General features: G+C 39.0%; 16 protein-coding genes and 2 long non-coding RNA genes across 40 annotated transcripts in view; 9 read left to right on the forward strand and 9 right to left on the reverse strand.

Annotated features, from left to right (window-relative positions):
* acsbg2 (acyl-CoA synthetase bubblegum family member 2) overlaps positions 1 to 2415 on the forward strand; it is a 32379-nt gene extending 29964 nt beyond the window's left edge. For 4 of the 5 annotated variants that reach the window (XM_053235910.1, XM_053235909.1, XM_053235907.1 and 1 more), the window contains one exon: positions 1 to 2415. This exon is cut by the window's left edge and continues 480 nt beyond it. The gene's annotated coding sequence lies outside the window, so the exon portion shown is untranslated. The other variant, XR_008302149.1, reaches the window with a different exon arrangement.
* A 3255-nt stretch (positions 2416 to 5670) lies between these two features.
* Positions 5671 to 34880, reverse strand: mllt1a (MLLT1 super elongation complex subunit a). 6 transcript variants are annotated; one of them, XM_034306921.2, is made up of 12 exons: positions 34746 to 34880; positions 25822 to 26002; positions 22546 to 22628; positions 20531 to 20674; positions 19092 to 19217; positions 16886 to 17581; positions 16532 to 16619; positions 15535 to 15646; positions 15121 to 15226; positions 13647 to 13715; positions 11492 to 11563; positions 5671 to 10042 (listed from the first exon to the last, which is right to left on the reverse strand). In XM_034306921.2, the coding sequence occupies exons 1-12, from the start codon at positions 34755 to 34757 to the stop codon at positions 9914 to 9916; spliced, it is 1818 nt and encodes a 605-aa protein (XP_034162812.2). In that variant the 5' UTR covers positions 34758 to 34880; the 3' UTR covers positions 5671 to 9913. The 6 variants fall into 6 exon arrangements, with proteins under 6 accessions (XP_034162812.2, XP_034162811.2, XP_034162810.2 ...); XM_034306920.2 differs by having other exon boundaries at positions 13638 to 13715; XM_034306919.2 differs by having other exon boundaries at positions 13638 to 13715; positions 16532 to 16622.
* A 3489-nt stretch (positions 34881 to 38369) lies between these two features.
* On the reverse strand, positions 38370 to 47856 carry acer1 (alkaline ceramidase 1). Its single transcript, XM_034306362.2, has 7 exons — positions 47719 to 47856; positions 46293 to 46405; positions 45554 to 45668; positions 44074 to 44212; positions 41893 to 42030; positions 40461 to 40598; positions 38370 to 39159 (listed from the first exon to the last, which is right to left on the reverse strand). The coding sequence occupies exons 1-7, from the start codon at positions 47744 to 47746 to the stop codon at positions 38982 to 38984; spliced, it is 849 nt and encodes a 282-aa protein (XP_034162253.1). The 5' UTR covers positions 47747 to 47856; the 3' UTR covers positions 38370 to 38981.
* Positions 47857 to 51083: 3227 nt separating this feature from the next.
* myo1f (myosin IF) lies at positions 51084 to 94084 on the reverse strand. Its single transcript, XM_026928004.3, has 28 exons — positions 93014 to 94084; positions 82789 to 82917; positions 80244 to 80333; positions 78043 to 78137; positions 74411 to 74498; positions 73705 to 73794; positions 73468 to 73599; positions 72623 to 72757; positions 71834 to 71966; positions 69542 to 69738; positions 68693 to 68773; positions 68523 to 68609; positions 68326 to 68412; positions 66948 to 67115; positions 65823 to 65908; positions 65600 to 65681; positions 64933 to 65039; positions 64355 to 64453; positions 62398 to 62542; positions 61342 to 61456; positions 58744 to 58913; positions 57665 to 57810; positions 56058 to 56204; positions 55489 to 55637; positions 55308 to 55367; positions 54346 to 54550; positions 53589 to 53761; positions 51084 to 51879 (listed from the first exon to the last, which is right to left on the reverse strand). The coding sequence occupies exons 1-28, from the start codon at positions 93014 to 93016 to the stop codon at positions 51803 to 51805; spliced, it is 3276 nt and encodes a 1091-aa protein (XP_026783805.1). The 5' UTR covers positions 93017 to 94084; the 3' UTR covers positions 51084 to 51802.
* Positions 94085 to 95757: 1673 nt separating this feature from the next.
* Positions 95758 to 159500, reverse strand: adamts10 (ADAM metallopeptidase with thrombospondin type 1 motif, 10). The gene is made up of 25 exons (XM_026928079.3): positions 159167 to 159500; positions 149417 to 149804; positions 140597 to 140958; positions 135785 to 135944; positions 135446 to 135645; positions 134494 to 134577; positions 131138 to 131283; positions 130525 to 130568; positions 129370 to 129475; positions 125977 to 126123; positions 125237 to 125378; positions 122462 to 122569; positions 122086 to 122231; positions 121275 to 121338; positions 120255 to 120357; positions 116961 to 117094; positions 113314 to 113437; positions 107686 to 107766; positions 106495 to 106658; positions 105993 to 106119; positions 105268 to 105397; positions 104706 to 104910; positions 103550 to 103726; positions 102915 to 103074; positions 95758 to 102512 (listed from the first exon to the last, which is right to left on the reverse strand). Exons 2-25 carry the CDS (start codon positions 149508 to 149510, stop codon positions 102403 to 102405), a joined length of 3318 nt encoding a protein of 1105 aa, XP_026783880.1. The 5' UTR covers positions 149511 to 149804; positions 159167 to 159500; the 3' UTR covers positions 95758 to 102402.
* A 2639-nt stretch (positions 159501 to 162139) lies between these two features.
* On the forward strand, positions 162140 to 186603 carry LOC113534995 (tyrosine-protein kinase ZAP-70). 2 transcript variants are annotated; one of them, XM_026928034.3, is made up of 14 exons: positions 162140 to 162292; positions 167938 to 168073; positions 170416 to 170846; positions 172914 to 173074; positions 175581 to 175719; positions 175840 to 175921; positions 178973 to 178995; positions 179156 to 179195; positions 179851 to 180061; positions 180157 to 180363; positions 181167 to 181359; positions 181544 to 181684; positions 183649 to 183761; positions 185412 to 186603. In XM_026928034.3, the coding sequence occupies exons 3-14, from the start codon at positions 170445 to 170447 to the stop codon at positions 185527 to 185529; spliced, it is 1830 nt and encodes a 609-aa protein (XP_026783835.1). In that variant the 5' UTR covers positions 162140 to 162292; positions 167938 to 168073; positions 170416 to 170444; the 3' UTR covers positions 185530 to 186603. The 2 variants fall into 2 exon arrangements, with proteins under 2 accessions (XP_026783835.1, XP_026783834.1); XM_026928033.3 differs by lacking the exon at positions 167938 to 168073.
* A 954-nt stretch (positions 186604 to 187557) lies between these two features.
* On the forward strand, positions 187558 to 199422 carry mob3a (MOB kinase activator 3A). 2 transcript variants are annotated; one of them, XM_034306859.2, is made up of 5 exons: positions 187558 to 187862; positions 189926 to 190121; positions 191553 to 192086; positions 196486 to 196688; positions 199050 to 199422. In XM_034306859.2, the coding sequence occupies exons 3-5, from the start codon at positions 191669 to 191671 to the stop codon at positions 199077 to 199079; spliced, it is 651 nt and encodes a 216-aa protein (XP_034162750.1). In that variant the 5' UTR covers positions 187558 to 187862; positions 189926 to 190121; positions 191553 to 191668; the 3' UTR covers positions 199080 to 199422. The 2 variants fall into 2 exon arrangements, with proteins under 2 accessions (XP_034162750.1, XP_026783837.1); XM_026928036.3 differs by lacking the exon at positions 189926 to 190121 and having other exon boundaries at positions 187559 to 187862.
* A 13705-nt stretch (positions 199423 to 213127) lies between these two features.
* On the forward strand, positions 213128 to 229394 carry mknk2b (MAPK interacting serine/threonine kinase 2b). The gene is made up of 14 exons (XM_034306530.2): positions 213128 to 213282; positions 214763 to 214949; positions 215178 to 215268; positions 215645 to 215746; positions 216546 to 216643; positions 219068 to 219147; positions 219443 to 219516; positions 219716 to 219820; positions 220248 to 220303; positions 220499 to 220594; positions 224086 to 224280; positions 224670 to 224834; positions 225118 to 225158; positions 225305 to 229394. Exons 2-14 carry the CDS (start codon positions 214899 to 214901, stop codon positions 225579 to 225581), a joined length of 1431 nt encoding a protein of 476 aa, XP_034162421.2. The 5' UTR covers positions 213128 to 213282; positions 214763 to 214898; the 3' UTR covers positions 225582 to 229394.
* A 6247-nt stretch (positions 229395 to 235641) lies between these two features.
* gpd1a (glycerol-3-phosphate dehydrogenase 1a) lies at positions 235642 to 246780 on the reverse strand. The gene is made up of 8 exons (XM_026928358.3): positions 246643 to 246780; positions 243914 to 244091; positions 243419 to 243559; positions 242921 to 243059; positions 242008 to 242120; positions 239261 to 239497; positions 237420 to 237526; positions 235642 to 237220 (listed from the first exon to the last, which is right to left on the reverse strand). The coding sequence occupies exons 1-8, from the start codon at positions 246684 to 246686 to the stop codon at positions 237124 to 237126; spliced, it is 1056 nt and encodes a 351-aa protein (XP_026784159.2). The 5' UTR covers positions 246687 to 246780; the 3' UTR covers positions 235642 to 237123.
* A 75-nt stretch (positions 246781 to 246855) lies between these two features.
* LOC117597831 (uncharacterized) lies at positions 246856 to 262717 on the forward strand. 2 transcript variants are annotated; one of them, XR_004578595.2, is made up of 3 exons: positions 246856 to 246901; positions 262231 to 262427; positions 262580 to 262717. It is a non-coding gene; the product is annotated as an uncharacterized LOC117597831 (long non-coding RNA). The 2 variants fall into 2 exon arrangements; XR_004578594.2 differs by lacking the exon at positions 246856 to 246901 and adding an exon at positions 247715 to 247904.
* asic1a (acid-sensing (proton-gated) ion channel 1a) lies at positions 251060 to 282638 on the reverse strand. Its single transcript, XM_053236300.1, has 10 exons — positions 279449 to 282638; positions 275814 to 276009; positions 262562 to 262709; positions 262247 to 262374; positions 260794 to 260944; positions 258972 to 259028; positions 258347 to 258500; positions 257414 to 257505; positions 255957 to 256036; positions 251060 to 253396 (listed from the first exon to the last, which is right to left on the reverse strand). The coding sequence occupies exons 1-10, from the start codon at positions 279829 to 279831 to the stop codon at positions 253280 to 253282; spliced, it is 1506 nt and encodes a 501-aa protein (XP_053092275.1). The 5' UTR covers positions 279832 to 282638; the 3' UTR covers positions 251060 to 253279.
* A 5454-nt stretch (positions 282639 to 288092) lies between these two features.
* Positions 288093 to 289963, reverse strand: LOC113535018 (uncharacterized). The gene is made up of 4 exons (XR_003403554.3): positions 289667 to 289963; positions 289478 to 289509; positions 289180 to 289249; positions 288093 to 288501 (listed from the first exon to the last, which is right to left on the reverse strand). It is a non-coding gene; the product is annotated as an uncharacterized LOC113535018 (long non-coding RNA).
* A 2303-nt stretch (positions 289964 to 292266) lies between these two features.
* Positions 292267 to 303120, forward strand: wdr13 (WD repeat domain 13). Its single transcript, XM_026928075.3, has 10 exons — positions 292267 to 292362; positions 292872 to 292933; positions 294972 to 295203; positions 296969 to 297078; positions 297707 to 297837; positions 297955 to 298262; positions 299353 to 299533; positions 301318 to 301459; positions 301635 to 301753; positions 302480 to 303120. Exons 2-10 carry the CDS (start codon positions 292893 to 292895, stop codon positions 302662 to 302664), a joined length of 1449 nt encoding a protein of 482 aa, XP_026783876.1. The 5' UTR covers positions 292267 to 292362; positions 292872 to 292892; the 3' UTR covers positions 302665 to 303120.
* Positions 303121 to 304440: 1320 nt separating this feature from the next.
* On the forward strand, positions 304441 to 317751 carry haus5 (HAUS augmin-like complex, subunit 5). The gene is made up of 19 exons (XM_026928072.3): positions 304441 to 305160; positions 305256 to 305318; positions 305429 to 305461; positions 306537 to 306561; positions 306678 to 306810; positions 307044 to 307203; positions 307771 to 307846; positions 308906 to 308988; positions 309088 to 309142; positions 309883 to 310010; positions 310094 to 310175; positions 311588 to 311736; positions 312391 to 312553; positions 313184 to 313264; positions 314182 to 314327; positions 314494 to 314587; positions 315459 to 315597; positions 315820 to 315952; positions 317132 to 317751. Exons 1-19 carry the CDS (start codon positions 305069 to 305071, stop codon positions 317232 to 317234), a joined length of 1938 nt encoding a protein of 645 aa, XP_026783873.3. The 5' UTR covers positions 304441 to 305068; the 3' UTR covers positions 317235 to 317751.
* Positions 317608 to 326716, reverse strand: fzr1a (fizzy/cell division cycle 20 related 1a). 2 transcript variants are annotated; one of them, XM_026928074.3, is made up of 14 exons: positions 326529 to 326716; positions 324434 to 324552; positions 324164 to 324292; positions 323931 to 323994; positions 323711 to 323841; positions 322702 to 322784; positions 322393 to 322576; positions 322145 to 322210; positions 321956 to 322058; positions 321092 to 321276; positions 320763 to 320996; positions 319510 to 319614; positions 318303 to 318395; positions 317608 to 318166 (listed from the first exon to the last, which is right to left on the reverse strand). In XM_026928074.3, exons 2-14 carry the CDS (start codon positions 324500 to 324502, stop codon positions 318125 to 318127), a joined length of 1488 nt encoding a protein of 495 aa, XP_026783875.1. In that variant the 5' UTR covers positions 324503 to 324552; positions 326529 to 326716; the 3' UTR covers positions 317608 to 318124. The 2 variants fall into 2 exon arrangements, with proteins under 2 accessions (XP_026783875.1, XP_026783874.1); XM_026928073.3 differs by having other exon boundaries at positions 323711 to 323844; positions 326529 to 326715.
* Positions 321690 to 333686, forward strand: dohh (deoxyhypusine hydroxylase/monooxygenase). Of its 5 annotated transcripts, none has more exons than XM_053236066.1 (6): positions 321690 to 321702; positions 329185 to 329263; positions 329891 to 330169; positions 331166 to 331242; positions 331367 to 331619; positions 332401 to 333686. In XM_053236066.1, exons 3-6 carry the CDS (start codon positions 329896 to 329898, stop codon positions 332715 to 332717), a joined length of 921 nt encoding a protein of 306 aa, XP_053092041.1. In that variant the 5' UTR covers positions 321690 to 321702; positions 329185 to 329263; positions 329891 to 329895; the 3' UTR covers positions 332718 to 333686. The 5 variants fall into 5 exon arrangements, with proteins under 5 accessions (XP_053092041.1, XP_026784361.2, XP_026784362.2 ...); XM_026928560.3 differs by lacking the exon at positions 321690 to 321702 and adding an exon at positions 328881 to 329001; XM_026928561.3 differs by lacking the exon at positions 321690 to 321702 and adding an exon at positions 328913 to 329001 and having other exon boundaries at positions 329189 to 329263.
* A 10884-nt stretch (positions 333687 to 344570) lies between these two features.
* smim24 (small integral membrane protein 24) lies at positions 344571 to 347263 on the forward strand. Its single transcript, XM_034306950.2, has 3 exons — positions 344571 to 344717; positions 345272 to 345410; positions 346712 to 347263. The coding sequence occupies exons 1-3, from the start codon at positions 344651 to 344653 to the stop codon at positions 346806 to 346808; spliced, it is 303 nt and encodes a 100-aa protein (XP_034162841.1). The 5' UTR covers positions 344571 to 344650; the 3' UTR covers positions 346809 to 347263.
* Positions 347264 to 370532: 23269 nt separating this feature from the next.
* nfic (nuclear factor I/C) lies at positions 370533 to 498344 on the reverse strand. 6 transcript variants are annotated; one of them, XM_053236210.1, is made up of 12 exons: positions 497782 to 498344; positions 451371 to 451902; positions 426241 to 426285; positions 404838 to 404912; positions 401246 to 401320; positions 396579 to 396702; positions 394964 to 395088; positions 387923 to 388033; positions 385114 to 385316; positions 381324 to 381483; positions 378806 to 378891; positions 370533 to 372022 (listed from the first exon to the last, which is right to left on the reverse strand). In XM_053236210.1, the coding sequence occupies exons 1-12, from the start codon at positions 497782 to 497784 to the stop codon at positions 372002 to 372004; spliced, it is 1560 nt and encodes a 519-aa protein (XP_053092185.1). In that variant the 5' UTR covers positions 497785 to 498344; the 3' UTR covers positions 370533 to 372001. The 6 variants fall into 6 exon arrangements, with proteins under 6 accessions (XP_053092185.1, XP_053092184.1, XP_026783881.3 ...); XM_053236209.1 differs by lacking the exon at positions 497782 to 498344 and adding an exon at positions 493728 to 494364; XM_026928080.3 differs by lacking the exon at positions 497782 to 498344 and adding an exon at positions 493728 to 494360 and having other exon boundaries at positions 385114 to 385298.
* Between the last annotated feature and the right edge of the window lie 11988 nt (positions 498345 to 510332).

Here is a 510332-nt window from a genome sequence, read left to right on the forward strand (position 1 = left end):
GATTCATCGGGAACGTTCGGGAATCCGAGCTGCTCATGTTTACACGATGGATCTATTTATAAATTGCTTATTTATGGTTTCTGTTTATGCCAAAGCAGGAAAATAGAAGGAAAAAAAAGAACGTGTGTAGCTGTAGCCGTGTGTAACTGGAGTGTTTTTCAGTCTCGTCCTGCTCTCATTGCTCCGGAGTGTGGAATAATCAAACCTTCTAGATTAGCACCAGTTCTGTACACACGTCTGTCTCTGTCTCTCTACATGGATGGATGGATACTTTGATGGACAGAGTCACCATCTTTCTCTGAGAACATTCCACAGGGTTCTTGCTGACATCTGGAAAAACTGGGAATGTGTTAAATGTAAAGAGACTCGATTCCAGATGTACAGAAATTCAGGAGAAAACATACCTGAGACGCTGAGGTTCTCCAGACATTTCCTCCTTCGATCTGGCACCCTAAAGGGTTTATCACTTTGCACTGGGGGAAACCTGTGACATTTCTATAGAATCCTACACCACAGAACTTCCAAAAGGTTCCAAGTGCCCCATTTGGGATGCTAGAACCGTCACCAATCCAAAGAACCCTGGAGGAACCTTTGGTGTAGGATTCTCTAGACGTTGTATGGATTCTACTTGGAAAATATCTGAAAGGGAAAACCTTTGGAAACTTTCAGAAAGGTTCCAAGTAGAACCTCATTACAAAGCTGGAACCATTGAATATATAAAGAACCCTCTAGGAACCTGTCTGAAAGGGGGAAAAAAACCTTTGGTGTAGGGTTTTATAGAAATTGTATGGGATCTATTTGGAAAATTCCTCTTTGGGAAGCTAGAACTGTTACCAATCCAAAGAACCCTTGAGGAACCTTTGGTGTAGGATTCTACAGAAGTTGTATGGATTCAACTGGGAAAATTTCCGAAAGGGAAAACTGTTGGAAACTTTCAGATGTTAAAAGTAGAATCCAATTAGGAAGCTAGAACCATTAGCCATACAAATAAACCTCAAAGACCCTTTCTGAAATGGAAACGTGAGGTGTAGTGCTTTATGGAAGTTGTATGGGTTCTACCTGGAAACTTTCTGAAAAGGAAAACCTTTGGAAATTTTCAGAAAGGTCCCAAGTAGAAACCTAGTTACCCTTGAAAAATCATTCTGAAAGGGAAAAACCTTTGCTGAAGTGTTCTATAAAAATTGGATTGGTTCTACTTGGAAACTTTTAGGAATGTTTCAAGTAGAACCGAACTACAAATCTGGAACCACCGACTATAAAAACCCTCAAGGAAATTTTCAGAAAGGGAAAATCTTTGGAAACTTTCAGAAAGGTTCCAAGTAGGACCCAGTTAGGAAGCTGGAACCATTAGCAATCCAAAGAACCATTGAGGAACCTTTCTGAGAGGGAAAACCTGTCGTGTAGGGTTCTATAGGAGTTCCATGGGTCCTACTTGGAATCTTTCTGAAAGAAAAGCCTTTGGAAAATTTCCGGAAATGTTCCAAGTAGAACCCCTGTAGAAAGACAGAAACATTAACTATCCAAAGAACCCTTGAGGAACTCTTTTTTAAAGCGCAGTCTCTTAAAGCTTGTCATGAAATGAAAAGTAAAAAAAAAAAATATAAAATGTGATTTTTTTTTTTTTTATTCTAGAAAAATTGAATGTTTTCTCTGAATTAAAGAGACGTGTTAAAGGTTAAAGGTTCTATGTACAACAGTTTTCCTGTCAAAACGGGACACTTTTACGCTAAGAACCCAGACAATCTAAAATTGATCATCTTTGTTTAAATCTTCATGATGATTTTTTCCCCCCTGATTTCTTCCTGTTTGAAGATGTTGATGAGGTTCTAATAAATGTAAAAGTGTGTGTGTGTGGCATTGAGAGCAGCGTAGAGAATGAAAATCAGTCTGGTTCTCTGACTCTCTGAATTCATGCCAGTGAAAACAGCAGGGATTTTCAGGTCAGATGATGTTTTTGCACTATTTATTGCCTCTCTCGTGTGCTGCTCTGGTTTCACGGATCTTTCACCAGCAGCAGATTTAAAGCCAAGAAATCACACCATTTAAGCCATGAATATTTTGTTGCTTTTTTTTTTTTTTTTTCCTTTCAGCCATGCTCCAATGTTCAAATGTTCATATGCAGGGTCTGATTTGTGTTGTTGTTTATTATTACTATTATAATATTGCCTAACAAATTGTCGTGAACTTGTTAAATATTGTAAATACCTTCATGCTTGATTTGTCTCGTGCGTGTGTTTATCACATGAGCAACTGAACAGCTGCTCTCACTTCATTTTAATATCGACTTCAAGAAATGAAACTCGGACATGACGCAAATATGAAGAATCTGCTTTTGATAATTTGGCATGTGATATACAGCAGTGTGGAGGAAATAAATCTGTACAGTTCTAAGAGATTAAAATCTGACATACTGAAGCTTTTCTTGGCTGTTTGTCTTGTTTTTGTTGTGGTTTGTGTAGAAATTGTTGAGGTAGAGAGTGAGATTTTATGAATTCCCAAGACAAATGAATGCGATTAAAGGTCATAAGTCAAAATTCCCAGACTGACCAGGAAAAAACAAAGAAAACGCCCCCCTTAACTCGGAATTCCTACTCGGGAACGTGTGACGGTCTGCTCAACTCCGAGTTCAGCAAGTGACATCAAATCAACATGGCTGCTCACAGCATCAACAGTAAACAGTGACCTTGTATGAAGGTCAAAGATGACGAGGAAGTTCCGACTTCCCTCTTCTGAGGTAAGACTTAAGTCAGAAGAGGGAACTTGTATATTCATCTAAAGCTAATACAAGTATATACAGTATAACTCATTTAAAGGTAAGAGGTGCTACTTTGTTTACTGTTGATGCTTTGAGCAGCCATCTTGATTTGCCGTCACTTGCTGAGCTCGGGGTTGAGGAGACTGTCCCGAAGTTTAAGGAGCATTCTCTTTGATTTTTCCAAGTCCGAGGTTGGAATCCCGGGTCACAGAGGAATTAGATGAATTAGAGGAATGCATTAGAGGAATGCAGCAAAAGTCGATGCGAAGGGAAAGTAGCAGCTTCTCATGTTGCATGTCCTTTCCCCTTCAGTGAATTTGCTTTTCTGCTAAATTTTGTTTAATTTTATTTGTGTTTGAGCAAAAAAAAGGCAGAAAGGCTTCAGTTCAGGTCAAAAACTGTAAAATGTTATACAGATGTTGGAACTGTTACTACCCAGTCTTACATTCTAGGAAATTTTTGGTCATGTAATTACAAAAATTACATCAAAATGACCAATTTAGTGGTCCAATTTCCATAAAAAATGCTTTTAATCGTGATCTATAAGCATAATTTTATCTGGAATTACTGAGATAATCAATACAAACAAAAATTGGTTTATTAGCAATATTAGTGTCTCAGCTGTTGCGAAAGGCCACGTATTTTCATTCAGAGATTTTGACATCATGTGTGCACTACAGGAAATATTTCAATTAGAAACAAGGAAGTGTAAAGAATTTTGCAATCAATTAAAAAAAAAAAACCCTGTGCTTTCTGAGAAAGGGCTCTAAAAATGGTAGCATGGCAGTTACTTTGGTTTTCCTGTTTAGAGGTTTTGTCAGGTAGCCAACTGCACTGCAACATGAGATGAAGTCAGTACTGGCTCTGCCTTTACGTTGTAAACCGAGCAAAGACTCCAGCGCAGACTAGAACTGGATTTTGTACGTCTGTGTTGGTTCTCTGCGGTCTGTGAAACAAAGAAAATGTTAATAAAAAAAAAAAAAAAAAAAAAAGAGGTTCTATGGGCAGAAAGTTTAGAAATTAAAACCAAGAAGATTGTATGGCTTGAAGAAACAGCCAAAATATTATTGTCCAATTTGCCTAATTTTGGGAATAGTTTGTTAAATAAATTGTTCATATTCAAATAAAAAGAGCTGATTTGTGATCAATTTTTTTCTTTATACTGAAATTATATTGGACATGGCCAAAAAAAAAAAAGGACTAAATTAAAGGTTAAAAAAAAGGGAAATGGGCATATTGACATGTTTTTGGGACCAAATTTAAAAAAATGATTCGAATTATAGGCAGTGAAAATGTTAATAAAAAGGGGTTTTATGGGCAGAAAGTATAAAAATAAAATTTTTTTAAAAAATTCAAAAATTGTTGGAATAGTTTGTGAAGTCTGTACAGAGGAGAAAAAGTTTGAGAGGGTCGTGACTGTAAAAAGATGGTGAACTCCTGTTCTTGATTTTTGCTTAATCCTGCTTTAACACCTGATCCACTGTGTCAGCGGACTGACTGCGTTTACATACACAGAATAATCAAAAGCATTTCTGTAGCGTTGTAGGTTCATTTATCATTTTACCAATGAGTTTAGAAGCACTTAAATAATGTGATAAGAGGAAAACTCCGGATCATCAGGTGGCCAATAATCAGATTTGTATTTATATACGAAAGCGGTTATTGAAAATGAGTAAATGAATTAATGAAAAATGTCTAAAAAGAGCTGATTTGGGATCGGATTTTGTCTTTATATGCAAATTCTGTATGATGTCCAAGTGTAAGTTTAAAGTAGTTTACAAAAAACTAACAGAAGGACAGGGAGAACAGAAGAATAATAGAGAAGGACAGGGCAAAAAAAAAAAAAAAAAAAAAAGCTGATTAGGACTAAAAGTTAAAAAAAAAAAAAGAAAAAAAGGGAAACATATGCGGTCAGGCTGATTTTGTGGACAGATGTTCAATCCTTGACGGTTCAGGGATTTATTTAGTAGGAAGCCACTGTTTTTGTTAAATGTGGCTTTCGTTTCAGAATGAAATGTAAACCTGAACTATTATACAGATGTGAAAAATGTCATTTTCAGATTTTAGTTTGGTAGGAAAAAAAAAAAAAAAACACGATTTCCCACTTACCTCGCATGTATTCAATCAGCCGAGACCTTTTCAGTGTCTGAAGTTTGCCTCTTTTTATTTATGCACTGGAGCTACGAGGCTAACGTAGCTAACAAATAATGGAAGTCTATAGCCATCAGTTTATCTGTGTGTAATCGGACAAATCAAAATCTTCACACACTGGGGGTATTGAGAGAGACATTATCATCAACGGAGTGACTTTTAATGGATAAACTCCGCCTTCAGAGTATAGGCCACACCTCCTATCTGAGACTGATGCCATTTTATTTATTAAAATGGATAAAGAAAGAAAGAGTGTCTGAAACACTGAAGAATGAGGTTTGAAATAGGGCTGAGTGATATGATAAAAATATATATCACACTTGGATAATTCACAATATGTATCGCGATATATAATTTAGGTAACAAACAGCCGGCAAAACACTGTGCTGCAATGAAACTAAAAATTAATAACAAATGTTAAACTAATGATACTGAAAAAAATGACACTGAAAAGTTTCTGTGAAAAAAAAAATTAAAGAATAGATTTTTAAAAATGACATCAAATCAGCTGTTTCCATTCAGTTCGTAATTATTTTAAAAATTGTAAATAAAAAAAAATAAAATAAAATCACGATATCGACGATATCTCAGAAAAGTGTCATGACATAATTTACTACGATGTAAATATTATAATCATATCACCGAGCCCTAATCTCAGACAACAACGCCTAACTAATGGCTTGTCAGAAACATTTACAGCTCACTTCTAAGTTAATTTGGATTAAAAAAGAAAATCTATAAAAAGCAAGCCAGTAACAGACACCTTACACTCGGAAAACGTATTTATTGTACCTTTAAATCCACCACGTACACGAGGGAGTGTGTGAACAGGACGAGCGGAAACACTGAACGAGTATACGACTCGATGAGTTTATTAATCATATGACTTTTTTTATGCGATAAAAACATTACAAAGGTAACATCGTTCATCCTCGCGCGTCCCGCTTGCATTAAATGACCACATGGTGGCACTGAATTCCCCACAAAGCTGCGACTTTGTTCCATGCGGCCGTTTTTTTTCCTTAAAAAAAAAAAACAAAACAAACAAACAAAAAAAATACATCGTCCGAACATGTTTAATCCCCAAACACAAACATACAAGCACTGACTGGCACGAGAAAACCCTCTCTCAGTCTCTGAGTGATATCCCACAATGCACTGAGAGCGTCCGGAGAGGAAGGAGCAACCGTTACGGTGATCGATGACGTTTATTGTATATACATGTATATGCGTGTAGACAGAAACATGAAGCGGAGTGACATCAGAAGGTTGTGAGTTCGAATCCCATGATGCATGTCCTTGAGGAAAGTGAAGTCCTTGTGAACGTGATGAGAGAGGATTAGTGTTTAATGCTCCTTTAGCATACTTCACACAAGTACGTACGTACGGATGAGCGGTGCACAGTGCGGCGGCGTCCGCTCCGTCACTCGAGGAAAAGTTTTGCTCTTCGAGGCTCGTAGTGGATTCTGAGGCGCCGCAGGAAGATAATTCCAAAATAAAAATTCAAATAAAATAAAAATAACAGTCTCGGGGCCTAACCTGCAGTCACGAACATGCCGACGTGAAATAATAGTGATAGAAAATAAAACGAACAAACAAAAAAATTAAAAGCATATTGCATGTAAATATCGTATAAACTTTCTTTAAAAATACAGTTCAGATAATTAAGTACTCGAGTCACCACAGCCAGAAAAGTGCAGAGGTATACAAATAAAAAATATAACCTAATATTTAACATAACACACGCTGACTGGTCTGGGGTCACTTCTCACAGAGACGTCAATCAAACTCCACGTAGCTCCGCCCAGTTCTGCCCCCGCCTCCCATGACCCATCCCCTGTTATGATTCAAAGCGTCCGGTCAAAAGTTAAGAGTTCATGAACCCGGACTTGGGGGAGTCAAAAGTTCATGCACAATAGAGGACTGAATGATTTGCACACACAAATCTCTCTCTTTATACACACACACACACACACACTCAGAGAGAGAGAGAGAGAGAGAGAGAGAGAGAGAGAGGGAGAGAGAGAGCGACAGACAGCTCAGACCCGATATCAGATCCCACACACACACACACACACACACACACACACACACACACACACACACACACACACACACACGAGTTTTTAAATCTTAAAAAACTCTATAGTAATGGAAAAGGTACAGCCAATCATGACTTGAAACCACACACACACACACACACACACACACACACACACACACACACACACACACACACACACACACACACACACACACAGGGTTAAGGAAAGGGCGTGGGGGCTGTCGAGCCTCTTGAATCTATTAGCATCAGAAAGAAGAAAGCGGGTCGTGGAGAATAAAGAAGACAAACACGAGAGCCACAGTGAAGGAAAAAAAAAAAACAACTCAAGATTTCTCGTTGCTCTTAAAGGGGACGTGAGAGTAACGACTTCGCTGCAGACATCCAGAGAGGCTGCGTGTCTCGTTACGCTCAGATCACGACTACTTCCTCATAACATAACTATTTCCTACTGTGTGCTCGTTGCGTTTATCAGTATCGAGCTTCGGCTCAAATCACACACTTAAAACAACTAGACAGTGTTTGAGTATACAGAACCATCGAGCGTACAGTAAAAGACCTGGATGATGGACTTTACAGTGGACAATCCCATCATGCAGCACAGTACAGAATGGGCGGGGCTTGTAGCCTCACCCGCCGTTCACACTAGTAACTGACGAGTCATTCGTGTCGCTTGTGGGCGTGGCCTTTCTAGCGACGAGAAACGTTTCAGTAGCTATATATAGCTTCTAAAGCGAATTAAATGTAAATTAAATAACGCGACAAACTAGCTAACTGTACTAGCTACGTACGCTCATCAGAGGCAACAACGATCTCTGCGACTTCCTTCTTTTTAAAGATTTATAAATTTTTTTCGTAATGCCTTTACACATTAAACAAACAGTAAATGGACACAAAACTCGTTTATCGGTAAACATCGTGAACGTCAGACCACACGTGCCACAAGAATCATATGAACCAATTCAAAGGAATCGTCTGAACCAATCGTTTAGATTTGTCGCTTTATCATGTCATAACTAATTCGTTATTTGCTTAAACTGAGAAAATCTCTACTCAAACGTCACTCCGTCGCTGAAATCACAGTTCTTCGTCACACACGTACGCAGAAAATGAACAATCGCCTGTTGCTTGCTAGTGCGAACGTAGTGTCAGTCTCCGTCTGCTCTGTAATAAACTGTTGAAAAACATCACACGCTTCTCGTGCAAAAAGTGTCTTCTACTTTTGAACGTAGTAAAGATTTTTATTAGGTTGTAGTGTGCGATTTGAGACACAACCTCAGCCTTCAATTAACCTAAATTAATTAGTGAATTCTTTAACACAGTTGTACAGCGGAAAATACTCGTTCCTGATTGGCTGGCTGAGTCTTATATCAAGAAACCTCAAACTTAAACCTCAAACCCAAATCAACGTCTAACCATGACGACGAGAATCGATAAACAGTATTTTTACGCTTTGCTGTTCAACAAAAGACGTATAAACACATTACAGTATTTCTAAACCACAATTAAAAGCGACATGTGAATGGAGAAGGACCGCCCTCCGAGACGTAACCATAGCAACAGCCTTATAATAGTTGACTATTTGGTGAAATTTGCCTCTACGAATTGCGTCATTTTCTGATTTCTGATTCTGTTGGCCGTTATATCTCTGAGCTCTCTCACAAATTAAAACGTGTCATGTTGTAAATTTCAGCATTAAGATAATGTTAAAGAAACAAAATTAAAACATATCACCTGACGCTTATGTAAAATGCTAACACATTAATGTATGCTAATTTAAACTAAAGCAATGCTGATAATCAGCTCAATGTGCCAGGTGTAAAAATATTGGCACCCACCATTCGGCTTCACTTATTAAGTGGTAACCAAATTTAGTTTAGCTTCTATGAGTTCAGGATCACGAGACGTCATTTTATGGACAGCCTGGCCTCTCTGGATGTCTGCACTTCACAATTACACGTCACGTCTTTTTCCAACGATTCTCTCTCTCTTTTCCTGTTTAAGCACGATCCAGACGTGACAAGACGAAAACCCTACAAAAAAAAAACATGATCCCCGAATACTTCCACACATTGCACACATCTATGTACAATATTCAAGGAGTCTCTAAAAGGCCTACTTGGCAAACACAGTCGTTAATACTCACTGGCGAAAAACCGGGAGACGATGAGCTCCGGCTTTAGAGAGAACGCGGTCGGAGGGAAACACTAGTTTTGCAGGCGTCAGGCGTGGAGAAAGGAGGATGCGTGGGTGTGTGTGTGCTTCGTTAGCAACACCGAGGGCCACACGACGCTTTCAACAGCTTTCAATACTGCTCCCGAACGCAGGCAGTCGGCTGGTTGGTGGTAAAAGGCACTAAGCGCTAGCCCTAGGCGACAAAAACGTACATTCGCTCATCTCTCACGTCTTGTTCACGTCTCCCTCCATCAAAAATACTTCTGTACAAAAATAAAAAAAATATTAAAAAAGAGCAGGATGTGAGAGCATGGCTACTTTCGGGACGAACGCTCAAGTGCTGGAGGAAGAGGAGAGAAGGAAGCATGAAAAGAATAGGACACACACACACACACACACACACACACACACACACATCTGACACACACACACACACACACACACACACACTTTCACATGCACACTTTAGCAGGCTGTGGTTTGCGTCGTGAGCAAACTGAAAAGCGAGAGGACGGCTGTGCTCTTCATCACACAGCTCCCAGAACATCGTCACTTCGACAGGAAGCGCTGCTCCGACTTCATCACTTCATTCCCTCCTTCTCTCTCCGTGCCTCTTCGTCTTCACAACACTTTGCTGTGGATTTTGTTCACGCCGCCGCTTTTCTTTTCTTTTTTTTTTTCCTCCAGCCGCGCCTTTGAGCCTACCCTCAAGCCCGGTGCGGAGAATGAGGGCAAGCTCCGCCCCCCCCTCGGACCCGTCCCGCTTCCTGTCACGTGGCCGTGGCCTCGAGGTAGCTCTGCAGTTTGCGCACGGTCGACTCGTCCAGCGAGAACAGGTCGAAGTCGAACGTGGTGTTGGTGACGTTGAAGTGGCCCGTTTCCTCGATCAGGTTCACGATCTGCGCAGGACAGAGAATCTGATCAGCTCACAAACGTACACTTTACAATTCTTACCAAAAAAAACCAACAACTCTGCAACAGCTGTTCACATGCAAAACTTTTAATCAGCCTGATTTCAGATGTTTCCATGTTATCCATAAACTGTGTTGCATTATGCAAGCTGTAAAGAATGCATCCTTTCTTTTCATGTCATTTCGATTCCCTACACAATCACCGCATCTCCGCATGAAGACCTGACACACTGGGGTTTATACGGACGACAAGGTGGACAAAAGTTACGATTCTTCAAGGTTCTGAAAGTTATTACGAATCAAGGCCACGAGACGCAGACATCATCTGAAGAAAGGTGTAGAGAAGAAGCTGGATCGCACCATCCTGTGCAAAACGCTTTGCTCCTTCTATAAATTCTCACGACAAAGTAAAAGCTCTTCCTGGAGAGATCTCAACACCCGTCTTGTTGATGTATATGATGTACATCTTGTACATGCAGGTGAAGCATCACATGGAGTGAGTGAGCTGAACTTAGGATGTTTTTATGAGCGTTTTGTGTTGTAATAAATTGGAAACGTTTTTGAAAAGACATGAAATACTTTGAATTTCAGGTAAGAAGGCTTACCTGCATTAAAAGACCAATCCATTATGTATTTAGCTAGGGAATCAAAATGGCCGCATAGTTACAAACGCGTTGCACTGAACTGCGTAGGCCACATGTCAGAGCTGCTGTTGTCACTGAATTATTATAAATGTGTTGCTTAATCACACTTTCAACATGGCTGTAGAGGTAAAACATCAGAGTTCGATTATCATCCATTTCCTCTGAAATCTCTGAGTAACTGAATCTCTGCTGATAGCAGAGCTGAGCTCTAATATGTGACGAATAAAACAGTCTGTGTTGTTCAGTTACAGAAAAATAATCAACGCCGGGGTGGTGTGATGAAGCGGAGTTCCTCTTACGATCCTAAAGGTTCATCCTGGAAGCGTTATTCCTCTTACGCTATAGCAGTGTAGCAACGATTACAGTTTTCTAGTTATTAGAAAGACAAGTTTTTTTATCCATTTATAGTTACATAGTTACATTAAACATTGTGGAATGTTCATGAAACGAGTTAGTTTCGGTTCTCACACACGCTCTCTTGAAATTAATGGCAAAAAAGAAAACTTGGCTGTTGCAGCTATAAACACTCGTTCTGTCACCAGCCTCTCCCGCTTCCTTGCATTGTGAGCGTCATATCAGGTCGTCCGTTCCCGTCTGCATGTGAGTAAAAAAAAAAAAAAACTGCCCACTCATGAGATTTTCAGCTCGTCTTTAACTTCTAACACACCACAACACACTGGCAGACATCATAGTTCCTCACTGTGTTCACGTGGACGTGGGGTATAACTAATACCCTCAAACCTTTAATCAGGTATTCAAATATTCTCACACACACACACACACACACACACACCTGCTGTAGGACATTTCGCTCTCTCAGTGCCATTAGTCTGCGATGGAGGTCCACTAACTCCTCTGTGTAAGCCTGAGATAGATAGATAGAGAGAGAGAGAGAGAGAGAGAGAGAGAGAGAGAGAGAGAGATAAACTTTACGAGTAAAAACATTACACAAGGAAAAGATATCAAACTGATATCGCTGTGAACTGGAATTTATCAACATCTGTATCAGTCAGTATTGAGATATAACAGCAATACTGATCTGATTTTACTCTTATAATCTTAATAAATAATAAATCATTTGTGTAATAAATTGTCGAAGCGCTCTTCTCTGTCTTTTCAGATACCACTCACTAGTCATGAATATTCATAAGCAGTATCCAATCACAACACTTATTAATATTCATTAATTAGCCTCGCATAATTTCTGAAATACAGCTGTCAGGGTGGCTGGATGCTTTAGTGCAGTGAGGTTATACTACAGTTTATCACTCACACACTCACTCACACACTCACTCACACACTCACTCACACACTCACTCACTCACACACTCACTCACACACTCACTCACTCACACACACACTCACACACTCACTCACTCACACACACACTCACACACTCACTCACACACTCACTCACACACTCACTCACACACTCACTCACTCACACACTCACTCACACACTCACTCACACACTCACTCACTCACACACTCACTCACACACTCACTCACTCACACACTCACTCACACACTCACTCACACACTCACTCACTCACACACACACTCACACACTCACTCACACACTCACTCACACACTCACTCACACACTCACTCACACACTCACTCACACACTCACTCACACACTCACTCACTCACTCACTCACTCACACACTCACTCACACACTCACTCACACACTCACTCACACACTCACTCACACACTCACTCACACACTCACTCACACACTCACTCACACACTCACTCACTCACACACTCACTCACACACTCACTCACTCACACACTCACTCACACACTCACTCACACACTCACTCACACACTCACTCACTCACACACACACTCACACACTCACTCACACACTCACTCACACACTCACTCACTCACACACACACTCACTCACACACTCACTCACACACTCACTCACTCACTCACACACTCACTCACACACTCACTCACACACTCACTCACACACTCACTCACACACTCACTCACTCACACACTCACTCACACACTCACTCACACACACTCTCACACACACTCTCACACACACTCTCACACACACTCTCACACACACTCTCACACACACACTCGCACTCACACACTCTCACACACACACTCTCACACACACACACTCACTCTCTCACACACACATCTGTCATCTTTAAAATCAGCGTTATGTAACGTGTTGCTGTTTCAAAACCGAGCAAAAATACACTGCATTACTAACAAAATGTAATGAAATAATAAAATTCATTTATTTTTTGCAGGTTCAACCTATATTACGCAATTTTTTTTTTACTGCATTAAAAAACTTAAATAAAAAATAAGCAAGAGAAAAACATTAAAAACTGTAAAATAAAAAATAAATAAATAAGCATTACATTATAAATTATATTTTATTATAATTAAATATCACTAAAAAAATTTATATATATATATATATATGAATAAACTGCTCAGCAAGCGTACAGCCAGAATAAAAAACAGCTCTAACAAAGGGTTTTTATGGCTCAGGACTGACTTTTAGTGGATATTGTGCTTCATTTAACTGTAGAGACTGAAAATGGATAAAATTCACTCCATTATGCTGCTGTTTGTGATCAGGATTTTCATATAATAGTCATTTATAGAGATTTATTTAAAAATGTGTGAAACACAGTTTTGGATTTTACCAAACAAAGAGAATGGTTTTGCCTTGAGCTTGTGCTGTATGCTAATTTAAACCACTGACCAATCACAGTAGAGTATGTAAATAACATGCAGATGTAACCCCATGTGTGATGTAAAAACAGTCCGCGATCCTAAACGGTGCGTAAAAGGTGCGTAGGAAGGATCTCGTCACGGCTGAAGTGAAGGGAAAAAAGTTAGAAGCCCATTTTCACAATGTAAGCAGAGTGTAAAGTGCTGAATGAAAAGGTGGATTTACCCTTCCTACCTTGTCGTAGCCCTTCTTCATAACCTTCTCCTGCCTCAGGCACGGGTCGGGACTTTTCCTCCCCGTCACCTGAACAACACAGAGAATTTTTTTTAAAAATTGGTATAAAAAAAATATTTTGAGCAAGGAGATCGTTCCCATGTTTTCATTTTCTTTCTAATCCTCGTTCTTCAGTCGAGCTCTAATACTGGCTTTGGTTATAATCAGTAACCTAACATTCATGGCAATAAAGCAACACTGAGCGGTGTGGTGAAATGAAAAAACAGAGAGGGAAATACAGAAAAAGATAAAAAGAAAAAAAAAAAGAGAGAAAAATCAACAAAAAACAAGAGCGAAAGGGATCAGGAAGAAAAGCAGAAAAGCAAATAGAGGAATAGCAGATGAGAGAAAGACAAATAATAAAAGTACAGCGAGGAGGAGGAAGAAGAGAGAGAATATGGCCAGAGAGAGAGAGAGAGAGAGAGAGACAGACAGAGAGAGAGAGAGACAGAGAGAGATGGGGGGTAAACAGAGTGTGAGAAAAAAAAAGGAGGGAGGAAGAGGTAGAGAGAATGTGACAGGGAGGGCATGAGGAGGAGAAGAAGAAGATGACAGAAGGAGAAAGAGGAAGAAAGAGACTGATGGGGGAAGGAGAGCAAGATGAGAAGAAGAAGAAGAAGAAAGAGTAAGAGAGATAGACAGGGAAAAACAGAGAAAGAGAAGTGTGGAGTGTGTGAGAGAGAGACACAAAAACAGAGTGAGAGAGGCAGAGAGAGAAAGACAGAGAGTATGTGGGAGAGAGAGAGACAGAGTGAGAGAGTGAGAAATGGAGAAAGACAGACAGAGTGTGTGTGAGAGAGAAACAGATAGAGACGGAGCATGTGAGAGAAAAATAGTGAAAGAAAAAAAAAAAAAACAGAAAGAGAGACAGACAGAGACGGACAGAAATAGAAACAGAGAGAAAGACAGACAAGAGAAAACGTGAGAAAAGACTGAGAGTAGTGAGAGAATGACAGACAGGAACAGATGGGGAGACACACACACACAGAGAGAGAGAGAGAGAGAGAAACAGACAAAAGCGAGAGTGTGGGAGAGAAACAGACAGAGAGAGACAGACAGGTTCATTCAGAATGGATGCTGTGGATGCTGTATTTCAGTAGTTTTTATGTCGGTATGTCAGTGATGAATCGTGTCGTGTCACTTTCCTGTTCTCTCATCACCACACTCGCACTCGCACAACCTCATAAACCCCTCCAGCCTCCTGTCAATCACTCCTCACCCTCACACACTAACGAGGACAACACACAAGCTGGGGCTGGAATATTCACTCTGAGGACGCTATTAACGCTGTGTAGCTATAATCCTGGAGCTCTGTGTGTGTGTGTGTGTGTGTGTGTGTGTGTGTGTGTGTGTGTGTCCTGAACGGAGTCGTGAGTGTATCACAGAGTGTGTCCTGAACAGAGCTCACTGATTGGCTGCTGTGGTTTCTGCTCACCTTATTATTATTGGAGGCGGAGGTGTGTTTGGGCGCAGGGGGAGGCGGGTCTCGGCTGGGTCGGTGAGGTCCATCGCTGCTGTCACTCTCGCTGTCTAAACTCAGCCTAAAGGTGCAAAGAGTTCAAAGTTCAGCTGTTCAAACTGTTATGATCGGAATTCATTCAGTCACGGCATTCCCGCACTTCAGCTGTGTGCAATCAGCTCATAAATCTTTGTAACCGTTGCAAAAGATTGCGACACAAGGAGTGGTGAGCGGGGCACTCGAGTAAATGTTTACACTATGCAAACAAATCTTTTCTTTATCTCTCCCCTGCGCTATACGGAGGCTTAAAGATCAACTCAGTGACACACACAGAGAGAGAGAGAGAGAGAGAGAGAAAAGAAGAAAAAGATAAAGAATGGAAAGAGAGACCTGGAGTCACGGTTAGGGGGGTTGTTCTTCACCGGCGTCTCTTCATCCGAGCTGCTGTCGTCTTCGTCAGACTCCTCGGACTGCATGTCCTCCACCATGGAGCGCAGAGGTCCTGCGTGACACCACCCGCTTTTATCATCATCATCATCATCATCATCATCATCATCCATAAAGCAACACCTGATTCCACTCAGTACAATCGTTCATGTGAAGCTGCTCAGTGCTGAGATGTGGTTCAGTGATTAAACGGTTAAAAAGTCGAGAGCTTTTTCTATGTTTGCTCACAAGTGAGTTTAACACGAGAGCTACTGTAGATTAGATACTGAGCAAGAAATAAATCAGTGTTGATAATTAAGGATTAATTAAGGAAATATTAAGGATTAAGTCTTATATATGTAGCAGAGGTACGATGGTTACTGAGCTATACTTCTTATACAAACATGGACGACTTTTATGTGGAAAAAAGGATGTATTAAAAACGACAGTGAGAGACAGAGAGAGACGGAGAATAAGGGAGACAGACAAAGTAGAGTGTGTGAGAGCAACAGCAATGGAGTGAGACAGACACAGAGAAATGGACAGATAAAAGAGAGTGACAAACTAAGTGAGAGAGACAGAGAGAGTCAGGGAGAGTCAGAGAGAGAGAGAGAGAGAGAGAGTGTATGAGAGTGAGACAGAAACAGAATGAGAGAGAGACAAAAATAGACAGAGAGACAGACAGAGAGAGAAACAGTCAGACAGTTTATGAAAGTGAGACAGAAACAGAGTGAGACAGAAACAGAGTGAGAGAGAAAGAGAGAGATTAATGCAATTAAGGCAAAAGAGCAAAAAAGTACGCTTGTCTATTGTCATGTTCAAATTAATGTGATGGCATTATAGATGCAAAAATATTGCCCTCTGTATGTGTGTGTGTGTGTGTGTGTGTGTGTGTGTATGTGTGTGTGTGTGTGTGTGTGTGTGTGTGTGAAGCTGCTGACTGCCACACTGAATTTCTCACCTTGGCCTTGTTTCTGTTGCGGCTCAAAGTCTGAGTCAGAGCTGGACTCCGAACTGGAGCTGGAGTTCGACGGACTGGAGGGAGCCGACTGCTGCAGGGACGAGAGACAGAGAGAGAGAGAGAGAGAGAGAGAGAGAGAGAGACAGAGAGAGAGAGAGAGAGAGAGAAAAGAGAGAGAGAGAAAAACAGAGTTGACAGTTTAATGACGCTCGACCAATTGTGCATCGATAATGAAACACATTTACTGTATGCAAAACACAAATAGAATTTTTATGCAAATATGAATGGTTTACAAATTAAAGTGCGTGTCTAACGCTCAGTCTTCACCATCTGCAGCGCTGATCTCGCTCTGACCTCAGACTTGGACGAGAGCTCGTCGTCAGAGTTCGACTCGTCTGACTCGGGCGGCTTCTTCTGCTCTTTGACCTCCGGGGTCTCGGGTTTGCCCTTCATCCAGCACCCTCTTTGCTTCGAGTTCTTCTTCTCTCCAAAACCCGAAGCTGGAGCCATGGAGGAGGAGGAAGAGGATGATGAGACGCGAGGGGAGGTGCCTGGAAAAACCCCGCCTCCTGTACTTTTCTGGCTTTCTCCGCCTCCCTTTTTGGGCTTCTTAATGCTGGATTTGGGCGAGTCGGCATTGGAAGGGCGCTTGCTTGCTGATTTGCTCTCTGTCGCTCCCGCTCCTCCACCTCCTCCTCCTCCTCCTCCTCCTCCTCCACCTCCTCCTCCTCCTCCTCCACCCGGACCACCTCCTTTAGGACTTGTTCCTTCCATCTTGGGCTCCTTCAGCGTCAGCTTGGGCTCTTTGAAAGCAGCTTTGGGCGGAGGTTTGCTCTCTTCTTTTACTTTGATCTCAGGCTTCTTTGAAGAGGAGGATGAGGAGAACGACGAAGGCTCGCGGCTGCCTTTGCTGCTGCCGCTGTCTCGTTCGGGTTCTCCCTTAGACGAGCTCTTGCTCTCGGAGTCTTTCCGTGGACGCTCGCGGTGCTCCTTGGCCAGCTTGTGAGGTTTGGGGGCTTTAGAAATGCCGCTGTTATCTTTAGTGAGTTCCTGCAGACAGAGAGAGAGAGAGAGAGAGAAAGAGAGAGAGAAAGAGAGAGAGAGAGATTTAACAGCTTTAATTCCAATGTGAATTGGTAGAAGAATCCCAAAACACACCCTTCACATCAATGTTAGCATCTTCACACAAAGCAGAAGGCTAAAACACACCACATTTCATTTAATACACACTAGCTGTGTGTTTTAAGTCAGGAATAAAACACAACAGGGTTGTTGTCCCGTATCCTGAAGACCTTCACACAAAGGAAAATTTACCGTTACCATTACTGTTACACTGACACTGGAGACTCCTTCCATAAAAGTTAAAAAAAATCTTCTTACACAAAATGTGACCAAATGAGTGATGATTATACATTTATTTATTATTAGTCTCAATACAAGTCCCTTTAGCAAGCTGTTAAGATAGAAATAATAATATAAGATCAACTTGTGATCTGAATCGCAGTCAGACCTACTGTCAAAGCTGCTTTTATAGAAAATTAATCTTTAATAAACCTTCTGACCAATCAGAATCGAGAATTCAACAGCTCTGTGGTATAACTGCATTTAATCCTCTATGTTCATGCATTTGGCTTTGAAACAAGAAGTCAGATTAGGGTGTGTCGAGGGTCTTGATGTATTCCCACATAGTGTTCAGGAAACACCACAACCCCGGAAAACCAATCGATAACTCTCAGAATTTATATTTACGGAGGTGTTACAGATTTAGTACACTCTTCTGAGTGCAAAATGAGATATTAGGGAGATTATGAGCTTTCCAGGAAATGATAATCTGTAGAATTACACCTGAGTATCTGTAAGTCAGCGGTGTACGAGGGCGAGTCAAATGAACACCTTAAAAAGGCGACATAAATTAGAACTGAATTTGTTTCTAGAGGAATGCAGACACTTGTTAAAATTATACTTTTGTGACACTCATTTGCAACAAACAATCCAAAATTGTAAAAAAAAAAAAAAATTAAATAAATAAATTAAAAAAAAGGTTTTTAATTTGACTTACCCTCATATATACTGGATTAAAGATGCTTTAACGGCTTTTTAAAAGCGCTTTGGACTACCGTATGATGGCGTTCCACCTTTTTAACTCTTACACTGTTCTCTCTCACACATTTCTGAAGTTCATTACATCCTTCATTCCTACATCCTTCTGTCCAACATTCATATTGATTTTCATTTCATCACATTAGCCAATATGTCAGCTGTAACCTATTAAACATATAGTTTAAAATGCTAATCCAATATAAAAGGGAAAATAAGAGGAAACAGTGAGAGAATTAATAAAAAAAAAGTAAAAAGAGGGTGGAAAAAAGATAAAACAAGAAGCAGATGATGGTTTAAAGAGCGAGAGAAAGAGAAGGGATGAGGATAAAAAGATAAGCGGGGGGGTTAATGGGGGGGTTAATGGTGAAAAACACAAGAGACAAAGAGAAAGAGTGAAACTTCAGCACTGTTTGGATTTAAAATAAAGAAAAAGAGCAGGAACGTGTGTAACTTTACAGACCTTGGGCCCCTGGGAGCTTTTGCTCTTCTTGGGGTCGGAGAAGGCAGACAGAGGGATTGTGGGAAGCATGGGGTAGTCTGGACTCGGCCTGGACACCAGCTCCGCCCCCTCAGGCACCACGATGATCTGGGAAAGGAAAGAGAGCAGTGTTAAAGCAGTGTTCAATAATAACACACTCCTGATATCTTAGTGCCTTTCTTCTGCTGATGATGAACATCAGTATTTAATCAACAAACGAGATACAACTGCAGAATCCATAAATACTATTCAAATTTTCTGAAATGGCACGACACCACTTCTTCTTTCACGATACCGATAACGAAACCGTGAGTAACATCCGATAGCGATACCTCTGTTTTTTTTTCCTTTAAAAGCTATTAAGCTTTAAATTTGTTTTAAATGAAGTGCTTATAAAATACAGGATTTTTTTAATCCTATGAAAAAAATACAAATCAAGTCTCCAGTTCCAAAAAATTCTTTTCAAAACCCAATTCTAAATTTTTCCATTTTTCCGCTGAGTCAGTCGGTAAGCCAATAAGCGAGTCAGTGAGTGAGTGAGTGAGTCCGTCAGTCGGTAAGTCATGCTGCACTTGAGGTGAAGCTGAAACCTGTAATTCCCCACCTACAACTGGTAAAAACCACAGAAAACGCCCCCTCAACTCGAAATTTCAAATCATCAGCTTAGGCTAGTCTTCTCAACTAGCAGTTTCTTCCCCGTTTACGGAATGACGTCATACCAACATGGCCGCTCATGCTGAGTATAAATGAGTTTATAGCAGTATTGGCTTTAGTTAATATACAGACACAGTATTCGGTTAAATCAATAACACTGACCATATTAATCACTGATTTGAGAAGGTAATCATCAACATTAGAGTTAGCACTAATACAGCCAGCTAGCTCGTTGCTACTCGCTATTGTCCGCTGTTGTCTCTGTGCTGCGATTTCAGTCCAGACTGCTGCATGAATGTGTGCAGTTCACTACAGTGGAGCTGCATCAGTAGCCACGCAGGCCTGTAACTGTGCAAGTGCACTTAAAGTAGCTTTTTATGAGCTTTACACGCTCTTTCAGTACAAACAAAAGACACACTTTCATGGAGGTGTCCATGTTTTTTCCCCCACTTCGCACATCGACCATCCCGAAAATTCCCACCTATAAGGTACCATGAACGCAGCGTTCATCAGTAAGTAAGTGAGACAGTAAGTAGGTCAGTAACTAAGTCAGTCAGTAAGTAATTAAGTAAATAAATATTTAAAAAATTAACATTTACCACAAAATTGCCGTTTCCATTTTCATTTCATATTAAATAATAATAATAATAATAATGTTTCGAAATGTAACACTTTATATACAGGATATAACTGTACTTTATTAGTCTTTAGAACTAGAAGCAGTGATCATAAAGTCGTTTTTTTCCCCCCCGCAGTCCTTCACTCACTCCTCCAGCTCTGACCAGTTTCTTGCGGAAGTCTCGGGTCGGGTTGTTGAAGGTGAGTTTCTCACAGCGCAGGTGATTGACAGGCGGGTTGCCCTCCAGGTTCAGGAAGAGGTCGTAGTTAAAGAGAACCTTCTTCGGCTCCTCCTGCAGCGATTTATATTCAGGGTTACAACACAATTCAACACACACAAACACACACACTAGGATAAAACATGGATAAAAAAAATTCTAAATAAGATTCACTAATCTAAGGTCTGAAAAAGCAAAAAATATCTGAAAGTAGGGGACAAAAAAAAAGAAAGGAAAACCATGGAGGAAGAAGGTGTGAAAGGAAGTTAATGTAGAACGCAAAAATTCCAGAATTCCAAAGTGAACAAAGGAAAGACGCCCAGAAGGGAAGAACTTTGGAAAGAAGGGTTAGTGTTTGGAAATAAGGAAGAAAGTTTAGAAGGAACAGAGGAAGGTAAAAAAAAAAAAAGGTCAAAATTCAAACCTGGAAAATTTGGAAGAGCAGGAGGAAGGGCATTTGAAAGGAAGGTGGGAAGTTCAAAAGAAAGTACAGAATGGAAGAGGAAAGTTGAGAAGGAAAAGAGAAAATAAGGTCAGAAGGAGAAAGAGTAAGGGAGTTTTGGAATGGGAGGAGGGATGTTTTGGAAGGAAGGAAGTTTGGAAGGCAGGAAGAAAAAGAGGATGGAAGTTTGAAAGGATAACAGGAGGAAGGAAATTTAGAAGGATGGGAGGAGGGGAGTTTGAAAGGAAAGTAGGAAGTTCAGAAGAAACACCAGAATCAATAAGGTTTGGAAAGTTCTGGAAGGAAGAGAGAAATGAAGTATGGAAGGAAGTGAGAAAAGAAATCGGAAGAAAGAGAGTAAGGGAATTTGGAAGGAAGATTTGGAAAAAAGAGGTAAGGGCAAAGAAGGAACAAATTTAGTAGTTGACAAGGAAGAGTGAATGGAAGTTTGGAAGTAAGGGAGGACGGAAATCTGGATGAAAGGGAGGAGGGACATTTGTAAGAAAGGGAGGAAGTTCAGAAGAAAGTTCGGAATGGACAAAGAAGGAAGACAGAAAAGAAGGATGGAAGAAAGTGAGAAAAGAAGTATGGAAGGAACTGAGTAAAGGAGTTTGGAAGAAAGGGAGGAGGGATATTTGGAAGGAACTTAGGAAGTTTGTAAGGTAGGACACTTTGGAAAAAGGGTCAAGTAAAAGGAATGAAGGAAGGACGCAAGTAGGACAGTTTGCAAGGAAGAGGACGGAAGTTTAGAAGTAGGGAAGGAGGGAAATCTGGAAGAAAGGGATGAGGGGCGTTTGGAGGGAAGGGAGGAAGTTTGGAAGGAGGGAAATCTGGAACAAAGGGACGAGAGGCGTTTTGCAAGGGAGGAAGTTTGGATGCAGGACAAAAGTTTGAAAGGAAAGGATGAAGTTCAGAAGAAAGTTCGGAAGGATGACAGAAAGGAAGTTTGGAAGGAAGAGCACATTTTGAAACATGTCCGAGGGAAACAGGGACCTGACAGGAGTTTTTTTTAATAAAGTTCTCTTTATGAAGCCGCTGTAAGTGATATGGTCCGGAAGGAAGTGCACCAGATAAGAAGCGCTGGATAGAACACGTTGCCTGTAGAAGTGTATTTCAGGCCAGTGCAGAGTTTATCAGCCACTTCCATCTCGCCTCTCAGCTCAAACACACTCTGTGTGTGTGTGTGTGTGTGTGTGTGTGTGTGTGTGTGTGTGCACGCATGCTTGTCATCTCTATGAGCTCTCTATACACACTGCTGGAGATAAAATACTTCAATATGTGGGCAAAAGGAAGAACCTATGACCCTGAAAGGAGGGGAAACTGTGTGAAGCAGATGTGTGGGTCTGTGTGTGTGTGTGTGTGTGTGTGTGTGTGTGTGGTGAGCGAGAGAGAGAGACAGAGACAGAGAGAGAGGCAGACAGAGAGAGAGAGGGGGAGGGGAAGCAGGAGAGAGAGAGAGAGAGAGAGAGTGAGACTGCAGTAGAACCAGACCATGTGCACTCACCTTGTTTTTAAAGTAGACTTCTATAGGCATTAGAAATCCTGCATATCCTGACTCTTCTACTTTATATGGAGGCTCCTTACACACTGCAATCAACACCAAAACACACACACACACACACACACACACACACATACACACATACACAAAATCAGTCTGCTGTTCTCCATTTCATAGGTCAACACAGCTCACCTTTGCCCCGGGGCTCCGAACTCATCTGTCCTGCAGAGTTTAGTTACAACCTAATCTAACACACCTGACTCAAATATTCACACACTACTCAGGTCTGACAGAGATGTATGCGTGTGTGTGTGTGTGTGTGTGTGTGTGTGTGTGTACATGATATTATGACTAGCATTAAAGGCAATGAGATGAAAGATCTCCGGAAGCAGCTCGGGTTTAATATCGTAAAGTCACTGTTTAATTATATGTACTGAAAATGTAACAGTCTGTTACAGGAATTTTCAAAAACGCTGTACATGTGAACAACTATCTGATGGAATATCTGAAATTAAGTATGATTCAGAGTCGTTTCGATATGATTCAGCACTGCCCAAACACATCTACTGCTAAACAGATAAACATTGTTAGCTCTGAGGCATCGGAGGCCACCAGAGACAAAGCTGTTTATAATTACGCAGTTGTTTTTCATCTATCCATACTACACTATGTAGCGTACTACACCACCTAGTTTATTTACTGTATAACTCTACATAGTGTACTACGCTACCTATAGTACTACACTATTTAGTGTATAACACTATCCATAATACACAATAATGTATTACAAACCATCCATACTACTCTATGTTACTGTATAACATTATCCTCACTACACTATCCACACTACACAGTCTACTGTACTACTCTATGTACTATATAACACTATCCATACTACACAACACACTGTACTACACAACCAACCAAACTACTCTATTTACTGTACAACACTACACTGTCTATAATACTACACCGATAACCATACTACTCCATTTACTCAGTAACACTACCCATACTACACTGTCTACAATACTACACCGATAACCATACTACTCCATTTACTCAGTAACACTACCCATACTACACTGTCTACAATACTGTCTACAATACTACACTGATAACCATACTACTCCATTTACTCAGTTACATTACCCATACTACACTGTCTACAATACTGTCTACAATACTACACCATTAAACATACTACTCCATTTACTCAGTAACACTACCCATACTACACTGTCTACAATACTACACCGATAACCATACTACTCCATTTACTCAGTAACACTACCCATACTACACTGTCTACAATACTGTCTACAATACTACACCGATAACCATACTACTCCATTTACTCAGTTACATTACCCATACTACACTGTCTACAATACTGTCTACAATACTACACCGATAACCATACTACTCCATTTACTCAGTAACATTACCCATACTACACTGTCTACAATACTACACCGATAACCATACTACTCCATTTACTCAGTTACATTACCCATACTACACTGTCTACAATACTACACCGATAACCATACTACTCCATTTACTCAGTAACACTACCCATACTACACTGTCTACAATACTGTCTACAATACTACACCATTAAACATACTACTCCATTTACTCAGTAACATTACCCATACTACACTGTCTATAATACTACACCATTAAACATACTATTCCATTTACTATGTAACACTACCCATACTACACTGTCTACAATACTGTCTACAATACTACACCATTAACCATACTACTCCATTTACTCAGTAACATTACCCATACTACACTGTCTACAATACTACACCGATAACCATACTACTCCATTTACTCAGTAACACTACCCATACTACACTGTCTACAATACTACACCATTAAACATACTACTCCATTTACTCAGTAACATTACCCATACTACACTGTCTATAATACTGTCTACAGTACTACACCATTAACCATACTACTCCATTTACTCAGTAACATTACCCATACTACACTGTCTATAATACTACACCATTAAACATACTACTCCATTTACTCAGTAACATTACCCATACTACACTGTCTACAATACTACACCATTAAACATACTACTCCATTTACTCAGTAACACTACCCATACTACACTGTCTACAATACTACACCATTAACCATACTACTCCATTTACTCAGTAACATTACCCATACTACACTTTCTATAATACTACACCATTAACCATACTACTCCATTTACTCAGTAACATTACCCATACTACACTGTCTATAATACTGTCTACAATACTACACCATTAACCATACTACTCCATTTACTCAGTAACATTACCCATACTACACTGTCTATAATACTACACCATTAAACATACTACTCCATTTACTATATAAAAATATCCATACTACACTGTGTACAATACTATTTAGACAATACTACACCATCAACCATACTACTAAAATTATTGTATAACACTATCCATACTACAATACCATTTACCATACTACACCATTAACCATACTACTCCATTTACTCAGTAACATTACCCATACTGCACTGTCTACAATACTATTTAGACAATACTACACCATTAACCATACTACTCTGTTTACTATATAACATTACCCATACTACTCTGTTTACTATATAACATTATCCATACTACACTACCCATATAATGACTAAAATGATTATTTATCTTCCGCAAAAAACAACAAGGACTAAAACTAAATCCAAATTAGACATCAGGATATAAAAGTAGAGATCGAATGTGCTGCCAGTCCTGCACTGTTTGGACCTCAGTGTATTACAAATGAAGGGAAGGAATTTTATTTCATATTTTTTCTAGGATTACTATGTTATTTCAAGACTTTTTAGAGAAACTGTCATAAAGGGGTTTTTCAGTTCACACACAGGAAAGTTAATAATAATAATAATAATATCATTGCTGATGGTAGATCTCGAGCATCTGTTATTCATCCAAAAACAAATCAGGGCATTACTCAGGATCTCATATTGTCTATAGAGAACGTTTACTCGCCCCGCTTGAAATTAATGTCTGGCTACAGCACTGGAGGCCACGCCCCCTTTCATTAGGAACGACAGGCCGACAGAGGCCACACCCCCTTTCTATACGAATTCAGCTCTCCATCTCCTCGTATTCGACACAATGACGTTAAAAGGAATATTCTTGAATTTAAATATTCTTAAATGTACACGCCCTGCACACATCCTGCGAGACGTGATGACGTGTTGGGAGGGAACACACGCACCTCTCTTGGGCTTGGGGAAGCTGTCGTGCAGGCGGAAGATGACTTTGTCTACAAAGTGCTGGATGTCGCTGTTCTCCGGCCCTCGGACGAACACCATCCAGTCGTGTGTGAAGCCTTCGGACGTGGCCTTCTTCCGCAGCTGAGCACGGTGGCCCAGTTCCAGCTTCACCTGTACTGTGCACTGCGTACACACACACACACACACACACAAAAGTAAACAGTCAAGCCACTGAATTTAAGTTGAAATCAGATTGAAATCAGATTGGGTGGGAAAAAAAAAAAAAAAAAGGCAGGTATGTACAGGTTTATATTATTTAGGCATGTGCCAACATTTTCATATATATTTAAAAATAAAAGTAGTACAACAAAAATATTACTAGTATTATTAGTACATAAACTATATACATATTAGTACTATATACAGTATATTACTCTGTTCATATTACTACATTAAATAAAAAGTAAAATACAAAATAATGCTATAAAATAATTGATAAAAATATCATATCTTTGATGATACTTTATTTAATGTTTAAAAAGATATCTATTTTACATTTTTTCATCTGCAAAATTAACACAGAAAAGGAGACAAAAATTGTTAAAATTCAAATTGTTAAGTACAACAATTTAAAAGAAAAGAAAGCTGAAGAAAGCTGCATTAAAAATTAAAAATAATTAAAAATAAAAATAAAAAATAAAATAAAAAAAGTAATACAAAAATATCTCACAGTATCTCAGAAAAGCATATTGTGTGTAATATCACAATATTGATATCACCCAGAATAATGTTAATAATAAAAATGTTAACATGAACATTATTGTTAATATTCAGACATTAATACTCTTCCGAGTAACAACAATTCTCTGTACATGCAGTGAGTCACTTTTCCCCCTACTCACTTTTCTAGTAGTTTCTCTGTGAATAATATGCTTTAAGACGTCCAACTACGGTTAAAGTCCTCGTTTGCTAAGAGGAGTGTCACTTTAGTGGCCAGCTGCGTTAGTAGATGTGGTCAGTTTAGCATAACCACAAATCTGCATGCAAATAAAACCCCTGCACTGTGTGAGGCATTCTTTCCCCCGAAGTCTTTCTGCCTACAGAACGTGTGGATGCATTTGTATTTAATTCACATGCTGATTAATTCTATTCATTTTAATTTTCACTTCTTCCAACAGACTGATGATAATGCGACTTGGCAGGTAGGATGTTTGCCAAAATCATTTCTTTCTGCTTCTTAACAAGTTAGAATATGAAAATATATATATATATATATATATATATATATATATATATATATATATATATATATATATATATATATATATATATATATGTGTGTGTTTTGTACTTGTGTGTGTGTGTGTGACAATAACTACTGCTTTTATTGGTCATTAATCAGAAATTAATTACGCTATCTGAGCAGCCATTATTTTTCTTCTTCTTCTTTCGGCTGCTCCCATTAGGGGTTGCCACAGTGGATCATTGGTCCGCATATCTGATTTAACACAGCTTGTACGCCGGATTCCTGACGCAACCCTCCCCAATTTTATCCGGGCTTGGGACCGGCACTGAGATTGCACTGTCATGTGCCACCGCAGTGGCTGGGGTCTTTTCCCTGGCCGGGAATTGAACCCGTTCCGCGCAGGTGAGAGCACCGAGGCATAACCACTAGTCCTCCAGGGACCCAGCAGCCATAATTTTTGTTTCCGACAAAAAAAAAAACAAAAAAAAAAACAAAAAACAAAAAAAAAAAAACACCAGCCAATTTGTGTCCTGCATGTGCTATTTTTTTTTTGTAGATTAAACAGAAAGAACATTACAAAAAAATGCCGCAAGATTTCCCTCATGGAGCCGGTATGAGATGGCGTTCCTGCGGCCGGGAGATTTAAGACCCACGCTAGTCGTGATGGTTAAACTGGTGCCAGGCAGCGTGACGCCTCAGTGGGAGATGAGAGCGAGCTCGAGGGCGAGTGTTTACAGTCTTAAGGGCATTAAAGGGACGGGATGGACAGGACTGACGCCAGGGAGAGGATTGGACTAGCTTTCTTCTCTAATCCTTACTCAGACTCGTTCTCAGGTCGGGTCATGCCTCGACACTGCACTCCTCGTCCTCTTTTTCTAGCCTGGCTCTTTTTCCCAGAATTCCCTACATATTAGTGTTTTTTTCTCCTGGTCAATACAGACAAACATAATTCATATGATAATCCAGAGAAGTTCATGGCTATAGTGCACAGCCAGACAGACAGTTATGTCAATATTTACATGGGAAAGTTCCGCGTATTCAGAATCGTCTTACACACATTCTTAAGCCAGTTTTCTGCGCTCCTCATTCGAATGATTCAAATCGCATACGTCTCGTTCACACCTCCAAGCCTCAGAAGTGCCAGAGGTGAGCGTCTTTTTCTTTAGTGGCTAGACTAGCGGTGGGAAATATGACAAAAAAATATCATATCACTGTTCTTGAAGACATTTCTACATGTGTGTATCCTGTTCGATGATTTATGTAATGTCTACAAAAATGTGTTTGTTTTTATATTGAGAAAATGTATTTATTAAAAAAAAAAAAACACTGAAAATCGTTACATATTTGCAATTCTAAAAATTAAGTAAAAAAATTTTTGAAATCACCTGCTTCGTCAGATTGTAAATTTGTTTTCCTTTTTTAAATATAATGAAAAGCTATCATGATATCTCAGAAAAGCATACCATGACGTAATTCATCACAATAATGTTATTATAATCGGCATATCGCTCTGCCCAAGTCTAAACCACCTCCATTACACGCAAGCACTCGCTTTAAAGCCTGAAAAAAAAAACAAGGAAAGAAAAATACAAGCGAAGAGGGAAAAAGTGTTGTTAGGAGTGAAAAATGTAGAAAAAAAAAAAAAAGAAAAATTAAACAAGTAGGATGCCTCCGCCGCCAAAGTACTCCTTCCTTATTGTTAGTAAATTGTATGTGCCTTAAAAATCTACTTCAACCAGCAAGGAAGCGATTGAAGAAAACTGATTTCAGACATTTGACCTTGCTGTGACCTTGACCCTGTTTGGATCAATTCCAAACTCTAATCAGTTCATCTGCTGTTACGATGAAAAAAAATTCAACTGCTTGTTCTGGAGATGTCACACGAACGAGAATCTCAGACACACAGACAATCGAAAAGATAAAAAAAAACAAAAAAACAAACAAACAAAAAAAAACGATGATGCATGGATAAGAAGATGATGAGCGCTGAATAAATCACACTGGAGTCTAGAGTACACACACACACACACACACACACACACACACACACACACACACACACACACGTTCTAAAATGATTTCCAGCACAAACTTGTCTAAAATATCGAAGGCTACTGATAACTAATTATTTGAAATATCAGAAAACTGAACAAAAGTTCAAAAAGATTTCTTTACACAATTGTCACAAAGTGTGAACAAAAAAAGTGCCTAAAAGGAACAACGAAAACATGCAGTTCTGAATTTAATGTTTTTGTTTGTTTGTTTTGTTTTTAATAGTTCACTCCATTTTTTGGAGCAAGTTAAAGAAATGACTTTTCATCAACTGAATAAAGATTATTCCAATTAAATTCCATCAGTTTTCATTCTGTCCCTCTTTTTCAGTGTGTCCTGAACTGTCCTTTCCGCTGAATCGCTAACATGAACTCACTAATCCAGGAGATGAAAGATCAGGAAGGCTTCGGTGAAAAGTGGAGGATTAAACAGGAAGAGATGAAACCAGACACCGGACATGTGAACGCTTTAAAGCGCCGCCGCGTGGGACGAGAGAGAGCGCGGGCGTCCCCCTGAGCGGCCCGGGCGTCCCCCGAGCGGCCCGGGAGCTTTACGATACCGGTTCCACCACAGCGCTGCGTCCTCACTGATATGGTGAAGTGATCTGTAAGGAGACGTTTATGTAACGTGTATGGAAGGAGTCTCCAGCGTCAGCGCTTGGTAACGGTCGGATGTAAAGCTGTAACTTTAGTAACAAAGTTTCTCTGTACTCACAGTTTTGTCTTATTAACCTCAAAAAGAGAGACGCAAGTATAAGAACGAAGTAGTTCTCGGGCGTTAAATGTAACTACAAACGGATAAAAAGCATGATGTGTCACTCTCTAATAATTAAACAGTTGTAACAATTGGCAAACTGCTGCGGTAGAAGAGGAATAAAACACTTCAGGACGTGCTGTTATTGGAAAATAATCAACTTCGGAGTGGTAACAGGAACGCCACTTCATCACACCATCCTGTCGTTTATTCCTTACGTATTACTCCTTCTGACAGCTTTACGTATTTTTTTTTTCTTTTTTATGAATGATGTTCAATTATTTAATCATTGTAAGAGCAGAAAGCGGTGAAAAGAATATTAAATATTAAATCAGAGCATGTAAATGCAAATAAGCACGTTTGATTGCATGAGTCATTTAATCTAATCTTTAATTTGGCACTAATCGTGTGACAGAGCTGCATTTTGTAACCGATATGCAATGGAAAGTGTGCAGTTTGCTTTTTTTTCCTGATTATCTCCTAACATGCAGCTGTGTGAGAGCAGATTAACACACGACACACCGCACGCCGATGAGACGCGCGCCGATGAGACACTGAGACGCATGCCGAACACGTGGGTTTTTTTTTTTCCAGCCATCAAAGCAGACATCAAAGCATGTTGAGTTTCTTCAGAAAACGTACAAGTGCTTTCTTAAAATACGCATTTCAACCATCTCCATCTTCATCTCTACAATCTAGAGCATCTAACGACACGACGGCGTGATTTGAAGAAAGCGGCTTTCGCAACTCGGAGCCTTTCCTCGAAAATGTGGCTCAAGAAAAAAAACGATCGAGTTCCTGATTGCGCAAACGAGACGATTCAGGGATTAGACAGATGTGAAGAATCTACTGAAAAAATCACGGAAGAACCTGATACCACTTTCAGTACATATCTGGACACATCTTGTTTTTTTTCTTCATTTAAAGTAAAAAAATAAAAATAAAAACAGTTTTAAACTGTTTTAAACTGTGTCATCATGTGTGATATGAAAAATGATTTATTATCTAGTCCACCGGGTGAGTAAAAGCTTCCGGCCTGCGTTTTGTTGCCAAGAAACCTAAATCATGAGGATAAAAATATAACATATTTTTAAAAAAATATAATATAATAACATACTGCGAGCTAGTTAGCTAGTTAAAGTGCATTAATACACACATGATTATTATCTTCTTCGAACAAAGTTTCTACTGTAGCTCATAATGTGTGTGCCCTTGACAGCAGTTTGGTTGCGCTGTGGTGTTCTGTCCTGACATCCCACATAAAAGATATAAAATAAAAAGATAAGTCTGGCTAGCGTCTTTCTTTCAGTTTGTTAAGCTGTGAGGTGAGTGTTAGCAACGCAAGAAAGAAAGTTATATCAATATTTACGTGAGGAAAGTTCTGCGTATTCAGAATCGTCTTACGCACAGGCTGAAGTGAATTTTCTGAGCTCCTCATTCTAATTATTTAAATCTTCTGCGTTTAGTTAAGTCCTTCGAGGTTGACGGATATTTCCTGAGCAGAAGCGTCTGAAACGGGGAGCGGTTTTCAATAGCGTCCAGGATGGAGGTGGCAAAAAAATGTAACCAAAAAAAGTCACAATGTGGTAAAAATAAAAAAAATAAATAAATAAAAATAAAATCACGATTCTTGAAAACATTTCTGCGATGAACTGTGGTGCTCTGACCTCACGTCGCACGTAAAAGATATTACTCCGATTTTTTTTTTTCGTTTTGTTTTCGTTATTGTTGTTTCCACGTACCTGACTTGGAATTCCTGATTCGGGAAAAAATCGCCTGTCATCAGCATATGCTAATCAATCCGCCTAATATGAATCTTTCTACCGTCTGCCATGTCGTGTAAGATCGGTGATGTGTGTAGTGAAGCAGGTGGTGAGATTTAAAAAGCGAATAGTTACAGCGTTTGTTATATTCCACCGTGAAGCAGGTTACGTTTAAACACACACTAAACGAAAACTTTTGAGAAAGTCAACAGGGAAATTCAAGAAAACACAGAATCTGCTTGTCCTGAGAGTCCAGGCTACTGATTTGTCTGATCCTTTAACCTGCTTGTTTAGTATTTTAGTACAATTAACACAAAAGTATGCGGTTATATGCGGTATATAAAATAGCAACCAGTACACATTTCTCTTTTCCAGTACTACCTGAACGTTCAGAATGAATATGTATTTGAAAACAACAACAACAACAAAAAAAAAATTTAAAAAATCACATTTACACGAACCATTAAACTCCCACGTTCTACTTTTGGTTCGTCTAGCGAAAGTGTGACGTAAATCAAAATCCGATAAAGCGCCCTTCTGTTACTCAACCCTGGAATCGTGCCCTGAATAACAAACCAAGCTAAATATCAGCGACTAGAAAACTCGACGTGTTCTGCGATACAATTTTCAGCTTCTGTGTAATCTGAGAAGGTGTTTATTCCAGTACCGTAGAACAGAATGCTGTTTACGTGACCGCTGAATAATCTGCAGAAATCAGATGATAATCGGATTATTATTGTGCATGTAAACACACTCAGGGATAAAGTACTGAAATTTTCCCGGTATGATAATCTAGTCTAAACACATCGTGGTTTTCCGGTATCGAGTCAGTGATGAAAACAAAATAAACAATTTAATATTAAGATTTACGAATTATTATTGTTATTAGTTACAAATGATTACGAAAAGTCACTTTTCACTTCGTTGTATGTATATAAACAAAAAAGGAAAGCAAAAAAAAAAATCTATTAATTGTTCTTATTTTTCAGAACAACATTTACATAAAATCTTTTGTATAAAAACTGCCAGAATTGATCACGTTGTCGTTATAAACTGAAACGGAAAGCGGTCACGAGGAATTAAAATCTAACTAATGCGTATAATCAGAATGCAGCGCTGGTTAGACGAAACTCAACGCTGTTTGTTTTCGTTGTAGTCAGCAAAGCCGTGTTCGTCTGTTCTTCTGTTCGTCGTGTATGATAAAGCTAGGAACGTGCTAGCAGTGACAGCAGATGTAACATGTTTATAGCAGTAGCGGATGAAACACAGCCGAAGGGTTTTCAGCGCAGCCGCGTCGAGAAACGCAGGTTGTTTCTGAGGAAGCGTGATTTAGCGTGAGGGGGTTGTGAAAATTTTTGGGGTCGTAGTCAAAATGAATGAATATCACAGGAGTAAGGAAGCTGATAAAAGAAAAAAATTACAGGTAGATGAGTTTACTTAATACTTTGAAAGTAAACGTTGAAGTGACCGTCCGATCATACACCATGACGACCTGCGAAACCACGGCAACGCAACAACCTTGATTTGTACGGAGGTGAATTTTAAATAAACACGCAATCCTTATGGTAAAAGGAAAATTTAATCTGAAAATTTGTTTTCACTTTTAGGTATATTAAAAAAAATAAATAAATAAAAGAAAGGGTGTGTATTTTCAAAATGGTGACAGAATTTATTATTATTTTTTTTACAAAATTAAGCTAACTTTTACGCTGGAAATGTTGTTAAGTTTAATAACATTAAGTAAAATGGCTACCAGAGACTACAGAGAACAACATAAACTCCAGAAACATGATTTTCAGTCACGGTTGATTGAGGCGATTCATTTTTTGTGAAATGATATCATGGTGTGAGGTGTTTTTTTGTTTTTTTTTTTAAGCAAAATGTACTAAAAGTAGGCCTAAAACTATGTTTATCCTAGAAATAACCATTAAGTTTTAGTCATGAGTGTGCTTAAAGGTAACATTTTGTGAATAAATTTGAATAAAATCAAAATACATGGTGTAATTTACAAATCTTCTGCTGGAGTGGCTGACTTTTGGGTGTTGAAAGCTAGTGTGTGGGAGTCGATTTGGGACGCACCCGGGAAAACCCGGCGAGGGAAAAGACAGCAGGCAATGGGTCGCGTCCCAAATAGCGCACTAACGCCTGAGTAGGTGCACTACATCGCGCGTGCAATAATGACATCAGCACCCTGCGTAGTGCACTACATATCCAATAAGGAGTCGTTTGGGACTCAGCCGCGTTTAGATGCGAAATCACGCAGGAATTTCACCGCTAAAGCGAAATACAACTGAAATAATAATAACAATCATCATCATCAGTAAGATTTTAATTTGTTAACATGTGTATTAAGTCTTTAAGGAAGTATATTTATGGTGTTTTTTCCCCCTTCTCCATGTATTTCAGTGCTTTATAAGATAATAACTAACATTAATCCCGGGTTGACTTCCTTATCTCTGGGAAAGACGGAAATTATATTGTAAAAAAGAGAAAATTATGGATGTAGAGCATTAAAACACAAAATTAAAACAAAAAGCCGGCTACTAGACATTGCAATAGTCGGTTAGCTCACTAGGCTAAACAGCTTCAGATGGGGTTTTATTTTTGCACGTTCACTATCATCACTATTATTATTATTACTGCTGCACAAAATAAAAGCCTTTGCAACCTTATGCATGCCTTGTGCAATCAACAAACCTCACTCTCTCTCACACATACACACACACACTCTCTCTCTCTCACACTCACTCACACACACACACACACACACACAGTTTTACATGAATGTCGTCAGTTGTGTCGGTTTTAGAGGCCGGGCCAGGAGACAAGCCGAAAATGCACATCTCTGTTTACATGATGTGAAGGAGCTGTAGCTTCTTTACTACATTAGCATGCTAGTTTGTGTACATGGAAGCGTTTAAATGCTAATAAAGCTGCTATAAATTGATATACAAGTCGCTTAGCTTGGCTGCAGGGTGTGTGTGTGTGTGTGTGTGTGTGTGACTCCTTTTCACCAACCAGCCCATTACATTACACCCAGCCCCGATCATAGACTCCAACAAAACCTTTTAAAAAGTGACCAAAACCAAAACAAGCGCCATTTCCTCATTACCTGATCCTCCATGTTCCTCGGCTCGCCTGATTGTTGTGTTTATTTACAGAAGCCGTGTTTTCTCAGGCCGTTGTTCCTCCCGACTCATTGTGTGTCAGTTTCAGCCCCCCGAAAAAAAAAAAAAAAAAAAAAAAAAGAAAAAAAAAAAAAGAAAAGAAAAACCGGAAGCCAGACGCGGCCATTTTCTCCCCTCCCCCTTTCCCTCCTCTCCTTCACTCCTGGCTCGCACGCGACAACAGGACTGCACATTTAACCAATCAGAAAGGAGCATCTTTGAAGTTTAACCAATCAGAGGAGTCGAAGGGCGGGACTTCCCTACTCGGCGACCGGTATTTAGCAGGGGTTACCCGAATCGCTGTTTATGGCTCAATCTCAAATACCTTCACACTCCCTACACATGTACACTTCATAAGACAGGAAATAATGTTCTATACTCACTATTTAGTGCCATAACTAGCCAACAAGAATGCATTTGGGATTTAGCCTTTGCTAATCCTGCGTATGGGAGTCTTTTAACGTCATTGTAATACAGTAATTATACACATGCATGAAAAGTGATCAAAAATAGACAACTTTTTGAAAGATTATATTAATTATATTATATTATATTATATTCCTTTTATGTTATTTTTGCTTTATTTAAAAAAAATTGCAATACAACAATGGTCAGTTATAACTATATATAAAAAAATATAACACACTACATAATAAACTCAAGAATTATTGCCAACTGTCATTAAAACAACCAAAAATACACACCTAAAATAAATAAACCATGAGTTTTTAAACCATATTTTAAGGTTTAAATATACATTGAGATTTTTTTTTTTTTATTTTAACACCTTCGATAAAAAAATAAATCAATTTTCTTAAGCAGCACAATGTTTTACTGCATTTTTTCTTTCAATCATGAATCATTAAACTTGATCTTGTGTTTAATTCATTTTATATCTTTTCAATTCTTTTAATATCTTACTTTGAACACATTTCCTAAAACGTAATAAAGTTTTCACAGTTTTATACATTTTCTTTCTTTTACTTACTAATCATTCATCTTAAGCTTATCTTTAATTTATTGTAATGCTTTTGAACTCTTTTTACAGCACTCCAAATTATCTTGCGTTATAAATAAACTTCTCTTGCCTTGTAAAACACTGATTTTATAATTATTTGCTCCCCCACAATTGATATTCCGTATCACTGGACCACAACGCACAACACCGATTGTAGCTCAAGTGACGCTTGGTGAAGTTCAGGAGGAAACTTTTAACAGAAAAGATTGTTGTTATGGACGTGGCACCTGATAGCTGATTTGAAATAAACTAAACTTCGCAGTTCTGAAATCTTTGGGGTCTTCGTTGACACAATTTTAGACTTTTATACAAAACATTTTCCCACTGTGATGAACAACGAGGTGATTTTGCAGGTGTGCAACCTCATATTTATACCCCAGAGAAACAGGAAGTGGTCAAAGGCAACAATCAAGTTTTAAATATTCTTTGGGGGGATATAATGTAAAAATACACCGGTCTCATCCTATTTTTTTTTTTAAAGATAAAAAAAGGTACAAAACTGTACCTTTCAGTGTGCAGCCTTTCATTATTATATATTATACTATTATATATTCTTTACCTAAAAAGTGCCTACCTTTAACTTAGGGAACAATAATGCAAACCCTAAAGTCTCTGTTTTTTTCAAAGAATTTTTAAGTCTTACATTTTGGCACAGTTTTTAAGCTAGGAAAAAAAAAAAACGCTCTCTGGCCTTTTATTGTTATTAAACTGTCTCTTAGTGGACGGATGACCACTGAGTGAATCCGTAGAGGACTTTAGAGGATTTTAGAGCCTTCAGCAGATGGGACGTGAACCCAAACTCCGAGCTCTGGCACTGAAATCAAAGCTGCGCATTCACACAATGCAGGAAGACTCGCAGAAATCTGCTTAGGCTAGCAGCCCGCTCCACACACTCCTGCGCCGGCAGGCTGTTATGACTAAAGCAGCAGGAGTGAGAGGGTTTATGTCACTGCTGGAGTCCCTCTGGATGAACCGTGTGTGTGTGTGTGTGTGTGTGTGTGTGAGAGAGAGAGGGAGAGAGAGAGAGACAGGAGGAGAGAAGAGTGTCTTTGGCTCTGCTTCTCCCTCCTTTTCTCCATCACGCTGCTTTAATCCCCTGCTGGGGCTCCTGTATTTAATAACTCTTTTATTCCCAGCAGGACGTCAGGCCCCTGACACGCTGCTCACTTTTCCTTTCTTCTCTTGCACTATAAATTAGGTATATTTGCATATGCTGAAAGAAAAAAAAGTTCAGTCTTAGGGAATTAATATTAAATTGCGTTTTAAAGGTCTTTAAAGTATTTGAGATGATACTTCTTTCATTTTTAATCCATCACCTCCATTATCCTGGTGTAGATTTAAATAAATAAATAAATAAATAAGTTTAAAACTCATTTCTAATAATCAAAATAAAAAACAATTTAATTTTTCAAATACAATATCAAAGTTACAAGACAAATTATCAAAGTAGGATAAAAGTATGAATAAATATCAGTGGTTTATTTTTTAAGAATATGACGGTCTTTGTTTATTTGTTTATTTGTTTATTTATAAATCAACCCTCAGCAATTAAATTTTTTTAGCTGTTTATTAATATTTCAAGCAATAAATCCCTAGGCTTGTCAGGAGTGAAATAAACCAACGGTCATATAATTATGACACTACTGCATCCTTCACTTTAAGATTGCACATGTAAGGAACACAACATTCGGGTGTGCGGTTATAGGAAAATAATCAACAACAGGGTCATGTGATGAAGCTAGTTACTGTTACCACCCCAAAGCTGATTATTTCCCTATGTTTTTATTCCTTTTATCCCCCAGAAATCTGCCAATAATTACAATATTTGTTTATTAAATTGCAACATGTTACATTTTTTATCCATTTACAGCTACATTTAATGTTTTGAAACAGGTTCCTGTTATCACTTGCATCATGGCAGCTATAAACAGTCATTTTCTCACCAGCTTGTCTTTTTTTTCCTCTGTAGTTTATTAAACAAAAAGACGCAGCTTAGGGAAAAACCGCAAAGCCGTCCATCCTGAAAACTTTCACGTTACAGCTTTACCTCTGACACTGGAGACTCCTTCCACAAATGTTAAACATCTGCTTATGTAAAATTTTACCATATCAACAGTTACACATATTTAAAAAAAATTCATGTGCAGTATTTCTATAGTGTAGTGATAAGTATTTGTGCAAGTTGTTGCTCCACGTTGGGCATCACATCAGACCATCTCTGATTATTTTCCTAGATCAGCACACCCCATACGTTTTATTCCTCACATATAAACTGAATGTAATGAATCACTGCAGGAGTTATTTATCACCACTCTGGCAAAACAAGCAACCAGCTGAACATCAGCAAATCCAGGAGTCCATCAGCTGATCATTTCCTTTTCAGTGGCGAGACACTTGTGCAGCATTTAATCACTGCTTTGTTAGAAATGAAGAAGTGAGACTTTACGCTTCATAAACCCAGAAAATTAATGTCAAGCCTTAAACATTTATTAGTTTTAAAGCTCAAATGTTTTTATCCCCTACAGCTTCAGTAACGTCACAGGAGCTGAAGGACTTTTGTCCGGAATGGCATTTTTTTTTAATTATTATTTTCTTTTACACATATACATGTATATAAACTTGGTATAGACACAGTGAAGTTGGATCCTGAGTAAATTTGTCACATGGAGCATCACATTTGACACCAGTTAAGTGTATATATGTACGTAATTTAAACATTGTCTTGAAAACAGCCATCAAAGCAGTTCATATACTGGATATCATCAGCAGAACATCAATGTAAATATTAAATCTTGACAAACCCTTAGTGCAAAAACACAGGGTCTGAAAATTCATTTCAATCCGCATCACGCTCTGGCTGTGTTTGAGTAAACGTCATCTCATCTTCTCGAGGAAGATGCTTCCGAAGCACATGTATTAAAATACACGATACATTTAGCATGTAACACACACACACACACACACACACACACACACACACACACACACATATCCACACACACGTACGAGCCCTGACTGTGTTGGTACACTGAGAATATCATGAACATCAAGTCCTGCAGGATGTATAGTGTTTCAGTGAGGCAGCCAAAAAAAAAAAAAAAAAAAACCACCTTCATTCTCCACAAACCATCACTGTCCTTCTCTTCTTATTCACGTCTCTCAGCTAGCAACTTTTCCGCGTCTTGGGTGTGGCCTTGAGGACGATGTAGGGCAGCCCGAGAGCCCAGTTATCGCGAGGCCAGTACTGCAGGTCGGGGTAAGAGTAGGGGATCTCCAGGTTGGCGTCGAGGTAGGCGATTAGCGTGCTGCCGTACGCCGTAGCAACCACGATCAGGATGTGCCTTCAGTCCCAAAACACAGACAGACACAAGACGGGGAGGTAGACATGTTAGTCACTACATCAACAAAGAAAAAGTACAATTGCTGATATTAAAGTTTTCTGTCAGGAGATGTTTATCTAACATTTATGGAAGGAGTCTCCAGTATCAGCGCTTTGTTATGGTCAGAGGTAAAGCTCCGCCTTCAGGACAAAGAAGTTTACTCTTTGTGGTTTCTCAAGTGGCAAAAAGACAAGTGGCATTTTTTTTTGTCTTATTAACTTAAAGAAAGAGAAAAAAGAGAGGCTGGTGATAACCAGCTGCTATAACGTAAGTGAGAACAGGACGTTGAAAGTTAACTGTAACTATAAACGGATAAAAAGTTTATTAATTAAAAAATGACGCTTCGTTCCTTAATTAATAAAAATGGCAATTGTCAGCAAAATGCTGTGGTATAAGAGAAATAAAACACTCCAAGCATTCTGTTAGAAGAAAATCTTTGTTGATTATTTTTCTGTAACAGCACGCTCCTTACAGCGTACATTTTAATCTCAAATGTTCGTTTGGATTCTAATAAAATTCTCTTTGGAGCCGATTTTGTTTGGTTTTAATTGTTTAACACCCAGAAAACATTTTTAATGCCAAATGCATTGTATGTTTTTTTTTTTTTTTTTAACCCATAGGGGGTATAAAATAACTTTTCATTATTTTCCCCACATGTTTTTGTCACAGTGCATTAAATGGCAAATTATTGTAAAAATAGTCAATTGAAAAAAAAAAACATTGATTTTTCAGTTGGAGAATTTTAATATATACTGAATAAATAGGTTTGCATATAATTCTCCAAAAAAAATCTCCCAAAATGTTTCATTTCTGCAAGCCTTTGTCATTAAGTTAAGGCTATCACAACATTTCTTATAAAAATAGTTGAATAATGTAAATGACCTGCTTCTCCTATTTACAAGCTTATGCTTTTTTGTCTGTTCAGAAACCTTTTAACTGCCAGTAGCCAAAAATGAAATGTCTTATGTAACAGCATCTATGCCAACTCTTCATTTTATGCTGTATTTTGAAGTCCTGAATCTGTGTGCACTCGTATAATGAACTTGACTCGAGCTGATAAAGCACAGAAACGGCCCTTAAGATGGCGACAGGGAGTCGAGCACGGGGAAGTCAGAGCGGTTAAAGCAGTGCTCCGTGCAAAGATTTTTATAACCAGTTCTCTTCACTCGTTTGTGTTAGTAAGCATGTTTTTGTGTAGCAGTACGGTACAGTATTTGAGAATAAAGTGTAAATCTGATCTGTGTGGTAGTAGCAGCTCGTACCAGATGCCGTGCAGGTAGCAGAAGTTGAGTTTTTGCCAGAAGCTGCAGCCGAAGCGGTCGCTGATCCAGCAGGAGATGGCGAGCACCCACAGGCCGATGGAGGCGCGTGCCAAACGCAGCACTCGCTGGTCTGTACAGCTGCGTAAAAAGAAAAAGACATGACAAATGAAAAAAAAAAAAAACCTATCCTGATATCCAATTTCCATATCACAATAATCGTGGAACATTTTTATCACAGTATACAATACTGTCTCATTAAATTGTAAAACACGACTAGACTAGACTTTGGGATTGCTTCTTTCGACAAGGATGTGCGCTTTTCTTCTAAATAAGGAACGTTAGAAGACACAAATTCTTATTTCACTGTATTATCTTCATACACAATATTCCATATATTATACATCACATTCTAAATAATCATCATGCTTAATAGAATTTATTAATAGGTTTCTGTGATTTATTTCACACACGTCTCTTAAACTCAAACGCAGCATTCAGAACATTTTTACACACACACACACACACACACACACACACACACACATATATATATACATATGCAGGGTGTCCCAAAAGTCTCCACACAACGCTTAATTAACGCTTTTTAGATTTTTCGATTTTTTTCAGATAGTCTTTAAGAATGCCTTTGACAAAAGAAGAACATACTAAAATCATTCTCAGGGCTGGATCAGGAAACTGTCGCAAGGTTGCGATGGACTTTAACAGGAAACATGGCGAGCACATCACACACGACAAAGTTGGGAGAGACGACTCTGTGTGCGTTTACACACAGATAGCAATCGTGTAGAGGATTTGTTTTAAATAAAATGACATTTTGCTAAAAAAGTGTTCATTTCCCCTGTGTATGGAGACTTTTACGACACCCTGCATATATATGTGTGTGTGTGTGTGTGTGTGTGTGTGTGTGTGTGTGTGTGTGTAAAAATGTTCTGAATGCTGGGTTTGAGTTTTGGGACACCCTGTACATAAATATGGCAACACTCATTATTAAAGTGGCAGTATGTAACTTTTGGGGATTTAGACATCTCTAGTAACATTTTATGTTGGTATATGTATGCGGTTTTATAGAAAAGGAATAAAACACTTGGGGGTGTGCGGTTATAGGAAAATAAATCAGTGACAGGGTGGTGAGTTATTATTACTGTAATGAATGAACTACATCATATTTTTTTCAAAAACCCATTACCAGAAAACTTACTGATTACTGTTACAAAGCGCTGACACTGGAGACTCCGTCCATAAACATTAAACAGACATCTCGTTACAGAAAATGTTACCATAGCAACAAATCTACATTTTTGCTTGTTAAATAGCAACGTTTTTAAATAAATCTGTCTATTATTCGACCAATCAGATTTGAGAATTCAGCAGCACTGCAGTACAAGAGGAAGACGTGAGAGCTGCAGCGTACCTCTTCAGCTCCACACACACAGAGTAGAGGATGTGCAGGGCGAAGAAGTTGAGGGCGTAGGCGTTGGCAGTGGGCTTGACAAACGACAACAGCGTGGTAATGACGGTGCTCACCATGACCATGCGAGAGAACGAGGTCCTGCATCAGAGAGGGCAAAATGAATGTACAACACAAGACTTTTCAGGATAAAGAATTAAACAAAGGCTCAATTACGCTATGAGGTCAACTGGAAGGGTTTTCTCTGATGTAAAGAATTGACCTTACAGCTAACAGTAACTCAGTGGTCTGGTACAAAGCACAACTTAGTCAATCAGTCAAGACAAGCTGGTGTCGGAAATGTGCTTCTTTAGCTTACAGTGTAGCTGACATAATGCAAGTTTACAGCCTGTTTATCCAGATGTATGTTTTAATTTTTTTAGGCTTTCACAGGTTTGATATCCTTGAAGGCTATAAATCTATCAGCTACATTAGCTACAACGAAAAAGAAATGTTAAAACTAAGAAATCCAAAAGCCGCTATGTAACTAATATAACACTTCACTGTTGCGCTGTTTGAGGAAAATAATCAACGACTAGTTGGTGTGATGAAGCACAGTTCCCTGAATTTGATCATTTCCCTAAAACAGCAACGTCCCAAAGTGCTTTATTTCTCTTTTAACAGCGATTTGACACTCAGTACATTCTTTTATTTAATAAAGAACAACACACTGTATTTTTATCTGTTTATAGACACATTTAATGTTCAACAGTCTGTGTAACAACTTAGGTCTTCAGTTAAGTTATAGCAGCTATAATTCCCTCACTATCCTCAAGACCCTCCTGTGTCAGAAATCTTAAAGTTACAGCTTTGCCTCTGATTGTTACAAAGCAGTGACAGTGGAGACTCCTTCCATAAAGGTTATATACATTATACACATTTCTGAATCTGTTTATGCAGAGCATCAACTGTACAAGTCCCTGACCACTTTAACGAAGAAACGTTTGTGAAAGCCAACTAACCGAAAGCTTTTTCCTTATTATTGTCTAAGGGTGTGTAAACTTTTGCACTCGACTGTACCTATGTATACACACTAGGAGTTACAATATTACAGTAAATAGCAGTAAAACAGGATGTGATTGGTTTGATGACTGAGCCTGTCTCTGATTATTGGGAATATTCAGATGATGGAATGTTCCTTTGGTTTCGTCTCTGTCCTTCGAGAACATCATGGTACCTGCTTACAACTGCACATTTTTAAACAGGAAGTCTCTAAACGGCGTAATGATGCACCTTAATGACGTCCCTGCAAGTGGAGCACTCGCCGCCTCATTAATATTTCACCCTTTTCCCATCCTGCTCTTTAATATTAATGCGGTGTCTGTCGAGTGCATACAGTACTTCAATTAAAGTCAGCGAGTTTGTTTCATCTACAATCCCAGATATTTGTGTCAGACATGTTCATATGATCACGTTTATTCATTACATAGCATCTTATGCTAGGTGTTTAAGGAACTTACAGGGATACAACCGCAAACTCATTTATTTCTAGAGAACGAAATGTTAAAAACTAAATGATATTATGGTATACTGTATGTGACTATAAAGTGGTTTTATACCTGTAAATGATATTTTAATTAAATCATAAAAAAATAATAATAATAACAACATCATGTTTTTTTTTGCATCCGAACCCTGCCCACAATAATTTCCCCCTCCCCCTGTGCCATAGGCCCGAACATATTTGGTGTCCAAAATGCTAAAAACAGTCATAGTTTCACCTCGAAAACATCTGCATCACTTAAGAGTGATGAAAATATGGTTCCAGTTTGATTTATATATATATATATATATATATATATATATATATATATATATATATATATATATATATATATATATATACACACACACATACACATACATATATATATATATATATATATATATATATATATATATATATATATATATATACACATATATATATATATACATATATATATATATATATATATATATACATATATATACATATATATATATATATATATATACATACATATATATATATATATATATATATATATATATATATATATATATATATATATATATATATATATTAGTACAGACTGCTATCTTATAGAACATTTTTTTGTTTATATATAGAAAAGGTGCTGCGTCTGTGTGTTGAATATTTACCTGTCTTTAACAAACTGAGGAAAATGTTTGCGTGGAAACCAGAGAGAGTAACCGATGGCCAAAACCCAGAGGATGGAGAGCTCGTCCAGCATCTGCCCCATGAAGCTGAGTGTCATGTGGAAGTACATGGAGAACAGACCTGAGAGAGAGAGAAGAGAGGAGGATGAAACTGAGTGATGGAGCTTTTTCACGAAAGATCTAAATGTACAATCTGTGAAGCTGTCTGTTGTGGGAAAAAAATTAAAGCGCCCTACAAATAAAATGTTATTCCCCGTTTTGACTGAAAAGATTCTGGTTCATGGGGTCAGGTTACTAATGTGTACTAACTCACTGCCTGCAAACACAGCCGTAACTGGACCGTATGGAATTAGGACGACATTCAAGAGTGAAAGATACACAAAAGCTACCTTAAGATGCAATTCTGAAAAGAGATCCCAACCTGCTGTTTAAATAACACCTCAGTTTTACATTGAGCTCCATCCTATACTGTGCACACACAGTCTATAAGTACCAAAACAATATGATATACAAATGCAAACACTGCATTTTACTCGAGCATTATTCTGAAGAGAGCATACGGGATCGTAATGAACCACTCGGAGGCACAGCATATGCATTGCGATTATACTTATATATAATCACGACTGCGATTATATGAAATTCTCATTTCTTCTCAAACCTAATATCTTCAGAAATTCCTTAAAACAGTAACCAATGAATTTAGAGATCTTTTATTTTTCATTCATTCATTCATTCATTCATTCATTCATTCTTCTTCTTCTTCAGTAAGTGCTTTATTCTGATCAGGGTTGCGGTGGATCCGGAGTCTTTTCCAGGAATGCTGGGAATGATCTGGGATGACGCCCTGGATGGCCATCAAGAGCACCATCTACACACACACACATTCACACATACGTATCCACATCTACGGGGAAAATTTAGCATGACCAATCTGCCTACCTGCATGTGGGAAGAACCCGGAGAACCTGGAGGAAACCCAGAAGGGACACAGTAATTTTGCAAAACTCCACACAGAGAGTAAGCCGAACTCAGGATCGAACCAGACACCCATGTTGATGTTATACTCCTAAAAATGTCCATTTCTTCCCAAAGAATTTCTTCAGAAATTCTTCCCAAATCTAATTTCCTAAACGTCTGTCACTAAAAGACTATCAGCTGAAATTTTGGTAATTGGTTCCTAGTGAATATACTAGTATATTTGTCATTTTATTTTTAGGATGAGTTATTTGAGTTATTGTAGTATTCCTCACTAGTTGCCTAGGTGATGGAGTGGGTTTAGTAAATGAGAGCGCAGCTCAGGTCTCAGTGTAACATGCTCCAGATGGCACGTTGGTCTGAGTGTGAATGACTAATAAAGTGGGATGTGGTCATGTGGTCGTGTGGTCGTGTGGTCATGTGGTCATGGGGACAGGTAGACAGGTGGTGACTGTGAGACAAGTGAGGACAAGAGGACACTCACCCACGAAGATCATCATGAGCCACACCAGGTGCACGGCCAGGTTCCTCTCCTTAGCATACGGGTGCAGCAGGTAGAGCATTATAGGAGCCACCACGAAGAAGATGAAGCTGCTCATCTGCAACAAGAACAGACAGATAGAGAGAAAGACAAGATGAAGATAGGAGGAAAAAGAAGACAGAACAAATAGACAAAAACGAAAAGAAAAAAAGAAGGGATAGATAGATAGATATAAAATACGTGTGCCCTGTATTTTTCTCCTGCCTCCTTCTCCCGCACGCTCATCTTGCATCTTCTCCCTACCTCCTCCTTCTCCCTATCCCTCTCGCTCCCGCCTCCTGCATCTTCTCCCTCCCTCCTCCTTCTCCCTCTCGCTCCCTCCTTTCTCTTAGAAAGATATTACTTACTGAGTGAGAGGGTGTAGGGAGCAGGGTGCGGTTTGGAATGTGTCCATGACAGCACATGGAAATGCAACGGTGTAACCTGTCAGACAGCAACTTGGCCTGGTTCCAAACTGATGACAAGTGTTTGTGTGTGTGTGTGTGTGTGTGTGTGTGTGGCGCAGTAAATAGATCTTACTTATACAGCAATGAAATCTCAGTGCATGCCTGTGTTTAAGATATGAAAAGATGATTGATGCCAGCAACAAAAAGTCATCCTCATTCTAATAAGACTTAAAGCCACTTATGATAAGACTTTGTCGCAGTGTGCATTCCTCTGTGTGTGTGTTTGTGTGTCTCACCGTGTTGAAGTACTCGACAACATTCTCCGAGTGCTTGTAGTTGTCCTCACACCAGTCCACTTCAGAACTCTCATAAGAAAACACACCTGCCATTTTCTCGTTGGACAGGATGCCTGAGAAGCAGACACAGGGAAAGGAAGTGAGCCGGTTTGTGTGTGTGTGTGTGTAAGTGTAAGAGAGAGAGAGATAGACTGATTATTATGAACAGTGTGGTTGTTGTTCATTCACTATTTTTTATGCAGGTACTTTTTTTTCCATATACTGATATAGTCATGTTAATACAGTTGTAGTAAATTGACTGAATTGAGAGAGAGAGAGAGAGAGAGAGAGAGAGAGAGGGAATCCTATTCTAATTTATCTTATTATCAAATGAGATAAAGGAATCAGATGCATCGACTCAGAGTCAAGACGCCGTTAACGATAAACTAAACTAAACTAAACCTGTCCAACGAGAACATTTAATCTGAGAATAATTTAATAACTTGGATAATTTCCCAGAATTAACCTAACATCATGAAGAAGAACCAAATACCTTATACAGTTTTCCTGGACTTATAATATTTTCCTCATTTTCTACAACAATTATGTCATTTGTATGTGAACTATCTGAGGCAGAATGATTATTGCGTAATGACTGTAAGCACCTCATCAGTGTACGCATGGTGTCATTATACACACTCACCTGTATTTTAAAAAACATGTGCAGCACATGTATGCAATATGAAATGCATGACTTGTTTTTTTTTTTTTTTAGCTGAATTAGAGCAATCTGAAACTGTACTGCCATGGCTTGAATGCGTGTGCAAGGCTTCAAAGTCGAGTTTGGAACAATCGGGTGTAGATAATGTGGGAAAAGCGAAGGGGCAGCGATTCGGTCGCCACCGTTTCAGCCAAATGATGCAGTGTTTTGACTGAATCTGAATAAAATTTGAATTTTCTACACTTGATTATTACAGTACAGAAAACCTTACACACACACACACACACACACACACACACACACACACAAGCCAATTTCAATTTGATCTCATTCGTCCACAGTCCTTCATTCAAATAATGGCATAAACAATCAGATCTGTACATTTCAGATTGTTCTGGTGCATTTCTACATTTCACACACTTCCTCCTCATGCACTACTCTTTCATTTGTCAAAAAATGAGGTTTTTTTTACATTAACCTCTAACATTAATTCAAGTGACAATAATTAAGGCTAGTATTAATGATAATATTAATATTAAACTGAGTTAAGGTGAGATAAGTGGCAGATAAGTGACAGATCAGTGACCATATCCTGTAGTAATAGTCTAATAAACAAACAAACAAACAAACAAACAAACAAACGAACAAAGAAAGAAAAACAAATAAATGCTAATGTGAGAAAACCTGTGAGAATGTGAATCAGGATGAAAAGATTCAGCCTCTTACCTCTCAGGAACGTGTCCATCACCATCATTATGTGATGTGTGTGTGTGAGGGTGTGTGTGTTTCAGGTAGCTTTATGTAAAGGTGGAAAGAGACACATGGGTAAAAAAAAAAGAAAAAAAAAAAAAGACCCTGATCCTGTTAAGCGGGTCTCAGCTGTGAGCTCACGTGAAACCGACCGAGCGCGCGCGCATTCCTGACACTGAGGTACAGGTAAAACCTGTCAGGACGCTACAAGCTACAAGCTACATGACACTACATGGCTGTGTTGTCTTAAAAGCGTCTGTTCATTGGTTTTTTTTTTGTTTTGTTTTTTTTACATAACCACGACTGACTCGGGGTTAAGCCCAAACTGCACCCTTCAACCTCCATTGCTCACCTATTGGCCAGATAAATTACCTGGCGCACAGGTAAGACACGCCATTAGCGACGCTCTTTGACGATTAGCGCAACGCGCATGCGCACGAGCGTCGAGGCAGCGCAGCGCGTCGGAGTTGGCGCCATCTTGGTGAGGACACGTTGTGCTTGCCATGCAGGCTTCTTGAAAGCGTGCAAAGCAAGTGAAGTCGGTGCAAAACGCAACACCACGTGAACCAAATGCAACAGTTGACTTGCAACAAGTTCTAAGTAAGGAATAAAACACGTGGAAATATGAACATAATCATACATAGGCAAATAATCAACAACAGGGTGGTGTGATGCGGCCTGACTCAATGCCGAGTCACTGTTCCCGACCCTGAAGTGTTTTTTCCCTCTTCCACTACTAACATTTTTTTTTTATTTGTGAATGAACATCATTTTATACTTTTTACATCCAAGAAATGTAGTTGTCCTTATGTTATAGCAGCTATAAACAGTCATTCCCTCCCTCTCTTGTCATGTTAGTGAGTGGAAAACGTAAAGTTACAGCTTTACCTCTGACTATTACAAAGTGCTGACACTGGAGACTCCTTCTGTAAACGTTACATAAAAGTCTCCTTGCAGAAAACTTCACCATCAATGATTACACAGATTTTTATTTGTTTTTAATACGTTTATTTTAGTATTAGGCCAAGATTATGTAAGTGTCCGCCATACAAGTCCCTGTGTAAATTGTTACTATAAAAAAGAATACGTATTTAAATGAGTGCATTGATATAAACCTGTAATTTTTATTTTTATTTTTTGCTAATGTTTTTAAAAACCCCAGCTTCAGCATGTATGACACATGTGTGTCACCTATTGGGACGGGTTTTGGTTGTCACATGTGGCTTGGTGAGACAGACACATTTACACTTGTGCTTATAATATGCCTAAAGTGTGTCTCAGATCTCCTGAAGTGATTTGAACGATCAGATTTAAATTTGATGAGATCTAATCTGTTAAACGTGTCTTCGCTACAGTTGCACTTACTATTTTTATAATGTGGGTAATTTCCCATACCTGTGACATGCAAAACAATCAAGTGTAAACATCTAAATGGCATTTTTTCAGGTCAAACTATTCCTTTAATCTCATGGTCACTCTCCAAAACAGCAATCTGCAAAATCAGCTACACTTTCCTGAGCATTTGGAAATCCAGTTCATGAAGTACATGTTACATATTTAATGTATTAAACGTTACAGCAGGTAGGACATAAACCTGTGTGTTCTCTTTCTCTCTGTAGGATTTGCTGGATATCTACACTGCTGATCAGGTTTTAATGAATCCCTCGTTCTCACATATGACGCACCTGTTAAAGAATGCAGGTTGATGCAGAGAGTACCTGCAGGACCTGTCCTACAAACCTGTAACTCTGAAATCTGCCTTTAAGGACGGCTGCCACAGATGCCAGCTAATTATAGTTCATAGAAACAAAAACAAAAACTCCAAGAACATTTTAACAAGTTAAATAAAATGAAATAAAAATTTGAAATACTCTGAGACTATTTTAAGCAGACGTAAATTAATTTCCATTTTTGTCCCTGGAGGACTAGTGGTTAGGCCACAGCGCTCTCACTACTGCAGCCCAGGTTCACTTCCCAGGCAAGGAACCAACCTCAGCCACTGGGGTTGCATGCAACGGTGCGCTCTCAGTGCCGGGCCCAAGCCCGGATAAAATTGTGGAGGGTTGCATCAGGAAGGGCGTCCAGCATAAAAACTGTGCCAAATCAAACACATGGACTGATGATTCACTGTGGCGATCCTAACAGGAGCAGCCGAAAGAGGAACAACAACAGCAACAACAACAACAGTAGTATACTATATCTGGCAGTCTCACATTCTATATGCTAGATATAGTAAATCCTGATTTTGCTGTAGATCAGTAAACATGTTTTGCCCCTTTCCCGGGATGGTACACAAGAATGTGCAGTGTGTATTCACACATTTCTCTCCAAAGAGCAGTCTTTTATTATTTCGCCACAACTATCTATCCATACTCTGTACTGCTTTTCCTACACAGGGTCGCAGGGAGCCTGGAGTCTATCCCAGGGGCTTCGGGGCACAAGGCGGGGTACACCCTGGACACCAACCCATTGCAGGGGACAATCACACACACCACAGACAATTTGAAAATGCCAGTCAGCCTACAACACATGTGTTTGGACTGGGGGAGGAAACCAGAGTACCCAGAGGAAACCCCTGAAGCACAGGGAAACTCTGCACATTTAGGGTGGAGGCGTGAAGCAAACCCCCAACCCTGGAGGTATGAGGCAACAGTGCTAACCACTAAGCCAAATGTTTTTAGTCAAAATGTTTTTTGAAAAGTTTGTTTCCAGAACTAAGAATTGCATCATTTTAAAGATACCTTAATCAGAAGCTTTTGGTGAAAGCAAGTGATTCTCGGCCATGTTTATTTACAACATACAGACTATCTAGCGAATGCTAAGTCATGGCTTGTGAGAGCATTATGTAAGGAATAAAACACTCTGGGTCGGGATGTGGTGTTGTCGAAAAGTAATAATAAAAACTCCACAATGGGGTAGTAAGAAGCGAAGTTATGAAGAACTGTTCTATTCCTCTGATACCGCAACAAGTTTCTAAAGCTAACAGTTTTTTACTTATTAACACATAACAATGAGTACTTTTTGTCTTTTTATAATTACATTTAATGTTGTGCGACATCTGCAAAACAAGTTAGTTCCCGTTCTCATTTACATCATAGCAGCTATAAACAGAGTTGTTACTGAGAAAACACAAACCGCAAACTCCTCTGTCCTATGCTGATAAGTTACAGCTTTACCTCTGACTGTTACAAAGTGCTGACACTGGAGACTCCTTCAAAAAGAGTTAAATAAATGTCTCCTCACAGGAAACTTCACCATATTAATGATTTCACATGTCTTTAATCTGGTAATGTGGCACATACAAGTCCCTATGTATGCTGAGAGTCATTAAATCAAGCAGGTTTGGGAAAAATCACTTTACTCGCATGTTAGAAAAAAAAAAATTCCATGATCATTTACACTTTTTTTGGTGTAAAAAAGCTCTCTCAGATTACGTTTAGTAATAACGTGTTGGTGAATATCCATTCAACATAATCATATACATTTACAGTAAGCACTATTTTAAAAAAACGTAACATTTAAATATCAGTACCACTGATTTAGTTCATTTTCAAGACTTGGAAAGGCATTAAAACAAACAAACAAAAAAAAAACAGGCATCTAACTTGAACACTGTTAAAAAAAATGCCCCATAGGGACTGTATTCCTGCTTGTGTGTGTGTGTGTGTGCTAAAGACCGTCTCTCAGCTCCGTATTGAAAACAGTGCCTTTGTGTGGTTGTGCAGCAGCAGTGCAGGCTCTCCCCCTTTACAAAACTGCCTTGTTCATTTGAGAATTCAAAATTTCATAATGCCTTTGTTCTTTTTGCAATATTTCTTGTTAAAAAAAATGTTTAAACACCTTTTTCTCTCACAGTTTAAGTCTAATCCGGGTTCTGTAACATCACTATGTTACAATTCACCAGCAGTGGATCCTCTGTATTCATGTTTAATGATTGTGTCCCTCTGCGGTTCGCCTCATCATCACCAGACACACGTCCTGACAGTTTCAGAGGCTGGATGAACAAAGACAGGTCAGAGGTCACAGACAGGTCTTTCAGTGCCCCAGAGTTCTGACCGTCTCAGATTTTCTCCACGTAATTCCCAGGGAATAAGCCCTCTTTCCCACGCATCCTGCCAGTCCACCAGCCAGACGGATCTAAAACAAACAAACAAAAAAAAAACCACATAATTTTTAAATTAAAGAAGGAAGAAAGAAATGAAAGAACAGTGGTGATTGATGTATAAGACCTCATTCACAACGCCATACATTTTAAACTCCCTTTAAATACTAATGACCTTGTTTGAGCGATCAATGATTTATAAAAGTGTCACTATTTGACAGATATAACTCAACGTTCCGTTGATTTGCTCGCTTTTCTAGACGTTGCGCAATCACTCGCTGCCCCACTTAGCTTCACAGACTTATTATTACACCTAGTGATCAAAAACGGGAACTGCAACAAACTGCAACGAATAAATAAAGGTCCATTGGGGCAGGATTCATGCTGCCCTATGCTCGCTCTATGGACATTTTCACTGGAGGAGGAGAAAGAGGAGTGGACAGGGCAGTTAATGACAGGGTTGCCAGATTGTTCTAGGTTATAAATACTCAGTGGCTACCAAGATCTTGTTTTATAGCAAACAATCAGAATTAAATCTAATACATTTTCACAGTGTTTATAATCCTGGGGGGAAAAAATGGGCCAAGCCAAAAATGGCAAAATATGAAGCTATTAATGGTCTTAAAAACAAATCATTGGTCAGGAAATTGGCAAGAATTAAACAAATACTGTAGATCTCTCTCTGCTCTATGAATCCTGGTTCCATTTATGAGCTTGGGCTGCATCAGGTGTGGCAGAAAACCAAATAATGACTAATCTTTAAAAAAACATATCCCAGAAGATATTTTTGGAAAATTTTGTACACCTACATGTGTTAGTTTGAATTTTAGATCAAACATTTTAATCATATAAGACAATATAAGTCAGTGTCCATGTTTCTAGCTTTTCCCCAAACAGTTCACTGCAGCAAGAGTAAACGAGCAAATGGTGGCTCAGGAGGTCTCAGGACTGCATTTGTATCATTCGTGCTCATTTTCTGACCAATGATTTGTTGTTAAGACCACTAAAAGCTTAATATTTTGCCATTTTGGGCTTGGCTCCTTTTTTTGGCCATGTGTCAGACAGTGTGTCTATGATGTACAGAACATTTCTGTTGTAAGATATAGCTACTGGAACGATTGGCAGAGGGACACGGGGAATGCAGAGTAATATCCATATGTAAGAAATGTGAAACACGTATTTCACATGCTGAGAGGCTGAAGAAATGAACAAAATGTCTCCCTTCTCATATCCCCTTTTTTTGGGCTGGTTTTGGGTCTTTTGTGTGGTTTATGAGATGTAGTTGGGCCGGAAACTTGTCAACCCTGGTTAATGATATTCTCTCAAACACAGTTAAACAGAGGTACATCTAAAAGGAGCTGCTAGATTACAGTACGCTGGATGATTTTATGTTGTTGTTTCTCAACTGCCATTTACAGGATTACTCGAAAAAGTTCACTAGACAGTAGCCTGTAGCATTAGTTATGTGTGATAGCCTCTTGACTTCATTTTGTTTGAGGCTATGTCATGACTAATGTCATCCTGCAACACCAAAAGACTGTAGAAACCCCTAATGGTTCTAAATGTTTTAAGGGTGTATCTACTGAATGCTACTGATTTGCTCCTGAATATAAAATGTAACTGGACAAATAAAATATCAGACATTAAATTAGACTACATAGTTCCACCACCAGAGGGCAGTATAGACACATATCAGTAAGATATCATTTAGTTTGATCATTTTTCCATCTTATCCAGGGCTCACCTTCTTTAATGAGGTCTATAACATCACCAACATCAAAACTGAGCTCATCCACGTCCTGACCGACGTACTGATACAGTGCACGGCATCGAGGACCCTGAGGTCGCGGCGGAGCTTTGGGCCGGCTGCTGGGGGCCGGAGGAGGACGCTGGCTGATGCTCCTCTTCCGGTGCATTCTTAAAAAGGAGGAAATAAAAATTAAAAATTTGATTAAAAAAAAACAAAACAGAACACACGGCAGAGTGGTTTTGCATGAACGTTAACAGCAGGCTGAATTTTTTTTTTTTTTTTTGCATTAATTCATGATGCATGAATGTTTTTGGAAATGCATTAATGAGAATAAAAGTAGCTAGTATATGTTGTTATGATGTCATAATAATTTGCATATTTGATGCTGAAGAAGATCTCCATCAAACAGAAATAAAGAGATTTTTTTGTTAGGATTGATTTTATTATAGTTATACTTTACTGAGTTTATTTATATTTTCATTGTAAGTGATGATTGTCTGAAAAAATATAACTGAATTTAAAAAAGCTGCGGTTCTGTGAAGTGCTTCAGTTAAAAAATTACAATAATTTAGTTATCAAATAATAAATTAATAAATCAGTTATCAAATAGTTGATACTTAAGGTTTCATTGTCAGTATCAGTATCAGAAAAAGAAAAAGTGATATCATGCCATCTCTAATGTCAATGAAGGGTCTTCACAGGGAGAGTAAGACAAGTGTGTGTGTGTGTGTGTGTGTGTTTACTCTCTCACCCAGACACGCCCTGATCAGGTACGTTGAGGAAGTCCAGGTTAGATGGCTGTGTGTGTGTGGCTGCTGTTCCTCGCTTGGTTTTCTGAGAGCCCAGTTTGGGGAGGGCGGCGTTGGGCGGCCGGTTCCACTTATCTGGTGTGGAGTAGGTCTGCTCCTGCGGCCGAGCGTTCCCACGGGAGAACTGCGCCGCCCCGTTCTGGTAACCTGTGATTAAAAACATAAGCAGATTGTTTGTTTTATCCCCTCATTTAATTTGCTACTACTCGGTAAACTATTATAATAATACGTTAAAAAACATACTTGTTTTTAAAACCATACACACACACACACCTTCCTACTTGTACTCTAAGGAATAAAACACTCTGTGTGTTCTGTTATAGGAAAATAATCAACAACGAGGTGGTGTCATGCAGTGACTCTTGCCACCCACAAATTATTAGTTTTGATTAGTTTCCTGGAGTGTTTTATTAGTCTTAATAAAAGTCATATATAGTCACCATTGTGATTACAATTTTATATTTATTAAAGAATGACAAATCACACTTTTTATTTGTTTCTAGTTACATTTCATGTTGTGGAACGTCCATAAGGCAAGTTAGTATCTGTTATCACTTATGTTATCGCATGGTATTAATAGTCATTTCCTCACCAGCTTTTCTTTGTTTTGAAGTTAGTGAGATTAAAAAAAAAAAAACGAAGAAACTATAAAGCGTAAAGTCTTCTGTCCTGAAATCGTTCCTCTGCTGGAAAACTTAATGTTTGTTACAAAGCTTCCATTCGTGTTAAATGAATGTCTCCTTCACTAGTGCAACAATTACACATGCTTAAGCTGTTACTATAGAAACAGTAACATATTAGAATGAGTGCTGAATGAATCAAAAATGAATCAACACCTTCTGAGTAATCAAGAATTCAACAGCGCTGTGGTATAAACGGAAATAAAAATAAAAAAACCCCACACCTCTGTCGGGGGCCTGTCTTCTCCCTCCTTGAGTGGGCTGCATGCTTTTTCTCGTCGGTTCTGTAACGAGATATATACATTTTTACAGCAAGTACAATAATCTTCCCCTTTCCGTGTTGTCTTAATGTGGTTTTCACATTCAGATCACCGTACAATAGCAGTCGAACACCGTGTCACTCACTTGCAGTCTTGGGTAGTCCGTCTCCTATACTGATATTGAGAGTTTTTCCTGCAGGTTTGAGCTGAGCCACATCTCCCTGTCCCCTAGAAAACATCAGCATGCGGCTCCCTCCTCCTCCCCATCCCTCCTTCTTCACATGAAACTCCAGCCTGTACAGATTACACACTCCGATGAAATGCATTCAATAACATTAATATTACGCACACACAGCAGTAAGGCTGACTAGTCAGCTAACTAACTCGATTAGCTTGCTTTCTAGATTGGATTTATTATCATGAATAATGCAGAATAAATAAAGATCCAGTGATGAGGAAGTGTTTTTTTCTTTACTATAGCACTGGAGATCATTTACAGGATGGAAAGATGTAAACAGAATTGTCCAAAGAAGAAACTATCAAGACTCATTGTGTGTCAATATTTAAAAATCACAGTGTTATTAATGTATCTTTGAAAATGTATAATTATTATGTGTCCAGAAACTCTGTAAAAAATTACATACTGCACCTTTAACCTTTTTTAAGGAGGGATTTAAGGGGAAACTGTAGATCTGTGTGTGTGTGAGTGTGTACCTGTCACTGAAGGACAGTGTGAGTTTGCTCTTGGTCTGCTCCTCATAGCGCTTACACAGCAAGCTCAGAAACTCGGTCTTAAACAAGGACTCCAGCAGGCTGTCGTACTGAGGCTCGTGCAGGATGAAGAAGTCGTCCTGCCTCGTGCTAGAGCAAAAAATTAAAGAAAGAAATAAAGCGAAAGGTACAAGACATGGATGTGGATGCAGATTAAAACAGTAATTCCCAGCTCCAGGACTGGACCAAGTCTGTACGCATCTTAATTCAGATCTCAAATAAATAGCTTCATGAAATGAGATTGAGGATAGAAATGAAAAACGAAACAGCTTGATGATTCATAAAATGATGGAGAATGAATCTGGTATGGGACTTGAAGGAAAATGCAAAAAAAAAAAAAAAAACTAAAAATATGGCCAGTGTGTAAATAGTCATACAGACAGACATGGGAAGCCTAAAGATTTGTCGTTCCCTAAAACAGATTATTCTTGACAGGCTGTTTTTTGAATCACAGTAAAAAATCAGCACCGGGTTCCACAGTTAATGGTAAGTTTTTCCTTGATTTAAAAATATTTACTGATAGATTTAACCCCACATTTTTTCTCATTTGAATCTATGATTAGTGTAGAACTAATATATATATATATTTTAAATATACATATAATTTTCAGGAAAAAAAAAATGCATTAAGCTCATGTGTCTTCCCTCAGCAACTCACTCAACTCAGTCTTCAAGAGATAATGTTTCAAAAAAAAAAAGACAAACAGACATCAGTACAAGGATTCCTTTTTAAGATCCTGTTAACAAATATCAGATTATTTCGGATTATACTGTGGAACTGAGTGCAACAGCACCACCAACGGTTGTAAGAAAAACACACAGAATGGTGGGTAGAAGCCAGGCTGAGGCTGGGGCTGATTTCTTTCTAACCCAGCACAGTAGATTCATGTCAGGTGACTACACAGATTTGACCTCCACTGGGGCTGTTTTTTTTTTTTTTTTCACACAGCTGTAACTCATCAGTGGTTCAGAAAGCACAAGTGAAATACAGTCGTGGCTGTAATGAACGTGAACAAGGTGAATTATTTATTCGATCATCCTTCTTTTCTTAAATGTCTTTAGACGAGAAACTAAGCACACAACGTCTAATCAATAAAATTAAAATTACAAAAAAACTAGTAAAATTACACAAAAGGACAGATGACAGAACTGTAAATGTTTGTGTACGTTTTCTAATTAGAGTGTTTTCTATTCAGAGGAATCGCAGTTGGGCAAATAAAATTCAAATTAATATTCATATTTACATGATATCAGAGTCATTCGCTCAAACTTATAGTCTCCCTCTCACTTTGTACCAACCTTCTGTTCATGGAAACATTCATCTAAAAAAGTCACTACCACAGCTGTGCAAGAGAGGTCAGTGCTGCGGATATTTTAACCAACTTTCTGTTTGTCTAGTGATATTTTCAAACACTGAAAAAAAACCTCAAGCCCATGCACTGAGCAAGAGCCCACCAATGTGCGGTGGCTCCGCTTTGGTCTGGTGGGCAACAGCAAATGCTTTGCAGAAATGAGTCAGCATGGGGTATTTATCACAGGAAGTTCCTAACCTCAATGAAACGGAACGTATGGTCCCGATTTCGAGTTTTCTCTTCAGCACTTCTTTGATCTGGCCTTTCTCGGGACCCTTCTTGATTTTCTCACGTCCAATCAAGTAGATGCCCTTAGGTGTGAGGATCAGATCCCTTTTAATTGACTGAAAAAAAAGGACAAAGAGAATATATAGAATTGTAAACACAATCATAGAAACATCATTTTCCCAAATAAATCGTTGGCTTGTCATTCAGGACGTGCTGTTGTAGGAAAATAATCAACAGTAATCATGTGGAGTTACTGTTACCACCCAGAAGTATATTATTTTCTAATAACAGCATGTCCTGAACGATGAGCCAATGGTTACAATTTTTGATGTATTTTAAGACATACTTTTTATCCATTTACTGTTACATTTAATGCTGTGGAACATCTGCATGTTCTCACTTACGTTATAGCAGCTATAAATAGTCCTTCCTTCACCAGACTGTATTTCTCTCTCTCTCTCTCTCTCTCTCTCTCTTAAAATTAATAATGCAAAAAAAAAAAAAAAAATACACAACTTCTCATGTCACTGAGAAACTGCAAAACACAACATCCTTTGCCCTTAAGACATTCCCGTGTCAAAAAACTTAGAGTTACAGCTTTACCTCTGATTGTTACAAAGTGCTGACACTGGAGACTCCTTCCATAAGTGCTAAATAAACATTTCCTTACACAAACGTTCACCATATCACTGATTATGCATTTCTTTGTTAAATAACAATGCATATAATACGATACGGTTTGATTTAATAGCCTCTGATGGAAATTTTTGTTTAGAATCTGGGGTAGGCTTTATCATTAATTCACAAATGATGACGATGTAGTGAAAGACTATTTTAAAAGTGTTAGAGTTTTGGGCAAATCAGCATGTTAGCCTATTCAAGTGTTTACATATCAGTTTAAAAATATTTAAGAATTTGTTTTAAACACTAGTTGTTTGTCCTTTTCTGATAATAATAATCACTTTAGAATGAATAATATTTGATTTATTGATTGTTGCATTGATTCATGTCAACAGTTGCCCCTAGTTATTGCTGATTATAAGACTTACCTTAAACCTGCGGTCGTATTTGTTCACTGAGTCAGCAAAGTCGACTCGCTCTCTCTTGGCCAGGAACTGACGCAGTTCAGGCCTCTCCTCCATGCCCAGGTAATCGCCGACGAAGTTCCTGTTAATGCTATTCCTGCGTCGCTCCTTTGAGTTATAGAGAATATCCGAAGCTAAAAACAGAAAGCACAGAGATAAAGAGAAATAAGAGATCCTTTCAAAAGTATAACATATAGATTTTAAAGTTTACTTTCAAAGCAAAGTGCAAAGGTAGAGGAAGTAACATAACCACATTGTTTCTGTACCTAAGGTTGGTTTTTAAGGCTCTGTACTTTACTTGAGTTTCTTTCACTGAATACTTTAGACTTTTACTCACAACATTTCAAAAGAAAAAACTACTATCAAGGCACTATATCTACAAATATCATAAGGCCATGTTTTTAGCATCAGACAGCTTCAGCTGTCACATCTAGCTATTAGCGTTCAGTTAGTTTGTCACATCTAGCTATTATCATTCAGCTAGTTTGTATTGTCACAATTAGCAATTAGGGTTCACTTAGTTTGTATTGTCACATCTAGCTATTAGCTTTCAGTTAGTTTGTACTGTCACATCTAGCTATTAGCTTTCAGTTAGTTTGTACTGTCACATCTAGCTATTAGCTTTCAGCTAGTTTGTACTGTCACATCTAGCTATTAGCGTTCAGTTAGTTTGTCAGATTTAGCTATTAGCTTTCAGGTAGTTTGTATTGTCACATCTAGCTATTAGCTTTCAGTTAGTTTGTACTGTCACATCTAGCTATTAGCTTTCAGTTAGTTTGTCAGATTTAGCTATTAGCTTTCAGGTAGTTTGTATTGTCACATCTAGCTATTAGCTTTCAGTTAGTTTGTACTGTCACATCTAGCTATTAGCTTTCAGTTAGTTTGTACTGTCACATCTAGCTATTAGCTTTCAGTTAGTTTGTACTGTCACATCTAGCTATTAGCGCTCAGTTAGTTTGTACTGTCACATCTAGCTATTAGCGTTCCGCTAGTTTGTACTGTCACATCTAGCTATTAGCGCTCAGTTAGTTTGTACTGTCACATCTAGCTATTAGCGCTCAGTTAGTTTGTATTGTCACATCTAGCTATTAGCGTTCCGCTAGTTTGTACTGTCACATCTAGCTATTAGCATTCAGTTAGTTTGTATTGTGACAGCTAGCTATTAGCACTCAATGAGTTATTGTCATGTTAGCTAACATTTGAGACATTAGCAATAAAGCTATTGTTAGTTAGTCATACCTAATGTTCGCCCACATTCCATGGTTCCTCGGTGAAGGCGGCAATAATTTATCATCAGCGTGTGATTCAAAACTGAGACAATCATCTTTTACTTTTTGTACAAGATGTCCTACTTTTGCCTTCTTTATTTTCGTACCTTACATATTGCAAATGTAAGAGTTTATACTTTTCTTCTTTAACTTCAGAGAAGAATTTACTTCAACGTTCACCAGAGGATTTATTTAGATTAATAGTTGCACTTTTACTTGAGTAAAGAATCTGGGTGCTTTTAACGCTCTGTCAGTGTGTGTTCAGCAGGTCTCAGGGTCCGGGCTGGATTATTTTTAAATCATACACAGTCTTACATCAGCCTGGGAAACCTGCATCAGCTAATATTGAAGATTATTGATTGTTATTAATATTAATTGTGGAGTTCCTCAGGGAGCTATGCTAGAGCCACTACTTTTTTCCTTGTATATGTTACTCTTTGGCAAAAAAAATAAAAAATTTAGAGCTTTTAAGATTACACACAAGACAGATTACTGTACATATGATTCATCACTGCCAAACAAATCATTTACATTTCATTTTGAATCATGACAAACATTCAAACCGATTCGAATGACAGGAAATTGCGTTTATTATCTACGATTTCTACACTCTTAGCAAAAAAAAGAGTTTTTTTGGACGGTTAATGATTTAACTTTTTAAAATCTTCTCTCACGGTAAAAGAATCTCTTCTACACGGAACGATGAAGTTTTCCCAAGAGAGAATTTAACTGCTTTCTAAGCCTTTTAAACCTGAAGCTCTAAACTCAGGTGTGACAGTTTGCTTTGTTGAATGAATAATTTTACGTGCATTGTTTTTAAGTTCTTCTTTTTAGTCATTGGTTCTTTTATGATTGATTTGATCATCTTTGTCTTTTAAGTTCCCTTTCATCCCTGTAAAACACCTTCACTTGGTCAAATGTGTCTATATATTATTCTGACGAGAGTAATATTTATTTTTGTTCCAAAGTCTCTTTACACTTTACTCCACACATTGACTCATAAATGACTTCATTATTCGCCGATGAGTCAAACCAGTCTCGATAAACAGGAAAAGCACTGAACTCTGGAGCTTGCTGACCCCTCGGGTTTACATGTTGCATTTCTGCAAAATGCAAACTTGTCTGCAGACTGTTCTCGAGGAAGTATGCATGGTTTCATTGGTTGTTACTCGTGTGAACGTATCTGTGCAAACTGCACCTTTAATCATTAGCATATCTGAGAGAAATAGTCCCACAGTGACACTTTAACACTCTGTATCTGTTTTATGGTTTATGCAGTATTAAGCTCTCTTACCCTCTTCTCTCATCTGCTCGTACTTCCTCCTGGCGATGTACTTCCTCCAGGCTTTCTGGATGATTCTGGCGAACGTGTCAAACTTCCTCTCCCGCATCTCTTCCAGCAGAAACAACTGAGAGCGAGAGAGTACAGACATTTACATCAAGCAGCTGGTAAAAAAAGCAAAGGATCTATAGTAGTTACGTTCTGTGTTATAGTACAGAACGTTCAGGCTAAATTTATTTTCATGTTTTAGAACTTAGCCGATGAGTTCTAGTGCTTTTCAAATTACAGATGCAGCTTTGTATTTATTTTTACACAGTGTCATTTTTGGTGGATCGCAGTCTAAGACCTGCTTCCTGCGAGACACGTGAAGCCAGGCAATTGCAACTGCTCCTCATGCTGCATCACAGGGCAGTGTAACACACTCAGAGGAAAAAGCTATCTACCCTCTTCCGCATACATGAGCTCACAGACATGCATGATTCCCTAGTGTTGCTGTGACTGACAGGGGAGAGAGTGTATGCCCCGCCCACCCAGGAGCACGGCCAATTTTACTCTCTAGATTTCTGGCTGTGGCAACGTCAGGATTTGAATTTGCGATCTCTTGTCGATAGTGTGAATGCTTTTCTGTTGCAGCATTCAGGAGCCTCCCTGCATCAAATTCAAAATAGACATCTAATCTTTTCAGCATCTGTGGCACTGGTCAAAAGTGAAGCACCATGAAGCGCCAATGCGAAATGAAACTTCAGATGGTCTTATTTATAGCTATAAACCAATCATTTATGGTTAAGCATTAACAGGTAACTGTTGTCGCTATTTGTAACTTTATTTGCACAACCAGAACTTTTCAAGCAACAAATTTTATGTAACTGGACCTTTAGAATTTAGTTGAATACCTTTGTCTTAAATGGTAAGTTTAAATAATATAAATAACAAACTAGAAGAAGTTAGGCAGCAAAAATAATCATCATGTGTGAATTTGTCTCCAAAAACTGTCAGTTATCATGTAACTAGGTAAATATTTTGTAGTAAAAAAATTATATGAAATAAAATAGAAAATAAAATTCATACCGACTCTGGGTTTTTGACAAAGATCTTAGTGCGGCCCATCTGGTACTGATCATTGTCCATGTTTACGGAGCGCAGCAGATGCAGGACGCCCTGCTGTTCGCCTCCACGCCAGTGCGGGAACGTCTCCGGGGTCAGGATGGCGTACCTGAGACACACACCTGCTGTTAACACACCTGAACATACAGCACTCATAACACACATCCTACACACACTAATGTGCAACGAATAAGTTTTACTGTAATGCAAAACGCCACCCTGAACAAGCTGCATATTAATCTTCATAATTAACTTGTCTTAATTATGTCTTAAATCTTCAACGGAATCTAAGATTTATTTTGTAATAAAATTCTAAAGCTGATGTTTTTTAAGTTTAAACTTCTTTCATCAACAGCTGTTTCCTACATTACCCACAATGCCGTCCAACTACCCGCTTCATCTCTACCTAAAGAGAATGATGCAGCGGCGCTTTAGTCCTTTACTCTGTCCAGGTCTCTAGAAAGCTTTAACTTTAAAGCTAATACCCCAATAATACTAATGCACATCAACTTCATCACACTCGTCATCTCGTACATCACTAACTGGCCTCTGATTGCTGCATTGCATCATTAGTACTTTGAGTCCAGTGTTTGCTCCAATGTTTCCACTACTTCTACACTGGGTTTCTCATTAATATGTGCTCTTTTGTTTTAGTTTTTTGTTTTAGTTAACAGAGAGTTAACTAAAAAAAAAAATCAGAATGTTATTTATCTTAAACATCATTATATCTCCACTAGCAATAACAATGTCCCCTGTGACATCCCCTGTGACAATAACGAAAATGCAGCATGTGGACGGTGAACTTTTTTACACAATATGCATCACATTATTCAGATTTGCTGAGGTTGAACACACTAGAACCAAAAAACTGTAAGAACAAACTCTTTGAAATGGTATGATGAGAAAATTCACATTAACATCTAATCACTTTTACTTAAACTGAAGTTAGTCAATATTGTACCTATGATTTTTACGTATGTATGATTTTGTTTTACGTATTCTCTTATTTGTATTTATTGTAACTACTATATTGTGTTAACTTTTAGTCATTTGCTGATTATTTACTATATTTGATTCTTATACTGTGCTTCATATTTACTGCTTAAAAGTCAAGTCAAATCAAGTCAAGTGGAGTTTATTGTCATTTCAGCCATATACAAGTACATAGTGAAACGAAACAACATTTCTCCAGGACCAAGGTGCTACATAAGACAGACACAGAACAACACAGAACTACAAGGGACTACATAAATTATACAATAAACTGCACAAGTGCAAACATTTGCAGACAGTATAAAACAGTACAAGACAGTACAAGACAGTACAATGACTACTGGGACAGACAATGGGCATAGTAAGTCCCAGTGCAGCACCGACCAGTACACAGTTCTGTTTAAAGTGAACCTAGTGACAATAGTGCAAATAGTACAAGAGTACAATACAAGCAGCTGAAATAGTGTAAACATAAGAGCAGCAGCCTATGAACAGTATAATATAATGAGTAATGTAGCAGCATAAACATGTGCAAAAACTTGCAAAAAAATTGCAGAGAGGATGGAGGATGCTCAGTTGTGTGTGTGTATTGGTATGTGTGTGTGTATTCCTTCAGTCCAGTTTCTGAGTATTGGAGGTATGTGTGTGTATGTTCCTTCAGTCCAGTTACTGAGTATTGAGGAGTCTGATTGCATGGGGGAAGAAACTATTGCACAGTCTGGTCGTGAGGGCCCGAATGCTTCGGTACCGTTTACCAGACGGCAGGAGGGTAAAGAGTGTGTGAGAGGGGTGTGTGGGGTCATCCACAATGCAAAGTAGTAAGAAATGAACACTTACAAAGTATTATTTACAGTGATAAAGAGTATAAACAGAGCTTTACATTAATAACATTAATTACATTAATTAATATACACCATTAATATCTCACCTCTGTAGAAACTTCTGGAAAACTCGGCGGTAGGCGAAGCCGGCTCTCCTCACCCTGATGTTCTCACGCAAACCCAAATACTCCACCTGATGTTTCACCCTGAAGACAACAATCATGATGGGTTTTAGAAGGAGAGAACGAGAGAACATGCTTCACATGCAGTCATTTCTCACATCAGGAAAGCTTTGAGGAATTAGATAACAAGCAAATGACAGGACAGCGGGCGGAAACGGAACCAAAACCTAAACAAAAACTAATATGAGCACATTGTGCTTGTCACCATGGGAACAGTGATGCGAAGAGGAAGTCTCTTTAAGGAAAAATTGTCAGCATTGAGTGTTAAAAGGAATAAAACACTTCCGTGTATGCTATTATTAGAAAAATAATCAACGTCAGCGTGGCAACAGTAACTCTGCAGCACGTCAAACCACATCACATTGATTATTTTCCTATAACTGCATTAACCAACGCTAATGTAAAGCCATAATGGATTATCCATGACAAAAATCCAACGACACTGAAGTGTAGCAGTACAAGACTAGCGCTGTGAGTAAAGCAGGACTCGCTCTGAGACTCACCGGCTCTCCTCCCAGTCTTTGGGCCTCTTGGTCTCGTTGGGTTTGATGCAGCGGATATAGTGTGGCGTGCATTTCATCAGCGTATCCACCAGCTCGTTAGCCTGCCTCTGTGGACCAGAGTTATACGATCACAGTCTGCTTTGGAATAACTCCAGAAAGCACAGAGATATTCATCTCAACCCCTGAAGAAGTATCATGAACTCACAGGAAACCAATGTGGCTTGTGATGAACTTCTTAATTAATTAGCAGTGACACAGGATTATAAAATGAAACGCTGGATGATAAGTAATTGGGCAATGCAACGTGATGTTCTGTATTTAAAAATCTTTTGCCGTCGTAAATATTCCTGCTGTAAGATGAGGTGCAATCCACTGCTTTTCAAGACGTTTGGTAAATCTAAGGAGATTATGGAACTCTGGAGTGTGACACACTATGCAATCGAGTAATCATTGGAAATGTTGATATGATTGTGACAGGATGATAAAATTCGATTTATCGAAGGTGCTGCAAATTGCATCACCGTTCAGTCATTACTTACGTAATATACTATTGTACGTTAAGTTGTTCTTTGGAAAACTTGTTCTAGAGTGTCGTGTTTATAATCTCATTGGTTCCTGACTTTTTTTTTTTCAGATTTTTAAAAAATGAGTTGATTCTTGATCTTACTTTAATTTTGGAACTCGCTGTGGTTGGTCTGCCTTTTTTGTCAGTGTTGATGTTTTCAGGAAAGAGGCTGCGGATGAAGTGACTGTGAAGAGGAACAATTGGTGTGAGCCTCAGATTTCAAACCATGTCGGATCATTTAGATTACACCTCAGTTAGAAGGTCACTTCTAATATATATATATATATATATACATATATATATATATATATATATACACACTTACTGTTCGCTGCTCTGCATCAGTGCAATGAGGTCGGTAAAAAGCACATCTCTGTTTCTCTCACAGAAACCGTTGACATCGTATGACACCTGATTCGAGACAAGATGTAAAATTCAGTCAAAATTCAGTCATAAAAGGCAAAAATATCTCAGACTTTGTAAACCAAATCTAGTCATCTCCTTTAGAGTATATGTGCATGATACATTTTAATTGTTATCAATTCTTATAATGATGCTAAATAAAGTGAAGATAATAAAATAAAATAAGTATTTGGTCACTTTTGTTGGTGTTATTTTATATACTTCCAGTGCATATATCCACTACGAAATTACACACGTAATGTCTTTTGACTTTGTACCTATACATATGAACAAAAAAGTACGTATTCCTAACCATACACAAATATATATTTTTTTAAAAAATGAAATGGATAGGGAGAAAACATTCGGACACCACAAATTAATAACATTACTGGCAATTACAGCTTCGAGACATCTACAGTAATATGGAAGTAATTCGCTTTTTGCAACATTGTGGTTCAGTTTTGGCTCATTCTTCTTGGCTAATCATCTTCAAGGCTTCCTCAAGGCCAAGAGGGTTCCTCTTACTTGGACTCGCACTTTCAAAATCCTCCATAATTTTTCAGTGGGATTGGAGTCAGGAGATTGGCTAGGCCATACAGGGCCTTCTTGAGTTATTTTGGCTGTTTGTCCATATTCTGCCCAGATTCTGTTTCTTGGCTGATGAGATTAAATTCTCCTCTAATATGTGTAATATAATTACACAAAGACTTTAAGCAAAGGCTTTCCAGCATGTATGTCTAATCTCTAATCCCACATCTGTCTAATCCCTTTTATTTTTGGGGTATAACTATTGCAGTACTGAATTCTGAATATTGAGTGTTGAAGCTTGGAACTTAAAACTGCTCTTAGACTTCAATTATAAACATTTTTCCAGTAGACAGTAAAGATTTCTACTCTTTTTTTCAGTACAAGAAAATGGGTAGAAAATATTGTCTTCGGTAAACACATATGCTACATTTGCAGTAGATAGAGATTATGTTGAGGAATGGCGGAGTATTCATTTAATACCCATGTATTCCCAGTTCATAAAGGCGGAGCTGCGCACCTTGCCTGCATAGTGGTGGATAACAAAGCCAGAGTTCCAGTTGTTAAAGTGCTCGTGTGAGCCCACTGCAGACTGCAGCTTCTGCAGTAAAGTGCTGTCGGCCCCCTCGCCCTTGGCGTACATGGTGGCACACACGTCATCGAGGACGCTCATTATACCTGGCGGGTTCTGGGTAGGAAGGGACACAAGAGGAGAAAGAGAAGTGGAAATGAACACTTAAAAAAAATATTGTACACTATCAAATATTCAAAATATTGGCACAAACAATCAAAATATTGGCACTATGTAGGGGACTATCATTTCTGCAAATATTTAGGTTGTATCCGTTCTGCGGCAAGAAGATGGCAAGAATGCAAGCAAAGAGGAACTGAAAATGAGAATATTGAAGATTTTTGCTCCAGAAATAAACAATTTTGCTCAGAATGTTACAAAATGTTACTGAGCAAACTAAAATCACAAAAATAGTACAAAAAGAGAGTAGTATAAAAAGCGATTTTTAAATTAAACACACCCCTAACAAAAGCTTGATGGCTTTAGCAGTTGATTAACAACACATTTTATTACTTTCATAGATGCATTGTGATACTGAAATAATGTGCATTGGTTTTTTTATTTTTGGATTTGCAGTGGACTATCAATAATAAATACAAAATGCTGTATATGTAGTTTTACTCTCATTGGTTGCTGATATTTTGTTCACCCTGTGTAGTGAATTATGCACAAAATATAATTTGTCCACTTAGAATTCGTGGCCAAGACTACAAACTGGCTGCACGCTGAATAATGCACTATGTGGTAGAGACGGAACAAATTCAGATACAACATGAACAAAATAACAAAAGAGACAGGAAAAACGAGAGGCTGATGAGAGAACAACCATTTATAGCTGCTGTAACGGAAGTTAGAACAGGAACTAACTAGTTTCACTTAATGTAACTGTAAATGGATAAAAAGGAGGTTTATCTAGTACATAAAACATTGTAATCGTGGGCAAATTGCTGTGGTGTAAGAGGAATAAAACACTTCGGGATGAACTGTTTTAGGAAAATAATCAATTTCAGGATGGTAACAGTAACTCTGCTTCGTGTGGTTGATTATTTTCCTATAACAGCATGCTTAGTTGTGTTATATTTCTTAAATACTTGAAGACAAATTATGTGTTTCAGTTGCAGTTTTCCTTTCCTGTGAAATCTGAAATCATCACAGCTTTCATGAACAATTAGAACACACACACACTACATGTTAAACATTGTGGCATCTTTTACACAGTCTTTCTTTATAAATCGTCTGCATCATGCCTCATTAAATGCACACATAATTTATCACGCGTATTTACTTGATCATGTTATGCATCCAGCTGTATATTCTGTGAGCTTACCAGTTTATTTTCAATAAGATCACACACTATTTTGTTGTTAAAGTAATCAATAGGAGTCCACTTGATCCCTTCCTGGACATATTCTTCCTGTTGGGGGGAAAAAAGTGAAAATATAAACCAATAATTCTAAAATGTCACCTGTATGTGCTGAACTACACACTGCCCGGCTGTGTAAAGTGAAAGGTAAGCGTGTGTACCTGCTCTGCCTTCAGAGTCAGCTCGATAAAGATTTGCTGCAGTTTCTCATTCACAAAGTTTATACAGAACTGCTCGAACCCGTTCCTCTGCAGAAACATTCAGTTAGTTCAGTCAGTTCAGAGTCTCACATTATCGCAATGTAGAGACTGAAATTAAAACATCGATTCACCTGAAAAATCTCAAATCCGTAAATATCCAGAACTCCGACGCTGAGCTCTTCAATGGGCTTCTGCATGGCTTTGTTTATGGCCTGTTCATTAGAGTGGAAAAAAAACCAATAAATCATTCTCTATTTCAAAACATATACATATTCATATACGTTTAAAAATAGTTTATGCCACAGCACCGTTGATTACTTTTCTGTAATTCTGACTACAAGACAGATAGCAGGTTAATATTAACGTGCTCCTTCTAACAGCTCATAACACTTCACGCAAACTGACTATAAACGTGTGTAATCGTCTATATGCTGAAGTTTTCTGTAAGGAAATGTTCATTTAGCGTTTATGAAAGGAGTCTCTAGTGTCAGCGCTTCGTAACAGTCAGAGGTAAAGTTTCAAAACAGGGGAAAGTCTTCAGTTACGCTTTAAAGTTTCTTGACAACATGACAAGCTGTATTTTTTTGTCTTACTGACTTTAAGAGAAAGAAAAAAGAGAGGCTGGTGAAGGAACAGGAATTAACTTGTTTTGGGGATGTGCCACAACATTAAATGTAGCTATAAACGGGTAAAAAAAAAGCGTGACGTGTTGTTGTTTAATTAATAAAACATTGTAATTGTTGGCAAATTGCTGTTGTATAAGAGGAAATATAACCCTGCGGAACATGATGTTAAACTCTGCTATGTCACACAACTAGGTCGTTGATTATTTTCCTATAACAGCACGCTTCAGAGTATTTTATTTATTAGTTTGTTATTTGTCAATCTGCACCTTTTTTGTCTGTGGCAAACACGAGAAATGGTGCTGGAAATGCTTTAACCGTGAGTGTACATGCACAGAGTTTGTAGTAAATCCAGACCTCCACTAGGTAGTCGAAGAGACGAGCGAACAGGGCCTTGGCGAGAGCGTCACGTGTGTAGCACGCCTGCTCCTGATTCAGTGTCACGTCGATGGACTCGGATTTGCCGCCCCACTTGGAGTCCATCTTCCGGCTGGTGAGTTTCTCCTGCAGCCGGTTCTGATCGATGCCCAGCAGGTAGGCGGGGAAGGCCAGCACTGAGCAATACAGAGAGCACATGGATTACATCTGGATAAATTTGGGAATATATTCAATGAGAAAAATAACATTTATGTAGGAAAACTGGTCATGTTGAGCTGATCATGTTGCACCTGGAAGGATTTTTTTTTTTTTTAGAGATTTGGCCTAACTGAATATCACCATAGCAGTGTATTTTCTTCTTGCTTTTTATTCTCTCTCTACAGAATACGTATACACATATATACGTATAGGGGTTTTACGTTTTTTAAACATAACTTTAAAATCTGTGAAAAATGATCAATTTTTTTATGATAAGCATGCATCCCTGTGTTTCTGAATTATACAGACGTGGACAAATTTGTTGGTACGCTTACAGCAAAAGTGATGAAATTAAAAGCAATCGTCTTATGTATACCTGCATGCCTTTGGTATGTCATAGAGTAAAGCAAAAAAAAAGTGTGAAAAGAGATAAATTATTGCTTATTCTACAAAGATATTCTAAAATGGCCTGGACAGATTTGTTGGTACCCCTAGAAAAGATTATAAATAATTGGATTATAGTGATATTTCAAACAAACTGTTTTCTTTAATTAGTATCACACATGCCTTCAATCTTGTAATCATGTAGTCATTCAGCCTATTTAAATGAAATGTGTTCACTCTGCTGTTTGGTATCATCGTGTGCACCACACTGAACATGGACCAGAGAAAGCAATGGAGATTGTTGTCTGAGGAGATCGGAAAGAAAATTATAGACAAGAATGTTAAAGGTATAGGCTATAAGACCATCTCCAAGCAGCTTGATGTTCCTGTGACTAGAGTTGCAAATATTATTAAGAAGTCTAAGGTTCATGGGACTGTAGCCAACCTCCCTGGATGTGGTCGCAGCAAGAAAATCGACCCCAGATTGAACAGAAGGATAGTGTGAAAGGTAGACAAAGAGTCAAGGAAAACTTCCAAAGAGATACAAGCTGAACTCCAAGGTCACGGTACATCAGTGCCTGATTGCACCATCCGTCACTTTTTGAGCGACAGTGGGCTCAGTGGAAGAAGACCCAGGAGGTCTCTACTGTTAAAAGAAAACCATAAAAAAGCCAGACTGGAAATTACTAAATTGCATATTGAGAAGCCACAGTGCTTCTGGGAGAATGTCCTCTGGCCAGACGAGACATAACTGGAGCTTTCTGGCAAGTCACATGAGCTCTATGTTCAAAGAAAAGAACACCATAACTACTGTGAAACATGGAGGAGTCTCGGTTATGTTTTGGGGCTATTTTGCTGCGTCTGGCATGGGGGTGCCTTGAATCTGTGCAGGGCACAATATAATCTCAAGACTATCATGGCATTCTGGAACGAAAAATACTGCGCAGTGTCAGAAAGCTCTGTCTCAGTCTCAGGTCATGGGTCCACCAACAGGATAATGACCTAAAACCCACAGTCAAAGCATCCAAGAATGGCTAAGAACAAAACTTTGGACTATTGTGATGTGGCCTTCTATGAGCCCTGATCTGAATCCTATTGAACATCTATGGACAGAGCTGACACATGCAGTCTGGAGAAGGCGTCCTTCAAACCTGAGACAGCTGGAGCACTTTGCTTGGGAAGAGTGGGCCAAACTACCTGTTGTCAGCTGCAGAAGTCTCACTGAGAGCTACAGAAATCACTTGTTTGCAGTGTTTGCCTCTAAAGGTTATCCAGCAAATTATTAGGCTATGTGTCCCATCGTTTTTGTCCATGCCATTTTCATTTGTTTTATTATTTCAAATATTCCACTGAATCAAAAAAAATCAAAAGCAAAGTCTGTTTTTTTTTAATCAAATGTCAAATAAACAATGATGAATTATTTTTGTCAGTTTCAAGTTATTTCAGAGAAGATTGTGGGTTCTTCTTTTTTCGTGGAAGAGTACCAACAAATTTGTCCACGTCTGTAGTTAGTTCGTTTAGTAGTGTATGTGATTAGTTTTAGTAATTGTTAAAATAAACCAGTTCTTGGTTCAGCCTCAGACTTCAGAACTGAAAGTGTCCTTATTCAGACTGGAGGTTAGGGAAAATAAAAACCCATAAGAAGGTGTCAGAATGAAGAAACACGAGCGTGCTCATGTCCACACTTACAGTCTGTGCTCTCCACCTGGCCGTAGTTTCCCACCTCGATGAAGCTGATGTTGCCCAGGTGTAAGATTCCAGCTACAATCTGCAGGACCTGCATCTGATTCTCTCCAGGGATCCCGATCACCTGCATGGCTTCCTGCAGCACACACACACACACACACACACACACACACAGTCATTTAGAGTTGGTTTGTAATCAGTAACATCTTCAATCAAGGATACAAACACAAGAATATATTTTTGAACACATTATTGTTACTATAAAAACAATAGGACAAGGACTTGCATGACGAACGCGCCACATAATCTAAAACTAATAATAAACAGATTTTTTAATAAGTGTGTTGTTACTTTATCAAATAAAAATAACTAATATGATGAAGTTTATCTGCAAGGTGATGTTTATTTAGCATTTATGGAAGGAGTCTCCAGTGTCAGTGCCTTAACAGTCGATACATTTTCCAGCATGGGAAGTTTGCGGTTTTTCTCTGTAACATGACTCCTCTTATTAATTTCAAGAGAATCTAACAAATGTAACTATTAACTGCTAAAAAAAAGTATGATGTGTCATTTTTTAAAAATGAATATCCAATTATTTGCATGGGAATATTGCTGTGGTGTAAGAGGAATAAAACACTTGCTGCTATTGGAAAATGATCAACTTTGGGAACAGTAACTCCGCTTCATACCGCCACCCTGTCGTTGATTGTTTTCCTACAACAGCCCAGCCCCAAGTGTTTTATTCCTGATTAATCGTATCATTAAAAGTGCAGGATGAGATGAATGACGTACCATCGTCTCGTGGAAGTCGCTGCTGTCATTGGTGCCGTCCACTTTGTAGGTTCCTGACTGGTTTAAGTAGTTGTAATAGTCAGGGGTCATGATCCCTAAAGCTTCCTTCTGCTGGGCCGAAGAGCCTTCGATCAACTGCAACCAAAATAGATGTACATTTTCCTTTTATTTAATTAAAAATGATTGGAGATGGCAAACTTTTGCTTTCAGTTGTACTGAAAAATTATTTTTTAAAAATTACGACATTTACAGACTACGAAAATAATCGTATCATTAATATGTAGTATTAAAAACAAAAAACTTGTATCATAAAATGCCGTAAGCCACTATGTCCACATCTCTGTTTGATGTATTAGCCAGTAATATGTTCACAATGGCCACTTGCATGAGAAGAGTGTGTAGCCTAGAAGCATGACCAAATAATTTGCTTGGATTTATATTTATAATTTATAAATGTGTAATTTACACCCACTACAGACTGATATTGAATTACAAAGGCATGCTTCATGCTCAGGTAGTTTCTTATATTCAAAAACAGGGATCAAGAATCAAGAATGAGATCAATTAGAGACAAAATGCACTGATAAAAAAAAAAGCTCTCTGAGGTGAAATCAGTTGGTTTCATGTATGAGGTGAGACTTTCTCTTTCACGTATGTTCTTTCTCACACACTCTGTTCCTCTGTTCACTGTTCATCTGTTTCTTTCTCATTGCTGTTATTATTCCTTCTGTGTTTAACCTTTGTAGCAAAAAAGCAACTGGTTTATTTTTCTCCTTTTCTCCTTTGTCTCTTCTTCTGCTTCTCTTTGTGTGCTTTCTTGCTCTCCTCCTCTCTCTCATTCTGACCTGGTAGAAAATGTGGAAGTTCCTCTCGTTCTCGTTCTGGCTCACGACTCGGGATTTCTCTAGCAGGAAGTTGGAGATTTTGCCTCCGTCTGGCTCTCCTCCTCGGCTGAACTGGATCTCGAAGTATTTCCCCTGTCAGGCGAGACAAGACCGATGCGGCTCACCACAGAAACACACAGTACAGTCAGTGATAAGGTTAAGAGATTTGTCCTGAAAGAGATGTGTTATGAGACTCACGAAGCGGCTGGAGTTGTTGTTTCGGACCGTTTTAGCATTTCCAAAGGCCTCCAGTAGAGGGTTGGACTGCAGGATAATGTCTTTTACATGCTGAGGAACAAAGCAATAAATACACTTAAATACACAAAAGCACTTAAACAAGAGATCACTCATTCTTTCTAAATCTGTCATACAAATGTGATATGTAAGGTATAAAACACTTTCGGGTTGTACTGTAATAGGAAAATAATTAACAACAAGGTCGTGCGATGAAACGGAGCTAGTCTTATTCTGTTGTTTTTTCTTTCTTGAAGTTAATAAGACAAAAAAAATGCAGCTTGTCATGTTAAAGAAACTGAAGGCGTTCCCATGACTGTTATAAAGCACTGACACTGGAGACTTCTTCCATAAAAGGTACATTAATGTTAAATTAAAATCTGTTTATTATTCAACTTAGATTATGTGAAGCGTCTGCTGTACAAGTCCCTGTGAACAAACTGTTACTATTGAGACAATTAGAACAATAATATAAACCTGTGATTTGCACAGGGGTGTGTAGATTTTTTTAATATCCACTTTACTGTTAGAGCTTCTGTTCTAGAAAATGAATCAACACCTTCTGACCAATCAGGATCCAAAACTGGTATAAGAGTAAAATGTCAGAGCTTAACTGGGGACTAAAGAGAGAATCCTAGAATATCCGAGAATCTTCCAGAATTCCTAGTACCTGAACTTTAGCTCCACCGCCGGACACTTTGGAGATGTAGCCCATGATGTACTTAGCAGCCACTGTTTTTCCTGCGCCGCTCTCTCCACTACACACACATACACACACACACACACACACACACACACACATTAATTAGAACATACTTTGGCGTTTGCCTATGATACACACATAATCTTTTTCGCCTCTAACATAACACAGATACAATATATTGTAATACAGCTAATAATCTTTCCTGTTTTGTCTCCATTTTTGTCCTTGATTTTAAATAACTGCGTGTATTGAATGCATTGTTTTAGGTTTATACCGTATGTGTGTACACCCTGCCTGTTATCTTATTCTACATTATACACTATATTGTCAACATACTGTATGTACTATATAAACCATAATTTATAAAACTGCTTGTCATTACCATGTGTATATAGCCGAGTGCAAAAATTTACACACCTCTAGTGCAAAATGAGGCCAATAAAAATATAATCCAAGACAATTTGTGTGTTCTTTAGGGCTGCAGTACTCTGGGCTTGAGATATTTTCTGTATTAAGGAAGTAGTTCCTTCTTCTAGAAAACTAAAACTGGCTTAGTGGAAAAATAAGGCCAACTAGTTTAAGTAAAAGATTTGAATGTTTTCGGTCTCGGTGCCTCAACCTCCTTAATACTCTGTCTCGACTTGATCGCAGCTAGTCCTAGTCTTGGACTCGACAATGGCAGTCTTTACTACAGATCTAGTTCCTTGATTATCAGTAAAAAAAAAAAATCACCAAATTCCATTTGCTAGTATATTAATAGTAAAGAAATCAAAATATCAGTTTCCATCTCCCTTTCTGAATGTGATATTCTATAATAGCGCTTATATGCAGTCTGTTATATCTGTTATAACTTCGCCAGATGTTATACACTGCCATATTGAGACCAAAACGATCACAACAAACCATCTTTTCAGATTTTTCTACCTATTTTGCATTTTTATTTAAAAATGTTTTATACGCCAACTTTTCATTTTTAACATTTCTGTTCAGTTCTGTTCTATTCTCTGTAGATAAACTATAAGATATACTGTTGGTGCAAAAAAACCTGGGGAAAGGGGGGGGGGAGGGTTGCAAACTTTTGCACTCAACTGTACTTTCTCATATACGAAAAGCGGCATTTATACATATATTTTAAAATGTTTACAGTACATAGCAACGTAAAAACATTTTAGATATATTTTTTCCTTAAAGAACGGGAAGGTTTGTGCAGCGTCAGAATAATTCGTACGAAGGTTGTCTCGAAGTCAGTTCCCAAAAACATGCAGATCTCAACTTTCTTAGCGTTCTTGGTACGGTCTGATATGGGCATCGTACTGGAGGTTACAACTGATCAAACGGAACCAAAAATAGAAAGAAAAGTTTGATAGAAACATTAAATGATTTAATTTAATTAATTTAATGTTGTCATATATTTGTTTTGTGAATAAAAAAAAAGGTCACACCTTTAAAATGAGCAAAACCACAGCAGATCATATCAAACTTTCACACACCTTTCTAGCACATTCTGTCTTTCTGTCTCACACACACACACACACACACAGACACACACATGCACGCATGCACACGCTTCATATATTTGTCAGTGCACTTTAAAATCACAGTGGTAGTGGACGTGTATTAAAAAAATAGTGTAATTTAATGAAAATATGATTGCTCTGATTCTGTTGTAAGAATAAGCTAAACATGGTGAAGTGTGAGACCTAAAACGAGCCAGCTAGCAACAAGTTAGCACTTCTTCTAACCAGGGAGGAAATGATGCTCAGACTTAGTTCCTCACAGTTTCTGAGAAAAACCCAGTAATGTGGACGGGGTGCTCAGAGTACGTGTTATAAACCCAGAAGCGCTCAGGACACTCGTAATACTGAAAGTTTATTAATAATACTGAGTCAAATACAGCTTGTGTTAAGTCCCTGACTAAAATAATTGAGTATTTGTACAACTTCCAAGACATGTTGGCTTAATAGTTTTGCACTAGGAGGCTAATGTTACTAAAATGTAATGGAAGTCTGTTTCACTCAAAGTCTACTGCCTTAAACCACATCCAGTTCTAGAGTGACTTGCTGATGTGGTTTAGGACGCAGTGTGGCTTTCTGTAACATTATGCAGCAGCCATCATGGAATCACTATATTGGCTCGATGCAGTTTGGTGTCATTAGGTCCCGCCCCACAAACTTCGATGGCAGTTCCACTTTTTTTTTTTACCGCCCTATATACAGATTAAGCTACAATTTCAAAGCCTATTGACATTGCTTGAAGCAAGTATATGATGATTTGGACCTTTTTCGATTTTCTTAGCTATGTAGCTCTAGTGCAAAACTAAACAAACAAGCTTCAGACATCAAACTTGTCCAGACTCATCGACTACATGTGAAGTAAAGGAAAAAGTTCCATCTGGCCTAGTTTTGTAGTTTTAATAGCTGCGTCTCAAATCAACAAAGTCTCACAAAAATTCGACCATCCAAACTAAAAGATCATCCAGTCTAACACTTGTACAAATCATCGTAACACTTGTACAAATTCTACTTATTGTACGATCCCATAGAGCATGTGTACGACTGTGCTTCCACAAAACCTCTGCTTTTTTCTCCAGCATAAGCGATTTGTATACATTTTAGTTGCTAGTATCTATTGTCTATATTGTTGTTCATATACGTTTATATTATATAAATTGTTTCATATTCGATCATTCTCACTTCCCAGTGTCTCTGTCAATAGCACATAATAGTCACCTCTTGTACGAATATAACAATATAACGTAAGAAACCGCCTGCAGAATCGTGTAGCTTGATTTACACGTACACGATAAGAGGTTGTGCCTCCTTTTTTTTTCTGAGCTACTGCATTTTTTTTCAGTGAGGGCTTTTTTTTCAATAAAACACCCAAGCCCCCAAGTGGATGCCTGAAACCATAGCGGATAGTAGCGAACACTGTATACTATATATATAAAATGGCTGGGTAGCTTATACAGCATGCATACGCTGGACAAAGTGATGATTATCGCCCTGGGAAAGACCGCATTTCATCACATTACAGCATCAGAACAGCATGCAATTTAAATTATGAATGTTTACTGTATTTCTGGAATATTCTATTTAATTTTTTCAGACTGTGGTCAACTGCGATTAAGTGAAACTGCGGTGACTCAAACTGCGAATATGGGAGTTTTACTGTATATATATATATATATATATATATATATATATATATATATATATATATATATATTTATATATGTATGTATATGTGTATATATGTGTGTGTGTGTGTGTGTGTATATACGAAAAAATAGTGTTTCACACATTACAGGAATGCTGGGAATGGTCTTTTAGTAGGCTGCTCAAATGGCCTGCTTTGTGCACGGCCTTTAGTGAGTAGTTTGTTCAAGAGATGTGGTATAAGTATAATAAAGAGACCTAGCATCAGCATTCACATCAGAAAGCAGTGTTACTTCTCAAAAGTGTTACATGTTTCTCTTTCAACCAACAGCCTTCATCACAGACTGTAAAGCCCTAAAGCTCTAACTCATACTCATGAAGCTGTCATGTTTCATGCGGTGGTTCATAACCGCAGTCTCTGTGCTAAATAATTGTTTTAGTCACCTGATGATCACACACTGATTCTCGCTGTCAATCATCATGTTCCTGTACATGTTGTCTGTTAAGGCATAGATGTGAGGTGGGTTTTCATACTGGGCCTGGAGAGAGAGACAGAGAGAGAGAGAGATAGAGAGTGAGTGAGAGAGAGAGTGAGAGACACAGGATGAAAGCGAGAGACAGAGCGAAACATAGAGATAGACAGGAAGAGAGAGAGAAGAAAGGATGAGAGAGTACAAAAGAAAGGTAAGAAGAGATAGAGACAGGAAGAGAGACAGGAAGAGTGAGTGAGAGAGAAAGAGAGAGAGAGAAAGTAAGTGAGAGAGACAGAAAGAGAGACAGAGAGATATTGAGAGAGACCGGAAGAGAGAGCAATAGACAGACAGAGAGGCAAGAAGAGAAAGACAGACAGAAAAAAGAGAGAGGGAAGAGAGAAAGAGAAATAGGAAGAGAGAGAGGAAGAGAGAAAAAGAGAGAGGAAAATGAGACACAGTATATGACAGTGAGAGATACAGCACAGATGACAGAGACAGGGTGAAAGAGAGAGAGACAGGAAGAGAGGATTAGAGAGTAAAAGAGAGACATGAAGAAAGAGAGCCAGGGAGAGAAAGAGGAAAAGAGTGAGAGGGAGTGAAAGACAGAAAGAAACAGAGAGACAGGCAGAGAGAGAGAGAGAGAGAGAGCAGAATAAAGAGAGGGATAGTGAGTGAGACAGAAACCGAGGAGGAAGATAAAGAGGAAGTAACCATGACAACATTTGGAGGGAAAGTGTCATTGTAATATACTGAACTACACACTGAATATAAAGTACATATTAAATATGGTGTATACATTAATAATTACACACATACATTAAGGCAGTGATGGTTTTAAAGAACTCTAAGAGGATCTACATTGTTCTGATGAACCACTAAAGGCTAAGAGATATTCCCTTTACAAGGTAAAGCAACAGTTTAACCAGAATAACCAAATTCACCACTTTACTCCGCATGGACGCGTTTAGTGTCTTAGCTTTGTCTCTTTAGTTTCATACTGAAGCTACGAAGCTACCAGTTTAGCCTTGACCGTAGCAAGCACCATCACAGTCGAGCTCTTCACACCTTAATGTGGTTTCTGATACCCTACAAAAATGGACAAAACTACATCACAGACTCCTGTAGGAGGCGTGGCATTAGAAGTGATTTGGTGTCACTGAGCCAAATGATGTCTTTAGCTACTTAGCTACATTAGCCTTGTAGATCCAGTGAAAAGTAAACAAGCAAACCTCAGACACCAAACATGTCTTGCTGTACTACACCATCATTTGGAAAATATTCCAGCACCAAATGATTAAATCGCTGCACTGTCATATGGCATCTCATGTCATATTCTTTGATGTTGTGATGATGATTTTCTTCTTGCTTCTACACACTTAGTACACACCTTAGTGTATATACATAGTACATAGTACAGGATATTCGTTTTTCTAATCTCTAGAAGAAGAAATGTAGCATGAAGATGTGTTTTTGGTAGAGACTCCAAAGCACTTTTATAAGTCACTCTGGGTAAAGGCGTCTGCTAAACGCTGTAAACATAATAAAAATAAGCTATTTAAACTCCACAGTATGTTCCAGATATGAATTATACGTAATCCATATGAATTATACGTTTTGAAGTCGATGAAGTCAAGGTTTACTTTAGTTAGTCTTCTTATGCGTAAATTTCCACACACTCAGGAGCACGAGTAGGATACGAACGTTTTTCTGAATTTATAGGATTTTCATGAGCGCCAAATTTCTTATGTAAATGCTCATGCACGAATAATTTACGAAGAAATCCGTTTGTATCCAGCTTGATAAATGTGCCACAATATTTTTTACATGCGATGTGAAGAGAAAACATGACAGCTCACAGCCAAACGTTGGCTAACAACTTGCTGACTTGTTGTCAAGGTTACAAAAAAAAAATGTGATGAGGAATCGCTCGTTTGTGTCTTACCTAGCTAACTAGCTTGCCGTACTTTATTAAATTACACTAGCTACCATTTTTTAGTTTAGTCAGTTAGGTTTCGGGGCTACCAAAACATGGGACTGGGCAACACACCAAAGTTTCTCTTCCCCAGTGGGCTAGCTAATAAATTTCTAGCTAGCTAATAATAATCATTTTTCCAGCACTGTGTATGCAAAGACAGATATAAAGTGATCATGTGATCAGTGTGATTGACTTACAGCTCCTTGGTAAAGCTCAATCTCTCGATCTGTGAAATATGGCATCTGTTTAAAAGGATTCACTGAAATCAAGACAGATCCAATGTAGGTCTAGAGATTAGAGTTAAGGACATATTTCTTTTGATTTGGTTTGATTTTAATACTCAACTCAGCTTCACTGCAATACGGAAAATGTTTTTCTTGCAGCAAAACACTGATGTTTGACATGTGCGTGTGACAAAAACAAAGAAGTGTGTTTCTAAGTGAAAAGAGGAACAGCTCGGTCCTACTGATCCGCATGCTGTGTGAATGTGGGTTACATAAAGGGTGAGTTACATGCTATAACCCAAAGCAAAAGCCTCCGAAATTTCATAATCAGCCATTAATCAGTTAGAACGTGCTAACATGAACAGCCATGCAAATTCATAAGATAAGGCGTAACAATGTCTTTTATTTTATTTGTGAGTGTGTGTGTGTGTGTGTGTGTCAATCTACCTGAATATATTAGTTTGAATAAGTATAAAGTTTAAAAGCTAGTCCCTTATTCTGATATGATTGATGTACTTTGATCACTTCCTCTAGTTAATGTTCAGCTCCTCTTAAAGGAAGTGAAAATTTGAGGCGTTAGTTTAGTTTTTCGGACAAGCGAACATGACTAATAAGAACTAGCAACCACTAACAGTATTAGCATTGTTTTAAAATTAGCATAAGTTTAACAAGAGCTTTTTTACCACAGCGCTGTTGAGTTATGGATTCTTATTGGTCAGAAGGTGGTGATTAATTTTCTATAATTTTCAGCTCTGACAGTAGTGCAGCTACAAATCACAGGTTTATATTAATGCACTCATTCTAATACGTTATCGCTTCTATAGCAACAACTTACACAGGGATTTGTATGGCAAATGCTTCAGATAATTTAATCCTAATAGTAAATGGATTATAAAACATGCTATTTAACAATAATATGTGCCATTTTCTGTAAGGGGTGTTTATTTATTAGCACTTTGTAACAGTCACTATGTTTTCCACCATGGTTAAGTCTTCTGGACAGATTTTAGTGTTTTCCATTAATATGACAAGCTGTGTTTAATCAATCAGTCAATCAATTAATTAATTTTTTTTGTCTTATTAACTTCAAGAGAGACACCCATTGGTTCCTGACATTTCGGACACCATGTAGTATTCAGTATTTGTGACCTTCTGTGTAAATATTTGAGCAGTTGTCGCTATCTGGATTTATAAACGCCAGTCTCAAACGAGTACTCCTTCTCTGAGAAGATTGGCGTTCATGACTGACATCTATTTCGATCACTTCGTCTAACAGTCTTTTTTAGAGGAAGTGAAAATTTGCAGGGTGAATTTAGTAAGAAATGTATGGAATTGAATTTGTGCCCAAAGTATTGAATGTAACTTTTCAAGAAAGGAACAAAAATATCAATGAGAAAGAGGAAAAACACTCTGAAACTGAAAACAGTGAGCTCAGTGGCAAAAATTTGGCATGGTCTTCAATTAAACTGCATTCTTTGGTAACAGTTTTCTAAGCTTCCTTCTCGCTAATCATGGTTTTGAAATGCACTGTCAGGATTTTCATTTGCGCTCCGCAAGTTTATTTTTCGCCATTCTGGCACAAACCTCTCATGTGGGCGGGCTTAACATCGATTTACTCTCATTGGCTATCTGATTTGGATCGAAAGCTCCCTGACCTGGAAGTCTGGAAGACCTGGAAGTGGAGACTTCAGTGGCGTGAATTTTGAAGAGAGTTCAGGATGTACTCTGTTTGTACTTTGTAGTGGAAATTACTTACTTACTTCCTTAATTACTTGGTTAGTATATTAGTTTGTAATTAATATTTGAGGTTTGGGTAGTCTCATACGACTATTTTTTTGAGAAGAGCTCTCAGGAGCAGCACAGAGCATCATCATCATCGTCGTCATCATCATCGTCATCGTCATCGTCATCATCATCATCATCATCATCATCATCATCATCCTCAGATGGACACTTGAGGCAGCCTGAGGTAAGTTAGTGTAACTGGGATAATCTATAAAATCCATAAAAGTTTTATTCCTGTACAGTATGCAGCAGTTGTGTCTTTATTTAGATCATGTAATGTAATGTGTCTACTTCCAGGTCAGGGAGCTGTCAATCCAAATCTCACTAGCCAATGAGAGTAAATCGCTGTTAAGCCCGCCCACACGAGAGGTTTGTGCCAGAACGGTGAACGTAAACTTGTAAACAAAAACTTTGAAATAAACCATGATTAGCGAAAAGGAAACTTAGAAAACTGTTAACAAAGAATGCTGTTTATTTGAAGACCATGTTCAATTTTTGATACTGAGTTCATTGTTTTCAGTTTCAATGTGTATCTTCCTTCTCGCTGTGTATTTTTGTTCATTTCTTGAAAAATTACGTTCAATACTTTTGGCACAAATTTAATTACATAGAAATGCTAGCATGACTAACAACTAATAACAATCAGTTAATCAGTAAAGGGGTGCAAACTTTTGCACTCAACTGTAAGTTTAACTGTAATGCTACTGAAGTTGGGCTTGAAGTGAAAGGATACAAAGATGTAGTCGTCCATGTATCTCTTCTTGAGGTTCTCGACGATGGCGTCCTCGGTGATCTTGGAGAGCAGCACCATGTCGTCCACGCCGCTCTGTTTGACATTTTGACTCTGCCAGTGATACTTGGCCTGTGGGAGAAACTCACTGTCACACACTGTGTCCACTCTATCACTGTCAAAGTTTACTTGGAGTGAGGAGGTACAAGGCTTTGCATAAGTATTCGCCCCCTTTGAACTTTTCCACCTTTTGTAATGTTACAACAAGGAACTGAAATGGAATCACTAGGATTATGAATAAAGTATCAACACTAAATAATGCATGAAGTGATTGCATAACATAAGTATTCACCCCCGTTGCTGTGAAACCATAAATTAGTTCTGGTGCAACCAGTTTGCCATCAGAAGTCACATAATTAGGTTAACGGAGTCGAGTTGCACGCAATGAAAATGTCATTTGACCTCAATATAAATATAAAATGTTTGTGGGTTTGTTAGAGAACATACCTAAACAAACAGCACCATGAGGAACAAGGAGCTGGTCTGGACGTTCTGGAAAAGGGTTTGATTATAAAAAAAAATATATCCCAAACCTCCCATTGAACATCCCACAGAGTGATATTTAATCCATTATTAAACAACTAGAATTCGATATCAGCATTATGGATGGAGATGCCTCCACCTCCAACAAGTCTAGTCCTTCTAGGTAGTACCTCAAATACTCCACCTAAAACTCTACTTCAAACAGGAAGGAAGTTATTGAAGAAAAACTATTTCATATACTGTGACCCTGTTGTTTGATAGATTACAAAATCGAATCAGTATACCTGCTGGTTACAGTGATAATTCCATGTAAAATCCTACAAACATTCATTCTGGAGTTCTTGAGTTCACGAATATGGACGTGTAAATAACGTCTGTACGTCAAACAGGTAGGAATCTATTGACGAAAAACTATTTCAGACATTTGACCTTGCTGTGACCTTGAGCCTGTTTGGATCAATTCCAAATCTAATCAGTTCATCTTCTGGTTGTAATGATAATTCCATACAAATCCTATGAACATTCAAGCACTCGTTCTGGAGATACTGCGCTAACGAGAATCTCAGATGGTTGCACGGAAGGACAACCCGAAAACATAATGCCTCCACTAGCTGATTTTGGAAACTACAGTGATTTCCCCCACACACTTAGATATTGTGAGCCATTTTGTGTAGATTCATGGCATATAATCCCTGTTAAGCCCAGTTCAGTTCAACATTACAAAATGTGGGAAAGTTAAAGGGGGGTGAATACTTATGCACAGCATTGTACATAGACCAAAACAGCCAGAGGGAGTTTTATAGATACATCACTGTAACTAACTAACTGTAACATTAACGACTGGAATCACAGCAACTGGGCCTTTGGGTACATGAACCAAGCTCTTAACACCCAGGTGCTCAGCTCTGAGACCGGACTGGATTAGAATTATTCCTCTTTGGTAAGTGATATATGTGATAACTTTAAAGGAAATAGGAAGATGGGTGATACAAAACCTAGCTGGCTAGTTACACTTAGTGGAGCTAAATACGAAGGTTACTGAGCCGGAGTTGCTGTGATGACACTCTGGAGAGCACTAGTGTTTTATGAAACAAACGTTTTCATTGGAATGTTTTGAGTGCAGAAAAAAACCCCATCAGAATTGCAATCATGGCCATGAGAACACACAACACAACAAAAGCAAAAAAAATTTTTTTTTTGCAGAGTTTCATGGATAATCTTTGAGATGTGACAGGTATGGTCGACTTTTCGATTGAATATAATGTAGAGTTAATGTAGGCTAAGTTTGCAAAAATGACTTATGTCCATCAGTTCACCATCATGGTTGACTCTTTGCTTAAAGTTACAGCTTTTCCTCTGTCACTGGAGACTCCTTCCATAAATGTCAAATAAAATTCTCCATATCAACAATTATACACATTTTGTGTAGATTTGTTTATGTGAACTATGCGCTGTACAAATCCCTATGTATGAAACAACAATAATATAAACCTTTCGGCCAGCACTGCTCTAGAGCTGCTGTTAGAGAAAAATAAAATCAACACCTTCTGACCAATCAGAATCAGGAATTCAGTAGAACTTATAGATTATTGTATTATTGTGATGAAGTTGTTGGAATGATTTTCAGAAGCAACCATTGTTAGAAAAGTCAAATTTGGAAAACGTTCTGCTAGCCTAAAATCCCAAGCTCAGCCTTCAACACTGTGATTGAATCTACAACACTGATTTAAAATCAGTGTACAAGATCTCAGAATGTTATTCCATTAGCATTCGATAACCTTAATAACATTACTTATCATCATAAGAATGAACTTCATAGTTCTGTAGTTGGTGAAGGGATTAAGATAGATGTTACAGGTGTTGCTTTGACTATTAATACCATCTTAACACCACTAAAATCTCCCACAAATGCTACATTAGCTAATAATAGGAGAAAGCCAATTGGTCCAGTTGATACAAAGGAAAGGAACCTTCCTTTCCGTGTTGCTTAACCAGAGGAGAACATTACAAAATGCTTTGTGATTGAGAACGCTAAGACAGGCATCTGAAGAAACACACGAGATGGACCAAGAGCAGCACTGAAGTTTCTGATTCCTCTTTTTTAGAAGCCGCTGGATTTTCAGCCACAGGTAATTGCATGCAAAATACTGAACTGAGACGACGTTCTGCCTCCCAGTGTTGTGGAACAAAAGGGCTGAGGCGGAAAGCACTTAAGTAGCATTTAATACGATCTACAGGACACCTGAGTATAATCAAAAATGTACTCTTGTACTCAATTACATTTTCATTAAAAATGTTCAGCTTACTTTAATTTTATTTACTGGTTATATTTAAAAGATCCAATCAAGTCCATAGCTTACAAATCTGTATCAACAACACAACTAATCTTCAATGAACAAGGACTATATATTCATAATTTAATGGGAAAAACGGTCTTATAAAAAAATGATTTGAAATTCATCAGAAAAGAGTGATGTGGATTTCATTTGGAAAAGGTATGAATGATATCCGCGTCCCTAACCTTAACTTTAACTACAACTTTTTTTTTAAAAAAATGCATTGTCTGAATTTTAGACCATGATGAAAATTGTCCTTACTTTTCATTTCAGTTAAAATCTTACTCAGGTATAGTTTGGTCTTGACACCTGAGTGTCGCACCAGGAAACCATTTTTAGGTTCAAAAGTCATGGCCAGGAGTCAAAGGCCCCAACCTGGCATTAACATGTGTCCTGGGTGATCAGATCACAAGCGGACAGTCAACTCGACACCTGACACTTGAGACTTTACACCTGACATTATGAACATGTCTCCAGTGACCACTTGTGATCTGATGTCATACGTCGTTTCCCCTGGAGGAAGGCTGTCACAACAGATTTATTACATCTGTCTTCCACTGCATTTATTTTCAGGCATAAATGTCCCATGAATCCTATCTCATGTACCTGTATGAACTGTTTCAAACATTTTAATTGCGTGGTCTGATAACAAAACTCGAAAATGAATAATAGGCAACAAATGAAACTATGAAAAGCAGCTGCTTTCATCTCTGCTGTAATAGCATTGCCTTTATCCATTAGCCTAGCAGCAGAGAGCTCTACAGTTTAGCCAGTCTCGCAGTGGTCATGTATTTTCCAGCCAGGGCAATAACTCGGTCAGTTAGTTGGTCCTTCATTGCTGGGGGACGCAACGAGATGCATTCGCGTTCACACTACAGATGTGATATGGACATGTGCGTCCCAGACCACTTTCAAATATGGTTTGAGTGATTGGATCACAATGTTCACACCTGTACTAAGCGCTGTGTACTTACCATCTGATCACCCAGGACACATGCTAATGCCAGGTGTGAACGGGACACAAGAGAACTTGCGAGGGATAGTATTACCCTCTCCCCTTTCAATCACAGCGACACTGACCAATCACGGGTATGTGTGAGAGTAGATAGCGCTTTCCTCCATGTGTTCTGTGTGCTGGGACATAGCATGAGCTGCAGTTTGAAAAGATCCATTGGCGTTACATGTTTCGAAGGATGCATGTGTATAGCGTAGCACACTCAAAGGACAGCGCTATCTACCCCCTTCTGCATACATGAGCTCACAGACACCTACGATTAGCTAGTGTCGCTCTGATTGACAGCAGAGAGAGAGTACGCCCCTCCCACCCAGACAGCAAAGCCAGTGTTGCTCTGTTGTCTCCCTGCCAATTGTGGCTTCGGCATCATCGGGATCCGAACTCTGGACATCTTTTTGCACGGTTCGGTGATGTATACAATCATGTTTTATTGTTGCACTATTCATACTAATTGCAATCTCAAACTTATATAATAATATAAGTTCTAAGCGATATAAGCAATATCGTTCCCACACTTAATGTGCAACTGTCTCCGTATGTTGTTGTCTTGTATGTTGTCTCTGTATGTTTGTTGAAGCTGTATGAGGCCTGTGATATCTGCTGCAGAAATAAAACAGAAGAAAGACACTGCTGCTTGTCTATAAATACACCTAGCTAGATTGTGGTAATGATGATGACAGGAAACAGCAGACTTTCATTATATAGCTCAGACAGTTCATAGAGCTGTATACAGTGTATGTAGACATATATATATATATATATATATATATATATATATATATATATATATATATATATATATATATATATATATATATATATGTAATGTATATATATATTAATATCTAATATATTATATTAATAATTAGTAAGCACATGCATTATTCCAGCTGCACTTACTCTGAAATCACACTGTGTTTCATTCCAAGTGAACATGGAATATTTTGCGATATATATCCAACAATCACAGCAGATTTATTAGAATCCTTTGAATTCAAAGATGGCTTCAAAAATAATGAAAAATTTAATGAAATTTATTAATTTATTTAATTTATTTGTACTTATTAAATTAATTTAGTTAATTTATTTAATGAAAATTATTACTATATTGAGTGACTAATAAGTTTGAGAAACAGTAAAACAACTGGGTTTTTTTGTAATGTTTTTATCAGAAATCTGGCGTTAGCTAACATGGTGCATTATTGCAAAAATTTAAATAAAAAAAACTGAATAAAAAATAGTTGTAAATCTGATTTTTTTCTTTTCTACTGACACACTAGTGTAGTATGCATAAAACGTATCTGTCTGACAAAATTTATATATAAAAATTCAAGGGTGCTATGACTTTTGCACAGAATTGTATAAATATACACTGGCTTGCAAAAGTATTCAAACCCCTGGAATTTAACAAATTTGTCTGAATAACAAATGATACATGTATTGTATTTGTATTCTTTCAAAAATTAATTATTGGTCAGTAAGTATTTCAAAGAAAATCAAAAACTGGAAAATGCTGTTTGCATAAGTATTGAACCCCCCCAGGCTCCAGATGCTCCAGATGAGAGACATTGTCTTAAGAAGGACACAACTGACTTCACATAATTGGCCTACAGCTGTGAGATATTAAAACAGCTCCTATTTTCTGGCCACAAACCACCTCAGTTGAACTGTCATTCAGGAGACTATCTGTCTGAAGGAAAGGAAAGACTAAGGAGCATTCTAAGGTAAAGATAAGGTAATAAAATTTCTTAATTTATAGGGTGTAAATTTACATCTAAGAGGTTGGACATCACAGTAAGCACTGCTGGATCAATGGGATCACACCACCCGAGCACTACCTAGACAGGGCCTTCCCTCAACACCTAGCGCAAAAACCAGACGTATGAGGGAAGCCACAGTGAGGCCAATAGTCCCTCTGAAGGAGTTACAGTGGCTGAGGGTGGAGTGAAAGTGCACCATCAAGACGTCAAGACGAGCCATATGCAAGCATGAGAGTGACCAGTGAAGATGTGTGTTTTTTTTTTTTTTTTTTGGTGTGATGAAACCAAGATCGAGATATTTGTTAAAGACAAGTTTCAAAGCACTATCTGTGGCGCAAACCTAACGCAGGCCATACCACAATTAACACCATCCCTACGATGAAACATGGTGGTGGCAGCGTCATGCTCGGGGGACGCCGTTCATCCTCAGTACCTCAGGGCTTCTTGTCAAAACTGAAGGGAAAATGGATGGAGCACAATACAGGGGGATATTACAAGAGAACCTGCTTCAGCCTGCTAAAAAAAAATATTTTGGTTGGAACAATAAGTGTGTCATTTGTACTCCAGATGAATCTGATGACTTTAAGGGGGTTGAATATTTTTGCAAGGCAGAGTAATTTAAATTTAAATCTAAATTATTAAAGATATATTATATTATATTATATTATATTATATTATATTATATTATATTATATAAATAAAGAAGTGGAATAAATAAAGTGCTATTTATTATTTTAAAAAAAACACCCATTTATTATATTTTGGTTATTCAAATATTTCATTAACCATTTAATTTAATCTTACAATAGTAACTCATTTTAAATTAAATATTAAGCAGTGAATATTAGATTGTGATTTCTTTAGAAGCATTTCTTTTTTTTAGATGATTTCTTTTTAATTAATTTAATTTTAATTTAAAAATTTTCATTATATTCATCAGTAAATAAACATAAAAATCTATTTGTTTGAATTATATTACACATCGACTAATACATTTTGGGTTTTTTTTGTAATTTAATTAAATTAATATATTTGTGCATTACATTCTCATTCATTTCTGAATGTTTATTGTGTATTTATTACATTACTCAATGCCTGAATAAACCCATTCTTTAATAACTGTGATCACCTAGTGTGTTTACTGGCAGTGAGTATTTCTTGTAAGTCATCTCTGTACTGTGGCTTATTGATGTGAAGCCTCAGGCTTTTTTCTGTTTTGTTTTCATGGCATGGAAATATGCTCTTTCTGAACCACATCAGGCTCTTTTGTGGTTTATATTCCTGCAATGTGATATAAAAGTGGCAAGGTGTTCCCACAACCCAGCCAAAACACACCTCACTCAATTACTCAAGCCAGAACAGCCCATTACACCGGAATCACCAATTTGCTGATATTAAGCTTATTGCACAAAGTGTAAACAAACAAAATTTTGAGTTCATCCTTAATGTATGTACATTTTATGCACACACAGAAAATAGCCTGTGTACGTGAGAAGCTCAGACTAATTCAGAGACCGCATCGCCAAACAGGCACCTAAACAGGAAGATACAGAAAATATGACCTCATATCTGTGAACAGGGGAAGTGAAAAAAAAAAATGCACCATGACAGACTTACGATTTGCACACTTATATTTGTTCATTATATATTAATGCACTTGTTCTTATACGTTATTGTTTCTATAGTAACAGCTCGTTCACGGGGATATAGTAACAGCTCAATCACTGATATGGTGAGGTTTTCTGTAAGAAATCTGTAAGAAACGTGTTTATTTAATGTCTGTGGAAGGAGTCTCCAGTCTAAACACTTTGTAACAGTCAGAGGTAAAGTTTTCCAGCATCTTCAGGACAGAGGAGTTTATGTATTCTCAGTAACATGACAAGCTGTGATTTTTGTTTTATTACATTCAAGAGAGAGAATTAAAGATAGGCTGGTGTGAGAACAGGAACTAACTCATTTCAGAGACGTTCCGCAGCATCGAATGCAACTATAAATGGATCAAAAGTATGTCGTTGATGTGCCGTTTCAGGAAAATAATCAACACCGGGGTGGTAGCAGTAACTCCGCTTCCGGGCAGTCCACATCACACCGTGACGTCATTGATTATTTTCCTATTTCAGCACTCTTCCCACACCCACCACCCTTTAAGGTGTTTTATTCCTTACTAGTACATGATATAAATCTATTCTGCTTTGCCACAACTGCCCATGAAATCACCCTAGCTGGAAGTGAAACTGTTTCATAAAAATAATCTGCAAGGTTCACATGATGAAAATCCACATCTCTATTTATGCTTGCATCATTCATCAGGATAGCCCTTATTTGGAAAAGAAATAGAGTGTGGGCAAAACATCTTGCATCGAAGTCTTGTAGTTGTCATCTCGTTTATCAAATTTCACTAATTCTTTTTCCAGTGTACAGTAAACTACCGTAAACTGAAGTAAACTAATACCATGTTTATGTTGGTCTCATAGTGCTGCTGTCACCGGAAATGTGACATTAGGACTGAGGAAATTAGGACTGCAAAAACATCACTTGAAATATTTACTTCAACCCAGTATACAGGATGTCCCAAAAGCCCCATACATAGGGGAAATTTACACTTCCAAAATTTTTCACACTTAGTTTATATTATATTATATATATATATATATATATATATTTTTTCAGATAGCCTTTAAAAATGCCTTTGACAAAAGAAGAACATATTAAAATCATCTTCATATGTGGATCAGGAAGCTGTCACAAGGTTGTGATACTTCTCAAGCACATCACACATGACACTATTGCCAAACTTATTAACAAATTCAAAAAGACTGGAAGTGTTGCGGACCAACCGAGAAGCGGACGTCCACGAACACCCACTGACGAAGGGACAACTGACGTGGCGCTGGCAAACACAGTCCCCTGTGTATGGAGACTTTGGGACACCCTGTACTATAGAAGCCAAATGCAATCGTGATATTTCTAATAACCTGTAATTAATTTGACAAAAATTTGCAGTGTTTATGTCTTATACACACACACACACACACACAATAGAAAGGTACAGTAACAGTGAATGAGACTGGAACTGTCTACGTTTCCCTCAGATGTGTTAGCAAATAGCTAAGAAAAGATTCTGTACAAGCAATATTATACTCAAACAAGTGAGCACAAAGTGTTTACGTCTTTAATTTACACAATGTAAAGTCACAGTGACGGTGGAAATGAGACAAAATTGTCAGGAACATCAACATTTTCCTCAGATTATACAGGTAAAATGCAAAGAAAAGGCTCGGAACTGGTAAAATTGATTTAAAAATGATTTACTAGCTAGAACGTATATAGCTAGCATAGCTAGCAAACATCTCTCTCAGTTGTGTGAGGCAAATTGCCAAGTAAAGAATCTGTACAGCTAAAATTAGAATTTAAGATATGGCTAGTACATATCTGTTAAGTCTTTTATACGCACAATGCAAAGGCACAGCGATGATGAAAATGAGACCGAACTGTCGAGAACAGATATTTGGATAAATTGCAAAGAAAAGAGCGTGATTAAAAAAGGACAGGTAATCATTGTCGTATGTGAGTGTAAGTGTAAGGATAAACATAGGAAGGTAGCTATAAGTCACCTCAGGAAAGATGAATACATTATTATTTTTATTCTATTGGATGCTAAGGTTTAAGCCACAGGTCAGTTTTGATGGTTTCTGTTGGTAACCCTGTTCTCCAGAAACAGACACAGTGTGTGTGAGGAAGTGCTGAGGCCCCTGTAACGCACATTTCAACTTCCCTCTGCTGCATGCTACCAGGGTGCTGTTGCGTAAATCCCTCTCGATACACACATCCTCTTTAGACAACGCCTCACCTCTATCTCTGAAATTTTGCGGCTGGGCCAAGCCCAAACACACCTATAACGATTCCAGCTGGTGGGCCAGTGTGCTCTTTTTCCCCACAACCTTTAAGTCCATGTTTATGTTCATCAAGACTTATTAATCACATATTTTGCAGCAAGGGCACAAAAGTGGTGTGTTTAATAGATGTGAATGAACCTGTCATGTACAGGCAGCTATGTATTCATAAAGCTAACAATCAAAGCATTTTATCTGAATCATTGAGCTGTGGTGTATCTGCTGTGGAGAGTCCCTCAGTTTTATCACTTCCTGTTTAAAACAAGAAACAGGAAAGAAATATCGTATCTCTTCCATTTAAGGAGTTGAAAATCACAGTTTTCGTCATGGCTTAATACTTCTGTATTCTAATGCTTGCACCCTGCAGCTATTCGAGCAGAACGGGACAGGTTTAGGTTTTAAAACTCACCATGTCCTGTACGTATCTTGAGGATGGATGAATGAATGAATGAATGAATGAACCGAAGTACCGAATCTAAATGACACTAAAATGACATCACTATTGCTCTTGCAGTGGCATTGTTTCAGATCACCGCTGATATCTCAGACTACCATCAGAACGAGAAGCAACGTACATTTAAAGATGTGCAGCTCATTAATCAAATGAGCATTTACTAATTTATAGCCCAGGTTTAACCTTTACAGTCAGTTCTTAACAAAATACTCCCAAGGTATATTTACCATTGTGCCAGTCCTCTTCTCCTTGCTCACCTGCACACACCTTGTTCTTTATGTATCTGTGTGCGTGTGTGTGTGTTTATGCCTGTGAGAAAATCCACCAGCGTGCCCTGTCAGCAGCTCTCCATCACTGTCAGACTCTTTACCCTTTAAATCAAACTCTGCCTGCTTCAAAGCACTTCAAACTCCGGCAAGCCCTGAACAGAGCAGCACTTCCTCCTCCTCCCACAGGTCATACATGAGTGCAGAATTGTGGCGGACGAGTTGCACTCCCCTCAATCGCCTACACACACACGCACGCGCACGCGCACACACGCACAAGTGTGAGAAAGCATCTTGTTGTTTACGGATGCGTGAGAATAACAGTGAAATACAAGCTGCGGTGCTGAACACACCCTCACCAGTGTGGCTTCAGTCAAAACTTCATCACGGAGAAATTGACAGTCAAAGTACGCTTAAGGGTGCTTTAAGTCTTAAAGAAACAGTTTGTAAATTTTAGATTCTGAAGTGTAATTACTTCAAACCACGCCCCCCATACTGCCTGACTTAAAACTGTGAGATGCCTTTTAAGGAAAAGAGGCAGAGCTGAGCAGCTATATATCAACAAGGAGGCGGAACTAATTTCTGGGCCAGAAAAATTTAAAGAGAAGCCTGAAATACAGAAACATCATTCATCACCAAAGGCAGATGAATAAAGCACACACTGTCCAATCAAAACACAAATTACACACAAGGATAAATGACAGTAGTGTGATTATGGTTTGAGAAACAACGACAACCTTTCTGTCCAGCATTCAGAGGAAATGCAGCATGAATCCAGAAAAGCGTTACAGGCTTGAAATCATGACTGCAGCTGTCTTTATGTGTGTGTGTGTGTGCGTGTGTGTGTGTGTGTGATAGTTTGCCTCACATCATCCTTATTTTGGCACCAATGAGACCTTGTGATACAATACATTGTTCAAATGGTTCTAATAGTTTAAACATGCTATTGATAGACTTTTTATATTTCAGCCCTCACATCTAATATCACCACCAGCCTCCACCGATTACAAGCATCATTTCTCTCTCTCACACACACACACACACACACACACACACGCACTCACTCACAGAGTCAGTTACACATAAAATAGAGAAACACACACAGAGTCCGAGCTTTCACAACCATGAAAATTTCAGTAGGCTAGAATAGAGAAGGAAGCAGGCAACAGTACGTGAAGCTCAGATCGGATTGGTGTAAACGTGTGAAACCGTAGGAGTCAAGGACGAACACCAGCAAAACACTCAGTGGCAGTTTGAAACCACCATGACTCCACCCAACACCCTCGGTCTCACACCATACTCATCAGAGTAAAGCAGGAGTGCAACATAACAGAGTATACATAAATGAATTCCACACTTAAATGCCATATTTGAGTATTAAGAGCCATACTGTAATGACACCATTTGCTTTCTTCGACATTTTCCCTTTCTGCAAATCAAAATGTCCTTTGATTCACCACACAGAGCGGCATTCAGCAATAGCATCAAGGGAAAGATGCGGGCAGGTAGAGTGTAATTTATGTTTAAATTGTACTAGTTGACTGTTCAGAGGGTAGCTTTTAAAGTCTTTTGTGCAGAGGAACAAAAAAAATAAAACACTATTTGACTTTATTGTGTGATTTGTCTGTGCTAGACTCATTTAAAGAGTCATTTAAAACGAACAATTCACTCATGAATCATCCTTTAGCCAAAGCATACGACGCATGTTTTGCTTACTCAGGCTGTATTTTGACGATAAAAGGCTCTGAGTCATGTGCAAATCGAGCGTTTGTGCATAATGCTGACGTTAACACGTTATAACATCTTTCATTATCTCATAATCCTATGCATTAATTCTCTTTGCATCGGCCAATGTGGACAAAAATAGTCGCCAAAAATGTGTACTGTAGTTGTTTTTTATTTCAAATTTTATTTTTAATGAGAGCTGGTCTATTTCCCCTAACAGTACTTTATTCCTGAGGGTTAGTGACCATAAGCATGTCACTTCCTTTTACAGGGTGTCTCAGACAGTTTCCTAACAGGTAACTTCCTTTTCTGTCACAGCTTATGTTAATCTAACATCCTTTCTTACTTTCGTTTGTTTATCAACTATGTGAATTAATGGCAATTTCACTCTTTATAATTAAAGGTGCAATTTGTAGTTTTAAACATGTTTCTAGACTTGCTCTAATGATATCATTTAAAAAGGATTTACTGATTTTCAATATTGGAATTCGCTCCTTTTTTCAGTCAGAGCTTCTGTTATACCATTTTTCTGGCCCAGAATTTAGCTCTGCCCACAGCGAGAACAGAGCCGCTCAGTGTCTGTGTCTTTACCTTAAAAGGCAACACACGAAAGACACACCGTTTCAAATGAGGGGGTGGGGTCAGAGGTGGAGGGAGGGAGAAACCTTGTTTGTGTTCAGACAAGCTTTAAGGGGCTCTAAAATTTACAGACTGCCCCTTTAAGCTAATTTAAAGCATTAAGGCAGACATTTGACTTATACAGATTGAAATGATTGTCATTTGTAACTTCTACTTATGCTTATTGTAAGTATCATAATTAACCTGTAACAATGTGACACAATATCTAAATTTTAGTGTAAGAAGACTAAAATAAATTGTTCACAAGCTTCTTCATCCTAGCATGATTCGGGATCAGAGATCTGACAAGCAAACTGCATTTTAATATTACATAGCATGCCAAAAAGGAAGCACAGGCCAAATTTCCTGAATTCACAATACACGATTTTCTTTATTCATCGTATTATTTTCCATTTTAGTTGGTCTACATAAAATTCAGGGACATATACATATCCATCTGTTGCACATTACAGTACACAAAGTTATTTCCATAGCATTTTAAACACGACGACAAAAACATAACATTTGTTAAACCTAACCATGTCTGAATGCGTCTACTAATATGAGTCAAATCAACACGCTTCAAGTGTAACATGTTAAGTAGAACAAAAAAAAAAAAAAAAAAAAAAAAGAAAGAAAAAAGGTCACATCAACAATAACAACAATAACAACCACGTGTTTTGGATCTATCGTGACTTGATTACGTACGTTTTTTTTCCACAAATAATTTGACAGATAACATAGATTTCTGTTAAATATCTTAGCTCTCATGTTACTTCTTACCTCAAGCAAGTTTCTAATACAAATTTTTAATAAAGTACTAATCTTGAGATAATGAAAGAAAAAGGCAGAAATAGCACCATTACAAAGCACCACAAAACTGACAACTTAAATCTCTCTACGCTGTGTGTAAAGCCGATGAGGAGGAAGCAGCCTGTCACAGCTCGGATTGTTTCTCAGATTTAAAGCACTCATGAAAGGATATACATCACTTTATTAAGCCGAGTAAAAATATTATTGTATTTTCTGGACAATATTTCACTCTAGAGTATAAGACACACCATCTAAACTGTGTCTGATTAGAAATAAGTCAATATACACCTCGCTTTTTGCTGTAGCAGGTATTTGTATTTCGCCTAATGTTTCTACTTTCTCAAGGATTCCTACGGACATAGTGTAGTTTTTTTGTTACCATAGTTCAGTGCCATGATCAAAATAAAGCCTGACCTTAAAGGTGCAGTCTGTAATTTTAAAAAAAGGTTTCTAAACCATAAATCTTCTCACACATTCAAAGATTCTTTGGGAAATACCGCAATTCAAAGTTTGCCATGCAATGGATCTCTCTAGTTTCTTCGCTTCAGGCTTCTGTTTACATTTTTACAGCCTGTTAATGAGCCCCGCCCCTTACTGGAACAGAGCTGCTCAGCTCCACCCCTTTCCCCTAAAAGGCAACCCATGAGGCATATCTATTTTCAGCTTGATTTGAGGGAAAACAGAGAGCCCTAAAATTATATACCGCACCTTTAATCTCTCAGTCAGGATTAGAAATATGTGTGTAAATATAATCCTAATGAAGAAGTCATTATAATCGCAATATGTAATGCTGATTTACCACATAAAAGTAGCTTCTGGCATGATAATGCTAATGCTGATGCTAGTGCTAATGTTAATTTCCTCTTTCGCAGCTTTGGATTTGTCATGTCTTTGGAAGTGTTATGTTAGCACCAAACTAACTGTACTGTACCTTCCCATAAACCTCCTGTAAAACATTACCAAACAGGCGTACAATTAGGCTAACGCAAAAAAAAATATATATATATATATGCTAACATATATGTCACTATAAACCAGAAAATACAATTAATAACAATTTCTTTCATTTATAAAGCACCTTCATAACACTCAAGGTTGCTTAGCTCTTCTAATGCTAATTTTGACTAACTCTCTCCAGTGCTTAGTGTATTAAAGCAAAAAGAAACGATTTTAGTTTTCTCCTTACCCCAAATGTAGTCGATGCTAATCTGGTGGATATAGGCTTCCTGTACTTGTTAGCAACATTAGCCTCGGAGCTCCAGTGCAAAAGCAAAGAAGCAAACTTTGGATACAAAAATCAGTCTGGGCTGATCAAGTGCCACTGCAGTGATAGAAAAATTATGTAAATAATATGTCATTTCTGGCCAGATTATCGCTTTAAAGCCTTAAACCTGATGGTTAGGCTACGGGAAAAGGTGCTAAACACAATGTATCCAAAAATACATTTCCGGGTGTCTTTAAGACATTAATGTTGTTTAGAAAGACTGGCCATGAGCCACAACTCCAGGTAAACAATTTAGAGTTGAACTGTTTGTAATGCTGAGTGTCTGTCTCACGTGAAATGAGTTTTGTTGTTTGATAAACAGACTACGCTAGAACCGAGGCTTTTCTACCTTCATGTGACCAAACAAGGCAAGCTCAGACGACATGTCTCAATGATTCACCTCTGCATTAGACGTTTCGTTTTACTCACGTAGTCCTAGCTATCAAAAAATGCTTCGTTATTTATAAATATAAATTTGTTATAGGGACATTTTTTCCACACTGAATGCGATGAATTTATTCATTACTAATCATTAGCATTTATTTTTGCTGATTAAGAACACTAAACTGTTTTTTTCTCTTTAAACTGACAGCTGTCCTTTTTTGGTAAAAAAAACTACAGGTAGTGTTCATAGCACTATATGACATAAACCCTTTAAAACAACTGACATATACCTATTAAACATATCCAAACACTTACATCAATAACTGTCAGCTGACAAATAATACTTTTTAAAAAAATTACAACTACATAAACCCTTTATAACAACTGACATAAAACTACATGGACATTTATAAATGCTACTCCAATAAGCATCAGCTGACGACTAAATCGACTTCCTTTAATTTTTTATGTTAAGGTGACATAACAACTACATATACTCTTTATAACACCTGACACAAACCTACATAAACATTTATAAACACCTACTCCAATAAGCATCAGCAGCCATAAACACTACTTTCTGTAATTTTAATGTTAAGGTGACATAACAACTACATAAGCCCTTTATAACAACTGGCATAAAACTACAAACAGATATAAATGCTTTTTCATAAACATGATTTCATAAACATGTTTGTTCCTACATAAACGTTTAGGAATGCTTACTCCAGCAAGGGTCATCTGACATAAACACTAGTTTCTTTAATTTTATGTTAAGGTGACATAACAACTACATAAGCCGTTTATGACAATTCATATTAACCTACATAAACATTTAAAAATGCTTCCTCCAATAAGTGTCATTTGACATAAACACTACTTTCTGTCATTTTAATGTGTTACTCTTTATGACACCCGACATAAACCTACATAAATGCCCGCTCCAATAGGTGGATATAATCAAAGGTTACACTTTGGCATTAGGATGTAATAACCTTGACATAAAAACCTGCTGTATAAAACAGGGACAACCATTACACTGTTATAACGCAGTTATGAATATTGTCGTAAGTAAAGTGAGTTTCTTATTACTGCTTATAAGAAACCAAGGAATTCCTATGACTGTCATGTCACCATAATGACAGATTATGTATATTTTATCAGGAACTTAAGTAAAGTGATCATGTATACAATTTTTATGAACACTTATGACAATGTAATGTCATCATAATGAGAGATAATATGCATTTTTCAGGCCCTTATGGAAAGTGGGTATAATTTTACTATTTATATTTCTATGAACACTTATGACAATGTCATGACACCCTAATGAGTGATGATGCGCATTTCCCCAGGCCCTTAAGTAGGTTTCATTTTACTATTTACATTTCTGTGAACACTTATGACAATGTCATGACACCCTAATGAGTGATGATGTGTATTTTCTCAGGCCCTTAACTAAACTGGGTTTAGGCTTCCTATTTTGATAGTTCTATGAAGGCTTATAACAATGGCATGACACCATGATTACAGATTCTGTATGTTTTACCAGGCCCCTAATTAAAATGGGTTTCATTTTATTATTTATATGATTCTTATGAACACTCATGACTATGTTATGACTTAACATTAACCGTAACCTTAATTAAGCTTATTAACCTTAATTAAAGTTTTGCCTATTTCCTCTGAGTCGGTTTGGTATTCATGTTTGACGTCATCACTGCTATGTAGTTCTGACATACCAGAAGTGCTATAATGACTTATAATTTTGTCATAACATTCTAAGGTATGTCAGCGTGGAAAGTGACATAGTACAATCTTAAAGTCAACCAAACTCTCATGTCAACTTGACATCTGAATTGACAAAAAGTCTTTATGGCACCTAAGACCTAATGTTACACTAAGGCTTTTTAAATGTTTATGTAGGGGTACACTGTGTCATAAATGGCTTATGCGGTTGTGTAGCCCTATGAACACTACCTTTTTTTTTTTTTTTAAAGTGCTTGGTGTGTGAAAATACAGCTGAATGTCACAGTATAAGGTGATGATGACTCATGGCCTCCAGCTATATTTGTGTAGTTATAATAATAGATGTGTTGAGATCATTGTCGGATTAACGCTCCTGTAACCATCCCAGTCCGAAGGGCAAGATCAGGGCAACCAAAATACAGTCACAAAGAGGTTATACAGTATACAGTATATATATATATATATAAAAGCACTTTACAGACCAGAACAGCACGGTTTTATGAAGCTTATTATACTGAATGGTTGATACTGAATGGTTGATCAGGCCGTAACAACTTTTTTTTTTAAAAAAAAAAACTAAATGAATTAAAGAAATAGTTTGAATAGTTTGTATTAAACATCGTATTTCCACAATTTTTCTTTTCATCCCAAAACGTAGTCGATCAGCCAAGACTTTTTTTTTTTTTTTTTTGCATAAAGTGAAAATTAATAGACTAACTACACCCGATTTAATCTGTATGCCAAATCCGATTTTTAAAAATTGCCTTTATTCTCATTTTTTCCTCCCAAGTGAAGACGGTATTTGAGATATAATTGATGCAACATGTGACATCTAAATCTTTGAGAATTTCCTGCTCGCCAGAAGGACGCTAACATTCTTTGGATAAGTGTGCAAAGTCGACATGAACAATATGACGTGTTGGAGCCGCGAATTTTTTTTTTCAACTGTCACCATACGAGAATATAAATATCTGGAAATAACGCTATAATCATTAACATATGTGTTTAAGCCACTCCACTCTGCCAATGGCTACGCTGTGAAGTTTGATTTGCACTTTTAGACTAATATTGTGTCCTAAACCACATCAGCACTTCAGTAAAGAACTGAATTTGGACATTTTTTAATGGAAGACAGATTTTAGTTACTTCTCAGCAACACTAGGCCTCATAGCATCAGCGCAAAAAGTCAGGTAGCGAACATTTCTTGGTTGATCGAATACATTTGAGAGAGGAACGTTGTGCAAATAAGATTTTTGGGTGAACTATATCTTTAAATATTTTTTTTTTACTTGCCACTTGTATGATGTGATCTCATCACAGACAGCTAAATCTCCTAATAAGAACAAAGAAATATTAGCAAAAACTACATGTCAAAAATAGAAACAGAGATGATGTAAACAGTGAATAATGTGGTCATTAGTGTTTCTTTTGAACACAGCACTGCACAGTTCAGGGGTTTTCCTTACATTACAGCTTTAGCACACTGATATTTACATCATGACTCAGATTATGAGAGAAAGAAGAAAGGAACTGAAAAAAAAAAAAGAAATGTTCTGTGCAGAGAGTCTGAGACTGACAATTGGTTTTACAGTATGTCCAGCCTCCTGGACAAAAACAAGTCTGTATTCAGTTCTATGCTGATGAGATACAATTATACTCATCAGTCTAAAAGCCTGGATGAATAGAAACTTCCTTCTTTTTACATTTCTTTTATAAAATGCAAATGATGCTTGAAATAAGGTTCCTGATTTCACCCTAGAGCTCAATGGCTATTGTGTGAAACCAAGAGCTGTAATTAATTATGGAATAATATTTATGGCAGTTGAAATTGGATTTGTATTCTGTTGATCTGAAATTTTATGCCATCCGGAATGTATTCCCGGGATAATCTCCGGATCTACTGCAAACCCTATCCAGGTGAAAGCGCTTTATGTTTCATATGTAATTCAGCTTCTAATTAAAATTTGATGTACAAATTCAATACGATTACTATATTATTACATCTGAACACTTCATTTCTGAAGTCAAGGATGCGCTGATTCTCAGTCTGATGCACTGAATTTTGGAATGTGTTGTTCCACTGAAATTTTGAACTTGAATAATTTACATCTGATTATTTTAAAATGAACGTGAATGACATTCCATTCATCTTTATCCGGGTCAGGCTTTTATAATCTCTGGATCGATAAAGTGCTGCTGTCTCTTTAAGTACAGCTTCAGCTAATTCAGGAAAACAAAGTCGGAGCCAGATGTAGGAAGTTCTGTAACTTTGTTACTCTGCTGAAGTACAGTTTGCAAATTTCTGCCCTTTACTTAAGAAAGTTTGGACTCAAAATGACTCTATACATGAAAAATTATTGTCACTAGTTTTATAATAAATGGTATGAGCCTATAAGCAGGGAAAAGCAGTAATCTGTGCAGTCCTGTGCTCAGCTGTAGCTATAACTGAGTATAACCGAAGTATCCCATCTGAAATCTGGATGAAATAAGAACTAGCACCATGTTCAGGACAACTAATAGAAGACAAATCTCTCTCTGACCATCTGACATTCACAGGAACTGCACCAGAGCAGCTGATTTGGGAGAGTGGAGGACAGCAGCACAGTCTCTCTCCCTCCTTCCTTCCCTCTCTCTTGTTTTCTCTCCCTCTCTCTCTCTCTCTCTCTCTCTCTCACTGGGGTGGGACTGGCACTCCGTGCATGGAAAAAAGAGAGCGAGGGAGCAGAGAGAGGGAGAGAGAGAGAGAGAGAGACAGAGAGAGAGACAGAGAGAGAGAGAGAAAAGAGAAGAGAGGAGGTCAGTGTCCTTGGCAAGTCTTGCAGCACATCTGTCGGAAATATGGGCGGCTGCAGAACTTGAACCTGAGCACCAGGGGGCAGTACGCCACTGTGTTCACATCTTTACACTCTGCAGGGGGAAAAGAGAAAAAAAATAAATCCATAAAACATATCGTGAATATCATTTTTTGGGTGTTTCTGTAATACTGTTAAGCCTTTGCATTAACAGATAGACAGATGGATAGATAGATAGACAGAAACAGGCAGACTGACAAAAAGACAGAGAGGTAGATAGGCAGACAGACAGACATACATAGAGACAGACAAACTGAGCTCAGGTTATTGTCTGTGTGGAGCTTCACACGTATCCATGTGGGTTTCCTCCGGGTTCATCAGTTTCCTCACACCTTCCAAAAACATGCAGGTAGGTGGACTGGCTATGTTAAATTACCCCTAGTTGTGAACGTGTGTGTGAACGTGTGTGTGAATGTGTGTGTGAATGGCGCCACCGGGGTCCAGTTTGACCTCTCACCCTCAGGGTTGTCCGTGGGGACGCTGAGGTCACACTTGCTCCTGCACTGCTGCATGAAGGCAGGTCGATGCAGTTCTGGACACTCGTTGGACGGCAGGCCGGTGTGTGACACACACTGCACCGAGCGCATCTGATGCCCCACACCACACTTAGCCGAACACTGAGAAGAACACACACACACACAAACACAGAAATAAGCATACACACCATGGATTTGTTCATGTGTTTTTTTTTCCTGTCCAATCAGGCTGCAAGTTTGTGGGAGGGGGGCGGAGGAAAATGAACATGGAGCACAAACTGCCGTACAGTATAATTTGGTTTATGACATATTGAATATAAAATATATCTTATTGCCAAAATTCCAACATTCTAAAGCTAAAGCAAAGACGAACACCAATCTTTATTTCATTTGCATTACTGAGAATAATAATTCGAATCTAGACAGCAAGCTAGGTTCTTTAGTTAGCCGATACTAGCTAAAACTGGCAACTGGCAAGAGCGTTGTTATGGTTACAGCGTCACTTTTTTCACATCACAAAACACGCCACGTCAGCACATTTCCTGTAAAACATGAAGCTAGGGGAAGTGAACTGGGATTTAGTGGGGTTTTTTTTTGTGCTGGATGTCAGTCTGACCTCGCTCCATGGTCCAGTGAGCCACTGAGGAGGAGGACAACGCTGCAGGTTACAGCGCATCCTGGTGGTGGGGCGGCCATGTTTAGGACACTCGGACTCGGCCAGAGTGTCTCCGCTCTCTCCACTCCTGCACAGAATCACCCTCTGCCTGTAACCTGGACCACAGCTGGGAGTGCACTACACACACACACACACAAACACACACACACAAACACACGCACAGAGAGAGAGAGAGAGAGAGAGAGAGAGAGAGAGAGACAGATGATCTACAGACAGTAAGTATACACTTACAAGGTGACCCACACAACAAAGTGCACATAACCAAAAATATCACTCGCTCGTCCAACATTTCTTCCAGCATTTCAAGTCCAAATCAAACATGTTTATAATGAATCGATTCTCTTTGACTCCAGTGACATCCTGTACTTCTTCATAAAGGAGTTTAACCAGATGTTGGAGCGCTGCTGTGTGAAGTGCATTAGTCAGGGCAGTGAGGTGTGACTCATATTTTATCCCGGAAGGTGTTTACTTTGCTCTGAACAAACCGTCTCTGTCAGGACTTTGCTCTGTCTTGCTCTAATGGCTTTTGTTTCCACAAACACAACTATTGTGCACTTATTTCTTTCATTCTCAGGTTTCCTCGTTACTGAAACATTGTCTACATGCTCTTAATGCTGGTGTTGATGTATCATTTTACATATGCATGTTCTTTTCAAATAATATTTATCCACACTTTAATGTAAGGTTTAGTAATTATAACCATGTAATAAGTATTTTACTAATCAAAGTTTCATGATTAAATAATGATCAAGTTTAAAATAAATGTCGGAAGCTGAGAAACGCTGCAAATTGCTTAATTATTGTAACTAATCCTTATCAATATGTTAATTAAAAAAGAGGGATTTTTAAATTAGTAAATGATGTACTATAAATAATTTATTACTAAACCTTATTACCTAATATTTAGCTTTTTATTTACTGTAAAATAACAGGCAGATGTCACTGTGGCTAAATTTTGGCTCGACATGGTTTTTTCTGCCTATAACATATTTTGACACCATAAATGTATTTCACCCAAACAAAGGGAAAATTGTATAAGAATCTAAGAAATGAGATTTTTTTGGAATACGCATGAGAGTGCCAGGTGCTGATGTACCTCCGACCAGTCGAGGGCGTGCCACTCAGGTGGACAGGTGTGATTATTGCAGGGTTCGGTGACGGGAGGCCGCGGTTGGAAACAGGCCGAATCGTCCTGTACCTTCTCTTCTGTGGAGCTGATCTTCCTCTTACACAGCACCTCCCGCGTCCGCACGCCTCCACTACAACTTCTGCTGCACTCGGACCACTCGCTAACCCACCAGCTGAGACACGGAGAAAGAGTTTATATTAATGCACTTGTACTTACACGGAGACTTGTACACAGAGAGCAGCTCTTGCCTATCATACGACGGCTAGCAACTGCGGAGGGTGAAGGCTAAAACATGCTTCCTCCGAGACTCATGAAGCCAGCCAACTGCTGCTCATGCTGCATCACAGGGCAACGTAACACACTCAGAGGAATGCACCTGACCACACTTCTTCCCATACATGAACTCAGAGGTGTGCAAGATTGCCTATCATCGCTGTGATTGACAGGACAGAGAGTATGCCATCCCTCCCACCCAGACAGCACAGCCAATCTTGCTCCCTTGGTTCCATTTTACTTTACACACACTCACGTTGGTGGACACGGCGCTGTGTTGCACGGACGTTTCTTCTCTTTAGGCTTGCTCTTCTTGTCACAGAAGTGATTGAAAACCACTGAGTGATCGGATTGTTTCTTACACACCACCTGCTGGATCTGAAACCCTGTCACAGAGACACACACGAACGCACACACACACACTGTAAAATTAGTAGCAGTGTATTTCATTTCCCGATTTTCCATCCGTATTAAACAAATTCCACCCAACCATGTCCTATTCTGTTGTCAGACAGCTTTTAGCTTCAGGTTAACGCACTCACGCACATGTCTTCTTGCATACACACCACAGTTTTGAGCTTGTTCTGACTAATCTGGTGCCAACATGCCCCTTAGCCAAAGTTTATTTTTGCTTTCTGGTTCGTTTAATTACATGCAGTGTGAGTACAAACCAAATAAGTATCAATTTCTTTCTGATTTGAATTGACTAAAAAGTGTGCAAGTGTACTTATTGATTCAAGTCGACTGGCCAAAGTGTAAATTATGCATTTAATGTGGTTGACACTATTTTATACACACCAGCTTCTCTTGTCACTGGTGTTTCTGGTGCATTAATGTGTATGTGTATACTGTAAGACTCTAATCACATCCAGCTGTGAGCTCTCGGTAAGCATGTAAAATTTCCTCTTTCGTTATTGTACCCTGTATAGGGGTGTGTGTGTGTGTGTGTGTGTGTGTGTGTATGTGTGTGGTGTTCTGTACCTCCAGCGCATGAGACAGAGCAGCGGCTCCACGATGTAGAGTACCAGGTGAAGACGCTCTGAGTGTCTCTGTTTACAGGGGGGTTAAATCGGTAATGGATACCTTGGTTCTCTTCCCTCACCAACACCTACCCCACACACACACACACACACACACACACACACACACACACACGGAATTAGGGATTGTCAAAACTTTGGCCAAATACCAAATACGTTTCAAAAATGAAAATACTTGTTTAACATATTTATTAACAACTTTAAGGTTAATTCTGCTCTCACCTGTACTGTGCATTCACTTATTACTTACCTGTCAGTCTTTTATGAATTTATTACCATTGTTCTAGCTAGAATCTGAGCGAATAAATCTTGTCTATATGTTCTGCATTCTTCTGGACTTTTATATTGTCCTGAAGCGTAAATGGAAGTTATACAACAGGCTCAGAGTGACAGCTGTTATATCTAACAAAACTAGCTTTTTCGGAAAATCTAGAGGTGGTTACCATGACGATGAGGGTCATATTAGTGGGCCCCAGGGCCTCGAGGGTCTCAGGCTGGTCAGCGGGTCGGCGGTAGTGGAAAGTCGTCCCGGCGATGTCGAACCGACGCGGCGTGTCGATGGTCAGCTTGCCGTTGATGAAGTACTGGTCACTTTTGCTTTTCAGAACTGCAGAGTTTTTTGTGTACCACATTAAGCAATATTCTCTGAGTTAAAGGAAGATGCTAAAGATGCTAGTATTGAATCAAACTTATCTATCTTAATGCTCGGTTATCATCATCCTGCTGTCAGCTCTTAGGTTTCACTCACTTTGCAACATTTTAGATCGTTTGATTTTAATTTCACCCACAGTACTGTTGAATTCTCGATTCTGATTCGTCAAGAGGTGTTGATTTATTTTCAATAACAGCAGCTCTGACAGCAGTTCTGGCTACATGGTGAATCACAGGTTTATATTAATGCGCTTGCTCTTATAAGTTTTTGTTTCGATAGTAACAACTCATTGTATGCTGGACACGCCATTTAAACAAATTTTTGACAGAGTGTAGAATTGCTGATATGTTCTAGTTTGCAGTGAACAGTCTAAACAAACAAACAAATAAATAAATAAATAAATAAAATTTAGTTAAAATTTACAGAAGGAGTCTCCAGTGTCAGTGTGTTGTAACAGTCAGAGGTAAAGCTGTAACTTTTCCAACATGGAAAAGTCTTCAGGATGGAGGACTTTCAAGCTGCTATTATATTATATCTGCTAAGAACTAACATGTTTCACAGACATTCCACAATGTTGAAAGTAACTAAAAAATACATAAAAAAGTATGATGTATCTTACTTCAATAAATAAAACTTGTAAACATTGGCAAATTGCTGTAGTCCAAGAGGAATAAAACAATTCAGAACATGCTGTTATAGGAAAATAATCAAATTTTGGGGTGGTCTCACTAACTCTGCTTCACATCATTGATTGTCTTCCAATATCTGCATGTCCAGAAGACTGTTAATTCCCTATAATAAATAATTTTGGGATTGAACAGAGGGCTTATTTTCCTATTGTGGCCTTTTGTGAGATAAATATTGCAAAGGCCACTTTATGACAGATTATTATCATTATTACCTAACTAAACCAGTTCCACCAAAAGCAGCCCAGTGCACTAGATAGCTAAGAGTCAAGCAATTAAACCCTTTCTTTTCTTACCTAGATAATTAAGAGAAATGTTGAGTTCTTGTATATGTATGAACACAGATCCTTTAGGAATCCTGATCACCTCTTCATAACCTGAGAACACACACACACACACAACTGGAAGTTTATTCGTGGTTACACCGAGGAATAATGTGGTGAGTGGTGTTCTCTACAGCAGGCCTGCTCTGGGATAAGCATTAAGCGGAGGTTTGAGATTCCTGCTGAATTCCTGGGCAACGTCTCCACAGCTGAGCACCGAACTCGTCTGAGGTCAGTCAGTGCCGGCCAGCTCTCAACCGCAGGCCTACAAATAACTCCATTTCCAAAAACCAGACTGGAGAAAAAAAAGAGAGTAATTTTTGCAAGCTTGTGGGTTTTTGGTGGACAGCAGAAGAAGAGAGCGAGAGAGAAAGTAATAAAAATATTAACAGTTAAGAAGCCATGAGGTAAACAAACTGCAAACATTGGCAGGGCTCATAAGACTGGGGAAGAAAAGTGAAAAGGACAAAGAGAGAGAGAGAGAGAGAGAGAGAGACCAAAAAATGACTGGTGGCATTTCAATAATCACAAACAAGAATCAATTTAAGCCCAGAATAGTTCCCTGAGCCTGACCTCCCCCGGCTCTGTGGTCCTGGGTGTAGTCTTCTAGTGCCCAAAATAAAAAGCTCAGTCCAGATGTAAGCCACCAGCACCACCTGGCTCACCTACCACTCCACCACTAATGACCTCCTCCCTGCAAGAGCACAACTATATTTGAGGTACAGATGATTCTGTTACCAGATGATCTCACTACCTTTCCAGATGCCTCCACCAACCAATATAACTCCTGATGGTCCAACACCAACCAAGTGGCTACTACCACATCCTGTTCACTAATAAACGTTTAAAGAAGTACTTTTACACCTGCCTGTGATACCCTTGAAACTTTCTGATGCAACAGCACCAATAATCTTTGTCAGCGTCTTCCAAATTCTCTTTACCTCACCAATCAGAGACCAGAATTTCATCATGCGACGTTTCACTCATCAAAGAAATGGCAGCCATCTGACTCTCCTGAGTTGAAGAAAAAAAATCCCTTTGCTAACTGGTTATCTTTGGTATAAGTTTTAGGATTGTTACTTGCTACAAATGAAGAATAAATGTAGTGACCAACACTATTTCTGATGCAAAGGAGATAGCGAGTGACTGAATTAGCTAAAGTACCTAGCCAGCCAACTAGATGATAGGACCCGTTTAATAAAAATTATTATTGAGCTAGTAACCTTGAAAGTCTTATCCATTTTAAAATTCCTAGAGTGGTTACAGCTGCTACAGTTGCTCATCATTGTTGCTAGCAAGTGCTAATAAATGACAACGTTGCCTCAGAAACTTCAAACACCCATCAAAATCACAATCTAAGCTTTCCTTTCTGTAAACTGCTACACCCTTCCCTTAATACTGACCCAACATCCCAGTGTCAACATTCCACCCAACCACCAACACCGCCACTAGCAGTAACTCCAACTCCACCCAGGGCGTTTTTCCTTATTAGGACAGACGAAAGCCACAACAGTTATTCTTAGCCGATATTGAGAATCCATTTGGGCTGGAGGCAGTGGTGACTGACAGATGAAGTTATTCCTTGGCTCAGTGCAGTAGCAGCAGGGTGAAATGTGCTCGACAGGGTGAATGGTGACCATAGCTGGGGTAATGACCGAGGTTCAAACCACAGGCCACTGCACGCCAAGTGACCTCCCAAACAACTGCTTTAAAAAGCACACAGCTTTACTGGAATAGTCTCAAGCCCATGACCTATTGCTTCATAACTTAATACTCACCACATACATGCCTCGATGGCATGATGAATTCTGCAGCAGAAAAACTCAAAGCTTTTGATACATAAAAATGTAAAAAGACTTTAAAATAGGCCCAGTTAATGTTGCCATTAAAAAAAAGACTGAAAAGGCATTCTTAAACAAGCCTTTAAACCCGATGAACCTCTAAACCTTTAATCACTATAACACTGGACAGGAAGATGGTACATACCCCTCTGTACCCCTTTATACCCCATCCAGAACTTTCTCCTTCTATAAATCTGTGTACCCAACTATATTTCTCCATATTGTTCCATATCCCTCCATACCACCCTGTACCCATCTGTATTCCTTCCATTCCATGGAGTACCTCTTTGACAACTGCATATCCATTTGTACCACCCATGCCATATCTCTTCATTCAGCTTTCTACCCCTCTTATTACCTTGATAACGCTTGATACCACTGTGTTGACATCTATATCCCCTGTACTTCTGTATATCCATTCATACCCCTCTGTACCATTGGGCCTCCCTTTGTAAAAATCTATACCTGAGGTCGCCCAGCCATCCCCCTTCATAATGCTCTGTACTGCTTCATTGACATCTGTTCCATTTAAATATCACCTGTACCCTCCATACCCCTATGAATCCATCTCTACCTTTCCAAGCCCTTTGTCCAGTCCCATGGGTATCTTTTTGTACCTTGTCACATCCTACTGTACTACTCCATAGGTCTTCATTCACCTACTTCATCCTTCTATGCCTCTTTATATCCCTTCAGACCCTTAAGTTAACCGTTGTACCCATCTCAAACCCTTTGGATACCCTACATTTCCAACTCAACATTCTATGTCTCTTTGTATCCTTTTGCACCCTTCAATTCCTCTTCACACCCATCTCAACATTCCATGACCCCTTTATTTCTTTACACCCTTCAGTTACCCTTCATACCCAACTCAACCTTCCATGCCCCTTTGTATCCCTTTGTACCCTTTGGTTACCCTTTATATCTGTCTCAACCTTCCAAGCCCCTGCCTATCCCTTTGTACCCTTCGGTTATCATTGATGCCCACCTTAACTTTGCATGCTTCTTCGTATCCCTTTGTACCCTTTGGTTTCCCTTCATAACCATCTCAACCGGCCATGCCTTTCCGTATCCCTTTGTACCCTGCAGTCACCCTTCATACCAATCTAACTATTCCCTGCCCCTTCCTATCCCTTTTTTAGCCTTTGGTTACTCTTCCTACTCATCTCAACTATACATGAGCCTTCATATATCTTTGTACCTTTGAGTTAACCACTCCAAACCACTTTGCTGAACTCCATACTCCTCTGTACCCTCATATCTCTATATATTCCCTCTGTACTCTCTCTCGATTCCCTTTTTAATTTTTCTGTACCCCACCATACCACGCTGTAACCCTTTGTACCTCTCTAAGACCATCCGTATCCCTGTGCACCCCTTCTTTTGTAACCCTAAACTAATTCTTCATATCTCTCTGTATCCTTTTGTACCCCTCTTTTCACTTTGCACCAATTGATACCTATCCATACCCTTTGTACTGCTCCATATCCTTCTGTATCTCTCCATAGCTCTTAGTACCCACTGCAGTCCCTCATACCCCTTCATATATTTCTTGTACACCCCATCCTCATCTCTACCCTCCATGCCATTTCTTATCTGTCTCTATTCTTTATTCCTCTTCAGTTCATATAGCTCCCCTGACTCTAACTGCACCCCCTCCTTTCCCAGTCCCGAAACGGATGAGAGTGCCAGATTTTCAGACAGTGTAACCCCTGCCGAGTCTAGCCAGTTGGCTCAGGCTTGGCATGGATCATATATATTCTTGATTTCTTTTCTTCCTTGAGTTTCAAACATATTTGAATCGTGCAGACTTTGCATGTGAGCAAGTAATTATGGATTTGCCTTAAAAATCACTCCACTCTCTCAAAAGCGGCACGTGTCCAACACATAACTGGGCTCGGTAAAAAAAGAAAAAGAAAAGAAAAAAAAGATAAAGAAAAAACACGACACAAACACACAGACACATTGTTTGACTTTCCATAAAGCAATTATAGAGTCGTTTGGAGTAGGTATGAGCCGAAAAAGTGTTAAAGCTGGCTCTCACGAGGCCTTAACCCGATCCAAAAGTCTTATTTCATTTGATTTGAATCCAGGTTGGCCCGTGTTTTCCAGCCACGCTGAAAGACAGGTTTCACTGCCTGTGTTATAAATGTGGAGATTTATCACAGTTTATGGATCTTAGACAGAGAGAGATGGAACATGGAAAAAAACAGGCTACATACAGTGACCAAAAGCAAATAACATGGTCTGAAATTAAGGTGGTACAAAATTGTGCAATGTCATTGATTGTGTTATAGTATCTACCTTCAAAAATAAAGAATAACAAAAAAAGAGACAGGCCTGAAACAATCCTGGCATGCTCAGAGACTATTTGGCACGGACTATAGCCGAGTGTGTTTCCCCACCAAATGCCCCTCAGAGACCTACATGATGTGCCAAGCCTGTGCGTATGAAGTGCTGTTATTCAAACTTTACCTCTCACATACACACTAAATGCTTTATTTACCACTTAAAGACTTGTGCGTTATTACCCCAGTGCTGTTGAATTATTGATTCTGAGAGAAAAGAAAGTTATTGATTAATTTTCTCTAACAGCAGCTCGGACGGTAGTTCTGGCTGCAAGGCAAAACACAGGTTTATATTAATGCATTTGTTCGAATACATTATTGTTTCTGTAGTAACAACTTAGACAAGGACTTGTATGGCGGACACTCCACATAATCAGATTCAAAAGATGGTTGTAATTATTGATATGGTGAAGTTTTCTGTAAGGAGATGTTTATTTAGTATTTAGGGAAGGAGTTTCCAGGGTCAGCGCTTTGTAACAGTCCTTTAAGTTTTCCGACATCTTCAGGACAGAAGAGTTTATGCTTTGTGGTTTCTTGGTAACATGACAAGCTGTATTTTTTTTGCCGTATTAACTTCAAGAGAGAGGAAAAAAGAGAGATTGGTGAGAGAAGAAAATAACGTCCTGCAGTATAAGAGGAATAAAACACTTCAGAGCATGGTGTTATAGGAAAATAATCAACTTCAGTGTGTTTATAGTTGCAGCCGCATCAAAACCCCTTGTTGTTGCTTATTTTCCCATAAGAGCATGCCATAAAGTGTTTTATTCCTTACTTATAAGTGGTTTGTATCTAGTGTGTGGTTAAAAAGTAGATGTAAGAGCGATTCTCTCTCTCACCCACACACATTTTATTTTATGAGATTATAATAGAGAAGCAGGGCCAAAGCATTACTGCAGGATTACTACAAAGACAGAAGAGTCATATCCGACTGCTTTACTCAGACCACAGGAGCTGAACTGGGTCATTTTTTCCTGTACATCGAGAGCTTTTGCACTTCATCGCCCGAGCATTCCGCTCCAGAGATCTGTAACCTAACACACATGTTCACACAGTCAGCGAGCAGGATTTAAGACCATCCAGTGTAGTTCCAGGAACTGCACCTCAACGCTCGACAAACTCCATCAACTCTCAGATGAAAAGATATCCGTGCTGCTTTCTCTCCGAACCAAATAGTTTGGCGATCGTATTCTGACACTTACTGTAAATCTACAGTGTCTCTGTGCCTATAATTAGGCAGGCGACTTTATTTCATAATTCGATGACTTATATCTCGGTGCCTAAGCTGACATTTCTTCAGCTTCCTATATAAAGTCACAGAGGATTGTCAGGGGAAATGGATCCTCAAACTTGGAACAGAAACGGTATTTAAGCAATGTGGTCCATAAATAAAAGGAAACACAAATGAAACGTACCTCCTTCAGGCAGCGAATCGTTGAAGATGCCCTCGATGGCCTCACAGCTGCTCCCGTCACCCCCACACACGCGGCAGCGATCCTCGCGGGCATCCGAGCCGAGGATTTTATCACAGCCCACATGCTACACACAAACACACACACACACACACACACACAAATAAAATCAAGTCAGAGGGAAGATCATTGTTCCTTCTAAAAGAGATGCAAACATATACAGCAAAAGTGACGTGCCATTTTGCATTATTGTAACCATTGAGTACTTTTTTTTAGAATATAGATATCATATTAGAGACTTAGATAGCTAGTGATGTCATTCCGTACACAGCAACATAACACCAATTGGCTGCTGTACTGGTGCTTCTTCTTTACACTGTAAAATGAGCAGGTATCTATGGACATATTCCCTAAAACTGTATGTGGCGGTCTTGGAAAACCTGTCAGATGTCACTGTGGCTGAAATCTAGAAAATAAAATCAGCCAAAATTGGTTTATGTGCTTATAAAATACTCTGAGACCACAAGATCAAGAAACCAAAATGATGTGGATATGTTTTTATTTTTAATCTCTCTAATCTTGCCTTGGCGTCTGCCTGCATAAACCACGTTGTAAAAGAAGCCAGTGTAACAAATGGAAGAACCTCACTAGCTAAGTGTGATTTCCTCACAGAGGGAATGTCAGGCTTTGAATAAGCTGTTCTATAGCGACGTGCTTTAGCAAAACGGACATACGCCTAATCAATTCAGCGTGTAATCAGATAATAGCTGTTGATAGTCCATGACGCGCCTGTGCTGCAGTTTTTGTAACTATATACAGTAGAAAATGTCAAGATTTCACCACATATATTTTTTAAAAGCGCAAAAAAGAAAAAAAAAACGCACGCTTGTATAGACATTTTGTGCGTAAAAGTTTTGGTTCACTAAAACTTGGGTAGCTGACAATAACAAAATGGTGTTGAAGGAGCGTTAGCTAGTTAGCTAGCCAGTTTTCGTACTAACAATAGCTACATATGATATCTCCATTTAATGAAATTAATTTAAATAAGAATTTAAAAGCGTATAAAAAAACAAAAGCTTAAAATGTCTAATGGCTTTATGGTATAATTTTTAAAATTCATATTTCTAAACAAAGCATGCCTTGTTTTCACAATTTAAGTATTAAATTTAGGTATATAAGTAGTGACACATTTCATGCATAGGTATCAGTATAAAATAAAAAAAATTATTGCTTTTATTTGCAAGTTTATTGTTGCAAGTTTCCAAGAGTAGCACTCTAGCTTGTTCATCTCTTCTCTGGAAGGAGCATGTAGATAGAAAATGTTAGAAGTTAGCTAGAAATTGTTTAATGGAAGTATTTGATTCCAGATACGCAAGTAAGACGACTCAGTCACTACGGGAAGAAAGGCACCAGATTAAAACTACAGGTCACTGTATATTAAGGATTGAGATAGCAAGAATGGATTTTAATAAAAGAAATATTTAAGATTAAAAAAACAATGCAAGTCTATTAACCATAATATGCTTTTGTGGTAGCTGTGCTACTCCAGCTGTTACGATGCTTTGCTGTGTCCTGTGGTACATTAGCGTTAACCTTGAAAATCTCATAGCCATGCTAGCAGAAATTAGCATGATCACAGCAGCAGAAAGCAAAGAGTAGTACGTTTTTAGCAAAAAGTAACTAAAGTTAATTTCAAATAAAAGGTTTAATCAGAGACAAGGACTATAACAAAAGACTACTGCAACACTAATGGGATAAAAAACCATCTCTTTCAGCTCTGTATATAGATGTTTTCCTGTGAGAATTTGTATGGGGGATTGTGGTGGTTGGGGTGTTTTTTTTACATGAACCTGTTGTCCTGAAAATATGGTGCTATGTATACTTATATACTTACACCGTAAACAACCTGAATAGTATCTGTTTTAGGTTTACACAGTTTATAAAGACTTACGAAATGCATTAACAGACTTCCGTGGACGTGCATGGCTTTTTTCCACGATCTTTCACTCTAAAAATCTTGCACAAACCCCCACACCCTTCCAGTGTACCGCTCCTTGGAAACATTCCTCCTGACCTGGCCTACATTTCACAACCTGCGAGTGAGTGACCCAGTTCTGGGCGGCTGGAGTGAGTCAGTGACCCTCCCTGCAGGTCGCTCGAGTGCGTTCGCAACGTGTTTCTCCCGAGGCTGTGCTCGGCGCTGCGTGCTTCAAAGCTTTCCTCTGAAACCGTCCCAAATCAAAGGCACATTGTTTTGGAAGTGTGTCCACTGCGAGGCCGCAAACAGGCCGCTGCCTTCCTCTCCTGCTGTTCGCTTGTTTTAATACACGCCATAAAGTAGAGAGGAAGAGGAAAGAAAGGAAAGGAGAGAGAATGCTGGGCGTCAAGGAGAGCAGAATCTGAGAGGGAAGGGGATCAAATTGAGAGGGGAAAAGAAAATAATAAAAAAAAAAAGAGCAGGATGGAGAGAGGGAAAGAGGAGAGGAGAAATCAGTTGCTGTGATCTTGTTCAGCTGCTGGCGGTTCAGACAGCTGCAGTCTGGAAGGGCATCGAGTTCATTTAGACTGTAAATATAACACAGGGGAGAGGAGAGGGAAAAAATGAAAAGAGAAAGAGGAGGACAAGAGAAAAGGAGTGGAAAGGAGAGGAGAGGAGGAAAATGAGAGGAGGAAAATGAGAGGAGAAAAGAGAAGAAAAAGGAGACGAGAAAGGAGGAGGAGACGGTATGAAAGAACAGGAGAGAAGAGAAGATGAGAAAAAAGAATAATGGGGAGAAGAATAAAGGAGAGTAGAGGAAAGAAGAGAAGAGGAGAGGAGAGCAAAAAAAGAAGACAAGAGGAGAAAAGGAGATGGGAGGAGAGAATAGGAGACCAGAGGAAAGGAGAAGAGAACAGAGAAGAGCGAGGAGGAGAGAAGAGGAGGACAGAGGAGAGCAAAGTAGAAAAGAAAAGATGAGAGAAGAGGAGAGGAGAAGAAGAGAAAGGATGAGAGGAGAGGGGAGGAGTGGAGAGGAGAGGAGAGGAGAGGAGAAAGGACGAGGGGAGAGGACTGGTGCTGAGAAACAGAAATCCACAGGTCATAAAACACTCAAAACTGAACATCTCTCTCCAGCCACAGAGAGAGAAAGATGAGGACAGAAAGAGGAGAGAGAGAGAGAGAGAGAGAGAGAGAGAAATATAGACAGAGAGAAATAGACACAGCAAGAGACAGGACTGAAAGAATGAGGATAAAGTGTGCAATGGAAAGATTAATATAGAGAGATAAAGTAAGTGTGACAGAGAGCTAGAGAGATCGATGGAGGGAAAGGGAGATAAAAATCCAGCAATAGTGACAGTCAGATACAGAGAAAGAGAAAGACAGATAAAGAGAAGGCGAGAGAGATGGAAAGAAAGTTATCTCTTTATTGTTCTAATATGATCGTAATGCTTTCAATATGAAACATACAAACATTAGAGTAACATTTACTTTAACGTTTCTACAACTGAAAATGTTGCAGCAGCGTTGTAGGAATGTTAATAAAGGTTACAGAAGAACTCGATCGAAGTTAGGATAAGTTCAGAGAAACTTGACTGAATTAAAGTACCTGGAACTAGGTGGGATCTATGTCTGTGGGCGTGTGTGTGTGTGTGTGTGTTTGCTGCGCTCTCACCTTACACTCGCCATTAACACACACATCCAGAGAGTCATCTCTGCATGGTGTCCCATCCACCACCGCCGGAGCACGCTCAGTGTAGAAGTTATAACCCTCAGCCAAGCAGTTCAGAGAGCAGGATTTTACTCCACCTGAGTTCACACATACACACACACACACATACACACACACACACAACATTCTATCAGTCCAGGGAAGGAGGCGTGGCCTCTGTGTCTGTTAGTCTCAGTGAAGGAAGCGTGGCCTCTGTGTCTGTTAGTCTCAGTGAAGGAGGCGTGGCCTCTGTGTCTGTTAGTCTCAGTGAAGGAAGCGTGGCCTCTGTGTCTGTTAGTCTCAGTGAAGGAAGCGTGGCCTCTGTGTCTGTTAGTCTCAGTGAAGGAAGTGTGGCCTCTGTGTCTGTTAGTCTCAGTGAAGGAGGCGTGTCCTTCCAAGTCTCAATTCTAACACTGTATTGCAATGCCTCTTATTACATTGGATCAGATTTAAGTTAACAAAAAAACCTGTTAAAGTCAGCACAGCAGCTTCAGCACACACTGCTGTGAAATTTTACAACAACACACGCTGGCAAGGCAGACTCGAAAAACAAACTGCTTACAAATTTGCTCTGAAATTTTTATACCTCTGCCACAGAGCACACACACATACACACACACACACACACACACACACACTTAGACATGTCTGGCTGTGAATCAAAGTACAGGCATGATCTTAAAGTGGCTGATAGACGTACAAAGTATTTTAATGAGCTTTTTGGGGCTTTAATGCAAGTGAGTTTGTTCCTCAACAGCTGCTAGAAAGTCGGGGGCCACAGACAGGAGAGAGAGAGAGAGAGAGAGAGGGAGAGCGAGAGGGAGAGAGAGAAAGAGACAGAGAGAAACAGAGACACGGAGAGAGACAGAAAGAAAGTGGGGTACTAAAAGGGAAAGAGCACATTTTAACTGGCGTACTTACAAACAGCTGAGTCTGATTAACAACACTACACACATAACAATACACACACACACGCACACACACTTTCACTACATCCTCTGGCCTCTCAGACTGCGCTCTAGAAACCGAGTGACAGAAAGTGAAGATGGCAGAGGGGTTCGAGTCTCATTAAGCACATTCCTGAAAGGAAAATGTGGAGTTGATGTCTGGCCACAATGCATTCTGGGAAAGGATCAGCATCTTATGAGGAACACAGCACTGGTTATTTGCTTTGCACTGAAATCTTACATTATGACATTCATAGCATAGATTAAGAAAGAGATTGGGGGTATAACTAACCGATTCTATGTCTCCTGCTTAGCAACTGTTGTTTTCAAGTTTTGTGTATATTTTAAATTTAAAGTCGAAGATATGGTCAAAAGTTTTTTAAGAATTGCACAAATGATGTCAAAGAAACGTAGCATGCACTGGAAATGAAGAGTGAACACGTGAGTGTGTGCTGTGTTCAGGAAGTAAATATAAAAGCACTTTTTTTTAACGAGATTTTGCAAATGAAGTGAATCTAATATAATAAATCAAACTTTATGGCAGTAATGTTAAAACCTTCTCAGTATTTTGAGATTGAAGTTTGAGACCTATGTTTGAGAAATTTATTGAGAACATAATAGTTTCATTAGGTCTTCAAATGGTGAAAAGAGAATTATGTATGTTTATTACCTGCCCTTCAGATGTACTAATTTACACATGCAATCGCTGTTCTCAAGGTGACCTGCAGTCTGCGCTAAATCACATTATGAGTGCGACATTAATCTATATGCAACAATTATGCCCTGTAATTTGCATGTAAAATGTTACAATGCAAAAATGCCCCAAGCTGCAGTAATTTAAAGCAAACACACTAGACTGTGTCATGTGAAAGACAAAATCCTCAGTCGAACCTGTTAGTAAATCAGCTTCTCACAATGAAAGCACCTGCCAGATTTCAGAAATATGAATATGACTGTACACCAGACATGTTTTCCTGTTTGTATGTGTTTTGCATTTGTTCTTAAATTTGTATCTATTTTGCAAACTACCACTTTGAGAGGAATAATACCCTCACCTCTCTCTCCCTCTCTCTCTCTCTCTCTGCCCACCTCGTCCTCTCTAATCCGCTTTGCAAGCCCCTTCTTGACACTGCAGGTCATGTGAGACTTAATCGCTGCTGAATCAAACACTGTTACTGACCATAGGAAGTGTGTTAACAACTAATGGGTTTATTTTCTCTCTCCACCCCCAGACTGGCACTGGGTGGTGTTACATTCTGTCATTCTGTAATCTATCATGATAGTATCGCATGAAAGAAACAGTTCAGCTTTTTAGCTTTCACCTGCATGCAGAACTCAACCTCAAAACCATTTTCACCATTTTTCAGATTAAGCTAATAACCAACTCTTCCCAAGGATGCCAATATTTCTGGAGATGACTGTATAAAAACACAGCATTATACAGATTACTGAATTCATTTTCCTAAAAATCCTATTTTTTGCCATACTGCCATTGTGTTCTAATCTGCACTACTAATAGCGCAATCTTTTTTTTTCTTAAATACTGTTGTACTTTTATATTGTTATTTTGCTTCTTTATACATATAATTATAATATATAATTTTTAAAAATATTTTATATATATTTATATATATAAAAATATACCCCAAATACACCACAAATTGGATTAATTTCACATGACCAAATGGTCTGGAGTGTGTTATTTCACTCATACCTCAAAGATTTGTCAACAATTTCAATGTTAAATTTAATTAATGAATGACACGTTGCACATATTTTATGGTTTATAGTTAGAGTTCATGCTGTGGAATGTTATTATTGTGTTGTTATTTACATTATAGCAATGAATAACAGTCTTTCCCTCACCAGCATCTCCCTTTCTCTCGCTCTCTCTCTCTCTCTCTCTCTCTCTCTCTCTCAAAAAACACAACTCCATGACCGTTACAAAGCGCTAATGAACGACAGTGCTTTCATAAATGTTAATGAAATTTTTCCTAAAAAGAAACCAAATCAATGATGACACATTTTAACATTCCTTGTGAAACGACAGTGCAGTTTTTTTTACATAGGACAGTAATGTTCTTGAATCTTGAATCTGGTTTATAACATCGGAAGACTCTCTGGACGCAGTAATTCGCAGCACTGTGAACTGGCTCATGAGTGTAAACAGCAGAGATCTTTAATGAGCCTTTATGAATAAGCTGTAGTAGTGAAAGTGGAACTATTCGGTTTGTATTTGTGTGTGTGTCTGGGTGTGTGTGTGTGTGTGTGTGTGTGTGTCTGGTCCAGCTGCAGTTTCCACATCACTCACCGCCTCTGTACGGCTTCCAGGTGTAGAATTTCCCCCGGAAAGGAACGCTGTCAAAATCCGAGCACTGAATCTCTCGGAAATCCTGAGACCCAGGAGGGCACTCCTGCAAAACACACACAGACACATACACACACACACACACACATCGAAGGAGAGAGAGAGAGAGAGAACAGTCAGGCTAAGAAAGTAAAGGTCTTTTCTTTTATTATCCAATTGTATAGGTAAGCCATAAGTAGTATTTAGATTAGTTTTGGATTAGTTTTGGATTAGTTTTGTGGACATGTCTGTTACGCAGTGTTACCGGAGGACACGGGTAGTAACTATGCACAGGATAATCAGAGATAGGAGCTCGTTTCTTATAGCACACACCTCATGCTGTATCTTTAAAACAAATGGATTGTTCTGACATTTATTATAAATTGTAGGTTTTGTGGCTGTGCAAGTTGTGCTTGATCATTAGTATGAACATCACATGCTTAAAACCCTGACAAGCATCTCTTCTATCTCTTCTTTTTTTTTTTTTTAACGTCCTCTATATTTTATTGTTCTCCCAGTACTCGGCTTTTGGTTTGGATTCGGCCGGAGACGATAGAAATACACTTTTATTCCTCGTCATCAAATGTAAGGCTTTTCATTTCTTGCAAAAATGATCTTACTAAGTGGAAATATCTTGAATAAAAAGAATTTCTTAAAATATGAGATAAAAATAAAACATATATAAGATTATTAATCCTATTTCTGGACATTTGTAATCATTTTAAGATCGTGTCATATTTTTAGGCAAATTTTGCTTCTTTCTAGAAATAAATGCTTGAAATTAATAAAATTATCTGTATGTCTGTGACATTTTTTAACTCTACACTCAGTTTAGGAGGTGCCATTTATAGGCCGGAAAACAAATTAAACGTTAAATAGTGAAAGGTCGTGACCTCTAGGAGGCGAGTTTGATACTCTTGGCTTTAATAAACACTTAAGCTTTCTTCAGCTGGACCACACTCTGTCTTTACACTTAAGACTCACCTCGATGTTGCAGGATTTGAACCTTTTCCTCTCGCCCAGACAGAAGCGTCCTCCGACGGTCGGCCTGCACTCACACACACACACACACACACACACGCACATAAACCGAGATTAAAGGAACATCTGAGAGCAATTTCACATGAAGTCCTCATCACGCTGTCAACTCCACTCCATGTTATTCAAAACCAGCCATTATGTCTGCCCCTGCTCGTTTTTATTTGTATTTTTTTTTCATCAGTGAGTTACGCTGGCCTCAATAATAACAACAGATCATATTACAAATAAAATACACTCCATTTTATTGAGTATACAAGATGAATTACCATCAGAATAAGTCAGAATATGACAAATATAATTACTTTGACACGCTAGGAAAATCTGGTAAACTGGCAACACAGTTTATATGCAAAAAAAACCCCCACACTGAGTCGCAGGTTTGTTAGTTACGAAATGTCAGTAAAGTGTAATGTAAGTAATCAATCAACACATGAACAAACTTACAGATAGTGATAACAATAAACGAGTGTGATCAATTAAATACAAGGGCACAGGGTAAGAACAGGGAAATATTGACCATATAAGGAAATCGACATGAAAAACAGGGCAGAGTGAATAAACTGTATAAAATATTCCATATAAATTATATACAATGAATGTGTTTAGCATATCTTAAACCTTGTAACCTGGAGAGGTAGCAGAGGGCGGAGATGAAGAAGCAGAATCAAGATTTCAGCTGTGCTGTGGTATAGGTGTATATAACTGTAACATTAATATTTAATAATATTTAAATCATATCTGTGAAATGACCCACCTGGGGCTGTCACAGTGGCGAACAGAGGAGGAGACTCCGCCCCCACAGGTACGACTGCACTCCTCCCACGGAGACCACGCACCCCACTGACCGTCCACTCCCTCCGGGCGAGTGCCGTACGGCACACACATCCGCTTGTAGCACCACTGCGTGAACACACAAGGAGAAAAAATTTTTTGCTTTTGCTTTTGCCCTTGTATTTAATTGATCACACCCGTTTATTGTTATCACTATCTGTAAGTTTGGCATTATTCTCAAAATAAAAGTTTTGGCACCCCACTCACCACAATGGACACTAACGCAGGGAATTCAGCTTCATATATTCTGCAACAGCAAATCAAATTCATTCATAATTGTAATTTTCGGACCTACTCACCCCTTTGTCTATGGTGCTGGTCTGGCAGATGGTGCCTTCAGCTGCAGGGATGCTGCTGGTTATACAGCGGTTACTTTTACTCATACACCACAGTTCACTGCACACCTCCTGCACACAAACACACAACAACAGACCTGTAATATATGTGACGCACTAATACAGAGAACAATAAGAGACAGGACATTTCTAATGGGAAAGGACCATTTTGAACAAAAGTAATTTTATCGTCCAAACTCCTGTAGATTATAAAATAAGAATGATTATTGGCCAAAATTTACCCAATTTATGCAACATGATAACTTGCTTTATAATGGAAAGCCATTGTGGTCAAAAGCTGTAGCCATGTCTGATTTGGTAACATCTTATCATTTTATATGTTTGTCAAAAGTCCTACTTAACACTTTGACACACACTAAAACCTTATTCTGCATCTTTACCGTAATGCATGTGAGAGGTGCTGAAATGAAATAAAGGTAGCATTAATAAAAGTTATTAACACCAGTTAAAAAAGGGAAAAGTGACCGAAATGCAATTTTCAAAAAAAGAAAGTTTAGTACTAGTACTGCTGTTCGACTGGACGTAGCGGGTCAGCTAAACAAATCAACCGTGATCCTGCATTTTGTCACTATTTCCTTTGACAGCTACCTAAATTGGTCACCTTTTTAACCATCGACTGGTTAAACACATACAACTCTTCAGTAGTGGTGTAACAGTTTGCCAAAGTTTCTTTCTCTTTTCAAATGGAATTTTTTGGCATTGCTGTTTATCCAACAATTTAATGTTTCATGTTTTAAAGAAATTACCTACAGCAAAGTTTCTAAAGTTCACAATTTGTTTAACCTAATTTTATATTTCTGTGCTCGCTAGGTACATAGGGTAAAACATCCTAGAGCACTCTATACATATCTTCAGGATTTACGCATTGACCGTAGTTGATGGAAATACAGACGAATTTACTTTTTCTTTCAGAAATACATTGCTAAATGCAGCTAGTGACACATTTCAATGGATATAATTTGCATTATTTGTCTAAGTCGCATAAGCAAAAGTGAGAGAAATGCAATGAAGTGGACAGAGCACCACTGCACACTTGTTATTCAATCACACTGAAACACTTTAACATCTGCAACAAACCATGAAATTGCATTCACAGAAACGTTCAGCAGCCTGACATCAGTCCACAGCTATAACACAGAACACACCGCACACCATTCCCACACGGTTCCTAGGCTAATCCAGTGCAGGATTAAAATCAGAAAGCGTCTTAAATGTAATTTCCTATTCCAGATGTTCTTCTAGCAGCATGTCATAAAACCCGACTATACACATAAAGTCTTGCTCAATAAAGACAGCTATAGAAGTCTTTAAAGACTCACTGCAGCTGCACTAAAGCTCTGAGGTCCACAGCCGTCCTGCAGAAGGTATAAGAGGTCAGAGTTATGGTTGGCGTAGAGAGACCGCACAAGGACGAAAGCAGCAACCTTTTTATCGCTGCTGAGTTGTTTTGTTTTTTTTTGTTCAGGCAGAAAGCCAGAAATGAGCAGACAGAGAGCAGAAAGAGCTACAACAGCCATCTGGCCCAGATGTGTGCGAGAGTTTGGGGTAGGACAGAGAGAAAGAAAGTGTTGACTGATTCACTGCGAGCGAGAAGAGGCACCTGATGAGGAGCTTTTCCAGACAATTGAGTACAGCACAAGCCCCTAAACTCTATCTGCTTAGAGGAAAAATCAATATATACTTTGTCTTGTTGCATGTCACATTAATGTAGCAGATTTTTTTTTTTAAATTTTTACATATTTGTACTGCCTCCAGTGAGACATTCTGAGCATATCTGCATAGTGTAGTTTAGTTTCTGTCCTGTTAGTGTTGCTGGAATTCAGCATTTTATTGTCTCCTGAGATTTAAAAAGAATCACCAGTCAGTAAATCCAACTGTGGAAGCAGGGGCGTGGCCAAGTGCCGGTTTGTGAATGGAGGGAGGAGCCGGAGAAGGTGAGTGGTAAGGCTTACACACCTGCGGGAAATCTGGCTAATCAGTGTTCTGTGTTTCAGTGAATGGTGACAATGTTAAAGTGGGTAGAGACAAGAGGCTCAAGAGAGAGAAAGAGAGAGAGAGAGAGAGAGAGAGAGACAACCAGCACAGAGCCGTGTGTGTGCTTGTGTATGTTTAGTGCTCTGAAAATGCCCTTTTGAATTGTCCTCAGTTCTACACTAGCAGGCCTACCGTAAAAACCCTAGCAAATGTGCATATTACAATTTGTGATAAAGGCCAAATAGTGCACAATATAATTTCAAATATTATATAACTTTTGTTATGGCAAGACATCTGTTTACGATTAAACAGTGTCAAAGAAGATGACATCGAAAGGAACTGATTCAACTGAAAACTGAATATTTGAGCGCTTCAACAGGCTCAGAGGAGAGCACTGAGCATCTGAGACATGACTGGGTGTGTCATTGCTAGTGATAGAATATATTTTTCAATATATTTTAAGAATAAGCACCTGCGCACACGTATTACCTCAGCATGACATAAGTGGCAGAGCTACACGTGTGCTACAGTTTGCTATACTTGGCATTTCATCCTGGAAGGAAAAGTGTGTCTACGTAGGACACTACATGAGCTTTCCCTCTCCACACACAATAAAATGGATATATTAGGCATTATACCTAATTCAAATTTTCATGGGACACCGACATAATCGGACTTCAAAATATTGTGTATAATGAGCTGAACATGAAAAAACACTGAAACAGAGTATAGAGAAGTGAGTACCCCATATTTACACTGCCGAGATTTTATTCCGTACTGGAAACGGCACTGCTCATCAGCATCATAGGCCTGACCGGGTGCCGTGGTCGGATACACAAACTCCTGCTTCGGGGGAACGTTGTTCACACACGAACCCATTCCAGAGCTGCAGAAAGTCACCCAGACACAGACAGACAAGTGTAAATTCAGAAATAATGTTTGGCAAATTTGTGTAGAGTATAAAAAAGCTAGGATAAGATACTTTAGGTTATTGCACATGAAACAGTTCTCCCAAATATGCTGAGATAGCTAAGAATGAATGCAAGTGAACGTGAGCCAATTTTCGACAATAGTAATTGAATTTATTTTTAAATTTTCATTTGTTACCCATGTCAACATTTTTGGACACTGTATTTTGCTGACCTTTATTGTTCATGCTAGCAGGAGTCAATTTTCTCAGATCGTAACTGTGTCTCTCATGCCAACTAGGGCCACTAAGATCTCTTTCTTATGCTATAAGCAGGAGGAAATTTACAATCAAAATAACATATTTCCAAAATCTCCTTCACGAGGTGAAAACTCAGCATTAATGTTTTATACTTAGCACAGGATGCTACTGTAATACCCAGTGTGATCATTGTGCTTTAAAAGCTAATAAAAAATCGTTCAGATAAAAAAGGTTTTATACTGTACGCTAAATAGTTGCCAGGTAAGTTTATGTACTGAGCTACGACTCCTTTCCAAAAGAGAACATAAATCTTTACTTGAGGAAGTTTGTGATGTAATCGCGGCTGCAGGCTGACCAGACGAAGGGGTTCGTCTTCATGGTGATGTGGGCGGCCATGAGCTTAGCCGTCTCCTGACTGCGAGCTCCACACGGGTTCCCTACGCCATCATGGTTCATACCAAACCTGACAGAGGGATGAGGAAGGACAGAAGAAAGAAGAGAAACAGTCAAAGATAGGAAGAGATGAACTGATGGATGGATACATGGGTAGACATATTTGTGGTTGGCACAAATTTCGTCTTTAATTGACACACCTGATTAAATACACACACATGAATCCACACACACTCTTCAGCAACCCTATGTAATCTTATATGCATATGCCCCCTTGTCTAGACAGTCCCCAGGGCTCAGTGGCTCTAAAGCTGGCCGCTGCATTAGGAGCCGTTCGTTAATGACTTTCCCACCTGTGAAAAGCTCAGAGCCCAGTGAAAACCGATTACACTGCAATAACACAGCCATGGAGGAATGCAAGGCCACCAGGCAAACGTGAAAAGCTAAAATCTTGGCTGAAAACTGAGGAAGATCATGACTGAGTGATTGAGCAGGGAGCGAGCAACTTCTTCCAATAACAAACAGTGTGTATATTTAGAAGGAGTGCTGAGATAAAGTATCATCATTAACCCTTTCAGGATGGAGGATGGAGGGGGTTCATTCTGCAGTCCGCACTCAATTTCAAAATCATATATTTTTTTTTATAAGATTCTATAACAAACAGCAACATATGACCTCAAAAACCAACATTCTCCATCAAACCCAGACAACATTCTCTGTCAAACTTCAACATTCACCAACAAACACCATTATTCTCCATGAGAAATCCACATTCACAACAAAATGTTCTCTATCAAACACCAATATTCATCCACCATCACCAGCATTCTTCATCAAACACCATTAAACATCAACTAACTGACACTGTTCAAGAAAACACCTCATCCTAATGTTTTTAACTTGTACTAACTTTCTTCATCAAAAATCAACATTTCCTAAAAAATAAACATTCACCAACACCAACATTCACCAGCAAGCACCAGCATTCGCCAACAAACACCAACATTCACCAGCAAAACATCAACATTCACCCAACATCAACATTCACCAACAAACACCAACATTCACCAGCAAAACATCAACATTCACCCAACATCAATATTCACCAACAAACACCAACATTCAGCAACAAACTTCAACATTTATCAAACACCAACATTCAACAATAAACACCAACATTCACCCACAAACATCAACATTTACCAAACACCAACAAGCACAAACAGACACCAACAAACATCAACATTTACCAAACACCAAAATTCACCAACAGACACCAGCATACACCAACTAACATCAACATTCGCCCAACACCAACATTCACCAACAAACATCAACATTTACCAAATACCAACATTCACCAACAAACACCAAAATTCTTCGTCAAACAACAATATTCTAGAACAAGCATCAACATTTACCAGCAAATACCAATGTTCTTTAAACACCAACATTCTCTAAGACAACTGACATTCTCCAACAAAATTCCAATACTGACCAACAAATACTATAATTCACAAACACCAACATTCACCAATGAACACTAATTATTCATCAAATAACACCACTATTAATCAAACACCATTTACCAACAAACACCATCATTCTCAATTACACACCAACCTTCTGCAACAAACACCCACATTCTCCACCATTCACCAACAAATACCAACATCCTTCATCAAAAGCATATATTCTCTAACAAACAAAATTTACTGACAAATACTAATATTCTCCTTTAAACACCAATATTCTAGAAAACACATTGACACTCCCAAACAAACACCAACACTGACCAACAAATACCAACACTGTCAACTAAACACCAACACACCAATATAATAAGTGCATCCATCATAAAACACCATTTACCAAAGAATACCAACTTTGTCCATTATGCACCCATATGCTTCAGCAAACACTAACATTGACTACCAATACCAACGTTCACCAACACCACCACATTCCATCCAACATTCTGATATTCACCAATGAATATCAAAGTTTTCCTTCAAAGACAAATATTGAATACCAGTATTCACCAACAAATACCACATTTGTCCTTCAAACACCAACAATCATCAAAGCATACATGTTCTCCAACATCAACATTCCCTAAGAACTACTAAAATTCTCTAACACACACACACACACACACACACCATTCTCCAACAAGCACCAAAATTCACCAATGAAAACCAACACTGTTCTTCAAACACCAACATTTACCAAAAGATCCACATCTCCAACACCAACATTCCCCAACAAATACTAAACTTCTCTAACACTGTTCTCCAACAGACACCCCTATTTTCCAACACTGACCAACAAATACCAACAAACTCTCCAGCAAAGTCCAACATTTTCTAACACACACCATTCTCCAACAAACAACAATATGCTCTAGCAGCCATTAACATTCTCCGTAATGATATTTGTTGCTACAGTGTTCAAAAATGAACCGACACCCTAAACAATCCAGTGTAAATATGGAAGAATGTTGTAGATACCTGAACATATCTGTGTGTGGTGGGTTTAAAAGGTTGGAATGGATTGTTACACATATACCTGTATGAAAGTTTAATGTTAATGCTCTTTTACGTTCCTGAGATAATTGGTCAAATATTAGGAGTCAGTGTTAGCAGTCTGAGAAGAACAGTACGTCTGAGATCGTTATAAGTGAAGATTTTATGCTTACACAAGTAATGAGTTATTTATCTCTGAATAAAAATGGCTGATGATTAATTATATTAATTTGATTATTATCTACAGTTTACAGAAATCAGTTCCGGTTCAGGATCAGACTAGGGGCAAATTCAAAAACAAGTCACTGTTGCAACTGTAACCAAAATAACTCTGTACATTTTAAAAGAAACTGAGTGAGCAAATATCCAAGAGATTCATTTCAATAAATCAACGCTAAGGTCAATCAGGTTCATGTTGAATAATACACTCCCTGATACACATGCCTTGATTTGTTCTGCAAGTGGCCACACGTGTGATGTGACACTTTAAAACCATGAGAGGAAGTTGATGAAGGTGTATTACAAACACCTTAATACTTGCTTACTAGTATTTAGAGTCTCCGCTACAACCCGTCTGAGATTTCGTGTCAGCTTTAGAATGGCTTAGCATTGGAACTGTCACAATCAGTAAATCAGTACACACTAGTTACGTATCTCTTCAATATACTGGAACAAACCGTTCGCTAGAGACTAAGCTCTGAGCAGGGACAACGAGGAGAGAGAGCTGGCACGAGGAAGAGCCAGAAAAATGGAGAGGAGAAGCAAAAATGCTGTTGGGAGATGAGACTCACGTGTGTCCAATCTCGTGAGCGATGGTGAATGCCGTGGCCAGACCGATGTCTTCATTTATACTGCAGCTTCTCTCCGGCTCACACATTCCACCAACCGGGGCCAGGCCTGACACACACACACACACACACACACAGACACAGAGGCTACTGAAGGTTCTAAAGACATCCAGCATTACACTCTTCCTACAAGCTACCAGGTTTAAACTCTGTCTAACACAACACATTATACTTGTTTGTATTATTACACTATTACACAATTATTACAATATGGGGATTAGTCATAACGGTAAGTAGTACTGATCTGGAATAAATCATGACCTACCACTCACTCTACAGTTCCCATATGTAGTCAATCAGCCAAGATATGTTTAGTGTTTCATGTTTGCTTCTTTAGTTTTGAACTGGAATTACAAGGTTAATGTAGCTAACTTGTAATAGAAGCCTGTTTCAAAGTGAGACTTACTGTGATTTTTAAACATGAACGAAACTTCATCATGTAGTTAAATGCTGTAGCGTTACGGAGGCGGCCATTTTGGACCACCAGGATAATTTTCTTACAATGTTGTACCAGTTGTAGCAGGAAGTGATGTGAATCATAATACAGTTTCACTTCAGATTGCAATGGCTATTTTAAAATCTATCTATTTTAATCATACATTTAAAACGGGGTGTGTGCGAATGTGTGTGTGGGATGAAATGGCGTCTATGGTGTATTGCGGCTACGTGCCCAGCCTTTTCGGGATAGGCTCCTGATCCACCGTGACCCTGACCAGGATAAATCGCTTACTGCAGATGACTGAATGAATGAATATTTAATTTGATTAACAGACTAGTATGTTAAGAATGTCATATAAAGCAAGACTATGGATATTTGAGCATATACTTATGGAAAAGATTTTGGGTGAGATAGACTTTATTTAGTCTTGCTTCACAAGTGCAAAGCTAGGAAAGAGAACACTGGACAGCAAACATGTCCAGGACGATCGACGACATATAGGGTAAAGGTGAAATTGTGTATATGTTTTTAAATAAACTTTTTCTTAAATTGAATTTTTACATATTTATTCATATACATGAAATATGTTTGATTTTGAAATGATTGTAATGTAATTTAATGAGAATAAGAGTCTGTCATCGTTCTGCACTGAGTCTTACCGAGTGTCCCACACGGCTTGTTCTTGTAGATGCAGATGTCATATCTAGAGCACAACACAATAAAACTTGAGCATACACAAAACCTGAAAAAAAGCACTCGAAGCAAACCAAGGGTTAAGACTGTACAATGTCCTGAAGCTCATCTCCCAGACAGGACAATAACAGGAAGTGAGGAACGCTAACGGCACTCTTTCCCAGACGCATTCTCGTTCTTTAGATAAAACACACACACGAACATACGCACATACAGTATCAAAAGCTGAAGGACTGTTTTCTGTAAATCGCTTGTTGTCCTAAATGACTCCATCCCTGATGCTTGAGTGTTTCCATGCTGAAGCTCTCCCTTAGGCTTGGCTAAACGCAACAAGATTTCAGACAGCTGTGCTGGTATGTGTGTATGTGTATGTGTTTTTGCGTGTGTATGTGTGCAATGATCCAGAGTGTTTTTTTTTTTTTTGCCAAACGCAAGGCTGAGATAAACAGATTCAAACTCCCCTTTGGCACAAATTGAGACATGTGAGAGAACAAATATTCAGTTAACCAGTTAAAGTGTCTATAACAGTTCAGCTCCTTCCCTGTGTGTGTGTGTGTGTGTGTGTGTGTGTGCTCTGACCTCGTGATGAGGACGGCCGTGTCGTGGGGTGCGATGCCGTTTTCAGGGATGGCGTTGCCATGGCCGTTGCTCTGCTGGATGGATTTCTGCCACTTACAGAAACTGTCTAAAGACTTCCCCGCATGGTGGTTGATCTCCAGAGTTGGCTGTGGATAAAAGAATAAGAACACAAAGAATAGATAACACATGAAATGATATAACTGACCTCAAGACATGTTTGGTCTCCATGATTTCTGTAAATGTTGAAAATATTATTTGGTGCTGTAAGCTCCAATTGGTGGTCAATTATTAAAACATGCTCACTGGAGATTTATTACCTTTGCAGGAAAAGAGAGTCTACCACAGTCATGTAAATTCATAATGCTTTAAATGAAGCTTCCAGTAACTGACATGCTTTCATTCAGTGTGACACAGCAGATTAAGGTTGCATGCGAGGATAACATAATCAATAATATCCATTAAATACAAATGTGTGACGATTTTCATGTCATTAGAGAAAATGAGAATTCCATCTGCGATATAAGAAATGATATAATCACTCCAGGAACCTCACAGTTAGTCACAGATGCAATATAATATTTTATTAAAGTAACAAGTCAATGCTGTATATTTAGCTCACGACATTACAATATCTAAAGAGTGATGACTGGGTCATGACATTTCTATTTTTGGATTAAAAAAACCATTAACACATTCACAGCTGCTTTCTTTCTTTCTCTCTCTCTCTCGCTCTCTCTTTCTCACTCTCTCCTTGTGTCCTGCCTCTCCTTGCCTCTTATTTTCTCACAATCATTCCTTACTGGCAGTTTTACTGGTCAGGGTTCGGTCACACTCGTAACCTGGGAATGCACACTGACATAACCCATAATCATCTCTCCCATCGTTCCCTGCTGTTTGTTCCTATGTGTGTGTGTGTTTGTGGGTGTGTGTATTTTACGTCTGAAATGCCCCCATACATGTACCATTCTGGATTCTGATTGGTCAGAAGGTGTTAATTAATTTTCTATAACAGCAGCTCTGACAGTAGTGCAGCTGCAAATCACAGGTTTATATTAATGCATTGATTCTAAAGCATTATCGTTTCTATAGTAACAGCTCATTCAGACAATCCAGGTAAACAGATTTTTTTAAAAAAATGTGTGTAATTATGAATATGAAAGTTTTCTCTAAGGAGATGTTTATTTAACATTTATGGAAGGAGTCTCCAGTGTCAACGTTCTGTGATAATTATTAGGAAAAAACTGAAACCTCAAGACACTTTTTTTTGTCTTATTAACTTCAAAAAGGGGAAAAAAGAGAGGCTGGTGAAGCAATGACTGTTTCAAACTGCCATAATGTAAGTGATAACTTATTTCAAGGGCATTCCACAACATTAAATGTAACTAAAAATGGGTAAAAATTGATTGATTGAAGTGTTTTATTCCTTACATACTATAACTCAGACACATTATTAAATAAATGACTTTGCTCGTGTGTGTTTCTGACTCTATATGTTCCCCTTCTTGTTTTCCTGTGCCTCTCTCTCCTCAAAGCTAAACACACACACACACACACACACACACACACACACAACCAGACAGGTTTATGAATCCAGCAGACTGATTTGTAGTTTGCATTCAGAGAGAGAGAGAGAGATTGAGAGAGAGAGAGCAGCTTTAGCACAAACCACACCCGTCGTCCTGTCGCCATACATAAATGTTTTAATGCACTTATTCATTGGCTTTTACACACATTTTACACACACAACAGCAACTGCAGTCATGAGTGCACCAAGTACAGCAGAACAGCAAACACACGAGACTGTCTGGAGCGACTCAACACAGGAAGGACACTAAGTCCACGAATTAACAAACAAGAAGCTCTTTGAGTGGGGCATAAACACCAGGGAATGTATTCGTTAAGCTTCCCTGAGTCCGAGGGCTGAGCGGGGAGCAGTGTGTGTCCATCCTAAACGACACCAATGATTCATTCTTATCTCTGAGTTTGTCCCATGGAGCGCCTGCTGATCACGACCCTTAAGATTCGAAAGGGATTCTTTACTATCCACAGTTGCGGGTGTTTAATCTCATGTCCAAGTCTCATTAATGTATAACTAATAGTTACATATTTTTAATTATTCCTTCTCTTGTTCTGTTGCCCCCCTGGGTAAGAAAAGAATGTTTTCATAATGCATTATGAATGTATTTATAATGTGTCATATACACACTACCTTATATATTGCATAATGCCTTGTATAAGCATGTATAGATTGTGGACACCTGACCATCACACCCATATGTGTCTGCTGAACATCCCATTCCAGATTTATTTTTGCTGTTATAATAAGCTCCACTCTTCTGGGAAGGCTTTCCACTAGATTTTGGAGCGTGGCTGTGGGGATTTGTGTTCATTCACACATAAGAGCATTATGTGTGAATGTTGGTGAGGAGGTCTGGGGTTCAGTCAGCATTCCAGTTCATCCCAAAGGTGTTCAGTGGAGTTGAGGTCAGGGCTCTGTGCAGGACACTCGAGTTCTTCCACTCCAACCTTAACACACCATGTCGTCATGGAGCTCGCTTTGTGCACAGGCGCATTGTCATGCTGTGAAGGGAAAGTTCCAGTGAAGGGAAACTGTAATGCTACAGCATACAGAGACATTCTGTACATTTGTGTGCTTCCAACTTTGTGGCAACAGTTTCGGGAAGAACTGGTCAGGTGTCCACATTCCCATAGCCATACCTGCACTTCGGAGAGGTAACATCTACTCCACTTCATATCAGGCTGTATCACACCACCCGTCGTGGATTGTTTTCCTCTGACAGCACTCCCTGTTGTGTTTTATTCCACACTTATAAACTAACTAACAGTAAATGACTGAATTGTGTAGTGGTTTTTGAATGTCAACCAACACTTTATATCTAAAGAACACTTTATGGTAGATCTATCAATCAATACAAAATAATAACATTCCAAAATAAGGTTAAAAAAAGATACAACAGTCTCAATCAGCTGGACCATAACGATAATTGTTTTTTTTTCTTCAAAGCAGTATACTATACTTATACTTCTTATATAAAAATCTTATGCCATCTCATTGGTTTGAGCGTATCATAAATCTTCCAGCATTCCCTGTAATCAAAATGAATTGACTCTTGAGATTGATTAGCCAGTTAGCTACCTATCGCTACTTAACGCTACCTAGCCTGTCACGGCACATTAGTCCTAGCAATCACTTCTGTACAATGTGTTATTCAATTAATGTTATTATTATTATTCAAAATATCATTCATTATTCATCAAGTTTCATGGAACTATCATACAGTGAACTGAATCATGGTGTGTGTGTGTGTGTGTGTGTGTGTGTGTCTGTGAGTTACCTGGTCCTCCATTAGTAGGATCAGTCGAGTCACCACGATGTTCACTGCGTTCCCCAGGCTAGAATCCTGGAACAGTTTGGCAACCTGACCTCCAGGGAAACAAGAAAAGACCAGTCTTTAAAAAGAGCCATCTCTCTGTCTCTCTCTCTCGCTGTCTCTCCATCTCTGTCTTTCTGTCTCCCTCCGTATGTCTCCCTGTGTGTGTCTCTCTCACTCTCTTTACCCCTCTGTAATATGTAAAGGTCGCTGACCTCGCTATAAACTCCGACACTTGAAGCTCTTTACAGTCTGTTGTAAAAACTGAACCATTATAGTATACAGTTTAGTTGACCTCAAATTTAACAAGACGTTCACTGATTCAAATCTTCAGCTAATCATTTTGGCAATCATAAACTGAATGAATGTTATTAGATTAGGGAAAACACTCAACTTTGCAGTGAAGGTCTGGGATTACTGAAAAGCTAAACAGCTTTCTCTAAAAAAAAGAGATTTTATTAGCTGAAATATAGGATACCCTAAAGATCTGTACGTCTCAAAAATAGTTCTCAGTCTTGCTTCAGTGTTTAATCTCAGCTGGATACTGCAGATTTGTAGCTAAGAGCTGCTGCTGTAATCATAAAAATTGTCCTGTGCTAATCCCAGAACTCTTATTCACTACTGAAATTCCTGTAAACACACTCAGTACCGTTTGTCTTTACTCTTCTACACCTGTATACTGTAATGATTTATAATTACACTATCCGGTGTCACCCAGAAGAAGCTTCCATTTTGAGTCTGGTTCCTCTCAAGGTTTCTTCCTCAAGTCGTCTTAGGGAGTTTATTCTTGCCACTGTCACCTCTGTGGTATGTTCGCTAGGGATCTACAGCTAGACTTAAAGGTAAAGGAGTCTATAAAGTAGCTAAATCTAGTTGGCAACACTGTTTTCATGGAACCAGGAGATTTTAAACTTACAATATTCATGACAGCCAGAATGTACTGCTCGATGTCACGCCTCCCGTGGTATGACACCATCATCTTATCAGCCACCACCAGTGTCTCTACATAGCGCTCGCGGCTAACCGAGCGTTTCAGTGGCAGCTGGCCACGGCCCATCTGGTTGGGCGGTTTAATCGTTCTCTGCCACCAATCGAAGCTTTTGCTTGGTTTCTCATCTGAAACAAAAAAAACATGCTTTACTCTTTCATGCTGATAGCAACAACAGCTTCACTGAGTTTCTTAAACAACATCATATCAATAATTGGACTCGGTATTCTTCGCATTCTTCAGCATTTATAAGAATTGCTATCTTACCGATGACTCCACAGGACTGGTCCATGTAGAGATGTCGCAGAGACGATCTCTTGTACACTACATGGGGGCGCTCTTCTTTCCCATCCATACTTGTCTGGTTTTCAGCAGAAACCAAAGGTTCAATGAGGTATTCCTCTCCACTAGCTACGATCACCCCCTGCTGCAAGAGACAAGGAGTCAAATATTAACCCTGCAAATGAATCCCACATAAATGAGAAATGTCTTAAAGACAACCTACAATCAAAATGGACCTCTTTTTAGCTTGTTACTTTCAGTCCCCAGCCATATGGTGGACATATCATTAGTATCATTACTTAAAATATTTTATGTCCCAGTGCTCTTTAACCTCACACCTGTGTTGCCCGTAAAAAATGCTCTAATACCAACATCTGATTTCAGTTGATACTGTGTGATGTAATCATTGTACATTGTCACGATAATGAACAGATGACAGCAATCAGGATGTATTTCACGATTAATGATATTATAGCAATTATAGCAAAGCACACTGTGAAACTATCACACCGGAACTACAGCATCTTCCTACAAGTACCTCATAAAACATCGTAAACATAAAACTCAGCAAGAGGAACTCATTGCTAGCAGCACGCAACAACAGCAAAAGCTGGCTCGGAGAGAAAAAAAATGTCTACAGACAACAATCTTGATCATCAGCCATTGTCGATTATTGACAACGAGGGATTCTGGCATAATCAAAAGAATTTATTCGATTCGAAGTAACTAATGTAGCTAATTAATGCACTTTGTGTAAAATCAACCTAAAGAACGTTATAAAGAAGAGTCATGAACATGCATGTGTGCGCTTTTCATAGCCACTATTTAAACCAGGAAAACATAAACAGAGCTAAACAACATGCTCCATGATACCCCCGATTGATTAACACTACGTAGCTTTCTTATTTTGGTTTCGGTATCGGTATCAACAAGTACCAAAAAACATGTACTCGTACTCATACTTGGTTTGAAGCAATTGATCGAGGCATCTCTAAGGGGTGAGTGATGTAACAAAAATAACTTACTTATACTTATCATATCATTATATATCATCTAACAAAATTATGTAATATCATATAACAAGACATATTTACAGTATGTATTATTGAATACAACAACCTGCCAGCAAAAAAGTAGTGTTACATTAAACAATGTAAAAAAAATATTTCAGTGATGTTTTAGAGACTAAAATTAAATACTGTAAATGAGGAAAAATGAAAGAAAAAATCTGTAAAAAGAAAATATTATCCATTTACAATTTTAAAGATTTGAAACAGTAGAATATCTTAACAAAAATCAGCTGCTTATAATCAGTTTGTGACAAAAATGTAAAAATGTGTAAAATGTTAACATATTACAATTTTAGAGATTTAAAACAGCGCAAAACTTCAAACCAACTGCTTCCAATATGAGATTGTAAAAAACAGATTTACAACTATACAAGATTTTAACAACAAATCAACAATCAGTCTGTAAAAAAATGTAAAAATGTTAACATTTTACAATTTCAATTATTTAAAACTGTACAAAATTTTAACATCTACTTCCAATTAGTTTGTAAAAAAAAAAAAAAAAAAAAAAGTAAAGTAGCACAAAACTTCCCAATACTTTGTAACTGTAAAAAAAAAATTATGTAAGAAATTATTAAAAAAATTATACAGGTATATCACCATACCCACGATAACTAACAAAAGTGTACTGTGACATAATTTATCACAATATCAATATTATATCATCACATCGCCCAGTTCTTTGAAACCCTATTCAGGGTATGGCAGCTTCCACCAAACCCATAGATACCCAGGACATTGTGTCAGTAGTAGCTGGTGTCTCTCCTTCAGTCCCTCATTAACCCGAGCTGAAAGTGGATCTAAGTGCGTGTAAATAAGCGGGTATTAGTCTTGGCTCTGTAGGCTCTTGTTTATGCAGGTGTATTGCTGGCGCAGGTCGGTAATGAGCATGCCACAACACGCTGCTCGAAACCAAATCCATCATTAGGATCCAAAACACCTGTTTGTGGAATGAAGTAATAAATCAGCTGGCACCGGGTACGAAGCCACAAGAACAGCTGTATGTATCACAGCCCCCCCAAAAAGTGCTCTCTCTCTCTCTCTCTCTCTCTTTTACAAGAGAAGGATGAAGATGGAAAAGATCATCATATCATCCTGCAGGAGCGATGGCTACAGTTTCAAGGATAGGAGGGTTGGTAATTAATACCACATGTCCTTAATACCGCATAAAAAACTGAGAAGAATAAGCGCCCTTGTGTTGTCAGGCTGATGAAGTTGTGCTGCTGACAATCTGAACTGACACTTTAAGCGATTCCAACACGAACATTTCTGGTCGTGTCTCATGTTGTTGTATGTCTGCTTGGTTGTTAGCACTAGGCTAGATTTTCATGAAAAAAAAATAAATAAATAAAAAAAGCTACACTGCAGAATTGAGCTGAATTTAGCTGATGTAACCAAAAATCTTTTCATTCATAGACTTTGAGTCTACTTCATTGTCTTTGAGACCACTTAGGAAAGTCTTTAAATAGGAAGAAGGAAGTCATTGGCACTGATCTATGCATATGCCTATATAGCAAGCTAGCTAGCAACCTGACAGGATTTCTGGAGAATTTTTCTGTCACTGCTAACAGCAGCAAGCTAACTAACATGAGCTAACCAGACAAAATGTTTAAGATATTTTTTGAAGTCAATTTTCATTACCAACTGTAGCCAGCTAGTTAATATCAGCCAAAGAGACAGAATGTTTGGAGAATATTTCAGTCATTTTAACAAATGTTTACTCTAAACCCCTAATGGCAGACAGCTACTCTACACAGGAATTTTTCAGTCATAATCAAGGATGCTAACATGAGCTATACAGAAATAATGCTGGCTAACATGAGCTATACAGACAGAGGGAGGGTTTTTGAGGGATTTATCAGTCATTCACAAATGTTTGCTAACACTATACATCTATCTAATATGCTATATAGAATTTATGACTGGTTTTTCAATTATATTCACAAATGTTTACAATCTTCCTTGCTAATTTGGGAGAGCTAGCTAACATGAGCTATACAGGGAGAACTTTTGGGAGATTTCTCATTCATATCCACAAATGTGTCTAGTCTTGCCTGTTAATACTAGACATTTAGCTAACTTGAGCTAACCAGACAGAATATATGAGGGATTTTTCAGTCATATTCACAAATATTAACAATTTAAAATGCTAAAGCTAGACAGTAAGCTAACATGATAGTTGAGAGTTTCTGAGGATATTTTAATCATATTCACAAATGTTTACAATCTTTACTGCTAATGCCAGACAACATCGAAGTCATTTTTATAAATGGTCAATCTTCACTCCTAACTTGCCACCTAGCTGCTAAAGCTTGACAGCTAGCTAATATAATCTATACGGACAGAATTTGCAAGGTATTTTTCAGTCATATTCCAAATGTTTACAATTTTTACTGCTAATGCTAGACAGTTAGCTAACATGACCTATACAAACAGAATTTCCAAAAGATTTTTTAACATCAGGTTCACAAATTTTATAATTCTAATGTTATAACAAATGTTAGGCAGCTAGTAAACCTGAGCTATGCAGACAGAAGACTTTCATATATTTAAAAAAGGTCATTCTTCACTGCTAATTCTAGCCAGTTAGTTAATATCTTCACTGCTAATGCTAGAAAGCTAGCTAACATGATCTAATCACACAGAATTTTTGAGGGAGTTTTAGGTCATACTCAGTCATATTCAATTGTTCACAACCTAGCTAGCTAATATAATCATACTTATCGAAGAAAATCTAAGAAAACCTGCAGTATGCCGTCTGCAAACAGAGCTTTGATGAAATGAGCGAGCTGTGTTAGAGTCGGGAAAACACTGAAGCGTAAAGTCGTGAAGTGCTGAGTTCCCCTGGGACCGGATTCGGAAACATTAAGTGATGCTTTAGTGTTTAACACCCTCAACACACCTGGTTCAACTCTAAGCAGCAATTATTAGGTGCTTCAGGAGCCGTGTGGTTTGTTACGCTACATCCCAACTGTAGTGTGCAGGGTTTGAGTCATACCAGGTGGGTAGGTCACAAATCATGACCCCTTAGCAAGAAGTCAAGCAAGAAGTCAAGTGGAGAATTTACTATCAGTCCTGCAGCATAAGGTTCAGAAATACTCAAAGTGACCTGATTTTAGTTTTCACTAGGGCTATAAGAAGACAGGCAGTTGAAATAAAGGTTTTAGACGCATCCTATTTAACCAGCAAAAAGTGCATGAAATCAAACGTTCCAGTTCCACGCTGAATGTATGCAACTCAGTTTAAACCAGTCACATTGGCTTTTATGCATTTTTTTCATCATTTGCTATGTGGCTTCTTTACTCTTAAAATTTTTGAACCAAAACACTGACAAAACTTAGCATAAAGGCCGGTCAGAGAAGCGAGGAACTAATCCTGGAGCAACAAGAGGTGGCCTTATTTATTCATTCTGGTTAGGGTTGTGGTATATCTGGAGAATATCCCAGAACACTGAGCTCAAGGGAAGTGGTGGGAACTGGCAGCTGACCAAATTGGGAAGAAAATGGTAAAATGGTCCAAAAGTTGAATGTAAGACAGTTTAAGACAACAAACTGAACAGTTTTATACAAACTGAACAGTGCAGGACTGGTTTAGTATTAAAAAGTCAAAGTGGATTATCTTGTGTTATGATATAGAAATGATAGCACAAGTGCATTAGCTTGATGACTGAAAAGTTTTACAAACATACTGGATTCAAGATACGACTCACACCTATGCAAGTTCTTACCAGGCCATTGCAGTTACTGAGGGCCACAGTGCTGGACTGGGGCTGGTGCTGCAGATGCCCCACATACTGGCAGCTGGAGGAGTATGGGTGACTCCACGCCAGTCTGCCCTTCCTCCAGTACTCGACGCGGAACTTGCGGGACAGAAGGCCGCTCTGCAGCGTGAGGTTCAGGAAGAGGCTGGTGCTTGGTGTGGACAGCTGGTAATAAAGCTGCGGCTCAGGAACCTCCTGTTTCGTCTCGGTGCTCCGCCGATGCCGTCTGTGCCTGTCTGAGGCCTCGCCATCGTACAGCGACTCGCCTCGAGGGCCAACGCGGATCGGGACGGCGATCTCATAGTGAGCCAGAGTGGAGAGGAATGCAGCTGGAGATGAACAGGAACAAGTAGGAGATCAGTGGAATAACAGCAGGAGTAAATTTATATGTATAGTAAGCCTATTTCTAGATGTTCTCTAATAACAAGCTGAAATTGTGCTGTTCTATTGACAGATAATTTTGCTATTTTCTAGAAAAAATTCTTAAAATAATTGAAAACAAAACACTTGAAATGAGAAAACATCTAGAAGCAGGATTTATGATCTTATAAATGTTTTGTCATAAACTAATAATAAGAAATATTAGATTTAATATAATATATTTATATATATATTTATAATATATAATATATTTAAGATTTTTACTTGCTAAGATCATTTGTCCCATGTCAGAAAACTTATTTATAGCTCTGATAGCACTGACACTGGGGACTCCTTCCATAAATGTTAAATAAACGGCTCTTTACAGAAAACTTCACCACATCAGCAATTGCACACATTTTTAAAATCCATTTATTTGAAGCGTCCATCATACTTCCAACATATTAGAATTGGAGCATTAATATAAACCTGTGACTTCTGTCAGAGAAAGTAATCAACAGTTTCTGACCAGTCAGAATCAAGCACTCAACAGATATGACTAAATCCATATAGAAATAAAACCTGAGCATCTGAGTGGTGTTTCTGGCATTTGGCAGTCTACTTAGCAATTACCAATACGAACTTAACCACATGCGTCAGAGTCCACAGCTAACTGTCCAAAGGTCTGAGAGTTAACTGTTTCCACAGAAACCCTGAAATTGTATACTTCCTGCTCTCCATTGAGTTACTCTATAAATAGTGCATGCTTAGCACCAATGGGTGAGGTCACCTCTGAAACCCCCAGCTGCCCAACTCGTTGCTTTCCTTAATGGGTGTAGATGCTAACATGCTATCCACTGGCTCTGGAATGAAATAAAGACGTTGGCTTGTGCTCACTCATCAGAGCCAGTTTAAAATAAGTCCTGAACAGGACAACCAGAAAATTCTTCTTTCGGGAAGCAGAACAAAATGGACAAAGGCAGTGTGAGCTCTCCAAGGCCTGACTTGTTAAGGCTTTGTAAAATCTCTTGACTTGCAGAGAAAATGTGTGTAGTGTTTGTATTCTCAGCTCTGGAGTGATCCAAGATCAAGCTATCCATGCTGTAGAAGTGGAAAAAATGTCAAAGCCTATATCAGAAACTCTCCAGAAAATCGGATAATTTTTTTTATTTCATGCTGTACATAGTGTTTCACAGTGAGACATTTTACAAAGAACCTTAGAAGACCTTAGACGTCTAAGCCTTACTGGCTGTATGGGCATATCTTTATAGTTTGACTTGTAACTTGGTGATATAGTACACTCAGGGGTTAAACTAGGATTTGGAAGTGGCGAGATCTACAGATTTCATGGCAATATGGTTAAAACAACTTTTAGGTATATCTGTTTCTGTTAGCTATTAGCTAACTATGATTAGATGTCCAGATTTACATTTTCACTGGTTCTTGTTGATACGTGATAGGTATCTGATAGATATATGAAGCACACAGTACATGAAGCACATGAAGGAAGGGTGTAAAAAAAAAAAAAAAAAGACATCAGGGACTGATTTTTATTGTTTTGCTACTCATACCTTGATGAAAATAGCCACAGGCTAAGCATGCCAATGTAATAAGCCAATTCAGTGATAATAATAATAATAATAGTAATAAATATCACCAATTCAAAACTACCAAAAAATACAAAACAATGTCAGCAGTTGGATTTTGTAATTTGGTGTTGGTGAAGGGAATTATTTATTACTGTGCTGAGTATCACAGTAAATTATTATCATACATTGAGATTATAATTCACAGGATATAGAAAGAAACATTTGATTCGAAAGACGTTTAAGAAATAGACACAGCACATAAAGAAGTACAGAATTTGAAAAATGTAAATAATTTGACACCAATTTGGATAGATCGCAATTGTCATGAATTCGCCCTCTCAGCATGTGATGCTGTCCTGTTATTGGTTTGTTCCCCAGATGTGTGCGCCTGTTCTGTGTTTAGCCCCTAATTAGTTTGGCTTCTTATACTGCTGTTTCTTTGTCTCATTACCTAATCGTACTGTGCATTTTTCTGTCGTCTGTCGTCCTTGTTTTCCTGTTTCGGTGTAAGTCTGCTTTTTTCACTCGTTCTTGTTTTCGACTTTTAATATGGATTAACCCAGTTTATTGTTGTCTAACTGTTCTTTGACCTACAATATGGACTATAAATTTTGTGCATTTGTGGAATAAAGAACTCACTGATGTCCTGCCCCTCACTACCATACGTTCCAGCACTAAAAATTTAAAGAACTAATAAAAATAATTGGAAGCCATTTTCACAATTTGTGCCCAAGCTAGAGAAGGATAACTGCTACAGACTAACATCCAGTGTCCTCAAGGTATTCAATGGAATATTTATTCCTCTGATTGGCTAACAGGGATGTATAATGGTCAACTGTCTGTCTTGGCTGAATCATCTGCCCAGTGAAGAAATTTATAGAACATGGCCATTGACCATTAATGTAGCTATAGACCAAGCTTTGGATTTCACAGGAAAGTCTAAAACACATATTGAAAAAAATTCCACTTCTTAAGCCTGATATAGAATGATATACAATGTGTGCTAATATGTAAAATTTTAGAGTTTAGAGAAAACATGTTTGTTCCTATAATTGTACCCTTTGGTACTCCATATTAGGAACAGGTCTTCACTATCCTTCAACATCTGCTTGGTCCAGATGTGCCTCTGTATTGCCTCATTCCTATTTAAACCACTTAAGCAGCCTGTTAATGTGCTTTAAACACAAACCGAAAGAAAGTGATGACATTAGCTCACTTTCATGTCACAATTCATAAAGGATCACGACTCAGAGCTCATGTTGAAAACATGTCTTCGGCCTGTAATAATCTAACCAGAACAGGCCATCCTGATCTGATTAGATCTGCTTCAAGTTTTAACATGTGGTTTCATTGGGTTTTCAGCACCTCTGTGGTGGGGAGACCAAGCGTGACCGTCACTGAGCTCATATCTGACCTAATGCTCAGATTGCTTCATTAATTTCATCTGGAAGCACCATTTTGATCCAAAGCAACATTAATTTCTTTATTAAAGACATGCTTATTCATCACTAGTCCCCCTTCCATTCTCTTTGTCATCTGTTTTTCAGTGTAATGACAGGGAATAGACCAGGTGGAGTAGTGTAGCTCCCCTGAGGGTTAAATACAGTGCAGTGAACACAGTCTTTCTGTGTTATATAAATTACACTGCCACTTTATATCTGTACACTGTGAATTCTAATTGACTTCCTAAAGTTTATATTAGAAAGCTTTTACAATTCCAGAAAATTATAGTACCTTAGTTCTGCTTAGATTGCACTAACACTAAGTTCTGACAATTATTGAGCACAAATGTTCTTATACAGGATAAAAATGTATCCATTACATAATATAACTTGTGTTATAGCATTTATAAACTGTCGTTCCTTCACCACTCTTTTTTCTATTTCGTGAAGTTAGCAAGAAAAAACTTTGCACCTTGTAATGTTAACAAGAAACCGTAAACTCCTCTATCCTGGAGACATTCCAGTGTCAGAAAACTTAGAGCTTTACCTCTGAGTTTTGCAAAGTGCTGACACTGGAGACTCCTTCCAAAAATTCTAAAAAGTAAACACCATATCAACAATTACATGTTTTTAATCCATTTCTGTGGAGCATCTGCTACACAAATCCCTAAGACAATGTAGCAGAACGAGCACATTAATATAGACCTGTGGCACTACTGTCAGAGCTGCTGTTCTAGAAAATGAATCAACACCTACTGACTAATCAGAATCAGGAATTTAAGAAATCAGGAATTGCTATAAAATTATACACATAAGAGCCTGGTCAAAAAAAAAGAATCAGTATCATCTAAAGTATAATATTAATCTCAAATTCAGAACTGTTGGCAGAATAAAATTATTTTAATTGTACACAAGTGATCTATAAGAGGTCGCAATTCTATACGTGTTTTTATATATTTAGTCACTTTCACCTTGAGCACTTTACACAGAGCAATTTCCTGAAGCAAAATGAGGTCAAGGGCCACCAGAGAGCAGGAACCCTCCAGTTCCACATGATCTAATTGAGCTTGTGAATTCCACCAATCACATAAACCAGCCAACTACAATAAAAAATATTATCCATAACCATACAACTTCCCCTCATTAAAAGACGTTAACACACACCTAGCTTCCGGACCACCACCACCACCACTACCACCACACACCCATAACGCTCTCTTAACTAAACATTCAACTACAATGAACGGAAAGGCCTCTCCCTGCTCACATAGGGAAGCCCATTTATTTATTAAAGGCTTTTGATCTTTCCTCTAATCTCTGTGACGAGGCCCAGGGGAGATGCAGGATACCCCCATTATTCTCCCATAAAATCAACAGACAGAGAGGCCCATAAAACACTAAAAGCACTCACCTTTGATTCAAACACACTCACTTTAGTTTACATTACAGGGCCTGAAAGGGAAAAAGCCCTTAATTAAACGTGGAAGTGGAAAATAAAGGGAAATTTGATTAGAGGCTCTTTTTGCTGAGGAAGGAGAATTAGTCAAAGATCCGGGCCATTCTGATCCTGAATGTGAAAGGAACACATGGGCAAGCTGATAAACTTCAGCGGACTAACTGTAACGAAAAGAAAAAAAAAGAAAAAAAAATTCAAAGGAGGTGCAGGGTTCAAACGACAGCACTGTGGGTATATCTGCTTTTAAATGTATATGTTTGCCTAGTTGGTTTAGCTAGTAAAGCTCTTGAAAAGACTTACTTGGAAAACCCCATTTTACACAAGCTAGAATTAAACTTGGCAGGCAAAAGTCCAAAAAGACTTTTTTCCAAAAAGGCCAAAAAGTCCAGAAGAAGTCCAAAGGGGAAAAAAAAACAACAAAAAAACAAAAAACTAAAGCCCACATGAACAAGTTAGTTGTGTAGCTAGTTAGCCTACTCTGGTGTAATGTTCATTTTAGCATTAAAATTTATCTGTAGTAGACAACATAAGTCATTTCACATAACACCATCAAGCAGGTTTGTTGTTGTTGTTGTTGTTTTATAACTTTTTGCAAATGTACATACCCCTGGATAAATATGAACTCATTCGTTCATTTATGTCTTATCTAGCAACATGAGCTAAGCCAACTAGCTTGTAATAACACAGGCAAGCTAGCTAACTTTAGGCTATTGCACTGTGTAAAGCAAAGCCAAGCTCTATAAAAAGCTACATATCACTAAGCTGTGTGAAACAGAGCTAGGCTCCATAGCAAACTAGCTAACATTACGCTAATACACTGAATGAACCAAAGATAAGCTCCATAGCAAGCTAGCTAACTACAGGCTAACTGTTATGCCCTCATAGCGCACACACAACCAAGACATTGCTGCCACTACACATCTCAATCACATCATATGCAGCTTCTTAATTGGAAAGATGTCTCCATAATGTCATTTTGTAAAATATTCCTCTGTTCATAGCTTTAAATAAGTTGTAATATTTATTCGGTAGCCGGTGGTAGTTAGTCAACGACACCAAAGAAAAAGTTTTCTTCACAGTATTTACTCTATGATATTGTGTAAAATAATATAGCCAGGGTTGCTAGCAAGTAAGCTAACATTAGACTACTTATGATACTACTCATAGTGTAAACAAGTAGCCAGGGTTGCTAGCAAGTTATCTCACATTCAATTAAATATGATATTGTGTATAACTGTAGCCAGGGTCACTAGCAGGTTAGCTAGCATTAAACTATCTATGACACTGGGTAAAGCAGTAACCAAGGTTGGTAGCAAACTAGCTAACATTCAGCTAACTATGAGTGTAAACTAGTAGCCAGAATCACTAGCAGGTTAGCTAACATTCGACTATCGATGACACTGGGTAAAGCAGTAACCAAGGTTGGTAGCAAACTAGCTAACATTCAGCTAACTATGAGTGTAAACTAGTAGCCAGAGTCACTAGCAGGTTAGCTAATATTCGACTAACTATGATATGGTGTAAACTAGTAACCAAGGTCATTAGAAAAGTAGCTAACATCAGCCTATTATATATTGTAAACCAGTAGACAGGGCTATTAGCAATTTAGCTAACATTAGGGTAACTATTATATAATGTAAACTAGTAAACAGGAGTAGCTAACTTTGAAATAGTGTAACCCAGTAGCCACTAGCTAACATTCAACAAACCATGCTATAGTGTAAACTGCAGTGTAACATAAGGCTAAATACTGCAGTTTATAAATCAGTACCCAAGGTTGTTAGCAAGTTAGCTAATATTAGACTAACTAGGATATAGTGTACATATTGCTAGCTAGGGTCACTAGCAGGAAGTCTGAATCTCAGACGTGTGATAAAGCGAGACTGAGCTACAGGGTGGGAATTGGAAAAAATGACTAAATTGAGTGCTAATAATTTCTATTTTTACCTGGCTACAAATATTTTCTGCATATTTATAACACGCTTAGTATAATTTTTGCATTTCTCCTCACAGTAAGTACACTTGTCTGGAAAAAGAAAGGAGCTGATCCTAAATCACTACTTTTACTCGGGAACACTTGATGAATATGACTCACTGTTCCTGGAGAAAGCAAGGAAAACAGCAGCCATCTGTCTGCCTGCTTGTCTGTCTGCCTGCTTGTCTGTCTGCCTGTCTGTCTGTCTGTCTGTCTGCGTGTCTGGCCCTCTCTCTCTCTCTCTCTCTCTCTCTTTCAGATGTCCAACAGCTGTATCCAGTCACGGCTGATCCCAGGCTCGTGGAAGAGCGTATGCATATCTGCGTGTCAGGTTTAGAAAGTCTTTCTTTCTTGAACGGAGGCCACCGTAACCACAGGACTCCTGTCCATAGCTCCAGACGAGCCTATTCATAACTCTGTGTGCAATCCTGTCTCTGTTTTTGTCCGTCTCGTGGGGAACCATCGCACGCTTAAGTTATAAAACCATGAAATGCCTGTCTGAGCCTTAGGTTACACACACACTCAGTGCAGCTCTTTATTAACCGCTACATGACACAATGCTGGTAGCATGATGGCTAACCTCATTAGCTATTTAAAGGACAAAGAATATGGAAGTAAAAACAGAACTCGAATGCCAACCATGCCATGTCTACATATTTGTCCCCTTACTTGTTTAAATTAGAAAAAATAATGGACCAAAAGCCTGATTTCACAACAAAAATGTTATTTCATTAAATATTATATACTACAGACTCTCTGTTCACACAAATATCACAAGTAATTTTTGATGCGTTCCAGCTACAAAGTGGTACAAAATATGGACACCTCCATGAAAGGGTGTCTGTGTTAGCAACAAGCTAGCCAGCTAGCATTAGTGATCATGAGTTCATGCTGTACTTACTTTCTCAAAACAGAGAACTATACAGTCAATGTTATAGATTTAACCAAATAATAGGACTGCGGTTATTGACACTAAAGTAAATACTACTATAAACACATTTACAGTAATGAAGTGATACTTTATTTACTGAATATTTATTTACATTCTGAATCTTTGAGTCCAACTTTTCTTACTGTATATGTTGGATTACACATTAACAGGACATTAAACGTCGCTGAAAATGAATAAAGAAGTGAGGTTCGTGGATTTTTTTGTTTGATTTTAGGAGCTAAGAGTGAAACGATTATCAACAATTATCACTTATGTTTGAGACCGCTGAAATATTTTCTCCTTTTAAACACCATTGTAACTGCGCTAGCAATAACAATGCCCCCTGTGATGAAAACATAGCATCAACCAACAAATTAGCAGCAGAATCATTACACACATCACATTTCAATATAAACGGATATAAATGAATTTGTTTCAGGGTAGACTTTTCCTTTAAGGCCATTTCACAGTAGATTTTGGTCAGCACTGTTCAATGGAATTGGGCACAGTCAGTGATTTCGCATTGCAGACATCCAGTGTGAATAAATATCACTGGAAAACTTTGCAAAAAAATTCTGATTTGTTGACTTCTGCAATATCGACCAATAACACAACTGCTTTGACTGCACTTTTGATGGGTTGATGGGTCATACTGCAGTTTACTACATAATATTTCCTGACGCACAAAAAAGCAGCAACATGGTGACAGTTGATGAAAAAAGAGTGTATAACTCTTTTACTTTATGGTTTCTAAGTTAATAAGCTATCAACAATGATATGCAAGATATAAAAAAAGGACTTCATTTCATCACCAATCCTTTAGTCCCACTGTCACAGATATTAAAATAGATTACTGTGTATATGCTGATTTCTCAAACAAAAAAGTCACATTTTAATAATAATGATAACACTGAATCATTGTATCATGTAACAAGTACTAAGTAGTATTTTTACACCATTTACACCATTTTATTTGTTTGTAAATAAATGAGATAATTTCCCATTTAGTAGCAAACACAGTTGACAATCATTACCTTGACCCTCCTGAGCAAAGGCGCTTGCTGTCACTCCAGCGGTTACCATGGCGATGACCCCAACACAGGCCAAGCTCCTCCACACCGTTTCCATGGTTACTACAGCTAGTTTCAGTGCGGTACCCGTCCCTCCGTGCCAACATGTCTTCTGCCTGGTTCGCCCCACCGCTCACCAGAGTGACGCACTGAATTCTGGGGCCATGACAGCAGCTCTGGGCATGAATGTGTGTGTGTGTGTGTGTGTGGTTGTGTGTGTGTGAGTGTGTGTGTGTTTGAGTGCAAGTTGTATGTGTTTAATTTCAGCTTCCAGGCAGCTCAGCAAGACGCGTGACTCGTCTGTGTGTCCACCTCCCACAGCCAGGGAGAAAAATCAGTAGTGCTGAGGACGCTGAAGAAAAGACAAACAAGGCCACAATCAGCACCAAAACACTACACAGAACTGCAGGAAGATATAACAGCATAATCATGGCTAAACAGTTAGACAGCATGGTTAAAATCCAACGGTTACTGATCTGAAGACACCACCAAGCTACCACTGTTGGGCCACTGAGCAAAGCCCTTAACTCTCTTTCTAACAACATAAAGTATATACAGTACATACCATTTAAATTGACATTCTGGTAAAAAAAAAAAAAATCCTCTATATCCCATGGGAAAAAAATATTTTCACTTTTTCTTCAGTATGGAGACACTCCAGGAAGGGCTCTTTCCTACTGTCTCCTGCCAAAACCAAACCAAAACCAAGTATTGGCCTTATCCCATGCAAACCAATCATAATTACCACAAACATCCTTAAAAGATATATGTCCGGAAATCTTATCCTGTCCGAATAGTACTTAAAGTAAAGAGTTTCTCTGTACTGTTACTCGACCCTGACCAGGATAAAGTGGTTACTGAAGATAGGAGCTAGAGGAATACAATCCACAATTGCACTGGTGTGTGAATAGCTAAATTCTCCATGGCTGGTCTTTGACTAGGTCTTTGACTTAAAACTAGTGTCAATGAAAGCATTCTAAATAGTTCCTAACAATCAGACCAAAGTCTCAACAAGGTAAACCACACCAACTAAAGGGGCCAATTAATGAAAATTGGCCAATTTGAGAAACCTTGCTACTTATTCCCACTCCACAGGGGCCTCACAATTCCCAACACACAGTCTAAAGGTTCTTTGGAGAACCAGAAAAAGGGACTTTATGTAGGGAAATAGGGAGGAGGCCTTCAGCTGGTTACCACACATCTCACAACCACCCAATCCTCCACAACTCTCAGCTGCTAGTCTATGCCATCTCCTCCATTTGGACAGTTGTCTCAAGTCCACTACTAAGGTCCATTTATCATCAGCATCAGTGACAATGGCTGTGGATGCTACTAGGAATACCATGGAGACCTGAGGGCTTGTACTGGCCTTAATGACTGACATCTAATGTTATAAAGACATTGGAAAACCTGGTCTTGTTCAACCTCAGACCCATAGTCAATTAAAACACGTGGAGTTTGTACATCAACCCCATTTAGTTGTGGATAATGCAAGACGGCCTTCTATCACTCGAATATAACTGGTAGCTATGTGGGGGATAATGTTTTCTCTGGTGATTTCAACACTATCCACTCACAACTGTTAGGTAAAACTAGGTGAAATGCAGGTGTGTGCCCCTAGGATTTTAGAGATCAAAGGCTACCTGTGTAGCTGTCTGGAATTTGTGAGGATTCAAAACTGGCGGTCTGAACGGATAGTGATTACAGGCGCTCCCCAGCTGAACATACTTTCTCCCTTCCTGTGTAGCCGCTACACATCAGATCTCAAGTCCAACTTGGAAGTTATGTAGAAGTTCTCAAGTGATTCTCCTAGTGTTCAATCTGGATAAGAGATGTGGTGGCTCAGTGGTGAATGCTTCAGGCCCCTAATAGGATGGCTGTGAGTTCAAACCCTACACTAAGATACTGCCACTGTTGTGGCCTTAAGCAGGGCCTTTCACCTTCAACTGCTCAGCTGTATCAAATCTCAACTGTAAGTTGCTTTGGATAAAAGCATCTACCAAATAAGCTGCTACAATTGCACACCTGAAAAATACAATAAAATAGACCATCAGTATTGTGGTCATCTTCAGAAACACGCAGAATCTTCAATTGTTTTTGAGGAGGTTCAGGTCTTTTAAAGCACATCGTACATTGTTCCTTGAGTGCCACTTGCTTGTGGTGTAATAAGAAGTGGAGAAGCTAACATAAATTTTGTCTGATCTTAAACCTACTAGAAGTGATGCCGGAGAGCAGACTTGCGTCCACACTGATGACCATCATGGACAATCGGCTCATATTATGTCTTCCTCCCCACCAACAGGGGTTCCCTTCCCCTGAATACTGAACACTTACCCACCTCTTCCTTTTTGGACAGTATATAAAGACAATGTGTTTTAACCCATTTGCCTGGCCTGTGACTATGCTATATAAGATTGTGGACTTTATTACTGTATTAATAAAACTCCTGCACATGGAGCCTCAAACGTCTCCCGTGTCAAGAGTGTTACACGCTACACACTGCTATCAGACTGTTTAACTCGTCTTTGGTGAATCTGGACTTGTACAATTGCCATATAATAATAGAGATGTATACTGCAGTTATATGTGCTATAAAAAGCAATTTCCCCTACAGGATCAATAAAGTATCTTCTTGTCTATCTGTCTATCCTTTTTACCTTTCCCTCTGTACAAACTGCCAAAAGCCTACTACCACTCTCCATCTCTCTCTCAGTCTTTTTTTTTCACTTTCAATTTTTCTCCCTCTTGGACATTTTTTTCCTGTCTCACTTATCCTCCACTCCATCATTTCTCACAGTTTGAAGGAGGGGAGAATGAGAGAATGGATGGAGAGAAGGAAAGAGAAAAAGAGAGGAGAGATAAAGAAAGACACAGAGAAAGAGAAAGAGAGAGAGAATATGGAAACCCAGATGGCTGGCAGAGAACCAAGTGCAACCAAAGGTAATCAGGAGCAGATGGGAAACAATTTGGAAATGGAATTGAAGGAACAAGTTGCCCTGTGATGTGAAAAAAAGGAGAAAACTAGAAGGAGAGACATGGAGCAAAGCTCAAGGGGACAAAGACATGGAGAGAAAGGAAAAGAAAGAGTAGTTATGCACTCTTTCATCCAGCTGGGATAACCATTCCTGATGAACAACATATAGTACAAACAATGTGGTGTGTGTGTGTGTTCCCATGCATTTGCACCTTCAACCCCAGAATAAATAAACCTTTTTTTCTCTGTGATTTGTCTCTGTTTTGGGAAAAAACATTGTTTTGGAAAGTTATTTGAAACTCTTGCATGGTGCTCTGCTCGGCTGCCTTGCCATGTTAACATGTCTCGCTTTAAAATACTGCCTTTAGTGTTCCAACTTACCGAACCCAGTGTACAAAGATCCCTTTCTCACCTCACACGAGGGAAAAAATACATCTCCCTTTATCTTCAAAGCACAATATAACACTGAGTGTTCGGGCTTTAACTGAGGATGTGTGTGTGTGTAGGGGCCAGTGTAGAGGGGCGAGTTTGCCGTGGAAAAGAGGTGGATGCAGGTTTAAGGTTGCCCTCATTTCCTTTGAGTGCAAGTCAAATGGCCCCAGTTCAGCAGGGAGTCTTAAAACACTAAGACGTCTTTGTCCCCCCCTCCAACCCTGACGCTATACCAACTACAAATGATGAAGGACTGCAGTGGGCCCCTCTCTTCTCTCTCTCTTCTTCTCTTCTCCTCTCTTCTCTTTCGCCTCTTCTTTCCTCTATCCACACTCCAAGGGCTTTTCCTGAGATTTGCCACTTGGCAAAAGTCCCTTTGGTTTCATTTCTTCTTGTTAGAGACTTGTTTTATTGTGTGTGTGTAAGACTCGCAGTAAGATATCCAATGGTTCTTATTAAGGCATTTATTTTCTCATCTTGCTGTCTGCAACAAAGGCCCCTCTAATAAGACCCTCTCCTAACTTCTCCGTTGTGAATTTGGAGTTGTAGGCTGTGTGTAGCAGAGGTTTAAACTCACTCATTTGCTCATTCATCCACTCAATTATTTAAAAAAAAAACAGCACTTAATCATATAAAGCATATGTTGAATTATTAACTATAGCTAAGATCATCTGCTAACTGTAGCTAATAATGAGTTTAGCTGGGAACTATAGCTATCAACTGTAGCTAGTTCAACTAAGAACTGTAGTTAGCAACCAACTGGAGCTAACAATAATCGGACAACTGTAGCTAGAGTTTAGCTATCAGAAAATGCTTTTGATTTGAGCTAGCATGACGATGTGTTTCTGATAGAGAATACAAAGCTCTGAATATGAGCATCTGCTAAAAGCTGTAAATATAATGGTAGTTAGGTCAACTAAGAACTGTTAATAACCAATTGGTGCTAACATTAAACAGACAACTATAGCTATAGTTTAGCTAGCAACTAGCTAGTTTAACTAAGAACGTCTGTTAGTAACCAATTTGCCGCTAACATTAATCTGACAACTTTAGCTAGAGTTTAGCAAGCGACTACTCTAAAGCTAATGTATAGCTACAAAACTCATCTGTAGCTAACAGTAAATTATATTGTTAAAGTGGTAAAGTAGAGTATTGTTAATTTAGCCAGCATGAAAATAACAAAGGTCATTACAGCTTGTTTTCTTTCCCAAAACTTACCATGTCTTTGATCGAACCAATGTTTTTTTTCATGTCAATGACCAGTTTTCAAATAATCCTAGACAGAAAACGTCTCCGAACGGCACTTTTCCTCATCACTGGTGCGCTACTCTCAATGGTACAGCTTTTGTAAATTTAGTACGTATCTTTCCCCTTTAAAAATAATTTAGGGTATATAATTGGACCTTAAAGACCACTGTCAAACACTTCTGCATTCATCTTAGTACTGCTCCTGTGTTTCTGGCTCTTTCACAGCAAATCACAAGGTAATCACATCAGGTAAACGATACATACGAACAGTATAAAAGACCTCGAGTAGTTTGATACATGTATTTTTGAGGGTGTAAGATAAGATAACTGCATAGTCAAAGTAGACATCCCTAGTGCTAAGAGTCTAATGCTGCATTCCATTGCACTTGGGACTCGGAATGTTTCAAGTCGATTTTCCAGAATTCCGAACTAAACGTGTTCCAGTGGTTCAGCTCGGAATAACACGAATGCCCAGAGCAAGATCATATTTGTATGGATAGTCTCTACATTTGATAAACCTATAAAGAATTACATGTACAAATATAAACTAGGCAGCTGTTGTGTCTTGTACATCATCTGCTATGAGGAATGACGTAGAAGACATAACAACTGTCTTTGCTTTGGTAAAACTGGGCTGAAATCAATGGAATTGCATTAAAAATGTAAACTTACAATGCTTACACAACACAAAGGCTACATATATCAAGTAAAAACAGGTTTTGTCAAATAGAAAATGATGCAAACAGAGAGCTGTTTACTCAGGCAAGGTGGATGTTGGAGTTCGACTGGGAATTCCGAGTTAACTGACCATTCCATTGCACTTTCCCATGTCAGAGGTCGGGTTTTCCTCAGTTCCAAGTACAATGGATTGCAGCCAGACACAGTACTGTGACGAAACTTTAAAGGAGTCTCCATCAGACAAAAATTTAGTCTCATGTAACAGTCATATGAAAAGCTCATCATATCCTTGTATATGAAGCACGAGAAGGTCACTGGCTACTCTGATAAAAATGTCCAAGTCCAGAGGCATCACACATTGGTGGACTTCACTAATCAAACCCATACGACGCTGCTCAATGCACAGTAGTCTCTGATGAATATAAATCCCCCTCTCTCACTCACTCGTATACACACAATCAAGCTCCGTCTCTCCAGTTTTTCTCATTGTGCTGAAATCCTGTCTCCCAGTCTTATTCTACCACAACACACTCTTGGAAACAAAATAGATCTGGACATTTCTGCACTTTTCCAGGAATTTCTGTCCTTCATTTCCCTATTTGGACAGGATATCACAGAGCGTCGTGCCAACAAAGAGGAAAGAGGTATTAAATGGAGAACGGCCAGAGGCCACTGGCGTCCACGAACACACAAACCTTATCCGCAGACAACGTGCTTAGGTCTACAGAAATGAGGAGATCTGAGCGTGGAGCAAGCCAGAAACAGATGAGGTGATAACATTAATGCCGAGAACAAAGGCTGGGCTAAATCGACCCTGGGGTCTCTCCAGTCTCCGCAAATAAACACTGCCTACACGGGACAACGCAGAGCGTTCATGGCCACTGATGCAAGCTTGGCTAAAATGACTCATGACGCAACATTTAATGAACTCAATCAACCATAGATCAGTCAACACACTCTGGCATCTGGGAACCGAACTGGTGAACAGACGTAAGCTGGACAGAATTAGCTTGCTTTGCTTTGGCATTCTAGGATTTTTTTTTTTTTCAAAATGCAATCCAGTGAGACAGTGCAGTCTGCCTGGTCAGCCATCCATGTGACTACAGAGAGAGAGAGAGAGAGAGAGAGAGAGAAGTATCATGGGATCTCTCTGCAAATTTTCTGATTGCTGAAGATTTATGTTAGTCATGGTTGCCAGCCCCCTCGTCATGCAACTTTACAGCCATGAAGTTCAAAGGTTATATGAGCAGTGACCCACAGTTAACAGCCTCCTAAATGTCATGTGCTGCTTTGCGTCAAGTCCAGCTCGGTACGATAATAACATGATAATAACAACCATAGGTCACAAACAAGAAGCATGCGACTAGGGCCTGTGTGATATTGATTTTTCCTTTGCTTATGATTTACAACTAAAAAAAAGTTATTTTGATCTACAACCAAAAAAAGAAACCTAAAGCCATAAATCTAACCTAAATCTAACCACAGCAGCAAGTTTCTGTAGAGTAAATCACCCTAAAATCACGGACCCTAATCCCAGCAGTGACGCGGAGGAAGCTTTTTTAGGTGAATCTGTTGATTTACTATCGACATTCGGATTGAGTGTTCAACACTTTTCATTTGGTTTGCCAGATTGGAACGTGACCATTTTTCTTTTGCACAAGGTTCAAAATTACGATCATAACCAAGGAAAGCATAACCAATGGGATCATAACGAGGTCATGGCGCATGTCTGAAAAGGTCTGACAAGCCATTTAATAGTAAATGCAAAACAAGAAAAAAACTCAATCGAGAGTAAAATTTAAAAAGAGTTCAACAGACAACTTATTAGTGCAATTAGTAATATATTATATTAAAAATATTAAACGTCACGGAACATCAGGGCAGTGTGAGATTGTGTGAGAAGACGATGTGTGACAATCATAGTGATTTTTCATTGTGCAATCAGATTCCAGTGACCAGGTCTGGGCTGAATCCCAAACAGACATACAGTATAGTGCACTACATAAAGTGCAGAAGCAACTCCTTCTTTTGAGTGCTCTGTCATTCCTCTGTTGTAGGAAGCTATCTGATAGCTATTAACTGGAGTCCTGAGAGCCCACTGAACATATCAGTCTTCTGTTGGATGATTTCACTACTTGGTATTTGGTACAAAATTTGTTATGAACACCAATTTTACATTTTTTTAAAGAAAACTGAGACCTGAGACTATCATGGGTTGATATTATAATTTTTAGAGAATAACAACATGGTAACTGGAAACGATTTCATTGTTGCTACGACAAAACTTTGGTAACCAGGAAATGTCGTGGCTACGTAATGACATCCGATGTCATTTGGTTAGCCTGCCATTTGCAAAGTCAGTAAGCGTAAATCGATAACTGAATGTTCTGATCCGTCAACAATTTCCCGATTAAGTAGGGCAGTGTAATGTAGCGTGGAGTGGAGTATGACAATGTTTGCATTTCATCCGTATTCAATGTCCAATATCAACTGTTGTTAACATTCAAAGGTTAATTTAGTTAACAATAAATCTGTAGTTTACAATCTGTAGTTTACGGTAAACTCTTAACAATTAACAACAATCTGCTACGATCTTTAGAGGTCACTTATCAGCTAGCGGTCATCTATGAAATATAAGTAACGGTCACCTCTCACCTGTAGCTAAACACCAACCGTAGTTAACTGCTCATTGTAGAAAAGATTCAACTGTCAACTGGAAAGATTTTTGGATAACTTGTCAAGAAACAGGTGTAGCTAACCTGTTATTGAAGCTAGCTAACATTCAATCGTCAACTGTAGCAGGTGGTCTGAAGTTAATTATAAGTACAGCTAGCTAAATACTGCAAGGTAGCTGTGTAGTCAAATTAAAACGATATAGATAAGATATAGACAAACTATTTGATGGCTATTTCTTGATCTTATCTTATCTTATCTTATGCTGATATACGGTCAGACAAGTCAACTTACCCACAACACAAAACACTAACAGCTGCCCATGCTACATGCTGTAGCTACATAAAAGGTTTTCATTGGGGCACTGCAAGCGTTAGGGCAATAATAAAGTGAATCAACTTCTGAGGGGTAAAATGACACCATATTGCCCTCACCTCCATTTCCATGTCCATCATGGAAAGCAACTGAAATGGTAATCCCTGATGATACCAAACTAGCATTACAGGTGTTTTTGATAACATTTTGGACGGTTAATAGCAAATAGGCGTAATTTATTGAAAAACAACACCAACAACTTGTCTTCCTGTCATCACACCACACCCTTTCATCAAACTATTTTTCTCTGATATTACTTGCAAGCAATAGCACCAATAAGTCACTTTTTTCTTACATATTGTCACATATTCTCAACACTCGACAAGACAAAAACATATAAATACATAGAAACTGTCTATCTAGGCATTCTCTACTGCAGTAGAAACAGCATTCGAAAGGGTTGACAAGGTTTTTTCACTGATACACTCTCGAAATAAAGGATACTAACCGGTACCTTTCCTTGTCTGTATCTCCTGTATATCCTTTACCTAGAAAGGTGCATGTCATGCACCTTTAAAGCTTTACTCGGAAAACGAATTATGTACCTTAAATCATTTTTTTATCTACGTTTCCATATGGAAGACATTAAAAGTACAAAAGGTGTACCCTTGAGAGTGTCAAGGAAAGGTACAGTACTTAAGGACTACTTTTTTTTCTGAGCGTAGCGATAAACCTCCCTCCACTTTCTGGCATCCTCAATCAACAGGTTTATAAGACCTGATAGAAAAAGTACAATCAAATAAATAAGCTTCCTCATATAGGGTTCACAGTGACGTCACGATGACAAGTCTAACGTCAACTCAAAAGTTTAAGTCAAACAGTGTGATGCAGGAAGATTGAACTTTGCATTTAGAAGTTGGATTTAGAAATTCAGAGCATTGCATTTAGAAATTTAGAGCATTGCATTTAGATGTTCTCAGAATATATGAGATGATACAGTTTCAGGTCCTGCTTCTTGTTGCTTTTTAACAGAATGTAATTTTGGAGTGCAGTTGCTCTTTAATTTCCGCAGCTCCCAGCTCCCACGTCATGACTGTTTCAGATTTGTCTTCTCTGACTCAAATAGCACTGATTTTCTTCTGACCGCTTTCCATGGCGCGTGTGCAAATGCATACAAATCAATATCAATATCAATAACAATATCAATAACAATATCAATATCATTCTCGAAAGGAAATCTGACAGTCACACTTTAGTCTAAACTGTACAAGTTTGTCCGAAAACGTCATGCACTTTCCCTTTTTAGAGCTCAGCCAGTACAGTCTGCTTCCCCACGTCCTCCAGCTGCATGCAACTCAAAGAAAATGCACAATATAAACGCGTTTATTCCCCACCTGTGAGTGCGATTTGTGCGGTAAAAGCCTCCTCTCAGTGCCGCACGCGCGAGTGTGTGTGTGTATGTGTATGTGTGTGTGTATGTGTGTGTGTGTGTCCCGCGGTCCTCCCGGTTCACTGCCGCATGCTGTAGAGAGCGCACGGCGGAGCGGAGCGCACTGTGGAGCTGCAGTGTTTCTCTTTTTCCTCCTTTTCTCTCTTTCCTCTTTTTTTTTTTTTCTGCTTTCAGAAAGAGGGAGTGAAGAAAAACGCGCGCACGCACACGCACACACACACGCGCGTGCGCGTGCGCGCGCACACTCACTTACTCACTAACTCTCTCACTCACTAACTCACTCACTCCCTCACTCTCTGGCGCGCACCCGCCCGTTGGTGCGTGAGCGCGAGCGCGCGCGCACGGGGCGCAGGAAGTCGCGCGGGCGGCAGCAAGCGAGCGCCGGCGCTTTGATGGGGCCCCGAAAAGGGCTGAGCTTCTTCACCTGCTGGAGATCAGATACCCGCCTCTACACCAAACTGCCTCTGTGTGTGCAAAATAACACCACATGAGGCTTTTTTTACACTCTGATGTTATACAGTATGTTACCTTCACTGCTGTATATAGTTTATAGCCTATATATCACAGGGCGTCAAGTGGAGTATGTAAATTACGTAAGGTAAAGTTTGTCAGTGGACCACACCGAGAAAAAAATGAGCTGATAAATGGAAAAAAACGGCTGCGACTGCAGGTCAGCACTCAAGCAACCCTTACTACAGAACCACAAGTCCAGGGGTGGAGTCTAACCTGATCCAGCTCCTCCCATATGGGCAGTGTCAAATATCCATGGGGTGGAGTCAGACCTGATCCAGCCCCTCCTACCAGGGTGGAGTCAAACCAAAAGTACAAGAGGTGGAGTTGGACTTGATCCATCTTCTCCTACCTGAACAGAGTTGAATCAAAATTCCAGGGTGTGGAGTCAGACCTGATCCAGCTCCTCCTACATTAGCAGAATCGGACCAAAAGTCCAGAGGGTGGGGTCAGACCTGATCCAGCTCCTCCTACCTGGTCGGATTCAAACCAAAAGTCCAGCGGGTGGGGTCAGACCTGATCCAGCTCATCCTACCTGGTCGGATTCGAACCAAAAGTCCAGCGGGTGGAGTCAGACCTGATCCCGCTCCTCCTACCTGAGTGGAATCTAATCAAAAGTCCAGGAGGTGGAGTCAGACCTGGTCCAACTCCTCCCACATGGATGGTGTCTAACCAAAAGTTCATGGGGTGCAGTCAGACCTGATCCAGCCCCTCCTACCAGGGTGGAGTCAAACAAAAAATATAGGTGGAGTCAGACCTAATCCAGATCCTCCTACCTGGATGGAGTCAAACCAGAAGTCCAGGAGGTGGAGTTGGACTAGATCCATCGCCTCCTACCAGGGTGTAGTTGAACCAAAAGTCCAGGGGGTGGAGTCAGACCTGATCCAGCTCCTCTTACATGAGTGGAACCTAACCAAAAGTCCAGGGGAACGAGACAATTCAGTGTGTTTCAGGCTGGATAAGTGTGTTTGTTGTTCTGTGTTGTACAGCATCTCAAGGGTTAGGGGTTAGGCTTATAGGTCGAGTTGGATCATGTCCAGCCCCACCCCCTGGACTTTTGGTTCTGCAGTGAGGACTAACATGGGATTTCTGACCTGAAACTAGAAAAAAAATGAAAACTGAGTACTGATTCAGCATCTCAGGCCAATATCTACCCCAATACCAAGTGCTGGACCAGTGTATCCCACACACACACACACACACACACACACACACAGCATGAATAATACTGAGAAGAAAAAGAGTTTGTATAGCACAATAATTTTCACAATCTTGTCATCTCAAAGTGCTTCAGTGTCACCAAAATAGGAAGGAAAATGGTAAACAGGAAACTAGCAAAAATACTCTCACTCCCTTTCCGGAGTCCAACCGTGTAAGACTGGGCATGAGATGGAAATCCACCCTGGATGGGACGCCAGTCCACTCCAGGGCACCACTCACACACATTCATACACTCATTCATACACTTAAGGGCCAATTTATCATAGCCAGTCCACCTAGTGCCATGTTTCCGGGAGGTAGGAGGAAACCAGAGACCCTGGAGGAAAGCCACATGCGGAGAACATGCACAGAAACTCTGCACTGACAGTAACCCGAGCTGAGGATTGAACCAGGGACGCTGGAGCTGTGAGACGGCAATGCTATCTGCCGCATCACTGGCTGCAGCAATAGCTGAAATAGAAAAAACAAAACAAATCTTAAACGTAAGTAAATAAAATCTCTGGTCCACTTTGAAAAAAAGGGTACTAAACTGTACCATTCCATTGCTAGCGTGGAATCCTTCAAAGTACATAGTATCTGGTACCTTTCGTGTGAAAGGTGCATGTAGTATGTCTTAGAAAGTTTATTCTAAATCTTTTTTAAAGATGTTCTGTATCTACAGCATGTAAAAGACACAATACATATTAAACGTATAAAAGATAAAGGTGACAAGGAAAGGTATAGTTTTGAGAGTGTGAGTCGTAATGTTTCAGAATGGGCCTTCTGGCATGAAGCAGATCAAGGTGTGTGCCATAGATTCCATTTATGACATTAATAATTCCTTCTCATTGTGTTTCAATAAATTTCTTTTCTTTTTTTTTTTTTTTAATTGTTCTGTGCTGGTCATGTGGTAATAATAACCATCAGGCAATTATTTTTATAATACATTACATTATGACACATTTTTGACTAAGCCACTGCTGCTGTTGTACATTTCGCCGAGAGAAATATGAAGTGATTTTATATTGTAAACACGATACACACCGCCTGCTGCCAGAGCCCATGCTACGCTGATTGAGGTGGAGGAGTAAATTTCTGTTTCTGAGAATTGCAGAAAACATGAAGGGGAGTCTAACAGCCCACATAGTTCACCTGCATGTGTAGAGATACACACACACACACACACACACACACACACACACATACAGTAGTGCTTGGCAAGCACAGATGTCATACATCAAGCCAGATCAGAGTTCATCACCTCCGGAGACTGTACACGTTTGTCACTGACGGTTGATCTGAGCTACGCTCCTCACTCTCTCCATCTCTATTTCTCCCTTTGTGGAGCCTCCTGGCTTTGGTGAGTGCTCAATGGGATCATGTGGTCTTTTTTTTTCCTTTTCATCTGTTCTCCATGACGGATGGATGTTCTTGTCTGGTTCTCGGCTGATTTCACAACCGTTCCAGTGTTGATCTAAGTGTCAGAGTGGCGAGTGTGTGTAAATGAGGTGAGCGAGACTAGGAAGGTTGTTAAACTGACAGATGTGAGTTAATCCGAGGCCAAGTTATGAACTAGAACAATTGCAGCCATCCAAGAATGTTTGATGGCGTTGTTCAACATGCTTTGAGTTTTTTTTTGGGTGAACTCGGGCCATGTCGCACTAACAAAAGCCCTGTAACAGCGACAAGGTGTCTTTCTTTTGTCTGACGTGCTGTACATATATCTCTGTTGGTTTTATTTTCAGTAACTGAGTAAATAATAAATTACCTGCTGCCGTTTGGTGATGAAATAATGACACTTGATATTTTAGCATTACATTTGCATTTAGATTTACAGCACTTATCTGGTTTTAGTCGCTCTTATCCAGAGCAAATTACAGAAATGTCTTGTAGGATCCATTAAAAAACATCCTAATGTTACATGCTAGTATAAATAGATCAGAATCTAAGAATACCAATCAAGTATTACATTTCAGTTGATGATTTGTGTACTGTGCTCAGTGCTACTCACATTATGCCCTTTGTCTTGTGTGTCATCTTATTTGCACTAACACTTGTTATACGCATGAAGCTAGCTAAAATATGTGTCACCACAATAAGGTTTTGAATTGAATGATTTTGCAGAATCATGAGGTTGCACACTCGAAATGACTGTCATGATTTTAAAGGTCAATGTAGCACATAATTGTCTCTTAATTGCTAGATGCTAAAGGATTGAAAATGAGAACCGTGCAGAAATTCAATGGAATAATAATATTACTAAAAGAAGATATTTATATTCTTTTATTTACAGTTAATCTAATTTATTTAAATTCTTTACTTATAATGCACCACTCTCAAACTCATGGTCACTTTACAAGGTCGACGTTAGACAAATAATCATCACATGCAAACTTTTTATACGACAAGACATGATGGTCATAAGATTGGATCGATAGACGTACACTGAGATATCAGAAAACAGCTTTATTGTATAGAAAGAGACGAAGGAAATGATTTATTTCTGTTTTAAATACATAATCAAAGAATTCATGGTGTGTATGGTGACTAAGGGTGGAAACGCAATCAAACTGCAGAAAAAAAAATTTTTCATGAGACGAAAATCCTTTATAAATATTTCTAACATTTAGAAATTTAATAAAGGACTGTTTGCATTCACAACCACATACAATGTTTTTGCCCACGAAAAAAAAAAAAAAAAACTAAAGCAGATAGTTCAGCTGCAACCTCAGAGCTGGAGATTTATTTATAGAGCTATCGAACACGCAAATGCACTCATGTTCCGACAAGCTGACATGTTTTGTCCTACCACAGCAGTCGTTAAAAGCCTGCAACCTGCTTTAACCTGCAACCATTTAGCTTAAATTTGGTCTAGCAGTAAAAACAACATTGTAGTAATTAAATAAATCGGTAATCTCTTCAAGCTAATGGTGCTGCATGGAAATGGAAAAAAAAACAAAACAAAAACAACATCTCACTTCATATCAGCTAATGTATTTTGAGATTTCAGATCAGGAAAGATGACAGCGTTGTTAGCAAGTAAAGCAATATAAAGAGCATTAAAATCAGCAGGAAGTCGCTGACAGGATTCCAGGACTGTCTCGGCTCAAAATGCTCATGATATTTCAGCAGACCCATGGGAGCAGCTAAATACGGGCTAAAAATTGTTTGTGGAAAATAAACGGCAAATGCAACAAAAAGAGAATGCTTGCAAAGGCCAGGGTCAGAGGTACTAATGGTCTTGTATGTATTGGAAAAAAAAACGAAAAAAAAACCCAACATTTTGGTTTCCAGCATAGGCTGAGGGTAAATAATTTCCATTGACTTGCACTTTTAGGATAAAGATCAAATCAGTCATGCAATAAATAACATCAATGCATATAACACTGTTCTATATGGTCCAGAGTACAATGTGAATCCTGGTGATGAAAAATAAAACTAGAACAGCCATGCATAACATACTGTATAACCTAAACACAATACTAGTATTTATTTAAAGTATTTATCTTGATTTATGGTTATGAAACTATGGGACGTTACAGCGAGAACTAGGACATAAACGATGCGTACATGGATATTAATGAACAGAACGAGTTAACAAGATGTTAATACTTAACCATTATTAATGGCACTTATGTTAGTTTCATGATGTTTCGTAAAGAGAAATTTACAGGCGTACTAGCAAAGGTAAAAGTTAGCCTCAGAAAACTGTTGGTCAAACTACAGTCGTCTGTTGAAGACTGTGAAACCATCAAGATGGCTGTGGATGTTCTAGCCTTAGGACTGCAACTGCTAAGAACAATTTGCACTCGAGTTTCCATCAATGAACAGTTGAGACCTTCAACACAGTAGACTTTATGTTAAAACTCAGAAATGACTCTGATGCTGGTACTCAGAAGCTGCTCAGAAGCTCATAAGTTCCTGTTTACACAACTGTACTTTTTGACTATGTAGTATACAGTTATAGAAGGGAAATGGTTTATAATTGCACTATCCGGTGTCACCCAGGTGAAGATGGGCTCCCTTCTGAGTCCTCTCAAGGTTTCTTCCTCATACTGTCTCAGGGAGTTTTTCCTTGTCATCGTCGCCTCTGGCTTGCTCATTAGGGATAAATTTATCAATTTAAAATTTATATCCAGAATTTACATATTTCTGTGAAGCTGCTTTGTGACAATGTCCAATGTTAAAAGGATTAAAAGTACTAAAAAAAATCCGGCCGGATTTCTGATTGTATTAAAAGTCATTTAAGAAAATAGAAAAAAATAGATTTATATGAATCATGTCCACTTCAAAAACTTTCAATCAATTTTTGATCATTTTTTAAAGTGGTACTTGTCTTCAAATTGTGTACAGTTACAGCAGCATTCACTGCTAACACTTTACTATACGGTCCATGACTAAGCACGTATTAACACTTAACTAATGATTCATAATGATGAATGAATACATGCAATAATCCTTAGTGCATATGTGAATGAAGTATATATACATTAACAGCTAACTGAGTCACGTTATGGAAAAGTGACATACATTTCACTTGTGATCGTAAGTTTGCAAATATGTGAATAATATGTGATCATAGGTGCGTGTCACCATGTTATATCTGGGAAATTATTTATACCGTATGACTCAGTTAGCTGTTAATGTATATGCTGTTAATGTGTAAGAATTAGCCCTGTCACTCACACACACTCTCACACACTCACGCTCACACACACACACGCACACACACACACCCCTTTTTTCAGTATTTCTTTCAAAATGTCTGCTTTATTGATATGAACAATTAAAACCAAACTCGATTTGAGGTTCCATTTCCTCAAGGTCAAAGAACCATGAAGCTAAAGGCTCAAGGTCAAAGGTCACTTCTGAGGCGCTTTCTCTTAGTAATCACAGTGGTGCTTACTATATCTTTCACTTTTTGCTCTAGGAATTCATTATCTTATTTTATTATTGTGATAAATAATAAAAAACAGTTCTCAGTTTGACTGATACCCCACATTGTACTTAATGCACATCCCTTTTGGAACGATTTATAACGAGGAATTAAAACATTAAGTATTAATAAGTGCTTAGTTGTGGACCGTATTGTAAAGCGTTACCAGCGAATGCTACTGTAACTGTACACAATTTGAAGAAAAGTACCTTAGTAAAAAAAATATATATAGTCATTTACATAAATGGTCAAAAATGACAGTGTTTTTGAAATGAACATACTCCATGAATTGCAGCCAGATTTTCTTGAATACAGTCAGAAGTAAAGCCTGGGATTATCTGTTATTTTTAATACTTTGAGGCTTCAGTTGACTACTGTGGTGTGACTTGTAGTTTTTAATCTAAGATTAAATTTAGTACTTTACATATCAAAAGAGTGTGAGATTGTCCTCATTTACCTGGTCCATAGCCAGAGCCCTGTTGCTCTTTCTTATGCATCCGGAAAAGAAACAGGAAGGAGTCTCGGTCTTCACCGCAACGTTCTTTCTGGAAACTCCAGAAAACGGCTTTGGCCCACAAAGAGTCGTTTTTTTTCTGTTAAAGATATGTCTCTCCCACAGATCTGAAAGAACATGAAATATAGCTTGTCTCATAAGTGAGTAAGATTGATGTTCAAATGTAGATCATCTTTTTTTTAGAAAGGAATTTAAATATGTGCAAAAGTGGTAGCCACTGAGTTACAGACAGACACCTTAAGATTGTCCAAGATGGCGGCGCGCACAGACGCAGCAACTTTCCTCTCCATAACCACAAACCCGCAAATAGTTTAAAAAACTTCAAAGTAAAAATGTTCAAAACTACAAAGGAAAAATGTTCAAAACATTGCTGCAGTTGTTTTTTTATTAACAATGTACAAACAAATCTGAGGTAAACGTTGATCATTTTGTCTAGGTTGCAGTGTTTCTGTGCCTCCACATGTCCTTATTGTTAGCCTCAATCATTAGCTAGCCATATTTACCAGTTGCCTAGCAACTGTCTTCTCAGAATTTTAACCACTTTAACAGCAAACAGCAAATAGTTTGTGTTCACTTTATCATGATGAAAATACCATTTCACACTCCACCACAATGCAAACCTAGCATAGGCATGGACAGCTAAGATATTTATTTATAGCTTTCCTTTACTGTTGGCTAATCTGAGACTTTAAAGGCTCTCAATCTTAAAGTTCATACTTAAACCTCTTGCTTATTACTTAGTCCTAGTCTTTAACGCTTTAGTTTTAATGAGTACCAGTCTTTAAGGTCCTTATACTTGGTTAGTTATAGTATTTAAAGTTTTCTAGTCCCAGCTTGTCACCTTTCATCCTTAAAAAAACATGCTAGCTAGCTAAATTGTTAGCCTCAGCCATTAGCTAGACATCTTTGACAGTTGCCCAGCAGCAACTTTCTCATCATTTGAACCACTTGAACAGCAAAAGTATTACATTACCATGTTGAAAGTGCCAGTTAACACACCGCCACTGCATAAAACATGCAGTAGGCAGTTGTAGCGTAGCGGTTAAAGTTCTGAGCTAGTTGCAAAACGGTTGTGACTTCAAATCCCAGACTTGTAAGACACACCGTGCTAGTGCGGCTTTGTGCAGCTGGTCAGCGGTTTGCATTTACAACAGTTAAAGTACTTTTCTGGTTCGCTCGCCACCACACCTTTGTCACCTGGCTGTCCTTTATGTATATGATCCCTTTGCTGTGGTCTGGTGTGGCTTCAAACGTATGTGTGTTTGTGTGTTGAAGGGTCTTCCGCTCTGCCGCTGTCCTCTTTAGGACTGTGAGCCGGTGTGTCTGTGTTTGTGTGTTATTTTGTCCAGGAAACTGTGGTGTAACATACAAGCGATGATGTTGGGAGCGTATGAATAGGGGGAAGACCTTCTACCTGCAAAGGACACAATAAACTTAGCCATTATGTGCAGCAAAATGTGAAAATTGAGCAAATCTGATCAAACACAACACCGTTTTCTCTTGCTTATGAGATCAAAATTGTCTTTTTGCTTATTTTTGCAAAAAACGTTCCTAGAAACTGTGACCTGTCCACCTCCCACACAGTGGAAAGTATGTATCATAAAATACTGAACTGAGGGAGCAGACGGAGGGAGGAAACAGTCTGATAAGGAGTGAAGGACCGAAAAACACAACATAAATCACAAGAAAAGGTAACAGTATTCGCTTAATATGAAAAAAGGATTATGCAGCACAACTTTGTTTCTAATTTCACGTTCAAGGTCAGAAGCAAAATCTTTCTTAGTGTGTACGGGCTTCATATTTGGAAGCTGACAAAAGTATTACGAATTATATATATAAATATATATAATAATTTATAATGCCACATTAAATAAAACTCTTTTTTCTGTACTGTATTTCCTGTAAATCTAATTCAAATTACGGGTTATGGTTTTAGACATTTTCAGAGTGGTCAAACAAATAAAAATTTTGAAATGTTCTGCTCACGTAGTGAGTTTTCTGCAGTCACGTTAAACATTCGATGCACAGTGTAATTATTTAGGTAGCGTTCTAGTTTCTACCATTAAGCTCTGCTAATGTTAGCTTGCTGCCAATCATTAGCAGCTAATAGCCAGAGTTAGCTTAACAGGAAATAGCTGTTGTAATAAAACGTAAGAACTTTAAATGCCCTTACAGTTCATGCAGTATCTTCCGTATCTAACCGTAACCCATAATTTTGAATTCTCTGTTGTTAAATCTTACCGCTAGCACATTCCAAACAAAGAATAAGTCTTTGTCTTTAGAGCTATTCTTTTCGTTGGTATCAGTCTTTAAGGACCACACACTTGGTCAGTAACAGTTTTAAAGAGCGCACTTCTTAGTTAGCCTGGCCGTCATTCTTGGCTAGTTTCAGTTTTTCAAGGCTTTGCTTAGTCATTGCCTTTAAGACGTTTGCTGCCAGTTGTAAAGACTCTGACTCTTGCTTTAATCCAGTATTTAAGACTTTCAAACTTGGTTAATCCCAGTTTCCCTTTACTTTAATGCTCTGATATCTTGGTCTTGTTTTTTTCCAGTTCAGTTTATATTATTTTTTACAAACATGTGTCATTTGTGTAGGTTTTTTTTTAGGTTTTCTATATGCCTTGCATGCCTGAGAAGCCATTTAAGGCGGGTTAATTGGATCTTAATTGGCTCACGGTTATATTGTAGGTGGTACATTTACCTTGTTTGGACCTTGGGGGAAATATACCTGTACCAACATCATCTTGTAAGAGAGCGGCACAAATCTGAACAAATTGGGGCCGTTTGGATGTATTTCATTTGACATGACTAAAGTTGTATCAAAGAGTACGAATGCCAACCTTGCTTCTAACCATAACTTCAAACTTTGTAACTACTCAAGTGGTGTAAACTGTTACGAATTTGCGAGTGAGCGGCCATGTTGATCTGTACAGCGGGAGAGTGTCAGTGACAAATGTTTTTGTCAGCCTTGGTGGTCTTTATTCCTTATGCAGTAATTTATAACTTACTTTTGACTTGATGATAATTTAGTCATTATCAAAATAAAATGAGCAAGTCAGAAGTGATGCTACCATTTGTGTAAAAACTGATATATTTGTTATATATGTTTTACTTTGCACCTCTTGTTAAGGCTCTGAGTCTTGATTTGTCCCTGTCTTTGAGACCACGAGAGCCTTAAAAATGAGTTTATTGGCATCTGGTTACAGTAACATTAAGAACGCGTGTCCTGTTTTGGGGTGAAGTGGTTGTGTGTGTCACAGAGGAACATTTGAGAAAACGTCAGCACCTGTGAGAATGAGGAGATGTTAAGATATGCACGGGGGGGCGGGGGGTGGGGTGGTTGAGGATGTGTGTGTGTATGAGCTTCCTGTTGTGGCAATGCAGGTCTCAGATCAGCACTAAAGAGTGTCTGCACACTGCAGAGCAACACATAAGCGTACACACAGTTGCAACCCGTGGCATGAATAACAGATGCTGTGGATGACAGAGCCATGTTTCTGTGATCTGCCTGCAGTCCTAAAGAGTTGTGAGACTGAAAGGAAGCACGAAAAACAGCTCATTTTAATGTGTGTGTGTGTGTGTGTGTGTATGAGTCAGAGAGATAGTGAGTTAGTTATTTCCACATTTGTAGTGCAGCTTTCACTGTAACTGTTGGAGTTATGAGAAACAGAATCAAACTGATGTCTTTCTCTGTCTTTTCTTTTTATTTTCTCTTATAAACAACTCATCAGTTTTTCCCTCTTTCTCTGATTCAGTCCTGAAATACAGTATTACACAGATTTTGGCTTAAATATAAATTGTTTTTTCCAATTTTTTTCTCTCTGATTATCTCTTAATTTGGCATACGTTCTCAGAAAAGGGTACTAAACTGTGTGTTTCCTTGTCACTCGGGTGATGCCGCTATCTTTTGCACCTTTAAAGTGTAAACATTTAAGGTTAAAGCTTTAAATGTGCACTACATGCACCTTTTTAGGTAAAAGATACACAGCGTTTCATCTGAACACCCACATAAATCTTGTCGTTCTCCCTTTAGACTATAAATACTCCTGACCCGGCTTCGTCATGATCGACCCCGCGGCCGAGCTGCCCTTCTTCTACGGCAGCATCAGCCGTTCAGATGCCGAGCAGTACCTGAAGCTGGCAGGGATGGGTGACGGACTCTTCCTGCTGCGTCAGTGTCTGCGCAGCCTGGGCGGATACGTGCTGTCTCTCGTCTGGAACCTGGAGTTTTATCACTACCCGGTGGAGAAGCAGCTGAATGGGACTTACTGCATCGCGGGTGGAAAGGCCCACTGCGGCCCAGCCGAGCTCTGCGAGTACTACAGCAAGGACGCAGATGGCCTGGTGTGTGTGCTCAAGAAGCCGTGCCTCCGCTCCGCAGAAACACCCATCAAGCCCGGCGTCTTCGAAAACCTTAGGGACAACATGCTGCGCGAGTACGTCCGGCAAACCTGGAACCTGGAGGTGAGTGTGTTAAAGCTGAAATGTCAAAGGTCAGTGAACGTGATTGTGGCAGTGTAAGGATTGAAGGCATACACATTTAACTGTGTGGAATGAAGCAGCACAAAATGTTTGTAGCTTTGATTGTTCCACAAAATTTGGATTTTAGGAGGGTCTGTGCCAGATCTGCATGATCAAATCACCCATTGGCTTTTCTAGTCTAGTCCATAAATCAGCCTAATTTCAAACCTCCAAAATCATGACTATTCTTGCACTATACTATTATAACTATAATACACTCCAAAAATTGCTACACTACACGGCCAAAGGTTTGTGGACACCTGGAAATCACACTCGGATGTTGTTGAACAACAACTCTCATTCCAGATTCATTCCCCTTTTGCTGTTATAATAAGCTCCATTCTTCTGGGAAGACTTTCCACTAGATTTTGGAGCGTGGCTGTGGGGATTTGTGTTCATTCAGCTGCAATAATATTCAATTCATTTCAATTCAATTCATTAGTGAGGTCAGGCGCTGATGTTGGTGAGGAGGTCTGGGGTGCAGTCGGTGTTCCAGTTCATCCCAAAGGTGTTCAGTGGGTTTGAGGTCAGGTCTCTGTGCAGGACACTCGAGTTCTTCTACTCCAACCTTGACACATCATGTCTTCGGGGCTCGTTTTGTGCACAGGGGCATTGTCATGCTGGAACATGTTTGGGCCTCTTTGTAAATTGTAATTCTGCAGCATACAGAGACATTCTATACAATTGTGTGTTTCCAACTTTGTGGCAACAGTTTGGCAAAGAACCACATATGGGTGTGATGGTCAGGGGGGCACATACTTTTGGCCATACAGTGTAAGACATGTAATATTTCTGATTATGATATTATTATATAACAAAGATAAGACCATTAATCTTAATTTAAACCTTACAACTGTTTTACTCTATTGGCAGATAATTCTGCTTCTTTCTAGAAATTGAAACATGGAAATAAGTAAAATTATCTGTTAATATAATTGAAATAAGAAAAAATATCTACAAATAGGCTCACTAATTTTTTTGTTTAAAAACTAAAAATCTAATAAAGAGAAATAGTTGAATTTGCTGTGATGTGAATTTGATGATTGTACTTGCTAAGATAACATTTTTTGCAGAGCAAATATACTGATATGTATTCGCAAATTAGCATCTGTTAGGCTTGGAATTTTTATAAATGAATTTATATAGTTAATCTAATATATGCAAATCAGCCAACCATGAACAAAACCACCTAAAAAAAACACCCAAATCATAGCACAGCTCAGCGATATCTTATCTTATACCACAGTGTGGTTGAGTTCATTTTCTATAACAGCAGCTCTGACCTTTAATTCGTATCGTAACATAAATGGTTTATATATTTTATTTCCTTACACAGTTTGACTGAGTTTGCGCTCAGTCACATGACAAGCTGCGTATTTTCTTATTAGTATCTTATTAACTGCAAAAGAGAGAATGCAGGAGTATGAACGACTGTTAAATAATAAACAGTTTAATAATGTAAGTGATAACAGGAACGAACTTGTCTCGCAGATGTTCCATAGCATTAAATGTAACTATAAACAGTTAAAAAAACACAAAAAAAACGCAAAGGGTTGTAAAAATAATAAATAAAAAAATTTAACTTGGCAAATTGCTACAGTTATAAGCAGAATAACACACTTCGTGATCATGCTGTTATACGAAAATAATCAATAACGTGGTAATAACGTGGTAATAACAGCACACACCACGCATCACACCAACAGTTATTCAGTTATTCTTTGGTTGTGTTTGTGAGTATACTGTGTGTGAAATGCATGGCAAGATAGTCACATAACACATAATACATAATAACCCCAAAAATATCCTATTTACATTATACTGCAATATATTCTTAAATATACAGTAGGTCAGAATTTATGTTTTCTAAAAAACTACATCTAAAAATGGCAAATATTTGCATATATTCTAAAAATATGGTTTGGAATTTATTGGTTGTCCAAATGGGAAAATGAGTGTAGTGTGCTGACAGCTGTGTGTGTGTGTGTGTGTGTCTATGTGTGTTTTCAGGGCGAGGCCATGGAGCAGGCCATTATCAGTCAGGCGCCTCAGTTAGAGAAGCTGATAGCCACCACGGCCCATGAGAAGATGCCCTGGTACCATGGCAGAGTCCCTCGTCAGGAAGGAGAGCGGCGACTCTACACGGGCTCTCAGCCAGACGGCAAGTTCCTGTAAGTCAGCCTTGTTTACCGGAGTGCTGCACATTTAGGTCCTTCACAGGCCGTTTGTTATCTATGGACAAAAAAGGGTTAAGATTTAATGCACAGAAAGTGTGTAAGTGCTCACCAATGTGTGGTAAAATGGATGCGAACAGTCAGAGACATTCATAACACTTACTGAACACACAAAGAGCAATCATGAAATGAACAGACAGAAAGTGTGTAAGTGCTCACAAATCTTCTTTAAAAAAATCTCATGTCACTAATAAAAAGAAATTTATTAACACTTTAATCCGAACTGAGTAGTGTACACTGCCAGTCAAAACTATTTGAACATGTGGAGGTTTTTATTACAGTTTTTATTACACACTATTGGCAATCAATTAAGGAATTTAAAAAAAATGTAAAAAAAAAAAAAAAGCATCCCATCAAATTTCTAAATCTTTGTGTTTTAATCATCGTCCATTCTCAGCCTGGAGTTTTGTTAAAGGCGAGTGCACATGTCTGATGAAGCCGTTAGTGAGAAAGTTACTGTAAGCCGAGATCTGATAGTAGGCAGTGTTAGGAGACACAAAAAGTAAACCCTTTTTAGTTACATCTACTTTTTTCCCAATAAAATAAAGACACAAACATTTCTCACTTCTCTTATAACTATTTCTACTTGAATTTTAATTCTACGGGATTTAACTCAAATCTGATTCTTGAGGTTTAACCAAAAATGGTTAATACGGGGTTTCAAAAACGATTGAGTGGCTGTGCAGTTAAAACCGTGCAAAGTAAAATGCTAACCAGCACGGCTATACACGAAGTGAACAATGGTTAAATGTACATTTTGGGTATTATTTCTACAGATAATAACAAACAAAAAAAAAGCTTGATTACTAAGGAATGAGCACTAATAAACAATTAGAATGATATATTAATATAATCCATTAAGAATAAATAAAACATATGAGAACTGAGTAAAAGGGAATAAAAGTCTACGGCCCAACGAGATCAAAAGTCAAAACCTTGTAATATAAATTATAAGATTGTATAAGATTAAATAACCTGAATATTACAGGAATCAAAGGCGAACCAAAACAAAAAATCATTTATAATTAATATAATCCATTAGGAATAAATAAAACATATGAGAATTGAGTAAAAGGAAATAAAGTCTATGGCCAAACATGAGATCAGAAATTTATTTATTTATATAATTTATGAGATTGAATAAGATTAAATTGACTCACTGGTACCAGATGTTGTTTTAATGAGTCGTCTGCTTCATTTTGACTTATTATTCCCGGAATAAAGTAAGGAAATTAAACGCATTGAATGCAACAAGAATGCAGTAGCAATAACTCATACACATAGTGTATGTGTGTTTATGTTTATGTATGAAAGTGCGTTATATTGAGTGAATAAATTATAAATTAAGACATCTCGGTGTGAGGGAAGACACTACAAGCTATAATTAGTCATGGAAAAAGTAGCGAAACCTGAGCTGCATTCGTGATGCACACTCGGAAACTTTCACTCATGTGAAAGTGTGCAAACATTAAATATGTCAAGTCGTTATACAGAAATATACACAAGTTCTTAAAAATATTAGTATAAAAATATGTATTGTTGTTATTGTTTGTTTCAGTGGTTCATTATTCCAATAAATGCATTCTTCAGTTCATTAATACAGTTTATACATGTGTCATGTGAGGAATAAAACACTCCAGGGTGTGCTGTTATAGGAAAATAATCAGCGTGGGGCCAAGCGGAGTTACTGTTACCATCGGGAAGTTGATTATTTTCCAATAACAGCACGTCCTGGAGTGTTTTATTCCTCTTATACAACAACAATTTGCCAAAGATTACAATTTTTATTCATTGATGAATGACATGATCATATGGCATACTTTTTATCCAATTATTGTTACATTTAATGTTGCGGAAAGTCCATGAAACGAGTTTATCGCTTACGTTTTAGCAGCTATAAACAGTCGTTCCCTCACCAGCCTTACTTTTTTCTCTTTCTTGAAGTTAATAAGATAAAAAAAACCACAGTCTTCATGTTACAGAGAAACTTGAAGATTTTCCCACGTTGGAGAACTTAACTTTACAGCTTTACCTCTGACTGGTACAAAACACTGACACTGGAGACTCCTTCCTTGAATGCGAAATGAACGTCTCCTTACAGAAAACGTCATCATATCAACAATTAGTCACGTTTTAAATCCGTTTATGTGAAGCATCTGCTGTATAAGTCCCTGATCTGTTACTATAGAAGTGGAAACGTATTAGAGCGAGGGCATTGATAGAAACCTGCGATTTGCTTTGCAGCTGAAACTCCTGTCTGAATCAAGAATTCAACAGCACTGTCGTATAAACATCATTCATTTATGCGACAGGTAGTAAGCATAACACAGCAGTGACATTTAACTCAAAACATGCTTATGTGCTATTTATAGATGTTTTTAATAAATCGTATGTGAAGTGCAGAGATGCTGGTTTGCACACAGGATGTTTTTCCTCTCTGCAGAGTGAGAGAAAGAGATGAGTCTGGCACCTTCGCCTTGTCAGTGATGTATGGAAAGACCGTGTACCATTATCAGATCCTTCACGATAAATCAGGCAAATACTCCATGCCGGAAGGCACCAAGTTTGACACCGTGTGGCAGGTCAGTGGACAAACGCTGCATGAAAAAGTCTTCTTTTTGACACGTAGAGCTTAAATATAATGCTGCAGTTCCACATTGTGAGTGCAGAACAGATGCTTATGGCTGTTTTGACTGTTGTAGCTGGTTGAGTATCTGAAAATGAAGCCCGACGGTCTGGTCACGTTACTGCGGGAACCCTGCCTGAACCAGAACAGCGCAAACCGTAAGAACTCATAAATATGTTTGTTAGAATGCACAACACATTCACGTATCCATATATACGTGTACAAGGCATCACGTAACATCATGCTGTTGAGGTTGTGCTTCTAAACACAGGGCAAAAAGACGTTAAATCGGAATCGTCCAGCACAATTATCTGAATATATATTATATATTATATATATATTATATTACAATACGATATGATATGATATACTGTGTGCTATTCTACAGAATGACTAACGTGAGAACATTTACAGGTCTAACGTAGTGGAACAGAACAGGGTGGAAATACAGAGGAAAGATTAGAGCTAGTATCAGCAAGACTATTCAGCGTGGTACATTAATGGTTGACCTTTCATCATATTTTTAAATCGCTATATCTAAATATTTACAAACTATAAAATTGACTTGAATTTCTGGCTAATTTGGCGTAACAGTGTGGAATGAAACATGCAGAGTGTAATAATAAAACACCACCAAAAAAAAAAAAAAATCACTTATGCCAGATATGATGTCTGTGTGTGTGTATATACACACATATATATATATATATATATATGTATATATATATATATATATATATATATATATATATATACGAGAAACATACTCATAAAAATAAAGACCAGGGTGTCTTATGTATTTACATATAGGACGAAATGTAAAATTAGGAACAGACACAAAACTACGAAATACAGCCGAATAAAATGAACTATCCATGAAAAGTGAGAGTTTATTAAAGATTAATTAAGGATTGAAGTTCATTAAGTCCAACGTTATGAGCAGGAGTTTGTGTATTGAGGAAAATGGCGGACATTTTGAGCAGCACATGTCTTTGAAGTGCAAAACACAGTTTCAGATGAGTTGCTTCATTTTATCTTGTCATCACGGCGGAGGAAAAGGCGGTTTCAGTGATAAAACTGTAAATAATTCTTTATTTTTTTCGAAACACACCTCCTTTAACCAGTTAGTGATCAGGACACAGACGCTAGTTTACATCACTGACCTTGTGCACATGTGGACAATCCAGAGAAATCTTACGAAGATACCAGAATAGATCAACCATCGTATCCCTTCTTCTTCTTCCTCTTCTTCTTTCTCTTCCTCTTCTTCTTCTTCCTCTTCTTCTTCTTCTTCTTCCTCTTCTTCTTCCTCTTCCTCTTCTTCTTCTTCCTCTTCTTCTTCTTGCTCTTTTTTTTTCTTCTTCTTCTTCTTCCTCTTCTTCTTCCTCTTCTTCTTCTTTCTCTTCTTCTTCCTCTTCCTCTTCTTCTTCTTGCTCTTTTTTTTCTTCTTCTTCTTCCTCTTCTTCTTCTTCTTCTTCTTCTTCTTCCTCTTTTTTCTTCTTCTTCTTCTAACTCTCATCTAGATGTTCCTCCTTTTCCTTCAACTCATCATTTGTCATCTCCTCACTGTTTTTCTTTTTCTCCTCCTCCCTTCTTTCTCATAATTCTCCTTCTCCTGCTTCTACACCTCCTTTTTATCTCTTCTCTTCCTCTTTCTCCTCCTTCTTTTCTCACACTACTCTTTCCTCTTCATTCGTTTTCTTCACCTTCTCATCTACCCCTTTTCTCCTTCTTTTTCTTCTCCTTCAACTCATAATTTTTTCAGCCTCGTGTCTCTTTCTCCTCCTCCATCTTCTTCTCTTTTATCTTCTTCTTCTTCTTCTAGTCCTCCTCTTCTGTCTACACCACCTTCTCCTCCTCATTCTCCTTCTTCTACTCCACCCTTTAGCCCTTTAATTCCTCTTACCCTCCTCCTCCTCCTCCTCTTTTCCTTCTTCTCCATCTCCTTTATTTTTTTCATCCTACTCGTTTCCTCTTCTTTCATTTTTATCACCTCATTTCCTCCTTCTGTTTCTTCTCCCCTTCTCCTTCACCTACTCTTCTCGTCATCTTCTTCTCACCTACTCTTCTTCTTCTCATGCTTTGTTTTCTTTCAGCTACTCCATCTTTTTTCCTTACCTTCTATTACTCCTCCTGATTCTTCATCTTCTATTCCTCCTCCTTCTACTCTAGCTTCTTCGACTCCTCCATTTACCTGTTCGTTTCCTTCTTCTTTTCCCACAATTCTTTTTCTCTTTCTCTTCGTCTCACTTTTTTTCTCCTTCTTCTTTTTCTCACCCCGCTCTTCTTTTATTTTCTTCTCATTCTTGCCTACCTTTTCCTCCGTCTTTTTTCCTCCATTTATACTTCAGTTCATCATCATTGTTCATCTTTTCCTCTTTCTTTTTCTCCTCTTCCCTTCTTTTTCCTCATTATCCATATTCTACTTCTACTCCTCTTCCATCTTCTTCTTCTTCTTCTTTTATTCCTCCTCTGTCTACTCCACCTTCTCCTCTTTCTCCTCCTTCTCCCTCTCCTCCATTTTCTCACTTTATTCTTTCATCCAATTTTTTTTTTCATTTACCTTTTTCTTTCTTCTGTGTCCTCTCCTGGTCATCCTTGTTTTCGTTCTCATCCTCCATCTATTCCTCGTCCTTTGACTCTACCTTCTTCCACTCCTCCATCTACCCCTCTTTACCTTCTCATTCTCCGTCACATTCTTCTCCATCTCCTCTTCTCCCTCTTTACCTCCTTGTTCTTTTTCTCACCCTACTCTTTCCTCATATTTTCCTCTTTGTTTTTCTCTTTCTCTGTATTCTTCCTGTTTCTTCTTCTTCTTCTTCTTGATTTTCTTTTTTTTTTTACTCCACCTTCTCCTCATTCTCCTTATCCTGCTTCTACTCCTCCTTTTATCCCTCCTTGTCATCTCCTCTTCTCCCTGTCTTCCTCCTCTGTCTTTTTCTCACCCTGCTACATATTTCTTCTTCTTTTTCCTTTCCTGGTCCTCTTTCCCCCCTGCCTTCTTCACTTTATCCTTATTTAAACTCCCTTGGGCGGTGTGATGCCTGAATCAGGTCTTAAAGGTCTCACTAATTATCCGAGGAGTTTAAGAACATGAAAAACACAAACACTGCTGTTGCCAGGAGTGGGATTGAGGAATTGCTGCCATGCGTTATGTTTTATGAGTTATTTAAGCGTGTGTCTCTGTTTGTGTCTGTTTTTCTCTTCAGAGACTCCAGCCGTGCCTGCATCGGTACGTATGGTGTTTATCACTGCTTATGATCTTAACATAAATTAGAGATGCACACAGTTCAAACTGTGTGCATGTGTGTGTGCATGTGTGTGGGTGTTTGTGTGGGTGTGTGTTTGTTTGTTTGTTTTGTCTTATCTCTCTTGCGCTCTTTTTTTTCCAGAGGAGAGCCAGAACTAATGGCTACACACCGCCCCCTGAAGGTGAGTGTGTGTTAACACAACACTTACTGTAAAAACATGGCTGAACATATGATGAAATGATTATCCGTGTAAATTAACTGCTGAAATGTATGTCAGTGTTTTGAAAAATATTATTTACACCACAGCACTGTTGAGTTCTGCACTCTGATTGGTCAGAAGGTTGATTAATTTTCTATAACAGCAGCTCTGACTGTAGTGCAGCTGCAAATCACAGGTTTATATTAACGTTCTAACACATTGACCTTTCTATCGTTTCTATAGTTTCTTTTCTTCTCTTCTGCTTCTTCTCCTCCTTTTACCCCTGCTCCTTCTTCTTGTCCTTCTCCTACTCGTCCATTTTCTTTTCCTTCTCCCTCTCTCCCTCTTCCTTATTTTTTCTCACCCTTCTCTTTCTTTTTCTTCTTTCTTCTTTTTCTCTTTCGACTCCTTCTACTGATCTTTTTTTTTTACATTTCTTTTCCTTCTTCTTTTGCTTCCCTTCCATCATCTTCCCATTTTCCACTTTCTACTCCTCCTCTTATACTTGATAGTTCCATTTTATTTATTATTTCATTTGTATGTATGTAGGTATGTATGTATGTATGTATGTATGTATGTATGTATGTATTATTATTATTATTATTATTATTATTATTATTATTATTATTATTTCCAGTTCCTGGAGCGTGTAAGACTCTGACCTCGGGGCTGATGGACCGTCAGGCTCTGCCGATGGACAGCGATGAGTTCGTCAGCCCGTACGCCGATCCGAAGGAGCTCCAGGACAAGACGCTCTTCATTAAGCGTGATAAGCTGATGGTGGACGAGGTGGAGCTTGGATCGGGAAACTTCGGCTGCGTGAAGAAAGGCGTCTATAAGATGAAGAGGTGAGAGCTGTGGACCGATGCAGCAGTAACCTATGGGAGTGCTTTGAGAAAGATGAATCTGGGTCTGGTGTTTACTGGCACTTTCTCTTTCTCAGCAAACACATCGACGTAGCCATAAAGGTTCTGAAGAGTGAGAACGAGAAGGCGGTGAAGGACGAGATGATGCGTGAGGCCGAGATCATGCACCAGCTGGATAACCCCTACATAGTGCGCATGATCGGCCTGTGCCAGGCGGAGGCTCTGATGCTGGTGATGGAAATGGCACCTGCCGGGCCTCTCAACAAATTCCTCTCCAGCAGGAAGTAAGGACGTGTTCATGTTGCTGAGTTAACTGAATAACCTTCCATTCAAATGCATTCTACTTTGGGTTCCAGCTTTTCCAGGATCCTAAACAAAATTCTGTTTGGAAATGTCATCTCCTTTGGTAGCTAGTTATAAGTGTAACGAATGGTTCAGTGGATCAGCTCAACTTTATTACAAGCAATAGTAGTGGCTACATTTAATTACATGTTTATTCATGGTGTAATATCAACAACTGTGTAAAACTGAACCATTTAAAATGAGGAAACATGAGAAATGCAGTGAAAATGTTTGATGAAAAAAAAAGATTCAATGCAAATCTGCAGGAACCCCTAAAAAAATGTACACACAAACAGTAAGCTGCAAAGTGAGGAGTACACTGATTCATCTCAGATTTATGGACTTGATATTAAATGCAGTTATACCACAAACTTAAATGTAAGCTAGCAAAGTAAATTGTCTAATATACTGTATGTATGTGTATATACATATATATATATACATATATATATATATATATATATATATATATATATATATATATATATATATATATATATATATGAAAATGATCAACTTTGGAGTGGTAACAGTGACTCCACTTCATATCAATCTGGAAACATCATGCCATCAACGTGCCATTTCATTTGAAATTGGTATGGGACTTATTTTTTAAATTAAATAAAATTAATCTTACCATAAAAACATCTGCTCAATCTTATGTATCAGTCCAAATCTAAATATTTTAGTAGGTTTTATTTATTTATTTTTTTTTACAGTTGTGCATTTGTATGTGTTTTGCCAGAGATCAGGTGTCGGTGGATAACGTGGTGGAGCTGATGCACCAGGTCTCATTGGGGATGAAGTATTTAGAGGAGAAGAACTTCGTGCACAGAGATTTGGCAGCTCGAAATGTGCTGCTGGTCAACCAACATTATGCCAAGATCAGCGACTTCGGCCTCTCCAAAGCGCTCGGCGCAGACGATAACTATTACAAGGTGAAGCGCGGCTCGGCCTGTGTGCACATCGTAGCATGTTGAAAATTATTTAGCATTATTGTATGTTGCAGTGAGCAAGATAATGATACTGACATGTTTTGCACCATTAGAAACCACAAAGAGCAATGTGTGGGTGGAAAAAATTGAGACCAACATCCGTGTTTGTGTTTGTATGTTTGTGTAGGCACGCACATTAGGCAAATGGCCTCTAAAATGGTACGCTCCAGAGTGCATCATGTACCACAAGTTCTCCAATAAAGGCGATGTGTGGAGCTTTGGGGTTACCATGTGGGAGGCGTTTTCCTATGGAGGAAAACCTTACAAGGTATTTATATTAAGAGCGTGATTATGTACAGCTGTTCCACAATAAGAAAATCTGAATATTAAAAAAAAAAACACAACATTTTTGGTACTTAACCGTCATGGATTCCCTCTTCACATTGCAGTTCCTGTGGCGATAAACTTCATGTGTTCCTGTTTATGTTTGTTTCTTGATTTTGTGCACCTGTTTTGTGTTAGTTCATGATTAGTTTGTCTGTTGTGTCTTAGTCCCAGTTTGAAGTCTCATTGTGCATTTGTATGTTGAAGTCTGAGGCTTGTTTTCCTGTTCTGGTTTCCTGGTTTTGTATTTCGCTTGTTTTTCTTGCTCATTGAATACAGATTATCATTGTTTGTATCCTTCTCTGACCTCTGCATGGAATAATGATGACCATATTTGGTTTGCCCTTAATAAACAACATGCTGGTATGCTACAGGTAAAAATACAGAGAAAGGTCTTACCACATTGTTTTGATAAGCTCTTGAAGACTAAGAGTGATGTTTTTAACAAGACTATTAAAAAAAATACACTTTATAGTTGAATGCAAAAGTTTAAATACCCCCTGGACAAAATGAAGAAGGTCATAAATTGAATATACATCAACAAGACAGTTAAATGTCACAGATGTTCCCTCATTATCACAATGATCAAAAATGGTCAAATAGGGTCTTAAGAAATTTAAATTATATCAGTTTAAAGGGTTGCATCTCCCTTTTTGAAAGTGAATCACATTGGAGAGAGATGGTTAGAGTATCCAAAATCATAAATATTAAACAAAGCAAGGTCACAATAATCAAAAGAGCATCACTCAGAATTATATGAATGAGGTAGTTGGCAAGACTTCGCTTTGATATAGAAGATTTCATTGCTGCGTCCCAATTCGCCTACTATCCGTACTAAATAGTATCTGAGATTAGAATTAGTGTGTCCCACATCGTAGTATGTTGAAATGAGGATCCCAAAGGTACCGGGAAGATCTTCTATTTCCGGTAGATTTTTGAGATGTGGATCCGTGGACACTTTCAGCTAATATTGCTCACATCTCCTGAAGGGGGAGGAGTTTTGTGACGGTTATAATGTAGGACGCATTTTAGAGAGGTGTAAATGGAATGTGGAAAAATAAATCAAGGGAATGGTAAATTAAATGATATAGTATAAATTATATAATGAATGAAGAAAAGCCGAAATGCAACAAGGAGTTTGTTTATTGTGAGAGCGTGCGTAACTAGGCGGCGACGTTTTCTTCTGTAACATGACGCGTTAGTATGTCGCGGTACTTGCATACTCTTTTGCTACACACTCAAAAGTATGTATTTTTTCTTCATAAAAAGAGTACATACTTTTAATGCATAGTATAAGTAGGTGAATTGGGATGCAACAGTAGTTTATTTGTATAAATATGGCGAGAACAGGAAGTGTAACTGGATATAACTGAAGAACTGCATTAGTATTCAGGAGACAGAGACCTCTGGTGGCTGGGAGGGGTGTCACCGGGAGCTGCTGTGACAACGTGATATAAATATTCTTTTTAATAACGTGTATGCCATTCTATAACTGCCTCCAATTTATTCATATCCTCTGGAACAGCTTTTGGATCCTCTCGGATGTATTTTGCCCCTACTGTATGCCCCCAACCCTGCATAAATCTTCCTGACGTATCTGTTATAACTCACACACTACTTTCATAAAATTGTGCCTGATTTTTAAAATGTTTCTCCTTATTTTGTTCCAGGAGGCACCCATAGTTCTTTTTTTAGTAGGTAAATTGTAAAATAGAAGGTTTTTTTTTTTAATTCAAAACTTTTCAAAAAAGTTTTTTCACCAGACTGTAGAGGTTTCCATAACCCACTAACTCGCCCTTGCTGATGTATAATATCTTCACTGTAAGCCAATACGTTAATCCATGATAACGGGTTTTGTAGTTATCAAACTGCTAAGTTGCTTGCAAACTTTTTTTTTTTTGCTTGCAGAAAATGAAGGGTCCCGAGGTGATCAGCTTCCTCCAGAACGGCAGTCGCATGGACAGTCCAGCTGGCTGCCCAGAGCCCATGTACGAGCTGATGAAAGAATGCTGGACATTCAAGTACGTGAGCTTCATTAGTTATTGTCTTGTAACATGGAAATAATAATGCTGTTGTTACACTGAAATGGAAGTGCTAAGAATGAACTGGTCTTTACAAACAAAACCTGCTAAAGAAATTATTATTATAATGTTAATAATTATAACAGGAGTTTTTACCTGGTCCCCTTTCTGACAGGGGAATATTCTGGACTAGGACTCAAGTCAAAGAACCTAAAACGTACACTGCGAATGTGTCCATGCGAATCCTTGGGCACTTTTTGATATCCTGGGTTTTGTCCCTGCCATTAGTGTCGTTCTTTACAATGTTTTATACCACAGCACTTCTGAATTCATGATTCTGATTGGTCAAAAGGTGTTGATGAATTTTCAATAATACCTAACACAATAGCGTTTCTATAGTAACCAGTTAAACACGGACATCCCATGGACGGTCTACATAAATGGATTAAAAACATGTCAGTGCTTTGTTACAGTCTGTAAAGCTGTAAGTTTTTTTTTTGACGTCTTCAGGACAGAGAAGTGCTTTGCGGTTTCTCTGTAATATGACAAGCTGCGAGATTTTTTTGTTTTATTAACTTCAAGAGAGAAATAAAGAGAGGTGACGAGAGAAATACTGGTGAGGGAACGACTGTTTATAGCTGCTACAACATAAGTGAGAACAAAAACTAACTTGTTTCATCGACATTCCACAACATTAAATGCGACTATACGCTGATTTTTTTTTTCTTTTTTTTTTTTTAAGCACAATGTATTGTATCATGTACCGATGAGAAAAATAACACAAATTGATCTGGTGTTTAACTGATCACATGTTGTTGTTTTTTTAACCCATGTCTATATGGTTCTAGATTTAAACATTTAACTTTTTTTAAGATTGTAGCTTGGAATTTAATTAGCAGAGAAAGATGTAACTGCATATCTGGGTATGTCTGTACTATTATAATTATGTAATTGTAGTTGTTGCCATGGTGACAAAAAAATTGAATCTATTCCATTTTTTGATATAGTAATGCAGCTTAGGTTTTTTTTTTTTGCTTATACTTTGTATCTGTGTCACTTCCTGTTTACCATGACTTTTCAAACCATGATGACATGCTTGTGAACCTTCTGAATGTTTTTAAAACCCTGTTGGATTAGAGATTGGTTTATGATTATTGGATGATTCAGTGATGTAGATGTGAATTTTAAACTATCTGTGAGATAGTTTGCGTTTCTGGTCATGTGACCTGTCAGAGAAAACGCAAACACAGGAACACTACTTTTTAGAAGTAAGATATTCTTTACATAGTACAGATATTTAGCAGTTTATCAGAGTTATAGACACGTTTTTAACAGAAGTTGTAAAGATCTTAAAATGCAAATTAAAAAATAATCATATGAAAAAGGTGCAAATGAACTTATAATGTGTAGTTTTTAAAAATATTTAGTTTTGCTATTGGCATTATTAGTGAAACAGTCAAATAAACAGAGTTAAATAGATTTTGGGAGTGATTTTAAAGTGATTTATTTTTTTCCCTGTGCTCAGAGCATTATTTTTCCAGGGTAAGGTTGACATTTGCATGGAATTACCCAGAGTGGTTTATTTTTAGCAAAGTGTGTTTCAGTCAGAAGAATGTGAAAGTCATTTTGCATTCTTTCTCTTCTCTGCAGGTATGAAGACAGGCCAGGCTTCGTGAAAGTGGAGGAGAAGATGAGGACCTACTATTACTCCATTTCTAAGAAGAATGCCACTGAGGCAAATGGAGAGGCAGAGAAACCGGATAATTAGCAGCTCAGCTCTGAAAGTTTAATGTTTTTTTTTCACCAGGAATTAGTAACAGCATGATGTGTTAAATCTTGTGTGTGAAAGAAGGCACAGAAATACAAAATCTACGCAGATTCGTCGCATTAGCCTGTTACAGGACTCGCTGTGCTTCAGAGCTCGAAATGTCCAAGCGAAAGCTTTGTGTTTATGAAATACATGAAGGCGTTTTTTTTTTTTTTTTTTTTTTAAATCACATCGTCTTTGACATAATGATGCAAGTTTTTCTTTCTAAGAATGAACATCTTGCTCTAGTCTTGCGTGTCTTTGCCACGTCATCGTTTTTCCTGGAACTCTGCAGCTATGATATGTGGTAAAGCTGAAAAACAAAAATGGCATTTATGAAGTCATTTAATGCTGATGTTTGGTGGTCAATAATAAAGTCTTCTTAGTTCATGTAAGAAATTTTGCAGATTGGGATTTTGGTCAAATCCAAAATTTCAGTCAAATGTTTTAATAAATATCTTTTACGTGTGTGAATTCCTGTGTTTTTGTTGTTGTTGTTGTTGTTGTTGTTGTTAGGAATTGTCATACATACATACTTTTTTTTTTAAATAAACTATGCAAATACAGTGTGTGTGAATGGTTTTAATGCACAGGTTGGTGATGATATACAGAGTTTGTATTGCTTTTCCAAATTTTAACAATTTTACATCATTTGTTAGGTAAATAATCACACCTTTTCCATCTTAACAGAGATTAACATTCTGTGTTTTAATCAATCAATAAATGTAAGATCAATTTTTAAAAAACTCATCTTTTCCAACTTCCTTTTATACTCACCCAATGACTGATTTGCATTCCATCTCATAATTTTATATAAACATGTATTTTTCTTTATTATTCTTTATTATTCCTAATTTTTTACTTTACTTGTATTCTGTGTGTTTTATTATTTTTCCTTTTATTATTACAATTATTACATGGTTTTATATGCTTTGACGTGTTTGTATAGTGTCCTGGGGTACCCTTATATACAATATGCTATTATTATAATAGATTTAAAATAAGACAATAAAATAAAGCAAATTCACTATTTCATATGCATTACATCCATGTCTTGTTTGTACTCATACCTGATCTCTCTCTCTCACACACACACACACACACCTGAGCAAAAAATGTGTTTTTGTGTACTTTTACTGTTCCTCAGAAAAATATCGATATATGCAAGATTGGTCATTTCAGATACACTATATGGTCAAAAGTAAGTAGACACCTGAGTTTTGAAATTCCAATTCCAAACCCATGGATATAAATATTGAGTTGTTCCCCCTTTCCTGTTATAATAAGCTCCACTCTTCTGGGAAGTCTTTCCACTAGATGTTGGAGCGTGGCTGTGGGGATTTGTGATTCCATTCAGCTACAAGAGCATTAGTGAGGTCAGGCGCTGATATTACAGTAGGTGAAGAGGTCTGGGGTTCAGTCGGTGTTCCAGTTCATCCCAAAGGTGTTCAGTGGGGTTGAGGTCAGGGCTCTGTGCAGGACACTCGAGTTCTTCCACTCCGATCTTAACACACCCTGGAGCTCGCTTTGTGCACAGGGGCATTGTCATGCTGGAACAGGTTTGAGCCTCTTAGTTCCAGTGAAGGGAAATTGTTAAGCTACAGCACACAAAGACATTCTATACAATTGTGTGCTTCCAGCTTTGTGGCAACAGTTTGGGGAAGAACCACATATGGGTGTGACGGTCAGGGGGGCACATACTTTTGGCCTTATAGTGTATTAATTTGTCTGACATGCTCAAAGCCAATAAGGCAAACCAAGAGTACATCTACTGCTATGTTACTAAACACATGGGTTAAGCTTTTTTTCATGGCTGAGAAGCATACAGCAAATTCAAACCCGTTACTCTTGTACTCTTAGTCACATTGGCTCCATCCCAAATCACTCTCTGCTCCCTCTGTATATAAGTGCGTCACCCTGCGTGTGAAGCAGTGGTATTTCCGCCCTACGTAGTGCACTCTGTTTCCACCAGGGAGCCATTTTTGAGATGGAGTGTGTACAGTACGGCTGCGTGACGTTGTCATGAGAGGAAGTGGACTTTGTTCAGTGGGTTTACACCGAGGCGCTTGTTGCTCTCTTTAACAAACTCTAAACATATCAAAAGCTTCCTAACTGTCTATGAATAGCGGCTGTGCTAACCAGAACAACACCACAGGAGTTATTGGGGTATCAATAATGTAGCTTTCGGAGTTGATGGACATTTTTTACAGAGCTCTTCGCGGATAAATTAGATTTAACAGCGTCCAAAAGGCGGTAACATCAAAGCGGAAGTAGAAAGTATCCGACGCTGCTCGGTAAGTTGCCTTCAACTTCTGTAGACGGAAATGTTGCTTATTAACAGCTAATTAGGACGCTGTTACAAGTTTAAAGCTTTCATTTGTTTCAGAAAATGGCTCTTGTGTTGTTTGTAAGAAAAGGAAACGCCTTTTTTTGTCAGCAAAACGCGTGGTTTTATTTTTCTTCCACACCCGAAAATCCACACACAGCTCACATCCAGTTTACATTTGAAGCTTAAATCCGCCATTGCTCTTTCTGGAAAAAGGGTAAATTCTGAATGCTGATTATCATTTAGCAGAATTACAGATGGACAGGTTTGCTGTGACACCCAACAGGTAGTTATTTTCCCTGAAGCAGTGCAGAAACGCCCAGATAATATTCATATAAAGACACAAACTCAGCATTAAACCTCTAGCAGTTACAAACTGTAGTAAAATCCCTGGTTGTTGTTGACTGTATGCCTCTTGTACTGACTTGCAGGGGAATTTAGGTAATTTGAGACATAAGAAAGTTTGTTTTCTTTAAATATCTTTCATTTTAATTTCTTTAACTGATACTATACTGCTTAGGATTTCAGAAATACATAATGTGATGGGTACTGACAAGTATTTCTCACAGGATGGGTCAGTAAAGTGTCAAAAAGTGGGCCATAATGCCTGAATTCATCCTACTGTTATTTTATATATATATATATATATATATATATATAAACAAGTTTTAAAAAAAATATTTCGAAGCACGCATCACACCTGGTATAACGGATGAGGCAGGACACAAGTGTGTAAACTGTGCGTCTTATTAAAGGTAATATTAGATGATAAAGGTAATTTTTTAACATTAAAACAGGATTAAAAATGAAAAATGCACAAGGGTCAACAGCAGGAAACACAGAAGGAGAGAACAAAACAGATTTTACAGACAAAAGGCATCATAAGACCTAATAATGTATCACGGTGATACACAAAGGATATAAGAAGGCAAACTAATCACAGAACAAACACAGTACAGGTGAAGACAATCAGTAACAGACCAATGACAGGAAAGGGGCGGAGACAGGACCAAAACCCAAACCAAAACAAATGCTGCATCCCACCTAGTACTCGCCTACTTATATCATGCATGTGTGCAGGGTGAATTCAGCGAAGAAAACTGTCACAAAACTCCTCCTCCTTCACGCAAGGATTTTTGCGCAATATTAGCTGAAAAAGTGTTCTCGGATCCACTCTTCAAAAATCTACCGGCAATAGTAGACCATCCAGGGACCTTTGGGATACTCATTTCAATATACTACGATTTGGGACACACTAATTCTAATCTCGAATACTATTTAGGACGGATAATAGGCAGATTAGGACGCAGCAAAGGGCACGTGTCAAAACCTATACAGAAGCACCTGACTTGAACGTGCTGAGAGGGTGAATTTGTGATACCTGGAAGTAAAAATGTTGTGATGTCATTATTTGTATCAGTATTGCACAGTGTTAATGATACTCTGGTAAATCCTTATCACGATATATCACTGTATTAATATATCACGCTCTCCCTAACAAACACGCATAAATTCCCCCAGCATCCCAGAGATGCTACTTGGGTTACTTCAGTAATTTCCCATTTTGAGGTATTCAGGGAATTGTCTATAGCACAACATTAATCTGATCCACTTGACACTCAGAAGGACATTATTGTGCTTGTTCAATGGCCTATTTTTGTTCTTATTCTTTAATTTTAACTTCTCTTCCTTAACGCCATTAAACCTTTATTTTTACACATGGGAGTGGTTTTTACGGTTTCTCGCTCCATTGTGTCAGTATCTTTACAATGCATATAGTGGGAATGCGTATGCCAAGCAGGAAAATATCTAGTAGAAATCTTGGACAGTACATCATTCAGCATCAGGAACATTAAGTAAAGCCTAGACGTGCTGAAAAAGTGTAAATCAATAACATTTGATTATTAAGCACACAATATTGGTGTTGTGGACAGTGGAAAACATCTTTGCATTCCATTCTAGGCTACATCAAGGCTACATATGCAGTGTTTAGTTTGTTTCAATCAAACCCTGGTGTATTTTCCCTCTCAGTGTGGTTCTTTAGGCAGGTGAGAACACAACGGTCCAGCAGTCTCCACTCAGGTGCTGACTGAAACACCCGGGCCGAGAGCGTCTGAGCGAGGCGGTCTCAGCCCGCTTCCCGGTGAACTGTAGCAGGGCTCGACTGCAGTGAGAAAGTGATTCAACTCTGATTCAATCCGACTGCAGGAAGTGAATCAAACATGATGTGCGTTTTGAATAACAGTATTTTTTTTTTTTTTTTTTTATAGATGTGAGCAGCTAAACTGAGCCAAAGGACAGAGCTTTAGAACTGCAGATAGACAATGTGTTCTGGAGATTTGTAATGATGAAGAAAGACAGGAAATGAACATGGGAGGAGACACATACAATTTTTAAAATAGATATATATAATTATCTAGTAATTTACTGAGTGCTGGCTCGATGTTCTCCGTGCTTTTTGCTTTCTGACCAGTGAATGAAAGAGGATGTTTTCAGCTCTACACTCGCCTCAGATGACACTTTGTTGCTTTGATACACTCTGATTCAGACTTGGCAGTATATATAGGTGTGAAAGCACTCTCAGACCAAAAGCGATAACCTCACCCCGGTAGCACCTCAGCGACACAATAGTGGTCATGCAGTAGACATGTTTTTTTCAGTTTTTCAGTTTTTATCATGATATCTGGTGTTTCTACTTGGAAACAGAATACCATGAACAATCACAAGGCTGAAGTTACTCATCTTTCATACCTTTTAATGAAGATTAATAAAGCTGTATACTCTTGCTCTGTAATCAGGTGGTTTGGCACAAAAAAAGTTGAACAATCCTGATTCTCAATGCTTACATTGTTGTGTTTAGTTCTGCTTAATTGACATAGCAGGCTGGGAGCCTCAGACAGAAAGCTGTCCATCAAGCATGCTTATTAGAATATTAGGACACGCCCCTTAGGAAAGTTCCCTGCTTGGTTTGATCAGTGAGTTCAGCTGGTGTCTGAGGAGCTTTTGTTTTCTTTTCTTTTTTTTTTTTTAAACTTATTTTTAATCGGTAAGTTTGCTTCAAATTCTATAGACGGAAATGCTTTTAAAGCATCATCAATTCAGATTACATTTAAAGTGTGAACCTGTCATTCGTCATTCTGGATAGGTTAAAATTCTGAATATGGATTATATTTCAGAGTAATTTCAGATGAACAGGTTTGCTGTGACATCCTTCATGTCCAACAGGTACTTATTTTCCATGAAGCCATTCAGAAATGCTCACATTATCCATAATATAAATATAAATACTCATAGAACAACATAAATATTCATAGAACTTTAAATTGCTTCTTCTCTATGCATCTAAGTATGCTAATTAGAATATTAGGCCACGCCCTTTAGGACAATTCCCAGAATGGTCTGATTGATGAGTTCAGATGATGTTAGAGGAGCTTTTTTTTCTGCCTGTTTTTTCTTTTTTTTGCCAGATGTTTCATATAAAAATACTTTTGTTTCAATATTTTTAATGTTTTACAATATATTGTCTGCAACTTAACTGCACTTGTTTATTTTTCTTCTCTACTTAATTCTTATTTGAATGATTGTCAAGTCAAATTCCTTATAAGTAAAACTTATTCTGATTATGTAATCTCTCTCTCTCTCTCTCTCTCTCTTGCAGAATTTCTCTCTGGAACTGCAAAACAGCTGTCACTGACTTGAGCAACAGCCTTCCCGTTAGCGTTTGTTTTTATTCCTCACTTATCCTCTTTCAATAAACCACAGCGTCCTCACGCCATGTCTCTGGCCCTGAAGCAAGTCTTCAACAAAGACAGAACGTTCCGGCCCAAGCGGAAGTTCGAGCCAGGCACGCAGCGTTTCGAGCTGCACAAGAAGGCGCAGGCTTCCCTGAACGCAGGTCTGGACCTGAAGCTGGCCGTGCAGCTGCCTCACGGCGAGGACCTGAGCGACTGGGTGGCCGTGCACGTGGTGGACTTCTTCAACCGCATCAACCTGATCTACGGCACCATCAGCGAGTCTTGCACCGAGCAGACATGCCCCATCATGTCCGGAGGGCCCAAATACGAGTACCGCTGGCAGGACGAGCACAAGTACAAGAAGCCCACAGCGCTTTCTGCCCCAAAGTACATGAGTCTCTTGATGGAGTGGATCGAGGTACAGATCAACAACGAGCAAATCTTCCCCACCAATGTCGGTAAGAAAAACTTTAATTCTGTCCAATATACGTCACCTTATTTAATTATAATAGATTTTCTATAACAGCAGCTCTGAAAATTGTTCTGGCCAGAAATCACAGGTTTATATTAATACACTCAAATTATATTCTCTTTTAGTAAATCATTTTTTCAAGGCTCAATCATTGCTTTTGCTTCAATTCAGAAATTTTTTCCTCTAGATTTTCTCCCTAATTTAGTCTTGACCAATGTCCATCCACAAGCCAGCTCTCGTTTATCGTATGACACCTACAAACCCAGAAAAGTGAAGACTATCACGTGCGTCCTTTGAGACACATGAATCCAGCCATCCGCATCTTTTCAAACTGCTGCTCATGCTACGTCGCGGGTTGGTGTAACACATTTGGAAGAAAGCGCTATGCACCCTCATCTGCATACGTGAGCTCTCAGATGCCCATGATTGGCCAGTGTCGCTGTGATTGACAGGGGAGAGAGTATGCCACCCCTCCCACCTAGAGAGCACGGCCACATTTGCTCTCTTGGACTCTTGGCCGGGATTCAAACTCACAATCTCCAGATGATAAGGCGAACACTTGTTCTGTTGTGCCTCTCAGGGGCCCCAGAAATTATTTTACCTGGTTCCTTCATAAGTTCTTTCACAGCTTCAACTTCATAAGGATTTTATCTGTGTTTCATAAGCAGCATAAATTGATCTCCGTCTGCTTCGGCTTATTGTTGCTTATTTGGTTGCTTAGTGACCAGTGCTATTTCTAGGCATAAGCTAATACACCAAAGCCAGAGTATGAGACATATCCTGATACAGGCTTCGCGAGATGATAATGGCATCACATGATATTGACACAAATAAAATATAAACTTTAATACATTTATTTTGTAATGACAACAACTCACTGCAATGTTAGTACATTGTAAGATATCTAGATCAGGGTTTTAATATAAGATGTCATTTTCCCGTATTATTAACATGTTATTTTAATCATGATCAATGTCATAAATGTATTGGCCACGTTATTAATATGGAAAGATTGTTTGGCAGTAAGTTGTGCTTTAAAGATTAGGCTAAATAACAAATTTGTGTCTTCATCACTCCTAATGCTGTCTGACATCCACCTGAGGTACATGAGCACGTCACGCTTACCAGTTTAATTGTACAGATCAGGAAAAAAGCAGCGATCTAATTTTGTATACTTTCTCATCCCACCAAAATTAATTACGCCACTGCCAACACAAAACACAACATGCTTCTGAATTCTTTTTTGAGACGCGAGTGTGACTTACATCAAGCGCAGCACACAGGTGTTGATTTTGACCTGCGATTCAGTGCGGAGTCTAGGAAACTGCCATAGAAAGCAGAATCCGTGTTTATACGGCAATTTATAATAACTATCTTCAGAAATGTTCATATTTCTAGAAATGTACAAATTTGACTTTAGAAGTTTATTTCAATTCTGTGAGTTAACTGCTGTCTTGCACAGACAAAATCAGCAAATAGATTAAAAGTATTGTACTAAAAACTAAAGACATTTAAAAAAAAAAAAAACTCAGATTTTAAGGAAATATTGTACAAATGAGAAAGATTTAGATTTGTAATCATTGTTTAAAACATCCAGTGATCCTGTAGCAACATGGGCTGGCTTTTTTCTGACTTCTGACAGATACAGACTTGGTTTTTAAGACCTGCTTTGCATTCAAATTATATGCAAAGATAAAAAGCACAGTGACACCCAGCAGGACTGACTGTAATTGCACACCGAATCAGAAAGATATACTGAAGAATACTATTTAATTAAAATACTACACATTTAAAAAGAAGCAAACAAAAAGGTTTCTAAGAAAGCAGCAGGGTTGTTCCAGATGACTCAGGCTTTTCCCTGCCTTCGTCTCAGTGTCACCCTAAACCTGGCGTCTTGCTGCTCCTGCACTCATCCAAGCGTCACCTTTCAAATCAGGTGACGCAGTCCAGCTCAGGATATAAATACACCTTTTCAAAACGCTGCCAACATAGAGCTTAATGGCTTAATTAAATCTTCATCAGTTCGCTATTTATAAACCACACAAAGGCACAGCGATACTTAAGAGTGGCCCACATGGCAAAAATAATCATACTGTGATACATGAAGACATCTTCATGATACGTGATATGCAGTATAGGACAGGGCAAAATGATAATATGATATCAGTATTGTGATAGAATAATAACATTTATTACTCCTTTCTTAATCACTGTAACAGGTATTGACTTTAAAATCTATTTTTGCACAGATTACTTCGTTGCTTTCCTTTCCTTTGTTAAATAGTTCATTTTTTTTTCTATATTTTGGACACAAATCTATGAAATTACAGCAGTCCTGGTGGGTGCTTTGTTAACAAAACCTCAGCAAGATTATATATTGTATATCATAAAGATGTTTTCAAGTAAGAAGAAATGAGACGTCATATTTTTGCCATATCGTCTGGAAGATACCACTTGTAGCTACATGGGGTTGTGTACATTTATTCAAATAACTGGTTACCTGTTTGAGATGCCAGTATTTGAAAACTGTGCCTTAATAAGAGTGCATTAATATAAACGTATTGTTTGAATTACAGCTGGCTGTTATGTAAGGAATAATACAAGACAGACCATGCAGTTACACAAAAATAATCCAGGCCTGGGTGGTGTGATGCAGCACAACGCGACGCGGAGTGCCGTTACCTCCCTGAAATGGGGTGCACGATCTGGAGTGTGTTATTCCACTTATACCACAATGATTTGCCAATGATTACAATGTTTAATTTATTAATGAATGACACATCACACATTTTAACTGTTTATGGTTAAGATTTTATGTTGTGGAACGTCCGCAAGACAATTTAGTTCCTTATAGCCATGACAAATAGTTATTCCCTCACCAGCATTCTCTCTCTCTCTGTGTCTCTCTCTTTCTCTTTCTCTCTCAAAAAACACAGCTTGTTATTTAACAGAGAAACTGGAAAGCGTAAACTCCTCTGTCTTGAATACTTCCCCGGGCTGGGCCGCAGAGCACTATGACTGAGAGAGCGCTGACACCAGAGACTCCTTACTTAAATGTTAAATTATGTCTCCGAACAAAAAAACTTCACCACACAAACACATTTTTAGATTAGTAGCGCTGTTAGATTAGGTAGCACGTCCGCTGTTCAAGTCTCTGTTTATGAGCTGTTACTATAGGAACAATAACGCATTAGAACCAGCACATCAACATCAACCTGTTGTTCATGTTACAGCCGGAACTACTTTCCGAGTCTTCCAGTCATACAAATACAAAACAGTACACACCTTCTGCTCTGTGGTGTTAAAGAATATTCTGACCAATCTAAATCAAGAATTTAACAGCACTGTGGTATAATTTCTACGAGCCGCTACCAACAGGAGGAACGTTAAATTGCAGTGAGAAAATGATACTTGAATGTGGTATATTAAATACATGTTTTATATTTCCAAATAGTAAAATTAGGCATTAACAAGTTTATAAAATAGCAGAATAAGTCTGTATTACATTCTGTAACGTGACATGTCTTGGTTGATGGATAATATTTGGGTTAACATGGGAAATTGTGAATTTCGTGATGAGCTGTACTAATGTGATAGTAACACACTAAACTCTGTGTCGCTACAACAGTTGCTAATATTTTCTTCAGAAATATGTATCAGAATGTAATTTATAGTTCTATTGATAGCACATCATCATATCACTCGCTTGTAAGGTGCATTTTCTGTTTTATATGAGTCCACTTTAGTGTCTTTAGTCTTGAGTGGCTTCAGCAGTGGGGATTTTTTGCGTGTGGTTTTAATGCAGTATGTGTGAGTCATTGTCTTCACCTTGTGTTTAGTATAAAAACTGAGAGGAAGTTAAATGAAGCGAGATGAAAACAGCAGCCCGGAATTGCCATTTGACAGCAGCATGTTTAATGTGGGCTCTTTAATGCTATCACTCTGCAGGACAGTGTTTATAAGGCAACAACAGCGAGGGTTTGTGTAACAACACTGCAGCATCCAAATATAACACCCATCTACGTTTAGCAATTAACACACAACTGTTTGACGCAAGCATCTATTGCAGCTAACTGCTTTTGTCCGCAAGTGTCCCGGATATTATTTTGAAGAGTGAATCTGAAAATGTGAATTAACAGAGAGACTGAATGTTTTTTTTTTTTTTTAGAAACTGATTATACACGTACTTCGTTTAAAATTTCGAATGCCCTTACGCATGGAATTCAGTTTCGAATATTTTTTTGCCAACTGCAAAATTAAATTTCAGCTCAAATTTCAATTTCAGATCGTATGATAGAAATTCTAAATGTTAATATTCAACTTGAGATATTTAACTTCAGCATTTAAATGCTAATTTCTAATGGCAAGATGGCTTTATCCCACAGGTACGCCCTTCCCCAAGAGCTTCATGCAGGTGGCGAAGAAGATCCTGTCACGTCTGTTCCGCGTCTTCGTGCACGTCTACATCCACCACTTCGACCGCGTCAGTCAGATGGGGGCAGAAGCGCACGTCAACACCTGTTACAAACATTTCTACTACTTTGTTACTGAATTCAACCTCATAGACCACAAGGAGCTAGAGCCACTGGTCAGTGCGTGTGTGTGTGTGTGTACTTTTCGTACAAACAATATGGTAACAGATCTGGACTCTAGGGCACAGGTTCCCAACCCTGATCCTGGAGTACCCCCTGTCCTGCACATTTTAGTCTTTTCCCTGCTCTACCATGTCCACTGAGCTGTTTAATTACCTGATTACACGAATCAGCAGAGAAAACACTAAAATGTTCAGGACAGGGGGTTCTCAAGGTCCAGGGCTGAGAACTTGTGATCTAGGGTCATCATTTAATTCAATGCAATTTCATTTGTATAGCACTTCTAACAAATCAGCTTGACAGAAATCCAGATGTAGGTAATGTCCGTAATGAACAATCCAGAGGTGACAGTGGTGAGGAAAAAGTCCCTGAGGTGACATGAGGACGAAACCTTGAGAGGAACCAGACTTAAAAGGGAACCCGTCCTCTTCTGGGTGGCCCCGGATAGTGCGATCATAAATCATTTCAGTATACAGGTGTAGAAGAGTAACGGCAAACAGTACTGAGTGTGTTTCCAGGATGTTCAGTATGATATGTTCCTAATGTGAGTATGAGACCTGGGTTGAGCATGGGACAGTCGTGATGATTACAGCAGCAGCTCTTGGGTACAAATCTGCAATACCTAGGTGAGATTATCCACTGAAGCACGGGTGAGACGTGAGAATTGTTTTTGGGAAGCACAAATCTTTAGAGTGTTCATGTGGTTCCCCTTCTTGCCCAGTGTGCCAACAGGGACATGTGGGTGGAGCTACTATTAGTGCAGACCATTAACTGTTCAAACACAATCATCACAGAATGTTCACTCGAGTCAAATCATCAATATTTTATAAAAAGACACGGTACTCCAGGAAATAGTGTGACAGAATTTCTTACTTCGTATCGTACCACAGTACTAAGTATAAGGATAATGAGTGTTTTCGGGTGTAGGCTAGGAACAGCAACCTTGAGTAATGTCTAATAATATTCCCATTAATAATTTCCGTTTAGTCGACTGTATCTACACGAATGTTGAGTAAAAGCTAAATGAAACACTGAAACTCCTCCATTGTGGCTACTCTTAGTGTTCATAGGAAATGATGTCACTATACCACATCCTCCCCGAACTCCTCCCACTTTCACATGTACTTTCATGTAAAGGCAAATTGACACAGGTATTCAAGCAGGGTACAGATAGTTCTGAATTAACATTAACAATACTAATGATTATACACAAAGGGTACTTCACGGGTTTGTTAAGGGTTCATTAAGGGATTTTAGCTCCTACCAGGAACTCCTTCTGAAAGGGAACCACTCTGTGTAGAACCTTTATGGGTTCCCGCAGAGGAACAACCAAAGAAGGGAAGTTGTCTAACATGCTGTACTGTTTAGTAGAATAGAGTTGTAAGAGATCGGTAAGAGAGGGTGAGAGTGTCTCACTGAGACATAGAAAGTAGGTGTGTGTGTGTGTATGTGTGTGGGCATGTTTTCATATCTTGGTGAGGATACAAGGATAGGGATATCTGACAGTTTTGACCTTGCGGGGACATTTGGCTGATCCCCATGAGGAAAACTACTTTTTTACAATTTTTTTTCTTTTTTTTTTTTTTATTTCGTTTACTGAGGTTAAGATTATAGTTAGAGTTAGGTGTAAGCATGAATTAGCTGCATTAATAATGATGTCAGTGGAAAGACAGTATACATAAGGATAGTTAGAAAAGTGTGTGTGTGTATGAAAAAGAAGAAAAAGGCTGAAGGCAGTGGAAAGTATACACAGTGTGAGGAGGACAGTGTGTGTAGGCACATCAGTGCTATTTTGTGTGCATGCATACATTTCATTTAAATATGTAAAAAAAGAGAGAGAGAGAGAGAGAGCAGAGCGAGAGGGAGGAGAAGCAAAAGACAAAAAGACACGTCACTGTGACTAACAATCCATTTTGGGTGCTAATGGGAATTCATAGTGTCAGTGTGATTCACAGGATTTTCCCACATCATCTCTCCTGGTCTCTGCCCACACTTAATGGAAGGGTTTGTCCAAGAAAATGTCATGTCAAAAGCCTGTAGGCTGCCCTCAGTAACAGAAACAGCCTAGAAGCACAACATCCAACATAGTACATGTAGTGCATATTGTTTTATTTTTTTCAGATTTTTTTTTCCACATGATAAACACGTGATGGCTCGTGTTTCATGAGTTCATGTGCAATTTCAAGGGTATAACATTCACCCGTTTTTTCATGTGATCATATAATACTCACATTATAGCATGAATTTTTCATAAATGACAGTATTAAAAAGGTTGTTTGGTGTGTGTGGGTGTCGATGTGGGTGGGGTTATGTTACGTGTTTTGTAAAATGACTACCTTCTGTTTCTCTCCTAACAGAAAGAGATGACGTCACGGATGTGTCACTGAAATGGCGTCTCGAGGTGGTACATTCCAAACAGATCGGCCCAACCGTCCGAATCAACGAATTTTAAAAAAAAATGAACCAAAGTTTCCAAAGACTCTATTTTTATACACTTTTAAAGTACTGTAATATTCTATTTAGCGAGAAATATGTTAACATCCTGAATTGCTCTCTTTAATGTGTAGAAATATTTTTTTTGCTAGATTGCAGTATTAGAAGTCCTTGTTTTTCAGTTTTGATTCTGAATCATTTCTGTTTGCTGTTATTTTTCCCTGTCTGAAGCATACAGATTATATTTGTTATATTTATGTATGTGTTTGAGACATTAAACATATTCTGCTAAATATATTTACTTGTCTGTCAGAATGGAGATTTTCAACATAACCATTTTTTCTGTTTGACTATCTCCCAATTTACAGTTACAACAGTTGATTGTTGTGAAAGAGTCCACTTACAGTAGATTAATTCAGCATTCATGCAATTAGCCAATCAGGCAAAAATGTGGCAGCAGTTCAGTGCACAAAATCATACAGTTACAGATCAAGATCAGTTACAGATCAGGTAATGTTCACATCAAACATCAGAATGGGGAAAAAGCTCAGTGAATTAATGAGTATGACACTGGCATGTTGGTGCCAGATGAGCTGGTTTGAGTATTTCAGACTTCCTGTGGTGTCAGTTCTGTGGGCGGAAACACCATGTTAGGTCAGAGGAGAATTTCCAGACTGGTTCAAGCTGACAGGTTACACAAATAAGCACTCTTTACAACCGTGGCGAGGAGAAAAGCATCTCAGTATATACAACATGTCAAAACTAGAGGTGGATGGGCTACAACAGTAGATTGGCTGACTGGCTGAATTGTATCAAAAAAACAGGTGTACATGTGTTCCTATTAAAGCGACCAGTGAGTGTAGATAAAATATTTTTACATAAACAGGGTGCCCATAAACTAATAGCACAGGTAACAATTTTACATTTAAGCAGAAACATTTTATTAGGAATGTAACATGCAGAACATAACATTCACACATTTACATTTTAATTTAATTCAGATTAATTTAATTTAATTTTATTATTATAGCCCTTTTATCAACAGACTGTCACACTTCTAGCAATTTCTTAAATCTGAAATCAACATAATTAAATAATTATTAAAAGCAACAAACAAAATCAATTAATATTAGAAATAATCAATAAGTGATTAATGTTGATCAAAAATATAGCTGCAAGAGGCGATCTGCGGGGTCCAAGCACCCTTTGTTCCCAGAATGGGTAGTTGTTGGCAAATTGCACAGAACAGCAAATAAATAATAGATTATAAGATTAACCCTGGTCCTAGTCTAATCCTGTGCATATTAGTGTTTCCCTGGTCTAACTGACCTGACTCAACTAATCAACTAATTAATAGCCATACCTGAGTTGCAGTGGGTGTGTTAAAGCAGGAGAAAGTAATAAAATGTGCATTATAGAGCGTTCTCCAGCATCAGTATACTGAAAATACTGAATGTGATCGAATGTACACAGGAATATATCATATATTTGTTTTGTATAATTGGCACTGCAGCAAATAATCAAACAGTTCACAGAGTGCCACAAAATTTTTGCATTAAAAAAAAAACTTTTGCATAGCAAAAGTCTATAATATTGTGTAAAAATGGTTATTGTTCTATCTTATTAGCACACCTGTAACTATTAATAATTGCTACTGGTACTTCAGACATTCACAACAGAGAACACACAGTTGCCACCAGGTGGCGCCATAAGCACTGAAAAGACCCACCATTAACACAGTGAAATGTGGAGTTCTTTAACTCAAACCATTTAAAATGATTCATTTTTATTCATATCTGTTTTACAGCTCATTTGATAAACGAGCTTAACTGATGGTTCGTTTGTTGTTGCATGACAAACTGAAGCATTTTAATGATAAATGTGTGTGAAATGTTCTGTTGTGTTCTGTTCCTTTGGGGAAGAAAGCTTGTGGAACAAATGTCGGAATGCCAAATGGAGAAAGAAAACAAGCTAAATATAACTGAAGCTCATCAATTGAGGCATTTCAGATGGAAGTTTCACAGGCTCATTTGTCAGAATTGCCTCATTCTTTGGAATGGGTTAGGTTACTGGCTTTGGCCCTGCAAATTCTAGTATATTCTACAGGGTCCAGTGGTGGTTCAGAGGTTAAAGCTCTGGGTTACTGATCAGAAGGTCAAGCTGCCACTGTTGGGGCCTTGAGCAAGGCCCTTTAACCCTCTCTGCTCTAGGGGCACCGTATCATGCCTGACCCTGTGCTCTGACCCCAACTTCCTAACAGGCTGGAATATGTGAAGAATAGAATTACTCCGTACTGTGATGTATATGTGACAAACAATGGCTTTCTTTTTTCTTCTTAAAAAAAAAAAACAAAAAAACAATACTTGAGGTAAAACCGGAAGTTTGGATGCACCAACATCATTGTTCCATTTCACTTCTTGGCTTGTTGGTTAGCAAAAACCGTTTCAGCCCCAAGGCCATGAGTAGGAGTCATGATTTAACTGTTTACTGGCAAAAATGTACTTCCAGGAAGTCAAAGTCAAAACTATCACCTCTCCTCTACTCCATCCATCAAGGGAACGGATTCTCAGACATGTGTAATCACGACACCAGTGTTTAGAAAGTGACACTAAACAAAGCTAGAACAGGGGTTCTCAAACCTTTTGTAGCCAGGGACACCTTTACGACTCACTCACTTTCAGTAAGTACTTTATCCTGATCCGCGTCAGGTAGGACCCTGGAGCTGTGAGGCATTTAAATGTGTACAATAATTCATTCATTCATGTATCATCAGTAACCACTTTATCCTGGTCAGGGTTGCAGTGGATCAGGAGACTATTCCAGGAACACATGGTCCAAGGCGTGAGAATACAACCTGCAGTGTGGACACCATGCACACACACGTTCACACCGAGCAGCAATTTGGCATAGTCAACCCACTTACTGGGATGTTTCTGAGAAGAGGGAGGAAACTGGAGAACATTCAAAACTCTGCTCAGACAGTAACCCAAGCTCAGGATGGAACCGTGCCTCCAGTGTACAATAATATTTTGTCTACTTATTGGAGTTATACAGCTTTTTATTCCTGAACTTTCCATATATAGAACACATTAGGCCCAAGATGGTGTTATTTTTAACTCTGATAATGATATGTTGTGAATTCCCTCTGCTGTAACTAAATCACAGTGAAAAATCACATACTCTCTGGCAATGATCCCCTGGGGGTCCCTGGACAGCACTTTTGGAAACCACTACCCTAGAGCAATGTTCTCAAAGTAGGGTTCATGATGCAGTGCCAGGTGGTTATTTATTTATTTATTTAGGTTCCAGTGGTGGAAATCACAAACTAGTCTATGATTATCAAATATTTATTAGTGGGTCCTAATAGTTATTAGCCAGCTTGACTGACCACTTAAATTGAATGGTTTTAATCCAAACCTCAGTAACTCAAAAACAAATGGCTCTATATACACAATATGTCGAAAAGTATGTGCACCCCTGACCATCACACCCATATGTTTTTTCCCCAAACTGTTGCCACAAACCTGGAAGCAAACAATTGTATAGAATGTCTTTGTGCTCTAGCATTATGATTTCCTTTCACTAGAACTAAGCCCAAACATGTTCCAGCATGATAATGCACCTTTGCACAAAGCAAGCTCCATGAAGATAAGGTGTGTTAAGGTTGCAGTGTCCTGCACAGAGCCCTGACCTCAATCCCACTGAGCACTCTTGGAATGAATTGGAATGCCGCCCCAGGCCTCATTGTCCAACTCAGTGCCTGATCTCACTAATGCTCGTGCTCGTGCTGAATGGGCACAAATCCCCACAGCCACGCTCAAAAATCTAGTGGAAAGACTTCGCAGAGAAGCGGAGCTTATTATAACAGCAAACACAGGGGGACTAACTCCATGGTAAATTAATTTCTATGGTTTTGGAAAGGGATGTTCAACAAGGACATCTGGTTGTGATGGTCAGGTGGTCCACATACTTTTGGTCATACAGTGTATGTTCAACTTGGACCTAATGTGTTGCGTCAGTGCAAAGCTCAGGAATAAAAAGCTCTATGACAACTATATTATTATGTATACATTGAAATAAGGAGTCCACAGAATTCATTTTAACATTAGAGTCGTATTTGGCTCAGAAAGAAGTTTGAGAACCTCTGTCCTAGACTGTTGGTGGTCATTTAGTAGTAGTGCTGAACTGAACACTTGGAACACGACCATAATGGCGGACAGGATTTAGTGCGCGAGCTCGAACACAGTTTAAACCTGGAGCTCAGCCGTTAACTGATTTTTCCAGAAAGTTCTAACTGTTTTTGTTTGTTTTTTTACATTTCCTTGTAAATTAGGTGAAGAAAATGTTACAGAGTATCTTTCATTCAGGTCAGTTGATTTATAACCTACATTTGAACATATAGGTTGGTTAAAAACGTTATATTTTATGTTGAGGTAAATAACTAGCATGCTAATCATAACTAACTAGCATGCTAATCACCGTTGGACTTTAAGAAATAAGGGCACACAAGCGAGAAGACAAACAAGTCATTCATTCATTTGTGTATTTATTTAAAAGGGACACTTTGAATTGAAATAATTCGTCTCCCAAAAATGCTAAGTTGGTTTAATTCATGTATAATTAAATACAGAGATTAGTTTATAACAACCCGATTAGTTTGAATAGAGCGCGTGCTTCCTAGTGAATAAATAAAGTAAAATAAATTCATAATTAAATGAATGAAATATTTTCTCATGTAGACAGACCATAGCATTAATAGCCATTCAAAAGTTAACACGCAATGTTTCAATGAAATTTGTAACAACAACAGAATCTTAAACACGCTGCAAAATAAAAATAACAAGCCGCTGACTTCCGGGTTCAGTTGAGAGAAACTTTAATAATAATAATAATAATAATAATAATAATAATAATAAAATGTATCTCTCTCTTTTATTTTTTTTAAAATTTATTTTTATTTTTTTTTCTTAGCCTCATTCAAATCACACTAACAAACTCCCTGAGTCCTGTCCGTGTGTTACGTGCAAGATGTGCAACAGTCAGTTCCTTCCCCCTTTCTTTCCTGTTCATTTGTGTTGCCAAATCCACTGGTTTCCCCCAGTAAGTTGCTAACGTTGGGTGTTTTGTTTTCATTAAATTAAGTTAAATTAGTAATTGGATGAAAGAAACCCACAAACAGTAATTAATACACATTCATGAACATTGGTTATGATTAAAAGTTTCCATTTACATCAGAAAATTTCATTCCTCTTTCATCTGAACCTAATCTTAATAAGATCAAAATCTTATCATAAAGACATTCTAGTTTGACTAAAACCCATTTGCTGTATAAAAATCAGCTCTTTACAGCCGTTTGATCACCATCCACCCATGTTGTTTGCCATTTTTATTCATTTTATGCAGTGTGCTTTCACATCTTTTAATGCGGTTCTTCAGTACGAATCAGAGTGAAACTGATACTTTTGGTTCATTAGTAATTTGGTTTGTTTTCTTAGTGCAACTAATTAAGCGAACCCAAAAATGGAAAAAAAACGTTAACTGAGGGACGTGACGGATGAAAACACATCATTCATTGGTCAGAAATACGACGATGGAAAACGTAAACAAACCTTTCCCAAGTGTGTGAAGAAAATTGTAAAAATCACATGAGAACAGAGAACATGGAGCTGTACTCAATATATTACTGGATAATTATAGAAATTTGTATTTTCAAACATTTTGTGCATCACATCAACCGTTTTTGTCCATCAGTCCAAGTCTACAGAGCACATGGCATTTCCGCAGGACTACAGCTCTGTCCTTTGGCTCAGATTGCACCTCGCACTTCAGTTTAGCAGCTGAGAAAAATCTCATCTGCTAAACAGAACACATGATATGTTTAATTCACTTTCTGTATTTGGGACAATTCAGGATCGATTTGCTTTTTTCACTGCATTCCAACAGCGCTAGAGTTCGACTGAACCCGTACCGAGACCACCTCACAGAGATGGCTGTTTCGGTCCGAACAACCGGTTGCTGTGTTCTTACCTGTAAAAACTACCCGCACCAGGGTTCGATTCAAACGTACTAAAAATGTAGTAGGACAGGTTTCGGTTGGTCGTCATGGAAGAATTTTAGACTTGTATGCATTTCAGATCAGATCTGTTTCAAGTGGTTATCTTTACACTTCATATTTTTATGTTCAGGCATAATCCTTATACAAGACACCAAGTGTAAAAAGGCCCTATTGTAAATACAGTAAATGTATGTGGATTACAAATAGGAAGTGTTTAATAAGACAAAATAACGCAACGTGTCATGTTACTAAGGGACACTTTTTTTAATGGGTTTATATGGAGGGTAACATGTCTCTGTGTAAGCTGTTACTATAGAAATGATAAGCTTTATAATAAAGGATAGAAGAAATTAAAACTAATATATTGAAAATTAAACTAGAAATATGAAAAATGAAGAAACAACAAATCATATTGAAGATTAAATATTACTAAATGTTTGTATAGCAATTAATAAATTCAGCTTTTTGTATGGCTTTGTTAAAATGTGTTGTATGATGTTACTTCGTAAATCTTATAACACATTTGGAGCTAACTGTCACAAAGTTAGAGTTTGAAAGTAGTGTTTGGTGTAGAGCTTGTGTAGATTGTGTATTTTTGGTAGTGAGCTCAGAGATTGTTTTACGCAGATCTGGCAACCCTGTAGCTGAATCAGTGCAGCCGGTTCCAGCCGGTCTGCGCTTTGTTTTCTTCTGGAACTTGCCTGAGGAACCGAGACAAAACGAAACGTCATACACCAATGGGCGGGGCCAGAACATCCGTTCAGCAGTGGGCGTGGCCTCGGTGCTGCTACGTGCCAGACGGCTTGTGTGTGTGTGTGTGTGTGTGTGTGTGTGTGTGTGTGTGTGTGTGTGTGTGTGGTTCAATGCGGCTCAGGGTTGCATCAGAGACATTTGGAGGTTAATCAGATGGATTTTTACTGCCTGAGTGCAAGTTTGTTTTTATTTATTTGTCTGTCTGATGACGCAGCCCTTTTTTTTTTTTTTTTTTTTTTTTTTTTTTTTAACCTAGAGGTGGACAATATGGCAAAAAATCGATATATAAATATCTGATATATATCTTCAATACACAATATGTTTTACGATAATTAGTTTGTGGAAGTTGTGTAAAGTGACAACAGTGACGTGTTATCAGTTAATAAATTATCAGTTAATAGGTTTTTGAAATTCAACATTGTAAAGTATTTTATAAGTTTAAAAAAAAAAGGCAAAAATGGCCATAAACCCATGAAACTTAAAGATAAATTTCTCAACACTGAATTGTAGAAAATGTGCATTTAACCACCTCTCTCTCTCTCTCTCTCTCTCTCTCTAAACAAGGTTTCTTTGCTCTTACAGGATACATTTTGCTCTGAAATGAGTAACTGGGTTGAAAGTAACACGGTGGAGTTTCTTAGCATAAAATTAACGAACACACAAATTGTGTTTCAAGTCAGCATGAAATAGCTTCTTAGCTGTGATTTGATTTTGTATGTTGACATTTTCCTCTGAAACAGGAAGTCGTAGCGACGTCATGCTGAACTGCTTGACTGACTTACACAACAGTGAACAGCGCTCAAGATAATCTGCACAAACCTGTCACTTGGCTTAGCGAGCTCTTCAGATATGGAGAACAGCGAAGAGATTAATGAGAGCCTTTAAATTAGTCAAGTCAGCTTTTATTATCAATTCTCTCATCACATATAATAAAGTTCCTCCAGAATCACGGTGCTACAGTTAACACGGGAAAACAGGAGACACCATAAAGAGCTCCGTCAGTAAGAGTAAGATGTTACTTAGTCTTCCTGATGGAGAATACTATTACCTGATGATGTGTAAAGCCAAGATCACATTCTCACTCAGTCTAAGGAAGGAGCGAATACTACCGCCTGCCAGAAATTTCCTAATTATGATGTTAGCACACTTGAATGCCACGACAATGTTATAATTACAACACAGGAACTGAAATTCTTCTGTGAAACCTGACTTGAGTTGACCCTGAGATCAGGGCGTGTCAGTGCAACTTCTCCCTAAGATCTTCAAGAAAATTTGGATGATGTAACTTCCTGTTGACTTGGGATATTCCAAATATTTCATAGGAGTGAATGTGTTCAGGTAACAGCGTTGAGGGAATGTTTTGGAACTAAAATGTCCATTTTTTTGTGGAAAAGTATGTTTCAAGCATGAGATGTTAAACGGATTCACACCTTATATCGTGGCAAAAACACTTCAATTCAGAATAAGAAAAAAGACTTCTAAAGACATGGGGTTCTGGATGCCAAAAATCAATGGACTTTATTGAATCAACTAACAAAGCCGAGATGTCTGCAGAACACCTGCTTTACCTAGTCGTGGCCCAAGCTTTTATACAATTCTAAAAGTAATCTAAAATAAAAAAAAAAAATAAAAGTAATCTCATCAGGCAGAGTTTTCTCATTTTTACTTTTAAATCATACCCCTACCTTTCGCCACAATTATTTCACTGGCCCACTGACATAGTTTTAATAGTGGCGTGAGCTCAGCCAGTCTATTTTTTAAAAAGGAGTTAAAAAGAGACAATTAAAAGATAAGACAGTATAAAACATAAAACCTCTGAATATTTGGTACTATTCGGTACTTTCCACAAACCAGGTCACATCGGTTTATTTCAGTTCCACTACATGTACCATGCACACTTGGTTTAACACTCTGTCATAGGATGCGATCATATCACACTCCCTTCTGGTTTACATATTTCACTAAACAATAATTGGAGTACTTCAAAGCGGTTACATTCTTAAGCCTTTGATTTACACCTTGATTCCTCAGAAAATAGGATACAGTACAAATGGGCAAGAGGAAATAGGATACAATACAAATTAAGTATAAATGAAGGATTAAAAATCTTCCAAACTTAATGCAAAAACCTTTACGTGTAATCATTTGGAACATGTATAAAAAAACGCAAACAGCCGAATGACTTGGAGATTCCTGAAAGACTAGTCAGTGTTCATGATCTGTGCGAGTGGACTATTCTGTAACAAATAAGTGCATTTAAATGACCATCATTAACTTATAACCGTCAGAAGGAATGACAGAATGATCAGTGACGATTCATCAAAATACTGATATCATATTGGTCATATATCAAGCTTTATTTTTTTTGCTCAGATCCGATCTCTCCATTGTGATGTTTCACATTAGTGTTTTGCATGACCTCTGACCTCTGTCCTGAACCGACCCGCATTTGCACAGTCTCAAGATCAATAGCATGCATGGTCCATATGAGTCAACAACAATACACATCTTATATACTCTGGGAGAAAATGGTACTTTACTGGAGTTGCACCCTCAAGGCCACATCTTTATACCTTTATTTAGGAGACAGAAGGTGTAGTAGCGTAGCCTAGCTTTAAAAAAAATCCATAAACAGACTTTCCAGATTCGCTCAATGTTCCACCAAGGCTGCTTCAGCCTATAATACTGTATGTAGTAGCTTCATATACAGATCAGTATGAAGCACACATACACACACAGGGTCATTCAGGTCTGCAGACAGGTGTGTGTCCTGATTCTGATTTGGTTGGAGGATTAAGATCTTGGACGGCAGAGTACTGTGGCGTTCAACTCTGGGACAGCTTCAGATGCTCCTGCAGAAGCGGCAGTAATTCTTGATCGTGCGTACAGCTTGGAAAATATTCAGATGTAACCGAGTAGGAGCAGTGACTGGTGTATAAACACACATTCCAGCACTACTCTCACACACACGTCTATCTTGAAGCTCATGTAACATGCAAGTCTGCATTATCGAGCCAGGACATCCTTGAACCTGTAGTCTGTTTTGCTAGATAGATATCTAACCACCTAACGTTAGCTTCCACTTTCCATGCCAATACTAGTTTAAAAAAAAAAAACAACAGTTGCATTTTCTCTCTCATCTCACTCTCTTGTCACTTTTCCTTTCGTTTTAGTAAATGCCTCTCTGTCTACTTCTGTGTAATACTCGCTCAAGAGGAAGGATGGGGAAATAAATAACAATTGTAATTGTACCATAACTTTATAAGCTAAAATGCATAGAGACGCCCTTTGAGATGTAACCATAACAACAATATGATTAAGACAGACAGACAGTAAGGTGACTAAAGTTATGTAAATATCTAAAACGACAGATCAAGTTTATATTATTCAGTTATAACTAAGCAAAAAGTGTACAAAGTCACTGTTTTTAAAAAGCGAGTGTGGTATAAGCGAGATAATGGCAGACACGTGTTCCATTATCAGAAGAAAACAGACTTCGGTTGGAGCATGCGCTTCTTTGCCTCCACCTCAGAGAGCATTTTCCGTTACATAATAAATAGCAATACAATTTATAATGAAATTATGACCGTTTCTATTCTTTAAAATAGTATTTTACTTATATCTGACTCCCTAAATAAATTATTAATCATTTCCCAAATTTAATCTTATCATCAATTATATTTTGTAAAAGTTGACAATCTCCCAATCTCATGCATCCAAAGATCCCAAACTAGATTTCCTCTCAGTCCTCAAAGACCCGCATTCAGTCTACATTTCCCTGTCCTAGTCCCTCCCACAATGCACCTGGGTGTGAGAACTGATTCAACCATACATACATACATACATGTGTAAATGAACACGCACGCAGAGACGCATGCATTCCAGGCTCTTTTGCACAACATGTGAATGTCCCACCCTGTAGGAAGGTGCACACACGCACACACACACACTGTCAACATGTAGGAACTCACAATGAAACATCTACACATCCCGGCCAATCAGAGGCCACGTTTGTGTTACAGACGTCAGTCGGGGGTGTGCCGCTATTGACTCTGGAAAACGCATTCCAGGCCGCGGGTGAGCCCCAAAGTGCCCCATTGGCCCTTTTTATGATGTTGCGCTCATGCTAGCCCGCGAGTAACCCCCGCTCCTGCCTCAGAATACGGCTTGTTGTCAACACCACCAGGAATTGCATCATGTGCTTCTCCCTCCCTGAACAGCAAGCAGGGCTTTCGCAACGTCTGCTTCTGTTTTCAGAAGCGAGTCTGTAGGTCAGGGGAGAGAGAGGGAGAGAGAGGGGGAAGGAGTAAAAGAGAGAGTCGTAAGATTCCACTTTATTAAGTGCCCTTACACGGTAAGGGAGGGAGAACGCAGGATTTGCTGGATGGCTTCAGGTGGAAAAAAACTCTAAGCCACATGTAAGCAGAGAACCTCGAGGTCTTTCTCTCATCTTTCATGGAGTCACATGTAGCACGTTGCACTTTCTGTGTCTGATTAAATTTACTGCTTCCTACCAAAACACACACAGTGCACAATTAAACAAAACCACTACAAACTACAAAACAAATGCATGACCCACATTTAACTTTCACACAAAGGTGATTGTTTCTTTGAACAGCTCTTTCGAAGAACGAGGATCACAACAGCGAGGTATTTCATTAACATTATTGTGAGATTGTGTATTGCCTCGATCATTCTTTCTCAGCAAACTGTAAAACGTTCCAGGGTACAGAAGGTGGGAGGGTGAGTTCCTATCTCCACTTCCTAGAAGCACCGGGCACTGTATCGGTCTGTCACATGAACACACACAAGGTTTACTCCAGGACATCATTCTTGTATTTCAGTACACTGTTATATAATGGATATTTGAAATGCACTAAAAAAACAAAAGGCGATTACATCTCTCACTTTTCTCTCAAAAGCAACCGAAGAAATTAATCCCTGGGTGTAGGTTCCGATTTTATAAGACACTAATCCTATACAATTGAGTGCAAAAGTTCGTACCCTTCATTTTTTCCACGAGTGGGGTGGGTGGTGATAAATGTGCAAATTATCGACCAAAAAATGATTCTTAAAAATTAAATGTGGGAGCATCCTGCAAAAAAGACAATTAAGTACTATAAGGCAAAATCAGCAACAAGTAGCTTTAAAAGATAAATAAATAAATAAAAGTTTTACCATGTCTATAGGAGTGAATCTCTACACACAATACAATACGATTTTGATTCTTATGGAAACAATTTGATATTTGAGGATACCAATGAATCTGCTACGATATGATACAACCGATACGTGACCAACTTTGCTCAGAATCTGGGGAAGGCCTGATTATGTAGAGAAGGACTGTTTTAAAAGTGTCGGAGTTTCACGCTAATCATCTTGCTAGTCTATTACATTATTTACACATCAGTTTAAATCACTAAATGGATGTTTAAACCTATTTTAAACAACAACTGGCATCCAGTGCAGCTGTTTGAGACCAGGTGTAATGTGATTCCTTATTCACAGCAATTCGCTCTCTGTAATCTAGTGACAGAGCTCTTTGGTAAACCAGATAAAACATCCTGACGAGTCAACAAAAAAGCATTTCTAGTTTCTCACTATCATCGGCTGAGAGAATGTCACAGACCTTAGATATATTTCTAACACGGTGCTGTTTTGCAAACATTATTAATGTGGTTCTTAAAGCTGAGTTCACTATCGAAAATAACTCCCAGGTTTTTGATAAAATTTTTCACCTTCGTAAATAAAGACTCTAATAACAGTGATTTCTGGTTTATCATTATTTAACCAATAGTGATGACGCATCTGAAACCTGATGTCCTTTAAACAGTCAATAAAAGATCTATGAGGGTCAGGAGCTAGAGATATATGGAGCTGTGTTGTATTTATTAATTATCCTGGCTAACAGACGTATAAAATAATGTCAGTCCCAAAACTGAACCTTGAGGGACTCCAAAGTATGATGATTGGATTAGCAAGTGGCAAGCGAAACATAGGTAGGATCGAAACAAACAAATAAACAAACAAAACAGATCCTGAGAAACCAGCCCTGGTTTATTATCTTGTGGTCAGATGTATCGAAAGCTGGCGAATAGTATAGGAGCATATTAATATTCAGAAGGGCAGATCCAAATATTTGCACTGATGATATTGTCTCATAATTTCTTTTCACTGCTACACAGTTTAAACATTTTTGTTACTTGTAATGGAGTACCAGCTTGTAAAAGCTAACGTAAATCTAAGAGTGTACAAACATTTGTATAGATCATATATATATTTATTTGTACTTATGTGCCTATAATTCTGGCTCAGATTTTAATTAGACTTTGGTAGAATTTCAGAAAATTCAGAAAAGCATCTAATAATTAAAGGTGCAATAAGTAAGATATTTTTTTTTTCTTTTCCTTCCTGAGATTAGGTCTCTAACAGTTTGGTGGTTTTGACATTTGATCGATTCCCAGCCATCTTCACGAAGCTCCGCCCCCAGGATCTATGGTGGACTGTTAAGTGTCTATAAAATGACTGACAGGAGGTGCATCCAACACAAACAAGCATTCCGGACAGGAAGTCAGTTTTCCAAAGGGGTTTTCTCACTGACCTAATGCACTAAGACCATGGCTTAATCTTTTTTTTTTTTTTTTTTTTTAAATCATGTTCTACATATCCTCCAGGTTATTTGCACAAGTAAGAAATAAAAAAAATCAACTATTGCACCTTTAACAACGTATTTACAGCATGTTGCTCATTTGATTTTAGAAAATACCCTTTCTATATTTGAGCAGTGATATAAGTCGGTGTTGTCTGAATGACATCATGACTCACAGTATCTCTCAGACTGAACCTGTGCTCACTCATCATGACATGGATGGATGGGTAGATGGGTAGATGGATGGTTGATAGCAGTTTGGTTTATTACAGAAACTTGCATCATGCATGAGCCCTGTTACTGTAACCTATAGCGGAAATGCACATTTACTGTACATTTGAGTTTGAGTTTGAGCGGGGAAATAAGATTTCACTTCTGGTTACTCATTATATAGGTTTAATAACGTTTCGGACTGTTTTTGTTTATATTTTTTGAAAAATAAATGGGACAAAGGCAGTTTGAATTCCGCCCTAAAACAGAAAACGTCACTGTGTTTGTGTGCGCGTGTGTTCTCAGCCGATGGGCGGGGTTTACCGCGAGCAAGGGGCGTGGCTTAAATGACAGCGAAGTTATATAAACTCCGTCTCGCGGCGCTTTGTACGTTCCACACAGTAGAACACTGTCAGGTCCGAGACCACACCGACAGCAGAGGGGTCGCACAACGGCAGTCAGACTGGAGCTTTAAACTCACAACAACGGGGTGAGCACGTATTCCTGATGTTCATTATTATTATTATTTTATATGTATACATTTGCAGTGTTTTGCTATTTAGCATTTGAGCACTTGCCTGTGGAAACAATAGCGCAATAGCGAGTCAAGCTAGGACACAAGGCAAAATTAGTTATTTATGTCCTTTCTAAGTGTTAGTAGTTTTTAATGTTTATTATTAAGCGATGTGTATTTTGAATTTGTGAAATATACAATTCAAGGATAGGGTTTTAATTCTCGTTTTTCGAGTTATCGCTCTTCAACGGTAGCTAACGGACGTTTAGAAATGGGTGTGATCCCAAATCGATGTCTACTCCCTACACAAGTGCACTACTGTGAGTGTAAAAGAATGGCTTTCGTACCCTAGCTAGTGCACTAAGCGTGCGATTTGGGATTCGGCTCCAGTACTAAATGACGGTTATTGTATTTATTCTGAGCTCTAACTAATGGATCTTAAATTATTCAGTAATAAAATAATAGTTGTTAATTGACGTAAGGACGCGTATTAATAAAAAAAACAGCTGTATTTCTATAATAGTTATGATTCAGATATTGTTTTTGTTACATACCTTTGCTAGCAGAGTCTTGTAATGCTAGTGCTAATGTACCTGGACGTTTTTTTTCCCAGTAATTTTCCAGTAATTTTCCCGAATATTCCTTCAGACACTGATGAGGTTTAGTTAATAGGCTGCTAATAAATCCTATAAGAGCTTAACATTTAACATGTGATCATTTATAAAGTATTCTTTGCTTATTTAGCCAATACACACATCTCAGTCCAGGACTGCACAGACATGGAAAAAGTCATTTTCCCAGATTTGGGAAATATATTGGAAATGTGTTTTATCTCTCAGGAATATGCTTAAGACATGCCTTTATTGTCTGACTAACACAGCCTCTTATAATAGACATCACATCTCATGCAGCAGTTAGTGATCTTGAAAAAAATGTCACGAAACCTGAACAGGGAAAGTTGATACAGGCAATCTGAAAGGAGGAAAGAAATCCTAAAAAAAATGGAAGAATTGAACTTGGATTTGTTTCTGTTGTTCATCCAGAGGGAGAAATGTTAGTGCTATCAATTATGTGACTATACATGAGAGAAAAACATTCATTTTCCTGAAGATTCATACATTAGCTCTCCTAACAAGGGATGCTTTTATTGGCTAGATAGTAGATCTTGCTAATTAGGTGTTGGTCATGAATGACTTTTATTCATGGGTTAAAATTTTAAACAGTGTGAAGTCAACACATGGGTGAGAGAGAGAGAGAGATTTATGGCTTTTTGCATGGATGTTTTTGCATGGTACAGTATATGATGCAATATCATTTATTCAAGGTAGTCTGGATTCTTGGCGCTCAGTATCACTTTGGCACACAGACAGGAAGTCATTTCTGCTCATCACGTTGTAGCCGTGATTGATGTTCTATACATACTTTGAATAACGTACGATTTTTGCTCATTTTTCAGGTTTCCCGTTTAAAGCACTGCAGTCACCAGACATCGGATTAGCGAAGTGAGACTAATCACTCCAGCTAAGCGAACCGTTGTTGCCGGCAGCCACTGATCCGATTGGGGGAAAAAAGTCACCGAATCAGGAAGCAAGATGGTGCAGAATAAGATCGCAGCCGTAACCGGATTCCATCGCTCTTTCAAGGTGTGTTGGCACGCGTCCTCGTTTCCTATTCCTAAGTACACTGAAGTTTGCCATTGTGTCATTATCTTGCCATGACACATATACCAAAAAATGTGGATATTTATACTGTTTATTAATAACAACACATTACACATTAATTACAGTTGATATTATGAGAAATATACACGTTTGTGCGCTTTCTTTCTTTTGATTGCAGTTTGTTTAAAATGTAATATTTGTTTATTTCAGGGCCAAAATCCTTTCGAAACGGACGAATTTTCCAAAACCGGATCCCACCTTCTTGATCCCGCCTTCAATTTCGATTGCTCCACTCGCCCTGGTGAGTAAGAAGACCTCGCTGACGTCCTTGCTCTTGTCTCAGACATGCCTTGGGTTTGTGGCTTTACGTTCACGACATTAAACCAGCGTTTACATAGCGCTCTGGCAGTGCTTAAGGTCTTTTTTTGGCTTGCCAATGATTATCTGCTTCCAAAACCACAACCCACACACATACTGTCATTTTGTGGAGGTATTCCTGTGATGTGGGTCACACTCCCAGTCGGGTTGTTTACAGTAAAGAGTCAGGGCCTTGTCGCTTTATAGTTAAGCCTCTGTCTCCCATCTGCCTGTGTTTTAAGCCTGCTTCAAACAGAGGATCAGCTTCTTCATTTCTTCACGTATAACCGTTTTCTCTTTCTTCCCGTCCCGACATGAAGACATGCCATCCAGCAAGCCGATCGACATACCCGACGCCAAGAAGCGAAACAAGAAGAAAAAGAGGTGCCGGGCGACCGACAGCTTCTCGGGGCGGTTTGAGGGTGAGTGTAACAGCGTATATCAGGGTCTGAAGGTGTCTGTGGGTGTGTATGTGCCCCCTTTTGTGGCCGTGCTATCTTTATTTACCTAATCTTGGTATTTATCGATTTCACAGTCATCCTGCAGTCGTGATTGTGGTGATTCATAGACCACCACCGATCTTGCTGATACAGTTACCTCTAATCTGCTTTTCTACCAAAGCAGCATGACAGTGTAGCATCTACAGTTTACAGACAACTGTTTACAATGCTCTTTTGTCCTGTCGAGTTAGTGTGCACTGTCCTGAGGATATACTCCCCTGAATATATATTGTCCTGGGAGTATACATTGCTCTGAGTAGACATTGTATTAAATATATCCTGACTGTATGTTGTCCCAAGTGTATACTCAGTATATGGTGATTATATATTATCTTGTAAGTATATTGTTATGTTTATATGATATAGTATTATGTTATGATTATATATTGTCATAAATATATCATATATTATATCATATGTCATAAGTATATCCCGATTATATATTGTTTTTGGAGTATTTACTGTCTTAAGTATATTTTTAACCTATATATTGTTCCAGGAGTATGCACTGTCCTGAGTATAGATTGTCCAGAGTATTTACTTCCCTGAGTATATATGGCGTATTTTGCGCTCATCTCACACGCTGTACTGTCTGTTGCACTGGGAAACTGAATAAACATTTTGTTCCATTGTATATACGTGTTCTGGAGGAATGACTTTAATACCTACTTCACGTATTCATTGCCATTAATAGAGTTTACTGTTGTCTTTCTCCGTTCAGATGTCTATAAGCTGCAGGATGAAGTGTTGGGAGAGGGAGCTTATGCAAAAGTGCAAACATGCATCAGCCAAATCACTCAGAAGGAATACGCTGTGAAGGTAAGCCGCCCTCTGGTCTAGGATTAAATTCTCAGAGATTAAATAAATGGTTGCTTATCGGTGAAAGTGTGTGTGTGTGTTTTATGTGTTATGTCAGCAATATAGATTAAACTGTGGTATTCCTGTGTTGTTTTGAACGGGATTACCCTTTTGCACTCATGCCATTTCTAGGAACTTATTAAACAGGTTACTGGAAACGGCGCCGTCGTCTGCACACGACTGCAGTTTGTTATTGTGAGCGTGTTACATTTCTGAAAACCTGCAGGGCATGAGCTGTTTGCCTCTGTCGCCTCTGGCTTGTTATTTATGAACATAAATCTACATCCGAATTTCTATAAACCTGCTTGGAATTTACTGAGCTCAGCATTTGAGTTGGTTTGTGGTTTGCAGGAATATAAAGGTATTTTCAGGTTCAATGTGTTATTCCTAGATTATGGCTGTGAATGTTATCTAACTCTGAAAGTTAAGCATTAGCCAAAATTAAAAGGACTCGGTAGGCAGCCCTTTGATCGCTGTTGGACTGTTGTTGGATTGTGTTTAGAAAAAGAGGATGTTAGCGCTGAACTGTTGCACTGTTGCTGCATTCAATGCTGGCTCAGCAAAGAAGCTCCCCCATCCTGTTTTTGTTAGATCATCCGTTAAAACGGCCAATCGGAATGCAGGGAGGGTCACATCCTCCTCTTTTCTGCGCTCCCATTGGCCAGCGAACCAGGCAGTGGCGGGAACATTGTGTTCTGTTCTGGTATGTCTGCCAAAACACACACCAGTGGAGGAAGAAGGGGAGGAGGGGGCGGTCCGAGGTTGTGTTTTGAAATGTTTACCTTCTTTCTTGATCATGCACTGTACAAAGACGTAAGGCGTGGCCTCAAGAACAAACGTTATGTGCCAGAGGCTTGTTACCTCGTGAATTTTATTTTTTTCCCTTGTTAAAGACACTTTGAGGAAGTGGAGTGTTGAGAAATGCTGTGGCTGTTTTGATTTTTCAGCGGCACGTGCTTGCAAGGAGAGAATGTGCTAGAAAGTTCTGTTTGCGTTTGATAATTTCATTTAAATATGATAAAACGACTTTATCCATAAAAGCATTAACTTAACTACCACCACCAGCATGTATTTTTATTGCTGATGGTGTTTTTGCAGACAGCTGGAAGACAGGCCACACGCTTGCTTCTGCAACACTGGCTATCTGCAGGGCTTTGTTGTCCTGGGGTAGGCGGGTGGTGGGGGCGGCGTTTGTGGCTCGTTATCTCCATCAGGGCCGTTTTCGGGTGGGAAGGAGCGCTGTAAATTGAGACCAGATGTCATGGTCACCCCACCCCCTCCCTGAGGTTGGGGCATCAAGGGGGTTGGTGTCGGTATCCGAGTCTGAACAAAAGAACTGAGCGAAAACAGCCCACTAGCCAGCCTTCCTGAGTTGCACCCCCTCCTTCCTTTTAGTTGTGCATGTGTTCAGTTATTGCACTTCTGGGCGTCATGTTTACAGGCCTAGCTTATTTTACACGCTCAGTTTGGCTCCATTAGGGCAACCGTCCGAGGCTGCTGTGAGGATTTATGGTGCAGTCCATGCACTAAGTAAGGAAGGAAACACTTGGGGTGTGACATTATAGGAAAATAATCAACAGCAGTGTGGTGTGATGCAACCTAACATGAAGCCTAGTTTCTGTTACCACCCAGAGGCTAATTATTTTACAATAACAGCACTTCTTGAAGCGTGTTATTCTACGTATACAACAGCAGTTTGTCAAGGATCACACTTTTTAACTTTTCAAAGAATGACGCATATTTTTGACCATTTGTGGTTACATTTAAAGTTAAGGAATATCTGCAAAACACGTTCGTTTCTGTCATGACTTAAATTATTTATAGATTACATCTGTAGTATTGTGTAGATCTGTAGTCACTTTGGTTAGCACGGGTTTGTGTGGCTTCTGTTCAGAGGTTGCTGACTCAGGCGCACTGTGGTTTGTAGGGGAATGCAGAGCTGGCCTTAACACCAGGCTCTAATCCAGGACCTACATTGTGTGCCGCTTCTCTCACTAGCACCACTAATCCAGTCACGTCCAGCCCGCGCCACATGGCGAGGGGGTCAATGGGGTGCCTGGGAGAGAGAGAGAGCAATTTGCTGTCAACAGCCAATTTCAGCTCTCCATAACCTCCAAGCTCAATTTAGCTCGTTCTGATTTTGATGTGCTTTTATTGTCAATGGAATTTGACCCGCAAACATTCTGAGGGCTTTGTGTTGGCAATGTCATGGGCCTCCCCGGGCTGGAATATGAGTTAGGATATATTTTGGTATGCAGAGCAACATTCGCAGCTGTTGCAGAGACTTTCAAATCATGATTGTGTGGACAAGAGAGAAAATGACAAAATGTTAATGTTAAAACCTTTGATCCTACCATAATGTCATTTTTTTCCTCTGTCTTGCAGATCATAGAGAAGAGACCAGGACATAGTCGAAGTCGTGTGTTCAGGGAGGTGGAGATGCTGTATCAGTGCCAGGGCCACAGGTAACATACTCTCCAAACTTCGCCAATGCAAACTGAGGCATAGCTTTAATTAGCCAGGCTTGGTGCTTTGAATAAAATATTATAACGGTTAAGATATTATGCAGGAGACTTATTTGTACAGTGTAAAGTGACCCGATGAGAAGCGCATCAGGTGGCTGCTTGCGTATGACCCTTGCCCTGACCCGTATAGACCCTGTGTAATAGTATAGGCTCTTGCACGTATGCCTTTAGAAACCAGGCTTATCGTGTACATGGGTGAAAAAGTTCTGAATCCCTTCATCCTGTCTCCATGCAGAAACATCCTGGAGCTTGTGGAGTTTTTTGAAGAGGAGGATAAGTTTTACCTGGTGTTTGAGAAGCTGAGGGGAGGTACGTAGATCCTAGGAGCATTCTCTACCTCTGAATAAAAGTTAGTTTTTATGTAACAGCATCCTGAAGAAAATGGCTCTGTTGGAACCAAAAAAAAGATGAATAAACTGATCTTGTGTATAATTGAATGAACTCTGAGCTCTAGTGCTAATGGTTTTGCATGTGTCCTTTTTTTTTTTTTTTTTTTTTCTTTCTCCAGGCTCTGTCTTGACCCACATTCACAGAAGGAGACACTTCAGTGAGCAGGAAGCGAGCATTGTGGTGCAGGACATTGCAAGCGCTCTGGACTTTCTGCACAACAAAGGTGAGTGGGTTTGTGGATTTGAATTGCAGAATGACATCATGGACTATACTTATATAGTATAAATATAGTAAAAGTTCCTTACCGGGAATAGTCTGTTTAGGAATTAAATAAGGTGGTGATGGTGGTGGGGGAGAGGTAGCTAGGGTGCTGGAGGATGGGATGTCAAATCGTAGCCTGATCACATTTCGGTGTTCCATATCGCTTCCTTGAAAGATGTTCTAAGAAGTTCATTGAGAAGGCAAAGGGTCTCATGTTTTGTCTTCGCCTGGAGGACATTAGTATGATCATCTATTTATATCAGCTCTTGGCAACGCAGTGTATTGGAAACATACTTACATTACTCTGTTGCTCTTTTGTCATCCTCCAAAACCCTGGAGAACCAACTTAATATCTAAATGCATGACCCGTGTGTGTGTGTGTCCTCTAGGGATGGCCCACAGAGACCTCAAGCCAGAAAACATCTTATGTGAACACGAAGACAGGGTGAGTCTGTTTTATTCTTATTTTATTATTTTTTGTTTGTTTTGGTTTTCTCAGCCTCAACAAGTCTTGAATGAAACCAGTAGTGTGGCTTTCCTGTCGAGAGAATGTGAAAATGTGAATAATCACAAGCATGACTGACAGCTCGTGCAGTCAAAACGCGTGACAAGTTCCTGACTTTGATTCTTCCGCTTTCAGATTTCACCTGTGAAAATTTGTGATTTCGACCTGGGCAGTGGAATCAAGCTGAACAGCGACAGCTCTCCCATCTCTACTCCAGAGCTCCTCACACCGGTATGTAAACGTAAATGTGTGTGTGTGTGTGTGTGTGTGTCACATTCAAACAATAAGTGAAGAAGACTCTGTTCATGCGAGAGAATATTCATAGCCTGGTGATGCATGCATTATTTGGAAGGTTAGGAGTGGTTAAGGCCTGTTTTGTCACTCTTGCCTAGATAAGCCAGATGTTTTCACAGTGCCACTCTTATCATCCAGTCCCCTCCCGCCACGCTATTGGCCGAGCATGGGTGGTGCCAGCTGAATGGCTGGCTCCTATTGGTGAGAAGGAAGCTCATCTGTGAGGTCAAGGCCCGGATTTATGGCTGGCTGGAAAGTTTTTGAATTCAGGCATGCCTCTGAGTGAGACAAACATTCAGGGCTGGGCTTTGATAAATAAGTTATCAGCTACAGGAGAGCGATCAGTGCTCTTTCTCTCTACATTCATATCTTTGGGGTAGATTTTAATCTTTGTTTATGGATCGTGTTGAATGTTGAACCTGCAAAAACTTTGTTTTTGTGTATTAGAATGCTCGTGCATTCATGAGAATCAATGAAATGACGGATAACAACAGGTGATGGAGAAACAGTAGGTGGTGTGTAGTGAAATGTTTTCCCAGGGGCGTTTGGTGTAACCCGAGTTGCACTAGTCTCCTGCATGTTTTTAGAAAGTCTACAGACTATTAGGGGGTAGAATAGCAAACGGGTGGAGAGAGTTGTACACGTGTTTAACCTGCGCAGCACTGAAGCCCATTCTACACGCCACTTCATTGTGTATCCGATTACCGCTGGCTGCAGGTTTTATAATGGAGACGTGTTTCTTTAAACAAAAGCTGCACACCAGATTAAAAAAATCTGTGTTTTGTGTCCTTTTGGAGATTTGTTTCTATTTCTAACCCGGTTTGGACTTGTTATTTATCATTCTCAGGAACAGAATCTGCTCAGGTCCTTGATTGCAAGAACAAGTTGTGCAAAACAGCAAATCTCAAGGCAAAGAGCAGAATAAGTTATCAAACAGGAATAAAAAAAATAATAATTCCAGTCATGTTCTTGGAAGCGAGTTCCTTGGCAGTCGTCATTTTTTTTGTCCCTTGAGCCTCAGCCTGTCGTTTAGCTCTTTGAAGTTTTCACTTCTCTATCCTTTTTTGTTTTGCTTCTCTGGTAGAGAGTGGCAATGAGGTCAGATGTTATGGGAGGTCCTTTCCCTTTCTCCGCTTCTTGAGCATAGCAACTGGGTTGCGATTGGCTGGTGGAAAGGAAGGGCGAGCTGGGTAGGAGGAGCCAAATGCTGAAGTGTGGAACAAGCATTCTGCTTGTTTTGCTTAGGCTTTATCACACGGATCATCATAACAGATTCTTCATTCCTGCAAACAAATTTGTGCCAAGGTTTAATATCTGCAGGTTTTTTTTGTTTTGTTTTGTTTTTTTTTTTAAAGGAAATTGTTGGTTTAACCTATGCAGCCTCAGTGCACTTCCTGTAACAGTGTGGGTTTGATTTCTGAGAAATGCTGAGCATTTATACCACCACACAGCTGTGAACTCTCTCTCTCTCTCTCTCACTCTTTCTCACAAACACACACACACACACACACACACACATGTACTCACAGGGGAATTTTAAACCTGACTTACATGTAACCTGCTCGCGCATGGGAGGCTGATGCAAAACTGAGCCACAAACTGAAACACTCTGCCAGCTGAGAAGCCACTTCCTTGTCACATGGCCAGGAAAACCCCACATTTATTTTGCCAACAAGTCTACATCTGTCAGCTATCTGTCTCTCCCATGTGGCGTAATTCCCCACACCCAAGGAAGCGCCTGATGCAAGGCTTTGCTAATTTTGCACCAAGTACTTACAGGAAGAGAAAATCTGCAGTGCAGGTTATCATTTGATCTCCCTCCTCCTCTCTCCTCTCATCTCCTGCTATTATAGAGATAGCACCCATATCTCCGGTCTATAGACACAACCAACAAAGAAACATGAAACACGGTTGTTTGCTAATTGTGGACTCTTCCATTTGCGCCGAGTAGCTAACAGCACTATTTACGCCGTCATCTGGAGCAGCTCAGGGCTCGTCTTTTGTCTGACCCCTGATAAGGGAGGCTGTTAAGAGACGACCTGAATGTGGGGGTGTTGAGCGATGTCGAGCAGGCAGGCGGCGGAGGAGGAGGAGGGGGCGATTCAGAACAGCCAAGCTTTTGTCTGCATCTCCTGAATTCCTGCACTGCGAAAGTACGTTGCATAAAGGCTCAGTGGGGCGGAGCGGCACAACAGCTGCGTTCAACGAGGACAAAAGAAGCCCATTGCCTGCGCAAACACGCCAGGAGAAGAACGTCAGCCCTCAAAAACAAAACAAAACAAAACAAAACAAAAGCAGACATACTTTTCAGCTTGCTGTGGCATCTCAGACCTGATTTCGGCATCATTTTCTGCAGTATACTATTGTAAACGGAATCCTAAAGCACCTCGATAACCTCATTAAGCTAAAGGACTCCTTCAAAAGCTGACCAGACTTTAACCTAGAAATTCCCTTGGATTACCGGTCCTTAGAAAAAAAAAATCCCACAAGTGGTGATTTCGCAACCATACCCCTGGCCTGCATTTCATAATTACTGGAGTTTAATGCGGTCTAACAAAAGAAATCTGGTAGAGGAAAATCTAACCGAACTGACCCAGAAGCCTTGCGGCTTTTGAAGGATTATCTTTTGTTCTCCACTCGATCACTGTACGGCTTTTTGTTGGGAAATGTGTTCATTTATATATATATACACACACACATACACACACACACACATATAAAGCATGTCTGTGTGGTTGTGTTTTGTTTATGCGGTGTGGGCGTGTGGTGTTGTGTAAGAGGTGTTGAGTGATGTTGAGTTTTCTGGGACACTCAATCCTCTTTTCCCTTCCTGGGCATTTGGCCTAGTTTCAGAAAGAAGGCGTTTTGCAGAGACTTAGAGAGCGAACACTGAGCTGAGTTTTCAAAACTTTCCATGACTCAACCAACTCAGCCATGAGAGTAACCCTTTCCGCACATATATAATCTTTCTACACACACAGAGGTTTTCTTTTCCATAGTAACAGCTTAGTCAGCACACCATCCTATCGTAGATTATTTTCCTATAACAGCATGCCCCCAAGCATTTTATTCTTTTCATAAAAAGTCCATACCTCACCCTGAACCTGTATGATTAATCCTTGATGTATTTGTGGTGATCTCATACACACGGCTTATTTCTAATCTCATTCATTATCTGCCATGTGACGGTCACACAGTCTCTCCGCTAAGCACATGACCTCAGTCTACATCCAGAAACACTCGAAAAGCAGCTGGTGTTTAACACTTTCTTTTTTTATTTGTTCCTCTTGCCTTTGCCACACCACACCTAAACATAAACGCCATTTCCTTATGACACTGGTGCATATTAACAGCCCAGGTGGCAACCGTTTACTTCATTTCCATTCAGTGACTAATGATGTCGCCCTTTCTCTTTTTGTCCTTTGCAGTGTGGTTCTGCTGAATACATGGCGCCCGAGGTGGTGGAGGCGTTCAACGAGGAAGCCACCATCTACGATAAACGCTGTGACCTGTGGAGCCTGGGCGTCATCCTGTACATCATGCTAAGTGGCTATCCTCCCTTCGTGGGCCGCTGTGGAAGCGACTGTGGCTGGGAGAACGGCGAGCCTTGTTACGCCTGCCAAGTACGTCAACCTTGGCACGAATATTTAATGCTTTGATGCGTTAATGCTGCTGTTTGTAACTCTTAAAAGTATTTCTAAACATATAATGATCACACGGTTTCAAAGATACCTTTGCAAAAACGCTCAGATGCAATCAGTGAAGCAGGTTTGCTCAGTTGTTGTTCGTTTTAAGCTTCGGTTTGCATTTTTTTCTGGCCCAGAAATTAGCCAGAACTGAGTTTCTCAGCTCTGCCTTGATCCTGTACCATAAAATATAGTTATAAATATTTCCCGAGAAGGGAGCGTTAGGCTGTGCAGTGCTATGACCGTGGAGGATTAATTAAACAAGCTACTTGTCATTACTGTAAATAATAATCAATTTCTTTCCCTCTGTTATCCACCAATCTCAGAACACACTGTTTGAAAGTATCCAGGAGGGCAAATACGAATTTCCCGAGAAAGAGTGGGCTCATATCTCCTGGAGTGCCAAAGACCTCATCTCCAAACTGTTGGTCCGGGACGCAAAGAACCGGCTCAGCGCCGCTCAGGTTCTGCAGCACCCGTGGGTGCAAGGGGTAAGGATCTAGACTGTTTTCTTCCCCTCTCTTTCTCTCTCTCTCTCTCTCTCTCTCTCTCTCTCTCTCTCTCTCTCTCTCTCTCAACCGTCAGAACAGGGTTAACCAGTCCAGCCTGGGTGTATTCTGAGCTGGTCATTTTGCTTATGGCGTAAGTCATTTACAAGAAGACTCTCTCTTAGGAAAATGTCGACAGCCGACAGAAGCATTTCATTTGGATTCAGTGCATAAGCGGCTAGACGTATGATGTAATCGTAATGTTTTCTCTTCTTTCTTCCATCAGGGTGCTCCTGATTCTATCCCAGCCTCCATCCTGCTTCAGAGGTGAGCTTTTCTTTCTATCTAATCCTACAGGAGTGGTTTTACAATCTGTAGTATTAAAGATAATTTAGTAGCGTTAGTAGTTAAGCTAAGGAACAATAGCGTGTTTATCTGCTGACCTCACGTGTCTGCGTCCTCCGTGCCTGCAGGAACAGCAGCGCCAAGGACTTGACGTTCTTCGCCGGACAGGCGATGGCTGTGAACCGGCAGCTCGCGGAGCAGGACGACCTGGACGCGCAGCGACAGGAAGAGGCGTCTCCTCAGGTGGTGACGGCAGGCGCGTGCTCCATGCGTCTCTCGCCACCATCCAACTCTAAACTGGCCAAACGGAGGCAGAGGAGCAGCGCCATGAAGGGGGCGCCGGTGTCCGCCGCTGAGCTCAGCCAGCTCCTCGCTCCGCTTGTCCTCATCGGAGACTGCGCCTGAGAGACATTTTGGTGCCGCTCACCCTGCTGGACAGTCGGCGAGGAAAAAAAAAAAAAGTGTTTATTTTTTTGAAGTCTCTGCCACCCCCTCGTTCAGGTGTCCCTCTGTCTATCCATGCCTCTTCCTCATTAAAGGAGTACCTCGTCTAAGAAATTTGATAGAATTTCTGGGTGACGTATTTCCTGTATGCAAAATGAGAACGTCTGAGGCTCGTCCCGAACCCGCTTGTGGCGTCGCTCCCTCCTTTATTCATCCTCAGGCTCCTCCAGCACTTCTGTCAGCACCCCGCGGCAGGGTTCGGGACCCATAAGCAGAGGGATACGCCAACCTTTTTTTTTTTTTTTTTAATTTTATTTAAAAGGCAGAACATTTTGAAACCAGCCGCTCAAGACACCAAAGGACTATGACACCCACAGAAACCCCCTCCCCTTTTCCTCAGCTGCTTCCACTTTTACAACTGGATCCACTGTGAATTTTTTTTTTTCTCAATGAGAAGACTTTCAGGAATGTTCTGCCTCCTGTACGTGTGTACGTGCCCAGATGTCCCCATCGTCAGTACTAAGATTCTCACGCTTTATGCAATTCCTAATGACTTCATCACTCAAGCTGTCAGACTTCTGGGAGATTTTTCTGTGCTGCCAGTGCCTCACCTCACCTCGCCTCCATTAGTGTTTCAAAGCCAATGAATTCCTGTCATCAGCAGACAAAACCCCAGACACTCATACAGCATTAAACTCAATGTCTGTTATTCAGGATTGGCCTCTTCTACCAAATTAATGAAAGCACTTGATGTTTTTTTTGGGGGGTGTTTAAAATTTTTTTTTTTCCAAAATCAGTGCCAGAGTTCTTGCATATATTTGAACGCATTTTCTCCAAAAGTGCACTTTGAGAACTCGGATCGTACTCCTATATTTTGGGAGCCTACTTAAGTTCCTTTTTCTCCCCCATTAACTTTTAAACCATTAAAGCCATTAACTTCTCAGACTTGTCTTCTGTTGAAGACGTGAGGGTTTAATTGGCACGCAGGAAATCTCCAAAATCCAAATTGACTACCCGAGATGATAAGTAGACTTGGGACTTTTGGGTGACGTGTAACCGCATTTTTGTGTAAGGCGATGATTGAGATCAGCACAACAAGGGGTCAGTCGTTAAGCGCACACTGGGAGGGATGATCACGTGGTAACGCAAGCACAGGTTAGTTTACGTGACTAAATGAACTCCAGCTGGTCATGGAATAAGGCTTTGAAAAAACGTTCTCCTCAGTTTGGTACTGATGCCACAGTCTGATGGTACAGTGATTTATAAAAACCATTGCCTCATAGGCACTGCCAAATAAGTTAAACATTTACAACCCATTAAGAGGGCGGGGGAGAGATTTCTTTCATAAAGTCAAAAATTAAAAAAAAAAAAATGGAAGCATTCCAGGAAAAAAAAATAAGTCAGAAAAACTTACAAAAAAAGGTCTTCCAAGGCAATGTAGCTGTATGAATAAGTGTGAAAAGTTCTTTTTTTTTTTTTTAAACAAAAAGGTTTACTTGTTTGTTTTTTTTTTTGTTTGTGCGTAACTCCATTTGAATATTGAAACTGTGCCACACTGTTGTTTTAAGCTTTTTATCATTATTATTATTATTATTATTATTATTATTATTATTATTTTTGTTATTGTATCTTCATCTTCAAGCAGGTGCTGTTCAAATGTTCAGGTGAAACACCAGATTCCTCTCCCCCTGAACCTTTTTTTTTTTTTTTTTTTAAACCTCTTTTAAGTATTCATGTGATGTATTGCTGGTGCAGAAGTTGGGGTATATAACGTGTGAAAGATTCTTTTTTTTTAAACAAAATTGAAGTGAGAAAGAAGAGGCAATATTTTACTACTTTCAGTGTTTTCATCAGGGGTGGACAAATCATAAATTCATTAGCAAGCCCAACCAGACACATAAACCTAACTGACAAGGCTACAAAGTGTAACGTAGGGTAATAACACATGGCAAGCTAGCTAGCTAGTTAAGTCTATTAATACAGATACAAAAGAGTAAATGCTTGTGTAGAAGACGACTCGGCCATTATCCTTTTCTAAGAAAGCGTCTGTGCGGGGAAAAAAAAAAGCTACAAAGTCATCGGACAGCGTTTCAGCTATGAGCTGTGACATTCTGTCCTCACATCACATCACACGTAAAAGATAATATTCGAGTCTAGCTACCATCTTTATTTTGTTCTTGACATGTTTAACAACATGTACAAGCAGGGGAAAACGTCTCTTTTGTGAGCATCAAGAGGACATTTTTTTTGTTTCCCTAGAAGAAAAGGAAAAAAATACACTGGCTAGTCTACTGAACCCTAAAAAATAAAAAAAATTTAAAAAAAAGGAAAAAACTTAATAGCCCAGACACAAAATCATCTTGTCCTGGGTTAGAGATTTGTCCGCCTCATTTCTTGTTGGTAACATTGTCTACTTCAGGTTAGTTTGCTTCATACATTTTTTTTTTTATTTTTTATTCCTCATAACTTTGTGAGATGGAACACAGGATTGTGCTGGAGGGATATTGGGCAAAGGAAGTGCATCTTTTGAGTCTAGATGTATGCGTCCACGTTGGTAGATTAGTGGAACTTGTTTTATGGGTTGTACTTGTTTTCAGGCATTAATATCACCAATGAGAAAGCAAAAAAAACCCCATCCACGCACTCTATAATAATCCTGTTGAATGTTAAGCGAGCGCTGCTCGCTCGGCAGTGCATTTTCTTTCATAGGTTGCAAAACGACAAACAAACGGCACTCGAGCCTATTAGTTGAGAATAGGACACTGATTGTAATTTTTTTTATATATATTTCTACATTTGCATCTTTTGTGGAGGTTTTATGTCTTATAGTAAGACTTACTTGAATTGTATATGCAGCGGTTTTCTCACATTTTGCTCGGGAAACTACCTTTATACCTGTACACAAAGCTGTTCATGAGACAAGGCAATCGTTTGGTTTGGAGAATAATTTCGACCACTCGTCGAATCAGTATTTAACTCGCCTGTATGTAATTCTCCTCGTCCTGTTTTTACTGCAAAGACACCGGACATTGGTTTCGTTCTCAAACGTTCAAAAACGAAGCGTGGCTTGGATTCGGATGCCCGCAAGCATCCGAGACGAGATCCACCTTTTTTTTTTTATTTTTTATTTTCCTCCCAACCAGAAGTTAAGGACTGCCTTGTATTAAAGAGTCGGGGATGAGTTTAATCCTCACTTTTCTTTACTTCCGTTTGTTTTGTTGTGAAAAAGGTTGGAGGAACAGCGTTATTTCTAACAGCTGGACTTGTAGCAGTGGGATGTTGGCGTTCAACCTTATTTCCCCAAGTGAATTTATTATTATTATAGGGGCTGAAATGCTTTTATTTTCCCATCTGTTCAATTGTTTCATGTTAATATGACCTGAAGGTTGAAAAACTCTTGTGTATTCAGCACTGTCTGATTTCTGATGTTCCCACCCACAACCCAAATGACTCATGGGAAGAAAATCCCAAACTGCAGGGTTATTTCCACCAAGCGGGATTTCTCGGTTAGCCGAGCGAGTGCTGTTCAGTAGGACTGTCCCTGACCTCTCCTCTTCCCCTGTTGGTCAGGTTCGCTTAACTGAGAAAGCTCACTTCCTGAAATGCCCCGCTGCCCGGGGTTTTTCCTCTCGGGACAATGACAAACCGTAGAAGCACTTTACTGTACCACGTGGCTGATTTCAGTTCACTCAAAGCAAGACATATGACTTGTTGTTGCAGGATTTTGTATTGTTTTCTAATGAAAAGAAACAATAAAACGCTTTGAACCACAAACTTGCTGTCTGACTTGGTGTGTTCTGGTAATCTGATATATATTCAAGTACAGTGCAAAAGTTTGTATCCCCTAGATATCACGAATGCTAGGATACAAAATCTGATCAGACGAGGTACAAAAAGATTGATGCAGGTGTAGAGAGACTAATGTGCTTTTGTGTTGCATTTAGAAAGACAGATGCAAACTTTTGATATCATTTAGGCCTTTTGCCCCCCACTATTAACATCTTAATATACACCATTTGATCATTTTTTGAAACTGTTGGTGCTACAAATTAAATTTCTGTCCTGGTCCTAAGGGTGTGCAGACTTTTGCACTGAGAAGTAACTTACTCTATTCGAATGCAAGCATAGAGCTCATTAGTTAAGGGTCCAAAACAGGATCTGAGTGCTATCATTTTCTATTTAAAAAAAAAATCTCACAAAGTCAAATAAAGAAATCTTATAAAGTCAAATTCCTCTTCCAAAAAGGTTAAATCTAAAAGTCTAATGGGTTCTTTGGTCTGTTGCAAATGAAGCAGAGAGGCTTCCAAGGATAGACAGATCAAATTCGAGCACTACGGTAGCTGATGAAGCTGAAGAAGATGCACATTTGTGGAAAAAAAAGAAAGAAAAACACATCAATGCATATAAAAATTTCTAAGCTGAAAAATTCAACCAAAACATTTGAGTAGAAAAAAAAGCTACAACTTTCCTTTTTCTAACATCTTCAGGAAAGAGGAGTTTACACTTTGTGTTTTTTTTGTCCTATTAACTTCAAAAGAGAAAAGAAAGAGAGGGTGGTGAGGGAACGAGTGTTTATAGCTGCTATAATGTAAGTGAGAACAGGAACTCACTTGTTTTGCAGACATTAAATGTAACCATAAACAGTTGCTGTCGTATAAGAGGAATAAAACACTTTAGGGGTGTGCTGTGATTTGAAAATAATCAACTGGCGGCAGTAACTCTGCTTCATCACACCACTTTGTCCCATTGATTGTTTTCCTTTAACAGCACAACTCCAAGTGTATTATTGCTTACTTAATTCATCATATTGTCCTATACTGAGTACTGTAACCGTTATGTTCTGCTAAATCCTGCAGCAGTTTTCAGGTTTTCTGGCACTGCCACAGCAAACACAGGCGCTGCCAGTAAGCGTTTATCTCTCAAGGCCATGAGTCTGTTCCTGATCACACCTTGTCCAGCCTGTGCCAGTCACCTGAGCTGAAATCACGTGGTTTAGCTTTACCTTGAGCAAACAGCAGCATTTGAACAATGCAAGGTTGAGCTGTGTGTTTTCATTTGAGCTGGAAAATACTAGATCTGCCTCTCTCCCAGTCTGGCTGATGTAAGTGCAGTGTAAACACTCAGTGCATGATTGCTCAGATTCAACAGAAGGAAATGAGACATGACCACAAGACAGCAGCTGTGGCGTCACTCAGACATCACGTGATCAACACTGTTTCACAGCTATATACATACGATGTCTATATTTCATGTGTACATAGGATGCATCCATAGGATGTATATGTTTCCTGAGTTGCACGAATTTCACACTTCATGGAGCACGTGCTGCAAAGTTTCACGTCTGACTATTATGCATGCACGACCACGTGTCTCTCTGTCCACGTGTCTCTATCTCCCTCTAGTGGTCATTAAAAAAAAATAGATTGAAACCCAAAACTCTTACTTACTTTTCAAAAACAGTCAGAAATCAGTTGTATGTCTAGCCAAATCATTTCATCAAAATTGAATCAATTGCAATTTAAAAAAAAAAAAGAATTGACATCATACTTTTTATCCATTTAGAGTTACATTTAATGTCGGCGAAACGTCTTCAAAATAAGTTAGTTCCTGCTATCTTTTACGTTACAGCAGCTATAAACAGTCGTTCCATCACCAGTCTTTCTTTTCTTCTCTCTTGAAGTTAATGAAACAAAAACTGCAGCTCGTCATGTTACTGTGAAACCGCAAAGCGTAAACTCCTCTGTCCTGAAGTCTTCACCAGAAAACCTGCTTAAACTGGAGACTCCTTCCATAACTATTAAATGAATGAAATACATTTCTCCTCACAAAAAAATTGGAGATTTCCTGCACCATATTAATGAGAATAAATATGTTGTTAAATAACAACACATTTTAAAAAGTGTTTTTTTATAAGCCGTAGATTATGTAGCGCATCCACCATGCAAGTCTCTTTGAATGAGCTGTTACTATAGAAACGATAACGTATTAAAAAGAGCACACTAATATAAACCTATCGTCTGAATTACAGCCAGCACTACCGTCAGAGCTGCTGTTCTAGAAAATTAATCAACAGCTTCAGACTGGAGAGTTTAGCAGCGGAGAATTCAACAGATTCTGTATCCTGCACCCACTTCTGTGCTGCCTTGAATAGAAATTGAGTCTTAACCTCCAGGCAGAGGCAACCATGTTTAGGGATAAAATATCCTAGAAAAACAAGAAATGGACAAAAACAACAAAGAATTTCTGAGGGTTTTTTTAAAAACTTTTTTTCAAGGATGGCATTGTATGTGCATTAATTTTAAATATTGTTTTAAATGTCAAATAGTTAATAAATTATTTCTCTAATTATTGAAGTGGAAAATTTGAGTCAGTGTGTGAACCGTTTCGTCAATTATTTCACCCATTCTCTGAAAGGGTGCCAATATTTCTGCACTTCATTTCAAATACCATTCTGTTTGCTGTAAGTTCCACTTCCTCTCTGAAAGAGGGAGGGTTTTGATGATAGCGGTTCTGCCGGGTTTTGGCTTCTCTGGGCCGAGCGTCACATGTCCTGGACTGGTGCATTGTGGGAAGTATTGGTCACCGTGGCCTGGGAGAGTAAAAATATATCTGTCTGAACAGATGGCGTCTCTGAGGCTTCATGCTGGTTTGGTTCGCTCTGTTGGCTGGTGGTGAGGTGGTGTGTGTGTGTGTGTGTGTGTGTGTGTGTGTGTGTGAGCGAGCTTGCCCTTTGTGGGTCGTACTCGATGAGACAGCCTTCTTTTCTCTTCGTAAACCTCCAGAATCTGTCTGAGCTCTTCCTGTACATGACACTTGTGGATGCATTTCCCTCTAAAATGATGTCAGAATATTTTATTTTGTCCAAAAAGGTTTATTTCCTGTGGATCAGATCAATAAATGCAACCCGGAACCATCGGAACCAGTTGAATTGAGTTTAGAATTATAAAGTTATCTGACATTTCTAAGCAAAAATGAGTCAATGTTATAAACATGCCACTAATTACTATATGTGAATGTGGTGTGCAGTCATGTTGGAACGGGAAGGGGCCATCCCCAAACTGTTCCCACAAAGTTGGGAGTATGAAAATGTCTTGGCACAATGCAGTCAGGCCACACAAAGTGAAGTGAAGTGAAGTGAAGTGGCCAAGTACGGTGACCCATACTCGGAATTTGTGCTCTGCATTTAACCCATCCAAGTGCACACACACAGTAGTGAACACACACACCGTGAACACACACCTGGAGCAGTGGGCAGCCTATTTTGCTGCGGCGCCCAGGGAGCAGTTGGGGGTTCGGTGCCTTGCTTAAGGATTTCACCTCAGTCGTGGTATTGAGGGTGGGAGAGAGCGCTGGTCATTCACTCCCCCACCTACAATCCCTGCAGGACCCGAGACTCGAACCCACGACCTTCAGGTTCACCTTTGGGTTGCAAGTCTGACTCTCCATCCATTAGGCCACGACTGCCCCGTGAAGTTTGGAGGTCTGTAGCTATTGACTCTGCAGAAAGTTGGCGACTTCTGCGCACTGTGAGCCTCAGCATGCACTGACCCCGCTCTGTGATTTTACGTGGCCTACCACTTTGTGGCTGAGTTGCTGTTGTTCCCAATTGCTTCCACTTTGTTATAACACCACTAACAGTTGACCGTGGAATATTTAGTAGTGAGGAAATTTCACGAATGGACTTATTGCACAGTTGGCATCCTTATCACGGTACCACGCTTTTGAATTCACCGAGCTCCTGAGAGCGACCCATTCTCTCACAAATGTTTGTAGAAGCAGTCTGCATGCCTAGGTGCTTGATTTTATACACCTGTAGCCATGAAAGTGATTCGAACACCTGAAGTCAATGATTTGGAGGAGTGTCCCAAAACTTTTGGCAATATAGTGTACTTCAGGTCATGCAGGTATAGGAAAATAATCCGTGACAGAGTGATGTGATGAAGCTGAGTTACTGTAACCGGAAGTTGTTATTATTATTATTGTTATTATTATTATTAACAGCACATCCAGTATCAGTGTTTTATTCCTCTTATAATACCACAGCAAACTGCTAAAGTTGCAATTTTTTTTATTTATTAAAGAAGGACACATCGTTTCATTTTTATCCATTTATAATTACATTTAAAGTTGGGGAACATCTGCGAGACAAGTCAGTTCCTGTTATCACTTACATTATAGCAGCGTAAACTCCTCTGTCCTGAAGACTTTCCTGTGGTGGGAAACTTACTGACTGTAACAAAGTGCTGACACTGGAGACTCCTTCCATAAATGTGAAATAAACATCTCCTATCAGAAGTCTCCATTAAATAACACATTTCTTTATCTGTTTATTATTAGTGTTAGATTCACAAGTCCTTGTGAATGAGCTGTTACTATAGAAACCATTGTATACTAGAATATAACTTTAATGTAAATCTGAGATTTAAATCACAGCTGGAACTTTCTGAGCTGCTGCTGTAGAAAATGAACAAACACCTTCTGACTGAAAACAGTCGAGAATTCAGCAGCTCTGTGGAATAAAAATATTGTAAAAAATGATAAAACTGGTGTAATACTTTCTAATCCAGCTCTTGAATGTTTGCATGTGTGCAGAACTTTACGTAAGGAATTCCGGGGAAAATGGCAGCTATAATCTTATGCCTTTTTCTCACAAAGTCTTGTGATAATTTCCTGCCATGCTGAGCTCATGTGCTCTCTGTTTAGCTGCAATGCAACCAGCAGAGAGCAGCACATCATAGTCAATAACACATCTGTGATTCTTACCTGCACACACACAGCAGCTGGTGATGTAGTTAGTCATGAAACAGCAGATCTGCAATTTCAGTATCAATTTCATATTTATAAATCTTGCCTTGTTTTCAAATCAGCTTATGTAATATATAATCATCAGCTTATATAATACACAATTATCATTATGTATACTTTTTTTTAAAAACTGTAACGCTGATGTTAGTTTATTGTGAAATGATAGATTTTGTACTTATTCTATGTTGACTTACTGAAGAGAAAGAAAGAGAATGAGAATGGGTGGAAAAAACCTGAGAAATACAGGAAGAAAGAGCAAAAGAGAAAGATAACAAAAAAAAGGAAGGAAGAAAGGAAGGAAGATACTGTGTGAAATAAGAAGACAGAGAGAAATTGAAACTAAGAAGGGAAAGAAAAATAAACAAAGAAATGAAGTAGAGAAAGTAATGCAGAGTAGAGAGTATGAGAGAGAGAGAGAGAGAGAGAGAGAGGGCTACAGTGTGCACTATGTTTGTGCATTTTAGAGAAGATGCTCATTGGTCAGCTTTGAATTATACTGTGACATCACCATCAAAAAAAAAAAAAAATCTAAATAATAATAATAATAATAATAATAATAATAATAATAATAATAATAATAATAGAGTTACCCAAACCACAAATAGATTTCTTAGCTCTCTGAAAACTTCAGTGTAAATGCAGTGTAAACAAAAGCCGAAAATGATGATGAGGAGAAATAACAATACACTGCTTGTCTTGCAAACACTGTCATTATTAGATATTAATTTAAACATCATAATTAAACGAAGGCAAAAGTTAAAAGTTTTGGTGAAGGACTGTACACACAGCAGGACTAATCAGAAAAAAGAGGAAAGTAAAAAGTGAAACAGAAACGCAGCAGAAAGGAAAAGTCATTCATCAGCTGGACATTGATCCAAAGCACAGGGCCAGCACCACCCTGGAAAAAATACCGAATGTTCTTGGCCCTGCTGAAGTCCTGATGTGAACTCTGACAAAATCAATCGCAAGCGTAAAAAAAAAATCGCTCTTAAAACATCTTAACATTTAAACGTAATCAGAGAGCAAAATGTTCATAGATTTACTCTTACTCTTCATGCTTGTTCTTTCGATTGAGCACGATAACTATTTTTACCAAACTATTATACAATAGAAGGAATAAAACACTCAGTGTCATGCTTTTATAGGAAAATAATCAATGACGGCTTGGCGTGATGAAGTGTTGTGAAGTGAAGTGTTTTATTCCTCTTACACCACAGCAATTTACAATTTTTTTATTTATTAAAGAATGACACATCATACTTTTTTATCCATTTATAGTCACATTTAATGTTGTAGAACGTCTGTTAAACAAGTTCGTGTGATCAGTTACGTTACAGCAGCTATAAACAGTAAACAGCACTCTCTCTTTTTGTCTTAAGACGAAAAATTGCAGCTTGCCATGTTACTGAAGTAGAGGCTGGAGCTGATTTCTTTCTAGTCCAGACCATAGATTCATGCAGCCTATCACTGACCGTCATGTCAGGTGACTACATAGAGTGACACGCCCCCTAGATCTGACTGGAGCTAATGTATTTAATTTTTCGCTGACTCATCCGTAACACAATCTCGGCAGTGATTGAGAAGGCACATGTGCAATAGGGTCACGTATCTAAGGAACGTGAGCAATGTAGATTACGTTCTTGATTATTTTTTGCCTTTAGAAGAGAAACAAGGAGTAAATACTAGACTATCAAACTTTATCCGATCAAAGTACAAATTACACCAATGTTCTGAGTTCCCTGGTTTGAACAAAAGCTTTAGCTTCTCTGTTAGCTGTGCTAGTTATTTCGAAGACATGCGTCATGCTGCCTGTCTGTCTTTCAATGAGTGTGTGTCCTTTCCTGTATGAGAGTAATAGTTTCTATTTCTGAGATGCTAGAAATCTCATTCTTCATGGTTTTTATATTAATAATTATAATGGCGAGTTACTGACAGTAGAATGTATGCTGCAACTCGGAACAGGGAAGTCTGAACTCGAAAGTACACCATTTCTGACCTCATGAAAAAAACATGATGCCTCCATGTTTGTCTTTTGTTAGCTCCAGGCTAGCTAACTGTAATGCGTGATGTATATTTACCTCCTCAAAACAGCTGTATAATCAGCATTACAGATTTAACAAGTGAATTTGTCCATACATTGATTGATCTAAAGTAGATACTTGTATACACAGTATAACTCGTTTAAAGGGAAGAAGTGCTACTTTGAGCAGCCATTTTGATTTGCTGAACTCGGGGTTGAGCAGACCATCCCGAGTTGAGGGGCGTTCTCTTTGGTTTGTAGCTGGAGTTATGACCTTTAGTCGAATGCAGCATTATTTTTGCCCTCTCATTCAATATCATAACCAGCTGTCACCGATAATGCTTAAACATTAAATCACATCTACACCGGTGCATAAAAAAGCTGCTGACATCCATGTAATTTTAAGACGTATATGTTTATATAAAATGAACTGATTTTGTAACGCACAACTGCAACGTAAGCTCCTTTGGCAAAAAATGGAAAAAAAAAAAAAAGAAAAAACCAGCAGCGCAATCATGTACACTGTCAATGCACTGTTACAGTACTAGTAATGGAAGACACTGGATGCAAAACATCAGCAATGTAATGACACACACCCTCTCCTTCACACTTGTGCCCTCTCTCTCTCTCTCTCTCTCTCTCACACACACACACACACACACACACACGTCATGTCTCTCACAGATGAGCTGGATGATTCTTTAACAGGCTGATGAAGTCTGTAACGGGACGACCCTCATAGCATATCTCATACACTGCATTAAACAACGGGAATCTGTGACAGGACAGGGAGAGAGAGAGGGAGAGAGAGAGGGAGAGAGAGAGAGAGAGAGAGAGAGAGAGAGAGAGAGAGAGAGAGGAAGTGTTATAGAACAAGGCTGGAAAATAGTGCTCAGTGTGGATTATATGAAAAATAGTGACTTTAATGTGAAGTGTGTGTGTGTGTGTGTGTGTGTGTGACAAGTGTGTCTCACTTGTCCAGAAGGTTTTTGTTTTTGAGGATAACGTGGACCTCAGCAGCTGTGGCTGGACCCTGCAGCTTCTGACCATTCAACATCTCCTTCTCCAGCTCCTCCAGAGACTAAGACACACACACACACACACACACACACACAGGAGAACAGTATTCTATAGATTAATTCTATTAATTAAATGTGGTATAAACACTCTGTTGATTATAATATATATCATAATGTGGTATAAACACTCTGTTGATTATAATATATATCATATAACATTACATATTATATATATATATATAATATCACACCTCATTATGTTTGATTTCTTACTTGTACCACAGCAATTACTGAATTCTCGATTCTGACTGATCTACAGCAGTTGATCGATTTTCTATAACAGCAGCTCTGACAGTAGTGCAGCTGCAGCCCACAGGTTTACAGAACTGGGCAAAAGTCTTAGGCACCCTATTTTTTTAGTACAAACTTTGTTATAGATTTTTATTTTATGACTTCTACATTATTGATTAAGTCCAAAAACATTTTAGATTCCAAACATTAGTTTTTCAGGACAAATTAAATGTTACAGAATATGTTTGTATGTCAGTAAAGAAAGCAGCAGATTCCATAAGAGACACTTTTCAGATAAAAACATAATGAAGGCTGCTGGGTTTCGCTGCAGAAATAAGAAGCGAGTCGACAGTCAAAGTCTCCAGAAGAACTGTGGCTGCTTCTGCAAGATGCTCAGTAACACTTCCAGCTCATTTCCTTATAAAACTGCACACACTGTACCTGAGATACTGTTTTTTTTAAAGCAAAAGGTCATCACACCAAATATTGACTTTATTACTGTTTACTGCTCTTTATAGTATTTTTTTTAATGTAGAAAAATTTAGTTTCATTATTTTTGAAGGCATCTTTGCTCTACAGCATTTCTCTGCATGTGCACAGTACTGTATATTAATGCGCTCGTTCTGAAGTTATCCTTTGTACAGTAACAGCTCATTCACAGGGACGAACACAGCAGATGCTCCACATAATCAGATGAAAAAAATAAACGTGTGTAATTGTTGATTTGAACTGATGGTTTGATATGATATGGTGCAGCTTTTTGTGAAGAGACACTTATTCAGCATTTTTGGAAGGAGCCTCCAGTGTCAGTGCTTTTTAACAGTCAGAGTTAAAGCTGTAACTTTAAGTTTTCTGACATCTTCAGGAGATAGGAGTTTACGCTTGATGTTTTCTCTGTAACATGACAAGTTGTGTATTTTTGGCTCATAAACTTCAAGAGAGAGGAAAAAAAAAGTGAGACTGATGAGGGAATGATTCCTTAAAGCTGCTATAACGTAAGTGAGAACAGGAACTAACTTGTTTTGTGGACGCTCCACAACTTCAGATATAAGACTCTAAATAAGATAAAAAGTATGTGTTGTTCTTTAATAAATAAAAATTGCTGTGGTAGAAGACGAATAAAACACTTCAGGAAGTGCCGTTATAGGAAAGAAATCAACTTCAGGTTGGTAACTGGAATTCTGCTTCATCCCACCACACCATTGTTGATTAGTTTCCTATAACAGCATGACTCACAAAGTGTTTTAGTCCTTTCTTAGTTGTTTATTTTGAGTGTGTAGCTACTTAATGAAAGCACAGCATTACTCTTAGCATGAAGTTCACAATGTATCCTTGTAGTTTTCTCTACAGTATCAGCTGTCCCCAGTCTACACGTCCTTAGTAATTGTATGAATACTGTATTGCATTATTCATACGATTGCTGACTAATCTGGCGGATTTGCAGTCCTGATGAGTAGTTAACACATCCTGATGCTTCTGATGTTCCTCAGACCCTGTTCTCTCACCCTCCGGGTCTTGGCGAAGGCCTCGGCTACGCGGCGGTTGCGTCCTCCGTAGCATGTTGTGATGAGATCAGCGACGCCGCAGCTCTCCAGGAAGGTTTCTGAGGAAACAGGACCGGTGGAGCAGAAAAGTCGCGCAAATGCGATCATCTCCATCAGGCCGAGTCTAATCACAGCCGCCTTCGTGTTGTCACCAAAACCCAAGCCATCACAGAATCCTGCGCCCACTGCCACGATATTCTGCAGAACACAGGAACAAGGTGTGAATTTTAATACTGTTATTTGCATCAACACACGTGAAAAAATAAAAGATCAGGAATGATTGAAATAATTAAAATTGAGGCATTGAGTAGCTGACTGATTAAATCCTTAGGCTAGTGATTGGAAGAATGTGAGTTCAGATCCCAGGAATGATCAGAAAGCTGCCGCTGGGCCTTTTAGAAAGGCACGTTATCCATCAACTGCTCATCTGTATGCTTGGACTGTGTTCTCTCTGGATTTAAATGTATTCTGGCTAAGGCGTTACACTCAGTCAGTTGGCAGACGTTCTTATTAAAAGCAACTTGCAAAATCTGCCAAAGTGAACAAATGTAAATGTAAATTATTGTGAGTGTTTCAGTAATGTGTTGAGAAATGCTGTCAGCAGGCCACAGCACATTATAGTAAAATTACAGTCCATACACAGCTATTTTAAAACTCTAAGACTAAACATCAAGGCAGATTTCAATATCAGGAGAGGACTAAAAATGCTTTTTAAATAAAGCTTCCTTCATTTGATCAGCCTGGTCAAATTTTATGTCTGTATTAATAAATAAATGATGAAATACAAAAAGTTCCTGGTATCTGATCCTGACGTTCGAACCCAAATCTATGATCTACTGTAGCTTTGACACTCACCTCAGTAGAGAGTGAGAAATGGGGAGTTGTGGGTCTAATTGCTTAACTGTGGAAGTGTCTGTAACAACACCATCACACAGTTAAATTACTCCATTTAACCACGCTAGCTCGTTCCTTCCGCCTTTTACGAACAGACAGTAAGAGCCAAATACATCTCCTTCATGGCTACAATGATCAATCCAGTTCCTTTTGTTTCTTTGTTTCGTAGGAAGTTATCCGTACAGAAGTGGCCAGGCTACTGAAGAAAAATATCAGAATGCCTTTCAATTATAAACGTAAAAGAAAGAGGAAAGAGAAACTATTGGACAGTGCAAAGCTCTCATGATTAGATCTTTTTTTATACATCTGCTGCTTCTGGTCCCTCGACAGAGAACATACGGTCCTAACTCATTTAGTAAAGTCTAATGTTTGGTATTTTTAACATACCTAATAGTTAATTAGCTTACAGCTGCAATTTATGAAATATTAATCTGCCTTGTTGTAGTGTATTTAAATGTCGCTATTTGCTTAGCTTGTTCAGGACTAGTATTGTAGCAGCTATCATTTTTTGTATGCTAATTAAAGTGATTTATTTAAAATTTAAAAAATTTATTTTTGTATTATTGTGTTCTTTTTATACCTATTTTTCCCCCCAATTTGGTCACCTGCCGAGCTACATCCTTTCAAACTGCTGCTCATGCTACGTCACGGGGCAGAGTAACACACTTAGAGCAAAGCGCTATCTACCCTCTTCCACATACATGAGCTCAGAGATGCCCACGATTGGCTAGTGTCTCTGTGATTGGCAGGGGAGAGAGAGTATGCCCCTCCTACCAAGAGAGCACAGACAGTTTTGCTCCCCAGACTCTCAGCCATGGATGGCTGCGGCATTCTCTGGGGATTCTCTGCACGAAAGGGCGAATGTTTTTCTGTTACGCCGCTCTGGAGCGTAATATTGTGTTCCTCAAGATCGGTTAGTTTTAGCCAAAAGGAACTGATGGTAAGGTCACAGTGCTTCATACCATTAATATTGTGACATTAATGTGTCACAAATGCCCTGTCTCAGCTGCATGTCATGTTTCTCAGCGCACTGATTTCATGGTTTGTTTTAAATTCACGTCGTGTCCTTTTGTTTCTATTCTAGTCCGTTTCCACCCCATCCGTTCATCAGTGTTTCCTGATTGTGTCCAGGTATTCACTGCTAAGTCCTTGATTAGTTTTCTTGATTATATACCCTGTTTTGTTTTAGTTTCACGGCAAAGTCTTGAGTACTCTGCGCTCACTAAGTCCAAGCTGCGTTTCTGAGTTTTGCAGATCTTTTTATTTCCTGTTTTTTCTGGTCATGGCCAATGATTATCCTTGCTGGTTTTCGCCTGCCTTTGCCCTGGATTCCTGACAGTGATTCATGGATTAGCCATAATAAACAACACACTGAGTTTACACACTCACGTCCTGCTTTCAATAACCACACGTTACATTATCACTGAGTTTTGTATTAATCTGCAGAAAACTGGCTCAGTGACAAAATAGTGCAGAGGCTGCAAATGCTATTGTGTGTGTGTGTGTGCGTGTGTGTGTGTGAGACTTGTTGCTTAGTAGCCATGCTTGTTTTCCACTTTGCTGTGATAGTGTTGGATATAAAGCAGATGTACACAGCCATAACAGCGCTACCAGTTTACTGATTGTGCATGAAATACTGAGGGTGAGGGAGTATGTGCATACAAATTCTTTATTTGGAAAGGCGACGTGAGTACGGCGCATATGTAACGCTTACACGGGGAAACATCGTGACAAAGTTCCACCACTGGTGCAACGGCGAGAGAAAACAACGCCAAGAGGACGGACTGAGTGAGTCAGGTGAGCGAGCAGCTAACCTTCAGAGCTCCACAGATCTCCACCACGTCCGCTTCCTCCACTACTGTGACCCGGAAGTGATCTGTCTGCATCAGCTCCTTCAGTAAAGCTCCATGGGTCTTGTCCTTAGAGCCTAACACACACACACACACACACACAGAGAGAGAGACAAGCAACGCTATATTATTACAGTATAATACTTTATCTGGAGTTTCTGAATGGCAGGCTGCTTAATGAATTACAGTCATTTATATTGTTTGGATAATGATTTGCAGATATTTTGGCACCCTCTGATCTGGTTGTTTGTGTGTCTTACACTATTCCATATATAATATATATGGAAAAGTACCCATGTAATGAAAATTGGTGTCTTAAAGATTAAAAATTTTTTGTATAGATACACATCCTTATTATACAGTACAGTGTGTCCTTTTCCTGAAGTTAGTACAAGTATTTAAAAAAACTACTGGTGATTTGGGGTTGTGTACCATACTTGCATCCAATCAAATGTTCTCTCTGTCCCTTTCCCAAAAATAAACATAAATTATGAATAGGTTTGGGTGGAAAGTGCTTTCTTCCTGAGAGAGAAAAAAGAGAGGCTGGTGAGGGAACATCTGTTTATAGCTGCTATAATGCAAGTGAGAACAGGAACTAACTTGTTTTGCAGACGTTCCACAACATTAAATGTATCTATAAATGGATAAAAAGTATATGTAGTTCTGTAATAAATAAAATTGATAATTGTTTTCTAATTGCTGTGGTATAAGCAGAATAAAACACTTGCTGTTATAGGAAATTAATCAGCTTCGGGATGATAACAGTAACTCCGCTTCATCACACCACTCTGCTGTTGATCTTTTTCCTATAACAGCATGCCACGAAGTGTTTTATTCCTGACTTATATGAAAGTGAGGGAAATGGGTTCCATCTTACCGATGGTAGTCTCACAGAATTTCTCGTCTGCCACTTCGTTAGCGATGTTTGCTCCCATTAGCACGCTCACGCTAATGCCTAACTTCTCCCGAATCACCTCCGAGATCAGCTTCAGCCCATCAGGACCCTCATCCACCCCCTACACACATGCACACACACACACACACACACACGCTGTGTCATATGCTTTAAACACAGACATCTTGTGATCTTAGAATTAAGTGTTCTCCTTTTCTGTGCTCACACTGCTGAGTGTGAGAAACACACACACACGTGATAACAATTTTCAGCTACCAAGAGTCAGTGAGAAATGCATGCTCAGCAGAAAAGGGTAAAAAAACAATGAAAAGCAAAGTCATAGGTTCATAACCTATGAACCTATGTCACTATATACAAGTCACTACATACAGTGACTTGTATACACAGTGTGTGTCTGTGTCTGTGTGAAGTAAGTGATGTGTGTGTGTGTGTGTGTGTGTGTGAGAGTGAATGTGAGACCTTGATAAGTGACATTCCCAAAGCGTCTTGTTTAATCTTTCCTCGTATTGTGTCACACACTCGGCTGATAAACTGATGAGGGATCACAAAGAGCAGAATGTCCGCACCGCTGACAGCCTCGATGAGATCCGCCACCGCTACCTGAGAGAGAGAGAGAGAAAGACAGAGAGAGATAGAGAACGAGAGAGACACACACACACAAACATACAGGACACAGATACAGACAGAGAGAGATGGAGAGAGACAGAGAAAAAAAGGATGAGAATGAGAGGAGACATTTCTATCATTTCCATCATAGCAGTATGTTTACCTGGTTTGGCCAGGAATATCAGTCTTTCTTCTGGCAGTATAAGGAAAGAAAAAAGGAAAAAAGGCAGAGAGACAGAGAGAGAGAGATAATGGAGAGTCTGAGATTTAGATAATCAGAAGTCTTCTGATCAGTGGTGTGTGTGTGTGTGTGTGTGGTGAGTTTGCACCTCGTCACTCGTCACTCACCACGTTCTCCGGCAGTCTGCGTCCTGGCAGGTATTTAACGTTCTCGTGCTCTGTGTTAATGATCTCTGTGAGCTTCCGCCCGTCCACCATCTCCTCAAACACCCACATCCTCACTGCAGAGTCAAACTTCGGGTTCCGTCCTGCGTTCAGCCCGACGATCTTAGCAATGGCAGAACCCCTGAAAGAGAAGGCAAGAGAAAGACAGAGATTTAAATTTGTGTACATTGTGTCTCAATGTCTGAAGGAGGCGTGGCATCGGCGTCTGTCGGTCTCGTGAAGGAGGCGTGGCTTTCATGCACCTGTCAGTCCCAGTGAAAGACGTGTGGCCCTAGTGTCTGTCAGTCCCAGTAAAAAAGGCATGGCTTTTTTTTTGTAGCTATTAGTCCCACTGAAGAAGGTGTGGCTTTTCTGCACCTGTCAGTCCCAGTGAATTAGGCGTGGCCTCAATGTCTGTCAGTCCAGGTAAGAGAGGCTTGGCTTTTCTGCAACTGTCAGTGTCAGTGAAGGATTTGGGGCTTTTCAGAGTCTGTCAGTACCAGTGAAGGAGGTGTGGCCTCTGTGCCTATCAGTCTCGATGAAGCAGGCGTGGCCACTGTGCCAGTCAGTACCAGTGAAGGAGGTGTGGCCTCTGTGCCTATCAGTTTCGATGAAGGAGGCGTGGCCACTATGCCTATCAGTAACAGTGAAGGAGGTGTGGCTTTTCTGTGGCTGTCAGTCAGTGAAGGAGGCGTAGCAATTTTGCATCATAACACAAGCTGCTCATACCTTTTTTAATTTGGCCTTTTCAACTACAACTGGACCTTACAATGCTCCCCTGAACAAAATCAGCCTTACCCATGACCAGTGTATCAGTTAAAAGTGTCTTATTTGAGTCCTCGATCCTTGATCATGCAGTGAGCAGTGAACTGGGTTTTGAACAAAGGGCATTTAAAGGTGACCTGGTTAGGTGTTGTTCCATCTGAGTAGAATAAAATTACACCTAACAACCTTTCGTGCCAGAATTTATTATAAACTACCAGAGTACATTGAACACAACACTTCATCATATTCATGCCATCCTTCAGCAGGTTGAAATATCTCAGTGAACAAGCTGCATTGCATAAACAATTCAATGAATTTCTGTAAAACTGTAACCTTTAGCTAGTTGTTGCTATTCAGTAATTTTCCATTTCTTTTAGTATAAGTTTAACTTCTGCTGAGTTACATTTCTCGGGCTTCAGATCCTATAGACATATGACAGGTGACTGGCTGTAAACATGGGAACAAGTTAGACATGGTGGACTTGACCATGTGCTTCACTTGTGTTTGTGTCTCCCTGCACATTGCTTTGAGGCAGTGAACCAGCTGCAGCCAAACAGTTCATGGCCACCACCATAGCCACCTGTTGTGTGCTGCTAATGATAACGTGAGCTCCAGAATCGGAAAATATCTCCGCACTGAACATGGTGTGTGCCTAGTATAGTTTCCATTCCTTATTTAATTTATTCAGATGTTTTTCACAACTTTCCTTCATTATCCTTCACCAAAAGTAACACAAATGGTCAGAAATGTATGTTAAGATATTACTAGTGAAACAATAATGAATAGAAATGTTATTTCCACTTGCCTCTTATTGTTAGACTTAAATTTTGCAAACCTTTCAGAGAAGTTATTTCTCTTTCACTCTTTGGGTGTGTCTTTGTTTCAGTAATAGATATCCCTGAACACTTTAATATCTGTTTATAGATTTAATATCTGTCTCCAGTTCTGTGCAAAGTCCAGATGTTTTGTTGATTCCTGCTGCACAGCACACACTGCTTGAGGGTTCGAGCCTGTTTGGACTTTTCCTGTCTTTAATAAAACAATAAAATAAATATGTTGACAGTTTAAAGTCATTAAACAACTGTACAGAAGACACACACACACACACACACATTCTACCATGCAGGGTTTATATTTCAACCTATCAAAAGGATTTATGGCACATAATTGGACAAAGCTTTACACTATATGAATCTTTCTCAGTTTATGATACACACTAAAGGTACAAAAGGTGTACACTGACATGCATTGACATGCAATGGTACGTGCAATTTAGTACCTTTTTTGACCATAATAATATTATAATATATAATATTAAATCTTAGACTTAATTGCTATAATATTTGGGGCTTTTTTTATTGGGAAAAAAAACATTTAATGAAAAAAAAGAGTTTTTTTCCCCTCCCTTTAAACCAGAAAACAATGGGGGTGAAAACTTTTGCACAGTGCAATATTGCCACAAAGTTTAAAGTTTTTAAAAATCTAAAAAGTTTTTTTTCTCAATCAGCAAACATCATCAAATGTCTATTATATCTTATACTTATTCATTACAAAATAATACTTACTTTAGTCATGTATTATTTATTCACTTTTTTCTGCTTTTATAGTTTATTTTAAAGACACTAATTACGATTTACATTTCGTTTCAGTTTTTTAAAATCAAGAAACATTTTTATTTTGACTTCAGGCTATGACAAAGTGTTTTATTTACTTTATTTTATTTTATTTTTAATTCATTTACCATCGTTTTAATAAGGAGCCAAGCTACAGTGCTGCTTTTTTCCAGTGTAAACACTGCGTTTATACGGACTTTCTGCCTCAAAAAGCTGCTCATATCCCACTAGAACAACCCTCAGGTATGAAAACGAGTTTTAAAGTCTGTAAAAACGAGTTTAAAGTCTGTAAAAACGTGTTCTGAAGCTTCTTACCAGTTGCCTGAGCCGACGATACACACTCTCTTCGGAGTTGCCATCTTCAGACTGGCGCCGCTGACACACACCGGTTCGGTTGTCAAACAACAGCTTCGCGTGCTACACACAAGCCACGCCCCCTGCTCGCCTATTGGCTATTTAAACCACGCCCACTTGCGTTCTTTGGTGTATATATAGAGGTGACTTGTTGCTTTAAAAATACTCTGCTCATAAATCCAGCTCGTGTTAAGATGTCCTTGTGTTGAATTGCTGCACTGTAAGTGCTCTTTGTGTGTGTGTGTGTGTGTGTGTGTGTGTGTGTGTGTGTGTGTTCATAATCATGGTGTACGTACTGATTTTTTTTTCGACCTCCTGATTGAACAATCTCCTCTCCTGTTCAGTGCATGCATTCATGGCAGAAATATATATATATAAAAAAACTCTATACAATGAGAGCTTTGGGGGTTCAAGTTTTAATCATTTTAATCCAGTAGTGTGAGAATCAAAGACAAGCATGCAAAGGAGCTTGGGAAAACAAGTTTCCAGCCCAGATTTGACCTCAATATCCAGCTCACACTCTCAAAAATAAGAGTACTAAACAGTACCCTTCCCTGTTTCTGGGGTGGTACCATTAAAGTTGCACACTCTTTTGTACATTTAGTATGTATCTTTTACTTGGGAAGGTGCAATCATTTTTACCTTCAATCATTTTGAATTTACACATTTTTACAGTTTGTGAAGGATACATAATATGTATAAGATGCACCCTTGCACACTTTTAAGAGTGCATGTTGATATGTTGGGGTTTATTTTTGTGTTTATTTGTTTTACACCAACCTAATTTTCTTTTTAGCTTTTAACTAGCTTTTATTGTTTGCCTTACTTTTACATCTAATGCAAATTCTTGTATATGCAGTATAATTCATTTAAAGGTAAGAAGTGCTGCTTTGTTTACTGGTGATGCTGCGAGCAGCCATGTTGATTTGCTGAACTCGGGGGTTGAGGAGACCGTCAGGAATTCCCAAGTCGGAATTCAGAGCAGGGGGAGGGGGAGGGGTTTCTTTGTTTTTTCCTAGTCAGAGTTCAGAAATTACGACTTTTGATCTCTAGTCAAATGCAGCATTAGTGAACACTGAATATGTTCCAAGGCAATATTGTGGAAAAAAAAAAAAAACATCTCTAATCCATAAGGAGTGAGTGGGAAGAGCAGGAACTCTTGCAGAACTACAGTGGGTTGGACTTGTTTCTTTGGAGGGAAGAAAGCCAAACAGTGCTGTAATGTGAGTAGGATTACATCTTACATGCAGCACTTCTGACATGTTGAGAATATTTCAGCCCAGTACTTATAGAATTGTGGGCTTGATTTTGGGATGTAACCAAAATCCTTTGAGTATTATGATTTATCAAGCCAATGCAGTGACGGCATTATATTTTCATTCATTCATTTCTCCATCTTTTCCATCTCCGGTTTAAAAAATTTGACATGTCACTGAGAAGAGAATAAAAAAACAGCAGTTAACTCTTTCAGATATATGCTTTTTGTCTTCAACTTACTCTCAGGAGAGCTCAGTTGATATTTAAACCAGCTGGATTAGAAACCACATCCCAACATTCCAACATCCCTGCTGTGCGAGGTCGTCGTAAACCCTGGATTTTAGTATGTTTTAACGTAAACAAATGGAGATAAGATGAGTAACATACAAAAAAAACCTCCATTCACGCCTGGTTAATGTTTACCTAGGGTAATCCAGTCACTAGAGGAACAGTGATTCCATTTCTTTATATATTCGTTTTGTGATATTGGCCCATTAGTGCAAAGCACATTAATGAACTAAAAGATCACAACAAATTAAAAACTGGAATACGTTAATGTCAGTCTTTGGGGGACACTTACTTTTCTCCATGGAATGAATGGCATTTCACCAGCTGATATCACTGAAAGCTCAGTCACACTAATGCCATACAAAACTCCCATTTTTCTCTCCCTTTTGTCCCTGAAAAAGTTCTACAATTCAGTCTGAAGACAGAGATCCTAGGAATGTTTTCAACAATTACGACAAAGGACACTTTGTGTGAAAAAGGCCTCACAGAGAGAAATTTCCTGTGAAACAGTTCTCCTCAGTTTGAGAGGGTATTACTGGAGTAAAGCTAAGGCAGGATGAGCAGGCTAATCACACAGAGTGAGGAAACAAACGCTGAACAAACAAACACCAGACAACGTCTCTGTAGCCTTCTACACAACCACACAGTCATAAGTATAACCCTAGGGCAGGGACGTCCATTAGACCATACAGACGACTGCAAGAGGCTCTGGTGTGGTAAAGGAGCCCCCATGTGGTTCTCTTTGAATATTTATTATGGTTGTAAACCTCAAGCTTTCACATGATATGATAGAATTTGGATTTCGATTTATAAGGGAACGATTCAATATTTGACAATAGCACTGAATCTGCTCGTTCTCGTTCACTTCCACGTACTGACTCATATTTTTTGTTCGCTTAAGTCCCGCCTGTGTGAAACATGCGACTGCTTTGGTAGCTTCCTGCTTTTTAAAGACTGCATTAGAGTGTGGGCTGTGAAGGAGCATGTCGTTGGTTATATATATTGAATGAATACGCTGGTTACTTTGAGTCTGAATGAGAGTGGTAGACTGGTCACTCTCGTTCGTGAACGAAATGAACGAAATGAACAAACCGGTAACTGTCATTGTGAACGAAATGAAGGAACTCATATCTCTCGTTCATTCTGACTCGCTGATGTTGGCTTGGCTGATGTATGCATGTTGTTTGTTCAGTTTGCCGCCCTTTCAACAAGAAGAGATAGAGGGTGTTTGAATTTGTGAATGCATTTGAAAAGTATGTAGCATTAAGACGAGCCTTATGTGGTGTTGTTGTGTTGTTCATCGCATAACTCGCTATACACTAATGTGTTGTTCGTAGCATAATCCGCTATACACCAATGTGTAAAAATTACTGATGGCTATTTTTTAAATTATTGTAGCATTGAAAACTACTTCACACATCTATGTAAAATAGTTTTTTTTTTTTTCTTTTTCAAATTACATTCGCATCCTCATTCGTGACCACTCTCTCTGAAAACTAGCCTGCACTGACTGAAATCTCTTTCTGGAAAATAAATTCACCAGACCTTCTCTTTGTGGACTGGACATGCCAAGTTTAATAAATCATAATACTGAAACCTGTCTCTTAAAAACTTGGCATTTTTTAAATCAATGTATTGAGTGAATGAAACTATGACTTACTCATAATATCTAAAAAAAAAAAAAAAAAAAAAAAAAAAAAGACACTCACTGGCGCCACCTACTGGTGCAACTTTCAGAAAGGGTCAATGGACGAATCAGTGAACGAATCTGAACGAATCTTATTGGTGAACGGAATCCAAAGATACGAGTCACTGAGATGAATCGCAATTACCCCTAAGAGCTTAACGTAGCTAGAGTTAGCTAGTGATTAGCCAGTGAAGTCTGGATTCACAGTTGCTAGAATAGTATTTAGCTGACTTGCAATGCAGTAATAATTAAGAAAAGAAAAACTTACTTGTCATATATGCACTGGTTTTGTGTTGGGACAAAAGAGACTTACAGGTTAATGAACTTTCCTGTTTCTCTCCCACATCTCGGGGAAAAAGCACACAGAAAGACCAAAAGGCAGTACATTTATTCATTTATTATCATTTTTTAAAAATCACATATACATTATCAGTGTTTCTCAGTCCTGGTCATGGAGTACCACAACACTGCACGTTTTGCACATTTTTCCCCAGTTCAGCCTTGAAGCATTTTAATTAACTGATGAGTTGTGAGCAGGAAAAACACCAAAATGTGCAAAGACCATCGACTGAGAAACACTTCACAACATAATCAGCATAAATAAATCAACACAGTTAGCAATCAGAATAATAATAAGAGACACATTCTGGTTACTGAAGCTGCTGTAAATTCACTAGTTCTCTTGTGCTTTGAGCATTCAGGTTTTTAAAACAAACACAAATATAGATCAGTATTCCACTGTCTGAGTTTATGAGACTGCACACACTAGGGCCGGGCGATATGACGATATAATATCCATATCGTGATGCAGTATGTCACAATATACTTTTCAGAGATCACAGGTATTGTAATATTTTAAAACATTTTTAATACAGTTACAGACTCTGGATGTAGCTGATTAGATCTTACGCTTTTGTACTGAATCTTTAAAATATTGTGTATACTTAAAAAAAAATTAAAATGTTTTTACATACTCTGCTTATAAGCAACTAATGTAGTGGTTACAGTTTTGTACTAAACCTTTAAAATTTTAAAATGTATAAAATTTTGTATAATTATATATATATATATATATATATATATATATATATATATATATATATATATATATATATATATATATATATATAATTTATTTTTCCTCCTTTTCAGTGTTAATTAATTTCAGTTTTTCATATTTTTAAAAAAAACAGTGCTACTATTTTTGCAGGCAGTTTGTTGGTAAAATAAATTGTTATCTTTAAAATTATAAAATGTTAAATGTTGTTGATATTTTTAAAAAATTTTCCTCCTTTTAATTTTCAGTGTTTGTATATTTTTTAAATCAACACTATTGTTTTTCAGGCAGTTTGTTAGTAAACCTATATATTTAAACATATTTTTAAATACTAGTTATAAACTCTAATTAGATGATTGCATTGAACCTTTAAAATTGTAAAATGTTAACATTTTGCTCAGAATTTTCAAATTCAAATTTTTCCTCCTATTTCTTTTTTCAGTGTTAAATAATATTTTCACAGTTTCTCATAGGTTTTTAAAAGCAACACTGTTTAGCCTGCAGTTTGTTAGTCATCCTATACATCATGATCCATATAGCGTATCATATTGTCTTCAAATACCATGATATGATTTTTTTGTCATATCGCTCATCCCTAACACACACACACACACTGCACCTAAATCATCACAGCCACCACAGAGCTAGAAGGATGCAACTCCACCATGAAGGATAAACATAGCAGGCGGCCTGTATACTGATATTTGGATTTTAAGTTTGGTGTGGTTTGACATCAAGGTCTGAAATCTCATCTGCACTTGTTTCGTCTTTTCAAATTACTCATCTGCCCTGCAGGACATGGAACATAACTGACACAAGTACACACACATGCATGGACATCCACGCATTCTCAGACATGCACATAAACACACACAAATGCTGGCACACCTACTCACACACACACGTACACACACACACACACAGTCTCACACACACACGCACACTCAGAGAAGCAATACAACTCTTATGACAAACATGCCAACAGACATAACACTGCATACACACACAAGTCGAGAGCTTTCATGCAAAGTCGCTGGCCGAGTCTCCAGTTTAGCATCACACTGTGAGCGGGTGCAGAATGATGACATCATCAAGGAGCCCACATTGGAATGTGTGTGTGTGTATGTATGTGTGTTGTTTTAACTATAATATGACCTCAGGCAGCTGTGCAATCAGCTTCCTGCTTTAAAATGATAATACAGTATATATTATACCATTGGTTATGGAAAATACTCGTTTCTGATTGGCTGGTAGGTGTCTGATATTTTCTTATATCAGTACACCTCTAATGATACTTGATACTATGTAACCATGACAACAGGTATAAATAACAAATTAGGCTAGGTCAAGGAAGATACGTTATAATCACATTCAATATGCAAATTATTCGAGCACGACAATGTGTTACACCAAAAAGGTTATCAACAGAACCTGCAGGCTAAGCTAACTAGCTAGCTAACTTAGCTAATGTTAGTGATGAACAGATGGTGGTTGTTATGATTACAGAATGTTATATTCCGACAGGTTTGGCTGCTGTTAAATAAATTGGGTAATAAATGAGAACAAATATGTAAAAATAAGATGTAATTACAAATAAAGGATTTATTTACACCAAATAAACACAGCGAGATAGCCTTCACCATTTCTGTTTGGTAGCTATTGTGTGGTAGCGGAGAGCTAGCTAGTGGAGGGGAATTGGGAAAGGAGAAATTGGGAGAAATTGGGGTGAAAAATACAAAAGAAAGAAAAAAAAATAATGAACAGGAAATGATTCAAAACATGATAAACACTTTGGAGTACAGCTGTAACACACCACTCTAACACACCTTGAAGGTCAGAAAACACACTAGAAAAGACTCTAGTGGAGAGTCTGTTGCTTAAACCATTCAATATCAAAGAGAATCACAAAACAGAAAATGATAAAAAAAAAACTTTTCGAGCATTTCTCTTAAAAACAAAACATCTTTTTACACACTTTCTTTCTATTTCATTGCACACTTCAGTACAAACACCCACCTCTGATTTCTCTGCACGTCTTTACCTCTTTTGGGAAAGCTTGTGAGAATGAAATTCAAAATGCAATCATCCTCATAGATTGCCAGGTTATAAATGGACTTTTTTCACCTAAGTTTATATATTTATATTTATATTTATATATATGCTGTATATATGAATTTGCATAATAACAGTGATCTAAATATAATCTGTATTATGCGCCAGGAGAAATAGGATGTACAGGACAGTTTATTGACAGCTCTGCAGGCTGTTTAGCGAAACACTGGTTGCGTTGGTTTATAACATTAACGTCGCTAATGAAACTGGCTGACGTGACATTTGACGTCATTGAGCCCCATCACCGTGTCGTGATCACTGCTGTTGTTCTGATGTTTCTTGTCTGAGCAGCGACACAACTTGTATTTTGCTACCTGAAAAAAAAAAAACGAGAGAGATGGAGAGAATTACAAAGCAAGGATGAGTGGAACAGTTTAGTCCTCAGAAATGCTTCAGTTTAGGCTCTATGATATTTAGGTTCAGCTGAGCCGAACATTTTCCCCCATATCACCAAGACTGTTTGGGTTCCTTCACTTGTTCCAATCAGAGGTTTCCATGGAACACTGGCTTACTTGATTGAAGCACCTTAAGGCTGCTTTCACGCTCTATATATATATATTTTTCAGTAAAACCCTGGCTGGAGCACTATTTGTGATATACTGCAATGCTGCAACATAACAACACTCTTATCAGTCATAGCTAGTATCAGCTTACAAACTGCCTAGATTTCTTATTCTCAGTACTGCAGATGAAATAAATTGGTGATTAGTGTAAAATCAAGAGCATTTGAGCTGCTTGTGCGAGTTGACAAACAGCTCGTATGTAGCTACAACTAACGTAGGACGTCACGTAATCACATACTGGTGAACATCCCAAATATAGACACTTATTTTGATTATGTTTATTTACATTGTTGGAATATTGGCGATGAATTTTTCTGTTCAGCACGTAAATCTTCTTATATCTGCTCACTAACAAGGCTCATTTTTCACCATCACTTTGTCACTTTGTTTGTTTTTCTCGCTTGACCTCTAACTTTGCGACCTGATTGGTTGAGAGGTTGTGGAGCTTAATGTCATTTGGGGCTTTTCTGAAAAGTTTTCAACTTTGGAAGCTCTGCCCTGATGCACTCTTTAGATGCTTTTAAGTCACTTCCTGTAGGATTACATGTAAAACGCGTGCTGGCGCCATGTGTGAAAGCAGCATGCGTCAGTGTTTATCAAGTATTTAATCTGTTTTACCAGAATGACTTGTTGTAAGTGAGTAGTACACCATTGGGGTGCTACAGTTACCCATGGAATATACTTAGCTCTTGATATATCTTTTAGAAAAAAAAATTGCACTCTATAATGGACTCAATATTTTAAATCATTTTGTCAATCTAAAATAAAAAAGAAATTTGTCAGTTGTTTCATTGCATCTGCATTGCTAATATTCAACTCTTTGAGCCCTGACAGCCAATTTAATATAACTTTATTAAATCTCTTCTCTCGAAGGGAGTTTCTCTTAAAGGCTTCTCTCAAACCTGATCTTGATTTGATGAGCCGTTGATGGAATGAGCCGTTTGGGAGCCAAAAGATTCGACTCTTACTGCTGAGCTGAGCCAAATGATCTGATTCACTGAAAAGAGCTGGAATTCCCATGACTAATGAGCGTTCGTGTGAGTAGGAGTTGGCAGAGCAGTTGGAAGATCACGGAAAAGAAACTTTAGCCACAGATTATGCAGTTTCACTTTTAAGGAACACATGTAGGATTTATTTTGCAGCACTTGCAGCAGCAGTGAAACTGCTTTTATTTGTCATTTTGACTAGAGAGCTGTGTGTTTCGTCACAAACTGCATAATTACAGTATGTTTTCTCGGGAGTGCTGTACGTTGATTGGCCTCTATAAGCCTACTAAAAGTGGGTTGTTGAAAAGGAACGTCTCATGTAATGAACATAAAGTTATTCTGAACGTGGTGTAAAAACCCAGAGTTGTGAATTTGATGCATTTGGCTCAGATCCCCAATAAGAGTCGACTCATTCGGCTCATTGCCATTTTTTTCTAAACCAGACAATATTTGCAATATTTTGACCAGTTTTATGACTGAAATTGTTTCTTGAAATCTTTCTCTACCTTTAAACAAACAAAATAACATCAATTTGTGTTGCATTTTATAAAACATACAGGCAGATCCTCCCTGTCATGCCTCATACACACAGCTGAGAGTCAAACACACGTCTTAGCATTCAATCTATCAAACAGCTCAGATGTTAAAAAGGTTTCCATAGAAGCATTTACACTAAATTACACTGTAATACATACATCTACAACCTAAGAAAAAAAAGAAGAAGAAGAAACAGCTCATATATGTGACCCGGCTCTTTAGGTTCTGCTAAAAGAGTCGAATCAAAGAGTCGACTCATTTGCGAATGACATAGCACTACTGCTCATTTCTCTGAGAACACACACACAGGTTGATATGAGTGTAAGTGACTGAGTTAACCTTCAGTATCATAACATTAAATAATACATCAGCCTTTTTCTGCTTAGGTTACCACAGATGTCCTCTCGTATTGATGAATACAAAATACTTCTCCTTTCGTTCAGCAGGCTATTTGCAAACTAATGAATATTAATGATAACTGTGGGTGTCAGGGAAAAAGAGAGAGACATGAATTTAAAAAAAAAAAAATCACCTAATATGGTGCATAGACATCAGGAATAACACAAAAATGCCCCAGAACAATAATAACATAGAAGTCCTTTAAAATCTGATATATATGTTAATGAATGGTGTTCCTTTAATTCAAATTTTTACATCTACACTAATTTTACACAATGTCTACTAAGCAGTATTCGTTTGTACAAGAGACGGGTTGCCAGATCAGTCAGAATTAACTTTAATTTAAGTACAGGTTGAAAAAAGCACATATTTAGAGCTTATGAACGCACCTCATACAGATAATCAAAGAGCTCCAGAATGGTGAGAATGCTCGCTCCAATGAAGAGTCCCATTTGTCCTCCAATATCACCTGGAAACACACACACACACACACACACACACATCAATGCTTATTGAAATGGGTTACATACACACTCACTGACTCAGTGCTGCTCAGTCACTTACCAAACTTACTTAGCACCGCGCCATGATGCTAATATTTTGTTGCACGTCATGCTGCTTATTGTTTTTATGTATTTTGCACATCTCAATTGCACCGCATCGTCCTGACGACATCACATATTGCACAATATATATCTGCACTACTGCTCTTACATTTGTACTGTACATATTTCCATTAAATAAAGAGAAGAATATATGTGTGATGGGGGGTGTGATGTGGCACAATGCACAAGCTGAGTACATTTACAATTAGATTTATGGCATTTGGCAGACACCTTTATCCAGAGCGACTTACTGAAGTGTTGTATCAATAGTCTCTATCAATAAATACATGCCTGGTACTGGATCACTAGGTCACTAAGAACACTGTCAGTCTAAAAACTCTGCTGGGGAAGTAATATAGTAAGAAAAGCACACAGACAACAACGATTTTTTTAACACCCACCCCCACCCCCAAGGAAGTGCATTATTATAGTATACCCGAAAGGTCTGGTGTGTGTTGTTCCACAGCAATTTGCCTACGAGTACAACGTTTAATTTATTAATTAGTGGCATGTCATGTATTTTAATTGGTTATAATTAGATTATTGTTGTTATTATTATCTAAGAGACAAGCTAGTACCTGTTATCACCTACATCATAGCTGAGTCATTCTTCAGCCTCTGTCTCTCTCTCTCTCTCTCTCTCTCTCATACACAAATACACACACACTCAGCCTGTCATTTTAATGGAAACAGAAATCGTACCCGAGACTGAGAGTGTTACAACCGAGACTTCTTCCATAAATGTTAAATATTGTCTCTTAACCACAAAAAACTTCACCATATCAATGGTTAGAAGAATTACCCTGTTAAACACAAACACCTTTTTACATCGCTCATGTTACAGCTAGAACTACCTGTGCTGTTATATGACAATAATGCACACCTTCTGACCAATCAGATTCAAGCATTCAACCGTGCTGTGGTACAACTTTAAATGGTTATGTATCCATGTGTTCTGTATTTTCTTCTACACCGAGGGCAAATAAGGTTCAGTTCTACATGCTGTAGGATATCCAATCATTATAGCAGGTACAATATTCAATATTCATGTGATAGAAACTGGAATGTACTCAATCTACAGGTTCAGTGATGAGAGAGCCACATTGCCATAATCTGAAAAGAGACGAATGAGATATCGTAACTAAAAATTAGTATCTGTCTCTATACAGAAAACCTCATATTGCTTTTAGAGAGAAATCTTTAGAGAGCTGCTCACAGAGGTTATTTCACTCTGAACTCACCCAGCAGTCCTGCTACTTCATAGGCTTTCCTCTGCTCAATGGTCTCATAGTTCAGAGCTTCGAAAAAGACATCGAGAACGAGAACATTGTCTCTGTAAAAAAAACAAACAAAAAAAAAACACAGCATGGCTAGACTTGGGCCAGCAAGTTCAATTTGATCAGCCAATAGCAAGCCTGTTATCACATCAACACAACAGTGTGTGTAAAGTTAGATAGATGGTCAGCCAATATGGCTACTGGTTTTCATAAAAGAATACAACTGGTAATCTTAGCTAGCATGCTGGCGATTGCTAAGTTGCTACGTCTAAATCGATGCACATGTCGACTGACATGGACCTGAAGTTAACATTTCTTAAACTAAAATGTTTACTAAAAGAGATAACACGAATCAAAGTTTTCAAGAAAACACCAGATAAACATCATGACTCAAAGCAGCGTGCCATTTTCTCCATTTTAAAATTCATTATTTTCTTATTTTCCAGAACAGGTGATCACACTTATACTGTTCAAATTTCACTTAAACCATGTTCTTAGATTGGAATCAGTCTTAAAGGAGCCATTTGTATTTTTTACAGCTGTCTTTGTTGTCTCTGAGGTAAATTTCAATTAAAACATTAACAAGCCCTCCCTTCCCCTCAACAGACCCCACCCATACTGCTGAAACTGCATACACCTCATGAGTAGCCTTGAAAAATGAGCAGAACTGAGCAGCTCTGTTTTGTCTGGGGGCGGAGCTTATTTCTGGGCCAGAAAAATGTAAAACAAAAGCCTATAATAAAGAAATTAGCCGAATCCTTTGCATGATGATATTGTGAATCATAGTTTTTCTAAAGTATCTAATAATTTACAAGATGATAACAGGTCTAGACACACTTGTAAACATTACAAACCGCCACTTTAAACTGCACCCTTGTCCTCGGCTTGAGCACTCACGTGATGTACTTCTCGGACTTGCTGAATTTCTTGGCGAGGTATTTTGCGGAGGCTTTGCTGGGGATCTTGACGAAAGAGAGCTCCTTGCTGTAGCGCGTGGTGTTGCACGGAGTCTCACACATGCAGTACTCGTTATCTCTCTCCAACAGGTACGCTGAGGAAATACAGCAAAAACACCATGCTTTAACTACAACAGACAAAATGATTTTTGTTAAATACCTGAAGCCTGTACTGATATGGATATGGTTATAAGCTAATCAACTCTAATTAAGCCTAAAAGTTTTAAAGGCCATTAGCAATGTATTCAATTCAATACAGTTTTATTTAAAATTCACCGAGGAAGAACAACACATCTGCAGTGTAGCCAAGAATAAATCAAACAGCTAAAACAGTTACAAATGAGAAATTATAGATTTAAATAAACCAATAAAGCAATAATATAATTCATAAAACATGAACAGATTACAGGCTAAAAGAAATGTGTTTTTTTTATAGACTGAAACATGAGTTATGTAAGATGAAACTTATGAAATACATTTTATAATGTTCATGTCTGTTATCTCACAAGCGAGACAGCCTCTGTTGTATTGTATGACACACGCTGATAATGTTGCTTGGTTCTTACCGAGTGCCGAGTCTACACACACTTTATAGAGCTCAGGGCTGCAGTACGGGGCGTCACCTGAAGGGGCAGTACAGAGAACATCTTATGGAACGCTTTATTTCACAGAAAAGCAAAATCTTCTCATTTACAATACTGTGGAAAAGTCTTAGGCACATGTAAAGAAATGCACAAAAGCAAAGATGCATTCAAAAATAATGAAATTTAATGTTTTTTTTTAATATAAAAAACTACAATAAGCAAACAGCAGCAAACAGCAGTTACTCTAAGTCAACTGTAAGTTGTTTATTTTCCATTAACAGCACACCCTGAAGGATTTTATTGCTTTTCTCCCACAGCAATATGTCAGTCCTGACGTCTAATTTTTAAAGAACAACACCATTTTTTTATAGTTACATTTATTAGTCTGGGACAACTGCGAAACATTTACATTATAGCAGCTATAAACAGCTAGTTCCCTCACAATCATCTATTTTTCTCTCTCTTGAAGTAACTAAGAAAAATATGTGTATAATATAAGCTTGTCATCTTACTGAGAAATCAGAAAGAATAAAACCCTCTGCGCTGACACTGGAGACTCCTTCCATAAACGCCGAATAAACGTCTACATTCAGAAAATCAACGATTCTACACATATCGAAAATTACAAACATTTTCAAAGATTCAGTTTATGTGGAGCAAAACATATCAGATACGTTATGCTCCGCGTTACGTATTACAATAACATATAAGAACGAGCGCATTAACATAAACCTGTGATTTGCAGCTGCACTACTATCAGAGCTGACCAATCAGAACTGAGAATTCAGCAGTGATGTGAGTTGTTTAATTATTGTCAAAAAAAATAATGAAATTAAACATTTTCTACATTTAAAAAAATACTATAAAGAGCAGTAAACAGTAATAAACTAAAAGTCAATATTTGGTGTGGCAATCCTTAGTCTCAGGTACACTTTGTGCAGTTTTATTGTTATGATAACAATTATTATTAAAGGGAATTATTTTACTGAGCATCTTAAAGAATCTGCCACAGTTTTTCTCTGACTCTGACTGTCACACTTCTGTTTTTGCAGCTAAACAATGACAGCCAGTATTAGGTTACTTACTTTACTGACATGCAAACATTTTTCTCTAACATTTAAATTTGATTGGAAATGTAATGTTTCAAAATCAAATGTTTTTTTACTGGCCCAGTAATAAAGAAGCCATAAAATAAAGGTCTAAGACAACATTTGTATTTAAAAGATTAGGATACCTAAGTATTGTATGCTTGGACGTATTATGAAACAGTGGGCCCCTGGGGGGGGGGGGACGCACAAAAACTCAACCCCACCATAGGCAAGGGAATGATGTTAGACGACAAAGAGGTTTTAAAAATAAAATAATACACAGGCTTTAATTGTATACAAATGGAATGCGTGATTCCACATGAAACGAAGTGGAGGTATAAGGACGCCCAACAAATTCTGCACCATTTCAACAAAATACAGAGGATTCGCCATCAAAGTCCTACAAAAACTAAAGTGATAAACACTCACTTTGAAGAAGTAATGATGGTTATTGTATGGTTAATGATGGTTAAAATAAGAGTATGTGAAAGCTCTGGCTTTGGGGCCCCGTGACTCTTTGGGCCGCTGGGCCTGTGGCCTGTAGGCCCATTCAGTAATTCATCCTTGACTGTATACATGCAAAACCAGTGAAGTTGTGAAAGGTGTGAAGAAGGTCACGTCAATCAGAGTACAATATCCCTAAGCTCAGAACCAGGAGCTACTCCACTGAGCTCTACACCACTGACACTCTGTGTTAGTGTTGTTTCGTGGCCTACCGGGCATATGCACCATGCGGCAGTTGCAGTTCTCCACCAGATAGCGCGTCTCGCAGTCGATGCGACATGCACTGAGGCTGTAAGTGCTGAAAAAGTCGGAGTCCTGCGAATTCATCTTGCAGTTCCCCCACGGAGGTGGCAGGAACACCAGCTGAGAATCACAGACGCAGATTAGATTCGGAAACGCGTACACACACAAACACACTGCAGCAGGGAAGGAATTAAAATAAGCTTCACGCATGATTACACAGTGACATGCATATACGGTGTGAATTAACATTTACGTACGTAGCAGAAGCCAAAAATCCACATTCATGTGTTCGAAGATGCCACACTGGAGTTATATATGTACGTAGAAACACATAATGAAAAGGGCTCCGATTTTATATTGAATTTGTCATTTATACTTTATTTTTATATTTATTTAAAATTATAGAATAAAATATTTTTAAAAAATGTCTTAAAAATGTTAATTTTAGAATTTTAAATTAAAAATGTTAATTTTAACCATTTTCAATAGACATTTATTAAGGTCACAATATTTCTGTGGTTGAACTCTAACAGCATTATGTTACACCCTATGTAGTGAGCATAAATAATGAATAAGAAACCATAAGCTGGATTCCTGTAGATGATGTAAAAAATGATAACTCGAGCTAACAGCAGCAACAATAAACCATTACAACCATCACTGTAAGCAAATTAAATTTATATATATATATATATATATATATATATATATATATATATATATATATATATATATATAATAATGTATTTACAGTACTGTGCAAAAGGCACATGCAAAGAAATGTTGTAGAGCAAAGATTCCTTAAAAATAATGAAATTAAATGTTTCTACATTAAAAAAAATACTAATAAAGAGCAGTTAACAGTAATAAATGAAATAAAGTCAATATTTGGTGTGACGATCCTTCACTTTAAAAAAAAATAGTATCTTAGGTACAATTAGTGCAGTTTTCTAAGGAAATGAGCTGGAAGTGTTACTGAGCATCTTGCAGAAGCAGCCACAGTTCTTCTGGAGACTTTGACTGTCGACTCGCTTCTTATTTCTGCAGCGAAACCCAGCAGCCTTCATTATGTTTTTATCTGTAAAGTGTCTCTTATGGAATCTGCTGCTTTCTTTACTGACATACAAACATTTTTCTTTAACATTTAATTTTCTGCTGGAAAACTAATGTTTGGAAAATTAAAATGTTTTTGCACTGACTTGATAATGTAGAGGTCATAAAATAAAAATCTATAACAAAAATTTGTACTAAAAAAATAGGGTGCCTAAGACTTTTGCACAGTACTGTGTACACTGTATATATATACATATATATATTCATGTTTTACACGCTGCATTGGAATACTAAACCTTTTTTCAAGTAATTAAAATTCAAATGCAGTATTTAACATAATGTGACATTTCCAGTACACACACTCCGTACCCGCTGCTCTTGGCAGGACACAAAGGTCTGGAATCCTGGAGCGACGCCAAAACCCAGCTGATCGATGAACGGCGGCTCAGACTGACTGTGAACCTGAACTTTGATCCCTGCTTCAAAAGACATCTCGTCTGATTAAGAGAGAGAGAGAGAGAGAGAACATGAAAGCAATACAGGTAGAATTGTAAGTGAAACAGACACAGTGTTTCGAATTTTGTAATTATTATTATTATTATTATTACTATTGGTCCACCTGTCTGTGACATGGGTATGTGTGTGTGTGTGTGTGTGTGTGTGTGTGTGTGTGTGGTCTTGCACCTGTTTCTCCCCACACAGGTAAATATTCATCCTGTTGGATGTCCAGCATGATCTCCAGGCCGTTCCCCATCCCGCCCTTCACACTGAGCAGTGGTGGACCGCTCTCACCCGAGTTAAATGTGTAGCACTTCCCATAGCGTGTGAACACCTGAAAACACACAAATACACACACGCACAAACACACACACACACACCAGAGGCTTTAAGACTACACGTGAAGCCCAGCCACCCCAAAACCTCATTAAAATGCAGCACTGAAATGTTTATATCAGGGTCTATATTATCATCACTCTTAGAGAAATTCAATATTTTAGTAAATCAGATGATTAAATATTGCAATATCGCGCTGTTCGTTCATTTAATGCAAACTGTTTTCGGTGTTCAGTGCAGCTTGTGTGAAAATCTCCTTTAAATCCCCAACACAGAGCTGAAAGACACTCGGTGAAGCTGGGCTTCTGTGGGCTTCTAAGGGCTTCTATGGCAGATTCAAGTGTTTTAATGAGAGCAAAGAATAACACTCATTGGACAACAGGATTTTAGCACATTATTTTGGGCCACGTCCAGAAGCTATGCGTCTCTGGGGGTGAACTGGAGTGTCGGCGGGTGAGTTTTGTATAGACAAAAACATCTTAATCCTTACTGGACAGTGTACTTTTCGCTTGTCCCCCCGGACACACAGCTTCTCATTATGATGATTGGGAGAGCTCTCAAAGGGGCGGAACCTTGTAACCAACTGCCAATCAGTGAAACAGTAATGAACATGACTGACATCTTAAACTTAAACATATCGGCTCAGAGCTGCTGTGGTGCTCAGTAACCCAATCCATACCTTTTTCACACAAAACTTTTTCACACTGTTTTACGCAATTAGTATAGCTTGTTATTTTATCATTGTAACTGGTGAAGATTGTAAATAAATTGTAAGAATAAAGTTATGTTTGATTATTTGAATTCTTTTTTTTTTTTTTTAATTTATTTATAGGTCTAGATATCTAGCTGTCACTACCTTCTTCAGTGAAGTTGAGTCTGCTATTTAGCAGCTTAGTGAGCAGACACTACTATTGTAAAGACTGAGAATTAAACAACAGATGAAACCATCAGCTACTGACACACACACACACACACACACACTCATTATTAAACACACAAAGAGTTCTGAACATGTCTGCAGATGGTGGTGGATTATTTTCCAGCTCAGTCATTTTGTTGCATTTATGACTGCAAATTAAACAGAATTACAGTACATGGGAAAGCTCATAAGAAAGACAAAGAGAGAGAGAGAGAGAGAGAGAGAGAGAGAAACAGAGACAGAGACAGAGAGAGGGTGAGAAAAGGTACCATTTAGACCTGCTGAGTTATTAGAGAGCTTGGGTTACTATGGTAACAGCATCCATAAAGAGAAACAAAGAAACAGACACACACATACACGCACACGCACACACACACACACACACACACACACACACCAACACAGCATGGGCTTGTTGTCCATTTATTTCTTTGATACGTTGATAAATTATTAAAGCTCCTTCAAGTAACATCGCTTTCGGCATTAGTTGCTTTCTGCAGTATGTGTATGTGTGTGTGTGTGTGTGTGTGTGTGTGTGTATGCGCTCTGGGGTGTTAAAAAAAGGTCATGAAACAGTCCTCATATCTGCTATTTTATAATAAGTTATCGAGCCCTTGACTGTGCGTATGTGTGAGTGTGTGAGCCACTATGTAGCTGTGAAACTATGCAACAGTAGTGGTGGCCTGTGTGTGTGTGTGTGTGTGTGTGTGTGAGCCAGTGTGGGTGTGATAGTTTGTGACAGCAGTGGTGGCCTGCATAAAGGCATTGGTATATGTGTGTATTTTTTGCGTGTGTGTGGTGGGTGGAGGTGAGAGGGTTGGGGGACATGTTTTTATATCTTGGTGAGGAACAAATGTCACCACAAGGACAGGAAAATCTGATAGTTTTGACCTTGTGAGAACATCTGGCTGGCCCTCACGAGGAAAACTGTTTTCTTACAAAAACTGTAGCTTTTATTTCAAAAACTGAAAGAACAAAAGGATTTTGTTCTAGTAACTGAAGCTAAGCTTAGAGTTAGACATAGGTGTAGCATAAGATGAATTATCTGAGTTAATAATTATGTTAGTGGAAGGTCCTCACAAGGATAGTGAGCAAAATTTGTGTGTGTACGACTATCTGTGTGTGATAGTGTGTCACCAGTGAGAAAGCGTACATTAGAGAGAAGGATTTAAAAAAATAAAAACAAAAAGTTCGTCCCACGCAACAGAAAAATGGAACGGCCCACTGGGAAATTTCCCGAGCTTCCTGATGTCCAGTCCGCCCCTGCTTATAATTAACATTCAGCGAAGCCTCCTTGGAGAGAATAACAACACTGAGGCTCTTCCTGTAATGGCTAATAAGGTTGGAGACATTTGATCAGGATCTTGGCACAACATTTCAACCACCTTCATATTCTGAGCTGGTCATTTCAAAACACTGACTTTGTGTCCAACAAACATTTCTGTGTTGATTTGGATGTATCTTTGGGTTATTATCTTCTACATCTGATCTATGGCCACAGTTTAACCTCCTGGCAGAGACAGTCAGGATTGGGGCTGATTAGTGGAATTCATGATAATCACAACAGCTTGACAGAACGGCCCAAAAGTTTCATTGATGATTATTTGTCGGTTTTTTTTTCTCACCAAACTGTGATTTTGGTTTCATTGTGAAACAATTGTGAATTGTGCAACTAATAAGCGTAACAAGGATTCTCCATTTTGGGGTGCATAAATGTGACTTAATATTAATGAAATAGGAAACGTACACGGTAGATGGAGTTACAGCAAACCCATATGTTTTATTCCCACCTCTCCACTTCCTGTTTTTCTCAGTCCATTTTATCAGCAAAGGCAAAACAAATGTTCTCAATATAAGCCCTACTTTAACACAAAAAACATGAATAGTGGCATAAAATCCAACTGCATAAAAGTCTGTTACATAAAGATACTGAAAAGATCAGTGGTTCCTTTGGTTTTTGAGTAAAACAATTGAATTATTGTGTGTACTGTTCATTTTAGACAGTAATATAGGTGCATTCTCGTAAAGGGTGCCAATAATTCTGTGGTTAAATATAGCATCATAATTCCAAATCTGACTGCTTTTTTTGTGTGTGTGTTGTTAGACTTTCACAGTGTTTCAGTTTCTGTTGTCGTTGGAACTACATATATAAGATTTCCGGACATATTTTTGTTCAGTAATGTTGCTGGAGTAATTATGATCGATTTGCACGGGATAAGTGATCGCTATAAAAAGATCAGAGATAGGGGTGTCTTCCTGATGGTCGTCACACTCTAACATTCTATGTGTACTACACACACCTTTAATACTAACTGATTGTTTTGACCTGGTTTGTAGGGGGCGTGGCCACCCAAATTGCACTTGGTCTATTAGTAGGTCACATGATCATAACTTGCATGTAACTGTATGTGTGTTAGGAAATCAATAACTTAACTAAAACACTTGGAAGTGTTGCTCCTCTAAAATATCCTTTTAAATGATCTATATTTTATTGTTCTGTGTTTTAAACTCAGATTTGTTTTTGGTAGCAAGCGTTTCCTGGAGTGTCGTTATATTCAGGAAAACGCTCAGAACCACCAAGGAAATGATGGAACCTTTACGGACATATGATTTCAGAGAGGCTGTATTCAAGACAGCTATTATCAAGTCCAAGACCAAGACTAGCCAAGATCAAGTCAAGACCGAGTCTTAAGTTAGGTGAGGCCAAGACAAGATCGAGTCCACATGAAAACAAGACCAAATCAATACCAATCAAAACCGAATACCATCAGATCCATTTTAAGTAAAGCTTTACGTCAACTAGTTGGTTCATTCATTCATTCATTGTGCCAATGATTTGGCTGTTTCCTAGAAGAAGGTAATACTTCTTATCAAACTTGCAAAAAAGAAAAGAAACACAAACATTATTTTTCACCAATAATACCAATGTCCAAGACCAAGACATGTCCAAGTATAAATGGCAATAATTCTGAGACTTGTCCTTGTTATTTCTACTAGTCATTTTATAGAAGGTAATATACCTTACACCTTAAAATAATCTTTCCAGATGTGTGTATGCACAGTCTGTAAAAATGACAAAAACTAAAGGACTAAGACTAAAATCCCAGACATATTCCAGTAATAATTACATTAAAATTAATCCAGCCCAAACAGACCTTTTGGAGAGGAAAAGAGGGCATAACCTTGCATAGGACCTTCTGGACCACAACAACCACTGCTGCAGTATCACACACACACACACACACACACAGGATGTAACAGGCTGATAACTATCTTTATTAGATGGAAATCGACGTCTTTAATTATATCACCAACTTGCATCACTTCTCTACCAGCGGATAAGAGGTACACTACATCAGTATCAGTGTGTTGATGGGCTGATGATATATTAAATCAGCTGTTAGTAATCTGGATGAGCAGATGTGCTTACAGCTGTACAACATTTCTACCACTAAACTCCAGGCACATTACAGACAGGGCATTCAGTCATATTTAAGCAACATCACATGAGCAAGAGTGCTGCTAGAATGAATATCAGCGCTGATATTCAGTACAACAGCACTCTTGCTCATGTGATATTGCTTTTATACAACTGCTCTATTAATAAGAAATTAACATCAAGTAATTAAGAAATCTTTTGTTTATTTTTGCTCTGTCAATGGAAATAGTTCCCAAAGAAGCCACAGTGCTGTTATATTAAATATCAGCCCTCTTAGAACGCCACTTGTCCAATCAAATTAGTGGACTGGAACTAACTGTTGTATAATTACACTTTATATCACAGTGCTGTTGAATTCTCAAATCTGATTGGTCAGAAGGCGTTGATTAATTTCTATAGTAACAAATTAGCCAGGGATGTCTTTGGCGGTCGCTCCATATAAACGGAATAAAAAAAGTTATCTGTGAGGACAGGTTTATGGAAGGAGTCTCCAGTGTCAGCGCTTTGTAACAGTTAGAGGTAGTTGAAATTCTTCAGGACAGGAAACTGCGAAACAAAGAGAGGCTGGTGAACGAACAACTGTTAACAGCTGCTAAAACATAATGGATCATGAATGTTACACAACATTAAATGTAACGAAAAATGGATAAAAAGTGCATATTGTTCTGTAATTAATAAAAAATTTTAATTTTTGGCAACATGCTGTGGCATAAGATGATTAAAACACTAATAATAATCATTATTATTATTATTATTATTATTATTATAGTCTAGTAACAAATTACATGCTGCACCTTAAATCACATTTAATCATATTTTTATGTTCATTATATACGGTTTAAAATATTTTTTCTAAAGTGTCACAGAAATTATTATTGTTATTACTATTATTATTATTATTATTATTATTATTATTACAGTCTAGTAACAAATTACACGCTGCACCTTTAATCACATTTAATCACACAATTGATGCATTCTTACACATTCATTTTAGGATCTCCATCATTGCGGTCACCTTCTCTGCTACTCTGTTTGTGTGTGTGTGTGTATATGTGTGCAAAGCTTTCAAGCGCATGACATATGACTCTACATTTACAGATTATGACTACTGTAAAGGAGACAAAGCCCACAACAAAGCCCATAACTCTTTTTTGCCCTGCCTCGCTAATGTCATAAGGCTTGCCGCTCCTCTGCAGGAACTCACAGAGGTTTTTCACTTGCTCTGCCTGAGGATTGTGACAGAAATACTACAGAGGTGCATCAGTCTGTGTGCACCGAGCCGCTGGGTCTTCCCTCCTCTCCAATCGATCTGACCAGCTTGTCTGAGGCAAGCCTCTGCTTTTAAAACAACATCATCGCCGTCCTGCTGTGTACCAGTGCGCATCACCTCCATCACCCCAGCGTCCACTCGCAGGACAAAGGGAAGAGGGTGTGGCAAACGGGCTGGCACTAAAAATCCACTAACTATTATTACCAAAATTCACATGTAAATATTAAGAACGTTAGCTAAGAATTTAGGTCAGGGGTTCCAATTTTATGCGCAAATGATCCCATGAGGATATTATGAATTTTCTGTGTCCCCAATCCTTGGCATTTTGGTTTCTCCTCATTATTTACCGTCACACTTGTAAATCCATAATTAATAAATATTTGGGCAGATTTTCATGTTTGTTTTCTTGACTTCCGTCGTTCCACTGTATCACACTTGTCCATTTGTAATTTCTGAGTGTGTCAAGATAGCAAAAAAGACTACAGTAGCATATTACAAAATGGTAGCATACAAAATCCAGCTTCGTAGTTCGAGAGAATGTGACTTCCTCTCATGACCCCATGTGTAATTTACACAACCCCAGTTGCTTAGTGGTCAGAAGGTGTTGATTCATTTTCTATAATAGCAGCTCTGTCAGCAGTGCAGCTGTAAATCACAGGTTTATATTAATGTGCTTGTTATTTTTTCTGTAGTAACAGCTTGCACTGGAACTTGTACAAATGACGCTCCATATAATCAGATATTTTTTTTTTTAAAAAAAAGGGTGTAATTGTTGATATTATGTTTTCTGTAAGAAGATGTTTATTTAACATTTTTGGAAGGAGTCTCCAGTGTCAGTGCTTTGTAATATCAGTAAGCTTTTATCCAGTAACACTGGAAATTCTTCAGGACGGATGAGCTTACATTTCTTGGTTCCTCAGGGTTTTGTTTTGTTTGTTTTATTAACTTTAAGAGAGAGAAGAATGAGGTTGAATAAAGAGCAAAGAGTTTATTGCTGCTATAACGTAAGTGATATCAGGGAATCATTTGTTTCGCTAACGTTATGCAACATTAACAGTAACTTTAAATGGATGAAACATACAATGTGTGGTATTTTAATTAATAATGATTGTAATCCTTGGCAAAAATGTGTGGTATAAGAAGAATAAAATACATCGGGACACGGTGTTACAGGAAAACAATCAATTTCAAGATGGTGACAATAACTATGGTTTGCATCAGACGGCATCACACTAATATGTCGTTGATTATTTTCCAATAACAACACACCACGAGGGTTTTACTCCTTCCTAATCTATAACCTAGGTGGAGCAGCTGACTAAACCCAGTGTGAATCAAACGTCTTTGAAACATTCAGTGTTTCAATTCTCACCATTACAAGGTGTTTCATCTACAATTATAAAAAAAAGGGGAATTGTGTCAGATCGCAGTGTTTTCTCAGGTAAACTCTGCTCCTGAAGTCTACAGCGATGCTGAACTCAATCCTTCAACCGTCTAAGAGCTCATCTAACAAACCTCCCTTGATACTAATGACTGCCTGACTGAACACCTCTGTGGAAGAGGTCCACTTGGCTGAAAAAGCAGATAAAAAAAAACAAAAACGTGTGAACTGTAGCGAGCAGTCATTATGGCAATCCATGAGCAGACAGCAAAACAGAGATAGAGAGATAGAGAGAGAGAGAGCAGGAGAGAAAGAGTGCTGCATTAAGGGGGAAAAAAGGAAAACAACGGTCACAGTGATAAATGTCAGGGTGTGACATCTCAATCAAACGTCACAGCTAACATTTAGAGATGAAATAACATATCTGTCAGCTTCTCTTTTTTCAGACAGGAGAGAAGTAAAAAGCTGTAGATTTCTCTAAGAAATATTAGATTTTTATATATTCTGGCCTTGTATATCAGTTCTAAAGCCATCCCAGATATACACATCTGTTTGATAATCATGAAGTCATTTGTGAATTTGTAAGGAAATGTAGTGCTCTGGCTTTTGCAGTTTACAACTGATTTAAAGGAATGACTGTACGGCCGATACTGATTCATTCACATTAATGACTCTTTCAAAATCCCTAAATGTTTGTGAATGTTACATGTCTGCTCCGAACTGTAGTGCCATCTCACCAGAGCTCTCTCGTAAAAATGTGGGGCATCAGCATTCGCTTTCATTATCACTTGATTACTCACAATGCAGTGATTACAAAACTCAGCAGCTTCATCTGTATTTGAAGATCTGAAATATTATCCCTGGCTGACGCAGTCCATCTGCCTCAATAGTGGAAATATGGACTCGTGGTGTTTTCTAGTTTAAATAATGCTCTTGTGTGAGGCTGGAACAATCTGAAAAAATAAAATGACAAAAAATATAACACATTGATATGGTTCGGGTGGGATTTTATTCTGCCTGTCAGATCAGATCTCTCTAAATACATTTTTTATGTATATATATATTTTTTTTTTAAAAATGGCACCCCACAGTTTCCAGAATAAGACAGGCATTCCTAAAGTGCTTAATGTACCAAAACAATGGCCAAGTGACACCAAATCTCTCACTCACTTACCTTGTCATAAACTCTATCTACTACCCAAAGGACAAACCAGTAATTGAACAAAGAACACAATGATTTTCAGATAAACGTTTTTTATAGCATCGGAGAGAAGATGGCCTCCTCCATAATATTACAGCATTCAGCAGCGCTGTGAAGTTTTGCTCATGTTTATAGATTACATTATGTCCCACTGTGTCCTAAACCACATCAGGAGGTCGCTGAAGAACTCGAAGTTTAAAGCAGATTTAGACAGGCATTTATTTTCCCAGACTGGTTCTTTAACTTGCTCCTGATGAGAAATGGCATTCTGGTTTGAGAAGAAGCTTTTAACGCAACTTATATAAGGACCCATGATGAAATGAGTTTACTTGGCACTAAAGGTTTCTCTCTGTACCATACATCTTTCCAGCGACTATTTGAACAAGAGCGTTAAACTCTTAATCATGTCTGAAGCTCTGCAGACTGCGTGGGTGAAATAATGGCAGCTCCAATTATGGCCCCCTGCCAGGCAGATAATTACCTGACATGTAAGAAATTATTGTGGACAGTCGAGCGGAAAAAGTGCTGTTTGAAGTGACATCTTTCGTAGAGGTGGGCTGGGGCTCTAGGGAGAAAGTGTAGGGTGGGGAACAGTGTTGGATCCTGTATGTCAACTGTAAGGCTTGACTCAAAACACTAAAAAAGTTCTAATCTAGGAAAATAAAAAGCTTTTTGATGTCATCTAGACTTGTCGGTCACAATATCAAAACTTTGAGCTTGAGAGTGATTCTATATGTACCGTGATACAGGTCGTGGAGGCTCATCCTGGAAATATAAATAAATTAATATATGGAAATAAAAATAACTAAAAACATATTAGAATGGAAAACAGAAAGTAAAACATGCAAAGCAGCATCTTACCACAATACCACATCTTACCGCAACAACGTATGCACTAGAGTATTTTGGGAGAATTTTGCTGAAGCATGTTAAGGAAACAATTAAACATCTTACATCAGCGGAGTCAAACTCAGTTTCTACCTGAGCCACATGGCATATTTGAGACCCCTCCGAAAAGGTCATGACAAAACTTTAAAAAGATTTATTTATGACTATTTATCAGTTGATTTTGCCCTACATTTTGGATGCTGTGTTGTTACAGGATACATCGACGTTTCACTTTTAATTTCTTGGAATTCCTTTAATTTCTAAAACAGATGAATAATTTCCCTTTTTGCATTCAGAAACCATGGGGGTGCAAACGTTTAGTAACATTTTCCCTCCAGACCCCCAGAGGGTGCCCTTCCCCGGATTTTTGAACTGCTTCTTTGGGTATCCCATGCGTTTCCTGTTTGAACGCTATATAAAGCACATCGACAGTTCCCTAGTCCTGAAGTCTGACAGTTTGCCAGGTATTCTCGTGAGTTCTGACCTTTGCTATTTTGGATTGTTATTTAATGCATGACCTCGCCTTACCACATCTTACCACGTCTAGCCCTTTGACTATGATGAGATTTCTATCTTGCCTTTTAACCTTGTTTTGTATTATGTTTTGGATTTGTCCTGTTATTAGAGTGTTTTTGGTATTGACCTTGTCTGACCTTGATTTGCCTGCTGGTAAACCTGCTGCTCATGGATCCTTACTCTGCCTCCATGAGCGCTGTGTTACACTTTTCATGCAAACGTTTCAGGTTATATCAACAATCTAGCCACTTACAGCAGAATGTATGAAATTGAAAGAAAAAGTGGTGTTAACAGACAGCTGTACAATAAAAAAAAAGTCATTAATGCAAATTTCCTAAGTGTAGGGAAAGAAAATCATTAAAAAACACATCAGACATGAGCTTCAGACATGATTCAGAGTTTAACGCTCTTGTTCAAATAGTCGCTGGAAAGATGGATGGTACAGAGAGAAACCTTTAGTGCCAATTTTTGGAATTGGCAAAGAGCATTTCTTTGGAACTAGATTTGCTCACACTGCTGTACCGTTCCATGCTATTGCTGATATAAACACACACTGCTGTGTGTGGACCATTTTTAAATACTTAAAGCTAGACTATATTTAGCTTGTTAATGTAAATTGTATTCTTTAATTGTTGGTAAGTGCTATGGTAATGGTCATGGTGGCCCTACCACATACTCATTAACACCTAGGTGCAATTTAGCGTAGCCAAGCCACCTACTGGCATGTTTTGGGAGGTGAGAGGAAACCAGAGGACTTGGAGGAAACCATGAGTATTCATTCTATAAATAACCTGCAAAGGTAAAACAACCCATAATGAGATCTAAGTGTTCATCAATATGTGCATACCAAATTTCTGACCAATCATTACAACAAGAAAGCAGCTGAACTAAAAGATACTATGTTTAAAAAAAGAAAAAAGCTCTGGCAAAGACCTATTAAACAAACAAGGTGTAAAAATAATCAGTATCTGCTCCGTGAAGAAACTCTGGTCTCTGTGGCCTAAGGATAAAAAACAAGATGGACTGCTAACATCCAGCCAGTCAGAACACGAAGGTGACTTTTTTTTGCCTGTCAATACTGAAAGCTCTGCCTTTTGCACTAACATTTAAAGATTCTGGCCTAGGAATGTGTTTTGGGGTGTGGCTTTGAAGCAAAACACGGATGGGAGAAGCTAAAAGTGCTAGATTCATCTACCTTTGCTAGAATCGCTGACTGTATCCTTTAAGAGTGCACAAAGTTCCTCCAAATCAGGGGTTCTCAAACTTTTTACAGTCAGGAACCTAGTTTAAGTTTTTAAAAAAAATCACCGACCACTTCAGTACAGATTTATGTTTTAAGCAAGATATTAAAAAATATATATCTGCAAGCAGTGACTAAAGGGCCAAGCACTTTCTGGCTTCAACGCTTGGAAACAGAGGAAGACCAGAACCCACTGTTCTGTTCCCAAAGAGATGTACTACATTTAATGGAAATACATCAAGCTATTACTGAGATATGACCACATTTCCTGTTTGACCATCAAACTTGTTTGTGCATTATGGATGAACCCTCCCTCATATGAAAAATCTGAGAAGAAGTTTTGTTCGGCTCTTCTAACGATGATGTAATCCAAATTTTGTGATGATTGGAGAGAATTTGTAGGAGAAGAAGAAAAACATTTTGTTTTTCAAATCAAAATTCATTATGGTGGGAATTGGCTTTACCTCACTTGGCTGACACTTTTTTCTAAGTGACTTACAATTAAGAAATGATGCAACTGAGGGTTAAGGGTCTTGCTCAAGGGCCCAGCAGTGGTAGTTTGGTGGTACAGGATTTGAACTCATGACTTTCCAATCAGTGGCCCAATGCCTTCACCACTGAGCTCCCAATGTGCTGCCAATGTGCTGCCACTGAGCTGCCACTGATCTGCCATGTGCTTCAACGTCATGGCATCTTCTGAACTTGGCATGACCCAAAGAATCAGAGGAACGTGAACCCGAATTTCTGCAACATCACCTTGTGGAATTATTAATGCAAATGTATGTCCAAATTTGCCCTGTGAGTGCCGCTAGAGTGGTTAAGGGCCATAAACCAGAGTTGCTGAGTACGTAGATGAGACTGTCCTCTATCACTGTGCCAAAAAAGTATAGTTTCCTATATCAAAGTGTAATAATAATAATGATTATAAGAAGAAAACATACAATTACAACAGGGTGCCTATGTACCATTGGTGCTTGGACCACTAATTAATCACATTATTTATTGGTGCCAGGGTGTTTTTTTTTTTTTTTTGTGAACCTTCCACCAGTTTTTAGATTCCAGCTGACATTACTTATAGGCATAATAACTTTGATATGGTTGGGTTTCCACCACTGTAACAAAATTAAAGCCCCCCTGGCTTTGTTTAATGGACCCCACTTTGAGAAGCATAGCCATAAATGCAGCTGGGCTTGTGCTAGTGGCTTGAGGCAATGTTCACAGCACAGAAGAAAATATTATTATTTAAAAAATGAGTTTCTGGATTTCATTGAATGATAGATGTCATATTTTATAGACTAGGTTCCATGAGAATTTTAACTGGTTTTTCAAAGAACTTTTGAAGAAATCAATACAAACTCTGGTGTGTTTCTCAGAACTATTTTCTCCCCTGTATCAGTACTGGGAAAAAAACAAGAGCTTGAGGATGCTATGAAATCTCCCAGCACCCTCCAGCACACCACTCTCACTGGATTTAATATTTAACGCTGACCTATTTTAAAAGCTGCGGGGTAGGGTATTTTGGTCCTGCTCAGGGAGCTTAAAGTAGCCTGAGGAAAAAAAAAATAGAGGAGGCTGAGACTGACTGTACCGTTCTCTCAAAGCTTCATATGGAGTGAAACATAAGTGACAGGGATAATTAGAAGAATTATACGGTACAGACCAGACTTCCAGACTTCAGGTTTGCAGATATGTGCACAAAGCATATTCGAAATAAAAAAAAAAAAAAAAAAAGGAAAAATCAGCTTGTTGTGGTGGTATGAAGCTCAAGGAAGTAGGACACAGCTACACACAAGCACACTGCTGTGCAAAGAATGGCTTGTTTGAGACCATGGGTGTGTATAATGGGGCGATTCATTCATATCAGCCCAAGGAGCACACAATCACCATAGCAACCTCAAAGAGGTGTATAATTTTGTCGAAATGCACCATCGCCGCCAACTTAGCACCAAAAAACATTTTCCTTTTGCCCCCTCCTACATGATACATCAAATATTACTACACTCCAGTGCTATTACGCGGTCAGCAGTTGGTCCTGTCTAAGCCTCTCTTCAAGCATCACTGAGGATTAATCCTGGCAAATACTCAGCAAAACTCAGAGTGTGAGCCTCGCCGCCTGCCAGCCTTTAAATTACGTTCTGCTGTATCCTGTTACCTCGTTATTCAGTACCACGCGTGCCACTGTAAACACCTCAGGGCTGAACTACAGAAAACCACATCTACCCAGAGTGAATGGAGACGCACTCACCACTTTGAAGTCTTCAGGCCGACATGGCTTCCCCCTGAAGTGGCACGAGAGAAGCATGTCTCTGATGTCGTGGCCCGTTCGGTTATAGAACTCGAGCATGTTAAATGGACGAGGCTTAAAGTTCTGGAAGTCAGCTTTGATCTTCAGAGCCTCCAGAACGCTCTCCTCAACCAGGTGAACATCCCGAATCTCGTATCTGAAACAGAGGGAGAAAAATGCTGAAATTATCCATCCATTTTCTGTAATACTTGTCCTACATAAGGTCACAGGGAGCCTATCCCAGGGGGCTCGGGGCACAAGGTGGAGGGAAAACCCATCACAGGGCACAATCGCACCCATTCACTCACTACAGAAAATTTAGAGATGCCAGTCAGCCTACAATGCATGTCTTTGGACTGGGGGAGGAAACAGGAGTACCTGGAGGAAACCCCTGAAGCATGGTGAGGACATGCAAACTCCTCGCACACAGAGAGGAGAGGGGAGTCAAACCTCCAACCCTGGCGGCGCAAGGCGAACGTGCTAACTACTAAGCCACGATGCCCTGCGGAGATTGTTTACAATCTTTTCATTTTTGAAGAAGTAGCCCCATGTTGGGCAAACAGAAGCTCCAGGTTTGACAAGAAGCCCAAATTTGGATGCACAAAGCCCCAGATTGGATTTAAAAACCCCTGGGCTGGGCAGGAAGTCTCAATGTGGGCATGAAAAAGTGTCAGGTTAGTCAGAAAGCTCCAGGATGGGCAAGAAGCCTTAACTAAGGGAGGAAGCCCCAAGTTGAGCAGGAAAGCCTCTGTGTGGGCAGGAATGAGCCTCAGGTTAGTCAGAAGCCCCTGGTTGAACAAAAAGCCACAGAGTAGGAAGGAATCAGCAGAAATGAGCTTAAGCTTGGCAAGGAATGAGCCTCAAATTTGGCAGGAAGCACCTTAGTTAGGCAGGAAGCTGCAGATTGTACGGAAGAAACCCCAGGTTGGGTAAGAAGTAAGATTGAATTTGCAGTTCCAAGTAGCGCCAAGTAGGGCACCTCAGGGTGGGCAGGAATGAGCCTCAGATTGGGCAGAAAGCCCCTAGTTGAGTAGGAAGCCCCTGGCTGGGTAAGCCTTAACCTTTCTTCTTCTTCTTTTTTTAAAGTAGTATTACATAGAGTTACTTTTGCACCAAAAGTATTAAACGACATTTTATCAAATACAAAATTACAAGTGGAACTGTGTCTGTATGAATGAATGCATGACAATTCTGATAAAATATTAAATACTGGGGGTAAAGAAGAAACAAAAGTTTCATTCAGATATTAAAATTTCAAAGTCCTAGGAGAAATTCGTAGTAATTATGGTGATTGACAGTGATTTGATGCCTTTGACAACTTAACAACATAACAGCAATTAAGCAACCACGCAAATCTTTTTTTCCACAAAGGCTGAATAAAGATAAATTAGAAATTCATAAAGCATTAGACAAAATAAAGAGAATGTAAGAGTTTGTGCATGTCTCTTGGTGTATCCATGTATCTGTGAGCCAGACTACAGCTACAGGCATGACTAAAGTCAAATCTGAACCCTAGTCACACCGTTGCTCCAATGTACTGCAACACTGCAGTAGGGAAAACCGTTCGCTCTATATCCTATTGCCAAATGGCAGCTGATGTTGAAAGCAGAGCCAAAAATAACATCTAATCTCAAGATTCTGTGGAAAAAAGTTTCACTTCAGCAACCCTGAGGACTTGCCCAGCCACCCTGAGGGCTTTAACTAGAAAAAACTTGAAAACTTGCTTTCTGATGACCGTTTGCTCTTCGGTTCTACAGAACAGCAGCGGGACCCTACCTGCTCGACTGGCACTGCATATATCTCTCCGCCAGTGATGCACTTAAACACACACACACACACACACACGCACTGCTGGGGATGCACGCCGACACTGGATGCTACTGATGTAGTCAGTGTTGGATTTGACCGCAATCAGGCTGCAGTGTTAATCTCACACCTTCCTCACATTTAGCCCAGTCATGCTTGTCAGGTTTTTTGCAGCACAGGCTCAAATAGTCAGCAGAAGTTGCTAAAATAATGTCAAGCACTAATGTGTGTATTCATGAAAGTCCTTGAAATGTTTTTCTGGAAGGACAATTAGAACAAAAATATACACAATAGAATAGAACAACAGAATCTGTCTGTGTGTGTTTGTTCGTGTGTGTGTGTGTGTGTGTGTGTGTGTGTGTGTGTGTGTGTTTGGGGGGGGGGCGGTTGTGTGTGTGTGTGTGTAAATGTCTATTTCAATTTGAAAAATGTCTAATTCAGTATGAATCGCATAGAATAAAAATCGAATAGAATACAGCAAATCTGTATCAAGCTACAAAGAATAGAACATTTTTAGATTACAAAGCTTATTAGAAAGGATTATTATTTTTTTATAACTCACAACGGAATAGGAAAGAATTGATAGAATAGAAAAATGCTTTATGAGACTAGAATAGAATCATGGTTTCTGACAATATAATAAAACACAGCTTTTGTGAAAAGCCATTAGAATCGAATAGAATAATTATTTATTAGAATTGAGTAGAATAAAATGGGATAAAATAAAGCTTTGTGAAAATAGAATACTGTTTTGTTGAACAAAATAGAATAATGCTTTATGAAGATAGAATAGATCAAAGTTTTGTGAGGCAAGAATTGAATAGTTTTGAGAAAAGTAGAATAGAATAGAATAGAATAGAGCTTTATGAGAATAGAATAGTTTTATGAGAATAGAATAGAACGGAGGTTAGTGAGACAGGAATAGAATAGAATAGAATGCTTTATGAGAATAGAATATAGGTGAGTGAGACATGAACAGAATAGAATAGAACTTCATGAGTGTAGGATAGAATAGTTTTATGAGAATAGAATTGAAAGGAGGTTAGTGAGAATAGAATAGAATAGAATAGTTTTATGAGAATAGAATAGAGGTTAGTGAGACATGAATAGAATAGAATAGAATAGAATAGAGCTTTATGAGTAAAATGGAATAGTTTTATGAGAATAGAATAGAACATAGGTTAGTGAGACAGGAATAGAATAGAGTAGAATAGAATAGAACAGAATAGAACAGAACAGAACTTCATGAGTGTAGGATAGAATAGTTTTATGAGAATAGAATAGAATAGAGGTTAGTGAGACATGAATAGAATAGAATAGAGCTTTATGAGTAAAATGGAATAGTTTTATCAGAATAGAATAGAACATAGGTTAGTGAGACAGGAATAGAATAGAATAGAATAGAACTTCATGAGTGTAGGATAGAATAGTTTTATGAGAATAGAATAGAATAGAGGTTAGTGAGACATGAATAGAATAGAATAGAATAGAATAGAATAGAATAGAGCTTTATGAGTAAAATGGAATAGTTTTATGAGAATAGAATAGAATAGAGCTTTATGAGTAAAATGGAATAGTTTTATGAGAATAGAATAGAATAGAGGTTAGTGAGACAGGAATAGAATAGAATAGAATAGAACAGAACTTCATGAGTGTAGGATAGAATAGTTTTATGAGAATAGAATAGAATAGAGGCTAGTGAGACATGAATAGAATAGAATAGAATAGAATAGAATAGAATAGAATAGAGCTTTGTGAGAGTAGAATAGAGTAGAATAGAATCTAGTCACCTGGAGTTGAGCATTGCGAGCAGCTCCCCTGCGTGGTACAGGTCGTTGCGCGTCACCTTGCTGAAGCGGAAGGAGTTGAGGTTGCAGATGGTGACGGCGGGGAACAGCATGGCAGGAGCCACGATCTCGTCCACTTTGGTGACGTACGGAAACTCCAGGTAGAACTGAACTCGGTCCATGCAGACGTACAGCAGGAAGCCCAAGGAGCCGAGGAAGAAGAGCAGCCACAGGCAGCATCTCGCCGTCACTCTCTCGTTGGAGAAGATGTGAGCGATGCCGTGCAGCGTGGACGTGAGAGCGAACACCTGGAGAGGAGGCGGATGATCTCTGTCTATCTCTGCAGCCGGCTCCACTTTCACATCCATCGTCTTGGCGGCGTTCATTCAGGAGCAGGAGTGACTCCTGCTTCTCTCACAAGCCAGAAAACTTGCGACTTGAACGTGCCTACAGCGTGCACATGATCCAGAATCCCAACCAGTGATACTCCAGTATGAGCAGCTTTATACAGTCAGTGTCAGGTCTATCACTTTGAGATCCATTCAGTCAACAACTAATCAATATATCTGTTTGATTTATCAGTAGTGGACACGTGTTTCACCCTTCAAGCCAATAATATTTTGATTTGTGCATTTTAGATTCAGTCAGGTGGATCTATTCAGGGTTCTGGAAGCTGCTAATTGGATCCTCACTCACAGACAGTATAATTTCACGGCTGCTCTCAACAACAAGAGCCACTCGACATGAACCGGCGCTTGGGTTTAGAAGTCTAAATCTGCATAACGTTTTTAAGTAGCCATTTCCTGCCTACGCAAAATGAAAAAAAAATCACTCGTTTGATCGAGAGTTCTGACGGAAAAAAGATTAATACTGTGATTCGGGCCTCGTGAACCCCTCGTAAATCCGTATTTATGACTTTGTGAGTCACAGTTACGCTTGGCACGCATTCAGATAGTCACGTCAGAACTAAACAAAAAGAACGGACAGTGTAGTTTTTGATTTATTGGATTTTGCGTTATTGAAATCTACAGCTCTGTTCAGTTGTTTTAGCAAAACATGCCTCATCAACGTCACAACTCAAAACACCAACGGGTTTTTAAATAGGCTACGTCACAAAACTCGCCGAACTCAGCGATCCTTGAAAATGACAAACTTCAGAAGATGTATTTACGAATTTGTTGCTAGGCGTAAAGCGTAATTAAGCTACGAGAATCACGAAGCTGTTTTTAAAATCGTTAAGAAAACAGGGACACAATTGTTTCTCCAAGCATTGTGGGTAACATTAGAACAACAGTTTACACGGAATAAATGTCATAAATCAATCTTGGTGTTTATACTTATGCAATTTTTTTCGTAATATAAGTCGTAATTTCTATATTTACGTGGTCACATCAGAAATAAACTGTTACGTAGATAAATGTTGGTTAGTTTATTGGTCATTGGGTTTTGGAGAAATTGCTATTAAAACGTATCGCACTGCTTTCTTTATGTTACTGTTTGCTTTATGTTGGTTAAGAAGAAATAAAATTGTTGTTAGTATACCATGCTTGTTATGAAAACCTCAGAGCTACAGCTACCATTTTAGAAAACTTCTTTAGATGGTTAATGTTAAATATTCTGAAGAAACCCTTTTTGTTGTAGTGTTCTAGAGAACAACAAACTAAAGAAACCTTTCGGGTGCTAGATCTAACCTTTCTGAAAGAGTGTATGAGACACAATGAAAATTACACGAGTTTACAAGTCGTTTTTACGAGTTTGTTGCGAGGCGTAAGTCGTAATTGGACGATGATCATTTTCAACATCACAAAGCAACAAAATTGAGACTTGTGTATGAAGTAGAGCTACAAGTTACTCTGAATCCTTCTCCTTATGGATGACTTTCTTTGTAATTTTGACATTTATGTGGTCATGTCAGAAATCCAACATTATGGAAGGAAATGTTGGCTTGTTTTATGTCTTATGGAGAAAAGTGTTTTTAAAGTGCAGCATGCAGTTCTGCTCAGTTTTCAGCTTTCTTCTGCTTTCTGTAAGAAGAAGTGAACCTTTTATTACAATACTATGTTAACTCCTAGAGGAAATCACACCACTGCTAATGTTAATGTCAACTGTTCCAGCTTTCTACAGAGGTTTTTACTTCATAGCTTTCTACCATGGAAACCTTTAGCTGTAGGCATCTAGACAACCTTTAGGGTTCTCCTACAGAGAGGAACTAGAGAACCCTTTATGGTGCTAGATCTGACCCTTTTCCTAAAGCTGTACGACACAACTTCACTTCTATGCCGGAAAATGACACAAGTCGTATTTATGAGTTGCAGGTGACGTCACGACATCGTTCAAACGCGTTCATGTGGAAATCAGCAGCACTTGTTAGAATGTGGAGAGAGAGAGAGAGAGAGAGAGAGAGAGAGAGAGCACGAACAAACCCAAACAGCACCCTCGTGAGCAGTGTAACACCTCTCCACAGACAGTCATCAGGAAGAAATGAACTGGAGGTTGTTTGGCACGAGGCTGTTGCTCTTCACCCGGGGCGCAGAGCGCAGAGCGCGCGCACGGCGGTCGCGTCACTTCACGCGGACTTGATGAAGACGGAGCGCCGCGCGCGCGTGTGGCAGCTGCTGAAGAACGAACGCGTCCAGATCCAGCGATGAGTGCTGAACAAATCAGCCGAGCTGCCTGATCCTCCGCCTGGGCGTGTGTGTGTGTGTATGTGTGTGTGTGTGTGTGTCCTCCGCCGGTGTGTGTCCTCCTCACAGATCCTCACATCCTGACGGAAAACGCGCTCAGAACAGCAGCAAGACGGTGTCGTGATGTCCACCTTAGCGCGTGCACGAGCCTCCTCTCCTCCAAGCTCTGAAAGCTGAGGATGGAGCTCACGGTATCTCTCTCTCTCTCTCTCTCTCTCTCTCTCTCTCTCTCTCGTGTTTGCTCTTTTCTTTCTCACAGTCTCCCTCGCTCTTTAACAGTCACGCTCACTCTCTCTTTCTCTCTCTTTCCCTTTTCTCTTTCTCACTATCTCTCTTCTTTCTCTCTCTCTCTCTCTCTCTCTCTCTATCAGTCTCTTGCTCACTCTTTTCTTCCTCTCTGTCTCTTTATCTTCTCTCTGTCTATCTCTCTCCTCTTTTTCTCATTGCTTCTTCTCTTTCTCTCTCTCTTTCTTCCTCTTCCCCTTTTCCTTCTCTCTGTCTCTTGCTCTTCTCACTGTCTCACTGTCTCTCTCGCTCCTTCTAACTCTCACTCTCTGTCTATCTGTCTGTCTTGTTTTTATCTCTCCTCTCTCTATCAGTCTCCTGCTCATTTTCTTTTCCTCACTGTCTATCTTGTCTCTCTGTCTATTCCTCTCTCTCTCTCTTTCTCTCTCTCTTGCTCTTTTCTTTCTCACTGTCTTTCTCACTCTTTCTAACTCTCACTCACTCTGTCTCTTTCTTTCTGTCTGTCTTTCTCTCTTTTTTCTCACTACCTCTCCTCTCTCTCTATCCATCTCTTGCTCATTCTCTTTTTCCTCACTGTCTCTTTATCTTGTCTCTCTCTCTACCTCTCTCTTCTCTTTCTCAATGTCTTTCTTTTTTCACTGTCTCTCTTCTCTTTCTTTCTCTCTGTCTTTCCTCCCATGTCTCTCACTGTCTATCCCTCTCTCTCACTTGCACTTCTCTTCATTACTGTCTCTATCTTTCTTTCTTTCTCTCTCTCTTTCTCTCACTCTCTCCTCTTTCTCACTGTCACACTGTCTCTCTGATAGTGTCTCATTATACTTCCCTTTCTCTCCTCTCTTGCTATCCCACTGCTCCTCTTCTTTTCTCATTTTCCTCCATTTCCTTCCTTCCTTCCTTCTCTGGGTTTGTATATGTAAGTAATACATCATCATGGGATGTGCAGTTAAATAAAAAATAAACAGCAATCATTTTTCTATAACTACAACATCTGGAGTGTTTTATTCCACTTATTCAACTACCAATAATCTTAAAGAACACTGTGTCATCATTTTCTCCCTTTTATAGTTTGATTTATTGTCATGGAACATCCACCAGACAGCTTTAAACATCGTTCTCTCAATATTTAGCTCTGTCTGTTTTCTATTTTACCTTCTCCTGAAAACAGAAAATTATCCAGAAAACAGCTTTGCATTTGTTTATTACTAATTGCTGACACTGGGCTGTTAAAGGATTTTTAAAAAAATAATAATATGTTTCGTTTTTAAAGCACATTTCTCAAACCCAGAGTTTCTTTACAGAGGAAGCAGACAGTTTTACAACAGCCAGAAAAAAAAACGGTTTATTGTTAGGCTACTATGGCGTGGTGTGTGTGTATATATATATATATATATAGAGGTTGTTATATCGAGAGTTTTTGACTCTCAGTAAACAGATAATTGATGAAGTTTACTGGTTCCTTAATGTTTGCAGTTTAACACGTTCATACAAATAAGATAAAATGATAAAGCTGTGACAGTAACTGACTATGAAAAGCTAAATCTCACTATGGAGGACTATGGGTAAAAAAAACTGCCTCTCCACATACCCCATATATACAAACTCTCCTGCATCACATACATCATCTCTATTACATCTGATGTAAAGATAACAGGCCTGAATAGTAGAGTACAGACACAGCAAAGCAATCCAACTCAGAAATCCTAATAATATTACAGAATGTAAAAAAATCCCATTAGTGTCCTTTAGTACTCTAAAGCCATATTATTCTAATTTGTATGCATGAAGAACTGATGACTAACAATCATAGTCCTTACAGCTACAATTCCCTATAAATTAGTCACTATAGAAACAATCTAATGCTTCATGATGTAATATTTTGGAATTTCGCCCTCTCTGGTGGAAAAATGCTTTACATGCAGAAGGACATTTCGTAGCATGGGTTTGTTATTCAACGCACGGATCAGTCTCATAGCTGCAAGAACTCAAGGTTGTGTCCCAAACCACAAAAAGCACACTAAGAAGTATGCCAAAAAACACCAACGTTGTAGTGGCATTGCTATTTAGTATGGAAGAATCCTGTTTGCTTTGTTTCTAGTCTTTTTCTCTATTACTGTCTTCTGATTGGCTGTGGTTCCTGCCGATCACCGTGCAGCCTGACTTCTTTTGGGTCTGATTACGTTTGTTGTACCGGAGTAAAAATTTTGACACCGAGCTGACTGTGAATTACTATTACACCATTGTCATAGTGTATTATTCAACATTTTTGATTTGCTGACTTAATAATCATGTTTTTTTATTTTTAACAAGAAATCTATGCACTCTAGCTTTAATTAATAACATATTCGGAATATTGCATGAACATACTTGTTAGTGTTGTCTAATGAACACTTTCTGACCAATCTGAATAGAGACGAGTGCAATATATGCGTAATATATTACTGCCCTTCCCTTTCAAGCTGTTCCTCCTTCTCCTCATCTCATCCCTCTGTCTTTCTCTCTACCCCTTTGCTCTCTCTCTCTCTCTCTCTCTCTCTCTTTCTGAAAATGGGTTAGAAATGGCTGGCCATATGGCAGTCGCAGGTGTATCAGCTCTAGTGCTCTTTCTTCTCCAGTGTTTTCAGCCATCATGCACAGACAGTCTGAAGGACATTACATGCTCTTTATACAAGCCAGTGAATGCTACTGAGCAAATGGACTATAAAACTTGAAGCGCCCATGATCAAAGATGAATGTAGCTTTTTTTCCATTATGTTCAGTGTCTGCCAGAGCCCTTTTAGTATTTCTGAACAAATCTGTAGAAAGAGAATGTTAACACGGAATATTAAGAGGGAATAATGAGGCACAAAATCCCCTTTTCATCCTCACTTGAAGGCATGCCTCATTTAGTAAAAGTGTTCGAGCTTTTGACATTTAATTATTATTTTTAACGATTGTCATCCTGAAATCATTTACGCGCAGGGGTCATACAGTCTCATAGAGAACTAAGTCATAATATAGTGTAATAAAGACAGTAAGAAATGTTCCAATGTAGCTATTAGATTTCATGAAAAATTAAACATCACGCTTTGTAAACCTTTTTTTTTCTCCGTTTTTAAAGACTCTGTTAAGTCTTGTAGTTAGAGACATGAGTCACATTCTGAAAAATGTATTTCTTCATGCATTTTAATTTAATACAATGGTGCTATAATGACGAGCATCAAAGTCTTCATTAAGATTCCTCCATATTTAACGAACTTGCCCCTTTGCCCCTTTGTTTGTTTAACCACATTTAATTGGCTACCAGTTGCTATGGTGAGAAACCAGATTAACCAATCAGGATTCTGGATTTTTCCTGCTTCTTTCACTAGGTATTTGCCCAGATAGCTACACTCTGAGCATATGGATATCAAGGTGACAGCTTGTGAATTGCTGTAAATATTTTATATAATTTTTTTCATGCATTCACATCTAGGGATATTAATTTATTTTAACTGACTTTATGTGAGTACATATACGGTATGAATGACACACAGATTTATCATGTTCCCTTTTCCATTTAACCTTACGGACATTTTCTGTCACAAATGCTCACAAAGCATGACAAGCTAGCTCAGCCTTTAGCAGTGTTAGGAAATATTCATTAGGTCTTATCAAATTTTCATGCTAACTGCCTTTAAATGCAAAATGTGGACGAGTCCTTGCATCACGAGCACATGAGTTAGAGGTAACTTATTCAGACACACACATACACATACACACATACACACAAAAGCACAGAGGACATCTGAAATGCCAGTGCAGTACTGACAGGAAGGCAGAAGATAATGTGTGTATGTGTGTGCTTATCTTTAGCAATCTACAGAATCAGTGATAAAACTCACTTAATGATCCAATGATCCAAAGAATTAGCTTCATAACATGAAGAAAATCCCATGTCTCATGCAAAATAATTAAGATTGATCTGCTTTTACATCATGGAAACAGAGAGTTGGCAGTTGGTCCTGCCAGAGAACTGATATAAATATTAAAGTCAACTTCTTCCCCTCCTTTTCTTATCTTGCTATCCCAAGTATGAGAATTACAAACACTTGCATATGTCTAGTGTAACACAAACTCAGGACACTTTCCTTGCCCGCCATCAGAGGTTGCAAACATCAGATTACTAGTACAACCTCTGCTATCACCTCCTCGTTTTGGACCGGTTTAGCATTTTATGTGCACTGACTCATTACGAAGTCTTGCCGTCCCTTGCATGTTCTAGCCCCCTGCTTTCTTTGCTTAACAACTTGTGTTGCTTAATTGTTAAATTAACTCTTTGGATTATCATTTGGCCTTGTTTATGTTGCTGGCTGTGTTTCTGACCCTGATTTTGACCTTGATTTTGGATTTTTGGATTTTTCTACTCTGTTCCTGTCTCTAGATCTTTACTAAAGACCTCATTGCACATGGATCGTAACTCTGAGTCCCATATGTTTCATCCAGATCCTGTTTCAGCCATCCTGTGGCCCACAAACTTCCACCGTCGTGAGGCCCACAATCTTCTGCTCTTACCATCCTGAGGCCCATAAACATCTGCTCTTACTATCCAGATTTCCACCAACACCTGCTTCTGCCACTAGGAGACCCATGAAAGCCTATTCCTGCCATCCTGAAAACAGTAAGCTCCAGCTCATATCATCTTGAAACCCATGAGTTTCTGCACCTGCCAAACAGACACACAGAACCTCCTTCTACTATCCAGATGTCAACAAACTCCTAATTCTGCCATCCTGAAGCCCACAAGCTCCTGCTCCTACCATCTTCAGGCTCACAAGTTCCTACACCTACTATCCTGATGACCATGATCTCATACTCCCGCCATCCTGAGGCAAACAATCTTCTGCTTCTACCATCTTGAAGCTAACAAGCTTGTTATCCTGTCACTCTGAAGCCCACATGCTCCTGTTCCTACCATCTTCAGGCCCCAAATTTCTACTCATACTATCCTAGCAACAAACTCCTGCTCATGCTAGCCTGAAGCACACAAGCTCCTGTCCTTGCAAGTATGAGGACCACAAGGTCCAGCTTATACCATCCTGAGGCCCACAAACTCCTGCATTTACAATCCTGAGGTCAACATACTCCTAATCCTGCCATCCGGAAGCCCACAAGCTCCTACTGCACCTACCAAGGTTCTGTCCCTGCCATTCTGAGACCCATAAGCTTCTGCTCCTTCCATCTTCAGGCCCACAAGTTCCTACACCCACTCACTATCCAGAGGCCCATCTATTCAGAGTACCATCAGGCACTGCACCTACCAAGGTTCTATCCCTGCCATTCCGAGACCCATAAGCTTCTGTTCCTGTCATCCTGAAGTGAACAAGCTCCTGTTCCTGTTATCATGAAACATACAAGGTCCTACTCCTGTTATCCTAAAGCATACAAAGTCCTATTCCTGTCATTCTGAGGGTCACAAGTTTTTGCTTCTGCCATTTTGAGGTCCACAAGGTCCTATTCATGCCATCCTGAAAACAATAAGTTTCTGCTCCTACCATGCTGAGATCCGCAAGCACTAGTGTCCATTTAGCGATATGGTTTAATATGCTTCTATATATAAAACCAGTGCAGTGAAAATCAGTATGTTATTGTTGTGTGGTTAACAATATGATCTGTAAATTGAGATGAACTATATACAAAATGAATAAATGTTGTGAATTAATAACAAGCAATATGTCTAACAATGGAATCATATAGATTTACTTCTCAGTGCAGTTCAAACCACCGAATCAGTACACAAACCTTTGTGTGATATCAGTATGAAATAATGTTTATTAAGGTAGGTAATTCAATTATTTCTATACAACACAAAGTACCATCATATGGGCGGACTGTGAAAGGCTGAGATGGGAAAGTGGCTAGAAAAGTGTAGAACTCGGAGGTGTCGTCAGTGTATGACTGTTCAGCTCCGAAACCCGTGACAGTAGGCATTGTGGGACCGAGAGGTTCCAATTAAGAGCTGAAATGCGTAGGATATGTGGTTCTTATTTTATCACTTCAGCTTTGTCTACCCCGAGGGCCTCTGTATTTGCGGTTGCAGGAACCCAAGAGCGTCTCCAGGGCCAGCTTCACGAAGGCCTGGAAGTTATTGCTTCTCTCCCTTCGGCTGTCCTGTGAGAGAAGACATAAAGACAGATACCTTCACTGGAAACACAGGGCAGGTGGAAGAAAAAAAATTCCTGCATAACCTACAGCCTGAAAAATTTTCAACTACGATACTGTATTGTTGGATTGCATCTTCCAGCTTCCACTAATGATCCAGTTGCTTCTTAAAGTCAGTTTAAACCAATAAAAATAATCTATGTTGAATAAAATGATGCAAAGAAATGTAAATATATGTTTGTTAGCATAAATTCATTCACCTTCAGTTTGAAGTTTGACGTCACTTAATTAAATCTAATAAAACTGCAAACAGTGCATTTGTGTCCTCTTCGATCATGAAATATGTGAGTTGTATCCTCTACCTCATCGCAAACTATGTCCAGTTGAAGACAAAATAGCAGTGAGCCATATGGGAGTCGAATGAGTCGACTCTTATTGGTGAGCTGAGTCAAATGATCTGACTCACTGAAAACAGCTGACATTCCCATCGCTAATATGGTTAACCCTTGGGCTTTGTATTTTCCCAGAATGATCTGTAATGTTCGTGTATAAGTTGTGTGACGTTTTCATTTTATACTATCGATTGTTTCTAATAAGCAACCAAATGCAGAAAGCAATATAGGTTTAAACTGAAATAAAATACCAATCCAATTTGTACTGATGTGCTGCAGTGCAGTCAATGCTTACCTCCTTGCTTCTTGTTGTCATTTCCTTTCTGATCACCTTTCTTCGGCTGATCTTTAGGACTCTGAGGTGGCTATGCAGTGAAAATAAGGACACAAAGTGCTATTTAGTGTCACCAATAAACTTTTCTTGTATATAATTATGCATGAGCATGGGAGTGTTCAGCATGGCTGGCTGAAAAGAGCTGACTCCAAACAGCTGCCTTCTAAAGCGAACTGGGGATTAATTTAACACTGGTGATGAACTATTAGGGAGAATTTGCTGTGTGGGCAGAGATATTTAAGAGGCTGTAGCTGTTTACCTTGGTGGTGGATTTCTTGTCCGACTTGTTACCTGTAAAGAATTAAAAAACAAAAATGGCATGAGAGTGAACTTAAAATCATCTTATTAAGCTCAGGTTGTTCATCATCCATGGTTTAAAATATATACATATCATTATGAAAAGTTATGAAGAGTTTCCTCATACTCTAAAAATAATCTCCCAGTATACCTTTCCCAGGCATTTTGGCTATGCTCCAATGTTCACACGTCCTCTTTGAAAATGCAGTACCAGTCCTGACCTGCTTTGCACATTTATTGCTTTGGACGGTGAATGGCTCCGCTCCCGGGGCCCCTTCGGGAAAAAGCGCAGGGAAAAAATCAAAGAGCTCCGTCAGCTGCGGTTCGGCACGGCCCTGGCTCTTTCCTCTGCTGAGCTCAGGTCAAACCATGTACGCTCGGCCAACTATTGTACACTTAATCCTTTTTATTGTTAATAACATGATGGATGTTTCATTCTTATTGCTTACTTTGTACTGAAAAACAAAACAGAGTGCAAAATATCAATTGGAAAGAGACATCCTAAGGGGGGAAATGTATTTTTTATGCACCTTTACACTGCAACACTGTCTCACAGTAGCTCGAGCTGCAAATATTATATTAATTCATTCAACGTATTCATTCCAATATGTTGTTTCTATAGCAACAAGATTTTAACATTTTTTGAAGGAGTCTGCAGTGTCAAAGGTAAAAGCTGTAAATTTATACTATAATGGCTGGTAATAGCTGCCATAATTTAAGTGATAACACAAGGAACTAACTCGTTTCAACAGTAAATGTGACTGTAAACGGATAAAAAGCATGACATGTCGTTCTGTCATTCTAATAAATAAAAATTTGCAATTGTCAGCAAACTGATGTGATATGAGAGATAAGACTTCAGGATGAGCTGTTATTAGGAAAAATAATTGACTTTGCTGGGGTAAGAATAATATAAATAGTTATAAATAGACCAGGAGAATATTTTTGATTGGTCAGTGGAATAAATACTGCAAATAAGTCTTTTAACATTTATTTAAGTCACTGGGTTTGTATTGTGACAGCTACTTGTTATTTAAAGCTAAATTTATAGCACACATATTTAAAGAGAAATTCAGGGTGTAACTGTGGTGTAATTAATTTCTAGGCTTTAAAAACATTATACAGACTACAGATGGTTTAATGAAATTATGAATTGTAGTTTTATCTTCATTTGATATCGACATAAATAAATGGACATAAATGGACATAAATCTTAATATATTGTTATTTGATTTCAAAATTTTGGCCTAATACTTTTTTGTCACTGATTTCACTTTTACTATAAACTAACAAAAAAAAAGCCAACACGCTGAAACTTCTCTTTTAGACACTTTGTACAATATCATTTTAAAATTTAAAAAAACTCCAAACACCAACCCAAAGAAATGCCACTGAATAATGAACATTACACTGCAAGTGAACCGTAAACACTGTTAAAAGCAAACATTTCATTGTCATCTCAAGCCATGAGGTGATCTGAACAATCATTTAAACCAGATTCTCTCCTTCCAGACTTTCCTCCCTGATATTTATGTTGTGAGCTTGTAGTGTTTATTCATGTCATTGTTTTTTTGCTCATTTACAGCTTATTTAACAGCTCGCTGGTGACAAATTTACAGAAAATCCAGCGAGTAACTGCAGTGTAATGGGGCAATAAATGTAGACATTGGGGGGAAAATTGATTCAGGCTTTATAATTTTATGGCTGCTGCTCACCTTTTAAATCTCTTTTATTTTCGGTCGGACCTGCAGAATGACATCAAATCATCTGTCATTTAGTGGAATTACAATTACTGCTCCCTTAGTCACTTGTAGATTTTAAGAACTCATTTAAGGTATCTGGTTTCATCTCGTTTCATCTTCATGTTAGTTTACTAGCTTTCAGATAATATTTATGCAAAAGCTTGTGGTGCTATTATAAAATAATAATAATAATAATAATAATAATAATAATAATAATAATAATAATTATTATTATTATTATTATAAGCATTGGAAAATAATTTGTATTTTATTAGCAAATTCTTACCTTATTTTAATTCAATATTCTTTTACTATTATTATTATTATTATTATCAAATTATTATTTTATTCTTTACTAAAATACTACTACTATTTTACTATTTAAGAAATGTAGTATTAAAATGTAATATTGCTACATTATATTAGGTCTTTTACATTGTGAATACTAAAATATAACAATTTAATGAAAAAAATAATGTATAAATAAATATTGTAGAATTTGATATTTCTTTGTACTAGGTACTGTAGCTCTATTATTTTAATGTTTATTCTTATTTTAATTTGTATTTACGTATATATAGATTTATTTTTTATACTTATACACAACTCACGATGTTTTCTTTTGTGACTTATTTCTACTTTCAATTTAACCTTAAATATATTTATATATTTATATTAAACATATAAAAATACAGGGAGTATCTGCAGTATAATTGGTAATAAATGTATTATAAATGTCTGTATTTTCCAAATACTAATGTGTTATATGTTATTTAATTTATTTGAATTTTAAATCATCTTAAATCATCTCATTACCAGAAACCAGGTTGTGGGTATAATTGATTTTTCACTTTAGATTTGAATTTTTCTGGATTTTTCGGTACTATTATCACTATTCTATTTAATGCGCACTCATAAACAGTGCGTATGTAAATGAGCACTCCTCCTGCAGCGCACTCTTTAGTACGCTAGTATGTGAGTGCGGATGTTGCCATGGTGACCTGCGTAATTCCAGGCGTAGGGAGCCTGTCCGCGTCACGTGACCTCCTCCTCCGTCCGTTCCGTTCAGTTCCGGGGGGGAAAATGTTCCGGTGAGGAATTGAAGGTAGGTGTTTATTAGCAAGAAAAATAACCGTTTTTAAGTCTGTGCAAAAGACGTATATACATCCACAGTGATGTCATGTTGTGTCTTTGGGTAGCTGACATCATTTAGTCGCCTGGCTTCCGTCTGTCACAGCGGCTAAGCTAGTTAGCATCTCTGCTGGTTTCCTTAGCATTGAGCTGAGACTAGCTTCAGAGCATCACTGGCTTTTTTTTTTTTTTTTGGAGGATTTCTGATAAATAAAAACAACGCCGAGGGGATTAATAACTGCTTCAGCATGAGTGACTCACCTGTACTGCAATGTGTATGATAAATTTTACTTTCTTTACAGTTAGCTATAATAAGCTAAGCTAAACTAAGCTAGGATAGCTGTCCTGCCCTATTTGTCGTATCCGGAAAACAGGAAGGAAAACACTAGGAGACACCTTATATAGCTGCGCTTTTGCTTTTACTATTATTATTATTTTTTTTATGTCTTTTTATGAGCTTGTTTTTGTCCTCTTTCTCTTCAGGTGCCTCTCAGTTTGTGTGGTATGGCTGCAGTGTGGCAGCAGGTGCTGGCAGTGGACGCAAGGTGAGCGGAAATCATCAGGATGGAATAACAGCTAGTCAGAGAAAAACTAGCCGAAAAGGCACGCCCTAGAAGTCACTGGATGACGCAATCGCCTCATTTGCATATTCATTGATTTCATCCTGATCATTTGCATATCAAATTACAAATCTGGGTGATTTTTCTGAAGATACTTAGAATAGAATAGTTTTTTGTTTGTTTGTTTGTTTGTTTGTTTTTCCAAAATGGAAAATAATAATAACAGAACGAAGCTGTCTTTAGTCACGGCACCACAAACAAATCTTGTACATATTTACGAAATATTATATTTTCTATCAAGAATGCAGACAGAATGAAGCCGTATTTTATTACTGTTAATTTTATCTAAAATGAGAGTTTAAGATAGATAGATAGATAGATATATGATTTTGTTAATCTCAGTGCAAGTGCAAGGACAGGAAATTAGCGTTGATCATTATTTAGTCAGTGGGAAGAACGACGATCAGGGATTGGTCAGTGTGAAGAACGAAGATCAGGGATTGGTCAGTGTGAAGAACGAAGATCAGGGATTGGTCAGTGTGAAGAACGAAGATCAGGGATTGGTCAGTGGGAGGAACGGTGATCAGGGATTGGTCAGTGTGAAGAATGACGATCAGGGATTGGTCAGTGTGAAGAATGACGATCAGGGATTGGTCAGTGTGAAGAATGACGATCAGGGATTGGTCAGTGGGAGAAACGGTGATCAGGGATTGGTCAGTGTGAAGATTGATGATCAGGGATTGGTCAGTGTGAAGAATGACGATCAGAGATTGGTCAATGGAACGAGTGATGATCAGGGATTGGTCAGTGTGAAGAATGACGATCAGGGATTGGTCAGTGGGAGGAACGGTGATCAGGGATTGGTCAGTGTGAAGAATGACGATCAGGGATTGGTCAGTGGAATGAGTGATGATCAAGGATTGGTCATTGTGAAGAATGACGATCGGGGATTGGTCAGTGGGAAGAATGACGATCAGGGATTGGTCAGTGTGAAGAATGACGATCAGGGATTGGTCGATAGGAATATCGGCTCGCATACTCAGCAGGCTTTACACGCTGCTGGTGAGTCGACTGAACCTGCTCTCTCAACTGAGATGTGAGCTGAAAAGCCTATCGATTGCAGGACAGTCGCTAAAGTCTGCTCAAAAACTTGGTAGTTTTATCACTGGGCTCCTTTTATTTTTAAAATTAAAGTCACTAAAGGGGTCTAAACGTCACCAAATCTAGTGACCAGTCAATAAGTTGGCATCACCAATACACTCACCTAAAGGAAACCTCCACCCTGAAACACACATTACATGTATTTATATCAAAATATTTGTGATGTGAATTAGAAGTTAGAAATTTGCAGTTAAGTGAGTTTCACATGTGAGCAAACGTCTGAAATTCGAAATGAAGTGCACGTAAAATCCGTAAAAAGCATTCAGTCACTCTTGGTAATTCACTTTTATAGATTCACTTTCAAAATAACATCCGGGTAACATAGCAGAAATGGTCTCCACACACACACACACACACACACACACACACACAGAGCATATTGCAGCACAGTAGGCAGCTGAAATGCAAGTGAGTGCGTGGATTTTCCCAGCCAAGATTTACAGGATGAAAAACGTTCCTCGCCTCTTTTAATACAGCGGAAACCAAAATAAACATTCTAACGTTTTAAATAAGATTCAGTTAGACAACTTTGCTATGATATTAATGACAGTATATATCATTTAGATGTTTGATGATAGTTAGAAGGGTTCTGTGTTTGCTTTTGCTTCGATGTTATTTTAAATGTGAATGCAGAAATGTCCACTGCTGGAGAGACTGAATGCTTTTTGAAAACTGTCTTCATTTTCAATTTTCAGTTGCATACACTTATTTCAGTTTCAGAGTTTAGAAATTAAATTTATTTTAAAAGAAATCTGTTTTGGATGGTATGGTACAAATTCAAAATAATATAAAAAATAGATCTCTCACATTCTCTCTCTATCTCTCTCTCTCCCTCTCTTTTTTCTTGTCTTCCCCAATCCAGGTACAATGCTTACCGCACTCCTACGTTCCCCCAGTTCCGCACGCAGTACATCCGCCGGCGTAGCCAGCTGCTCCGCGAGAACGCTAAGTGTGGCTTTGAGCCAGTGCTGCGCAGGCAGTACCTGCGTCTGCGCAGCCAGCTGCTCGCCCTGCGCTACGGCCCGCTGTCCGAGCAAAGCAGCTTCAGAGCCAGCAGCGTGCGCAGCTCCCGCACCACACTGGACCGCATGGAGGTTAGGCTCCTCAAGGCCCACTGAGAACCTGACAAAGCGTTCACTGAGGAAAAAAATACGGTCAAAACGAACACAAATTAACTAACTAACGCAGTATAAACATATCCTTCAGTGATGAGACAATTTGGAGTTGGAATTTTTAGCCAGCCATTACTTATTAAATTACATTGATTGAATATTGAGCGACAATGCAGTAGCTGTTAATCTTGTCCATGATTGTCCAGTGTAATCACATTAAAGGGGAACAGTCATGCTGATGATGAAACCACACTGATGGATGTACTCACAAATGTGACAACCATTACCATCATGGTCTGCATGTTTAAAGAAGTTGGGCCAGAGCAGTGCTTCTAAGACTGCATTAAGACTGTGTTTCCAGCAGAGGTGCCAATATTTACAGTTTAGCTCTAGCATTTACAATATCTGACTTTTTCCTGCAATGACACAGGAGACACCAGAAAACTATGCTCTTCTGCCTTTTTTTTAGTTGGAGCAGCAGTCAGAATTCACTGAAGGGGAAAGGACATGTGATGTAAAAGATGCACATTTGGTGCTGATAGTGGATATTTTCGCTTCCAGAGTGTAATTTAACGTGTCACTTCACAAACGTTGGCCTTCTGAGCTAATAGAAAGTGGTGAATCTGCTTACTATTAATTTGCATCACACCAGACTGTTGCCTCACTGTCTTCTTACTGTTGCTTGGGTCACATCCACAGACACATTCATCTTTTTTTTCTGTTTTGCCCGGAGATGGCGTTTGCAAATCCCGACGATCACATGGGAGTCAATGAGAGCAAAATTGGCTGTGTTCTCTCTCCCCTGTCTATCACAGCGACGCTAGCCAATCATATTAGCTCATGTATGTGGAAGAGGGTTGATAGCTCTTTCCTCCAAGTGTGCCCCGTGACGCAGATCTGGTTAACTGGCTTCACTTGTCTCAGAGGAACCACGTGATAGCCTTTGCCTGGTTGGTTGCTGTTGTATGATAGAGGGGAGATGGCTGGTGAGTAGGAATTGGCCAAAAATTAGGGGGAAAAAATAAATAGACATTGGTTGGCACTCATTTAATTACTATGACTATCAGTGCCATGTCTCTTTTTACATACTGACTGGGGAGAAAAAAGTTTGCGCTTGAACTGCTGGGATAGAGGATAGACCATGCACACCATGATAGTTGTTTTTTGGCATTTATTCCTTTTGCAGATTTTTTCCCCAACATTGCTTTAATGTGAATATCACAATTGTTTCAAAGTTTTGCCACAATGAAGCACTTACTACTGTTACAAAATTAGCTAAGCCTGACTGGTCCCCTTTAAACTCTGGGATTTTGCATGGGTTTTGTGTGTGTGTGTTTGTGTGATTAACAGTTTTAGCTCTTATAGAGACTGCTGGTGTTGTCGGTAAATGTTTCTACCATTCGCATGAGTTAATGTAGACATAAAGCACCGAAGAACTCTCCATGACTTTCTTTTCTTTTCATCTTGTATCTCTTTCTGTATTGTTTTTGAGAATTCTCATTTTTGAGAATGAAGCAGTAAAATAAACAAGCATGTAGGAAAAACACTCTTTTTCTACTTTAGTGAAGCTTCTCTTTCCACCTGGCCTAACCCGGCCTACTCCCCTTGCTCTCTTTTATTTGCATGTCTACACTTCCCATGTCTCTCTTTATTATTCCCTCTGTCCTGTCTCTCTCTCATCACTTTCTCTCTCTCTCTTTCTCTCTCTCTCTCTCTCTCTCTCTCTCTCTCTGTCTCTTTGCTCCAGGACTTTGAGGAAGACTCCAGGGCTCAGGGCACTCGAGGTCACCGTCGTTCAGTGAGCCGTGGTTCATATCAGCTGCAGGCCCAGATGAACAGGGCAGTGTACGAGGAGAGGTACAGTATTGTTTGATTGCACAATTCTGCATTCACTGGAACACAACAAGGTTTGTCTAAAAATGTTACGAGATGGCTGGAAACGGGCGAGGAAATATAAATATAAATATAAAAATATCATATCGCGGGTACATGAAGACAGTTCTACAATAAACCATAATATGTATTGTATTCTTACATACAATAATTTAATTATACTATTTATTAAAGTGTGCAAAATGAAATTTAACACTGAAAACTAGGGATAATGTACAAAGCAGACTTGCCAACCTTCATACATAGGAGCTCTGCATTTTAACATTGGTGTACGCTGCTACAAAGGAGAAGTCTTTTGTTCTCACCAGTATATATATTCTTTAAAAAGCTACCTCTTCCTGTTGAGCTACAGTTACTGTTCATTGCACATGTCTTACATTCACTGTCTATGCATCTATTGTCTCTCTTTTGTCTACTGTGTTTAGAGAAGTAGCCTGATAGTGTTTCATCATACTGAACAATCCTTGCATTGGTATAATGACAATAAAGTTGAATTGAATTGACTTGAATATCATCATATTGCTCAGCACTAATGCATACACTATAGAAGTTTCTTAAACATTTTACAGGGGCTTTGTATTTGTGTTTTCAGGCCTCCAGGCAGCCTGGTGCCCACCTCGGTGGCGGAGGCAAGTCGCGCCATGGCAGGCGACACCACTCTGAGTGAGAATTACGCCTTCGCTGGCATGCATCACATCTTCGACCAACACGTCGACTCAGCTGGTAATTAACACCAGAGGTGTCAAAGTTTTATTTTACCCTGATTTATCAGCGTGTGGCTGTATATTAAATTATATTATAGTATGTTAGATTATATCTGCTCCCGTTTTGCCTCCTCAGTCCCTCGCTTGCAGTTTGCCAACGACGACAAGCACCTCCTTGCTTGCTGCTCCTTGGACGGGACCTTGTCAATCATGACACTGTCCCCGCCTCCCCCGACCGTTAAGGTGACGCTGAGAGGGCATGCGGGTCCTGTGACTGACTTCGCCTGGTCGCTTAGCAATGACATCATCGTGTCCACGTCGCTGGACGGCACACTGCGTATCTGGAACACAGAGGACGGGCGATGTATCCGCGAGGTTGCTGACCCGGAGACGAGTGAGCTCCTTTGCTGCACGTTCCAGCCCATGAATAACAACCTCACTGTGGTGAGTGCTGAAGTTCAGACACAAGCTGTAAAAATCCCACTATAGGAGAAATAAGTGACTGTCTTCATTTCTGTTTCACTTGCTACAGATTACTGTCATGGGAAAAGAAAGAAAAAGAAAGTACACCCTCCTTCAATTCTAAAAGTTTTTATTTATCAGTGCCTCAATAAAAATTGTGTGGTCCTCAACAACTTCTATAAACAAACAAATAACCTCAGGTGACAACAACAACAAAAAAAAAAACACAGCAGATTTCAACATTTTTTCCAAAAAGTAAACCAACATTCAGAAACCAGGTGGGGAAAAAATAAGTACACCCTATAATTCAGTAAAATGTAGAACCACCTTTAGCAACAATAACTAGAAGTTTTCAGTCTCTCACATCATTTTGGAGAAATTGTGGCCCACTCTTCTTGACAGCATTGCTTCAGTTCATTGATGTTTGAGGGCATTCGTTTATGCACAGCTCTCTTAATATCCCGACACAACATCTCATTAGAGTTGAGGTCTAGACTTTGACTTGGCCATCCCAGCACCTTGATTTTTTTTTTCTTCTTTAGCCAATCAGCTGTCACTTTGCTGGTATGCTTGGGATCATTGTCCTGTTGGATGATCCAATTTCAGCCCAGCTCAAGTTGCATAACTGATGTCCTCACATTTGTCTCAAGAATATTCTGGCCTGTTGAGTTCAGCGTTGTCTTAATGACTGCAAGTTTCCCAGGTCCTGTGGATGCAAAACAAACCCAAATCATCACCCCACCACCACCAGGCTTCACAGTTGGTATGGATTAACTAATCTTGTGCATTTCATTAGTAACATCTGGCTGCTGATTACTCTCTTAATGTTTGTGGAAGTAGGAAGGATGTACTTATTTTTTCCCCACGTGGTTTCTGAAATTTTTTTTTGTTGTAACCTGAGGTTATACATTTGTTTATAGAAGTTGGTGAGGACCACACAATTATTATTCAAGCACTGATCAATGAAAAGGAGGGTGTACTTTCTTTTTCCTATGACTGTATGCAAGTCGTTAAAGCTGTGGACTGTGTGTGTGTGTGTGTGTGTGTATACCCACTCGTGTTTTCTGTACAGGTCGGAAACAGTAAGCACCTGCTGCAGGTGGTGAACATCTCTACGGGAAAGAAAGTCAAAGGAGGCTCGAGTAAACTGACCGGCCGTGTGCTGTCTCTGTCGTTTGATGCCCCAGGGAGGATCCTGTGGGCCGGGGATGACCGAGGGAGCATATTCTCCTTCCTCTTTGACATGGCCACAGGTAAGGAGACCTGCCCTTTCAGTTCCGCATCGTGATTTTGGAGACCCGAACATTTTCTGTCCATACGTATCAGATAGCTGACAAGCAGAATATGAAGAGGGATGATTTGAAACAAAGAAAACAATGAGCTGTGCAGAACATGGTGTCTCTAGGATTTAGGACTCAAAAATATTAACACTGACATCATCAATAAATGAAGGCTGGAGGAAGAGAGTGAGCATTGTGCTGTTAATTTCTTCCTGTGAGATCCAAACTAAACTCATTGTTAATAAATCTATTAATAGTGTTCATGAATATGTATAGATACTGCTAGGGATATTTGCATTTCCTTCACTCGTTTTCTCCAGCTCATGGAAGGATGTGTAGGTATTGTCTCTCTGCAGTGCGGTATAACTGATACTGTCTTGCACAGGATCAGGAGTCTCTGCAGAGCTCTGTAATAACTCCCTAGTTGTCACCGGAAGGAAATGATTTGGGACTCCGTTCCTTTTTGACAGGTTATATTTCTTTAACAGAAAATGAAAGTTCCTCATAACATCCTCTAGGACAAACTCTTCAAATTTGTGATTGGATTTTGGCGTCTCAAGTGAGATTAAATCCTAGAAACAGCCAATGACATGGCAGGATTTCAAGGTTTAGTAACAGCTAGAAGACCCACTTCTGGTTGGTATCTTATGAGACCAGGGTGTTTCAGTTCATTGAGAACTGTCAATAACACCTCTGCAGTGTGAGCAGTACGAAATCGACACTCAGAAAACAGACAAATATCCAGCCGATGTCTTTACACTGGGCCTTATTTGTCAATCATTATGTAAAGTTGTGTTCAAAGCAAGCTAAAATTTTTCTATCAGATTTACAAAAGTTTCACTAAATTTAATTTCATGCTTACGTGTGTATGTTGATGCCAAACAGCTGTAAATTACCAAGTGCATTCACGGCACTGCTGATTTACGTTTAGTCACGCCATAAAAGACAAAGCTCACAGTGAGCTGAATGCGACAAAATGTGAAATCAACAAAATGTGAAATCAACATGTGACAAAAGTGAAATCAGATTTTAGCCAAAATCTAAATCTTCCAGTAATGCAGCTCAGCCATTGCAGCTAACGCTTCCTCCTTTTATAGCGTGCTTTTACTTTTGTCCTGATTGAATAGCTAGTCTTATTTGTCTTAATTTATCGATCACATTTTTGTTTTGGATCACTTTCTATCAAGTCATTAATATTTTACAATATTTGTGTTACATTGAAATAAATATACAATTAAAGAACATAATTCTTATATATAATGTGTATTAAAAATGGTAGTAACTTACCCATTATATGATTTGAAGCTGATCAATTGATGTTTACATTAGAAAGTCTCATTATAAAATAAATTTACACAAACTCACTAGTGAAATGTAGGATATGAATGTTTTCCTGATCTAACTGGATTTTCACAAATACCGCATTTCTTGTGTAAACACTCCTGCGAACAGTTTACGAATAACTTTTTATTGTTGTTTATGATCACTGTTATTGTATAAGATAATCTACATGTATGTCCTACCTGGCTAAACGATACATCTGTGAAGTCCATGAAGCACAGGAGGAATGTTCGTGAAGATGAATTTGATTATCACATGACAAAAGTGTAGAAGTATAAGAAATATTCCAAAGAGCTCGGTCTAAAAATGACAGTGTGGTGATGTCTTTACAAGTATGACATGAGTCGCGTGTTAGAGTGTTGTTTGTGTGTTATCTGTGCAGTGTGTGTGTGTACTGAAGTTGTGTTGTTGAACAGGGAAGCTGACTAAAGCTAAGAGGTTGGTGGTGAGTGAAGGAAGCCCCATCTCAAGCATCTCAGCTCGCTCGTGGATCAGCCGAGAGGCTCGGGACCCGTCTCTGCTCATCAACGCCTGCGTCAACAAGCTGCTGCTCTACAGGTCAGAACACACACACACACTTACTCACACACCCAAACATATGATTCAGGATTAACATAATGAATTTTAAGTCAATCAACAGAAGGAAGAATATGCATATAATAAAACAATACATGTATAAAGAACTGTAACGTTAACGGTCCGTGAGATGATGAATGTGGTTATGGCTCTGCAGGGTTGTGGATAATGAAGGCACGCTGCAGCTGAAGAGGAGTTTCCCCATCCAGCATGGCTCACAGCATCTCCACAGCATCTTCTGTCCACTCATGTCCTTCAGGCAGGGGGCCTGCGTCGGTAAGGGTTACCGTACAAATATCTGCACCACCATCAACACACACATTTAAATAACTCAACGATAACATCTGCATATTTATTTATTTATCAGAACATTATTATGTGGGTTCAGTGACCAGTCACATGGTCTGTTGTCCAGTACTCGAAAGTCTTTAGCTGCGTCCTTTCATTGTGATTTCATTTACATTTACACTCCAAATATATGACGTCTGTTTCAGTCTCACCTCATAACATCCAAAGGGTTTTCCCAGACCACCACATATATACACATTAAGCCACATTTTGTAATGTTTTATAAAAAAAAGAAAACAGGTGTAATCCATATTTTGGTGATTTTTGGGACCAACTTTGGGACCTGGGGGCTGTGGAGCGTGTAACCTCAACCATCATGTAGTCGCTCATCCTCTTGTGTAGAAACTGCACTAAGGAAAAAACTGATTCTGGTTATCCAAGATGGCCGCCTCCATAATGTTAGAGTGGTTGAGCAGATGGTGAGGTTTTGCTCATGTTTATAGATTACAGTAAGAACTGGATGTGGTTTAATTTACAGAAAGGATTTTAGGTGAGGCAGACATCCATTACGTGTAGCTAAAGAAGCAAATTTTACTCACCAAACATGTCCTGGCTGAGTGATTACATTTAAGGTGAATTTTAAATGATCATGAACCATATACTACTACATTACATTCTGTGTACAGTGTGTTTATGATTCTCTTCCTCACACAGTGACCGGCAGTGAGGATGCGTGCGTTTACTTCTTTGACGTGGAGCGCAACACTAAGGCCATTGTAAACAAGCTGCAAGGCCACAGCGGCCCCGTGCTCGACGTCAGCTTCAACTGTGACGAGAGTCTGCTGGCCTCCTCCGACGCCACAGGCATGGTCATCATCTGGAGACGCGAGCAGAAGTAACTGCAGAAGCTTCCAACTGCAACAGCAGCTTCAGTCGTGTGCAATGTAGAAATTTACAACCCGGCCCTTACGGAGCCGATCTGCTGTCTGGTCTTGTGCTGATTTGTTAAAGATCAAACTGAGCTTTTTGTGTGTCCGATGTTTCACTATCTGTCATCCCTGTGTGATGTTTTTAGATTAGACTGAGTGTGACGCTTGCTTGAGACACGTGCATCAGAATGTATGAATTAAGGGATCAATGAGAGCGAGAGAGAGAGAGAGAGGTATTTAATACTGGTATGCTGAGGATAATGTGATCTGTGATATGTGTGTGTGTGTGTGTGTGTGTGTGTGTGTGTGTCCTTGAAAGAGAAATTATATTAATGTTTAACACTGATGAGCTCATGCTGGCTTATAAGATAACACTGTTGTATTTATGCCTTGTTAAGAAGTAATACATTTCATCCCCCAGCCTGATTCTGTTTTGTATTTCCTGCTTCTTTATGAATCCTGTCCTCGATGATATCATTTACTTGAAGTAAGATAACGGCTGTGAGATGACTTCACACCAGTGTATGTAAGTAAGTAAGTAAGAAATAAAACACTCTCGGTCATGCTGTCAGAGGAAAATAATCATCGTTGGGATGGGGTGATGAACTGGAGTTACTGTTACCAGCCTGAAGTGGCTGTGATGTCATAGCACATCCATATGGCATGTCATACTATTTATCCGTTTATAGTTACGTTTAATGGTGTAGAATGGTTGCAAAACAAGTTAGTTCCTGTTATCATTTACGTTATAGCAGCTATAAACAGTCGCCAGCCTGTATTTTTCTCTCTCTTTTGAAGTTAATAAGACCAAAAAAACAGCTTGTCATGTTACCAAGAAACCACAAAGCACAAGATCATGGAGACTTTCTCGTGTCAGAGTGCTGACACTGGAGACTCCTTCCGTAAATACCAAATAAACGTCTCCTTACAGAAAACTTCATATCAACAAATACACATCTTTCATTAAACAAAATCTAATTTTTAATGTATTTATTGTAAGTCTTAGATTATTTGGAGTGTCCACCATGTAAGAACCTGTGAATGGGCTGTTACTATGGAAACGATAACCTATTCAAACAGGTGCATTAATATAAACATTGCATTAACTACACCGAGTGGCTTCCATTAAAATGATCCCTTAATGTTCACGAATGGGGTGAAGAGAGTAAGAGCTAACACATGTACAACAACAGAAGGGCTACAGGTAGTATGTAAAATGCACCTGTATGAGTAGGTGGACCTGATGAAAGCAAATATCTCTAGCTACAGAACAAAAAGTCCATGGGGTGGAGTCGGATCTGATCCAGCTCCTCCTACCTGGGCAGAGTCGAGCAGTCCAAAACACCAGCAGGTGGAGAGTGTGTTTAATGTGGTGTTTTGTGTTCTACAGCTTTGTGATGGTTAGGGGTTGGGACTATGGGAGGAGTTGGATCAGATCCAGCTCCACCCCTTGGACTTTTGGTTCTGCAGTAATGACTATCTCGAAAAAAATGGGCAGTGAGTTTAGATACAAGAGTGGTGGAGCAATTAAAACAACCACTGCATGCATTTGCACTAAACATATTTGTTCCATTAGAGAGCCTCTCTGATTTCTCAGGTGTTTCTGGGTAGAAATAAATAATCCATCCGCCATCATCCGCCATCTTTCCTCTTAAGGAAAGTAGGTTTCGTCCAATCAGAATACCCGGATGACAACGCTGTTTTTTTTTTTTTTTTTACAAAAAAGTAATAACCCACGTTAAAAATATAGTATTTTACCATACAGGTTCATAAAATGAATTTAAAACTATTTCCTCCACCTGAAAAATGTGTTCAAAGTCAATTTATTCATGTAATTGATGACGTAGTGTGACGTAGACGGAAGTAAAAATAAACCCGGGAAGCGGTGCGAATTTTAAACAGCAAATTTTTAATCAACCTTTCGTGGAAAATAATATTCAGCATTTTTTTAGTACGTTTAGTACGTAGTTGACTCTGATGCTAGTGCACAGTTTTATATTTGAAAAGAACAAATTACAAATTTGGTTAACCGTTCGGGTTAGAGCTCGTTTACCTAAATATCCGTTAGCTAACTTTTTAAAGATATATTTCCTACCCGTATACTGACTAATCAGTTGTGATTGGATGATACACTCTAGCACGGCTTTCCGATAGGCTGACTGCGTTTGAGTACGAACTTCTAGCCAATCAGAGCAACCAGGAGGCGGGATTTGTCGGAATACGGGTGGCTGGATAATATAGAGAACGTATGTTAGCTTAACGATTCATTCTCTAGGTCTGTGTTGGGAAAGAATTATTATTTACAGTTCAGTTAGTATTTAGAATTCATAAAGGTTGGGCAGAGTGCTGGCTAGTGAAGGAATTAACTGAGAAAATGGGGAGTTTGGTTCAGGAGGTGAAGCGTTGGGCGACAGAAGAGCTGGATTTGCCTCCTCACAGCCTGCCACACGACAGCTACATTAAAACGTAAAGAAGAGCTAAATTATTACAACTACGCTCGTTGTAACTGATGGTAGTTAAAGAACTAATACTTATTCATGTTTTAATTGTTGTTTTTTAAGGTTATGTGTTGGTGCAGGGGCCTCAATTTGGAAATATGTCATACAGCATGTTTACAGTGAGAGGTAATGTTGAAGTCTGTCCTCTTATGACGTCACTCATAACACCTTCACTTTGCTGCTTTTTTTTTTTTTTCTTCATTTTTTACAATTTCTGAAATGTTTTTCTTTTACAGGAAGGTGCGACTCATGCGAGGGAATCTTCAGTGGTATCCTACTTGCTCTCAGACTCGTTTTAAGTGCTCATGATGATGATGATGATGATGATGATGGTGATGACGATTGATGGCTTTTCTTTTATTTTTAGTTTAAAAACCTCCTTCAGATACACTCCACTAATCATCCCATTAATCCATTCTCACTCCATTACTACACAGAACTCACTTTAAACCATTCCAGGCTTGATTCCAGCTCTTTTCACTGAGTCAAATCTTTTGATTCGATTCACCAGTAAGAGTCGACTCGTTCAGCTCCCAAGCCTATCATTGATCCATCCATCCATCCATCCATCCATCCATTCATCCATTCTCTGTACCGCTTATCCTACACAGGGTCACAGGGAGCCTGGAGCCTATCACAGGGGTCTCGGGGCACAAGGCAGGGGACACCCTGGACGGGGTGCCAACACATTGCACGGCACAATCTTACACACACTCTTTCACACACTACGGACAATCTGGATACGCCAATAAGCCTATGGACTGGGGGAGGAAACCGGACCACCCGAGAGGTGTGAGGCAACAGTGCTAACCACTAAGCCACTGTAAACCCCCGGCTCATTGATATTTTTCCTATATCTTGTTTCACACTGTATGAGTTTCACTCTGATTCTGTTATTGTGGATGAAAATCGCACGTTGTAAGAGAATTCTTTGGTCATGATTCGAGATCTGTGGGCGTAGAGCGCATGTGACGGGTTCACCGGCGTGCCCTTGACACCAAAGATGGCCGACGACAAAGATGTGTCATTGTCAAGCATTTTTTACTGAACCCTCGGAATCAGAGAGCTGCTACGGCGCTCAACTAAAAGCCACCAATAATAGGAAAGCGCAGGATTATTCAGACTGATAAAGACTGATCCTTATGAGTACTTTGTAGAGTCAGTTATAATACTTTAAACATAGACTTCAAAGATGCACTGGTGAGCGAGGAGAAAAGTTTGGTGCAGGTCCTCAAGGTGTTGAATCACCTCTGATGTTGAGTCCCGGTACAGATGTGTGTGTGTGTATCGTATGAGACATGAACACAAATGTTATCAATTTTCCTTGACGTTTTGATTCTCCAGGTACAAAATTCTTCAGGATAAAGAGGTAAGGAGTTAAACATGCTTGGATCTTGGACTTTAGATTGCAGGAGATTACAGTGGGATTAAATGACCTGTTGTGTGTGTGCATGTGTGTGTGTGTGTGTGTGTGTGTGTGCGCAGCTGAAGCAGGTGGAGGGACAAAATAAAGACGCTCGGCGTGTGGAGCTGCAGAGGGAGATCTCCGAGCTGCAGACTGAGCTCAGTCACATAGACCAGAAGATCAGCACAGCCAAGGAGCAGCTCGCTAACGAAGGTGAGGATTTCCTCTGACCTTTTTTTCTTCTTACATCATGACTTAACATCATATTTAGTCAACTGGTGAAGAAGACTTGTTCAGCATCTGAAGGTTCTTATTAAATTATTTCTTTTAGTCTTTCACTTATGCAAAACTAATGCATTGCACAAGTATTGACCCCCTTGCACATTTCCACATTTTGTATCGTTATCTTACACCACAGTATGTCTCTTTGTGTGTGTGTGGAGTAGAGCAGAATGTGAACAGACAGCGCGCTCAGTATGAGGAGAGCAGACTGAGGGAGCTGATGCTGGACTCATTCAGGCTGCGCTGCGCTGAGGAACGAGACGCTCTCTCACACGACACACACACCATCAGCAGCCAGTGGCAGGCTTTAGAACAGCTCTCCAGGTAAACTTATTTTATAACACACATCTGTCACATGTCAATATGGCATTGTACAGAAATACAGAAGGAGCTGCTGTTTAAATGTGGCATTAAACTGTCATGTTTTTAGATACTGATACTGAAATCTTCACCATCAACAGATATCGATACTCATTTTCTTTAAAAACTACCAAGCTTTAAATTTTTAGCTGACGCACTTCACAGTTAAACTCTTTCACATAAAAAAATCAGCTGTGTTATAAATATAATAAAATCAATCCTAAGAAAGAAACAGTCAAGGCTCTTTGTATGTAAACGTTTCCAGTTCTAAAAATAAATTTCTTTAGCAAATCCGATTTCCAACCTTTTCCGTTTGTTACAGGAACCAGTATCTGATATATGTTTTCTCTGATATCTGATCCACCATTTTTTATTTTTAGTTATTTTTTGGGTTTGTTTGTATTTTGCTGGTATATACTGGGTATCAGCTCGGTGTCATTTTTCATTGTATCATATATTTTAAAGGTCAGTTCTGTTCATTTAGACATTGATTGAAATGCTCAGTCTATTTTCTTTGGTTTTTGTTTACAGGAAAGCCGAGGTGAAGGTAGTGTTTGGAGGATCGGACGACGGAGACAGCGGAACGGCCGCAGAGCCTCTGGTTTTAGTAAGAGCTGAGCTGCGCCTTTGTGGCGGATTTGTCAATAGAAACGCCTCGGGCAAACATTCTAACAGCATGAACAAAACCTTCCACTCTTACATAAGGAAGTCTGTCTCGAGCTATCATAGGAAAATAATCCCTGCCGGAGTGGTGTTGATTATTTTCCTATAACAGCACATCCTGGAGTGTTTTATTCCTCTGACATCACTTATTATTTATTAAAGAATGACAAATCATACTTTTTAATCCTTTATAGTTAGTTCCTGTTCTCACTGATGTTTTTAGCAGCTGTGAACAGTAGACAAAAACATGTCATGTTACAGAGAAATCTAAATGTACTTTAGAGATTATTTCAGAGATTTTTCTTATTTTATAAACATGACAGTATTTCCCAAAGAAAAAGAGACAAAATGAAACAAAAAAATAGTTTTTAATGTCACATCAGTTACTCTTTACAGTGAGTACCAAAAGAATGGTCACATGACAATAACGATGATGCTGAAAATGTTATTATATCACAATATCAATATCATGGAGGAATAAAGAATTGTAATCTACCTAGTGATGGAAAAATGATAAATATTTTGTTCATCATTTGCGTTGGTGATCGTAATGGTTTTAATTCATTCTGATTATGATTGGTTAGATAAATTAGAGTTTCATACCCAAGGATTTTTAATCAAAATAACCAGGTGCGATACACAGCGTACCACAGTATTCTACACGCAGTGTGAACACACAGCTTAATTTCAGTTTGACTCGGTAAAGCAGCCATTTTCACTTTTTTTTTTTTTTTTTTTTTCCTAGCTTGTAATTTGTTGTAACTTTCCAGGAACTTAAATTTGAATCCAGCAGCAGATACACACCTAGACACACAGATTTGTGTAAAAACTCTTAATATCTCCCTGTATTTGCTGAATTTTGAGATGCGGTGAGAGTGGTGCATTGTTATCATCACACTCCAGCTGAACATCGTGCAGCAGTAAACCAGCTGTTTAGATTAAAACACACTGGATTTCTTTAGTTGGTTGTTTTCTGAGTCAGTTCTGTCTCTTCCTTGTTTAGAGGAACGTTCGGGATCTGTGCAGGGAGCGAATCCTCTTCTTCCAGTCTCTGCAGGACAACATGCTGAAGTCCACTTCTTCAGAGTAAGAGCAGCGTCACTCAGAAACCTTACACAGGAAGAATTTCACCTCTTTTTAGATCATTTTAATGCTTAATAACGCTGATTATTTAATTCTCTGCAGGTTTACTTCTGATCAGAGGAATGCAGCTTATCAGCACTGGCTTAGTGCCGTGGAGGTGAGGCGCGCGTTCGTGTGTGTGTGTGTGTGTGTGTGTGTTTGTGGATGTCTGGAGCTACTTTGAGCTGCTGTGATGTATGCTCGAGTATTTAAAAAAACAGCACTGGGGCATAATTTAATTCTACCTGATGTCCTCATTTTCAGTATATTGTGTTTGTGTGTATTTTTTCTTTGTGTGTGCATGTGCAGATTAATGAAGTGCTGATTTTAATAAATCCAGTAAAGACACTTGGATTTTAGCGCGATTATCAAGTTCAGTTCAATTCAAAGCACATATACTGTTAATATATCATCAATTTATTGCATTTATGCAGGATGTGAAAAAGAGGAGATGAATATCTTTAGATTAAAATAGAGATAAGTGACAGCAGTGTGTGCCGTTTTTAAGCGTAACCCCAAAATAAACATTTACCAGTAAAGGATTTCGAGAGGATTCGGGACTCTTGACCTCGAGTTAATGGATTAAAATATATATTGTGTCCTTTATGTGAGAATGAAACCATTTTGTGTTCATCACTGTTTTTATTTATTTATTTATTGTTAAAATACTACAGGCTACTTGACTTTAAAAAGTCTCACTGCTAGCACCTTTATATTAAAAATGTATTTAAACAATAAGATTTTTACTAATTATATACACTTACACAAGCATGTAAACATAATCAGATTATTGCAAAATAATTTTTTTAAAGTATCAGGTTATTATTTTATAAAACTCCTCTCCGTTGGCTTTTTCAGGATGTGCTGCGATCTCATCCGCCGAATCAGGTCCTTTTAGCTCTGCAGGCTTTGGCCTCCAAGCAGCAGGTGGCGCTGGAGGAGAAAACCGCAGCTTTGGATGTGGAACGTGACGTTTCTGCTCTCGGGTATAAAAACAAGTTACGATTTCTTGCCGTTGCAGAATTCATAAAATTGCTCTGTTTTTTACGATGATTTTTGACGACTCTAGGTTTCGGTATGAGAGTAATCATCTGCTCGATGTGTCCGTGGAGGAAGAGGAGGACTTGCCGCCGGTTCGCAGTCTGCTACAGGTGAGTGGAAATGAGGAAGCAGCAGAGAGCAGACGATGTGTCGAGCAGGTCTCATCTGGACTCTGCGGGATGGTTTTGTTGATAACACTGTGTTGTTGTGCTGCGTTCAACTGAATCTCATAACTCAGAACTTCCTATCTCCATCAACGGGAAAAGAAAACTCTGGCTCTTGAACTCGGGACGGTCTCCTCAACCCTGAGTTCAGCAAGTGACATCAAAGCAACATGGCTGCTCGAAGCATGAACAGTAAACAAAGCAGCACCTCTTTATTTTGAAATGAGTTGTGCCGTATATGTATATATGGTATTTGCATTAGAGCAATCTAGAGCAAACACTTAAATATACACCAGTCATGACAGTTAGCTGGCTAACTTGTTGCTAACAAAAAACGAACATGAAGGCGTCCATGTTTTTTTTCCCTCTTCGCTTTGTAGCACGAACGCACGAAGGTTGACAATGACATAATTCCAGCTTCCTGTTTCCGAGATCGGAGCATCTCAGATCTTCGGTACTCAAACCTCAGAATCATATAGGTCTGCCCTTTTGTCGCTGTTAGCAAGATATTCGCTAGCTTGCTATTTACGCTTAACTAGCCGAACAAGCCTTTGTGAACATTCACCCAAGTTTCTAAGGATGGATCAATCTTTTTCAGGTCACTTGAATTTAGCGCACAGGTACGACAGCTGGGTGATACCATACGACCTTTACGTACGCAATGTCAGTATTCACGTGCGTGATTTCAGCCAGTGAATGAATGAATGAATTTAGAATGAACAGTAACGTTGAAATAGTCACATTTTGAGTAAGGAATAAAACACTTGAGGTCGTGCTGTTATAGGAAAATAATCAGTAATGTAAAGACATGTCCTAAAGCGTTTTATTCCTCTTAAACCACAGCAATTTGCAAATAAAAACAATTTTCTTATTTATTAAAGAACAGCACGTCGTACTTTTCGTCCGTTTTAAGTTGTGGAACTGCTACAAAACAAGTTCTTGTTATCTTTTACGCTCTATACGTTGTTCCCTTACCAACCTCTCTTTTTTTTTTCTCTTTCTTAAAGTTAATAATACAAGCGCTGACACTGGAGACTCCTTCCTTAAATGCTAAATAAACGTCTCCTTACAGAAAACCTCACCCCGTCGACAGTGACACATTTTTAAATCTGTTTATGTGGAAGTCTGGAGGCACTCTCAGAGCTGCTGTGATGGAAAATGAATCAACACCTTCTGACCAATCAGAATCGAGTATTAAAATAAACAGCTCTGTGGCATAAATGAATTTTAACTAATGTCTTCATGTTCAGTATATTGTGATTGTGTATATTTTTTTTTTCTTTGTGCTGCACGTTTTGTATAAATCCTGTTTGTCTGTGTGTGTGTGTGTGTGTGTGTGTGTGTGTGTGTGCGTGCAGTCTGCGTGGGAGGAGGTGGAACACTGTTACATGCGCTTGGCGGAGGTTCGGAGTAGAGCTCGGAGACTGCACGCTGATCTCGACACTCTCACGAAGGACGTCCAGCTAAGAATTCTGGGACAGGACGATCTCGTTAACCCCATGGCCCGGTGAGTTCACACTACTTACTCAAAACTGCTGATTATTTGCTGATGTTGTTAGCAGTAAAAGAATAAGACACACAGGAGCCGGATAGTTTTGTTGAAGTTACAGTCATGCTGTTACAGGAAAATAATCAACGGGGTGAAGGGTGATGTATGATCACACTGGTACCACACCAAAGCGGATTATTTTCCTGTAACTGCACAACCTGAAGTGTTTTATCCCTCTTAGACCACAGCAGTTTGCCAACGATTACAAAGTATTATGTATTAAAGAATGACAGGGCATACTTTTTATCTATTTATAATTACTTTTAATACTGTCAAACGTCTGCCAAACAATTTACTTCCTTCCGACCAATCAGAATCAAGCATGATGACGTACTTATTTACATAAAACCCAGTTTACCCATTGCTAATCTAATTAAATTAATTAACGTTATGGTTCTGAAACTGTTCCTACCTGTTTAAGATGCCTTATATTCAATTTGAAATATTTTCTCAAATTCTCGCTATATTATTACTTTTATTAAGCTCCGCCCCTCCAGATCTGCCTCTTGTATATGCAGTTTCAGTAGCTATGCTGGGATCTGTAAAAATAAATATGGACTCTTATGTGTGATTATTGTCCTCTGTTGTGGTGTGTGTGTGTGTGTGTCTCAGGAGTGTGTTTGAACTGGAGCTGCAGGCGGTCAGACAGACTGCGATGAGAGACAGCGTGCGAGAGCAGTGTGCACAGCTCCAGCTGGAGAACCGAGAGAAACGTGAGGCTCTGCGCAGCCTCCACACGCAGTGGCAAAGCATCATGGACTTCAGGCAGCTCGTGGTACGTGGCAGTGACTGCGTGAATCAGCGCTGTCTAAAATAACTCAAAACGTGAAGGAGGCAAGGAGAACACGAGTCCGTTTACAAACATCACTGTAATTACAGATCCCTTTTATCACATTGTAGATTATACACCGAATAGGAACTTGATTATCCAGCACCAGTACTGTTTTTGAGGTTGTAAGATTTTGCATTAAGCAGAACACCACACCGTTCCTCTGTTCTTCAAACCGTGCCAAACAGCCCCCACAGGAACAACCATCTGTTTTTGGAGGGGGAAAAATTCACCTTATGCTTTTTGCTCCAAATTGGCAGTTGCAGTGTTTCCTCCTTGTCCCTCATTTAAAGTGTTCATACTTTATTTTCTGGCAATTCTAAACTAGTCATGTACACTAGTTTGAGTTATCACTCAGAAGTACACCAAAAGATCAGGCTTCATTGTTCCCTTCAATAAAAACGGTAGATGAGACATTCGACCTGATGAATCTGGAAGAAAAATAAATCCACACTCAATGACTTGCATGTTATTCCTTATAATTAACATGTGATCTTTAACAGCCTCCAACAGCATCTTCTGTGTGTGTGTGCGTGTGTGTGTGTGTGTGTGTGTGTGTGTGTGTGTGTGATGCAGGATATTAGACAGGAACAGATAAGGAGTCTGATCAAAGGAAACTCCACCATGAAGACTGAACTCACACGTGTTCACTCAGAGGTACGAGTGTCTGCATGCTTTCCTTCTCTTTACTACAACTTTTCTTTCCCTTCTACAAGCGTTTTCATCAAAACCTTTGCTAGCAAGCTGCTAGGGACTGAACTTTCTTAAGAATGTTGCTGTAAGTCATTTTCCTTTGGCGTGTTCATTAAGAAAGATGGACAGAACCAGCAGTGGACCTTAGATCAGTCTAGGGGTGGACGATATTGCCAAAAAAAAAAAAAAAAAATCATAATACTTAGACATTTCTACGATATGATATGCATAATGATATTTAGGTTTGTTAACAAACTGCCAGCAAAACAGTTTTGCTCTAAAAAAGTAAAACCCTGCAGGTTTTATCAAAGTGTCTGAGTGACTGAGAAAACCGTTTTGGAAAAACTACCTCCTGGTCCGGAATGCTTGTTTGTGTTTGGATGCATCAGTCATTTACTAGACCCTCTACTCTTTCACCATAGATCCTGGGGGCGGAGCTTCAGCAATATGGATGTCATATGAGAATCAATAAAATATCGAACCTATCTAACTTTTAGAGACCTAATCTTGGGGGGAAAGTCTACTCTTACCTAATGCACAAAAATGTAAAAATCAGCATGAATTTTACAAATGTAAAGATTCGAAAGATTTCTAAACGTTCAATTCAATTTTATTTGTATAGCACTTTTAACAATAGACATTGTCACAAAGCAGCTTTAAAGAAATAAATGGATTCACAAAAAAAAAAAAAAAACATCTGCTCAGCAGTTTGTAACTGTTCTTGTGTTACCTGTAATATCTCAGAAAAGTGTATTGTGATATGGAGGTTATTTCATCATATTGCCCAAACCCCAGGTCAGACTTCTGACTTTGAGATGTTTTGGTGAATCCGGTTGCTGATTTATATGATGCCGTGTTGTTTCTTTGTCGTTTCTTGTCAGCTGAGGCAGTTTGTGCGGGAGAAGCTCAGTCCACAGTTTGAGGGTGTGATCCGGTCTGCTAATGAGCTCCGTAACTCCGTGTCCCATGAGGCCAAGCTGTTTAACTCGGTGTCTCTCGCGGCCCTGGACCGCAGGATTGTAGACGGGTAAACATCGCACATACATCACTTTTACATTAGCCATTACATTGTCATTTATACTGCATGATGGGTATGACATAATATTCTTCCCTTATCCTGCGTTAGTGTTGGGAAATGAACCCTGATTCGAATAAATAAAGGTTTAATATCACATGTGTTGTGTGTGTTGTAGTGAGAGAATACCGGTGAATCAGCTCTCCTTGTATCGCGGGAACTCTCCGGCTCTGCAGGCCGTCCATCAGAGCCTCTGCACGCCGCTGTACATGGTGAGTCTCTTCCAAACCACAGGATTATATTAATGCGCTCGGTCTAATACCTTATCGTTTCTATAGTAACAGCCAGAGCAGGGGCGCTTCACATAAACCGATTAAAAATAATTACAGATATGGTGATGTTTTCTGTACTTTTCTTTAACGTTTATGGAAGAAGTCTCCAGTAACAGTCAGAGGTAAAGCTTTATGTTTTCCGACATCTTCGGGAGTTTACGCTTTGCCGTTTCTCTGTAACACGACAAGCTGCATTTTTTTTTTTTTTAAACTGTAAACAGGCTGTAGAGGGAGCGACTGTTTCTAGCTGCTATAACATAAGTGAGAACAGGAACTAATGTGTCGCGGACATTCCACGTCATGAAGATATAACTATAAATGGATAAACACGTATGACAAGTTGTTCTTTAATTAATAGAAATTGTTAGCATAGGCAAATCACGATGGTGTAAGAGAAATAAAACACTTTGGGATGTGGTGTTAGAGGAAAAAGCCGTTTGAATGCATTTTGCGCTCTGTTTCCTCCGTTTCATAAGTCAGGAAACATTTAACACTTAAATTAGTCCTGTTTGGATCATTTATGGTTTTTTAACCATCATGTCATTGTAAATCAGGGTTGCCATGTTGAGAAAAGTAGCTTTTCTGTCAGTATTTTATTTCAGTTCCAATAGATTTGTGTTAACTCTAACTCTAAAATGTATTATGTTGGTATATATATATGTATATGCAGTGATCAATCTGGAATCGGACTCATCAGTAAGTTCAGCTGGTGTCTGAGAAGTGTTTTTAATATCTGACTTTTTTTTCCCCAGCTTTATATAATATTTAATATAACACTCAGTGCTGGCATCTTTGTGTTTGTATTATACAGGCGCCGGAGTTGTTGCTCTCTCAGACGGTGTCTCAGAGGCTGCAGCTGCGTTTCCTCCGTCGCCTCCTGCAGCTGCGCACGGACTCTCTAACAGACATGCAGAACCGGACCGCGCAGCTGCCTGGTCCTAATCAGCAGGGTAACACACACACACACACACACACACGCACGCACACACACACACACACACACACCTCCATGCTCTATATTCATAGCTGTAAATTGCCCTTGTGAAACGTGTTAAAAACTGTAGCACACTCAATCTAAAAGCTGTGACTGCACAGTGTTTTTAAATCGTGTGTGTGTGTGTGTGTGTGTGTGTGTGTGTGTGTGTGTGTGTGTGTGTGTGTGTGTGAGACAGCTCTGCTGCAGCGTGTGAAAGCGGAGGATGCAGACTTGCTGCAGTCTCTGTTGCCTCGTCTTCAGGAGCTCACACAGAGATGCTCTAAAGGCGTGGCCTACGCCAGTCAGGTCAACACCGCCATCACACACTGGTGAGGAAACGGCTCTTAAACCTACAACTTTTTTTTGTGTGTGTGTGTGTACATAGTGATATGTGTCACGCAATCGGGAGATATGAATGATGGAATCTGAACGCCACAACGTCTAACACGTAATCAGACAACAGTATAGTTCATTTTAGAAATGGATAGAGAACTGTACAGGTGGAATTTGAAACAGAGGTAGAATTGTGAATCTGGCAAATATTTACATTTTATTTATATTCATGTGTTTTTAAAAATTAAAAAGTAATTATACCAGTAATACCAGTTTACTAAAAATACTCAGAATTATGAATCACTGGCATAGGCTATACATAAATAACTGCAAGCAAACTAAAGTGCAACTTTAATCAAATTTGGTGTTTCAGAGCAGTCCCTTAGTTTCACACTAACACAATACTATATATTTATTAGATCTTCCCGTTTTCATTTTATTCTTCGATACTTCCTGGAAACTTTTCAAAAAAATTTTGATGGCATATATCTCGACTTCGATCAGTATAGCGCTTTTAACAATGCACATTGTCACATAGCAACTTTACAGAAATATACAAAGTTTAAATTAATAAATTTATCCTTAATGAGCAAGTTAGAGGTGAAGAATGAGAGCAGTGAAACAGCTCAATAAATGAGAAACAGATTGCCATGACAACCCTCATCTTATGCATGGGGTGTGGTTGATGTGATAATTTATTACTGTTTGTAGTTTACAGAAAGATTAGTATTATCATTATAGGCATTAATAGGCTAAATACATGGTATTATTTTTAATGCTTATATAATGAATGTATTTTTATTGGTTTTTCTGCCTCAGCTTGATGCTGATCAACTGTGTGTGAAACCTTGTACACAGAAACAGTTCAGTCACTCGTATTTAAATGCCTTCATCTTCACGTCTATATCTGGATTGGGAAACTTAATCCGGAAAGTAACGGAAGCAGATTGCTTTCACGCGTTGAAGAGAAGTTCAGGATGCTTTAAGAATAGCTTTGCTAATTGTCAAATCGTAATTAATGCGAGTTGGCAAGTTGTCGATGTCTTGTTGCAAGGTGTTTGTCTTGTTGAAAATAGGTGTGAGAACGGCTTCCTTACAGTTTAAGCATTTCCTTGTGAACGGTCCCAGTAATGATATGCGTGTGTGTGTGCGCGCATGTGTGTGTGTGTGTGTAGGTGGGAGCAGCCGGCTCAGTTTGCTCTGCCAGACATGCAGCAGGAGGGACTGACTTTCCAGCAGTGGCTGCAGAGATGGAAACTGGCTACAAAGGAGCTTTAAACTCAGACATTTGTAATCTGTATCACTACAAACTTAAAATTAATCTGGAACTTGTATTTCTAAATAATGGTCCATTTGCTTTTAAATCACATTAAAGGAACAGTTTGTATTTTTTAATGTAATGTAAGCGTTCGCTACAACGGAGAATGTTCTTGCAGGCAGCAAAGAAAACACGGACGCGTGTTCTCATTCCTCCCTTTCTGCACCGTCCGTTTCCTTTTTAGGAAAAAGGAGGCAGGGCTGAGCAGCTCTGTTCCAGCTGGAGGCGGGGCTAGAAAGTGTAGCCTAAAGCAGAGTAGCCTTGTGTATGTGTAAGGAATAAAACACGTGGGTTGTGGGAGTGTGGTGTAATAGGAAAATAATCAAGCAGCACTGCTCTTTCAGGGTGTTTTATATTGTTGTGAATCTTCAACAACTCCATTTATGGCAAAATGGCATCTTTCTTTTAGACAGACATGTTGCTGTACAGTCATGATTTTTTTTTTTAAATACACATTTTATGATTTTTTTTCCCCCCCAATAAACAATGATAATGAATTCGCTACACATACTTTGAGATGCTGATTTTTAAGTGTTTCATATGCTTTTCCTTTACACCCTTACAGTTACAGTATGATCTTAAGGCTTGCATCGTTAGACACTTCATGGTAACATAAAAACATGAACTAAACTGTACAACAAACATAAAACTAAACACGATCATGACAACACAGAAATCAGAACGATGGCAGTGCAGCGGCACATCCGAAAGTCCAAAACTGTACAAATGAAAGATTTACACGGCCTTCTCAGCTTTACGCCGTCCACCATGGGAGGAAAACAACGTTCCGTCCGCGAGCGGCCCGTAAGAAGCGGATGTAATGATGAGATCCTGTAACGCAGCCACGCCTTTACCGTATTCTGGTGAACAGGTTTAAAACAGACACCGACTCCTGAAAGCAAACAAAGCCAGATTTGTGTTCTTATCAACTGCCTTTAAACAAAGCTTTCAGTGTGGAATCATAACACACTAGAGTTAATTAGCAAATATGCAAAGTGTCATAACATTCTTGGAATTGACGTAATTACCTTTGTTGATCGGGTTTTGCTAAACACATTCCAGAAACGTAGCGTCTCGTCGCCCGCTCCGGTCACGATGGCCTCTCCATCCGGAGACATCGCCTACGAAAGGAGGAGTTCGTGGTGAAACAAAACAGCTAACAAGAGCAAAACGTTTCACTTGGATCACAAACCCATTTATTAAAACAATGATGCTACAATTCAAGCTTACAGCACAGTGCTGTTGAATTCTCAACTCTGAGTTTTCAGAATGCGTTGATTCATTTTCTATAACAGCAGCTCTGACCGTAGTGCCGCTGCAAATCAAAGATAATGTGCTCGTTTCTATAGTAACTTGCACTTGTGTAATTTGTTGGTATGGTGTTATAAGCTTTCTGTAAGGAGATGTTAATGAGACAGAAGGAGTCTCCAGCGTCAGTGCTTTCTGACAAGGGAAAGTCTTCATTACAGGACTTTGCATTATTTTAGTAACAAGTTGTATTTTTTGTCTTAACCTCAAGAGAGAAAATGGACATAAATGCATAAAAAGCTGTTCAAGTAACAAAAATCTATAAAGGTTGGCAGGACCGAGTCTCTAGTGTCAGTGCTTTGTATTAGTAAGAGGTAAAGTTGTAACAGAGGACTTTACACTTTCCAATTTCTCTGTAAAAAGACAAATTGAATTTTGTGTCATATTAACTTTGAGAGAGGCCGGAGAGGGAACGACAGTTTAGTTCCTGTTTTCACTTACGTTATAGCAGCTATAGCTGCCACAACTTTCCACATCATTACATGTAGCTATAAACTGGTATGAAAGTTTTGTTCTTTAATTAATAAAGACTTGGAATCTTTGGAAAGCTGCTGTGGTATAAGCGGGATGAAAAACTTCCAGATGTGCTGTTATAGGAAAATAATCAACATTGGGGTGGTAAGAGTAACTCTGCTTTATATCGGGTCACATCATGCCACCCTATTGTTGATTATTTTCCTGTAACAGCACATCCTGAAGTGTTTTATTCTTTAAATAGGCAGTTTGGTTCCTGTAGTTTGCTTCTTTCTATCCAACATGTAGCAAACAAGTAAAGAAAGCATAAAGCTTGAAATTTGGATTAAACTTTCTTAAAAAAATAAAATAAAATAAAATAAAATAAAAAATAAAAGACTTATAACTGAAAATGTTAATAAAAAATATCCTCCTAAGTCTTCTCAATCTCTAGTTAAAAGAGAAGATACTCACCAGATAAAGCACTCTGTATGAGTGGCCGGTCAGTTTGGCTATCTGAGTAAGAGAAGGATATTTCCACACTAGGATCTGGTTCTGCGAGTAACCATGTGTGCTAACCTGCAGAGGAACGAACACACGCAAGGAGTCAGGAAAATATCACACTTGCACTACAGAACACGTAGACCATCTTATGGAAAGTTCTGGCATGACCGCTTGTACTTCATTCACATCTTATCTTATTAGCTGCTGAGGCAGACACATAATGCTGACAATGTGAGACAATTTAAAGAATGTGAAAATTTTGACTCACTTCGATGCCAATAAAAATATTCAGTAATAATAATAATAATAATAATAATAATAATAATGAGAGCGCTAAATCCTCCGTCAGCTACAGCATTTGTTTACGGTTTACGGCCTTGCGCAGACAGACTGGCCCGCCCTCTGATTAGTTTTGTCTTAATTTATGGGTTTCTGTTGGCTCTCTTACAGTGTTTAGCAGATGAACTTATCCAGAGTGACTTCTAGAAGTCATCCTCATGCTAGGTCACTAGGTCAGGGGCTCAGAGCATCATCCAGAATCATTCATTTTGTGAAAACCAGTCGTTTTATATTATTGGCATTAATTAAAGAATATGAAAAATAAAGTAAAAGTAATAAAAGATAAGTGAATTAAACTCCACAGTGTATTGCAGTGCAGTAATCCATGCTAATGATATGATTTGTAGTCGATCAAGTTGAGGTTTATATTAGTTAGCCTTCTTATGAATAAATTGACACATACTCAGGAGCTCGAGTAGGATACGAACATTTTTCCGATTTTACGGGAGTTTCGTGAATACCAAATTTCTTGTGTGAGCATTCACACATACGATATAAGAATAAATCTGTTCATATCCAGCTTGATAAACGAGGCCCATTGTTTGTTGTAAGATTGAAAAATTTTGCTGCTGTCAAGCCAAATGGCAGGAAAGCGGTGAGAAGGAACCGATACTGAAAAGCGTAGGCATATCTCTAGGTCAGCACTTTAAAAAACAAAAAAAAAGAACAAACAAAAAAAAACATGTCCATCGAAAATGAGAGTTAAAGGGAGTCATGACTTACTGCAGTAATGACTAACTGGTTTCTGTACTCACTATAATCTTTCTATGAATCGCCACCAGTGACTCATGAAAGCTTTTGCTGTAAGCAGCTAAAATCGCTGGTCTGAGGATGATGTGTGCGACTCGGTGTACGTGTGTATACGTGTGTGTGCGCACTCTTACCAGTTCGTTGGTGTGTTTGGACCAGGCCAGGTTGCAGACCTGAGAGCCGGTGTCGATGCACTGGAGCGGCTGAGCCGTGAGCGTGTTCCAGAAGCGGATGCAGCGGTCGGCCGTTCCTCCTCCGGACGCCAGCAGGCCGTGTTGGTGAGGAGACCACGCGATGGCCTTCACTGCCGCTAAATGCTCTGTGTACTGCTGAACAGGCGCCACGCTCGAGTGATTCCACACCAGCAGCTGGGTGACAGGAACACAGAGAGAGAAAGCGTTCAGAGAGACGGCGCATTTTCTAAAACTGTAACGTTGATGCTACACTTCATTACGACGGCTACCTTGTTATCGTTTCCTCCCGAGGCGAGCAGCTGGTGGTCGGTGCTCCATTTAAGGCCACACACTTCCTGCCTGTGGCCTTGCAGTCTGCGCTCGGACTGCAGCGGCGGCGTCCTGATGTCCCTCTGCAGGATCATACGGTCCCGACTGCCCGAGGAAAGCTGATCTGCATTCCACGCCAAAGCACCTGATGACAGCGGGGAAGAAAACAGATATTATCACACAGTCTCAGGCAGAGCTGTTAAAATCCTTTAAAAATCTCATTTTTTCTTCAAACACTTTCGAAATATTAACGAGGGCCTACACTTATTCTGCCAAGGACAACGCAAACACTAGCAGTGCTGCTACACGGTGCACTCATATCACACTGCAGCAAGCTGAAGTAGAATATACTGTTTTTTAAATTGCTTTTTACTTTTCTTGGCTTGCAATTCATGATATGTGCTCACTACATAGAGTATTAGCCTCCACATAGCGCACTATTTACTCAACAGAATAAGACTCGGCCACAGACACAGAATGACGCCAATATGTAACGTATTAAATTAGAGACGGTTGCACAAAGAATATGTGAAAATAATTTAAAAAACATATTTTTTGCATCTTATTCTCATGAATCCATCCAGCAATTTCTAAAAATCATCATGATACACAACAACCTTATACTGCGTTATTTACTATTGCATATTTGTCCCTATTGTGCAGCCCTACTTCAATGTTTAAATGGCATAATGTAATATAAATATAAAGTATATGTTCTTACAGTCACAACAACAGAAATGAGGGATGTAAGAAAAGAAATCTTTTAGGAGGATACAACAGCAGGTCATGTGATCATGTTCAATCCGGGGTTGTGAGTGTCTTACCGACTCGGGCTGTGTGTCCCTCTAGCGTGAACAGTTTCTTGCCGGCTGCCGCGTCCCAGATCTGTACAAATCCTTTGTGCGTTCCCACCGCCACGTGATTCCCCTGAAGCAGAAAGATCCAGTCAGAGATCCACAAACAAATACTTAGCATCTAAATTATAACAGAAACGAGTTCTGGGTCCTGCTTACTCTCTCTGACCAGCCAACCGAGGTCACCGAGTCTCCCTCTACAGACAGGTCGCACAGCCGCGTTACCTGCACAAAGACAAACTTTTAGGACTCCAAGAGCAAACACATGAACGCTCTATTTGGAAGAAACAAAGTGTAACACTCTGAGCGGTATTTAAAAATAGGATTCCCACCCAAAAACTTTTTACATGCTATATCCGTCCACAGACAGAAAGTTTGGGAGGAAATCCTCTGACATGACGACATACCTGGCTTGTGCAGGCGCTCCACAGGTAGACGCAGGTCCCCAGTCCGACGCTGAGCACGTTCAAGGAGGACCAGTCCACCAGGTTGAGGTAGAAATCATCTTGCAGCTCGGGTGCATCAAGCACCTTAAATGGAATCTTGGAGATTTTGCGAGTCGGCTTCCTCGGTGAACGGAGCAACTTTTGACTAGAGGAAGGAAAGGGGGAAAAAAAAAAAAAAAAAAAAAGACGGGGCCAATTTAAACAGTTGGAACTTTGACCTCTCATTAGTTTTCTCTAAGTTCTCATCAGTGGTGGTGTTTTGCCGTTTACCTTTTGCTGCTGACAGGGGACAGAGAGTAAGGCGAGACGTTGTTGCCGTCATCAGGCGTGGCTCTCTTGGCACTGAGAGTATACTGCAAATAGAACAAAAAAGATTTTAATCATACTGGGCAGTGTTAGAAATCTAACTAAATCAGTCACAGTGTTGGTATCAGCATTTACATAACAGAGTCTATATGCCTTCTGCTAACCAGTCAAAACTTTAGTTGCTGTCAGCTTCTTTAACATCTCTGAGATTGGATAGGATTCTGCATCACTTGTAAACTTTAGATAAAATAAAAATGCCTGCCTAATGTAGAGCTGAAGTCCAATCAGCATTTTATTACCTGTATTAAATTCTGCTCTAAATAAACTGCCCTTGTCTAGTGATTATCACAAAGAATTTCAAAACACTAACAAAAAAAAATAAAGAAAGAAAGAAATAACAGTAACCTGTACCACCGTTAAGGAAGAAATAACACCTGGAGACGTTGTTATAGGAAAATAATCAGCAACGCAGTGGTGGTATGAAATCTGACACAAAATGGAGTTAAGTAACCCAATTTTTAAAAAAAACAAAAAAAAAAAAAACAAAATTCTCTTATAGCAACACAATTAGCCATCATTTGAGCTCAATCTTTTTTCTGACTTTTCCCCCACAGTCTGTCTTACAAAGCACTAACACTGGAGACTCCTTCCAATTTCACACCATCCTCTGGTGAGTTAACTTACTGCCAGATTAGTGTTAACGTCCCCATGATCAGCTAACACACCTCATTACTGCTGTTAGCTAGCAAGAAAACATCCGTGCTGTCTTGGCTAAGATATAAGCTGATAAGAATAGACAAAGAAGCTCATTACTGTCATCATTACCAGCATTTCAGAAACCACCATGTTGAAGTCACATGCTTTACGCGTGAGAAAAAGAAGCCTGTATATGATCAGCACCTAGAGCAATACATCAACCTTTCGAGGCCCGGGTCTAAAATCATGCTACAGCTCGAGGACAGAGGACGCTTACGCTAAAGAGACTTCTTTTCTCCGGCGTCGAAGGCTGCAGTCTCCTGTCTTCAGTCTGAGGGTCCTGCACTTTCTCGATCCCGGCTCCGAGCAGCTCGTTCTTCAGGAGCGCAGAGTACGCCAAACCGTCCGCTGCTAACGAAACGACAAGCTCAATAACAGATCGAATTTCAAATCAGCCTCCGAATCAGGTGGAACCAAACATCAAGCCGTAAACTCACCTTTGCCGGTGTCTGAGGTCGCGTCCTTGGTTTTCTTATTCTGGCTTGGGGACTTCTCATTTTCCTGCACCAAACAGAATTAAAAAAAAAAAACAAGTCAGTACTTGTTACACACTATCTCAGAAAGGAGTTACAGGACCATCTTCCTGACCACAGGTCAAAACTGATACTGTCATTCTGGACATCGGCTCCTTTTTACTCTAGGAAGTGTGGAAATTAAACGGAGCATTTACATTGATCCTGTGGAAGTTGATACTCCAGTTGGCTCCTGCTCGCGATGGTATAAACCGATCTCCGTGCTTGCTGGGCGAGGACATCGGCGACTTGGTGGGTGTCAGGTGACGGATCACGTCTGTGACTTTCTGCATGTGTTTAAGACAAGGGAAGGAATAAAGTAATTATACGAGTAATTATATAATTCTCAGAACAAAGTCGTAGCATTGTATCGGTCTTTAGAATCTGTCTGTGAGGAGATGGAGGCGTGTGAAAAACGCGGCACTCACAACAGGGCTGGCGTTGTCATTCTGGACGTTAATCTGCCGCAGAAGCCGGCGCTCGTAGTCCTGATCCATGGAGGTGATCGGTCAGGGAGAAGAAGGTCCGCGGTGATTCTGGTTCCAAACTGCAGTTGGATTTAAAATAAATAAATAAAGAAACAATCATTAAGACATCATGCTAACGTGGTACATAAGACACATAAATTACGGATCAAGATTAAGACCAGAATTTGGAAAGGATCTCAAAGCAGGACTGCAGGTTTACACACATTCTGTCACATCTGATTTAAAGAAAAAAAGAAAGAAGGGAAAAAAAGAAGGGAAAAAAAAAATCCACCCTAATCTTTACAATTAACGTGCAATCTTCAACAGCACCCAAGATTTACTGCGCTGAAACTCTGTGCTTAAACTCCCTTTGGTTAACAGTTCCCACAATGGTTACATTACCCACAATGCCGTTCGACTGCCTGCTGATAGTGGTGCAGTGGGATTTAGCCATCGTTTCACCTCTACCTAAAGAGAGCAATGCAGCGGCGCTTTAGTCCCTCCTTTAGACCTCCTCATCTGTGCACTCTGCTCAAACAGATCAGCTTCCAAACCTTCAACTGTCACACTAACTGCTTGCCCACTTGCATTCTGGGAGTTCAATGTTTGCACCAACATCCCTACCACGTCTACACTGGACTTCTCACTAATATGACAATGAACATCGCTGGAAAACGGTGAGCGAACAAGTCACGTGCGAGTCATACAGTAAATGGGAACTAGCTGTAGTTAAGCAGTGAAGTTGTGAACTGAAGAAACGTCGGACCACGCGTGTCAGGATTGGTCCAAGGAATCATTCGAGTCAATCGTCTGGCTTTGTCACCTTACCGCATCATAACATACATCATATTTACACGGAAATGAGAAAGTCTCGATTCCAAGTCAATGAAATTGCAGCTCTGTGCTTTATACAAATACGTAGCAAACAAATGATCGCCTGTCTCTGTGTCGCTTACAAGTGTGAACATAGGGTGAGGAAAAAAAAAAAAAAAAACCTCTTGTTCTTTTGGTTTCCAGGAAACAGCGAAACCTGACAAAGACGTCATCACTTCGGTTCGAGATCCCGCTGTGACATCAGCACGGCACACAATCACCAACTTCTCACAGGAATAACAAAAATACAGCGCCAAGGATCAGATTAGCACCAGAATCACTAAGGGCACCAGAAATACTTCAGCATGGACACATTTCATGTGTTTCAGGCAGGAGTTTTCCTGTAAGAGCTCACATATTCATACTGTAACCCAATATTTATATCCGAGCTTAAGGCCAGAATTCACAAAGCTCATTTCTCTGTCATTAAGAACTATTCCCCTGGATTAGACTGGGTTTATGAGCTGAGGGTTAACAAAAGATCCAAGCTAAAGGTTATATATGATCTCTCTCTCTCTCTCTCACACACACACACACACACACACACACCTGTTCAAGCAGGCTATAAACAGTGTCAGCCAACTGTTCAGCCCGGCTGCTTGAAAACAGTCAGGGAAAAAGCAGTAAAAAAGGAAAGAAGGAAAGATGTCAGGATGATCCCTGTATTCTCCTGGTGAAATGATTCACCTTTAAGGTGACAGTGTGTGAGAAATGAGGCAGAAACCCACTGACAGCAGTGTGGACAACACACAGCTGATTCATCTCACCGATTTAAAGCAATGACTCAAGCTTTGTCTTCAGCTGGTTCCGGTCAGAAAGAATATTTAGACACAAGGCAACAACTAACAAACCTCTAAATAACAAAACCACTTACTGCACCTGTTAACTAGTTAACTTAACCTTTTAACTAGCCCTAATGCCGCCGGCTCTTTTGTTAAAACCGGTTGTTTCAGCTTTGCTAGCTTACTAAGCTAACTCAGCGTTATTAACAAGGCTCGGCCATTTTTTCGTTTATATTACTTCAGCTAAAAAATTCTACACACACACAACACATCAAGAAACCATGAAATGCATTGTTATAAATATTAAATATAAATATCAGCTGACTAGCACAGCTAATCAATCCGTTAAGCTAGCACGCTAATGTTAGCTAGCTAATTATTTCACCCAACTCATAACTTACCTCGAGCGCTCAGTTCGATTAATATTCACTGAAAATGCTGCGTTTAGAAATTTGTTTCTTTAAAAAAATGATCAGTTTGGTACAAAGCTACAAAGCTCGCTTTGTAAGTCGCTAGCTCTGCTAGCAGAGATATGTATTTTTTTTTTTATTGACGCCGTCGCGAAGGATTGTGGGTAAGGAGAATTTGAACGACTGACGTCACGAAATTTGAAACAAAACAAAAGAGGTCACGTTGCCATGGATACATGAACGTTAACGAACTCAATGTTGTATCTTTGCATGCTGTATAAATGTAAAGATAATTTTTTTAAAAGTAAAAAAAGCGTCAAGTTGAGAGGATCAACAAAATGGCGTCCTTTGTTTGGAATTAGACTAAAATACTCAGTTTATTTGAAAGTATTTAAATAATCTATGTATAACAATAAATTGTATATTTTTTATCAGTATCTTATTAAAGGTGTCTGTGACTTAAAATATCACACAAATATCTAAGAAAGAACATGAAAATTGCGTGAAAGGAGATTAAAATGATTTTCTCAACCACAAAGCGAGAGTTTAACGAGTGAGTCATTCCCGAGTCATTCGACTCATTGAGTCGGTTCTTTTGGGTGAAGAGTCGACTCGCTTCTACGAACCGTATGAGTCTTTACTTCATTTCTCTCTCTCTCTCTCTCTCTCTCTCTCTCTCTCTCTCTATATATATATATATATATATATATATATATATATAGTTATTTATAAGCAGTTGTCGAAGTTGATGTGTTGGAAGCAGGAAAAATGGGCAAGTGTAAGGATCTGAGCGACTTTGACAACAGCCAGATTGTGATGGCTAGACACCTGGGTTGGAGCATCTCCAGAGCAGCAGGTCATATTTGTGGGATGTTCCCGGTATTCAGTAGTTAGTATCTACCTTACAGGACTTAAAGGATCTGCTGCTAATGTCTTGGTGCCAGATACCACAGCACACCATCAGAGTCCATGCCTCGATGGGTCAGATCAGAGCTGGCAGCACAAGGGGGACCTACACAATATTAGACAGGTGGTTTTAATGTTATGATGTGTGTGTGTGTATATATATATATATATATATATATATATACAGATATAGATATATATACACACACACAATTTTTTTTTTAACTTAACCCTGGTGCAACCCTTGTGTGTCAGATTAACCCTGTTTGTAATTTTTAATAAAAGAAAGAATATAAAACAAACCAATTTATTTTTTTACCTGAAACTCAGTGGCCTTGGCTTATTTTCTGTGAGGAACATGTAAGAGAAAAAACTGAACACAAATCATGCACCATATAAGATCCCTGGGTTAATTTGACCCGAGAGTAATAAATGGTTAAAAAGTGTGACAGAGAGGATTTAGTTAAGTGTATTATGGGAATTATGGGAGGTGATCAGTTATCAGAATAAATGGAAATGAATCTTTTTTTTTATTTATTTATTTTTTTTTAATGAAGTACAGAGACAGCAGCACAATAACACTAATGCAGGGATGATTACTGTATTCATCACTGCACATTTGTAGTACCCTTCCATCAATTTAACAATTATTAAAACATGGCTTTTTTAAAATGCAATACAAAGTGCACCTATTGGTGAACCGAGCCAAATGAATCGACTCACTGAAAAGAGCCGGAATTCCCATCACTGCTGGAGGTTTAATAACTCTCTTCACCAAGAGGGGGCGCTGCCTTACAACACTGCCGGGTTTCACTCAAGCATTTTTTTTAAAACGACTTTGTGCTTATTTATCCATTACAGAAAGACATTAAATATAATACATCTATTTTTATACAAACCTATTTTTGCAAAACATGCTTTTGTATATGAAATTTAGCTTAAAAATATCTGTTAAATTCTTTATTACTTATGCTTTATTATTAATTACTTCCATACAGCACATATTCATATACATAATTCATTCATATTCATTCATAAAGAGAAAATGAATAAAATCAAATTAATAATAAGTTAATAATAATTTTGTTGCAATCTATTTTTATGACTACAATAGATACACTCACACACACACTCAGAGCAATAATTCAATAATTAATATTATTTATATTAAAATTTTAATTAATTAAAGTCCATAATTCCATAATTAAACGCCATCTAGCGGCCTGGAGGAATTGCACTTTTTTTCTAATATTGTTATGACAGAAAATATTGCTACTTTGAGACAGTATTATGTTTTTTCAATCCAGAAAACACAAATTAATAATAATAATAATAATAATAATAATAATAATAATAATAATAATAAAGCAGTATTTTTGGTCAGAACATGACTTTAGTAGACTTTACCACTCCTCCAGGCCGCCAGGTGGCGATGCGACGTCGAGTCGCGGTTTAAATCTTTTCTACAAAGTGACGAATAAAAACTCTTCCTTCCTGAAATGACAGCATGGAGAGTGGGATGTTAGCAAATGCTAGTGGATAACTCATCTTACTCTCAGTGAGTATTTTATTAATATGTTACAGAATATTAACAGCAGCTGATGAAAATCTTGTGTTTTTTTTAAGGTAGGAGGAAAAACATGATGTTAATTTCTCACTTCAGCTTCATAAGGCAATATTGTAAATGATTTCATACTGATGGTATAATCTACATGATTAACTAATGTATTTTTTTTTAAAGCTAGATCTACAGAAGCAGTGTATCTCTTCCAACTGTCCTCCATCTTGACTGTGCACAACTTGTCATTTCTCAATCTCCAGTAAGTTTAAAGATTTAAACAAGTTAGTATTGACCACGTGACACCAAGTGTTATTAGATAACTTCTATCTATCTATCTATCTATCCATCTATATATATATATATATATATATATATATATATATATATATATATATATATGTGTGTGTGTGTTTTGCAATAATAAGATTAATTATTAATAAATAATAATTATAATATAATAGTATTTTGTAATAAAACCACAAATTATTGATAGATGTATTACGGAGAGACATTAAAGGGAATACATCGATCAATAATTTGTGGTTTACTTATTTTTGCAAAACTTTTTTTCAAAACAAGCTTTTGTATATGAAATTTAGCTTTAAAATGTCTGTTAAATTGTTTATTATGTATGCTTTATTATTAATTACTAAATTACTAAATGTTGTTTATTAAATGTAATACATCTATCACTTATTGCTCTGTGTGTGAGAGTGTATATTGTAGTCATTTTGTACAACAGATTGCAACAAAATGATTTTTAACTTATTATTAATTTGATTTTATTCATATTCTCTTTACAGTATATGAATATAGAAGTTTGGAATTAATTAGTAATACAGCATAAAGCAGACTGTGATTATTATTATTATTTTTTTTTTTAAAGGTGTCATGACGAGTGATAAGGACATAGTGGCGGTGGGACGCATCCTCGTGGACAGCCAGCAGGAGCTTCCCGCTCGTTTTCGGGCTCTGTTCACGCTCCGGAACCTGGGCGGAGCCGAGGCGGTGAGATGGATCAGCGAGGCTTTCACAGACGACTCCGTGCTTCTCAAGCACGAGCTGGCCTACTGCCTGGGGCAGATGCAGGACGAGCGAGCCATTCCCGTCCTGGAGACGGTGCTGAGAGACACTCAGCAGGAGCCTATGGTCCGGCACGAAGCAGGTGAAATCTTCTGTTCCCGGGATTGATCTGGTCGAGCTGTGTGATACACGGTGTTCTTAGGGAGCGCTCAAAAGACACAGGACTTCATAAGGATAATCTTTAAGGGCATGAAGAGACAGCTTGTGAGCTACATTTTCAATCCCCAGTCACACAACTCATTGAAGAAATTAATATTAAACTCAGTTATGGATGTGTGGTAAAAAAAAAAAAAAGACACATGAAGTTCTTTACATCTGATTTTATTATTAAATAAGAGGATCTGATATCAGCTGTAACAGGGAAACATTAAAATGTGGAATGCAAGAGGATCCCAGGACCTTGAGCAGGGAATGCTGGTCTCAACCCTGCTCCACACTAAAGCAGGTTAAAAGCATTTTCAGTTCATTTCCCAAAAGTTTCCCTTCCACAGTGAAACACAGGGAAAAACAAAACAAATCCCAGCATGCTCACTGCATATCTGACCCGTGACCTTTATGTAATTTCCACCGTTTTGTCCGTATCGATAACATGAACATAAAACACGCTTTCTTGCGTGCCGCGGTATCGCTTACATATTACGCAACGCAGTCAAACACGAACACCTGAAATACCTTGTACATAAAACAGCGTCATAAGCCATAGGTCATGCTTTGGAATTGTGGAAATCACATGACAATAACATGTCAGGCGTTTTTGAAAAGCTGCGTTTTCCCCTCATCTGTATTACAGTGCAGAAACATTCAGATCTATCCCGTTTGGAGAGGACATTCGAAAAGAAAAGTTTTTCAGTGGTCTGAAATGCTGTTTTAGTGAAGATGGAGGGGTGAAAGTAAAGAAAGTGTGAGTGTGGACAACATCGAAATAAAACACACACTGATGAGCTTCAGGTGGGATAAGATGGAGAGGTCTGCAGTAGAGGAAGTATGGCTGTAAGAAGTGTGTGTGTGTGTGTGTGTGTGTTCAGACTTTACCATGGTCATGGATCAGAATAATTTATAACTTTGTTCCTGTTTGTAGGTGAAGCTTTGGGAGCCATTGGGAACCCAAAAGTGTTGGATTTACTGAAACAGTACTCAGAGGACCCGGTCGTTGAGGTACTGTCATGTTTTATGACAAAAAAAAAACACTCTTTCTCTTCTAATAGACTTCCACTGATATACACTGAGCTCTCTCTCTCTGTGTGTGTGTGTGTGTGTGTGTGTGTGCGCGCGTGCACAGGTGGCAGAGACGTGTCAGTTGGCCGTCAGGAGGCTGGAGTGGCTGATGAGTGGTGGTGATGCTGAGAAATCGGAGGCTACAGACAGTAACCCGTACTGCTCAGTGGACCCGGCTCCTCCAGCGCAGAGGAAGAGTGTCTCTGAGCTCCGGACGCAGCTGCTGGACAAGAGCCTGCCGCTGTTCGAGCGCTACAGAGCCATGTTCGCTCTCAGGAACCTCGGCAGTGAGGAGGCCGTGCTCGCTCTGGGAGACGGTGAGGAGTCGGGGATTCGATCCTCAGAAATAAACTTAAAAAAAAAAAAAAAAAAAAACTCTAGGGATAAACGAGGTGAAAATTGTCTCCCAGCCATTCAGCCCTTATATGTGAAATTTGAAAATGGGAATAAAATATGTGGAAAAGCAGCAGTTATGCTTAAATATCACAAAAAAGGACACTGGAAGGAGTCTCCAGTGTCAGTGCTTTGGAAAAGTGTAGTAAGTGTTCTGACGCTTTGCTTTTTGGTAATATAAACATTTCTTTGTCTTATTAACTTCGAGAGAGAGAGAGAGAGAAAAGGGAGGTAGGTGAGGGGACGACTGTTGGTAGCTGCTATAACGTAACCGAGAACAGGATCCTGTTTCACGGACGTTTCACAACATTAAATGTAGCTATAAACGGATAAGTGCAACGTGTCATTCTTTAATAAATATTAATGGTACCTAAGAGAAATAAAGCACTTTGTGACACACACTTGCAGGGAACATAATTAACGTAAGTGCCCTTTACATCGGCCCACGCTGTCGTTGATTATTTTCCTATAACAGCACTCGCAAAGCGTTTTATTCCTTACGTAATCGATCACTGGTTAATCGCTGAGACTTTACTGAATATATGCGACAGAACATGACAGAGACAAAAGACGAACGTCAAAGTATTTGAAGAATTTATTTGTAAGTTTTTACAAGATGAAAAGAAAACAAGCTGTCTCTACTGAAAAATTAATGATTTTTAAAATTTTTTTTTATTTTTATTTTTTGGGGTGGGTGGTCTCCAGGCCTGCAGTGCAGCAGCGCTTTATTCCGTCATGAGATCGGCTACGTGTTGGGACAGATGCAGCACGCGGCGAGCATCCCTCACCTGCGCGCCGCTCTGGAGAACAAGACCGAGAACGCCATGGTGAGACACGAGTGTGCCGAGGCGCTGGGATCCATCGGGCAGGACGCGTGTCTGTCCGTCCTGCAGCAGTACTGCGAGGACAGCGAGCGCGTGGTGAAGGAGAGCTGTGAGGTCGCGCTGGACATGCTGGAGTACGAGAACAGCGCACAGTTCCAGTACGCAGACGGACTGCTCCGAGTAAACGCTGCTCAGTGACGCTGAACGATTTAGGACTTCTTATTTAGGACTTTTTATTCTACGCTGTCATTACCTATGACCTACACCTCACCTCATAGCGTTCTCATAGACACAATATCAGCTTTTTCAGAGGAAATAGCCACCAAAGAAATGTTTTAAATCTGTAAGATCAGTTTCTGAATCCATGTCATACATTTTCTGGGTTAGACGTGACATTGTTGTGGTTACATTTGGGAAAAAAAAAAAAAAAAAGGAAATGTTTTAGAATGTATAAAGGCAACACTGGGCATGAATATTAATCACCGCTAGGTTTGAGATGCTCAAGAATAAACAAATGAACAGAAATGACGATATTTTCCACCGAGGTTTTCCTCCAGATCTTTATGCAAATCGTATAACTGGCAGTTTCTCTTTTTTTTTTTAACCACACTACCATTTTTTTCCCTATTAATGTAAAGCCTGAAGTATGTAACTTTTACTTTGTTTAAAGAAAAAGTTATATTTGAGCCACATCAGAGGCATTCCTGGGTCGCTGTGCGCTCCAGATAGTGATTTGAAGTTGAGAAATGTTGAGCAGAAGTTGAAAAATGAGGCTCTGATTCACCAGGCTGGACAGCTAATCAGAGAACTCGCTCTCCTGCCAGCCTCTGACGCAGATTTAATGGTCAAACAGCCGTTGACAAGGGCAGATTAGTGAAAATCGATGCTATCACGATGCAGGATGCCCAGCGACGCTCAGTGGGTTGATGGAATTATGGCTCACCTACAACCATCCTCATATTCAACTTCCAAAATCCTCCATAACTTACATACTGCAGCTTGATAGATAATCTTGTCCTTGGATACTTCCTGCAAGTTATGATCACACAGATCAAATTATTTATTAATAAAGCTGGAGCATGATATTCCTCAATATCATAATCTGGTTATTTCTCTTGTTTTTGGTTGTGCTTCCTGTAATAATAATAAATTACAAACAGACTTCTACTCTGCTGCCGCTTCATTCTTTAAGCTCCTAAAGTTGTGGAGAAGATTCCAATCGGAACGCAAAGTAATCATACGGGTGAAAAAGCATGAGTTGAAAAGCACAAACTGTTTGCTTTTTAATAGTCACTTACAGAAAACGTACCACACTGAAAAGCACAGCCTTCATTACATCGCTACTACATTGCCTGATCACTTTAATGAAAAGCAAACAGCAGGCCATTGCTTTGTAAGCATTAAATGCTACATTTGATAACGTACCTCAGATCCTGGTGTGAGCCGTGTTTTCATACTCATATTTTTATACTTTTGTCATGTTTTAGTAATTCAGAAAAGCGTAGTCAAGCAGTTAATGCAGCAGGAACGAGAAAAAAGCAATGAGCCAATAAGAAACTATAAAGTGCGTTCCTTTATATGGACGATAATGACGCTTTCCAAGCCCTTTCTCTGATTACAGCCACGCCCCTCAGCACTGTGATTGGACAGTGATTGCATTTCAGTGTGTCACGGCTACAACACAGTGATGAAAGAGAAATGCAATGCAGCGTAGATTTACGTTCACTTCTGACACAAAGTCAGTGTTTATTTATTGAAAAAACAATCCCATACTGATTGTTTTTTTAAATGAACAAGATAAAGAGACGTAAGAACAACGTCTTGGTTTTGCTTTTCAGCGTGCAACGTTTTCGGTATGTTACTAATGAAAAGCAATACAGTATGTATACAATATTGCTGCTGTGATCGATTTTCTATCTTAGAGTTTCCCAGTGAAAAGCAATGCAGTGAAGTGGATTTGTTTTAAAGGTGGGTCTCATTCACTTCTCACACTAATTCAGCATTAAATTCTTAAAAAAGCAATCCCCTGTTGATTGGGTTTCATTAAAGAGATCGAATGATGTAAGAGCAATGCAATAAAAGTAGAGATTTTCCTTTTCTGATATTGACACTTTGAGTATCAGCGGATATGATTCTCATCCGATATTTTTTTCTGTAAAAACTACTAAGCTTTAGTTTTATGAAGCACTTAATGGAAAAAATACATAGCTAACAACATGACTTTTACAAAACTGCAGCTTGGTTTATTCAGTTAACTTCACAGAAATCACATACATCACAATTCCCCAAATCCAATTCCAAATTTTTCCATTTGCTGCAGAATCGGATCGAATTTGTTCTTTTATTCTTTTATTCTGCTGGTATCGCCCCGGCTTCTCTAAATTCTCAATCAATTGCTCTTTGGTGCAGAATCTTGTCTTGTTGGTTGGTTGGATGCTGAGTAATAAAGATGTTGTGTATCGTTGTGCTGACTCACTAAAGCCAGTGCTCTTAGACAAAATGTGCTCACACAACTCAAAGGTGCTTAGGGTCCTGATCAGGGATTTTTTTCCTCGAGCAGGAGGATAAAGCAGGGTAATATCGCTAGCTAATCCTGCACAGTGAGTGGTCCATCTCATCCATTAGGATTTTTACACCCACACAATGTAATCTGAAATGAACTCTTAGCTGGCTAGCTAGTTAAAAACAATTCATTATTGCAATTGAATTAACTTTTCAAAAAATAACGTTCCAGAGGAGTAGCATTATTCTCTTATATACACTTAAACCAGGTTTAATACAAGTAATACAAGATACCTTGTAATACTGATATTTCTTCTTAACCATAAGGCAAGAAAGGATTTTTCTCAGTACTCAGCATGTCCTGGGCTGAACCTCTTAAAATCATAAGCACTAGAAAGGAATTAAGTTCTACAAGAAGCTGCAGAGAAACTGAACCCTTCACAGAAACCGGAGCTGAAGCTTGAACTCCAACTCGGACCGAAGGAACCATGCTGCACCCGATTATGATCGGTATTATAATCATCAACACTTCCATTACTGTGGTTTACTGGGCCTACATCCTGACACAAGCCTTCTGCACCAAGACTGAAGACGAGGATGATCCAGAATAACGTCCGAGTGAGGGCTGAGAAGAGCTTAGACTAGATTTTTTTTTTAGTTTGTGTGTGTTTTTTTTTTGTTTTTTTTTTTGATATATTCATATACTAAGCTTAGGTTCATCGTTTAACTCATTTAGTTCAAGTGATTTAATCTTCGTCAGTGATTTAATCTTCATCAGCTTCAGGTAATTCATCCTTACCATTATTCTTAACTGAAACCATCTGCTTTATATCAGGAAACACACACATTCACACACACATAATATTGTCTGAGCTTTATTTCCATCTCTTGCTCATGGTATTACGGCTTATTTTGGCAGAGGCGAAGATTAAACTGCACAGATTGCGTCCTGCACGGTGACTTTTCCTTACAGATGGTCTTTATTCTCTCCTATCACATTCCATGTGTTGACAGATTGTAGAAAACACCATCATTTTGTCCAGACACCGTCCACAGGATCTCCTCGAGATCAACCTTTTAGTGCTTAATAACGTGAAGGAGACGACTGAAAAGGACTGAAGTCAAACAAATAGAAAAGCAACTTCAAAAATAATAAAAAGGTAACGTTGGCTTCTGGCCTTATTTTCTTCCTTTATCATACACCCTGTAAAAAAAAAAAAGATGTCTTAGCAAAGGGAAGAGATCTTGAGTAAGGGAAAAGTTATTTAATATTCCTCATTATACCACTATTAAGCTTATTTCTAGACATCTTTACTAATTTCAAGCTTGAATTGCTCTTATTGTACTGGCATCTATTTTCTTGAAATAAGCTATAATATAAATAATCTTAGATTTGTTTAACAACAAGAGAAATATTAGTCAAATTTGTCTATATTCAAGATGTTTTAGCTTGCTAAGACATTTTTTTGCAGTGTATAGAATCATTTATAGAAAATATGGCTAGCCAGTGCTGTGTTACTATCCATTTAAAACATCCTGATCAACTTAAATCTTTAATTAATCAGCAGAAGTTTTTTTTTAGGTGTCCATAATCATTTCACTCATCTTGTCTTTCACCACTGCAGTCTCTCATCTATCATTGCACGCTTCCATCCTTGCTGTCGTAAACTCTACATTTCATCACGATCTCGCTCATAGGCTCCAAGTCTAAAGGATTCGTTTCTAGATAAGATCTGATAAAGATAATTGCCAACTGCGCTGTCTCTGCGTGTACAGTACAAGGACAGGGGAGAATGTATTAGTGTAACAGCTCACAGGGACGAGTCCTACTGGGGGGACAAAGTCAGCAGCATTACACAGCTGATAAATGGGCTAAGGAAGAACAGGAAGGGTCAAGACGTGCACAAAACTGTTTCTTCAGGCTTGTCCAGTAAACCAAAGAAGAGAATAAATACGAAGAATAAGTACGTGAACGTCTAGTGGACCAAGATGTGTTTTAATACGATTTTTTTTTAAAAAAAAAGGAACTCTTTATGCTCAGTGTTTTTAAATGAATATCTGTTCACTCCATCTGTAGTGTACATGTCATTACCATGGGGTGTGAGAAGAACGGAAAGAACGCTTCTGTAAGTCAGTCTGAATGAAAGCGTCTGCCAAATGCCATAGATGTAAATGTAAATGTAATAGTACAGAATGAAACGATTGTAGTGGAAGGAACAGAAGAGAACAGAATGAAAAGAACGGCGCAAAAACGATTGTGACAAAAAGAACGGGTGGAAAGAACAAAAAGAAAGGAACAGAAAGAACAAAGCGAAAAGAACTAAAAAAAAATAAGCAGAAAACAAAAAAATGAATGGAAACTATGAAAAAGGAATGGAAAAGAAAGAACAACAACAAAAAAAAAACAGAACAAAACAAAAAGACTTCACTGAAAAGAAAGGAACAGAATGAAAAGAGGGAACACGGTGGGATGAAAAGAACAACAGACCAGAAAGAACGGAGCAAAAATGAAAGAAATTAAAAGAACAAAACCCAAAAAGAAAGGAATGGAAAGAATAAAAAGAAATGAATGGAAAAGAATGAATTTTTTGTTTGTAGTAATCTCTCTCACACACACACTGCAGATGCATGGGATAGACATGCGCCTGAAAAACACTGGCGTATTCCTTTAAACATTAGACTGCTAGATATCACTGATTTAATTTTAATCAAAATTGAAGTGAAGGAAATAAATTTCTTCATTTCCTTCACTTCATTTATCCTGGTCAGTGGTGTGGGGTCAGTTAATCAATTCATTCATTTTAATTCAAGTGAATTCAATTTTGACCAATTTTCAAACAATCTTCTTTCATTCTTAACTAATATAAGTAAGAAAAAAGATGCATTTTTATTGATTAAAAGTAGTAGCTGTATCCCAGATTTCCCCTTTAAAGACCAACTGTCAATCTATTCACCAAATTATCTGAAATAAATGGCATTTGACAAAAATTTAGCTAATTGTTTGCAAACTGAATATTTTGAAGTATTTTATAAAATCCATTTATGGGTTTCGCAGATTGCATTAACTGCATTCAGTAAATCTTGATCAGTGAAGTTAAGCGTACCGAACATGTGATGTATGATAATGTGGATTAACGAGACTCGCGTGCACACAAGAAGGTCAGAAAAGGTGGATGACTAAGTTAGGTGGAGATTGAGGTCACCTGTGAGAGGATAAGAAATACCTGAGAGCCTATAACGCATTCATGAACACGCCGCTGTGTTTAGAAAGCTGGTCAGTCGGTTAGTAACGTGCTGAGTAGTAACATCCGCGTAGCATCTGAGTTTAGGAGAAGAAGAAGAAGAAGAAGAAGAAGAAGAAGGAGACTTGGTGTGAAGATTCAGAGATGCATCCTCTCATGGTCGCCATCATAACAACTAACACGTCGCTGTCTGTGATTCTGTGGAACTTCCTGCTGTCCCAGGTGTTCTGCAAGAAGATTAAAGATGCACCCAGATCTGAGGAGGACGTACCTGTCTGAGTGAGCAGCATGTTCTTATATAGGTGCGTTTATTAACGAAAACGTGATGATCATTTCTTTTTAACTTGGTGGTGAAGTGGAGCAGGAAGCATTGCTGCCTCAGAGCTCCAGGTTTCCCGGTTCGACCCTGAGCTTGGGTTACTGTCTGTGTGGAGATTCTGTGCATTCTGTGTTCTCTCTGTGTTTTAATGCATGGGTTTCCTCCAGAATCTCCAGTTTTCTCCCAAATCCCAAAAACATGCCAGTAGATGGTTAGCTAGGCTACATTGCTCCAGGTGTGAATGAGTGTGTGAATGTGTGTGCATCATGGGTGTAACGCAATGTCACTATCTGTATCTGTTTAGTGCTCCAAATCAATGTCTCAGGCAATTGAAAACAGTCCTTTGCACATCTGTAGTTGAGACCAATTATAAACTCGAGTGATGAGGTTGACAATGAGGTTGACAATGCTGGCTTCTCAAAGGGCAGAGTGGTAGAAAAAAAAAAAAAAAGAGCCCTACCACTCTGCCATTTGAGAAGCCAGCATTGTCAACCTCATTGTCAACCTCATCACTCGAGTTTATAATTGGTCTCAACTACAGATGTGCAAAGGACTGTTTTCAATCCTGCTCATACAGTTATTATTGCCTGAGTCATTAACTCAAAGCAGATCCACAGAAATACAGATGTAGATTTAGATCCCTAATGAGTGACACTGGTGAGGAAAACTCTCGGAAGAAGAAACCTTGAGAGGAACCAGACTCAAAATGGAGCCCGTCCTCTTCTGGGTGACACCGGAAAGAGGAGTAAAGACAAGCAGTTGTGAGTGTGTGTACAGGATGTTCAGTACGATAGGTTTGTAGTGTGAATCGGAGTCCTGAGATGAGCACGGGACAGCCGTTATGATTACAGCAGCAGCTCTTGGTTACGAATCTACAGTGTGCAGGTGAGAATAAAAACTCAAGCAAGGGTTAGATCTGAGACCTGTAAATCTTTAGGGTGTCCATGTGGGACCTACAGCAGCAGGAAATGCATCACAAGTGTAGAAGCTCCAAGCAGAAGTCAAGATCAGTCAGTCATCGTACATCCTACATCAAGGCCACAAGTGTCACCTCCACCACCATCTCACCATCATCTCATTTAACATCCCATCTATACCAATGATGACCAATGACCAAATGTTGCGTAGGAGAGGAACAGGGATCCACCCACAGCAGTGCTGCATCCATGCCAAGCCCAGAATTCCGGTATAAAGTGCTCCGGAATGGTTCAAGGGCACATCCCGTTTCGAGACGTCTCCTTCAGGAGGCAATAAATCAGGATGAACCCTACTTCTCCGACTATATCCCACCTGCCCGAGATGCCATCATCAACATGCCCAAATACATGCTGTATGTCCTGATAGGGGCGGTCGTGATTATTGTGGGAATGTACGGCATCACCAGTCACCTGATTAAGGATCTGTTCCATGACCTGGCAGGTAAATTCAGTGCTCTGCTGCCAATGGCTGCCATCACTTTCGAAGCAGAATCAGCATCTAAGCTCTAGTCTGATGAGGAGTTTGGACAACATTTGTAGGACTGATTTTTCAGACAGAGTTATATTTCTTTCAGAAGTATTGAGTGCAATTTTCCAAGTATCAAATGAGTTCTTCTTCCACTATCCATTTATAGTTGCAGTTAACATTGTGGAACATCAATGAAACAAGTTAGTTCGTGTTATCACTTACATTATAGCAGCTATAAAGTTATTCGCTCGCCAGCCTCTCATCTCAAAGTTAATAAAGCTGTAAAACACAACTTGTCATGTTACAGAGAAACCGCAAAGCGTAAACTCCTCCGTCCTGAAGATTTCGGAAAACATGAAGTTACAGCTTGAATGTTACAAAGCGCTGACACTGGAGACTCCTTCCAAAAATAAGCATCTCTTCACAGAAAACTTCACCATATCAATGACAGAATATTTTTGTTTAACCTGTTTATTATTAGGCTGAGATTATATTATATAAGTCCTAGTGAGTTTGCTGGAAAGATAGCGTACTAGAACGAGTGCATTAATATAAACCTGTGATTTGAAGAATCAGTATAAGGAAATAGAAATAGAAGATACAAGAAAAATAGAATAAAGTTGTATTTATATTTTTATTTTATATTTTAATATATATGTGGACCTTTAAGTTTTTTTTTTTTAATCAATGACACACACACACACATTTAATCTCTCAGCTGCACAATGACACATAGTCTTCACCTTCATGAAAGGCACCAGCAGCAAATACTAAGCACAGAACATCAGCGTCAGCGAGATGTCCAGCGTCTTAGCCGCTGTCTTAGCGCTGGATTAGCCGGGTTAATGCATGCTGGTTCAGATTAATTACTAAATGACACTGACAATAAAATTTCATAACTAAATTTCAGCTAAGTGCTTCCTACTGGCTGGTTTTTAACCCTTTCATGCATAAATTATTGAAAAACAAAACCAGCTTCCTTTCATGTTTTTTTATTACTTAAAATTTCATGTCATATAAATTGTGACTTTTCCTAAATATCACTTTTAAGAAATGTAAATAGTAAATAATGTAAATATAAAATATATTAGAAAAAAAAAATGAAAAACATTTTAAAATGTTTAATTTGATGAACATTTTTTAAACAAAATATAACGGTATTGTTGACATATTCGTGCATATTTTAGGACTGCTACATGATGCAGATGATTTTGGAAGTACAAAAATCAATCTTTAAAAATTGTTTTTAAAAAAAAACTAATTGTAGTTTATCTGCCATAAACGTAGTTTTAACTTTAATTTGGGATTTTGTGTAGAAGGTTTGGACAGGTATATAAACGACATGCTGCACTGAGAATTTGCGATGAATCCAGAGAGCAACAGTAACCAGGAAAATTGTTTGTATTAAACTACAATAATTTGGAGGTGATTTATATTTTCATATATTTTCCTAAAAACAGCCATAAGTGAGGAGACTATGCATGAAAGGGTTAAAGCACCAACACTGCAACGTAGGTCTATCCTTAGTGACTGTAATGATGATCATCTCCTTTCCTGACAGACTGGCTACTCGGCCCTGACCCAGAGGAAAATGAGGAGGAAGAAGAGGTGCTGGAGTCGTCTGGACAGGAAGACGGAGCAGGAGAGAGGAAAGGCAAGGAGGAAGAGAACCTCAGAGCCACCAGCTGAGATGAGAACAATCCAGGATTTAAACTTTCATTAATAACCTAATGACAATGTTGATTTTCCTGTAAAACACCAAAAACACCACGAGAACCGACCGGATTAGATTTCTCTTGCCGTGTGCTCTGCTGAAAAAAAAAAAAAACCCAAACTCATTCATTTTAACGATGTGCATTTCAACCGTCTGATCTTTAAATAAAAACCATTACCTCCAGCAGTTTCACTGGTCAAGGTGTAAAGTGAAGTCTGTCCTATAAAGGATACTGTTTTAGTAGTTGGCTTTAAACTAATTCTGTGTAGAACCTCAGCTACAGACGGTTAAGGTGTGCCATAAGCAGTAGCACATAAAGCAATCGAACTCTAAATAATGTTTTACATCCGTACAGGAACACTTTCCTATAACATCCACAAATGAGCATTATGCTAATACTTCACTAATGATGAATTAATAATCCACTAATCCTTAGCACATGAGGAACTAATGAGGTGTATACATTAACGACCTACTCTAGCCATTAATAAAGGTAATAGTTAAGCATTAACATCTTGTTAACTTATTCTGTTAATCAATATCACAGCTTATGCATGGCTTTGTGCAACTTATATTACCAAATATATAAAATCTTACCAAAAACACTGCAGAGTAATGTAGATAGAATTCCTCTTTATCAGCGCTACATGACATTTACTTTCAATATGGTAAATTAACTACATTTCAGCAAATGGATTGTGCTTTACAGCTAAGTCTGTGTATGTGTAGGCTTGTTTGATTTGTGTTGGTTTTTTTGCTCTCCTGTTTAGAAATTTAGCAATGCATAATAACATTAGTGTAACTTAATATGGAGAACAAATATAAAGCAATTTTAATAGTAAGGTTTTGCGAATCATTTGTATACTGATTATAGCCAATCATCTCGATTTGATCTACGAGTGACATTTTGCGGATGATATATAACTAGCAAATGTTATGGTTTACAGCCTAACTTGTGCACTAGTTTACATGTGGTACCTTTTTCCCATCGCTCAATTTGAACAGCCATGTAAACAGATTTTTTTTTTTTTCAATTTACATTCAAACAAGACTACAATCAAACCCACGTTCTTCTGGCTGATAGTATTGTAGGTAATGTTAAAGTTAGAGCTATCCTAGTCATCACTTTTGTACTTTTTTGTTGTCCTTTGATTTATTCTCTCAAGAACATGAAGGCATGTTTAATTACCGTCTTTTCCAACATGGCTGCTGTTAGATATTTTGGCTCTAATGCATGTAATAAATATATAACTTTTTATGTGACTCCATGTGTTTGTATTGTTTTCTGTACTATATTTATTATATTAAGCAAATTCTTTCAACCACTGCTAACACTTTATTCATAAATCATTAAGCATTTCTGATAAAAATGATCCAATACAAGGCTGTAATGATGCTTGTGTAGAAGCGTGTGTGTATTAGATAATATCTCATGGACCAAGATATGGGGTTCAGAGCAAAGTTTGGGTTTGGGAGAGAGAAGAGGATTAGATGGAAGGATTACACGCTGCTGTCATCAAGCTGAATTAAAAGCTGGACACACACACACACACACACACTTCTTATCCAAGCAGAATGGCATTAAATGTAATGAAAGTGAGAGCTATCATTCAAGATTTCACATTTTATACCACAGCACTCCTGAAATATTGATTCTGATTGTCAGAAGGTGTTGATTAATTTTCTTTAACAGCAGCTCTGACAGTAGTTCTGGATGCGCACCAAATCACAGCTTTATATTAGTGCGCTCATTGTAATACGTTATTGTTGCTATAGTAACAGCTTAAACAAAGACTTGGATGGCAGACGCTCCACATAAACAGATTAAAAAACATGTATAATTGTTGATATGGTTAAGTTTTCTGTAAGATGTTTATTTAACGTTTATGGAAGGAGTCTCCAGTGTTAGTGCTTTGTAACAGTCAGAAGTTTTCCGAAATGAGAAAGTCTTCAAGACAGAGGCGTTTACGCTTTGTGGTTTCTTGGTAACATGACAAACTGAGGTTTTTTGTCTTATTAACTTCAAGATAGAGAGAAAGAAGACAATTGGTGAGGGAATGACTGTTTATAGCTGCTATAATGGAAGTCAGAACAGGAACTAACTTGTTTCACAGACATTCCACAACATTAAATGTAACCATAAATGAGTAAAAAGTCTGACTTTTTGTTCTGTAATAAATAAAAATTGTAATTGTTGGCAAATTGCTGTGGTACAAGAGGAACAAAACACATCGAATCGTGTTCTTATTGGAAAATAATCTTCAGGGTGGTGACACCAACTCTGTTTCAGGTCAGACTGCAGCACACTACTCCATTGTTGATTGTTTATTATAACGTCACACCTCAAAGGGTTTTATTACTTACATATTTTGTATTTCTGGATATTTAACTAATCATCAGCATGTTACCATTGCCTGAATATTCTTAAAGCACAAAAAAGTGACAATTTTTCTCTTTACAAGATCCCATAATACTGATATTACACTGTTATGCATTGAGTGAATGATTATCTTAATCACATAAAACACTGCTTCAGTAATACAGTATGTCAATTAAAGAGATTAATTAACAATCAGAAACAGATGAATTCATTTATACTTTGTTCCTTCATTCCCAGTCATGTGCCAATGAACACTGATGTATTATGAAATTATAAAATGCAAGTCTGCTCATGTGTTAATGCAGTACTCCAATCTATAGCAGTAAAAGCTGAACTATTTATCTTTACAGCGTAATTACAAGGAACTTGGTCAGGTTAGCTTGTGGTGTGTGGTGTGTGTGTGTGTGTGTGTGTGTGTGTGTGGGTGGGTGAGAGTGATATAACTGCACTTTGCTCTTTACAGAGACTCATGCACATTTACTGCTAGCTCACTGAAGTCAGACAGTCAGTGAAGAGCACAAAGCCATCATGTCGCACCTAAGGAGCGTCCTCGCTTGTCTACTGATGCTCGTCTCGATTTGCCAGGCAAACACTGGTAAGACAACTCATCTTTTATTCATTTTGTCTGCTTTATATTATATTTTATGGTTTTGCGGTTTCCCGAGTGGCTCTGATCATATATTTTTCATGTAAGTTATACCACAGCAATTTCCCAATGATTATAAATTATACTTAGGAAGGAACGACGTTATACTTTTTTTTATCCTTTTATAGTTACATTTAATATTGTGGACCATGTGCAAGACAAGTTAGTTCCTGTTATCATTTACGTTACCGCTGTACCTCTGACTGTTTCAAAGCACTGACACTGGAGACACCTTCCAAAAATGTTTAATGTACATAAAACTCCTTCAATAAAACTTCACCATATCAGTGATTACACATGTATTTTTTATGTGGAGCGTCCATCACACAAGTCCCTGAGAATGAGCTGTAACTATAGAAACTGTAACGTATTAGAATGAGCGCATTAATATGAATCGTTCTGACCAATCAATAAGAGAGATTATGGTATAAGTTTCAATGAGTTGCCAGACAGCTGTATGATAGTCATTAAGTTAAACATCTTGTCATGCATGTGAACCTCAGGTGGTCTGAGGACCAGCACCAGCACTCAGGGGAGAGGCTTGCTGACCAACGCGCTTGTGGGATTGGGGGCGATGGCCGGCTTCCTCTTCATCGTCTTCGTCATCCTCATTGTGAAAAGGCTCTTTTTCAAGAAAGTCAAGTGAGTATACATCATTAGCCTGAAATGTTTTTTTTTTTTTTTTTACATTTACCTCTATTCATTAGGCAGATTACAAATTACAAGCAAGAGTGATACAAATGCTGAAGAACTGCACTCTTAAAGGGTTCTTTACGAGTTCATTGGATAAAGAAGCATTCTTATTTCCCTTAAAAGGTTCTAGTTTGAAACCTTTCTAGGGGAAACTGTCCGTGGTATGGTTTACCCAGTATTTTAATGTTTCCCCAAAGGAAGAACCAAAGACAAGGTTCTAAAACAGAGACAAAAAAGAGACTCTGGTGAGAGAACAACTGTTCATAGCTGCTATAACGCAAGTGATAACACGAACTAACTTGTCTTCCGGACGTTCCTTAAAAGTAAATGTAGCTACAAACGATAAAAGCACGATGTGCTGTTCATTAATACATTAGAAAATGTAACTATTGGCAAGTCACTGTGGTTTAAAAGGAAATTACACACATGCGGGTGTGCTGATACAGGAAAAAAAATCCACTTTGGAGTAGTAACCGCTTCATGTCATGTTGTATCACACCACCATCCACTGCATGCCATGCAGTATTTCATTCCTTATTAAAGCATCCACATTAAGAACATAAGAAATGCCTTCATTAGCAGAGCAACAAAATACCAACCAGTAGACATCTTGTCATTATACTAGTCGCTCGTAGAACAAACTGGATGTATAAGAAAACTTTTTTTTAAAAAAAAGAGAGAAAAAAGGAATAAAATGAAAGTACATCATAATTTGTATATCTGAATAGGAAATTCTGCCAAATTTTCTAAATGCAAAAGACAAACAGAGTAGAAAAGAAAAGAGCTCTCGACCTGTACAGCTTCCAGGTTAGTCTCTAATTAAAGATATTTACAAATGTATAGAGTACACATGAACTCGACTTTTTCTAAAAAAAAAAAAAAAAAAAAAAAAAAACACACCCCATCTCTATGATGATGGTTTTTTTTTTTTTAGATTTCGAGGAACCATATTACGATGATTAATTTCCAAATGGCCAAGCTGTTCTTATGAAGCTTTTATGGCCTTTTAAGAGATATGATGTTATCTTTGCACATGTTCAGACGCCGTCCCAAGGTCTCACACAGGCACCAAATCACGTCTATAACACACGTGTATCACTCTGGCCAAAGCACGCTGATTAACTCAATGATTAACCAGCCTCCAAGGTTCCAGTTTTGTTAGAGCATGAGTGAAGCCTTGCCAATTTCTGATCCATAGTTATTGTTGATTCCCGAGACATGTCTAATTCGAGTGATGTTTTGGTCATCAGGGATGAAAAGCAGCCTGACCCTGAGGTCTGTGGAGCATATGAAAACAAAGCTCTCGAGGTGGAGACACCAGAAGACACCAAAACCACCAACCTGTAATTTTAGGAGGAGAACACACACAGACCTCAGAGCGTTTCATTACACCGTCTAGCTGATGTCTAATGTGAACTTTGTGCAAACACTGTAAAGTACAAGGTTGTTGCTTGAAAGGATGATTTAAAATTGATTCATTCTTTTATACAAAGTGAGTTTCAGTGACTTCCCGTCCATGTATACAGATGAACAATTGAAGATTAGCGGTCTTACTCAAGCGTCTAACACTGCGGTTCTCAAACATTTTGGGCAAATGATCCCAAATGGACATTATACATTTTCTGTGACCCCAAGCCTTGACCACCCTACATTATTTCCTATTCTGGATTTAAAAATTAAGACTATTGTAACATTTGAACATTTTATCATTTGTCAGTAACAAAGGTGTGAAACGTACACATTTATGCTATGATTATTATGTCACACTTGTAAATCCACATTCAATAAAAGTTTCTGCCTATTTTTGTGGTCATTTTCTGGACTTCTGTTGTTCCACTGAGTCAGAGTCACTTGATGTTGATGGAGAAATTTGTTCATTTTATCATATTACTGAACTCCTAGACTAGTGCAGCATATCAGAATAGCGGAAAAGACTAAAATCACGCATACATGCTTCATTTAAATGCGTGCAATGTGAATAGTAGCACACAAAGTCTTCATAGTTAGAAATGAATTCCTAAAATTAATTTGTAAAATAAATGATTAAACCAAAAGACAAGACCGTGAGTTTCTCTCACAAAACTATTTGTATACAGGGATTTGAACTCGAAACCTCCTGAACACTTGAGCTTCCATCGTCCCATTGCAGTTGTTCCTGATAAAATCCACTGAGCTCATCACATTTCCATAATGTTAGTATTTAAAAGGCTTTGCATGGTAATATGAATGCAAATGTTAATGTAAATGTTAACACAGAAGGGAGATATGCTATACAGTTCATTAGTTATGCCTTAAAAGTGAAGTGCAGTTGGAGATACACACTCCCTGACCAGTTTATTAGGAACGTCTGTACATCTGTTCATTCATGCAACTATTTAACTATCAGCCTATCATGAGACAGCAGCTCAGTGCATAAATGCATGCAGGCATGGGTCAAGAGCATCAGTTAATAGTAAGATCAAACATCAGATTGGAGGACCATGGCATGGTTGTGAGTGCCAGACAGCCTGGTTTGAGTATTTCAGAAACTGCTGATCTGCTGGGATTTTCATAGATAACTGTCTAAACTTTACACTAGAGAGTGTTATGGGGGAAAAAAACCACAGAAACTAAAAAAAAAAAAAAAAAAAAAAAACACCCAGTAAGCAGTAACCTTGTTACCTTGCGGGCAAAGGAAGGAGAATGGACAGACTTGTTCAAACTGACAGGAAGGATACAGTATAATGTATAATCATATAATCACTCTTTACTACAGTTGTGAACAGAAAAGCATCTCAGAATGCACAGTGCTCCCCAGTTTTGGAATGGGGTTCCTAATTTGGTCATTGAGTGTAAATCTCTGCATGTTGAATCACTAAATGCCACATCCCACATCTATCTTCTGTCATTAACCCTTTCATGCAGTACATTGGCGTTCCTTTCCACAGGCAGAATGGAAATCGACTTATTGGACATTTTCAATCAGTATAAACGAATGAATTATTTTATGGGTGCTGTTTAAGTCTGTTTAAGATTAGTCAGGACACTGTTGGGTTTCTGTGTGTAGAGTATCATGACTCTTGTGTTGAGCAGTTGATGAGCAGGGTGCTGCTGCTGGGCAAACAATTCACATCTCTCCACAATAACATTGGTACAGAGATAAAAACGGACAGCACGACTTAAGCTTTTCGATAGTAAAACACCGTATACACCGTATATATAAACTGCCACAATTAAATTATAACATTTAAACCTAGTAGGCTAGATAAAAAAAGAAATACTTATGAAAAAACACAAATTGTTAAAGCCCTGAGTGTCTACTTTCATAGGAGCAATTAACCATTACTGTGGAGTGTGACATCACACAAATTCAAAGCCTCTGGTAAAAAAAGAGTTAATGTACATATAGGTTCAGATAGATTTTGGATGTGACATGGATGAGCAGATATGAAGACCCCTTATTAGCTATTCATCTTATTAAACAGGCTTATTTCTGTCACAGTTTGTGAAAACGTAGCAGTTGAATTGCAAAAACCTTTTACTGGTGTTGGTCGGTTCAAATGATGAAGGGGTAGAGTGTAGCTACATGTAAAATCTTCTCTTATTGATGGAGAAGCCCCAGCAGGGTATAAAGTGCTCTTTGTCAGGATGAGGTAGTGACGTCCCGGCACTGAACAGCTCCAAGCTGGTAAAACACTCTTCTGAGAAGTGTCTGTCGCACAACCACCAACCTACACCGACAGCTTTGAGCTGGAAGGACACAACACTAGTACACTAGTACAGTACGAGTCATCCAAAAAATGTTAATCATCTCCCTGGGAGTGACAAACTAACATTAAAACAAGAATACTTTTTGTATTTGTTTCTTCCTTCATGCACCATTATATTGTTGTCCATAAAACTAAAAAAAAGTTACAAAATGCTCTGATTTTAGTGTCATTTTCCTTCAGTCTTGCCTGCAGTAAATGGAAGACAAAGCCAGTGTCTTACTGACATTACTGTATCAGCCACTAGGTGGGACCAAACTCATTTTGTGGACTTTTTTTCTTTTTTTTTTTGGGAAAGAATTTATAAATTTGTTTTTATAAATCTGCTTGTGTTGACTCCTTTCAGCAAAATTAAAGTTTCCTGTATAATAAATCCTGACAATTACCCATTTTCAGGAAATCCCACATTCTCTTCATGAACTTTGAGTCTTATACACTGGGACACTTATCCATGGTCAACATTGTACCACTTTAATCAAAGCATTAGGGCAGTGTTTGTCAGATAAGGGTCCTGGAAGCATAGCCAGGGGGTCTGCGATTTTATAATTTTGTTACAGAGGAAGAAATCACAAACGGCCATTATCAGTGATCATGCCTGTAAATAATGTCAATAGGAATCTAATGACAATTTTAATGTAATGGGTTCTATGGAAAGTTTAGAAATAAACAAAAACCCTCTGGTTCCAATAAATGGCTCCAACACAAAATGATTCTACACAATGTAGCTAATATTTTGACTGTTCTGTTGTAAAATAAATATGCACTTGATGTCCTTGCAATTTATTTTCCAGTAAAGCGTCACTCAACATAATTAATGAGGTGTGTAGCTATGTCTGAATAAACATCCACATTACCACGTGTATGTCTCTGTGACAAAATTGTTATAGAACTAACCAGAGCTGAGTGGTACAGACTCATTCTAGCTGTAATTTTTTTATATTCTGAAACTCTGATGGTGTATCTGTCAGCAAAAACCTCGAATCAATGTATTTGATTCAGAATTAATAGGCTGCTGTGAGCTTACTGTACCGTAAAATGTGTTTGAGGGGTTAAAGTTCTCGATAAACATCCCAGTGCTGCTGGATAGCCACTGACGAGCTCTTCGGAAAAGCTCTTAAACCTTCACAGCTATTGGTTTGCAATCAATCTTTCGTGTAAGTCACTTGGATAAAAGTGTCTCCAAATAAAATATGACATAAAAAAAGCACACAGTCTCCGAGAACATGGCCAGGTTTGGCAGTGTGCGTGCCATGGCTCAGCGTTTGGATTTTTGATGGACTCAAAAGGATTGAGGTTTCGGTCACGTTTAAAATTGTGTGTGTGTGACTACAACAGAAAAGTGACCTTCTCTAACGGGATAATCGTCTAGTGGGGTGAAGTCTCTCTGGTCTTGCATTTTCTATAAAATATTTTGTCCACACACTAAAAAACAGAAGGAGAAATGTTTTTAATGCACTGTTTTTTAAAATCTGCCTTCCCTTAAATGAATCTAAGCAGACTTCAGGACAACAGCTGTGTGCAGTGGAAAAATGGAAAAATATGACCATTCTTAACCGTTTCATATGACAGTCACTATAACGAACTTAACCTCCGTGGCAGAGCTCTTAATGTGTAGGCGTACGGTTACAGCTTGCAGCTAAATCAACACAAAATAGGAAAGGAGTCCAATACAAAGTAAGTTTGCTAAATGACACTAACAAGGACTTCATGACGTCAGTAGCAGTTACATGAAGCATGAAACTCGATATATATACGTATGAAGAGAGAGGGAGAGAGAATCGTTTTTCTCTGAAAATCCTGTTATTTTTCGATCTGTGCTGCTGGAAGTCATCAGTGTCTTGACTCTGGCGTCGAACTGCGCTGTTCTCTCACATCCATCACGTCCATATGTGAATGATAACTACGTTAACTAGGCTTATGAGACAGAAACACATTCACAACTACAAAAAACAACAGGATAACACCAATGATTTGTTCTGCTCAGTGCCTGAGTCTGCTTGACTCTTTAAACCAGGGGTTCTTAAACTTCCTGTAGCCAGGGATCCCTTTAACTGCGAGATAAATTCGACGGGCTGCTTCAGGACCAGTCGGATAGGCTAATAAATATGAGAACCCGATAACAAATATAATAACTTTCATAATGGTGGGTTGTATTTTCCAGCGCTGTAACTAAATTAAAAAAAAAAAAAATCCCTGGGGATAGGGCTTTGCGATATTATGATACAGTACCGATACTGTGATAAATTCTGTCATGATATACTTTTCTGAGATATTGTGGATATCTTTAATAAAAATAAAAATGTTTAAAATTTTTTAATAAATTAGAAATTGACTGAAAGCAGATGATGTGGTCTTAAAAGTTGGAACTTAGTCTTTAAAATTGTATAGTGTTGAATTTTTCTCTCCTATTCAGTGTCAAATATTAATTTACTTATTTATTATAAATAAAATTTTATTTAAAAAAATGCAATACTGCTATAATGATGGCAGTTTATGAGCAAACCTACATATCACATATTGCAGATATACCTTTGGGAAGCGTCACATGGCCCACCTCTATATCCCACACCACATTTTGAGAACCAGTTTTTACTTTAAATGACCCAATGCTTATAAAACCCCAGAAATGGACTGTAATCTACAATCTCAGGCTTATAGACCATGTAGAAATAATATTAATTCTGAGGTTATTCTTAAAGGTAAAAATGCAATATCTTTAAACCTGGATTGTAACCATCATAAGTGTTTCAAGACCTGTAATAATCATTAAAATCGTAGACAAATCAAAACTGGGACTGGATTCGTTTTACAGTACATGAGGAGGTGGGTAATGTCATTATTAGCGGAGTATCTCTGGGATTTTAGTCCTGTCCAAATCAGCCAATTTTACACACTGTGCATTCCTGTGCTTGGAAAGATTACATATTATAAGTAATAAAATAAATATACTGAATATACCATTTAAATTGTAGTGTTAGTAAAAGATTTTCTTATATCCTGTGGGAATTCTTTTTGTGCAAATGATGCTGTTGGTAACAGCAAACCTTTAGCTACAAACCTTTAGCTGGCTAACTTAGCTAATGTTAGCATGGAGCAAAATTGTGGTTCATATATACACTATAAGCATATAGTGTAGTTTCCAGAGAACAGACTGTGTTGTATCTAAACTCAGAACTATCCAACACACCAGGTGGTTGGTAACAAGGTCCGGTCATTTTTATCACATAGCACGGGATTTCTTTTTTCATGGCGGTGTGGCCCGATCAGGATTGCTTTTGAGAGAGAAATGAGTCCATGGGGAGTTGCAGTCCTTTGTTAAGACATCTGGAACTTATTACTGCACTGTGTTTTTACAAGGCTTTCCCATCACTTTCTTTAAATTAAGATATTAAATTCATAAAACACAGCAAGCGAGCGCACAGCGGAGAAAAAAAAAAACGGGAAGGGGGGAAAAAAATATCCCTTTGAAACTTCTAAAGCCGAAAAGTCTAAATAGGGGTAATCAAAACAGGCACGGTTCAACCATGAGGCGCTCCCACTGAGCAGAGTCATTAGCAAATAAATTACACTGTCTGTACATTTAGTGCCTTTCTCTTATTCTCCAAGCACTTAGTGCAATATTATATATGTCAGTGTGTATAAAAAAAGAAAAAAAGATGCTTAGCTTGTGCTGATAAGGTCCTTGTCTGTGATTTTTCCCAGTGAGGCCAGATTCAGCCTTTTAATGGAGCTTAATACCTATAATAAAACTCCTAGTAAACTGTAACTACCATGCGATATGCACTGCAACAGAGCTAGAACATATTTACAATTTGGGTAATTATTGTGTTTTAGGTGTAAAATCTCCCACCATAAATACCACAGTTATGTTCCATTACATACTACTGTAGTAGCCTAGATTTGTACGTTTCTTAACTAGTGAAGAAAAAGGAGGAAGAAAAGGGATAAAATAATAGGAGTAATATAAACTATATTCAACAACTCTGTCCTTCATTGCTACTAAACAGGTCATATTCGCAGTGAGAGAAGTAGGAATCGTTGGCATGCGGTGTCACATCCTGGCTTCACTCACTGAGTACCACAACGGTTTTATCTGCTGCCAGCTGCGGGGCGTAACGTGCGCTGAAGACTGCTAGAGAGATAGAGAGAGATAGATAGAGAGAGAGAGAGAGAGAGAAAGAGAGAAAGAGAGAGAGACTAACTACAGGAGAAAGTGACTCTCTGCTGGTCTATATATCTATCTATAAAGTTTTCACGACTTCTCTGTTCTTCATTGTAGAGCAACTTTACATAGATAGATAGATAGATAGATAGATAGACAGACCACCACATAAATAAATGGACAGACAAGCAGATAGATAACCAACACATAGATAGTGTAATAGACAGACTGCCAGATAGATAGGTAGATAGATAGACAGACAGACAGACAGACAGGCAGATAACCAATACACACTGTAGTCTAATAGATGGACCACCAGACAGACAGACAGACAGACAGATAGATAGTGTAATATATAGACCGCCAGATAAATACACGGCTAGATAGATAGATAGATAGATAGATAGACACACAGACAGACAACCAGTACATACAGTAGATAGTATGATAGACGGACCGCTAGACAGACAGACGGAAAGACAGACAGATAGCCAATACATAGATATTCTATAGACAGGCAGATGAAGAGAAAGACAGACAGGTAGGTAAATAGATGGATGTCTTGTTGACTTGTTCTAATCTGTATACATTTCTCATGAGATGAAGTGCTCTATTCTAAACAGCAAAGGATAGACAAATTACTTTTCAGGAATTTCACCCATCACAGTCTCTTTTAAACCCATTTGCGTCAGTGTAGAGAGGCTAAGACACTAACCGCTAACTAGGGCACATGAGGACGTAAATGATCTTTACAGCTGCGGCTGTAATTAAAATGTTCCTGAGAAATTCACAGAGCTTTCATGAATCAAGCTCAAATTCCCCCCACTGTGAGCTTCAGCTTTTCTGAAAAAAGTCCCAAAGGCCCAGGACTGGAGGAGGCCGGCTGTTTTCTTTGGAGCTGCTCTGCAGTAAGACGAGTGTGCTCGAGGCCCATGGGGCGAGTGCTCATTAGCTACTCCCTCACTGCTTATTTTGTTAAAAATATTTGCAGCCCCATTTAAATACTCTTTTAAATGTGCCCTTGTTGATTTCTCATCATCATTTTCCTTTGGGAAAATCCCTGCCACTATGTTAAGGTTTGTTTTAATACTTTATGAGTGCAAGTTGAGTTTCTTAGAGAAGACCCTGCACTTCGGGAGCAGAAGTTATTGCGGAAGTGGACAAATTTATTAACCAGACCATCAGGCAATTGAACCGTAATGTAATAACAATGGCGAGCTGCTTAACTAGCTGGTTGCATTAATACAGACTGAGTGTATGAGAATTATCTTCTTCTAACAATGTTTCAATTGTAGAACATTGTGTGCGCCCTTGACAACAAGTCAGCAAGTTGTAGGCCTTGAGCTGTAGTGCTCTGTTGCCACATTGTGTGTAAAAGATGATATTTGAGGCTGGTTAGCGTTATTTTTTCTTGACATGTTTAACCATGAGGTGACTGTGTGTAGTAGCAGGAGTTAATATTCTGGGTTTCAGTAGCCTAGTGGCTAAGTCTTAGGAGTCGTTGCAATTGTAGCTCATGGCGATATAGTCGCTGGTTTTCAAGCCCCGTGTATGAACTTGAAAGTTATACATCACCTATATGTCATAAGTTATAGATAAACCTTTCATTCTCATACATACAAGGAACTGATGCGTTGTTATTACACCTATCAGTCCGAATCGGAGCAAAAATTATATTTTTGGTTTGTTTGCTGTGTAATTTGGTTTGGTTTTACACTGTATGTATTTAAACAAACCAAAACTTCAGTGTAAAACTCTTTCATTCTGCAGCGCTACAGCTCTGTGCTTTGGCTCAGTTTACCAGCTCACATTAACAACAAAAAAAACCAAAATCTCTGCAACCCAACACAAACATCTTGTTAGAGTCAGTCTTGCAGGTGAGTCGATTCAGAGTCGAATCGCTTTCTCACTGCAAACGAACGGCACTAGAGTTCACTTGGAAGTAGAACTGCCTCGCTCTGATGATCTCGGACCGGTTGTTTTGGTTTGCACATGAGCGTGATTGCTGTGTTCTCACCCGCCTAAAGAGCAGGAGAGCATAACAGGTGTCCATTCAAATGGACTAAACACTGCATATGTGAAAGTACAGAAAAATGCAGATGCTTATAGGTGGATGCAGGAGCAATATAACCGCTATTGGTGCCTGAGCACGTTGGACACAGTGAAGAAATCAAATCTGCTCTATTTTGTAACATACCATTATTGATCATTGTAGTACATATTTACTTTTAGCTAGATTACTAAGCAGACATGCAGTAGCTTACTTAATACATCATGCTTATGTGTTATAAGTGACATGATCAATTATTTCTGTATTTTGAGTAAGAAATACTACAAGACTTTTTTTTTTTCCCTGCCTAGCCCACTATAATCCTATTTACTGCAGTACCTAACAGACAGTTATCACTTGTACAGCCACATTACAACCAGGTGTCAGACAACGGGAGCGTAACACACCTGTTAACATCTCTACACTGATCTCCTGATCCGACGTCAAGTCCTTTTTACTGTTGTGCAAAGCTCTCTGGAGTTTAACTCCTGCATACGTCTCTAAACGCTTGACAGCAGCGTTCCAATTTGAGCTTTAAGTTCATCAAGTGCTTCCTTATTGCGCATCCCAAGGGTGAAACACGAGAAAAGTGCTGAGGCGCCTTTTTTGTTTTTATGGTCCAAAAATCTGGAACACATTACATCTGCAGATACATCAGGCCTCCTCTCAGCACAGAACCTGTCGGAATGATTTAGCATTTAATGTCACTGTCAACTAATAATTATAGTAGCATCTTAATGCTTTATTACTTTCCTAGAGTTTTCTATTTGGGCTTTATATCATATGTCTTCTTCATGTTCTATTTATTATATTTTATTGAGGAAAAAAAAAACAGTGTGCAGAACGGAGGAAAGAAAATCAGTTTGACAGCGCTTTTTGTTTAGTCATGAAAATATTCCTGTCTTCGGCGCTCACACGGAATTAGGCTGGACGCTTGTTTTCATTGCCTGAGCTCTTTCCCTCTCGTACTAATTGTTAACATGTCTATTATTCCCAGTTTCGGTGGTTTTCTGAGGTTAGGCTTTCAGTGGGGAAAAAAGCTCTCATCAGTTCAAATAACCAGCAGGTGAGACCATGCACTGGTGTCAGCCGTTTGTATTTGGGCTACATCCATGGCGACATCAACACTGACATCTTGAATAGCCACGTCTCGAACCAAAAAACAACCTACTAACAAAGTGACTCATCCGTGTGCAGCTGCCTTCAGTGTGAGACACACCCACCAATTCCGGTATATTATTCATACTGTGTGTTGTGGACTTACTGTTAATGATGTCAGTTTTGACAATGCCATTTAGTACATGGGTGGTTTTGCTTGCAGATGTTTAAAGCTAAATTTCACACAGGGTCATTTTAAAGGTGAAGTTGCCTGGTGAGTTGTAGATGATCAGCCAAGACTTGTTTGGTGTGTTCTTTAGTTTTGTGGGGAATTGAAGAAACGTCGGACCACACACACACACACACACACACCATAAGATCAATCTTAACAATCATTCAGGCCAACGATTTGGATCGATCCAATCGAGATCCAATTTGCACTGGATCGCTATCTAATTTGCACAGAATTGAGAAACTCGCAATTGAAATGTCACTTGCTGCTGTGGCTGAAACTCTGTTTCATGCACCGCGAATAGAAATGATTGATCGCGTGTTGCTTCGTCGCTTGCTAGTGTGAACACAGGGTTAAGTGTATGTTGGGTATCTATATGCCTTTAGCAATGAGCTCATATGGCTTTTCACTGGGTTTCGTGTCAACACTTTCAACAAGCGCTGCTGCACTCGCTCACCCTCGCATGTCAGGAAAGAAGTTGGCTCGGGCTACTTTTTGACTCATTAAAAAGAAATAAGACTTGACTTCCTTCAGAAAGGGTAAAGTTGTATTTTTCCAAACCCGGGCTCCAGCGCACTTGTATCTAGGGGATAATGGATCTCAGAGTGATTAAAGTCAGGTGCGTTCCATCCCATGGCCAAGTTTGAGTGAAACCATATACCACACCGCACTCTTTCACTTCTCTCTCAGCTCTTTTTTTTCCATCAAGTTGATTTTCACAAAATTGAAAACGTCATTTAAAACGATTGTTGATGCAAAGGTTAAATCTGAACACACACAAGCCATGAGTCATGTTGAATGAGCTGACAAATTATGGCAGAAAAGATCAGCAGCCATCACCGCAATGAAATTTTAGTATTTTAATTATTACACATATGAGCTATTAGGGATTAGTTTTTATCAAACCAGATTTATCACTGACAGACGCTGCTTAAAATAACTTCATAAAAACTCATTTGGAAAGTCCATTTAACGTGCCAAATGAGTTATTTGAGTCACACTAATACACCCAACATTCACAGAAACACTGCTGCAAACCTTAGCTCAATAACAATCACAATGCAGCATGCTGTTACAGTAAAATAATCAACAACATTGCTTACTTTCCAGAACAGCTCATCCCAGTACTCCGCTCATAACACAGCAATTTACCAATGATGCTTTTTAAAATAAAATCTATTGAAGAACAACAAATTCATTAGCCTGTAGTTACCTTTAATGTTGCGGAACCTCCATGAAACAAGTTAGTTCCTGTCCTCACTTATGATACTGCAGCTATAGACACCAAGTCGTTCCCTCACCAGCCTGTCTTTTTTCTCTCTCTTGAAGTTAATAAGACCCAAAAGTTAAAGGTACAGCTTTACAGGGGAGGAGTCATGGAGAACGAGCAGGCGAAGTGTGTTTACACCTGTGTGTTGTTAATGAAAGCTAATTCAGATGCTCTGTGTGATGCTCTGTGTGCAGGGAAAGAGAAAGCCTTAGCTGAGAGAGAACCCTGATGGGCTTTATAATATCGCAGCTGGAGCTTTTCAGCACTACTAGTTTCAAAAACTCTCCAAAACTCAACGTAAGATCAGTACAAGCAGCAGGACATTTTTATCAGCTCCAGGAAAGGCTTTCACCTTAAGCACACACAGGTGTAGGTACTCACTCATTACCTGCTCGTTCTCCATGACTGCACCTACTCTGCCCCACACACACACACACACACACACACACTTATTTCCACACTGGATCTCCACGGATTTCTTTAAGAAGAGACAAAGCACACACACAAACCTAGTAAGAAGAATGTGCCCCGCCCCAAAACAGCACATTAAGCAATAGTTCAACATTCATAAAAGGCAAATAGAGCACTACATTTAAGTTTATAATTTTCAATATTCTGAATCTTGCATCAGTTATATCAAGGGCATCGAACTCATTTTATGTAACGGGCCACATTATACAGAGTTCAATATCAAGTGGGGCGGATAAAAAATCGATTTAGTGACCAATAACATTAAAAAACCCACTTAAATGTGTTCATTTTATAGACAGAATTTATCTAAAATGTTTATTATTCTTCTGAACACACAAATGGACACACAGTGCTTATATAACGTACAAAACAGATGAACACACTGCAGTTTATTACCAAGAAAAAAACTGTCCAAATTATAGTATGGTACTATATACTGTATATAATGCAGTGGCTTGCGTAAGTATTCACCCCCTTGAACTTTGCCACATTCTGTATTGTTACAACCTGGCAATGAAAGTGGGATTGTATGTCATGACTATAACACAGGGTTTCCGTTTTGCTGTTAAACCTAAAATGAATTTTTTTGGAAACAGACATGGTTACTGTGTGGTTTAACTAGCTAATGAAGAAGTACATACTGTATAAACACATCTTGAAGGATTGAAGAACAGAGCTGCGCAGTTATCGCACAGAAAAGCTCTTTTTGATTCTTATGTAGAACACACATACTAAATTCACGGGAGAGCCTGGGTTAGAACCTTCACTGGTCTGAAAAAGTGTTGGAAAATCCCTGACTTAGACTGTTACATTTGTAGACTCGCAAGCTAATTAACTATTAATATGTTTTTTCCCCTCTATTAAGCAGGGATTTTTTTTTTAAATACAATTCAACCACTGATTATAACTCCACCAACTCACTATGGTGAGGAGTCGGTGTCTTTCCTGAGACAGAAAATTAAGAATTTTTGTGCCACTAGATGGCATTTACACCACAGTTAAAATGGACCAGTCCATGACGATGAATACCAATCACCGTCCCAAAATAAACAGGTTACACTGCCATGTAGAAATTGAACAATTGAAAAATTCTCTGATTCGGAATATTCTTAAGCTTCTCATATACTCTCACTAACAAAACTATTTTTTTCTACTAGCATTTTGTCCTTCATGTTGTGTTTTCTCACTTGCCCCCCTGAGCTGTGACCTGATTGGTTGGGAAAAATCACTTGACTTCACTTTTCTGAACAGTTGTGACGTAAAAACACCAGCAGCAGCGCTTTTAAATTGCTGTAGAATCACCTGTAACATATCGGCTGGTGGTTGAGGAAAAACTATTGTAGCATTACCTGTGTAAATAAGGCATCATGCAGACCACAGCACATATGAGGCCACACACACACACACAGATATACACAGATACACAAAAAGACTATGGCTTGTAATATGGATCAATTCCAATGCACTTTTTTGTTTCAAAATGCTTAATTTTCCCTTCCTTATATACAGGATGTCTAAAAATTGCTTTTATCCAATATAAAAAGTCAAGCAGGAGATGAAATACTGAAATACTGGGATGACTTGAATGTCTGTAATTTTGCTCATTAAAAAAAAAAAACTTTTGGGTTTTGTGTGTCTAAATGTGTGTTGTAGTAAATTTTCATTTAGTATCAAAGTCGTAAAAGTAATTTTTGGACACACTGTACGAGAACAGTTTTCGAGGTGAATTTACATATTGTAATACTTATATAGAAATAATATAAATAATTACAAATCATTTTTGTCACACGATCCCTTCAACATGACACATCAATACAAAAACAAAAAGACAAAAAGCATAAATCAGAAAGACCTGTGTTGTCTGAGTTGTAGCATAGCTTTGTTTATTAATTTTTATAATTTTTTTTTGCATAGAGAAACATAATCACTTCCAGTACTGTATTCATGAGCGATTTTTGCAAACAGCGATGGCGGAATACAATTATAATGAAATATTGTCAAAGCTTTGTAAATTTCCCCTCACACCAGTTCAAAAGCATGGGAGATTTAGTTTGTCCTTTTTTCCATGTGTGTTTTTTGTGAATGAGAAAAAGATTTTTTTTAAAAAAAATATCCGAAAACATGTGATTAACCAGCTTTTGCTGATTTCTGACTTTTGCAAATTTCATAACATTCTAAAAGTATATAGTGAATAAGGAAACAAAAAATTTCCAAGCTCAAAAAAGAAAATGACGTATGTGTGTATGTGTGTGTTGATGTATTATAGCAGTTGTGTGTAAACTAAATGTCCACATGCTCCTTCCTGGTGTGAAGTGTGTGTCTGTGCAGCAAGCAAGCGGTTAATGCATAACTACCATGGTAATATTCGCAAAGAATAATGAGAGGAAAGAAAAAAAAAAACAAAACAAAAAAAAAAACAAACCAACAACAACAACAACAACAAAAAAAAAACAGTAAAACCCTTAAAATTTAACACTGCATCAGAATGTTCTCTGAGAAACATTTCATCTCCACTTTGTTGTCGCGTCAACCTCCAAATTAGAGAGGAAACAGCATGCTTTATAAACCAAGAAAACCTTTTACACAGAGGAAATGAATACCATTACGAACAAACGGAAAAAAAACAAAAGTCAAACAGAATCAAAAATCCTATTACTGGGCGCGAGCACGATGAACCAAATGTCTTGCGTTAATATTAATGTGTCGCAGTTGTTGTTGTTTTTTTTTTTAAATCTCTGAATGACACACTGTTAGCGAAAAAAACAGACAGTGCGCCAGAGTGTTTTGGCATTTCGGAATTGATAGTATTATCAAAAAAGATTGCATAACTGCAAAGCGTTAGCATGGCTTTCACCCCTTTGAACAGAGACTAGCGACTAGCAGGCACTGGAGCCTCGCTGCCACGCCGAGGCCAGGCTTACACAAGCCTTCAGCCCTTTCTAACACATAAAACATTGGCAAAAAAAAAGAGAGAAAAGAGAAAAGGAAGAGAAAAAGAGACATTCCTAAAGACTGGTCATGGTGTGTGTATTGCACCAGTCGTGCTGTGTTATTAAGAGGCTTGGGTAAATCTGGCTCTCGAAACCATTCACAAAAGATGGACTGAGGGGATGAGTTGAAAACAAAGCAGGAAAAACGATCAGGCACTGCTCATTGAGGATGTTTCTGTGTTCAGGGTTTGTTTTTTTTTTTCTTTTTTTGGTTTCCACGTCTCTTCACGTGTAAATACTTTTGCTTTCAGCTGCTGGTATTTATTCTTGAGGATATCAAATGGGTAAGAAAACAAAATGAGAGAATAAATACTGGTGATGGAAAAATGGATCAAAAGCATCGAGAGATGTTATCTTAGCACAGTCAGGCTGGAAAGCTCCGTCGTCGGGTCTGAGATTGAGTCAGATGCTGGAAATAGGACCCGTTCCAAAGAGTTTACGATGAAACAGTCCTGGAGTAAGAGTAGATCACACGAGAAGCTATGGTGACACCAGAACATCATCCTTCTCAGAAAAATTCCACCCTGAAGCACATTAGCTATGTTTATACTGAAAGATTTGTGATGTGGTTAGAGATTCCGTGCTAATTTGTTACTAATTTGTTGTTTATTTTATGTTATTCCTGGGTGACGTTAGCCGTTGTGTACAATTCTCTTTAATAAGGGGAGGAGAAAAATTCAAACATAAACATGTTCACTCCTAAAACAGTAAAAAAAAAAAAAAGAGCAAGAATGTCTTTTCTCGCTCACTATTTTCCAGCAACGTCCAGCATCATATTAATGAGAAATCCACGAGACGCTGGTGTGAACGCTGGACTCAGAGTCCCAGAATGCAATGCGGCTATATGACACCGAGAGACTAGTTAGTCTGGTTAGTGATCTACTGGTTAGAGATGATGAGTGTGATAGTGTTGATGGTTGTATTAGCATCCAAGTTGAAGCATTTGGAAAGTGATCAGTTTGAGTGTAGAGATGAAGAGGTGGACAGACTGAAGGACTAAAGCGCCGCTGCATCGCTCTGCCACCAGGAACAGCGGGTAGGCGAACGGCACTGTGGGTAACTTAGGAAACCAAAATAAAATAGATTTTATTTGTTGATTAAAGAAGTTTAAAAAGTTGACTCAGAATTTCATTATAAAATAAATCTTAGATGTTATTGAAGGTCATGTTAATTTTAATAAAGATTAATACGCAAGTCATTCAGGGTGGATTTTTCCTTTTAAACTAGGATTAGTTATATTTTATTGAAACGCTTTATTAAGTCGAGGTCAGAGGTCATCCCAGGCGCACTGAATGGCTCGTCGGATCGTTCCAGGATAACTGTGCACTGAAACAATCATGGACGAGAAAACAAAAATGAAAAAAAAAAAAAAAAAAAAGAGAGAGACCAAATTGAGATTCTGACCTGAAGAAGTTGTCCAGCCCTTACATACGAGGAAAGGAAACAGTACAAAGGTGCACAGAGGTTTCACTTTACACAAATCTGTTAGTCCCATCAGCTTTAAGTCATCCAGACAATGGAAGAGTACTTGATAGAGTTCAGTCATGAGGCTGAGGACATATCCGCTGCGTTTCACGCCTGTTTACCATCAGCTTCGCTACACATCGCTAACGATCAAAGTGCCAACACTCGTGTCCTGCAATCACTGTGATGTTCTAGTGCATAAATGCTGCGTGCTTTATTAATATAATACAGTACTAATCTCCTTCTCTAACACTGAACCATCACCTCATATCATCTGCCATTGCACAACTGCTCTGAAATCTCAATTTCTCCAACATTCAATACTGACCTATTAAAGGAAAAGGCACTCTGATCAGAGTGGCGCTCGAATGCTGCTGATCACGTCTTGAATTAAAACTGAAATTAAAAATCTGCATCATCTGCCATTGCCCAGAAGTCGTAACATTCCTCTATCCAACATGGCTGACTTCTGTCAGGAGAAGTGATGCTAAGTGTAAAAAAAAAAAAAAATTATGCTGTTAAAGCAGCTATTCTCTCTCCCTCCCTCTCTCCCTCTCTCTCTCTCTCTCTCTCTCTCTCTCTCTCTGTCTTTCAATACTTTTTGTATTCATCATTCATCTTTAAGGTTGACGGACAGAAATATTTCTACAGAAACACATCATAAAAAAAAAATTCAGACAAAATATCAATAATCAATAGCAGGTTATCTAGTGCAATCTTTCGAATGGAAGGAAAGAAAACGAAAGTGTTTATCGTCGAGTGAAAATAGTGACTCGTAAAAGAAGTGCAGAAACGAATCGAAAAGAGAAGAAAAAAATAGTGATGGAATTTGCATATCCCCTCGACGCTAACCGAGGCTTAGTTTAAAATGACAACAAGTGAGGCCGAAGTTACGCGAGTCCTCGTTCCCAAGCCGAACGCCTGAAGCTCTCAGGTAAAGGCTTTACGATCGTGGTGCCGAGCCTCGACACCATGAACAGCAGATCCTTTAGAAGGAACATGCAAAGTTTTCTGTGGCTTTGCCACAAGCTTATGATAACTAAACCCAAACCACAAACACAAACATATTTTCTTATACAAAATTTTCTGTACATTTTTTTCCTTACTGTACTAGATATATATGGTAAGCATTTATAGTACACAAGGTCATGTGTTCAAAATGTAACAATATGCATAACAATTATTCATTATTCAGTTCTGTAAAAATATTAGACAAGGGTTTTTGAAATAAAATGTGTTGTTTTTTTTTTGTACATGCACCAGCTCAAAGACATCAACCATCACCTGTGGCCACTGTAAAAAATGACACACTTGCGGTGATGACAGATCTGGTCTTGCTGAGCAGTCCTGTCTGTGTCTGAGCTCTCTCGCTACAAAAAAAAAAAAAAAAGCAAATGATGAGAAAGGAAAGGGAAAAGGAGCAGACGGCGTGCTCGCAGGCTTCTCTCCAGGCTCTCACTGCTGGCGGCGACGGCGGCACCCTGGCTGGAGGGCTGACAGCTTCAGATAGGTGAGTGTGGAGCAGTGCAAATCTTCACAGGGCAGGTGATGAGCAATGTGCATCTGCCCCGGGGGAAAAACTGACAGTATTCCACTCAACATGTGGACCAGGAGTTCAGCTTTAATGTCACATGGGCACTCGGCATAATGGTGGACTTGCATTTAGGAAGATTAAAAGTGCAGTTTGTAATTTTTTTCATGGGGCTTTTTTACTCAATTTACTCCCAATTTGGTCATTTGCCAATTCCTGCCCTCTAGCTAACTCTCCTCATCACATGACAGTTACTTGGGGCGGCGAAGGCTAGCATGTGCTTCTGCTGAGACACGTGAAGCTCATTCTGCATCACAGGGCAGCTAAACACTTCAAGGTACACGCTATCTGCCCTCTTTCACATACTCAATCTCATAGACGCCCGTGATTGGCTAGTGTCTCTCTGATTGACAAGACAGAGAGACTATGCCATCCCTGCCACCCAGAGAGCACGACCATTTCGTTTTCTTGGACTCCCGGCTACAGATTGCTGTGGCATCATCAGGATTCTAACGTCGATTCGAAATTCTTCCAAACAGCAAGGCCAGTGCTCTTCTGTTTAATTATAATTATTAAGTTTTTAAACTTAAAACACTGATTAAGAGTATTGTCTTTCAATGTCTCTCGCTAGTTTTTTTCCAGGCTTCTGCTACATTTCTCAACCCAGAAATTAGAAACGCTGTAGTTCTGCTTTTCCTAACAAAAAAAAAAGACTTTCATGTCAATTTGCCTTGCAGCCAGCAGAGGGATGTAAAAATGACATACTGCTTCTTTAATGAGTTTGGCAGCACACCACAGAGCTGTACAGATTAGGATGCATGCCAAAGTATTGCTTAACACTCCCATTCTGTCCTTAATGATTCGAATCCTAAAAAATCCTAAATCCTAAATCCTGGAAAAAAAAAAAAAAAAAAAAAAAAGACAGATTTCCTGACTGTGCTTCACGGACCCCATGTCTATAGTTAAAGGTGACACGTTGTGTTCGCGTTGTAGCCACAGTGCCTCGCTTCTTCATCGTGGGCAGAAGCCCTGCCTCATCACCTGCTCTGTTAAATAAAAAGAAAGTCGCTTGCTGAATGTTGACAGCACTTCTTGTTACGTGTGTATAATATGGGTTTGATGGAATGGGTTTAATCGCAGCACTCCTCTCCTGCCAGGGTGCGAGCCGGACTTCGTTCTCCATCAACAATCTTAAGAGATCTTAACCACGGGCTTCATGTAAACAAAACCGCTTGTTCTACCAATTCCACTTTTTAAAAATTGTTTTTTTCAGTTTTTTTCTTGTTTTTCTAAACTAACTACCAGCAAATCGTATTAGCTACCAGAGCTGCATATCGGCATTGCAGAAACAATACATTTCACCGCATCACAAACTAGAACATGGCCTTAACTGATCCAACATTATTACATTATCCAACTACTTATTCAACACACTCCCCTTACACTATGAAGTAATCAGTTATAAATTATCTTTCCTACACTCTAACCTTACAAAAAAAAAGAAAGAAAATACAAAAGTACTTGGAGTATCTAAAAACATCAAGTAAGGGTTTCTGGACAAATCAAGTCCAAGTGAAAAAAAAAAAGAACCCCTCATAAATGTTGATTTCATAAATGTATGGGTATTTGAGGGAAAAAAAATATCAGGCGGACTGTCAGCTGAAACGACCTCATCACTAATCAGAGAAGTCGTAGTGTAACAAACCACGTCATCACATTAACCAGCGTAGACACTGATCTGGAACTCGTCAAGTCACAGCTCCAAAGTTCTGGACTAAACACTGAAATCTGAAAAGAATTAGGCCTATTAAAAGATGCGTGTGTGTGTGTGTGTGTTTGTGTGTGAGAGAGAAAGAAAAGAGAGAGAGAGAGAGAGAGAGAGAGAGGAGATGGGAAACACTGCTGACTTAATGTTGAGTGATTTTCAGAAGCAGGAATTCAAATCATAACGTTCCTCCAAAACCAGGCAATTAAGCAGACAGTCAGGAACAACGCGGTAAATATGCTAACAGTGCTAACGATGACTGAAAGCTAAAATGGCCGCCATGCCAGATTACATTCTAATCAACAGACAGCAAGTTAGCACTATGCACATGAAACACGGGGCACTTCGTTTAATTAAGGGAGATGTTTAAGAATTTCCCTTGGGATAAATAAAGTTCTATCTTATCTTATCTTATGTTCATAAGGCTACATAAACACTTCATGATAACTGAGCTAACGTGAACATTTATAGAGGCTTTTTCTAACAAGCGTCAGCTGCCGTAAAATAGATTTTTGTCTTATACTATTTTTCTGGCCCTTACATAAAGCAAGTTTTTAAAAAATATATTTCAGATTCTAAGATTCTTATGAATACCTACAGCCACGACACAGCTATCAACAAAAAAATCTGTCACATGACTGAAGTGTTCGCCATCAAAATGGACGCCAGCTGACGTTCGATGGAATAAGCCTTTATAAATGTACGTTGTCAAGGAGTGTCATGACCGTCATTAAATATAAGTGCTAGCAAACATGCTAGCTCACTGGTCATCGTTCATTGACTACATCTACGGTGGGAATCTTTAAGACCGAGTTGGATTGAGGGTTGCCACGATTATGTGGCAAACAAGTATAAAACGATTCTGGATGCATCTTGATTCTATACATGATCGCTTATTTTAAAATGCTGTATCTTATGATTAGCTCTGTTGTGAGCAGCACTGAATGAAAGCCCAGGTTTCAACAACGGCGCAGGGGTACAGTCTTTTTTTTCCCTCTGATGAATATTACAGTTGACCTGGTAATTCATTTTCACGTCAGGTGTCTCTGTTGAACGAGAAGACCATTTTCCTCTAACTATGGAATTAAATTTTTTTTTTCGTATGTTCGTAGTATTCCTAAAATATGTGATCTTGGTATGACAGAGCTTGCACACTGCCCAGATTTTTTTCTTCTTCCAATTCATAAAATCCCAAATGTGTTCACATCATTGCTTTTAAGATAAACGTCTGAGTTCATCTTCAAGCTAGCTAGCTTAGCTAGGATCTAACGTACACATAGCGCACTTATTGGCTTACGCCTTCATGTTTCATCAAGCAATTGTTCACGAAAATCAATTTTGAATTCAATTTTTTGAATTACGACTTGTATTTGAACTGTTTTATTTCTAATTACGAAGATCTGTGCATTGATGGAGAATCGATAGAACTGAGATGCATCTTAGAATCCTGTCGTCTAGTACGTGACATTTCCAAATGCTGCGTTCCCAAATCATCATTCTGACGTTTTCAACACTCTGAAAGCAGGTTCACACACCAACAACTCTACCAACACATCTCTGCCCAATTCTTCCATTTTACAAATTAAGGGTCTACAATTCTACTTCTGTTTCTAATGTTTTTTGTTTTTGTTTTTTTTGTTCCTGGCTGTCGTCATCAGTCCGTACTCTAAGCTACATTCATTCTAAATAGTTAAAAAAAAAAAGAAAGCATTAATTATAACAGCTCGGGTGAATAAAAGGTGGTTAGTGATGATCAGGTGCTGTAGCAGGTCACTAATCTACAGCAGAAGTAATATAAATGAAAAGTGAAATGACATTTTAAAAAAAAAATGCAAGGATTTCATGCAATGGAAAGACAACTACCACACGTATCAAAGGGGGAAAAGGAAGCCAGTCTCACCCGTCTCAATCTACTGCACTCTATCAGTCCTAATCAGATAGTGACAAGCAAACATGCATTATTATTTTTTTAAATCTTTTTTTTTCCAGCGACGATTGGTTACATAAAAAAATTCATTTACAATTCTCAATCATGTATTATTGTTCTTAACTAAAGGCAAGGCACATAATGTGTTATATAAAATGTCGTGCAAAGTCAAAGGGGTTAGGGTGGGGGTTTAGGGTTGTTGCGGGGGTTAAAATTCGAAACCGATGTCGCGCATCGCAAGGTAAAAAACTTGTCCGTTCGCAATCCCGATGCGCTCTGTACTGTTGGGAACCGGGGGTTTAAGTAGTTTCGAGTAAGAGCTTAGCTTCAGAGATTCTACTAAGATTATCTGCCATGCGCCCATGTCAAAGATACGGTGGTCATTTGAGCTTTTTTTTTTTTTTCTCTTAGAAAGCACCATGCAGTTATATATATATAATTGATATATAGAGATTCTCATGTCAGCACCTTGAACGCAATCATGTCGTATGTAATCGGGGTCTTATGATGAACAGAACTGGTGTAAAAAAGCTCTGTTGAAGGCTAAGTTGAAAATGTGGGTTACACTACTAGGCGTGTCGGCGCTTCAGTCTTCACAGGTCTGTTGATGACGTATATATGGGGTATTGATGTGTGTTTATTTAGCCTGTGTGGAAGCCCCAGCTTGGTACAACTCATAGGGATTGATAATAATAGTTAGGGATGCATCAATACTCATACTGGTATCAGGAATTGATTCAATACAGCGCTCGTAAAAATGTTCCGATATCGGGTGATACTACGTGACGTAAGCCTAGTGCAACTTTGTCGCGCTAACAAACAGGCAGCACAAAATGGCAACAAACTAGATGAATTTTATGTTCGATTAAAGGTAACTCAGCACAAAGAGTTCATCATTAGCAACAAATAAGTGCTAGCTAGGCGAGAAAACCGTCACCGAGGGATTGAGACATGATGAAAACAAAACATGCTTTACCTACAGCTCTTCAGAAACACTTTTCCGAAGTGAAACAAAACGTGCTCTTCTCCCCTGCAACCCTACTCCATCCAAACTAACTAATGTAGTCGGCTAATTCACGTCATTTACAATCAACTCGCTAAAGTTAGAAAGGATGAGCCTCATAGAATACGAGGGCCTTTTATGGGCGTTATTTAAACCGGGGAAACATAAACAGAGCTAAATAAAATGTTCCATGACGTCCCTGATTGATTAATACCAAGTAGGTTACTCAAATCTGCATCGGTATCGGCATCGGTATTGAAGAGAACCAAAAAAAACATGTGCTCATACTTGTATTCAGTCTGACAAAATGCTATCGATGCATCCCTAATAATAATAATAATAATAATAATAATAATAATAATAATAATAATAATAATAATAATGCTTTAAAAACCCAAATCAACTGAAACTCTTGCAATGTTGTAGGCACTTTTCATGGTTCTGGGATTATTTTGGGTTCGGTAGCAGATTCATAAGCCCTGATGTTCGTCCATTAACACTTTTAACTCAGCATACAAGCCTGCTTTAAAGAAATCCAGATAGGAGTTAGCCACACTCACTGTCCCCATGCAAAGAATTCTGGGAAGCACAGAGCCACATGGCAAAAACATCAGCAATTTGGCTTAAATACAATCAGCTTTCATGGTGTGTGTTTGTGTGTATGTGTGTGTGTTTGTATTTGAAAATAAAGCATGCGAAAATAAAAATAATAAGGATCCAGAAAAGCGTGAGGATTTTTTTCCCTTGAAGCACGGTGGTGGCGGCGTTCTCTAAAGTCGGGATACATGATTTGAGCAGGACGTTGGATCGGATGGATTGTTCTATTCGGACGCTTGCCATCTCTGAAGCTAATATTTGTGCACCTTGCTAAGAGTACACAACTATACATTTCTAAAATCCTAAAAACAATAAGTCAAACCTGCAGCATTCATATGAATAGGCCAGAAAGATGCAAAGAAATAAAAGAAGAAAAAAAAATTAAAAGTAGTGCAATGCCTGTAATTTCCAATGCAGTTTACACAAAAAGAAAAAAGAGACAAAAAAGTCAATTCTAAACCCAATACTGTCTTATTAGTGACAGAACTCTAGTCCCTACTCCCTTTGTCACTATGTAGGCTAACTCCACTTTTCTACTTTTATCTACATGATTCGAGACCATACTGCCGAAGTAGTTCACTAGGATGAATTAGGGGCTTTAGACATGTACGAATGTCATATACACGCATAGACACAAACACACACATTCACACTGTCCATGTACGTTGCGTTCATTCATTTTTCTTTTTGAAATTTTATATTTTATATATATATATATATATATATATATATATATATATATATATATATATATATATATATAAAGATAAATTAGCAATTAAAGATCGCCGTTAGTGCTTTTTAAAAATAGGAAGTGGACAGCGGTAAAAAAAAAAAAAAGGACAACATAGTGGTGGAAAAAAATCTCTAAGATTCTCTAAGTGCTGCAATTTAAGAATATTTCAATCATCTAAATTTAATTCCACACTGATCCCTTTTTTTTATCAGATCTTTTTTGAAAACAGAAGTAGATACTTCCAGGTCAACAAGTAAAAACTATCAAATTTTTACAAAGAATTTTAAGAAAAAATTCATGAATTTCCTATTTTAGTGTGTGCCAAAAAAATAAATAAAATAAATATTTGTTTTGTTGTTTTCCCATTTTCATTTTGAAACAAAAAAAATGCAAGAACACAATGTACATGGACCCCACACACACAAACACACACACAAACACACACACAAACACACACGAGAAACGATTTTCAGTGTGACACAGAAAAGACAAAAAGGTGCTCCGTCACTCCGAAATCATCCGAAGGCTTCAAATCGCCCTACGCTTAGTGTATTAACAGTACATGCCATTTCTGAAGACTGTTTGTAAGGGCGTGTCAATATGTGTGTGTGTGTATGTTTATGTGTGTGTGTTTGTGAGCGTAAGGTGACCTATCACACAGACGTACCACATGTCATCAAAGTTTGAAAAAAAAAAATTCAGGCACCCACCAAAAAGTGGATCTCCGATACAAATGTCAGATGTGATGCATTAAAAAAAAAATCATAAACATGATTGTCAATAAAACTGAATGAAAAGCGGCCATTTTGGGCCGAATGTTAGGTGAAGGGAAATTAAGGGGAAGTCATCGACCCTTCATATTGCCCCGAAACCTCTGCCCACATTCAAATTTGTTTAAAATGAAAAAAAAAGGAAAAATAAGAGGGACACAATCAGCTTTGAACGCGTGGGAAAGTCCTAAAGCGCTAAAACCCCCGTCCGTCATCAGGGCTTCCTTTCCCTGGAAATAAAACATACGTATTTTGCATATATGAGGAAGCAGCACCTGTAGCAGAGGGAGGGTGAGGAGGGCCGTTCGTTTCCAAGAGCCAGGGGGAAGCAAAGTGGGCGTGTTTTTTTTTTTTTTTTTCCAATATTTTTCCTGCACGCTTCAGTCTCTGGCCTGCAGTTCAGTGTGGCCGCCCCTCCAAACTACATCCTCTCTTCTCTTTTCATGCATCCACAGTCTATTCGAGCTCCTCCGACATTCGATTCTTCACTGTCTTTCAAAAAAAAGTTTACTGAAGCATTTTATATAGCTTTACGCGTATATATGTGTGCACATATGTGTCGATACGTACACACATATGCTGTATATATACAAATACTGCATATATAATCAAATTTTTCCCTCTTGCATCTTGTTCTTGTTTTTCGTAATTCCACAAAAAAAAAATTTTTTTTTTTTGAATCTCAAATCCGTGTCCACGGCCGCTTTGGTGTATCCGCCGAGTCCAAATCAGTTCCCCAGATACCAGGACTGCGAGAGAGAGAGAGAGAGAGAGAGAGAGAGAGTGGGAGGGAGAGAGGGAGAGAGGGAGGGATGGAGAGACAGAAAAATTAGTAACACAATCAGATTAGTGCAAGAAAGCATTAACCTGTGAGGAGAAGTACAGTGAATAAGATAGTAAATTTGGATTAACAAACAATTCTTACTGATCCTCATAAACTCATAATAAATCTGTAAAAGAAACTAAAATTTACGAAGGTCATGTATCGCATTACTGACACTATACTACAAATGACTCGAAAAACTAATTTAAAAAAAATAACTCATAAAAAAATGAAGCTAGCTGGCATTGCAACAATGGGCTCTCACTGGAATAGATTATTTATGAATAAATATATAGCTAATTATATATTACCACTTTTTCTTATTCGATACTGAAACCCTGAGTATCAGCAGTTCCCATCCCATATTGTTTTCTTTAAAAATTACTAAGCTTTAAAATGATTTTTACAGTTAAAGAGTTTTTTCGTTCACACAAAACTCAATTACATTGTAAATATAATAAATATAATAAAGTCAGTGATATGATATGATTTTATAAATATGATAAAATCAGTCCTAGCAAACGAAAAATCAGCCAAGTCTCTTTATACTTGAACATTTCCAGTTCCAAAAATAATTTTCTTTTCCTAATCCAATTCCAGTCTTTGCCGTTTGTTACAGGATCCGATATCTGATATGATTCTCGAAAGCTGATCCACTATTTTTGCTGGTATTGGCCCAGTACCAACGCTGGGCATTGGATCAGTGCCATCTGGACTAACTAATAATTAATATATAATCTATTTTATAATTGCAGCTTCTGTATGTAATCTGCTGAGCATTACACCCAGGGACTGTCATTAGAGTAGCTAAACATAAATAGCTAAACTAGCTTGATGTCATGAATTCCCTTTCATGGACGTGTCCATTCAGTTCAACAGTTTGTTTGCTCTGGTTTGTTTTGTTTTGTTTTGAGTTCATGTCATGTGCATTTGTTTCGGTTTCTGTCTTGCCTCCAACCTTGTATTATAATTGGTTTGTTCCCCTACTGTGCGCACCTGTCCCGGGTTTCATTCCCTCAGTTTGTGCACCTACCACATAAGCCATGCATCAGGAGTCAGTCAGTCAACAATGACCTTTAAAAAGGTTCCCATTTAGCATCTTACAGTGTTTTTTGGTTTGTCCCTTTGAGGAAACGCTTATTTGTTCTATGTAGACTCTACAACGAAAGGTTTCTTTTTCAGAATTTACAATTTGACCTTATAACCATCCAAAGAACTACCGTGGAACCCATTTTTTTCTTACTCGGACCCTCTGGGAAACCCTCCGACACGCATGCGTTCACTGAACTCTGCTCACTATCAGCCTTTTCAGTTGTTTTTATTCCTCTCTATATATCCTGGCTCTCTTTCTCTCAACACTGAGACACACATAAACAAAGGATAAGAGATTATCATGAACTGCTGATGAAGGGTGTGTGTGTGTGTGTGTGTGTGTATAGTGTGATGTAAATTATGGCTCTGAATAAGATAAAACCGCAGAACTCCAGGCTTGGGCCAAAACAGAGCGTAATGACTTGCACTTTCCAAGCGCCGGGTAATCAGCGTCTCCTGCCCCAGTGGGCTCAGAGCTCAGATAGCTGTCAGAGTTTGGAGAGCAATGCCGCTATTAAACATAATACGGGGCTAAAGAGCGGAGAGCGCCAGCGCGAGCGAGCCCAGCAGGCCCCAACGTAGACCTCTTAAAAAACATAATAAGATTTTGGCTCTCTCTCTTTCTCTCTCTCGCACACAACTGAAGACTTCTGACGAAGCCTTATAAAAACAGCAGCGGTTCACAGCTCGCCATGTTCCACTGAGCTCTAAGTAATTTAACAGCAATCCAAACAGACGTCTTCGGCTACACCCAAAAGCGTTGATTTAATAAAGCTTAAGGAAAAAAAAAACAAAACAGAAAAACAAACCCGCTCAAGCATTTCTCAATGATAGTCATTTCTCTTGTGCGCTGATTGCGACTGCACAAGCCTGCAAATACTTTGCTGCATTCTGATAGATAACAGGCCTGAGATTAGGAAAAAAAAAGGGAAAAATCAGAAAATCGAGCTGAGAATCATCCTTGGGAGTAAAATTACAACCAGAAGAGTAAAAGGAACTGCCAAGGAACTGAACTGCGTCCATATGAGAGGCAGAGAGAGCTGGAACAGAGCTCCGGAGAGATGCTTTGGCACACGACATCACACCGCAATGAACACTGCCAGCGTACACAGCTCCGCATGGGAGAGGAAAGAGTGACCCGGTGCTGGCCGCCTCTGCAAAAACAAGAATAGGGAGGAATATTTTTACTTTGGAGGCCTCAGTGGTCTTCAAACCGACAGAGACGCCAAAGAGAGTCCAGCAGATGGGGCTGTAGCCCTGCGCCAGGGTGTAAAGGCAGGACATGAGGCATTTCCTGGCTGCTGAAAATCCAAAAACGCTGGTAACTGAGTAACCTTTGCGAGCTTGTTTATTTTTGCTCCATGGCTTCAGTGAGATCCCTGGTTGGGTGCAGGAACACTAAATTAGGAGAGCTGAAATCTCTTGAAGCTGTGGTTAGGATTGGGAAAGGATGGGAAACGCAAAAAAACAGTGCAACTGTGCTTTAGTGGAAAGCTTTTCCCCCAAAGCACTTTTTTGTTGAAAATCAGAGAACAGCATGTACGAGCACGCATACTGACAACAGTACACAAGTTTCATGCATTAGCATTAGCAATACACCACAGCATGAAACCCACTTTATTGTCGAAATCAACTGGTAAATTTCCAAAGTACATAAACAACTCCTCACACAAAAACCCTGAACCTCTCAATGAACCCGAAAACGAATCAATATTGCTCCGGGAATCAACTTCCTCTACTAAAAGAGTTCTCTACTAAATAAAGCTCTGACGAATACACACTCTACACACATTACTGATTATATACAAGTCACCTAAGCAGATCACCTCGCCCTGTGGAATGAGAAACATGCCAATACAATCTGAATTTAAATTTTAAAATTCAAATCTGAATGTTTAGGCTTTTATTTGAATTTGTGAAGCGAAGTCTTGTAGATGTAGAACTCAAACGGTCTGCCATGGCTTGAATTTAATTTGATTTAAATTCGGTTTTGAATTTAATTTTATTATGAAATTATAATGTGTTGGGGGCACAATCTATTTTAAAATCATTTCTTCAAATTCAGATCCAAATTTTCCAAATACTACATCACCGGTTGAAATGGTGGCGATCAGATCTATAATCTTTATCTTTTTTTCTACTCCTCTGTATGCTTTTTTGGTAGGGTTTGGAAAATTTGAATGTGAATTTGAAGAACTGGATACCTGAATTCAAATAAAGGCATAAAATTACAGATTGCAGTGGCACGTTTCTCATTCCATACTCGCCTCAGAGTTTCGTGAAGCACCGAATGTTTATTCAGAGAGACCACTTGCCATTTTCGAGCACCAAACCATCTCTAAATTCAGTGTATTTCCAGTTTATGTTATGAGAACTTAATCCCTGAATTGCTGCGGAGAGGACGGCGTGGCATCATGGCCGACCTCCTTCTTTCCTCCTTTCTATTTCTCACAAATAAAATAAAAAAAACCCTCTATTCTGCTTACTGGAAGAAAATAAATCCCAGCTCATTTAGCATCTCGTGTCTCTGAAGACACCACAGAGTTGTTGTTTAAAGGATTCTTTGGTTACAAAATGTTACTGAGGACCCGATGATGAGACAGAACCCCAACAGCAGGCAGAACAAACGGAGCTTTAGGTTTTCTCATTCATCGCGAATGTACTTCATGGTGATAATTTCCACGCAGTGAAGTGTAAATCATCTGCTAAACATTTCCTGTTAGTGTAAAATCCCGAGTCCTCGAGAGAGCACTCTGATCCCTGCTGTACCTTTTATCCATTTGTAGAAACTAATTTCTGTCCTAACATATTTTCTGCTTGCATATTTTTTAAAATTTCATCATAATGCAGTTTTGGAAAATGGACACAAAACTGATTAAAACAAAACCGATGTGCTAAAGATAAACTCTGAGGGGCAAATGATACCCGTGTCAGATCCTTTAACAGCCTTGGCCCACCGTTTATTCTGGAGCTCTTACGTTATGCCAGCTGCTAAAAAGATCAAGCTATTTGTATCGAAGGCGCTATTCCCTAAAAATAACCTCCTGCACTGCTTTCGTCCTGCAGAAAAGGGAAGCAGCGGCGGTGAAGAGAGGCCAGCAGCGGTTAGGCCTCGACTCCAACCGAAATATTTAGTTTGCTATAAAAGCGCAAGGCTTTGTCTGGGTGACAGGTGGTTAAAGTTATGAAAACACGAAGCTGAGACGAGGGTGTGTTCATGGTTCAGGAAGGGGAAAGGGGGCATATTAGGCCACGAGGGCTTAACAAAATGACAATCTATCCATTTAATTAAACGCTTCAGGGGAATTGGAGGCAAGCCTGAAATATGAGGCGCTTTGAAAACACAGGCTGTTACTGATGTTCACATTCTCAATGAAGAATGTAAAAGAAAGAGATTTAGATGAAGTGGATTAGGAACCTTTTTTTTGGTTGGCGCTGTATTTTCATTATTCCTGTCATAAGTTAGAAGGATGTGTGCTGTGCTGACGTCACACGGGGACATTGATATTGCTATTGCTGTTGCAGTAACTATGGAGTTTAATAGGAGAAAATTTTCAACGATCTCAAACATAACTGATAACGTTCTGCTTTCGCTGTTAGCACCGAAAAACAAAGCAAAAGATCAAGGGCTTCTTTACTCGTCCACCATTTTACTGCAAGGTTAAATGTCAGCGTAGAAGCAGTGGAGACCCAGAATGCAATGCAGCTATACGGCGCATCTACGAGATGACGACGGCGCTATTAGCATGAAAGCTGAACCTCTGGAAGCTGATCTGTTTACAGCGTACAGATGAGGAAGCGAGAGAGCTGGACAGGAATAAATAATGAAATAAAGTGCCACTGCATCTATCTTTTTAAATAGAGATGACGAAGGGCTAAATCCTACTGGCACCACTATCAGGATGTAGTCTAAAGGCATTGTGGGTAATGTAGGAAACCGTTAACTAAAGTGAAAATAGAGCAGCACGCTGATGAATGATGTTTAAACTAAAAGAGTCAAATCAGAATTATGAAATAAATCTTACACATGTCAAATATAAACAGAACAGTGAGAGAAAGTTAAAAAAAAAAAAGCATTAGTGAGGTGTACACGAGAGCCTATTTCCACATCCGTCCTCTCCGATCGTCGCAGCACTCTCCACTCTCCAGATGCCTCGATCACATGATTCAGACTGGCATAAATTAACTCAGTCTGCTGTGGACTTTCCTCTGAGTTCAAGTTCACCTTACGATTACATCATGTCTGGTTTCCCCTAACAACCAGACTGCTCTGGACGTGAGTATCCTGGACTGGGGACATGCTTGCCCTTCCTTTTGCTCTTCTTTAATGTCCTTTTTTTTCCCACACACAGTCACAGTGATCTCATGAGAAACGGGGAAGCTCGGCAGAGTAAGTCGGCCAAAGCAAAGAAAACTGCTTCTACAATCGAGCTGATGTGTACTTGTATGTCAGCAAAATGCCACACACACACACACACACACACACACACACACACACACACACATACACACACACTCCCCTGTCGCAACAAACTCTCTATTCTCACTTGCACACTTGCACTGGTTTTTGGGCAGAGAGCACTGCAATGCAGCAGCAACATTGCAACGTGTGGCTAAGCGTGTAGTCCTGCAGCTAACACACCACACACCACACACATACACCACACACACACACACACACAGAACATCCTCACATTTGCAGCTGCATTCTAGTTACTGAGCTCAATACCATGTCTTAAACTACCATGAAAAATAATCAAAGGTATATAATAGAAATTCTCTCATAAGGAATTCAAGTATCTATAAATACGCACGAATATGCAAATTGGGAACGTCCCCTCATCCTTCTGCCGTTACACCATGTACTTAACATTAGTACATAGCTCTCTGGCTTGCTGACTTCTAATAAACTAGCTTGTGTTTGGCACAGGTGGAAATTTAATACCAGAGTCTTACAATACATTGTCATATTCTCACTGATATATTCATTCATTTTGTTTATAACTAATATTAGCTAGGTTCTCTAGGTGGCTAGCTAATCTTTGCTATAGATCCTCATCTTAATTCCTCTGTCATGTCTGGAAACAGTCTGTCTGTTAGTCCATCCTTACAAAGAAATCATTATGTAGAGAGATATGAAACATATAAATACAATAAATTGCAATAAAAACAACAAATAAAACAAAAAAAACAGTAGTGTGTCTCCTATTCCTATCTGTATTTATATTTGTTTAGCGCACATCTGTCAATTAAGAATAATGTATTCGGGAATATTCATCAATTTGAGGTCAGAATGGTCCCGTGACAGGTTTTGTGTAATAATGGGTTAATTTACAACTTGTTTGATTGTTAAAACGCAGATACACTGAATGTACGCAATCATTCCATTCCATATAAAAGTAGTTTTTAATATCATAATGATTATTAAACGGATTGTTACTCATCAAACTCAACTGATTTTTGATTTTATTCAGCTTGGTTTCAGTCGAGTTGCATTCTTCTGATGTAAGTGTGTGTCATGTAGACAGGATTATTACACTGATTATAAACAGAGCTACATGTCAGTCTGAAATGTAGGTGTAGCAGTATGGAGGATGGAGGAGTGCAGGTGGAGTACCTGAGCCTGATACAGACTCGCAGGGTCTCGAGGGCCAATTCCTACGAAGGAGCGGTTGGCAGGTGGTGTCCCGGGAGCAGAGTATGCTTAAAAACGAGAGAGAGAGAGAGAGAGAGAGAGAGAGAGAGAAACAGCATTCGTTATGTTATCATTAATCAAGCGTGTGTTAGCTATGACTAATGTGAAGTGAAGATGTAAGCCTCAGATGTCTAGGCGACTGATGTTGTCTAGGCAGGGCTGAGTGATGCCATGTGTGTGTCCTTACGGGTTTGTACAGATGGGTGACAAATTAAAGGAAAAACCCGAACCAATGCAGAGAGTGCAGATGCTTCCAGACAGATGCACCGCATGATGCAATTAAGCAATTAACATCCTACTATGCGCCGTGGCGTGTATAAAAATGCTGAGCAGGCCCAGTTAGCCTCGACGGTCGGATCACTTTGACAGAGGATTCGTTATTAGGGGAAGGAGGTTCAATCATAAAGTCTGGCTGTGTGTCAAGAGGAGCGGTGAGTAACGCGAAAACACGTACAATGATCAAGAACAGTCCATCAAGAATTTCCATAGAGACTGATAGAGCAGGTTGCAATACAAAAAAGACAAATGCACACTTGAGAGTTCTGAGGTGCAAGAACCATAAGCGCTGGTCTACGCAGATGTGGAAAAATAGGATCTGGTCAGATTCGCTGAATTCTCGACAAATCAGCGAATGCTAATTCTGTCCACCAAGAGAACAGTACAGGGCAGAATGCTTGGCGAGGAGGTTGGGTATCTGTTACTCTGTAGGGGGCATTAAATTATTTATTTTGCTGGCATGGTTCAGCTCCCTTTAGAGTGAAGGGTTACTACAAACTTCTTCTGACTGATCATCTTTATCCTATGATGGGCGTGGTCTCTTCCACAATGACCCCGCCCCCCCCCATCTACAGGGCAAGAGGGCTCATTGAATATTTTGATGAGGATGAAAATCACGTAAATCATAAGTTATGGCCTTCACACTCACCACATCACAACCGAGAGATTTTGGAGCACTATGTGGAGAGACAGTGGTCTCCATCACCACCAATCTTTAGGAAGAATTGTGTTCATAGCTCTAGTACAGTTCCAGAGAATCGATACCAAGACGCAGTGAAGCTATTCTGATGGCCAGAACATCTTAGTTAAGCACTTTGTTCTGTTTTTTCCTTCAATTTGTCTGGTTATATGAAGCATATGCTGTGCGTGTATTAATCTGCCAGCAAACAAGTCAGTGCAGAGCGAAACACACGCCCGCACATAAGATATCGTTATGAAAAATCACCTTTATGTTCTTTAATATGGCGCTGCAGTTTGAGCTGAGTAATTAAAAAAGGAAGATGTGTTTATCTGTGCCTCTCCGAGGAAATCCCATATTAATGCGCGCTTTGCACGCACACACGTTTCGCTTTGCAGTTTTGCAAAAACGCCATTTTTCAAGAGGTTAGAACCAACGCATTCATTCACATCAAGCGAAGCTTATCGGGAATCCATAACTATTAAGCGGAGGATGAGCTTCATGGGTAGACAGCGAGATGAGAAGGGTGCAGGCCACACATCATTGCGGCACTGACGCTGTGTGTGTGTGTGTGTGTGTGTTTGTGTGTGTGTTCAGCTCTCCTCAGCATTTCTTAATGAAATTACAATTAATAAGAAACGGCAGCATCTATGGCAGACTGCCTCGTCATCTAAAGTGCATGGCTGTTATGGGCGTCAGCGATGCGCCGACAATGAAACTGATCAAACTTATTCATTTCTTGAGCTCACTATACTTATAACCCTCCTTGATCCAGCAGGAAAATGGTTACAGTTCAACATTTATCCACTGAGAAGTAGCTTGACCCAGTGACTATAGTGCTTTTTCGTGTTTAAACCTCCCCTTCTTTTTATAAACCCCAGCCTTAGTCTTTTAAGCCGTTATGGCATGTAATAATTATGCAATAATGACAAGAGCAGATCACCAACTCTGAGCCAACCATAAGCAGTACTGAACCATTAGATCAGAAGATTATCCCATTTCTCTTGCACATATTTACAAGCGCTGAAATGGAGCCATACTGTATACATGTAGTTCTTATAAACACTGGATGATAACACGGACTGGAGATGATAGATTTTTTTTTTTTTGGTGTAAAATGTTGGTATTTTTATTGGTGTTTGTTGGAAAAGGTTTAGAAGATTTCCGCACTGATTTAGTGTGTGATGATTGAAAGTCTCTAGAATGTTCTCTCGTAGTCTTACAGCTCCGTTCGCCAAATCAACTGGCAACATTACAAGGTTAGAATGTGTTGCATGTAAATGAGTGATGGTGTTAGATCAAATGAATTTTAAAGCGCATTAAAAGAATTCTAGCTTAGTTATGCCATCTAAACTGCTTTCAATAACTCTATCGGAGTACTCAGGACTCTCTTCGCTTACTATTATCAACTAAGCGCCACTCAGCTACGTCCCTAGGAAGCTGGACAGGGCAGGGAGCGAGCGGGCGTCACAGTGAGCCACTTACTGGGGGAGGTGGGCGAGGTGGCGGCTGCGTCTGGCGAGGTGCTGCTGGGTTTGGAGTCAGGGGGCAGCGTGAGGCGAGGCAGGGCCGGGGGAGGCGGGGGGGCCAGCATCTGAGAGGAGATGTAGTGGGGGGGAACCTTCACCTGACCACTGCCATTCAGCTGCGGGAGAAAGAGAGAGCAACGGTCAGCCAGCACCTATACGGCCCAGCTCGGGGCCAAACATCGATATAACACACTCAGCTGCTCTCTCTCACCCGCCGCCTCGCTCTCCTCTCCTCTCCTCTCCTGCCTCAATCCCAATTACCTTCTCTTAAAATCTGTTTTATAACTAACCTTACAGGCTCTATTTTCAACTCAGAGTAACCTGGTCGGGTAACATTGCATATTGCTAATTAAATTGGTTGGACAATTATTATTATTATTATTTTATTTTTTTTTACCTTCTCACCAACATGCTAGATTATTGGCGAGAAATTAACGCACCTGCCCTGGGTAGAGTGGCACAACAGGGGAGTGGCCGGCGCAGTGATATTTTCAAACCCAAAATCGTTACCACTAGGAGTGTAATGCAAACGCCAATATCTGTATCTGTATCTGTGTGCGTGGCCTAAAATAATAAAAAAAAAATTTAACATTAACGCTACCACTATGCCTGTGGAAACACTGGAAAAAAGCCCAGACGTAGAAATGCCAGCACTGCGAATTCGGGCTCTAAAAGGTCCTCAACCTCAGCTACATCACTCCAGTTCATAATCTGTCTCATCTAGAGATGTTAGATATAGAGATACTATAGAAATATATTATCTGACCACTTGCACATGCCTGCCTAACAGTAAAAACCTCCCGCTGACCATTCTTACCCTCACCAGGCCATGGGATCAGACCACATCACCCTGGCATTAAACCCTCTACACTGCACCCCTGTTCATTTCCGCATACAACACAAAATACTTTTTTTTTCATGGTTTGTCCCTTGTCTGGATTTTATAGCTTCCTGCTTGCATACTCACCTGGACGTGCTCTTCGTTCTTCTGATACCCACCTGCTCTCCGTTCCTTCCCCTAGGCTTCGTATCAGTGGAGACAGGGCTGCTTGTGTTGCATCTCCATGCTTACTACCTCCCATTCCTCATTTTAATGCACATCTGTTGTTTATTATCCAGTTCTTTTTTATATAACTGGATATACATTTACATGCTGACATATATATATATATCTTATTAATATTATTGTTACTGTTTTTGTATTTACAATGTTATTCATCTACTCCACTTCCTGTCTCGGTGAGTGTCCTGTTGTATCTTGAAAGGTGTTTATAAATACAATTCCATTATTACTGATATACTTAAACACCTCACTTCTTACCTGATGGGGAATTGGTGAGGGAACACCCGCAAAAGTTAATGGAGAGACTCACATTTTGTTGAGCATTTGCAAGAAATCTGTTTCTCAGCGAATATCACCTAACCACACCCTCTGATGAAATGTATTTATACTAATCCCACCTTTTGTGTTTACATTTCGAGCAGGTTACTACCTGTGCCAAGAGACATCTGCCGTGTAAACGCACTAATCTTATGCCTTGCTTGAATTAGGAAAATAAGACCAGATTGTGCCCTCGTGCATCAAACTCAACCATGTGGTTGGTGTTTCATGATAGCTGTGGTTGGTGTGTGGGGTGGGTATAGGATGTCACTGTGACTAAAAATCAAGTTTTATTGAAACAAATCGGTCCAAAATTAGGTTTTCATTGTCACCAGATCAATTTGGAAAAGATTTTATTTACTTATGTATTTCTCCTAACTTTGTTTTCTTCCTGCAATGTTTTTGAATTTAAGATACAAGTCTAGCTCCGCCTCCCACGCCCCCTCCTTCTCTCTTTCACTCTCTGTCAGCAGATATATGAGAGACGGGGTAATGTTCTGGGCGGATGTTCTGGCAGACAGCCGCTTAACCATCGTTCTTTCTCTCTGTCTATCTGTCTGCATCTATCCATCCTCAGGACTGCACTCTCACTCTGCTGCACAACAACAGTTTGGTGCGTGAGTCAGCGACATTGTGGGCCGCTGCTGCTGTCCTTTGTGACTGGCTGGCTGCAGTCGCACTGCGGTGGGGCGAATTTCAATGAGACTGCAGGACAGGCCAAGCCTGACAAATCTCAAATCTCTCTCTCTTCCCCCTCTCTCTCTCTCTCTCTCTCTCTCTTGCTCTCTCTCTCAGTCTGCCAGCGTCAGCATTGCTGCCAGGCACACACAGGAATCTCCTCGTTCAAATGCGTACTTCCTCCTGCTCTCTATTTTTCCCTCTGATCCCTCTCTCTCCCCTCAGATCTAGTTTTCTATCTGATCTCTCTCTCTCTCTCTCTCTCTCTCTCTCTCTCGTTCTTGCCCTCATTTCTCCTTCTTCCCAGATAATGAAACAGCTTTCTGACTCAGGATTTTTTTTTTTTCCTGTCGGTTATCCCTGGAGGCGAGCCCTTTGATGACAGTGACTCCCTCTGACTGCAGTTATTCTAAAATCAGCAGCACTGCTATGAAACTGCAGTACAAGTGAACGTTTGGTCACCAGTGGAAGTTTGAAGAAAGAAACCCAGGCCAGATCAAGGCAAAATCATACTCCATACTGCTTTTATGCTTAAAAAACATTACTATAGGTTACTATGGTTTCACCGTAGTAATGCTTATTTTTCACGTATAACTTAGAGTACAATAAAATTCTTTTCTTAGCATATCACAGACTGATAGCACGTTAGAGTCAGAGCACCGAATCAGCGTTTTTCGGTGCCCCTGGAGCAGATAGGGTTAAGGGCCATGCTCAAGGGCCCAACAGAGCCCCTGACCTTCTGAGCAGTATCTCAGAGCCTAAGCACTAACCATCGAGCCACCACTGCCCAAAGACAGTTAAGCCAACCAAAGACAGTTGTGCCACTGGCCCACACACACACACACACACACACACACACACACACAAATATAAATATAATATTATGATACCCCGGCTGTTTTACTGATATTTTTTTTTGGTAACTGGTTGTTATATTCTTGACCCTGACATCACTATGGTGTTACTGTAGTACTATTTTAACCTACATTACCAAATTTGTTACCAGATGATGAATTTATAAGATAAATATATATATAATTTAGAATATAAATTTAGAATATATATAAATATAATTTAGAATATAATTTATATACAATATAAACAGTACTGCTGAGGCTTAAACAATTATTGCTGAGGTATTAGTAGAGAAGAGATCAGCACTTTTATTCAGAGAGGTTTTAAATGGTACAGAAAAGTGCTTAGATCTGTGTGTGTGTGTGTGTGTGTGTGTGTGTGTGTGTGGTTGTGGTAAGAGCGAGGCGAGGAGGAGGGAAATCGAAGCCTCCAGTTCTGTACGCGTCTAGATGTCTGTGGTTGAGTCACTTACACTCAGGTTACACTAAATACATTCAGCGCAAGACACAATGAGTTTTTATCTCACATATGTGCGCACTCCTGCATGCACACACACACACACACACACACGTGTACACACACACCTGGCCACTCAGTATATATAATAGTATGTATAGTACAAAAGTACATTAATATTATAGTTATTTATATAAATATGAATCAATATGGATGGCTCAGAATTGTGTTCTGTTCTTGTTCTATACCCTTGGAAGGTCTAGTATCATTTCCAACCTTGCAGTTAACCAAAGTCTGGGTCAATGAAAAAAAAAAAAAAAAACGCTGACAGCTTACTTAGCTTCACTTTTGATTGGGGGCGGGGCTACAGGCTTACCGGGCTGGGCTGTTGATTGGACGGGTCGCAGGCCATTGTGACCAGGTCCTTGAGCGGGTCTTGTGAGGTGAGGTGGGGTGGGTAGCGGATGGCCGTGTGGGGAAAGTAGGTGGAGGTGGGCTGGGGCAGGATGGGGGCCGTCGAAAAATGCAGCGACGATGATGGGTGCGGACTCCGAGAGATACCTGCAGGAAAACACAAACCTACTCCTGTTAATCTAAGGTCAGTTCAGATGAGATTTATTGTTATGCATACAAGCTCATGCTAGCATAATCAATAACTTTTTTTTTTTTTTTTACTAAACAGACCATAATCTCTTGATATCAGTCAAAGATATCTATCATCACTTGATTGTAAAAAAGACCAGATGATGTTTTTTCCAGATTGGGTGACCCTGTGAACACTACAGACTCCTGTTCTTGGATGCTGTTGTAGCCCATCCTTCTCAAGGTTCTACATGTTATGCATACTGAGATGCTTTTCAGCTCACCACGGCTGTAAAGAGTGGTTATTTCAGTTACCGTAACCTTCCTGTTAGCTCAAACAAGTCTGGCCATTCTCCTCTCTCATCAGCAAGGCAGAAGTGCTGCTCACTGGATGTTTTTTGTTTTTCGCACCATTCAGTGTAAACCCTAGAGACAGTTCTGTGTAAAAATCCCAGGAGATCAACACTTTCTGAAATACTCAAACCAGCCCGCCTGGCACCTACATCCATGCCACGGTCAAAGTCACGGAGATCACATTTTCCCCCCATTCTCATGTTTGATATGAGTATTAACTGTATGACCTGTATGCGCATGATTTTCTGCAGTGTGTTGCTTCCACCTGATTCGCTAACTAGAGAATCACATGAATGAGCAGGTGTGTGAAAACGAACAGTTCCAGGACTTTATGCAGAAAAACAATGTTTAAGTAGCAAAAAAAAAAATAATCACTGGGGGGGCACAGTGGCTTAGTGGTTAGCACCTCGGGGGTTTGCATGTTCTCACTGTGCTTCAGGGGTTTCCTCTGAGTTTCCTCCCCCAGTCCAAAGACATGCTTTGTAGGCTGATTGGCATTTCTAAACTGTCTATTGTGTGTGTGTGTGTGTGCAACTGTGCCCTGCGATGGGTTGGCACCCCGTCCAGAGTGTGCCCCGAGTCCCCTGGGATAGGCTTCAGGTTACCCAGCGACCCTGTGTAGTATAAGCATTACAGAAAGTGGATGGATGGATGGAAAAGATCGACACTTATTAGCTATTAGGCTTTGCATTGCATAATTCATCTGTTTGGCCTGGTTGTCAGGTTTCCTAGATCTTTATTCCGCTAATCCTCCTGGAACGAGCAATTTTCAGCGACGCTGATTTCCGTAATGCGCCTCGACAGCTGCGATTTCGGTGCTAACACACTTTTCCTGGTGACATATGGCGGCGATGCTCCACCGGTTCACTTGAACAGCCGTGCTAATTGTTGTAGCATCGTTTGCGCAGATAGTGGAGCGTTGCCAGACTACAGATTATGCCTCATTGTCCCAGAGACAATTACTTGTCAGAGAGAGCAGTGCTGTCTGCATGGTGCTCTCAGCTCTGCAATAAAGCGGCTCATATCACACACACACACACACACACACACACACACACAAACGAATTGCTCTTTCTGTTCCAGACAGCCTGTCAGCAGCAGTGTATTAGTCTCAATATACACTCAATACACAAGTGAGCACTTACTACTCACACAAGGTTAGTGGCACAAAGTGCATCTGCATACATAGAGTAGAAGGGCGCACAAATTTATCACTATTGCAGTATTAGTCTTTGTTATATAAATATCACAGAATGCAGAACCAATTTTTAAATGTATAGTCAAGTATAAATGATGAAAGTAGAGATGCTTCCTTGTCCTGATTGAGTGGATGTTGGTAGCTTACCATATATTCACGCTAGCAAGCGACAGGCGACCTTGTGGTCCGACGCTTCTTTAGCTCCTCACTTTAGCTCCTACCTACAATCAGTTCCCTTTTACTGAAGAAAAACTCAGTCTGTTATTTCATTTGCGGATAATCAACTAGTTTAGAGGTTATTTATAGCTACAACGATTTCGAATTGGAACCTAAAAAAAAAACATGGAAACGAGAAATTGCTTACATGGAAACAAGAAACTACAAGTGACATGAGCAACTTATCGCTTGCTAGTGTGAACGCAGAGTAAATATAAGCGAAATTTATTACCAGTAGCAGTTAATTTGCTCCGTGCTGAGTTCCAGGGGAGCTTTAATTAATCCCCCAAATTCCTTTCGTAGGGATGGCACAAAAATCAGGCAATTGGTGGATCTGGTCTTAATGTGAATTTTGGCCGAACATGTGATCAGCAGTGAGCAGCTAACATTAGCTAACTTAGTTTGGTAGTTTGGTTCTCTGTAACTGAGTGAAAAGCGAGGTTAAGAAAATTGCAGGATGATAGAAAGTTTGTTGCATGTACTACTTAATAATTAACATTCTTCTTTTTTTTCCCAAAATAAGAGACCACTTTCCACTGGCTCGCTGTATTCAGTGGACCTCAAGTTTTCCTAGTTGAACTTCTCATGAAGCAAATGAAAGTGGATTCCTTTAGTCCTAAACCCTTCAATAAGCGCACTCCTGTCCAGAGAATCAGAGAAGTTTAAGTTCCTGTCGTATGACGCACCTACCAAAGCCAATGGTGCAACTCGTGAATGCACTTGTCTACAGATGTTCTGAGATGCTTCTGGGATTTGCCGTTAACCTTTTACTGCCTTTTGTATGTGTAGATATGTGTGTGTGTGTGTGTGTGTGTGTGCAGGTGTCGATGCTCACCGCTGTGCACTGCGATGACAGGTCTGTGGTGTTGTGTGAAGCTGCCAAGGCGTGGAGAACTCTCCTGAGGAGATGGACTGTCCATCTCAGTCTTCTTCACCGGGGAGATACCTGACAGAAACACCATGAAGGTGAAAGAGAGAGAGAGAGAGAGAGAGAGAGGTCAGCTTCACTGACCAATGAGCACTAGATGTAGTGCCAGTACTGACCACAGGGTGGCACAGTGTGTTAAAAAAAAAAGAAAAAAAAGAAAAAAAGACACAGTAGTTTTTATGATGCTGCAGAGAACTGCAGTGTGTATTTGGGATAATCGCGTGTCCCTGTGGACTTCCAGCAGTGTGTGTGAGACTTGAAGCACGATGCACCAGCAGCGGACGCAAAAACATATAGGACACATATAAAATATTGCCACTAAGATGTGTCCACATTTGCATATTTTCCATATAATAAGCTCAGGTGTAGTATATATAGTCCTATTCAGACAAATTGATAGTTTTGACCCATTATTGTATGGGGCGTGGCCGTACTACTTGCGCTTGATCATTAGTAGTTAGAGCTGTAGTCAAAACAAGTCCAAGACAAGTCTAAGACCAGGACTAGCCAAGATCGGAGTCCTAAGTGGGTTGAGGCCAAGTCAAGATCGAGTCCAAATGAAAGCGAGGCCAAGTTGAGACCGAGTCCAAATGAAAGCGAGGCCAAGTCAAGACCGAGACCAAAAACCATCAAATCCTTTTCAAAGCCAAGCTTTTACTTCAACTCTTTGGCTTGATTTGTGCATTGTTCCAATGATTAGGCTGTTTTATTGAAGTAGGGACCACTTTTTGTCAAACTTTGTGTATGCAAACGCATTATTTTACAAACTTTCAGACGAGACCAAGAACATATTTGGTGAGACCAATACCCTAGACCGAGACAAGTCCTAATACAAATGCCAATAATCTGAGACAAGTCGGTACAGAAAATGTCTCGAGACCACACTGGAGTTTGGTCTCGGAGACGTTTTATTTCAAGACGTGTACAGCCCAGTCAGTAGGCTCCATGTTCATAACGTACTGTATGTAGTCTTACGTGTGTTAGGAACTCAATAGCATAACTCAAACCTCTGAAGGCATCACTTCTCTGATGCATGCTTTAAGCTCTGATGTTTAAGTGTCTTTATGCTGAAGAAAAAGCAAAACCTCTTTCCCTACACGATATAATGGAATCTTTACCAACACATCAGTTCAGATGGGATATACATTTCTTGGGGTTATTTCTACTGCTCATTTAAACAGAGCCTCAAAAGACATGGAAACACACAATCCATAAAAATTACTGTCATGACTAAAACCCCATTTCTGGTAATAAACCTAACCCAGTCTGAATAGTGCTTTAGAAAAGTATTCTTCACTTCCATGCATTTCTAAAGTGCTACAAAGAAGTTTGTGTGTAACATTAACGGATTAGTTTGGGGAAAAAAAAAAATTAAGCAAGCTAAGACATGTTTAGTGTTCAAAGCTTCTTTAGTTTGCTAACTCCAATGTCTAAATCATCACGCACTCGCCTCGAACATTTATAAAATTAGAAAACACAACGTCACAGAGCTGCAAAACTATTGTCAAAGCCTGAATCACTTTTCAGACCCAGGAGGCGTGGCCTAAAGTTTGAAGGCGGAGTTGTATGGTAGATTGAGATGATAGTATAGTTCATATTTAATTTGTATTTTGTTTTATAAAATACATAAATTGTGTATGCAAAAAAGATATCCCTCAGCTAAATGCATTTTGCCGCAAGTTCTGTCTAAACTGGTAGCTATACGCTTTCCTTACTCGTTAGATACAATCTATCCACATCGAACATGTCGTGTGTTAACGTAAAAAAAAAAAAAAAAAAAAAACTTAAACTTTCTTAAAGCGGGTTCCAGACTTCCTGACACTATTACTGAATTCTGAATACTGCATACTAAAACAGATGTTTATAAAGTTAAACAGAGAGACATGTGTAGGTCCAGCTGCTGCTCGGTCTGCTCTACTTCTCTTCTCTCACTCTCCCTTTGTCCCAAAGCAATCAGCCAAGGAGGCACGTTAAAGAAAACCTCGTTGGAGCTGTCTAGACAGGAAGTGAGGTGGGCGGAGCTGCTCTCATGCAGGACGTCTCATCAAGTCCTGATTCCAGAGCAGGTCTGGATGCTAAAGTCATGCTAATCACTTACACAGTTTAACTGTACCTTTAACTGTAAAATAAGTTTTACAAATGCCCTCCAAATTATATTATGGCTATTTATTGGAACCACAGAGCTTTTTATTCCTGAACTTTCCACCGTCAGAACACATTAGGTCTAATCTTACATTGTTTATAGGCTGCTTGTTTTTGAGTTATTGAGTTTTGGATTAAATGCATTCAATGCAAGGGACAATCAAGCAAGCTAACTTTAAAAACTCAATAAATATAACAAGTATGATAAAGGTGGGGTGTGATTTTCACCACTGTAACAAAATAAATCCTAAATAGTCCAAGCCCATGAGCTCCCTGATCACTTATTAATTCTGTTATGCTGACTAACAGTGAGGCAAGAATAGCACTTGATCCAGCACATCTTATTATATATATATGTGTATATATATATATATATATATATATATATATATATATATATATATATATATATATATATATACACACACACACACACATGTATATCACTATTTCACTACAACAGTTATCATCTTGTTCGCACAACTTAAATAAAAACCACATTACTGAGGTTATGAAATCGTAACATTTATACAGGATGTTGCTAGTTTTATCACACTTTTAATTTATTATTTTAAGTTGTCAAATTTATAAGCTAATGCCAACGTTTTTGCTAATTCTGCATGCTCTCCTGTAAAGAAAACATGCCCACTGATTGAAGGATAAGCTGACCAAACTCTCATCTGCTACACCTACCATCTATCTTTTAAGTTAATTCATAATTTTATCCGGAACTATTTCAGTCCTCAGATTAAGATGTGTTTCCACTGATGTGCCCCTTGTGAGAAAAAAAAACCAACAACAGTGGACACACATCTTAATCTGAGCCTCAAATGGCAGTCCATGGTGTTTTTGAGTGTATTTACAGCCAAGACATAAATTTCAGCGTGAAATCTTGTGGTTACGTGCTTGCTCAGGCCGATATCCCGCAAGAACAATGCTTTAAAGTTCAGAATACATGAGAAACACCTCTGTTTTAGACAAACTTCACCCTGTGTGCATAACTCTCACTTCGACTGAACCGCTGAATAGTCCGGAGTTATGAAATTTTGTTATTAAATAATGTGTGTATGTAACTCAACTCTGAATATACCAGCTATGCCTAAATATCTATAGAAGCTAAACATATTCCGGGTGAAGCTGCAGCTCCATCTTTCTGCAATTTAAATAGAAAAATCACCAAAACTAAGCTGGACTTGGACATCCCTGAGCGGGAGTGAAAAACAAGACGTGTGTTTTTTATAAAGAACTACAACAACAAGACTGTCATGAATTATCAATCCCCAAAATATTCCGTTGAAAGACTTTTAAACTGTCGACTTCGTCATTCTTTATGCGTCAACACCACCGGTGGAAACTAAACACAGGAACAGGTTTTACATTAGTCACTGGCAAAAACGTCAAAAACCTAAACACAACTCTGATTACACTGCAAACATTATGTTACAACCACCACAACTATATTATAACCACATGTAAGAAAGCGCACACGCATGCACGCGCACACACACACACACACACACACTCACACACACACACACACACACACACTCACACACACTCACACACACACACACATGCTCCTTAAGTAGCTCACAGTATGGTTTATATAAGCACCGTGTGACCTAGTTTCACTGCAGCCAGGTTTGCCCTGCCCAGGTGTTTCAGCTCTGCTTACACTGCAATTTCACACACACACACACACACACACACAGAGGCACGGATATACAAACACACATCAAGATTTTCATGCTGTGAACCAGACCCATGAGGCTTCCATTGGTGTTTTTAAATGCAGATAAATACATATTGTTTAACTTGGTCTATTCACAGTTATTGGGCCTTTCATTACAATTTTTTTCACAATTTGTCACACTTTTTTGTAAATTTATAGTCAATTCCAAATAACTCATTAATGTTTTCATTTTTCATATCTTCACTTTTTGCTTTCAGATTCTGGACTCAGAATGAAAATGTGCTACATAACTCAAGATTTATTTATTATAAGATTTTTATCATTTATAGTAAATCAAGAGTTTTGGTGTAATATAGTCACAGCAGCTATTTAATACATTTTAATAGAAGTGTTTTAAAATGTATATACTGACATGTATAAATGTATATATTCAAATTTATTATTTATTATTAAATAATTCAAGTGCTGTTCAAATCTTTAATATGAATTAATTTAGATTATAAGATATATATCATGAGAGAGAGAGAGGAATGAAAAGTATGAAATAAAATTTCATATCCTTTGAGATTTTTTGGCTTTAAACCTGCGTCGGATCTCTCCGGTACACTGTTGTGCAATTTGTCCTGCATCTTGGAGAAAGTGCCACAGTTCTTCTGGAGTGTTTGGTTGTCTTTAAAGCCTTCGGTTACTTTTCTTGAGCAACAAAATTTGTGTTCAGGTGTCTAAGATGTTTTTAGAGTGCTGTGTGTATAATATAGTGTTCTTCTTCTTGACAATATGAAGTTCACTAGGCATTAAAAATAGCCGTGGAGCCCTTAAACTGTAAAATAAATTCCATAGACCCTCTAAGTACAATTTCATCCAAGTATTCAAACATTAGGATCATTATTTAAAGGTGTACAGTAATATTCTGGCTATTAATTAAAGCCATAAAAACTAATTCCTGAACATATTTAGGCTGCTTGTTTCCTCCGTTTTCTGCACGCTTCATGAATTAATGACGACCTGCGGCTCTGTTTAGATTATTCAAAGCCAAGCAGCAGCGCGAGGCTCTGAGGTAAAGCTTCCTCCAGGACGAGCCCAAAAGACGATACGTTTTTCTAAAGCACTTTAAAAAGTGTTGTTCAGTACGTTTTAGATGTGTAATGAGAGAGTTGTAATACTCTGTCCATGATGGGGAAAACACTGTACGGATTTATATTATGGAAAGTTTACAATGGGATTTAATACTGTACTTTATTTAAAAACACTGGCACCTGGAGGCTGTTGAAAGTTGGAAGTTAAAGAGGAAAACTAATAAAGGATGGGCTGAAACAACACACACATACACACACACACACACACACACACACACTTTATGATGTCAGAATCACTCATACACTTCACCACCACAGTACTCTACTAATTACTCTGTTAAAAACACACACTGTTAGTCTGTGATGTCACACTAACAAATACACACACAGTCTGTAATGTCAGTGAATTACAATTCACACACATACTCTTGCACTTTGTGATGTCACAGTGACAAAATCACTGTGATGTCTCTATTAAAAATTACACACACTCTAAAATCGCGCACACACACACACACACACACACACACACACACAAACTCACAGCCACACACACATTAGTCTATGATTGTGCAATTCTCTTATTATGCACAGAGTTCTCGAATGTAGAAGAGTGTTTATCGGAACTGAACATTTAAATCTGTTACATCATCAGTAAAGCTCTGAGTTACAACACTCTGCTCCGTTGTAAACCCTGCTGTGCTGGTGGAACAAATACTGCACCATTAACACACTACACTGTCTACACTATTCATTTGGCTTTTTTTTTTTTTTTTTTTTAGAACGTCTTCCAGAAAGATTCACGGGGCATCTAGAAAGGGATGAGACTAGATGTGTGTCAGGACTGGATGCACACCTGGCAAAAAAAAGGCACATTTTCCTTTCAAGCGGGAACAAACGAGTGATATGAAGCTTGCAGGACAAACTTCTTTCATGCATCCTTAGTAACTGCTTGGGTTAGGATCATGGTGGTGAAAATTAGATTGTGAGTTCGTTTATATTTTGACCCTGTTTGGATCAATTCTAAAATCGATTCAGTTCATCTGCTGGTTACGAGGATAATTCCATACAAATCCTACAAACATTGAACCTCTCGTTCTTGAGATACCATGCTAATGAGAATCTCTGACAGACACGTGGATGGACACACAGATGGACCGATGGACCAAAATTCATAGATAGACAAATCTGAGACAGACGCATGGACGGACAAGCTGAAAACATAATGAGGAGGCACAAAAACCCTTTAGGCTTAGGTCACGACCACTTCAGGTATAAGTTGCCACAAGCTGGAAGCACATAATTGTATAGAATGTCTTTGTATGCTGTAGCTTTACAATTTCCCTTCACTGGAACTAAGAGGCTCAAACCAGTTCCAGCATGGCAATGCCCCTGTGCACAAAGCGAGCTCCATGAAGACATGAAGAAGGACTCGAGTGTCCTGCACAGAGCCCTGACCTCAACCCCACTGAACACCTTTGGGATGAACTGGAACACCGATTGCACCCCAGACCTCCTCACCAACATCATCTCACTAATGCTCTTGTAGCTGAATGAAATCACGAATCTCCTCAGCCACACTCCAGAATCTAGTGGAAAGCCTTCCCAGAAGAGTGGAGCTTATTATAACAGCATAGGGGGACTAAATCTGGAATGAGATGTTCAACAAGCACATATGGGTATGATGGTCGGGTGTGCAAAAACTTTTGGCTATACAGTGTGTAATGATGATAAGATGATTGAAGGGCATCCAAGTAATATTTTGCAGAGTGACACGGTACACAAATTCTTCTCTGGAAGACATTTTGCCCAGGTTGATATAATTTGAGACTTGAGAAAACACAAGCAGTAAGATATTGCTGGGCGAACATTAGCTTTGAGTCACGCTTCTCAATCTTGTGCTACCCAGTGTTGCATAAATCCAGTTCAGATATGAATCAAATGTAAAGTGTAAAAAAGAGTTGAGTGTACATGTATAGAGCTCATGTGAAATCTGTTTGAGGAAAAATCCTATTTATTGTACAGTATGACACTAACCTCCTTCCATCTCGTCCTGCCAGTTTCGGGAGCTGCTAGCGGGAGAGTTGGGTGAGGTGTAGTATTCGCCCCCGGGGCTGGTGTCGATGTCACCCTCGACAGAGCTGGACTTCTGCCTCTTACTCCTGCATGAGACAAACACAGAGAAGGATTAGCAAGGACGGGCCAAGACAACAGAGCTGAGTGTTAGTCGAACCAGATCGATGCAAATTCATCACATGGTATAGTACATGCACACATAAACAGTAAACAACACACACTCACACACACGTACACACAGATACTGGCTACTGGATAGCTGCAGCTCGGCAAAAAGTTTACTTTGTTTGAACTTGGCAGTGTGTTTATTGAAAAAAAAGAGCATTCATCAAAGCTAGCAGGGACAATGAAGGAGAAGAGATAAATCACAGAGCCCAGAGGGCTGCTGTCATCAGTGTTCTCAAACACACACACACACACACACACACACACACACCAGCATTTTGTAATGTCACTTTGACAAACTTACTCCCACACTATTACAAAATTATTCACACACACATGCGCTATTGCACTTCGTCATGTCACAATAACAAAATCATTCAAAGAATCACACTCATTGAAATTAAAATTCATACCCACACACACACACACACACACACACACACACACACTTGGTTTCTGCATGGCGCTTTCTCTAATCAATCTGCATCAATCAAAACGATTTACATTTCCACATTTGGCAGATTCAAACAATTTAGAAATGGAAACATACAAGTACATGAAAGAACAGTTGAGGTTTAGGGGTCATGCTCAAGAGCTGCTGCTAAATTAATCAATATCTTCTGACCAATCAGAATCAAGCATTCAACATTTTTGTAGCACAAATTTGCGAATTTCATCACAACGCCATTTAATAGCTATCACAGGTACAGCTAGAATATGGAATATCCACAGAATATGGAGGCAGTGATGGATTATGTGCAATAACTGGAACAAAGCTCACAGCACATGAAGCACTGCAGGAGCTGCTTTGAAAAGTTATCGGTGCAGGGTTGTGCTTCAAACGGCAGGGATTTGAAATGAAACTTTCGAGCTAATTGGAAATCAATTCAACAATAAATCAACACAATAAATAAACCAATTTCATCAACAAACTTCAGCAGAACAAACTTTACCTCTATTAACTGGACTGTCAGGTGGTAATAGAAAGAAATAGCTTAAGAAAGAACTGTAAGCAAGATTTGCTTTTTTTGTAGCAAAAAGTAAAAAATAAATAAATAAAAATAACGCCTAAAATATTATAATATCAGATTGCAGTATTCCAATACTTCACAATATGTATCACATCAGAAACCAAATAGCTGTTGATCAGGAGTTTGCCTCTGATTCTCTTCCCTGTTTTGCTAAAATTCACCCACGCTGGACTTCGGCATACCTTCAGAACATGAAGCTTAGCCAACTTAATATTGATTATATATATTTTTACGGTTGTATCAATACCATTTTATTTTCTTTCAGACAAAATGTTTTTTTTGGTCCTCAGCTATACTGATACCAAAATGAGTATCCTACTTAGCATTAATCAATCAGGGGCGTCATGGAACAGTTTATTTAGCTCTGTGTGTATACTGACCCGCTAGAGGAGGTGCTGGGTAGGGTTCTCCTCATGGTCACGCCTGGAGGGTTCAGATCGTAAGCCAGGTGTCCCTGCAGCTCCCCGAGAGAGAAGTTCGGCCCTGTTCCTGTCACCACCGGCGCTACACATGATAAAAAAAAAAAAGGAAGAATAACAACAGACAGGTTAAAATCTGATATTTGAAAAATGTACATACACAGTGATAATCATTGCTGTCAAGTCCCACAGTGAATACTTAACAAACCAAGGTTTACTGTCTTATCCTGACACGTTAGCTTGTTATCCAGCTAGCATTAAAAGGAAGGATCAACAACTTTATGTGAATATCACTTAAAACTATAAATAAATAAATAAATAAATAAAATAAAATAAAAATGACTTTAAAATCCTCACAAAAACACTGTCAGTATTTGCCTTTTGTGAGCTAGCTAACTTCAGCAACAAAGCTCAAGAACATTTATAAAAACATCACATGAGATAAACGTATGTTAGCCAGCTAGCTAGTGTAGAGGTTAGTAACACTTTTCACACAGAAAGTATTCAAAATGACTCCTGCCAGGTTGTTTATCTTAGATATTTAGTTAGCGTTACAGTGAAGATTATGTACATTTATAAATATTTAAAATTCCTCACAGAAATCCTGTCAGATTAGCTTACTTTAGCCAGCTAGCTTGCATTAGCAGTGAAAAGGAATAACATACTGCAAGCTAGCCAGCAGTAGCAAAACCCCTATCAGGTTACCTCACGTTAGCCAGGCAGCTTGCTAACATTATAAATATTTAGAAATATTCTCAGGTATTTTTTTTTCTTTTTAACTTACTAGTTTAATTTCATCTACTCAATCATGGAATATCAATAATATAAGCCCTAAAAATGTAGGAAAAGTTGTTATGTTGACTTGTTTTATAAAACTCTATTAGGCGAAACAATTGCATTCATTCATTTATTTCCAAATATCAAAAACATAAATGGCATTAAGTTGAGATAAAACTGTGTTACAGGTATCAATGATATCTAGTGAAAACTCCGAAGGGCCAAAAGCCATCTGGAGTGCGCCTTAATTTTACTTCCCTCAAGATCTATACATTATTCTAGATAAACAGCACTTCATAAAGCTACAGCATTTACTGTTCACAGTAAACTACATTAAAATACAGCTGAAAGCAGTCAGATTTTTCTGCTTTTGCTTACAAATTATAAATATAATTACTAAAAACGGTACAATTCTATCATTTGCACTTTAACCTGACCTGCTTTTATAGGTCAACGCCAATTTGCCATTTGTCGCTGCTACTTTATATTTCATAACATAACATAATACCTGAAAGCATCCCACAGCTATCAGTCCATCACTCGAACACTGACCGTTTAGAAAGGACCGATAAATAAATTGTTTGTTAGAAGCATTCTCCTTTACATGTCCCCTGTGTTGGTCTCGATTATTTCATTAGGGCCTCACTGGGAGATTCACATATTACACAAACAAACTCGTTATGCAGATTAAATCCTCCCAAGAGAACATAATGAGAATCAGTAGTCTGTATAATTACAGATGGTTCTGAGAGTCAGCACAAATGTCAGATTCACTCCAGCTACAATAAAATCCCGAGTATGAGTTACACACGCTTGGCCTTGCTTTCAGTCAGTCTGACTCCTGCATGGATTCCTAAACATGCCACAACTTAATTGATAGATGTGGTGTGTGTGAAAATTGACGTTTCATGCACAGACAGCTCTAAATCTCAGATCTAAGTGTCTTTAACTAGCCGATGTTTAATATATGAAGATGATTGATTTTTTTGGGAAACACAAAAACAGAGAGACATGATGTCCAGGAGATTGGAGCAGCTGACAGGTGTGTGATAGTGAGAACGATACACGACTATCAGATCAGGATGCATTGTGTAGTGAGCTGACAGCTGCTTAATGAATGTTTTACTGTCTCATTTTACCCTCCATCCATCAGCATTCACACAACAAAACAATACAACTATCACACTGCAGGTCAGGTGCAATACAGTTTCCAAACCAAATTACTCACTGACTTATTCTCCATCAGCTCTATCACTCACTCTCTCACAGACTCACTCTCTCACTCACTCATTCACTCTCACTCAGTGATACTCACTCTCTCACTCACTCTCTCACTCAGTGATACTCACTCTCTCACTCACAGACTCACTCACTCATTCACTCTCTCACTCACTCATTCAGTCTCACTCAGTGATACTCACTCTCTCACTCACAGACTCACTCACTCATTCACTCTCTCACTCACTCATTCACTCACTCTTACTCAGTGATACTCACTCTCTCACTCACAGACTCACTCACTCATTCACTCTCTCACTCACTCATTCACTCTCACTCAGTGATACTCACTCTCTCACTCACAGACTCACTCTCTCACTCACACTCTCACTCACTCACTCACTCACTCTTACTCAGTGATACTCACTCTCTCACTCACAGACTCACTCACAGACTCACTCTCTCACTCACTCTCTCACTCACTCTCTCACTCTCTCACTCTTTCTCAGTGATACTCACTCTCTCACTCACAGACTCACTCACAGACTCACTCTCTCACTCACTCTCACTCAGTGATACTCACTTTCTCACAGACTCACTCTCTCACTCACTCTCTCACTCAGTGATACTCACTCTCTCCCTCACTCATTCACTCTCTCACTCACAGACTCACTCACTCTCTCACTCAGTGATACTCACTCACTCACAGATACTCACTCTCTCACTCACTCTCACTCACTCAGTGATACTCACTCTCTCACAGAGTTACATATTCTCTGTCCCTTTACTCATTCACTCTCTCACTCTCTCACTCATTCACTCTCTCACTCACTCATTCACTCTCACTCAGTGATACTCTCTCACAGACTCACTTTCTCACAGATACTCGCTCACTCACAGATACTCACTCTCTCACTCACTCTCACTCACTCAGTGATACTCACTCTCTCACAGAGTTACATATTCTCTGTCCCTTTACTCAGTCACTCTTTCACTCATTGATTCATTCACACATTCAAACTTACTCACTTGTTCGCTGTCCCCTCACATATTCACTCACTCACCTACTCAATCATTTGTTCTCTATCCTTTCACTCATTTACTCACTCCACCCCAGCTCACCCACTCCCTTTCTCACATCACACATATTTACTCTCTCACATACTCACTCACTCACCCATTCCCTCGCTTACTTACTCACTCGTTTTCTACCCACTCACTACAGGTTTTGTCCACTAACTTTCTATTATTAACTATTCAGAGTGCAAAAAATGTGATGATAATTTCACATAATTGAGATGAATAGCATTTGACAGATAGGCATGGCTCCGCCTCTTCTGCAGAGAGGAGTGTCAGTTTTGATTACTTATCTCCTGGGAACTGCAGGTGATTGTGTTCGGTGTGAAAGCATGTGTACGTGTGAGAGTGGCAGTGTGCAGAAAGGAGTGTCTCTGGAATGAGTTGAGGATGGCTCATGTTGAAGCGTTTGAGGCCATTCCAGCACTGTAGCTGAGAGCAGCACTGCAGTAATGTGAGCTACATCACAGTCCACTGGCTGCACGCACACACACACACACACACACACGCACACACACGTCCCAGCTGTGCAGAGACTCAGTGGATAAACAGGGCCGTCCCAGCTGGGAGGCCCATCGACTCCAATCTGAGTCGAGTGACGTGGCTCTCAGAAATGTTACAGCGCTTTGGGAATAAAGTCTCTGTGCTGGAATTCAGACGACTTTTCACACACACGTACCAATATCCAGCAAGACGTTTAATACACACTCAAATGCATGTCATTAGCTGTGCATAGAAATGAAGTAGCATGCTTTAGAATTTTTCCTTTGCTCCAGTAGAAACTGGTCTGTCAATTTTAATTTTCCTCACTGATGCCTATTTTACACTCCAAAAAGTTTCCACATACACACATATACAACTGCTATACTACAACATTAACCCTTTCCTATCAGCCAAAGCCAAATTTACTGACTTTCAACTGCAAATTTCTGCAAATCTCTGGGGGTTCATAGGCACAGCTAGCTCGTATATATTTAAAATAGACTTAAATATAGTGTGGAAACAAAACTGTAACACCTTGGTCATTTCCAGTGTTTTTTTGTATTTGTGTGTGTGTGTGTGTGTGTGTTCTGTGGTCTCTGTTTATTTTGGTCAGATTAGGAGGAGTCGAAACACTTAGGCCATCATTCCTGAAACACTTTTCCTCTTACTGTGTAATATTAATATTGGTCACACTCTCACACACTCTCACATGTTTGCTTCACTGAGACTCTCACTCTGTTTTAGTGATTGGCTGTGGCTCCTGCCAGTCAGCAGGTAGTCAGACTGCTTTTGTGCCTAATCTTGGGACTTGATGACGTTTGACGCATCTGAGCTGGAGTAGGACTCAGCAGCTCAGAACATTAATATTTTCCCCGACTCAATAATCATGTTTTTCATTTAACCTTTTTCTTACACTTTTGTTTCATTTACTGGAACACGGTTCCAACATCATGTTCATTCCCTGTGACATCCTAAAACACAAAACACTTTCCTACACCTATACTAGTCAAGTGTTTGGGTTGTTATGCTGCTCTGTTTGGAGATTAAGAGAGAATAATGTTTAAGCTCCTTACTTCTGGACACTTGTACCAGTTCGGTCACGTTGAACACTCCCGATGTGACAAAGCTCTCCTGAAACTCGGGCCCATCTGCGAAGGAGGAAAATGGAAACAAAGAACAATGTGGTAGTGTCTCTTAAAACCCAAGAGTGATTATATCATTATCATCATACACAGAGATACAATAGGATGATTGTTATACAGTTTTTTCCCCCCCAGTTAAAGAACTAGCTGCCCTGAAACTATTTAAAAACAACAAAGTGGTTTAAGCACTGTACTGCTGTAATATAAATCTACAAATATACAGTCAACTCCAGAACTATTGGCACCCTTTGAGAAAATGAGCAAAAATGAATGACTGATATTCTAATCTTAAATACACAGGGAGTTTTATTTAAACACTGGATTCAAAAGTATTGGTACCCCAGCAATAATACATGAATTTGCTGATATTTTGGAGTAAAATGCAAAACTGAGCCTCTGTAAAGTTTAACAAGGTTCAGGACACTTGTAGAGAATTTTGGACCCTCTTCGATCCCTCTATCCTCCTTTATATTCTTCACTTCCTCTATATTCTCTCTTTATCACACAAACATTTTTGTAATGTCCACCCATTAGACCTCCACGCCTGTAGAGGACCCTCTCAACTGAGTACTAATCACTTCTACACACAACACAACTTCCTGTTTACAGACTTTGTAAAGCACAGTGAGCATTCATTAATGCGAAGTCTTGCCAAATACTATTTTTCTGTATGTTCTGAGCCTTGTACGCCACGATCACTGTTTCCGTGGTCGGCCTTTCTGTGGTCACAACTGCTCTTTTGTCTGGTTTCTTTGTGGGTCTGTGAGTTTTTCCATTGCCTGCATTTTGATCTTTATCTTGGATATTGTTTCAGATTTTGATATAAATCTCCCGCATATAGATTCTCCTGTTCATTACAATTGTGCTTTTGGAAAGATTTGAAAGACACATAATGCCAATGCTTAAACTTTTGGAAAACAGGTTTTTGGGTTAAAATATCCAAAAAATCCAAAAAAATTCAGTATAGTAAATGATAAGATCGGATAATATTTGAAATGAATTCAAATATAGCAAAAAGTCATTCACAGGGACATATAGGGCAGATGCGCCACAATTCTGCTAGTTATTCTAAGACATAAAAAAACAGATTAAAAAAAAATGTGGTGTTATTTAACAAAGAAAATCATATACTCATTCGACATGGTGAAGCTTTTTGCTAGGAGAGGTTTGTATAACATTTATAGAAGGAGTCTCCAGTGTCAGCGCTTTGTAACAGTCAGCAAGCTTTCCAATACAGGAAACTCTTCATGAGAAAGAAGTTTGTACTTTCCGGTTTCACTGTGACATGACAAGCTGTGTTTTCTTCCCTCACCTACTTCAAGAGAGACAAAGAAGAGAGGCTGTTGAGGGAACGATTGTGTACAGGTGCTATAACGGAAATGAGAGCAGGAAATAACTTTTTTTTTAATGTTCCACAACATTAAATGTAACGATAAATTTTTAAAAAGCATGAAGTCGTTCATTAATAAATTAAAAATTGTAATCACTGGTAAATTGTTGAGGAATAGCACACTTCGGGCTGTGCTGTTATAGAAGGTAACACATCACACCGCCCCATCATGGGTTAATTTTCCATAACAGCATGCATTATTTCTTACTTATCTAATTTATGCTATATCCTTTGTGTTTAAACCCTTTTTGGTTTTCCTCATGATGATGGATGACAAAGACATTTTACATTAATTCATCATGTCTGCTTTTGTCATCATATTTACTCAAAATCAGCTTTGGAACTGAGAGATGATTTGGGGTGCCAATAATTTTGCACACCTTTTAAGAGAAAATTACATTAAATTAAATGTATACATTCAACATACACGTTTGTGTGCAAGTGTTGTTGTTTTTTTGTTAGTGTTTGAGTGCAAAATGCAAATCTTTGTATCTGATGTTTATTCTATACATTTTTTTATACCTTTTCCTCAGTCTCCTTTCTTAAAGAGTGCCAGTAATGCTAGAGTTAACCATATCCGAGTTGACTGTTGGATTGGAAGGGGATATTTTGACCCCCAGATGGCGCAGTTCGTCTGAACGGGGATTATAATTGCTGAAGGAAGCCACACACTCTTGTTGGCAATCACATGAGAGGAGAAAATGCAGAAACCAGAGAATCCAGAATCCGGATTAAATTACACGAAGAGTAAACAAATTAAGAAAAGTCAGCGGTTCATCTTATGATCAAGCCGTATCTAGCCTCGGGTTGTGTTCATGCGGCCTGATCTGTGTGTGATGTGAGCTTCAGGATTTTCTTTCCTCACCCCACCCCTACTCGTGAATAAATACATCTTTTAATCGAATGGCAAGACTATTTTGATGAACGCTTTTGAATTTTTTTTTGGTTGAATTGAGTATGAGCAAGCATGTTTCGTGCGGTTTGAGAGCATGTGTGCTTGTGTGTGTAGTGAGGTGTGTGTTGGAGGTGTAGAAGGGTGTGGGTTTGCTAGGTTAAGCTGAGCTCTATGTAGGTTGCACTGTGTAAACAGGATGTTTGTACAGTGTGGGAACGTGCTCAGAGAAGTGCACTGCACTGTACGCCTTCTGCTTCACACCTCCATACACTCTCACCTGACCACATACACATGAACACATTGTACACGCACACACACACACACACACACACACACAGAGGAAAACATGCATGAACAAGCACAGACTGCACAGATTTTGCAGCTGTCACACATCCACACACCCATGCAGGGGTCAGGACACAGCTAGAGAGAATTAATGTAGGCACATGCATATTCTCAAGACTAACAAGAACATGTCAAAACACCAAGGAAGCAGCAAACCAGCAAAACAAAGCGATGAGATTTTGAAAAGGTACAGTTCCACAACTGGATAAAAGTGGACAAATTAATGAGATTTAAACACAGAACAGGTGAACACATTCAGGTAACAAATGAATGACAGGACAAGACAGGACTAGAACATAACCACAACAAACACAAGCACTTGTAGTGTTCGTCGCTATTGGAACTGTGACATGAAGGGGGATACCGTAACAAACAAGAATTAATTATACAAATGATCCCATTTGGGATTTTAGCCTGAGTGTTATTTAGGACAGCATGAGGACAAGTTAAAGGTGCCATAAGCGGTTAATAAGCATAAAAAACAAGCTAGATATTAGACACAAAAATGCTAATGTTGCATAGATATAATCTGATTTACTTAAGAAAGTGACAATATTCATGTTTACTTATTTATGATTGCAGCATTATAAAATGAACATGATTCGAATGCTATATTTGAGTACTAAATTAATATTTATATGCAAGTCTTAAAGGAGAGCCGTAACATACACACACTTTGGAGTGTTATGATTGCTATCACAGGCAATTGGACATTACACAATCACATGGTGTTGAATCAATCTTGGGCTTATCATTACGCATCTTAAGCTCCAGTCTATTTTGATCTCAAATCAAATATAGACACGAGCCCTGAAATGGCGAAAAAAAAAAAATCCTGAGTTAGTGTGTGTGTGTGTGTGTGTGTGTGTGTGTGTGTGTGTGTGTGGTCTTACCCATTGTGGCGGCTCGACTGTCTTCTTGGTCTGAGCCGATACCTGTGCGAGGACTACTGCCCTGCTCCGCTGCCTCTGAGAGTGAGACAGAGAGAGAGAGAGAGAGAGAGAGAGAAAGAGAAACAATGAGGGAGATTTTTTTTAACTGAAACATAGACAGAGGTTATTCAGTGTTTACTGTAACCGAATACGAATACATTATTCAGATTGAACAGATAACGCATCCTAAACGAATACAGATCCAAACAGAAAGATTGTTGCTTTTAAATATAGTTAGCTTGCGTTCTCAGTCACATATTCTGCAAACTGCTATTTGTTATTAAAATCTGTGAATGAAAAATGGCATATTTTTCCAACAGCCCTGTTTTTTTTTTTCAGTATTGTGCGGTGTAATCAGGGAATGCTGGTAGAGTTCACAAACAAACAAACACACAAACAAATTTCCAGTACAGACCATGCCCACTTTCGACTTATATCCGAATACAAAACATACACATATGAACATTTTAAGATGAAATAGATACAGATATTAGCACTGCATTACATGCCAAAGTTGCTGCAGTGTACTGTGCTTAGTAGATCTACTTAACACAAGCTAGCTTTAGTTAAGACTGCTTTACTCGGTACGATAAGAGAAGCCTTAAGTTTATTGCATGACTCACTATACACCAATAAACGTTACATTCACTCAGGTTAAGATCCTCTTACGATAGTCCCACGAAGAAATATTCTTCCTATCATTGACTTTTTAGACGTGCTTCATCGCAGTGTTTACATTCCGAAATTTTGGTCCAAAATTTCCAACGCAACTTGTTTGTCGGCCATATTTGGTTGCGGGGAACACGTCAGATTTGTACAGAGGAATAAAATAAAACCTTACCACAAAGGCTTGCATTTGAAATGACTTGCCATAGACAATGATTTAGTCTATAGACAACCATTTATTGGATAGCGTGGAGAGGGACGACTAGCATAAGTCCTGTCTTAGCTCTAACGAGATATTTTAATGCAAAAAAAATACACCATAAAAAAAAAAACATGTAAAGATAATAAACCACTGCTTCCTGTTAAGCCAAACAACGAAAAACAGAAGACCAGTTGTGATGTCACATTCAAGCCCCACCCTCAGGATGTGTCGACTGGCTCGCCAGTGAGCACAAAGAAATTTTGAACAATGAAAAAGATGTCTTTGCTGAGGTTATTGGGATGTCCAGATTTGAGCTAGTTTGTAATCTTCATTTTCAAAGATGTAGACAATTAAGGAAATGTTAAAACACACACACACACACACACACACACACAAAACAGGGCCAAATCAAGGTGGACCAGGCTGACCAGGGTAAGACCTGGTCTTTTGATGGGCCATTTTTTACGCCAGGACACTCAGACTGTCCTAATAATGGATGTCCATGGATGTCTTGGATCAGACACAGTGGGTAGTGTCTATAAGATTGACAGCTGAGGGAGTTATGATCATTTGCCAGGATTTGAACTCACAATCTCTTGATGATAGGCCAAAGCCTTAGTCACCACTCAGGAGCACTGCCTTATCATTTCTGACGTTAAAGTAAATGGGAATGCAGATGTTGGATATGTTTTCTATAAATCAATGCATGATACTGAGATATAACTGTACACTCCAACTCCTCAGAGCATGGCTTACTCATATGGTTCATAAACCCAAGAAATGAGAAACATGCCAGCAAACCACATACCAAACCCATTTTTTTCTCTCTGACTCGTTTGGCAAACCTTGACCACAAGCCAGTTGTTTCTCTCTCTCTCTCTACTGGCAAAGCGACTGGATTGCATTGCCAGCATCAGCGCAGCATGAAAAGGACAAAGTCAGCCTAATCCGACCATAAAACCCTTTTTTATTTGCATGAACTCAGGTTTTTGCGGCACACGGAGATAAAAAATCGTAGATAAACACGCCGAGCACCTCCAGAGCCGAGAGGAGTTTACTGAATGCAGAAGTGGGGGATGGAAAGTTTACCACAAGGTCTCTGGCAAAGGTTCAGAGAGAAGGCAGTAAAAAAAAAAAGCCCTGAAGTCAGATAAATAAATATAAGTGCAGCATATCTGATAGGCCAGTCTCCACTGGCAGATCAAAGCCGAGACGAGTCTGGCCTGCTGCACATGTTTGAGTTTAGCGCCCAGAGAACGCAACGCATCATTACCGCTCACACGCTCTCGCTGACCTGCAGGTCTGAGACTGACCGCGACGTGACACTCACACACTTAACATAACTGATAGAATCTATGGCTTTAGTTGTACTACAGGGAACGGGAATTATTGCCCTAATTGTATTCCACTGTATAATGGTTTGTAAGTGTTTCCATTATGCCTACTGTCCACATAATCTGCATGTAGCCAAAAACGTCCCAAAATGTCTAGTCTGACCATGCTGATAGAAGAAGACCAGATCAATTCTGGCTGTTAAGATTTTATATCATTTCTATTGTCCTGGTTCTGCTTTTCAGTAGTAGGTGGCGTGATGGTACAGCGGGTCACATGGTCACCTCAGAGCTTCAGGGTCTCTGATTTGATCTTGAGCTTGGGATAATCTCTATGTGGAGTTGCTAAGTCCATGTTGGTTTCCTCCAGTTTTCCAAAAACATGGCAGTAGGTGAACTGGTTATACAAAATTGCCTCTAGGAACGTGTTAGTGGTGGCCTGGTGTGATAAACCGGCGTCCCATCCGCAACCAGAGTGTATTCCCACCTCGCCCTCATTATCCTGGTAGTATGTGCCATTGGAGCGGCTTTATTAACCCTATCTAGGGCACTAAAATGTATATTAATGGTGGTCATCCCAATGGTTGTTTCATTGCATGGTACCTTATAGCTAATCAGATATTCAGCTGCTTGGTTGTTTCTCTATCGAATGTGTGTTGTTGCAGCCTTGTTTCCTGACAAAAGGGTTGACTCTGGATTTCTGCATATGGAGTGTGTTGTTGTTGTCTCTCAACATGAGGATTAAAGGAGGGTTCAGTGCCTGTAAAGCAGACCATCGTGAGGATGGAAAATCAGAATCCATCTCAGACACTACCAAAATCTTCAAGGGTGTCAAAATCAACTTCTACAGTAAAAACCAGAAATGCCTTGTCGGGTTTAGCATCGCCTAACCATCTGCTAGACCACACGAGTGGATGACAAAAACGTGCGTATATGTGTCAAACACTGCTCTAGGCACAAGAAAACACCAGCATGACCTCACAGGCTTTAACCACATGTTACAAACAACTGGTGAGCCTCAAGCACCAAAAAAAGGCCAAGTCGCAATTTGCTAAGCGTGAATAAAAAACGTGCAGGGCTCCAGGACAAAGTCCTACTGACAGTTGAGAGGAAGATTAACGAAGTGAGGAAAGTGAGGAGGAAATAAAGGAACTGTGCATGGTCCAAAAGCATCCCACCACATCTGGAGACTGATTCGCACTGGAGCTGACTCACTTCTCTTTATTGATGATGTGACCGCCAACAACAGGCTCAATCCTGACACGTACAGAAGCATGTACATGGCCTGGATCCAACCAACTGCTGCGAAACACGCAGAACGGTGACTTGTCTTGCAGCTGGTCTTCTGAGCTCAAGTCTACTGTACATAAGGTACTGAACAGGAATCATGTTGTTCATCAAGGTCCACTGAGGCTTCAAAGGTGCTAAAGTAGTCTTTAAGATCCAATTACATACTTTACATCCTTCTTCTACAATCCAGTTTCTTTAACTAAAGTGACAAAAACATTCCCAAAAACTCCAATGGCAACTGGATACTATCTTTATTCCTGACACAGTACAACAGGAACTAAAACCGCTCTCCTGCAAGCACTTTACAAAGGAAGATTCCCAGTATTGTTTGTATCATTTGTTAATCATTATTCCACTGATGTATTCTCAAATCTGATTGGTCAGAGGGTGTTGATTAATTTTCTATAACTGCAGCACTGTAAAGTTTATATTAAGGTGCTTGTTCTAATACGTTATCACTTCTATTATGATTAATACACTGGGACTTCAGGACAGAGTTTACGCTTTGCTGTTTTTCGGTAACGTAACAAGCTGCGGCTTTTCATCTTATTAACTTCAACAGAGAGAAAAAGGACAGGCTGCTTATTGAATGACTGTTTATAGCTGCTATATTGTAAGTGAGACAAGGACTAACTTGTTTTTTTGAACATTCCATAACATTAAATGTAACAATAAACGGGTAAAAAAAATGTCATTCTTTAATAATGTATTCGAATAATTGGTGTCAGATTGCTGAGGAATAAAACACTTTCAGACATGTTATAAAATAATCAACCTCGTCACACCACCCTGTCATTGATTATTTTATTATAAAACCACTCATACTCTCATACTGTCCTTTGAAATTTGCAAATGAGTCTCTAACAAAATATATATTTTTTTAATTTTCCGGGAATTCATTTACTTCAATTAAATGTTGAAATACATTCTCTCATAATTTCAGTGTGAGATTAAGCTAATGAAGATTTAACTTTATTTACCAAGGGTGCCAATAATTCTGCAGCTGACCGCATATGTACGTAACGAAGAATGCTGACTATGGATGGTTTGATTTTGTGTATTGCTGCTAATTTCAAATGACGAAACACACACACACACACACACACACACACACACACACAGATTCACCCACATCAAAACTGTGTCCGTGTTTGTGGCCGAGATGTGCAGCACTGCCAACGCCAAGGGCCTCACTCCAACTGTCTGTGTATGTGTGTGTGTGTGTGTGTGTGTGTGTGTGTGTTTCTCTGTCAGCTATCTTCAAAATCCAAAACCACTTCTGCCAAGAGCTGCAGCAGTTTGTAGGCAAGCCGCCCTCACGCTAAACCCCTGGCATGGCTCATTGAAAGAGAGAAATAATAATAAAATGAGGGCGCGTGAAGGGCACACACTCATCTCCGCTCATAACAGTCAGAGGGCCGAAAAAAAATATACTCTAAAAACTCCACAAAAAACATGAAATGCGTGAGGAAGTTTCTCGAAACTGAAAACCTTGTGGCTTTTTTTTTTTTTTATTCAGTTTTTGGCGCCATGACACTTGAACAGAAAAATAGAAAAGCCAGAATGGAAAGTATGATGTAATGAAATATGCTCGAGCAACTCGCCGGCGTCCATTTTCTCTCGGCAGCACACGGCCGCCATTTCGTAAAACGATTCCTACATTACTACTGTTTCTTCCACAGGGAGGAAAAGTTTTACTGCGATTCCTTAGTAACCTTCTTACAAAACAAACTTTGAAAATAGTGCAATGGCGTGATAAATGAATCTTAGTGCATGTCTGCCCGTGTATTTCTACAGAAACACTTCTACAGATCATTCCTCATCACTGGTTCTTTATATTTCTTGCAGGATTCAGAAATAATATGAAACCGCTTTGGACAAGACTCTGAGAGATTTCAGCTCTCAGAGTTTCCTGTGAGTCTTTAGCAAAGTCTTCTGAGGATAACGTCCACGTTGTTGATGCTTCTTTTCAAGTTTTTTTTTTCCCTAGTCAGGAATCGTTCATCGACTCAGCCCTTTACTTGTTTTTTTTTTTTTTTTTTGGCAGACATTTCATGTGCAGAGGAGTTTGCTTGCTTTTGGCAGCCATTTTAGGTCCTTCTCACCATGCCATCTAAGCAAGAACACACAAAGTACGACGAACCCGACTGCGCTGTGCCAGCATGTGGATAGAGAGAGACAGAAAGAGAGAGAAAACTGGCAACGGCTATCTGGATTCAAAAAGTGTGTGTGTGTGTGTGTGTGTATGAAGGAGCTATAAACAGTGTAACTGTGTGTGTGTGTGTGTATGAGAGAGAGAGAGAAAGTTTTAGCTGTGGAAATGACCTAATGAGAAAGACATTCCTTGAGCTTAGCTCAGCTTCAGAAATGAGTAACAGCTAAACAACAACTCGAGGAGATATTACATAAACAGGGCAGGCTGAGAGACATAGAAAAAGAGTTCTCTCTCTCTCTCTATGTCTCTCTCTCTTGCTCTGGAGGAACTAAAAAGCAGTAAATCACTACAATGCCACTCACACACAACTACACAAATGCATAAAGAACATAATAAGAACCATGAGTTAAACTGGCGCCAGTACAACATGTGTCACTTGTGTTTATTTCTGCGGCGAGCCTGACATGAAACACGCCTCGACTCCAAGACAGCGAGTCAGCTACGATTCCGCCGTATGGATCTGACGACTGGCATCGCATGTCTTCGAGCGAGACGTCATTCGGGTTCGTTTCCAACGCCGGACGGGTCACTACGCTCCTGATTCTCAGAGCTCCCTCCAGATCCGGCCAGCAGGGGGCGCCGAGGCCGCCGTGCCCAGCGCCCCACCACAACGCTGAACCAATTACTATCTCCGTTTACGCTACGCAAATGGAATTTCATACAGACCTCTTTTAAGGTCGCGCAACGTGATCGTTAAAACACAAGCCCAACCACAGCCCGGTTTCTCAATGCTCCAAGGCTACTTTATGCCCTTAATCTGTTTCTGTATCTGTAACATGTCATGGTAGGCTACACTAGAGCTTAAAGTTGGCAGGATATTCACAATATGATGCCTGTTACTATACAGATCTCGCAATCTGATACAAATAGAAATCAGATCCTTACATAAGAGCAAGGTTAGGAGGGAAAAAAAAGAAAAGTGGAATGGGATCATGTCAAGCAAAGACAGTTTTTTAAAAAAAAAGGGATCGGATTTACACAGAAAAATAACTGCGTTTGAGTTAGTTTTATTAAAGCTTAAAAATAATAGTGACGCCATTTATCCCTACGACTTCAAATGTACCTTTTGTACCTGTGCACTCTAGCTACAAGGCTAAAGATGCTAGCAAGCAACGGAGGATAACAGCTAGCGGTTTTGCACATGTGCCTCAGACCATGTCAGACTCGTTTATGTGGCATCTGGCACTCTATGACACACTGTTCTGTACAAAAATGAACAAAAGCTCCATCTTGAATCAAAATACTTTCTTTCATGTCGCTCGCCATCAGTGTCAGTTTCAGACAGGAGGAGTGGCTCAAAGGTGAAAGGTCGAACTGTACGTTAGAAGTGATTCAGATGAATAAAGTTGCAATGTTATAAAGTTTTTTGTCCCCATGAGATCAAAGTGGTCAGACATTGCTGTCCTTGTGAGGACATACAGTTCCAACCAAGACATAAAAACATGCCCACACACACACACACACACACAATCTGACTAGCCAGTCCCCCTCGACGCTAGCGCAGCCTGTGATTGGTTTCACTGCGGCCGTCGCACAGCTCGAACTCCACAAGTGCAGACCCGCATGTGAAATTGAGCGTTCGATCCAAAGGTGATTTAGAGCTGACAGCATCAGAGGCAGCATTGCGCTTCTCAGTGCTATGAATTATCAGATGCCTGTCGTTCCTCACTGACGGTGTTACTCAGAGCCTCGCTTTACAGCAGTCCTGCAGGAGCATGGTGCACTTTTCCTCCGATTCAGCTCCTTATGAATTCCTGCTGCACGCCCAGCATTCCCGGGAGAGACTCCGGATCTAACGCTCAGGATCAGGATAAAGCGTTTACTGAAGAAGATTACAGTCATTCTTTTTTTTTTTTTATGCTCTATTCTTAGAAGTGGAGATTGTGTCAGTCAGACGTCTCTCCAATCATATGTGTTTGCTTAAATAAGGGGAGATTATAGCTACCTGTGCAAAGTGCACACAAAAATCGTCACACACTCATCATCTGGCTCAGTAATATCACTTCAACATTACACTGCACTCTTGCTAATATTTTAGCCTTTATGATCATACTCATATGCGTTCACATTACCATCAGAGATTTTTCCAGGTTTTCCACCTTAATTTTTTTTTCATGTGTCCTGCAGTCACACCCCTGTAGAAAATTCCAGATCTCACCTCAGGTTAGTGGATGAATTGCCAGTCGATAGTGTATGAGCAAACATTAAATAAGCATTGTGCTAAACAGAAACATGTGAAGACACTAAACAGTGCCTCAAACGCCTCCTGAGGTTCCCTGACCATGAAAATGTGGCCCATGAGACAGAAGGATGAAGAATGGACATGTCCCAAACCACATGCTCTTTTAAGTTGTCTTAATGAAGGATGTTCCAGAAAGAACTTTTTGCTTGAGCACTAGCAGTGAGGACACACGCCGAGACAACAAGGACGACTATTACTGCCATGTGAGCTGATTAAAACCATGAACCGATGCTTTTAGGAAACCTAAAATATTTTACTGTGTCTTCAGTAGATGTACGACGTAAAGGATAAAACACTTCCATAGGAAAAAATGGGATTAATCGGATGAAATGATATTTCTTTTTTTTTTTCGTTAAATAACACTTTTTTTTATTTATTATTAGTCTTAGAGCACGTGGAGCGTCCACTGTACGAGTCCATGTCAATGAGCTGTTACTATGGAAACGATAACGTATTAGAACGAGCGCATTAATCCAAACTTGTGATTTGTAGCTGCACTACTGTCAGAGCTGCTGTTATAGAAAATTCATCAACACCTTCTGACCAATCAGATTTGAGAATTCAACAGCACTGTGGTATAATTTATCTTTTTTGCTGACTGACTCGGGTTTAATATGACTGTAGATTCAGCACAATCTCTTTTTTTTTGCGCTCTGTTTAGGACTCTTAATCAATCTCCCATCTATAATTACATTTTTTTTCCTACAAACTTCCAAAACTAAGTAAACTCAGAGACCAATACTTTCTCGGTCTGTTTCTACTTCTTTTAGTCTTGGAGCTGTGCTGAATCTCTCTCTCACTCTGTCTCTCTCCTTCTTTTGGTTTCTGCTTCCCTGAGGGGAAAGACCGTCTGCGCTGGAGTTATCGATCCTCTCCTGAGCGAGGAGAAAGAGAAGGAGACGTTGAGAGAGGGAGAAAGACTGAAGGAAAAACAGAGAGAAAGACACAGACAGAGAGAGGGAGAGAGAGAGAGAGAGAGAGAGGGAGAGAGAGGCGTCTCAGTGCATTAGGCTGGGTGAAGGAGCGCTCGAGCCTGCAGGCCGTCGCTGATCTGAAAGCAGCGGGAACGCTTTAATGGCCAATCGTCGTATCTAATGACCATCAGCGCGCTGTTAAATTTAGTGCAAACACTATCAGTCATGGGGAACGAGGTTAAAAGTGAGCTCAGAGCACTTTCTCTTTCAAAGCAGACGAGTGTGTAAACAACTGCCACTGCACGGCACGGCTGCGGGCCTTCTGCCTTCTTTAAAGTGAAAAATCAAGACATCATCGAGCTCAGGAGAGAGAAGTGAGAGAAACAGAGAAACAACAGCAGGGCTGTGGCCCAAAGGAGTCCTGTGTTTGCACAAAGAGAGACAGAGAGAGAGAGAGAGAGAGAGAGAGAGAGCTCTCTGCTTTTAAAAGTTGCTGAGCTTAGGAGAAAGAGAGGGGAAGATGCCGCAGAGCTCCACAATGCAGTCTTCGCTTTTATCTGCCCCGCCAAAGCGGTGTCCTATATGAAGACAGGAAAAGAAGAAAAAAACACACAAAAGAAACAGAAAAAGAAAGAAAACCCTAGAATATGGAGTTCATTTTGTGTAAAAGGAATTAGACAAAACTACCAGAACAAGCAAAGTTCTCTGATCTAATATAATATATATATATATATAAAAAAATAAATGTTTTGAAATGTAGTAGGAATTAAACCAAACTTAAAAAATGTACTTCATAAATTTAATAATAATACCTGATCTCTAGCCCACTCTCCATTCTGTTTTTTTTTTTTTTTTTGCTAAAAAAAATAATAAACTGTTGACATTTTTTCCTTGTTGCTGATTTTCAGCCACTTTTCACTGGGGGATGTTCACAATGTTCCTTTTTACATCTGTTTTAGTGTAATTCATCCTACTCTTTAACCAAGTTAGCAAATACAGAAAAGAATGCAAGTGTTGTTTTGGGGGGTTTTTTTGTTAATGAAGTTGGTTTAGGCTACTAGCCTGCATGGTGTAATGCTTTTGCCATAAAATGAGCTCCATGCTGGATTTGAAACGATATAGAAACAGGAACCAGGAATCGAAAAACAAAACAGAAAAAAAATTGATGAGGAAAGAAAAATTGCCATCGTATTGCTACAGAAGAAATTGTCTTTTCGCACTTCCTGATCTTTTTTCTAACAGGGAAGGAAGCAGAGGGCCCGAGCGTGTGGTCGGCCACTTGGGTGCTGAACTCAGATCAGATTTTGGAAAATAATTAGACCAGTTTGTTTGCACGCACTTGTGATAACTGGAAAACTCAGACGCTACGTCTAAGTTTAATTTCTTAACATGGACTTCCAGTAATCCCACCAACGAAGAACGATGAGAGGAAATCTACAAAATGAAAGCGCTGGCGGTTTTGTTAGTGACAAATATTTGTTTCTAAGTTGCTTTGGATAAAAAATAGCTGCTCTGCCACCCTTCTGCAGGGGTGGAATTAAAAGTGTGTAGTGTTTACTGCTTACGGCGAACGTTCACACACTTGTTTAGATGCAGAAGAATGAATAATAGGGGAGAGTGGGTTCAGCTGTAACACTATCAATTGTTCCAATCAGCAAGCTACAGTAGTGACACTCACTCTAAACGTGAACAATTTAGCTCTGAAGAATTTATCGTCAAAAGTCAGATTTTCCTCATCTGAGGAGCGTTTTGAATTACGTGTTCATTGTTTTTTAAAGCAAAATCTTCTTCACTGTCCAGTTGACTATGAGTTAGCATGATTGATTGTTGACAATGCTAAGCTTGTTAGCAAGCATGTTAGATTTGAAGACAGAGCGGGGTTGTATTAATGTTACCAATACACGTATTTAATTTATTTTCCAGTTGTTTCCGTCCTGGGAATCTTCATTCCACAAGGATGAAGCACAAAGACCCGAACATATCAGCTGCTAGTCATGTGATCGATGTGATCAAAGCTACCCATGGGGCTGGCTGTAACATTTTGGTCCTTTGATTTTATTTTATATATTTGCTGATATTAATGTCATAAAGTTATTAGTTTGATATGAATATTTAACAGACAAAGATATATACCGTGTCAAAAAAAACTAGAGATTTAGGATCATTTATTTACAAACAAGTGTTACAAATGTGACAACTGACCCCACTCTCCCCTACCTGATCAACAGTATACATGGAAGGAATAATCTGATTATTGGGTTAAAATCCAGGTTTTAAAATTCGACCAAAGTTTTGATATATCAGAGCATGCTGGTCACATGACCACACGATGCCCCTGAGACAAATCCAGTCCTGGGTCACGATAGGATTTAACCAGTGAGCCGCAATGCCCCACTAAATGATGTTATTTGAAGCCCCGCCCATAACAGTTGTCAGTGATGGCCGGTAGACGTCAGTAACCATATCTGACTATTGAAAGTGACAGCTTAGAGAGTGGAGTCCTGAGTCAATGACAGGAAATACAGGAAGAGAAAAAGGAAAATGGCGAGCAGATGAGTCCTCCAAGTCGTAGCTGTCAAACAAGCTGCTCTACGCTGGCCTTGACACGCAACAGATGTCCTAACGTAAAGAGAACGAAAGCCATATCGCACCCTAAAGACACAGAGTGCACATAAACACTCTGAAGATGCGAAAGAGAGACGGATGATGATAATGACGACTTTGTATACAGATCCCACAGGAAATGGAAGCCCAGCTCTCTTCAGAGAAAGCAGGGCTATGATGATGATGATGATGATGGTGAGTGTGATCGAGTGGGGGAGAGTGGACGGCTACGGGGAAAATAGCAGGCTCGGCTAATTGCCCCAGCTGACCTTTTCTGCCGGAATCCAGCTTCCTCCGGCAGAGCGGCATTGTGGGTCGGCTCGCTCTGACACTAATAACACGGAGAAGCCATTTGCTCAATCAGAGGGGAGGGGCTAATCACGAGCAGCTGGGACAGAAACGCAGGTGCACACACACACACACACACACACACATGCATAGTATACAGAACACACACAAGTACACACTCACACACATGTCGACACAGTGAGCAAAACTTAAATGCAAATAGACAAATATGAGCTAATACACACACACACACACACACACACACACACACACACACAGACACATAGTATACAGAACACACACAAGTACACACTCACACACATGTCGACACATTGAGCCAAACTTAAATGCAAACAGACAAATATGAGCTAATACACACACACACACACACACACACACACACACAGTACACAGGGCAGGTGAGTGTGAGTGCTTAAACAAAAATAAGTCCACTAACTCTAGTGAATGTATATAAATCACTGCACTTGAGCAACATGAATATATATTTACATCAGAACAGAGTATATTTATTTCGTTTTATAACAGAATGTCACAAAGTGTTCTATTCGTCTTATCTTTTTATTTATTAAAGAATGTATGCTTTTTGTATGTTTAAAGTGATATTTAATGTTACTGAATGTGTGTTGATCTTTTTCCCCTTTATAGCAGCTAGTTGTTCAAGTTGTTCCTTGATGTTTATAAGACCAAAAATGGAGCTTGTCATGTTACCGAGAAACTCCTCTGTCCTGAAGACTTTCCCGTGGTGGAAAACTCTGACACTGGAGACTCCTTCCAAAAATGCTAGCATCCATCACCATCTTAACAATTACATGTTTTTAATCCATTTATCTGGAGCACTGAATACACAAGTCCCTGTGTAAGTGACTCTCAGACTCTCAGACTCTCACTGGATGTCACTTTGTATTATGACTTTTTTGCAAATTTCTCTCCGTTTACAGATTCCACCACAGGAGAATAGGATGCACGCGCTTGCTCTGGGACTCTCTTCACTTGCTGCTCACACAAAGTCATAATTTGATCTCGAAGGACAGCACAAATTATTCATTCACTCATCTTCGGTACGCACTCTATCCTGGTCAGGGTCTCGGTGGATCCGGAGTCTATCCCGGGAATACTGGGCATGAGGCGGGAATATATAGAGCACCATGCACACACTCACTCATTCCCACCGATTTAGCATAGCCAGTCCACCTACTAGCATAAATAATAAATAGTAAATAAGCAGAAAGACAAAGAAAGACAGGGAAGGACCTAATGAGAAGCAGACGTGGAGAAAGAGAGAGAATGGGAGTAAGATAGAAAGAAAGATTTAAGGACAAAGTAATAGTGAGAGAGTGACACAGAGAGCTCCAGAGAGATGAGAGAAAAAAAAACCCCAATCTTCGCTCCAGTTAGGCCGATCAGAGAGAGCGTTTCAGTTCTATCTCTTTTTCCAGCTCCTTGGACCCTTAACCGTCTCTCGCTCCTAATGCGAGCACTGATCTACAACCCCCATCCCCACCCCACCCCACCCCCCCTCTGTTTTTCCTGCTTTTTCCACAAGCCGCAGGATAAAAACCAGATGCGAAACGCCGCGCTCGTTTCAAGTTATTTCTGGACGCATTTCATAGGGATATTAAAACATATATTTATATGAAAAAGGGGCCGAGCCACCCGGCGTAGCCTTTGGACACGCTATAAAGCTCTTTCCCTGCAATTTGGGCTCAACATGTCATTTGCGTGGACCCGTGCAGTGGAAGACGCAGCGATTCCGGTGGGATGAATCATAGCGCTGAACGATTACACACACATAGATCATACACACCGATGCACATGCATCGCCCTATAAAAATTTATGAGCAGTACACAGTGCACACTGTGCCGTAGCACCTTTAATGCCCAAAGCAAGCTTCACCTCTTCATCTAACCCAAATACCCCTCCTACGCCTGCGCCTACACCGATGCTGCCAATTCAGCAACTTTCCTACATGTTGCCTGCAGGTTTCTCCTGATAAACGTTCAGCCAGTTTCCACAAAATGTGGTTATAAATTCTTCCTGAACTGTCCAAACAGCTTATTATCCAACTACCAGTTTGTTATTTAAATGTGCGATTACAAGACCAGCGTCGGTTCTATTTACTATAAACTCTTAGATAAATTGGTTCCTCAAGAGTTCTTTGGATGGTTAATGGGTCACACTTCCTAAAAAAAAAAAACTTTTCCATTTTGATCCAATTGTAAAACAACATCAGTTTCTTATCTGTGTGAATTAAAATTACCCAACAAACCTACACTATTTTTTTAGGCTTTCTTCGCAGTGTTATTGGTTCAAGCTTTGGTCTTCTAGTTGCAAACGTTTGTCAAAGAAACATCATCAATTGTAGGGTTCTGCATAGAACCTTCAAAAGCCCCACACATAGGCACAAACTGGAGAGTGTTTAAGACTTCTTCCTAACAGTGTAGTTATCTTCGGTAAGTGTAATAATAATCTATAGCATAGAACTTAATTTCCTTTCGAAAATGAGGTTGTTGAAGGGTTCTTAAGCTTTTTTTCAGGGGTTTAACCTGCATCTATTGTAGGGTTCTCCATAGAACCTTTAAAGGCGTCTTCTAAAAGCGCACACCGGAGAGCCTTTTATGGTATTTAATCTTTCCCTCTTAATAGTGTAGTTATTAAAACATTATTAATCAAGGGTTCTTTGATGGTTCCAGCTTCCAAAAGACTTCTACTTGGAACCATTTCTGAAAGCGAAACCATCTGTTATTGAGTTCTGCATAGAACCTTTAAGGTTTCCTTCACATGCACAAACCTGAGAGCCTTTTAGGGTTCTAGAATTAATTTTTTATTCCTAACAGTAAAGGTATCCTGGGTAAACTAAATAATCTGTACTCCTCATTCTCTACTCCAGTCTGTACAGGGTTCGTTGGATGGATAACGGTTCCGGCTTCCTAAAGGAATTCTACTCGGAACCTTTTCTGAAAGCAAAACCAGCTGCTGCAAGAGACATAGAAACGTTAAGGGTTCTCTCCAAAGACACAATCCAGAGAGCCTTTTAAGGTTCTAGATTTAAACTTTTTTCCCCCAATAGTGTAGTTTTTTCCCAAAGGTTCAATGTGCAACCTATACAGAATGTAAAACCCACTGTTTATAGGGTTCTGCATAGAACCTTTAAGAACCTTGACTCCCCGAGTCACAAGCCAGAGGGGCTTTTACGGTTCTAGAGTTAACCTTTCTTTTCTACTGAGTGTAAATTCAGGGTGTAAAATCCGTACTCCTGCACAAACAGGGTTCATCGAGGGTTCATTGGATGGTTAATGTTTCTAGCGTGCTTTTTTTTTTCCTTCAGGGGTTCAGTGTTGAACTTTTCCTGAAAGTGAATCTCTGAAATCTACAGAATTGAGCGACTATCAAAATTTATGTTTAGGAAATAAAACTATTACAGGAGCTCGTGATAATATTTTCCCTGATGTTTAAGTGTTTTTCGATTTTGTTATTTTTTTTCAAGGACAATTCGGTGCTGCACTTTATCCGAGCCATGTTTATTTTACAAAAAATTCCTGGTTTTCCGGGACACAAACAATCCCTGGATCATCAGAATCCTTCCCCAAGCAGCCGAGGTTACTGCTGGTCACCAGACAACCATGAGGTGCACGTGACCCCACAGAAGCCTCTTGGTCTACGAGCCTGCAGTGTGTGTCTGTGCGTCTGCGCGTCTGTATGTGTGAGTGTGTGTGTGTGTTGAATAGTTCCGGGCTACATGGGTGGCCGCCGGGAGTCTGTTTGCTTTGGAGAAAATTTCAAGGCCAAGAGTCAGACTCGCAGTCCTCCTCTGCCCACAAACTCCCATTCTGGCAAAAACACTTCCACTTCACAAATAGACGCTCTCCCACAATCGCTTCGTTTCTTTCCTTCCACATCTTCATCTGATCAGAGTCCAGTCTGCTCCATTTCACTCACACACTAATCACTGATATAAACATGTTGTAATGTTGTAAAAAAAAAAAAAAAAAAAAAAAAAAAGAAGCATTTTTTGCAATCTGTTTACTCAATCCAGTAATAACATGACTAATGATGAAATCACCATCTACACAATGACAGCCAGAATATTCTTTTTATATTTATTTCGCTTTCTTGAGACTAGTCCTGACCTGTGCGGCCATCAGGGGGCGATGTGGGAGGTTCTGGCACGCTCAGCTCACTCTGTGCTTGTTTGCAGCGTGGAAGTTTCCAGCTGCAACGTTCTATAAACCGCCGGCACTCGTCGCGATCACAGAATAAAAGCCTCATGAGGAAATCGATATGAGCATGTAACCAACATCTACTCACTAAAAAAAAAAACCTGCTAAAGTTATGAAATTGCAGATCCTGGAGGCTGTTATGGTTTAAACAATGTGGTGTGATGCATTTCCATTTTCATCTTGCTTCTTAAAGGAGTCAGTTAACATCACCCATCAAACCTCGTCTATTGTTTTCAAGCATTTGACATCATTTTATTTATTTTATCACATACATGCTATTAATATCTTTTTAGGCTAGTAAGATGTGGTACCATTTGATACTCACATCATTTGACATTACATTACTATTTTATTCAGAATGATTTTAAAGCCTTTTGCTCAGGGTGAACATGACTACCTATTTCAAGGATTCTGTTATAACACAATGAGTTGTATTATTATTATTTGAAATCTACTCAAAGTGAAAAATTAAGCCGTGTCTTTCATTTCATTTCTTTCTAGAGTCAGGTATAATGTTGCTTTCTGTGACTGTATTATAGATAAAATACGGTAATCAGAGACAGAAAATGAATGAAAACTGTCTCCTTATTTAACATGTATTCAGATTTGATGACTATTTTATCCCGCTTCTGTGCATTCGATGCAAAGAAAACGCCGACATTGTGAAGAATAAGCTGACCAAGCACCGATTTGCTAATTCCATATAATGTAAATTATAGGAAATTTTAAGAAATTCCACAAAATCAATGAGAAATCCAATGTGGAAGTACAGAGCTACGGCAGAAACCTGGCTCGGCTAGTTGGCAATTTCGGAGGTATTAGCATAAACGTTGACGCTCGGAAGCTAACCTGCTTGAGCGGAGTGCACAGACGAGAAGGAGGTTATCGTTTTACAATTCTTCTTGCGAAGCGCTTTACTGTACTAGATATTATAATTTGCGTGCAAGAAAACATGGTTTGTGCTCATTGTCATGACTGCAGCATCAAAACAAATCAAAACTAAAAAGGCGGAAAATTAAGTTATGGGTCAGAAATCCAGGGCACATGCCCAGCATGCTGCTTTATTTTATTTTAGTGTTTTTGCATTTCATTATGAACAGGAAACTTTGAGGAAAGGGACTGAATAGTGTGGATAAAACTTTAAAAAAAAGCGTTTTCAGGTTTGCCAGTGTGAACGCCGAAAACACAACACCAACCCGTGATTCCAGTAGCAGCAACAAAGATCGCAACATTTAAGCAAAAATTTTTCTCAATTGTATGCAAATGTATTTTTATTATTATTATTATTAATCTTGTTATTGCTGTTGTGTTCTTTTTTTTCTTTTTTCCTCCTCTTTTCTTTCTCCTATATGTCTCCTCCTGTTTTTTGTTAGATAGTTGTAAGACGTGGATGGGGAAGGGTGTGTACGGGGGTGTATACCAACTCACTACTACACAGAATTTAACACTCGATACTTACTTTATATGCAACTGAAGATGAAATTGACTTAAGTGTGATAAACCTCATAAAGAGGGGTGGGGCCAAAGGATGTTGGCCTGACAATAAAAGTAAATATATAAAGAAATGCAAATAAGGTTATGGTACCGTAAGGCAACAAATTGAAATAATTTGCCTGGATTGGTTCTTGGAATTTGCTAAATTCCAAGAATCAATCCAGGGTCTTCCACTTCTACAACTTTAGTTTCCAGGGTTTACGTGCCTTTGATTTGGTCCTGTCTCCGCCCCTGTCCTGTCATTGGTGTGTTTCCTGGCGGTGTGTTTCCTGGCGGTGTTCGGGTGTTGTAAGTGAAACTCTTGATTAGTCTGTTATATATCCTGTTTTGTTTTAGTTTTATTGCGAAGTCTTTGCCTCGTTAAGTTTTCTTGTACTTCCTGGTTTAGACCTTTGCTTGTTTTGCTGTTTTACGATTATGGGTTGTTTGTTTTTGCCTGTCTGTGTTCATGACAATGATTATTGGATTGCCCCAATTAATCAACACACCAACTACATTTGCCTCGTCTTCAAATCTCGTGTTACACACCATCTCATCTTTTCCTTGGTCCTTAATAAAATGGTCAATTACATTTTAAACAGTTATGTCTAAATTATACAGCAGACTGTGTACACTTTAGCAACAAGCCTGGAGCAACATCAACAGCTTGTTGCTTGCAGGTTGAGAAGAAGGAGGATATAGAGTGTAGTGCTTCAGTTCACAGCATCCTGGATGAAATTGAAATATAAAAACAAAAATGGTACAAAACTGAAAAAAGGAAAAAAAAAAGGGGCCGAGCCACCCGCGTTCCTGTTCCTTTACACACACTGTAGACTTCCCTCGTCTACAGCTAACAGGCAACTCAAAGCCCAGGGGAAAATGAAAGTCTTTGGCTTGAACACCCCACAAAACATCCACTTAAATAAGGTTTAAAGAAGACGTCTCCTTTTAAATGTTTATCAGTTGGTGTGACAGTGAGAACGGTAATTGTAGTTTTCACACTGATGTAGCTGATGTTTCACACTGATGTAGCTCCCGGGGTCTGGCAGGAGCTCAACTCGAAGGCTGCTTAGCGGTTTCTGCAGAAAACCACAGACTTTTAATGAAGCTGTCATCTTCAGGGAGGGTCATGTATCTCCAACCTGACGGTTAACTCTAAATTCCTCCACCCACACTCTGCCTGCGCTCCTCTTGTTTCTGTCTTGGGTGCGAGTGGCGTACGTGTCACGATTGTGCAGGACGCAGGGTGCGGCGATTATCAGGACAGACAGGACAGCGCTCCAGGACCCTGCACACGCTCTGATTACACCGGCGTGACGTTGCTGCTTCGCTCCCTATCTGATTTAGGGGAAGTCATCTGATTTAGCAGAATTAACTGCCTTCTACAAGGCCCCTTAGGCTACACTGAAAAGGTCTGGGGACTGAGGAGGAATTTTTTTTTTTTTTTTGAATTTTTTAGTCTGATTGTTCAGAAGGTGCTGATAAATTTTCTGCCAGACAAATCACAGGTTTATATTACTGCTCTCAAACCTTATCGTTTCCATAGTGACAGCTAACACAGGAACTCGTACGACATAAAAAGATTTTTAAAAAATCAATGTAATCATTGATATGGACACGTTTTCTGTAAGGAGTCTCCAGTTTCAGCGCTTTGTAATAGTCAGAGGTAAAGCTATTTTGTTTTGTTCATATTTTGTGGTTTCTCTGTAACATAACGTTGCAATTTTTTGTCTTTTTTTTTTTATTTTTAAGTGAAACTAAAACACAAGCGAGAACATGAATCTGTTTAACATTATGTGTAAATCTAAATGGATAAAAAGTATGATGTGTTGTTCTTTATTAAATAAAAATGTGTCATCCTTGGCAAATTGCTGTGGTATAAGAGGAATAAAATACGCCCTTATAAAAAAAAAAAAAAAAAAAAAATCTTCACGTTGGGAACAGTAACTCATGTCAGGCTGCATCTACCCACCTGTTGTTGATTAGTTTCCTATAACGGCATGATCACATTTATATCTTACCTAAATACATGGCCTATATTTATCAGACATCATCCTAAGGTTTTTCATGAAGTCCAGCATGTCTTCACTGCTAAACTTTTTTTTTTCCTTTGTTCATAGCGTGCAATGCGTTCTGAATGACTTCTGGAGCTACTATAATTCCATATTTCAGCATATATTATCATTTTAATACATTCTAGTGTGCACTAGACATGTGGAAATAATCACTACACAATACACCACGATACTGTTTTATTCAGGAGGCCGCATGAGACGTATGATTTTACTTCTGTAGCCACAACAATTTAAAAACGTCTCCTGGCATCAGCAAAATGTCTAAGACTTGCAATATTATTGTTATCACCTCAAGCCAAGGTGTAGCTGCGCCAAATGCCGCAAAAGGTCATACCGTAAACCGTGCTAGAAGGGCAGACATTAGCTGGAAAAGATTTAATAACAGCACACACCTGATGTGCAAACCGGAGACAAAAGGCTTTTTGATGAAATTCAGTGTGTGACAGGCGAGTGTTATTGCATCATAACATCTCAGAGCCAATCACATGCGACATGCAAATGATTACACTGGTGTGTGTGTGTTTGTGTGTGTGTGTGTGTGTGTGTGTGTGGCTCTGGTTTGATTTGCAGTCATTTTTTCTGTCTTCTAAATACATACTAGTCACGTTAGACAAAATGTCGGCCTTGAAAACTTTTTTTTTTTTTTTTTTTTTTTGCATTTGCATATCATTTCGATCAAGTTTCAATTTCATACTCCAAGATATTAAAGTAGGATGATGCAACACTGCTGCACCTCAACAATACAGTATCAGAGAGAGAGAGAGAGAGAGAGAGAGAGAGAGAGATAGATAGAGAGAGGGAGAGAGAGAGAGAGAGAGATGTTGAGTAAGCAGAGCAATCATAAGCATGACGTTGCACTCTTGTCCTTAAATGCCCTCTACTTTACTACCTCCCCACCGTTCACCATTTCCAAATCTGCTCTGCGAGATCCTTTCTCTCTCTCTCTCTCTCTCTCTCAGTTTTCCTCCTCCCTCTCTCAATCACTCGCTTATTGACTCCACTTCAATCCCTTGCTCAGTTTTTATGATATACTCTCCACTACAATGCAGCAATGTGGCAAACATTAACATTAACCTCAAGCCATCTGGACGGCTCGTTATGAAAGAGCAATATCTGCTTCCCTTCACTCGTTCGCTCTTTCCCTCGCAGTCATTTTTTTTTCTCCTTAAATTCCCTGCAGTCACATTAACGTTCGATGGCAGTTTCCTGACTTTGTTCCAAGGGAACACCACAACTGATGAAAAATTCAGCATTAAACAGAGCTACGATTTTGCTGCCAGATTTTTTTTTTTCCCCAAACATGAGCGCAGGGAACATAAACACAAAGTATTACACGTAATATTCTAGAAGTACTTCAGTATGTGGCACAGAAGCTAGCAAAGTGCACTTAGGTCACATGACCAACAGTCCAAGTTACTATTAACCCAAGCATTAGGATGCCCACTTTGTGCAAAGCAAATAGTGCAAGCCATCATGACCTTCGCCCTGCTTTACATGTTTTTTTTTTGGTTTTTTTTGCAAAGTAAGCCCTGAAAGGCCTGAGTGGAAATTTTCCGCCGGTGGTGCCGTATGTGTGTCCTCGCCGCGAGGCATGAGGCGTCTCAGTGGAGCCGATCCTGCAGAGCGCTTCGGCCCGCAGTGTGCTATTAATAACCCGGAAAACCCTGATCGATATTAGACAGGCAGACAGACAGAGGCGGCCAAGAAACCCAATCTCCCTGCCTCAGAGCAGCGTCTGGAGCGCTTCACTTCACCTGCCTGAGAAGCCTCACAACATACACACACACACACACACACACAGACGTACACACACATACAGTCTTACCATATTTGTTGGGTATTGTCTTGTGTATCTGCAGATTTTCCAAGTCTGTATTGAAGCAAAAATGAGACAAAGATTTGAAAGATGAAAGCCACTGAATTCTTAATAATGAAATGTAAACACCACTGATTTCATAGCAATGGAAAATATTTCTTATAGAAAGACCACACGATTTATTCGTTTTGAAATAGCCTTCTTGAAATTCAAAGGATTTTCAATTCAGTGCTCAGAAATTCAAGTTTTAAAATTTAAAACAAGGATCTATACTCAAACAGGTTTGTTCGCAAATTCAGATTCAAATTGAAATCTTTGTCTGTTTTTGCTTCGCGAGGTCAGAAACCCAGAGCTACCTCGGTAGCTGTTCATCCCATCCGAACGAGCCAGTCAATTCCATTACAAATTAAATTAGCAAAACTAATAAAAACTTCAAATAACTCGAAAAAAAGTTAGAAAAAAGTCCAACTCTCACAACCAATGAAAAAAAAAAAATGACAACTCGAATAATTCAAAACACTCCAGGGCAAAGAATGCTCAAGTCTCAAAACAAATGAAAACTCAAATAACTCCAAAAGCTCCAGGACAAACATTGCTTAAGCCCGATTCGAAAAACAAATGAAAACTCGAATAACTCAAATAGCGCTGAAGCCGGAGTCTCAAAAATAATAAAAACTCAAATATCTCAAAAAGCTCCAGCTCAAAATAGCGCTCAAGCCAGAGTCTCGAAAAGTATAAAAACTCAAATGACTGGAAAAGTTCCAGCAAGAATAGTACTCAAGTCTAACTCTCAAAAAGAACAAAAGCACAAATAACTCGAAAATGGCTTCAGCTCAAATAATACTCAATCCCGCGTCTCAAAAAGATTCAAAACTAAAATAATTATTTGTCTTTGTTGTTGTTGTTGTTGTTATAAGTCTGTTGCGCTTCCTCCGATTGTATTCTCAGCATTTTCATGGATGTATTAATTTGTATCTTTAGAAAATGTTCATTAATTTGTGATGTTAATACATTAATAGAGTCTCAACAGTACTCAAAAAAAACCAAAAAAAAAACAGCTGAATTAAAAAAAATAATAATAATAACATGCTTTACGATGAATAACTGAATAACAAGCTGGAATCTAAAGTCTGGTTTAAGGCCAAGTCCAGGTGTCTAGGAATACATCACTGACACAATGTCAGAATTGTCATAAACACACACACACACACACACACACGCAGTTACTGTGTGCAGGTCTGTGCTGTTGCTACAGTTGAGGTGGTTGTGAGGGAACGACACACCTGGCACAGACAGCAGTTTGTACTGACGCTCTCACATCGCACTGCGATAAACGTCAAAGTAAATAACATTAATCTGTCGCTTGCATTGCATCACAAATTAAACGAACGTTCAGGCTGATTGCCACGGCTAATATTATAACTGCAAGTCAAACTTCACCGCACTACTGGATCATTTATTCCTTTTTATATCCTTTAATTTAAAAGCACTTTCTTCCTCCACAGTGTGTACTAAAACAAGCTACAAGCTACTGATCACTACAATATGCGGCTCACACGCCTTTTCGTTCTGCCCCTGTGTGTGTGTGTGTGTGTGTGAGATATATTGCCCGATACTGAACCTGATTTGCTGAAGTGCTAAAATGACCATTAAGTGAAAATAGTCACTAATAATTGAATGTGGTAAAAAAAAAAAAAAAAGTTTTAAATAAGTCAATAACATAAAAAACACAGTGAAGTCTTAAAGAAAAGAAATTTTAAAGATTCCCAAATCAGCAGTTCACCCCACAGTGTGTGATTATTAGTTTAATAATAATTTAAAATAAAATAAAGATAAAGGTAGAACTTGCAGCAATGAGAGGGAACTGAGCGTGTTCTTGCGACATAAAAATTATTTCTGAATATATTCATATCCCAATGTTCCAAGTTTGACAGTTGTCTTAAAAATCTTGGATTTTTTTTTTGTCATTTAAAACTGGAAATAAACAGAAAGAACAAAGAAAAAAAATTCAGTATCTTGATATATCTTGAATATTTTGAAGATTCTACACTACTTTTAAGTCACTGTTTAAGCAAATTTGTGACACTAACCAACTGTTTTGTACAAAAAGTCCGATTTTCCTCAACTCTGTGCTCAAGCACGTGTTCAGACGACACTCCGATGGATTTGATCTAGTATCAGCTTTGGCGTTCACACCAGCTCGAGTCGAGACACTCGTCACAGCAAAAGAAGGACGCACCAAATACTACGAAATTCTAAAATTCAGGTAAATATTTTTAAGATAGAGATGGCACTGGTCCGATACCCAGTGTTGGTATCAGACAGGTACCAGCAAAAAAAACGTGGATCGGATATTGGAGAAAAAAAAAGAACAAATTCGATCCAATCCTGTAACAGATCTATCCTGAAATATCGGAGAATTGTTTGTAGTGCAACACATTCAATCATCTCATGTCGTCCAACGTAAGAGTTATTATTATTGGAAATCCTCCACAATAAAAGGACCAATTTTTCAGAAAGGATTTTTTTGTTTGAAAATGTTTACACATTAAGAGACTTGCCTGTGTTTTTCGTTAGAATTGATTTTATTGTATTTATACTTTATTATATTTATTTATATTTAAAAAATAAGCTATGAAAGTGTTTAACTGAATTAAAAAAGCTTTAGCTTTTAGCTATGTCATGTTTTAGCTGTGTATTTTTTCCTGTTTCGTATTTTTAAAATGAAATACATATATATATGTATATATAAACAAATAATATCAGATAGATAGTGATATCGGCTGATACCGAAGGTTTCAGTGTGAGTATCGGTGTGAGGAAAGAAAACGTGTTATTGTGCCATCTCCGTTTTCTAAGATACAACTTTTTACTTCGGATATTGCTGATAATATAATCTGTAATGAAATATTTTCAGAAAAAAGCAAAATAAAAGCATTTCCAGTGTTCCCAGACTTTTTTGGTTCACATTTGGTTCACAAGTTTGACACGATAGTTAGATCTTCAAAAATACGTATTTAAAGATTTTCGCTCTGGACGATGATGATGATGATGATGATGATGATGATGGGTTGGAGCAGTCGATGGTGTGTTCACTGACAGCGCACGTTCAGGGCTGATGTGAAACTCCTATGTTATACTAGTCAAATGTTTGGACACAGTATATTAAATATTTTCTTATAAACATTGTAATAAAGGTTTAGGGTTGAAATTTCCAATACAAATGTAAATAGTGTTATTTATGAATTTATTTCTTCATCAAAATGCACTTAAGTGGTTTTTGCTTAGAAGCATGTAGTTTTCACGAAAAGATTTATTTTCTCTAAACGAGTCTCTAAACCGGAAAACCTGGAGGAAACCCGTACGGACACGAGGAGAACACGTGAGACGTTACCTCGAGATAAGAACCATGGAACTGTGAGTCACTGCATAATTCCATATGTGTTCTTATTCATATTCATGGTGTTAATGTCAACCATATTATTCTCACATAGTAGGAAATGGGAAAAAGAATTATGACACTATGACTGATTGTGTATGTGGAGCTCGTTAACTCTCCACATCATGTTCACATGAAGAGGACAGCGCTAGAGGGAAGGATCGGCTGGTGTTTTATTCTCCGACACACAAGCACCAATCCAAAGCTTGGCCAATCCAAAGGGTTAAAAATCACAGAGGGGGGATTTAGAAACAGCTGACCCTGACCTGCTACTGCTGCGTAGGCGGGAATATTCTCCAAACTGGTGAGCGTAGCTATATAAAAGGTAAAAAAAAAAAAAAAAAAAGTAAGCTTTCTGAAAAGTCTGGTAGATGCAGCAGGTCAGAGATACAGCGATAAAGAGAGAGGGAAAAAATACAGCTGGGGGGATTTTAGATCCAAACGTGGCCAAAAAAAACACCCAATGCTAATCCTGTTCTATTTTCCAAACAGGAGCTCTGGCTGTTTTTCACACAAATTTTTCTTTTGCGAAAAATCTTGGAACGTTTAGGAAACAAACACCAATCCATCCGTCTCTCCAACGTCGTGATCTTCATGCAAACGCAACACGGAGAGTTAACAAGTTTCACATCTGGGCGTTTTGAATGAATCCAGAGCGCAGGCTGTCAGTGAACGCACCACTCATGTGAACTCCGAACCTTGTCATTACGTCCTGGCACTTTCCTTTTCACGTCTCCTAACACTTCACCCGCAGTCAGAGGGAAAGTTTTGTAATTCTAAAAGGACAAAAACTGCTCCGAGCGGCTCTGTTCCCAGCGCGAGGATAAGGCAGGGTCTGTCTTTCGAGATGTGTGGTTTTTTGGGTTTTTTTTTTTTCTTCTCAGATCAGAAATCTCGAGAATAGGTTTCTGGGGAGCTGATGAGGGCGGAGGGGTCACGCAAGGTCGCAGCTGTGTAACTCAAACCCGTCACACAGCTGGTGCCAGCAGTTTCGCTCACTGTCTAATCCCACCACCCAACCACCCAACCACCCACCCACCAGCGTGCACTGCCAAATCGACACATTGCTCAAATATTCGGTATTTTTCACCAGGGTTGGGTGGGAGAGAGAGAAGAGAGAGAGAGAGAGAGAGACGCATAGCTGTATTTTCCTCTCAATTACAGTAAAAGAGCAAGAGAAAGTCAAAAACATTGATGGGACTGTGGTCTTGGATGAATGTGTGAACTTCACTACTCCGTTTTGGCTCGATATAAAATAATAACACCCTTTCTCTCCTTAATCACGTACTTTTCTTGCGCTAACGTTAGCCATGCTACAATTAAGGGACTCGAGTTTCAAGAGCTGCGTGAAATGAAAAATTGTCTTTAGTGCCAAAATGTATTTTATTGCACATAATGCACGTTCTTAAATGTCACCACTCTTTCCAACATCAAAAACCAATGTTTTTTTTTTTTTTTTTTTGCGTATCCCACCCAGAAGCAATTGAACACATGAACACAGTGAAGTGCTCTTTGATCTGTTCCCACTTTATTAAAGCACGGCTTGTCGAGCACCTCATCACCTTCCTAATTCATCTCTCTCATGTGCACCGAAGAACACCACTTTGTACTTTTTATCCCTTTATAGTCACATTTACTGTTGGGGAAGGTTTATGAAACAAGTTTGTTCTTGTTACATGTACACACACGTTCATAATGTGAAGCTACGTTAGCCACCTATTTTTAGACATTTTTTTTTTCATGATTTAGCAGATAATTATATAAAAATAAATAATTATTCTTCTCTAGATATAAATTCTTAAAATGAACTAAATGATCTGCGAATAGAACGAGACTATCAGTAAAAATGTCGAGTAATTGGGTTAATAATCTTACAATAGAAAATAACAGATAAAATGTGATAATATTTTTGCATTGTATAATACACATAGATTTTACAGGTTTCTTTATGTCTTAGGCAACTACACTTTCTTTTTCTTTCCTCTTTGGTCTCTCTCTCTCTCCCTCTCTCTCTCTCTCTCTCTCTCTCTCTGTCCAGCAGTTGGTGGTGAGCTGTGGTGTGAAGTGATAGTGCCAGCTCCCCGTGGCTCTGCTGGCACACTGATGTTCAGTCAGAGCTCCAGAAAGGCTTTACGCTCACTCCATCTCCACCACCACACACACTCCGTAGCCATACATCACACTACTGACACGAACAAGGGATTGGAGCTGGCTTTCGGTTTGAAATTTTAAAAAAAAACAAAAAACGACTGGGGTTCAGTTATAACGTCCGCACGGTCGAACACACGACAAGCAAGTGTTATTGCGTCTAATACCACAGCGCTGTTTAATTCTGGATTCTGATTGGCCAGAAGGTGTTGATTCATTTTCAACAGCAGCAAACGTGACAGGAGTCCCAGTATAAAGCAAATCACAGCTTTATATTAATGCGCTCATTTAAATACGTTATCGTTTCTATAGTAACAGCTCATTCACAGGAACGTAATCTCAGACTAATATTAAAGAAATAATAAAAGTGTTATTTAAAAATAGAATCATCTTATAACAACATATGCTGATGTTTTCTGAGAGGAGACGTTTATTTAACATTTATGGAAGGAGTCTCCAGTGCCAGTGCTTTATAACACTCATGAGAAACTCCTCAGGACAGAGAGGACTTTACGTTTTCTGGTTTCTTAGTAACATAACACATGGTGTGTTTTTTTTTTTTGTCTTCATCAACAACAAGAGAGAAAAAAAGAGGTTGGTGAGGGAAGGACTCTTTATAGCTGCCATGACGTGTTTCGCAGGAGTTCCACAACAACTGGTGTGATTTAAAGTTGTTTATAAAAAATCTTGCTTGTCCTGATCCTCCTTGATTTGGCGCTGAATGTTGTGTTGTCCGTATTACGATTATGTTTTGGAAAGACATCAAAATCTTTCGCTGTGGTTACAATACAGACGTCATGCTGATGATAACAAAGACGTGTTTTTCACCACTTCTAAATGCCTTTGTGCTCACTAAGTAGACATTATGTCAAGAAATGTACAAACTAATAGACTTGGAAAAAAAAAAGTTTCGAGTGAGTTTAACCCTATGCACATACTAATGAAGTGGTGTCTCTCAGCTGTGTACAGCAATCTGTCATGAGATGAATCCATAATTCGTTTCTGATCATCATACAGAGCCATGGTTTGATTAAAGATATACTTTTAAACACACTTTTTTTTGTAATATTTGGTGTCCTTTCTCCTCTATTCTTTGCGGTTCTACAGGTTGAGACAAAACATTCACGAGAAGCAGCATCCAGTAGATCAGGACCAGGGATGCGTCTTGGATTTCTTCCTCTTTCTTTCTTGTGAATAGTTTTGGGGGAAAAAAATCAACAGCTAAGTGAATAAATATAAAAAGTCTATCAGTTCCTGCATGAATGAGCTCTCTCATTATTATCCTCCGACTCTGTTCTGTTACGCAAATACATCTCTCCCTCTCTCTCTCTCTCTTTTTCTCTCTCACTTGCTTTTACTTTGCCTCCACGTTTTTCTGCGGTTAATATCTCACCGAGGTGGCATTAATTCCGGCGAATCTCCCTAAATGCCCCTTTCAGCACTTAAACACACACTTTATGCTCCAAAGTTCAATTTGTGCCTCAGATTTACGGTGTGGTGTCGTGTTTTACTGCAATTAACATGCCAGTGGATCTCATAAGACACACCTGCGGTCTGTTCGCAAACTTTCAGCGCTGTCTCTCAGAGCTCTCGTCACAGTAATTTGCAGTCGTCTGGATTCACATTATCGGGCGGGAAAACAACGCGTGCATTCACGGCTGCCGTGCGGAGCCTCTCCCTCCGGCCATAAACATAACCGTGATTAAAGATGACAAAAAGGCGCTCTGCTTCTCAAAGGATGAAGCGTGAGGATTGCTAAAAATGAAGCAGCCATAATTATTCTTTGAAATCAGCCGTTGCTTTCTCCTTCTCTCTCTCTCTCTCTTTCTCTCTCTCTCTCAGCAGCTGTAGCTGTGAGCGCTCAATCAGGGCTAATTAGGAGAGGGTCAGAGTGTTGAGAAGAGGAGAAAAAGGAAGAGAGTGAGAGAGATGAGCAAACCTAAATAACTGTGTAATTGCCCATTCTTTCACTCTTTTTTTTCTATCCTCTGAATGGGATGAAGAGAAGAATGCACCGGCTGGGTCTCCTCCTCTCTTTATCTCCTCTTCTGTTTTCGTTCCTCCCCCCCGCAGTTGGATGGACGGGCAGCGTGCCAGGCATGCCATCAGAGCCAGCGGCGTCTTTGTCTCAGTGCCACTCGTGGTGCCAGCTGCTAGCCCTGGCACACATCCATGTGACCAATGAGCAGCTGGCACTGGGCTGAGAGAGGGGCAGGAGGGAGGGCAGGCGAGAACAGAGGGAGGGAAGGAAAATCTGGCGAGGGGCCCATACAAAAGACTTACAGCTGAGTGCAAAAGTCTGCACACCCTCAGGGTAAAAGCATAAGCATCAGTACCCCCCTCCCCTCCCCCCAACCCCGCCCCCAAACTTTTCCACATTTCGTAATGTTGCTACCTGGAACTGAAATGGACTTAAGTCATGAATCTACAAACAAACAAAAAAAAAAAACAGTCCATAATATCGAAGCGTGGGGAAAAGTCGATACAGTTTGCAAAATTATTAACAAATACAAACACTAGAAGTTGTGATTGTGTAAGTATTAACCCCGTAATTTAGTTCTGGTGCAACCAGAAGTGATATAATTAGATGAATGGAGTCGACCTGTGTGCAATTAAAGGATCATGTGATCTCAGTATAAATACACCTGTTCCTGGAAGAACCTAGCTTTTATTACAGAACATACCAAAACAAACAGCATCATGAAGAACAAAGATCTATCCAAATACGTACGGGAAACTCCCTTTGACCATCTAGAATACTGATCATTTTAGTCATGAATTAACTATTTTGTGTAAATTCATGACATATAATCCCAGCTACGTCCATTTCATTTCCAGGTTGTAACAGTACAAAATGTGGAAAAGTTCAAAGGGGGTGAATACTTATGAAAGCCACTGTAGACTTAATCAGTGTGCCAGAATTCATAGATGTTCATTTATTTATGAACATCAGAAGGAAGAAAGATGGTCAAGGTATGCGTGTCAGGATATTAACATAAAATATTATAAATATAAATCAGTTCAAACCTTTTTTAATGTGATATGAATAGCCTGTAATAACTTGTATGCCTGCTTAATGCCAAATTTTTGACTTTTGTTTCCCTTCAAACTATTTTCATGATGATTTGTGATATGTTGGATTGTTGTCGTGTTGTACGATATAGCTACACTTCATAAGACACTGACATTTTTGTAAAGACATTGTAAATTGTAAGTGTATTTTTCTTTTTTTTCCACCCCAAATACATGGGGGATGCAAACTTTTGCACTGTAATTAAGTTGTAAAAACAGGGTTGCTAGGCAACTAAGAAATGCCATATGGAAGCTGAATGAGCTAGCTAATGAGTGAGGTTAATGATCTAGCCAATTAAAGTCTTTTATATAGACGATGTAAAGGTGACCATGGAGATGAGATTAAACTATCAGGAATATCAACTTTTACCTCAGATGTGTTGGTAAATTTCTAGGAAAAGGTCTCAGTATGGCTACAATTATCCTGCACCTAGCGTTGACCATTAGCTTAATTTCGACCATGCTAAGAAGCATTAATCTTGTGTCACGCAAGTGAGGCTTGAGCATTAGTAGGTCACATGGTTTCAGTGGGAAATGTCAGTAAAGAGCTAACAGCGCTTCCTGGAGTGTCTTTATCCTGAGGAAAAAGTGCAAACCCTCTTTTCCTACAGGATATAACACAATCTTTACCAACAGGTCAATTCAGATGGAGTTTTTCTACTGGTAATGTTATAGAGAGTAAAATGCAGCGTAACCTTTCCGGATGCCTGTATGCGCAGTCTGTAAAAATTACAGACAGATTCAGAGATACATGACAGATTCAGAGATACATCTCATGGGGTAAAACTAATCCATTCTGAATAGTGTTTTATACCTTCCCACATTGCAAATGATTTAAAATCACAATAAAAGTAACGGTCAATGAAAGTAAGAGGACACACACAGGGGTAGGGGATGGGCAATAAGCCCCTGCGTGCCCCTGCGTGCCCCTACGTGCCAGGTCGTGGCACCTCTTGGCTTACAGTGTGTGTCTGGAGCTCCGAGGAAGAAACGAACAAACATACTTCTCGCCGGCTAAGAGAGATAAATGAGTGACAGGTGGGAGGCGGAGCCACAGTGGTCATGCTCAACCCCCTTGCCGTTTTGTTTGACCAGAAGGCAGCTGGTTTAATGCCAGTCGTTCCGCCATCACATTCCAGTCCATTCATTAGCACTCTGTGCCAACCTCATGCTCTGTTAGCGTGAATGGCCATTCTGCTCAGCCAAACAGCTTTCATTTACAGCATTTACGGCTTTCCAGCAAACGTCCTTTTTTAGGTCATGTCCAACCATCGCACCATGTTTTCGTAGCCACACACGATGTATGATTTGATATTTAATGAAGAAATGGATCTCAATGAGGCTTTGCAATGCAAATACGATACACACACACACACATACACACACACATACGCGCGATGGCGCGAGCAGCAGATTTTCAGCAAGCTGACGCCAACACCATGACAATATTTTTCTTCGTTTTACTGGCATTGTTATGTTTGACTCGAGCTCTATGTTTTTACTGCCTAGTTTAAAATCAATATTGACAATGTATCGCCTGGTAGCAATGAAAAATAAGCCGGGATGAAAAAAAATAAAGAGGTGGAAAAAATGAATAAAACAACACAGAATCTGTACTTCAGTTAGACCGCAGTCTCTCCTGCAAAGACTCAGAGAACGGAAGAAGAAAGTAAAGACAGAGCCTTGAAAAAAAAAAAAAAAATTGAAGCAAGCCGAGCAGACAGGATGCTGAGAGTTGGCTTGGCATGGGTGAAAAGCACACATAAGGATGGAAGTTAACAGAGGAAAGAATCACAAACAGAACAGAGGGCAGTGAAAATCGGATCAAAGTCTTCCAAGCCACCTTGGTTTTTTTTTTTCTCCCGGCAGCCATGCCCGCCGCCTGAACCCGAGCCTGCTGTAGCCAGGCTGTTAGCGCTCTGCCGCCAGGTTACACCGAGCCAACAGAACAGAACAGGAAGTGACCAGAGGGGAAGAGCTGTAAATCACTCTCATATTAGACCAAGGAAAGATGTGAAACAGCGCAACGGGTCATTTAAGTACTGCCACAGAGATCAGAGCTCGCAAACGCCCTAATTACTACCGAATTACTCCTATTTGGATTCTATCTGTAATCCTTCAGAGCTGATGAATTTTCAATTCTGATTGGTCAGAAGGTGTTGATTAATTTTCTAAAACAGTACCTCCGACTGCAAGGCAAATCACTGGTTTATATTAACACGCTCATTCCAATACTTTTCCATAGTAACAGCTAATTCACAGAGATAATGAATTTATAAATGGATTAAACACGTTATTTAACAAAGAAACGTTTATGTAACATTTACGGAAGAAGTCTCCAGTGTCAGCACTAAGTAACAATCAGTAAACTTTCACCAAGTCTTCAGGACAGAGGGCCTTCTGGTGTCTTAGTAACATGACACGCTCATTATTTACTTATTTATTTACTTGAAAAACTGTTATAACGTAAGTGATAACAGGAACTAACTTGTTCAGAGCATTTAAATGGAGCTCGTCGAGTAAATTTATCGTTTCAAATTGGGAAGATCTGAACACACTCAAGAGGTTGCTAGGCAACAGAAAAACTTCAATGCCAATTATAAGCTAGCGATTCACTGAAGCTAATGATTTAGCTAGTTAAAGTCCAAGTTATATAAAGGATGTAAAGGTGGACTGACAGTGGAGATGAGACGAAAACATAGGGAATACCAACATTTACCACAGATATGTTGGAAAAATACTGAGGAAAAAAAAAATGTACAGCTAGAACTATACTGTTATTACACCTAGCATTGGCTACTAGCTTAACTGCCATGGGTTCTACCATACTCAGAAGCATTAATATTGTTTCACAGCTCAAGAACTGACAGTCACCCATAAATGTCATAGTAGTAAATATGACGAGAGTAGAGCATTCATATGAAATATTCATACAGACCCACTGAACACATGACCTTATTTGTGGTGTGTGTGATATTAAGATTTGTTAACATGCTGATTGTGTGTGTGGAAACGAAAGTGTTAAACTGGTGCAGGAACACACAGCCCCCGCAGAGTTTCTTAAATTTATTCAAGAGACATTTGGACTTCTTCAAACTCTCAGTCAGCATGTTTTTGCGGGCCAATATAAATCCATGTAACTCGAGTGGGCCGACCACTGGAGATTAGAATCAACTCCTACATGAATAATGGCTGATCACAAATCTGTTCGCAACAAATAAATCAGAGATGCTGAGAAACATCAAAAAAAAAGGTCATCTTACTGCAACCTTCTGAATAAGCCTGATCGCTAAAACAAAACCAGCTCTTTCCAAAAAAAAAGTCCTCCGCACGTTTCGGAGATTCTGTCCCATGCCTCCATGCCAAGCTGGCTCAGCTCCGAGCTTTTTGAGAAAGCAAAATACTAAACTCATTATTTGCTTTAAACACATGACATGTGGATTAAAAATGACATTGAGATTTTTTTTAAGCCTTTCCAGCAACAACAAAAGAAAAACCAACTCAGTCATATGCACATAATACGGCACGTAGAAGTCCTGAGCGGCTGTCAGATACGGTTAGCCTAGCAGACGACTCTCTGATGTTACTGATGCTATGATATGATGTGTATGGCATCCAGATCAACTCAGAAACGCTGAGATGATGGGTGGAAGTAGTGGTCACTTTTGATTCAAATCATTATGGCAGCCCTGCATTTTAAACTACAACCTTTAGGCTAGAATTCGGTGCTGTGCTTCTGCATTGACATCCGGGTTGCCAGGTTGTCAGAAAAATGTCCAGCATCTCAAAAAAAATCACTATCCCCATGTTTGAGATCATTAAAATGTTTTGTCCTATTAAACGCCAGTGTAAACTGAGCTTGCGACGTCCCGTTGTGTGGCAATAATGAAAATACAGCATCAGCCAATAAATTAGCGTAAGACGTTTTTTAATTAATCACTTCTATTTGCATGCTATATTCTCATATTACATTTAAAAAAAAAAAAAACGCAACTAGGGGTATGAGCAGGGGTAGTGACAATATCTTTAAGTGCCCATGATAATTATGTGCATTGTGTAATCAATTATTGGCGCATGCTTACGTCTAAGGGAGCGTTAGTGCTGAGTCAGTGCACTGAGAGCAATAAGAAAGTGTTTAATAATGAGTGCACACTGCAGACTGACAGCTCGCTGTAACTACCAGTGATGGAAAAATATGAACATAAAAAAAAGTCCAGTGCAGTGCAGCTCAGTCATGCTGACACTACAAACTGATTCATCACCAGAGAAAGACGACTGACTGGAAGAGCGCTGTGCGAGCACTTGCGCCATGATCAGAAGCGACGATGATGACGATAAAGGGGAGGAGGATGAAGAAGACCACATCTGCGTGGGCTGTCATGTTTACGCGTCTTAATGCTGTGGGCGAGGTGTGATTCAGCGAAGATGCAGCCTTTGATCAGACAGAGGTCAGACAAACAAACCTGCAAACGCTGCTGAGAATACAGCAACCACAGCAGAAGAAATGATCTGTCCTTTAGTTCATGTCAGCGGTCACAGGAAGTGAGAAGGAAGGATGAGTAGTATGAAAAGGTCAAGAAAGGACAGAGATGTGTAGTGTTTAGTAAATAAAGAATAAACCACTTCGAGGAGTGCTGTTACAGGAAAATAATCAAAGATATGGGGCCTTGTGATACTGCATGTTCCTGTTACCACGCCAAAGTTGATTATTTTCCTACAACAGCACATCCTGAAGTGCTTTATTCCTTTTATATCACAGCAATTTAGCAACAACTACATTTTTAATTAATTAAGCCCGAGACATCACACTTTTTTATCTGTTTATAGTTACCTTTAAGGCTGTGGAGTCTATACTGCCTTTGAATTTCTGTTGTCTTGAGAGAGAGAGAGAGAGAGAGACAGAGAGAGAGAGAGAGAGAGACCCAGACTTACAGATGATGAGAAACATACCAAAGTAGAATAGATATTATATTATATTATAATAATATTATTATTATCAAAGACACCTCAGTATATAATTGGTTGACTTTATGTTTGTACAATTGGCTCATACATTGATATTTGTGTTGTCACGTTTTAATTTTTTTTTTACCCAAAAATTCATACACACGGTGCTTGGAGTCTTAATTTAAAACCCTGCCAGAGTTTTAGTGTCTTGTTTTGAGATAACTGCTTATTTTATTTAACCCTTTCTTGCAGAACACTGGTATGAACGGAAATCGACTTATCAGACATTTTCAAACGATATAAACAAACGAATTAGTTTATGGGCGCAAGTTTGATATAAGATTAGTCAGGACACTGTTGGGTTTCTGTGTGTAGAGTATCGTAACTCTGTGTTTAGCTGATGATGAGCAGGGTGATGGAAAAGGGGAGGGGTGTGAGCCCTCTGCTGGGCAAACGATTCACATCTCTCCACAATAACATTGGTACGGAGGCAAAAAAACGGACAGCACAACTTAAGCTACTGTAGAGTGTGACATCACAAATAAATTCAAAGCTGAACACAGGCACCATAAAACAGGCCTCTGGTAAAAAAGAGTTAAGCTTGATATTCTATATACTTTTTATTAAGTAAAGTGTGATGTATTTTTTTTTTTGAAATCTTTAAGCATGCACACAAACATGCATTCCAATCGAATCATAAATCAATTAAAATTGGGGAAAATAGGGAATTATCATACATAATACTTCCTAATTGTTTTATTTTAATTGGTTTTATATATATATATATATATATATATATATATATATATATATATATATATATATATATATATATATATATATATATATACACACACACACTGTATATAAGATTTAATGAAATAATGAAATACTTTTTTAGACTGGTCTATAAGAGCTGCTTTATTTGTGTAAATTTAAATCAAAAAATTAAAAAAAAAAGTAACTCTTTGAACAAAATGTTTAAAAGCTACAATAAGCAAAACTAATGCCGTGATTTGTGCAGAGCGGCGCTTTAAGAAAAGAGCACTATTTTAAAATTCCAGTACAGGCTACAAATGTATTAAGCATTTTGACCAAGTTAATCAGATATGAAGTACTGAATTACATGCAAACAGCAGATATAAAGAAGCAACGCCAAATCAGCATATTGAAGCCAGACATCGTAATAATAATCTGCTGAGGCGGCACATTTTCTGCCAGGCAGCTCAGAAATAAGTGGATATGAGAAGACTGATTCAGGTCATGCAATGCGACGCATCCAGCGGACAGAACGTCAAAACCGTCTGACTCATCGATGGATTACCAACAAGGCTCAAAGTGGGAAAATTTTAAGACGACAGTGTGCTGTGCAGGTTGTATTTTTCGTAGTATCAGGCCACATAAAAGGACGGTAAATTCATAAAGAAACCCGCCATTTCCCAACTGCAGGTGTTTGCGTCAAAGAACAGTAAAAACGAGCCTTTCTAAAGGTTCATGCCGTGTGGAAGAGTTTCAGTTATTGCACATGAACGGGTTTAATCACGCTGCGAGGTCAAGGCTTAAAGGAAAGCGAAAGAGTGACACTTCCTGTTTGGGGAAGAGCCTTCCGTTGTCGTCATTTCAGGCATCGAGTTTAGTCAAGAAGGAAACCGATACCAATTTAATTTCCCATTTGTGGTGAAAAAAAAGTGACTTAACACACAGTAAAAGATACCCAAATGTAGAGGGGATTTTGGTCCACGTTGCAAAAGCCTCTGTAATAGAGATGTGACGCACTGAATCTCTATCTGTTTATTGCTTTTGTATCTGCATTTAAACTTCACATGCGTGGCTCTGACAGTTCCTCAACCTCAGCTACATCACTCAAATCCATAATTGGTCCATAATTAAATAGAGATTGTTTATTAATCCTGCACATGCAGTTGTTATTGTGGTTTGCACCTGTCTGTGATACTTTCAAACAAATTTAGTTAGCTCTATTTCCCAAAATATAAACAAACCGGTAGCTGAATTTAAACCACTGTTGCACTGACCAGGCAGTTACTAAGGATGAATGAATGACCGCTCAGTGCAGCACGTTCACATTAACTCATGCCCACAAGCTTCATATCTACTAGTACTATTTTTTTGTGGAACAACTACTTTTTTGTTGTACCAATTAACATCTCTAGTCTTTACCAGATGCTCTGTGAACCTTTCTGGCAAGCGTCCTATTTGTCTCGTAGTCAGCCAGTGCTTCGAGACTTGTATTTGCATACTGAAGTATGACTGGATCTTATATTTTATAACACTTGTCACATATTCAACCCTAAAAAACCTGCATTCTGCAGAATCCCAGTGCTGATAAACACTTCTCGTCTCAACCAGATGCACCTTTCTGGCAAGCTTCCTATTCGTATCTGTATTTGCATTAGTATCTGTAGTAAAGGTCAGAGGAGAAGTCAGCAAGTCGTTTTTATACTTATTCTGAGTTTGATTAATTTAATCAGACAGCAGAACAGTGCACACAGTGGATGACATCTGCTTTACAAACACAGCAGTGTTCCTCATTTACTTTAACAGCCAGATGGGTTTATAAAGCCGGCACTTGTATAAATTGCACCTGGGTTTTCGGCTTGTTTTGTGGCCCTTGGTTTGTCGGTCCGTTTACTTTGTGGATCAGCAAAGCTAATCGTTCAGGCAGTGCCGTGTATGTACGTGTACCCAGTGTGAAGCTGAATATCCAAGTAGCTGTTTGCATTAAAGGAAGAGTTCAGCCAAAACTAAAATACATTTCAGTTTGAACTTCCTCCTTATGAGCTTGTCTGAAGTTTGCTATTAGTTTTGTACTGGAGCTATGAGGCTTATGTAGCTTATGGCTACCAGGTTAGCATGATTACTCATCACAAACTCACATCAAGATACATTGTAGTTTGCGCAGTAAAACTATTTGTATATAAGGTTCCATAAAATTGTCCACAATCAGAACGTTTTATTTACAGATCAGGTAAAAATGAGGCTATATTGATTGCTGAGGGAAAAAAAGTGATTCCAATTCGAGATTAAAACTCGATTAGCCAAACATATTGCAATATCAGATCACGCTAGTCAATGTCACACTGTTAAAGTCACCCAGAAATTGTTAGGAGACTAGTATTATTTAATAATAATAATAATAATAATAATAATAACTTAATGTTTTATCTGGACAGGATGAAACGTGCAGACTCAAAGGTGTCTTGTCTTTCACCCAACAAACATTAGCTAAACTCTTGTAAATGTTTCTTTAAAATTTGCTTTAAAGTTTGTTTTGGGGAACTTAGATGCTTAGCTAGCATGCTTTTAACAGTGGCATGCAGCTGTTCAAGCTGTAAGGCACACACACACCCACACATATCCACCCACACACACACACACACACACACACACACACACACACAAAACACCATTATGAAGAGATGGATATGTCTATCTGCACTGCGACAGATGTCAGAGTATTTCTTTTGTGACCTAGGAACTCTCTCTCGCTCAATCTCTCCCTTGCTCTCACACAGACACACACAAGCACACATAAAATGAACAGTATTCAGAACCACTTCAGTCTCCAAGATCATTAGTAACCCAAGACTCGTAGAGTGTGTGACAATCCCCAGGATCTCAAAAAACACTCTGACGATTTACAGAATTGTGTCACTGTTTACTATGGCTCCACATAAAAGGATTAAAAAAAAAACATATGTAATTGTTAATATGTGGTGAAGTTTATGTAACATTTTCAGAAGGAGTCTCTAGTGTCAGAGCTTTGGAGCAGTCAGAGTTAGGTGACTAAAATTAGATTGTAAGATTTTAAACAGTAAAATGTGAATTTATGGCCTTTAAATAAGTAAATATTTTGAAAATTCCAATACGATTTCTTGTAACAGCTCTAAAAGTGTGAGGCAGCAGACGGAGACAGATCAGGATTAGCGAGAGTAATAGAACAGTGTTTATTGCTTTTTACAGCCTGCTGTAGGACACAGCGGAGTGTTTGCACTAATGCGACGTCTTTACGACCTCTCATGAAGGCGTTCACTAAACAACACAAGCACAGATCCAGTCACCAAATACACTGAGACAAGGACGATTCTTAAAATCACAATAAGGAAAGCCGGGACTGATTTTAAATTGACGCCACATCAATAATTTAATATCGAAGTTGATCTCCATGTGGACTCGCTCTCCCAGCCCTGAAGTACAGTAATGCCACAGAGCTTATCGCACTCAGCTGCGGCTTAATCAGTGAGGTTTCATGTCTTCTTATCAGCCTGAGGCAGGGCGCAGGGTGACGTTAGGACACACAGAGCTGTTTTCAGGGTGGACGTGCAACGACTGGCCTTCATAATGCCTCAACAGGAAAATAGGCGGCAGCGTTTAATGTACAGTGTGTTTAGGGAACGGCTTGGCAACATAAACCAACCTAAACTAACCTAACATAAAACATAAAATAATATAACCTAACCTAACATAAAACATAAAATAATATAACCTAACCTAACATAAAACATAAAATAATATAACATAACCTAACCTAACCTAACATAAAACATAAAATAATATAACCTAACCTAACATAAAACATAAAATAATATAACCTAACCTAACATAAAACATAAAATAATATAATATAACCTAATATAAAACATAAAATAATATAACCTAACCTAAACTAACCTAACGTAACCTAACCTACCATAACATAAAACAACATAACCTAACATAAAACATAAAATAACATAACCTAACCTAACCTAACGTAAAACATAAAATAATATAACCTAACCTAACATAAAACATAAAATAATATAACATAACCTAACCTAACCTAACATAAAACATAAAATAATATAACCTAACCTAACATAAAACATAAAATAATATAACCTAACCTAACATAAAACATAAAATAATATAAAATAACCTAACCTAACCTAATATAAAACATAAAATAATATAATATAACCTAATATAAAACATAAAATAATATAACATAACCTAAACTAACCTAACGTAACCTAACCTACCATAACATAAAACAACATAACCTAACATAAAACATAAAATAATATAACATAAACTAAACTAACCTAACGTAACCTAACCTAACATAAAACAATATAACATAACTTAAAACATAACATAACATTGCCTAACCTAACCAAAAAAATAACATTAAAAATAACAAAATAAAATAACATAAAATATAAAATATAAATATCAAAATGCAACATACCCTGACAATTATCACATTAAAATTATTAAAGTAGAATTGATTTTTTTTTTTAATTGAGGCATTTTTTTCTTAAAATTTAGTTCTTACAAATATTACTTCTGAATCTATGAAATAAAATATATAGTTGTACAAAACCTGTTCATCTGATCATCAGTTTATTTTTTTCGAACCCCAGTTGTCTAGACTATAACATCATTTGTTGACACAATTGGGAGAAAAAGACTGTGCTCAGAAAAGTGAAAAGTTAGCAATGCTACTAAGAATTGGAATTAACATGGAATTTTTAATTAAAAATTGGCAAAAAAAAAAACCCTAATGATAGAAATTACACTACCCACTAACATGTTCCACTTTTTCAGAAAATTACTGTTAGTATTTTATTATATCTTTGTTACTCTTAGCGTATAATCTGAGCGTATAAAAACAAATAATTCTGTGTTGATTACGTACACGGAATAAAAAACGATGGTGCTCGCAGTTACAGGTAAACGATCAACGACAGGGTGGTGTACTTATTAAAGAACAACACCTTTTTTTTGTCATGGAACATCAACAAAACAAGTTAGGTCCTGTTATTACTTATGTTATAGCAGCTGTAAACAGTCAGCGGTCGAATTTATGATGTGTTGATAAAATTATGTTTATTTCTAAAGGCATGCAGACAGACAGGCGTGCTGTAGACATTTTCAAACTCCTTCACGTGTTTTTCTTTCCATTCATGTTATCTGTACGTGTCCAGCTTTGACATTGCTCATTGCGCTGAACCGTAGGGACGGAGAAGCAGGAGGAGGCGCCAGAGCCGGGACAGGAATCCCAGACCCATTAAGTTATTGAACGTGGACAGACACGGCGTGGGGGTGGGAGCGCCGCAGCTCTATAGATCTCTCCTGAGTCAGACAGGCTACAAGACACAAGCTCCATATCAGAGCTGCTCTAATGAGAAGCAATTGGGCACGATGGAGGGAGAGTGAATGGAAAAGAGAGACAGAAAGAGAGAGCAGGTCAGAGAGAGGTCATCCCATACTATGACATGTTAGCACAATATGCTTTAGCAATATTGTCCCTGGTACATTCATACCAATAAAGCACTCTCGATTTGAAATGAATCGAGAGAAGCCAAAAAAGTAAGAAAAGGAGCGAGAGAGAGATGACAGAAAGAGATAAGGAGAGCGTGAAAGAGGGCAAAAGCACAAACGTGCATATTACACAGGCACCTGTCTATGTGCACCATTCAAAGCATCTCACTAGGCGTGCAAAAGTAAGTACTCCCTCCATAGACCTGCACTGATGCTCACGACTCACTCACGTCATGACAGAATTAAAGGTTAATTTATTCTGCTGAGAACATCAGACTTTCTTGAGTCTGTAACTTACTGTAACCTGTGGTATCTTAGTAAACATAAATTGAGTGAGCTGATGTAGATGGCTAAAGTTTTCAGCGAAAATCAGCTATCTTAATCTAAATGTCTGAATACATAATGATTTTTTTTAAATATGATCCAGCTAATATCAATATTATCTTGTGAGCTGACATAATTGTGTCATGTTTTGTAAAACAATTGGATAACTAACATATCAAATGTTTTTTTTTAATATGCACATCTAAAGTCAGTGTTAATAAAGTCCATAACAATGACATTCTTCAGTATGAATGAGTCAAATAAACATAGCAAGCTAGCATTTTTTTTTCTATGCGCATTGAATAACTTGCTAACTAACTTATGCAATCATTTTGTTAGTAATGCTACACAAGCTATTAATGCTACACAAGCCCTAACTCTCCTAACTCTCTCTCTTTTTAAAATTATTATTGTCTTCACTTGCTTCACTTGCTTGCCCTTCAAGCATAGTTTTAATTAAAACCGAGTTTGTAGGCTACCTTTGAGGCTGAATGTGCTAGCTAACAAAAGAAAATCTAGCAAGAAAAAGCTAGCATTGTTAACGTAGCTTTATTGTGCTCCTACTATAGCTTAGAGCTTACTCTTTAATTTAAACTTTGCTTGACGTTTAATTTTCTTCAGGAACTAACATTTTCTTTCCATTTGCACTAAATAACTTGCTAGTTAACTTATCTACCGATAACGCAAGCTAGCATATGTAACTCTCCTAACTTTACCACAGTGCTTAAATTGTGCGGCGTTGCTGGAAAACACAGCACACCTAGTCTCATTTTTGTAGGAATATGTTTACATTTTGTCCATAGAAAAGCGTTTTTGGAACATTTTTTGTGTATGTTGATTTTTCATGAAAATATATATTTTAAAAAAAAAAAATAAGATTTGATATTTGGGTTAAATTGGGACGCTGTGCCTTTAAGAGAAGCGCCTGTGGAACACCTCCCCCTACTGGAGGCCGGCGAGCCGCTGAACTTGACCTGAGCTGACCCACGTCCTCCCACCCCTCCCAAATTTCCGCTGCCGGAGTGCTGGAGCACATTCCTGCCTCACTGTGTTTACTGTGTGTGTGTGTGTGTGTGTGTGTGTGTGTGTGTGTGCGCGCACAGGAACGCCCTGCTCTGCTGACTTACAGTGTATGTGAAGTGACCGGAGAGATATGTGTGTGTGTTTTTTTGTCCCTCGCAGCACACCGTAGAGAGAGAGAGAGAGAAGGAGGGACAGGAGCAGGAAGGAAGTGAGAGGAAGGACGAATCCCGCAGGACGAGTGCAGGCTCTCTATCACTCCTGCCTGGTGTCGCTCTTTAGTCAAACCACCATGCCATTTGTTTTGACATTTCTTCATGCCAGATTTATTCCCGTGATTGAGAATTTAGCAGGAGGGGAAAAAAAGAGAGAGAAGGAGAGAGAGAATGGAAAGTGAGCCAGATCACATGGCCACAATATAATCGTCAATTTAATCATGATAAAAAAAACAAACAAAAAAAAAAAACACATGACACAATGCACTGTGATGGACAGATAATGATTATGTATGTGTGATTGATGTGGCACTTATTTGGAAGAAATGAGACACTCAGGAGGCCCCTCTCTCTCTCTGTCTCTATGTGTGTGTGTGTGTGTGTGTGTGTGTGTGTGTGTGTTTTATTGGAGCTAACGGTCCATGTTGAGTCAGGGTGAAGGGGAGAGCAGCGTGGGTAACGCTTCATTACAAAACATACCAAAAAACAGAGAGAGAGACAACACAGGACTGAACCACATCACACACACACACACACACAGACTGAGCAGTTGTTACTACTGATCCAAGAGTGAGAGAGAGAGAGAGAGAGATAGAGTGAGAGAGAGAGAGAGAGAGAGAGAGAGAGAGAGAGAAAACCCAGGACTGAACCACAACGAACACAGAATGAGAAAGACAGAAAAAAGAGAGATATAAGAGGGAGAGACAGTGACAGACAACACAGGACTGAACCACAACACACAGAAAGAAAGAGAGAGGGAGTGAGTGAGAGAGTGAGTGTGAGAGAGAGAGTTAAAGTTTTTACAAATACAGTTTTGGCTGGTTTTGTCAGTGCTACAGTATTTTAAGTAAGGAATAAAACACTTGAGGCTATGCTGTTATAGAAATATAATCAACAGTTATTACAGTGATGATTACTGTTACCACGCTAAAGTTGATTATTTTCCCACAGCAGCATGTCCTGAGGTATTTTATTCCTCTTACACCACAGCAAATCGCCACTGATTACACTGTTGTTATTCATTAAAGAACAACACGTTGTACATTTTATCCGTTTACATTTACATTTAATGTTGTCTGGGAATCAAGTTCTCACTTACGTTATTGCACCTATAAACAGTCTTCTGAAGTTAATAAGACTAAATAAAAATGTAGCTTGTCATGTTACCCGAGATGGAAAACTTTTTGACTGTTACAAAGCACCGGCACTGGAGACTCCTTCCATAACGATTACAGCGATGTTTCTTTGTTAAGTGACAACACGATATTAATCTGTTTACTATCAGTCTTAGATTACGTGGAGCATCCACCGTTATTAGTCATACAAGTCTCTGCGAATGCGCTGTTGCTATAGAAACGATAACGTATTACAAAATCAACGGCTTCTGACCAATCAGAATCGAGAATTCAACAGCGCTGCAACACTGTGGAATAAAAAAGTTCTGCATGGAAGTAAAGGAGGCACTGCAGCTTTAAGAACGAATGCTGAATGCTTGCCTCTTTTTCTTCCTCTCTCTCCCTCTCTCTCTCCCTCTCTCTCTCTCTCTCTCTCTCTCTCTGAATGGAAAGCTCCAGCTCCTTATCTTTGATTTTACAGCCAAGGCTTTGTAGGCTATTTGGTGGGTCAGGTGACTCTCGGGCCGCCTCTCTGACCCAGACAAGTGCGGCTGAAGGTCAAGAGGGAGGGAGCGAGGGAGGGAGGTAGACTTTCTCTTTCTCTCTCCCTCTCTCTTTCTCCTCAGCTGACGTTCTCCCGGCTGGTCGTCCGGTCATGATCCTGTGACCAACTAAATATTGACGCTTCTCAAAGATGTGTGTGTCTAGTGAAATGATTCGGCCCGTGGTGTCACATTTGACTTATGTGTACTCTTTCACACACACACACACACACAAACACACACACACACTTTTATGCTTCTAGCAGTGCACATTTGGAGTCCATGGTGTGTTTTGTTATGTCGGATTTCCTGACACAGTAGAGGGAGTTTGCTAAGCTGGCAGAGAGTAGAAAAAAAAAAAACTTGGACGGATTCAGAGATGAAGACGGCAATTCATTGGTGGGGGGAATTCAACAAACACGCTTGCTCACCACAGTGAGTCACTCCTGCCGCTGCCACTCACACACACACACACACACACACACACACAAACACACACACAAACCATCATTCTGAAACGCAGACCACTCTGGAGCATCGACTTCTTGCTACTTCTGCACTTGTGCATGCAACCTGCGGCTGCACAATACATAACGCGTTCATTGTTCTAATATCAGACCTGCATTAGTGACACCTCCAACATGCAAATGAGCCAAATGTTCTCAAATTAAAGCATGACAGCATTTAACCAGACACACACACAAACACACACACACACACACAAGCAATCACACACCAGCACAACCTCATCGACCACGGAAAAGTCACCAAATACACATTCTTGACTTGCAGTGAATGCTGTAACAGCTGGCCAGATGTGTACATCCTGACAGCTTGCGAAAACTTCCTCAGAAAGAAACGTCATGTTATATTAGTTATGGTTGAGTGAAAAAGTTTGCACAACCCCCAAGACAAATAAAGACATATGCATTCATTGTGGACGAATAAAACTGTCATGTAGCTATCAAGTTAGCTATCAAGTTATCAGTTAATGATATCAATCCAAATAAAAGTTTACACCCCCTCCCCTTTCTGAAAGCAAGGAATAAAACTATGAGGAAAATAACCAACGATGGAGGGGTGAGATCGGGCTGGCGGAGAGCAAGAGTCGTTACCAGGCTGATGCTGATTATTCTTTTCTACAACAGTGTGAATGATTATAATTTTAATTTTCTAACAAACGACATACACAGTTTTCCATTTATAGTCATAGTGGAACATCCTGAAACAAGTTAGTTCCTGTTATCACTTACGTTATAGCGAACACTTAACACTTAACAACACTTCCCTCACCAGCTTCTATTTTTCTCTTTTGAAGTAAACGAGACAAAAATCATAGCTTCTCATGTTACAGCAAGCGTAAACCAGAAAGGGTAAACTCATCTGTCATGAAGATGTCGGACAACTTCAAGTTACAGAAAGTTACAAAGCGCTGACACTGGAGACTCCTTCCATAAACATCTTCTTACAGAAAACATCACCATGGCAACAATTACACTCATAAGCTGTGAGCTGTTACTACAGAAAAGATACCTAGAAGCTGCTCTTTTGGAAAACGAATCAATCATCTCTGGTTTGATATGATTTACGGCCTGAGATTCGGCTCTGCCTGATCCCCACCTTCCTGTATTTCTCTGTTTTTAATGTTAAACCTGAATATTAGCCTTTCTGTAGAATTTTAGGTGTGGCTTACGGGTACTGCTTAACACCCCTCGCTCCATCTCTGTACAAGGGAAGAGATGACTCAGCCGTTTTTTTTTTTTTTCTCAGAAGGGCATCCTCTGTGATTTGCACCAAAGCACCAAAGGCGTGTGTCTGTCACCTAACGGCTATTCAGTGCAGAAGGAAGCTTTACAGAGCAGCAACAATTCTCGGTACTGTATTTATGCACCAGCAGGCGAAGAGGTTCTGAGAATCTCTTTCCTTCGTTACCTTGCACTGACGGCTCATTTAGCACTACCTCATTAGCACAACTCAACTCATGCCAACTCACCTCTCTCCTGCACAAAGTAGGCCAGGTAGAGATCCAGCTCCTTGACAGAGACGCTGATGTGGTGCGGCTGGACACACAGGATGTGGTTGGAGCACTGCGCCCCCTTCACCAGGCGCTCCCCGTCCGTGCTTTCCAGAGGAATCCCCTTGAACAGGATCACCATGACCAAGTCGAGTCTCCACACCTTGTCAGCCTGCCTCAAGCAGTCGATCCTTCTCATCTTGCCCTTCTGGTCGGGGTTGGAGAGCACGCAGCACGGCGCTTTCTTGCCTGTGATGGACAGCACGAAGTCCTCGCGGCACTCGGGTCGGATGTCCTTGCGCAGCTTGGCGAGCAGACGCGACGCCCACTTCTGCTTGACCTCGGACTTCTCGCCCAGCAGCTCGTCCTTGACAGCGCGCTCCTCGTCTTTGGTCATACGCTTCTCATGCTTTTTGAAGTACTTGCGTTTGCGCGCCTGAAGGTTGAACCAGGTGTAGGCGAAGGCGCGGACGTGCGGCAGCAGTGCCTCGATGAACGGATGGAACTCATCCTGAAGGGTAGAGGAAGACAGGAAATGAGTTAAGGGCTGAAACGTCAGATTCAAATTGCTCAGAGTAATCCTGAAACATGAAAACTCTACACATTCTCAGAAGAAAAGGCACTAAGATGCACCCTTGATGGTACAAATTCTTGACACTGGGGTAGTATCCTCAAATGTACATCTTTTTGTACCTTTAGTTACATGGAGATATGTAGTGTAGCTGTGTACTTTAAAAATTACATACTGCCCCTTTAAATTCCTTTCATTGATTTTAATTAGGATTGATTTTAATTAAAAAAACATTAACAAGCCGTTCCGTCCCCACAACCGACCACACCCCGTCTGTGCAAATAATTTAACCCTCGTAAGTTGTTTTACTGAAATTAACTGCCGTCCCATGAAGGCATTATATGAACGTATTCCCGTCTCATCAAGAGTTTCACGGGATAGACTTCAGAATGACCAAATAAATGAATGAATAAAGAGTTGTTCCTTTTTTTTTTCTTGGAATAAAAGGGCATAGTTCAGCAGCTGTGCTTCATCTGGGGGCGGAGCCTATTTCAGGGCCAGAAATATTAAAACAGAAGAGAGTATTGAGATCCAATGCATAGCATAATGGCGAATCAGAGGTTTTTAAAGGGATCTTGGAAATGATATTATAACAGATCTAGAAAGAATTTTAAAATGACGGACTGCACCTTTAAGATGCTTCCTAGTGCCCCTGTACGCCACTATCCTGGTTATGCGACGGTATTAGCAGTGGCATACTATGCCATCATTGGAGAACCGCTGATGTATCGGAAAAGTAAAATATTTTTAGAATCACATTAGCACAATAATATCGTAAATCACGATAATTACTTAGACATAAATCGTAGTATAATATCAGCACATGCCTATTATCGCCATTTTGGTCTCATTATTTCCTGAAATATTTCACTTTGTTCATTTTCCGCCAAGTCCTGGCAGAACCACATTTTGCGCAAGTGGGGTTTTCAGTAAAAACATCACAGCCTGCAGCAGCTCATTGTCACAGCATAACCACAGCCAGTCCCCATTTATCCAATTAGCTTTTGTTGACTATTTTCCTTCTTAGCGGTGAGTTTCGACAACAATACACATGTGTGCGTCTCCGAGGCTGCTCGCTGACCGCAGTTCCTCCTCTGTTTAGAGCAGCAGCATTACGTTTGGCCTTGCTAATCGCTTCCATACGTTGTGCAGTTGCATCGCTAAATGCCAGCATGGTGGTGTGCCATAAAAAAAAAAAAAAAAAAAAAAAAAAAAACGCTGACTGAACATGCACGTAGCTCCGTTAGCAAAACAAGTAGCATATGCATCTGAAACTGTTTGTGTGTGTGTATACATGCATAGTCATAACGAGAGCAACGCTCTCTAAAAAAAATTCCACATATTAGTAATCTGTAGGACGGCTGCATTAGAGTTTAAATTGAGGTCATAATTAGTCATGACAATCGATTATACAGCACAGGAAACTGGTAGATACTTCAAGATATCATCGTTGCTCCTGCGTTCCATTCAGGAGGATGATGCCTACGTAGGCAAGATTTTCTGAGCAGAAAAATAAAGTCTGTCTCACTTCGAAGGTACTGTAAAGACGTCTTCCTCATTTTGGAGAAACGTTGTAATTCCGCTCACCGGATGAGACTAGAGCTGGGCGATAGGACAAAAATATCGTATCACGATACCTGAAGTCATTTCTACAGTAAACAATATGTGTCACGGTATGTACGTAGGTTTAAATAGGTATAGGGAGGTTTGCTAACAAACTGCCGGCTGAACAGTAGTGTTGCATAAAAAAAAATTGATGTCAACAAAAATTATTATTTACCACTGAAAAGGAGGGAAACTTCTCTACAAAATTTTAACATTTTACAATTTCTCAGTACAACATTCAGTACAATATTACTTCAGTAAGAATTTTAAAGTGTGAAATTGCTATAAAAATACTGATGATACCTGAAAAAACTAGATTCGATACACAGGATCATTATTAGACGAAAAAATTAAAAACCAGTGGATTGGATATTGGAGAAAGAACGAATGAATTTGCTCTGATCCTGTAACAAATGGAAAAGATAGGAATTGGAAAAGTTTTTTTTTTTCTTTGTTAGGATTCATTTTTATTATATTTATACTTCATTATATTTGCAGTGTAATTGATTTTGTGTGTAAAAACTGCTGTCATGTTTTTAGCCAAGTGTTTCAGTTACAAAAATCATTTTCAAGCTCAGTAGTTTATAAAGAATAAAATATCCAACAGATATCGATATCAGCAGGTTTCAGTCTCAGTATCCGCTTATTGCACAGGCTCAGACAAGACTTCCGTTAAAGTTTGAAAAAACAAACACAGCCAACTGTGGAAGCAGGTACAGTTAGTTACTAAACCATAATAAAAGCTGATTAATGACAAATTCCTGTTGACACTGAGCACATAATTCAAGTGCTGCAATTAAACTCATTAAAAAATAAAGAGCTGGCAGCTTCGTGCATTAAAACTACTTTTCATAATGACATCATTTCCTCCAAAAGAGTTCAGTTCTTACACTATTCATTTACATTTAACTCATTTGGCTGAGGCTTTTTACCCAAAAATTACAATTTAGACAACATGCGTTAATCAAGAATGTCAAATTCATATATACACTCACTGTCCACTTTATTAGTAACACATGCACATCTGCACATTCAGGCAGTTATCTGATCATTCAATCATGTGGCAACAGAGCAATGCATAAAATCATGCAGATACAGGTCAAGAGCTTCAGGTAATGTTCACATCAAACATCAGAATGGGGAAAAAGTGTGAACTCTGTGGCTTTAACCATGACATGGTTGTCAGTACCAGATGGGCTGGTTTGAGTATTTCAGAAACTGCTGATCTCCTGGGATTTTCACCCACAACAGTCTCTAAAGTTTAAACAGAATGGTATGAAAAACAAATTACATCCTGTCTGTGGAGGGTCTGCAGGAAGAAACACCTTGTTGATGAGAGAGATCAGAAGAAAATGACTTGACAGGTCTGAGTTGACAGGAAGTCTATAGTAACTCAAATAAGCACTCTTTACAACTGTGGTAAGCAGAAAAGCATCTCAGAATGCACAAGACATCAAACCTTGAGCTGGATGCGCTCTAACAGAAGCTACAACAGCTATCAGGGGAACAGACTCACCGAAACTAGACAGCTGAAGACTGGGGAAAGACCAGGTGATTTTTTTCTAATCTGTCCAATTCTAAACTGTCTAGTTTGGGTGAGTCTGCGCCTCAGATAGCCTCAGATTCCTGTTCGTGGCTGACCGGAGTGGAACCCAACATGGTCTTCTGCTGTTGTAGCTCATCCACCTCAAGGTTTGATGTTTTGTGCATGCTGAGATGCTTTTCTGCTCACCACGGTTGTACAGAGTGATTATTTGAGTTACTATGGACTTCCTGGCAGCTCGAACCAGTCTGGCCATTTTCCTCTGACCTCTCCTATCAAGAAGTGTTTCCACACACAGGGCTGTCACTCACTCAATGTTTTTTTATTTTTATAAAATACCATTCTGTGTAAACTCTACAGGCTGTTGTGTGTGAAATTCCCAGGAGATCAGCAGTTTCTGAAATACTCAATCCAACCCATCTGGCACCAACAACCATGCCACGGTTAAAGTCACAGATATCACACGTTCTCATGTTTGATGTGAACAATAACTGAAGCTCTTGACATGTATCTGCATGATTTTATACATTACGGTGCTGCCACGTGATTGGCTGATTAGATAATTGCATAAATAAGCAGGTGTACAGGTGTTCCTAATAAAGTGGACGATGAGTGTATATCGTAAAATGTTTATCCTTTCTTTTCTTCGGTGCCTCTACAGATTTTCTGTCTAAGCCATGTTCCACAGTGAACAACATCCAAACATGACAGGACACGACTTAATCTATTAATCATGTTAAGCTATTAAAAAAAAAAAAAAAAAAAAACACCTCGCAGTATTTTCTCATCAAATAAAGATCACACTACTTTGAAGTCCTTGTCTTCTTCCTGCTTTTCCCGCCAGTTTAACTGGATGAAAATCTCATCACATGACAATAAATTGACGTGCAATCGCAGTATTTTTCTCTTCAGAAACTTTTCCACAAGTGACATTTCACACATCAACTCACAATTTATCTGCTAAAGTCAAACTTTTCTCAGTGTTTGTAAACACTGCAGTTTCTAATGTTTCCCTTCAATAAACATTCAAAGCGCTCAAATCGTTTTCCTAAAATGATAATGAATGAAAATCTAGTATCAGCACGTTCCAAGTCATAGTCATAATTTTAAGCGCTGCCTGCTGATGATGCCAACATTATAAAACTAGTACAGACATGAGACGGAGAGAGAGAGAGAGAGAGAGAGAGAGAATGAAGAGTGAGAGAGAAAGTGAGAGAAATAGAGACAGAGAGAGCAAGAGAAAGACAGACCGAAAGACCGAGAGATTGAGAAAGCGACTGAAAGAAGGAAAGACAGAGAGAGAGCCAGGTCAGTAGAAAATAAAGACAGAAAAAGAGAGATACGAAGAGGCAGAGAGACAGACAAAAAGAGAAAGAGAGAGAAAGAGATGCAAAGAGAGAGTTAGGCAGGAAGAGATTCAGAGAGAGAAAGACAGAAAAAAAGGGAGTGATTGATAGAGTCAGACAGAAGAAGAGCAAGAAAGAATCAGAGAAAATTAGACACACAGACAAAGAAATAAAAAAAGAAAGGAAGACACTGAGATAAACAGGGGTAGAAAGATAGAAAAAGAGATAGAGACACAAGCAAAGAGAGACAGAGAAAGAGAGACTCAGTCAGAAATAACAAAAGAGAAAATTAGACAAAAAGAGAAAGAGGAAGAAAGACAATCAGAGAGAGAGAGACATATAAGAGAAAGACAATGAGAGAGAGAGACAGGTAGACAGAGAGAGAGAAAAAGATAGTGAGAGACAGAGAAAGAGAGACAGGGTACAGTTAAAAGAGTGCAACTGAACATGGCTATTAAACACTGCAGATGTCAGTTGTTCAGTTCTCGAAAGCACCAACACTAAACTCTTTCAGCTGCACAAACTCTCTTCTCCTGAAAACACAACACGCAGTACCACACAATACAACACTACACAACACCACATCATCACCCAGGGGAAACTCTCTTAACTCCTCCACATGTATAGGGACCTGCTCCACCCAGCGCCCAGCCAAACATGGTTCAGAACGACACAGTGAAGCAAGCCAAACAAACTCTCTCCACCACACAATATCATCAAAACTGTTCCAGCTGCACCGAAAACAACACAAAACAACATGGCACAGTGCAGATTCATGTACGAAATCAAAGTCCTGACGTTCACCTTGCTGACCTCAATACACCTCTCACGTCATTACGGAGGAGTAAGTGTGTGTGCTGACATCTGGCTATAAAGCCAGCAACACTTAAAGCTGTTCAAGAGAAACCTGTTTCAACTCGTTCTCACTGTATATACACACGCTATACCCCATGCTGTATATACTCTAGAGGTTCTCGAAACCTCTGCCAGGGACATCATCCAGAGTAAATTAATTTCCAAGGATTTAAAATTAAAAAAAAAAGCAATACGGTCAGGAATCCCGTGGATAAACAAGACGGATGTCTGTGGGTCCCTGGACTCCACTTCGAGAGCTGTGGCTCAACACCAGCCATCAGAGGAAAGGAACACCCATAGGATGACTGCTGGTCAGATATTATTTGGGTGGTGCACACATTAATGGTCTGGTGGTATGTTGCTCTACTCTGAGTTTTTCAGGTGCGGTAAAGTTCCTGGGGTTTTAAACACATTAATGTCACTGTTGGGTTGAGAAACAGTCCATCAACTGAAAATCTCCAACCAAAAGCAGTGCTGTGTTTAAAAACTGACATTGATGAATGATAGACGATTAACATAATATGCATGGGGGGAAAAAATGAGCATTAGCCTCTAATACTACGCCTACAAGGTGGAGTGTCTGAACGTTGCATCACTGACACACTGATCTCATGGAGATTCCTTCCAAATTATCAACAGGGTAAATTAGGACAGAAAATTAGTGACATACTGTGTTTACAGTCGGTAATTGCAAGTCTCCTAAGGACCTCCTACCTGATACACTAACCAATAAGTGTACTTAACAAACTAGCAACTTGATATATGAATAGCACCTACTGCATACTCAAGGTTACTTTACAAATCTGTCTAAGCATGGCATTGTCCAGGATCCCAGCCTGTAATCAGGACTGGAAGACCACAGCCAATGTAAGAGTGCTAGAGGTACTATATAAACTTTCCAAGGCTTGACTAAAAAAGATCTGAAAAGAGAGAGAGAGAGAGAGAGAGAGAGAGAGAGATAAGGAAGGTGACTGCAAGAGAGGCTGATGGAAACCAGGGATCCGGTCTGGAGCGCAGAGACAATAGGCAAAAATGTGAATGGATAAGATTAACATAACTCTGCCTTTTGTTTCTTACCACAAAACAACCCTGAACCAGAAGTTTAGGAGGCCAAACACCCCTCGGATTCTATGTCATGAATCAGAACTGTTGCAGTCGAGCACGCTCAGAGAAGCACGAAGACGAGTTACAGTCTCTAAGTGCTTAATTTTGCTGGAGTGCCACAGGGAAATCAAAGCTCCTAAAATGGAGCGTGAGTTTACAGACAGGCCCGAGTCCCAACAGATGGCCAAGTGTGTACGTTCTCCATGTCCGGATAGAGCTGCTCTCATTACACCAACTCCAGCACAGGCAAGCCCATCAAGCACTCCTCTAGTGAAAATAAACATTCATTAGGGTTTCCTCCACCTAGCAGCCTCAAATGATACAGCTGGGACCACTCCGAGTTCAGCCAACGCACAAGATAGACCTTGATACAGGAGTAGCTAGGAAGAAAATGGACCAAAAATGAAATTATATGGATAGTGGATTAGTTTGACTCTACAGTTACAGTGCCATTAAAGTGGAGTAGGCAAGATGGTGGAATGAGGAGGGGACTGGATTTACCAAACCTGGTGCTGGCGAGATACTGGAGTAAAAGGGTACTGTATTAAGTGTTACACTGAACTTGACAGAGTACTAAATTTACAGGGACACCGGATTTAGCAAATCTGGGGTTAGTGGGATACTGGAGTAAGGAGGGTATTGGATATACCAAAGACTATGGTTGGTTGGGTACTAAGGTTAGGAAGACACTGGATCTAGATTGTCCTGCACTGTATTTAGAAGGTCCTCCATTTACCACACAGGAGATGTCAAGGTATTGCATTTAGAAGGGACTGGATTCAATGCCACATTGGAGCATCTACACATTTACTGTTACACTACCATTAGATGGGTGCAGGAGTTAGGATGCTACTGAAATTATTGCCACTCTGAAGTTGGTGGGGTACTAAATTTGAAAGGTCTTGCACTTACTACCATGGAACTGGGAACTGGCAGGATATTGATGTTAGAAGGTCCTGAATTTATCACACTGGAGTTAGCAGTTCAGAAGATCCTGAATTCATTACCACACTGGTGTTGGCATGGTCGTGGATTTAGAAGGTCCTGAATTAGTGTTACATTGGAAGTTGGAAAGGTACTGAATTTAGAAGGTCTTGAATTTATCACTACACTGGAGTTGGCAGAGTGCTGGATATTTAGAAGGTCCTACTCCAGTGATTTACTGCCACACCGAAATATAAGTAAAGTTCCAGAGGAAGTGGATTTCTCTAAGCGTTGGAGTTAGAGAGGTAATTTTTTTAAAATTGCAGGACCCCTCCCTTCCTTGTAGTACTCTGTCTAGTTCCATTATTCTCTGTTGTTTTCCTAACCCCCTCCCCTCCCCAGCCTACAGTCACCTCTGCTCCACTCTCGCCTCTGTACAACTTCCATCTGTGCAAACCCAAATTTTACAAGCATCTGAGGACAGCCGCACAAACCTCAGTCTCTTTTTCTCACTTTCCCTTTTTCTCTCCCTCCATCAACCTTACCACCACCCATTCATTCCTCAACTGTTTAAATCAGCTCTGTCCCTCATTGGCTCTTCTGATGATTCAGAAGATTCAAGAAGATCAGGTTGAGATGGTGATCATTTATCTCGAGTGAAACCTACTGAGTATTTGCTGGAGCAATGTGAAGGTGCAAAAGCTTCCAAAGGAAACCTTATCATTCTCCCTCGTTTCTCCCTTTCTTTCTTTCCATATTAGGTCTGGCCATGCTCCAAAGGAACACTTTTGCTTCCCCTATGGTCTTTTTGAGGTCGGGCAGTAATGGTGAGGTGTTTTGAGGATACACAGAGGTGATGGATGGGCTCAAAAGGGGCTAATAACTTCGAGATCTCAAATGGTTCCCTAAGCCCTGAGGTCCTACTCAAAATTTGCACTTTGAGTGCATGGACAAAGTGCAGGCATCAAGCGCTAGTCCTCGGATTCTCACCTGTAAATGGGTTGAGAAACAAAGGGTTTGGGACATCATCAAGAGCTTGATGTGTCATTACTCAGCCAAGTGCTTGTTGCATGATTAGTGAAATTTCAATTTTCTGTTCAAAAGATGAATGAAGTTCATTTTGCCACTCATTTCACCAAAAGAGAACTGGCACAAAATCACTCCAAAGGAATACAAATAGCTCTAGTTGAAATGGTGCATTCAATCTCACGTCCTCGAGGGTAAACAGGTTTAAAAATTTAGGATTTCGGACACAATGCCATCAGGAACTCAACAGGTCATTACTCAGCCAAATTGTGTGATGATCCTCAGGCATTTTTTAGTAAAGAAAAGAAATACCAAGAAATACAAATAGTATTCCATGGCGAAAGCAACTCCTTATAGCCTATTCAAAACCTTTATATCCCATAGCCTATGATGCAAGCTATAGGTGAGGATCAGTAATCAGTTATACTCCATTACATGAGCTATTATATTGGTTGGGTTCCACATAAGTTGCCAAAAGTTGCCTTCCTAAACTTCACAAACCAGCTGAATATCTTTTTCTCCATCAGTGTGAAGATCTCTGTGAATTATCTTAGCTACGTTACATTGCAAGGCAGGTTCATTAAGAGGCCTCTTTTGATCATTGAAGGTTGCTTCTCAAAATCATGCATTAATTAAGGAATTAAACGCTTCAGTGTGTGATGTTGAAGATAAACAATCAATGATGGGATGGTGTGATGAAGCGGAATTACTGTTGCCACAGCAAAAATGTTGATTATTATTCTGTAAACGCATATCCCAAAGTGTATAAACCCCTTTCATACCACTGCAATTTGCCAACACTAACAGTTGTTTCGTAATTAAAGAACAACACATTGTAATTTTTCTCAATTTATAGCTATATTTAATGCTGTGCAACATCCCCAGGTAGTTACTATTATCACGTACATTATAGCAGCTATAAACGATTGTTCCATCAGCTATCTCTCTTTCTTTTCTCTCTCTTGAAGTTAATTAGCTAAAAAGTATAGCTATGTTATTCCAACTTAAAGAGTTGTTGCTATACAAGTGACATTCTGATGACTTTGCAGATCTTATGGTTATACCCTGGGCTGGAAGATGGTGATGAAGATAACAGGCTGTTGATGAAGCTGTCTTGGTTATTAGGGGTTTACTGTTAGTTCCCTACAAGTGCCCTTAAAAAGCCTTGACACACACACACACACACACACACGCACACACACAGAACTGAAACCTGGGCCTGTGATCTTGTTAGGGAACACTAAATAACTCATACACAGTAAGACACATTCATGTATATACACACACAGGAGGAAAGCCTGGATATGGTAGCTTGTTAGTGCATACACGCATACCCACTCACACACACACACACCAGAGGAGAGTGGTGGACCGTCCCAGCCGTGGTGGCGCAGTAATCGAATAAGTTTGTTATTGCAGAGATGGAAATGTGTTTTTATTCAGGCCCGTTGCCAGGATACCATTTTTATTATGGCTAACACAGAGAATTGTGATTTCTTTTTCATTCACGTGGATCTCTTTCAGAACATAAACACTCATGCGGTGTGTGTGTGTGTGTGTGTGTGTTTGTGTGGGAATGTCTTGGGGGTTGGCGAGTAGGTTGGTAGGGTAACTGAAAGCTGTGGTCACACACACACACAGTGTGTTGCCACGGTAACCAGTTGGTGGCCAGCACGTGTCGCAGCCGGAGCTTTTCCCCGATGGTCTTCCCGAAAAAACTTTCCCTGCAGAAACTCAAGTCAGGAAAGACTTACTTCAGCTCTGAAAAATGCGGCCATTTTTTTTTTCCCCCAAGCCACATCATTACCAATCAAAATAGCTCTGCAGACATTTCAAAACTACAATTTGTAGTGGAGCCACGTTAACCTTTCCATTAAAGAACCACAAAAAAGAAGCGCCGTCTTTTCCCGCTTTTATGACGTTATTATTATTGTACGCTTTAGCTAGGACAGAACGCGGCGTGCCGGAGCAGCACGAGTGACGACTACCTGCGCTGGTGTTGTTCATCTTAAAATCTCTGTACGCTTTAGGGCTAAAAATCCTCCTACTCTGGGTGGAGGCTCTGTTTCTCCATCTTCCATTTCTTTTACCTTTCACTCACTTTCTCTAAGTCCCTCTTGCCCTTCTTTCTATTTTCCTTATCTAATATCTAATCAGCCAAAACTGAAATGTACACAATTTCCCCTTATCACAAATGTACTTGACTCGACTTGCCTCGGTGTCTGAAATCTTTACTTTTGCACTGGCTCTACATGGCTAATGCTGCTAAGGAAAACTAACGGATGCCGCTTTAGAGCTGTGCAAACCATACACCCAAATCATCACACATTCCCCTCAAACCATGTCGAGCTGTTTCAGTATCTCAGTCAGACTTGCTGATGTGGCTCCTGACATATCACATTCTCTGAAAAGGGTACTAACCTGTACCTTTCCTTGTTGCTGGAGTGGTACCCTTATCTTTCGTACCTCTAATATGTAGCTTTCAATTGGCAATGTGAACATAGTGTATCTTTAGGAGATTTAAAGTACCATAATTACCATTTACAGTAATGCCTTAACGGTCCACTATATGCACATTTCTGGGTAAAAGACAGAAGTGTAAGCTTGAAGGCACCACCACAGCAACAAGCAATGGTACAGTTTAGTACCCTTTTTTTAACTGAACGTCTATGACACACTGTTATCTATAAAAATAGACAAAATGACCTCAAAGAGCTGAATACTTCTCCATCTTGAAGCTAACTCACTTCATTCCTCAGCACATAGCTAGGAGGTGTGGCCTAAAGTAAACTGATTTGGATGAATATATAGTTCTGGTATTATTGAATTATACAGTATATGTACAAATTGTAGACTTCAGCCAAATGATTATTGACATGCAGTTTGCACAATGCTAAACTGGTAGCCATAAGCTTCCCTTACTTGTGCTCAATTTTAGCCTCAAAGCTTCAGTGCAATAACTAAAGAAGCGAACTACAGAGGGACTATAATTATGAGGAAAACATTTCAATTTTTTGCCTGACCTATACTGCACATGGCAAAAGAAACATGCCACTACAGTCTGAAATGAAAATGTCTAAATCTGAAGTTTTATGCTATATGAATTTGTAAGTTAAGATTTGTAGTAGAATTACGTCAACTTGCACTTTTATTCCGTGGCTTGAATGAGTGCAATGTTTGAAATTCAATTTTATAACAACTGGGTGTAGAAAATTCGAATTAAGTTTTTTTGGTGGCGCAAAATTTCTTCAAATTCAGATTCAAATTTTCAAAACGCTACATCCGTGGACTCTGGAAGGGTGACGGAGCACAAATCTGATCGCCCTCATTTTAGCCTCTGAGCCAGTGATTTATAATTAATTTTGAATTCACACAATACAATTTCAGTTTGATCTAACTCAGCTACAAAATTTCCATTCACAATCTTCCCAATTTCAAATAAAACTTCAAATATTCATTTAAATTTTCAAACTCGGACTGTACTGACACACTTCTCATTATTATTCCCTTAAGTTTAAATTTCTTTCTCATTCTCATTCTTTCTCCTTCTCTTTCTTGATCTCAGTGTCAGCTTCCAGTGCGCTAGAATCCCGCCCACAATCAGAGCCACGCCCAGATCATGAGTGATGAACAGTGAGGAAGCTCATAACTCCCACTGACTCTGCACACGTACAGACAGGTCTCCCAGTTACGCTGCAAAACTGTCCGGCTTCGCACTAAAAACAGATTCGAGGTGGAACTTAATCACGGATTATGTCCCGGAAAACAAGCTCCCCAGAGATTTCCATAAAGTCTTTGAGTGAGACACGACCTGGACTTCATGGTAACCGCAGAGAAGTTCATTTGTAACTGCCGGAGTATGTCGGAATGAGAAAAAGTGAAGATGAGACAATTAGCGAGGCCACAAAAATCTGATTATGGCACAAGATCCGACTAGCCGTGCAGGAACACGGCGCTGTGAGAACTCTGGGATTATGGATGACGTGAAAAATCCAGATAATTCTCCAGAATATTGATTAAAAAAATACACTAATTAATATAATAAATCATACAATACTATTATTATTATTATTATTATTATTAAGAAGAAGAAGAAAGCAAAAGATACTACATATACAGAGGAATTCTGTATCAGAGACATGACATTTGTATGTGTATGTATGTGTGTGTGTGTGTGTGCGCATGTGTGTGTGTGTGTGAGACATATTTTCGCAAAATTAAAGCAAGTCTTTCCGATTGCAAACTGTGTGAAAGGTGATGTTCTGTTGACTTCCAGCAGTGAGTCATACAACTCTCTCTCCCTCTTTCTCTCTTACTTTCTCTCTTTCTCCCTCTTTCTCTCTCTTTCTTTCTGTCTCTCTCTTTCGCCTCTTCACAAGCTGAGTCAGTCATCGCCATTACAATAGAAAGAGAGAGAGAGAGAGAGAGAAAGAAAGAGAAGGGGGGAGGTATAAAGGAGGGAAGACTGCAGTATAAGGGTTTGCCCGTAGCTCTGCTCCTTCTCCCCCACTTCCTGTCTCGTTTTTTTCCCGACCATATGGAAATCGCAGGATATGGATTCCTGCATATCAGGGCTGCGAATCTTTGGCTCAGCGCTCACTTCCGTACCTGCAACTTAACGGAAACAAGTTTAGCTTTGCGTTGAATGTTAAGACTGATGCACAGGAATAATTTCTTGGCCAAAATGGAAACCAATGACACAGTGGACCAAAAAAACAGAAACAGAAAGAAAAACGCGGCTTTTTTTCTTGTTATCGCAACTTTAAACAGTTGTTTTCGCAGCCTCTCCTTTTCTCTCTCTTTAAGTTAATAAGGCAAAAAAAAAAAAACGCAGATTGTCATATGACTGAGAAAACGCAAAGCGTAAACTCCTCTGTCCTGAAAACTGGAGACTCCTTCTGTAAATGCTAAATAAACGTCTCCTCACAGCCAAATTAATCAACACCTCTGATTCAAGAATTCAGCAGCGGTGTCATACAGTGAGAGGAAATAAGACAATTTGCCAAAAGGGAAATGCTGCAAAAAGCAAATTACTTCTTACAGTAGATGTCTCGAAGCTGTAACTGCCAACAACGGCTTTGCAACAAAGTGCTAATTTTGTTCATTTGTGGTATGCGTATAATTTTTCCCTATCATTTTTATTTTTTAAAAGTCTTTGTTTAAGCTTATGAATATATACATTTTAACAAAAAAGTATAAGTATGAAGTGGATATATGCATTGCAAGTACATTAAATAACAAAAACAAAATTGTCAAAACACTTATTTCCCCTTGCTATAACAAAAAATTATTAAATTTTTACAGAAATAATGATTTGTCCATCTAAGTATGCGAGTTGTGGCACAAAGTTTAAAGGTGAAATTGTACATTTGAAGGAATTAGAGTGGAACTATAACTCAAAATTTGTATATTTAGTTTTCTTAATAGGAATGTATTCAGCGATTTTATGAAACACTTTACATACGAATGAGTCAAACATGACGTGATGGTAAAAATCTTGACGCAAGTTTATGTTACGTAAGTTTACGTTACTCATTAGCTAGCTAAACTTCGTAGCTGCAGTATAAATCTAAAAAACAAACTTGCTAATTGGCTACAAAGGATCCTGTCCCTTATAATTGTATTTTTTTTTGGAAATTTACCAACTTGTCCATAATTCATGTGATTGTTATGTCGTTTATAATCTCTGCATTGGATAAGCAAGCTGGTGGATTTGCCTGAGGCAACACTGGCAGCGAAGACCGTGACTGGGAATCATTCTTCATCAACGTCTAACTAAATAATGAAGAGCTGTCAGCGGACGGCCACCTCTAATTATGACAAGCAGCCACGAGGGCTGCGTTCCCATGCCAGCTGAATGCACCTGGCCCATTAGCATATGAAATAACGCCATTGACAAAAAAAAAAAAAAAAACAGAGAGAAGGTTTGTTTACTGAAGATTAGAAACAAGGAAGGCTCAGCATAATGAAGTCCCACTCTATGTGGAGAACAATTAGCGCTATACACGGCCTGTCTTTGTGTCCCGGAGTGGCTCAGAGACAATCCTGAGACGTCTGGTGGGAACTCATAACGTGGGAAATGTAGCGCTGTCACAAGAAAGCTTCAATTTTATCTTAAGCTTAACCCTGAGTCAATTTAGGGAGGAAAGGATGGTTACATTATTCACTGGGGAGGAAAAAAATCCTGTCGATTTTACAGAAGTCGTTGGCAGTAAGTGATAAAAATACAGGCTACAGAACTACAAGCTGATAAAAAATTTGTAATAAATAAATAAATAAATAAATAAATAAATAATAAAGCACTGTATTTATTTTAAATTAGCATCAATTCAGTCATTATTGTAAATGTACAGAATCTAGCTGTAATAGTCTTTACGGTAATAGTCAATCGAGTTGCCAGTAAATTACGTAAAGAATTAAACACATGGCGGAGTCCCGTTATAGGAAAATAATCAATGATGCAACACGACATGAAGCGGAGTTACTGTTACCGCCATAAAGAGTTTTATTCCTCTTACACCGCAGCAATTTGCCAACAATCACACATTTTAAGTTTAAAAAAATTACACTGAAACTGGACAGTTGAAGATTGTAAAAAGACGAAGTGATTTTTTTTTCTTCTTCTAATCTTCAACTGTCCAGTTTGGGAGAGTCTGTGCCCATGATAGTCTCAGATTCCTGTTCTTGGATGACAGGAGTGGAACCTGATGTGGTCCTCATCCACCTCAAGGTTAAATGTGTTGTGCATGCTGAGATGCTTTTCTGCTCACCACGGTTGTAAAGAGTGATTATATGAGTTGCTATATCCTTCCTGGCAGCTCAAACCAATCTGGCCATTTTCCTCTGATCTCTCTTATCAACAAGGTGTTTCCACACACAGGGCTGTCACTCACTCGATGTTTTTTGTTTTTTTGCACCATTCTGTGTAAACTCTACAGGCTGTTGTGTGTGAAATTCCCAGGAGATCAGCAGTTTCTGAAATATTCAAACCAAACCATCTGGCACCAATAATCATGCCACGGTTAAAGTCATAGAAATCAGTTTTTCCCCATTCTGATGTTTGATGTGAACATGAACTGAAGCTCTTGACATGTAGCTGCATGATTTTATGCATTATGCTGCTGCCACGTGATTGGTTGATTAGATAACTGCATAAATGTGCAGGTGTTACTAATAAAGTGAACAGTGAGTGTGCATTTTCTATTTTTTTTGCTGTACACATTACATATATGCAAGTTACATATATTAAATAAGTCATGGGCGATACTATAATCAATCGGCGATAGTTAGGGGGTGCAATATGATGACGGCAGATTGCACACAATCTCACAATTCTATTTTACAGCAATAAAAGTGCAACACAGAAAAAATGAGATTCTTACATCAAGACAAAACACTTTCATTCTCTGGCATTCACGCTATACTTATTTAACCCTTTAGTGAGGTATTAAACAGTCAGTAAAAACATCCCTGTATCAAATAGATGTGTGGTGAAAAAGAAAAAAAATCCTGAAAATTATAGTACAACTACGTTTAGTCTTGAGAATCGAACGAGAATGGAAAATCCCAAACGTCCTAAGTTTATAATCCATATAAAATATCAAAAAAAGAAAAAAAAATTAAGCTTTTTCTCACTTTTTTTTTTAAAAACCGCACAGCTACTAGTTCATTTGCATTCGTTCTTTTCCGACTTAAAAGTCTCTACTTCAAATCATTTGTAAATTATCGATCAGATTTTTCATGTCGTGATGTGATATCACAGACCTCACCAGGATGACAAAAAAAAAAACAAATATGGGTGTTTGAAACCCTTTTAGAAGAGTACCAGGATGCACAACGTCAGCGTTCGGCAAACACTTCCTGTTCAGTGTGCTTTAATGATATCTGGCAACATGTTGTCTTCACCTCTGACAGAAACAGGTTGTTTTGCACAGACTTAAAGGCACACTGTAAGTGTCACCTGAACCTGTTCACCCCATCCACACACATACACACATACACACACACACACACACACACACACACACCAGTGCTGCAGGTGAAAAAGAGTCCCGGTGTGGGAACGGATCACAGAACAGCAGGGTTACAGCCGTTTCCTCGAACAATGCCATCGCTCTCATACAGTCGCACAGCACTGAGTGTTCCTGCGCGGCCTCAGACGTGCACACAGAGGCTCTGTGTCCAATCAATACCACTCCCAGTGAACCTGAGCTCCGCATGCCTTTCTATATTCCGCTGGAGTATTACACAGTGTCGGGTTACGGCTTTCTAATGCGCTGCGCTCTGTTTTAACGCCCCCTGTGACATGAGCGTCTGAGTCTACTCACAGCTCAGTGCTTTTTGTGAAACAAACCTGATATTCAGCTCCTCTGCTGAATAATTCGGGTGAATTTGAGCTACAGGGGAAAAAAATAAAGCAATGAAATTATAACATTTAGCCAGGTTTCTCTCCTAACCTTCCTTCATGCTGTTTCGGCTCCATGTTACAAATTTCGGGCGTCAGCCTGTGCAATTAACTGCATTTGATTGGATAGACGTGCAGGTTTTCCGGGTTTATTACAGAAAAACTCCACCCTGAAGCATGTTAAATGCTGAAATATTTGCGACCTGGTTAGCGATTCTGGTGCTAATAATGTTACCTGGTGGTGTATTTTTGTTATTCCTGTGAGAAGTTAGCAGAGGTGCAAGGTCATAGCGGGACAGTGTTATTGCTAGCGCAGTTACAATGGCGTTTAATATTAAGAAACAATCTCAAATATAAATAGTCAGGTTTCACAGTTAAATCCCTAAAAACAAAAGAGCAAGAGCTTCTTTTCTCACTTCTCCTGCAACTTCACATCAATGAGAAATCCAGAGTAGAAGCAGAGGAGACGTTGGTGCAAACCCTGGACTCAAAGTCCCAGAATGCAATGCAGCTATATGACAGTGAGTTACGGCTAGAGACTTGGCTCGACTAGTTAGTGATCTACAAAATGACGAGCGCGACGGAGTTGATTTCAGTATTCGCATGAAAGTTGAAGCTTTGGAAGCTGATCTGTTTGAGCAGAGTGTACAGATGAGGAGCTGAGAGAGCTGGATTGACTAAAAGACTAAAGCGCTGCCGCATCGCTCTCTTTCGGTAGAGATAAATCTCACTGCACCACTATCACCAGGTAGTTGAACTGCATTGTGGGAAATGTAGGAAACTGTTAAGCAAATTAAATACAGACCGATATGTCAATGAAAGAAGTTTATACTTGAAAAGCCACCTCAAATTAAATACTGGACCCCTGTTGAAGATTGCAAGTTAAATATAATGATTAATATGTAACTTGTTTAGGGTGGATTTTTCCCTTAAAACTAATATCAGAGTAAATCGAGAACATGAATCAGGCTATGATCAAATATCAATACTGGTATCGGGTGTCAGTCCCATACCGTACTCATTTAGTCATTTTCGTTAAAAAAAAAGTTTCGAAACCAGGTGCTACGCTGTAATATAAGCCTAGTGTATGGTGCCATGCTGAAGAACAGACGACACAAAATGCCAGCCATCTGGACGTATTTGTCACAGCATTATTCATGACGCATTAATCCCCAATTAATGATGGAAATCAAAGCAAGGCAAACTGTGCTCTGTGAAAAATATCAAGGGGAGAAACTATAAGCTATGAATGGTCCTACAATACAAGTAACCTGATAAGACATCTTAAACAGAAGACTCTGCACAAGGAGGAGTTCGTCCCTAGCAGCAAATGCTATAGTGCTGTAACACTAGGTGAGAGAAAATAACAGCTCTTACCCAGTATGTTGTTCCTGAAGATCCGAAACAATGAAAACTATAAAACATACTTTACTTACAGCTGTACAGAAGCGCTTTTCAGAAGTGAAGCACTCCACTGCAACGCTGCTCGATCCAAGCTAACTAATGTAGCTAGCTAAGTCATTTCACACCAATTAGCTGACATTATAAAGAACAAGTCTAGTAGCCTAAATGCATGAACACACACATGCCACTATTTAAACCGAGGAAACATAAACAGCTCTAAATAAAATGTTCCATGATTAATACCAAGTAGGTTACTCATTTCTGTATCAGTATCTGTACCAAAAAAAAAAAAAAAAAAAGTATTCATACTCATAACAACAGCTTGGACTGATCACAGACACAATGCTTGTGCAACACTGAGAGTCCACGATAATTAAGTTAAGTATGATTGCTAACAGGTGAGCGTCATTAGTAATCATGTGACTGTGATTGACTTGTTTGAGGCAGAGTCTGAGCGTCTTTAGCCGTTTATGCAGTGAGCTGTGGGAAAGGCAAAGCACCAGCTCCACTTGAGCTCTGATCTAAGCATGCCAGGAAAAAAAGGCATCCATTATGGAGGATTAGAGAGGATCGCTTGGTCACTGACAGTCTAATCTCTCTCTTTCTCCACAGTGTGGAGAAAGCTCTACATGGTCATGATGCCCAGGTCACAAAGGTCATGACCCTTTGACTTCTAGGTCATGCATGTGCACACTGTTAAGTACAGGATACACTCAACACCCAAGACAGCATCTGTTATGCTCAGGCTTCCAGTTTCACTGCAAAGATTATATAATCAGCACTGCATACAGTCCTACACCAATCAACTTCTCAAACCGTTTCTAACTGAACACTTTGGATTGTTAAATACACTTTCAGAATCGCAGGGTTTATAGTTTTAAGCAAAAGTCTCCCAGGCTTTTTGTAAATTTTAGTCTCCAGCAGTCGGACATATTTTGGATATGGTTTGGATAATCAAATATTGCTGCATATTCATGTGTGAAACTTTTAAGTAAGGACTAAAACACGACTGGATGTGTTGTTTTACGAAAATAATCAACGAAGGAATGGTGTGATTATATATAAAGTTTATTATATAGTACCATACAGTCCACAGCAATTAGCCAATTAATACAACAGGCGATAATCTTATAAGCTTGTAAGTCTTTCCTTCACCAGCCTCTTTTTTTTCTCTTTCTTGAAGTTTATAAGACAAAATAACATAGATTGTCATGTTACCAAGAAACAGCAAAGTGTAAATTCCTCTGTCCTGACACTGGAGACTCCTTCCATAAATGTTAAATAAATGCCTCCTACAGAAAACACCACCATAGCAACAATTCCGCATGTTTCTAATCCGTTTATGTGGAGTGTCCGCCATACAAATCCCTGTGTAAGGTGTTACTATAGAAACGATAATGTATTAGAATAAGTAGAACGCCATGGAATAATGTGTATACTGCGTCACACACACACACACACTACCATGTCACCACTTAATTTAGCACTGTTCCTATGTCTTCCATTGAAGGACAGGGTAAAGAGGTGCTAAAACTTTCTGCTTAGCAACATATGGGCTCGGGTCTGTAATTGTAGACCTACACAGTGACTCATATGGACGTGACGGATATAATGGCTGATATGAGACACATAGACACAAGGTAGATGTACCTATTAACCCGGTACCTCAGTGTGTATCCCTAAACAGCAATACCAGAAATTCTCATTCTCCAGCCAGAGAATTCATCAGCAGCCAGCTATTACTGCAAGGTCTAAATACTAAATAATCCCTGCTGCGTCCTATTATCAGAGCTTTTCCACGAAGGCTTATACGGTTTCAACAACGTTCATAGTGCAGATTTGCTAAAGCCAGGATATTGGGACAGGAAACTTGCTGGCAATGATATCCTACCTTAATCTTTCCAGGCCTAACTGCCCCAAAGAATGTTCAGAGTCTGATGGGATTTCCTTCTTTATTTAGCACCGCAGAAGAGCACAGTAAAGACTCGAAGACCTTTAAAATTAAAGGACATAAACAGTTTTTTTTTTTCAGGACCAGCTATTACCTTATTAAAGGACTACTACAACAGATTTTAGCCTGATTTATCCATCACATCTGTAATGTATGTTTAATTAGCATGAACAAGAATTTCAACATATAATGAAAACTACAACCAGAAAACCTGTTTACGCCAATATAAAGACTAGGGGCAGTTGCTGAATTCCTTTAATAAGCATCTGAAATCTGCAGTATTGTAACACAAATTCAAAAATACAACTGTTAAAGGAAAAAAGTGTTAGAAAAGTCTTACCAGTGCCACTCTTTTTGAATTTTGTCCAACTTTACAACACTGGAGCAATACAGTAAAAGAGTAACACATTATTTGCACAGTATTTGCATTTGTGGCACCGATCCACTGCCAAACTAGGGCATGAATTATACAAACATAGAGCTTATAATATAAAGAATTTTGAGCAAAGACTTCACAAAAATACGTTTCACATAAAGATTTATTGATGAAATGTAACACCTTCCCCTTGGCTTCCATTATAAGTAAATGTGCTTATATGCGTAAATGTGTAAAAGTAAAAAGGTTTTCCGTTTTTCTGGTGTTTTATTTTCTCAAGTCATGGAAACATGGACTTTCTCGCCTGCAGACGACGTGAAGGACATCAAAGATTACATTAAAAAGCCCTGGAGTACCCCTTTAAAAGACTGTATATATTTTAGTGTGCAGAGTCAGCACAAGCTGTTAGAACTGTTATTATTTAAATGCTCCTGTCAACACCATATCACAAAACTGAGCTGTAAATTGCACAGATCCCTGATTGAGCCTGTTAACAGAAATTCAAATGGTAGATAGAGCTTTAAGTGCTTTTAAAACGTGCTCCGCACACTGCGCTCTTTGTCTTCCTTGCCAACAAAGTCACGCGTGAGGCTTAGCGTATAAATACGAACTAGAAAATCAGCCTGAGGTGCTGCGTCTGTGGCCAAGCGTTAAGTGCCAAACAACGGGGTGAGAAAGAAGGTAATCCAGCGGCGTTCACAGCCACATCAATAATGAACTCTCTGCAGCCAAGTGTGTCCCATCACAATGTCTCAGCAGCTATTTAAAACCTGACGGGGTAACGAGCAGACGCGGACTCTAAAATAATCCTCAAACGGAGTTGAACTGCATCTTACACTACAGACGGGGGAAAAAAAAAAAACTTAGATGCGACGTGATAAAAACAGGCTAGAGCATGAAGGTTTGAAAGTTTTGAAGGCAACATTCAGCTCTGAAAATCACTTCTGATGTAAAGTACACATTATATGGAAATGTATTTTGCTTAGTGTTTTTCATCATGGATAACGATTATGATAATTATCTTTTAAAAGAAGCAAACAGTCATTCTGAATAAAAAAAAATACTGTACAATATAGAAATAAAAAAATCATCCAACGCATAAAAAATTACTCCATAATCACATCATGGCACATTGAATCAAAATCAAATCCATTTAAAAGTCTTGAAAGGAGATCTGACACATTTCTATTGTTTTTAATAAGTTTAAAAAAAATAATAATAATTTTAGTAGTCATTTATTTATATAGTAGTCATTCATTTATTTTTTTTAATAATTTGTTAATTTATTTGTTTTAATAATATGAATACTTTAATAGGAATATTCTTTTAATCTGTCTGTGTTTTATATATATATATATATATATATATAAAACCACACAAAACAGACAGATTCATTATATATATATATATATATATATATATATATATATATATATATATATATATATATAAAAAAATTTTTTTTTCTCCCTCTCAGTCAAAACAGGTCCAGAAGGACTTCTCGGTTTCTGCCCTCAATGACACTATGTGCAAATGTAAATCATGACCAAGCGGTACAGTTTCATTCTCTGCTGGAGAAATTCCCAGTAACAAAAAGCAGGTGATCTGACTAATTCCCAGTGAGCAGTGGTAATTAAATGGGGTGTAAAATGGTGGGCTCAGAGCAGTTTATGTACAAGTACGTGGGCCCTGGGGCCTGTGTGTATGTGTGTGTGTGTGTGTGTGTGTGTGTGTGTGTGTGCGAGGTCAGACGCAGGTGGGCCAGTGGGGTGCTTGAGGGGGCAAGCTGCTTCTCTGACTTCATCTTCCTTTTTACTTAATTACATCAGGCCTGTAAGTGAATTTGGCTCAAGCTCCAGGCCCACGGACAGCACAGCTGTAACTCTGGAGAAATGAACTAGATCTGCCTCTCTCGCTCTCGCTTCCTCTCTCTCTCTCTCTCTCTCTCTCTCTCTCTCGCTCTACAAGCCAATGGACACAGATCAGAAGAGACCAAATCAAATTAAATCTACTTTCAAATGGGATGAATAATTGATCAGTTGAAAAGGAGGAGGATACAGAGCCGTTTAATTATTTAAAGCTCAGAACTGAATTTTGGGACTTGGTGACTCCCGTTTGCCCCACTTAAGCACTTTTTAAAAAAAAGCAGGGCTCTATAGGAGGTCACAGTCGCTACCTCGTTGTGTCCACACACAAGGAATGTGTTGTATCACTGATCACCTCAGTAACAGAGAGCATTTACCCAAAAAAGTAACCTGAAATTATGCTTTTTTAAAGCTGAAGCCTATTTAGCACTCTTTAACCTGACAGCAGCATAAATTAGCTACAAATTCTACAGGTTTAAACCGTACACCAGCATACAGCATATTTCTATTGACAGTGCAAATGCAATAAGCAAATCTGTGTTGTCTTGCATAATTTATGCAAGCTAAATGCTTGTTTCAACAATTCTGTAGGGCTCCTGAGTGGCGCAACTGCAAGCAACTAAGCGTGATGCTGGAAAGCGACAAATCCAAATGACTGCCTCAAATGATTCCTCTGAACAATCCTATGGTGTGTATGGTGCGACGTTCCCCACTCACAGCTGGGATCCCTGCTAGCTGTGAGGACTGTGTAAAATCTGCTTTTCTGGACCCACTGGCTAATATATCTCTGATCAGTTAAAAGAAGACACGAATACCATCCTTCCCACCCAGAAAGCGAGGCCAATTATGCTCTCTAGGACTCCTGGCCGCAAATAGCTGTGGTAATAGTGGGATTTGAACTTGTCATCTACTGATGAAAGGGTAAACACTTGGACAGACTCGGCATTCATGAGCTCACAAATCATTTTCAAAAGACGCAAACCTGACATATCTATCATTTCTCCTCAGCTACGGCCAATTACACAACGTGCTAGTGCGCTAATCTTCATAATCCATGCTCTGCCACAACAAGGCACCCACTAAGAGCTTGGCAACAAAGCTGCTTTAGTCTCTCGTCTTCCTCTCCCTGTGAAGCTCCTGAGAGAGAGAGAGAGAGAGAGAGAGAGAGAGAGAAAGGGGAACTCCCCTTTAAACGGTTTGCAGTGGCCTGCATTTGGAAGTGTGCCCCTCTCGGACCTGGCGTAGGTGGGTGCTCGCTGAGAGCTGGCAAACCGTTTCTCTGCAGATTTGTCTGATCAAACCAGGCAACAATCCTATTTACTTTGATTCGAATAGCCTCTGTTAGCCCGAGGCTTCTTCTGTGTCCTCTTTTGACTTTCCACCGCCTCCTCAGAGACTAGAGGCTTGTTTTTTTTTTTCCCCTACACCGCTTTGCTTGGATTTTCTTCCAGTGACAAGCACAGCCGCTTCCAATTGATGAACATTCTTCCACTGGCACACATTAATTCCACTAATCTCAAGAGAAAAGCATATATGCTTCCAAGATAAGTATAAGATCTGGAAATTCATCATTCCAAACAACCCCATGAAGATAAAACTCTAATGGATACCACATCTTGGTACCAGCTAAGGTTCTGGGACTGCTGAAGGATTTTGAAGAATGTCTTGTACACTCTCAAAGGTGCTAACAATGCTAGCATAATAAAGCAGGCAAAAACCCCAGCGTCAGTGAACAAGACCAAACAGTTAGCTGGCTAGTTTGTCACTGGTAAACATGAGTGGAGTTTCAGTATCAGAGTCTCAATTTGCAACAGTAGCAATCACAACTTTGTTCATCCAACATTAGCTATGTTTCCTAGCCGGTTAGTTAACTCTGAGTACACTTGCTCATATTTGTCACACAAGTAGCATCTCATTCTGTGAGTTATTTAAAAACCAAGATTTTTCTAATCACTAGCAAAAAAAAAAAAACATTAGCTCAGTTAGCTAGTGGGCTAGTTAACGTCTTGCAAACATTTCTGACTCATATTAGTTATTTTAGCTAGCAGGATAGGTAATCATGCCAGTACTATGACTAAAGGTTTCCTGAAAGTCTGTGTTTTTTTTATTTAAAAAAAAATTAAGTCTGAATGGAATTAGTGCTGTGGTAACATAACATCTATGTCATCAGAATTAGCATGAAAAGGGAGTGTAGCATTTATAAATGATATTTTTGAGAAGAGGGATAAAGTTTAAAAGCTTTGCTATCAGCAGACCGTCAAGAGTGTTAGCATAGGTGGGAAATTAAATGTGGAAATCAGTGATGGATTAAATCATGAGGCAATAAACAGAGGAGAGGAGAGGAGACGTGAGGAGAGGAGAGGAGAGCTAGTTGTGCTACAGCAGTCAGATAAGGTCACAGCTCAGCATTGACGTCCTCCTCCATTTACAACACTGCACTGCTGAGCTACGACGCTAATTCTTACAGATCTCTGTCTGGGCCTGTAATGTGCTCGCTCTCTCTCTCTCTCTCTCTCTCTCTCTCCCTCTCTCTCAAACACACACACACACACACACCCCTCTCTTCTGCCCTGCATGCTCTCCATGCCTTTCAGCTGCTGACGTCTGTTGATTTGTGCCAACATGTGCGCTTGTCTTCTGCAGGATGGAAGGAAAACACACCTCCACACACATACACATTGAGGCAAACAACGGGATGCCTCACCATAAAGCCAAACCCGATATGAATAGGCACACTGTGTTCTGTCCCGAGGCTTTTCCGCCTTCCATAGGAAGACATGACAGGAACGGATGAGCGCATTAGACATGGTTAGGTCAACAAGAAGAAAACAGAAGGATGAGAAGAAGAGCTACAGGGTCTACGTTCCTTTGAATGATCCCTGATTCATACCTTCTCAATTATACACTCACACTATCCTGTTAGCCCTATTTCAAATTCTGCTGGATGTGCAAAAACTGAAATACAAAATCCTTAATGTATGTCGGTGGACAAGATGGCCAGTGGCGGTTCTAGGCCATTTCAACAGTCCAGGGCGTTTGTTCAGTTAGAGATGCCAGTCCTGCATTAGACCTTTCTGTTCTTCAAACGAATTACACTAGTATGCTGGGATAGATAGGGTACTTTTAAAACATTTTGTTTACCTTTATTTCTTTGGTTGCTATCACTTGCTATTTGCTGCTATCACTCACTATCTCGCTTGTTACGTCACTTGTGGCTTGTTTGTGCCTTGGGGTTCCAACTAGGAAATTAATAGTAAAAGTAATCAAGCTGTATACATAGCTGCGGTTGTCCCACTTGGCCCCTTCTCAGGACCACGTATAGAGATGGCTAATTTTTTTTTTCCAGACATGCGCCAAGCAACGGTAAGAAAACAGAGAGGCAAAGTCAGGTGCGAGTGCTACTTAATAATAAGCAGCGCCATTTTCAAGAATCCACAGGGTCAAAGTTCACTTGAATAAACAAAAGTAACTGCCACCAGAAGCAAATCCACATCTTTCACATCCCGCATCCTTTCCCCTTCAGTGAATAAACTTGCTGAAACAAAGCTGTCCATACATAGCTTACAGTTCCAGATGTGTTCAAGAGCTACAAGATAGATAGATAGATAGATAGATAGATAGATAGATAGATAGATAGATAATCTTAGCCCAAGATTTACCACAGATTAGACATTTAGCCAAGACATGCTCAGTGTCTGAAGCTTACTTCTTCTGTTTCGCAATGCTAATGTAAGGCAAAGGAAAGTAAAGGACCTGTACAGCTATCAGTTTAACATCCTGCAAATCTTACATTCGCCCAAAAGCCATCACTTAGCTTAGCAATACTGCCCCCAAACCTCCAGTTAGTCTTGTTGCTTCAAGAAGCGATCCTGATTGACTAAATTAACTCATTTCAAAGGGAAATCGTGTAGCTGGGATTTTTCACTGAACTGTTCATTACATAATTACATGGTTTTGGAAAACTATGATCCATCATACAATTGCATATTATGATACTATTACAAACCTGTCTATTACAAAAAAATTATTACAAAAGCATGCATCTCATTTCACCCACACTGTTTGTGCATGGTTTTCTGAGTGGCAAGTGAACCAACAGGATATTTATGCTGTAATAGGACTCAAAACTAGAGCTCCTGCCCTTTATCACACAGCAGATCGATAGCACCACATCCTCCAGCAATCCAACTGTAATATTTCTTTGTTTTGGAGATGCTTTTGTGTGAAAGGATTTTAAATCATGTCTGGGCTCAGCGCCACTACGTGGGCCACACATTTCAGAAAGAGAGAGAGGTAAAAAAGAGCTAGTACTCTTTGTGTCATCGCAAAATTTATGGCTGTATTCGGAAACTCGTCACTATTAAAAATCTAATTTCGCTAAGTGACAAAATATTTATCAGAATTAAATATATAATATAAAAATTAAATATATAATACAGGGTGTCCCAAAAGTCTCCATACACAGGGGAATATGTCTGCCAGCACCATATCCGTTGTGCCGTCGTCAGTGGATGTTCGTGGACGTCCACTTCTTGTCTTTTCGAATTTGTTAATAAGATTGGCATCAGTGTCGTGTGTGATGTGCTTGCCATGTTTCCTGTTAAAGTCCATCGCAACCGTGTGTGTGTGTGTGTGTTATATAAAATGATACATACCTATGTTATATATATATATATATATATATATATATATATATATATATATATATATATATATATATATATATATATGCATACACACACACACTATATGTTTTTGGGTTTTTTCTGCAGTGCGACGTATTTCAGAGTGAAATGATATCCTGTTCCTGTTTGGATATAAATACAAACCATCGCAGCTTCTACAGCTGATCCTCTATTGTGATTTACCCAATCACATGCATTTATGCAAATCACTTAGCTGAAGAAAGCTCATCGGGCCAGAGACTAGATACCAGGCTACAGACATTCTCTCAAAAAGGCAGAGTTTTCACAGATTTTTCATTTTATTTACTCTTTCTGATCTGATTAACAAACTGACAACAAGGCTTTTTTAGTGCAAGTCAAAAAAAAAAAAACACTTCGACCTGCCTTATTTACAGCCATAAGCTAATCACTAATATTTAACATTATTGCCTGTAGTTGCTTATCCATACCTTGACTGTTTCGAATTGCAGTCAGAAATCCCTGCACTAGTGCCTGGGATACACCCATCATTCTCAGCTGAGAGGAATCCATCAGCGGCTCATGAGGCTATCGCACTTGACTCATACTATGGGCTACTATATAGTACATATGTAGAGTAAACCCATAATACGCAGGTGAAAATCGACATCATACAGTCATCTAGCGTACAGTCGAGCAGCTTGTTTTGAGCCGTTTTAGACGTTCATACGTTCAATAGAGAACATGGAAATATCGTTAACCAGGCTTGCCAGCTAAATTCTTATGTGCAACTACATCTCAGAAACCACACAAAAGAAACTTGACCTGAACAGAAGAGACCCAAAACTAGCCCAAAAGATTTGGCCACTGAAAAAAGGGGAAATACACTGTGTGCACTTGCACATTGTTTACGGAAATCTGTTAGATTTAATTTCAATTATTTGCTATAAAAAAAAGATCTTGCTCCTCTGCTGAGCATGGGGCAGCGTGATTCCTGCCCCTGTGTGCGTCTATTAGGTGCAATAATAACTCAGTGGTAGCTAAGTGGGGCAGTGCTCTAGGAAGGTGAGCAAATCAAAGAAACATTTCTTTATGTCACAAATAGCCATATATTTCTTTTAAATCTTTGGTCAAAAGAGGTGATTAGTCTTTAATCGGAATTTAAAATGTATGGAGCTGTGAATGAGAGCTTTATGAAGATTAATATTTGTTGAACAGCTCTGTCTTTCCTGCCCCTATAGACGCTATGCCACTGCAGGAATCTGAATCTTTACCTTCCTCTCTGCATCATCAGAGACACAGTGATGACAGCTACCCTTAATGCGACGCAGCTTTTACACTCCGAGGCTGATCTTCGCCACCAGCTGCCGTTGCCGAGCCTCTGCGCATCCACATGCTCACCTCGGTCATGTGGGAGCGTCTCCAATCGGCTCCTCACACGCTGGTGTTGACACACTCTAAGCTCACAAAAACCAAGCGTGGGACACGTGTTTGTTCGCCGCCCATTTCTGTTAGCGTCCTTTTGTGCAATGGATTAGCCTAGATAAGCATTTTGATGTTTACACAGGTTTCCAGAGAAGATACATGACAGGGCTGGTATCAGACTCCGTGGAAAAAGGAAGCAGCGGGAACTTTTGATAATGCAGCCCAATTTTGTTGCGAGACCTGAGGCTGCGCATGAACAGCCTGTGTGCTCTAAACGCAGATAAACACACGTGGTTGACTGGGCGTGCAGGTATGCAACAGGTTTCATGCCATTTCAAGCAGCAGAGAAACAAAATTAAACACATAGCTGCAGGCCATTACTCAGTTCCGCGTCAGCCGAACAATGAACAATAGCACATGAACTCCAGCGGGACGCCATTAAGACTGTGAACTCAGGTTCTGTGTCTTTTTAAAATCTCTGTCACTTCGCAAAGAAAGAATGCAGTTTGCCAACAATTTCCATCTATACAAGGCATATACATACAATAATACAATACATTATACACAACCACCTGTAGTATTGCACACGTTTATAATGTCTTCTTAATATTGTGTGTAGTAGCAACTAATAAAAATTGAAAAGAATTTTCTGGAAATTTTCTCTTGTGAGGATACAATATTGTTAGAATTGTCATATAAGCATGTAATATATGACATGTAATGCAGGTGTACGGAATAAAACACTTCGGGGCATGCTGTTATAGGAAAATAATCAACGACAGTTATTGTTACCAAACCAAAGTTAATTATTTTCCTATAACAGCACGTCCTGAAGCGTTTTACTCCTCTTATATTGTTGCATTTTGTCTATGTGAACAATTTCTTTATTAATTAAAGAATGATACATTCACCTTTTATCCATTTGTAGTTACATTTAATATTGTTGGCGTGAATTCTCTAACCTGATTGGTCAGAAGGTATGTGTTATTTTCGTACAACCGCAAGGCTCAGACAGTAGTTTTTCGAATGACAGGTTTATATTAATGCACATATGCTAATATATTGTTGTTTCTATAGTAACAGCTCATTCACAGGGACTTGTATGACAGACAGTCCACATAATCTAAGACTAATAATAAAAAACAGATTTTTTTTAAAAATAACATTTTGTTGTTTAACAAAGAAAAGCGTGTACTTGCTGATGTGGTGACGGTTTACGCTTTCTGGTTTATCTGCAAAACGACAAGTTCCACAACATTTAATCTTAATTATAAACCGATAAAACTGTATGACGTGTCCTTCACTAATAAATTCAACATTGTAATCATTGCCAAATTGCTGTGATATCAGAAGTATGACATACTCCATACCAAAAATAATATGAAAATAATCTGTTTCGAGGTCCCACTTTGCATCATGCCGCATCACACCACACCGGTTTGGATTATGTTCGTATAACCGCACGGTCTGGAGTGTGTTGTTCTATACATCCTCGATAACAGAGCTGAATGCTACATTACATTACAATGCTCATTACAGTATAATAATCTAGTTCTTAAGTGATAGAACTATATACAAATTACAGTATTACAATATTACAGTATCGTTTTACAAGCATAACTAAATAAAAGTTGCTTTGTGTTATATAGTAACTTAGTCCTATAACCTTAAACTACATAACAGCAGTTTAATATTCTGTATGATAGTATTGTATATTCTGGTATACATTTGCATTTTGCTAAGACATCATTTTCAGAATTATTGAAAGTAGTTTTTTTTTCAATTAATCAAAGAAGGTTTATTTATAGCTTGCACATATATTTGAGCGAGTCAGAGCGAGTGACCTGACTCAGATACAGCGAGACCTGCATAAAGCAGATGATGTATTTTCTCCCTCCTGCACTCCACTACAGACTTTAGAAGTTTCCCCGCAGCGGAAAGCTCAAGGCTCAGCTGCAGCTCCCTCGGGCGCTCACCTTTAACTTCGACGGAAAAAAAGGCCAGTCGCTTATCTTGCAGTATTGGAGAGTCTCCATTACAGCACACACTGGGCCAGCTGCAGCCCAGATACACACACACACACACACACACACACACACACACACTCAGAGAGGAAGAGGAGGAGGAGGAGGAGGAGGGCTCAGGCAGAGTCACATAATTCACTACACTCTGCTCACTGCAGATACACACTACACATTCTTCACTACACAGCACCCAGAAGAGAAATACTTCGGAATGTTGTTCAGATGAATGATGATCATCTCCAAAGAAGAAGAGCCCTGTTGAATTCTCAATTCTGACTGGTCATGAAGGTGTTGATTACTTTTCTGACAGTAGCAGCACCTCCAAAGCAAATCATAAAGCAAATTTCTATTAATGCACTCGCTCTAATATGTCATCATTTATGACATTTAGAGTAACAACTAACACAGGGATTGAACGACGAATGTAAAACATAAAACTGTGAAATCATTGATATGAAGAAGGTTTCTGTTTATTTAAGTGGAAGGAGTGTCAGTGCTGCGAGAGGTAAAACTGTAGCTTTACGTTTCCCGACGCAGGAAAGTCTTCAGGATGGAGGATTTTGTGGTTTCTGGTTTCTCGGTAACATGACAAGCTGCGGTTTTTGTCTTATTAACATCAAGAAAAAGAAAAAAGAGAGGCTGGCGGGGCAACAACGTATGTTTTTAACGTAACTGAGAACAGGAAACTACTTGTTTCGTAGACGTTCCACAACATTAAATGTAACTATAAACAGAAAAAATGTACAAAGTGTATTCAAGTGTTCTTTAATAAATACAAATTGTGTTTGTTAGCAAATTGCTGTGGCATAAGAGGAATAAAACACTTAAAACACGGGATGTGTTACAAGGGCAGGTTTGGATTCCGCCTGAGCGAACGCGTCGCAGCCAATAAATCCAGAGTGAGGAGGAAAAGCGAGCGTGACGTTTTCTTACTCATGCTTTTGAATCTTCTACTTAAATCTTCTTTCGTATCTTCTTATCCGTTTGTTGAAAATTCTGTTATCATACACACATCAGATGTTGTACACGGTCTTCTTCAGATTTTTTTCTTTTAAATAGTCTTTATGTTGATCCTGCTTTATGTTATGTATTACTGGACACATCCACATGTTATTTCTTTCTATGTATTTAATAAATAAATTGTAAAATTGAGGCTTTTTTTTTTTTTCAAACCTTTGCATCCAGCTGTATATTATGATTGTGATCATTAACTGTCGTTCCAGGAAAGTACCTTCAATCTACAGTCATAGCGCGATGGACGGGAGTTTCCGTGATTCACTGGCAAACTTATTTACTGCGCTGCATTGTGTGTAGCTGGAGATGTTTGCTCTTAGTGTCGCTTAACAAAACTTTAATTACAGTTCTTCACTATTAGCAGAGACCAAACCTCGCATTAACGCTAATTCACTCATCCTTGTGCAGCCCTATTAAGGAAGCAGTCGGAAAGAGGAGGAAAGGGACTGAGACATTTTTAAACAGCTCCTAAACTCTGTCTGAACATCTGTCTGTGTGGAAAATTCAAAATGCACTAAAAATAGCTCATACATGATTAAAACAGGGACATCCTCATCCTCGCACGCCCAATAATATACTGCATGTTATATATATATATCGTACTGTGCAAAAGTCTTAGGCACATGCAAAGAAAAGCTGTAGAGCAAAGATGCCTTCAAAAATAATGAAATTAAATGTTTCTACATTAATAAAATACTATAAAGAGCAGTAAACAGTAACAAATGAAACAAAGTCAATATTTGGTGTGACGATCCTTTGCTTTAAAAAAGAAAAACCGTAGTCTCAGGTACAATTAGTGCAGTTTTATAAGGAAATGAGCTGTAAGTGTTACTGAGCATCTTGCAGAAGCAGCCACAGTTCTTCTGGAGACTTTGACTGTCGACTCGCTTCTTATTTCTGCAGCGAAACCCAGCAGCCTTCATTACGTTTTTATCTGAAAAGTGTCTCTTATGGAATCTGCTGCTTTCTTTACTGACATACAAACATTTTTCTGTAACATTTAATTTTGTGCTGGAAAACTGTTTGGAATCTAAAATGTTTTTGTACTGAATCAATAATGTAGAAGATATAAAATAAAAATCTATAACAAAGTTTGTACCAAAAAAATAGGGTGCCTAAGACTTTTGCACAGTACATGTATATATATATATATATATATATATATATATATATATATGTATATACATTGATTATTTTCCTATATATACATATATAAAATCATAATATTTTATAATAATAAAATAATCAATGATACAGCGGTGTGATGGAGCAGATAACACCCGGTGACACCCAATTTTCTTGTTTTTTAATTGTTAAAGAACATTATAATTTCTATCTGTTTTTAATGTTGTGGATCGTTTGCAAAACAACTTAGTTCCTCTTTTCACTTACATTATAGCAGCTGCAAACAGTCCTGAAGACTTTCCCAAAAAATGCTAAATAAACCTCTCTTTGCGAAAAAAAAAAAAAAAAAAAAAACAATTTTTTTACAATCTGTTACCTTTCTGTGGTAAATTTGTTAAATCCCTTTCTTTATCAAATTTTCTTTGTAAATGCTAAATTTAAAGAAATTTGAACCTACAATTAAGTGTAAATGTTTGCACAGGAAAAAAAATTCAAATCACAATACCTGGAGACATCTTTACATAAACTCTAAAACGTACATGTTTTTTTGTTTACTTTGAAACCAAGGGGGATGCAAAGTTTTGCACTCAATTGTAAATATCATGATACATATCATGTATCGTGAAAATGAATTAAGTATTTATATGAGTGATTTTCATATTTTTGTCATAACATCCATCCCAAGCTTCAATATGTATAAATAAAAGAAATGTCATCCGATTTATTTATTTATTTATTTAATTGGAATATCCGACAGTCTAAGAATAAATGGTACTAAACTGTACGACTGTGGTGCTACCTTCAGTTACATTTTGTTGTACCCTAAGTGTGTATCTTTGACCTAGAAGTGTGTAAGATTTACTGTAAAAGGTAATTACAGTCCAGTTATTTACCTTAAATCTTTTTAAAGGTACATTTTTATCCCCATTTCCAGGTAAATATACATATTAAAGGCACAACAGATATGTGCACCGCCTCAGCACCAAGGAACAGTACCAGTTTTTTCAGAACCCTTTTTTTGGTACTGAAAGCACATAATAACAGGGACAAAGCTTTCACACTGAAGCCACAGTTCAAATTGTAGTGACTGCTGATTGTTTGGGGAAAGTGCACTATTATTTCTAAAACACCCTGGATTCCGCCCAATAGGTGCAGCCAGCAGACACGCCGCCAAGAACCTTCCTCGTTTATGACTATTACAAAATCGGAAATTAAATGTACTAATGAGGTGTTGCGAATTCAACACGCAACATAATGAGCAACTGTACGAAGACTGAAAAATGGAAAAACATAAAATGAGTCAGGATGCAATTACAAATCTGAAGCCGTTTGCAACATCTGGCGCCAAACAATTTGCGAAATTTTGGAAAGGTTTTACAGCGTCTCACACCCATGAGCCGATCCAGGAGGTCTGGTCCAAGTTGCCATGGGAATAAGCAAACAGTGAGAAAGTGTCCAGCGCTGGCTAGAGACGCAATGGAGGAGAGAAGATCTTTTTTTAAATAAACGGCGTGCCAGGCCATGCCACGCCAGCACTGCGCTGCTCTTGATCACCATCCAGTTCAACGTTAGAATCAGCCTGAGAGGCTTTCCAGCACAAAAACACCTCTGCCAAGAGCTGAATTTTCTTCTCACACTGACCCACAACTGAGAAAGCTCACATAAAAATACGACTCGTAAATAACACAAATGACAACATACATGCTTCCAAGCTCTAGTTTTCAGGTTCGATCAGATAAGACTACGCGATCCGGTCATGATGCAGATCTTTCAGAACATCTTTAAAGTTTTCCGTGGAAAAACAAAATGGCTGCATGGATGCGGCTTTCCATTCCAGCCAAATAGGAGCCACGCCTAATGGTTGTTTGAAGATCAATTGATTAAACAAGTGGAATCAGGTTTGCTCCTGGAGGCTGGAACGAAAACCACGCAAATTCTCAAGCCTTATTCGAGTGGGATTAGTTTTATACAGGGAGGGGTGGGGTAATGTTATTATTACAGGAGTATCTCGGCGATATTAGTCACGTCCGAATTTGTCAATAACTCCTTTACGGACTACGTGTGCACGTGTCTGGAAAGATTACGCTGTGTTATACCTTCTATAAAATGAGCAGCAGAAAAAAACCCAGGTTTAGATATCCTGTCGTAATATATTAAAAAAAACTGGTAAGAATTCCAGCATATCCTGTGTGAAAAGATTTTTTGTGCACGCCAGGAAGCAGTATTATCTATCGTTAAAACAAAACGAAGCCCAAGTTTCAAAAGCAGAACTATATAACACAGATTTTTAGGTAAATTATTATTTCGTAGCATAGGTACTGTCTACATGCATGTTACGGTCATGTGACCTACTAACGAACTACTAACCTACTAACTAAGTCCTACAACAAGCGGTTTGTGTTACAATGAAGTGTATGTAGTACGCGTGGAATTTTTAGCGTGATGAGCATGCGTACATCGCGAAGACACGCCCATCTCTGTGATTTATAGAGATATCACTTATCCCACAGAAATCGATCACAATTACTGCACACATCCTCCAGCAACATTACTCAACTGACAAACGCCCAAAAATCTTACCCCGTCCGAATACTACATAACACCCCGGCGTTAAACTAGAGCGTGATTTTCCCAAAAAAAAAAAAAAAACAACACATCAAGCTCACTTTCCCTCCTCACTCTGAAGCTGTTGGCCGAGACGCCGCGTTCGCTTAGGTGGAATCCAAACCTGCCTCTGTAAAGTAAATATTTAGCGCCGCTCACCATACTCCCCGCCGAGGAACCTGGGTGTGATATGAAACGAAGCCAAGCGTCAAGCACAGACATCTGCAGAGCAGGACACATGGAGTCCTCGGCTCATGCCAACAGCCAGAGCTTTTATAACTCGTGGTACCCCGGTGCGTCCCGTGTCTCTCTCCCCACTGGGCCGATCGCACAGCCAACGGGGTTAACATCAAAGTCTGTGCTCTAGTTAGAACTAAAAAAAATTTCTCACATAAATAAATATCTGCCAGAAAAGTTTGCAGGAATGACAGTTGGGTTAACACTCAGCTGGGGAAGCGATCAAAATAGCTTAATTAACGTGCTGATGGGAGCGCAGTGGGGCTTTAGTGCTGCCATGACTGCACCACTGAGGGGCAAAAGTGGGCCATACAGTGCACTCACACACACACACACACACACACACACACACACATACTCTCACAGTAGCCCATGAGTGTGAGCTGTGCTATAGAGACTTCAAACAGCGTGGCCGAGGGACATTTCAGCCCTGATTAAAGGAGGGCCTCGTTACACACACACACACACACGCGCACACACAAACACATACTGGAACTTCACTGAGGTCAACAACAGCAACCTGAGCCTATGAAATGTCGTACACATTCAAACAAGTGGATACATTTTTCCATGCTGAAAATTTTGAAAGAAAAAGCATGATGTTACGAACTGCTACGAATCCGCAACCGTGAAACCACGTTACTCAGAGAAACGGACATCAATACTGAGATTAAGACACAATCCATCAGGATATTGCCTGCTTTGTTTAGGTAGCTAGCGTCTTTTAAACGAATGTCCTCCCTCTTAGAAAAGGACATCCCATAATTCTATTCACTATCACTAAAATGTAGAAATGTAGAAATCTAGAAATATGACATCATTACAATATGTATAATTATATAAGCAAGTAAAACACAATAAGGTGTGTGCTGTTACAGGAAAATAATCAACGACAGTGTGGTGTGATGAAGGTGGTGAGTTATTTATTTTCATTTTGCGAAACATCTGCGCCACAAGTTAGTTTCTGTTATCACTATACGCAGTTGTTCCCTCACAAACCTCTCTTTTTTATTCATAAGAAGGAAAAGCACAGCTTGTCTTGTTACTGAGAAACCACAACTAGCCTGAACTTGCGCTTTATCAAGCTCTGACACTGGAGACTCATTCCATAAATGCTAAGGAAACATCTCCTTACAAAAAACTTCACCATATCAACGTTTAAATATGTTTTGACTCCTTTTTTCTGTGCAGCGTCCACCATGCAAATCCCTGTGTATGCTGTTACTATGGAAACGATAACGTATTAGAACAAGCACATTAATATAAATCTGGGATTTGAAATACAGCCGGAACTACTGTTAGAGCCGAACACCTTCTGACCAATCAGATTTGAGAATTTACCAGCACTGTGCTGTGCATCGGGGAAATTATTGTAGTATGAAACAATATCGTCACATGACAAATCTGTCGCAGTATATAGTTGTATTTACTGAACCTTCAATAAAGGCGGATAAATAGGTCATCGCTCAGCAGCAAACCCAGTGCATGCGAGCCAACTACTATTTCAAATTTAAACCCATGCAATATGTTTAAAAGCAACATTAAAAACCAGGCGCATGACAAGTCCAAGCCCCAGCAGAGCGTTATCGACACGCTGTCAGATCTGTCAGACACTAAAATAGGCCTGGGTTTGGCAGCCAGGACGGCGTCTCCAGCCCGCTGGCTCACTCCTCTCCTCCGCTCTCCTCCACTCTCCTCCTCTGTCCTCCACTCTCCTCCTCTGTCCTCTCCTCCTGCGGGGAATAAGTGCAGCACTATCGAAATGAATCAATGAGAAACGTGGGCAGGACACGGTGTGTTGCCAGCGCAGGCGGATTGAAACGCTCTGATCTCGAACGTTTACGACTGCAGCCATTTCAACCCAGCGTCCGTCCAAACTGATGAGCTAATACCTCTATCGTGATAAATCTCACGTAAGCGTGCGCAATACGACCACAATATCACATCGCGATACAAGACATTGCTACGATACACAACATGTATCACGATATATAGGTTACTTTTAAAAAATAATTAACTCAAACTGAAAAGTTGGAGCTTATAAATTGTTAAACAAAGAAAAAAAGGAAACAAACTTTTAACATCAAATCTGCTGCTTTCAGTTAAAAACGAGTTATATCGATACATACGAACAGCTGACTGGGCATTAAATTCTGCTTATGGTACCAAATTCTTAAAGTTTCAACTTAGTTCTTCATCTTAGAAATATGAATTATTCAGTAACTACAGAACAACGAATAGGAAATGTGTCTATGTACAAGAGCTCTAGGCTTCTAGGTGTTTAAAGGGTATTTTAAATACTTTTATTTGTAAATGTTAAACTGAAAAAAAAAATTGCACTTATATTTTTCAAAATCTAGATTTGGTGCCAGTTTGTTAGCAAAAACCTCAGCAAAAAAAAAAAAAAAAAGAAAAAGAAAAAATGCGAAAAGTGGGAAAAGTGGGATGATCTGATCAGGGTATTGTTACCAAATCTTCCAGCAGTAACCCTCACTCAAAAATCATAAACTCCACATCAGTATGTTTAAAATGTAGTGGATTTCTGAGATCCATATGTACGACTAGTTCAGCACTCAACTGAACAAGTTTACAATTTACAGCCAGGTACCTATGAGTTCAAATACCAGCACCATATTATTATTAATATTATTATTATTATTATTATTATTATTATTGTTGTTGTTGTTGTTCATTCTCAGTTAGTGCGTTATCTTGATCAGGGTTGCAATGGATCCGCAGTCTATCCTGGGAACACATTAATACACTGATTCACACCTAGGGGTCAAGCCACTTATGGCAGCCAGAGGAAACCTGAGAACCATGGAGGAAACCCACACAGGCACTGGGAGAACGTGCAAAAGTCCAGACAGACAGGAAGACAGGAACCCGAGCTCAGGATCATACCGAGAACCATCGCCTATTATATTATTATTATTATTATTATTATTATTATCATTATCAGCATCACGAACTGGCCACTTGACGCACTACTTGCAAAAAGGTGCTTGGACCCTGCAGATTGCAGCTATTATTATTATTATTATTATTACTATCATCATCATCATCTAAATAGACAAGGTTCTTTCTGGGAATGAAAGGAAGTTGTATTTATTTTTTTTTTTTACATATTTATAGCTGAATAAATTTAATTTATAATATTTCAACTTCAGGAAAGTTCTGACCATAGCACCTGGTCAAACATTTTACCGCAGACAATTTAGTCATGTCTAATGGTACAAGAGTCGTGCCACATCTGACGAGTAAAATAAAAAAAACAGAGAGCACACTAACTCCAGACTAGAACCAACCGAGTAGTACAAAATGCATTTAGGATCAAAATCTTTACACTAAAATTAAATTAAGCAATAAAATGTTATAACTTTATACTGTGACTAATTTTCTTGATTTTATTTTCTTAAATCTAATCGTGAAATGACTTTTAAAAGAAAACATTTTAGCTGTGAAATTAACATTTTTACGTTTTACAGTCTAGAACTAACTCAGGAGTCTGAAAATGTGCTACTGTCTCTTTAAATGATACTTTTCATTTCACTGATTATTTAAAATCTTTTAAGGGATTATTATGTAACAATGTATTAAATATTTTATTAGTTATGCAGTTAGAGCTTTTTGTAAGATGTACCTGTGTCATTTATAAATGACAAAAAAATTCTATCAAGAGTTTCGGTTTTAAAAATTGGTTTTAAGTTTAAGCTTACTTTCATAAAGCACATCTAAAAGGATAAAAATAAATAGGTTTTTTTTTTTGGTCGGAAAAAAATTATTGCTCTGTGTCAGTGCACTGTTCACAAACTGCTGCATGCGAGCGTGTGCGTGTGTGTGTGTGTGTGTGTGTGTGTGTGTGTGTGTGAGGCTCTGCTCAGGATCACGGCTGCTGTCTTGCAGGTTGGCAGCAAGACTGCTGGAGTCTGACACACACACATTCACACACACACACACACACACACACACACCGCTCCTCTCTCTCTCTCTCTCTCTATCTATCTTTCTTTCTCTCTGCCCGCTGAGCTTCTGTAACAGGGTCACGTCAGGATTCTCCTCCACACACAGTAAACACACACGAGGCCAAGCAACAGCTTCCAGCTTCACACAGCACATCTACGACACACATACACACACACACACACACACACACACAGACGCACCACTGTGATAAGGAAATAACGTCCACTGTACTGGAACTCGGCGTGTTTTCTTTCCTGAGCTATATTAATATAGTTCATTTACATTTCACTTCTTATCATAACAACCGTGTTATAAAGTTGGATTATTGTTCTGTAACACTGTCAGGAATAAAGGTACCAAAAGGTACTTGTTCTTGTCGCTGAGGTGGTACCATCACAGGAACATCATTCGTACCATTAGTGTGTATCTTTTACCTAAATCTAATGTAACTTTCAAAATAATTTACGGTACATAATTGGACTTTGAGGACCACATGCATAGAGACAAGGTCTGAAACCCTTGTACCTTTCATGGTATGACATCAGAACAAGGAAGAGTACTGTTTAGTATCAGCGTATAATTGCAATGTATATACAACATGGTCTACCTGACAGACAGGACTATGAAAAAGTAGGACATTTTCTAACATAAGCAAAAGGACAGGAAGCATAAATCTGAGCTGCTTTGCATTCTGAAGTGAGAAAATGGAAAACGGTCGAATGTTTACCACATGATCCATGTTATTTTACAGCTGATGGCCTCGTTTAAAACCTGTTACTACATTAATACGTCTAAATAACTACAGCACAATTCATTTAGACTTTTTGGCTGCAAATCCACTTGGCAGTGACCTGAAAATGAAAAAAATAAAAAAAGGACACCTCAAAGGAGCACTGTTTATTCTCAATATCCGATTACGTCTCAAACGGACCGTCTGCATAATCAGACCCGAGTCTGGCACATTCCAGGTCAGCGTTTTGTTAAAAAAAAAATATGTGGATTAGAAGAAAAGCAATTACAACGACAAAACTAAACTAAACCACAAGCCAAACATGAGAGACGTAAGCGTTATTCAAACAGCACTTTCCTGGAAATGAGTGAAATCTCCTGTATTAAGTCATTTCTGAGTTCAACTTTCAGGATGGAGAGGGGGAAAAAAAAATACAGGCCAGCTGGGCAAATTCAAACTTGGATTTCCTTTCCATCTGCATAACTCTCAATGTCAAAGCCGTGCACTTTGGACAACTGAAATCGAAACAAACATTCAGATAGATATATATATTAAAAAAAAAACAGTTTCTTTGACTTCTTGGAGTGTAGCTCACAAACAAAACACCGCCGCAGGAATGGACAATAAAAACTCTGCGATGTTGTATTGCACAATTTTACACAACTTTGTGTTGATTTAAAATGCAGACTCACATTTGAAAGTTTTTTTTTTTTTAAAGCAAAAAACTCTATACTTTCTCAAATATGACAGGCTGCACCACTGCAACAGCTTTCCAGAGGCCCAAAATCATTTAAAATGATCCGTAAAACAGGATTTCATGCAAGAAATGTTACTTCAGGAAGAAGATTCAGGAGTCTAAGCAACACACAAGCGATATTTGAACTGTTGTTAGACATACAGGCCTGAGAGAGAAAACAAATCGCAATATCTAAAATATCTTTTTTTTTCCCCTAATAATGCTACAAACACATGTGGCACAATCTGAGTGAATAGATATAACGAGGTTTTAGGCACAAATTGAAAATAATCACTAAAAGACAAGTATGCAAGGATATTATATGCATAGTATATTAGCTTTTTTTCTGTTAATCCTGCTGATAATAATTCGCAGAACAAATATACAAATGTTAAGCAAATCGACAACACTACAACGCAGAACACACTAATATTCGCAAAAATATTCTCAAATGTTTTCCAGCAGAAAAAACATTCAGGAGCACCCATGAGCCATGTATGCATGTCACAACTTTTTGCATTTTATTTTTATCCTGCTATGACTACCAGGATTAAACCAGTGCCAGCTTAGAGTAGAAGTTTAATCAGGAGTTAAGAAGTAGCACTAAAAAACTGAATGTTGATCATATATGATAATAAATACATAATCATTTTGAAAAAAAAATAAATAAATAAATACTGAGCTGTAACTCTGGCTTGCATATTTTTTTTTTTTTTTTGCATTTTGAATAATTCCCAGCTTTTTTTTTTTTTTTAAACTTTGCCCGCCCTTTTCTAAACTTCCATCCAAACATTAACTCACTTCGCCCACAAAAAGCGCACGAGGCCTTTTTTTCTTTTTCTTTTTTTTTTTTTTTACCTGAGTCAGACACAGAGGAGAATACATCATGGTGAAAAAACGGAGAGACGCGAACCGGAGAGGAGAAAAGAGCGATCAGCAGTCAGATGAGCAGGTTTTCACAGTTAATCATCATCATCATCATCTTCTCCTTCTTCATCAGCAGCAGCGCCGGCGCTTCCACCATCGCCGCCGCACTTCTCTCGCGCTCCCGGTGCAAGCAGCCCAAGTTTGGAAAGCTCGCGGTGGGAGGGAGAGAGAGAGAGAGAGAGAGAGCGAGAGAGAGAGAGAGAGAGAGAGAGCGAGAGAAAAAAAGAAAGAAAAAGCACGCAGGAGCCGCGCACGAGATTTGACCGCCGACTAAAGAAGATCCGAAAACGTGGAGGCTCGGGCGAGCTCGTGCACTTTAGGAAACGGGGGAGGAGGACGCGGGAGGGAGGGAGAGAGAGAGAGAGAGAGGGAGAGGGAGAAAGAAAGAATCAAAGAAGAAGAAATGAAAAAAGAGGGAGGAATGAAATGACGTTATGAAAATGGCCCATCCCATTAAAAAAACGCGCAGAACTTAAAGAAGCAGGAACTCCCTCTCTCTCTCTCTCTCTCTCTCTCTCTCACACACACACACACACACACACACACTCTATCTATCTATCTATCTATCTATCTATCTATCTATCTCTCTGTCTTTCTGTCCTATTGTTTTTTTCTCAGGTGCGACTTTTTTGCTCTCTCTCTCTCTCTCTCTCTCTCCTTCTCTGTCTGTCTGTCTTTCCGCTCCCGGTGTGGCGCGCGCGTCCCCGGGCTGAACCCCGGATCCCGGAGCGGAATGGTCAAAACTGCAAAACCGCGTGCACGCTGCGTCACCGGGAGCGCGCGTGCACACTCAGCCGTTAACGACAAACGACAACATTTCATTAGCGGTTTTCGGCTAGGTTCTTCGCAGTCCCTTTTCAAGAGGGTTCTACTTAAATGTCTCACCGGTGGAACCTCAAAAAAAAAAAAAAAAAAAAGTCAAATGCACAACTCATAAGGGTTCTTCAGTTCTCCCTCCTGCGGAAACCCTTAGAGCTTCTTGGCTACGCAGAACCCGACAGCAGTGTTTGGGTTCCGCCGGAGAGACAATCCAAATGATGATGATTATTAACTTTGGAGAAAATGTCAAATGCAGAAAGTGTAAGGGTTCTTTGGTTGTCCCTCTGCGAAAGCCATTAGAGTTCTACACAGAACCCTAAACCAGGAGACATCCTGAAAGGTTCTACGTACAGCCCTGTAACAGAGCGTTCGGGTTCTGCTGATGAGACAATCTGAATGATTTTGATGATGATTATGGAAAAATGTCAAATGCACAACATCGTAATTGTTCGGTTGCGTATCAGCGCAAACCCTTACAGGTCTTATGTAGAACCCTACAACCAGGGGACTCTTAAAGGTTCTGTGTAGAACCCTGCAACAGAGAGGTTGGGTTCCGTCACTGAGAAAATCCAAATAATAATGATTAACTTTGGAGAAAAAAAAAGGAAAATGCAGAACACTTATAGTTTCTTCAGTTCTCCTTCTGGGAAAACTCTTACAGGTTCTGTGTAGAACCCTACAACAGAGTGTTTAGTTTCAGCTGATGAGACAATCCAAATGATGATGATGATGATGATGATGATTAACTGTGAAAAAGGTCAAATGTAGAATGCGTAAAGGTGTTTCAGTTCTCCCTCTGGGGAAACCCTTAAAGGTTCTATGTATAACCATAGAACAGAGCGTTCGGGTTCCACCACTGTGACAATCATCACGATGACGATTAACTCTTAAAAAATGTTTATATGTAGAAACCAGAGACTTTCACCTAAACTGGAGCCTTTTTAAGAAGCTAAGAACTCTTAACTATAGAAGAACCCAAGTTTGACTATGCAAAGAGTGTGAAAGTGTCTCCAGAAACGCTCTCGAAACCTGACTAATTCCTAAAAGAACCTTAAATGCAATAATGGTCAAGAACCGACACGGACACGAGCTGCTTGAGCGCAATACACACTGCAGTGAACTCACTGCACACTTTTCCTCTGTATTGTTTCTCTTTTTGGTCAACTTCACCAACATTTTAAAAATAACTGTAGTGTGTGTGTGTGTGTGTGTGTGTTTGAAAGCTAAATTACTTTTTAAAGCCAAAAACATAACAGATTTTCCCTCTCTCTATCATAATCTGTCTACATTTATTACGACTATAGATGAGGAAAAAAAAGTTCTTAAACTTGCTCTCGAGTAAAAAGCGCAGTTATTGAAACTTCTTTCATTCAGTCACTGGGTTTTAGGGCTTTGATTTTTAAACTTTTCTTAAGATCACAAACTTTAAAAAAAAAAAAAAATTTCAGTTCAATAATAGTAGAAGTAAATATGCCTGAAAAAAAAATCTAAACAGCTGTCCACAACAACAAAAAAAAAAATTAATATTCCTAATCTGGCTTTTCTTTCTTTTTTTTTCCACATTAAGGTTTAAGTTTTTTTTTTCTTCTGAGTTCACAAAGAAATCAAAAACAAGCTTAAATATTCAGAACTACTTTTGCACACTGTGACAAAGTTCATAAACTCATGCCTCAAAGTTAAAGCCATTATTATTATTATTATTATTATTATTAATGATTTTTCCCCCTTTTCTATATTTTCCTCAAACAAGAGTAATGCTCACAAGACAGTAAACCATGCTGCATCTATAACCTGAGAACCTGAACTTCATGAAGTCATGGATGTCTCCACACACACTATAAAGAAGTTTAAAAAATATTATTACTAATAAGTCTTATATATATAGCTTACTAATAAGCTATATCTATATTTCGAAATAAAAATACAAAGTGCATTAAAAGGAACTTCTAAACTTCTTGGAATATAATAACAGGACCTTTAGCACTTTTAGAAAAGTTAAAATTTGAATTACAGGTTTAAAAAAATAAGTTCAGAGCCTGTGAGTAATAAAAAAAAAGGTATTAAATTATAAGCAGAGGGGAAGAGGAAGACACACACACACACACACACACACACACTTCCTGGATAGAAACCGAAAATGTCCTTGCAGATCATGAACTAATAAAATAAGTGTGCTGTTGTGAACTTGTGTGAAAGTGTGCAGCTTGTGCATTATGGTGGTGTAAAATTATTCAGCACTGAACTCAGCTCAGAGTGAAAGTGAAGTAAAACGAGTGTAAGTGGGATTAAGTGTCGAAGTGTGACATGAAGCTCAAAAAGCTCCCCGGCTTGTGAGTGTGTTTTTATTGACTGCTTGGCGCTGAGCTGGCCCTGCCATGGCCCTGTGTGTTCCAGCCCTAAACACCGCGTTATTAGGTGCAACTCCCAGTTGAATGGAGCCGCCGTGTGGGGCTGTGTTGTTTATTATCCCGTATCGCGAACAGGCGTGAAAAGAGTAGCGCAGTGAGGCTTCACAGGCGCCGCAGAGCCGCACGGAGCTCCGGAGCTCGGGCTGAGATTCCTCCCAGAGACGGAGCGCCTCCGCCGGCCTGCGGCTTCAACTTCACGCCGGTGAGCTCCGGGATCCGGCCGCGGCCATTTTTCCTGCTGAGCAAAACGTCGGCTTTGAACTTGAAATTGGCCTTGTGTTTGTTTGTGTGTGTGTGCGTGTATATGTGTCTGTGTGTGTGTCCTGTTAACAGACAGACACACACCACACACACATGCATGCATGCACACGGGCGCGCGCGCGCGCACACACGCACACAACACACACACACACACACGTAGGCTATCTGCCCTGTTTTTTCTCAGGCTGGCAAAGAACTAATAACTTTCACTGCAGGGGGAAGAAAAAGCCGAAGTCTGGGCGTCTGATAGCACAAACACACGCCTTAACGTCTCGCACTAAGCTGAAGGCTTGGCTCAGGACCATGAAGGCGAAAACAAGCCCCGGAGCAACCGGCTTTAGACAGAGAGGAAGCGGAGAGAAAACCGGAACGCGTTACGACACTTCTTCTTGCGGCGATCTCGGTTTGACTTCATTATTAAGGACACGGGACGACTCGGGATCATGTGCAGGAAATGAAAGGAAAACGGACAAATGAAAGGGATTTGATGGACGTACCATGTTCGGAGTGAGAGCGCCAGCCGGAGCGGGGAAAGTTGTGTCTCGGAGGCTTTTCGCGGCGCTGCGGCGCGCTGTCACTGCGCGCTCATGTCGTCCGGGGCGGGGGGTTTCTCTCCTTTAATTCACCTACTCTATTATTCCTCCAAATCCATTTCTGCTCTGAGTCACAAAGTGTAAAATCCTCAGTCCTCGGACAGTCAGGGGCCAAGCGCAAAGTCGTCTCCGGTGCACAATGAGGAGGTTGTTTTTTTATTAGATTTTTTTTTTAGTTTAGAGTAAAATGGAGCGCGCTCGGACTCTCAGCTGCATCTGGGCCGGGTTTGTAGCTCTCTCAGCCCGCTGTGCTTTTCACTCACACACACGCCGAGCTCCTGTCTCATGGCTGCTGGGTGATCAGCACATCACGTCTTCTTCGCTTCTCCTCTCCACTTTATTTTATTATCACGACGCAAACGGCGGCGCAACAACACCAACACCACCAACACCAACACCACCACCAAGCACACCAGCAGCAGCCGCGTACAGTCGCGGAGAAGGAATTGATGAAACGCGTCGGAGGTGGCGTGTGTGTGTGTGTGTGTGTGAGAGAGAGAGAGAGAGACTGTGTGTTTGTGTGTGTGTGTGTTTGTGTGGCAGTGTGTGTGTGTGTGTGTGTGTGTATACACAAGGGAGCTCGTGGTCTAGCTATGCTTTATGGCGCAGTTAAAACCAGGTTATTTGAGAATATTGAAGCATCAAATCGAGGATGAATCCAGAAGGACAAAAGCAGCTGATTTGAACCTGATGGGCGCAAACTAACCCCCAAACTCCCCCCTGTAGCCTCTATCATTAACTCTAATGAATTAATCCCACATGCAGGAATTTAATCAAAAGCAGCAGCTTCCACTGACTTTGCACGTGTTCCGTGTGTGTGTGTGTGTGTGTGTGAATTTAGCCAACCGTTCCTACAGGCGTGACAACTTTCAAGCTTCAAAAGATACACTTGAGTAACTTTTGGCTATTTAAAGTTGAACAGTTTATAATCTGCATCGGTTTACACTCCTGGTCTGAATCATTAACCCTTTTCCCGTCACAACTGCATTCCTATTTATTATTATTATTATTATTATTATTATTATTATTATTTGACATTATCATCATTACACACTATTATATTTCTAGCTCTCTAAAGAAGATGATTTCAATTCACCTCAAAATTTTAACTCCACAGGATGAAAATGTGGGCAAGGATGTTTTAAAAAGGAGTTCAGAAACTCCTAAGTTTACACACACACACACACACACACACACACACAGAAAAGTGAATATTCTTAATAATATTCTGACTTCGCCAGTTTTTAAAAGTTGTACTGTGTCTCCTGTATGCTTTCTTTCTTTCTTTCTTTCTTTTTGAGACGAGAGGTTACTAAATGATCTTATCTCTCTCTCTCTCTCTCTCTCTCTCTCTCTATCTACTAAATTTATTTATTTATTCATTCATTTATTTATTTACTTTGAGTCTGATTTATCTATCTGCTTATTTGCTTATTTATTTACTTACTTACTTACTTACTTACTTACTTATTCTACATATTTATTTATTTACTTACCTATTTATTTATTTATTTATTTATTTATTTAATATTTCCTCCTCTCCGACCGTAGAGCAATAAAAGGGCTTCATGTCGCATGTAAATATAATCCAGGCAGTTTACAAGCGTGTCACAGACATATTAGCACTTTTTAAACTTTATTTTTAACCTGCTTTCCAGTTTGATCCCACTGACACACCTGTGGAGAGAAATAAGCTCTAAAGGAAATCTCTGCTGCTCAGGGGGTGTTTGTTTCTTTGCCCATAAGGTATAAATAAGTTCGTTGCGAATATTTTTTTAAAACTCACTTTAATTCAAGTTCATCCAGGTTCAGTGCTTGACTCAGTGACTGGAGTTGTTATATAAGTTTTAATTACACAGCATATCTCTTCATGTCAGCCTGCTGAGGAGGAGAAATCCAGCTTAATCAGTTTCAGCTGATTTCAGGAATGAAGTTGGGAATGACTTTCCGACATTTTGTACAGTATCCTTATCCTTATTGTGTTTTTTTTTAATGCAGTAAAACGCGCATAAGTCATTATTACGGGCATTATGCTGTTTTTTTCTCCAGCTGTGCAACTGCGCATGCGTTTTGAAACCTGCTTTGCGATGTGTCTCTGCGTTCTGAAGCTTTTACGCATTAAAATCTCTCTCTCTTTCCTCCAGGTTTGACTAAGCAGTTTCACTGTTCTGCGCTTTTTCTTCCAGGAAATGAATAACAACGAATTTATAACACCACTGCACTAAACTGCACTATTCTTCAGCAAATAGAAGTCAACTGGATTTTATTTGGTTAAAGAAGGAAAGCAGCATTAGCCTTTACACTCATATTGCCCACTATCTATTTTGACACTTGCACGTGCAGCTCATGTTACAAACCCCCCAGTGATTAAGGGAACATCTGGGTTTGTACCTATAAAGTGCAAAATTAGGGACCCTAATGAGTGGCACTGAATTTGAGTTTTTGCAGAAAAATCTGATATTGGCCACTATTTATTTGTTTATTTGTCTGTCTGTCTGTTTGTTTATTTATTTATTTATTAGTGGGGCATTTAGCTGTCACACCAGCACCCAGTGATTTAAGGGAGCATTTGGGGTTTGTACCTGCAAACTGCAAAATTAAGGGGCCTAATGAGGGTCTAAGAGGTCTGGAGTTTATTACAACTCTATAAATCCTACAAGACTGAGACTAGACCTTTTTATTTCAAACCCATTTAAATATTTATTATATTTATATATAATGAAACCTGGTATGGCTTCAGTCATTATATGGATAATTCAGAACATTCTTCTTTATTCCAGATAGATAGATAGATAGATAGATCGACAGAGTTAGCTCCACAGATATTGGCACCCTTGGTGAATTACAGTCTTCTAAACTAAATGAAACGTGACGTTTTCTGACTGAAGTGCAACAATAAACTGTATAATCCAGTCAGGCCAGTTTGAGCATTTTCCTAACTTTGGTTAACTTCATTGTCCTTTCTCAAACAAACAAACAAACAAACAGATCTTTATATAAAAACACAACCATGTAAAATATATAAAATTCAGAAATCTAAATATTCAAATCAAATATTTGAGCAGCTTTTTTGCACACTGATTTATTTGTTGGATGAATATGAAAATGAATTACTGAGACTCATATTAGTCAGCAAGAAATGAGTAAATGAGTACACTGACATTTACACACACACACACGCACACACACACACACACGGTTTGTCGTACTATCCTTGTGAGAATTGTCAATGTCAGTTGACATTATTATTGCAGCTAATGAATGCTATGCTTACAACTAAATCTAACCCTAATCCTGTCCTCACTAAACAAAAAGAAGCCTTTTGGCTCTTTTTAATATGATTTATTTAAATAAAAGCTGCAAATTTTTTTTATTTTAAATTTTTTTTATTTATCAAATGTCCCCACATGGTCTCAGATATTCCTCTCATTGTGGGGACCAAGATATAACAACATGCCCACACACACACACACACACAGATAGCAGGCTGTATATATATATATATATATATATATATATATATATATATATATATATGAGGCCTTGGACCTATGTCCATCCTTGACAAATCTAAATGTGGGGCGATATGAAATGTGCAGCGTGGCATGACCCGGCTCACAGGGCTGACTCAGACAGACACACACACTCACACACACAGAGTGTGAACGTTAGAGCTGAGTGTGAACGGGGTTCAGGATTATTAGCTGCTCCTGGTGCTAATCTGAGCTCGCTGGAGCTGCACTGAGCTTTCCCCGAGCTGCACTGGCACGCCGAGCAGGCAGCCTGCCACCCAACCATGGAGCAGACTCGAAGCGTATAACCCAGCAAAATCTCTCTTCTCACTCCTCTAACAACAAAACAGCACACACTGAATTGAAAAAAGGAGTGAAATACAAGCCTGCAATTTGCAGTATGAGATCTTTTGTAACACTGACCAAAGCTAATACAGGATGGGTGTTTTTTGTTTTTTTTTGGATAATGGTTTATTTCTTGGGATTATTAGCTAGGATTAGATTGCATGGGTCTAAGATTGATAAGATTTTACAACACCACACTTAAAAATATGAGGGATAGTCAAATGAAAACTTGAAATTACATAAAAATGTAGTGTAATGTTTCGCTAATATAGGGTTTTCATTTGACTGACCCTAGTAAAATATTTGTCAGCTGTTTGAAAAGCTTGTAATTTGTAGAAGTTTGTAAGTACAATGATCCCAAAAGCTAAATAAGAACAAATAAAAATTCAGAAAAGCTTCAGTGTTGGAAAAAGAAGAAGAAGAAGAAGAAGAAGAACTGTAATTAATATATTAACTATGAAATATAAACATATGTATCATGTGCTCACAAAACACTTTATCATTAACACATTGTGCTTGGATGAGAGCTGATTAGCAAAATTAATGGTTACAGCACAATTTATAACTATAGAACCACAGTTTTGTTTTTTTATATATATATATTTTTTGGCATTTATATAACAGATACTTCAGGATAAGACTTGAAAACATCACTAAATTATCCAAGCAGATTTGAGAGGTTTATTTGAGTGAACTATCATTCGTCCTCAGTTTTTTTGTCTTTATTTATGAGCAGAATGAGACAGCACAAGCTCCGGGCCCACACTGCAGCCTGATTCATTACTAATGTAAAGCAAGTTTGGCATAAAGAGCAGATGATTTCTATTTCTGGCCACATAAAATGTTACAGCAAAGCTGAATATTACTCATTGTAATTAAATTTCCAGAAATTTTCTAACCCCTGTGGTCTGTGGTATTGTGAATGTGTCCAAAAATCATACCTTACACGTCCAGGGATATGACACAAATGTCTAATTTGACATTTTTAAATTTTATATAGAATTATCTGTTTTAAAAAATTAATCAGAGCTAGTCGAGTGATTATAAGATGTACTGTACTAAAATTAATACACTGCAGAGGGTTTTGTGTTTGTCCTAAAGACATGTTTGCAGTATTTGCACACTTTACACACTGAAAATGGATTTTGGATTTGTTTTAAAGTCAGGAGAAAGTTTTGCTCTGCACTTTGGACTGTTGCTGCTGGTCACATGCGCCCTCTAGTGGTTGAGCAGAAGAACTACAACTCAGCCAAACCTGATGAAAATGTAAAGAATAATTTGAGTCTTTTTAAAAGGTTTTTCCTGAGCTACAAAATTTATGCTTTTCTCCTTATCAAATGACACATACCATACAGTTACTAAAATTGTAATTAAGTATACTGGATTCTATATAAACTGATCAAACACATCACGTAATGTGAGTTTTCTATACAAGATTGTGGCATTAAAATATATTCTTAAGAGGGGGGAAAAAAAGGCAAAGTAGTCTCTTACAGGAAACTTTTGGGCATAGATGTGTAGATTTAAACTGTCATGCATAATCATGCATTAAAATAAGCGAAACAATATTTCTGCAAATTTAAATGCAACAAAAAATCTGGTGAAATGATACAACTGTATTATTCATTATATAGTCAAGTTAATTTAAAAAAAGAATAATCCTTCCTTTTTTATTAAATAAGCACTGGTCTCATTTAGCTCTAATATTAGGATTAGAAAGTATTGTGAAAAAAAATTAAATAATAATAATAATAATAATAATAATAATAATAATAATAATAATAATTATTATTATTATTATTATTATTATTATTATTATTAAGAATTCTTTTTTAAAATGATTTATTCTTAGAATTTCTATTACCTTTAATTTTATATTTATTTTCTCTATCTTCTGCTTCTTGCTTCTTTTTTATTTGTCATTTTCTTTGCAAAGCACTTTGAGTTACATGTTAATGTATTAAAGGTGATATATAAATAAGTTTTTTTTTAAATTAAAGTAATATGTAAACATCCGCTGAGAAATTATTGGGATTTTTTTTTATTGGAAACAATCTTTTCATTAATTAACTTTTAAATTAATTAATCAAATTGTAAAAGCCTGAGATTGCTTTAATTATGCGCTTGTAGCCACAACATAATTGTTTTACAGTTGATACTAACACAATTTTTTGAGTTTTTTATTTATTCCTTTAACACATTTACACTCCAAGTTCGCCTTTCAATAAAGCATTATTTACAAGCTCATTTAGGATCTTCTTTAAGCGTTTTTCTGGACACAGGCTCGCTGAAACTGGGCAGTTGAAGATTGGAAAAAGTTTCGCTGAATCTGTCCTCGCTGTGGCCTCAGATCTCAGATTCCTGTGCTTGGCTGACAGGAAGGGAACCCGATGTTTGACACTGTGTGTGTTCTGAGATGCTTTTCTGCTCAGCACGGTTGTAAAGAGTGCTTATTTGAGTTACCTTACCCTTCCTGTCAGCTCGAACCAATCTGGTCATTCCATCCTCTGACCTCTCGCATCAACGAGGTGTTTCCAAACGCAGAACTGACGCTCACAGGATGGTTTTTGTTTTTCGCACCATTCTGTTGAAACTCAAGAATGAAAACGTCACACAGAGATCACACTGATTCCCATTCTGATGTTTGATGTGAACAGTAACTGAAGCTTTCGACTTGTACCTGGGTGATGTGATGCACTGTGCTGCGGCCACATGATTGGCTGATTGGATAATTGCATGAATGAGCAGGGGTGCGGGTTGTAAGATCCATCTATTGAATGAAAAACTGAGGTTTCTAGTATTTATACTTATACTCAGTGATATATACCAGTAGGAATAAACTATCCTGTATGCTCAGTGTGCTGCTTGCTCTTTGGTCTAAGTTTGTTTATAAACCAGCCTCCCAAAAAGTTTCAAGGCCCCACACTAGGAGAGGTTTTATGAAATATAAATGAATCCCTGAACTACAGAGATCTGAGCCAAATACCCGAGAGCCAAGGCTTCACTCCTTCATCTCACACCAGGTTTTTTTTTTCCTCTCTCAGTGCGCTTGCCATCCGAGTGCCTGCAAAGCACAAAAGCGGTGTGTGGTTTCTCCCACGTCGGACTGGCTGGGGTGTGTTTCCGTGCCCTTCACGCTGAGCCGAGGCTTTTCATTAAAAATAACTGGATCAAATCAGGCAGCTTCAGCGTTTTTCATTTATTATTGTACCAAAGAAAGATGAGAGAAAGTCAGATATAGATCCCACATTTCACATTATTGATCGTTCAAGACAATATGAAATAAGACACACCACATTTTCAGGTCTCTTTGGAGTGTAAATACAAAAAGTTTGCAAAGAAACAGGAAGTGTAAGTGTGTGAGTGCCTCCGAGGCTGTATGTGGTGAAACCTGTTGATGTCTGAAATGGTTGATGATGAAATTGTTGTCAAAAACATGACACTCAGAGAGTTCAGAGAGTGTGGAGTTATATTTTGGGGGGGGACAGCACATCCTGAAGTGGCTTATTCTCCGGGTCCTCAAGATTTCCCCATGTCAGAAATTTTAAAGTTACAACTTTACTTCTGACTTTTAGAAAGCACTGACACTGGAGACTCCTTCCATAATGCATAATGATAAAAACATCTCCTTACAGAAAACTCCTTACAACTATACTATAGCTTTTCTTTATTAAATCACAATACTTAAAAAATAATCTAATTATTATTATTATTAGATTACGTAGAGCATCCGCTAAGTCTCTGTAAAGAACAACACATCAGTTTTTGATAGTATGTAATACCATTAAAATTCTGTATTACATTTTGTGTAAAACTATCAAGAAATGTGTTTTTGTTCAATCAGCATTGTCTTTTTGTGCATCACATGATTGGAAGGAACTTCCTGCTGATTTCATTTAAGATTTGAAAACCACTGGTTTATTAATTTACCCAAAAAATAGATTAAATATGGTTGCTGGAATATCAGTTGTGTGAACATGATGTTTAGTTATATAGCATGTTTATAATGTTCAGATAAATGAACCAGATATTGTATTATGAGTTACGTTATGTGTGTTCTGTGTGTTACATAAATCTGGTTCAATAGTACAATAGTCAATTTTATAATAATAATAATAATAATAATAATAATAATAATGATATAACCTGGAAAATGTGTAGAACATGTAAAAAAAAAAAATGATTTAAGCCACACTGGCCTCCTTGCAAGTGGATTACATGGCTGAGAAAACTCGTTTGGGAATCTGCCTTACAGTCTGGAGTGTTTTTGTTTTAGGTGTGCCTTTTTTCACTCATTTTGTAGACACTCCGCTCCTTCACTTATGGCTGAAATCAGCAGTTGCCCAGCGCAGCCAGATAATTTTCCCATTAGTAAAAAAATTACTTTGCGCTTCGAAAAAACTTAATGACAAGAAAGGCAGTAAAACCAGAATAAACACTGTCAGCACTTTTCCAAAATGGAGTAATTGATTACTCCTGAAGAAGATGAAGACTGATGCAGAATTAGTGCTAACATGAATTCTAACCTGCTAATTCTAACATGCTAATGCCAGAGTGTGGAGCTCATAACCATTTTTTACAAAAAATAAAATAAAATAAAAGGACAACGACTGCACTCATGAACATTCTCATGAATCATTGTGAGCCTGTTATAGAGTTTATAACTTGGCTTTCAAGCAAATGAATGTCTGAGTGCTTACTAATGCTTACTCTAGTAGAGCTCACGCTCTGGGGGCAGAGTTTTGTGTATATAGGTGCGAATTGAGGAAAAATTAATTCAGATGTTCTTGAATCCACCTTCTTCACTGTAATTTTGACTAATATTGCCTTATACTCCTGTAACATCATATGCTAATTTGCCATTTGGCCAAATCTGACACATTTACATCATTAATACTGATGCTGATTAATGTGTCTTGCTCCTATTTAATAAATAAATAAAGTATTAGAACGAGCGCGTTAATACAAACCAATACAACAATGTGATTTGCCTCGTAGCTGGAACTGCTGTCAGATCTGCTGTTATAGAAAAACACCTTCTGACAAATCGGAACCAGAGAATTCAACAGTACTGTGGTATAAGCTGACGTTGAAACACACTCCGTTAATTCCAATACACACACACCAATAAATGAGAAATCCCTTTCTGTTCATAAAGTCTTTCAATCTGCAGGTGCTTCAGCATCTCACTGCGATCCATCTGCATATTACTGAGGTTTCATTTATCATGATCCAAACCCCCTCTGGGACAGGACTAATCGCTATTAGAAAATCATTACTCCGCACTACTGTGCCAGTGATTACGCTGTAATAAGCTAACGTACCTGCTCTTGCTAACAGCAGGCCCAAGGACTCCATTAGCAGTTATCAGTGAAAACGGAAACATGAGGTTAATTAAACTGCCCTGCCTGAAGAGATTGCTATGTATTTTCTCAGAGATGGATTAGACGATGAAGAGACTGCAGGGAAGAATGACTGCGCTAGTTTTAATTAAATCCAGCTTTGAAGAGGGAAGATCTGATCTAATGTACAAAAGATGCATTTAAAGTAATCAGTGATTAAAAAAGGGTACAATTTTGCTAATTTAAACAGCTATTTTATTGCAATCCAGCAAGGTAAAATTTGATCCAGTACTGTGTAAAGAAAGGGTTGAAACCTTACAAGAACAGTAAAAACAGTGTAGAGTTTGTGAACTGGGAGGCCACGCCTCCTTCACTGGGACTGACAAGTACAGAGGCCACACCTCTCTCACACAGAGGCCACACCTCCTTCACTGAAACTGGCAGGTACAAAGTTCACACCTATATCTCTGAGACTGACACGGACAGAAGCCACGCCTCTTTCTCTGAGACTGACAGGTACAAAGTCCACAACGATTTCACTGGAACTGACAGGTACAGAAGCCACACCTCTTTCTCTGAGACTGACAGGTACAGAAGCCACATCTCTTTCTCTGAGACTGACAGGTACAGAAGCCACATCTCTTTCTCTGAGACTGACAGGTACAGAAGCCACATCTCTTTCTCTGAGACTGACAGGTACAGAAGCCACATCTCTTTCTCTGAGACTGACAGGTACAGAAGCCACATCTCTTTCTCTGAGACTGACAGGTACAGAAGCCACGCCTCTTTCTCTGAGACTGACAGGTACAGAAGCCATGCCTCTTTCTCTGAGACTGACAGGTACAAAGTCCACACCTGTTTCACTGGAACTGACAGGTACAGAAGCCACGCCTCTTTCTCTGAGATTGACAGGTACAAAGTCCACACCACACCTATTTCACTGGAACTGACAGGTACAGAAGCCACGCCTCTTTCTCTGAGACTGACAGGTACAAAGACCACACCTGTTTCATTGGAACTGACAGGTACAGAAGCCACGCCTCTTTCTCTGAGACTGACAGTTACAGAAGCCGCAGCTTTTTCTCTGAGACTGACAGGGACAAAGGGCTTGTCTTGATTTATTTTCACAGGCCTACTTTGATGTGTCACTGATGTATGAACAAATTTACAACCTGATAAAGTGTTAAAAGCATGATATTGGATTTGAGCTTCCTGGTATCCAGGCATTAAAGTTTCTTACAACAAGATGAGAAAAAATTCAAAAAGCTGTGTGAGAACTAGGATAAATAATAAACTACAATGTGATACAGAAGTGAAATGAAGTGGTGAACAAATTATCTGATAAGATGCTGAGAAACACCACACTTTCAGGGGGACCAATACCCAAACATCCACACACACACACACACACACACACACACACACACAACAAATCATCAAACCACTGTTACTCTGTGCGAAAGTGAAACCAGTAGGCCTGGAACAGCCGCAGAAAAGAAAGCACTGGCTCCATCTAGCGTCACGCAGTAGAAGCCAGAGTACAGTATTGAACTCCAATCTAAAACTGGAAATGAACTCTGTGACCTGATTAGAACGGGAGCTGTAGACAATTATTCAATACAAAAACACAAAAAATACATGGTTAAGGCTAGTGTACAACTATGAGCTTAATGTGTGTGCTCCTTTAAGCTCTTAAAAGTAAAATAAACACACTATTGAGGCAGCATTGTGCCTTACAACCTGAGTTTAGAACATGAGAGTGTGTATTTCACATAAGCAGTGCATAACATATCGGAAATATTGAGGCTTGCTGGCCTGCATGAAGGTTTTTGAAAAATTCAGATCCAAAGAACAATCCAACAATTTTCCAAACATATTTCCATAAAGAAAAGAAAGTGCACTAACCCAACATCATGTAGTCAAGAAATCTGGGGGAAAAGGCTGTAAAGGAGCCAGTGAACAGCGTAAAAATCATTCCAAATGCACAAGCTAAGCAAAAAGAAAAACTGCATTAAAGGTGTCGTCTGTAATTTATGGAGCTCTATGCTGTCTGCAGGGGCAATTACCAATTGCAAAGCCTGGAAATTCTTCCTCTCGCCCACAACAAAGTGGGTGTGGTCCTTTAGGGAAAGGAGGCCAAGCTGAGCAGCTCTTCTTCATCTGGGGGCGGAGCTAATTTGCAGGAGAAAAAATGTATGGAAGCCTAAAAAGAAGAAATGAACAAAATCCACTGCATGGAACTTCTGAATTCACAGGTTTTCTAGGGTAGGCCTGGAAACTGTGTGATTATTATAGGTAAAAAAAAAAACACTTTTAGAAATTACAAACTGCACCTTTAAACCGTTTAAATTCCCCAGAGCAGGTCCAGCTTTTATGACCGAGAAACCGTAAAGTGTAAACTCCCCTGTCTGAAGACATTCGTGTGTGAAGACAAACCTGCTGACACTGGAGACTCCTTCTGTAAATGTTGAACAAGCGTGTCTTTACAGAAAGCTTCACCATATCAATGGTAAAGTTTTTCTGTGTAAGTCGTTACTATAGAAACAATAATGTATTAAAACTAGCGCATTAATATAAAAGCTGTGATTTGCAGCTGCACTACTGTTGGAGCTGCTGTTACAGAAAATGAATCAACACTTTCTGACCAATCAGAATCGAGAATTCAGCAGCGCTGTGGTATAAAAGGGGGATAAGCGCTGATCTGAGGTGATTTTTTACTAGAAAAGTAAATAACAAAAGTGTTTTTCAAGAAATGTTTCTAAACATACGACTCATTCTGCTTATCCGGACTTTGTTCTCCCCTTCACTGACCACTTTCTCGCTCTTTCTCGTCCTGTTTCTCTCATTCTCTCGCGGCTAATTTTATCTTGGCTGCTCTCGCCACTTCTGGGAAAAGCTGCAGTTTCAGTGTCAGCTTCCAGCTGTCGGCAGTCACGGTCGGGGGAACCACAACCTCAGGCCTCTCTTCGGAAAGGAGTAGGGCTGCGCAGGAGAGATGACACACTACGCTGCTTCTGGACGTGCTGCTGCGCAAGCCGTAACTCACCATTCACGCCACGGTGATGCAAGCGTGACCACATGCGTGTGTGATTCTGCTCAGTCATGCTGACGGAGCTGCTGATGCCGTTTTTAGCACGAGTGCAGTGTGAGCTTGTTGCATTGTCCTAAATCTAGCATCTCATTTAAACCTCAGTCTAAGTCACTGGCCTGTTTTTAGTACTGCAACAACAAAGCCTTTCAAATAATAGCAATGTTT

The sequence above is a fragment of the Pangasianodon hypophthalmus genome, chromosome 8, assembly GCF_027358585.1.
Source record: "Pangasianodon hypophthalmus isolate fPanHyp1 chromosome 8, fPanHyp1.pri, whole genome shotgun sequence".
Taxonomy (NCBI): Eukaryota; Metazoa; Chordata; class Actinopteri; order Siluriformes; family Pangasiidae; genus Pangasianodon; species Pangasianodon hypophthalmus.

Bases quoted from the DNA above. Each gene is read 5' to 3' on its own strand.
- gpd1a (XM_026928358.3), bottom strand. From the start codon at position 246,686: ATGGCAACTCCGAAGAGAGTGTGTATCGTCGGCTCAGGCAACTG. The intron at 244,092-246,642 runs GTAAGAAGCTTC...CTTCTCTTTCAG, and splicing joins ATCGTCGGCTCAGGCAACTG to GGGTTCTGCCATTGCTAAGA. The intron at 243,560-243,913 runs GTGAGTGACGAG...TCTCTCTCTCAG, and splicing joins GCAGACTGCCGGAGAACGTG to GTAGCGGTGGCGGATCTCAT.
- smim24 (XM_034306950.2), top strand. From the start codon at position 344,651: ATGTCGCACCTAAGGAGCGTCCTCGCTTGTCTACTGATGCTCGTCTCG. The intron at 344,718-345,271 runs GTAAGACAACTC...TGTGAACCTCAG, and splicing joins GATTTGCCAGGCAAACACTG to GTGGTCTGAGGACCAGCACC. The intron at 345,411-346,711 runs GTGAGTATACAT...TTTGGTCATCAG, and splicing joins CTCTTTTTCAAGAAAGTCAA to GGATGAAAAGCAGCCTGACC.
- dohh (XM_053236066.1), top strand. From the start codon at position 329,896: ATGACGAGTGATAAGGACATAGTGGCGGTGGGACGCATCCTCGTGGAC. The intron at 330,170-331,165 runs GTGAAATCTTCT...TCCTGTTTGTAG, and splicing joins TATGGTCCGGCACGAAGCAG to GTGAAGCTTTGGGAGCCATT. The intron at 331,620-332,400 runs GTGAGGAGTCGG...GGTGGTCTCCAG, and splicing joins CGTGCTCGCTCTGGGAGACG to GCCTGCAGTGCAGCAGCGCT.
- myo1f (XM_026928004.3), bottom strand. The intron at 73,795-74,410 runs GTACTAGGAATT...TTTGTTCCTCAG, and splicing joins GCGGTGGAGCTAAAGTTCAG to CATGTAAAAGACATTATCCT. The intron at 67,116-68,325 runs GTAAGCTCACAG...CTTCCTACCCAG, and splicing joins ATCTTATTGAAAATAAACTG to AACCCGCCAGGTATAATGAG.
- haus5 (XM_026928072.3), top strand. From the start codon at position 305,069: ATGGGGAGTTTGGTTCAGGAGGTGAAGCGTTGGGCGACAGAAGAGCTG. The intron at 305,319-305,428 runs GTAATGTTGAAG...TTTCTTTTACAG, and splicing joins CAGCATGTTTACAGTGAGAG to GAAGGTGCGACTCATGCGAG. The intron at 309,143-309,882 runs GTGAGGCGCGCG...TGGCTTTTTCAG, and splicing joins ACTGGCTTAGTGCCGTGGAG to GATGTGCTGCGATCTCATCC.
- fzr1a (XM_026928073.3), bottom strand. From the start codon at position 324,502: ATGGATCAGGACTACGAGCGCCGGCTTCTGCGGCAGATTAACGTCCAG. The intron at 321,277-321,955 runs GTAAGACACTCA...CGCTGTCATCAG, and splicing joins GGGACACACAGCCCGAGTCG to GTGCTTTGGCGTGGAATGCA. The intron at 318,396-319,509 runs GTGAGTATCTTC...CTCCTTTCGTAG, and splicing joins CATACAGAGTGCTTTATCTG to GCGATGTCTCCGGATGGAGA.
- LOC113534995 (XM_026928034.3), top strand. From the start codon at position 170,445: ATGATCGACCCCGCGGCCGAGCTGCCCTTCTTCTACGGCAGCATCAGC. The intron at 178,996-179,155 runs GTACGTATGGTG...TTTTTTTTCCAG, and splicing joins CTCCAGCCGTGCCTGCATCG to AGGAGAGCCAGAACTAATGG. The intron at 180,364-181,166 runs GTAAGGACGTGT...GTGTTTTGCCAG, and splicing joins AAATTCCTCTCCAGCAGGAA to AGATCAGGTGTCGGTGGATA.
- mknk2b (XM_034306530.2), top strand. From the start codon at position 214,899: ATGGTGCAGAATAAGATCGCAGCCGTAACCGGATTCCATCGCTCTTTC. The intron at 215,269-215,644 runs GTGAGTAAGAAG...CCCGACATGAAG, and splicing joins CGATTGCTCCACTCGCCCTG to ACATGCCATCCAGCAAGCCG. The intron at 220,595-224,085 runs GTATGTAAACGT...TGTCCTTTGCAG, and splicing joins CTCCAGAGCTCCTCACACCG to TGTGGTTCTGCTGAATACAT.
- mob3a (XM_034306859.2), top strand. From the start codon at position 191,669: ATGTCTCTGGCCCTGAAGCAAGTCTTCAACAAAGACAGAACGTTCCGG. The intron at 192,087-196,485 runs GTAAGAAAAACT...TTTATCCCACAG, and splicing joins AATCTTCCCCACCAATGTCG to GTACGCCCTTCCCCAAGAGC. The intron at 196,689-199,049 runs GTCAGTGCGTGT...CTCTCCTAACAG, and splicing joins ACAAGGAGCTAGAGCCACTG to AAAGAGATGACGTCACGGAT.
- asic1a (XM_053236300.1), bottom strand. From the start codon at position 279,831: ATGAACGCCGCCAAGACGATGGATGTGAAAGTGGAGCCGGCTGCAGAG. The intron at 260,945-262,246 runs GTACGGAGTGTG...TGTGATTCTCAG, and splicing joins TGTCCTGCCAAGAGCAGCGG to CTGGTGTTCCTGCCACCTCC. The intron at 259,029-260,793 runs GTAGGCCACGAA...CTGCCCCTTCAG, and splicing joins CCGCATGGTGCATATGCCCG to GTGACGCCCCGTACTGCAGC.
- mllt1a (XM_034306916.2), bottom strand. The intron at 22,629-25,821 runs GTGCGTGTGTTC...TGTTGATTGCAG, and splicing joins CTTCCCCAAGCCCAAGAGAG to TGTGTAAGGAGCCTCCATAT. The intron at 10,043-11,491 runs GTGTGTGTGTGT...TGTCCTGCGCAG, and splicing joins AGCGAAATGTCCTACAGCAG to ATCGTGAACCTGATCGAGGA.
- adamts10 (XM_026928079.3), bottom strand. From the start codon at position 149,510: ATGGAAACGGTGTGGAGGAGCTTGGCCTGTGTTGGGGTCATCGCCATG. The intron at 122,570-125,236 runs GTACTCACTTCT...GTTTGTGTGCAG, and splicing joins CTCGGCAGTGTAAATATGGG to GAGGTGTGCAGTGAACTGTG. The intron at 105,398-105,992 runs GTACAGAACACC...TCTCTGTGACAG, and splicing joins CTCTGTCTCATGCGCTGGAG to GGTTTCAGATCCAGCAGGTG.
- acer1 (XM_034306362.2), bottom strand. From the start codon at position 47,746: ATGATGGTGATGGACACGTTCCTGAGAG. The intron at 46,406-47,718 runs GTAAGAGGCTGA...TCTGCTTCTCAG, and splicing joins GATGGACACGTTCCTGAGAG to GCATCCTGTCCAACGAGAAA. The intron at 40,599-41,892 runs GTACGCTGCAGC...CTTTTTACGCAG, and splicing joins GTGTGTGTGGAGCTGAAGAG to CTGTACAGACCAGCGAGTGC.
- nfic (XM_053236209.1), bottom strand. From the start codon at position 493,757: ATGATGTATTCTCCTCTGTGTCTGACTCAG. The intron at 381,484-385,113 runs GTAAGCCTGTAG...TTTCTCCCGCAG, and splicing joins CCAATCAACAGCCCAGCCCG to CTGAATGGCAGTGGTCAGGT. The intron at 372,023-378,805 runs GTACTCCACCTG...TCTCTCTCGCAG, and splicing joins CGAGTCTGTATCAGGCTCAG to TCCTGGTATCTGGGGAACTG.
- wdr13 (XM_026928075.3), top strand. From the start codon at position 292,893: ATGGCTGCAGTGTGGCAGCAGGTGCTGGCAGTGGACGCAAG. The intron at 297,079-297,706 runs GTACAGTATTGT...TTGTGTTTTCAG, and splicing joins AGGGCAGTGTACGAGGAGAG to GCCTCCAGGCAGCCTGGTGC. The intron at 297,838-297,954 runs GTAATTAACACC...TTGCCTCCTCAG, and splicing joins CCAACACGTCGACTCAGCTG to TCCCTCGCTTGCAGTTTGCC.